This window comes from Musca autumnalis, unplaced genomic scaffold (assembly GCF_047663935.1).
Source record: "Musca autumnalis isolate F117 unplaced genomic scaffold, ASM4766393v1 scaffold_3, whole genome shotgun sequence".
Lineage (NCBI taxonomy): Eukaryota > Metazoa > Arthropoda > Insecta > Diptera > Muscidae > Musca > Musca autumnalis.
In genome coordinates this window covers 179,638,149-180,214,864 of record NW_027411866.1, presented here as the reverse complement: position 1 = coordinate 180,214,864, position 576,716 = coordinate 179,638,149, and the positions used below count along the sequence as shown (strand labels likewise).

At 34.9% G+C, this 576,716-nt stretch overlaps 1 protein-coding gene and 2 long non-coding RNA genes across 4 annotated transcripts in view; 2 read left to right on the top strand and 1 right to left on the bottom strand.

The window, feature by feature from the left end:
* LOC141396729 (uncharacterized) overlaps window positions 1-64,520 on the top strand; it is a 198,428-nt gene extending 133,908 nt beyond the window's left edge. The window contains exons 2-5 of the long non-coding RNA XR_012411233.1: window positions 26,187-26,265; window positions 26,461-26,586; window positions 63,843-64,086; window positions 64,216-64,520. This is a non-coding gene — a long non-coding RNA (uncharacterized lncRNA). The remainder of the gene's footprint in view (window positions 1-26,186; window positions 26,266-26,460; window positions 26,587-63,842; window positions 64,087-64,215) is intronic.
* Window positions 64,521-119,393: 54,873 nt separating this feature from the next.
* LOC141398560 (uncharacterized) lies at window positions 119,394-559,516 on the top strand. Its single transcript, XR_012411661.1, has 8 exons — window positions 119,394-119,730; window positions 181,641-181,855; window positions 359,534-359,589; window positions 489,957-490,154; window positions 490,248-490,366; window positions 553,589-553,857; window positions 554,004-559,032; window positions 559,168-559,516. It is a non-coding gene; the product is annotated as an uncharacterized lncRNA (long non-coding RNA).
* LOC141398557 (uncharacterized) lies at window positions 396,230-407,190 on the bottom strand. Of its 2 annotated transcripts, XM_073975936.1 has the most exons (7): window positions 407,051-407,190; window positions 406,794-406,985; window positions 406,562-406,690; window positions 406,251-406,476; window positions 405,955-406,180; window positions 396,711-396,809; window positions 396,230-396,638 (listed from the first exon to the last, which is right to left on the bottom strand). In XM_073975936.1, exons 4-7 carry the CDS (start codon window positions 406,358-406,360, stop codon window positions 396,579-396,581), a joined length of 495 nt encoding a protein of 164 aa, XP_073832037.1. In that variant the 5' UTR covers window positions 406,361-406,476; window positions 406,562-406,690; window positions 406,794-406,985; window positions 407,051-407,190; the 3' UTR covers window positions 396,230-396,578. The 2 variants fall into 2 exon arrangements, with proteins under 2 accessions (XP_073832037.1, XP_073832038.1); XM_073975937.1 differs by lacking the exons at window positions 405,955-406,180; window positions 406,251-406,476; window positions 406,562-406,690; window positions 406,794-406,985; window positions 407,051-407,190 and adding an exon at window positions 404,475-404,811.
* Window positions 559,517-576,716: the final 17,200 nt, after the last annotated feature.

Below are 576,716 nucleotides of genomic sequence, written 5' to 3'. Positions count from 1 at the left end.
TCGCGAATTTTATGTTTGTATATATTATACCCATCGGACAAGAGAATATGTTGTCATTTGCAACGAATTCGCGGAAGTTACAGACTGTTTTAATGACTTTGCCTATGAGAATTGTGTCTGTTTTCTATAAATATTTATTCAAACAAAGCAAATTTAATTTTTTAAATAGAAAAAATATCAAAAAGGCTTTAGTAATCGCAGTTGGTGCGGAAACTTTTTTAAGAAAATCGAACTAAAACACGCGTTTTCGTTATCAGGACAATATTCCGCACATGGTACTGGCGTGGTATTTTTTTGGTTATAGCCCTATTGTATACATTCTGTGTACCAGATGACAACAAACCCCCACCAAAATGGTGTATACTTTAATCAAAACCATTGCCAGCGAAAAGACAACAAATCCCGTAGCAAATACTAAATTCTAAAATTCATATCCTATGAAATACTCGCAAAAGAGATACAAAAACAAAATTTGTATGATGTGATTTATGTTTGTGCATCAAAAAACCCACCTCGTGCATGTAGCATATTTTTAGGATCTGTTGGAGTGCTCTGATACTGGTCGACATTATTATGTTATGCAAAAAATTATGTCCATTTAATCGGATAAACTACACTTGGCTATAAATTATTTTAATAATATGTATATGATGTTTTGCAATGACAACAAAAATAACAACAAAATTCCAGGTAAGGTAAATTTAATGCAACGAATCTTAGTAAGTAGCTCTGTTTTATTTGTACACACTATTTCTACAATAATTTTAATGAATGAATTTAGTTTCGAATAATTTAAGTGAAACAGGCCGCTAACCTCAGAAGACCAATATCTCAAACAACTTTAATTTATTTAAATATTTTATACTCCCCAAAAAGATACATAATTCGAATTTGATTCAAAGACAAAGACGCTTTTAATCAAATACAACTTTTTTTTCAATACGATCAAATTTGTGTTAAATGTTTCCTTTCCCTGGTCTCATTAAATTCTTTCTATATCTAGAGCATATTTCTCTTATACATATGACCTTCTTGCTACACTACACTTTAAAACTATTCCACCATTGAATATGGCACAACTTTAGAGCATCGTCTCAAAGGCCATTCACAACTTTTTCAAGACGACCTTAAAGTTCTTCTTGCCAAGCCGCAATTACATTTTCTTCGTTGGCATTATTTATCTCACCAGTTTAATATATAATTTCTGTTCTAATGACACAATTCAACACTTGAATTGTAATTTTTTTTTTGCCACGAAAGAGCCACTGTTTTTTGATACTTGTCTCCAACAACAAGATTTGTGTAACAAGTATTTAATTTATGGGTCACACTTAGAAACTTTGCTACATTTGAGTATGTGTTGAAATGTATAGCTCTCAAATGCCATAGAAATACAGAACAAGAAGCAAAAGTACAGAAACAGGCTAAGTACATAAATTGTTCAAATAAAAGATCTGTGATTTGTTACATTTAATAGCAGCGGCTGCTGTTCGTCCTACTCATGTTTTGTCAGGACATGTTTAATGTTGTACTATTATTCTGCCAATAGCATCGTTTAAATGAAACATTTGTGAATGAAATTTATGTATGGAATGCAAATTATATTCCTTAATACAGATTATGAGCAACTTTACAATTGCCTTTCCTTATATTATCGCGTGAGTTTTGTTCTTGGGTTAGGAAAGCAAAGGCAAAGGAAATTAAAAAAATATATTTAATACTCGTATGCAAAGTTCAAAATAGAAAACAATAAGTGATAAATTTAAATGGGTAATATCTTATTTCTGAGAATATTACTTCAATATCACTGAAAGCGTGATTTAAACCTAGCTTTCTATAATAGAACTACCCAGATATTAAGCAATATTTTAATAGCATTATTCATTATTCAAAAAGAAATTCAATCCAATGGAATAGTGTTTTTTGTCTTATTTTAAATAAAATTGTTATACCCTTTTATACGGGCAAAATATGACTCATGAAAATAATGGTTTTAGACCCCAAGTATGTTTGGACGAAATCCGTTTCGGACAATTTGGAGTTGGTTTATCCATGTCCGCCCGTCTGTATGCCTGTCTGGCTGAGGCGCACGATAACCCTCGAATATCCAATATATTTTGTCCAAACATAGTTTAAGTTCGAAGATGGTTTATATATTTCAACTCCTTCCGGTACCTCTCCGACAAAGGTTCGAATATGTTCGGAACATTTTTGCGCACGACAACTTTTGAAGGAATTAACCGATTTGGTCCACACTTTGCACACCGCAAATGGACTCAAACACCTTACTTCTGCGGGTACCTGCCACACAAAATTTCGGAAATGTTTAGTTTAGGCCAGCGTCGCCCATAATAGCTTTGTTCCTTTACTTTTTAATGGTAAGAGTGGTAAAAGAGAAAAGTGTCAAAATTTCTCGAAGTTGATCTCTTATGAACATTTTTACCAGAAAAGTAAAGGAACGGACAAATGGTAGATCTGGCAGCAATGTCAAAAAGAAACATAAAAAAATCAATTTTCGTCTTTTTTTCACAGTTTTTAACTTAGTTTTGTCAGCGTTCGACTTTTTCTTCTGTTTTTCGTCCATTTTCTTCTTTATTGTGAAATAATCGTCAAACAAAATAATCGATGACCCACTGAAATTACTAGTGGGCGCGATATCCATCGAAAACATATGACTCCCAAAATAGGATACCCTTCCATAATGGACTGTGTCGGTCCATTCCTTTAAGTACCTCCTCCGGAACACTTTTGACCTTTAATCCTAATCCACATTTTCGTCGGCAAGTTCAAATGTCCAAAATGGGCCACAAAGTTCTGAAAAAACCCCTAAATACATTCAAACTGTCCACAGATGAAAGCTTTCATTCGCATAGACTGAGGGATATCTCTGTCGGCAAAGTAGACTAATACTTTTTTACTTGTTTTTTTCTTAAGGAAACTCAACTTTATATGAAGAAGCCTATTGAAAATTTACAACTTTATAATACAGGAAATTCAACAAACAAAATATCCATAAATATTTCAGTGATATTTAAATTGTTTACATTTATTTTCAAAAATTCTGCTCTTCTGTACATTCATGGTCCTCCAATAACTTGCGGCACAGTGATGTTGTCTGCAAAAAAAAAGCAGGTGTACATTGAAAATCACAGCTACTATGACATTATGGCAAACAGCACCATTAGAAGGTCGTTAAAAATCTATCCCCATTGCCAAAAGCCATTATAGAGTTGCACAGATCATCATAAAATATGTAAACAAAATATTCACAGTCGTTATAATCATTCGCATCGACGGAAACCAAAAGCAGGAAAATTATGAAGAGGAAAATAGGTAGAGTGAAATAAAAGCGATAAGGAATTTAGGACGTTTTTTAGAAAGCATTAGTTTAATGTCCAGGTTTTTTGTGTAAAGCTTTAAAACAAGCATGGTCACATTTGGCACGGCGCACACTGGTTGAAACCATTGATCTAGCGGCGCGAAAGTCAAAAAATCAAAGTATAAAATTGCGAAATGTTTTCCATTGTATAGTTTACAGACACTCAGCTGACTAAAATTGTGTTTTCACTTTTCTCTTGTTGCAAATATTCACTAAGTTATTAACTGTCAACTGCAAGAAATTTTGATGCATCAGATTTTAACAAAATTGTTGCAATAAACCTGATTTCATATTTGTTTAATTGTTGTTTAAATTGGTAATAAAACTAAACAAAGTTTATTTTTTTTTGATAGGGGAGGGTGTAAGTTAAATTAAAAAAATGTTTGGGGCCTGAAGTTACATAGTTATGTAGCAATAAATTTTCAAAAATTATTATTTTGTATGTTTTTAGTGCAATATAGATCGTAACTACCAAGGTCCACTGAGGTTCAGTCCAATTTTTTTTTTTTACTAATTATTTTGGACTTCCTAGGTTCCGAATAACCACATTTTAGCTGCAAATCTTGCTGATAAATGGTCTTGAAAAATAGCTTAAATCCTCAAAATACCCAAAATCTCTCGGTACAGTTATATGGGGGCTATATCAAAATGTAGACCTATGTTCACAATTTTTGGTGGAGAAGATGTATAACCAACGAGAACCTCTTATGCCAAAATGCAGCTTATTTGGTCTGAAAATGTAGACAAAATCCTTACAATACCGAATGTTGGGAGGTACCGTTATATGGGGACAATATCAAAATGTAGACCTATATCCAGTGGAGAATGTTTGTGTCCACTGGGAACCCCAAATACCAAATTACACCTATTTTGGCCGGAAAAATTTAGATTTAAACCCCAAAAATAATGAAAATCGGGAGGTACCTTAAAAGGGATTTATACCCAAAAGTGGACCTATGACCACAATTTTTGGTGGAAAGGTTTAGTAATCACTAGGAACCCTAAGTACCAAATTACAAGTAATTTGGAAGGAAAGGGTGGCTTAAATCCTCAAAATACCGAATATCAGGAGGTACCGTTATATGGGGGCTATACCAAAATATTAGCCGATGTTGTTCATATTTAGTCCATTATTACCCACGGACACAGACTCAGTTTGTGCAACATTTCAGAAAGATATCTCCATTCGTTTCCAAGTTATTAATTTCGCGCCGCTAGATCAGTGATTTCGACCACTGAGCGGCGGTGCCGATGATTTTCGGCGTACAAAAGAGAACACATGTTTTGATTTGTTATTGTTTTATAGCTTGCGTGAATACAAACTTACTAACACACTGTTATAAGTTGCCAATATTTTGAATACATTCACATTTTCTCCGTTCTCTTTTTGGTCATGCACACTCTAAATTTTTTGCAACAAGATGCGACACAAATGTGCGCAATTTTAAACATTTTTGTTGAAATATGATTTTTTCGCAAAAAGTATGCTGAAATTGTGAAGCTATGTGTCTAAAGCGAATGAATATGCAACAATAAATGCCTAAATTTGAAACATTTTATGCGTAAAAATCGAATTCCAACAAAAATGTTTAAAATTGCACATATGTGTGTCGCATCTTGTTGCAAAAAGTTTAGAGTGCATGCTTTAAAATGTCTTTATATTATAATTCTCAGGTTTTGTATCGAGGTGGGTCATATACATATACGTATTAACAACACTTATAAGCTACAATTTTTAAAAATCATTTAAGGGGTTACCCGCAGTTATGTAGCCCCAAAATCATATTTTCTATATCTTGTTTTTCTAAAAAAAAGAATAGTATACGTTTTTACAACACACATACGCTACCACGTTCACTTAGCATTTAATAGGGAAACCTATTGTAGACTTTGAAGTTTTTAAATACTTTGAGGAATGTAAGGAAGGGAGGATATGTGAACAAACAGACAATGAAGTTCAAACTTTTAAGTGACATTTCTACTCGATGTGCTTAGGGAAAAATTCATCGTGTTGAAAAATGCTAAAAAAATTATTACAATAGAAATAAAAATGGCAATTAAAAGAACAAGAAATATTATTGCTAGCACTATTGATAATATTTTTATTTTTAAAATTGTATATTTTTTAAACCTTCTGGCCTAGGCAACACGCAGTGTCGACAGGCATCGTTTGACACTTTTTTTGGAAAGTCTGAAGTCCATGTGTCGGGTTGTTTACAGTGACTTGAAAAAATTACTTTGCAAAAAAATGGAATTTAATTGTGAAAATTTTTAGAAATTTCGACGTGGATAATCTCGGCCCCAAAATCATATTTTTATGATCTTGTTTTTCTAAAAAATGGATCGCATACATTTTGACAACACTTATGCGCTACCGCGTTCACTTATCATTGCCAAAAAACGAAGGTCGGGAGGTGGCCCAAAATCGGCCGTTGTGTCAGAAAGAAATTAAGTCGTTCGTGAACGGGCGATCTTGCATTGATCGCCACGTTGTATACCGTTAGCTAGAGGCATTGCTGGGCATTTCTTCTACCAACTAACATTTGATATTACACGAAAACCTGGCCTCAAAAATTGATTTTTCTCGCTAGATCCAGCAAAATTAACCAATCGCTCAAAAAAAGGCTCTTGTGGATTGGTTTAAAGAAATTGTGAATAAAAACAATCGCGGTGCTTCAAACGACATTTATAAGATCGTCAGAGACGTCGAATCTCGGATACATGCTTAAGAGCTCGAAACAAGACAAGGATCGACAGCTTGGGTTTACGAAAGCGAGCCAAATCCAACGAAAGCTCTTCATGTAAGAAGATCTTCGAAGCAAATGGTCGCCTGAATTCGAAAAACGAACATCACGACAATGCGTGCTCTCACACAACGAATCAAACTAGCGCCTGTTTGACCGAACAAAACGTGGAATTGATGGGCCATCCGTCGTACAGCCCTGACTTCATCTCATTCCAGCACATCAAGAAAAAAGGATTTTCGTTGCCAGTAGATGCTGCAAAGCGTTCAATAACCATGTTTTGTAGGTGTCTTAATCAAACCACTGTAAATAATCCAACACATTGCCGTATGTCAAACTGTCCTGAGCACGCTCAGGCTAAAAACTGTCAAACTTTTCAAAAAAAATTTCAAATGGCTCCTGGCGACACTGTGTGTCGCCTAGGTCAGAAGGTTTTTTAGTATCCCAAGTAATTGTGAGAATTTTCTTATATTTATGGAAATCAGTTAGGAGTGGAAATTGTGAATTGAAACGTTCATCTATGTACAATATAGAATCGAATACCGGCTTCGCCACCAAATTCCTCTTCCCCAATACTTATGTATTAGGGAGTTTTCAGATTTTGTGGCTCTTTTTGAACGTATGATAACGCTCCCTCCACTAATTTCCGTACAACCTAGAATTTTGTACAAACATGTTAGGAAGAATGGACTTGCCCACGAAAAACATAATATCGTTATAAACGGGACGACAAATAGTAGCGTCGGTATGACTTTCCAAATGATCTTCGAACAGATCCAAAACTTCTGTTTAATATTGGACTTTGCGCGGGAGGTAATCTAAGGAGAAGACCGATATGGACCATTATCCATCTTCGAACTTAAACTAAGTTTGGACAACATATTACGAATCTGTTCATCCGTTCGAGAGTAATCGTGCGCTCCCGCCTCTACACATGGTTTTTACAGCTTTCGGGCCATTTTCTCAGGATGTATGGACTTGTCCCTGAAAAAACTTGTACAGTCATAAGGGGGGCATCAAAAAAAGTTGTTGCAAAAAAAGTAAGAGCGACTTGAGAGCAGAGCTTAAACTATACTTTCCCAAAACTTAAACTAAGTTTGGACAAAATATTACGAAGGCCAAATTTGGGATCCAACAGATTGATCCGTTCGAGAGTTACTGTGCTATCCAGCCAGGCAGACGGATGGACGATGAAAAGGAGTTTAGAGATCCAAATTAACCAATTAAACAAAATTTCTATTCTTCTAAACAATGCGATTATAAAAAATATCACAATGTTGACAAATGGTGTTTATGTTACCAGCAATTATCATTACCTGACAATTTGTATTTATTTCAAAAGCATTTGCTCCTTTAAAACATTTGATTTTCCACACCGGGGAATTGTGAGCATTTTGTTATATTGCTGGATGTGGGGCGTATACATTTTAGCAACACTCTTACGATACCACTTTCATTTGTCATTTTTCAATTGTAGGAATTTCACTTTAACGAAACAATGTGTTTATAAAAATGTAACGTTTACCGCCAAAATTACCAGGAACAAAAGCACAATAAAAAATATTTAAATTCCTTTCTATATATTATATAGAAAATAATAGTTGTTTTTCATTTAACTGAACATATTTACCGCCTGTTCATGTATGTCGCACGGAAACCTGTACGAAAGGAAAGCAGTCACTCACTTCCGTCCAAAAAGGCGTTCATGTATTTCGCAAACTATCGTGCGACTACCGTTACGTATCCTATGCGAAATACTACTAATTTGAATGTACATTTGTACAACTATGTTCCATAAATGAGAGCCAAATGAGAAATGAAAACAAAATCCACATATACATACAAACATTGGAATATGTGTGATTTGTTTTGATTGAAAAATAAAATGTGTCGGTATTTTGAATTATTTTATTGATTTATTTAAAATAATGAATGAAACAGCCTTAAAACGTGTCTATAAAATTTTTATTTTGTTTCAAGAATGTGTTGCATAAATTTGTTTTAAGATTTTCGGTGTTATCCGCGAGTTTACGTTCTACTCGGCAGCTACAAAGCAAGTGAGTGATTTTGACATCCTCTTTCTATAAGAGACAGTCCTTTCGAAATACATAAACCCAAATTTAATGGAAAAGTGTACGTTTACGTGTTATTTCGTATGGCTTGTCGGTCGCATAGATTTTCGTTTCGAAGGCCACTTTCGAAGCGCAAACAACCTTTCGGTCGACATACATGAACAGGCCGTTATTCTATAAATATAAATTTACAATAATTGCGGGGGGAATTGTGAAAATTTTGTTCTATTGTATTAGATAAATAATTAAAATTTACAATTTGTTCTTGTGAAGAAACTGTAGCTGTTGATCGAATTTATAGAATCCAAGACTGTTTGTGATTTTACTGTCTTGGATATTATTGCTTCGATTGCAGTTTTACTGTCCTTAAGGACAGTTAGGATAATATGGGTACCGGGACATGCGGGGAATAGAGTTAATGAGATAGCAAATTCTCTGGCAAAAAATGGAAGGGACTTAGCAACAGTAAACTTAGAGAACGCAAAGCCACTAAACGCGTCTCGAATAGAGTTAAAAACTTGGGCAAAAATGCCCACTTATCCCTATGGCAGAGTTGAGTAGACTTACAGGTGTCCATACAGGTCACGAGATTATTTGTGCAGACAACAGCATATGCGGAGAAGATGACGAAACACTGGAGCATTTTCTCTGCCAATGCCCCGCTTTCGCAAACATCAGATCCCAGTTTTTAGGGAACGACACAATACAAGATCTAAATCAGGTAATACTGTGCAACATTTTTTAAGTAATCTTGTGCAAACAATTTGAGCTGAGGATTTTTTGAAAGTACAGACCCAAACGACAAAAAAACCCTAGTTGGTTTTCTTTGTGTCAGATCCAGCTTGGATTTTATGGTCCCATCTAAACATGGTTAAATATTGCATTTTAAAGAAATTCTGGGCTATATCTTACTATGTGAATCTTCATCTAACATCTGAAGCAAATTTGTAGATAATGGCAAGAATAAAATATTTGTAGAAATACTGAACTCGAAAAACTACATTTATTGCCTCAAATTTTATAAAATATCGAAATTTTCCATAATTTGTATACATTTCGCACCATATCTCCAAAACCGTTAATATTTTTTTTAATGTTTTCTTTTGGAAAAATCTTAGCTGGAATGTAATACACAACTATTCAAAACATGCCATTGTTGTAAAATGCCTATGTAACGTTGTTTTTGATATATTTTTCAACGGCGGTGAGTAGTACATTTATTTTGAAAAGGTTCATATAGGCATTTTAATTCTTCTGCTCTTTTTATAACATTAAATTGAGCAATAATAAATAATAACTTCAAAATCTTTGTTCTTATTAACTCAAAGTAGAAAGTAATGGCATATGTGTCGTATAAGTAGTGACAACCCTTATATGCATCTATGTTTTCTTTACCAGTTCCATGGGTAATAAAAACAAAACAAATACCTAGTTAGAAAATGTCTATTATTAAATGTATATTACAAAAATTCTCCCTTGAGTAATTACGTTGGGCAACTAAATAACAAACACCGAAATGCAAAAATGTTCCGCAAATTAAGGTAAACTAACATTTGTAGAGACATACACATAGGTGCAATAATGCCCCAATTCATATGTTTGACTCAATTTGTCTTTTGGGTTCTGTTGCTATTATTGTGTTGCCTTGTTTTATTCTGCGTTTTTTTCGTTACAAACAGTTCACAATTTTCTCTTCACATGTGTTGAGCTGATAAAGAAAGACAAAATCGAGCAGTCTCCAAGAAAATAAATCCATATAAACATTATTATGTGAATATGAGACGGCATTATTCCATGCTGTTTTTTTTTTTTTTTTTTTTTTTTTTTTTTTGTAGTAACAATGCAGCAAAGGCATTACATTATATTTTTTCCTTTAGGATAAGCATTTACATTATTCTTGAGATATTTTTTACTTTTATTTTTGGTGTGGTAAAGATTTTGTAATCGCCCAATATATATTCTTAAGGTTTGTAAATTTCACTATTTTCTTGTAAAAAGTTTTCGTTATTAATAAAGTCATGCCATTTGTGTCGTATAAGTAGTGACAACACTTACACGTCGCAATATTCCCTTTACTATTGTCATAGACAATTAAAAACAAAACAAATGCTTTATTAGAAACAGTCCTATTACAACAATTTAATTCTAGCGTGAGTAATTATATTTGGGAACTAAATAATAAAAACCAAAACTCATAAAAGTTCCACAAATTAAGGTAAAGTAACATACGTAGAGACAAACGCACACAAAACTATGTACTCCCGCAATAATACCATACCCTATGGTGTACTTGATTTAATTTGTCTTTTGGGTTCTGTTAGTATGATGGATTGCCTTTCTTCATTGCTTGCTTCTAGCTTTTTTCTCATTTTACTCTTTCGTTACATTACGCCATATAAGTATTATGACAGTGATGAGAACATAAACATTGCTAAGAAAGGACAAACAGAAGCCAACAACGTATAAACATTATGCCTGTTCCAGAACCTGCAATTATCTACACATTTTTACTACTATAAAAAATTTCCTTTATGTTATCGAGAAAAATAGTAAAAAATGAGCTGTTTTTGGAGTTCTGGAACAGACCAATTATTATGTGATCATGAGACTGCCATCATTCTTTCATGCGTGCTATGCTATGACATTACATTACACTAAGACTTATTTGTTCCTCTTTTTATACCCTCCACCATAGGATGGGGGTATATTAAGTTTGTCACTACGTTTGTAACTACTCGAAATAATCATTGTAGACCCCACAAAGTATATATATATTCTTGATCAGCGTGCAATTCTACATCGATATAGCCATGTCCGTCCGTCTGTCTGTCTGTCCGTCTGTCCGTCTGTGGAAATCACTCTAGCGTCCGAACGGATTGACGTAGGTTGATGAAATTTTGGGAAAATATGTTATATTTACGTAGGACTTTTGGTATTGAAAGCGGGCTATGTCGGTCCACGCTTTCGTATAGCCCCCATACAAAATGACGCGTGACGCGTCGTCGTTTTAAGGAATTTTTAAGATATTTGGCCCATTTTACCACCGAATTGGTTGTAATTTGGTACTTTGTGTCTCCAGAGGCCAAACAATATTCCTACCAAAGTTGGGTTATATAGGTCCACGTTTTGATATAGCCCCCATATAAGGCCCCATATAAAGTACGCGTCGTTTTAAGGAATTTTTAAGATATTTGGCCCATTTTACCACCGAATTGGTTGTAATTTGGTACTTTGTGTCTCCAGAGGCCAAAAAATATTTCTACCAAAGTTGGGTTATATAGGTCCACGTTTTGGTATAGCCCCCATATAAGGCCCCATATAAAGTACGCGTCATTTTAACATATTTTGAATGTATTAGACCCATTTGACCACAGAATTGGTTGTAATTTGGTATTTTGTGTCTTCAGAGGCCAAAAAATATTCCTACCAAAGTTGGGTTATATAGGTCCACGTTTTGGTATAGCTCCCATATAAGGCCCCATATAAAGTACGCGTCATTTGAATATATTTTGAATGTATTAGACCCATTTGACCGAAGAATCGGTTGTAACTTTGTATTTTGTGTTTCCAGAGGCTAAGAAACATTTCTACCATAAAATGTTTATATAGGTCCACGTGTTGATATAGCCCCCCATAATACAATATCTCCCGATTTTCGATATTTTGAACGTTTTAGCCTCATTATCACATCGATATGGCTGAAATTTGGTATTTAGTCTTCTTTAGGCGTATAAAACTTTCCCCCAGAAATTTGTAGGTATAGGTCCACGCCATCATATAGCCCCCATAGAACGGTACCTTCCGAATTTCGGTATTTTGAAGGTTGTAGCCACATTAATCCACCGAAATGGCTGAAATTTGTGGTGGAGGGTATAAAAAGTTCGGCCCGACCGAACTTAACGCTTTTCTTACTTGTTTCTTCTCGAGAATCAACATGGGAAAGAAAAATAAAACTCAAAATGAAATTGTATACCAAAGGAGTCAAATGAATAAAAAAAAGAATATTTTAAATTGCTTTAAGAAAGGAAATAGTAATACTTTCACTGTATGTTGAAAAGACAATGGCGAATTTACGATTATATTAAAAAAGAAGTAGAAAAAACATTTTACACATTTGCCTTCGAAATTAATTACAAGTTTAGACAATTGGTTTATAAAGGTCAGCCAACTCAAATAATTTTAATTAACGCCAAAGAATTATTACGCAATTTCTCCTCTATTTGTAACGCAATTGAGTTTTTTGCAACTCACACACACTTATTTACCAGCATCCTTTGGGATAACTCATATTTAAAGCAAGCCCCCGTTAATTTTTTATTACGCATTCCCGGGTTGCTTGGTTTGTTTTAATTGTATATCTCTTTTCATGTACGACATGTGAAATGTATAAATCTCGCTATCATTATATTACACAATATTAGGTTGAGTGGGCTATCATTGACGTGAAAACGCAAGTAATCAGTTAATACTGTCCTTCTTGAAATATAATGAAAAGATAAACCTCCATCACTTAAATCGAAAAAGTCCATAAATTTAGTATACAGGGACCAGACATGTTTTTTATGTTATATACCGTGAGATAGAGGGATCTTTGTGCATTTCTTCTACCAACTAACATTTGATATTGCATGAACGCCTGGCCTCAAAAATGGATTTTTCTCGCTAGACCCAGCAAAATTGGTCAATCGCTCAAAAAAGGTTCTTGTGGAGTTGTGAACAAGACAATCGCAGGGAGTTTCTGATTGGTCCAAACTTTGCACATTCAGTCATGTACCAGGTTGGAATATGGACTATATCGGTCTCGTCCATCGGGTACCTCCCACACAAAATTTTTGAAAAGTGCAGATTGGGGAATTTTTTGGGTTTATTTGAAATTTTTTTGCAGAACGTTGTTTTCACGCACAATATTAGGAAGTTCCATACTTCCCGAGAAAATGGCCCAACAGTTCCTTCTTTCTAAAAAATTGGTATAGATCCGCCCACAATACGGTACCTACCATTTTCATGTATTTTGAGCAACGTCATGATACAAAATCATATATTTTATATACGGCATAATTATTGTGTTTGTTTCTTTTTTTGGTCAAAGGCAAAGGGTCTCTGTTGGCAAAACCGACTGGTACTTTTTTTGTTGTTGTATACAAATATTAATTTAAAATATGGAAATCGTTACAACCCAATATTTGTGGTATCTGCTTACATTTGCTATTTTGTTGTTTACAATTATAAGCAGCAGAGGATTTTGTTTGCATATGTATATGTATCTCATGGTAATAGAAACATAGAAGCATTTTAATAATTTAATTACTGAAGCGTCATGCAGAAGGATATTTGCTTGAAAATTGTTGATTACTTTAAAGATAAAAATTAAACGATTTAATGATTGACGAAAAAGTAATATTGAATTGGTTTAGAGCTCGCTTGGGAGCATTGGGTTTCCACAAAGCATAGCTAGCATAGTTGTTGGTGTTGTTTTTGCATCTTCTCATCTAAGGTTTCGTGATCCTTGGAGATTTGTATTCAAAGGTGATCCTGGTCATGCTATGATTATTTTTTCTTAAGCTTTGTCCAATCTATCTTCATTGCCTATGTTTAATCTGACTTTAAGATCTATAGCTCTATGCTACAAATGGTGCTGGTATAGAGGAATATGAGGCATTTTAATATTTTTATAACAAATTTTAAACAGTAAATAAACATGGCCAAATTGTTGTTTTCTGTTAAGTTCCTCATGTTTCAACAAACACAGTTCAGACTTTAGACACTTTCCTAAGCTATTCATACGGTTGACTTATTTATCTCTGCTCGACTTTCCTGCAATTAGTTCCTATTTAGAATGGCAAAAGCACCTGAAGCGGTTATTTTACGAGCTAAACAAATTTCCATTGTTAATTCTATGAACTTTGTTCATTATGCTTTGGCATTTTATTTACCTTTGAACGCTTTAAATACTTTTTGCCTGTCACCATGGTTTAGTGAGGTAACAATAATAGGAGATAGCTTTGGGGAGAAAAAATAAAAACCAAAAAAAAAAAAAAAAACGCATTATGTTTATGCAGCGTTCATTTCCTCTCTTCTTTCATTTCATTTTTATACCTTCCACCATAGTATGGAGGGTATATTAAGTTTGTCATTCCGTTTGTAACACATCGAACTAATCATTTGCGACCCTATAAAGTATATATATTCTTGATCAGGATAAAATTCTAAGACGATCTAGCCATGTCCGTCTGTCCGTCCGTCTGTCCGTCTGTTGTAATCACTCTAGCGTCTGTAATAATTGAGATAGAGTGCTGAAATTTTGCACCCGAGGGTCTTTTTACCATAGGCAGGTCAAGTTCGAAGATGGGCTATATCGGTCCACTCTTTGGTATAGCCCCCATATAACGGTACCTCCGGATTTGAGGTATTTTGACGTTCTTCGCCACATTTGCAGGCCGAATTAGCTATAATTTGGCACTTAGGGTTCCTAGTGATCAACAAACTTATATTTCAAAGGATATGGGCATAGGTCCATGTTTTGGTATAGTCCCCATATAACAGTACCTCCCGATTTTCGGTATTTTGAGTATTTTAGCCACAATTTTTAACCGAACTATCTGCAATTTTACATTTGAGGTTCTCAGTGGTCGTGAAACATCTCCACGAAACATCGTCAACATAGGTCCATGTTTTGGTATAGCCCCCATATATCGGTACCTCCCGATTTTCGGTATTTTGAGAATTTTAGCTACAATTTTTAACTTAACTAGCTGTAATTTGCCATTTGAGGTTCTCAGTGGTCATGAAATATCTCCACCAAACATCGTCAACATAGGTCCATGTTTTGGAATAGCCCCCATATAACGGTACCTCCCGATTTTCGGTATTTTGAGAATTTTAGCCATAATTTGTAACCGAACTATCTGCAGTTTGACATTTGAGGTTCTCAGTGGTCATGAAACATCTCCACCAAACATCGTCAATATAGTCCATGTTTTGGTATGGCCCCCTTATAACCGTACCTCCCGATTGAGGGTATTTTGAGCATTTTAGTTACAATTTTTAACCGAACTAGCTGCAATTTGACATTTGAGGTTCTCAGTGGTCATGAAACATCTCCACGAAACATCGTCAACATAGGTCCATGTTTTGGTATAGCCCCCATATATCGGTACCTCCCGATTTTCGGTATTTTGAGAATTTTAGCTACAATTTTTAACCGAACTAGCTGTAATTTACAATTTGAGGTTCTCAGTGGTCATGAAACATCTCCACCAAACATCGTCAACATAGGTCCATGTTTTGGTATAGCACCCATATAACGGTATCTCCCGGTTTTCGGTATTTTGAGAATTTTTGCTGCAATTTTGAACCGAACTAGATGTAAAGATCGGTATTTTGAGAATTTTAGCTACAATTTTGTCTATTCAAAAATAATCGTCAATATACATATGTCCATGTTTTGGTATATCCACCCATATAATTGTACCTCCCGATTTTCGGGAATTTTCAGTGATCACGAAATTTCTTCACTAAAATTCGTCAACATGGGCCCATATTTGAGGGTCTACATTGTTTTGATGAAACTACCCTTAATTTGACTCTTGAAGTTCCCTGCAGCTATAAAACTTTTCCGCCAAAAATTTAAAGATATGTTGACTCTTTGATATAGCCCCGTAGGTGGTACCTTTCACCTACCTGAACACATTTTTTTACACTGTGCAAAAAAATGGAGGTGAAAGTTTGGGGCACGGAAAATTCCTCTTGGGAAAGAAAGGCCTTGGTGAGTATATTATGAACCACGAAGGACAGATCCACCGTGAGTCGAACTTCCGCGTTATGGCGTGATGAAATTTTTGTTAGAGACCCTGTGGGCCATCAGCGTTATAGTTTTGTTCACTATTGCTTAAGTGCTCTACAAAAACAACAATCAAAGATATAATGCTAATTCATGATTGGTTACCAGGTCTCTTTCAAAAACTTCATCACGCCATAACGCGGAAGTTCGACTCACGGCGCATCTGTCTTTCGGGGTTTTTAATATAAACACACCAAAGGCTTTCATCTCCAAAAGGAATTATCTCTGCCCCAACATTTGTGTTACCAGTGTAATTTAAGCAATAGTGGGAGACAGTAGGAGTCTATCCATTGTAGAAAAGTTGTTACACCTAAAATTGTGAAAGGACCCTAATTATTCCATTTTAATTAAGACTATTTAATGGTGGAGGGTATAAAAAGTTCGGCCCGGTCGAACTTAACGACTTTTTACTTGTCTCTCTTCTTTTTGAACTTGTTTGCCGCTTAACAATGTGTTAGCCTTCTATAGCAGAGTTGTATAGCGTAACTGTGTTTTTTTGTTGTCTTCCTCACCATCATAACTATTCACCTCTCAACCTTGGCCTATTACCATTTTTTTTCCGTATATTCCATATTGTATTTTTCGTTTTATTTGGTTTGCTATTGTTTTCTTTGAAGGAATGTTTAGTTGGTTAGATTAATTGTCTAAATTGGGTTTTGACAATCAGTTTTTTTCTTGCTGTTATTTTGTTTACCTTGGATGAGTTTATTTACTTGGATGAGTTATGATTTTTGTAAAGTCGCATTTTATTCCCTGACTTTTTATTTGCGTGAAAACAGGAAAGATTAGGAAAAAATAATTTTTTGTTTTGTCATTATAGTAAATGTTTTGTGGTTAGGATGTTTTATTTTTGAAATGTATTTTTACAAAAGGCTTGGATTTACACTTTTTTTTACACTTTTGGCCTTATTTAACTCATTTTAATACAATCTCTATAAAGTGTATTGACAGCTTGTCAACAAAAGGCCTTTTCATATAAGAATATATCCATCAAAACTTTGTACTTTTAAAATTCCATTTAATTTTATAACTTCAATTAATGACGCTAGTATAACCACAATATTCCCTGCCTTCTTATTTTTTATGTTCATTTAAAATCCATAAGCGTAATATCACAATCATCACCAAAATCTAGTCAAATCATCAATCAAAGATTATGATGCTGACAGAGATTATTTTCCCTTACTTTCGTCTACTTGTGACATAAATAAAACGTTATTCTGCAATATTGTATATTATATGGTACGATAATAAAAAACACTGAATACAAGATTAACGATTTTATTATTATACTTCAACCACAAAAAAATGTGTACACAAAAAATACATTTGTTGATGTCCAATGTTACATTATGGGCTTCTTAAGCGGAACAAATTGTCTTTTAACCATTAAAAATATAAAACCCTATTTTATTAGCATTATTTGGATGGCATGATTTTTCATTGTTACAAGGAGAACTAGGGAAGTTTGCCGTCTAGGCAACATGATTTGTTGCCAAACGCCATTTGAAATTTTTTGGAAAGTTTGACAGTTTTTAGCATATACGTTCTCAGGACAGTTTGATATACCATCATGTATTGTTTTGACTACAGTGACTTGATTGAGACTCCTCCAAATTATGGTGTTTGAATGCTTCAACTGCATCTTCTGGCGACAAGAATCGTTAACCACGCCTTTTTTCTTGATGTTCGAGAATCAAATGAAGTCATTTGATGCCAAGGCAGGGCTGTACGACGGATGTACCATTAATTCTACGTTTTGTCCGGTCAAAAAGGCGCTGCTGTGAATCCTTGTTTGAGAGCTCGCATTGCAATGGTGCACAATTATTTGTCTTTTCATATTCGTTTTTCGAATTTCTCCAGGACGTTGCTCATGCAGCGTTGCTGACAGTTTTTATGTTTCAAACGGATATTGTTGGACGTTTAACCCTCCGTCATGCACATGTTCCGATAGTCACGTACGTAGCGCATGTATCTGGCCAGATACAGTATGTATTTCAGTACATTTATACGAAAAATATGCTATTTTAGTGATAATATTATATTCTTGTATTGTTATCACGCTAGGCATATATATATTTTCACTTTTTTTGTTCTTAGTACATGCTTAACCCGTGTAAAAAATATGAGAAATAAAACAAGAAAAATTGTATTTTTGTGTTTACTCGTAATGTCAAAAAAATAACAAGAATTGGTATAAAGTTCATTTCAATTAAATTTAGTAGTTATAAAGTAAGTTTTAATTAATTCTTAATTAAAAAAGTCTCACAAAGCTTCAGGTAAGCAACTAAAACATGTATAATCTGATTTCGAATGTTGTAGGCATACCGGATTGGAACAAAATGTGTGTGTATCTGGTCAGATACATGCGCTACGTATACGATGTATAGATGAAAAAATCTACATAAATTTAGATTGTTGTTGTTTTTTAAAGTGTTTTTTTCATAAAACGATACCTTACAATATTTGTAGAGGGTACCTAGAGACTCAAGCCCCTAGCTAAATCAGAAATATATTTAAATCGCAGTTGAATTCGTAAAATATCTGGCCAGATACATGTGCATGACGGAGGGTTAATATAAACTGTATAGCAATTTATTATGCCATTGATACTCTCCCGATCAGATATTCCGCCACACACGAGGTGAGAATATTTCCTGCTTGCAGTCAATTACCGGCATATCCCATCTTCTGATGAAGTCTTCTTATTACAACATTACTATTGTTTTCCGTTAAAAATTTGAAAACAATAACAAGTTTTAATTGATTTCCAACATAAATTTGTACAAAAAGTCCGAGAATGGCAATAACTCAAGCAGAATTGCAAAAATTAATCAGATGCCAGATAATATGCTGACGTTTCTACAAGGAAAATTTTTTGTAGCAGAAAATAGGAGACATTTCTTCCAGCAAACTTCCAAGAAGGGACACGGGAGACTTCTCTCATACCGATGAGTGCTTAACTTAACTTAGATGGCCCACTACAGAACATTTGTTAGATAATACCCTAGACAGACGACAGAGTTAATTTGCATTTAAAATGTCCTAATTTGAATTAATTTTTCACTCTGACAGACGATAGTATCTGCATTTATGAAACAGCAGTTTGTGTTGTTTGTTTGTACCCAGCAGACCATTTCATAAAGCTTTACAAAAGTTCGCCAAAATATGCGAAACAAATACACTTTCTACCTTTGATCTTTTCACCACGATGAAGCAAAGATATATGTAATTTATTCGCGATATTTTTGAGTCTTTTTAATATTATAAAAATATTGCAAAACTTTAAAAAACATTTCGGGAAGATATAATTTTCGATAGAATTGGTATGGTGGGTAATGAAATTTGTTGTGAAAATAAAAATTTGAAAAAGAGATTTGTTAGAAGGCGTGAAAAACGATTAGCTGCTATTCTACTCGCGAAAGACCACTACTTATTTTGAAGAAACGCGAAAATTGCTGATTTGCTTTCCATTTTTATTTTCTTAAACATGGAAATTTGACAAAAGACAATTGATTTTCAACAGCATTGCCATATTGAAATTGCTAAATTCAGTTTAAATTTCCTTTGATTTTGTGCATTAAGAATGTGGATAATGCACGAATTAATTTGAATTAAGGCAGTTAATGCAAATTAACGCTGCCGTCTGTCTAGGGTATAAGACCGGTGGTGCTCAAAATATGTTGTGAATTTGTCTCTCTGAGCCAGTATTTCCTTTGGTAAACCACGACAGAGGAGAATAAAGAGTAAATATGTTGTTGTTGTAGTCCATAGATGAACAAGAAGAGCACTCGCCTTTACGTTTTCGTACGATTCACCATACAGATGCTCTCTTCGTGTCCATCATTGTTATAGTCAGGTTAACGTATATAGGTGATCTTGACTGGATAAGACGAAGTATATTTTGCTATATTTTGCTATAGTGTTTTCTGATTTCTTCTTCCACTTATTGACTCCATCTTAGTCTTCCAGTTCAGCGGGTACCGCAAAAATCAATCAGATGCCAGATAATATGCTGACGTTTCTACAAGGAAAATTTTTTGTAGCAGAAAATAAGAGAAAATTCTTCCAGCAAACTTCCAAGAAAGGACAAGGGAGACTTCTCTAATACCGATGAGTGCTTAACTTAACTTAGATGGCCCACTACAGAACATTTGTTAGATAAGACCGGTGGTGCTCAAAATATGTTGTGAATTTGTCTCTCGGAGCCAGTCTTTCCTTTGGTAAACCACGACAGAGATGAATAAAGAGAAAATATGTTGTTGTTGTTGCTGTAGCAACGCATATATGTTCGTTCGTGTATTATTTCAGTTATCAAGTTCCTCTGTATCCAGACCCAAGAATTCTGCAACCTGGACTGGTTGCGTCCATAAAGAATGAGGAGACAGGTGAGTGGGGTTAGCTGGGCAGTTGAATAAATGCAGAGTATCGTGTGGTCCCAATCCACATGCTGGGCATATGTTGGGTATCGTGGCGTCAATTCTGGCCCAATACGAATTGAGGCGGCTGCATCGTCCGGATCTTAACTGAGCTTGCCTTGGCAGCTGTCGTTCTTCTGCTGCGATGGATGGGGGATGGTTTCCAAGTACGGCATTCACACTGTATCTTCGTACTGCTTGCGCAACCATGTTGGTGTGAATGCGATTCAAGCCTGCCTGATAGGCTCGTTGATCTAGCGGTTCTCTTTTATACCTTTGGACCTCTCTCTCTAGATCATGAAGGTCTCTCCTGACGTGCCTTGGAGGGGGGCGCCTGTCCATTAAATCGTGACAGGGATGCTCACTGCGGTAACGCCCAAGCAGGTACTGCATCGACAACATCTTATTGTGCTGACGCACCGGTAAAACCTTCGCCTCCTCATGAAGATGGTCCACTGGTGTCATGAGGAGGCACCCCTGCACCCTGCATGAAAATATGTTGTTGTTGTTGTTGTCCATAGATGAACAAGATGAGCACTCGCCTTTACGTTTTCCTACGATTCACCATACAAATGCTCTCTTTGTGTCCATCACTGTTGTAGTCACGTTAACGTAGTATATGGGTGAACTTGACTGGATAAGGCGAACTATATCTTTATTTGCTATATTTTGTTATCATGTTTTCTGATTTGGGTGCCACCGTAGTGCAATGGTATGCACGACCGCCTTGCACGCAGAAGGTCGGGGGTTCGATTCCCAGGCCAGGCAACATCAAACATTTTTCAACGGTGGCAAAATACCCCTCAGTAATGTTGGCGACATTTCCTGAGTATTTCAGCCTTGAAAAAACTTCACCACAAGTGGTGTCTTAAGACACGCCGTTCGGACTCGGCGATAAACAGTAGGTCCCATATCATTGGGCTAAATATGAATCGGGGTGCACTCATTGATATGAGAGAAGTCTCCCTTGTCCCGTATGGGATGTTGTGGAACAATGTTTTTGTGTTGTTTTCTGATTTCTTCTTCCACTTATTGACTCCATATTAGCCTTCCAGTTCTGCGTGTACCGCCATGGGACCCGTACTAATACGCCTTTTAGTGGGATCAAAATCGCTCATTATCAAGATATCAAGACATTCATAACGGGACTTACTTTTTATTGCCGAATCCTACAGGCGCGTCTTTTGCATGGCTAAAATACTCAGGAAGGGGATTGTCCACCGCCGAAAATTTGTATGTTCTGGTCAGGGATTGAACAGCGGACATTCAAGGCGGACGTACTTACTACTGCGTCATTTTTTACATTTTTAATTAACTTAGTCATTATGTAGCCTATTTAGAGATACATTAACAATTCTTGTTCTCCTCTGTCCCAAAGCATCTATGAAAAAGTGACCAAATCGTAATTTTTTTACTTTTTGGTCCTTAAAATCGTCAAAATAACGACAAATCGTCAAATTCGGCAACATTGTGCTCAAGCAGTATAGTCGGCGCAGGCGAAGAAACAGGCGACCATTTGTTTCGAAGTGCTTTTTTCATGAACAGCATTCGTTGGAATTGGCTCGCCTTCGAACACCCCCACGGTCGATTGGAGTTTTGTTTCGAGCTCATGCGCAAGATTCGTCTGTGGCGATCTTATAAACGTCGCTTGAAGCACCGAAATCGTATTTATTCACAATTTCTTTGCCTCAATCGACAAAAACCTTTTTTGAGCGATTGTCAAATTGTGCTGAATCTAACGCGAAAATCCCATTTTTCTGACCAGGTGTTCATGGAATATAAAATGTTAGTTGGTTAGAAATGTCAAAGGAAGGCTCTTTCTCACGGTATATAACATGACGGTCTTGCATTATCCGTTGGCTTAATTTTTTTCTGGCACAACACCCGTTTTTGCACGGCCCTCAAGACCTTCGTTTTTCAACAACTGTCGGCTACGAATTCATTAAACCAGTTTTTCATAATGCTATAGGATGCTCCTTTGTCGCCCTTACCGACGAAAATGTTCACAAGGAAATTACATTTATTTTGCAAAGTGATTCTTTCAAGTCACTGTCAACAACACAAGAACATATGTCAAATTGTCCTGAGTACATTTAGGCTAAAAAGTGTCAAATTTTTCACAAAAGAGGAAAAAATGGCAAATGGCAGACTTTTCTAATTTCTCTCGTACTCCTCTAGTGAGCATTGGACTTCCACAAAACATCGTCATCTTAGAGTATTAGATGCCGTTGCTTCTCTCATGTAAGATTGTTTTGTCTTAGTCGTTTCGTGTTCTTTGGTGATTCAATTTAAAGGCGATACTGGTTATTCTATGAACATTAATCTGCTTTTGTATGGGTCCCTAAGTTCCACAGCTCTATGTGTTGGGTGCGGCCAAAATATCTTGCATAGGATTTGAGGCATAATATGGAGGGTATAATTAAATTTGTCATTCCGTTTGTAACACATTTAAATATTCATCGAAGACCCTATAAAGTATATATATTCTTGATCAGTGTAAAATTCTAAGTCGATATAACCATGTCCGTCTGTCCGTCTTTCCGTCCGTCCGTCTGTTGAAGTCAACATACTGCTCGCAATTTTTAAGATAGATCTTTGTAATTTGGTTTAGAAGTTTCTATTACTCCTAAGATCTTTGGTATTGCAAATGGGCTATATCAGTCCACTTCTTGATATAGCTCCCATAGAACGGTACCACCCGATTTTCGGTACTTTGAAGGTTTTAGCTACATTATCAAACCTAAATGGCTGAAATTTGGCACTTAGTCTTCGTTGGGGTTACAAAACTTTCCCCCAGAAATTTGTCGGTATAGGTTCAAGCCTTCATATAGCCCCCATAGAACGGTACCTTCCGATTTCCGGTATTTTCAATGTTGTGGCCACAATAATCCACCGAAACGACTGTAATTTGGTATTTAGTCTTCGTTTGGGATATGGAACTTTCCCACTGAAACTTGTCGGTACAGGTCCACGCCTAACTATAGCCCCCATAGAACGGTACCTCCTAAAATGATAAATGGCCTTCAACAGGGCACAGTTAATGCTCCAATATTATTCAACATATATATACACGACTTATTAAATAAGACAGAGAATATTATTGGATTTGCAGATGATACAATTATTTATGAACATGACGACAAGATTGTAAATATTAATAACAAACTCCAAACTACCTTTAATATTGTTGAACAATATAGCCTAGACTGGAACATGAAAATAAATATAAACAAATGTGAAGCTATACTCTTTCGTCCCCCAGTTGATAAATGCAACTGGAATATAAGAAAACATTGGAAAGAATTTGAAATAAAATCTACTAGAAATAACATAGTTATTCCAACAAACAAGATAGTGAAATATTTAGGTATATATTTAGATACATTTTTATACTTTAACGATCATATAAATAAGCAAATAATAAAAGCTAGAAATGCATTCTTTGCTTATAATAATATATTCTTCTCTAAAAATATTAACAAAAGTGTCAAAATTCTATTGTATACAACAATTGTGCGTACAATTCTTTGTTATGGTGCTCCAATTTGGTTCAACATTTCTCCCTCTTACATGGAGAAATTGCGAAAATTCGAAAGAAAATGTTTGCGTTCCTGTACCTCCCTGTATAGATCTCAAAGTAGTAACTATCTGAAATTCGTATCTAATAAAATACTTTATAAAAATGTAAATATAAATAGAATAGATAATTTTATTATTAAACTCACTAGAAACCATATATTGAAATGTACGGAAAATGATTCAAACAATCTGATTATGGCCCCATACTATATCGACGATCGATATATACAAATGTGCTTAGAAACTGGATTTGTTCCTCCAGAATCATTCATGTACCTAGATAAAATAAATTGCATACAAAATAGTATTGGTATACCAAAATTTTATCATTTATATAGAAGAGCCAATGTTAAAGCCTTCAACGTAAATAATTCAAGTAATGATACAAGGTTCGATACAACTATAACTCAAAGAGACAAGAAAGACTTTCTAAACATTTGCAAATATTGGTGGCATACGTCATAATCAACTTATTTTATTCCCCGACAACCTTTTAACATAAATGAAAAAATTAATATAAAAGTAATGTTTTTTTTTTTTGTAATATTTTTCATTATAATATAACCTATCAAAATATGAAACACCTTATTATTGTGTATTATGTATATATGTATATAACCAAAGTTATTCATTATATTTGCTGTACTAGAGCGTCCCATTGGGAACAGTGTACATATACTAATATATTCAACTATTTGTTTATTAATAGTAGTATTTCTATTTAATGTATTACATCAATAAACGAAAAGAAAAAAAAAAAAAAAAAAAAAGAACGGTACCTCCTTTTTTCGGGTATTTTGAATGTTGTGGCCTCAATATTCCACCGAAATGACTGAAATTTGTTATTTGGTCTACATTTGGGATATAAAACTGTCCGTATGAAATTTGTCGGTATAGGTCCACTCCTTTATATAGCCCCCATAGAACGATACCTACCGAATTTCGGTATTTTGAAGGTTGTGTCGTCAATATCCCACCGAAATGACTGAAATTTGTTATTTAGTCTTACATTGGGTTATAAAATTTTTCAGAAAAGAGTTATTAGTATAGGTCCACGTCTTACTATATTCCCGTAGAAGCATACCTCTTGATTTTTGGTATTTTTTAAGTTTAAGCCACATTATCGTACAGAAATATTGGTATTTGTCTTCTTCATAAACGAAATTAAACTAGCTGTTCAATTTTACATCAATACAACTCGTGGTGGAGGGTATAACAAGTTCTGCCCGGCCGAACTTAACGCCGTTCTTATTTATTTTTAGCTTAATTTCCTGAATATATCGTGTAATGCGACGTATTTTTTATTGCGTTGATATTTATACATTTCACTGCTTTCAGTGGGGTTTCAGATGTTACTAAACTCATCATTGTTCGCTAGTAGTCTACCATTACTAACTTTGACTGCTGGTTCGTGAAACAGCTTATTTGCGAGTCTATCTATTGTCCTGTATAGCTTTCTCATACTGTTCTGACGTGCTGATTTCTCTGCTGTTTTTGCCAGACCTTCTAGGAATTTTCTTCTGTCTTTTAGTGCAGCTTATTTAGTCAGTTTTTGATACAATTCTCTCGTGAAATTGTGGTTAAAAATAAATATAAAAAAAATAAAAATATTTTTATTTTGCGTATAAATCAGAAAATGTCAGCTAGCAAAGTTGAGAACAACGCCAAATTTTTTTCTACATAAAGAGAAATATCTTAATATATTTGGACGAATCTCAACTCTATAGACTCTATGTCTATAGAGACGCTTTTAAGGCTGTCTATAGAAACGCCTTTAAGGCTGTCTATAGAGACGACTTTAAGGCTGTCTATAGAGAAGTCTTTAAGTCCCGTAATAGAGACGCCTTTAAAGCCGTCTGTTTTTTCCTATTCCTCATATTTCCACAATTCATTGTTTTAATTTAAATTGTCCTTATATTGAGAGGACATTAACCAGTCGTCAAGATTTCAAGACAGTTTTTGTATCTATGTACATACTTCATGATATTCGCATGACTAAAATACTTTCACACACATAAAATGAAAGCCATGGGAAGAAAGAATTTCAGTCACATACTTCGACAAAAATTTGATTCTTCTTTTTAAAACAAATGAAGAACACGCTTTAAAAACTCACATAATGAAGTTTTTGTTTTTCTTTCTATCCAATTTTAGGTGGCTTAGCCGATGATGGACACACCAGTAATGAAAGTAATGTTGGTGGCATCAGGATAAGCGGTGCCATGTCCACCAGGTATGTTTCGCTGCAATGATGGCAAATGCATAACATCACTCTGTGTGTGTAACTATCAGAAGCACTGTGAAGATGGCGAGGATGAACAGCAATCATGCCGTAAGATGGCATTCATTGATTTTTTTATAATGTTTGTTTTGTGAGATCTTAATTTATTATTTAATTGTCACTTTCATTTAATTTCCTTTCTTGCAGCACCCCCCGAATGTGAGGCTGGTCAAATAAATTGCGGTCAATATTAGAAAAACCACTGTATACCACCGCATTTCCGTTTTGATACTACTGAGGACTGTGAAGATAATTCTGATGAAGCACAGTTCAGTAAGTCAAATGATTTTATTATTTCAAAAAAAAAAAAATAAAAATTAAGCTACAGTGTTTTATTTATAAATGCACTAAAGCCTGTAATATAATTTTTCGCTTTCAAGCATCAAGTAGTATATTCCTCTTCATGATGGAATATCTCAAATAAAACGCTAGTCTTTTAAATTTGTCACCATTTCAAATTTAAATGCAAGCGTTTTATTTGAGAGTATCCATCATAAAGAAGAATATACTACTTGGTGCTAAGGAAAAATTATTCTCCTCAAAATACCTGAAATCGGGTGGTACCGTTACATGGGGGCTATATAAACAAATGGACCAATACTGGTTTTGGTTTCATATTCATCTATTGTCATCCAAATCTGATAAGTATACAAACTAAGCAGAGACCAAAGCAAGTTAAATAAAACACAGATTATCATCCAAATTTGTAAGCATCTTCTTCTACCTAAACTTTTAACTCGAGCAAAAATTTCGTGATTACTGAGCAATAATTGCAAACTCTAGCGTGTTTATAATAACACTACAAACAAATAACTGGCTATATTAGGCTGTAACTCTGTTATCTTATCATGTACACCAACACAATTGAAATCAATAGAAAGGTGAAGCGTTCCTCTTCCAAGTATTGCTTACTTGCCCGGGATGTCTTTTCCAGGAAAAAAAATATAAACTGTAAATTAAAATTTTCACAATTTTCACACAAAAGTTGTGGCTCATTTAACCCTCTAAATATTATCTGATTGTCATATCAAACATCTTCTCTGTCACATACTCTTACATTATTTAAAATTTCGCGTTGATTGGACAATTATTGCGACCTACAGAGCCGCTACAAAATTGGATAAATATTATGCTTTTGGTTCATTTCACCCGCTAAATATTTCCCGATCATCACCAATAAAAATAGGGATCTATTCTTGTCTGAACCCGTTCTCCGTACAAAATTTCGTGACGATCTGTCCATAATTGCGGCCTTGAGTTTGATCACAATGTATAATGGACAGACAGTCACCCGGACGGATGGACGGACGGACGGCCACACATCTCAAAATCGCTTTATCTCGCCGAGGTATGAAGATTGTTATACCACATTGGTAGTCTCCGACGAATATTTCGCGGTGTTAAATGAATTTTTACCAAAGCAAACTTATAATACCCCTTCCACATAGTGGTGTAGGGTATAATAATTTAAATTACATATAATTTCAAATTTAAAAGCCTGGGTACATATGCCGCCTCGCCTGATTGCCTGCTTCATTTCTGACATAAGGAAAAAAAAAGAATAAATAAGAAAAAATCAACTTAGGTTGAAATTGGCTCGGCCTTCTTTATACCTTTATTTTTATTATGTCAGAAATGAAACTGTCAAGCAAGGCAAACAGGCGCGGCTTAAAGTCCCCTTTTATAAGTTCATCTTGTATTCAAGAAAATCTTTCCATATAGTATTGTTTAATGTTCTTCAGTCCTGTGGAATACATATTAAGAATAAAATTTTGTTTTCACTTTCGAGAGCATAACAACTTAACTCCATATTTAAGCTATCCTTAATTTATTCGTATATAACTTCATAAATTACCCTTTACTACAATATTTAAATACCCGCTACCCCTCAAGAAGTTTTGTTTCCGTTTTCTGTTTTTTCAAGTTAATTTGTGAGGTTAGTTATAGGAGGAAAACAACACAACTATAACCGTTCACCAATACTTAAGAATTTCTTTGTTTTTTATTGTTTAAAACTTCCCCACTGAAATGCTCAACATTGTGGCAAATATTTTTTACCCAGAGCACAAAGTAAAGGGAAATACTCAGTCACCCAAATACCAGCACTTGCTAAATAAACCCAACGCGATAAGGCCATGCTAATATGCCACACTCGCACCACCCGCTCTGTGAAAGTATTTATGGTGACAATAATTAATGACATTAGGGTTAAAAATGTCACAAACAATTAGTGTTTCATTTGTAGAGAGGATATAGTGTAAAAATAGAGCTACATGCCATCACGTCAGAATGCCTTAAAAGCGCTTTGCAAAATATGTTCTCTCTTTCGGCCTTTCTGCCTCTTTCTGTGTCCTTATGTGGGTTAATGTGTTAGCCTTTTTGCAGGTTTTGTTGTTTGGTGGGGGAGGGGTAGAACAGAGGGGTTATTTCGAATGATTTTAAAATTGCATTTTAACAATGTAAACGGCACCAGATGGTGCCGAAATTTATAGGGCTCCCAACACCCCCATACTGTTAAAAAACACATGTCTGGATCTTAACAACATGTCGAATAAATTAGTTCGTTAATGAAAATTCCAGCGCTAAAGGCAAAATTTGAAGAAAAAAATGTTTCCAAGAAATTCGAAAAGTGGTTTATTTAGACGGCAAAGACAACAAAGACGGCTTTTCACGTATAGAGATGATTTTAGGATCGTCTATTGAAGACGTTTTCAACCATTTCGTCCCGAGACTCATTTTTTACTTAATTTCTAAGAAAAAGATTCTTCTTTAGGATAATTAGGTAATTAGGATTTTAGCTGTACTATCGTGCAGAAATTGCTGAAATGTAGTATTTTGTCTTCTATGTGGCTATAATAATTTTTCCCCTAATATGCCAGTACATTTCCACGTTTGATATAGCCACTGACATATAGGATAAGACGCAGCGTTCGAAATTTCGAGCAGTCAACTTCGCGCTTGCGTATGTAAATCATGTTCTTTATATTTTGTGAAACTTTTACATATATTGACAATAATTCCCCATGATTACTTATTCAATTTCATTTTTTATACTTTTTTAAAATTAATTAAAAAAGCACCCCAAAATATTGGTTTCAAAAATGTACCCCTTCCATCGAGGGGGAGGGGGCGTTTTCAAGGGAAGAATTTTTTTATTTGCCGACAGATGAGACTTAATATATAAACTAAAACTTGTTTAAAATTTTACCTTTTTCATCCATAAATATTTTTTTAAGTGATTTTACTGTTCGAAAAATCGAACACCAAATGCGAAATGGGTTATGGTCGTGTATTAAGACGACTTTAAGGCCGTATATTGAGACGACTTAAAGGTCGTATATTGAGACGACTTTAAGGTCGTCTATTGTGACGAATTTTAGGTAGTCACTGTAGACGACTTTGAGGTCGTCGCTTGAGACGTCTTAAGGTCGTCACTTGAGATGACTGTAAGGTCGCCTATTGGGACGACTCCATGGTCGGCCATTATAACAACTTTTAAGTTGGGCTTTTTGTGGCGACTTTACGTTCGTATATTGGAACTTTTCCTAGGTCGGCTATTGAAAAGATTTTACTGTCTTCTATTGAGACTACTTTATTATCATATTTAGATATGAGTTTTAGGTCGTCTGAGTCGACTTTAAGGTCTATTAGACAACTTATTTTAGACAACTTTGAGATCGTCTATTAAGACGATTATGACATCGTCTATTGAGGCAACTTTAAGGTCGACTATTGGGACGACTTTAAGATCGTCTAATGAGACGATTTTAAGGTCATCTATTGAGACGACTATAAGATCGTGAAATGACACGACTTTTAGGTCATCTACTCAAAGACTATAAGGTCATCTATTGAGGCGACTATAAGATCGTCTAATGAGACAACTTTGAGGTCATCTATTGAGACGACTATAATATCGCATAATGTGACGGGTTTAAGATAGCCCCTTAAAACGACTTTAGTATCACCTATTAAGACGACTTTAATTTCGTCACTTGAGACGATTTTAATGTCGTCACTTGAGATGACTTTAAAGTTGGCTATTGGGACAACTTTTAAGTTGGGCTATTTGAGGCGACTTTAAGGACAGTTAAGACTTATTTTGAAAAAAATTAGAATTTATCGGAGTTGTTGCTGGTGTGTTAATCTGCAGGTCATTTACTGCCCTAACCTTCGTCGCCCTCATAGAAATATTTTTTTCGCACCTTTCTTTATTGAAGGAAGAAGTCTGGCTATTATTTATGAGATCTTCCAGTTATTGAAGACCCCTGTAAGTGGTCTTTTATATCTCGAAGACCCCTTTAAGGAGGTCTTCTATCTATGGAATAAAACCTTAGGAGGACATCTATCTACGTGTTTAATCTTGTAGGGATTTAAAGTCCATAATGTACCATACCAAAAAAATGTGTATTTAGCCCTGCGCAAAGTGATTTTCTGATCATTTTTCCGAGAAAACACTTACGACGCATCAAGACCGTTGCTGGTGTGTAGAAAATAAAATAAGTGTCCATCGTATTTTGCACACTTTTTGAGTTGCTAGCCCCACTTATAGTTATTTTGAGGTTGCTTGCCACCACTTCTGCATATTTTTAGAGTAATAAGCCACAATTACACTTGCGCATTTCTCTGCTTCTGATATTATAGCTGTAGCTTTCACCGGCTTAAACATGCTATCGAACGTTACACCTAATATTTTGGGGTAATTAGTGGTCGGAAACAAGACATCATCGACCTATATATACAACGGTAGCTGCATTTTATCAGCGCAGGTGGTAAACAAAGTGGCAGTAGGTTTAGCGGCGGGACCAAATTAAGTCCTGGACTTTGCAATGTCCATGTATGTCCTGTGATGAACTACGTACTGTCATCAACTACGCATTGTTAGTCTCAGATGTATGAGGGACCCAGATATGTTCTAAACTTCTTGTTTGGCATCTACAATCCGCTATACCAGCCTTAATTTCTCTTTATCCCAATACGGTGTATAAACAATGATAATAATTTCTATCGATACAATCATACGCATTGTGTGCAACCACTAAGGAATGTGTCAATATACATTCATTCCCACACACACTGGCACTATGTCATTTTTTTTCTTTTTTCATTTTATATGATTACGGAAGGAAGGAAGAATATCGTAATTTATATACATACGTATGAGTGTATTGATTGCTTGAACTTCCTTTTTTTCATCCCCTGGTGAGAAAGTATTAAATAAAATGAAACTACTTCCGTTGAAATCAAGTGTTGGTAAAATCATTCATTTATTGATATTTGGGGTTGTGTGTGACTTTACCTCTTCGGTGGCCATTGAATATCCTATGAGATGTATATTTTATTAAATATAATTAATAAACAGTATTAAACGATGAAATGTACGTGAATTTGAAGATTATTTAAATAGTAACATGATACAATTATACCATTACATTGTCATAATTACTTAATTATGAGTACAAAAATCAAACATCTGATGTGCCCAATGAAACGCTTCATTAAATAATAGTTAAAATTTCTTCTTGAATTCACAAAACATTCAATACAATAGATTTTTTTAAGATCTTGCATATAGTTAATCACTCGTTCAGTTTTAATTTTCCGGTAAATAATTTATTTAAAAAAGCTGTATATATCGAGAGTTATATCATCAACTGCAATATTATCATCCATTATTTCCAAACTAGCAACAGCAGCTATAGTGTTCCTCTCACCACCACCATCATATGTATCTAACGGCACCCCATTGGATTAGAAGAAATTTAAATTAATCAAATACATATTATGTCAACATTACGGACCACAGATAGGCTACGATAGAAAAGGATGCAAGAATAAACAATTCCATCTTGAATATTTGATATTTAAACAGAGAGTCTTCGCAATATTTGTTGCCCTTTTTATAAACGTTTACATATGTACATTAGGGTGGGGCGATTTCTCACAATTTTCAAAATAAATATTGAACAAAACAAAAAAACATTATATTTTTGAAAATTATGAGAAATTCAGTTATAGTTTTTTTGTGGGGGTTTTCAGACTTAAACCACTATAACTTAGCCATTTGTTAACCGATTTAAAAAAATAGTAACTTGTTCGAAAGATATTATTCACCCCTTTATAAGGAAGAAGGATCAATAGAAATCCGTTGTGAGAAAAAGAAGATATGTCTGTTTAAATTTGAAAATGTAAGAAACCCAGATGTTCAGTACTTAAATACGCTTAAATATTTTTCTGGTTAAATTTTGTAGCACAATGTCATTTATCGGCACTTTCCGAAAATTTTGAACATTCTTAAGGCCAAAACTGCCTGAAGGAGCGTTCCTATGCTTTTGCGATGTATTAGAGAGTTTTCAATTACTGTCTTGGCTACAATTTTTGTCTTTGTGTTGGATCGAAAATCTCAATGGCTTGGCTGTTATATGCCAAAATATCTAAAAAACGTCAATAAAAAACTTAAAGTCAAAATCGGGAAGCTCGATTTTCACGGTAGATATATGGTCCAGTGGACTTTTTTGCTCAGTTCAATCCCAGGAATCAGAAACGCGAAGGGCCCATTAAGGTTTTCAAATCGCCCCGGCCTAATGTACATATATGTATGTATGTATGTATGTGATTGTCTCCAATAAACCATAAGTTTAAAACAAAATCCCCACGCAAGATGTTGTAGTAATAAAATTTATATGTACCATCCCTGCAAACATTTTCTATCGCCTGGTTGACGGAAAGATCACTTAAAAGCAATCGTGGTGTCTGCTGCGGCAGTCGCATTTTTATCCGAAAAGATAAAAATTACTAAAGGAACTGTTCCACTTAGGGTGTCCAAAAAACCGGTTTTCCAAACAAAACGGTTTTCGGTTAACCGAAATTTTCAGTTTTTTCAAAAACCGGTTTTCGGTTTTAAAAAATTTTCAAAACCGGTTAACCGGTTTAAACCGGTTTTGTAAAATAAGTACGAAATTGCTCATAATTGATAAATATTTGATTAAAAATGTGCGGCAATGGGTAAATTAAGTATAACTAATTCGTTATAATATAATTATCTGATAATATCCTTGTTATTTAACATTCAACCTTAAAGTGGAGACAGCAAACATAAGTCAGAAATTGTGCTCCAAGAATAGTAAAATCCCTTACAAATATACGATTGTGTACCAAAGGAATTAAATTTACATTTTATTAAGTCTGGATCTCCTTCTTGCGTTGAGAACCTCAAATTATCGTGCCGGAATCAAAATGTGCTTTGTTATTGTTATCCTTTACATCCTTAAATTCGACAAGTTCTTAGTTTACTGTACTAATTCAAAAAAGTATGAATAACGTCATTCAAACAACCGTGTGATATTACGCATACACAGTTTTTTCATAGATCGTTCAATTGAACTATATTGGAGTTGTGCCATTTTACACAAAATATTTTTCAAGTTTAAAGGTATCTGACATTTATAATTTAGCCGTACCTTTTGTTAGTTAGGTTTAGTTTACTTTCAAGAATACAATTGTAATGAAATTTTAAAAATATTACTACTTTTTTAAAACCGGTTAACCGACACAAATAACCGGTTTTTTCGGTTAACCGAAAATGACGTTTTTGGCGAAAACCGGTTTCGGTTTTATAACTCAAAACCGGTTTCGGGTTTGGACACCCTTGTTCCACTTATGCTGCCCAAGCTGTTGTGTCGCTTTCGTCTCTGCTGTAAGTTTCTTATGCGATTCTGTTGGAGTGTCAGAAGCGGGGCACTTTAATAGTCTATAAGACGTTAAAAATTTGGAATAAATTGATAGTTTCTTATTAGATTTATAATGAACTAATAAAAAACGAATGATAATTCTATCATTATAGAGATGGTACAAAATAAACTTAAATTTCTACGAAAATTTGGGTACAGTTCTTCGTGAAACTTCAAATTTCTATGACTCCTATTCCATAACGAGGTCCAATGTTGGGATTAAGATAAGTTGATCGTTAAAATATCAGGTGCTTTTTATTGGTTTTGGTCTGATCCAACATACTATAAAGAAAAAACCAAATCCTTCCTATACACAGTTTTACACTGTCAATTTTATTGACTACAAAACTAGTGTGACTAAGTCCCAGTGTTGTTGCTGCAGAATAAATAAAACAAGTCATATTTTTCAACACTAATTTAATGATTTTTATTAATTACACTATGCAACACTGAAAATGCAAACAACTTCTAATGGGCATTTTTCGAAAGTAGGCTACAAAATTTCTAATTGGATTTCGTGTTGTTAGATCGGGTTTGGATTTTATAGCCTAATCTAAATCTGGCTAAAATGACACTTTTTTCCACTTATCTGGGCTTTATCTCAGAAACTAAAAAGAATTTTACTTCGCGGTCATCAGCAACATTATAGCCCGAAAGTAGAAGTACTTACGTGTCAAACGGAAGAACTAGGAAAAACTGCATCTAGCGTATCAAAATCGATAAAATATATCAAAGTTTACATATTTTCTGGAATTATGGTCAGCAGCAGCTAAACTAATGGGAGTTGAACCAAGTAACCTTTCGCAAAAATTTTCAAACAATGTGCTCAGCAATTCGTCAGAACATTCTGAAACTCTAAAATACTTATTTCACGTTGTTTAGGCTATAGTTCAAATCATACCTTCTACAAGACATATTACAAGCAATGTTCACACAGGCTGTTTATTTTCATATTCGAATTGGTTTCAGAGATATTGCATCGATTTGTTCTAAAAAGTCAATATTTAGTCATGTTTAGATGGGGCCATAAAATCGAAACCCGATCTATGAACACAAAACCAAAATGCGATTTTTGTCAATTAGGTCTGTACTTTCATAAAGTCCACCGTTGAAGTTGTTTGCACAAAATTACCTTGAATATGTTGCACAGTGGCAGGGACGTAGCCAGGATTTCATTTCGGGGGGGGCCCACCTGACCGAAATTTTGAAAGTTCATGTTAGCGAAAATTTCTTATTTAGCAAAGACGTAAACCTTATTTTAGACTTATATTACTGATGAAATAATGTTCATTACTATATTTTATATAAAATGACGTAAGACTTCTTGACCAATGTCCATTGTCTTTTTGACAATATATCAGAGTTAATATATGTTCAAAACAATGGATATATTAATCATCGCATATATTTTTGGGTGTATCATTTATCAAATAACTCACAACTACAGTAAATGTTATGTAGTTCAGTGATATCACTTCGGTAAGACCAAAATAAGGAGTATACAATCGGAAACCCTTAGAAATACCTTAAGATTTAACTTTTTTGTTTACATGGAACATTGAGGACCATTCCTTTGTTTCCTACTTCACAAAAGTTCAAAATCACGGCTTTAATTTTCCACTCCAATTTTATTGAGTAATTTATGGAAGGAAAATGAGATTAGTAGAGAATTGATTTGGGCAGATGGAACGTTCGGATATCATGACGTTATCCAGTAGTATTTTTTATATTTACAGGTATATTTAGCAGTTATCTAAATTAAGGAAAAAACTCCGAGACACGTGTCTTCTTTTTGTCTTTTATCACGCTGCCGTTTCAAAATATGGTCAATTTCGGAAATTCAATCGTTGCTATTGTCATAAAGAAACCAATTGTAGTTATTTCCCTGAGTATATTTTGGTGTCAATCGTAGATCTTATCGCAAAGAATTTCTGAAGGCTGGTAGTGGTTTTCTTGATAGAGAACTAATGCTGAACAATAGTGAGCCTATCCATAATGAAATTCTAGCACCCAATCGCGGGACAATCGTCGAGCTTCTCTTATAGAAATTCTGGTTTCCTATCGTGGATCTTCTCATAAGTTGATTAAGAACTAGGAAAACTCTGGCAACCAGTCTTAAATTCTTTTAAAATGAAATTCTGGCCCCAATCCAAGGTCTATACATGTATACAAATCCATAAACACAATTTTCCCCAATATAAATTTTTTATACTCTTAGCATTGAGTCAAAATGTTTTTAAGGGCAAAGAGTGTTTGGAAGAAATGTGTTTCAGAAAATTTGGAGTCCACTTATATATGTTTGTCCATGTGGGTGGCTGCGTGGAGAACGCGATAATTCTCGAACAGATCAACCGATTCTGTCCAAAATTTGGCCTTCGTGATATTTTGTCAAAATTTCGATCAACTTCGAATATGGACTATATCGATCAACTCTTTCGATATCCTTCCACAGAGTATTTCTATTATTTTCAGAGAAGTGCAGTTTAAGACCTCTCTGGGTAATTAATAAATATGGTTTCACTTCCTTTATGCTAACAATTTAGTTATAAGTAAAAATATGAAATAAATAAACGTTTTGCTTTTTTGCAACAAGCGTTCTCGGGTCCGCTATTACTACAGTCCAAGTTTTTTCAGGGGCAAGTCCTTACTTCCAGAGAAAATGGCCCGAAAGCTGTAAAGAACACCTACGGCACCTACCATGTGCGCACAACAACTTTCGAACCGGATACTACGTTGGTCCAAACTTTGTTTTTCGCCATATTTCTGCGAGCCATACATACGAGTAAAGTTCGAAGATGGATGGTCGGTCTACTCCTTCTGGTATTTCCCCTCAAATTTAACGAATTTTAGCTAAAGCGGTATGTGCGATTTTTCTTGAATGGATCAACAGATTTGGACCAAACTTTGGATTTAGTAATATTTTGTCCAAACTTAGTTTTATCTCGAAAATGAACCTCATTGGTGAAGAACTGAAATGACTGGTGGGCGTAATATCTTTTAAAAAGAATGACCCCCAAAATAATATCTACTTCCAAAATAAACTATGTTGGTCCGGTCCATTTCTTCAGGTACTTTCTTCGCAACACTTGTGATCAATGATAAAATCTATATTTTGTTGGCAAGTTCATACGTCCGCAAATGGCTACACAATTCTGAAAAGCTCCTAATACATAGCTTCGGGTTAAAGGATTTTGGTTATGAAGCCGCTATTCAATCTCTCCATAGATGAAAGTTTCAGTTCACACATGTTCAGGGTATATTCCTGTCCGCAAAGCCGACTGATACTTGTTGAGATTTTGACGAATAAGAATCTGTATCCGTCCAGTTTTTTTTATACCATACACCACTATGTGGGGAGGGTATTATAAGTTGGGTTTGGCCAACAAGTTTGTAACGCATCGAAATAATGGTCGTAGCCCCGTACTTATATATACCAAAATGAATGTCTCGACGAGCTGAGTCGATCTGGCTATGTGTGTCCGTCCGTCCGTCTGTCTGTCCATCTAAACCTTTTAATCACGCTACAGGTCGTAATTTTGATCGGATAGTCACGAAGTTTTGGTTGCTTATGGGGGTCCCAGAGAGAAAGAGGTATATTATGTTTGGTGGTAGTCGGATTATATTCCCTAAAAGAAATGTTTACCAGTGAAAAACTTATGCACAGGGGTAGTGATGTAGGGTATTACATGGTCGGCCCCGTCCCGACTATAGCCTTTGCTCACTGGTTTGATTTAGTTTGTCGTCACAAAATCCTTTGCCGAAGAAGGAAGAAGCAACATTTCTAGAAATGTGTATCCATTGAAAGTACGTCCCAAAATACAATTCAATGTATATTATATTATATATAATATGCAATAAATAAAATATAAACTTTAACCTCAATAATCTTGATTTTATTATCATTCGAAAGGTCGAACCAAACATAAATAGCCCAATTATGAATATCAAGTTTTCTCACGGGGAGTTTACATTCATAATCACACTGAAAAATACGACAGAAAATCCTTTTTTGTACAATAGGCATTTACTAATTTGTAGCAGGAGACCAGTTTCAAATAATCTCAACGGGCGACACTGCGGTGGAACAGAATTATATCATAAAAAATGGTTGATATAGTTTTTTTTGTGCAAATTTCAAGCATAATAAAGAATTTGTAATTGTTATGATGTTCAAAATAGTTCATTACAAAAACGTGTTAGAAACTACAGTCGAAATCGCTTATAAAGTCGACGTTTATAACATCATATCGATTATAACGACCATATCCAAAAGTCCCAAATCTCTGGGGCTCTTTATAGCCCTATCGCTTATAACGACATATCGGTTATAGCGACGAATTCCGTCGGTTCCTTAATCGACGTTATAAGCGATTTCGACTGTATATACAAAAATTTTAAGCCACAAAATTAAGCAACGGTTTTATCGTTTATTGTTGAATTGCTCTTATCAAAAATTTCAAAAATAAAAGATCGCAAGAATGTTTTTTTAGATGTTGTTTATAAGCCAAAGTATTGGACGTAATATGCAACAAACGTTCAACAAATACAAATAAACATCTTGTTCTGAACTCAGTAACACTTGCAGTCAGCCTAAAATTACGAATATACGCTTAAACAACACCTTAAAACTTAACAACAACTATGCGGAAAATTGCTCAAAAAGCCTAACGTGTTCATTAGTCCTTATACTTTCAAATATGTTGGACAATAAGTATACCAATGTATTTAAATAATTCTCTGTAATACTTCCTCCAAATACTTTACATTTAAAACATTTCAAAATTTTATTTAAAAAAAATGTGTAGCATAAGCTAATATCCTATGGGATTGAAAATCATTTCGGGGGGGGGGCCCGGGCCCCCGGGCCCCCCCCCCTGGCTACGTCGGTGCACAGTGGTATTATAACACCATAACTGGGAGTAAGCCAAACAACTTATCACATTTTTATTGCTTGCACTTTCCTTTTTATTATACACTGCTATTAATTAATACTTTTAAATAACACTTTAACTTTAGCAAGGTAATAGCGATGGGTAACATAACATCACAAGAACTGAAGAAATAATTAGAAGAAATTACGTTAGTGAACGCATGTTTTCTTCCATTTATTTGCTTACATTACAATTCGTATAACTTTTTGCAATGTAAATTGGTTTTGTGATGCTGCTACTATTGTTTTACAAACACTAGTCTCTATAATACAGAGTAATATGAAGTTTGGGCAATACCACAGACTTTAAGAATTGGTTTTTGTCCAACATGAAGTGTCGCTTTTTATCTTCCTATAAGCAACGTAATTGTGATAACATACGGATAAAAAACGATAACAACATTTTTGTTCTTGTAAATAGATAACAGTCGCATTTTAAATAGAATGTAGGCACTTTGAAGAGACGCATTTGCTGAGAGAAGATATATATGTAATATCCAAATGTTTGAAGGGATATGTTATTTTCTTTCTCCCTTTCTAAATATATCTCTCTGTATCTTTGTGAATGCAATGTGTTAAAGATAATAAACATTAAAGTGTATACCGTACAAGTGATCCAGACTGTTAATGTAAGATGTTCTTTAGTTATGCTAGTCAGTTGGAGAATTTAAGTGTGTGTGTCTTCTGCTGGTCCATGCATGCATGTGCATGCATATGGTAAAAACCAAAATTCTTTTGCAATTCAATTTGAAAAAATTAAAAAAAAAAAATTGCGAGCACATCTTGGCATCACATTTTGGCCTCTAGACTCCAATAACGAGGATGCTGTAAGGAGCAGAGTATTCTTTGAGTCTCTTTTGGGCATATGTCTATAATATGTAAGGTTAAGCCAGAAATCGGAAAGGAACATAAAAAAACTTGTTGGCTTTAAACCATTTTTCTAGTTCGTGAATTCTGAAAGAGTGAAACTCGGATTCATAGATTGTAAAACATTTTTGGCTTTCAGCATATATATATGGCAACAACCAACAATCCTTAGCAATTCCATTTGAAAAAAATTAAAAAAAAAAAAAATTGCGAGCACATCTACAATTTGTGACATAGAGGTTAAGAAAAAAATTATATTTTCAAATCGGTTCGCGTTCACAAAATTGGACGATGCGCGCAAAAGTTATAGCGGTTTTTATTCTCATATAAAGAAAAAATATTTAAAAATATCTTATTTGCTGTTATGAGAAAATGTATGCATAAATCGTTAACAGCATTCCATATCTATTCGTAGATGTTTAAATATTTACTAAATTTATTATTATTTTCGGGGAAAATCAACAAACAATTATCCTGTCCCAGAGTCCGTACAAACCAGGGCTTCGGAGTCGAGCCATTTTTGGTCAGACTCCGACTCCAGTCCAATTTTTTTCTCGACTCCGACTCCAACTCCGGAATCGACTCCGAAAAGAGATAACATAAAATTCACAACATAAATTACAGTCATCTCAGTTTGAATTTTCAAGATACATTACATTGGGAGGATACCAAAACATAGACCTATATTGTTCGTTTTTTTTCTCGTTGACAATACGGAATACAAAGTAACAAGAACTTCAGCATACTTCACACTTCAGAATATGTAGCAAGAAACTGCAATCGGACGGTATCGTTACAAGGTTTTTCTACCGAATTTGTCTTTCCGAATTTGTCTTATGTACCCAATGAGACTCGAAATACCAAATTACCATAATTACTGACCGGTAACACTCTTTGTAATTTTTTGAGTTAGGTAAAATTAACGATATTTTAACACCGCAACGTGATAGAAGACCAAAATAGCGTATTGCCCCTTAACATACACTTTCGCCGTTAAGGTTACTTGAAACCTTTATGTCAAAAGGGATCATTTTCTTCAAACCGTTAAGAATTTTGATTTACACTTGTAGGCCTTTGTCTACATAACTCTTCATCTGCAAGGACAATATCTCGGATTCTTGTCCGTCCATAGTTATGTTTTAGGCATTGCACCACGTAATGTGACAAAAGAAAACCTTCGAAATATATAAATTCGGGCCGTGCCGTTATGTTCAATCGTAAGCCTATTCCTGCAATTTTATATATTTATACTTTATAAAGTTCCCGACGAATATTTCGATGTGTTTCAAACGGAGTGACAAGTTAGTATCTTATGGTGGAAAGTGTCTTTTGTCTACCACCTCAAAAAGAATACAAGTACGGCTAAGCCGAACTGACAATCGGAAATGATTAAATAGTTCTAGAAATTTTATATCCACCATCCTAGAGGTAATACTCATAATGTGACAAAAGAAATTTGTTAAATATTTTTCATTCCTCACCAGAAATATATTGACAAATTTATCCCAGATGCATGACTTAATTGAATAATCATTTGATCTCTTCTCATCGAAGGACAACAGGATAGCATAGGAATATCCCCTTAAATAGAGAGAGAGAAATGGTTAAGTAGGTTTACTTATAGATAACCACACACTATTCTATTATAAAAAGGAGACTTCTTTATAAAAGACGCATGGTTCTTCAAAAGACCGAATATGTCGTTTAAAAATTGCAGGAACATCGTCTTTAAGAAGATTCTAACTTTTCTCAAACAAATTCAGCAAAAAGTCTAGTAGGTCTTTCGTATGATTTCCCTTAAAGTACTACAAGGTCTTTCATAGAAGTCCAACAGGTTCTTTCACAGCAGACATAAATGACTTCTAATAAAAAACAACAAGAGAAGACCAGTGAGTCTTCTATAAAATGGCCTGTAAATCTTCTAAAAGATCTTCCTTAAGTATATTTGGAACATGCAAACATTATTCCAATCAATTGACCCAAAAATGTTTCCGATATGCATTTTGTAGTCAAAACAGAGGTTAAGAGATCATTTAAATAATTTTAATTGATTTGACAAATTTTGATAAATGTAGAACAGAGTGTTGCCCGGAGTCGGAGTCGAGCTTTTTTTCACGACTCCGGCTCCGACTCCAGCAAAATTTGCTAGACTCCGACTACAGACTCCGACTCCAACTCCAACTCCGAAGCCTTGGTACAAACCCTCAAAAAATAAATTATAAAATATATAAGGAATCTAGACAATGCGTAGAAAAATATGATACCAAATTTATAGAGATTGGGTACATAGATTGCATATTATAGCAACAACAAAAGAGAAAAGCTTATTGTTGGAAAATACTGTTGCAAATATATTTTTTGGTTTGATTCGAAAAATTAGAAAAAATATTTGGGAGTTCTCCCACTATTTCGCTAAAATGCCATACAACAATTAGTGTGTACTGCTAAAACTTCATCAAGAAATTTGGGAAATTAAGAGTAATATTGAAATTGCAATCATTCAAAAAAATGTGGAAATTATTATTCGCGAATTAGTTAAAATCAGTTGATGTGCATCCGTTTTTGGATACAGCGAATCAATGTCTTTCAATATCTATGCATATTTCGATGTTTCACTCATCGGTCAAAGTGTGCCGCCAGTAGCATCACACAATGCAAAGAACCTAAAATTGGGTAAAAATCGCGCAATTTGCATACGATTTTGATACGCATCAGGTTTCAGTAGCACCCATCAAAAATACGTCTATATACACATATTTCAAACAGATTCTTCAAGAACCGCGGATGTGCCTCCACATCCTATTTTTTGGTAAAAACCCCATATTACTCGTGAATCTCTGTAATTTATCACACGCGTTTCGCACATATTATAATCGCGTATAAAGGATTCCATTTATGTAAAAAATGTTAAAGAAAATCGCGGATTAATACGCCGATTTGTCAAAATACATTTTTGCCGATTTTCGTATTTCGAAGGTATCTACATCCGCGGTTTTAGTGGATGGATTCGATCGCGGAAGGTCTCATTAGACCCGTCGCGTAAAAAAATTAATTCACGCGGGGTACAAAGGAAATTGAATGGCACTTGTAAATTTTAAACGCAAAAAATAGGTTTTTTATAAAACTTCACGCATCAAATATTGACTCGGATGCTGTAAGGAGCACACTCATGAGATATGCATTAAACGGCGTAAAATCACGAGTTCTATAATCATATTATGAGTTTTAAATATTAAATAAACTTGTTGGCTTCAACCCATTTTTACCTATTTTACTACATTGATGCCAACACAGCTTCCACGTAAATTAATTTTAATGGTCGACCTTATGGGATTCCTCCTAAAACATTTCATTTTAAGAATTTCAATCATACTATATAGAATATATTAACAGTTCGCGAATTCTGAATGGGTGAAACTCGGATTCATCGATTGTAAAACATTTTTGGTTTTCGCCACATATTGTTTAAGGCTATTCGAATATTAATCTTGGCAAGTGTAAGTAAGTAATAGTGTGTTGCAATGAGTGGTGTGCGTAAACGTGCATGTGTTTGATGTGTCTGAGTGTTTAACCATGTGTTCTACATTCCCAGCAAACCAAATGTCTGATGTCCGACACGTCTGAACAATTTCGGAAGCAACGTCGTTCAGTTTTCGTTCCGATTTCTAAACGATTTTTCGGAGCGGAAATAGTTTAGATTTCGTACCGATTCCGTTCCGATTTCGGAACGAATGTCGGAAAGAAATTTCCTTTCCGAATTTCCCTCGGATTTTCTTCAGATTTCGTTACGAAATCGGATCGATATCGATACGATGTCGCTCCGACATTTCGTTCCGAAATTATGTCAACCACTTCATACAACTTTCGTTAAGATATCGTTACGATATCGGATCAGACATCGGACGTATCGTCCGAATTTTGTTCCGATTTCGTTAAGATGTCGGTACGATTGGTTTGCTGGGTTGACACATGTTGTTAGTTTTAGGCAATTGGCCAATATCTATCTAATATGACAAGAAAGCAACCATATGTCTAGATGATAGTAAATTGTCTACGCATTAAAGTCAATGGGATAGGCAGAGGAATGTTTAAGACATTAATAAGTTTTTTTAATTAATTCTCTTTCGAGTTGACCTGTTTAGACCTAAGAGGTACATTGAAAAATTAGGAATCCACCGAAGTCCCACACATTCAACCGTTATGCTACGTTTCACGGGTGGTTAAATCCTATTATCAGGCATATTATAATGTCAATTTCGCATTTTTAGCAAAGCAAAGACGACATAAAGCCAGTGCTATGATCTTCTTTAGTTCGACATAGTTTGTAGGGTAATCAGCATTGGAAACATACGGAAAATATCTCATTTTGTTCAATTTGCTGCATTGGCTTATTGACCTGTTTATCGATACAAAGTCGGCAGCAACGTCCGCCCTCAAGTAATCAATTTCATATTGACTGTAAAACATTTTGTTGTTATTCAAATGTTTATCAAATAAACGAATAAACATATTCAAAAAAATTTTGAAATTTTTTATAAAACAAATTGTAATTTTTTTTTTCAAAAAATTTTAAAACGTTTCCAAAAATATTTTCCCCGCTCTATAAAATTTTCAAACAACCACAAAATTAACTGTCCTTTTTTTCAAAAAACAAATTTTGAAAATTTTGTAATATTTTCATTTGTTTATAATAAACGAATTAATCTAAAACTTTTAAATAAAAATGGTTTGAATTTTTTTGTAGAAATTTTCAACAAATGACTTGTCTACATTTTCGAAAAGATAAGAAATAATAAATAATTTAAAAATTAAAAATATTTTGAATTTTTGAGTTTTCTTATAAAAAATGTTCGACAAATAATATAAATGGCAATTACAAAAATAAAAAATAATTAAAAAAATAAATTACAGTGTTTTATTTATAAATACTCAAATAAAACGCTTGCCGTTTATTGCCATCTAAATTTGTCACAATTTTTTTATTTATATGCCAGCGTTTTATTTGAGAGATTCCATCATGAAGAAGAATATGCTTATAGAGGCTAAGAGAAAAATTCTAGTGTTTAGTGTATTTATAAATAAAACAATGTAACATAATTTTGGCCGAACATGTAGGTAAAAACGTTAAAAAGGCTGAAATCGGTGGTACCATTATATGGGGCTATACAAAAACCCTGAGCCATGTCCACAATTTTTGGTGGAGAAGTTTCTATACTATTGTTAATTGAAACGCCAAGTTACAACCAATTTGGACTGAAAATTAAGATAAAATTCTTAAAATTCCTGAAACCGGTTGGTTCTGCTATATGGAGGCTATACCAAAACGTTGACTTATGTCTAACATTTCTGGTGTGGAAGTTTCTGTACAATTGGGAACCCCAAATTATAGACTATTAGGCTTAAACATGAAGATGAAATTCTTAAAATACTTTAAAAAAAAAATGGACCCACATTGGTTTTGGTTTCATATGCATATATTGCCATCCAAATCTGAAAAGTGTGCAAAGTTTTAGATCGATTGGTCAACTGCAAATGTGTGGAAAATCAGTAACTAACAACAAAGGAAGTTAAAAAAAAACACTGTAAAAATGGACCCATATTGGTTTTGGTTTCATATTCATGTATTGTCATTCAAATCTTAAAAGTGTGCAGTTTTAGTTCGTTTGGTCAACTGCAACTGCGTTGATAGTGATTTACTAGATTTGAACTAAACATTTTTCAACGGTGGCAAAATACCCCTCAGTAATGTTGGCGACATTTCCTGAGTATTTCAGCCTTGAAAAACTTCTCCACAAGTGGTGTCTTATGACACGCCGTTCGGACTCGGCGATAAACAGTAGGCCCCATGTCATTGAGCTAAATATGAATCGGGGTGCACTCATTGATATGAGAGAAGTCTCCCTTGTCCCGTATGGGATGTTGTGGAACAATGTTTTTTGTTTGTTGTTTTTATTTAATATATTTATCTGGTTGTCTTCTCCAAGTTTATGCCAGTCATCCTCTTCTGCGACTTCCATGGGGGTTCTGAGTAATAGATTTCCTTGCATTGTCGTAATAAGACATCCTCCGGGTATGACCTATATACCTCCAGTGTGGTTCCTTGATATTGAAATATATTCGTGTTTAATATGTCTATGCCGATAGCCTGGTATTTGATATATGAAAAAACTTTATTTATATATCATACTATTTTTTAAACGTTCCAAAATCACATTATCTGATAAGGATAGATTTTTTCAATGTTTGTAATTAATTTTTGCAAATAACGTCTCATAATATTCTCTTAAAATACTTTGATTTTCTGTATATTCCAGCATAACTATAAATGTATCGCTTTAGTGAATTGAAATGCAATAGTTGAAGAAAAAACAGACATCTCTAGAAAAATTATTTGTGAAGCGAAATCAAAGTTATGCGGTAGAATTTACAATTTTCATTTAATAAAGTTGAGCTGTTTCCAGTTTCCTCCTTCTCTATCTATCTTACAAAATAAACAATAAACATTAAGAAATCACACAAAACTAGGAATGTAAACCAACTTCGATAGAAGTAAAGAAAAAGTAGAAAATAAAAAACAACTAAGTGAAATAAACAACAATAGTTTGTGATGAATGTGCTTTTGATTTGTACCATTTTTCTTCTACAACAAAATATAACAACAAATACTAAATGTTAAAAACTACACAACACTCCAGTAAACAGAAAACTCATTGAAAAAAAATGAAATAAACGGTCATCATAGAAAAATCGGAATAGACGGCGAGTCCAGGAAGGAAATAACTAAGAAACGACTGAATGAATCCGACAACAGACCAAGAATAAAATTCGCAAAGAAAAAAACTTCATCAAAACTATGAAGTGGGGCAAAAAACTCTGACAAGGAAGAAAAAATAACACTACTTTCTTAGAGTTAAGACGGCAGCAATAGCATGACCATCATAATGAGGATGCCAAGAAATTCTCATTGACCGTTAAAATACGTATGGTAGAAAAAATGTACGTCATTTCTACAACTAATGTGCAATCTACTTTTTATATGATGATGCTGACAACGACAATAACTTTTACCAAAAGATAAATATACGTTATAAGGCAATAAATAAAAAAAATATTTATTTCCTTTGCATTGACAGTAACAGTAATGGAAATAACAACAATAATATTAACATGAACGTTACTAAAAGTTTATAGTCTGCATTGATACTTACATTTGTTCTATAGGCCGAACTAAGAAAAGATCTCCATTTCTCTCTGTCTATTGCTTCTCTTTCTGGAATACCGCACCTTGTCATCTCTTCATCCACTTTTTTGCGCCATCTATTCTTTGGCCTGCCAATTCTGCCTGCATTCATCATCGCTCATTCCTATGATATGGACTAGCCAACGTAATCGCTGCATCTCGATACGTTTAACTATACTGATGTCGTTGTATACCTGATACAGCTCGTGGTTCATGCGACGTCGATATTCACCGTCAACGCAGATTGGTCCGTAGATCTTTCGAAGAATTTTTCTCTCAAACACACCAAGCACTGCCTTATCAGCTTGCCCAAGTAACCAGGCTTCGAAACCATACATCAGTACGGGTAGTATCAGTGTTTTGTAAAGCGTTATTTTTGTTTGACGAGATGTGGCTTTGTTTTAAATTTGTAAATTGCTTAGTTCAGCCAAAGTAGCATCTGTTAGCCAATACAATTCGTCTGTTTATTTCACAACTGCTTGTGTTTACGGCGGTGCCGAGGTAGACGAAGTCTTTTACTACCTCAAAAATTATAGGAACCAACGTCAACAGTTGGCCCGATCTCTATGGACGCATTGCGTGTCGACTTTATCAACTTGGTCTTCCCGCCGTTTACCGCCAGACCCACCTTAGCAGATACTGCTTTGATCTTAAAAAAGGCATCTGTTACTTCTGTTACTGATCGTCCCATGATGTCTATATCATCAGCATAAGCAAGTAACATGTGGATATTGTTGCAGATTGTGCCACTTCTTTTGACGTTTGCCTCTCGAATAACCTTTTCCAGCAGGATGTTGAAGATATCACACGAGAGTCTGCCTCCTTACCTGAAACCTCTTTTGGTACAAAATTCTTCAGAGAGGTTCTTTCCTATTATAACTAAGGATCTCGTGTCAGTTAAAGTCATTTTACAAAGCTGAAAGAGCTTTGCGGGGATACCAAATTCAGACATGGCACAGTGGTCCCATTGTATGGAAAGGAGTGCCAAAAATAGTTATAATCGAGCTACCGCCTCGAAATTTTAAACATAGTTTTATAACGAGCCCAAATGAGAGAAAAACTATTTTAATGAATGTAGGTCCACATTTGGGTGTAGCCCCCGTATAAAGGTACCACCCGATTTTTTGTATTTTGACGATTTTAGCCAAATTTTCCAATCGATTTGTCTGTAATTTAGCATTTTGTGTTCTGAGGGAACAACATACCTCCTTGCAACAAACGTTTATTATAAGTCCAAGTTTAGATATAGGTCCCATATAAACGTACTTCCCGATATTCGGTATTTTGACGATTTTAGCCAAATTTTGTAATTTTATTTTGTATTTTGACCTCCGAAAAAAGTTTAAAAAAAATGTTCAATATAGGTCCACCTTATGGTATAGCTACTTATAAACGTACCTTCCGATTTTCAGAATTTTGGCGATTTTGCAGACGTGGTATAAGGGGGGAATAACTTGCAGGGTGGCAGCTGGATATTGTTTTATCGTAAACTAGAGACTTTCCCTTGTATATAAAAAAAATATGGACTTGACTTACGGGGCCAACATTAGTAAAACTCAACATAAATTTATAGTAATGATATTAAAAATAGCACAAAACATCATTTACAAAAAATTTATTTTTAAGGAAGTTAGAAAACGAATTTTCAATATGTCTTTTCGTAAAAACATAGTCAATACCATCGGCTATAAGTTTCATTCTGGAAATTTTACATTTATCTCTTCAATTTGTTTAATTTCACTCATAAGCTACGAAAGCTTTGCGGATCCATTTTTCGTTTTTAAGTCACCGCATACAAATCTCAACTTCTTCGACTTAACTTGACATATTACCGCTGTAAATTGGCAAACATAATATTGGATATTACAAATTTAATGTGTTTCGAGAATATTTCTTTCAATCGCAATCAAATTTGTCGCCATTAATTTTTCGATTTTTGTCCACGGGCGGAACCACAGTGCATGGCCTGGAATACCTTTGAACGTAGTGGGCTGTCGAAGGCTGCTTTATAATCGACAAAAAGGTGGTAGGTGCCGATCTGCATCTCTTGGATCTTCTCCAGGATTTGCCGCAGGGTAAATGTCTGGTCAATGGTGGATTTGCCAGGTCTAAAGCCGCATTGGTATGGCCCAATTATCTCGTTGACCATAGGCTTTAGTCGTTCGCACAATATCCCTAACACGATCTTAGAGCATACAGTCTTATCTCCTTTCTTATGGACGGCACACAGGATACTCAGGTTCCAATCGTCGGGTACTTGTTATTCCTGCCAGATGGTGCTAACTAGCTGATGAATACACCTTATCACCGTGTCGCCTCCGGTTTTGAAAAATGCTCTTTCCATATCCTGAGCACACTATCTGTATCAGTTACCAAATTACCTTGCTGATCTCTACAGGGGGATGTGCCTGTACTAAAGCCATCAGTTTGATGCTTCACTCTTTGGTAGAATTTTCGGACTTCATTCTGGCTCCTGTACATCTCGATTTTTTCACACTCCCGATTTCAATCTCTCTCTTTTTCATGCGAAAAAGACTTTTCTCCTCTCTCCTTTTCTCCCAATACCTTTCTCGAGCGCTCCTGATCATACCACGGATTCCTTGATTGAGGTCTTTGGTATCCAAGTATGGATTTTGCGGCTGTTTACATGGAGTGGGCATTGCTTTGCCATTGCGCTGGTATGTTATCGGGATGAGGAGTGCCTTGCTAGTATGTTATCGGGCTAGTTGAATGGAATATGCTGTGTCTATCTGTTGTGATTGCAGCTTACCGATATCTAACGTTCGTGTTGTGTCTGTTCGTACTTTGTTTGCTAAGTTTAACCGGGTGCGTACCTTTGCTGCAATTCGTAGCGGTCCGAGTCTATGTTTGCTCCTCGGAATGAGCGCACATCCAACACGCTCGATGAGTGTCTTCCATCTATCACAACGTGATCAATTTGATTTCTTGTTTTCTGATCTGGAGACAGCCTGGTGCCCTTATGAATGTCGAGATGTTTAAATCTGGTGCTGCTAGCTACCATGTTTTTTGCCGCTGCGAAGTCTATCAGCCTCATGCCATTGTCAGATGTTTCATTGTGGAGACTGAATTTTCCGACTGTTGGGCCAAAGATATTTTCCTTCCCAATTTTGGCATTAAAATCGCCTAGAATAATTTTAATGTCATGGGCAGGACAACGGTCATATGTTTCTTCTAAGCGCTCATAAAATATATCTTTGGTCTGTTGGTCCTTGTCTTCAGTGGGAGCATGAGCGTAGATAAAGCTGATGTTGAAGAATTTTGGTTTTATTCGAATTGTAGCAAGTCTTTCATTCACTGGGGTGAAGCTGGAGACCAGCTGTTTTAACCTCGGACCAACTACAAATCCGCAACCAAACTCATGCTTTATGTCATGGCAGCTATAATGCAGGGCGTCACCTTTAGGTGTTGTTGTGACGCTTTTCCCATTCCATCATATTTCCTGCATGGTAGTAATGTCGGCCAGAATCCACATTTTAAGGTTTATTTTAGATTTTCGCGATTTTGTTTGGAAACCGCAAGTCCTATCGAAGAGGGGCTAAACAAAATGTTGTAGCTGTGAAAAATGTGTTCCTACGTTTTACAATTTTCGATGTATAGAAGCAACCCTTAAGTCCAAATGGCTGGGCATAAAAAAATAATCAAATAAATAAATTAATTAATAAATAAGTAAATTAATTAATTAATAAATAATAATAAGGACCAAGGACATTTAAGTAGGTAAATAACTAGCTACTAAAAATCGTGACTACTCATGTAACTGCTTATTTAAGTGGCCAAAAAACTACGCATTTCGCGCGACATGACCTTTTAAAAATAATGGGTTAGTAGGGGGTTTTGAAATTGGCATTTTTACTGGGAAGAAGCAGAGGCAAGTCCGTATTTCTTAGGAAAACAGCCCGAAAGTTGTAAAAAATCCCTATGTCACCATATGTGGCTGTCGGAGAGCACGATAACTCTCGAACTGTTCAAATGATTTGGTCCAACATTTGGTCTTCCTCATATTATATCCAAACTTAGTTTCATAGGGCAATACTTCTCCCCAATCTCCAAAAAATGTCACTAAAAAGCTAGGATGATATAACTTGAATGTGGCAACCAATTTGGTCCAAACTTTGGATCTCCAAATATTTTGTTAAAATTTAGTTTAACTTCTAAAGTGGCCCATATCGGTCCTCCCTACGGATACCTCCCCCACAAAGGTTCAACATTTGTGTCTTAGTGCAGTTAATTCCTAATTTTTGTCGGCAAGTTCAAATGTCCAAAAAGGGCCACAAAATTCTAAAGAGACCTTAAATACATTCGATCTGTACGTAGGTGAAAGTTTCATTTCACATGGCTGAGGGTATATATCTGTCGGCAAAGCCGACTGACACTTTTTTACTTGTTTTATGTAGTTTAACTTGTTTCTTTATGTTTGTTTTTTATGTTATTGTTGGAACATACGGATGAGTCCAGTTTTTACTTTCTGTTTTTATTCAAAAGTGTTCGCGGAACGGGCGGGTTATATAACGTCCCCCACCACACTTTATGTAAGCATGAATAGTTCTCTCTCATGACTTTATACATTTTAACTTTAGGAACTTGTTGAAAATGTTTTTAAATTATTCACGAAAAGAAAACAAGCCATTTCACCACCTCATTTAAACCTAACTATTTTTTTTTTATTTTTTGGTCCTTTTAGGGTCCTTTCCTCTTCTCATCACATTCATTTAATTTTAAATATAAAAACTTAATGTGGCAAAGAGAGTAGCTCTTGACAAGAAACTAGATGAAAAGATATAAAAAGGGTAACAAGTTGGCAACAGTCTTCTTTCTTTCTCTGTGTGCAGTCAACAACTCCCTGGAGAAGTAAGTTTGTCTTTTGTAACACTTGCACACTGCTGTCGCAACTTTTGGTGTTGCTGTTGTTAGAAAAGAACACACATTTTGCAAGGTATTTGACGGAGTATTTGGGAGTACCAGTTTGATGAATGAAAAATTATGTGTTAGGTTCATCACGGAAGCTTTTGTCAAGACTACTTTGTATCATGAAGTAGAAGATGATGAAGAACTGTGGCGAGATCCGAAACTATAGTCTTCCCTGCCTTACCCTTTGGTAAACATCTCCAATTTTTCCCACTAATAACTTAATTTTTAAGAAAATATTAAAACTATGACTACGGATTTAGCCTGACTATTTTGAAAGGCAAACTAAAATTCGTCATCCCAAATAAAAAAGACACCTACCCTCGTAGTTAGAAGTAGATTATCACGATAATATTATTAAGAGACAAATTAAAACAAAATCAAATTTTGAACAATTCCACTTAATTAAAAAAAAATAAATAAATTGATCTTCCACATCAATTTAATAAAATAAAAACCGATGAGATAGTTGAAAAAGGAATTAAATAATTTCAAATGTTTTAGAAACAAACTTATAGTACTTAAAGGCTTAGTGTGAGAAATGTTATTAGAGGATGTCTAACGAAATGTAAGGCAGGAATTATTGTCTGATTCTGGTACCCATACCTTTCGTCTGCTGAACAGTATTTGGGAAATGTATAACATCCATAATATGAGACTCCGTTAAAAAAAAAAACTGGTGGTGATATCGAGTGTCTTCAGCCATGTTGCATTTAATTTCTGTTTAATTTTTTATTCTATAATTATTCATATACGTACATGTATGCATACATATTATTTTTCAACCACAAATCTAACTAATTAAAAAACTTATAAAATGCATAAAATTGCACGGGAAAAATAAACAAATTTTATTTTTGCAAATTAAATAAAGTTTGACTAAATCAACATTAGAATACCCAACTTAAACATTTGCTGAGTGTGGAAAACTCGCAAAAAGTCACAATCATTAATATTGTTAATGAAAACGTATTCATTCATTATAGACGTTAGAGACATACACAACATATTCGGATACAAATTCTTACAAAATGTCTTGATCTAAATGATTGGCACATTAATAATGACTTCTAAAATCATAATGATTCTTAAAGTCGTAATGATTTCAATTGCCATAATGCCTCTCAAAGACATAATGACACTGAATGTAATAATGATTCTCAAAGTCATAACGACTCTTAAAGTCATAATAACTCTCAAAGTCGTAATGACAGTCAAAGTAAATTCAAAATCATAATGACTTAAAGAGTTATTTTGACTTTCATTATGACTTTCAGGGTCATTATAACATTGAAATCCATTATGACTTCGAGAATAATTTAATTTTTGATAACTATGAAAATGAAAGGACTCTTAAATTCATAATGACTTCTAAAGTCATAATGAATCTTAAAGTCATACTGAATGTCAATATTTTAATGATTCTGAAAGTCGTAACGACTCTCAATGTAATAATGCCTATAAAAGCCATAATGACTCCCAAAATCAAAATGACTCTTAAAGTCAAAATACCTTTCATTACAGAAGACAGCAACAGTCTGCTGTAGGTAGAAGATCTTTCAAAAGTCTAATTTATTTATAGAAAACCAACTGTCCTTTGTATATAGAAGATCATCTTCTATAGATATAAGGCCTTTCAACGGTATTATATAGATAGAACCAGTCTTCTTCATATATAGAAGATCATTCAGCAGTCTCATTCTTTTATAGATAAATGACCTTCCGTTGGTCGTCTATGTGTTGAAGATATTTCAACTGTTTCGTATCGTAAAAGCACCTTTTAAGGGTCCTCTAGAGGAATGTCCACTTTCATTAATATTTCCAAGAGACGTTTTGCTCTTCTCGTTCTACATTATCCACCAGCCAGTGTTATCGCTGAAAATGTCCATAACCAATATTATTATTCAAATATTTCCATAACGTATAAGATCTGACACAACGTATATCTCACCCATCATCAAGATGATTTCAAACTTTTGAATCACCTATAGAATTTAACAACATATACAACAGTACCAACGTATATGTCGTTAAGTTCTAACCCAACGTTTGAAATCACCTTGATGATGGGTGGTGTATACGTTATGACCGAACTTACGTATACGTTATGGAAAATTTTAACGATAATACTGGTCAACAAATAAATAAAAAGTTGGATTTTCTATCTGAAATTTTTGGTGTTTCGAACTCAAATTTTCGAAATATTTTCAAATCCTGCAACAGTATTCCTTGAGTAAATGTTGTTTTTAAGATATGTATTAGGCAGGGGCGATTTGAAAACCTTAATGGGCCCTTCGCGTTTCTGATTCCTGGGATTGAACTGAGCAAAAAAGTCCACTGGACCATATATCTACCGTGAAAATCGAGCCTCCCGATTTTGACTTTAAGTTTTTTATTGACGTTTTTTGGATATTTTGGCATATAACAGCCAAACCATTGAGATTTTCGATCCAACACAAAGACAAACATTGTAGCCAATACAGTAGTTGAAAACTCTCTAATACATCGCAAAAGCATTGGAACGCTCCTTCAAGCAGTTTTGGCCTTAAGAATGTGCAAACTATTCGGAAAATGTCGATAAATGACATTGTGCTACAAAATTTGACCCGAAAAATATTCAAGTGTTCTGATGCAAAATTATATCGTGTTGGGATCCATGGACAACGACAATGCCCTTATTTCGTTTGGGTCACTTCGTTTTATTTTTTTAAACCGGTAAAAGTAGTGAAAATCTGGGTTTCTTACATTTTAAAATTTAAACGGGGATATCATATCTTTTCCACAACGGATTTCTTTTGATCCTTCTTCCTTTTAAAGGGGTGAATAATGTCTTTTGAATAAGCTATTATTGTTTTAAATCGGTTAACAAATGGCTAAGTTATAGTGGTTTATGTCTGAAAAACCCCACAAAAAAACTATATAGGAATTTCTCATAATTTTCAAAAATATAATGTTTTTTTGTTTTGTTCAATATTTATTTTCAAAATTATGAGAAATTCAGTTATAGTTTTTTTGAGAGGGTTTTCAGACTTAAACCACTATAACTAAGCCATTTGTTAACCGATTTAAAACAATAATAGCTTATTCAAAAGACATTATTCACCCCTTTAAAAGGAAGAAGGATCAAAAGAAATCCGTTGTGGAAAAATAAGATATCCCCGTTTAAATTTGAAAATGTAAGAAACCCAGATTTTCACTACTTTTACCGGTATAAAAAAATAAAACGAAGTGACCCAAACGAAATAAGGGCATTGTCGTTGTCCATGGATCCCAACACGATATAATTTTGCATCAGAACACTTGAATATTTTTCGGGTCAAATTTTGTAGCACAATGTCATTTATCGACATTTTTCGAATAGTTTGCACATTCTTAAGGCCAAAACTGCTTGAAGGAGCGTTCCAATGCTTTTGCGATGTATTAGAGAGTTTTCAATTACTGTCTTGGCTACAATGTTTGTCTTTGTGTTGGATCGAAAATCTCAATGGTTTGGCTGTTATATGCCAAAATATCCAAAAAACGTCAATAAAAAACTTAAAGTCAAAATCGGGAGGCTCGATTTTCACGGTAGATATATGGTCCAGTGGACTTTTTTGCTCAGTTCAATCCCAGGAATCAGAAACGCGAAGGGCTCATTAAGGTTTTTTTGCTTCCACACAAATCGCCCCACCCTAATATGTATATTTTAGGGCCTTATTTTACGAAAATTCTCCACCAGGTTAGCGTTTACGATATTTTCGTAGGTTTTACCGTTTTTGAGATATAGAAGTTCAAACTGGGACAATGAACTGACTGTATCGCTTCCATATAAAATAATGTCATGTACGGTGCGCCTTAACTAACTTTAAATGAAAACCGCTTACAACAGAGAAGTTTTTGCGGCTTCTGAAACAGTAATGAGAAAAATCCAAAAGCAAGAACAAATCGCTGGAGGAATTTAAATTTTTTGGTTGTTAGGAACTTTTTTGGAAACCGCAAGTCTTATCGAAATCGGTCTAAAGAAAATATTGTAGAGAATTTTCACTGCTACAAAAATTTTTTTAGTCCCATTTCCATAGGATTTGCTTATTCCAAGCAAAATGTGAAAACCTACAAAAAAAAGAAAAACACAAAAATGTGAAGTTTATTCAAAAGCTCTTCGGCGATTTTTTAGTTTTTTTCCATTCCAGGTGTAAGCATCTTTCATTTAAGGTTAGTACAGGCTCGAAGTTTCTCGATGTTTCAAAACCTCATACTACATCATTGTAATTTACACAATTTAAAAAAATGAGCTTTCCTCTATCTGAAATCAGGTCGTACCAACACCTGGACCAATGTCCACAATTTCTGTTGGGAAAGTTTCTGAACCATTGGGAACTCCAAATGTCATGCTACAGCCAATTCCCCCTACAAGTTAAGATAGTATCCTCAGAATACCTTCAACAGGGTGGTACCGCCATATGGGGGCTATACTAAAACCTGGACCTATCTCCACAATTTTTTGTGGGGAAGTATATGAACCATTGCGAACTTCAAATGCCAAGCCAATTCCGTCTAAAAACGAAGATAAAATCCTCAAATCGAAATACTTGAAGTAGGGTGGTACCTTTAGGAAAAATGGTCCCTTATTGGTTTTAGTTTCATATTTGGGCATTGTCATCCAAATCTGAAAAGTGTAAAACTTTTTGTTCGATTGGTCACTGCAACTGTATGGAAAATAAGTTACTAAATTTGAACTAAACAGACACCAAAGCACGTTAAATAAAACACTGTAAAAACATTTTTAAAAATTAAAAAAAAAACTTTCACAATATGTAAAATTTGTTTAAAAATTAAAAAAAAAACTACTCCTCTATTTTTCATACAAATTAAAAAAAGAAAACTCATTTATTTCAAAAAATTTTTAAAGCATATATAGGTGACTCTCAGGCATTTTTTGTGAAAACGAAACATTGTTCCATTTTTCCTAAAAGTTCTAGTCCGCTAAAATTGGAATGCCACCAAAATTTAGTATCTATGGAAAAATAAAATAGCTCGTAAAGGCTAAGGTAATTTAATAAAACGTTTCTTGAAGGAAACAATCATACCTACATAACAAAAAAATTAACACAATATTTGTTATAGTTTCCGAAGAATGGCTACATATTTCTTTTTGCAGAAATTTGCAAAAATTACATATTTTCTAAAGTGGAAGAACATTTTTTGTACCTAGAGCACGCCGCGCCTTCAGCGTACAATATTTTGATCTTAATTTTTTGATTTCCTTAGTTTCAATATGTTTACTATCGAGTCCCATATAAAATTAACAATCGGTGACGACAAAAATCCCTCGGCAGCGAGTTCTCTGTACCGGATTGACCCGGGACCACACAACATCAGCGTTCCGGCCAGCGGCTGCCACCTCAGTGTACATGTGTTTGTATTTGTTTCGTTTTTCTGTGCTGGGAGCGGCATATCCCGGAATGTCTGCTCCGGATTCTTTTGGTCAGTGCCGGGACGGAGGAAAACCCAGGACCAATATATTTGTGCTCAGTTTGTCACATCCGCATCTTCATTCATATCCAATCTTCGGTGAGATGCAATAGATGTCAGGAGTGGGTGCATTTAAGGGGTTGCTCTGGACTTGCCCACGCGAGGGACTATGTTTCTGCATTATGCGCAAACACAGCCCCCAGTGAGTCGTCGTCGTCTGATTACGAAACTCCTTCGTCGTCGGATTACGAAACTCCACCGCAGTCTCCCCAACAGCAGCCGCACGCGCAGCATTTAACACCAGCCGTTGTTGTTCCAATCCCAGAAAATGCATCCTTTCTGCAATTTAATTGCAATGGGCTCCGATGTAAGATCGATGAAATAGTGGACTTTATGAATCGGAAGAAGATCAAGGTCGCGGCGGTGCAGGAAACCATGCTGAACGACCACAGCTCAGTACGTTGTGATGGTTACAACGTAATAAGGAAGGATCGCGCCAGATGTGGAGGTGGGGGATTAGCTTTCCTCTTGCACCAGTCTGTTCAATACAGACTTATCTCGCTTGAGCCTGTCTCTAATGACCCGTATGTATGTATGGGGGTAGCAGTCAGGTGTGGAACTGCCGAGATAGAGTTGATGAACGTATACATCCCGCCGAGAAATAGCTGTATCTCAGATTATAAGCCGCTTTTGGAAGGTCATAATCGTCTGGTCCTGCGGGACTTTAATGTGCATCATGAGATGTGTCATTCGGCCCTCGGAAACGACCAGATAGGTATAGCGCTGGCTGAACAGATTGATAGCTCTACTTTTTGCTCGGTCAATGAGGACGCCCCTACCAGAATTAGAGGAGCGTGTCACAGTTCGCCAGACATAACCATCGTGTCACCTGGTCTGACAAATGACGTCACCTGGCAAACCGTCATTTCCCTTGGATCAGACCATCTCCCCATAATTGTCTCCATCAGCAGACCACCCGATTTCATCACCTCTGAACGCCACACATTCGTCAATCATGGGAAAGCTGATTGGCCGAGTTTCAGAGAGTTCACCAATCACCGCTTCAGAGAATTGCCCAATCCTTCTGATGTTCGGGTAGCGGAAAGGACGTTCCGAGACATCATCACTGCTGCAGCCGCTCGCCATATACCTGCTAGTCGAATACCCGAAGTAAGACCAAATTTCCCAGCAGAGGCGACGGGATTAGCAAATGAGCGTGATGAGCTTCGTCGAACCGACCCCAGAGTCAGGGAGCTGACACTGGAAGTTAACAGGCTGGTCGGCGAACATAAGCGGAACAAGTGGTTAAATCATCTGAAGAGTTGCAACATTGGATCCGGTATAAGTAAATTGTGGACAACGGTTAAGTCACTCTCGAACCCCGGAAGGAGGGATGACAGGACCTAAGTCACGTTTGGCGACGTTACGTTGACTGACCCGAAGAGGTACTTATACACCACACTTCAATCGACTGTTTGTCGAGCACCCCGTGAGTGACAGGGCGTAGAGAAAAGTGTTACGTCGCATTAGATCTCTTCCTGCCGAGGATGAACCACCACAGTTTACAATGGATGATGTTGCGAATGCCATCAGGAACGCTAAATCATCCAAAGCGTTGGGCCCTGACGGAATGTCCATGGTAATGTTGAAACAGCTGGATGAGCCGGGAGTGGAGTATCTCACTAAAGTTCTCAACCTGTCGCTAGCCACCCTTATTGTTCACGACGTCTGGAAAATGGGCAGGGTGGTCCCGCCACTGAAGGCAAGGATGCCAGCAAAGGTGAAGCCGATTTCGGTTTTGTCACCTGTAGCGAAGACCGTTGAGGTCTTAGTCCTTCCCAACATTAGAAATAGCTATCAAGTTGCCGATCATCAGCATGGATTCCGTAAGCAGCACAGCACGACAACAGCGCTGCAGGCCATCTCCACACATATTTGTCGAGGACTCAACCAGGAGCGGCCGTGTGATAGAACAGTGATGGTGGCGCTTGACTTATCAAAAGCACTCCACGCTGTTCGAGGACATCGAGCAGACAACCCTCCGGCCAAGTCTGAAACGTTGGATAATCAACTATATGTGTGGTCGCCAGTCGTATGTGGAGTTCAGGAACAATAAATCCAAGCCCCGTAGAGTGCAACAGGGAGTTCCCCAAGGAGGGGTGATATCTCCGGAACTGTTTAACCTCTACCTTTCCTGTATTCCACCCCCTCCAGAAGGCATTGAGATCGTGACGTATGCGGATGATTGTACGATCCTGGCGTCAGGTACCTACCCTGATGACATCTGTGAGAGACTGAACTCCTATTTAACCGATCTTACCACCTTTTTCCACGCGTGGAATATGCAGATATCCGCCACTAAATCGACGACCACTCTGTTCACAACATGGTCGGCGCAGTATAGAAGAGAGTTGAATATCAGGGTCGATGGTAGCAGAATTCTGACCGCAAACTACACCAAAAATCTAGGGGTCACATTCGACACCACTTCCACATCGTCCGCGCATGACAGAGCTATCTGCGATAAACTGAAATGTAGAAATAAGGTCCTCAAGTCCCTAGCCGGCAGCACTTGGGGTGCAGATAAAGAAACCTTGTTGACCACGTATAAAGCGATAGGTCGGTCTGTGGTAAGCTATGCGCCAGTTTGGTCCCCGAATTTATGTGGCACGCAGTGGGATAAGGTTCAATTTTGTCAGAACGCCGCCCTGAGAACAGCAACAGGGTTCCTCCTCAAATCTACAGTGGACCATCTACATGAGGAGGCAAAGATTCTTCCAGTACGACAACATAATGAGATGCTATCGTTGCAGTACTTGCTCGGGTGTTACCGTGAGAGCCATCCCAATCACCATATGCTGGCCACCGATTCACACAGGCATATCAAGAAGGATATTCATGCTCTAGAGACGACGGTCCAACAATATAGGAGAGAACCTCTAGATCAACAGGCATACCAGGCAGGTTTGAACAGCATTCACACGGACACAGTTGCTAAGACCATAAGCAATTATTTTGTGAATGCAGTCATCGGAGCACATCCCCCATCTATCGCAGCTGACAGGCGTCAGCTGCCACGACAAACCAGAGTAGTTTTGGCTCAATTACGCTCGGGATATTGCAAGCGCCTAAATTCCTATTGGGCGGGAATCGATCGCACCGTGCAAGACTTCTGCCCAGTATGCGGCATGGGCACGCACGATATTAAGCACCTATTCAACTGCCCCGCCAAGCCTACTCATCTGACTCCAGTGGATCTGTGGTTACATCCCATCGAAGTAGCCAACTTCCTGGAACTGGAGATTGAACAGGAGAACGAACATACAAACATAATAATAAAACACTGTTGCAACAACAACAAAAATTTGATTTTTGCCAGGAAAGTCGATTTCTGAACCATTACAACGTTCTGACAGCCCTTATACGCCCATTAAAATCGTAATACTAAAGTTTTAAACGTACATACAGTCTAAGCAATATCGAAAGAAATGTAACAGAAACAAACATTTTTAGAAACAATTCAACAGTAGTTCTGCAGATGTTATTAAAGGAAACGATTAGGGTTCGTCGATTAATGCCAAAAAAAGAATTCCATTTTCTGTCGGGGAATGTCCTTTTGCGTTCGATTTTATTTATTTAGCATGAGAAACAAAGCGTCGTAGATGAAACGAAATAAATAGACGGGAAGGGTGTCTGATCCATAGAAATATGAAAATTTTAGGTAAAGTCTATCCCTAATGACGGGATTTGAACTCACGCTTTAGTGTGGGCAGATAGTCATAATAAACACATTTGATGCATGGTGGTTAAGCGGTGGTATGATCGTCAAGCATTAAACATGAGATAAATATTCTCATAAATATTACCGATAGAAAAAAATTATTCCGGGACTTATCTTAAACAATTAAATAAGAATCAATCTTGCCGACAGCTATAAACCTTCACAGAAATGAAACTAATTGAACCATGACCATTTATTTAATACAGTATTTTCGGTGGTGACGTTAGGAGTTTTCAGAATGAATATTATCAATAAATTATATCTACGTCAAAAATCGTCTACCTGGACAAAATCCCTATCTTATTAACATTACAAAAGCACCTCTTGGTTGCCTTTCTGCCTCACATTCGGGTAATTACCATGAGTGGTACGGACTTCCCGAGAATACACAAGCTATGAAGCCGCTTTTTCATCAGATGTGTCTTCTCCTTACTAAACCAATATATTTTTAAATTGTTTACCACAAAGTCGGATGCTAAAAGTCAATATTTTTTCTTTTTATACCCTACACCACTATGTGGGGAGGGTATTATAAGTTGGTTTTGGCCAAAAAGTTTGTAGCGCATCGAAATAATGGTCCTAGACCCATACTTATATATACCAAAATTAATGTCTCGACGAGCTGAGTCGATCTGGCTATATGTGTCCGTCCGTCTGTCCATCTAAACCTTGTAATCACGCTACAGGTCGCAATTTCGATCGGGTCGTCACGAAATTTTGAGGGTTTATGGGGTCCCGGAGGGGAAGAAGCCTACTGATTTTGGTGATGGTCGGATAATATTTAGGGGTCGGAATGGGCAAAAAACGTAAGTGGATAAAAAGACAACTTTTTTTTCCAAAGCGAATATCTCAGCTTCTATATGGGGTATACCAAAAGCAAAACCTGACAATGAAAGTAGAAAACATCTTCTTTCTAATGATGTAAAGTAGGTTCTCGTAGGTGATCAAACAACGAATATATCACAATAGTCGCAAATAACACCCAGATTTTCATTTTTGCGATTTTAATTATAATGACGAATATCACAGCTTTGGTTGGGGACTTTCCAAAAGCAAAGCCTAACTATGAAAGTAGAAGATCCCATCTTTACATTGATGCAAACTAGGTCGGCGTAAGTGACCAAAGAACGGAGATATCGCAAAAGTCGGTAATACATCCAATTTTTCAATTTTTTTGGAAATCACCCTACAGGTCGCAATTTTGACCGAATCGTCACGAAATTTTGAGGGTTTATAGGGGTCTCACAGATGAAGAAGCCTGTTGATTTTGGTGATGATCGGATATTGTTTAGGGGTCGTAATGGGCAAAGAACTTATTTCTATAAAAAGACAACGTTTTTTCCAAAGCAAATATCTCAGCGTCTATAAGGGTATATAAAAAGCAAAGCCTGGCAAGGAAAGTAGAAAATATCACCTTTACAACGATGTAACGTTGGTTGTCGTAGGTGGTCAAACAACGAAGATATCGCAATAGTCGCTAATAGAACCCAATTTTGTCATTTTTGCAATTTTTATAATAATGACGAATATCACACCTTTGGTTGGGGACCATCTAAAAGCAAAGCCTGACTAAGAAAGTAGAAAATCCCATCTTTAAAATTGTGCAAAGTAGGTTGGCTTAGGTGGTCAAGTAATAGAGATATCGCAATAGTCGGTAATACATCCCATTTTCCACTTTTTCTGCAATCACACTACAGGTCGGAATTTTGATCGGACCATCACGAAATTTTCTCACAGAGATGGAAGCATATTGATGTTGGTGATGTCAATAGTAGCCAAATATAAAATTAAATATTAATTATTTTGGTTCAGTTCGAATTAAGTCATTTGGTATAAAAGCCAGTTAGGCGAAAACTTTCGTACCTCCCTAAAAGAAATGTTTTCGAGTGAAAAGATTATGCACAGAGGTAGTGGTGTAGGGTATCACATAGTCGGCCCCGTACCGACTATAGCCTTTTCTCACTTGTTTTGGTCTTAATTAAATATCAATTATTATCGCGCAGAGAAAAATAAACCTTATTGACACAATTCCCCGCCGTTTTTCTTTTCCTTCAATGTCAGTCAAGTCATAAGTAAACATTTTTCCCATCATCGGCAACATCAGCAATGTAGTCATTGAGATGCAATTACTTTGTGATTATGCAAGGAACACAAATGTGAAAATTCAAATTTAATATTTAATTTTTCTTTTATATTTTGTTGGAATTTTCTTCTCCTGTCACACCTGAATCCTCGATATACAGGTGTACAAGGGCGTTGCGTATTTATGCGTAATGAAAATCATGGCATTAACATATTTTACAGCACAGCTTCATTATCAGCATCCATCGTGGCAGCCAGTCAGCCTCTTTCTTGGGGTTCCAAATTCACAAACGCAAACACATACATTTAGCAACAAAGAAACGAATGTGGGGACGTCATGTCCTTTGTGCAAGAATCCATCCAATCTAGCGAGGCAGACAGGCTAAAGACAGCCAAGCAATCCACTTATATGTCTATACCTTTTAATGAAATAGCAACAATGTCGTTATCAGCGCCCTTATTATTATTATTGTTATTCTCAACTTTTTACCCCTACTTATCTTACATGTTTTATGCTTGTAGGTTTGTTATCGTGGTCGGGTCCGCTGCACAAATGCACTGTACATACGCACGAATTTCTATTGTGATGTATACTATGATTTTCCTGATAAGAATGATGAACCCAATTGTACGACAATTGCATGTTCGGTATTAATTCAATTTCCTTGATGCGGTGTTATTGGTAACATCAAATACATATTGAAAATCTTGTTGCACGATTGCAAAAGAGATTGTGAGGATGGCACTGATGACGGGAAGTTTTGTTGTAAGTATGAACATCGTACTTAGAACATAGCATTTTTACGATGATTTTTGACGTCTTTTTAGTAGCTATCTATCTATTCGTAGTTTAAATATGTATGTAATTGTAACAAATATTTGTGTCTCTTTTCAGGTTTGCTTGAATGTAGCAATATGAACTAATGGAGATATGTGGTAAACATCGCCAATTTTTCCCAATAATAAATTAAACTTGTTCTACTAAAATATTAAAACAAAGAGTGTGGAATTAAGCCTGACTATTTTGAAAAGCGAAAACGCCATCACTCCGAAATTCTAAGAAAATATAAAGATCATACGGCTTCAAGAATTTATACATCTAAGAAGAATTATTTAGATTAAATTATGTTTAAATCTAGCTGTCTGATGTTGAATCATACAAGCTTTTGCACCAAACAATACCGATATGATTTCTGTAAACATAAGCCAAAAATAAATAATATTGTTAATATTTAATATTGATTTTAAATCATTAATATATATATATTTTTAAAACTTTACAATTTTGATATTAATTTATATTTAAATAAATTATACAGGATTTTATAATACAAAAATTAAAATAGTTAGTGTTTTCTTTGCTTTTGTTGTGGTAGGCATCACAAACGAACGGGTAAGCTTCGCGGTAGTAGTAGCGCCTAAAGAAGAATATACTTACTGAGGCTAAGCGACAAATTATTTTCTAGTTTTAAGTGCATTTATAAATAAAACACTGAAACTTAATTTTTTTAATTATCTTTTATTTTTAACTTTTTAGTAAATAAATTTTTTGACCCCTGAGAATTCCATAACCAAATTACAGTTAATTTAGGTCGAAAAGGTAGATAAAAATTTTAAATTGGCTGAAATCGGGTTGTTTCGTTATATGGGGACTACACCAAAATCTGACCAATGTCCACAATTTTTTGTGGGGAAGTTTCTGTACAATTGGGAAATCCAAATGCCAAGTTACAGCCAATGGCGACAAAATCCTCGAAACACCTTAAATCGTGTGGGTCCGCTATATGGGGGCTATAGGAAACAAATGGACACATATTGGTCTCTGTTTCATATTCATGTATTGTCATCCAAATCTGATAAGTGTGCAAAGTTTCAGTTCGATTGGTCAACTGCAATTGTGTTAAAAATGAGTTACTATATTTGAATTAAATCGGATGGTACTGCTATATGGGGACTATACTAAACCTTGACCTATGTCCAAAATTTTTAGTTGGGAAATTCCAGGACCATTGGGAACTCCAAATGCGAAGTTGGAGCCAATTCGGGCTAAAAATGAAGACAAAATTCTCAAGTTATCTGAAATCGGGTGGTACCGTTATATGGGACGGAAGAAAAAATGGATATATATTGGTTTTGCTTTCATAGCCATGTATTGTCATCCAAATCTGAAAAGTTCGCAAAGGTTTAGTTCGATTGGTAAACTGCAACTGTGTTAAAAATGAGTTACCAGATTTGAAAAGCAAGATAAATGAAACAATGTAACAAGTAAAATAAAACACTGTAAAAATGGACCAATATAAGTTTTGATTTCATACTTATGTATTGTCATTCAAATCTGAAAAGTGTGCAAAGTTTTAGTTCGATTTGTCAACTGCAACTGTGTCAAAAATTAGTTACCAGATTTGAACTAAACGGACACCAAAGCAAGTTAAATAAAACACTGTAATAACTATGTTATGAATAAATGCTGAATTAAATAATGAAAAAATTTAGCTAAAATAGGCTTTACGCTCGTAATCACACATCGTAATTTTAAAGTTGATATGTACATAAACTTATCGTCGCACAGTGGTTCAGAATCGATGTTTACTGATCAAAACTCTGGAACTTTTGAACGGATAGAGATATTTTCATAATTCATAAAAATTTGAGTTTTTTTATATTTTGCATAAAAATATGAGGGTTTTTGAGTTTTTCATATGTTCTAACTACTTAATAAAGGTCAAACCCCTATAAAGAAACCATAAAAATACAAAAAAGTAAAAATTACGTATATTCCAATATTTTTAAATTTTTTTTCAAAAAATTTTAATTTTTTCCAAAATTGAAAAAAAATACTCCTTGGGTTTACATAAAACTCTTATGACTCTTATTAAAACTCATATATTAAAAGTTGTCCATTTGTGTGAAAAAGCTATAATTTATATCGGAAACGGTATGAAAACAAGTAAAAAAGCGTCAGTCGGCTTTGCCGACTGATATATGAGGGAAAGTAAAAAAAAATTAACATTGATGAAGCCAAGGTTTGCACTATTATAATACGCGCATTATTCAAGCGTATCACAAAATTTGACCATAGTTGGACCAAATTAAGTGTTTTTGATCGAAGCTCAAAAATTTGGCTAAAAAAGTTAATTTCCGCGGAACCTCTGACTGCGTAAATCAATAAAAATAGTTAAAAACACGTTGAAGCAAACGAGTTTTTTACGTTGTTGTTCGATTGCCGGTCAAACCGTTTAAAATACGGATATCTGCCTAAAGTAAAAGTAGAAGAATACAAAATGAAGATTACACTTCTAATGTATCACTTTTCAAAATTTTCACTGCATCCACCTTTTATGGATGCTGACATTTTGAAGCCAGATTTTAGGTGTTTTTTGTATTTTTTATTTAACAAAGACGCGCATTCGGCTATTTCTAAGAGCCATTAATAGGACTAAAGAACTCGCGATTACGCATAATTTGATATGTATATTGACTATGTAGCCTACACAGCATCACAGTAATCCACCGCCAAAGGCCAAAATTTAGTGCGATATTTTTTCGAAAAACCCTATTTTTTGGATACAGTATTTTTAATATCCTTTTGATTATGCTGGGACCCGGTCCGGATCATATAAATCATAGATAGTGAAAATCCATCCACTAGAACGGCGCACAGTGGTTCAGAATCGTTTTTTCCTGGTTAAAATTCTGTAAATTTTGAACGGATAGAGATATATTCATAATTCTTTTTTTGTTAGACAGATAACACAATCAGCTTTCAGACGAATTATAAGCGGTCACGTTCGGTCTGGTAGTTGCAGAGAAATTCAAGGTCAAAGTTAAACTTTTGAGTTTTTTAACTATTTTTCATCAAAATATGAGTGTTTTTGTGGTTTTTATATCTTCCTATGTATTAAAGACTGTCAAACACCAGCAAATAAACAAAATAATTACCAAAAAAAAAACTAAAAACAAAATTCGAAAAAATTTCGAAAAATTTTTTTTTTCAAAAATTTGTAAAAGAAATTTTACAAAAAAAAATTAAATTTTTTCAAAAATTAAAAAAAATTCTCCTTGGGTTTTAATAAAACTTATATAACTCGTATAAAAACTCATATACTCAAAAAAGTTGTAATTTGTGCCAAAAAACTGTAATTCATATGGAAACAGTATAGAAAAACACACATTTTTATACCCTCCACCATAGGATGGGGCACCGACGTAGCCAGGGGGGGGCCGGGCCCCACCCGAAATGATTTTAATTCCCATAGGATATTAGCTTATGTTACACATTTTTTAATTTTTGAGTAAAACTTTAAACTGTTTTAAATTGTTCAAGAAATATGTAAAGTAGTTGGAAGCATTACAGAGAATTGGTATACTTATTATCCAACATATTGTTTAAGCGTTTAATCGCAATTTTAGGCTGACTGTGTTACTGAGTTCAGAACAATACGTTTATTTGTATTTATTGAACGTTTGTAACATATTAGGTCCAATACTTTGGCTTATAAACAACATCCAGACAAAACATTTTTGCGATATTTTGCTTTTGAAATTTGTTATAAAAGCAGTTCAACAATAAATTGTAAAACCGTTGCTTAATCTTTATGGTTTTATGTGTTTGTATATTTTCTCTAACACGTTTTTATAATGAACTATTTTGAAATTCATAACAATTACAAATTCTTTATTATGTTTGAAATTTGTAATAAAAAAACTATGTATATCAACAATTTTTTATGATATAATTTCTGTTCCACTGCAGCGTAGTAAATGTCTATTGACAAAAGGATTTTTCTGTCGAATTTTTATGTTTTGTTCGACCTTTCGAATGTTAATAAAATCAATATAATTGAGCTTGAGGTCAATGTTTATATTTTACTAGCTGAATCCGGTGCGTTTCGCTACCCCGAATAGGCCAATTTTCGTCACTCATTGCAACTTTCATTAAAATCGGGCATATAAAGCGTGTTTAATGCATAAAATACATGAAATCGGCCGAAAATATATATAGGCGCTGTATCCAAACCTGAACCGATTTCAATTCTAGACCATTTTAGACCGATTTATTTCTAGACCAAATTCCTGCACACATCCAAAATTTGGAGACATTATCTGTTACCATTCTATAGATACTTGCATAAAAATCTAAATTTTTTGGAGGTACCTCCGATTCTGATGCTATATCTCCGGATCAACGCGGAATTTCAGAAATTTCTATAGCCTATGTTACCTTCAGGCCATGTAGTGATATACTCTGAAAATTTCAGGAAGATCGGTTCAGCGGTTTTTGAGTCCATAAAATTCAAACAAACAAACGTACAAAAATTTTTCTACTTTATATATATTGATTTATTACATATTATTTCCAATATTTTAAAATTACAATGAATTTCATCTTCAGAGATTTTTCTGTCGATTACTCTTTGAATAAAATCAGAAGAAAACGTCATAAAACCAACAGCAATTGTATTTTGGGAAGTACTTTCAATGGATGCATATTTCTAGAAATGTTAATTTTTCCTGATTCGGTAAATTACTTTGTGACGACAAACGAAACCTAAAAACTGATCGGAAACAGGTTCTTCTTCGTCAAAATCTCAACAAGTACCACTCGACTTTGCGGACAGGAATATACCCTGAGCCTGTGTGAATGGAAACTTTCATCTATAGACAGATCGAATAGCGGCTACATAGCCAAAATCCTTAAACCCCAAAACTATCCATTAGGAGATTTTCAGAAATGTTTAGCCATTTTCGGACGTATGAACTTGCAAACAAAATATGGATTTGTATCATTGATCACAAATGTTGCGGATGAGTATGGAGAAATGGACCGGACCGACATAGTTCATTTTTGGAGTAGATCTTATTTTGGGAGTCATTATTTTTAAAAGATATTGCGCCCACCAGTCATTTCAGTTCGCCACAGTATAATTTTCACCTTTTGACTTTTATGTCAGGAAATATGGACTTGCCCACGAAAAACTTAATACCGCTCTTAACTGCACTTATCCAACTATTTTGAAGGTTTGTGAGGTACCCCGGTATGGCCCATTTGCGAGCAAAAACTAAGTTTGGAAAAAATATTACTAAATCCAAAGTTTGGACCAAATCTGGTGCTCCGTTCAAGAAAACTCGCGCATACCACTTTAGCTAAAATTCTTCAAATTTGGGGGGGAAATACCAGAAGAAGTAGACCGAAAAGCACCATCTTCGAATTTTGTATATATAAGGCTTGCTGAAATATTGCGATAAACAAAGTTTGGACCAACGCAGTATCCGGTTCGAAAGTTGTCGTGTGAACTAGCCACTACACATGGTTGCCTTAGGTGTTCTTTACAGCTTTCGGGCCATTTTCTCTGGAAGTATAGACTTGCCTCTAAAAAACTTGTACGGTAGTAATAGGAGCCCCGAGAACACTTGTTGCAAAAAAGCAAAGCGTTTCCAGAGAGTTTTTAATTATTCATTTGTTTATTTCATATTTTTACTTATATCTAACTTTTAGCATAAAGGAAGTGAAGCCATGACCATTGAGGTCTTAAGCTTATACAGCTTATCCTAAGAGGTCTTAAACTGCACTTCGCTCAAAATTTTTTAAATACTCTGCGGAAGTTTGCCGAAATAGAAGATAGATCAAAATATCACGAAGGCCAAATTTTAGACTGAATCGGTTGATCTGTTTGAGAATTATCGTGCTCCCCAGGCGGCTACCCAGACGAACGGACATAGCTGAGTCGACTCCAAGTCTTCTGAAACAGATTTCATCCAAACACACTTTGGCCCTAAAGCCATTATTCCGATGAGGCACATTTTGGCTAAAGGCTGAGAGTATAAAAAATGTAGATTGGGAAAAATTGTGTTTATGGATTTTTGCTAAAAGAATGTATACATGTATATTTTAAACGAAGTTAAGACTGGATTCCACACATTCCCTTGTTCCTGATAAATTTATGAGAAGATCCAGAATTTCTATAAGTGAAGTCCGACGATTGGACGCCAAAATTAGTCTATTGACAGATGCACGATTTGGCGACAGAATTTGTCATTTACATAACCACGATTAGGTGCTAGAATTTCTTGATGGATAGACTAACTATTGCTCAGCATTAGTTATCGGCCTTCAAAAATTCTTTGCGATATGTAGACATCGCATTTATGCATATTTTTGAAAATTATAATGTTAAGATATTTGAAAATTAAATGTTATAATATTTCTAAGGTTTTCCATTGTATTCGCTTTCTTTTGGCCTTACCGAAATGATATCACTGAATTTCATAACATTTACTGTAGTTGTGAATTACATAATTGATACGCCCAAAAATATATGGCATTATTAATATATTCATTGTTTTGACCATATATTAACTGTGACATATTGTCAAAAAAGTTCTAAAAACAATATAAAATTGGCCAAGAAGTCTTGCACCATATGAACTAAAAAATAGTATTGAAAATTATTTCATCAGTAGAATAAGTCTAAAATAAGGTTTACATCTTTGCTAAATAAGACATTTTCGCTAACACGAACTTTCAAAATGTTTGGTCAGGTGGGCCCCCCCCCGAAATGAAATCCTGGCTACGTCCCTGGGATGGGGGTATATTAAGTTTGTTACTACGTTTGTAACTACTCGAAATAATCATTGTAGACCCCACAAAGTATATATATTCTTGATCAGCGTGCAATTCTACATCGATATAGCCATGTCCGTCCGTCTGTCCGTCTGTCTGTCTGTCCGTCTGTGGAAATCACTCTAGCGTCCGAACGGATTGGCGTAGGTTGATGAAATATTGGGAAATATGTTATATTTACGTGGGACTTTTGGTATTGAAAGCGGGCTATGTAGGTCCACGCTTTCGTATAGCCCCCATACAAAATGACGCGTCGTCGCTTTAAGGAATTTTTAAGATATTTGGCCCATTTTACCACCGAATTGGTTGTAATTTGGTACTTTGTGTCTCCAGAGGCCAAAAAATATTCCTACCAAAGTTGGGTTATATAGGTCCACGTTTTGGTATAGCCCCCATATAAGGCCCCATATAAAGTACGCGTCATTTTAATATATTTTGAATGTATCAGACCCATTTGACCACAGAATTGGTTGTAATTTGGTATTTTGTGTTTTCAGAGGCCAGAAAACATTCCTAGCAAAGTTGGGTTATATAGGTCCACGTTTTGGTATAGTCCCCACATAAGACCCCTTATAAAGTACGCGTCATTTTAATATATTTGGAATGTATTAGACCCATTTGACCAAAGAATCGGTTGTAACTTTGTATTTTGTGTTTCCAGAGGCTAAGAAACATTTCTACCATAAAATGTTTATATAGGTCCACGTGTTGATATAGCCCCCATAATACAATATCTCCCGATTTTCGATATTTTGAACGTTTTAGCCTCATTATCACACCGATATGGCTGAAATTTGGTATTTAGGCGTATAAAACTTTCCCCCAGAAATTTGTAGGTATAGGTCCACGCCATCATATAGACCCCATAGAACGGTACCTTCCGAATTTCGGTATTTTGAAGGTTGTGGCTGAAATTTGTGGTGGAGGGTATAAAAAGTTCGGTCCGACCGAACTTAACGCTTTTCTTACTTGTTACCCATGTTGAAAAAAGTGTTAAACGGACGGAAAGGCACGGATACAAAATTATATATGGGCTGGAAGAGGAGACTTTCGGGCATCTTTCTGTGAAAGCAGAACTTTGTTCCATGTTGTTCCACAAAAGTTCTAGTCCACTAAATTTGGAATTTCATAAAATTTAGTACCTGAGGAAAACTAAAATAGATCATGTGGAGTAAACGCTACGGTAATTTACTAAAACGATTTTTAAAGGCCACAATCCTACCTACCTTACAAAAAACAGTGAACACAATAACTGTTATAGTTTCAGAGAAATAGCTTCGTCTTTCTCCAGAAATTTACAAAAATGACGTATTTCCCAAAAATGGGGAAAATGCTCGTCTTTAGGGGCACGCCACGGCCACACCTTCCAATATTTGGACTTACTTTTGGGGTTTCCTTAGTTTCAATATGTTTACTATCGAATCCCATATATAAATTAAATATCTTTGACAAAACAAAATTTTCATTTTTGGCCAGGAAAATCGATTCCTGAAGCATTGTGCGGCGATAACAGCAACTGCAAGAACTGAAAAATGTGAGAAAAATGTTTCTGAAAATATCGCGGATTTAATCGCGTTTTCTGTGGATCGTTTCCTTGTCAATAAAGAAAGTGGCACATCAGTCGTGGTTTTCCAAAAACAGCGATTTAAAAAATTTAGTGGCATGGGAGCTGAATCCGATTTATCCCAAAAATAGTGTGTGTTGCTACATCCACGGTTCTTGATGGATTTGATTGAAATAGGATTAGATCGATGTATTTTTCCACGGTTGATAGTGAAATCGGATGCGCATAAAAAGTGTATGCACTTTGTGCAAATTATAAGAGTTATACCGTTTTTTGCACACTACGTTGCAGGCGATGCTACATCTTAGCCGCCAAAGTAAATCCTGGCAAATTTGTACAAATTAAAAGAGAAGAATTCGCAATATTGATAAACCGCATACGCATAGAGTGATTTTGAGGATTTCGCGATTTACACGCATTTCAAAATGAACAGTTTTATTTGAAGATTATTCCCCATTTAAAGCAACCCAACATTTATTTGAACATTACCCATATCTTCCGCTAGATGTTAGCGTGTACTCGAGAAGTGATTATAATAAAAAATGTGATTTTTTGCGTGAAATTTAACTTAAATAGAAGAATAACTCCGACATAAATTTTCTTCAAAATAAATTTGAAAAAAAAATCTCTTACAAAAATTTTATAACTTCCCCCCAATAAACAGATTTGTATATTTTTGGTTTCATTTGAATCGCCGCGATGTATAGATTACGTACATATTTTTAAAGTATTTTTCCGATGCATAAACAGCTTAAATTGTATTAAAAAAAGTTTCAAGCAAGCAACTTTTTTGAATTATTTCTTAATTTCCGCGAAAAATTACAACTTTTTCACTAAAGTTATGGGACCTCAGTAATCATATAGTATGTAGGAAGCCATTAACACTGTTTCTCGATATAATGAATATAAGAGAATATAAGATTTTTTCTTATAATCAGAATTGAAACCGCCATAACTTTTGTGCGCAATAACCAAAATTAGTATCTCGAACAGATTTGAGAATGAGAATTTTTTCTGAATCCATGTAACAAAAATCGTTCATGTAGCTTTAAAAAATTTTTTTTAAATGGAATATTAGAAAATTTTGACTTTTCCTTATATACCCTCAGCCAATGTGAAGCAAAACTTTCACCTCCGGACAGATCGAATATATTTAAGGCCTCGTCAGAATTTTGTGGACCTTTTTGGGCATTTAAACTTGCCGACAAAATGTGTATTAGGAATTAACAGCACTAAGACACAAATGTTGAACTTCTGTAGGGCAGGTACCCTTAGGGGAACCGATATGGGCCATTTTAGAAGTTAAACTAAATGTTGATAAAATATTAGAAGATCCAAAGTTTGGACCAAATTGGTTGCCCCATTCAAGCGATATCGTCCTAGCATTTTAGCGACATTTTTTAAATATTGGGGAGAAGTAACGAAAGTTGTGGACCGGTATTGCCCATGAAACTTAGTTTGGATATTATATGACGAAGACCAAATGTTGGACCAAATCGGTTTAACAGTTCGAGAGTTATCGTGCTCTCCGACCGCCACATACGAGTATGGTGACATAGGGGTTCTTTACACCTTTCGGGCTGTTTTCCCAAGAAATATGGACTTGCCCCTGAAAAAACTTTTACCGTCGTAATGGAAGTAGCGAATGAAAATCGCTTCAACAAAAATCAAAGTGATTCGAGAGCAGGTCTTAAAGTGAACTTATCCGAAATTTTGTGTGAGAGGTACCAGAAAGAGTAGACAAATATAGTCCATATTCGAACGTGATCTATATCTGGTAGATATATTAGGATGTGCAAAGTATAGATTACATCGGTCACTCCATTCAAGAGTTATCGTGCGCAAAATTTTTCCGAACATTTTTAAGTTTTGTGGGGGAGGTACCTGAAAGAGTGGACCGATATAGCCCATCTTCGAATTTAAACTATGTTTTGATAAAATATTAGGAAGGCCAAATTTTGGACCGAATCGACAGATCCGTTCGAGAGTTATCTTGCGCTCCAACCACTACACAAGGTGTAATTTTCCGAACATTTTGAAACTTTTGTGGGGGAGGTGCCGGAAGGAGTGGACCGATATAGCTCATCTTCGAACTTAAACTAAGTTTAGACAAAATATTACGAAAGCCAAAATTTGAACCGAATCGGTTCATCCGTTCGAGAGTTATCGTGCGCTCCACCCAAACAGACAGACAGGCGGACATGGCTAAATCAACTCCAAATTGTCTGATACACATTTCGTCCAAACATACACATTTTGCCCGTATGAAAGTGTATATGCCCTCGTTAGCATAAATGCTGAGGGTATGAAAAACATAGAGACGTTATAGGTATTGAGTTTACATATTTTCTTTGCGTCCGAGTCTAAGGGATATCTCCGTCGGCACAGCTGACTGATACTTTCTAACTTGTTTTTAATAATATTTAGCGAAAAAGTCCCGATTGGTCATTATAAAATACGGAAAATAATACCTTACGTTTCCAGTAATGACGACGTATATATGTATGTATGTTCTAAGTCTGGTTACAATGTCTGGTCGCAGTCATATAAAACAAATCCCTTTGTGAAAATAGTGCCTAGGTGTAGTGGATTGCGGTATCACATGGTCGGCCTGTCCGACTATAACCCTCTCTTACTTGTAATTTATATAGATATACAATATTTAGGGCGAAACAAACTTACAATAACCTCCCCAGAAAGTGGTGTGTGGTATAAAAATTAAAATAAACTTGGTACTTAGATTTGGGTTTTATCAGAACATTCGCAACTGGTAATTATTTTCCAGAATTTGGAGAATTAGTACATCTTTTGGCAATAAATTGATTTTGTAGTGTTCTATTTATGAGCTCGACCAATTGATTTATGACTTGCAATGTGAAACTTTTTCTATGAAACCTTCTTGGGATGGTGACTTTACATTACATTGTTAACAAATATTTAGTAAACAATCTCTTTTAATCTCTTTTTTTAAAATATCATTATATAAAGTCATTTTCCTGAATACAAACGAAATTCAGCTTCACAGTATCTTACTCAACATAACAAGTAACGAGATTATACTATGTATAATCAACTTATTAACGTGTTTTATATTATCTTCGCTAACATTAAATGGATATTTTAATAAATTCTTGTACCAGTAAGAATTCCTGTGCTTTAGCTATAGCCAGTATCAGTGTTGAATATTGAATACTCATACATGCTCATATTCTTTTTCTAGAATTTTTCTAACATTATTACGCCAATATTGTAAACATTTTGAATTCATACAAGATACATGTATATTCATGCAGACGCACATCATCCTGAATGCATGAACATTGTAAAGCAGCAACCTATTTATTTATAGAATTGCTAAGATGATGATTTTTCATGTCTTAAAATTGGAAAACGAACCTATACGTTAACATTGGGTAATGTAATACATACAGTTTATATTAACGTGGGACAACGCCGATTCTCGTTTTTCTATGAACTTCAGATTCACATGAGGATGAGTATATATTCTCGCATTCGGTAAGCTACATTTTATATAATTATGGCAAAATATTGAACGGTGTGGGCGTGCTCCTAAAAAAGGGATTTTTTTTCAATTTTTTTAAAATACGTCGTTTTTGCAAATATCTGGAGAAAGAAATATTTATTTCTCGGAAACTATAACATATATTGTGTTCACTGTTAGGTAGGTAGGATTATTTATTGTCTTTAAGAACCGTTTCAATAAATAATAGCGTTTAGGGAACAGCTTGGAACAATGTTTCGTTTTCACAGAATGATACCCGAGAGTGTCGTCTTTTAGCCCATATATACTTTTGTACCAGCCCGGTCCGTCCGTTTAACACTTTTTTAAAATTTCTTGAAATTACATGGATAAAAATGTGGGTTTTGCTCCATACCGTTTCCTATATAAATTATAGCTTTTTCCACAAGTGGGATTTTTTAAGAGTTTTATGAGTTTTATGAAAACCCAAGGAGTATTTTTTTAATTTTAGAAAAAAATTTAAATTTAAAAAAAAAAAAAAAACAAAAAATCATTTTTTTTAATTTTTTTTTTATTTTTATGGTTTGTTTATTGGTGTTACACTTGCATACGTGCAATATGTGTCTCATCGAAATAATGGTTTTAGACCCCAAGTATGTTTGGACGAAATCCGTTTCAGACAATTTGGAGTCGATTTAGCATTGCCCGTCCGTCCGTTTGTCTGTCTGGCTGGCTGACGATTCGGTCCAAAATTTGGCTTACATAATATTTTGTACAAACTTAGTTTAAGTTCGAAGATGGGTTATATCGGTCCACCCCTTCCGGTACCTCCCCCACAAAAGTTCGAAAATGTTAAAGTTCAAATTTGTGCGCACGATAACCCTTGAAGGGAGTAACCGATTTAGTCGATACTTTTCATATGGTGAAATTTCTACCATACTAAGATAAGGTTCCAATATGACCTTAATCGGTCCACTCCTTTTGGAATAGTTCAGCTTGGGACGAGCTCTCGAATTACTCTGATTTTTGTTGTATCAACTTGTATTCACCGCCCCCATATGTCGGTAAAAGTTTCATCAGGGGCAAGTTCATACTTCCTGAGAAAAAAGCCTGAAAGTTGCAAAAAACCCCTATGACACCGTGTGTAGTGGTTGAAGCGCAAGAAAACTCTCGAACGGATCTGTCGATTCGGTTCAAAATTTGGCCTTCGTAATATTTTGCTTAAACTTAGATTAAGTTCGAAGATAAGCCATATCGGCCCACTCCTTCAGGTACCTCACCCACAAAAGTTCAAAAATGTTCGAAAAAATTGTGCGCACGAAAACTCTTGAAGGAAGTGGCTGATTTGGTCGATACTTTACACATCCTAATATATCTAATGTGGACTATATTTGTCGACTCTTTTTTTGGTACCTCCCACACAAAATTTCGGATAAGTTCACTTTAAGACCTGCTCTCGAATCAATTTGATTTTTTTGAAGCTACTTGCATTCGCTGCCTCAATTACGATGGTAAATTTTTTTTCGTGGGTGTAAAAAACCCTCTATGGCTCCATGTGTAGGTGGCTGGAGAGCACGATAACTCTCGAACTAAACAACCGATGTGGTCCAAATTTTGGCCTCCGTCATATTAGTTGGAAGATGTGCAATTCCGATCTACAACTTCCGGTTCTTCCCCCCAATATTTTAAAAATGTCACTAAAATGGTATGCACGACATCTTTTGAACAGGGCAACTAATCTGGTCCAAACTTTGGATCTTCTAATATTTTGTGCAAATTTAGTTTAACTTCTAATATGGTCCATAATGGTCCAAAAGTTATACGATGACTCACTGAAATAACTAGTGGAAATAACTTGTCATCGAAATAATGGTCGTTGACCCTTACTTATATATACCAAAATGAATGTCTCGATGAGCTGAGTCGATCTGGCTGTGTGTGTACGTCCGTCCGTCTGTCCATCTAAACCTTATAATCACGCTACAGGTCGCAATTTTGATCAGATCGTCATCAAATTTTGGATGTTGATGAGGGTCCCGGAATGGAAGAAGCCTATTGATTTTGGTGATGGTCGGATAATATTCAGGGGTCGGAGTGGGCAAAAAACTTATTTGAAGAAAAAGTCAACGTTTTATTTCAAAGCGCATATCTCCGCATCTATAAGGGTATAATGAGAGTAGAAAATATCACCTTTACAACGATGCAAAGTAGGTTGGTGTAGGTGGCCAATTAACGGAGATATACATCCCATTTTTCATTTTTTTCGAAATCGCGCTACCGGTGGCTATTTTGATCGGATCGTCACGAAGTTTTGGGGGTTAATGGATGTCCCACAGAGGAAGAAGCCTATTGATTTTGATGATGGTCGGATAATATTCAGTAGGTTGTCGTAGGTGGTCAAACAACAGAGATATCGCAATAGTCGGTAATGCATCCCATTTTCCGATTTTGATCGGTTCGTCACGATTTTTTTGGGAGTTGATGCGGGTCCCACAGAGGGAAAAGCCTATTAAGTTTGGTGATGGTCGGATAATATTCAGGATTCGTAATAAGCAAAAAGCTTATGTGGAGAAAAATCAACGTTTTTTTCTTATGCGAATATCTCCGCTTCTGGTAGGAGTATTCCAAAAGGAAAGCCCGTCAATGAAGGAAGAAAAGATCTCCTTTATATTGATGCAAAGTATGTTGGCGTGTGTGGGCAAACAACCGAGATATCGCAAATGTCAGTATATATCCAATTTTTACATTTTTTGTAATCACGCTAAGGTTGGAATTTTGATCGGATAGTCACGAAATTTTGGAGTTTGAGGGGGGCCCCACAGAGGAAGAAGCCTATTGATTTTGGTGATAGTCGGGTAATATTTAGGGGTCGGAATGGGGAAAAACTCATGTGGAGATAAATTCAAAGTTTTATCTTTGTGCATATATCGGCTTCTAGTAGGGTATTCCAACGACAAAGCCTGTCAATGGAAGAAGAAAATGTTACCGTTGCATTGGTGTAAAGTAGGTTGGCGTAGGTGGTCAGACAAGGGAGATACCACAATAGTCGGTAATGCATCCAATTCTTCCATTTTTTTTTTTTTTGCAATCACGCTACAGGTCGCAATTTCGATCGGATGGTCACGAAATTTTGGTTGCTTATGGGGGTCCCAGAGAGAAAGAGGCATATTATGTTTTGTGGTATTCGGATTATATTCCCTAAACGAAATGTTAACTGGTGAAAAGCTTATGCACAGGGGTAGTGGTGTAGGGTATCACATGGTCAGCCCCGTCCAGACTATAGCCTTTGCTCACTTGTTTTTCTATTAACTACATTTTACAATCTTATTGGCTGTCATTTGGCACAGTGAATACTCCTCAATGTGTATAACATATTCTTGCAAAAATTCGTCAACGTAGGTCCACGTTTGCTTGTAGCCCCCATATAAGGTAACCCGATTTCAAGTATTTACCCAAGTATTGGATAAAAATTATTTATCTGCCGAACCAATTGACGTATTGTGTCAAAATTTGGCTCAAATCCTTTCTAATATCAACAGAACTTTTGGTACTGAAACTGGGGTATCTGCACACAGAAAAAATGGCCTCTCTAACATATGTCCCAAACATATTTTGCAGTAAACACATATTTGTTTTCAAGCAGTTCCAAACATTCAACTTTTTGATTCAATTATGAAATGTATTGGATATTTAATTTACTAAAAAGCACAATTTCTTTAAGAAAAGACAAAACACTGATTTATTCACTCAGTTTACCGTCTTTACTCAACGATGTTCTCTAGAACACTGATGAAAAAAGACCAACATAATTCCATTTCTTCTTTTCCTCTTCGCTTGCTACATTGGTTAACAACAGCAAAGCACGAAACACACGTGTTTTACGCAAAGACATCACAAAACGTCTGCGTCACCATGCACACAGCTCTTTATTATAAACCAGCATTCCGCAGCGTCGATAGCCCTGTTGTTACTCTCTTTGACAAAAATCCTCTCTATCCATAAAAATATGTTGGTACCCAAACATATAAAATTGAGATATGTTACAAAATGTTGCAAACATATATTTTTTGGACATAAACAAATTATGTTTGGATCTAAACATATATTTGTTTGCAATCAGTCTCAAACAAATTTTTGTTTGGATCCAAACATATTTCTAACATATATTTTTCTGCGTGTGGGTCCATGCTTTGATATAGCCCCAATATAACCGTACTTCCCGATTTAAGGTGTTTTTTATCTACTCGTATTAGCCACATTTTACAATCTTATTGGCGTTTTCTTGTAGCCTCCATAAAACAGTTCCTAACGATTTCATGTGTTTTTTACGGTTCATAAGGAACACAAAATGTCCTTGCCAAAAATTATCAATATTGTTCCCTGCTATTCTGAAGGTCGAAGCAGTATTTTCAAAAGACAAATGTCAATGTTGGTACGGTTTTTTGGTTTTTGGTTTGCCTTTTTGGCTAAATGGGGCTAGCACCCATTAAGAGATGTCATTATATGAGGGCAACCCCAAAACCTTGACAAACATTGACAGATTTTGCCAATATGATTATTAAATGTGGCTAATTGGAGAAAAATACCTTTTATCGGGAGGTACGGTTATATGGGGGCTATATATATATATCAAAACATGGGCCCAAAGGCCCAATTTTCAATTCAAAAATTCTGGTGATATAAAAAACCAATGAGTCAAATTTTGGCAGCCTAAGTAAATTGGTTCGGCAGTTAAAAAGTTTTTACCAACCATTTGGACAAATACTCGAAATCGGGGGTTATATGGGTGCTACCCTCAAACGTGGACCTACGTTGAACATTTTTGGCAAGGGTATTTTGTAAACATTGGAAACTGACTGTGCCAAATTACGGCCAATAAGATTGTAAAATGTAGCTAATAGATAAAAAAAAAACACCTTAAATCGGGGGGTACGGTTATATGGGGGCTATATCAAAACATGAACCCAGAGACCCCATTTTCAGTACTAGAAGCTCTGTTGATATATAAAGGATTTGAGTCTAATTTTGCTTTCACATCAATTGGTTCGCAGATTAATTGTTTTTACCCAATACTTAGGTAAATATCACTGTGTGTCATTTTTTGAGTCATGACTTATTAACCATATTCTGACACCGCAGTGTGATAGAAGACCAAAAATAAGAAGACACGAGTCCCGGCGATTTTTCCTATCACTTCAACTTTCGCGGTTATGGGCCCACAAAGGCCTGAGGCATTGACATCAAAAGGGATCATTTTGTGGGGCTCATATCTTCTAAATCGCTGAGAATTTGGGTTAACTCGTGGAAGCATAGTTGTAGCTCTCGTCTTAGAGAATAATAATTGTGAACACATAAAATCTATTCAACATCATCTTCAAGGTCAAAATCGGCAAGGTCCAATTTCCCTTATAATTTATTCTCGGATTTTAGGCTACAAATATCAAACCGATCAGAATTGTAGCAAACAACCATCTACAAAAATGTACCTTAGGTATCAATAAACAACATTCTAGAACATACGAATTTTGTGGAAACGGTTCTTTTGTGTTCCATAGATACTAAACCGTATAAAATTCAAGAAAAGATTTAACCAAATTAATGTAGCAAAAATAGCAGTAAACAACTTTCTGAAACATACGAACTGTCTATGAACGCACCTTATAGGCGAAAATAGCGAAAAACTTTTGGAAATATTCGATTTTTATATTTTTTCCCGATTCTGGTCCACAGATTGCGAACCACCCAAAAATTAAGAGTACAATCAACTACAAAAATGTTCCTAAAATCTCAATAAACAACTCTCCAAAAAAATAGGAATATACTAGGAACTGTCCTTCAAGCTCAAAATTCGATCATTTTTAATCATTCTTTCCTCTTCAGGTCCGTAAATAACAAGCCTTTCAAGTTTCTTTGAGTTTTGAACATTTTGTTATTTCCAAACCTGAGCAGGGGGAAAAGTTTCAAATAATTCAATTGTTTGTGAATTTCAGCTTAAACAATCATTCCTAGAAACTTCATATGTTCTAAAAAGTTGTTCATTGTAATCTTAGGTACATTTTTGTGGTTGACGGTATCCTTAAATATTGGACGGTTTGGTATCTATGGACCAGAATCTGAGAAAACCCCATGTATTTATCCACATGTTTAAAGTATTGTTAAACTCTCTATTTTGAAACGATTTCACAACCTAAACCCTGGATTGAGTGTTAGAAGTTGTATTTATACTAGGGCTGCTCATACAACTACAAACATATTTTGTTATTGTGTTGGTTTTGAAACACAAACATTTTAATAGTTTCCCAACATACCGTTCAGTCTGATTTTATAACATTTACGAAAAATAATTCGTATAAATACATTCATCAATTACACGGATAAGCTAATAATTAGCATAAACATTCATTATTTTCAAGAGAATCAAGTTTCGTTATTCTCCAGTGGCTACATAAGAATTTATAATTCAAATATGATGTTCTTTTCGAGTAATGTTGGTTTGTTGGGTTGTCTTGTGTAATGGAAAAAAATTGTGTATTGAAAATTTTAATTTCAAAAACAAAAGCTCTCTTTTTTAATTGTGTGAGTGAGCAAATTGACACACACCGACAGCAGAAGGACGCCCTTTGAGCAGCCTTGATTTATACCCCAATAAATACCCGCAAATGAGTATTTACCCGGTATTTACTCAATTTACCGGGTATTTACCCATTGGGTATTTGCCCACTGTCCATCTCTAGGTTTTGCGGCACGATAACAAAGATGATAAAAATGAGAATTATCACTCGAACAGAAAGTTTCGATGAGGTGTACACATTTGATATATCATATTTCCTACTCCTTCATGAATATCACTTATTCTCAACTTGACATTTTCACTGCACTGTGGGCATCTTACCTTCTTAAACACTGAACAGCTCGATGTCCAATTCTGAAAGCAACTGAAGCCCATTCCTAATCGTTTCACTACCTCGGTGCAATGACGTCCACAAATTTCGAATCAGAAACAAAAACACAGATATGGCAAAATTTACGAATCAACATTTCGACTATGGCAGTAGATTACGATGATCCTATCGTTGATTGTTGCCCTGGGTACTACAATTACATAATATGATTTGTAGTACATCTAGTTGAAGGTCCCGGAATAACTACAATACTGCAGTCATGATCACTAATGCTAAACTCTATTAAAATTATTAAAATTTCAAGGCGATCCGAGGGGCCATTATGCTAAGAAAATATAGACTTGGGCATATCAAACCCAAATTCAAAAATACTGATTACGTGCATGCTAAAAATGTCAAACGTTCCAATGTAATTGTGGGATGGCGCCAGGCAACAGTTAGTGCTGCATAATCCAGAAATATATGGGGGTTTCTGAGTGAAATCGGACACTTTTTCAAGATGAGGTTTTTGATTTCCTTTATTTTTTGCTATGGTGATGCTGCTCATTAGCAGAACATTTTAGAACATTTTCAGATTTTTTTTGACTAACGGTTCCAGAGATGTCGCGCCTTGAAAAAGTCAAATTCTGTAAAAACTACATGCAATGAAATACTCATAACTTCTTCAATATTGGTCCAATTTGAAAAAAATCTTTTTTATATCTTTTGTTGTTTTATCAGCTATTAAATAAAAAATAGCAAAAAAATTTGCACAGTGGGCATGGATGCTATTTTCGCGATTTAATATTTAAAATCAATTTTTAAAGATGTTCGACCCCTTCGATTTTCTTTAATTATTTTTGTATTAAACTACGTTCAATTACAAAAATTTTAAGTCCTATGTGGTAATGGGATTCGGACGATTACTATTTTTTCTGAATTTTTTAAAATTTTTCAATACAATTTTTCCTTTATACCCGTGTGAAACATTTGTTATTTTACCAAAACAATACAAAATTACATTTTTTTACATTGGTTTTGTTGTTTTATTTAGAAATTTATCTTAAACATCTTAAAAACTTCTTCATTTTGCGATTTTAAGAATGTTTTTGTAATTAGTGTACCAGCATTAGTGGGCATTATTGAGTGGCGTTTTTTTGTGCCCGCGACAAGTTTAGCCACTTTATATCTCAAATTCAACTCCACTTTCGTATTTAAATAATCATGTTCTTGGGAAAATCTTACTTTAATAATTGGTATATTATTTGCTCGGATGCCCATTCTTATAATTCCCAAACCGTGGTTATTTTATTAACAATTTATTAAGCTTATTGTCCGGCTGGTACACTTATTGCTAATCCATTCTCAAATTAGAAAAATTAAGCACTTTTTAAGATGTTTAAGATAAATTTCCAAATAAAACAACATAAAAATATGTAATTTTGTATTGTTTTGGTAAAATAACAAATGTTTCACACGGGTATAAAGGAAAAATTTTATTGAAAAATTTTAAAAAATTCAGAAAAAATAGTAATCGTCCGAATCCCATTACCACATAGGACTTAAAATTTTTGTAATTGAACGTAGTTTAATACAAAAATAATTAAAGAAAATCGAAGGGGTCGAACATCATTAAAAATTGATTTTAAATATTAAATCGCGAAAATAGCATCCATGCCCACTGTGCAATTTTTTTTCTCTATTTTTTATTTAATAGCTGATAAAGCAACAAGACATATAAAAACGATTTTTTCAAATTGGACCAATATTAAAGAAGTTATGAGTATTTCATTGCATGTAGTTTTTACAGAATTTGACTTTTTCAAGGCGCGATATCTCTGGAACCGTTAGTCAAAAAAAAAATCTGAAAATGTTCTAAAATGTTTTGCTAATGAGCAGCATCACCATAGCAAAAAATAAAGGAAATCAAAAACCTCATCTTGAAAAAGTGTCCGATTTCACTCAGAAACCCCCATATGCATAGCCCATATTTAGCTTTAAAGCCTCTACATAGTTTTGACTTTCCACATAATTTGTTTATTTTTCAAAGGTTGCAAATACTTATATTGAAATATTTTATTTAATAAAAGACGACAAACAAATTTAGCATTATCACAAACGTTTTGTTCTATTACGATTGTATAATGAAAGTTTTTTCGCTAAATGATTACATTTGAAGTTATATTCAAGATTAGTTTTAGTTTAACACAAATACAACTATGAATATCCTTACGAGATTTGTTTTAGTCATGCCTATTTTATGATGACGACAATGTTTATTCTGCATGGTATTGGTGGTGGGTTGGCAAAAACTTTGAAAATGAAAACAAGTAAAAAGTCGTTAAGTTCGGCCGGGCCGAACTTTTTATACCCTCCACCATAAAATAGTCTTAATTAAAATGGAATAATTAGGTTCCTTTTACAATTTTAGGTGGAACAACTTTTCGACGATGGTTATACTCCTACTGCCTCCCACTATTGTTTAAATTACACTGTGAACACAAATGTTGGGGCAGAGATAATTCCTTTTGGAGATGAAAGCCCTTGGTGTGTGTATATTAAAAAACCCGAAGGACAGAAGCGCCGTGAGTCGAACTTCCGCGTTATGGCGTGATGAAGTTTTTGCAAGAGACCCTGTAAGCCATCATGAATTAGCATTATATATTTGTTTGTTGTTTTTGTAGAGCACTTAAGCAACAATGAACAAAGATATAACGCTAATTCCTGATGGCCCACAGGGTCTCTAACAAAAATTTCATCACGCCATAACGCGGAAGTTCGACTCACGGCGGATCTGTCCTTCGGCTTCATAATATACTCACCAAGGCCTTTCTTCCCCAAGAGGAATTTTCCGTGCCCCAGACGTTCACCTCCATTTTGTTGCACAGTGTTATCTAATCTAATCTAATCTAATCTAATCTAAAAAAATATATTCAGCTAGGTGAAAGGTACCACCTTCGGGGCTATATCAAAAAGTCAACCTATCTTTAAATTTTTTGGAGGAAAAGTTTTATAGCTGCAGGGAACTTCAAGAGTCAAATTGAGAATAGTTTCATCAAAACAATGTAGACCCTCAAAAATGGACCCATGTTGACGAATTTTAGTGAAGAAATTTCGTTACCACTGAAAATTCCCGAAAATCGGGAGGTACAGTTATATGGGGGGATATACCAAAACATGGACCTATATTGACGATTATTTTTGTATAGACAAAATTGTATCTAAAATTCTCAAAATACCGATCATTACAGCTAGTTCGGTTAAAAATTGCAGCTAAAATTCTCAAAATACCGAAAATCGGGAGGTACCGTTATATGGGGGCTATACCAAAACATGGACCTATGTTGACGATGTTTCGTGGAGATGTTTCATGAGAACTTCAAATGTCAAATTACAGCTATTTCGGTTAAAAACTGTAGCTAAAATTCTCAAAATACCGAAAATTGGGAGGTACCGTTATATGGGGGCTATACCAAAACATGGACCTATGTTGACGATGTTTGGTGGGGATGTTTCATGACCACTGAGAACCTCAAATGGCAAATTACAGCTAGTTCGGTTAAAAATTGTAACTAAAATGCTCAAAATACCGAAAATTGGGAGGTACCGTTATATGGGGGCTTTACCAAAACATGGACCTATGTTGACGATGTTTGGTGGAGATATTTCATGACCACTGAGAACCTCAAATGTCAAATTGCAGATAGTTCGGTTACAAATTGTGGCTAAAATTCTCAAAATACCGAAAATCGGGAGGTAGCGTTATATGGGGCTATACCAAAACATGGACCTATGTTCACGATGCTTGGTGGAGATATTTCATGACAACTGAGAACCTCAAATGGCAAATTACAGCTAGTTCGGTTAAAAATTGTAGCTAAAATTCTCAAAATACCGAAAATCGGGAGGTACCGTTATATGGGGGCTATACCAAAACATGAACCTATGTTGACGATGTTTCGTGGAGATGTTTCATGACCACTGAGAACCTCAAATGGCAAATTGCAGATAGCTCGGTTGAAAATTGTGGCTAAAATTCTCAAAATACCGAAAATCGGGAGGTACCGTTATATGGGGACTATACCAAAACATGGACCTATGCCCATATCCTTTGGGATATAAGTTTGTTGATCACTAGGAACCCTAAGTGCCAAATTATAGCTAATTCGGTTTGCAAATGTGGCGGAGAACGTCAAAATACCTCAAATCCGGAGGTACCGTTATATGGGGGCTATACCAAAAAGTGGACCGATATAGCCCATCTTCGAACTTGACCTGTCTATAGAAAAAGACCCTCGGGTGCAAAATTTCAGCACTCTATCTCAATTATTACGGACGCTAGAGTGATTACAACAGACGGACAGACGGACGGACAGACAGGCGGACATGGCTAGATCGTCTTAGAATTTTATCCTGATCAAGAATATATATACTTTATAGGGTCGCAAATGATTAGTTCGATGTGTTACAAACAGAATGACAAACTTAATATACCCTCCATACTATGGTGGAGGGTATAAAAAATGTCTTCAGGCCAAAAAATGGAAATTATATCATGAATTTCTTGTTTGTCGATTTGCAAGCTATTCGGTAATATTCAATGCCCTGGCATAATATCTAGATTGCATATTTGAGCATATTAAGTTTTTTGTTTGCATTCCAATAGAATGCAGTAAAGAAAGGAGAAATGCAAAAGCTAAGTTATGGAAAAAACAATTGGATATTATTCACTGCCAGAGGAGAATTTAAGGCCTTTTTGTGTATGTGGTATATGCGCAGAATACGATAACGTTTTCTTTAGGCGTTAAAGTAGCATTTTTTGCCGCTAAGGCTATGTTTATTCTATCAACGTTTAAAAAGATGTGTTTCTCGGCTTACAAGAAAAACTTACTTTTCTACAAGTGCATACACATTTCATTTTGTAAAGTATTTTCTGTTTCCTTTGGTTATGTGTGTTATTTTATTATCATCTTTGTTGCAACTCCACATACCAATTGGCACGTTTCATCTATAAAATCATTTTATAGTCCATTACTGCCTTAATTCGACAGTTAATAAAAATTCAAAGCCAATTTGGAATCATTTATAATTGCTAAATTGCACAAAAAGTGCTGATGTTAAGAACTGATAAGCCAAATGAAGGGGAACCCATTGATTTTTGTGATGGTCGGATAATATTCAGGGGTCGGAATTTCTCCGTTTCTAGTAGGGATATTGCAAAAGCACAGCATGTAATAAAAGAAGGGAATATCACATTTACAATGATGCATAGGTGGCCAAACAACTGAGACTCTGACGTATCCCAATTTCGAATTGGTGGAATTTTATGTCTATTTCGGATAACTCCGCTTCTGTTGGACATATACGAGGGTCACTAAAAAACCTTCTGGCCCCTAGACAACACGCAGTGTCGCCAGGTGTCATTTGACATTTTTTGACAGTTTTTACACTAAGCGAACTCAGGGTGACGTAGGGGATGAAAGATACCAAGGAACGGTCCTGACCGGCTTTAACATGGTAAAGTCCAGGATTTATCTTGGTCCCTCTCTCATCTCAAGTGGACACTGACCTCCCCGTGGTTTCACCTGGGGAGCTGCCTTTAACACCCGCTAAAGGTAGTGAGCTAACATGTGCCGCGCGTTCACCCATAAGAACGTCGGCGTCGGGCTAGTACTTGAAAAGTACAAGGCCGACATTACAGCCATACAGGAAATACGATGGACTGGGAAAGATGTCACAACATCACCTAAAGGTGACGCACTGTATTTTAGCTGCCATGACACAAAGCATGAGTTTGGTTGCGGTTTTGTAGTTGGTCAGAGGTTAAAACATCTGGTCTCCAGCTTCACCCCAGTGAATGAAAGACTTGCTACAATTCGATTAAAAGCAAAATTCTTCAACATCAGCTTTATCTGCGCTCATGCTCCAACCGAAGACAAGGACGAACAGACCAAAGATATATTCTACGAGCGCTTAGAAGAAACATATGACCGTTGTCCTGCCCATGACATTAAAATTGTTCTAGGCGATTTTAATGCCAAAATTGGAAAGGAGAATATCTTTGGCCCAACTGTGGGGAAGTTCAGTCTACATAGTGAAACATCAGACAATGGAATGAGGCTGATAGCCTTCGCAGCTGCAAAAAAACATGGTAGTTAGCAGTACCAGATTTAAGCATCTCGATATTCATAAGGGCACTTGACTGTCTCCAGACCAAAGAACAATAAATCAAATTGATAACGTTGTGATAGATGGAAGACATTCATCTAGCGTGTTGGATGTACGATCGTTCCGAGGAGCAAACATAGGTTCGGACCATTACCTCGTTGCAGCAAAGGTACGTACCCGTCTTAACGTTGCAAATAAAGCACGGATAGACACAAGACGAAAGTTGGACATCGCTAAGCTGTAAACACAACAGATAGCCACAGCATATTCCACTCAACTGACCCAATTGCTTAATGAAAGCGCTTCTCGTCCTGATAACATATCAGCACAATGGCAAAATATTGCCCACTTCATGGAAAATGCCGCAAAGTTAGTACTTGGATACCAGAGACCTCCATCGAAGAATCCATGGTATGACCAGGAGTGCCGTGCTGCTGCCGAAGAAAAAAATGCGGCATATAGGGCTACTTTACAATCAGTAGCAACGCGTAGCGCACGAGAGAGGTATCGGGAAAAAAGGAGAGAGGAGAAACGTCTTTTCCGCAGGAAAAAAAGAGAGATGGAAAAGAGGGAGTGTGAACAAATAGAGATGTACAGGAGACAGAACGAAGTCCGAAAAATCTACCAAAGAGTGAAGCATCAAACTGATGGCTTTGGTACAGGCATATCCTCCTGTAGAGACCAACAAGGTAAGTTGGTAACTGATACAGATAGTGTGCTCAGGATATGGAAATAAAATTTTTCCAAACTGTTGGTATCCGATAGCAGTGAAGACGGCGAAGATACCACAGATCCAATCCCAGAAGATGTTATTGAATGTATACCGCCCACCCAAGATGAGGTAAGGAAAGCAATAAACCGGCTAAAGAATAATAAGGCGGCAGGAGCAGATGGCCTACCAGCCGAGCTGTTCAAAACCGGAGGCGACACGCTGATATGGTGTATGCATCAGCTAGTTAGCACCATCTGGCAGGAAGAACGCGTACCCGACGATTGGAACGTGAGCATCCTATGTCCAGTCCACAAGAAGGGTGATAAGACTGTGTGCTCCAATTACAGGGGCATAAGTCTGTTCCCTATTGCATATAAGATAGTATCTGGCATATTGTGTGAGAGACTAAAGCCTATGGTCAATGAAATTATTGGACCCTATCAGTGCGGCTTTAGACCTGGCAAATTCACCATTGACCAGATATTTACATTGAGACAAATCCTGGAAAAGACCCAAGAAATGCAGATCGACACCCTCCATCTTTTCGTCGATTATAAAGCAGCATTCGACAGCCCTATACGTTCAAAGGTGTTCCAAGCCATGTCTGATTTTGGTATGCCTGCAAAGCTCATTCGGCTTTGTAGAATGACATAACCTGAGACGAGATCCTCAGTTAAAATAGGAAAGAACCTCTCCGAAGAGTTTATTACCAAAAGAGGTTTCAGACAAGGAGACGGCCTGTCGTTTGATCTATTCAACATCCTGCTGGAAAAGGTCATACGAGACGCGAAGGTCAAAAGAAATGGAACGATATACACGTACAGCCATATTTTACTGACTTATGCCGACGACATTAACATCATGGGTCGATCGGTAAAGGAAGTAACTGACACCTTTGCAAAAGTCGAAAGAGAATCTGCTAAAGTTGGTCTGGCAGTAAACGGCGAAAAAACCAAGTTGATGGTATCGACGCGTAATATGTCCACAAACCCCGCACCATCTATGAATGTTGGTACCTAAAATTTTGAGGTAGTAAAGGACTTCGTCTACCTCGGTACCGCCATAACCACAACAAATAACATCAGTTGTGAAATACGAAGAAGAATAGTGTTGGCTAACAGATGCTACTTTGGGCTGAGTAAGCAGTTTAGGAATAAAGCCACCTCTCGTCAAACAAAAGTAACACTTTACAAAACACTGATACTACCCGTGCTAATGTATGGTTCCGAAGCATGGGTACTTGCTCAAGCAGATAAGGCAGTACTTGGTGTGTTTGAGAGAAAAATTCTTCGTATAAACAACGAGCTGTATCAACTATACAATGACATCAATGTAGTTGAACAAATCGAGATACAACGATTGCGATGGCTAGGCCATGTTATAAGAATGAGTGATGATGAACCCGCTAAAAAGGCGTATAAATACGGCCGCATGGCGGTTCTGGCAGATCTGGAAGGCCAAAGCTTCGTTGGAGCGAACAAGTGAAATGAGATATCAGAAAGCTACATTCCCCAGATTGGGAAAATACAGCAGCAAACAGAGAGGATTGGAGATTTTTTCTTAGTTCGGCTTATGGAACAAATGTTCTGTAAATGGCCAGCTAAGTAAGTAAGTAAGTACCCAGGACAGTTTCTCCACTTCTGAATGAAATGAATGTAACTTTAGTTTTTATGTTTTTTGGTGTAGAAAAAAACTATGAAAACATCCGCTTACATATGGTGCTCTGAATATGTATGACGTTTTTTGGCACGTTATTTTTGAAAATTTGTCCAGTCCTTCTGTCTTCTTTCCATTTATTTTATGTCAAAATGTAAATACATTTTGCCGCAACTTAATGTGGTTATAGGTCATGATAATAATGCTTACTTTTAAGTTGGACTACATGCTTGCGGAAACATAAGTCACCACGCCAATACTTGCTTATCAATTATTTAAATATAATAACAGGTAATTAGGATACAAATTTCCGCTTCATGTTTGAAATGGAAAGAAAGTATGTCACGCAAAGTAATTGTGATATGGAATACTATTGTAGATTACTATTTTTAGATTACAATTCAACAATGCTTTATTTACTTCACTTCACTTATTCGTACAATACTTTGCTTTACTAAGCACATATCTTTACTTATTTTCTAATTGACGGTTTTAGTGCGCGAGTTATGTATAATGACCCCATAGACATTTTTTTAAAAGAAATAAACAAATAAACTCCAACTTTTGTAAAGTTGTTGCATAAGCATTTTTATAAGGTCAATCACTTTTGTTAATTAACTTTTAATATTAATTTTGCTAACATTGCATTTTTATCAGTATATTAACATTTATGGCATTACAGCCAATCAAAATGCATTCTTATAATACTTTGCCAATTCTGCATTAAATGATAGTCTACTAAATTTAGGGCATATTAGCCAATCAAAAACTCATTTTTTATAAAATTGCTAATTTTGCAATAAATGATGGTTTATTAAAAATTAGGGTTATTAGCCAATCAGAATAAACTAAATAATAAAAATGCTTACACAACAGCTAAGAAGAATATTATAAATATCAATGTAAAATTCAATTTAAGTCAGTCTGTGTTTAACTCCCGATCTATATTCAAATAAACGGGTTTTAAAAGTAAATTAAAAACAAATAAACTTTTTTTTTAATAAGTGAACGAAGTGCAATGTAAAAGTGGCGCAGTCGGTAGGATTCTTATAAAAATAAGGATCCAGTGAAACGAACTTAAATGTGAAGTGTATTTTAAAATTGCTTATGTGAAAATTAAAGGACACCACTAAAATTACAAAAAGTAATAGTGAAGTGATCTGTTACATATTTCAATAAAAAGGACACCACAATAAAGTGCAGTGTATTTTAAAATTGCATATGTACAAAAAGGACACCACTAAAATTACAAAAAGTAATAGTGCAGTGAACCGTCACATAGTACAATAAAAAGGACACCACATTAAATCAAAACTGAGTTCACAAAGGAAAAAGAGAAATACAGTATTTGACAGACGGAGGATGGAAAACCAGGCTCAAGACATCAACGCAGTCCTAGCGGAGATTGCCAGAAAGGATGAACAAATCGAAAGACTTAGAAGTGCCTACATTGAACTACAACAAAGCTCACAACAACACAATAGTACCAGAGAATCCATATTAAAGGCAATAAATTATATTCCAATCTTTACTGGAAATGGTGAAATAACAGTCAACAGCTTTTTCTGCAGCACCGAGTATTTGCTTTCAACTATTAACAATGAAGAATTGAAGAAGGAAGCAGTGAGATTAATATTCTATAAAATAATACAAGGACAAGCCAAGAACACAATTATAAACATCCCGGAACCAGACAATTGGGAACTTATTAAAGAAACTTTAAAATTGAGATACAGACCATCGGTGGAACCCCATCAGATATACAGAATGATTGCAAATCTGAAAGTGAACAACGTAAGCGAATTAATTATAGAAATTCAAAACATTAAATATAAGTCTGATGAATTAATTATATACTATAAAAATGACCATTACATTGACTTATCTAATATTGACAGTTTATTAGTTAATACGATAAAGGAAATGACGCAGGGACGTAGACAAAATTTACGAAGAAACACATATTAATGATATATTAAAAATACTAACAAAAAGACGTTTTGAGGATACATGCATTAGGGAAGAATATAGAAAAAATAAATGTAATAAATATAATAACAATAATAGTCCTCATAAAAATAAAAATGAGGGAAACAATTATAATCAAATAAATAGAGGACAAGGAAATAATTTTAACAGAAATAATAACTTTCATTACAATAATAACAACCGAAATTTGTACGGACAAACTTATAGTCCACGAATCGACTATAACCAAAATAGGAACCAAAATAATAATTCAGGGAATTTCCAAAGATACAGAAATCAGAATAATGGTAATAATAACAATTCAGGAAATTTTCAGCGGTTAGCACAGGTAGGACACCCAGGGCCATATTCCGGTCAATTTCGCAGGAATCAACCTTGGCAAGACCACGGCGAACCAATGGAAGTTGATAACATAGAAGCAAAGGATTCAACAATTTTAAATAAGGACAATAATAAGCAAAATAAAAATTATAAAGAAGATGAAGTAAATCAATATGAAATAATAGAGGACAGTAAACAAAATGAAAGACAGAATTTATTGAGAAATAATTTATTTCTAAATACAACATCAGAGTTTTTACCTATGATAAAATTAACAATAAAGAATAAAGACTATGTAGCATTGATAGATACAGGAGCAAGTATAAGTATAATTGATGAAAACATAAATGAATTTAAAAAGTATAAATTGCAAGAAGTTATTCAATTTAGCACCATACATGGAATAGGAAAGATAAAATATGAAATATTAACAGATATACCAGATCAATTTAATATTAAAGAAGGAAAAATTAAATGGAAAGCAACACCACTTACAGGACGAAGGTATAACTTTATAATAGGTATAGATTTACTCAACTCATTTAATACAGTAATAAATATGGTAGATGGTAAAATTTCTTTCAACAATCTAACAACAAATTTTATTATAAATCCATATAAAAATATTCAAATATGTACGTTAGAAGCATCAGATTTTGACTGGAATAGAATTGAACTAGGACATTTAAATACCGAAGAATTGGAAGAAGTTACAAAAATCATAAACAGATTTAAAACCTTATTCTTTAAAGAAGGGGATGTATTGACAAGTACCATGGATATAAAACATGAAATTAGAACAACTACAGATGAACAAATAAAAGCTAAACTATACAGATACCCGCCAGAACATGAACAAGAAGTAAGAAGACAAATAAAAGAAATGGAAGATCAAGGAATAATTAGGAAAAGCAGTTCTCGATATGCAAGTCCATTAATTGTAGTACCAAAGAAAATAGATAATTCTGGAGAAAGAAAATATAGAATTGTAGTGGATTATAGAAAATTAAATGAAATAACAATTGATGATAGTTTTCCATTACCAAACATTGATTCAATTTTAGATAAATTGGGACGAGCACAATATTTTACAACTCTTGACTTAGCAAAGGGATATCATCAAATATTAATAAGAGAAGAAGATAGGGAAAAGACAGCTTTTGTAACACCTCATGGACTATATGAATTTATTAGGATGCCATTTGGTTTAAAAAATGCTCCAGCAACATTTCAAAGGTTGATGAACGAACCTTTACGCGATTATATAAATAAAACTTGTGTAGTATATCTAGACGACATTCTCATATTTAGTACCTCACTAAAAGAACATGTTAAAGCAATAACAAATATTTTTAAAACTTTAGAGAAAGCTAATTTAAAAATTCAAATAGATAAATGTAATTTCATGAAAAAGGAAACTGAATTTTTAGGACATATTTTAACAAAGGACGGATTGAAACCTAATCCAAATAAAATAAAAGTTATCTTGAAATATCCGAATTTTGATAAAAAATTCACATTAACCACTGATGCATCAAATTATGCAATTGGCGCTGTGCTTTCGCAAGAAGGACACCCCGTTTGTTTTGTATCAAGGACATTGAATAATCATGAAAGAAATTACTCAGCCACAAATAAAGAATTTTTAGCTATTTTATGGAGTGTTAATTATCTAAGACCATACCTATACGGAAGAAAATTTCAAATATTAACAGATCATCAACCAATTAAATATTTACATACTAAATACAAAGGAAAGGATATATCTCCAAGACATCAAAGGTGGTTACTTAAGTTAGGAGAATATGATTTTGATATAGAATATATTAAAGGGAAAGAAAATAGAGTGGCAGATTTTTTGAGTAGAATTGAACAAAATAGGGACAACAAAAATGATGAAAATAAGAAAACGAAAACTCAATCACACGAAGAGATAGATCAAGAACTATTTGAAAATACCGTAAATGCAATAGAAGGCGATAATCAAACCTTAGCAACAGTTCATTCAGCGGAAGAAAACTTACTACACCATTTCTTTATAAAAGAGGAAATAGTTAACAAATATAAGACCCAAATAATTCTTACTAATAATAAAACTGAAGAACTTAAAACAATACATGGAAAGAAAATAATTTTTATAGCCGAATCAGATTTTGACAATATGGGAGACATATTCAGGAAGTATATAACTAAAGGAAACGTAGGAATTTATTCAGAGCTATCAGACCATAATTACAACAAAGTCCAGGAAAAATTAATAGAAATGTTTTCAAATAATAGAAAACTAAAATTTACAAAGTGTACAATAAGAGCACAAGATATAGAAACAGAAGTCGAAGCAGTAAAACAAATTTCCTTGTACCATATCAGAGAGAGTATGCATTCCGGAATTCTTGAAACCTACAATAACATTAACAAGTAAAAAAGCATTAAGTTCGGCCGGGCCGAACTTTTCATACCCTCCACCATAAAATATTCATTCCTGTCCCCAACTTTAAGTGAGTACGTTAAAATGTCAGATAATGTACATAAAATGCTTCATTCGGGAGGCCCTTTTTTATGGTGCCTATATCTAACTGTTGAAATTTTTGGTGGGCTAGAAATTGGGAGGTACTGTTATATAGGGGTTATAATAAAACATGGGCCTATGTTGACAGTTTTTGATGGGAGCCTTTAATGTCAAATAACTCCTAATTCGGTTAAAAAATTTAGCTAGAATCATCAAAATATCGAAAATGGATACATAACGTGGGAACTTCAAATGTCATTAACAGCTAGTTCGGAGGTATCTGGGCTATACGAAAATATGAACTTAAATGAACAATTTTTGAAAAATTGAAAATTGTTGATGCAGATGTGTGGTGACCACTACAACCTTCAAATGTCAAATTACAGTTAGTTCTGTTAAAAAATTGTAGCTAAAATTGCCAAATTACTGAAAATTGGGAGGTACCGTTACATGGGAGCTATATCCGAACATGGACCTATGTTGACAATTTTTGATGGAGAGGTGTTGTGACCACTAAGAACTTCAAATGTCAAATTACTGCTAGTTCGGTTTAATATTGTAGCTAAAATCATCAAATTACTGAAAATCGGGAGGTACCGTTATATGGGGGCTTTCTTGACAATTCTTGGTGGAGAGGTGTGGTGACCACTAAGAATTTCAAATGTCAAATGTTCAAATTACAGATAATTCGGTTTAAACTTGTTGGTAAAATTCTCAAAATACCTGAAATCGGGCGGTAACGTTATATGGGGGCTATTCCAAAACATGGACTTATGTCCACTAGTTATATAAGTTTATTGACATTTAAGAACCCTAAATGTCAATTGATAGCTAAATCGATCTGAAAATGCAGATAAAAACGTCAAAATGCCGTAAATCGGGGGTACCGTTATATGGGGGCTATACCAAAACGTGGACCTAGGTCCACAACTTTTGTTATATAAGTTTAGTTACACTTAAGAACCCTAAATGTCAAATTATAGCTATATCGGTCTGAAAATGTAGCTAAAAACGTCAAAATATCGGGGGGTACCGTTATATGGGGGCTATACCAAAACGTGGACCTATGTCCACAAGTTTTGTCACATAAGCTTATTGACATTTAAGAACCCTAAATATCAAATTATAGCTAAATCGGTCTGAAAATGTAGCTAAAACCGTCAAAATACCGTAAATCGGGGGGTACCGTTATATGGGAGCTATACCAAAACGTGGATCTATGTCCACAAGTTTTGTCACATAAGCTTATTGGCATTTAAGAACTTCAAATGTCAAATTATAGCTTCATCGGTCTGAAAATGTAGCTAAAAACGTCAAAATACCGTAAATCGGGGGTACCGTTATATGGGGGCTATACCAAAACGTGGACCTATGTCCACAACTTTTGTTATATAAGTTTATTGATACTTAAGAACCCTAAATGTCAAATTATAGCTAAATCGGTCTGAAAATGTAGCTAAAACCGTCAAAATACCGTAAATCGGGGGGTAGCGTTATATGGGGGCTACACCAAAACGTGGACCTATGTCTACAAGTTTTGTTAAATAAGTTTAATGACACTTAAGAACCCTAAATGTCAAAATATAGCTAAGTCGGTCTGAAAATATAGCTAAAACCGTCAAAATACCGTAAATCGGGGGGCACCGTTATATGGGGGCTATACCAAAACGTGGACCTATGTCCACAACTTTTGTTATATAAGTTTATTGACATTTAAGAACCCTAAATGTCAGATTATAGCTAAATCGGTCTAAAAATGTTGCTAAAAACGTCAAAATACCGCAAATCGGGGGGTACCGTTATATGGGGGCTATACGAAAACGTGGACCTATGTCCACAAGTTTTGTTATATAAGTTTATTGACACTTAAGAACCCTAAATGTCAAATTATAGCTAACTCGGTCTGAAAATGTAGCTACAAACGTCAAAATACCGCAAATCGGGGGGTACCGTTATATGGGGGCTATACCAAATCGTGGACCTATGTCCCCAACTTTTGTTATATAAGTTTATTGATACTTAAGAACCCTAAATGTCAAATTATAGCTACATCGGTCTGAAAATGTAGCTAAAAACGTCAAAATACCGCAAATCGGGGGGTACCGTTATATGGGGGCTATACCAAAACGTGGACCTATGTCCACAAGTTTTGTTATATATGTTTATTTATACTTAAGAACCCTAAATGTCAAATTATAGCCAAATCGGTTTCAAAATGTAGCTAAAAGCGTCAAAATACCGTAAATCGGGGAGTACCGTTATATGGGGGCTATACCAAAACGTGGACCGATATAGCCCATCATCGAACTTGACCTGCCTGCAAACAAAAGACGCATTTTCCCAAAATTTCAGCGTCCTATCTCCATTTTTGTGGATGCTAGAGTGATTACCACAGACGGACGGACGTGCTCAGATCGACTTAGAATTTAATCCTGATCAAGAATGTATATACTTTATAGGGTCGCAAATGAGTATTTTAATGCGTTACAAACGGAAAAACAAACTTAATATACCCTCCATACTATGGTGGAGGGTATAAAAATATAAACAGATTAAACTACCACAACAAATTGTCATTTGGATATAATATTGTAATTTTATTGATTATTGTAACAATTATTTTGTTCATACTATTTAAACATAAAAGCATAAAGCTTAAATTAAATAATCGAATTCAGGAGAATTCTTTTTCAATGGGAGGGGTAGTTATGTATAATGACCCCATAGACATTTTTTTAAAAGAAATAAACAAATAAACTCCAACTTTTGTAAAGTTGTTGCATAAGCATTTTTATAAGGTCAATCACTTTTGTTAATTAACTTTTAATATTAATTTTGCTAACATTGCATTTTTATCAGTATATTAACATTTATGGCATTACAGCCAATCAAAATGCATTCTTATAATACTTTGCTAATTCTGCATTAAATGATAGTCTACTAAATTTAGGGCATATTAGCCAATCAAAAACTCATTTTTTATAAAATTGCTAATTTTGCAATAAATGATGGTTTATTAAAAATTAGGGTTATTAGCCAATCAGAATAAACTAAATAATAAAAATGCTTACACAACAGCTAAGAAGAATATTATAAATATCAATGTAAAATTCAATTTAAGTCAGTCTGTGTTTAACTCCCGATCTATATTCAAATAAACGGTTTTTAAAAGTAAATTAAAAACAAATAAACTTTTTTTTTAATAAGTGAACGAAGTGCAATATAAAAGTCGCGCTCTGGATTTAACTCACTCACACACCTGCTATTTATACTCACTCGCTGAAACATTGACTGTCCTAGAGTCCTCAATCTAGGATATGGGAGAGAGTACAAAATTCAATAGCAAAATAAACAGGAGAAATTAATTGCATAAAATAGTTGTAAAACTTATTCAAATAAAGTATGTAACTACTTAATTTACGCTACAAATCAAGTTTTTAAAGTAACGGAAAATCATATAAATTAATTTATATCCACCAGTAATATTCGTAGCAACATTAACAAGCAAGAACGGCGTTAAGTTCGTCCGGGCCAAACTTTGTATACCCTCCACCATGAACTGTTTTGAAGTGTAGGAAAGTTTTATACCACCAAAGGAGACTAAATATTAAATTCCAGCCGTTTCTATGGGATATTGATGGCACAACCTTCAAAATACCGAAAACCGGTAAGTACGCTTCTACACGCAGAGAAAAAATATTTTCGCTTTCATTGGAACAAAAATATCAATTTTTGTTTCAAAATTTTATTTGTTTTGTTCAAGCATTGTATTGCAAATCCAAAAATACCATCTTTTGCCCCAAACATAAAAAACGAAAACAACTTTCGAAATTCCGCAATATTGTAATAATCATAACCAAAACCGATGGTAGGAACTATCATAATCTAGAATTTTTACAAAAAATATTGTCATTTAAAAACTTAGATACTGTTGTAGTATTTATTAGTTCAAAAATACATAGTTTTGACTATACTCTCTTCAGATAATTTGTTGAGTATTGCTTTGGATTCTTTTAGCTGCATTCTTGGTTTGCTCTCTTTAGTTTATGTGTGGCAGCCGGTGATATTATTTGTCCCTAATTAGTTTTTGTTTGACAGTCAAAGAAGGTGGATATAAAAAAGTAAAACATTAGTGACTATAAACTTATAAAAACAACATTCCTAGACAAAAATGCAAAAAATCGAATAATAAAAGTGTCATACATTATTAAATCTATTGAATTCTTTATTATTTTAAAACCGTCAGTGTTTTATTTTTTAAGGCGTTATCTACTTTTAAAATGCAATGTAGTTTTTTGTTTTTCTAATGTGTTTTTTGTCAAGGGAAAAATATAAAAGTGGTGGTTGAAGCAGAATTGGCGTTGCAAGGAGATATTAAAGAAGAATTCCGATAATTCATACATCTTTGACACAATAAATTAAATTTTCTTGAAAACGTCGATTCCGTTTGGGTTCTTATTATACTGAATAATGTTTGTTTTGTTTATTGTTGAAGTTCAATCTCATTTTCGATTGCTTAAGTGGAGTATTCCCCCGTTGGCTCAACTTCATTTATTACCCTCTATTACAGAGAGTAATGTTTTTCAAAACGAACTGACAGTGTTGCAAAATTTTTACTGATCGCTACCAATATCATGATTTCATCCCGGCGAAGGGAATTATCAATTGGCTTCTCAGTTTTTGAAATGATGCCTTTTTAGCGAAAAACCGAACTCTTTAAGTGTCTAGTATTCTCATATGAATGAGAATCTCACTCACTTTTCGGCTTTTCCAAAGAAACACCAAAATCTTAGTTGATACGTGCTGACATGTTGCAGAATATTTTGATTTTGCTGTTTCTTTGGAAAAGCCGAAAAGTGAGTGTGGTTCTCATTCATATGGGAATACTAGACACTTAAAGAGTTCGGTTTTTCGCTAAAAAGGTATCATTTCAAAAACTGAGAAGCCAATTGATAATTCCCTTCGCCGGGATGAAATCATGATATTGGTAGCGATCAGTAAAAATTTTGCAACACTGTCAGTTCGTTTTGAAAAACATTACTCTCTGTAATAGAGGGTAATAAATGAAGTTGAGCCAATGGGGGAATACTCCACTTAAGCAATCGAAAATGAGATTGAACTTCAACAATAAACAAAACAAACAAAAAACAGTCGAGGCACGGGCGAATGGAGCTTTGTTAAAAATAACAAGTAAAAAAGCGTTAAGTTCGGCCGGGCCGAACTTTTCATACCCTCCACCATAAAATATTCTGAACTAAAATGGAATAATTAGTTTTCATTCCTGTCCCCAACTTTAAGTGGGTACGTTAAAATGTCAGATAATGTACATAAATTGCTTCATTCGGGAGGCCCTTTTTTATGGTATGTTGACAATTTTTGGTGGGCGAGAAATTGGGAGGTACCGTTATTTAGGGGTTATAATAAAACATGGACCTATGTTGACAGTTGTTGATGGGAGCCTTTAATGTCAAATAACTCCTAATTCGGTTAAAAATTGTAGTTAGAATCCTCAAAATACCGAAAATCGGTACATAACGTGGGAACTTCAAATGCCATTAACAGCTAGTTCGGAGGTATGTGGGCTATAAAACATGGACCTATGTTGACAGTTTTCGATGGGAGCCTTTAATGTCAAATAACTCCTAATTCGGTTAAAAATTGTAGTTAGAATCCTCAAAATACCGAAAATCGGTACATAACGTGGGAACTTCAAATGTCATTGACAGCTAGTTCGGAGGTATGTGGGCTATACGAAAATATGAACTTAAATTTTTGTTGCAGAATTTTTGTTGGCTTTTAAATTTCAAATTACAGAAAGTTCGTCCAAAAAATAAAGCTAAGGTACGGAAAATCGGGATGTTTGTTTTGGGGCTATACCAAAACATGGACCTACGTGGTTAAATATTTTAAGTAAAATCCTCAAAGTACCGAAAATCGGGAAGTATCGTTATATTGAGGCTATGTTGAAAATTGTTGATGCAGATGTGTGGTGACCACTACAACCTTCAAATGTCAAATTACAGTTAGTTCGGTTAAAAATTGTAGCTATAATTGCCAATTACTGAAAATTGGGAGGTACCGTTATATTGGAGCTATATCCGAACATGGACCTATGTTAACAATTTTTTATGGAGAGGTGTTGTGACCACTAGGAACTTCAAACGTCAAATTACTGCTAGTTCGGTTTAATATTGTAGCTAAAATCATCAAATTACTGAAAATCGGGAGGTACTTTTATATGGAAGCTTTATCAATACATCGACCTTTCTTGTCAATTTTTGGTGGAGAGGTGTGGTGACCACTAAGAATTTCAAATGTCAAATGTTCAAGTTACAGATAATTCGGTTTAAACTTGTAGGTAAAATTCTCAAAATACCGAAAATCCGTTATATGGGATACCGAAATCCCTTATATCGAGGTACCGTTATATGGGGCAATACCAAAACATGGACCTACGTTCATAATTATTTCGAATATAAGTTTTTTGGTCACTAAGAACCCTAAATATCAAATTATAGCTAATTCGGTCTAGAAATTTGAATTTAAACGTCAAAATACCTGAAATCGGGCGGTCACGTTATATGGGGGCTATTCCAAAACATGGACCTATGTCCACTAGTTATATAAGTTTTTTGACATTTAAGAACCCTAAATGTCAATTTATAGCTAAATCGGTCTGAAAATGTAACTAAAAACGTCAAAATGCCATAAATCGGGGAACCGTTATATAGGGGCTATACCAAAACGTAGACCTATGTCCACAACTTCTGTTATATACGTTTATTTACACCTAAGAACCCTAAATGTCAAATTATAGCTTAATCGACCTGAAAATGTAGCTAAAAACGTCAAAATACCGTAAATCAGGGGGCACCGTTATATGGGGGCTATACCAAAACGTGGACCGATATAGCCCATCATCGAACTTGACCTGCCTGCAAACAAAAGACGCATTTTCCCAAAATTTCAGACAATTTTGGTGGAGAGGTATGGTGACCACTAAGAACTTCAAATTTCAAATGTTCATATTACTGCTAATTCGGTTTAAACTTGTAGGTAAAAATCTCAAAATACCGAAAATCAGGAGGTACCGTTATATGGGGCTATACCAAAACATGTACCTATGTTCATAATTTTTCGAATATAAGTTTTTTGGTCACTAAGAACCCTAAATATCAAATTATAGCTAATTCGGTCTAGATATGCGACTTAAATTGTCAAAATACATGAAATCGGGCGGTAACTTTATATGGGGGCTATTCCAAAAAATTGATCTACGTCCACTAGTTTTGTTATATAAGTTTATTGACACTTAAGAACCCTAAATGTCAAATTATGGCTAAATCGGTCTGCAAATGTAGCTAAAATCGGCAAAATACCGTAAATCGTGGGGTACCGTTATATGGGGGCTATACCAAAACGTGGACATATGTCCACAACTTTTGTTATATAAGTTTATTGACACTTAAGAACCCTAAATATCAAATTATAGCTACATCGGTCTGAAAATGTAGCTAAAAACGTCAAAATACCGTAAATCGGGGGGTACCGTTATATGGGGGCTATACCAAAACGTGGACCTATGTCCACAACTTTTGTTATATAAGTTTACTGACACTTAAGAACCCTAAATGTCAAATTATAGCTAAATCGGTCTGAAAATGTAGCTAAAACCGGCAAAATACCGTAAATCGGGGGGTACCGTTATATGGGGGCTATACCAAAACGTGGACCGATATAGCCCATCATCGAACTTGACCTGCCTGCAATCAAAAGACGCATTTTCCCAAAATTTCAGCGTTCTATCTCCTTCGGGGAACCTGTAACCCCTATAGGGCGCGTCCCCAGGTGGCGGATAGGGGAATGCTTCCCAGATATGGGTGGTAGGACGGAAATCAAATACGTCCCGCGGACCAACAGGTTGCTGCGTCTGTCCTTAAGTAAAGCGGCAGCAAACAGCGTCTGAACTCCATGAGGAGCGGCTGAAAACTAGATGGAAAACTGTAAACCCTTCAGAAGGCAACGGGAAACCCCTGGAGTACTATCCCATGAAAATCATGCAATATATGAATATAAATAATGAACGGCCCTCAGTCTCCGGCCAAACGAGGGTGCTAAGAATCCCCGGAGGTAAAACAAAAAATAACCTGAATATTGGTACCTGGAACGTACGAAGCCTATATGAATCTGGAAAATAAGCTAACACCATTAATGAGATGAATAAACTGAATATTGATATACTTGGAGTTTGCGAAACATGGTGGCCTGATAATGGAGAATTTGCATCTCAAAATGTCAAAATATTTTACTCAGGAAACCTGAATAGAACTCATAGAAACGGAGTAGGTGTCATTTTAAAAAACCACATAGCACAATGCGTAACAGGATTTGTACCAAAATCTGACAGAGCAATGCTTATAAAGTTAGAAACAAAACCCTTAAAACTAAATATTATACAAGTATATGCGCCCACTGCAGACAAGAGCAAAGAAGAAGTGGAAGATTTTTACGAAGATGTAAAATACCTAATAAATATGACAAAACCCCATGATATAACTATCATCCAAGGAGACTTTAATGCCAAAGTTGGAAAAGATATTGTACCAGGCATAACAGGCAAATTTGGACTAGGCGAGAGAAATGATAGAGGTGACAGACTTATTCAATTCTGTCAAGAATATGAGCTGAAAATTACAAATACAATGTTCTGCTTGCCAGGACAAACCAACAAATATAATACGGAACCAGATAGATTATATTTTGATCAATAAACGTTTTTCTTCATGTGTAATGAAGACATCCACATATCCAGGGGCAGATGTTCCATCGGATCATATCCTGTTAATGACAAAAATAAGAGCAAAATTGAAGAGAAACGCAAAGAGAAAAACACGTGGAAAACTCAATACTGGAAAACTGGAGGAACCAAGGGTAAGGACAAGAATGAGGGAGATCATTGATCAAGAATTTAGAAAAATTGAAGCTGCAGATAGTGAACAGATGTGGAATTCTGTTAAAAATACGCTAAAATCCATAGCGGACAATAATCTAGGAATCACAACAAAACCACAAAAGAATGAATGGATGACAAAGGAGATACTAGATCTGATGGAGGAACGTCGAAGACATAAAAATCGAAACTACGAATTATATTACGAATTAAATAGAGAAATACAATCCGCAATCAGAATTGCGAAAAATAATCTCATAAACAGGCAATGCCAGGAGATTGAAAGATTGCAACAATTAAATGACGATTTCAATCTTCACAAAAAGATCAAAGAAATGGCAGGTGTATACCGCAAATCAATACCTAAAATTCTATACAATAAGGAAAATGAACCTATTTTTGATATATCAGAAAAGATGATAATATGGAAGGAGTACATAAAGCTCCTTTTTGCCGACCAGAACCGATCAACATATGTGATGATGACGAATGAACCGCCAGAAGGAACATCTATAACCAAACAAGAAATTGAGTCAGCAGTAAAATCCTTAAAACTTAAAAAAGCATGTGGTCCTGATGAGATTCCATCGGAAATATTGAAGTTAATAGACGGAGATAACATTAATATCCTGAACAAGCTATTTAATTACATATATGAGACCGGGGAATACCCAAATGACTGGCTGAGATCAAAGTTTATAACTATACCAAAGAAAACACAGCCGAAACACTGCAGTGACTACAGACTTATCAGTCTAATGAGCCATGCATTGAAGATTTTCCTAAAAATAATTCATGGGCGAATATATGAGAAGTGTGAAAAAGTTATGGGTGCTTCCCAATTTGGTTTTAAGGAAGGCATGGGAACCCGCGAAGCTCTTTCTTCCCTACAAATCCTAGTTGAAAAATGCAAAGCTGTTCAAAAAGATGTATATATATGCTTTATTGATTACGAAAAGGCTTTCGATACAGTACAGCACGACAAGTTAATAGAGATTCTTACGTCCATTGGTATCGGGCAGAATGAAATTCGATGTATAAAAAGCTTGTATTGGCATCAGACTGCACATGTCGACGTAAACGGAGAATGCACGGAAGACATAGTAATATCAAAAGGTGTCAGACAAGGATGTATATTATCCCCCTTATTGTTCAATGTATACTCCGAAAGAATATTCCAAGAATCTATCAATGATGTCAAAAAAAGGAATCCTGGTTAATGGTACTTTTCTCAACAATATTAGATATGCCGACGACACAACCATACTAGCCGATAGCATTGCAGGGCTGCAATACCTACTTACTAGACTAACAACGCACAGTGAAAGATATGGTCTAAAGATAAATATTAACAAGTGAGCCAAGGCTATAGTCGGGTCGGGGCCGACTATGTGATACCCTACACCACTTCCCCTATGCATAAGCTTTTAACTGGTAAAATTCAATATATTAAAATTGGGATAGCTTAGCGCCTTTGCTCTGAATGTCTTCATCGTCAGAATAACTCAAAAAAAAAAAAAATGGAAAAGTGGGATGTATGCCAACCATCAACCATCACATTCCGACCCCTGAATAATATCCGACCATTACCAAAATCAATAGGTTTATTCCTCTGTGGGACCCCCATTAACATCCAAAATTTCGTGACAATCCAATCAAAATTACGACGTGTAGCGTGATTACAAAAAATTAAAAAAATAGGACGTATTACCGACTATTGCTATATCTCAGTTATTTGGCCACATACGCCAACACGCTTTACATCATTGTAAAGCCCTCGGCACATACGGTCTGTTTAGTGACACGTTGGGACACGCGTTGTCCCAAAACAGTTTAATTATGTTTAACTTTAATGCGTCAGCCATATTGCTGTTTTTCAAAAAACTTTACTTACACATTTTTCATGTGGTTGTTGTAGCGCGACGCTCAACGCACCGTATGTGCCGAGCGCTTAAAGATGGGATTTTTTACTTTCATAGTCGGACTTTGCTTTTGAAAGGTTCCCAACCAATGCTGTGCTATTCGTCATTATTATTAAAATCGCAGAAATGAGAAGTTGTGTTTTAATAGCGGCTATTGCGATATCTTCATTGTTTTACCACCTACGACAACCTACGTTACATCGTTGCAAAGGTGATATTTTCTACCTTCATCAGCTTTTTGCTTTTGATATACCCCTTATAGAAGCGGAGATATTCGCTTTGAAAAAAACGTTGACTTTTTCTCCAAATAAGTTGTTTGCCCATTCCGACACCTGAATATTATCCGACTATCACCAAAATAAATAGGCTTTTCCCCTGCGGGACCCCCATCAACACCCAAAATTTGGTGACGATCCGATCAAAATTACGACCTGTAACGTGATTACAAAGAAATGGAAAAATGGGATGTATTAACGACTATTGCGATATCTCCGTTATTTGGCCACCTACGCCAACCTACTTTGCATCATTGTAAAGACGGGATTTTCTACTTTCATTGTCAGACTTTGTTTTTGGAAGCTCCCCAACCAAAGCTGTCATATTCGTCATTATTATTAAAATCGCAAAATTGAAAAGTTGTGTTCTATTGCGATATCTTTGTTATTTGACCACCTACAACAACCTAATTTACATGTTGCAAAGGCGATATTTTCTACTTTCATTAGCAGGTTTTGCTTTTGGCATACCCCCTACAAAAGCTGAGATATTCGGTTTGGAAAAAAACATTGTCTTTTTCTCCAAAAAAGTTTTTTGCCCATTCCGACCCCTAAATATTATCCGACCATCACCAAAATAAATAGGCTTTTTCCCCTGCGGGACCCCCATCAACACCCAAAATTTGGTGAAGATCCGATCAAAATTACGACCTGTAGCGTGATTTCTTTAAAAGTGGAAAAATGGGATGTATTACCGACTATTGTGATATCTCCGTTATTTGGCCACCTACGATACCCTACTTTGCATCATTGTAAAGACAGGATTTTCTACTTTCATAGCCAGGTTTTGTTTTTGGAAAGTATCCAACAAAAGCTGTGTTATTCGTCATTAGAATTAAAATCGAATAAATAAAAAGTTGGGTTCTATAAGCGACTATTGCGATATTTTCGTTGTTTGACCACCTACGACAACCTACCATACATCGCTGTAAAGGTGATATTTTCTGCTTTCATTAGTAGGCTTTGCTTTTAGTATAACCCTTATAGATACGGAGATATTAGCTTTGAAATAAAACGTTGACTTTTTCCGCAAATAAGTTTTTTGCCCATTCCGACCCCTGAATATTATCCGACCATCACCAAAATCAATAGGCTTCTTCCCCTCCGGGACCCTCATCAACGTCCAAAATTTGGTGACGATCCGATCAAAATTGCGACCTGTAGCGTGATTACAAAGTTTAGATGGACAGACGGACAGACGGACAGACGGACGGACGGACGGACGGACGGACACACATAGCCAGATCGACTCAGCTCGTCGAGACATTCATTTTGATATATATAAGTATGGGTCTACGACCATTATTTCGATGCGTTACAAACTTTTTGGCCAAAACCAACTTATAATAAATACCCTCCCCACATAGTGGTGTAGGGTATAAAAAGACTAAGTACATGGTTATTTCCAAAGAAAATATGAGTAATCAAACACAATTAAAAATTAAAGATATGGACGTGGAAAGAGTACATAGCTTTAAATACCTCGGCGTCACAATAAATGACAAGTGGAACATTTCAAATGAAATAAGAAGCAGAATCGAAATGGCGAGAGAAGCTTTTGTAAAATACAAGAAAATTTTTTTAAGTCATGATATTACTATAAAGTCAAAACTAAGATATCTGAAAACATATGTATGGTCTGTTTTGCTATATGGAGTCGAAATGTGGACCCTGAAGGCAGTTGACATGAAAAAACTTGAAGCTTTCGAGATGTGGACTTACAGGCGAATTCTCAAAATACCATGGACCAAGTTTGTAACGAACAATGAAGTACTGCGAAGAATACACCAAGAAAAAGAGCTTATACGTACAATAAAGAAACGAAAAACAGCATATCTTGGACACATCATGCGAAACAGCAAATACAAACTACTCCAAAACATCATCCGATGCAGAATAGAAGGCAGACAGTCCAGGGGAAGAAAAGAGAAGTCTTGGATTAACAATATTCAGGAATGGACCGGCATAAATGATGCCTCAACTCTACTCAGCAGGTGCAGAAATCGACAATCTTTTGCTGAAATAATAAACAACTTATAAATACATATAATCACTTAATATAATGTAATATATTTTATGTAATTGCACTGATCGCCACAAATTCGTAAAACGAATAGGCAAATAAAGAAGAAGATCTCCATTTTTGTGGATGCTAGAGTGATTACCACAGACGGACGGACGGACGGACGGACGTGCACAGATCGACTCAGAATCTTACCCTGATCAAGAATATATATACTTTATAGGGTCGCAAATGAGTATTTCAATGCGTTACAAACGGAAATACAAACTTAATATACCCTCCATACTATGGTGGAGGGTATAAAAAAACAAAATCCCAAAAACAACCTCACAGGCAACTGTGTTGGTGTTCTTTTCAACTCACAGAATTCGAAGAATTCTAAGTTGATACGTGCTGACATGTTGCAAAATATTTTGATTTTGGTGTTTCTTTGGAAAAGCCGAAAAGTGAGTGAGATTCTCATTCATATGAGAATACTAGACACTTAAAGAGTTCGGTTTTTCGCTAAAAAGGCATCATTTCAAAAACTGAGAAGCCAATTGATAATTCCCTTCGCCGGGATGAAATCATGATATTGGTAGCGATCAGTAAAAATTTTGCAACACTGTCAGTTCGTTTTGAAAAACATTACTCTCTGTAATAGAGGGTAATAAATGAAGTTGAGCCAATGGGGGACTACTCCACTCAAGCAATCGAAAATACTGAATAATGTTTACAACACGCATTTCAGCAAAAATTTCTAAAATCGTCTTTTCCATTTCAAAAAAACATTTTGATACTACATCTATGATTTTTGGTACATAGATGAAGAAAAAAATAGTCAATCCAAATCTGTTTTCGTTACCAACTTTGATCGTTGCGCGCAAAAGATATGACCGATTCAATTATGCCAATTAGAAAAAATTCTAAAAAAATCGCGGCTTAATATAGTAAGCTGTTATATCCTATTATCGTTAACTGAATTCGCACCCTTTGCGATGATGCAAAAAAAAACGAAAAGCTTCAATGGATTCGCGAAAAATAAAATTTTTTAAATAATTTCACGTATTTACAATCATATTTTTGAAACAATAGCGCTTATACTTACAAAAAATATATATACAAAAATTGTAGCAGCATCCAGACATTGTGAGGAATAAAATGAAACATAAGTCGTGAAGTTTGGAGCTATAGTATCCATGTTATTTACAAAAATATAAAGAAAATATGACGAAAAAATAAAAATCATGTTGTTCTAATTTTATTTGTTTATGGTTTTATAGGAAAGGTTGAAGAAAAAATTTTTGAATTCTTCGTCTTTTTTCGTCAAAATTTCGCCAAATAGTGAAGATATCCCATTGCAAAAAATGTTTCGCTTATAGTTTTCCTATTGGCGAATATTTTTAGAACATTATATTAAATCACAAGGAATTCCAATTGTGGCATAACATTAAAATAATGTTATATTGAATATTACAACATTTGAAACGCATATAAACCGCGTAATAGTGAAAATGACATGATGCGCATCCGATTTTCCAACACAGCGAATCAATCCCTTTTATTTGGTGTACAGTTTGTGAAATTCCATTTGGCGACCACGATGTAGCATCAGTTGCATGTTAGGGTGCAATAAACAGTAAAATGTCCATAATTTCCACGAAGTACATTTGCATTTTATGCGCATCCGATTTCAATGATCACCATTAAAAAATACATCATCCTATGTCATTTCAATGCGATCCATCAAGAACCGTGGATGTAGCTCGCACTCAGTTTTTAGAAGAAATCAATTATATCTCCGGATTCGCGAACGTTTTTCAATATCTGTTTTCGCACATTTTAAATATGCGTTTCGCTCTATTTATCTAAGTAGGAATAACACATCTAAAACGCGTCTAAATACGCGATATTTTCAAAAACATTTTTTGCAGATTTTCGAAATTTGAGGGGTATCATATCCGCCGATCTAGTGGATGGATTTAGACGCGCAAAGGCTTGTTAGATTCAGAACGTAAAAAAACTAAATTCACGCGGGTTTCCACTGAAATCGAATGGCATTTGTAAATTTTGAATCCAAAAAACTGTTTTTTTAGAAAAATTTACGCACAAAAATTTCGACTTTAAGCTGAGATTGTTGTGCACCTTTGAAGGCTACACGCCCGAGTTGTACATCAAAAAATGCGTAATCGCGAGTACTACAATCTCATAATCAGTGTTTAAACGAGTACAGTTGCGCGTCCCGATTAGAGCAAAAATTCAAAAAACCCAATATTTCAGTCTTCAAAATGTCAGCATCCGTTTGAGATTGATGCATTGGTTATATTAAAAAATCATACATTAGAAACTTCATCTCTGACGTGTATTCTTTAACTTCTTATTTGAACATTATACTCTACATTGTATTGTAAAGCCACTAATTGAAAATTAACTTAAAAAAACTCGTTTCCTTCAACGATTTTTTCCTATTTTTTACATTAAAACGACCACAGATTCCGCTAAAATTACTATTTTAAGAAACCCATCGGTGAATCGGGCTAAAACAGTTTATTTTACCGAAATGCGTTCAAAAGTTATGGTGTAGTACAACTGTTCGCGAGTTACAGTACCCCATACCTCAGTTTCAACATAAGTTAATTTTCTACAAAAAGGTCGATTTGTACTTTTGACCAAAACTATTGTAAATATAGTTAATTATACCTCAACTATTCTGAATTCTAACAATATTTGTGGTCCATTTGGCCAAAACTATTATAAATTCTAACAATAAATATTGTTACTTCTGACAAAGACTCGTATAAATTCTAACAATATGTATTGTCCATTTTGACCAATACTATTTTGCATTGTTGTTTTAAACCACCTCTTTTTGAATCTCTTCTTCTACTAACGTATGTAACTTGTTATGTGTGTGTGCGTGTTTTTGTGGAGAGCTAAAAACAAAAAAGGTGGTTGAAACTTATACGAAGAGAAAATAAAAATATTTTTTTTTAAATTTGTGTTTTTCTATTTTAATATAAAATTTAAAGAGCGCGTTGCAACAGTCTAATAATTTTTGCATTGCATGCTCAATGAAAACCAAAGAAAGAATTACTGCTGACACTTGTATTTTATTGCGTAGTTTTGTGTTTCCTTTTTTTTAACTAACATTATGATACTATTTTTTAATTCAGCGGGTTAAGGATTGTTTGGCTGCAGACCATAAAACTAATCACCGACAGCTGAAGTGAAAATTTTAAATTTGAATTCCCTCTAAAGCCAGATTTATTCGGTAATTTGGTACAACAATACATTTCTTCAACCGATTTTGTTTTGGGCATAAAATAAATTAGTAAGTATCTTCTTTTTGTACTTTTACTAAGCGATATTTCTATCACATTTAATTTTTCTAATTTAGCTTCAAATTCTACTAATGACTTGGATTCACAATGGTCCTGTCCGAATAAATCACAAGAAATAGTTTACATGTTGGTACATGCTTTATTGGCACATCAAGAAACGACTCTTTGTTAAACTAACTAACGTCAGTCGAAACTAAATTTATCTTACAGGTTTTAAATCAGTGTTATTTAAATTATTTAAAAATCATATTTGAAATAAATAATAAAATGATACTTTTTATATATATATATTTTTTTTTTAAATGTAACACATTAAAAAGGTTGGTATAAAATTGTTATTCCAACCATTTCGCATTGCAAAAATAAATATTGTTACTTCGAACCAAAACTATTGTAAATTGCCAAAATAAATCTTGTTACTTTATTGTCCCTTTTGACCAAAACTATTGCAACAATAAATATTGTTCGACTCAATTTGTAGGGTAATCAGCATTAGGGCCATATAGCAAATTTCTCATGTTGTTTAATTTGCTGGATGGTCTTATTGATGATGAAGTTGTTTGGTGACCACTGAAACTATAGTCTTCCCTACCTCCGCCCGCAACTAATCAATTTCATATCCACTTAAAGACATTTTGTTGTTATTCAAATATATGAATACAACAAAATATGGACTCGAGCTAAAATAAAACAGTCCAACAATAAAAAACGCCAACAACAATAATAGGCATCAGCACGGCCTTGTTGATCTATGCGTAATGCAAAAACAACAACTTTCTCGTTGTTTTACCCCCGCTTATTGAAGCAACATTCCTATGTTCGTATTCTTTGCAAAGCAAAGACGACATAAAAACAGTGGTGGATATGAAATTCTTTAGTTCGACTCAATTTGTAGGATAATCAGCTTTAGGGCCAAAAAGCAAATTTCTCATGTTGTTTAATTTGCTGGATGGGCTTATTGACCTGTTTATCGATACAGAATCGGCGGCAAAAGGAACAAATGAAGTTGTTTGGTGACAACTGAAACTTAAGTCTTACCTACCTCCGCCCGCAACTAATCTATTTCATATCCACTTAAAAATATTTTGTTGCTATTCAAATATTTGAATACAACAAAATATGGACTGCAGCTGAAATAAAACACGAAGATGTAAAATTCTGCAGTCCAACAATAAAAAACGCCAACACCAATATTTATTGTCCATTTTGCCAAAACTATTGTGAATTGCAAAAATTAGTATTGTTACTTCTGACCAAACCTATTGTAAGTTCTAACAATATTTATTGACCATTTTGACTAAAACTATTGTGAATTGCAAAAATAAATATTGTTACTTCTGGCCGAAACTATTGTAAGTTCTAACAATATTTATTATGGGTGACGTAGGGGATGAATGATACCAAGCAACGGTCTTGACCGGCTTTAACACGGCAAAGCCCAGGATTTATCTTGGTCCCTCTTTCATCTCAAGTGGACACTGACCTCCCCGTGGTGTCACCTGGGGAACTGCCTTTAACACCTGTTAAAGGTAGTGAGCTAACATGTGCCGCGCGTTCACCCATAAGAACGTTAAAAACTTGGGTTTGGGCGTCGGGTTAGTAACCCTCCCCTAGAAAAAACATCCTACTATGAAAAAACGAAAGAAAAGAAAAACAAACCCCTCTAAAGTTGACGAACCCCGCAAACATTTTAAGGACCATGATCTGCGAATCTGCACCTGGAATGTTCGCACTCTTTATAGAGAAGGTGCAGTCTTCGCATTGGCAGACGTACTTGAAAAGTACAAGGCCGATATTACTGCCATACAGGAAATACGATGGATTGGGAAAGGCGTCACAACAACACCTAAAGGTGACGCACTGTATTATAGCTGCCATGACGTAAAACATGAGTTTGGTTGCGGATTCGTAGTTAGTCGGAGACTAAAACATCTAGTATCCAGCTTCACCCCAGTGAATGAAAGACTTGCTGCAATTCGAATAAAAGCTAAATTCTTCAACATCAGCTTTATTTGCGCTCATGCTCCCACTGAAGAAAAGGACGAACAGACCAAAGATATATTTTACGATCGCTTGGAAGAAACATATGACCGTTGCCCTGCCCATGACATTAAAATCATTCTAGGCGATTTTAATGCCAAAATTGGAAAGGAGAATATCTTTGGCCCAACAGTCGGGAAATTCAGTCTCCACAGTGAAACATCGGACAATGGTATGAGGCTGATAGACTTTGCAGCTGCAAAAAACATGGTAGTTAGCAGTACCAGATTTAATCATCTCGATATTCATAAGGACACCTGGCTGTCTCCAGATCAAAGAACAAGTAATCAAATTGATCATGTTGTAATAGATGGAAGACATTCATCCAGCGTGTTGGATGTACGATCGTTCCGAGGCGCAAATATTGATTCGGACCACTACCTTGTTGCAGCAAAGGTACGTACCCGTCTAAACGTTGCAAATAAAGCACGAACAGACTCAACGCGGAAATTGGACATCGATAGGCTGCAAACACAACAAATAGCAACAGCATATTCCACTGAACTAGCCCAATTGCTTAACGCGAGCACTCCTTGTCCCGATAACATAACAACACTATGGCAACATAATGCCCACTCCATGCAAACAGCCGCAAAATCCATACTTGGATTCCAGAGACCTCCACAAAGGAATTCATGGTATGACCAGGAGTGTCGTGCTGCTACCGAAGAGAAAAATTCGGCATATAGAGCTACTTTGCAATTAGTAGCAACGCGTAGCGCGCGAGGGAGATATCGGGAGAAAAGGAGAGAAGAGAAACGTCTTTTCCGCAAGAAAAAGAGAGAAATGGAAAAGCGGGAGTGTGAAAAAATCGAGATGAACAGGAGCCAGAATGAAGTCCGAAAATTCTACCAAAGAGTGAAACATCAAACAGATGGCTTTGGTACAGGCACATCCTCCTGTATAGACCAGCAAGGTAATCTGGTAACAGATACAGATAGCGTGCTCAGGATATGGAAGGAACATTTCTCCAATCTGCTGGTATCCAATAGTAGCGAAGATGATGATACCACAGATCCAATCCCAGAAGATGGTATAGAATGTATACCGCCCGGCCAAGATGAGGTTAAAACAGCAATCAACCGGCTGAAGAATAATAAAGCAGCAGGAGCCGATGGCTTACGATGATGGCGACGCGATGATAAGATGTATGCATCAGCTAGTTAGCACCATCTGGCAGGAAGAACGCGTACCCGACGATTGGAACCTGAGCATCCTATGTCCCGTCCACAAGAAAGGAGATAAGACTGTATGCTCAAACTATAGGGGCATAAGTCTTCTCCCTATTGCCTATAAGATAGTGTCAGGGATATTGTGCGAACGACTAAAGCCAATGGTCAACGAAATAATTGGACCATACCAATGTGGCTTTAGACCTGGCAAGTCCACCATTGACCAGATATTTACCCTGCGGCAAATCCTAGAGAAGACCCAAGAGATGCAGATTGACATATTTCACCTTTTTGTCGATTATAAATCAGCATTCGACAGTCCCCTCCGATCAAAGGTATTCCACGCAATGTCTGAATTTGGTATCCCCGCAAAGCTCATCCGGCTTTGTAAGATGACTTTAACTGATACTAGGTCCTCAGTTAAAATTGGAAAGAACCTCTCCGAAGAATTTTGTACCAAACGAGGTTTCAGACAAGGAGACAGCCTTTCGTGTGACCTATTCAACATTTTGCTGGAAAAGGTAATACGAGATGCAAATGTCAAAAGAAATGGCACAATTTACACCAATAGCCACATGTTACTTGCCTATGCTGATGACATAGACATCATGGGACGATCAGTAAAGGTAGTAACTGATACCTTTAGGAAGGTCGAAGCAGAATCTGCGAAAGTGGGTCTGGCGGTAAACGGCGAAAAGACCAAATTGATGGTGTCGACGCGCAAAGCGTCTATAGAGCTCGGACCAACTGTGGAAGTTGGTACCTACAATTTTGAGGTAGTTAAAGACTTCGTCTACCTCGGCACTGCCATAAACACAACAAACAAGATCAGTTGTGAAATAAGAAGAAGAATTGTATTGGCCAACAGATGCTACTATGGTCTAAGTAAGCAATTTAAAAACAAAGCCACATCTCGTCAAACAAAAATAACACTATACAAAACGCTGACACTACCCGTGCTAATGTATGGCTCCGAAGCATGGGTACTTGCGCAAGCAGATAAGGCAGTGCTTGGTGTGTTTGAGAGGAAAATTCTTCGAAAGATCTACGGGCCGATTTGCGTTGACGGTGAATATCTACGTCGTATGAACCACGAGCTTTATAAGCTATACAAAGACATGGATATAGTTAAACGTATCAAGATGCAACGATTGCGTTGGCTAGTCCATATCATGAGAATGATCGATGATGAACCCGCTAAAAAGGCGTATGAATACATGCCCCATGGCGGTGCACGCAGAATTGGCAGGCCTAGGCTTCGATGGAGCAAACAAGTGGATGAAGAAATGGAAAGGCGCGGTATTCCAAAAAGTCAAGCGAAAAATAGAGAGGAATGGAGATCTTTTCTTAGTTCGGTCTATGGAACAAATGTTCTGTAATGGGCCAACTAAGTAAGTAAGTTAGTAAGTAACAATATTTATTGTTCATTTTGACCAAAACTATTGTGAATTGCAACAACAAATATTGTTACCTCTAACCAAAACTATGGTAATTACATGTTTGGTCCAAAACGTTATAGTGTCAAAGTGACAATACATATTTATATTTAGAACACATACGAGTAATGTAGTGCGGTGTGACAATAACGATTGTTGGATTGACAAATGCTACATAAGAAATCCAACAATATGTTAACAGTATATATTTTGCTCTTGAAATATTGTTGGATCAAACATATTTTTTTTCTCTGCGTGCAGTAGCACTTTTAATTCAATGGCATGGGATGAATGGTCATTCTATATAGTTCCATTCTCATCTCTGGAATATATATAATAAAGATATGTGATTTCAGGATAATGGAAGAATAATGATTTGTCATAAGGTGTTCTTTTATTTTATGTAAGCAATATCCTAACCGGCTCAATATTTAACCCTTTGAAATAATAACAAACATAAAAAAGAAACAAGTAACAGAGGGTTATAGTCGGAGAGGGCCGATCATGTGATACCCATCATTATTGGAAACGTAATAATCGGACCGGTTGGGATATATGTTATAAGGAAAACAATATTACAATATTACTTTTGAGCAAAAGGTATTCCCAACTGGGTAACACCAAGGTGTACGTTGGCGGATTTAGAACAGCCTTTAGTTCCAACCCGTGTAGCTAACTCCCTGCAGTAGCCAGCTCGCCATCAGCAACCACCTCTAAAATATATGAGTGACTCGAGGCATGAAGTGAATGCGAATTATGCAAAAATACACTGGAGTTAAATTTTGCAGTGTGAGGCCTTTTGTACCACTAGTGTCAGTAGAGACAATGTATGGTGGAGTGTTGTCAAAACGCTTTTACCCATGACCGTAAAAGGTTTCTTGGTAGTAGTTGTTGTGTTATGTACCTGATCTTATTGTCAGGTTACAGGGTCTATAACGAATATTTCGTTGCGTTACATGAATTCAAAACAAACTTATAATACCATTCCCACATCGTGTATATATTTCAGGTACCATAGATTATCGTCTGTTTTATGTGCGATTATCCCAAAAATTGTAGTCTTTTTAATTGTAATTGCGACCTTAGTATGCTTTTGGTACACTGAAAGACATTACGTAGTACACCTCTTATATACATAGGTTATAAATCAGTTAAATGATCACTTACAACAACATAATTGACTTCGGTAGAAAGTAGGAAGGTCTTTCGGGAATAAGGACATAAAATGTCTTTCCGTAATATTGTACATACTTTTTAAAATATTTTAGGCTGTAGCTCCACTATCTGACCACAAGCATCAACATTGATGACAACAGAAAGGTTAATTGATCCGTTGAGCATAGACGCTTTTGTCTGTTTGTTGTCTTCTTATTTAAAAATCCTCATTCCTCTTGAAGTCGGACGCAAAAACATATAATTTGAAATTTCCCTGGCCTTTTTCCACATAATAATAGTAATTTATTATGGAATGTTTCTACGCCGAAGACCCGTAAATAAGGTGATGAGATGCAGCATCGCACAAACGTTATTTGTTTTTTTTTTCTTTCTTTTATTGTTAGCAACAAGTCAGTGAAATTAACAACAACTCTACTACAAAAGCAACTAGTAAGGACAAAGCGACGATTGGTTTGAGACAGTATGCAAACGTGGCCAATACAACAAGATGATTCAACAATGTTGTTCTACAAAATGTTCTACACAATTTGAACGTCACCATGTGACATAAAATGCTGCCAAACAACTCCATGTGTTTATATGGTGGATAGGAGCTGGGTCCATAGCATGTTGGTACACGTATTGGGAGCAATGTTGAGAACAACAAATGAATCCAACAAGATGTTTACCCAACTTACAGTGGAATGTTGCAAAACAACTCCATATGTTTCTGTGGGGGATAGCAAAGGCAGGTATCGTTTGGATGTTGGGGCACTCTTCTAGAAAACCATGTAGGTTGCATGACTCTAGCGAAAAGTACTGTTGCTGCTGCTGACAACAGAGTAAAATTTCACTAACTCAGCGGCAAAGTGAGCTTTAGTCGCTCTCCGAGCTTGAACGTGAACGGATTTATTAAAACGGTTAACTAAATAAAATTCTTCCAAAATTTTTCGTAAAATTCATCTAACTTTTTTATGTTTTCTTTAAAACCAACAACGCATTAAAATTAAATCAAACTAAACAGTAAGGAAGGAAGGAAGGAAGTGATGAAAAGTTGTTCTAAAGAAGAAACAGCAAACATGTTTCTTCTTGGCAACGACAGAAGCACCAAAATCAAAAACTAAAGCAAAAAGGCGGTGAAAATAAAAAGCCACAAATTTCAAGACCAAAACAAAAATGTGAAGTTTTTGTGGTTTCTTTGACAAGCCTTATATTGTAAGTCTATGCATGTGTGTATGTGTGTGTGTGCAATAACTGATACACTTACGGTCCCAATGGATAAGGTGTTTTAATTTTTAGCTATGCAATTATATGCATTTTTATTAAAAAAAAAAGTTTTACTCTACACAACAACCAATGTCAATGATAACGAAATGAAATGACATCTTCAACAATTTTAAATACTAGAAGAAAACTCCTCCAATGCCAATTTCACATAACAACACCGAAAGGGATACCACATTCAACGAGAAGTCGGTGAAGTAGCGTAGCACGTTAAGGTACGTGTTTTTATACCCTCAGCATTTATGCTAACGAGGGTATATGGTAATATTCAAAAATGTTTTACAATCGTTGAAGTTGAGGTTCACCATTTAATAAGTCGCGAACTGTCAATATATTTTATACAATATGAATATATTTATATTAATTGAAGTGTTTTAGCCGGGGTCGCATAAAATGAACCATAACAAATAATTTATGTGGAAGCTGTGTTGGTGGTAATATTAAAAAATGGGTAAAAATGTGTTGAAGTTAGCAAGTTTTTTTGTGTTTTTTCTTGATTTCTTGTCAAACCAGGGAAAATTCGGACCTGAGCTCAAAGAAAGAACTGAAGAATACCCCTTGGGCAACATGATTCTAATGTATGACTTTTCGATATATACACTGCATCCCCCTAAAATCGATGCTAACATTTTGAAGTTTTGAAATCTGGGTTTTTTGATTTTTTCTTATAATTGGAGGGCGCAACCAGATAATTACCCAAACAATTTCTTGGAATGTAGAACTCGAGATTCCACGTCGTTTGATGTATATCTCATGAGTGTGCTTCATACAGCTCCCTAGTAATAGGAGTCCAAAGTCGAAATTTTGGTACGTAAATTTTCCTTAAAAACCTATTTTTTTGCTTCAAAATTTACAATTGTGATTCAGGTACCCTTGAACCCCGCGTGATTTTAGTTTTTTTACGCGCCGGATCTAATGAACCCTTCCGCTTTCAAATCCATCCACTAAGACCGCTGATATAGATACCCTAAAATAGGAAAATAAGCAAAATGTTATTTTGACTAATCCGCATACTAAACCGCGATTTCCCTTAAAAATTGTTACATAAATGGAATCCTTTATACGCGATTATAATATTTGTCAAAAAGGTGTGTCATAATTTACAGAGATTCGGGAGTAGTATTCGTATTTAACAAAAAATAGAATCAGGTAGCACATCCGCGGTTCTTTACGAATCTGTATAAAATTTGTCTTATTGACGTATTTTTAACAGGGGGTCGCTGAAATTGGATGCGCCTTATAATCATATGCATATCGCGTTATTTTTACCCACATGAAGCATTTGGTGTAGTAAGATGCAACTGATGGCACACTTTGGTCGCTGAATGAAACATGAAAAAATGCAAACATATTGACAGAGATGCACTCGCTCTATGCGAAAAGCACATGCGCCTCAACTGATTTTAACTATTTCGAGCGTTATATTATTTCCTAATTCTATTGCTTATCTCACTAAGCAAATATACTTTCACGATGATAAACTATTTTCCTTGAAGAGGTTTTAGCAAACTAATTCAGGTTTTGTTTGGAAATTTAGCGAAATAGTAGAATAACTCCCTAAAATGTTCTCAAATTTTTCGTATTAAACCAAAAAATATATTCTTGAAATAATGTTCCAACAATAAACTTTTGTCTTTTGTTGTAGCTGGAATATGCAATTTAAAATCCTAATCTGTAAAATGTTGGTCTCACATTTTTCTGGACATTGTCTAGATTCTGTACGTATCTTTAATTTATTTTTTAGAGATTTTTATGGACTCTGAGTTAGAATAAATAAAATTTACTCCAACATTCCTTCATCATTTTTTGATTTTCCGCTATAATGAATATAAATTTAGCAAATATTTAGGCGTCTACGGATAGATATAAAATGTTGTTACCGATTTATATACACATTTTGGTATTACAACACAAAGGGCATTTTTAAATATTTTTTCTTTATAAGGGAATAAAACCCCCCATAACTTTTGGGCGCAGCATCCAATTTTCTAAACGCGAACAGATTTGAAACCACGATTTTTTTCTTAACCCATGTACCAAAAATCGTGAATGTGCTTGTAAAAATTTCTTTTTAATTTTTTTTCGTTTGTTTGTTTTGTTTTAGTTGAAGATTCAATCATATGATTGTTTAAGAGTCTGGAGTTTCCCCCATTGGCTTAACTTCATCACTTTCCTCTTTGCAGAGAAAAATGTTTACAAAACGCACTGACAGCTTGCAAAATTTACTGATCGCTACCAATATCATGATTGCATCCCGGCGAAGGGAATTATCAATTGGCTTTTCAGTTTTTGAAATGATGATTTTTTAGTGAAAACCTGAACTTTTTAAGCATCGAGTATTCTCATGTTAATGAGAATGATGCTCACTTTTCGGCTTTCCCAAAAAAACACCAGAACAAAATATTTGCAAGCTGACAGCACGATTCAACTAAGAAATCATCGATTTCTGTTAAGTTGAAATAACATCAACACAGTTACCTGTGAGTATGTCGTTGGAATTTTATTTACAAAATTCCGTTTTGCGCGAGCCTTCGCTGTTTTTTGTTTGTTTTGTTTTAGTTGAAGATTCAATCATATGATTGTTTAAGAGTCTGGAGTTTCCCCCATTGGCTTAACTTCATCACTTTCCTCTTTGCAGAGAAAAATGTTTACAAAACGCACTGACAGCTTGCAAAATCTACTGATCGCTACCAATATCATGATTTCATCCCGGCGAAGGGAATTATCAATTGGTTTTTCAGTTTTTGAAATGATGATTTTTTAGTGAAAACCTGGAATTGTAAAGGAAATTCGAAATTTACCATATACACTTTCATACGGGCACAATGTGCCTCATCGAAATAATGGGTTTAGACCCCAAGTATGTTTGGAAGAAATGTGTTTCAGACATTTCGGAGTCGATTTAGCAATGTCCGTCCGTCTGTCTATCTGGCTGGCTAATGCGCACGATAACTCTCGAACTGATCAACCGATTTGGTCCAATATTTGGCCTTCGTCATATTTTGTACAAACTTAGTTTCAGTTTGAGGATGGGTAATACCGGTCCACAGCTTCCGGTACTTTCCCCCAATATATAAAGAATGTCACTAAATTGGATATCCCAATATTTTGTCTATTTTTTTCTCCTAAGGGATATTATGTTTTCCGTGGACAAGGCCATTCTTCCTGGAATACTGGTGCTAAAGTTATACAATGACCAACTGAAATGGCTAGAGGGCGCCATATCTATCGAAAAGTATGTATATGACCCCCAAAATAAGATCCACTTCCATAATGGACTATGTCGGTCCATTCTTTTAAGTACCTTTTGAACTTTAATCCTTATCCACATTTTTGTGCCTATGAAGTATTTTTTAGAATAAATTGTTTCAAATTAAATTGGGTATATCTCTGTCGGCTAAGCCGACTGATACTTTTTTACTAGTTAACATTCAAGGCGCTTTGTGGCCTTAACTATAAGAAGGTATCGGCTGCATTTTTTTTTTCTCCTGCATAGCTTATTATTGTATATACATTGTTTAAATTATTCTGCGTTCTCCACTTCTCTTATTGTTTTTTATAGCGTAAAACAAAATCTAAATCTATCTTAAAGCCAGATCCAAAGGATAAAACAAAGCAATGATATCTACAATAAACCTTCTTTCCCTTGTTTGGAGTCAACATAAAAACATAACCCGGTTGGTTTTCATTTGCAAACAAAGTTGTATTGTTCTTCTTAAAAAATATCAATAAGGCAAGGTTAGCAACAGCAGCACATGCACAGTATAAAAAAAAACATAAAAGAAAGAAAAGAAATGTCCAACTAGAAATACCGAAAAAGAAGAAATAAAAACTTTTAAGTTTGTGACGATCCGATCAAAATTGCGACCTGTAGCGTGATTACAAGGTTTTGATGGACAGACGTGCGCACCTCGGAGGGACGAACACACATAGTTAGATCGACTCAGCTCGTCGAGATATTCATTTTGGTATGTATAAATATGGTTCTACGACCATTATTTAGATGCGTTAAAAACTTTTGAGGCCATACATGACATGCTTAAACCGACTTAAAAAGTGATTATATGCATATCCCTAAAATGAACTATTGGGCTTCTCTCGTTTCCTTTTACCACAGTTTGGTATGTATGTATATAAAAACAGAACCGAAAGAAGATAAAATTGAATCCATATACAAGAATAAAGGTTACCCTAGATAAATGTTCAAAAAAAGGGCGTATATGTGTGCCCTTGATCATTCGGTACAAACCATAATTTATACCATAAAATAAAATACTTAGAAGAGTCTCTCACATGCTACTCATGCCAGAGATAACCTAGAAAAATTAAACTCCATTGCATAAAAATATTATATTTTTAACACTAGATTGTCGTTGTTGGAGGCTAAATTTTCGCAACTCAATTATTTTTTTACATTTACATATTTGAGGTCAACACACAAAAAGTTGAAAGCAACACCATCGAGTGGGAATGAAAGAACACCATCATCATACATATGTATGTGGTGGCAATGGCTATATCTACAAATAAAAAGTTAAATGGTCAGAAAACCAAACACTAGTTATTTACCACCAAAATCTCACATATACATTGCATATGAGTTTACATGTATGTATGTATGTATGCCACTATTTTTATGACACATTTTTATGATCACTTTAATTTCCTTGTAAAGATATGAAAATTAAGATTTTTTATTTAAATTTTCCAGTGATATGTAACACTCGTTTTTTATGTTAATGATGCTTTAATCGATACTTACATAGATGCCCCGCTACAGGACATTTCCCCTATGAGTAGATTTTCAAACTCTCAGATTTGTACTTCACTACACCGATTTCGGTTACCACGCTTTTCGATATCTTCCACTAAATTTGTAATTTGTAACTCTAAACAATTGTTATAGCTTCAATTTTTTAGAAGTTAAACTAAATTTGGACAAAATATTAGGAAATCCAAAGTTTGGACCAAATTCAAGAGATATCGTGTATATCATTTTAGTGAAAATTTTTAAATATTGGGGGAAATACCGAAAGTTGTGGAATGGCATAGTCCATCTTCGAACTGAAATTAAGTTTGGACAAAATATGACGAAGGCCAAATTGGGTAAAATCAGTTGATCAGTTCGAGAGTTATCGTGCTCTCCAGCCACGACATTTCGTCGTAGTCATGCTAAAGTGTTCCATACGTCATTTATGATGACTTTTCGAGGTATAGGTGGTTTCCTTTTTTTTCGCGTGTGCTCTTTCTGCGTTTTTGGTCGGATTTTTCCTATCTGCTCTAGTTTCCGAGATAAGCTCGGAAGCTTAAGTTTACTTCAGGTATGAAATTAATATTTTAATAACTTACAAATTTTAAAATACATTCTAAAAATCAGTACATTAATTTTGGATTTACAAGGTTTGAAAGCAAACATTAAAATGTGATTATCTCAAAACAGGAAAGTGGCGTATAGAACACTTAAGCATGTCACCGACTATATGGTGCCATAGGTATTTACACCTTTCGGACTGTTTTCTCAAGAAGTATGGACTTGCCCCTAAAAAATTGCCGTCGTAATGGAGGCAGCGAATAAAAGTTGCTTCAACAAAAATCAAAGTTATTCGAGAGCAGGTCTTAAAGTGAACTTATCCGAAAGTTTGTGTGGTAGGTACTCGAGACAAATATAGTCCATATTCGAATCTGATCTATATCTGCTAGATATATTAGGATGGACTAAATCGGTCACTCACTTCAAGAGTTATCCTGCGCTCAATTGTTCCGAACATTTTCGAACTTTTGTGGAGGAGGTACCGGAAGGAGGGGACCGCTATAACCGATCTTCGAACTTAAACTAAATTTGGACAAAATATTACGAAACCCAAATTTTGTACCGAATCGGTTGATCCGTTCGAGAGTTATTGTGCGTTCCAGCCAGCCAGCCAGCCAGATAGACGGACGGACGTGGCTAAATCAACTCCAACTTGTCTGATATGGATTTCGTCAAGACAGGCTTGGTGTCTAAAACCATTCTTTCGATGATACACATTTTGGCCCTATGGAAGTGTAAATACCCTCGTTAGCATAAATGCTGAGGATATAAACATCATTTGGTGGTTGCTTTTTTCACTCATACATTCACACATGCTTTCGTTTTGGTTGCGGAAAGGTATATAATTACAATCATAAACACATATTGGGGCGTATGAAAATTATATTTACATTTTGGATAAGAATTTAATAATCATACGAACTATGGTTCTATTGCTAGATATTGTCCACAAACAAAAGAGAATAAGAGAAAAATTATTTTTTAGCTTTTAGTGCATTTATAAATGAAACACTGTAACATATTCCTTTTTATTTAATACTAGCTGAACCCTGAACCCTGAAAGAAGGCATGGGAACGCGAGAGGCACTACTAAGTATCCAAGTCCTTATTCAAAAATGTAGAGATGTTCAAAAAGATATATTCTTATGTTTCGTCGACTACGAAAAAGCTTTCGATACGGTCAGGCATAAAAAATGATGGATATCTTGATGGATACCGGAATAACAGAAAAGGAAATAAGATGCATAAAAAACCTTTATTGGCAACAAACTGCAAACATTCAAGTTGATGGAGAACTCACTGACAATATCCCAATATCCAAAGGCGTTAGACAAGGGTGTATCCTATCACCTCTATTATTTAATTTATACTCCAACAAAATATTTCAAGAAGCAGTTGAAAACGAGCAAATTGGCGTAAGGGTGAATTACTCTGAATTAATAAACAATATACGATACGCCGACGACACAACATTAATTGCCACTAGCCTATATGGTCTACAGAAACTGGTTAACTCGCTTACTCAAAAAAGCGAATTGTATGGTCTTAAGATTAACATTAATAAAACGAAATATATGGTAATAAGTAGAAAAACTTACCAAAACAACACATCATTGAAAATAAAAAATGACGAAATAGAACGGGTAAGGAGTTTTAAATATCTTGGGGTCCTTATAAATGACCAATGGGATGCCTCGAGAGAGATAAAATGCCGAATAGAAGTAGCTAGGCAATCCTTTTTTAACCATCGCAAAATATTAACAAGTCATGACGTCAACATCACAACAAAAATGCGCTTCATAAAATGTTATGTATGGTCCACTCTACTATATGCTGCCGAGACATGGACAATAAAGTCAATAGACGAACAAAAATTGAACGCATTTGAAATGTGGATTTATCGCAGAACACTGAAAATTCCTTGGACTGACCGAGTACCAAATGAAGAAGTCCTGAGAAGAATGAACACTAAACGACAACTTCTTGATATCATAAAAAGTAGGAAGATATCCTATATGGGACACATAATGAGAAACGAAAAGTATTCTGTCATCCAGAGCATAATTAAATGTCAAATTGAGGGAAAAAGGCCAAGAGGAAGAAGAGAAATTTCCTGGATAAAAAACATTTTGGAGTGGACAAATCAACCAAATGAAAGAAGCCTTATCAACGCTGCGAGGAATAGAGAGATCACCATTGCTGAATAATTTACCACAACATATTCATAAACATATATCTATATATACAGCTAAAAATACTTAATTTGTTATTGTATGATCGCCAAAATCCGAATGCGGATCGGCAAATAAAGAAGAAGAACCCTGCGCGCTTTGCTGCCCCGACTACGATAAAATATAATGGAATGCCATAATTATATTAACGTTTTTAATATTTTAACGAATAAATATAGGAGATATGAAGGAGTTATATACCTATTCAGGGTTATTATGGAGCTATTATGGTATTTTTTTAGGTTTCAGGAGGTAACACTCCTTCGAAAGCCTTTCCGCCTATAAGTATTCCTAATGATTTAGATATATCATAATAAAACATAAATCTTAAGAAGTCTCTCAAAGATATGATACTTAACAGCCTTGGTCAATTCCTTCCCAACTATAAGTACTTCTGTAAATAATGATGACTTTTACTGACTGCTAAGTCTTCAAAATTTCATTGAAATTGAACATACGTAACAAAAACGTTAAATCGACCGAAAATTTATATGGGTAGCTATATTCCTATATGAACCGCTCTCGATATAATTTGTCATATATATTTTTAGACCAAATCCCGTCTTACATTCACATTTTGTGCATAAAATACGGAAAATCAGCCAAAAATATATATGGGAGCTATATCCAAATCTGAACCGATTTCGATATAATTTGGCACATTTATTTCTAGAACGAATTGCGTCACGATTTCCAAATTTCAGTGAAATTGGACATATGTATTGTGTCTAAATCTGAACCGGTCTCGATAGAATTTGGCACATTTATATTTAGAACAAATTCCGTCAGACATCCCACATTTCAGCGACATTGGACACATATAGCGTGTTTAGAGCATCAAATACAGAAAATCGGCCTAAAATATAGATAGGAGCAATATCCAAATCTGAACCGATTTCGATATGATTTGGCACATTTATGCCTAGACCAAATCCCGTTACGCATTCCAAATTTCACAGAAATTGGACATTAATAGCGAGTTTGGTTCATAAAATACAGGAAATCGGCCGAAAATATATACAGGAGCTATATCCAAATCTGAACCGATTTCGATATAATTTGGCACATTTATTTCTAGACCAAGTTCTGTAACACATTCCAAATTTCAGCAAAATCGGACATATATAACGTGCTTGGTGCATAAACTACAGAAAATCGGCCGAAAATATATATGGGAGCTATATTCAAATCCGAACCGATCTCTATATTAGTTAGCACATTTATTTCTGGAACAAATTCCGTCAGACCCTCCAAATTTCAGCGAAATTGAACATATACAGCGTGTTTGGTGCATAAAATGTGGAAAATCGGCTGAAAATATATATTGGAGCTATATCCAAATCTGAACCGCTTTCGATATAATTCGGCACATTTATGCCTACACCAAATTCCGTTACACATTCCAAATTTCAGCGAAATTGGACGTATATAGCGTGTTTGGTGCATTAAATGCGGAAAATCGGTCGAAAATATATATGGGAGCTATATTCAAATCTGAACCGGTATCTATATAATTTAGCACGTTTATTTCTAGAACATATTCCGTCAGACCCTCCAAATTTCATCGAAATTGGACATATATAGCGTGTTTGGTGCATGAAATAAGGAAATCGGCCGAAAATATATGTGTATGGGAGCTATATCCAAATCTGAATCAATCTCAATATATAATACTAGCTGACCCGGTCCGCGTTGCTGGCCCGTTGTTTGGGTTCTCCGTGTAAACTTTAGTTATCTATCCAGTATTGATACACCCATAATTAGGCATCCCTCTAGGAACTTCATAATATAAATCAATGTTTTGACATAAATTCCATATAATGGTATCCCCCAAATTTAAGATATAAAATCTCTACCCTTCACCATAAATCGACAGTTTAAGCACTTTGTGACCCACATATAATGGTCGGTGCACGTCAATTAACATTGCTATATATTGGATTGTTGGTCTCGGTTGGGGTCGTAATTATTACTGCAAAGAATTGTTGGTATAGGTCCACGTTTTGATAAAGCTCACATAGAACGGTACCAACTGATTTTCGCTATTTTTGAGGATTTAACATCATTATCACACCGAAATGGCTGAAATCTGGTTTTAATATATTTTAAAGAGGAGAGCATAAATATTCGTATCGACCGAAAGACACGCCTTTTTATTTGCGCTCGGTATGTAACAGTAATAGGTTCACGTTTTGATATAGCTCCCATAGAACGGTGGCGCCTGATTTTCGCTATTTTTGGTGGATTTAACCTCATTCAGGCCGATCGAACGTAACGCTTTTTTTCTTCGCGCTCTATATGCAATAGTGGTAAAATACCCCTCAGCAAAATGTATGTTCCTTCGGGATATGTATGGCAACATTTATATAATTCATAAAAAAATTACTTCTATAAATTGTAGTTTTTATTATCAAGATTTTGCTGTATTTATAAAATGTATCTTTACCTAGCTATTCCAAGGACTGAAATCAATGCTCATGAAGTTTCACTTCCCACATTTTGAGATTTTATCCGTAATTATAATATTTTCAAAAATCGAACACGATCGCGGTATTCTGATTCCAATGATGATATTGTATTGTATATCAATAACTTTGTCTGATTTCCAATGGATCTTTCTGGAATTTCGATCTTGTGACCTCTCAAGTTATCCGGATTTTACTGTATTCCAAAATGTGGAGTTGATCGCGCTGTCCCACTTATTGTTTAGTGTTCAGCGTTTATAGCGTTTTTTAGGCACGCTTTTGTAATGTATATATTGTTATGTATATTATCTGAAATAATAAATGTTTGCAAATTTTGTGATGACCGCGATATTTCACTTTTCGCGATATTTCACTTCCGCGAAGACCATTCAGGGTCAAGACAGTAATTACAGTAGTATTGCAAACAATCTGTAAACAATACGTTCAAAAATATCATGGACTGCAGATTAAAAAAAAAATTATGAAGGAGAACCTCCGGTCACTACACTTAGCCGTATTAAAATAGCTCACGACCGCGCTATCCCACTTGTTCAAGCTAGTGTTACTATAATTTTTGTGTCACGCTTACTAAAATTATGTATATTAATTGAAATAATACATTTTTGAAAACTTTGTGATGACCGCGATCATTCAGGGAAAACAATCTGTAAACAATACGTTCAAAAATATCAAAGATTTCAGATTTTCTTAAAAACATTGTGGGGGAGGACTGCCGGTCACTACTCCTAGCCGTATAAAAACAGCTTACGACAGTTCTAATTAATTGAAATAATACATTTTTGAAAATTTTGGGATGACCGCGATTTTCAGTTCCGCGACGACCATTCAGGGTCAAGACTGTAATTACCATAGCATTGCAAAAAATTTGTAAACAATATATTAAAACGTATCTTGAATTTCGCGGTTTTCTTAAAAAAATTGTGGGGAGGACCACCGGTCACTACACTTAGCGGGATAAAAAAAATAGATTACGACCTATTCTCAGACCTAAAAACTCCACATATAAAATTTCATAAGATTTCCCAATCGATTTTTCGGAATTTCTATATAGTGACATCTCATGTCATCGGGATTTTACTGTATTCCAAAATATGGCGTTGACCGCGTTATCCCACATATTGAAGCCAGTGTTATAGCGGTTTTGTAGTCACGCTTACTAAAATTAGGTATATTATCTGAAATAATACATTTTTGAATAATTTGGGATGACCGCGATATTTCACTTCCGCGACGACCATTCAAAAAAATATATAGCCTATTTTCACCACCGGTGTTCCCAGTACATTATCTGAAATTTTCAAGAAAATCTATTCAGCCGTTTTTGAGTCTATTCGGAACATACAAACATACAAACATACAAACAAACAAACATACTAACATACACACATTGCCTTTTATATATTAGATAACATTTATTTCTAAAACAAATTCCATCAGACATTCAAAATTTCAGCGAAATTGGACATATATAGCGTGTTTGGTGCATCAAATAAGGAAGTCGGCCGAAAATATATGTATGTGGGAGCTATATCCAAATCTGAACCTATTTTGATATAATTTGGCACGTTTATTTCCAGACCAAGTTCCGTCATACATTCCAAATTTCATCAAAATTGGACATAAATAGCATGTTTGGTACATAAAATAAGGAAATCGGCCGAAAATATATGTATGTGGGAGCTATATCCAAATCTGAACCGATTTGAATATAATTTGGTAAATTTATTTCTACATCAAATTCCGTCACGCATACAAAATTTGGAGATTGTATCTGTAACAGTTCTAAAGATATTTGCATACAAAATCTAAATTTTTTGGAGGTACCTCAAGTTTTGATGCTATATCTCCAGATCAACGCGAAATTTCAAAAAATGATATAGCCTATTTTCATTCCAGGTCATGTAGCAATGTACCCTAAACATTTCAGTAAGATCTGTTCAGCGGTTTTCGAGTCTGTAAGGCACAAACAAACAAACAGACAAACAAATTTCAATTTTATATATGAGGAAAAGTCAAAATTTCGCATAATCTGATATGTATATTAAGTATGTAGCCCACACAGCAGCAGAGTAATCTACTGCCAAAGGCCAAAATTTAGTGCGATATTTTTTCTAAAAAACCTATTTTTTGGGTACAGTATTTACAATATCGTTTTGAGTGTGCTGGTACCCCGCGATATTTTAGTTTTTCGACGATCCGGATCATATGAATCACAGATCGTAAAAATCCATCTACTAGAACGGCGGAAATGGCTACTGCAAAAATTGAAAATTTGCAAAAAATGTTTTTCAAAATATCGCTGACTAACTAGCGTTTTATGTGGATCGTTTCCATTTCAATGAAGAAAGTGAATTATCACTCGCGTTTGTGCGAAAACAGCGGTTTGAAAAATTTAGTGGCATGGGAGCTGTATCCGATTTATCCAAAAAATACTGTGTGATGCTACATCCACGGTTCTTGATGGATTTTATTGAAATATGTTTAGATCGATGTATTTTTCACGGTTGATAGTGAAATCGGATGCGCATTAAAAGTGTATGCACTTTGTGCAAAATATAAGCGTAATACAGTTTGTTGCACACTAAACTGCAGACGATGCTACATCTTAGCGGCCAAAGTAAATCCTGGCAAATGTGTACAAATTAAAAGAGAAGAATTCGCTGTATTGGTAAACCGCATGCGCATCAAGTGATTTTGAGGATTTCGCGATTTACACGCATTTCAAAATGAACATTACCCGATACAATTTTATTTCAAGATTATACCCTATTTAAAGGAACCCAACATTTATTTGAAAGATATCCATATCTTCTGGTAGATGTTAGCGTGTTTTCGAGAAGTGATTAGAATAAAAAATGTGATTTATTGCGTGGAATTTAACTAAAATAGAAGAAAAACTCCGACCTATTTTTCTTACATTTTGTTCAACTAACTCACAAAATAAATTTTAATAAATATTTTCTCTTACAAAAATTTTATAAATGTCCTCAATATATTTTTTGTTTTTTGCTATAATATGCAAACCGCTAAACGGATTTGTATAGTTTTGGTTTCATTTGAATCTTCGCGATGTATAGATTACATACATATTTTTTATATATTTTTCAGATGCATAAACAGCTAGAATTTTATTAGAACAAGTTGTAAACTACCAATTGTTTTGAATGCTTTCCTAATTTCCGCGAAAATTTACAACTTTTTCACTAAAGTTATGGGACCTCAGTAACCATATAGTATGTAGGGAGCCCCTAATTAAGAGAGTTTCTCAATATAATGATTAGAGTCTTTTAAAGATTTTTTTCTTTTTATCAGAATTGAAACCGCCATAACTTTTGCGCGCACCAACCAAATTTAGTATCTCGAACAGATTTAAGAATGGGATTTTTTCCCCAATGTATGCACCAAAAATCATTCATGTAGCTTAAAAAAATTTTTTTAATTTTTTTCTTATGGAAAACTAAAAAAATTTGTCTTTTCTTCATATATAGATAAAGTGTTTTCACCGGACTGATTCGGCCAGTTGTTTTTATGGAAAAGATAAACCTAATTTATTTCATATTTAACTCAACGTTTCGTTGGTCTTTTTCCAACTTCTTCAGGAGTTTTTTTATTAGAAAAATCCTACCATAAAATGACATTGTTGTTAGTTTTCAATACCATTATTAGGATTATTTCTTAAATTATATAACACAACACAGAAATTTTAAAGAATAATTACTAAAAAATATAAAAAATATTGCAGCAAAAAATCCTTAATCTATATCGCACAGTTGGAAAAAATGCAGATCTCGCGTGCAGGAAATAAAAGTTGATGTTTTATTTTATGTTTATCCATAATTATGATAAGTATAGCTTTAGATTCACAATTTTACTTCATTTATTGATATATTTGGCCGATTTGTATTATTTATATATTTTTTGATATAACTCCCATAGGCCGGTACCTGCCGATTTATGTAATTTTGATGATTTTAGCCTTATTATCCAACTAAAATAGCTGAAATTTGGTTTTTAGTCTTCCTTTGGGGGTATAAAATATTACGACAGGGAATTGTCGGTACAGGTCCACTTTTTGATGTAGCCCCCATAGAAAGTAACCACCGGATTTTGGTAATTTTGAAGATTTTAGCCGCTTTATCCAAATGAAATGACTGAAATTTGGCATTTAGTCTTCGTTGGGGGTATAAAATATTCCAAAAGAGAATAGTCGGTACAGGTCCACTTCTTGATATAGCCCCCATAGAACGGTACCGCCCGATTTTCGATATTTTTAATATTTCACCCACATCATATAAACGAAATGGCTGAAATCTGATTTGAATATACATAATTTATGGTGGACGGTGTAAAAAGATATCAAAATCACTTCATTCTGCACTTTTTGGTAATAGTAGTAGTAGTAGTAATTCTTCTTTATTGAGTGCATAATTGGTTACATATTAATTCAGTATACATAACTAATTTCTATAATTTAAAGAAGTAATTGAGATTTTGCGACGATGTTGCAAATACGTCTGTCGCTTAATATAAAATATACTAATATTTTAATAGAATTGACTTATTATTAATTGCCGATAATTATAAGCGGTTTCTAGAAAGTTGGCTAGTTTGTCCCAGTCTTCTTCTTCTTGCCCATCGAGTATTCGAAATATTTCTCCATCATCTAGTATTGTCTTCCGGAAGATTGTCATCCTAATCTCTCGAAATATGGGACAACAGCCCCGAAAATGTTGAAGACTTTCTATTTCATGCATATTACACATTTTACATTCTCTGCTTGAACTATCTGTTTCGAAGCTATTATATCCTAATGGGATCATTCCACTTCGTGCCTTGAATATCCATAAGACTTTCTGGTATGAATATTTTTCAGTCAAATAAAAATGTGCTCTGTTTGAGTTTAGATATTTGTATACGCGCAGACTTTGGCTCTCCTCTTTCTTACGCAGTCGTTCTTCGAAGATGTTGACTTTCATACGGTTTATCAGGTCTTTGCAAAAGGTTTTCCAATTCTCGGGAGAAGTCGTTGCCGGTGTAAATTGAAGATCGAGGTTTTGAGAGAGTGTACTTAATTCTTTTGCCCAGAAATTGTTATTTTGCAGTGTTAGCTGTGATAGCTGCTTCGGTAGCCTGTTATCTCTATAAGTAAACAGCGTTCTTCCTAAATATTGCAAATGAAGTCCAAGTGTATAAATATGTGTGTCCTCTACCCCAGTTTCCAGCATCAATATATGATTTGGCGTAAAACTTGGAACACGCAAAATCCTCTTTAGAAAATATCTTAGTACAGTATTAGTATCTTCAAAATATGAAAAACCCCATACCTGGGCTGCATACGTCTGTATCGATCTACAAACAGCTAAATACAGTTTCCATTTGGCGTTCATACTTATGTCGGATCTCCCTACGAACTGTTGCCACGTTGCATTTATTGCATTTTTTGCCTCATTGTTTCGGTTTTGCAAATGTTTGTGAAATTTCATTTTTGGAGTAAATGTAACCCCTAAATATTTAAATTCGTTCGAAATTTTTATTTCTCTGCTTTTATATACCCATTTTTCACATCTCCTTAGTTTTCCTCCATTACGAAAGACCATTATTTCTGATTTATTCAAGTTGACCTCTAAGCTCCACATTTCGCAGTACGTTTCTAGCTTAAGTATCATATCCTGCAAAACTTGTACATCATCTGCTAGGAGGACTATATCGTCTGCATATAATAACAGTCTTATGTAGAGGTTACCAACGGTCAATCCACCTTCTATGAAGTCATGTAGGTCGTTGATATACAGAGCAAATAACAGCGGTGATAGAAGGCAGCCTTGTTTCACACCCTTTGTTGTTGTAAAGTATTCAGATAGATGTTCCCCATTCCATATCGCTGATTGTGTGTTACCATAGATATTTTGTATTAAAGTCACAACTTTATATGATAGACCGATTTGGAATAATTTATATATAAGCGCTTGCCTTGAAATGTTATCAAATGCGGCCTTAAAGTCTATAAAAAATGCATATACCTTCTTCTTCTCAGTCAGTTTGAGATTTACAATTGTTGCAAGATTGTAAATATTATCTATCGTGGAGTAATTCTTACGGAAACCAGCTTGAAATTCCGTCAAAATCGAATGTTTCTCAACCCAATCGTATAATCTTTCATTCAACAAGCCCATAAATATTTTTGCTGCGCAGTTCATGAAAGAAATGCCTCTATAATTCGATGGATTATTAAGATCTCCTTTCTTATGTATTGGGAAGATTATGGTGTTTGTAAAGAGTGGATCAATTCTGCCGCTATAGTATATGCGATTGTATATGTCCAATAGATTATTGTTTAAAATCTCAGTACCATTGATGAAGAACTCGTATGGTATCCTGTCTTCGCCTGGCGCTTTATTACGTTTTAAGCTCGACAAAATATGCTGCAGTTCCGGCAAAGTAAACGGTCTGTCCAAATCTCTATCTCTGTTATAGTACGGAGCATAATGAATAAGCGCTGCTTCCTTAGAATTATTAAGCAACTCTTCATAATATTGTTTAAAAATTTCTGGTGACAATGTTGATCCAATGATACTATGTTGGTTACGTATTTCTCTTGCCATTTTCCACCATTCTTTAGAACTCCTGACATGATTAAGATTGGTGCTAACAGTGTTGTAATATGTTGATTTACTGGAATTGCATATCGCTTTATAATTTTTTTGTGCGTTTATGTATCGTATTTTATCTGCTGGATCATTTGTTCTTCTGTAAATTTTCAACATTTTAAAAGTTTTTATTCTCGCATCATTGCATCTATTGTCGTTTACCGACTCGCCCAATACTGAAAGGTATGTTATGTTGCCTTCCTGGTCTCCCCTCGTTACTCCATTTAATATTAGCATGTTATAATCTTCACACATTTGGATAAACTTTATGCCTTTTTGGTTAATAGTTTTATCTTTTGATTTTCTTATATCATATCCTGCACAAAAGGATTCTTTATAAACTTCACCAATATCTTGATTCAATTCTCCTATTCTAACATTAAGGTCACCTATAATTATTGGGTTTGGTATATCAGCGATTTGGAGGTATTCCTTAAGTTTCTTGAAGTCATTGTCCCAAGTAGCTGGTCTTAGATATTGGGGAATTATGGAGTACTCAACATCTTTGGTATTCATTTTTATACACACTTCCCCTTCTGAATCCATTACCCCACATACAACATCCAATTCTTTTAAACGTTTACTTATTCCAATTAATCTGCCTCCAATAGCTCTACCATACCTATATATTCGAATAGCAGGAACGAAAAACAGTTCAAAACACTGAAATAAGTTCTTGCTCTCTCAGTTTTTTCTTGCTCCAAATGAGTTTCTATCAATATAAATATCTCAAACTGCTTTATGTATTGGAAGAAAGTTGGGTAAAGGTATTTATTTTCTAATCCATTTATATTATATGATAAAATTGAAATGGTATATGGTTTATTATTATTATTGGTTTTAGCAATTAGTTTTTTGAAAAGTGCCTTTAGTAAGCTCTTTGTAGTTCAAAGTAACTTTTCTTACTAATTCTTCTCCATATAATTTGATGAGCTCTTTTTCTCCATTGGCATTTCCGGACACTAGCTTTTTATCATAATTCCATTTAAACCAGCAATCTTTTATCTTCAGTTTGTCCTCTCTAACAATGATCTTATGCTGCTTACTCTCGTGTAAAATGTTCTTCTTGAGGGCAAGGAACGCTTTTTTATCTTGTTGTTTGTTAGGAATCATGTCCCGTTCGATGGATATATTTGTTCCACTCAATTTGTTCGTGTTTCTGAATATTTCCTGAATTTCTTGTTCACCTTGGAGTTCAACTATAATAGCCATTTTTCCGTTTCGTTCAAAAACCTTCTGAACGAATTTTACGTTTGCCGTTACATTTAATTTTTCTCTAAACAAAGTTATCACTTCCTCCTTTGGATTTTTTGCACCTGGCAATCCTTTAATGAATAATTTATTGGGCTTGATTTGATTTTGGAGCCATGTTATATCTCTTTTGTACTGCATATTTTGCATCTGTACTTTGCGAAGCTCATCTCTCAAAGTCTGATTCTCTGATTTCAGAGCATTAATATCTGTCCTATTGGCAGCTATTTCAGTCTTTATATCTTCCAGATCCGACTTGGTTGGAAGTGTTTTCAATTTTTCATCCAAATAAAAACTTGTATTTAACAGTATGTTTTGAAACGCATCCCTCCATTAATTTTCCTACTTCCACCCGTATCGTTGGAAACGTAGGACGGACTTTTTCATTTTGTAATTATCTGATATTTGATATTTGATCTTATTTGTCAAAATGTTTCCCATTATCGCAGTTTTATTTGAACCAAACATAAAAAACCTTAGTACTCGAATTGGCATATTTCCTAAAAATTGCTTTAATACCAAAAGTAGCAGGAAAAAATTTAAGATATTAATCTAGACAAGGTACATAAAAAATTAAAAAAATTAAAGCTAAACTCGACTAATTTCCATACTAAACCACCTATTTTAATTGAAGAATTTTGGAAAAATGAGCTTTACATTTATTTTCCCCGAAAAATTTAAATTAAAATAACTTTTGGGTTACAAAACTATTTAATTTATTTAAATACAATTACGGTATATCAAAAATACAAATATATATTCCCAGAATAATATATTCACAGAATTCACACGTCTATCGCAATTTTACACCAAAAAAAGCTCATCGTTAACATTGTAGAAAATATACATTTTAAATGTACCGTTATTCCGTTCTGACTAACTATTTCTAATTATTACATATTCCGTTGAGTACATTCTACACTCTAGTTCAATACTGTACTAGCGTTTCATAGGTTCCTTCAAGTCAATTTTTTGATTTTCTGCACGCTAGATCGGTATTTTTCCCACTGTGCGTCGTTGTTTAAATAATCGCAACTCAATATTGAAGTTTGGTGTTGTCTTAATCTTCTTTAGTGTTTATTGATTTGTATAATCTCTCTTGAACCCTCAAACTCTCAAGATTGTATCTGTTATTTTCTTTATTTTCCTTGTCTAGTATTTTTATGTTTGTAAATTCTGCATTATGTCCGTATTCCTTTATGTGTTGAGCTAGAACTGTATTTTCTTTGCCTTTCTTTACATCGGCTTCGTACTCATTTAATCTTGTGCTCAGCATTCTTTTTGTTGTTCCAACGTACACTTTATTGCACGTCTCCCCTTGCTTCCCTTTACAGGTTATTTCATATACGACGTCACATTGTTTAAGTTTTTCTTTGATTCTTTTCTTCGTAAATATTCTCTGCAGTGTTGTTTTGTTGTTGTTGTGGGTGCCACCGTGGTGCAATGGTATGCACGCCCGCCTTGCATGCAGAAGGTCGGGGTTCGATTCCCCTGCCAAGCAACATCAAACATTTTTCAACGGTGGCAAAATACCCCTCAGTAATGTTGGCGACATTTCCTGAGTATTTCAGCCTTGAAAAACTTCTCCACAAGTGGTGTCTTAAGACACGCCGTTCGGACTCGGCGATAAACAGTAGGTCCCATATCATTGAGCTAAATATGAATCGGGGTGCACTCATTGATATGAGAGAAGTCTCCCTTGTCCCGTATGGGATGTTGTGGAACAATGTTTTTGTTTTGTTGTTGTTTTGTTGTATATCTTTGCATTTTGTCTGGTCTGTTTTCTAACGTTCAAAATGTTTTTTAGTAGTTTATTGACCTTGGGTATTGGGTAATTGTTTTTAACAACATTGCACAGTGGATCCCCTTGTATAGAGAAAGTGGCCAAAAATATTTACAGTGTATAAATCAAGCCAATGCGCCGGTTACAGCGTTGTGCTGCTGCGAAGAGTTTTTTCAAAAACCATGAGCGTAACATTCCCTTTCCCCTCTGAAGGGGGTATACGGTAAGAATTGTTTTATGCTGTTAATACAAAATTACATGAACAAAGGTCCCGATTATCTTATGATGCAAAAATATGCTTGGGGAAACAAAACAATCTCCAAAACAATATAAAATCCAACCAATTTAGCGGATTAAAAAAATCAACATTGTTGTCTGAAAATTGGTAAAATTTTTAATATAGCTCTTATAGCGTTCTTCCTGGAAGGCACGTACCGCCACCATAAGACAAATTTGGAAGAAGATTTCTTCATCTTGCCACTGATGTCAATTATGTTAATGTGCGTGGTCAGATAACAGAGTTATACCCTAATATATCTATGGAAACCCTATTCAAGGGCAACTTTAGTCAGCGACCCACCATTTATAGTCTGGCACTAGATGGCAGCTGATTTTAATACTGAATAATCTTAAACCCATGACCTACTTTGGAAAATTATTCCCGAGGTGGGCACTGGTGGGGATCATGACTAAAACCTTAGGTCAAATTTAAGTATATGATCGAATTGGCAGTACAAAATACACTAAGAAAATATGCAGCTAACTAGAATTCCACAACACGCTAAAACACTATTTTTTAATGAAAATTAAGCTATTACCTCCTGCTTCAAAATCCACTATAATATTTTGCTATACGTATTAGTTTTGCGATATTTTGAATATATTTACTTGCACTTAACATATATGTTGTACTCACAATAAAAAATATTAGTCAAATGTTCCTACTTTTGAAACAATTCTTAAGAAGATCGCGTTCGAATGAAACAAAAACTAATATATTTTTAAAAAGGTCCATGTCATAGCTGTCAGAGTTGCCAGATGTTGTACCAAAATTTTGACATTAATTTTTTATTTTTGGCCAATGGCTGGATCCACTGTGCATTTATTTTGTGTTTTCTTTTCTGTTTTCCATATCACTGAGGCAAAATATTTTTTGTATTAGATTGTTAGCCGTGTTTATTTTCATTTCAACAAATGGTATTTGTTCTCTTCTTCAAATTTCACTGTAAATTTAGAAGTTTAAGGGTTGTGTCTACGTATTGCTTGTCTATGATGGCAAATATGTCATCTACATATTTATTAATCAATTTAATTTGTATATCCTAATTAATTTGTATTTTTTAATTATGGCTTGTTTATTTAAAACTTTATCAGCTACAGTTTTCACATTTTTTGTAACCTTCTTCCAAAATAGATTTATAAAGGTGAGAAGAAAACTCGGCGATTTTTTACAACAATGGTGTACATATTTTCTATTAAGTAAATATTTGTTAATTGGATACAAGACGATGTCTGTGGTAAATTGCAATGATATTTTTCTAGCTGTTGAAGTTGTGGCATTTAGTTAATAGTAACATCACTCAAACGAGTTAAAAAATCACAGGGGCGGATTCTTTTTGGATGAAAATTTGAAATGAAAAATATTTTCCTTATAAAATTTTTAATTTGAAAGTTTTATCCTTTGTAAAAGTTTTCATTTCACTTTTCATAGAAACAGAATTAAGCCCCAGGTATGTGTGATTGTGTAAAATGCTGCCAATGTGGTCAGTGCATGGAACCACAACAGAAACAGAACAATAAGTAGACAATGTGACCGTCCATGACACCAACACCTTGCATATTAATGTCAGTCAGGAGTCCAAACAACTGTAAGAACGGGGGGACTGAGAATAAAATACTAAACAAACAAATCGCTTTGTATTTTATATGGCTAAGAAGTTTATTCATTATCATCTCGTAAAAACACATGAATAAAATACTGGATTTCAATAGATTATTCCATTTAACCATTGTACTAGAACTTTGGTGATACTGCCATTGTACCACAATCATATTATAGATATGATCCATTTAACACATTACTTAACTGAATGTGGAATATAATTGTGTAAATATAATAAAATGAGTAGGACATAATTCGTTCTCGCCGAAGGAGGCATTTTCTTATGGATATGAGGGATTCGCAGGGATTTTAGAAAAAGGTCTTGGATTTTCTAAACTTGTTGTGTACACCCAACAACAGGATTTGTTAAAGTATTAAACTCCCTGAAGATGAAACTCATGGAATTTCGAAACATCCGAGAAATTGTATATATAAATATATTTTGCTAATCTCAAGCAACAATTTTATTCATCCATAAAATTTTTGAGGCATATATATATTTTAGTACAGTATTTTTTCAAACAGTACGGGAATTTTTATATACACTTTCATACGGGGAAATAATGATTTTAGATCCCAGATCGAAATAATGATTTTAGATCCCAAGTATGTTTGGACGAAATCCGTTCAAGACCATTTCGAGTTGATTTACAAAGTCCGTCCGTCTGCCTGCCAGGAGCGCACGATAACTTCCGAACGGATCAACCGATTCGGTTTAAAACTTGGCTTTCGTAATATTTGGTCCAAACTTAGTTTAAGTTAGAAGATGGGTTATATGGGTCCACTTTTTCCGGTACCTCCCCCATAAAAGTTTGAAAATGTTCGAAGGGAGTAAACAATTTGGTCCATACTTTACACATCGTAAAGTTTCTACTAGACTTAAATGTGGTTCTAATATGGACTCAATCAGTCCACTCCTTCGTGTACATCCTACACAAAATTTCGGAAAATTTCAGATTAGGACCTGCTCTCGAATCGCTTTGATTTTTGTTGCAGCAACTTGTATTCACTGCCCCCATACGACGGTAAAAGTTTCATCAGTGCAAGTCCTTACATCCTGAGAAAATAGCCTGAAAGTTGCAAAAAAAACCCTATGACAGCGCGTGTAGTGGAACACAAGATAACACTCGAACGGATCTGCCGCACACTTAGTTTAAGTTTGAAGATAAGCCACATCGGTCCACTGCTTCAGGTACCTCCCCCACAAAAGTTCAAAAATGTTCCGAAAAAGGGATTGACCGATTTGGTCCATACTGTACACATCCTAATATATCTACCACGTATAGATCAGGTTCGAATATGGACTATATTTGTCCACTCCTTCGGATACCTCCCTTACAAAATTTCCGATAAGTTCACTTTAAGACCTGCTCTCGAATCACTATGATTTTTGTTGAAACAACTTGCATTCGCTGCCTCCATTACGACGGTAAAAGTTTTTTCAGGGGCAAGTCTATACATCTTGAGAAAACAGCCCGGAAGATGTAAAAAAACCTCTATGGCACCGTTTGTAGTGGCTGGAGAGCACGATAACTCTCGAACTGATCACCCGATTTTGTCCAAAATTAGACTTCTTCACATTATGTCCAAACTTAGTTTCAGTTCGAAAATGGACAGTACCGGTCCACAACTTCCGGCACTTCCAATATTAAAAATGTCACTAAAATCGTACACACAATATCTCTTGAACGGGATAATCAATTTGATCCAAACTTTGGATCTCCTAATAAAGGGTGTTTTTTTAAGTCCGATAGAACTTGAAATTGTAAAAAATAACACAAAAAATTAAATTGTAATCAAAATTTTTTTTATTCGAAAGATCAATACGTGACATTTACATTTGAAAATGATTTCGGGCATATGGGCACCGCGGCTGTTCTTGACGAAGTGCATTCTGGACGTCCAATGTCACGAATAACACAAACAAATCTGGCCTCCAAGGCATCAATTGTTGCTGGTTTATCAGCATAAACCAGTGACTTCACGTAGCCCCACAGGAAATAATCGAGAGGTGTCAAATCGCACGACCTTGGAGGCCAATTGACAGGTCCACTTCTCGAAATCAACTTATCGCCAAATTTTGATTTCAACAAGTCGATGGTTGCGTTCGCCGTATGGCACGTAGCTCCATCCTGTTGAAACCACATCTCCTCCGGATCAATGTCATCCATATTTTCAAACAAAAAATCATTGATCATGGTGCGGTAACGATCTCCATTGACCGTAACGCGAGCTCCGGCCTCATTTTTGAAGAAATAAGGTCCGATGATGCCACCAGCGTGAAAACCGCACCATACGGTGCATTTTTCTGGATGTAATGGAGTCTGTAGGGTCTCTTGTGGATTGGTCTCACTCCATATGCTGCAATTTTGCTTATTAACAAACCCGTTAAGCCAAAAATGCGCCTCATCGCTGAACACAATTTTGCGATAAAACAACGACGACTGATTTTCAAAGTAAATTTGGATAATTTCGTAGCGTTGTTCAAGCGTGAGTCTATTCATGATGATTTGTCAGAGTATACTGAAACAAATAAAAAAAACTTTCATCAAAATTTAATTTTTTGTGTTACTTTTTACAATTTAAAGTTCTATCTAGCTTAAAAAAACACCCTGTATTTTCTCCAAATTTAGTTTAACTGCGAAAATGGTCCATATATAGAATACCTTCTCCACAAAATTTCAATTTGCACCTAAGTACAGTTTAGGGTCTGTTTGAAGATCCTTTGGAAATGTCTTCCGATGCTGTTCGTAGTTGTCCTGTTTGCAAGGATATTACGTTTTCCGTGGACAAGTCCATGCTTCCTGGCATACTGGTCCAATAGTTATACGATGATCCACTGAAATGACTAGTGGGCGCGATATCTACCAAAAAGATATGACTCCCAAAATAAGATCCACTTCCATAATGGACTATGTCAGTATATTATTTTATGTACTTCCTCCGCAAACATTTTTGAACTTTAATCCTAATCCACATTATTGTCACAAGTTCAAATGTCCAAAGAGGGTCACAAAATTCGGAAAAGACCCAAAACACATTCGATCTGTCCGTAAATGAAAGTTTCAATTCACCTATGCTGACGGTATATCCCTCTCGGCAAAAACTTTAGGGTGAGAAAACGCCGGGACACGTGTCTTCTTATTTTTGGTTTATCACACTGCGTTGTCAAACTATGGTTAATAATTTTCGCGTCTCATAGTGTTACTTTTACGTATAGGAGTGCCCATGCCTGCTTTATAATATTATGTATAGTAATTGTCGATATACATATGTTGGTTTTTTATCAAGTTTTGATTTTGCAGATCTTAAGCTTCGTCAATAAGCATAATTATTTAATTGACTACAGACTTTAATCGGAAAAAAATTTTATTGGCTTATTTTGAAGTGCAGGTAGTATAGAGTGTGCCGCAAAACATTTCAAGTCCATCGGAGCAAAATTGACTAAGATATGACCTTCCAAAGTGGAGAACCCGTAGGGGTTTGTGTGTTTAGGCGTACTTTATTGCTTTATTATACCACTTCTTTTTGCATAATTTTAATGTACCTCACAATGGCTACCTGTTGGGAATTCCCTGAAATTAATTCTATTAAATTCTAGTCAATATGGCGAGGTAGAAGTCATAAAGAAGGAATGTATCGGACACGTCCAAAAGCGTATGGGGTCGCGCCTTCGAAGTTTAGTAAAAAGTAACAAAAAGCTTGGAGGCAAAGGAATGTTGACAGGAAAATTGATTGACAAGCTCACTGTCTACTATGGACTTGTAATTTGACGCAATTCGAATTAAATTCACGATATGCATGAGGCAATATGGGCGACATTTGATCATTACAGTTCAAGCTATATAAATCCATGTCACGAGAGATGCCCAACCGGTGAAGACTCGTGGTGTTCATATAAACGGGCTCGGGCAAGAAAAGAGGCTTTCATACACGATTACAGACCACTTCCATCAAATGTTTTGGATGATCTTAGACCTATATACAACGATCTAAGTAAAGAGTCTTCGTATATTTTGTTGAGCTTATTAAATACATAAAAACTTGTCTTTAAGCGAAACAGATTTTTTAGTTTTTTTGGCCGATTTTTGGGCAAAAATCGGTCCATTTTTTCGTTAAAATCGAAACGTTGACTTTTACAGGTCAATATTTTTGTTAAAATAGATTGTTGAAAATTCTGTCTCGCTCAAAGACAAGATTGTTAGGTTCTTAAAACGCGTACCAAAATATATGAATATCGGCCCATTCGTTTTCGAGCAAGCGTTGGCACTGCAAAAAGCTTTTACAAAAAATGTGTTTCGCAGGTAGCCATTTACCACAAAACTGTGCAATATTTTTCAACAACAAAAATTCAAAAGATAGTTAAAGATGTGTGTGTTCATAGGAATAAAATATTTACCTAATAAGTATATAATTAAAAAAAATTATGTAACAGTGTTTTATTTATAAATGCACTTAAAAGTAGAAAATAATTTGTCATGATGGAATCTCTCAAATAAAACGCTTGCATTTGAATTAAAAATTGTGACAATATTGAACGGCAAGCGTTTTATTTGAGAGATTCCATCATGACAAATTATTTTCTACTTTTAAGTGCATTTATAAATAAAACACTGTTACATAATTTTTTTTAATTATATACTTATTTTCTAGTTTTTAGTGCATTTAAAAATAGAACACTGAAACTTATTAATTTTATAATTATTTTTAATTATTTGTAAATACATTTTTAAGATTTTCAATTTTATTTGTATATACTTAAGATTATAAATGATATTTAATGATGGGCTTACATTTATTAATTAAATGTATAATGTTAGTAAAAACTTATTTAGGTTGGTAGTTTCTCTTCCTGTTGATTTCAGTTAACACTTCCACTTATTGCATGGCTTCTCTCCTGTCAGTTTTGAGCAATCCAGTTCTTATATTCTTAATCCATCCAACGATCTAACACGACTCAATGCCACATATGCTTGCCCTTCTTCGAAAAGCTTGGATCCTAAATATACAACTGCATAGTCCACAGTTGACCCTTGTAATTTATGAACAGTTGAGGCCCATGATAGTATCAGTGGAAGCAATCTTCTTTCAGCAGCTCCGTAACTGAACTTAGCGGAAAATTGTATTGTTTTTGGCTGAATCACATGTAAACACTTGAAATCGGGCGGTACCGCTATATGGGGCCTATACCAAAACCTGGACCTATGTCCATAATTTTTAATGTGTACGTTTCTGTACCATTGTAGACCCTAGTTGTCAAAACAGCCAATACGGGCTTAAAATGACGATAAAATACCTTAAATCGACAACTTGCTAAAGAAACACGTATTCAGCAAAACAATTTTCTTTTTAATTAATTTCTCGTTGAAAATCGAGCTTCATGATCAATTATGATTCTGAATAAGGAAATTTTCTTTTCTGCAAAACTTATAAAACACCTAACCACAAAGCCAAGAAACAGACCAGATGGTAAACATTTCATTCATTTGACCACAATTCCTATATTTTCTTTCTTGTTGGTGTCAGTAGTTGATACGGCTCTCATCATGTCCTGTTAAAAGTTAACGATGACATGTCTAAATTCCACACATGATGGTGATTATTGTAGTAAGTGTTGTTTTGCTGCTGCTGCCAAGTTGCATAGCACATAAACAAACAATCATGCCAAGTGTGTCACAAATGTCACAGGGGATTTGCAATCGAAATTGTATTTTTTATTCTTTCATCGTTTACAACATAAGTGTAGCATTCATGTGTAGAATTGTGCCAACTTTTAGACCTCACTGCAACAAAAATAACTGTTCAGTTTGTCAGAATAATTAACGAATGTTACGACAACAAGATGACAACTATCCTAGCGATCGTGGTCGTGTTTTTCATTTTTCATTATGACCAACCTACAATGAGTTGTTTGCCTTGGGCCGTATTATGTAACTAAAGAGGATAATAACAAGGGTATTTCAAGGAGTATATGTTATTTACAGTTACATTTTATCACTGAACACATGATAGCGATTTACTACTCTGTTCCAAAAACACCCTGTTTCGAGATATTGAACTTCCATCGTTTTAGGGAAAAATCAGTTTATATTCCTTATTTTCTCTCGACACCCCTCTCGAGTGCTATTGCTATAATTAATACTTCTTCCACAAACATCCCAGATGGAATAAGGGAGACTAGGGTGGCCTTCCTCATATCTATGAGTGAATACCGACCCATATTAGCTCAATGATATGAGACCTACTGTTTATCAACGAGTCAAAACGGCATGCCTTAAGACGCCACTTTTAGAGAAGCTTTTCATCGCTAAAATACTCAGGAAACGTCGCAAACATTACTGAGCGGTATTTCGCCACCGTTGAAAATGTGATGTTTACCTGGCGGGGGAATTGAATCCACGACCTTTGGCGTACAAGGCGGGTGTGCATTAAGGTTATGACTTTTTTTACATTTTTTCTTCAAAATGATTTTCTGTAGCGAGAATGTATGAACTTTTTCCTATTAATGCCTAAAATAACGTTCTTCCATTTAATTATAAATTGTAATCAAACTCCAGGCCGAAATTATGGACAGATCGTCCCGAAATTTTGTATGGAGGTCGGGTTTAGACCAGAATAGACACATATTCCTATTGGTGATGATCGTGAAATATTTAGCGGGTGAAATGTACCAAAAACAACATTTTTGTCCGATTTTGTAGCTGATCTGTGGGTCCCAATAAGAGTCCGATCGCTTCGAAATTTTAAATAAGGTAAGACTATATGACAAAGAAGAAGCTTGCAATTTGAGATGGCTATCACATAATATTTAGAGGGTAAAATGGACCACAACTCTTATGTGAAAATTGTGAAAATTTTTAATATAGAGCATTTATCTTTATTCCTGGAAGAGACATTCCGCCCACATAAATAATATTTGGAAGACCAACTCTTTCCCTTTCCATTGATGCCACTTATATTTATTTACGCGGTCATATAACAGAGTTACTGCCTAGTATATCCAGTTTTTTGGTTGAAGTGTAATCATAAGCACACTAGAGGTCGCAATTATAGCTCAATAGTCACGAAATTTTGCACGAGGTAAGGGTTTAGGTCGAAGAAGATGCCTACAATTTTCGATGATGATCCGATATTATTTAGCGGGTGAAATGGATCATTACTTTTGTATGAAAAATATACTAATTTTATTTTTGGTCCACATTTTTTATTCCTGGATGGCATATACCGGCAAAGTAGCCTACATATGGAAAAATTAATACTGATATTTCCCCTGATGCAAATTGCAATAATGTGTTTGCTAGATAACGGGCCTACTGCCTAATATATAATGGGTTTTGTGTATAGAACCACAATTTCCTCCCATACTACAAATTGTCTCTATCATGACAGAGAAATTTTCAGTTCAGTTGTCCAATTGGATTTTTTATACAAATATTGCAGCATGGGGTCGCGACTCCACCTATTTAATACCCTCAGCTTTTAGGGTAAAGGGAATATATACAAAATGCTACCAAAGATGTGCCTTATCCAAATAATGGTTTTAGACCCCAAGTATCATCTGTCTCTCTTACTGTCTAGCTGACTGGTGCGCACGATAACTTCCGAACGGATCTACCGATGCGAACCAAATTTTGCGCTTCGTAATTCTTTGCCCAAACTTAGTTTAATTTCGAATATGGGCTATATCGGTTCACTCCTCCCTCACACCTCCCCCACAAAAATTCAAAATTTTTCTGAAAAATTGTGTGAACGATAACTGTCGAAGTGCGAAATCGATTTGGTCCAAACTTTCCATATATTATTATTCCTTCCAGATATAGATCGGGTAAGACTTTATCGGTCCACATACCATCGAGTACCTCCCATACAAAATTTGGAAAAGTGAAATTTAAGAGTCCTATCGAATCGTTTTGTTTTTTCAGCAGATTGTGCTTGCGGCCCCCTTTACGATGGTACAATTGTAATGGCAAGTCCATGCCTCCAGAGATTATGGCCGAAAAGGTCCAAGAAGCCCTGAAAAACAAGCAAGAAATCTAACCAAAATGGCAAATACCCAAGACAACTCTCAAGGCGATTTTCTGATTGGTCCAAACTTTGCACATCCTATTATTTCATCCATTAATGTACCCTATACAAAATTTGGTAAGAGAGCAGTTTGAGGACCAGTCTCGGATCTATTTGAATTTTTTTAAGTAGGTTCTTTTCACGGTACCTATTGCAACGGTACAATTTTTCCGGAGTAAGTCCATACTTACTGAGATAATGGCCCAAAATTTCCAAAAACTAATTCCCAAACTTTTTAAAAAATCATTACGATACCTACAAAATATATGGGGATTTCTGAGTGAAATCGGACACTTTTTCAAGATGAGGTTTTTGATTCCCTTTATTTTTTGCTGTGGTGATGCTGCTCATTAGCAAAACATTTTAGTATATTTTTAGATTTTTTGACTAACGGTTCCAGAGATATCGCGCCTTGAAAAAGTAAAATTTTGTAAAAACTACATGCAAAGAAATACAAATAACTTCTTTAATATTGGTCCAATTTGAAAAATCTTTTTTTTGTATGTTTCGCCTGGGAATCATACCCGGACATTAAGCGTGCAAAATTTTTGCACATAGCTAATTCCTAGAGGTTGTGGTGTAGGGTATCACATGGTCGGCCCCGTCCGACTATAGCCTTTGCTTACTTGTTTTTTATTTTATTTTTTTTTTTTTTTTTTGTGAAAAAATACTGTTAAATGAAAAGATTTTTTTGTTTTTACAGTGTTTTAGATGACAATACATGAATATGGAATCAAAACCAATATTAAGTCTGTCTGGTTACGTTCCCAGCAAGAATTGTCCAGCAAGAACTTTTTTAGAGAGTAAGGCGTTTTTATTCTCTTTTGCTAGAAAATTGTAAAAAGTAAACAGACACCATCCCAGCAAAAACCAGCACGCAATCAGCTGGCTTGCCAAAACAGAACAATTTGTCCGCCAACAAAGGAAGCAAACACGTAGTATTTTATTACAAACTCCGTGCGGAGTTGTTTTTTTTTCTCTTTTTTGTCTCCCATCGGACGCCTCCCCAGGTGGTCAACATATGATGGGTACCGCAAAAATAAAATATGTGGGGCGAACCAAAAGAAAAAAGGAAAAAAAGCAGTGTCTGTTCCCATATTGGGCGACTGCAAACAGCGTCTGTACTCCAGTGGAGCGGCTGAATACCGAGAAGGAAAACTGTAAACCCTTCAGAAGGCAACGGGAAACCATTGAAGTAATATCCCATGAAAATCATGCAACTATGGACACACATGAACAACGGCCCTCAATCTCCGGTCATACGAGGGTGCTAAGAATCCCCGGAGGTAAAACAAAACACACTCTGAATATTGGTACATGGAACGTGCGAAGTCTTTATGAATCTGGAAAGTTTGCTAATACCGTGAATGAAATGAATAAATTGAAAATCGATATTTTAGGAGTCTGCGAAACCTGTTGGCCTGACAGTGGAGACTTTGTCTCTGAAAATGTTAAAATGTTTTATTCAGGAAATATGAATAAAAATCACAGAAACGGCGTTGGAGTTATTGTTAAAAAACATATAGCAAAATGTGTATCAGGCTTTATTCCCAAATCTGATAGAACAATGCTTATACAATTGGAAGCAAGACCACTAAAAATTAATATTATACAAGTATATGCACCTACCGCTGATAAAAGCAAAGAGGAAGTCGAAGAGTTTTACGAAGATATTAAATACTTAATGAACATGACTAAACACCATGAAATAACAATAGTTCAAGGCGACTTTAATGCTAAAGTGGGCCAAGATATAGTGCCCGGGATTACGGGAAAAGATGGCCTAGGAGAGAGGAATGAAAGAGACAGCAGAATGATCCAATTCTGCCAGGAACATAACATGAAAATTACAAACACAATGTTCTCCCTTCCCCCTAGAAGACTGTATACCTGGAAGTCACCCCAGGATAGACCAACAAACATAGTGAGGAATCAAATCGATTATATATTAATTAACAAACGCTATTCTTCTTTTGTAATAAAAACCTCTACGTATCCAGGAGCGGACGTCCCATCCGATCATGTATTACTGATGACAAAGCTACAAACAAAGCTAAGGACAAACATGAAGAAAAAAATACGTAAGAGAATTAACGTTGAGAAACTTGATGAGCCATTAATAAAAACAGAAATAAAAGCCCTCATAGGGCAAGAATTTAGTAAAATTGAAGGAATGGACAGTGAAAGCATATGGAAGTCGGTAAAACAATCGCTAAAATCAATAGCAGATAATAATTTAGGAAGCAATCCAAGAAAACGGAAGAATGAATGGATGACTGCAGAAATACTGGGCCTAATGGAAGAACGTCGAAAATATAAGAATTCCAACTACGAATTATATCATGAATTAAATAAAGAAGTACAATCTGCAATCAGAGCAGCGAAAAATGACAATCTTAACAAACAATGCCAGGAGATCGAAAGATTACAAGAAATTCATGACGATTTTAATCTCCACAAAAAAATTAAGGAAGCAGCGGGAATATATCGTAAATCACTGACAAAAGTTCTATACAACAGCAACAATTAAGCTGTTTTTGATATTACGGAGAAAAAAGCTATATGGCAGAATTACATAACCTCTCTTTATACAGATGAAAACAGATCAAACTACGATATAATGGAACCCGAGCCACAAGTAGGAACTCCGATAACTAAACACGAAACTGAAGCTGCTATTAAATCTTTAAAAATGAAGAAAGCATGTCGTCCAGATGAAATCCCATCCGAAATTCTTAAACTGAAGGCGATAATATCAACATACTTGTAAGGCTTTTTAATTGCATATATGAAACCGGTAAATATCCACAGGACTGGCTAAAATCTACGTTCATAGCTATTCCTAAAAAAGGACATCCAAAAGCATGCAACGATTATAGACTAATTAGTCTTATGAGCCATGCCCTTCAAAATTTTTCTCAAGATAATTCATGGCAGGATATATAAAAGATGTGAAAATGTTATGGGATTCTCTCAATTCGGCTTTAAAGAAGGAATGGGAACACGTGAAGCGCTTTTTTCAATTGAAGTTCTTCTTCAAAAATGTAAAAATGCTCAAAAAGACGTTTATATTTGCTTTATAGACTATGAAAAAGCATTTGATACAGTCAAACACGATAAACTTGTAGAAATCCTTGCATCTATTGGTATCGAAGAAAAGGAAATTCGCTGCATAAAAAGTTTATATTGGCAACAGACCGCACAGGTTGATGTTGAAGGAGAGATGACTGAAGATATAATAATATCTAAAGGTGTTAGGCAAGGATGTATATTGTCACCTTTACTATTCAATGTATACTCCGAAAAAATATTTCAGGAATCATTTAAAGATGTTCAGAAAGGAATATTTGTAAATGGCGCTTTCATCAACAATATAAGATATGCAGACGACACAACAATCTTAGCTGACAGCATGTCAGGTCTTCAATATCTCTTAAATAGGCTGGTAGCACAAAGCGAGTTGTATGGGTTAAAAATCAATATTAAGAAAACAAAATATATGATTGTGAGCAAAGAAAACCGCTGTCCCCCTTTCACACTAACAATAAAAGATTCACCAGTAGAGAGAGTATACAGCTTTAAATATCTTGGTGCAGTGATAAATGACAAGCTGGATAACTCATCCGAAATAAGATGCCGAATTGAAATGGCGAGGGAAGCATTCATCAAGTACAAAAAAATCTTTACCAGCCATGATATAAACATAAAAACCAAGCTGCGATACATGAAAACATATGTATGGTCAGTTCTGTTATACGCTGTCGAATTTTGGACCTTAAAGGCAATAGATATTAAAAAACTAGAAGCTTTTGAAATGTGGACATACAGAAGAATATTGAAAATTCCATGGACGCAGTTTGTTTCAAACAGTGAGGTACTGCAAAGGCTACACCAGGAAAAGGAAATAATCCATATAATAAAAAAACGAAAAACAGCTTATCTTGGTCATATAATGCGAAACAACAAATATAAGCTACTCCAAAATATAATCCGAACAAAAATTGAAGGAAGACCCACTAGAGGAAGAAAGGAAATGATATGGATTAATAACATACAGGAGTGGACTGGTATCCAAGATGTTGGGAATCTTCTCAGCGAAAGCCGAAACAGAGAGTCATTTGCTGAGATAATAAGAAATTTATAAACACCAAAATGAAATTTATAATGTAACAGATGTAATATGTATGTATATAATTGCATTGATCGCCGAAATTCGAAAAACGAATAGGCAAATAAAGAAGAAGAAAAAAGAAAATGAAACAAAAAAGTATTTTTCCACTTTACAAATTTGTTCTCCATAAAACAATTTATTGTAATATAATAATTTTAATTAGACTATGCTATTTGCACAATAAAATTGTTTTTAATTTTCTCAAACATAAATCAACAAAAAACTAAAAACAGATGATTGACTGTTTTCAGGAAGAAGAAGAATTGCTAGTGCTTGCTAGAAGAAATTTGTCCAGCAAGAATTTGCAAACTCTCAGTGAGAGAACTGTCAAAATGTCTCGCTCTCTTTTGCTGGTTTTTTGTGTTATCAGACGACTTCCAACAACAATTGGTACAAGTTGTTACAAATTTTAGGGTAACCAGACAAACCTATTGTTCCATTTTTATAGTGTTTCAACAGTATTTTATTTAAATAGCATTTCAATTCTGGTAACTCAATTTTGACAGAGTTGCAGTTGACCAATCGGACTAAAACTTGGCACACTTTTCAGATTTGGGTGACATGAATATGAAATTAAAACAAAGATATGTTTATTTTACAGTGTTTAACGGTATTTTATTTAACATGCATTTCAAATCTGATAACTCATTTTTGACAAAGTTGCAGTCGACCAATCGAACTAAAACTTTGCACACTTTTCAGATTTGGATGACAATACGCGAATATGAAACCAAATCTAATATGGGTCCATTTTTTCCTATAGCCACCATATAGCGGTACCACCCGATTTACTTCAAATCTAGTAAATCATTTTTACCGCAGTTGCAGTTGACCAATCGAACTGAAACTTTGCACAGTTTTAAGATTTGGACGACAATACATGAACATGGGCCCATTTTTTCCTACAGCCCCCATATAGCGGTACCACCTGAATTCAGGTATTTTGAGGATTTTATCGTCATTTTTGCCCGAATTAGCTGGCATTTGGGATTTCCAATGATACAGACATTCCCCCATCAAAAATTGTGAACATATGTCCAGGTTTCGGTATAGCCCCTTTATAGCGGTACCACCCGATTTCAAGTATTATGAGGATTTTATCTTCATTCTTAGGCCGAATTGGCTGTAACTTGGCAATGGGACCCCTCATTGGTATAGAAACTTCCTTACTAAAAATGATGGACATTGGTACAGGTTTTGGTATAGCCCCCATATAGCGGTACCACCAGATTTCAAGTCTTTTAAAGAATTTATCTTAATTTTTAACAAGAATTGGCTGTAACTTGGCATTTAGAGTCCCCAATGGTACGAAAACTTCTCCACATAAAATTGTTGACATAGGTCCAGGTTTTGATATAGCCCCCATATAGCTGTACAGCCCGATTTCAAGTGTTTTAAGGATTTTATTTTAATTTTTAGGCCGTTTTTGGTATAGCCCCCATATAGTGGTACCACCCGATTTCAAGTGTTTTAAAAATTTTATCTTCATTTTTAGCCAGAATTGGCTGTAACTTGGTATTTGGAGTTCCCAATGGTACAGAAACTTCCCCACCAAAAATTATGGACATAAGTCTAGGTTTTCGTATAGCCTTTACATAACGGTACTACTCGATTTCAGGCATTTTAAAGTTTTTATCTAAATTTTCGGCCTAAATTGACTATATTTTTGTTCACAGTGGTCAAAAAAGTGTATTTACTAAAAAGTTAAAAATAAAAAATTATTTAAAAAAATTAAGTTTCAGTGTTTTATTTAGAAATGCACTTAAAACTAGAAAATAATTTGTCGCTTAGCCTCAATAAATATATTCTTTCTCAGGATGGAATCTCTCAAATAAAACGCTTGCATTTAAATTATAAATGGTAGCAAAATTAAACGGCAAGCGTTTTATTTGCGAGATTCCATCATGAGAAGGTATATATTTATTGAGGAGCGAGAAGTAATGAACTCGAAAAACTGCATTTATAAAATATCAAACATTTCCATATTTGTATAGATTTTGCATTATATCTTCTAAACCATTACTTTTTTCTTTATCTTTTCTTTTGGAAGAATAATCGCATCTATCACGTTGTTTTCAGTATATTTCTCAATAAATATGTCAAAAATGTGGTGAAACCCAAAATGCGAGAATAAACTGTTGGTGTGAACTGTGTTTGAAATACGTGTTGTTAAAGATATGATGCCAAATACTGCTAAAGAAACATTAAGTAAGCATTTTAGAGTTTCAGAATATTTTGAAGAATTGCTGAGAACTTTATTTGGAAGATTTTTGCAAACGGTTACTTGGTTCTCCCAATAGTTAAGCTGATAGTGGCCAGAATTTCACCAAATATGTACAGTTTATATATTTTATCGATTTTGATGCCCTAGATGGAGTTTTTCCTAATAGGGTTTGTTCAGGAAATAAGTTCTACTAGATTAGGGCTACAATATTGCCACAGACAGCAATTCCAAATTCCTAATTGTTTCTGAAATAAAGGCCCTATAAATACAAAAACTGTAGTTTTAGCCCCGTTTTGATGAGGTCGTAAAATCCGAACTGGATCTGACATGACAAAACTCCACTAGAGATTTTGTAGTCTTAATATGTACTTTAAAACAATGCACACTAGTTTCGAATTTTCAGTTTTGCAGTGTAATTCAAGTCAAAAAAATAAATATTTTCTTAAGTCCACGCAGTTGTGACGCAAACATTAAATTGTGATTATCTCAAAACGGGAAAATGGCGTATGGAACACTTAAGCATGACACCGACGATATGATATTTGTTGTTGGTTTGATTCTTAGAACTCCACGGATAAATGCCACCATTATTGTTCGGTTTAGTTGAGTGAAAACCATTTACTGTATGCATGTATCCACGGTTTGTATGAGAAAATATCAGTCATTCTTGTTCTCCTACCAAATCAACATTCTTTCTTTCTTGACAATAATCACATAAAGCCAAATAGCAAAGTAGAAAATATGGTAAAGCAGCTTAAATGGAATACACTAGAGTTGGGCAATTGAACGAGTTCACAATCTAGTTAATTGGACACCGGTTGTTTGTATGAACAAAATGCGTATACTTAATATCTCACGTTAGTTTGTATGATGTTACTCATACGTTTTTGAACTAGCACAGTGAACTAGGTCGTTCAATTGCCCAACTCTAGAATACACAGCATTTGGCGACTTTTGAGTTGTAGGTTGGTTGTCAATGACTGTTGCAGCAGCAGCAGTAGTTGGTTTGCTTTTAAACCACATGAAACACTTTTCTTATTTGAGAAAATAGTTCACTATTATACAAAAGTTGAACACGTGTGATGCCAAAGTTATATATCTAACCAGTCTGCTACTTTGTAATGTGATGTGTGTAGAAATATGTATCTTAGGAAAATCAATTTTCAAAAGAAATCAATTAACATGTAATAAAAGGTTCAGCGACATATTCAATGCTCTTAAACACAAAAATTGCTTACAGACAATTTGAGGAGATGGCGTTTGGGGGGATAACTTGGTTTATTTTATAAGTTCTCCTACTCTGCTATGCGATCTACCCTAAATTTTCTTTGATATCCCATATTATCCTTTTTTGCCCTGAGACTGTTCAAAAGTTCATTAGTAACGTGTTTCTCCTTTCATGCTGTTTTGTTGTCATTACCAATATTTGGGTGCTTAGTAATAAGGCGTGTTTGATATTCACTCACATACAAATTTTGAGATATTTTCATGTGAATGACCCTTTTAACATACTTATAATAAACACACGTAAACCATAGTAGCGACCGCAGCAGTTTCAGCACTTGTAGCATTTGGTTGGCAGCAGAAGAATACATTTATAATAACACCGTCATGGATTCTGCTGAATGGCAGCCGTAATATAAGCATACATAAATCCCGTTAACAGTAATATTCATGTCTGTTAGCAGTGTTCGTTGCCAGCCACCATTTATATTTTTCTTACGTTTCCTTTACATATTTGTCTTCTTCGCTTCGCTTGCCTTGTCAAGTTTCCTCTCCTGCAACCGGTAATAATGAATCCATAAAGATTTTGTAATAACATTGTTTATGCTGCAGCTGCCGCCGTCGTATCCGTACAGTAGTGGTTCGTTAGTTGGCTTTACTATATTACATTGTAAATAATGAGATTTTGAGGTCGGCTTTTTGTTTAAGGCAGAAAAACAACTTTGGAGAAAAACTATGAAATACCACCGCGTCTCTTAAAGAGAGCTACTTTCCACATGTAGTCCGTATTACCGATGTTAAATGATTTAAAAAGCTTATGGATTTAATTAAAAGTCACAGGCAAACAACAAGTTTTTAAAGTGGGTGTAGTTAAAATTGATTTACTTTATGGAAGGGCCGAGAATACTAGTTTCGTCCAACGCCACTTGGACTCATCAGTTGAAGCAAATAACTCTTCCCCAATTATGTTTATGATTTAGCCCCTTTTTTAAAATTTTGAGGCGATCGGACTATTATTGCGACATACAGAGCCGCTACAAAATTGGATAAAAATTAAATTTTTGGTCCATTTCAAATATCTCACGATCATCACCCATAACAACAATAGGTGTCTAATCTAGTCTGAACCCGACCTTTACGTAAAATTTCGTGCTGATCGGTTCATAATTGTGGCTCCAGGCCATTACAATTTATAATGGACAGACTGACACATTGGTATACCACATTGGGGGTCTACGACGAATATTTCGCGGTGTTACATGAATTTTTACCAAAACAAACCTATAATACGGTTCTTAAACAATAAGGGAGAAGTACGAAAATGAAAGTAGTAAAGCGTCTGCAAAAAAATTCCAAATACAAATTTACTAAAAATACAAATTTACTAAAATAGCAGAAATCTTATTATACCCCCATCATAAATTATGAATATTCAAACCAAATTTAAGCCGTTTCGGTTTGATGATGTAGGTGAAGCTTTAAAAATACCGAAAATCGGGCGATACCGTAATATGAGGCTACGTGGACCTGTACCGACAATTGTCTGTCGGAATATTTTATACGCAGAACTGAGACTAAATGGCCAATTTTAGCCATTTCGGTTGGGTAATGTGGCAGAAATCTTGGAATATCGGGAGGTACTGTTCTATGGGAGCTATACCAGAAAAGTATAAAACAATTTGCCCAATCTATATATCACCAATATTCTTGAAAATTTAACATAGCTGAAGCCAAGGTTTATCCTTTTAGAACACGCGACTTGTGATTCTATATTATACAAATTAAACATTTTTGGATAAAATGAAATGTTTTTGGACGTGGCAAAAAATATTGGCCTTAAAAGATAATTTGGGTGGAAGCTGTGGCTATATTTATGTTAAAAAATGGGTAATAATGGGTTGAAGCCACCGTGTCTTTTTTGGTTTTCTCTCGATTTGTAAGTAAACTACACTTCTCTCGATTTTCCTGTCAAAGTAAAAGTAGAAGCAAACTAAATAAGGATCATCTCACTTATGTATTACTTTTCAAAATTTGAACGGCTTCTATCATTAAATGATGCTGACATTTTGAAGCCAGATTTACAGTGTTTTTTGAAATTTTCTTCTAATTTCATTCCGCAAACAGGTTTTGCAAAAAATCGTATATAGGATTGTAGAACTCGCGATTCTGAGTTATTTGATATATGCGTCGTGAAAGTAGTCTACACAGCTTCATAGAAATCTGCATCCAAATACGGAAATTTTGTGCGAACATTTTTCTAAAAATCAAATTTTTCGGGTCCAATATTTGCAATTGTCTCTAGAATACCTCGTACTCTATTGCAAATTTTAGTTTTTTACGTTCCGGATCCAATAAATCAGACCTCGTGAAAATCCATCTACTAAAACGCGAGTTACGAGAAATTCCAAAGTAGAAAAATCACCTAAAATTGTTTTTGAAAATATCGCGTATTTTATCGCGTTTTCTGCGGTTCGTTTCCACTGCAATGAAACAACTAATACAGCATCTTCTTTTTAGCGGAAACAGAGTTTTGAAAACTTCACTGATAAGGGAGCTACATTCATTTTATCCCAAAAAATAGAGTGTGATGCTACATCCACGGTTCTTAATTGATCGCCTTGAAATAGATATATATCGATGTAGATTTTCATGGTGGACATTGAAATCGGATGCGGACAAAAATTGTATGCACTTTGCGCAAATTAGCGATATTTTATAGGTATTTTAATGCTAAGATGCAGCTGATGCTACATCTTAGCCTCCAAATTAAATTTCGGAAAATATATACAAATTAACAGATATGGTCTTGCTGTACATGAAAATCACATGCGGACAAAACGATTTTGATAATTACGCGATTTACATGTATTTTAAAATGCATATAAATAAAAATGGGTTATTTGACCTCTATTTCCATTTCAGAAGCTTTGACATATATCCCCATCAACCCAATTAGCTTCCCTAATGGGAAAGCTTTAATATGAATGCCAATAAAGCAAAATCCGTCTATTTGGTTGGGAGATTTAGGCAAATTGAAGGAAGTATTCCTATAAATTTTTACAATATTTTCTACTACATAAAGCATGAGAAAAATATTTTTTTTTTAAACAAAAAAAAAATTTTTTTCCAAAATATGTGCTTATTTTTGGCTGTAACATCCAAACTATAACACCAATCTGTATGGTTGTAGTCTCATTTGATTTGCCGTGAATTTTGGATCCACTAGAATTTTTTATGTAATTTTATGACCACTAAATGGGCCTTAATTTTGAAAAAAGTAGACTTATATTCAATAATTTATCAATTTTATGTACATTCCGCGAATTCTCTGTAACATTTTGCAGGTATTATGCAATCTACTCGCTGAAGTCACTTAGAGAGAACTTTTTTGTAACAATTGTGCTCATTAAAATAATTAGCGTTTTTATAATATTTTCTTTCTTAAAAAGCGAAATAAAAGCTCCATAACTTTTGTCCGCAACAACCAAAAATTGGCTCGCGATCAGATTTGTACTGGAAATTTTTTTCTTAACCTACATTTCAAAAACCGTTGATGTAGCGCGAAAAAAATTTATCCTTTTTTTCTAAAATGGAATATGAAATAATTGACAATATTCGTGATATATGTGTATAAAAGAACTTAGTGATAAGTGAGTGACTGGCAGATCATTGCCCAGAAGAAACGGCTGAAGCTTGAAGCTTGGAAATTCAAACTAGAAGGGTACGAAAAACACTAAAAGGTACCAAATATGGTATCCTTTGCACGAGTATTAGGCAAACGGAATGAGGTAAAATTCTGAAATTTGGAATTAGGGTCACTAATGGAGATTTTTGGAAATTTGACCTCTAAGTGTGCGAAAAGTACTAAAAGTTACCATATTTAGTACCAATTGTATATTTTAACGGATAGCGCTAAAATCTTGGAATTTGGTATGAAAATCAAGGTTGGGAAGTGGTGTGTATAAAAGGATATGGTTTGGGAAATTCGTACGAAAAGTACTGAATGGTACTAAATTTAGTACAATTTGGATTTGTGTGAACGGATAGAGCTGCAAACCTGATATATGGAATTAGAATTACTGCTGAAGTACAGGATTGAGGTAGGTTTGGAAATTCGTACTTATGGGAAGAAGGAAAAAGTTTTGGAAATTCGTACTCATGTATACGAAAAGTACTAAATGGTACTAAATTTGGTACAAGTTGGATTTGGGTAAACGGATAGAGCTGGAAATCTGAAATTTGGAATTAAAATGTTGAAGTGTAAGATTGATATATGGAGGTAGTTTTGCAAAAACACGTACTTATATTTACGAAAAGAATTAAATGGTATAAAATTTGGTACAGTTTTGATTGAAGTAAACGGATAGAGATGCAAACCTGAGATGGAAACCTGAAATTTTGAATAATGATTATTGTTGGATATGGGATTGAGGTAGTTTTGGTAATTTGTACTTATGTTTACGAAAAATATAAAACGGTACTAAATTTGGTACAATATAGGTTTGGGTGACCGGATAGAGGTGAAATCCTGAAATTTGGAATTAAGATAACTGTGGGATTGAGATATGGAGGTAGCTTTGGAAATTCGTATGTATGTGTACGAAAAGTACTAAATGGTACTAAATCTGGTACAATCCGGATTTGGGTGAATGGATGGAGGTGGAATTCTGATTTTTGGAATTAAGATTACAGTTGGGGTGGAGGATGGAGGTGGTTTTGGATTACACGGTGTGCCTTAACCAAATTTAAATGGAAGGTGCTTACACCTGGGAAGTTTTTTAGATTCTGAAACTACAATACAACGATACACCCAGTGCATTGTTTCAATTTGAACTTCTATATCTCAAAAACGGTAAAACCTACGAAAATTGTATAAAGGTCAATCTTGTGGAGCTAAAGCATTTTCTTTAGGCCTATTTACATAGGACTCGCGGTTTCCATGCAACATCGTGAAAACCTAAAGAACCCCTAAAAATGTGAACTTAAATCGCGATTTATTTGAAAATCCCTACGGCGATTTTTTTTTGTATCTTCATATTTCTCATCTATGAGCATAGTAGTTTCAGAATCTGCATAAACTTCCCAGGTGTAAGCACCTTCCATTTAAAATTAGTTAAGGCGCACCGTGATTATCGTCATTATCGTACCTATGTATACGAGAAGTACTAAATGAACGGGTGAACGGATAGAGCTGGAAACCTAAAATTTGGAATAAAGATTACTGATGAAGTTTAGGATTGAGATATGGAGGTGGTTTTGGAAATTCGTACGAAAAATACTAAACGGTACCAAATTTGGTACAATTTGGATTCTGGATAACGGAAATAGCTAGAAAAGTGAAATATGGAATAGTGATTATTGTTGGAGTATGAGATATTCGAGTATTGGAAATTCGTACTAATGCACAGGAAGAGTTTTAAATGGTACTAAATTTGGTAAAATTTATATTTTAGAGAACGGATAGAGCTGGAATTCTGCACTTGGAATTAAGATTGTTGGTGGATGTAGGATTTAGGTAGCTGATAAATTCGTACTTAAGTGTACGAAAAGGACAAAATAATACTAAATATGGTAAAATTTTGATTAGGGTGAACAGAAAAGGCTAGAATCCTGAAATTTGTCATATCGGTTGAGGTTTAGAGTAGAGATAAGTATGACGTTTTGGAAATTTTTACTTATGTACAGCTGCGAAAAAAATAATAGCGCCACCTCCCACAAAAAGGTTTTGGAGTCATTCCTATTTACATTTACAAATCTTGCTGAGCGTTTCAAGCGTTTTTAGAACTAAAAGACTCTAAAGAATTAAAAAGTAATAAAAATTACAATTAAGTTCGAAGCTTTTTAAAAAAATAAGCCAATTTTTTCAAAAACGCCAAAATATGGGCGAAAAAAATAATAGCACCACCATTGAACATTCTTTTAAAATGATAGAAATTGGAAAAATATCTACACTTTATCACAGAAGAATAGTAGTACATCAAGAAAAACATGTGTCTACTTATTTATTGTTCAGTTGAGTGCGCTAGTAACGCCTGGAGATAGGATTAGTATCGAGTCAAGCGGATTCTGGTATTGGTTGCAGGATTCTTCTTTAAGGACCTCAAAATAAGTTTCCAAAATTGATTTTCTGATTGTTGGTTTTCATGCTGTAGTTGCTTTATTGGCGTAGGTTTACAATTTTTTGTTTTGTCATAGTCTAGGGACAACGCTCTACCCTAGTGAATGGTCACAGAACTTCTATACGACAATTTTTTTGTCTTTCTTCCAGGTTATAACCCAGTTTATTACTGTTCATATCCTTTTGGAAGGACTAAGCTAGCGTCATTTTATATCCTAAATGAAATGGAGCCATATTTTCTAGGATTTCAACGACAATTAGAGAATTCTTCACAGTTGTGTTACCATGTATAGGGCTTAGTCTCTAATGACAAAGTCAGCTCCATACTGTTACGGTTAAACAATCCTTTCTTAATGGGGTTTGCTGTATATTGTTGATTCTATTCTGAGTTTTTGAGAACATCTAACTAAGAAATTAAAATATTTTCCTCCAAACATAAATATTTTGAACCACAACTACATAAAATATTGCCCCAGAGTTGGTCTAGCAAATGTAGAATTTCCTTGTGACCATTTTTCGGCACCGCATCGTGTAATCCTTTAAAATTATGGCGTTTCCTGGAACTGTATGCTTTTAAATGATGTTCTCTGAGATATTTGCGAACTTTTTGTACTGCTTCTGATACAATATGGTTCTTTTATAGCCTACTAAGACCTTTGAAATTGTACCTTTTTGCATTTCGGATGAAAATTTTGACCTGATGTTGTGTCAGGGATCAATTAATTCCACTAATTTCAGCATTTTCTTTACAGTTAATCTCGTGACGGATCATTTTCTTAGATATTCAAACAAATCTGCCAACTTATCTGTAAATCTTTGCTGTCAACACAGGTATTGTTCATTATTTTGGGCTTCTCTGCACTGTAGGCCCTTTCACGACCTAGTTTAATTTAAAACATCGTACTTTTTTGAAATTAGAATGTCAGAAAATGGAAATTAATGTTCAATAAATCAAACTAGTGTTTAAATGCAAGAAAATGTCCCAAAAGTAAAATATTTTGAATAGAAAATGTAAGTGGTGCTATTATTTTTTTCGGCTATTTCTTGATATTTTTTGGTTAAAGCTCCCAAAAACAAATATTTATAATAAAGTGAATATAACTTTTATTTTTTTATAAAAGAGGATAACTTAGGATATGAACCTAACAACAGCATTAGTGGAAACAACAACAATCTTGATTGTTTTTGTAGTGACAAACAAATTGTTCATGGTGGTGCTATTATTGTTTTCGCAACTGTATATGAAAACTACTAAATATGTACTACTATAATTGGTTTTGTAGTACATAGGGAAGGTACTTCTTTGGGGCCTAAAGACACGACCACGTCTGCTTTTTTAAATACTGCATGTTGCAGTTTCTCATTTTTCTCTGAATATGACGTACGTAAACTCACAGAAAAACTACACATAATTAAAATATATTCATATGGAACTTAAATAGGTATAGTACACTTTTAAACATATAAATTAGGAGGGTTGGCGTTTTTTGTTTGGGATGACGAAAAAAAAAACAAAATACAAATTTTCTAAAACCCCTACGGTTATTTTTAAAATGTTTATATTATTTCCGTGCGTGTTTTTTTCTGTTTCTGAAGAGGCTCGATCTCCCTCCAAACATTTTCTATCGCCTGATTGACGCAAAAGTCACTGAAAGGCGATAGTTGTGTCTACTGCGACAGTCGCATTTGTATCCGAAAAGACAAAAATGACTAAAGAAACTGTTCCACTTATGCGGCTCAAACTCTATTATCGCTTCCGTCACTGCTGTATGTTTCTTATGCGATTCAGTTGGAGTGTCGGAACCGGGGCACTTTGAGTGTGCATTAGGTACTCATGCAGGTACCGCTTACGAAACTTTAAGTAGTGACGGAAGCGACAGTATCTGTAAAAGGCTATTTAGTTTTTTATTGTTTATTCAAACTTATCATTATTCATTTGAATTTAATGTTACTGCGGTTATAAAAGGTGCATTTTATTATAGAATGAATCAAAAAGAAACAATTTTTATAATACAATGCACCTTTTATAACCGCATTTACATTGAGTTCAAATGAATAATAACACGTTTGATTTACTTTTTTATAAAAGTTGAAAATAAATAATAAATAAACTAAACCGCTTTATTTTCATTTAATTTTTTGTATAAAGTTTGTACCGATAGCTAACAAAACTTCACAAGAAATGAAGAAATCACGTCAATCAAATTGTTTTTCTAATGCTGCCACTATTGTTTTGAAAACAATACTCTCTATAACAGAGAGTAGTATCAATGCTCCAGACTTGAAGCATTTGTTTCTGTACAACATAAAGTGTCGCTTTTTATAATCCTGTTAGTCACGCAGTTGTGACCACATACGGATAAAAAAGCGATAACAACATATTTGTTCTTGTAAAACGAAAACAGTCGCATTTTTAACTGAATGCAGACACTTTATAGAGACACATTTACTGAGAGAAGATATATTTAACTTCCAAATGTTTGGAGGGCTGTTGCATGTATTTGTAGAAAACTGAACATATACATTACAATGTATACGTATATATATGTGTGTGCGTATGTGACATTCAGCTGTACATGTTTTGCACTGCATTTAAGTAACAAAATGTATTGCATGAATATCGTCGGTTTCATTTTTGCCTTTTTTTTGTTCTTTTTCGACTGTTACAATTGCTTTCACTTAATGCCTTGTGACAGTTGTGAGTGACAGTTACTTTTGATAAATTGCTGCAATGGAAATTGTAGTTAAATCGAAGTGACAAAAGTTTGTTATAAATTCTATGTATGACAACTATGATGATTATGATGATGATAACTGTTGCAATGGTAGCAGCCGTTGAAGTTGTTGCTCCCATTATTACCATGTCGTTAACAATGCCTTGTCGAATGTTATTACGTCAAATAAAGGCAAATAAAATACTTTACGTGCGACTTTTATCGTTATGTTTCTTTCATTGAATGGGAGTTCTATATTTCTATACCATGTCATTCCAATTCTACTGAAAACTACAATGCAGCCAATAAGACAGACCTAAATGTTCTCGAAACAGTTTCGTATTTCAATTATATAAATAAAGGCACTATTGGTAGGAGAAATGTTGTAGCCGGCATTAGCCACATTAAGCTAGGAAATTAACTTACCGGCCATCAACTTTCAACAAGTCTAGGCATATATGGTAAAAACCAAATTTCTTTTGTAATTTACATTTGAAAAAAATTAAAAAAACAAGTAAGAGAGAGTTATAGTCGGACACGGCCGACCATGTTATACCCTACTCCACTACACCTGGGCACTATTTGCCATGTGTTGCGACATATTTTAGCCATCCGGTAATACATACATATAAACATACATGGTAACATACCGGAGATATAAAGCATACATACATATGAGGCGCTCAGCGCCAAAACGGCCTAACCCACATTTTCAAAAAAATCAAACTGACTATGCTGGATGAACCGGAACCTTTTGTAATACATACTAAAAAATCCCCAATTGCATAGATTAACCCTATGTTATTCTACATGCCGAAAAACGTTTTTCCTTTACTGAAAGTTTGAAAAAATGTGGACGCCAAAATGGCCTAAGCCACATAGACAAAATCGAATACTGGAAAAAAATACGTGTGGGTTAGGCATGTTACGTTTTAGTCAGGAGTATATTTGAAAAATAATATAAAAATAAATTTTCGAGAAGATTTGTAAGTAAAAACCAAAGGTTATGTAATAAAGTTGACTTACGCCCTGGCGTCAATGTAGAATGTAAGAAGTTAATAATGTATCGCGATCAATGTGGTGGCCAAAACCGTAACATAAGAATGAACAATATTTGCACATTCATAGTCAATAATTCGACCTTCTCAGTGGAACGGATAGACCACAAATTTTTAGTGTTTGGCCATTCATGCCTACCATGCGATCAAGATTTTGGTCTCATTGAAAAGGAAAAAAATATTATAAGGGTATTTTTACGCCTGATGATTGGGATCGTGTAATCCTAACGGCAAAAAGGGAACCATGTCACTTGGTAAAAATGACGACAGATGAAATAAAAAGCATATCCTCAATTGAGAAACTAGTATCAAACAGAAAAATCGATTCCAAAATGAGAAGCCATTTATAATTCAATACAAATATTCAAATAACATAAATGTTTTATTTCAAGAAGTTAATATTTCAAAAAGGAACTTCAGCAAGTACGTAAATTTTGAATTGGAACCGCTCTATCCGGGAGGAAGATTCATTAATGTTGCAAAGTTTAAGGATTTACAGAAACTTAAAGGGAAAATCATGCATTTTATAATAATTAAAAACAAATTCGAGAGCCGAAGATGAAGATATCCAGGAAGATGACCAATAATTTTATTAATATGTATCAATTAAAATGCTCGCAGTTATTTTTATTATTCTTCTGTATAACTTTTGTTTTAAAAAATAGAGACAAAATGGCCTAACCCTCAGTTCCTATCAATATATTTTTTTTTTAAATGGATGCCAAAACGGCCTATGCCGCTTTAATTTTTTTATTAACTGATTAAAACAGTTTTTATCTATGTAAACTAATACCTAATGATTAACCTAAAACAAATATTACAAGTAATATGTATTTATGATTAATAAAAAAATTATAAAAATATTTTAAAAACTTGTTTTCTTTGAACTTCGTTTTTCTCGAAACCATCTCTATGTGGGTTAGGCCGTTTTGGCGCTGAGCGCCTCATATATACGCCGTCATTACTGGAAACTTTAGGTATTATTTCCCGTATTTTATAATGACCAATAGGGGCTTTTTTGCTCCATATTATTAAAACAAAGAAAATAAGTAAACTCAATACTTATAACGTTTCTATGATTTTTTTTTAATTTTGGGCCAATGCCCCAAAAAGAATAGACTTTGACCTCCAAAAAAAAAAAATGTACCGTCGTAAAAAGGGTCACAAAGACAAAAAATGAAAAAAAAAAAAATAGTCCGAGTCGAGTCCTTAATCGGCACTCTTTCCAAAATTTGTGTAGAAGCACCAGAAGGATTGTTCCGATGTAGTCCATATTCGGACGTAATTCAAGTATTTAAGAAATAATACTATGTACAAAATTAAGACCAAACTGGTTTATCCCTTTAAGGGTTATCTTAGGCACTAGTCAGTTTAGTTGGCGTCGTCTCAAGAAGTATGTACATGACCAAAAAAAAAAAAAAAAAAAATGCAACGTCGTGAGGCCCCTCTTACAAGGCAAACATGTTTCAAACAAATTCAAACATGTTTCAAACAAATTCAAAGAGCTGTTAAACTACACTTTTCCCAAAGGACTGGGCTGATATAGTCCATATTCGAACCTGATATATGCATGGAAGTAATATTTCCACATCCCTAGTTTGGAACAATTCGGTTAGTCCCTTCTGGAACTAGAGTGCGAATAATCTTAGCGAAAAAGTTTGACCTTTTTTTTGGGGTAATTAACGGAAGGGGTAGACCGATATGGTCCATCTTCGAACTTAAACTAAGTTTGGAAAAAATTTAGAAACCTAGAATTTTAAAAAAATAGGTTGATTCTTCGAGAGTTATCGTGCGTACCAGCCAGCCAGACAGACGGACGGACATGGATAAATCGACTCCAAATTGTCTGAAAAAGATTTCGTCCAAACATACTTGGGGTCTAAAATCATTATTTCGATGGTCTCGTTAGCCTAAATGTTGAGGGTATAAACAAATATTAAAAGAATTTTAGAAATAGTTTTCGGTGATTTTTATCGAATCGATCAATGAAAACAGACTAGTATTTCCAGGTACTATTACATTATTTTTACCAAAGGTATCGTCAAAACTTCAAGACCCCATACATCATTGTAATTTGTAACAATTTAATAAATGGGAATCATTATTTCATGAATTGAAAACTTTTCTATCTTAATTGCGACATTTTGTAACATGGAACACAAATGTATTTCTATGCAAGAACACCACAACAATAAACAAGTAGAAACGTGATAAGTTCGCCCGGGCCGAACTTTTTATACCCTCCACCATAAAATATTCTGAAGTAAAACGGAATAATTATTTTCTTTCCTGTCCACAATTTTAGGAGGAGATATTCCGTGACCACTTATACCTAAATAAGGTAAAACAATCATAAACAGTTTATTCAATCGGTCGGGAACCTTATATGGGGCTAAATCAAAGTATGGACCTATGTTTTTGCTGGAGAAGTTTTGTGACCACTGGGAAACTCAAATGTCGAATTGCAGATACTTGGATCGAAAATTGTAGCTAAAATCCAAAATACCGAAAATCGGGAGATGCCGTTATATGGGGTCTCTACCAACGCATATATCTATGTGGACAGCTTTTCGAATTACAGATAGTTGGGTCAAAAATACCGAAAATGGAGAGGCACCGTTATATTGGGGCTATACCAAAACATGGACCTACGTTGACAATTTAAAAAGGGGGGTGGCTGTACAAAAACATGGACCTATGCTGACAGTTTTTGGTGGAGATGTTGTGTGACCACTGGGAACCTCAAATGTCGACTTACAAATAGTTCGGTCGAAATTTGTAGCTAAAATCTTCAAAATACCGGAGATCGGGAGGTACCGTTCCATGGGGGCTATACCAAAACATGGACCTATACTGACAGTTTTTGGTTGAGATGTTTTGTGACCACTGGGAACTTCAAACGGCAAATTATATGTAGTTCGGTCGCAAAATGTAGCTACAATCCTCAAAATACCGAAAATCGGGAGGTATCGTTATATGGGGGCTATTCCTAAACGTAGACTTCTGTTCAAAGTTTTTGAAGGTAATATTTTGTTTTCACTAGAGGTTCCTAGTGATAAAAAACTGTCAAATAACAGGTAGTTCGGTGAAAAATTTTAGCTAAATCCCCAGAATACCAAAAATCTGGAGGTACCGTTATATGGGCGCTGTACCAATACATGGACCTATGTTGACAGTTTTAGGTGGAGATGTTTTGTGATTACTAGGAACCTCAACTCTCAAATTACAGTTAGTTCGGTCAAAATTTATAGCTAAAATCCTCAAAATACTGAAAGTCGGAAGGTACTGTTGTATGGGTGATAGGAAAGTTTTTCAATCCTGATAGAGAAATTATCATTTTTTTAATTGTTCAAATCACAATGCTGTACGAGGTTTTTGTGGTAACTTAGGTAAAAAGAACTGTAACACCTGGAGATATTGTTATTTGCAATTCACACGGTGCGCCTGAACTAACTTTAAATGAAAGGTGCTTACACCTGCGGATTCTGAAACTACAATGTTTATAGACGAGAAAAAATCAAAAGCAAAAAAAAAATCGCAGGAGAGCTTTTTAAATAAATCGCGGTCAAAGTGCACATTTTTGGGTTTTTTGGTTCTCAGAATTTTGTTTTTTCCTTGTTTTTAGATGTTTCTCATCTATGAACATTGATGTTTCGGAATCTGCAAAAACTTCCTAGGTGTAAGCACCTTTCATTTAAAGTTAGTTCAGGCGAACCGTGGGAATCGAGCATTTTACTGCACTTTTCCCAAATATTGTGTGGAAGGTACTCGAAAGACGGGACCGATATAGTCCAAATTTCAAGTTGGCTGTATGAAATAATACGATGTGCAAAATTTGGTCAAAACTCCCTGCGAGAATTATCTTGCGGATTTGCAATTTTAGTTGGTACCATGAAAGTTTCTTGGAGTTTTTAGCCGATTTTCTCAGGAAGTGTGGACTTGGCCACGAAGCGTCGTATAAGAGGCCGCAAAGACAACCTACTGAAAAATATTCAAAACGATCCGAGAGGAGTTATTAAACTTCACTTATTCAGAATTGTGTGTGGTAGGTACCCGAAAGAGTGGGCCTATATTGTCGATATTTGAACCCGATCTATATCTGGAAGGAGTAATACGATGTGAAAAGTTTGGACCAAATCGACTGCGCCCTTCAAGAGTTATTTTTTACACCATTTTACAAAAAAAAAAATTAATTTTGTAAGGGAGGTACCCGAAGGAGTGGACCGATATCGCCCATCTTTGAAGTTAGACAAATGTAACGTGGTTTTGTCGTAGGCTGGGGTAGACTTAGTTGTGTCCAGGGTCGCCATAAGGGCCCACTAAACCTTACGGAATAATAGGACGAGTAATCTCCCTTTCCTGGGGGTTAAATTGGATATTTATTGATGTAAACCTAATTTATAATCTACTGATGTTTAAATACGATAAGAAGGATAATTGGCTGGGGGATCGGCAACTTGGATTCAGTAAATGATTTGATGATGATCGGGAATTCGATGATTCGCCGTTCGGTAGTAGGCGATCTGAAGGTAATCGGGAACTCGGTGATTCGCTGTTCGGTCGTAGGCGATTTGAAGATAATCGGGAACTTGATGACTCGTTGTTCTATAGTAGACGCTTTGAAGATAGTCGGGAACTCGATGTTCGGTAGTAGGCGATGTGAAGTACTCGGGGTTCGTATGTGTTCGGACACTCGGTGATTCGGTGTTCAGAGCTCGCCATTCGGTGGTTCGTGTAGTAGATGTGCGGCCACTCAGAGTTCGAATGTGTTCGGCCACTCGGTGATTCGGTGTTAAGGGTTCGGCCACCCGGTTATTCCGTTTTCTGTAAGGTGGAGTGGAGCAACACCCGAAGGTGGAGTGGAACAACACCCGGAGGTGGAGTGGAACAACATCCGAAGGTGGAGTGGAACAACACCGGAAGGTGGAACAACACCGGAAGGTGGAGTGGAACAACACCCGAAGGTGGAGTGAATGTATTTGTCACCGCACAAAGGGGCTAGCTCTCAAAAATACTTCCCAACACTCTGTGCACTCCCGTGTAAGTTGGCGGATTCCGAATACTTAGTTGTACTCAAGCACGTGTGACTAGCTCCCTGCAGTAGCAAGTCTCACCTTTCCCCAACAAACCGAAATATGTGTGTGTGCAGTGGCACAAAGCGTTTGAGAATTTCACCCAAGTCGTAATCCTGTCGATCACTTCCAGTCGCACTGTAACACACACCTCACAAAGTAATGTATGTACACCCAACAGTGTGTATTGGTTGACTGGCTGTGAGGCTGTTGGGTAGTAGGGTCCTTGTTGTTGGTTGGCTAGTTGTGATGTTGTTGGGTAGTGGGACGTTACTGTTTTTGTATTATGTACGTGATCATGTTGTCACGTTACTCTAACTAACTGAAACGAATTTCGTCCAAACGTATTTGGGGTCTTAAAGCATTATTTCGATGAGACAAATTGTTGGTCGTATCAAAGTGTATGTGCATGTATGTATAACCTAAAGGTTGACTTTTTCAAAGTCGACTTTTCCAGCAGAGATATACCCTCAGCCAGTGTGCATTGAAACATTCATCTATTGACAATATCTAATCGAATACCGGCTACGCAACCAAAATTCTTTTCCCCGTTTTTTGCAGCTTTCATGCTCCTTTCTCAAGTAGTGTAGACTTGTCCCTGAAAAACTTGTACCGTCGTCAGCGAATTTAAGTTGTTATTGCAAAAATCAAAGGATTCGCACTTGCACCGAAATGTTGTGTGGGAGGTACCCGATGGACTGGACCAATAAAGTGCAAATTCGAATCTAACCTATGCCTCGTAAAAATATTACGATGTACAAAGTATGGACTAAATCGGTTACTGCCTTCAAGAGTTATCGTGCACATTATTGTAGTGACAAATTTAGAACTTTTGGGGAGGTACCGGAATGAGTGGACCGATAATGTCCATCTTCGAACTTAAACTATGTTTGGACAACATTTTGGACAGAATCGGCTGATCCGTACTAGAGTTATCATGCGCTCCAACCAGACAGACAGCCGGACGTACATTGCTTAATCGACTTCGGGTCTAAAACCATTATTTCGATTGGACACATTTGCCCTTATGAAAGTGTATACATACACCATCGTTAGTCTAAAGAACGAGGGTGTATAAACGTGAATATTTTGCCGCATTTTCGTTAAACTGAATTTACTTTGCATTGCTGGTGGATATATTCATGCGCATGGCATGACCTAGCCATCGTAATCATTGTACTTCGATATTCATCGTCAACTCAAATTGAGCAATAGAGGGTATTTTCTAATAAAAGCCCCAATTACTCGCTTTAGGTGGCGGTTCTTGATGGGTTTTATAATGTTTCCTTATCTAAATTAGAATCTGTTGTTATAGTACTGACGATATATAGAACTATAGTCCTGTACCGTTATAATCTCTTCAAAATGTCTGCTACTTACTTTGAAAGCCAACCAATATTATAGCAATCAGTATTTGAAATTCTACATACGTATATATTTTATTTCATATATTTTTAACTCTTCAAAGACCAACAATAAACACAACTACTTAGTTCAAATTAAATTCCTTTGAAATTCTGAATTTTACTTTTTTATATAAAAGTATTATGTAAATTCCACGTACAAAGAAATACGGAGTACAGATAATATAGAAATAGAATAAACTGATTCAAATTGATTCGCAAGCAAAGCTACTGAATAAATGCAGATAGTATTGAAAATTGTTATCTCTTTTTTTAATAGCGGGATATTGAAAAAATTAATTAAAAAAGAAATTCAAATAGAAACATGAAAGGCTTATACACATAAAAGGATGTATTTTTCATTAAGTTTCTTTTTTTCGAGAGAATTTATTTATATTCTGTTATTTGTTGTGAATGGATTATAAATTTGAAACAAATAAAAAGATTACAACATACCACTACATAAATGGCAAAAAGGCTTATATTTGGCAGGATAAAAATTTTTAGACTCACTAAAATACAAATTAAAGCTAATATTCTTGGAATAATTATTTTGTTATTCATTGGATGACAGAAAATTGGAAAAATATGCATTTTGCACTAGTAATACCTCCTCAAAAATTAAATGGGCCAGAATGTTTTGAACATAACAACACGTACTTCCGCAGAATTTAATTTAATTTTTGTTCATGTGTATTTCATGCCATATTCAATAGAATAGAATCTATAGAATTTTAAAATAAATATTGCCAGCAACAAAAAAAAATTGGCTAAAAATAAAAAAATGTATGTCAAAATTTTGGTGCAACATCTGGCAAATCTGACAGCTATCACATGGACCTTTTTAAAAATATATTAATTTTAGTTTCATTCGAACGCTATCTTCTTAAGAATAGCTTCAAAATCAGAACATTTGACTAATATTTTTTGTAGTACAAGATATATTTTAAGTGCAAGTAAATATATTCAAAATTTTGAAGGAGGAGATAATAGATTAATTTTGATTTAAAAAAATAGTGTTTTAGCGTGTTGTGGAATTCTAGTTAGCTGCATATTTTCTTAGTGTATTTTGTAATGCCAGTTCGATCATATACTTAAATTTGACCTAAGGTTTTAGTCATGATGCCCAGCTCGGGAATAATTTTCCAAAGTAGGGTTTATGATTATTCAGTATTTAAAGCAGCTGCCATCTAGTGCCAGATTATAAGTGATGGGACACTGACTAAAGCTGCCCTAGAATAGGGTTTCTATGGATATATTAGCGTATAACTCTTTTATCTCATTAACATAATTGGCATCAGTGGAAAGATGAAGAAATCTTCTTTAAAATTTTTCTTACGTTGGCGATACGTGCCTTCCAGGAAGACCGCTATAAGATCAATATAAAAATTGTACCAATTTTCAGACAAAATGTTGATTTTTTTTTAATCCGCTAAATTGGATGGATCTTATGTTGTTTTGGAGATTGTTTTGTTTCTCCAAGCCTATTTTGCATCATAAGATAATCGGAACCTTTGTTCATGTCATTTTGTATTAACAGGATAAAACAATTCTTACCGTATTCCCCCTCCAGAGGGGAAAGGGGGGAGAAAGTTACGCTAGTGGTTTCTTAAAACACTCTTCGCAGCAGCACCAAGCTGTAACCGGCGCATTGGCTTGATTTTTATACTCTAAATATTTTTGGCAACTTTCTCCCTACAAGTGGATCCACTGTGCATCGCTGTATCCACCAAAAGGGATATGTGTTTTATGTTAAGAAGTTTTTATATGGACTGGCGAACTATGGCAAATGTTTAAGTAAGTGCGTAGGCACACTGATTGCCAGACATGAAATAAGTTTGATTATAATATTCGAAAAGGAGAAGAACCCAAAATTATTCCTTATTCCAGTAAAACATCGTAGTAAAATGGTTTAGATGTATGTAGCACTTTAATAAGTTTTCTCTTTGCACAGTAAAGTCTTGTACATATGGAGGTATGATTGTTGTCAATGTTCATACGCATGGATGCTTTATATCTGATTACTAGCAAAGAGGTCGCACTTTAGTAAGATTTTCCAAACTGAACATACTATAACATTCAGAATAATAAATCAATTTGGTTGAAAGATAGCAACCGTCCTGGCGTTCACATTAAACCAATGCTACAATATTCAATACAATTTTTCAAACCCAGAACCTTATCTAGTTCCAACAGTAATCCTCATGACAAATTTCGAAGGATTTAACAGTACATTCAATATCAATGCTTCAATGTTTAGATGTTTAAAACGCTTATTGTATATTACCCTTTAGAAACTTGCGTACACTAATAGCATTATTACAAATTATATAATTTTAGCATTATCCCAAATTTCTTACCATTTAGTACTTTTTGTAGCCTTATAGTAGTTATTTCCAATATTTCATACCAAATTTCAGAATTTGTATGGATTTTTTAAAATTTTATTGTCTGTGCAATACCAATGGTACCAAATTTGGTACTTTTCGTACACCTGGGTATAAGCTTAAAAAATTACCTCCTTACCAACCGCGATTCTCATTTCCAGCTCTATCTGTTCTCCCAAAACTTTCTTCATCTCCAACGCTACACACCAACACTCAAAAAATTTCCACATCCATATCTCAACCCTGCACAGCAACATTGACTTTAGTAAAAAAATTCGGAATTCCTACACCCAATATCAAATTTATTCCCACATAAGCTCTAAATGTCGATATGTCTTTCTTTTCATATATAATAATTTTACACTTCAACAGTAATCTTATTTCGAAACTCCTGCGATATCCATTCACACAAATCCAAATGTAGCACCATTTAGTACAAAAAAGAACAAATTTCCAAAACTATCTAAATCCTAAATTGGCGCACCAATCTTGTTTCCAAATTTCAGGATTTCAGCTCTATTCATTCGCAAAAATCGAAATAATACCAAATTTGGTACCATTTAGTACTTTTCGTATTCATTAGTACGAATTTCCAAGACTACCTCCTATACTTTAACAGTAATCTAAATTCCGAATTTCAGGATTCCTGTTCTATCCGTTCACACAAATTCAAATTGTATTAAATTTAGTACCATTTAGTACTTGTCGTACCCATAATTACGAATTTCCAAAACTAACTAATCCTACACTCCAACAGTAGTCTTAACTCCAAATCTAAGGATTCCAGCTCTATCCGTTCACCCAATTCCAAATTGCACCAAAATTAGGTCTCCTCGTACCCATAAGTACGAATTTCAAATCTCAGGATTCCAGCACTATCCGCTTACCAAAAATAAATTGTACCATATTTAGTACCATTGAGTATTCTTCTTACCAATAAGTGCGAATTTTCAGCTCTATTTGTTTACCCAAATCGAAATTGTACAATTTCATACTTTTTGTGCAAAAAACTACGAATTTCCAAAACTATCCCCATATCTCAGTCCTACACTTCAACAGTAATCTTAATTCCAAGTTTCAGGTTTACAAGTCCATCTGTTCACCCAAATCCAAATTGTATCAAATTAAGTACCATTAAGTACTTTGCACATAAGAACGAAATTCCAAAACCGTTTCCTTAAACCAACACCATTTCCAAACCTTGATCCTGGCTATGTCCGTTCATAATATACAATTGGTTCCAAATTTATAACTTTTATTACTTTACGTACACTTTCTAATTTCAGGAAACCGTCTTTCTAACTCTCCATTAGTGACCCTCATTCCCAATTTCAGAATTCTTGCTCTTTCCGTTTGCCTAATACAAAGGGTACCATATTTATTCTCGGAAGTCTACGTAAAAATCAAAAACAAGAGCTGATGGAGAAAAACCGCGACCGGATTTAAAAATTACACGCCGATTACGATTAGAAACACAAAAAAATTCGGATGAAACAAAATTCATGGTACATCAGTTTTTTGCCAGGGCTTCATTCTTCAATGTAAACATCTTTGTATATTTATATCGAAGTTTAGCTATAATCAAATATATAATGGCCTTAAACACATGGGCTTATGAGCGTCGTTAATAATTATACTCATAGAGGCAATACTTTGAAAGTTGGTCAGTAGGAATGGAATTTTAAATTTGTTCACGATTTTGAAAAACAAACACTTAACTACTCGTATATTCATACTGTTTTTACAACACACAGATACAATTCACATGTTTTTTAATAAATATCATACGATTAGATTTATTTAGTTTTCCAGGAGCCACTGTCTGCAGTCCTTATTTTCAATATACTGATGTTTTATTCCACTTGAAACCGATGGTGAAAACAAACACATTTACGCCACTTTAAATAAATGTACCATATATGTATATTAGGGTCATGACTTTTTTACAACCTCATATCCCTGCATCATAGCGTAATGAGTTTCTACATAAGATAACATAAAATCTTAATAATAACGTGATTCTGTGAAAAACCCTCATGCACAAACTGATCTTAAAATTTGTATTTATCAGATTTAAGGGCAATTTTTTGAAGTCACGGTAAGCAGATATATAATCTATATAAATAAAAATCAAATGTCGTTCATTGGTAATGGCACCAGTTGAAAACGGCTAGACCGATTTGGATAATTCTTTTTTGATATGTTCGTCATAGCCCATCTTAGGTTTATATGCCTATTTACGCCCACTTTTTTCAATTTTCAATTTTAATCTTTTCTACAAAAACTACTGAACTGATTTTCCTGAAATTGTCATGGAATGTACCGGGATGGCCCCCGGTGAATATATTCTACATATTTTGTTGAATTTAAGGGGCGGGGTGCGAGATAATTATGGCTGTGTCTCCGACCTTACCTACTTTTGTAGGACCCAAAGACTTGACCACGCCCACTTTTTAAAATATGTTACATATACAAAACTACTGCACCGGTTTTCCTGAAATTTGTAGGGAATGTACAGGGATGGCCCCCGGAGAAAATAGGCTGCATATTTTGTTTGATATTAAAAAAAAAAAACAATTGCAATAATTGCGAATGTATAGGGTTGAAAATTTACGAATTAATCTTGAATCTAGGTTCTTCTTTTGGGCCTAAAGACCCGACCACGCCCACGTTTTAAAATATGTTACATCTACAAAACTACTGCACCGATTTTCCTGAAATTTTCAGAAAATGTACAGGGATATCCCGGTGAAAATAAGATGCATATTTTCTTGAACTTCGAAGGAAGCGGGTACTCACTTTGCCATATTAAAAAAACGGCACATATGAGTAAAAATCAAATGCCGTCATAACATAACTTGGGTTTTTATTGAAAGAAAATATTACCAAAATGCCAAACTTCTCCACTTTTAAATTAGTTGTTTTACTTATTAAAACAACAACAATGGGATTATGCCAGACTATTTTTGCTACGAAACAACGCGTTGTTGCAACGTCTAGTTAAGTGGCAATTAACAAAAAGATTTTTCATGAATGTAGCGGCTTTAATAAAATGCTGTTCATGGATCCACGTTTGGAGGCTTTAAACACTTTTTTGGTCAATCCACGTATGTTGACCTTTTAATTATCTTCATGAATCCACTTCAATAGGATTCTTAAAACATTTTTTTCTTCATGAATCCACGTCAAGAAGCGTTAAAAAATATATTTCTGTTTTTTTTTTTAATTCACTATAAGTGGATTTTTTAAAACATCGTTTTAGTATTTTTTTATTTATTTATTCAATAAGTCTAGAGGCTTGAAAAATAATTACGAATACACACTCAGTGCATTTTTTAAAAAATATTTTTTCACGAGTCCACCCCAAGTTGATTCTTCACTATGTGGGGAGGGTATTATAAGTTGGTTTTGGCCAAAAATATGTAACGCATCGAAATAATGGTCGTAGACCCATTCTTATATATACCAACATGTATCTCTGGACCAGCTGAGTAGATCTGGCAGGTAGCAATTTTGATCAGATCGTCACGAAATTTTGGTGATTAATGCGGGTTCCGGAGGGGAAGAAGACTACTGATTTTGGTGATGGCTCGATAAAATTCAGTGGTCAGAATATGCAAAAAATATTATTTGGAGAAAAAGTCAACATTTTTTCCCAAAGCGAATATCTCATCTTCTATAAGGTGTATACCAAAAGCAAAACCTGACAATCAAAGAAGACAATATCACCTTTCTAATGATGTAAAGTATGTTGTCGTAGGTGGTCAAACAACGAATATATCGCAATAGTCGATAATGAAAACCAACTTTTTATTTTGGCGATTTTAGTTATATTATTGTTGTAATATAATAATAATAAGCATAATCTCGGGTTTACTTGTTTTTAAAATTTTAAAACAACAAGTTTTATTTAAAGTTGGATGTAGTAAAATTGATTTAATTTCGGGAAAGGCAAAAAATAGTAGTTTCGTCCAACACCACTTGGACTCATCAGTTCTCTTAGTTCTTTGTATTGAAACAAAGAACTCTTCCCCAATTTTACGACGACCTGAGCTCAAGAATAAACGTAACCGATGAATTCGTTTAAAAATCTCAAAAAAAATCATTTAAAAATCTCGTAGCCGTATATTTAAACCAAGTAACTACTTCCCACTGTTATGGACTTTGCATTGCAAAGAAATGCATAGCAAATTTTGATGGTTTGTTGTAAACAACAACAAAATATCGTCACCGTGCTGTGTGTCTATTTTTATATTCACTTTTGGCAGTTTTGTTGAGATGTGTATTATTTTATTGTTGTAAAATAAATTCAGAGATTAAACTGAAATTATTTTAAAACAATAAAATAATACACATCTCAACAAAACTGCCAAAAGTGAATCTAAAGATTTTAATTATACTGAGGAATAAAAAAGCTTTGGTTGGGGACCTTCCAAAAGCATAGCCTGATTATGAAAGTAGGAAATCTCGTCTTTATAATGATTCAAAGTTGGTTGGCATAGGTGGCCAAATAACAAGATATCGTAATTTTGATAGGATCGGAACGAAATTTTGGTGGTTCATAGGGCTCCCAGAGTGGAAGAAGCATATTGACTTTGGTGATGGTTAAATAATATTCAAGAGTCGGAATGGGCAAAACAACATTTCCATTTACTTTTTTTATTAGAATTGTATTGACGAGTATCTCAACATTGGTTGGATGCGTTTCAACAATGAGGAAATTCTAAGCTTTAAAATATTATCAATTGCATCACCACAATTGGTGAAATGCTTGTGACGTTGACGTGAAAGACGCTGTGGTATCCCAATTTCCAATTTATGGAATTTTATTTCCACGTCAGATGTGTTTGCTTTTATTGGACATATTTCAAGGAGAGAGCTTGATATAATACAAAAGTAAAGTGGATACAATTATTGTAAAAGGCGTTAACCTACACAATTTAAATATTTATTGTTATTTTGTTTTTAAGATAATGACAAATATTTCTGCTTCTATTTGGTGTACTTAAGACATGTAAAATGCTAATCAAGAAGAACAGCAAAGCTTTAATTCAGTACAAAATATACGTCTACAGTAGTCAAATATGTAATTAAATATTAATTATTTTGGTTCAGTTCGCATTAAATCATTTGGAATAAAAGTCAGATAGGTGAAAACTTGAGTATCTCCCTAAAAGAAATATTTACGAGTGAAAAGCTTATGTACAGGGCCTTTGCTCACTTGTTTAAAACATTAATCGACGCCAAGTGGGTTTTTTTGTATATATGTACATAAATACTAATTTGTTGGAAAGAAATGTTTACAAGTAAAAAGCTCATGCACAGAGTAGTGGTGTAGGATATCCCATAGTCGGCTCAGTAACGACTATAGCCTTTGCACACTTGTTTAAAACATGAATCGACGTTTAATGTATTTTATTAATATTTTATATACATACATACGCTCCTAGGCCCTCTCACAAATTATATGCCAGCATTGCGTATGAGTGTTGACGACAATCATGCGCTTTTAGAAACCTTTTCAAATCAAATGGTTTTTATTTTCCTTTTGGCTATAAACATTTTTTTAAGAATCCACGTCCGCAGCATTTTAAAATTTAGTTTATTGTCAATACCATTTATTAAGTATTACTAGTTAGTTGGAAAGTAACCCTTGCATGTTTATGCCGTTAACTATTCAACACATTCTACCATACACCATGTTAAACAACCTTTTATTCAATTAATAAATACTAATAAAATAAAAATATAAACCATAACTATTTTCAATTTTTGTTTAATAAAACGATGTGTTTTTTCTTTGTTTTCTTTTTAGGTATGTACCCGGTTCCCGCTCAAGCAAAAACCTACTATAACAGATGCAAAAATCAGAGAAACAAGAGCGTTTTATGGTTTCAAATGTGTTGGCCATTAAATGCACTTAATTGATATAATGGTGGTAATCCATGTAATCGTGCTAAAAGTATAATTTCCATACCTTTTAAGCTGCTAGTCATTGCAATGTATTCAGGCTCCAATAAATGTTTTATGGTAAGTTGCTACCCCCACATGTTCTTTTCTTGTTTACCATTAATACCTGATATTGATTGTTAAATATTGGTGGTTATTACCATATAGTGAAAAACAAGGGAAACTGGTACCAAATGTGTTGCAATACAAAGCAATTTCCAGCACATAAGCTTATTCACATATCCATAGCGCTGCACTCAATGTTTGTATTAACACATTGAGGAGTTTTTTGTTGTTGTAAAGCAACATACACGTATTTCAATGGGGCAATAAAATTCACACCCTTGTAAAGTTTTGGCACCCCTAAAATAATTGTAGAGGGTTTGGTAAATTCATTTTATTTTAAGTATTTACTGGTTCACTAGATTTTATGCATAAATTAATTTATTAACAAAGGGGAAAATAAGTGAAAACAAAAAGAAGACCACGGTGCTCTTGAATCAAATTTAAATGGAAGGTGCTTACACCTAGGAAGTTTTTGCTGATTCTGAAACTACAATGTTCATAGATGAGAAAAATCAAGAAAACTAAAAAAATTGCCGGTGCGCTTTTTAAATAAACCGCGACATTTTTGAGGGGTTTTTAGGTTTTCACTATTTTGCTTGGAAACCGAAAGTCCTATTGAAATGGGACCAAAGAAAATGTTGTAGCTATGAAAATTCTCTACATCTTCGTAGTTTTTACCGTTATTGAGATATAGAAGTTCAAATTAGGACAATGGATTGCCTGTATCGCCTCTTTATAAAACAATGTCATGACTGTAATTTCCCATCTTATCTCAAAAACGGTACAACCTAGGAAAAAATTGCGAAGCCAATCTTGCAGAGAATTTTTACAACAACAACACATTCTTTAGTCCCATTTCGAAACGATTTGCAGTTTTCAAGCTAAATCCTGAAGACCTATGAAAAAAATCTGAAAGTTTGATCTGAACCTCTATATCTCAAAAATGGTAAAACCTAGAAAAATATCAATCAGCCAATCTTGTACAGAATTTTCACTGCTACAACATTTTCTTTAGTCCCATTTCAATAGGACTTGCGGTTTCCTAGCAAAATCGTAAAAACCTAAAAAAACTTAAAAATGTTAACTTTGATCGCGATTTATTAAAAAATCCATCTAGCGACTTTTACTTGTTTTTGGATTTTTATCATCTATAAACATAGCTGCTTCAAAACCGCAAAAACTTCCCTGGTGCAAGTGGTTTTCATTTAAAGTTAGTTAAGGTATACTGTGTATAAAATTTTTTTTTAAGGAGGCGATACAGTCATCCCATTGTCCTAATTTGAACTTCTATATCTCAATAACGGTAAAAACTACGAAGATATTACAAAGGCCAACCTTGTAGAGATTTTTCATAGCTACAACATCATCTTTAGTCCCATTTCGATAGTATTTGCGGTTTCCAAGCAAAATCGTGAAAACCTGATTAATTTTTTTTCATCTATGAATATTGTAGTTTCAGAATCCGCAAAAACTTCCCAGGTGTAAGCACCTTCCATTTAAATTTGATTCAAGAGCACCATGATACTTGAATAATGTGTACCACTAGCAGAGTATACAAATAGTTTACAATTCAATTAATTTGTTGTTATTTTTATACTTTGTTTTCCAATTAAAGTTTTTCCACTTTTATCGTGATTACTAATGGTAGCAGAAATTAAAAAGTAAAGGAAAAATGCCGCAAGAATGTTTTTTTTAGAACTTTTCGGTTTTACACAATTTTTAAACAAATCCAATTAGCTGCAACAAAGCTTAAAGAAACAACAAAGATTTAAAAGAATGGATAATGATTGATTTGAATATATATTATATTCCGTTCACTAACAGTTTGCCCACAGTTCGTACCAGCTTTGACAATAATCATGCGCCCCTAGTGCATCCCACAAATTATATTCCCACAATGCGTATGTGCGTTGACGATAATCATAAGTTTCAAATAACTTTCTCAAATAAAATTTTTCTTAATCAAAACGTTTGCATCTCAATAAACATATTTATCACGAATCTAAATAAATAGCTATTAACTAGATTTATTTTCTTACATAAAATTTTAACTTAGTTCTTACCATACAGGCCTCGCCTGATAGCTTAATATATCCTGGTAACTCCCTAATGTGGAAGCTATTAATATATACAAGAACAACCCGTTGCACAAACTTCCACATGACTAAACCAACACACTAAAGACATAAAACTATTTAAACCCACACATAAAAACCTGAAAATACATTACAACTCCTATGCGGTTTTTAGTTGAAGGGAATGTATGTAAAAAATATATTTTTTTCCTGTAAAGTTATGAACATTAACTTATATGCGTTACATCCTTTTTAAAACAAGAAACATTTAAATTACTTGAAAAGGGAAAAACAGGTAGGCCCTTTGGCAGAGTAGCCTTTGAAAGGACTGTTCATGCGTTAAAATATTTTTTATGTTTACGTGTTGCACTGCAGTAAATAAAAATCTAAAAGGTAAAGTTTTAGTTGGAAGTTTTTCCTGTTTTGTTTTTTTTCTGTTTTGTACAATACCCAAGACTTAATGAATAGCATAGAGGTAAGAAAAACACCTTTGGCCTCAACAACTTTCTTTGATTGTTGTTGTTCGTAATGGAAGTAAACAATTTAAAAATCTTCAACTTAAATTTTTATGGCCAGTTTTAAAAAGCTAAGTGAAAATATATTTGCTTCCTGTTTACAGAGAGAGAGAGAGAGAGAGAGAGAGAGAGAGAAGTACAGATATAAGAACCTATAGAAAGGCCTAAATGGTAATGAAATGAGAGGAAAGTCATTTTGTAATGGTAGAGGAAACAAGTAAAAAGGTATCAGTCGGCTTTGCCGACAGAGATATACCCTCAGCCTGTTTGAATTGAAACTTTCTTCTATTGACAATATCAAATGTAATACCGGCTATAAAATTCCAAGGGATATTCGCACTGTAAACAAAAATGTTGCACCTTTGTGTATGACGAACGATATGGACCATTTCAGAAGTAAAACTACATTTGGACAAAATATTAGGAGATCCAAAGTTTAGAGGTTTGGTCGGTTCAAAAGGTATAGCGCGTAGCTTTTTAACTTTTGAGGGGTGGTACCGGACTTTGTGCACCTATAGTGCCCATCAAATTAAACAAAGCTTGGAAAAATATTACGAAAGCCAAATTTTGGACCGAATTGACTGATCGATTCGAGAGTTATCGTGCGCCTCATTCAGGTAGTTTATATGGTTCCATAGGAGTTTTTATAACTTTGGGGCTATTTTCTCAGGAAGTATAGTCGTAATGGCGGCAGTGAATGCAAGTTCTTACAACAAAGATCAAAGTGATTCAAGAGAAGGCCTCAAACTGATTTTTTTCAAAATTGTGTTGTGTGGGATGTACCCAAAGGAGTTTACATTTGTAGTCCATATTCGAACCTGTAGTGCGATTCTCTAACTAATTTTCTGAGTTACGGACAAAAATGCAAAACTATGAATGAAAAGTTCAAATAAAAGTTGATATCAGTAAAACTTTACGGACAGAGATATACCCTCAGCCTGTGTATATTGAAACATTATTTTTTTCCCCGAAAAACGTATGTATTTAGGGGGTTTTAAAATTTTTGGGCGTTTGAACCGACAAAAATGTAGATTAGGATTAAATATCAAAAGTTTTGCGGAGGAGATACTAAAAAGAATGGATCTCCAGCCACTACATATGGTGCCATAAGGGGGTTTTACACACTTCGGGCTGTTTGCTTTGTATGGACTTGCCATCGCAATTGAGGCAGCGAATGCAAGTTGCTTCAACAAAAATCAAAGTGATTCCATATCAGGTCTTAAGGTGATCTTTACCGAAATTTTGTGTGGGAGGTACCGGATGGATTGGATAAATATAGTCCATATTTGAAACTGATGTATATCTGGTAGATATATTAGGATGTGAAAAGTATGGACCAATTCGGCCACTCCCTTCAAGAGTTACCATACGAACAATTTGTCCGAACATTTTTGAACTTTTGTGGGGGAGGTACCTGAAGGAGTGGACCGATATGGCTTATCTTCGAACTTAAACTATGTTTGGACAAAATATTACAAAGGCAAAGTCAACAAAAACAGCCTGTAACTTTCGCGAATTCGTTGCTAATGACCCCATATTCTCTTCTCCGATAGGTACAAAAAATAGAAACATAAAATTCACGAGTTTATAAAGAAAAACCAAAAATTGCAATAGTGTCAAAAGTTCCTAATATGCTCCGAAATGGCGCGATTTGAGAACAATTTGGTCCAGAACGGTTTGATAATGATTTTCAATTAGATTAAAAAAATAAAAATTTTAATGAAAAGCAAATATGTTGTCATAACAGATAAAATTGAAAAAATGCATTACTGAACTTCAATGCATTTGGCGCGGAAACTTTTTTAGCGATAGAGAAAAATTTACACCGTATTTCATAATAGTTTTCAATGCTCTACACGGCTATGTGGTGGTATTTTTTTGGTTATAGCCCTGGTGTATATACCCTCGTTACCATAAATGCTGAGGGTGTATTTAAGGCAAAGCAATCTAAAAATATCCGTTTCGACTCTGCTTAATTTGGAGCCTTTATGTGGGAATAGATTTATATTAAATTGTGAGTTTAAAGTCATCAAATGAAGAAGTACTTAGGAACGTATGATTGTGGTTAATAGTCACACGCCACGCTGACTATTTCTTCGCGGGAATGAACGCAGACATTTTTTCAACAGAGTTTTTATGAATATACGCACTGCAAATCTATATAAATAAAAATCAAATGTCGTCCGTTGGTAATAGCTTCAGTTGAGAACGGCTGGACCGATTTGGACAATTCTTTCTGTAAAATGTGCGACATAACCCGAATTAGTTTTTTATGCAAAGAAACTTTGACCATGTCCACTGTTATGCCCACTTTTTTCAATTTTCAATTTTAATCTTATCTGCAAAAACTACTGAACTGATTTTCCTGAAATTGTCATGGAATGTGCAGGGATGGCCGCCGATGAAAATAGTCTACATATTTTGTTGAATTTCGGAAGAGGCGGAGAACTTCCCCTATACCCTATTTCCTTAAAATTGCTATATCTTTATAAATAAAAATCAAATGTTGTTCGTTGGTAATGGCATCAGTTGAGAACGGCTGGACCGATTTGGATAATTCTTTCTGCAAAATGTGCGCCAAAACCCGATGCCCACTTTTGCGCCCACTTTTTTAAATTTTCAGTTCTTATTTTTTCTACAAAAACTACTGAACCGATTTTCTTGAAATTGCCAGGGAATGTTCAGGGAAGGCCCCGGTTAAGAAAGGCTACAAATTTAGTTGAATTTCGGAAGGGGCGGGGTACTTCCCCTGTGCCCTATTTCTTTAAAAATGCTATATCTTTATAAATAAAAATCAAATGTCGTTCGTTGGTAATGGCATCAGTTGAGAACGGCTGGACCGATTTGGATAATTCTTTTTTCGAAATGTTTGTCATAACGCAGCATAGAAAATTTGACCACGCCCACTTTTACGCCCCCTTTTTCAATTCTCAATTTTAATCTTTCCTACAAAAACTACTGAACTGACTTACCTGAAATTGTCGTGGAAAGTACAGGGAAGGCCCCCGGTGAAAATAAGCTACATATTTTGTTGAATTTTAAAAGGGGCGATGTACTTCCCATATGCCCTATTTCTTTAAAAACACCATATCTTTATGTATACAAATCAAATGCCGTCATAACTCAACTTAGTTTTTTATGGGAAGAAAATTTTACCACACCCCCTTTTTTAAATTTTTAATTTAAATTTTTTCTGCATAAACAACTGAACCGATTTTTCTGAAATTGTCAGGGAATGTACAGGGATGGCCCCGAAAACAGGCTACATATTTTATTGATTTCAAAAAGGGGCGGTGTACCTCCCCTTTGCTATATTTAAAAAAAACGCTATATTTGCATAAATTACGCAAAAGCTCAATATTTGCTGTTTTTATGTAAATTTTATGAATTTGGGAGGAGGTGGGGTAACTTCTAGAGTTGGGTTATCTAGTTCCTAGTTCCTCGTACTAGTTCCAAAGCGTATGAGTAACATCATGAAACATAACGTGTGATAGTAAGTATACGCAGTTTGTTCAAAGAAAAAATTTTGGCCATTGGAACTGTGAAGTGAACTAGATAGTTCCATATAGTGCCTTTGGCACAACTCTAGTAACTTCCCAACGTCTTTCTTTTAGCCACTATATGTATAAGCCAAACTTATGATTATGGTAACATGGGGCGGCTTCGCCACTGGGGCGCCTTCGCCAGCACCAATTTTCCTGATAATTATAACTGCTACAGAAATGCCGTTAAAGGAAAAATTGTGAGTTTAACGAAGATCTTTCATCTCCCAAAAATTGGCATTTCTATCAAATATATGATTGCTGATGCACGCGGTTTCATGTTTTTGGGGTATTGCGAAAAATATTTATGGTAGGTATATTTTGTGATATCTTGTATACCTTTTGTGATATCAAAATTATATTTTATACCGTTAATAGACAACTACTGAAGAATATAAATCCAAATAATTTGCATGATAAAAGTAATTATAAATGTCAATATATTCATATTATGAACTATGTAGGGGGTGGGGCGGCTACGCCATGATAGGGGTGTTGTGGGTTAATGTGAGAAATATGTCAGGTTTAACTTAAATTGTTTATGCTATTGATATACCACGCTATAATGTGAAGTTGAAATCAAATATTTTGCTAAACCTATCTAATTTGGCAAAAATTTCATTTTATGCCTAAATTCAAGGTAACTTCTTCAATTAACGGCAAGAATATCTTTCTTTTTGTAAATTTTAGAATCATTTTTGATTATTAAATAGAAAACATGTTCCTTTTATGCATAATGTTGATATTTGGGGAGGAAGTATAGTAAATGCCATTTTTAGAGTCAGTTGATATATGTCCTATGTCGATGGCGAAGCTACCCCATGGGTGGGGAGGCTTCGCCACTTTTTAGACATTTTGTAAATGCTCAAAAATAATATTTTAAAAACAAAATTATAATCATTTATATATCAAAACTTATAGTCAAGACATGCTAATATTCTTACCAAAAATAATATTTGGAAAAACTTTAATGATGTCGATATGAGAACATTTTGAAAAAAAAGTGGCGAAGGCGCCCCATGTTACCATATATCAGTTTCAGCATAAATTTTGGGGGGCGAAAATACCGGACCACGCCCACTTTTTTAAATATGTTATATCTTGAAAACTGACGACCACGACCATTCTTTTCAATGCATTATTTTTCCAAAACTACTATTCAGTTTTCAGAAAATGTTCAGGAATGTTCAGTGGTCAAAATGCTATTTATTTATAGACGAATTTCGGGGCCACCGTGGTGCAATGGTATGCACACCCGCCTTGCACGCTAAAGGTCGTGGGTTCGATTCCCCGGCCAGTCAACATCAAACTCTTTTCAACGGTGGCAAAATACCCCTCAGTAATGTTGGCGACATTTTCTGAGTATTTCAGCCTTGTAAAACTTCTCTACAAGTGGTGTCTTAGACACGCCGTTCGGACTCGGCGATAAACAGTATGTCCGATATCATTGAGCTTGTAGGAGTATGCTTTATCAAAAATATACTTTAGCAAAATGTTCTTTAATGTTTTCATACACAAATAACATATGAAGTATGCTTTGATTTCGTTTACATATAAAATAACATAGTAGGCTTAGATTTTAGAATATAAGTTTTGTGAATACATATGAAAAATAAAGTCAATTCAAATTCAGTTTTTCAAATTGTCGGTTGTGTGTTAATTTTCTCTCCGCCTATAAATTGGTGACCCTCGACGCTGAATATTTTTGAAGCAGCATAGTTTGTGCCCCAAATCTCAACAATGACAAACAAATCAGGAACAGCGACTGGTGTATCTCAACAGAATGCAATCCCATCTGTTAGTTCGATGCAACATGCCATTAAAATTCCCCTGGTTTGTCCAGGTGGAAGCGCAATTTGCTTTGAATGGAATTGATTCCGAGGAGAAAAAGTATTACATAATAATCGCCGAATTGGATACGGAATTGCTGACTCATGTAAGTGACATCGTTTTGAATCCGCCTGAAGACGTATACACACAATTGAAAAAACGTTTGATTGAACATTTTTCCGTCTCTGAGGAAAAACGTATTAAGCAACTTCTCAACAATATGGAAATTGGTGATAAGAAACCGAGTGTTCTGCTACGAGAAATGAAGAATCTTGCTAATGGTGGTGTCAACGACGATTTCCTGCGTACAATGTGGATGCAGCGACTACCAACACACATCCATGCAATCCTGTCTACATCATCGGAATCTCTTGAAGCAATTGCAAAGATGGCTGACAAAATTGCAGACGTATCAACGCCCTCTGGCATTTCAAGTGTTGCAGTCGGAAACACATCGTTTGACCTCTCAGCGATGTCTAAACAAACCGAAGAACTTACAGCAGCGGTTCAAAAGTTGCACGAAACCCGTTCAAGACAAAATTCTAGAAGTAGGACTCGAAGCAACAGCCGTACCAACTCAAACACATCAGGTATATGTTATTATTAGGGATAGGTAAGTCGACTTTCGATTAATCGATTAGTCGCTTTTTGCAGTTAAAAGTCTAAAAATTATGGTCGACTTTTGGATGGAGGGAAATCGCATAATCGATTATCTTGTGATCGATTTTCGAGTTTGCCCATTGATTGCTGACTTGGCGGTTTTACAGTTCTGGCGGTTTACATTTTCAAAAGAAAACTCGAAAATTGACGAATAATCGATCATAATCGATTTTCTGCGGTTATGAAAAAGTCGAGTTATATGACAAGTGAAATAATCGCCAGACGGAAAAATTGCATTTTTAGTTTTAGAACAAAATCGAAAAGTCAAAAAATCGATTATTGCTTTCCATTACCTATCCCTAGTTATTATCATCGTCGTTTCGGTCAGAGAGCAAATAAATGCCGACAACCATGCACGTTCAAAAGCAACCAACAACCGGGAAACCAATAAGACGGTCACTAGAGGCGAGCAGTGATCGGTCTAGCAAAACAAATCGCCTATTCATTTATGATAAATTTTTAGGAAAACATTTCCTTATCGACACAGGTGCTGACATTTCAGTTGTACGCGTGATGAGTGCTTCGGCATGCAAATTAATTTTCGAGACAACCGTGGTTGCGCCGCCTATCAAGAAGGGTTCAACTGTCCGTCAGCCATAAAAAACTAAAACATGTATATCACGCTTATTGAGGTGAGAATTCAACTTAACCAGTTTTTAAACTTTTATAATTAGATCGCTTTAGGATAAAGACATGGGACATAGACGATAATAATTCCTAAACAGCATCAATGGGCGAAAAATCCAACAAAGTCCGTATGAGAAAAGAAAGGTTACAGACAAAATCTCTTGATAAATTTCAAATTCTCATCAGTTTGACAATTAACCGAAGAAGTGAGGTAGAAAACACATTCTTTTGCATAAAGTCCATAAAAAGTTGTCATTAAAACACATTACGACGGGCCAGCAACGCGGACCGGGGTCTGGTAGTTAAATAATAGTTTTATGTTGACTATAAAACCAGAGGCCGACACTTATAGGCAATGATGGCTATTGTAAAATCCTTTGAATCCAATCTGTATTCCACCATTTAATGAGTGACCCTCCCCCAGGACTAAGTTCCAATGTGTCATTTAGGTGGCCATATATCACAAATACTGAATTTAAAGTCCTCAAATGGACAGTACTTAAGGACGTAAGGTAAGTGACCCCCACTTGTAAAGGCCAATCTCATGAATCTTTTTACAAGAAAACTACCAAATTTTTGGAAGATTTTCTTTTTCATCTGAAAAAGCACATCTTCAAAATTTAAACTTTTGGCTTAAAAAAACTTATGTTTTCTGGTCATGAAACGGGCAAATTTTTTTTTAATATAATCGGTCGATGAAGGACTAGATTTTGATGTTCTATAACCCCACACAATTGTATGACAATCGGTTCATTAGTTTTGGAGCTGAATTTGGCACCGATTTCAAAATGCCATTTCGAGTTTCTGATTTTTATATTGCAGTTTCTGGTTTTTATATTGCATAAAAACACATTGGATTTTTTCCGTTCCAAAGCTCATATCTCAGGCAATATTGTTCCGATTGACTTGAAATTTTTGCCACATATTCTATGCTAATAATTGTTCCACAAACATCCCAGAAAAAGTAAACAAATATGGAAAGCAAGGACTAAATTGCAATGCCTCATATATGTGGCCATATATCACAAACACTGAATTTACAGTGCTCAAATGCACAATACTTAGGGCCGTAAAGTTGTGGTCTATATTCATATACATAGTTGATATAGTATTGTCTAATATTATCACGAATATTACCCAATACTTTTCAATTAAGTATCAATACTAGAGGCCTTAAAAAAGTTTTTATCAATCCACGTCTAGTGGGCTTTTTAATTTTTTAATCATAATTCCAAGTTGAGTGTCTTTAAAAAAATATTTTTTCATGAATCCACGTCAAGAGGTTTAAAACAAGTAAGAAAAGTCTATAGTCGGACGGAACCGACCATGGGATACCCTATACCACTATCCCTGGACAATCGCTCTTCACGGAACTTCTTTTCAATGATTGTGAAAATTTAATTATCAAATATCCGAGATGTAATGTATAATACTTATGACCAAAACCAAAAAGTTATTTAGCATGACAAAGACATTTTTGCAGCAGGAGTGGAAAATTTAGTTCACACAAACTAAAATGTAATGAAACACACTTATGTAGTACTACTACTTCCGTTGTTTAACCGCTACGTTATTAAAAATTTTACCAATGTCACACAAAAGTTTCAGTCCATTTAACCCGCTAAGTATTATCTGATCTTCACGTTGGTTTGTACGCTTCTTCTTCATCATAAACTCAAACTTTGTTTAAACTTTAGCGGGTTATTATTTTGACCTACAGAGCCGGTACAAAATTGGTTAAAATTTTGTTTTTGGTCCATTTCATCCCCTGAACATTTCACGATCATCACCAAAAACTAATCATTTCTATTTTGGCCCGAACCCAACGTCCTTAAAAATTCGTTACAATCGGTCCATAATTGCGGCCTTAAGCTTGTTTACAATTTTTAATGGACGGACACACATCGCTAAATCGCTGTATCTCGTCGAGATATGAATTTTGGCATACCAAATAAGGGGTCTAGGACGAATATTTCGTGGTGTTACATAAACTTTTGGAGAGACAATAAAATATGTGGTTCTCTACACAGAACCTAGGCAGTAGGCCCGTTATCTAGCAAACCCTTTATTGCAATTTACATCAGAGGATACTTTGCGAAATATATATGTCCTCAAGGAATTAAAATATCGACCAAAAATAAAATTTTTATATTTTGCATACAAAAGTAATGGTCCATTTCACCCGCTAAAGAATATCAGATCATCATTCAAAATTGTAGGCATCTTTTTCGAACTATACTCTTACCTGGTGCAAAATTTCGTGACTATTGATGTATAATTGCGATTTCTACCGACTTTTATATTACACTACAAACAAATAACGGAATATATTAGGCTGTAACTCTGTTATCTGATCATTCACACCAACATAATTGGCATCAATTGAAAGGTCAAGCGTTCCACTTTCAAGTATATCTCACTTGTCCGGAATGTCACTTCCAGGAATAAAGATAAAAGCTGTATATTAAAAATTTTCACAATTTTCACACAAAAGTTTTGGTCCATTTAACCCTCTAAATGTTATCCGATCGCCATCTCAAATTGCAAGCTTCTCCTTTGTGATATACTCTTACCTTATTTAAAATTACGCGTTGATCGGACTATTATTGAGACCTACAGAGCCGCTAGCAAATTGGATAAATATTATGTTTTTGGTCCATTTCACCCGCTAAATATTTCACGATCATCACCAATAAGAACAGGGATCTATTCTGATCTGAACCCGACCTCCATACCAAATTTCGTGAAGATCGGTACATAATTGCGGCCTGGAGCGTGTTTACAATTTATAATGGACAGACGGACGGACAGACACACATCTCAAAATCGCTTTATCTCGTCGAGATATGAAGATTGGTATACCACATTGGGGGTCTCCCACGAATATTTCGCGGTGTTACATGAATTTTTACCAAAACAAACTTATAATACCCTTTTCCACATTGTGGTATAGGGTATAAATATATACATTTTTATGAATTCAGGTTAAGGGTTTTTTTTTTAAATATTTGGCATGAAACGATGTTTAGTAATTATCCACATTGTGGTATAGGGTATAAATATATACATTTTTATGAATTCAGGTTAAGGGTTTTTTTAAAAATATTTGGCATGAAACGATGTTTAGTAATTATCCACATTGTGGTATAGGGTATAAATATATACATTTTTATGAATTCAGGTTAAGGGTTTTTTTTAAAATATTTGGCATGAAACGATGTTTAGTAATTATCTACGTCTAGTGGCTTTAAACAATTTAATTATTCCATATATCCACGTTTAGTGGCTTTTCAAAAGAACTAAATTGAGCCCTAGAGGCCTCATACGACAAAGTTCTTAGGGTCGTATAATTGTCGTCAATACTTATACGCCATGATGTCTATTTTATACCCTTTGTATTTAATTTTTTTGTTTTACATATTCACTTCAAAAATGACCCTGCAATTTAAGCAATTTAATTTCTCTTTACAAAAGGGTTTGACTTTACGCATGAATAATTCCCAACAGTTATCAACTAAACTACTACACATTTATTTTTCTACAGTCGAGTAATTTTCTTGACCAGAAATGAATAATGATAATAAATCTTATAATGAATGGACAAACGAAACAGATTTTCTTCATTATACCAGCTAAAGAAGACAAAGCTACACTCATTCAGTCTTTCATCCATTCATATATCTCCACCCTAACGCCTATAAGAAGCACAAGAATAACAGGCAACCTTGCCATAAAAATCTTTTTTAATTGCATTACAATGAAATGTCATCTGCTATCATTGTCAAATCATTAAAAATATGTCTTCTAAATTTGAATTTATGACAAATTTTATGCCACAATTTCATGATGCAGCAACAACGAAACCAGCAATACTATTTGCTGACTTTTGAGAACAATAGAATATACACAAAGTCGTGCCAAATCCTTGTATTTATCTTCTATTCATCCAGAGTTGGTATGTACAATTACAGCTGTATAATGTGGCACGAGTACTTGCAACATAATTTGCTACAATAATATTGACAATAATAGCAACAACAACAAAAAACACACATATGTATATACAATTGTAACAATAGTAACAATAACAAACACAATGCAGCCACAGGGACATAATAGAGGATTAAGTGTTTAGTTGAGTGTGTGCTTCACAAAAAACGTGGTTAAAGTCTTAATTAAAGTGAAAAAACACAAAAGTCCAAACTGGAAGAACAAATTGCCAAACTGTAAGTTGGCTATTTAAAAGATATCCATCCTTTCAGCCATCTTTCTGTCATTTGCTGGTGCATTGGTGGAGCAAAAAGGGGTTATCCTAGGAGACCTGATGGTTTCTCTTTGAGAATACATTGTTTTATTCTTACTGAGCCCTTTTAATAAAACTTATAAATATTTTACAAAAAGTAAAACTATGATGAAACAAACTTGATATACCCTCCATACTATGGTGGAGGGAGGGTGACGTAGGGGATGGAAGATACCAAGCAACGGTCCTGACCGGTTTTAACATGGCAAAGCCCAGGATTTATCTTGGTCCCTCTTTCATCCCGAGTGGACACTGACCTCCCCGTGGTGTCACCTGGGGAACTGCCTTTAACACCCGTTAAAGGTAGTGAGCTAACATGTGCCGCGCGTTCACCCATAAGAATGTTAAGAACTTGGGTTTGGGCGTCGGGTTAGTAACCCTCCCCTAGAAAAAACAGCCTACTATGAAAAACGAAAGAAAAGAAAAACAATCCCCTCTAAAGTTGACGAACCCCGCAAACATTTTAAGGACCATGATCTGCGAATCTGCACCTGGAATGTTCGCACTCTTTATAGAGAAGGTGCAGTCTTCGCATTGGCAGACGTACTTGAAAAGTACAAGGCCGATATTACTGCCATACAGAAAATACGATGTATTGGGAAAGGCGTCACAACAACACCTAAAGGTGACACACTGTATTATAGCTGCTATGACGTAAAGCATGAGTTTAGTTGCGGATTCGTAGTTAGTCGGGGACTAAAACAGCTTGTATCTAGCTTCACCCCAGTGAATGAAAGACTTGCTGCAATTCGAACAAAAGCAAAATTCTTCAACATTAGCTTCATTTGCGCTCATGCTCCCACTGAAGAAAAGGACGAACAGACCAAAGATATATTTTACGAGCGCTTAGAAGAAACATATGACCGTTGCCCTGCCCATGACATTAAAATCATTCTAGGCGATTTTAATGCCAAAATTGGAAAGGAGATTATCTTTGGCCCAACAGTCGGGAAATTCAGTCTCCACAGTGAAACATCTGACAATAGTATGAGGCTGATAGACTTTGCAGCTGCAAAAAAGATGGTAGTTAGCAGTACCAGATTTAATCATCTCGATATTCATAAGGGCACCTGGCTGTCTCCAGATCAGAAAACGAGAAATCAAATTGATCATGTTGTAATAGATGGAAGACATTCATCGAGCGTGTTGGATGTACGATCGTTCCGAGGCGCAAACATTGATTCAGACCACTACCTTGTTGCAGCAAAGGTACGCACCCGCTTAAACATAGCAAACAAAGTACGAACAGACACAACACGAAAGTTAGACATCAGTAAGCTGCAATCACAACAGATAGCCACAGCATATTCCACTCAACTAGCCCAATTGCTTAATCAAAGCAGTCCTCACCCCGCAATGGCAAAGCATTGCCCACTCCATGCAAACAGCCGCAAAATCCATACTTGGATACCAGAGACCTCCACCAAGGAATCCATGGTATGATCAGGAGTGTCGTGCTGCCACCGAAGAGAAAAATGCGGCATATAGGGCTACCTTACAATCCGTAGCAACGCGTAGCGTACGAGAGAGATACAGGGAGAAAAGGAGAGATGAGAAACATCTTTTCCGCAGGAAAAAGAAAGAGACGGAAAAGCGGGAGTGTGAAAAAATTGAGATGTACAGGAGCCAGAATGAAGTCCGAAAATTCTACCAAAGAGTCAAGCATCAAACTGATGGCTTTGGTACAGACACATCCTCCTGTAGAGACCAGCAAGGTAATTTGGTAACTGATACAGATAGTGTGCTCAGGATATGGAAAGAACATTTTTCAAATCTGTTGGTATTCAATAGCAGCGAAGACGACGAAGATACCACAGTCCCAATCCCAGAAGATGGTAATGAATGTATACCGCCCAGCCAAGATGAGGTAAGAACAGCAATAAATCGGCTGAAGAAAAATAAGGCAGCAGGGGCCGATGGCTTACCAGCCGAGCTGTTCAAAACCGGCTTTGTAAAATGACTTTGACTGACACGAGGTCCTCAGTTAAAAAAGGAAAGAACCTCTCCGAAGAGTTTGGTACCAAAAGAGGTTTCAGACAACGAGACAGCCTTTCGTGTGATCTCTTCAACATCCTGCTGGAAAAGGTTATACGAGAGGCAAACGTCAAAAGAAGTGGCACAATCTACACCAATAGTCACATGTTACTTGCTTATGCTGATGATATAGACATCATGGGCCGATCAGTAATAGAAGTAACTGATACCTTTATAAAGGTCGAAGGAGAATCTGCTAAAGTGGGTCTGGCGGTAAACGGTGAGAAGACCATGTTGATGGTGTCGACGCGCTATGCGTCCATTGAGCTCGGACCGACTGTTGCCGTTGGTTCATATAATATTGAGGTAGTAAAAGACTTTGTCTACTTCGGCACCTCCGTAAACTCAACAATCGACATCAGTTGTGAAATAAAAAGAAGAATTGTATTGGCTAACAGATGCTACTTTGGTTTAAGTAAGCTGTTTAAAAACAAAGCTGCATCTCGTCAAACCAAAATAACGCTCTACAAAACACTGATACTACCCGTGCTGATGTATGGCTCCGAAGCCTGGGTACTTGCGCAAGCAGACATGGCAGTGCTTGGTGTGTTTGAGAGAAAAAATTTTCGAAAAATCTACGGACCAATTTGCGTTGACGGTGAATATCGACGTCGCATGAACCACGAACTGTATCTGCTATACAACGACATCAATATTGTTAAACGTATCGAGATGCAGCGATTGCGTTGGCTAGGCCATATCATAAGAATGAGCGATGATGAACCCGCTAAAAAGGTGTATAAATACGGACCGCTTGGCGGTGCACGCGGAATTGGCAGGCCAGAGTGCGAAGCAACAAATAGAGAGGAATGGAGATCTTGTCTTAGTTCGGGCTATGGAACAAATGTTCTGTAATGGGCCAGCTAAGTAAGTAAGTAAGTACTATGGTGGAGGGTGCAAAACTATCTGCAACAGTTCGTATGAGCTTTGACAGCAATCTTTACATCTATCAAATTATATTCATTTTAATCGTATAAATGTTGACAATAGTCATACTTTCCTAGAGACTTTCCCATCAAAACTTTGTTTATCTCATCAACTAGAGAAAAAAATAGAATTTGCTAATTAAAAAAACCCATTTTTTATGCCACTCTTTGAGCGATATATTTGCTTTATTCTGATTAATTCAAATCGACAATAGTCATACTTTCCTTGGGACTTTCTCATCAAAACTTTGTTTATCTCGCCAACTAGAAAATAAGAAAAAACAAAAATCATATATGGAGAGAATACATATAAATCAAGTCACATTATTTATTTTATTTTCTGAACTTTACAACTAAAGTTCGGTAAAATCAGCTACGTGTTTCGTTAACAAAACCTTCACTGTTTTATATTTAACATCTATCAAATTGTGTACTTTATGATTTTGTTAGCTCACTTTTCTGAACTCCTGAAACAATCCCATCTTATTATACCTTTCTTTATCGCTTCTTAATTCTATAACCCTTTAAACAATTTGTCAAAAGACACTGTATGCAGGTTTCGTATTTCATTGTACCTTTCCAAATAAAGTCACAACATCAACACACAACACATCTCCTCACAAAGTCTAAGAGTCCCAAACATATACGAGCACTTTAAGCATCGTTTAAACGCAATTTTCCAAACGTCTGCTTTTGTAAATTGGAATTTCGTAGAGAAAAAGTACAGACAAACAAGAAAAAAATAAACTGTAACTATTTTAATTTTCAGATATACGTTTATATATTTTTTTTGGTTTAATAGTCTTGCTTGTGCGTATTGTTTTCTGTTTCATTTCTTTTCTTTGAGAACAAAATGAAAATGACATAGTCCCTGTTCCGAAGAATTCTTCCAAAAAAGGAAAAACAAAGAAGACAAATAAAACTCAATTTAAGATTTACAACCAACACTACCACCACCATGAACAATAGGGAAGAATGAACTACAGTTATAAACCATAAAAGGTGGGAGATTATATTTTATTTTTCATGTGGATTGGTGTGTGTTTGTGTGCGGGACAATGTGAAACAATCTGAATGCAATACAATTAAAGAGATTCGTTTATTGTTCAAAATTGTCTGAATATAGAGGTGCAAATATATAATTGATGAGAGATGTTTAAGGGAAGAATTTAATGAATGAAATACACGATATAGGTTCTAAATAGGAATTTAATTTCAATAGTAGTGATAATAATTATACATGTATTGGACAAAACTCATGCAATTCCTGTAATATTACTAGTAGAATCATGTTTTAGTATATGGGTGTTCATTAGTCCGGGGCTATTTGTATGGAAGGAAAAAAATGTAAACGGGCGCCTGGAGTTTCTGATTCTTGGGATTGTACTCAGCAAAAAAGTCTACTGGACCATATGTCTAAAGTGAAAATCGAGCCCCCGGCAAGTCCATACTTCCTGAGAAAATAGCCCGAAAGTTGTAAAAACCCCATATGACACCATATGTAGTGACTGGAAGGATCGAACCGAATACTGCGTTCGTCCACACTTTGGATATCGTAATATTTCACCGAATATTAGATGAAATTCGAAGGTTGAACGAGTGGACCTTCCGATACCTCCCCCACAAATGTTCGAAAATATTCGCTAAAATGGTTCTCTAAATATTGTCGAAACTCAGTTTAACTTTAATCCTATCCATATTATTTTGAAAACCCTCCTAAATACGTAAGTTTTTTTGAAAAAAAAGTATTTCAATCCCCACACAGGTTGAGGGTATATCTCTGTCGGCAATGTCGACTGATAATTTTTTACCTGTTTCTTTTTAAAAGTGTGACTTTTTATTAATTATTTCATTCAGAAATTTTATTAAAGTCTGTTATGTATATCTTTGGAATTTTTTATGTACCTATGTCTTTCAATAAATTCCTTTCAATAAACAACCACCATTTATAAATGTTGTATATGTTAGAGATAGCCAGTGAGCTATTACTGAGATCAAGTGAGCATACATTTCAATGTGTTTACATTGAAATTTATGCTCCCTTGCTCTCAGTTAGCGCCCACTGCTGCATGTGTTTGTTTTCTTTCTGGATTTTGGGTTTGTCTTTGTTTAGACCCAAACATATAATTTGTTTACACCCAAACATATATTTTGTTTGCACCCAAACATATATTTTGTTTGCACCCGCCAGGTTAAGCTTGGCAATGTATTGGTATTTGTTGAGTAAATTTTGCTTTTCTCTGGACGAAAAGTATTTCTTTAGATCATCATCCTTAGACTTTTCCCCCATTTATTTGATTTTTAAAACCATTCAGTTTAACTTTGACGCCCTTCTATTTGCTTTACTTTCAATTATCAGAAGCAATAGATCAATAATTTACTCATACAAGAGGTAATGAATAGAATCGTTTCCCAACATCGAAAAGGAAAGCCCTTTCTCTAGTTTCTTTCCTCTGAAAATATTCGTTCTAGATATGTAATTTGTAACATTCCTTCATTTGTTAAAAAGTATTTCATTTTCTATCCAAAGTGTCTTTTCCCTTTTGCTACATTTTACAAACATACAACGATGAGAACAAATACATACACACACACTTTCGCTATGTCTGACCGAGCATTTAGTCACAGTTACTGCTGTCAATCACCCTAAATGTCATGTCAGTTGACAATCAACCTAATTAAGTGAAAGGTGATTGCAAATTTAAATACAATAAATGGCAGAGACCAAACAATTCGAACGACGACGACAAAAATACATTATTGCTTTCGTTGCAGCAATTTTTGCTTAATTGTTGTTAATAAATTACGTTATATGATGAAAATTCTTTGCGGTACAAATTTGTGTCGTACAAATTTCTTTCTGAAATACATTTTGTCAGGTTATGAATTCAGTTTTAAATTAAATAGAACATTATCCATGATGGTTCTGAGATTTGCAATGCAAAAATAAAATAAAATTTAAAATGTATAAAATAAGAAAACATTTAAAAACACTTAGTTTTGAACTTTACCTAGCAATAATTATCCCAAAGAAGTGTTAATTGAATTTACCACAATATTAAAACAGAATCCATGGTTAAAAACATTTAGCACCGTTTTTCGTTTTCAATTACAAACTGTGTACAAAAATACAAAATTATACACATACATACATATGGGCAAATACTTGTAAAATTGAGTTTTCAATAAAAAAAAAAATCAAAAAATTTTTTGATGCTACATCATGATTTTTGTTGCATAGATTAAGAGTTATTTTTGCAAATATGTTTTTGTAATTAACATTGAACTGCCAAGCAAAAAATGCATTTATATTAGAGCTCAACATTTTGCTGGGGAGGTACCTAAAGGAATTGACATGGTTAATTTTGGAAGTGTGTTTTATTTTGGGAGTCATTCTTCTCGATTGATATCGAGCCCACCAGTAATTTCAGTTGGTCTCCATATCGCACCTCTTCAACAAAAGGGTAGTAACTCAAACTTTGGAAATTTTCACTTTTTAATAAAAAACGATAGGTAATGATCAACTCCATCCACTGTAAAAATGTCACATTGGTTTGTCTACTTTTTCGTCAAAAAAATACCGTTATTTCCTTCTCCGTGTCCTCAGAGTTACTAGTTAAGTTTGAACAGGTTTTTGTCTCTACTGAAAAGTAAGAAATTTTGAGTTGCTTCCCTTTTGTTGATCAGGTGCGATATACTTTAGAGCTTTTGGATCATTTTATCAGGAAATATGGACTTGCCCACGAAAAACATAATATCGCTGTAAAAAGGGCAACTGGGAGTATTTACGCTAAAAAATTCCAAAGGATCTTCTAACAGGCCCTTAACCCCACAAAAGTGTTGAACATTTGTGTGGATTTTACACCAAGGAGTGGACCGATAGGGCTCACTTTTGAACAAAAACTGAGTTTGAACAAAATATTTTGAGATTCAAAGTTTGGACCAAATCGTGATCCGTTTTTGGGATATCGCTCGTATAATTTTAGCGAATATTGTCCAACTTTTGTGGGGGTGGTACCGGAAGAAGTAGACCGATGTAACCTATCTTCGAACTTAATCTAAGTTTGGACAAAATCCCAGCAAAATTTGAAGGAGGGGTTCCATGCGATGACGTGATTTCATGACATGTTTTGCCTTGGTTAAGTCGTGCAAGATCCGATCTTTTCATTAGCATTTGAACCAATGCAAAGGAAGTCGTGAAATATCCGATCTTTTCATCAGCATATGAACACATGCAAAGGAAGTCGTGAAAGATCCGATCTTTTCATCAGCATTTGAACCCATTACATCGATCCAATAGAGATGATTTTTTTGTTTTTATTTATAGAAATATATAAGATTAATTATTTACAATAGGATGATATCGGAGACTCGAAATCACAATCAACGTTATTAAAACTCTCGTCTATTGATGTCATTGCAAGGGGTTGATGAAAATATCATTCCAAAGCATTGGTGGAAATGACATGCCAAAGCATTGGTGAAAATTACATGTCAAAGCATAAATGACATGCTTTCGATCCAAGAATGAATAGCATCTTTTGGGGTCCACGCTTATATAAAATTCATCGATGAAGATGCTAAAAAGATGACATGCCAGGTCACTTGCACCCATGATTGAATGGCATCTTTGGCATCGAACATTTTGCTGGGATATTACGAAAGCCAAATTTTGGACCAAATTATCCGTTCGAGAATTATCGTGAGCTCAAGCCAGCTAGGTATCTGAAACGTATTTCTTCTAAACATAGTTGGGTTCTAAAACCATTATTTCGATGAGGCATATTTTGCACTATAAAAGTGTATGTACCCTCGTTAGCATAAATGCTGAAGGTATAAATAAAATTATGCCTATGTCGTGAAGATCGGGGCTATAATATTCATGTTATTTGCAAAAATACAAAGAAAATTTGAGGAAAAAATATACCTTATAAAACTATGTCATACATGGTTCGCCTTAACTAACTTTAAGTGAAAACCGCTTACATCTGTGAAGTTTTTGCGGATTTTGAAACATAGGTGAGAAAGATCCAAAAAGCCAAAAAAATAAATCGCGGTCAAAGTTCACATTTTTAGGTTTTCACGATTTTGCTTGGAAACCGCAGGTCATATCGAAATGGGGTTAAGGAAAATGTTGTAGCACTGAAAATTCTGTACAGGATTGGCCTGCATTATATTTTCGTAGGTTTCACCGTTTTTGAGATATAGAAGTTCAGATCAATCATTCAGATTATTTTCTCAGGTATTCAGGATTTTGCTTGAAAAAGTTTAAAGTTTAAGCTGAGAAATTGCAGTCATGACACTGTTTTATAGGAAAACGATACAGTCAATGGATTATCCCAATTTGAACTTCTATATCTCAATAACGGTAAAACATATCGATACCTCCAAATAATAGTATGCTAAGTCTAAAAAGTGAGTTTTGCAGGAGAAGCTCTCAAAGTGTGGACATTTTTTTGAACTTCAGTACTATGCTAAATCAATATTTGTTTATAACTTCTGTTCGGATTGACCGATCATTACCAAAATTTGACAGAATTTAAGTTAAAGGATGTTCGATACCTCCAAATAATAGTTTGCTAACTCTGAACAGTGAGTTTTGCAGGACAAGCTCTAAAAGTTTGGAAATGTCTTTGACCTTCAGTACTATGCTAAGTAAATATTTGTTTATAACTTCTGTTCGGATTGTCCGATTATTACCAAAATTTGACAGAATTTAAGTTAAAGGACGTTAAATATAAAAATATAAAGAACTTGAAAACATGCTAAGTCGACTTAGCATACTATTGTTTGGAGGCGTCGATATGAAATTATTATAAAGGGCGATATTTTAGAAAATTTTCATACAATATTTTCTTTAGTCCCATTTCAATAGGACTTTCGGTTTTCAAGCAAATTTGAATCGCGATTTTGTTAAAAAGCACTCCGGCGATTTTTTTGTTTTTTGATTTTTCTCATCTATGAACATTGTGGTTTCAGAATCCGCAAAAACTTCCCAGATGTAAGCACCCTCCATTTAAAGTTGCTTCAAGAGCACCGTGTCTAATTGTGATTTTATAGGAAAAGTTGAAGAAAAATTTTTTGAGTTCTTTCCCTTTTTCGTCAAAAATTTGGTTGCAAGCAATTTTTCCTTATAGTTTTCCTATTATATTAAATCACGGGGAATTCCAATAGTGGCATTAAATTAAAAAAAGTTATATTGAATATCACAACACTTGAAACGCATATAAACCGAGTAATTATTGGAAGTCACAACCTGCGCATCCGATTTTCCAAAACAGTGTATGAATCCCTTTAATTTGAATACACTTTATGAAATTCTATTTGGAAACCAAAATGTAGTATCAGTTGCATATTAGTGTCGAAAAAACTGTGAAAAGGCAACAATTTCCACGAAGTACATTTACATTTTATGCGCATCCGATTTCAATGATCACCATAAAAATACATAATTCTATGCCGTTTCAGCGAGATCCATCAAGAACCGTGGATGCAGCATCTCACTCAACTTTTCAAAATCTATTGTATCTCCGGATTCCCGATAGTTTTTAAACATGTGTTTTCGCACATTTTAAACAGGCTTGTCGTTCAATTTACTTAAGTAAAAATGACATATCCAAAATCCATTTTAATACACGATATTCAAAAACAAAACCTTTTTTTGCAAATTTTCGAAATTGGGTGGGTATCATATCCGCCGATCTAGTGAATGGATTTGTACGCGAAATGGCTTACTAGATTCAGAACGCAAAAAACTAATTTTATGCGGGATTCCACGGAAATCCTATGACAGTTGTAAAATTTTAATCAAAACAAGTAAGAAAAGCGTTAAGTTCGGTCGGGCCGAACTTTTTATACCCTCCACCACAAATTTCAGCCATTTCGGTGGATTAATGTGGCCCCAACCTTCAAAATACCGAAATTCGGAAGGTACCGTTCTATGGGGGCTATATGATGGCGTGGACCTATACCTACAAATTTCTGGGGGAAAGTTTTATACGCCTAAAGAAGACTAAATACCAAATTTCAGCCATCTCGGTGTGATAATGAGGCTAAAACGTTCAAAATATCGAAAATCGGGAGATATTGTATTATGGGGGCTATATCAACACGTGGACCTATTTAAACATTTTATGGTAGAAATGTTTCTTAGCCTCTAGAAACACAAAATACAACGTTACAACCGATTCTTTGGTTAAGTGGGTCTAATACATTCAAAATATATTAAAATGACGCGTACTTTATAAGGGGCCTTATGTGGGGGCTATACCAAAACGTGGACCTATATAACCCAACTTTGGTAGGAATGTTTTCTGGCCTCTGAAGACACAAAATACCAAATTACAACTAATTCTGTGGTCAAATGGGTCTAATACATTCAAAATATATTAAAATGACGCGTACTTTATATGGGGCCTTATATGGGGGCTATACCAAAACGTGGACCTATATAACCCAACTTTGGTAGGAATATTTTTTGGCCTCTGGAGACACAAAGTACCAAATTACAACCAATTCGGTGGTAAAATGGGCCAAATATCTTAAAAATTCCTTAAAACGACGACGCGTCACGCGTCATTTTGTATGGGGGCTATACGAAAGCGTGGACCTACATAGTCCACTTTCAATACCAAAAGTCCTACGTAAATATAACATATTTTCCCAAAATTTCATCAACCTACGTCAATCCGTTCGGACGCTAGAGTGATTTCCACAGACGGACAGACGGACAGACGGACAGACGGACGGACATGGCTATATCGATGTAGAATTGAACGCTGATCAAGAATATATATACTTTGTGGGGTCTACAATGATTATTTCGAGTAGTTACAAACGTAGTGACAAACTTAATATACCCCCATCCTATGGTGGAGGGTATAAAAATATGTTTTTTTTTGAAAAATTAATAAGCTTTTAGACAAATCTAGTTGTGGATTATATCAAAAATTAACAAACCACCTGTTTTTTTTGCTTCAAAATGTCAGCATTCTTTTGACGCGGTTAGTCCCAATTTACATTAGGCGAGTTTACTTGCGGCAATTGTCAGTTTGTAGGTGAGAGAGGGTGCTGAGAGGCAAAGGGTTACCATATGCCTCACCTCTCTCTCCTACAAAATGACAATTGCCGCAAGTAAACTCGCCCAATGTAAATTGGGACTTAAAGTGAATATTCGAAAAATGCTACATTGGAAGCTTAATGCCTGAAGCTGTGCCCTAAAGCTAATAATTGGACAATAACAAACTAAACCTGTTTGCTTCAACTAATTTTTTCCTATTTTTTGAACTAAAGGTTTCCGATTAAATTTTTTTAAATCCCCCGGTGAATCGGGGGAAATTCATTCAATCATTCAATCCCCGCTTTACAGTGTCCCAAACATGCGCTTCAGCATATGTAAAATTCCTACATAATTGCCCATATGTACAAAATTTTAGGTAGAATTTGTGGTTTGTTATTTTAATATTTTACCACAAATCTTGGTTAAAAACATGGCGGAAGCAAAAACCCATTGACCAGAATAAAAAAAGACAACAAATGTTATCTAAATTAGAGCACTATTGGATGGACAGACTGCAAGCAAACAGCAAAATGCCAATGTCGGTACAACAAATCTGTGGTGATTTCATGAAATAGTTATTTGGAAATTTAACAAACACATAATATAAATTTGTTGTATGTTTGTAACCACGGAGAATTGCTCAAATAAGTGGAATTTTTGAAAATTTTGCATCCCAATCCTACAACGAATTTTTCTACTATTTACATTTTTGTCCAATAAGCAACGTATGAAGTTGAAGCAATAATAAATTGTTTGGCATTAGAATTTGTTAGACAATGGGTTGGAATGACAAGAATATGGAATTTGATAATTAGAGAAATTTTCACATGTCCCTTCGGAGATGGTCTTAGAAACATATTTTTTTAAAAATAATGAAGTAAGGATTTTCAACATTTTAATGGGTGAATATCCATCGATCCCGGTATCAGCTACGCTTCTCCAATGGGCGGTAATGGAAGGTTTAAATAAATATATTTTGTACCGAAAACAAACCGTATATTTTCAAGGATAATAATTTTCAATAAAATTCACAAAATATATTTTCTTTTTTGAACTTTTTAACCTTTAGTTCCTTATATCTACTAAACCCTGCTAATATATTTGTTACTCATTATGTCTAACTGTATTCTAAAATGTGTATTACGATTAACTGCAACGTTGTAACAAAATTGCAACAAAGCTTGTTGTTGTATAGTAACAATTAGAATTTGAAATCTGTCCCCGTTAGGGATTACACTTTTATCGTTTCATTTACTGAGTATTGTTCCGTAGTCGAAATTTGTTACAACCGCCAAAGTTTTTGTAGGTTATCACATAAGACACCGTAATTACTACCACCAACATTGTTTTAAAAATATGCAGAAAAAAAACTTTCCATTTGAAAAAATTTAAAAACATTTTTTGCGAGTACATCTACTATTTTTGGTGTAGAGGTTATGAAAAATATGTTGGTTTTGAAATCCGTTCGCGTTCACAAAATTGGCCGATGCGCGCAAAAGTTTTTATTCTCATTTAAATAATAAATATTTTTCGCTAACAGTATTCCATATCTATTCGTAGGTGTTCAAATATTTACTAAATTTTTTTTATATTCCCGAGTAATCAACAAATAATAAAAAAATCTTGAAGTAAATCCAAATTATACTGTCCAGAGTCCGTGCAACCCTCTAAGAAATAAATTAAACAAGTAAAAAAGCATTAAGTTCGGCCGGGCCGAACTTTTCATACCCTCCACCATAAAATATTCCGAACTAAAATGGAATAATTACTTTTCATTCCTGTCCCCAACTTTAAGTGGGTACGTTAAAATGTCAGATAATGTTTATGTACATTTATGCTTCATTCGGGAGGCCCTTTTTTATGGTGCCTATATCTAACTATGTATGTTGACAATTTTTGGTGGGCTAGAAATTGGGAGGTACTGTTATATAGAAGTTATAATAAAACATGGACCTATGTTGACAGTTTTTGATGGGAGCCTTTAATGTCAAATAACTCCTAATTCGGTTAAAAAATTTAGCTAGAATCTTCAAAATATCGAAAATCGGTACATAACGTGGGAACTTCAAATGTCATTAACAGCTAGTTCGGAGGTATCTGGGCGAAAATATGAACTTAAATGAACCTTTATATGGGGGCTATACCAAAACGTGGACCTATGTCCACAAGTTTGGTTATATAAGTTTATTGACACTTAAGAACCCTAAGTGTCAAAATATAGCTAAATCGGTCTGAAAATGTAGCTAAAACTGTCAAAATACCGTAAATCGGGGGGTACCGTTATATGGGGGCTATACCGAAACGTGGACCTATGTCCACAACTTTTGTTATATAAGTTTATTGACATTTAAGAACCCTAAATGTCAAATTATAGCTACATCGGTCTGAAAATGTAGCTAAAAACGTCAAAATACCGCAAATCGGAGGGTACCGTTATATGGGGGCTATACCAAAACGTGGACCTATGTTCACAAATTTTGTTATATATGTTTATTGACACTTAAGAACCCTAAATGTCAAATTATAGCCAAATCGGTCTGAAAATGTAGCTGAAAACGTCAAAATACCGTAAATCGGGGGTACCGTTATATGCTATACCAAAACGTGGACCGATATATCCCATCTTCGAATCTTGACGGCTAAAAAAATGGTATTCCCCAATTTTCAGCGAAATCGGTCAACAAATGCGACCTGTATGTTGCGAACGGACGGACGGACGGACATGCATAAATCGACTCAGAAAGTGATTCTATGTATATCCCTAGAAGGAACTATGGTTCTTTCTCGCTTCCTTTTGTATGTTACATACAAATACACTAACACATAATACCCCTTACCACATAGTGGTGTAGGGTATAAAAATACCTACAGAATCTAGACAATACATATCTAAGTATGAAGCCGAATTTATAGAGATTTTGTATATAAATTGCATATTATAGCAAAAACAAAAAAGAAAAAAACGTATTTTTAAAAAATATTGTTCCAAATATGTATGTTTTTTGGTTCGGTTAGAAAAATTAGAAAAAAAATATTTGGGACTTCTTCCACTATTTCGCTAAAATCCCATACAATAATGAATGTATTCATCTAAACCGTTTTAGGGTTAAAGTCGGACTTTATCGGAGATTGTTCAAAACTGTCCACAAAACATAAATTTAAAGAGATGACATCAAAGACAAAAATATTCTTTGTCAGATTTCACAATGTGTCACCTATTTACATTATATATCATGCAAATATCAGTATCAATTTTGATGAAAAAACATGAAAACATTTCCCAATTTTTTTATGAAAATTTTTTCCGTCTTTTTCCGATTTGATGCATGAAAGAAATATGAAACTTGGTTCTAGGTTAAATATGTCAAAAGAAGAAAAATTCTACATAAAATTCCACTATGAGTTTCAGAAAAAAAGATGGGCGCGTGCCTAAAAAATTAGGCACGAACACGGACTAAAATTTGTATGCACATTCACGCACAAACACGGCGTTTTTCGAGAAGGCACGAACACGCACACTCACGCACGAAATTACAAAAAAGGGAAATCGATATAGGTGTACATTTATATGTTCAAAAAATATTCATATGAAGTTTTCTGAGTGATCATACAATGTTAATTATTACAGAGTTATTTAATTACATATTATAAAGTTAAAACATTTCATTCAATTATAGCTAGTTCTCTGTTTCTTGTGGCGCTTAAAAGGCTTATTTCATCTTGGTGTCCTGTCCATTCCTGAATGTTTTTCATCCATTTTATTTCTCGTCTTCCTCTTGGTCTGCGACCTTCAATTTTGGTTCTTATAATAGCTTGGAGGAGATTATATTTTCTATTTCGGATAATGTGTCCCAAATAAGCAGTTTTTCTCGTCTTTATAGTTCTAATATTTTGATTTTCGGTATTCATTCGCCTCAGTACTTCATTATTTGAGATGTGATTTGTACAGGATATCTTTAAGATCCGTCGGTATATCCAAATCTCAAACGAGTGCAGTCTTCTCTCGTCTGCTGCTTTTAGTGTCCATGTTTCTGCCGATTATAATAGTACTGACCATATATAGCATTTTACAAATCGTTTTTTTGTTTCCAGAGTTATGTCATGGCTCGTTAATATTTTTCTAAATTTATGAAAAGAGTTTCTTGCCATTTCAATTCGACATTTTATTTCCTTTGATGGATCCCAGTTTTCATTAATTTGAACTCCGAGATATTTGAATGTTGAGACTCTTTCTATTTGAGTACCATTAATGCTTAAAGGAGTGTTGGATTCGACGCCTCTTCTACTTATAATCATGAACTTTGTCTTTTTTATATTAATTTTTAAGGAATATGATGTACTGGCGTGTTCAAGAACATCTATTAGTTTTTGTAGTCCTGCGAGACTGCTTGCAATAAGGGTGGTGTCGTCGGCATAACGAATATTGTTTATAATTGTGTTGTTTATTCCTATTCCGATGTTTTTCGCACATATTGACTCCTCAAATATTTTTTGGGAGTATAAATTAAACAGAAGAGGCGATAGTATGCAACCCTGCCTTACACCTTTCGAAATTAGAACATTTCCAGTTAGTTCACCATCTACTTGAATGTTTGCTGTCTGTTTCCAGTATAGGTTTTTGATGCATTTTATATCGCTTTTCCTCTAACTCAATTGAAATCAAAATTTCCATCAATTTGTCATGGTTGACCGTATCGAATGCCTTCTCGTAGTCGACAAAACATATATATATATACATCTTTTTGTACATCGCGGCAATTTTGTATAAGTAAATTCAATCTAAGTAGGGCCTCTCGAGTTCCCATGCCTTCCTTGAAGCCAAATTGCAATTTTCCCATGTGTGCTTCGCATATTGGGTATATGCGCCTATGTATTATCTTTAAGAATATTTTAAGGACATGACTCATAAGACTTATTAATCTATAATCTCCGCACGTCTTCGCATTATTTTTCTTGGGAATCATAATAAAAGTAGATTTCAGCCAATCTTGAGGGTATTGTCCTGTTTCATAAATTTGGTTGAATAATTTCAACAATAGTTGTGTATTTCTTCCATCTAGTAATTTAAATAATTCAGATGGGACTTCATCCGGCCCGGTAGCTTTGTTGTTTTTCATTGAATTTATGGCCACATCTAATTCTCTTCCTGTAATGCGTCTTCCTCTAAAATTGGCTTCTCTATCTGTGTTATGCATTTCTGTTCTTGTGGTATCTGTGAACAGACTTCTAATATATTTTTCCCAGTGTTTCTTCTTCTCTGAAGTTTCGTAGATGGCTGTATTATTCTCATCGAAAATAAATGCAGATGATCTTTTTGAATATATTCCAGATGCCTCTTTAAACTTTTTGTGGAGATTGAAGTCGTCATGTAGGATTTGGAGTCTTTCAATTTCCTGGCACTGTTTATTTAATTGCTCATTTTTTGCGGCCCGAATTGCAACTTTTATTTCTTGGTTAATTTCCCAATATTTTTCATAATTTGAGTTCTTATATTGGCTCATCATCCATGTGTCTTCTCTTTTAGCTGTTGTGGTTCCAAGGATATTGTTGGTTATGGTATTCACGGAGTTTTTACATTGTTCCATAGATTTTCGACATATTTTCAATCAATATTGCATAGTTCTGCATTAAGGTGATCTTTCATGGATTGTTTAGTGGAAGGATCATTTAATTTTTGAATATTAATTCGTCGCTTTGGTGTTTTCTTTCAGATGGTAGTTAGCTTTATCTGTAGTTTGCATAACAGAAGATTATAGTCCGAGGGAACATCTGCTCCTGGGTACGTAGAACATTTATTTATGCAGGAGGAATATCGCTTATTTATTAATATGTAGTCGATTTGGTTTCTAACAATATTTCTGTTATTGTCTTGTGGCGATTTCCAGGTGTAAAGTCGTCTTGGTTGGAGACGAAACATAGTATTCCCAATCTTAAAACGGTGTTCTTGACAAAATTGTATCAGTCGTTCTCCTCTTTCATGATGTCCTGGGCCAAAATTTCCTGTGATTCATGTTGTTTCTTCTTGCCCAACTTTAGCATAAAATCTCCTTGGATTATGGTAATGTCGTGTGGTTTTGTCATCTTTAATAAATTTTCAACGTCGCAATAAAACTGTTCTAATTCGTCGTTATCGCTATCGCATGTTGGCGCATATACTTGAATTATGTTTATGTTTATAGGTTTTGCGGATATTTTTACCATCATCGCCCTATCAGAAATTGGAACATATCCAGCAACACAGGCCGCTATGTTGCTTTTTACTATTATAGCGACACCCTTTCTGTGAATTCCTTCTCTGTTTCCTGAATGGTAAATTTTTGCGTTCTGGGAAACAAATTCCGCATCCCCCGTCCACCACGTTTCACCACGTTCCAGGATGTCAATTTGTAGTCTTTCCATTTCGCTTATGGTGTTGTCAAGTTTCCCAAGCTCATAAAGGCTTCTCACATTCCAGGTTCCTATCTTAAGTTTGGTTTTGGTTTTACCTCCGGGGATTCTTAGCACCCTCTGATTGCCGGAGACTGAGGGCCGTAGGTTATTTTCTGTATTCATTGTAATTGTATGATTTTCTAGGACTTATACTTCAGTGGTTTGCCGGGGCCTTCTGAAGGGTTTAGAGTATTCCGTCTCCATATTCAGCCGCTCCTCCTGGAGTTCAGACGCTGTTTGCTAATGCCAATCCTTTGGTCAGACGCTGCCGTTTTCCATTTTTACTTTTGGTTCGCCCCGCATATTTTATTTCTGCGGTACCCGCCATATCTGATGAGCATTCCCCTATCCACCACCTGGGGAGGCGTCCGATGGGAGAGGAAAAAAGGGGGAAAAATAACTCCGCACGGAAAACTATGATCAATTACAAACATTTTAAGTCCTATTTGGTAGTGGGATTCGAATGATTACTATTTGTTCTTAATTTTTTAAAATTTGTCAATATATTTTTTTCCTTTATACCAGTGTGAAACAATTGTTATTTTACCAAAAAAATTTAAACAATATTTTTTTAACATTTGTTTTGATTTTTATACCCTCAGCATTTATGCTAACGAGGGTATATACACTTTCATACGGGCAAAATGTGCCTCATCGAAATAATGGTTTTATACCTCAAGTATGTTTGGACGAAATGTGTTTCAGATAATTTGGAGTCGATTGAGCAATGTCCATCCGTCTGTCTGTCTGGCTGGCTGGAGCGCACGATAACTCTCGAACTGTTCAACCGATTTGGTCCAACATTTGGTCTTCGTCATATTATATCCAAACTTAGTTTCATGGGACAATACCGGTCCACAAATTCCGGTACTTCTCCCCAATATTTAAAAAAAATGTCACTAAAATGCTAGAACGATATCACTTGAATGGGGCAACCGATTTGGTCCAAACTTTGGATCTCCTAATATTTGGTAAAAATTTAGTTTAACTTCTAAAATGGTCCTAAGGGTACCTCCCCCACAAAAGTTCAACATCTGTGTCTTAGTGCAGTTAATTTCGAATCCACATTTTTGTCGGCAAGTTCAAATGTCCAAAAAAGGCCACAAAATTCTGTTGAGACCTTAAATATATTCGATCTGTCCGTAGGTTAAAGTTTCACTTCACATTGGCTGAGGGTATATATCTGTCGGCAAAGCCGACTGACACTTTTTTACTTGTTTATATAGGAATTTATCTTAAAAATCGTAAAAACGGAGTTTTTTTAGATTTTGAAAATGGATTAGCAATTATTGTACCAGCCGGACAATAAACTGACTAAGGAAATTTGTATATTTTAGGATGAAATTACTAGTTTTCATTTTGTACAGTTAATTTTACATAATTCAATGCTGGATCAAAATCTCACAAAATCCTTTACATTTTGGGGATATTGTTAAAAAAAGAAATGTTCCAAATCAAATCTCACTATGAGTGTCTGAGTAAAAGAAATCTGTAACCATAACATATAACATTCTTATCAGCCCTTATTTTTGACATAGGGTTTAGGGCCATATTTTACAAACTTTAACCTAGAACCAAGTTTCATATTACTTTCATGCATCAAATTAAAAAAGACGGACACATTTTTCATCAAAAAAGTATTTGGAAGTATTTTCATGGTTTTTCAGCGTTGATGAATCAGTCAGTCACCTCACTGCTCTTTATATTTATAGATTAAAATATTAAGATATTAAAATATTAAATTTATAAAATATTTAAATATTAAAATATTAAAGTATAAAAATATTAAAATAATAAAACATTAAAGTATTAAAATATTAAAAAAAAAAAACAAAATACGAAAATATTAGAATACTAAGAGATTAAGATTTTAAATAATTAAAATAATAAAATATTAAGATATTAAAATATAAAAAATAACTTACACAAAATTGCCACACCAAAAGGTACCCTATATAGTACCTTTTAGTAATTCCGGAAACCCTTATCTCACCCCTACACACCAACAACAACCCGCACAAAAATATCAAGTTTCTATCTTCGGCTGTTTGGCATGGGCGTTGGTGAATCAGCCAGTGGGAAACTCACCTCACTGCTCTTTTATATTTATAGATTAAAACATAAAAATATTCAAATATTAAAGTATAAAAATAATAAAAAATTAAAATAATAAAATATTAAATTATTAAAATATAAAATGTTAAAATATTAAGATATTAAAATATTAGAATATTAAAATATTAAATAATTAAAATAATAAAATTTAAAACATTAATATATTAAACAATTAAAATATTAAAAAATAAAATAGCTGAGAAGCCAATTGATAATTCCCTTCGCCGGGATGAAATCATGATATTGGTAGCGATCAGTAAAATTTTGCAACACTAGAGGGTAATAAATGAAGTTGAGCCAATGGGGGAATACTCCAACTCAAGCAATCAAAAAATAAAATATTAAAATATAAAAAACAACTTGCACAAAATGTACACACCAAAGTCTATCCAACAATTATCACATTAAGTCCGACCCGTGTTATTGCCTATAGAAAAATTTTATTTTTTATTTTTGCCTTATTAATCTGAAGGTCATTTATAGTGATATTTAATTAATTCTATTTCGAGTTGAGCTGTTAGACCTAAGAGATACATTGAAAAATTAGGAGTCTACCGAGGGGGCTCCTAATTTTTCAATGTATCTCTTAGGTCTAACAGCTCAACTCGAAAGAGAACTAATTAAATAGAAAAAAATTATGTTGGCTATTGAGTTGTGTTATGTAAATACATTATGTTTTCATTCTATACATCTTTATATTTGTCTGTAATTTCAACTACTATTCGTATAAATTGTTCATATTTTTATTATTATAGCAAATAGTAAATATTAATGTTGTCACTGTGGCCAAATACAACTAACACTTTGTATCCGCTCACTCATTTCAATGTTGAATTTACCCATTTACATAGAACGTTTTCTGTGGTTTACTCTGTATACACATCAATTGATTCGGCAGCAGAGCTGTGGAAATGTAACAGTTTCTATTGGATTTGCTGTCTACAAGGCCGGTAATTTTAATATTCATGGTAATAAACATTTCATTTGATTTTGTTTGGATTATTTACAAAATGTTTGTGGTAATGATAAAATGGGCACCAGACAACCAACCGATTAACAACTGGCAGTTAGATAAAGCGACGACGGACACGTTAACAAAAATAATCAATTTTGTCATTGTAGGCTTATGTTGTTGTTATTTACCACTTGAGTTGATTTGTTAAATTACTAAACTCTTGTAACTTAATTTGTTGTGTAATGTATTATTACAAACAAATTGAAAACTTTGTGGTGCCAGTTTTGCAAAACAAAATGTTCGATTTCCTTTAAATTTTCTCTTATGGTTTTGGGACCAAAGAAAATGCATTAAAGGTGATAAGGATGTTTTTGATTGTATTTTCTGAATATTTTGATGCATTTAGAATTTTTTTCCGAAAAAAAAAAAAATTATTAAAAACAAGTAAGAAAAGGCTATAGTCGGACGGGGCCAACCATGTGATACCCTACACCACAACCGCTATGAATTTGTTATGTACCTTACCACATCAAATTTTCAACGGTGGCAAAATACCCCTTAGTAATGTTGGCGATATTTCCTGAGTATTTCAACCATGACAAGCGTCTCTAAAAGTGGCAACTTGGCCTTTCGGACTCGGCGATAAAAACTAGTTCACATATCAATAACGTAATATGAATCCATTGATATAAGAAAAGCCTCCATTGTCCCTAATTGGATGTTTGTGGAACAAATATATAAATTATACATTTCTACAAAATATTCGAAAAATGGAAAATTTACATTGATTAGCCTCTACTGCTACATCTTCAAGTTGTCTTTGAATTATCAGGTTCCTGTTTGGAATACACCTAAAATAAATAAATATATATAAAATGCAATTCGCTGCATCTCTGATATTTTATATTTGGGAAAATTGTGAGTTTATTGAAGATCTATCGTCCTAAAATTGTGCACTTGTACCTTAAATATGGTTGATAATGCAGTTTTGTGTTTTTCATGGTATTTCGAAAATAGTTCGTGTGGGTATATATTGTGATATCAAAAATATATTTTATACCGGCAAAAATTACTAATAACGAATAGAAATTCAAATAATAAAAAAAAATTTATAAATCCCAAAATTATTCATATTCAGTTAATCACTAAAGAAGATAGTATAAATCAGCTGCGCTAACCGTGATATACTCCCAGCCTCTGACCACAAAAAAGAAACAAACACAATAATTATGCCGTATAAAAATATATTAATTTTCTATCACGAGTTTTTTTCAAAATACGCGGAATCTTTAGGTATCGTAATGTGGGGCTATACCAAATCAATTTTAGATAACTAACTTCTGATTTTATAAAAAAAATTGAGAATTATTTTTCGGATTTGTTATTTTAGTTGTAGCCGGCAGGGGTTTTTGGAACTTTCTGACCATTATCTCATGAAGTATTTATTTACCCCTGGAAAATTGTACCGTTGCAATAGGGACCATGAAAAATACCTTCTTCAAAAAATTGAAATTGATCCGATACGAGTCCTCAAACTGCACTTTTCCCAAATGTTGTGTGGGAATACTCGAAGTAGGGGACCGATATAGTCCATATTCCAACCTGATACATGACTGGATGAAATAATACGATGTGCAAAGTTTGGACCAATCAGGAGGTATGGACTTGCCATTGCAATTGTACCATCGTAGAGGTGGCCGCAAGGACAATCTGCTGAAAAGAAATTCAAAACTGTTCGAGAGGACTCTTAAATTTCACTTTTCCGAATTCTGTGTGGGAGGTACTCGAATGTGTGGACAGATATAGTCTTATCCGATCTACAACTGGAAGGAATAATAAAAATATAGGGAAAGTGTGGACCAAATCGATTGCTTACTTCGCCATTTATCGTTCACACAATTTTTCGAAACAAATTTTGCACTTTTGTGGGGGAGGTGTGGACCTACATATATAGGCTATATTCGAACTTAAACTAAGTTTGGGCAAAATATTACGAATTATAAAATTTGGTTCGAATCTGTAGATCAGTTCGAGAGCTATCGTGCACACCAGCCAGCTAGACATAAGAGAGACTGATGAACGGGCAGGGCTAAATAGACTCCAAATTTTCTGAAACGAATTTCGTCCAAACGTACTTGGGGTCTGAAACCATTATTTCGATGATACACATCTTTGGTCGTATTTTGTATGTATCCCCTTTACCCAAAATCCTGAGGTATAAAATAGGATGCGTGGCGACCCCATGCTGCTATATTTGTATAAAAAATTCAATTGGACAATTAAACTGTAAATTTCTCTGTCATGATAGAAACAATTTGTAGCATGGGAGGAAATTTTGGTTATCTACACAAAACCCATAATATATTAGGCAGTAGGCCCATTATCTAGCAGACACATTATTGCAATTTGCATCAGGGGGAAAGGTCAGTAGTTATTTTTCCATATGTAGGCTACTTTGCGTATATGCCCTTCAGGAATTAAAATATGGACCAAAAATAAAATTTGTATATTTTTCTTACAAAAGTAATGGTCTATTTCATCCGTTAAATAATATCAGATCATCATGCAAAATTATAACCATTTTCTTCAACCGAAACTCTTACATCGTGCAAAATTTCGTGACTATTGAGTTATAATTGCGACCACTTGAGCTATAATAGCGTGCTTATGGTTACAATACAAACAAAAAACTGGATTTATAAGGCTCTAACTAGGTTATCTGATCACGTACATCAGCATAATTGACATCAATGGAAAGGTCAAGAGATCGTCTTTCAAATATAACTCACGAAGAAGGAATGTGTCTTTCAGGAACAAGGCTTCTTCTTCGTCATATACTCTTACCTTATTTTAAAATTCGCGTTAATCGGACTATTATGTATGTATATGTTTTTGGTCCATATCACCCGCTAAATATTTCACGATCATCACCAATTAAAATAGCGATCTATTCTGATGGAAGACAGATCTCCATACCAAATTCCGTGACGATCGGTCCATAATTGCGGCCTGGAGTTTGATTACAATTTATAATGGACAGACGGAAACATGGAGGGACACATGGACGGACGGACACACATCTCAAAATCGCTTTACCTCGCCGAGATATGAAGATTGGTATACCACATTGGGGGTTTCCGACGCATATTTCGCGGTGTTACATGAATTTTTGCCAAAACAAACTTATAATACCCTTTCCACATAGTGGTGTAGGGTATAATTATAAATGAAACTTGTACATATCCTAATGTCTTCTTCATACTAAACCTAATTCGCTCTCTATTCGTTGTTCGAACCAAAAATAACCATATAATTACTTCATTTCCCATACAAAATTTAGAGAACGAACAACGATTTTTGTACATTGTTCAATTTAAATTGCTCTCAGAACGACTATAAAATATGTCCCATCTCTAACAAATGAAAGAATTTATCGAAATAAATTAATTATGACAGGAAAAATAAAAAAATTAAAAATTTATTAAAAACCCAAACATGTTTAGAAAAACTGCAAAACATGAATTAAAAGTATACGGTTTAAAGATTAAAGACTAGTATACATTCAAATCATAGCAAATTTTGGTTTCTCTTTCACTTGTATTTCTTGTCCATCGTTTCAATTTCGCGTACAAATTTAATCAAATCATAGCAAATTTTGGTTTCTCTTTCACTTGTATTTCTTGTCCATCGTTTCAATTTCGCGTACAAATTTAACAAATTTAGAAACAAAAATCAAATGCCTGCCGGAAAGTCTGTATACCATTGGCAGGGCTCTCACTCGTTAATTTTTAAAATAGAAAAATTTGAAAATATACTGAAAACACCAAACATGATTGAAACAAATATAATTTAATATTAAATAGATATCTAAAAGAAGGAGAAATCTTTTTTCAGTTCATATCAATTAACTTTACTCGTCTTTTAGGTGAGACTTTCTTTAAAATTAGTAAACAAAAACTATGAAAATATGAATCATGTTGCTATGAATTGTGTACCATGTCGTATGAACGGGTTAGTTCGTGTACTCAATTATGAGAACGAACGACGTGATTCAAATGCTGGTATGAACATGGCATAAGTTTTTAATTTTGAGTAATAACATGGGAAAACTTAAATTATTTTCTATTTAATTTTTTTTTATTTCCTTGGCAATATTTATTTAACAATATTAAAACACATTCCTATGTACATTTGAACATTGCATGTATAATTTTTTGTTAAAAATATGCCGTTCCTACACGGAACATAGGTCGGAAACTAGTTCGTTCCTACGTTGTCTATCTTGGGCAATTCTTCGTATTTCTGGCCATGTGCCAAAGTTCTTGCTTTCTGCCTGAATTGTTTGTATCCATGTCATCTTGGGACGTCCTCTGCGCCTTGTACCCTGGGGATTCCATTCGAAGGCCATTTTATTTAGATCAGTGTCATCTTTTCTGAGTGTATGGCCTATCCATCTCCATTTTCGCCTTTTTATTTCCCTTTCTATAGGATCTGATGACGTGAGTTGCAGAAGGTCTGCATCCCATCCATGTTCTGTGGTCGGCCAGAAAATATTGCATATTCTTCGTAAACATTTGTTTTTAAATACCTGCAGAGCTTGATTAATTGTTTTGGTCACCTTCCAAGTTTCGCATCCGTAAAGTAGTATTGGACGGCGAGCCCGTCCTTCGTGATTATGCTCCCCAAATAACAGAAGCTGTCGACGTCATCCACGACAGTGGTTGTGCTGTCCACCATTACAATCAAAGGGGAAGTGTTTTGAGTTTCTAGGTGCATGAGTTTGGTCTTTTTCATGTTAATTTTGAGACCGATCGTTTTTCAATTTGGAATAGCTGTTCCAATTTAGCTCTGGTTCCTGCGATGGAATGACTCATGAAACAAATGTCATCAGCGTAATCAAGGTCGCTTAGCTTTTCATGTGGACGCCATTGTATGCCATCTTCGATTTCTGAGTTTGTTTTGCGCGGGACATTATCAAGCACAAGTATAAATAGACGCCGTTGCGAATGGTAAAGTTTGGGCTAGTTTTTTGTTTAAATCCCACGCTACATTCTGCATTTGTGTAGAGCTCGCGGATGATATCAATGATTTTATTAGGGAGCCCATATTCAGTTATGACTTTTGAGTTTTGAAATTTCGCTGGATATTTCCTCATTCGTTGGTGATGCTATATTTATGTTGTGCGGTGGCCTGTTTCGGGATTGTTGCGTTGGCTGGTATTGGACAGTACTGTTATCATCGGCGTCTTTATAAAATTCGGTCCAACATGTAAGTTGATACTCAATTGTTGTAAGAGGGAGTCCGTTCTTGTCCTTAAGGGGCGGTATGTTTGGCCTGTTGTTTGTGATTTGTTTTATTGCAGTATAAACTCCTCTCAGATTGTTACGTCGAGCAAAGATTTCAGCATCTGCTGCCACTCCGTTTATGAAATTATTTTTGTCTTCCTTTGCATATTGCTTGACTTGTTTTTCAGCTTCCGTATATTGTTGCTTTTTGGTAAGTTTTTCTGCAGCATTTTTTGTGTTTATTAGATCCTTTTTAAGTGCTCTCCTTCGTGGGAGTGGTTGTGTTTTAAAAGTTCATTGTTTAGACATGAAACATAATTATGGCGCATCTAGCCATTCTCCAGACCCTCTATATTTAGTTTGGTGTTGCGTTTCCTCTGGGATTCAATAGCAGATGGTCGTAATCGTATTTGTGCTACTAATAAGTTGTGGTCACTGAACATATAATAGCTTATTCGGAAGATATTATTCACCCCTTTAATAGGAAAAGGGATCAATAGAAATCCGTAGTGAAAAAAGAAGATACACCCGTTTAAATTTGAAAATGTAAGAAACCCAGATTTTCACTACTTTTACCGTTATAAAATAATAAAACGAAGTGGCCCAGCCGAACCAAAAGTATTTTCCTTGTTCATGCACACCAACGCGAAGGAATTTTGTAACAGAACGTTTGAATATTTTTCTGGTCAACTTTTGTAGCACAATGTCATTTATCGATATTTGCCGACAAATGTGCACTTTATCAAGGCCAAACTGCCTGAAGGAGCATTCCAATAATTTCGCGATGTACTAGAGAGTTGTTAATTATTGTGATGGCTACAATTTTGGCCTTTGTGTTGGGTCAATGGTTTGGCTGTTATATGCCAAAATATCCAAAAAATTCCAATAAGAAACTTAAAGTCAAAATCGGGAGGCTCGATTTTCGGGGTAGACATAGGGTCCAGTGGACTTTTTTGCTCAGTTCAATCCCAGGAATCAGAAACGCAAAGGGCCCATTAAGGTTTTCAAATCGCCCCGGCCTAACCCTCAAGTTCTCGATAAAAGTTATCTTTTATTTCTTCGTCATCTGACTCCATTGGGGCGTAGCACTGCATAATGGTGAAATTTCTAAACTTGGTTTTAAATCTTGAGGTGATAATGCGATCTGAGATAGGGTTGTAACCTAGGAGTGCATTCACTACGAGATATAAGAAATCCTACTCCGCTCCGTCTGGTGTCTTGGGTGCCACTGAATATGAGGTAGTATCCAGAATGCGTTCACATGTCTCCTGTTCTAAGCCACCGTGTTTCTGAGAGTCCTAGAATATCAATTTTGTACCTGTCCATTTCTTTGCAAACTTGTTCAAGTCTCGATGCATCCAAAAGTGAACAAACGTTCCATGTTCCAATCATATTCCTTTTTCGAAAGCCTTCGTCATCTTTGTATTCCGTTGGTTTATTTTTCTTGTTTCCGTTTCGTGGGTAAGTTGGTTTTACGACCGGGCTACCAAGCCTGAGCAACCCCATTTACGTCAGTGGGATACGTACTGGTGATTTCGTAATCTTCAGGCATCCAGTCTCACCTTATCAATCACATTTATATAGCGGACCGCTTGCTTCAAGACCGACGTTCGCTCGTAACCGCTCCTAAGATGGAGAACAGACGCTACGTGGGTTATTGGAGATGCTAATGTAAGACGGCATTGTCCGGAACTGCTTATTTGTGTTTCACTTATTCGCAGCTAACCTTCATATCTGAAGGTTTTTCACTATCCGCAACATGTAACCCGTCCGGTAGCCTTCAGCTCGGCTTCCACGTAACACCCATAAAATTCCGTGGCCCGGAAAATTAAAGTCAATAAAATAAACTTAATAAATATTTAACTGTTTCTTTTGTTAATGTTGTAGATTCAGTCATATGATTGCTTTAAGTCTGGAGTATTTCCCCATCGGCTTAACTTCATCATTGCACTCTATTATAGAGAGAAACGTTTACATAACGCACTAACAGCCTTGCAAAATTTACTGATCGCTACCAACATCATGATTCCATTTAGGCGTTCCAAAAAACACAAGAAAAATTTGCAATAAACCTATGACCTCTGTAGTCATGGATTCACTTCACTTTATACTTGTAATTCAGTTATAAGTATAAAAATAAAATAAATAAATAAATCTTCTACCATTATAAAAGAGTTCAGTAATGATGACTCACTGACGTAAATGTGTACTCATATGTACGAAAAGTACGAAGGGTACTAAATTTTTTATAATTTGGATTTGGGTTAACGCATAGGGTTTGAATCCTGAAATTTGGAATTAGCATCACTGTAGGAACGTAGGATTAAGATATGGAGGTAGTTTTGGGAATTCGTACTTATGTGTACGAAAAGTACTAAATGGTACTAAATTCGTTACAATGAGGATTTGGGTAAATGGATAGAGCTGGAATCTCGAAATTTGGAATTGAGATCACTGGTGGGTGTAGGATTGAAGTAATTTTGGAAATTCGTAATTATGGATACGAAAAGTACTAAATGGTACAAACATTAGTACGATGGGGATTTGGGTGAACTGATAGAGCCAGGATCCTGAATTCGTTATTGAGATTACTGTTGAAGTGTAGGATTGAGGTGGTTTTGGAAATTCGAACTTGTGGGTACGAACAGTTCTAAATGATACTAAATTTAGTACAATTTGGATTTGGGTGAACGGATAGAGCTGAATTCCTGAAGTTTGGAATTGATATTACCGTTGGGGTATAGGACTAAGGTAGTTTTGGAAATTCGTAGAGTACAAAAAGTACTAAATGTTTCTAAATTTGGTGTTATGGGGACTTGAGTGAACGGATAGAGCTGGAATCCTGAAATATTGGAGTGTAGGATTAAGGTAGTTTTAGAAATTCGTACTTATGGGAACGAAAAGTTCTAAATGGTACTAAATTTGGTACAATGGTGAATTGGCTTAACGGCTAGACCTGGAATTCCTAAATTTGGAATTGTGATTGCTGTTGGAGTGTAGTTTGGGAAGTTCGTACTTATGTGTATGAAAAAGTACTAAATTTGGTACAATGGGGATTTGCAATTTGGAATCCTGAAATTTGGAATTGAGATTATTGTTGAAGTCTAGGATTGAGGTATGGATATTAAATGGTACTAAATTTGGTACAATTTGTATTTGGGTGAACGGCTAACGGATTTGGGTGAACGGTGCAATTTGAAATTAGGATTACTGTTGGAGTGTAGGAAATTCATAGTTATGGGTACGAAAAGTACTAATTACTACATTTGTTACAATTTAGATTTGGGGGAACGGATGGAACGGGAATCCTGAAATTTTGCAAGACTGCTGTTGGAGTGTAGGATTGAGACATGGAGGTAGTTTTTGAAATTCGTACTTATGGACATAAAATGTACCAAATATAACTAAATGATGCGGTTTGGATTTGAGTGCACAGATAGCGCTGGAATCCTGTTATTTGGAATTAAGGTTACTGTTGAAGTTAAGGATTGAGGTAGTTTTGAAAAATCGTACTAATGGGTACGAAGGGTACTTAATGGTACTAGGTTTGGTACAATTTTTTTTATTGGACGAACGGATAGAGGTGAAATGTTAAAAATTTGGAATTAATATTACTGTTATTATTTAATGTCAGTCAACGATTAATATATGTGGTTGTCGAAATACGTACCATACGTATACGAAAATTACAAAATGACACTCAATTTGTTATTGGAGTCAGGGTGAGTGTTGGTGTGTAGCGTTGGTATATGGAGGTGGTTTAAGAAATACGTGCATACCATAAATATGCGAAAAATACTAAATCATTCTAAATTTGGTATCGGCTGTAGGAACAGAGTTGGAATTAAAAAAAATTGTTCTTAGAGTCATTGTTTGTGTGTGGGGTTAAGATATGTAGATAGATAACTTTGGAAATACATACTATGAGAAGTACTAAATGGTACAGAATTTGGTACAATTTCTTTTTGTGTAAAGTGGTTTTTGGAATTGTACGTAAAATAGTAAAGGGTACTAAATATGGTATGAATTGTATTGGGCAAACGCGAAGAGCAAGAGTCTAAATTTCGTACTTATTATATATATATATATATATATATATATATATATATATATATATATATAAATATATATTAGAGTGGGGCGATTTGAACACCATCACGGGCGCCTGGAGTTTCTGATTCTTGGGATTGTACTGCGCAAAAAAGTCAATTAGACCATATGTCTACGGTGAAAATCGAGCCCCCGGATTTTGACTTGAAGTTTTTTTCAAGGATTTTTGGATATTTTGGCATATAAAAACAAAACCACTGTGATTTTCGATCCAACACAAAGACAACAATTGTAGCCAAGACAATAATAAAGAACTCTCTAGTACATCGCAAAAGCATTGGAACGCTCCTTCAGGCAGTTATGGCCTCAAGAAGGTGCACATTTTTCGGAAAATATCGATAAATGACACTGTGCTACAAAATGGGACTCAAATTCAGTGGGTGGAAAATTCCTTTTGGGGATGAAAGCCCTTGGTGAGTGTACTAAGAACCCAAAAGGAAATTTTCACCATAGGTCAAGTTTCCGAGATATTGCGTGATTAATGGTTTAATTTTTGCCCCTTAATTTGTGAGAAAATAGCTTTATATCTCTCTAAAGCGTTATTGAAGCTTCATTTTGACATTACATGTCTTCAGTCAAATCGAATGGTAAACCTTTTTGTGGAATATTTCATCCCTCTAACTCAACTCCTTTCATGTCCTTTTCGTCCTTTATTTTTTGAACCGTAGTAAAAGTACCACAAGACGAGATTTTATAGCATCCAAATATTCTACAAAAATGTTGTTCAGAAGATTTTAGGTGCGGTTCTCATTGATGACCAATCGATATTTCCCCGTTTTCATGGTCCTTTTTGACATTTACGCGGTTTTTGTTCAGAAAACTATGTTTTGTTTTTCTTCTGAAATACTTACCATAAATAGCTCTTGTAATGACGAACACGTTAATAACAAATTTTATTGAAGGATAGATCCGGTTATCTAAATTTTTGAACCGTATATTCTGATATTAAAACCGATTTTGGAACCGGTTTTAAGTAACCGATTAACCGCATATGTATATCATTAGAAAGCTAATAAAATGGTCGATCAAATTACAGCAAGTAGCTGATTACAACTTTATTGGTTCCGAAGCTAGAACAAAAAAAAAAAAAACACTTTCTTAAACCGATTTTGATGTAAAATATCACTGCGTTGAAAAATTCTTTTTGGCGATGAAAGTCGATTAGGATAGTATTATAAATCTGGAAAGACAGTTATGCCATAGGTCAAACTTCTGAGTTATGGTGAGATGAATTTGTGTTATGTTGTTTTTTTATCATGCACTTAAAGTTCATCAAGAATGAATTAATTTCGCCATAAATCAGAAGTTTGAACGACGTCAACCCAGTGGTATTTTACATCAAAATCGGTTTAAGAAAGCGGTTTTTTTCTTGTTCTAGCTTCGGAACCAATAAAGTTGTAATCAGCTACTTGCTGTCATTTGATTGACCATTTTATTAGCTTTCTAAAGATATACATATACGGTTAATCGGTTACTTAAAACCGGTTCCAAAATCGGTTTTAATATCAGAATATCCGGTTCAAAAATTTAGATAACCGGATCTATCCTTCAATAAAATTTGTTATTAACGTGTTCGTCATTACAAGAGCTATTTATGGTAAGTATTTCAGAAGCACTACAGACGAATATACATAAAAACAAAACTTAGTTTTCTGAACAAAAACCGCGTAAATGTCAAAAAGGACCATGAAAACGGGGAAATATCGATTGGTCATCAGTGAGAACCGCACCTAAAATCTTCTGAACAACATTTTTGTAGAATATTTGGATGCTATAAAATCTCGTCTTGTGGTACTTTTACTACGGTTCAAAAAATAAAGGACGAAAAGGACATGTAAAGAGTTGAGTTAGAGGGATGAAATATTCTACAAAAAAATTTACCATTCGATTTGACTGAAGACATGTAATGTCAACATGAAGCTTCAATAACTCTTTAGAGAGATATAAACCTATTTTCTCACAAATTAAGGGGCAAAAATTGAACTATTAATCACGCAATATCTCGGAAACTTGACCTATGGTGAAAATTTGCTTTTGGGTTCTTAGTACACTCACCAAGGGCTTTCATCTCCAAAAGGAATTTTCCACCCACTGAATTTGAGTCCCATTTTCTAGCACAGTGTCATTTATCGATATTTTCCGAAAAATGTGCACCTTCTTGAGGCCATAACTGCCTGAAGGAGCGTTCCAATGCTTTTGCGATGTACCAGAGAGTTCTTTATTATTGTCTTGGCTACAATTGTTGTCTTTGTGTTGGATCGAAAATCACAGTGGTTTGGTTGTTATATGCCAAAATATCCAAAAATCCTTGAAAAAAAACTTCAAGTCAAAATCCGGGGGCTCGATTTTCACCGTAGACATATGGTCTAGTTTACTTTTTTGCTCAGTACAATCCCAAGAATCAGAAACTCAAGGCGCCCGATAACACTTTTTTCCTTCCATACAAATCGCCCCGGCCTAATATATATATGTATATATTCATATTAGTCATGCTTTGCTTTTGAAAGGTCCCCAACCAAAGCTGTGATATTCGTCATTATAATTAAAATGAAATGTTGGGTTTCATTGCGATATATTCGTTGTTTGACCACCTACGACAACCTACTTTACATCGTCATAAAGGTAATGTTTTCTACTATTTTGTTTTTGGTATATCCCTTATAGACGCCGAAATATTCGCTTTGGAATAAAACGTTGGCATTTCCTCCTAATAAGTTTTTTTGCCCATTTCGACCCCTGATTATTACACTTACATCAATAGTCTTCTTCCCATCCGGGACCCGACCGACCGCCGTCCTCTTCATTATCATCATACTTGCCCTTTTCAATATTTGCGGCAATCCTGCGGTCATTGCAATTTGGGCCGGAAAATCTATTGAAGAAAGAGAAAAAAATCTACGCATTAAGCCATGGGGATAAAAACCAATCCGCCAACACCGCTAACACAACAAACAGTTCATTCACAAGAGCTGACTTTATCATCTAGCCCAGAATACTACTGCTCGGTGTTTATGTGCAACGAGATGATATTGGAGAAAATTGGGTGTGAGACTTTAAAGTCGTAAAATTGTTTGTTTTTGCTGTTGTTGTTGTCATATGATATAATTACGAGCTGGATATGGTTTGTCTTGGTATTCTTCTTTTTTGTCTTGGACTATGTAGTATGTCGGCATTATGTATTTTTCTCGGATGCATGTTGATGTTGGTTGGTTGGTTGGTTGGTTGAATACCCCACCGGCAGACAGGCACACGACTCAAATCAACTGGCTTGGCTCTCTGCCTGCCTTCGATTTTTTTTGGTCATTCACACTTATTATTGTTGCGTTTTCTCTTGTGCAACGCTCTGCGACTTAGCTCTTGTGTGAAATACTACATTTTGTCTCGTAGGGGTAGTGGAAATAAGAGAGAGACGAAATGAAGATAAAATGTTGTTGGTGATGTTATTGTTGTGAATTTTCTTCAATTTTTAGGAGATGCTACGCCGCTACAACTACTGCCAATTTTGTTTCCGCCACTTTTAGTGTAATTGTGTGGCAGACAATGTGAAAATGAAATCTTTTAAACAGATGTTTGAAATCCAACTCCCGGAAACAATGCTCATGGATTATCTCTACGTTAAAATCCGTTTAAAGCTTAAGCAACCATACGTCCACATGTTATGTCGCCTAGGAGAAAATTCTTATTATTGAATTTTCCTTCTCGTTTTTTACCTCTCAAGGAATTGAATATACTTGTAGGATAAAACTCGAGGGAAAATATATGCATGTATTGTAACATTGTATAAAATGCAGTTATGGAGAAGAGTAGGGAGATGTTATATTCTTTAAGGATCTACTGCTTCCAATATCAACTGTGCCTTTGAAATATGACGAAAAGTCAAAAAAAATAATATTGACGGAGCCAAGGTTTGCACTATTATAATACTCGAAATATTGCAGTATACAATAAAATATGCCTATAGTTGGACCAAACGAAGTCAAAGCTCAAAAAGTTAATATGCACGGAAGTTATGACCGCGTAAACGAATAAAAATAGGTAAAAACACGTTGAAGCAAACGAGTTTTTTACGTTGTTATTCGATTGCCAGTCAAACCCTTTATACTACGGATATCTACCCAAAGTCATTAGCAGAAAAAATCCCCATGCTGAGGTGAACTTAAAAGTACAAGGTACACAAATAGAAAGAGTGAGAACCTTTAAATATCTTGGGATGTTAATAAACGACAAATGGGATCCCTCGAAAGAAATAAAAAGTCGAATAGAGATGGCGCGAGATGCTTTCTGTAAATATAGTAAAACCCTGAAAAGTCATGACATAAATATAACAACAAAAATACGTTTTATAAAATGTTATGTTTGGTCGGTGCTGTTATATGGAACAGAAGTTTGGACGCTCAAATCCTCTGATGAAAGAAAATTGGAATCCTTTGAAATATGGATTTACCGGCGAGTACTGAAAATACCATGGACTGCGAAAATCTCTAATGACGAAGTACTAAGAAGGATAAATATAAGCCGGCAATTAATAACAACTATAAAAAGGCGCAAAATAGCGTATCTGGGACATGTATTAAGGAACAACAAATACATAATTTTACAAGCAATTCTGAAGGGAAAAATTGAAGGAAGGCCAGCTAGAGGAAGGAAAGAAACATCCTGGCTCAAAAATATCATGGACTGGACAGGTTATACCAACGAAACCGATCTGCTGAATGCTGCAAAACACAGAGAGCTGACTACCACTATACAATAAGATAATAATTAAAATGCGATAAATATTAAAAAAAGATGAATTGTACGATCACTTGTATCCGGATAACGGATGAGTAAATAAAGAAGAAGAAGATCTACCCAAAGTAAAAGTATCAGAACACAAAATGAACATTACAATTTTAATGTATTATTTTTGTAAATCTCCATTACATCCACTTTTTATGGATCCTGATTTTTTCAAGCCAGATTTTAGGAATTTTTTGTTGCGACGCGCATTCGGGTATTTAAAAAAAATCATTATAGTATTAAAGTACTCGCCATTACGCAATTGATATGAATGTTTACTATGTAGCCCCCTCAACATCAAAGTAATCTACTGTCAAAGCCAAAATTTGGTGCGATATTTTTTTAAAAATCATATTTTTGGGTACAGTATTTACAATATCCCATTGAGTGTGCTGGGAGCCCTAAATATTTTAGTTGTTTTGACGGCACGGATCGTTTAAATCATAGATCGTGAAAATCCATCCACAAGAACGGGGGAAACGGCTCCTGCAAAAAAGAGATAAATTAGCGAAAAATGTTTGTGAAAATATCGCAGATTTAATCGCGTTTTTTTGTGGATGGTTTCTTTTCAATGAAGAAAATGACACATCACTCGATCCCAAAAATACTGTGTGAAGCTAAATCCACGGTTCTTGACGGATTTTATTGAAATAGGTTTAGATCCGTGTATTTGCTCACGGTTGATAGTGAAATTGGATGCGCAAAGAAAGTGCACGCGTTTTGTGCAAATTATAAGCATTATAAAGTTTTTTGCACACTGAACATATATCGCAGCCGCCAAAGTAAATCTTGGTAAATGTATACAAATTAAAAGAAAACAATTCGCTGAATCGGGAAACCGCATGCGCATCAACTGGTTTTGAGGATTTCGCGATTTACATGCATTTCAAAATGGATATTACCCGATACAGTTTTATTTCAAGATTTAAAGGAATTTAAAGGAACCCAAAAATTATTTAAACGTCCTCCATTTCTTCCCCTAGATGTTAGCGTGTATTCGAGAAGTGATTACAATAAATATGAATTTTTTGCGTGAATTTTAACTAAAATGGAAGAATAACTCCGACCTATTATTACTAAATTTTTTCCAACTAACTCACAAAAGACATTAAAAAAATTTTTTCTCTTATAAAAATGCTATCAATTTTCACATTATATTTTTCGTTTTTGCTATAATATGCAAACCGCTAAAGATTTGGTTTCTTTGGAATTTTCGCGATGTTTAGATTACGTATATGTTTTTTTAAGTATTTTTAAGATGCACATAAAACTTGAATCTTGTTAAAACAAAGTGCAAACCATCAATTTTCTTGATTTCTGCGAAAATTTTCAACATTTTCACTAAAGTTATGGGACCTCAGTAATTATTTAGTATTTAGGAAGCCATAAATTTACAATGTTTCTCAATATTATGGTTAGCGTTTTTATAAGATTTTTTCTTATAATCATAATTGAAACCGTCATAACTTTGCCGCGCAATAACCAAAATTAGTATCTCAAACATATTTGAGAATGGGAATTTTTTCTCAATCTATGTACTAAAAATCTTTCAAGTAGCTTCAAAAAAAGTTTAAAGTTTTTTTTCAAATGGTGTATTAAAAATGTTGATTTTTCTTCATATGTATTTTAAAATTTTTATTTTTTTTCTTCAATTCCAAGCCTGTAAATTTTTCTATACCAAAAATCATAAGTGCAATTTTTCAAATGTTACTTTTGCACGTCGTCTAAAATTTGTTTCGAGTTTTTCACTACAACTAAGATTTTGGTTGTTTGTTTTTCTTTTTTGGTTTGGTTTGTTGTTTTTTCGTCCAAACATTTCACATGGTCTGATGATGACGACTACTGTGTTTTGCCATTCTGCAAACAACTAATTCCATATCTCAGACATCAACATGATATTCCAATTGGCTAGTTGATGCAACATTATAATGCTTGGCTGGCTTATTTGGTATTTTTAAATTTGTTTGTGGTTTTGGTTTGACGTTTAAGGCGTTGCGGATTTTTTTTGAGGGATTTTCCTCATTATCATCATAATGGTCGTTTTCTTCATCCTCTTCGTGGTATTTATGGATCTTTGTAGTGGATTTTAACTAAATTTCGTTTTCTCTTGTTCGTCTGATATTTTAATTGCAGCTTGTTCACAAGACTTTTTAACGTTACTTGGTTATTTGTTGCAAATTTATTTTTTCTCTTCGTACGATTTTCCATACCACCAACATCATTAAAGTCAAAACTTAATCATCTTAAGAGTGCTACAACGTGCACAGTTTTTGTTTTGTGGTTATAATTTCTTTAAGAAGTCGAATAGGAAACAAAGAAAATATGGGCAAAAAAATTGTTTCGTTCCAAGATTTTTTATAATGGTAGGGTATAAAAAATCTTGGAACGAAACAATTTTTTTGGTTGGATAATCTTGCTAAACCTTTTAAAAAACACAAAATCGGGTGGTTCCGCTCAATGTTGGTTATATGAAAACGTGAACATGCACCGAAAATTTTCTGCGGATAGCCCAACGAAAACTAAATATGAAACTTCAGCCACTTCGGTGGGAAAACCTTAAAAATGCCGAAATTGGGAGGTACCGGTCTATGAAAGTTATACCGAAACGTGGGTCAGTACCAACAATTCTTTGTAGGAATGTCGTTTACTCCAACGAACCTTATATACCGCATTTTACGTATTTCTGTAGTTAATGCGTCTAAAAATTTGAAAATACCAAAAACTATTCTACGGGGCTATTCTGGGGGAAAGGTTTGGAGCACCAACGAAGACTAAAAGTTATATTTCGGTCATTTCGATGTGATAATGAAGCTCAAAGCTTCAAAATATCAAACATCTGGAGGTACCGTTGTGTAGGGGCTATATAAAAACGTGGAGCTATACCGACAATTATCTACATGAATATTATATATCCTAGCAGTAATAGAAACTTTTGTTCTACATTTTAAAGCTCTATCTTAAATATTGCCTTCTGTATCTTGATTCCAAAAGACAATTTTACCGACAAAAAATTGTTAAATTAAACCGCAAAATTGTGAATGAAAATTCAAAAAATTGCTATCGGTAGAATTTTGTTATTACTTTTGACTGGTCGCTAACTTACCGAATAATAATAATTGTTCCACAATCATCCCAGACGGGACAAGGGAGACTTACGTTAATTAATTACGTTAATTAATGAAACTATATAAGCATTTTAATTTTACAGATTTTTTCAGTAACTCAAAAAATGCGTTGCAGAATCGCACCACTGATCAAGAATATAGTACTTTATATGATACCCGATGTGCTACAAACAAATTGACAAAGTTAATTATACTCTCCCTCTTATGGCGGAGAGAATAAAAATACCGAAAAATTGCGGTATGTACCTTTCATTGGGGTCTAAATACGAATTTTGACCTCACTGAAAATTTTTTGCGAGAGAATTGTACGTAGACCGTTATAATGGATCCATACCAAACACCCTATGAGTTCATTAAAAGGTCTTAAATTATAAATGTTACGAGCTGTATTTTCATTCAAAAGACGCACGGGGGTTGATAAAAATCTTTTCATTAGATACAAGAAATGTAAAAAATTTCGCTCCCGAAAAGTGATAATAATTTTATTTTAACGAAAATGTACCCCATCAATGATGTTCCGAACATAACTGCTACTCACAAAAGCTTGAGTTTAATATGAAAGATCTTGAGTTTAATATGAAAGATCTTACAAATATGAGGACGAAAAGATATTACCATAAATTTATACTGCGCGGTTTACTCGAAATATCTCTTAGTGTACATTCTACATCGTCCAATTTCCAAGGGCAATTGACCTCTGCAACGTGATCTCAAAGAACAGATTTGAACACAATCATCAAATTTAATCCACGCCTGCGAGACGAAGTTCGCCTGGTCCACTAGTTCTCAATAAAAAATACTTAGAACCAAGAAAAAATATAAATATTCCTGAAGTTAAAAGAATAACCAATTCCTGTTAAGAAGCTAGCTTTTTTACGTACATATGTACATATTTCTGTTCGCCCAAAAATCATCGAAGGGACATGAGAGACTTCTGTCATATAAATGAGTGAACTCCGGTTTACATTAGGTTCATGAACGGCGTGACTTACGATATCTCCAATAATACAGTGAGGGGCCAACGTTTAAAATGTGATGTTGCCTGGTCTAGGAATCGAAGTCGGGCATAATTCAGCATGGAAATGTACAAATTGGAGAGATTTTTATGCCCTAAATAACAATTTATTTTATTTTTGCTTTATTTACTCTCCTAGGTGGGTCAGAACATTTGCCTCATCACGCTGTTTGGTATCATTGTCCACTTTCTTTTTACTTACAGTGAATCACAGTCAAAAGTATCCACTTCACTTTCTTTCATTAAAACTGCGATTTCTAAGAGTTAAATAATGATAGCGATTTCATTCTTTTTTATATTGTTACATTAGTGTCTTAACTTAAACGAAATTCAGGTAAATTTAAAATAAAAATTGTTAAACAACATCGATTTCTACCTCACAGTGAAAAGTATGCACTCTAAAAGTTTCATGAAACAAAAAGGATTTTTTTGGGTTTCAGCCCTTGGTATGACATCCTTTGTTATCCTTTACAGCTTTTAGCCTTTCTGGCAAAGATTTAACTAAGTTTTCGGGGCAAGATATCTGAATTTTTCCCCATTCTTCTTGCAAGGCACATTTCAGGGTTCCTATACTTTAGATGCTACGATTTATTATATTTGTCTCCAAAATACTCCATAAATTATCTATAGGATTCAAATTTGGGGATCGGGGAGGTGTTTGAATCAATTTTGGACAGTAACATAGCATCCATTTTGGAAAAATATGTATGTGATATGTGCTCGGGCTCATATATTGATAAAATTGGAATTTTGTACCAAATCCCATTTTTTCAGCGCCTAAATTTCAAATTATCCTTTCAGAATGTTTAAATAATACATCTTATCCTTAATTCCTTCGATAAAGACACGATTTCCTACACCGGAAGCACTCATACAACGCCATACCACGACAGAGTCTCCTCTGTGCTTTAATTTTGAAATTGTGTGTTTGGGGTCCAAGGCGGTATTTGCCCTATGACATACCTTAATTGGTCCATATGACTAAAACGGGTTAAAGTTGTATTCATTGCTTTCATTGGCAGCCTGTTTTGGTCCGGTGTAGGAAATCGTGTCTTTATCGAAGGAATTAAGGATAAGATGTATTATTGGGATCTGCTCAAACTTTACAAACGGGACCTCACTCCTCTCTGTTAACTGCCATAGGAGTAACTTCCTTAATCTCGGTTTTAACATTGGTGAGGGCTACAACACCTGGCAGTTAGCTGGTATTAGCGCTTTTTGCATCGGTAACAATCATCACAATTTATCCACACAAGTTGTATCTGTGACAATTTTCCCATCTTTCAGTTTGAGCCCAGCCAACTTAATTTATTTAAATTCATTCTTGAGGACCACGGTCTGATATCCATAGCTCCCAATCTGTTTGTTGTCAAAGTGCTTGATGCACCACTCCTCCAGATAAAACGTGCTAACCAAGTACTCTGTCATCCGACCAACTTACTTGTAGTCAGCCTTGCGGATTTATGACTGAAATGGGGATGGTATTTTAATGTTATCAGAGGAAAACTGGTGACACACCGTTGCTGCTTTGAGCTTATACTAAAGCGTCTGGCAATGCATGTTGGATTATTCTTCCTTTTGTTCGTTGATACCGCATTGTCATTCTCCTAAGGACTATATGTTCTGCTGCTGGATGAGTCCTTTCGGAACAATCAAGAATCGGTGAGATGGTAAACATTGACACTGTCGCTTATATTGTCCTATTTTTTCTGGTATGGATGAATGGTAGTGAAAACAGCAGGTTTGCCGCTGGAGTAAGAAATGCGGCATTTGATATTAATTTTCAGTTTATAGAGGTTATTTTCCTGTTAAAGAGTTATTTCAAATAATCGACGTTTCTGTTTTTTCCTGCACCGCTCGTACTCTTTCAGAAGTTTTGTTAGTTTTACGTAAATTGGTTTATCGGATATGTGAAGCAAGTAAATGAGTTGCTCCATAGGATTTTAATTTTTAAATAGGGCTTGAAATAATGACTTCTCATAAATGTGTTTTCTGCACAAAAAACCTTCCATAACAGGTAGCCAACGGGAAACACACACACATTTGTAAACCAGTAAGGAAGGGAATATTTAAAATATATTTGGGTGTACGGGAGCTATATAGACCGATTTTAAGATAATTTGCCCGATTTCTAGACAGATTTCCGTAACACATTCTCAATTTGGTCAAAACTGGTTAGATAGGTATGATTGATAAGCTCAATTTCTGTCGAATTTAGTATCCGATTTGCCCGTATCTTAGCACAGCGCACAGTGCAAAATACGAGCACTTTAGCGGAACTTTACTAATAACTTTTAAAGGAAAAGGTGTAGATTCCTAAAATTTTGCACAAATGTTTATTATATTAGTGGACAGTGTGGGGCTCAAATTGGGCTACATAGACCCGTGGTTTCCTGTAGCGCTCATGTAACGGTGGCTGCCGTTTTTACGTTTTACATTCATTGTTCAATCGATTTTAATGCAAATTGGTATATTGAGTTGTCAGCGGATAAAAAACTTATGTAAAAAATATTGTCAATATAGGTTCGCGTTTTGGAATAGCCCCCACATGCCGGGTTCCCTCATATTGGGTATTTTATAGGTTAAAGACAAAAATTGCTGCCGATTTTAATGCAAATGTAAATTTTAAGATGTTAGCGAATAAAAAAACCTCCTCACACAAAAGCTGTCAACATAGGTCCACTTTTGGGTGAAGCCCCACAACCCTATATATTTTTTTTGTTTTCATTTGTATCTATAATGTTTATTGGTCAATTCAGCAGGTCTGTACCATTAATTTTGTTAATAATGCCTTTTAGATCTAGTTCAGGTCTGCACTGCATTAAAATTTTGAACGTTTTTTGGTATTTGCACCTCAGCATCTAAAAATGTTGCACTATATGTAAATCACCAACATTTAGAGGTCAAAACTATGAAAAATTGCGAGAGGTTTCTTAATTTTACAGAAATTATCATTGTTAGAATTAGTGAGTCCATTTCTTCAAAGCACAGTCAACAATGGCGTTCATTGTCGCGTTTACCTTCCACTTTTGGAAAATGCAACTGAATGAAATTCCCGAAGTCTTTTTAGAAAATCTTGAATATCTCCAAAAACCGCACGACACCGCAGTTTTATAGCTTTGCGAACAGAGGAGAATCCAATCTTTCAGATTATATATATCTTAACACGTGAATGTACGGAACTCACTTTTGAAATGTCCACGGAAAGTAAAAAATTATAATTTTGAAAACTTCAAAAAATCACTTATTTCCGACTAAAATTGCACGAAAACACTAAGGGTCTTTTCGCATTTTTTAAAGTGTAAAATATCACAATTGTTTTGTAAAATATTAAGAAAAATAAATCATGGCACACTGACTTACCATTTGTCCGCGCCACTCCATTTTTTTAATGAATCGAAAATACATTTCTTACAAAAAACAAAAAAAAAATATTAAACAAAAGTGCATTTTTAAGTCGTTTCGTGGAGTAAATCGGCAAACTTAGTATGGACTTAGCTAACGAATTCAATAAAAGTTTAATTAATTTCATGTACTTTGAAAATCCCTTAAAGTTCCACTAAACTTCCCAAATTTCGCACTGTGCAGCGTAATGTATTTGTGGTCTATATTTCAATGGTGTAATTTTAAAAAATCCTCATTCTTGAGACACCTGTGTGACACCTCCTCCACAAATGCCTAAAAATATGAGATTAAATGTAGGTTATAGCCTGATCCAATATCTTTCTGAAAATTAAAAAGTAAAAAAAAACATACTTGCTCACTTCTTTTTAAAATGAAAGATCAATTCATAGGGTATGTTTAGTTGGGCAACAACAAATTCTCCAGTTCGATAGGATAAAATGTTGAGGTGAGGGAGGGGTGATCCATAGGTTATGTTTCTCAGTTACCGTATATGATGAGCAGTAGAGGGAGAAAAGAAGAAGTGAAATAAAAACAACCAGTATTAATTCTTTATATAAATATGATTGCTGTTTATTGTGATATTCAATTCTTTTCTTACAACAAAGAGATTACCTTTTGTAATCTGGGGTTGGCACAGAGGCCTTGGTGCTTTCGCTTCTAGAGATAAAACAAAAGTGAACGCAGAGGTTCACGTGGATCGCAGAGGATCTTAGTGATCGCAGAGGATCGTGTTGATCGCAGAGGATCTTCCTTTATTACTAATACAACTACAATTATTCCAGTGAGAGAACAGTCTCTCCTATGTATCAAAATGGGCAAACCAACAACAACCGTCGCCCGTTGGTATCTACACTCTCCGGTCTCCGCAGAGGGAACTTGTAGAGGTGATACCCGAGCTGTCAATCAGCATCCGTGATCGACTGGGCTCGAGAAGTTGATGGCCAACGTATCTAACTTATACATTGCCGCCCACCTTGATACACGTAAGCGTGTATCAACAATTAAAGCTAGAATAATTGTAAAAAGAATCAACGTAAATTCAGATTTCAAGTGAGCTATAGTTCAAACAAGCGATGTCAATAAACGAGTAATTAAGAAAGGATCGACTCCGATATTCGCTCGATTCAAGAATATGGAGACGAGTCACTGAACAATTCAATTTAAGTTTTCAAGATATAACAGCACTAGCGATTTGTTTCAATTAGTTGTTAGCATTACTCAGTGGTCGATTTCAATTTAAAATACGAGATTACGAACAAGAGGTGGCAGGAACCGGACCGATAAGAAGGTACCCGAAATAGATTTTTGGGCACGCAACGAATTCATAACTATGTTTGGCGGTTCCCAAAAGCACACTATTACTTAAGGAAGAGTTTGGTGTTGTCCGAAGACCGATCCAACAAACGCGGTTCTCGACATTTGACATCAGAAAAAGCCGGAGAGGAGGTTGGACGCGACAAAGAAGGACTAAATATTCGACTTTTGACCTTGGTAAAAGCCGGAGAGGTATTTGCGCGCGACAAAGAAGGGGTAAATACTCGACTTTTGACCTTTGTAAAAGCCGGAGAGTGGTTTGGGTGCGAAAAAGTGGAATTATGTTCTCGACTTTTGACATCAGTAAAAGCCAGAGTTGTCTTCGTTGAAGAAGCAACAACTTTTCTAATTTGCAAAGTATTAGTATCTGGAAGATTGCTTTGGCATTTATTAGAAGAGCGGGTCGACATATTGCACTTAGACTCTCGACTTTTGACATTTGTAAAAGCCGGAGAAGTGCAGGGCAATGTAGAAATGCCTGTAGGGTGTCGGGGCTGCGACAAAACACAACTGTGATCTCGACTTTTGACATCAGTAAAAGACGGAGACAGTTTTGATGTAGCCGGAGCTCTTCTAACATGTGGCCGGTGGAGAAGGCTATGATGCCGTTGTTTGCACAAATTGCAATTATGTTTGCTTTGGCAAGATTTAATTACATGGCCACGAGTTAAGCAATTAAGGCAGCACTTATACTTTTTAACAATTGAGAATTTATCCTCAAACGAAAGTTCTTTGAACCGAGGGCAGACACGCAGAACATGACTCTGGTGAGGACAAATTGGGCAACAATATTTCTGGGCTGAACTATTGGATGAAGTTTTCGATTTGGACAACGATTGTTTGGAGGATTTAGATAGAGCAACATTATTGGGTGACGAGTCAGTGAGTTGATTCCCGTACATGTTGTGAATACAAACCAATGTTTGTATCCTCTCTGTGAGGAAAGCATCTAAGTCTCGCCAAGAAGGCAACGAAGACTTGTTCTTGATACTTTGCTCCCACAGAGTCAAAGTTAACTTTGGCAAACGCTGCAAACAAATACAAACTACTATTGGATCCCAATGATCCGTGATGACGTCATAGACGGTCATTGCAGCAAGACAACTACTAATCCCACGCTGAATGGTTTTCAAACCAGAGCAAGTTTCTTTATCCAAAGAAGGGAGACTGAGCAATTGTTGGATGTGACTATTTACCACGATACGTTTATTGTCATACGTATCCGACAATGCTTTCCACGCTAAGGGGAAACTAGAATTGGTGAGTGGAAATGACGAGACGATTTCGCGAGCCTCACCGGTGGTTTTCTGCAACAAATAGCAAAGGCGCTCAATGTCTGACAGACGCGAATTTTCAACAAATAGGGTGGTGAAAAGATCCCTAAAGGAGGGCCAAGTCATAAATCCACCAGCAAAAACATCAATGTCGATTGGTGGCAATGGTAAGCTGTGGGTATCGACAGGTGATGTGGAGTTAGCAACAGGGTCACTAGAGCAATTGCAAGGATTGCAAAAAGTTTCAGGTGGAGCAGGTACGGAGGGAGAAGCAGACTGCACAGGAACCGACGGGACGGATTCGTCCAATGACCTATTGGGTGGAGTTGCTACTTCAGCAAGATTCAACGAGTGTTTGGGAGGTCGTGAGATTTCTAAAGATTTACTCGAAAGCAAACCTGGAGATTGTGTTTCTTTTGAAACGTTCAACAATTCATTTTGTGGAGGTGGTGAGATTGGGGAAGCTATAGCAGATGATGGAGTTTCAGTGCCTGAAGATTTAAGGCGTTCAAGATGCCGACTAATTGTGCTAATGCACCGAAGGTAAGCAATGTAGGATGTGGCGTACTTTTCCTCAACGACATCAATACCATCAGCCTGTGCAGTCTCGGATGTCGTGAGGTAGTTTTTGCACTCGTCATAAGTGCTTTTGACTTTAGACCACAATTTTTGAAACTCAGAACTGTGGATTTCGAAATAATATACATTATTGTTGGATTCACTACTTCGTTCAAACGATGCTACACGTTTCAAAAAGATGTCAGAAGCTCTAACAAAACGAGTGTGTGGGGTGACTGACATCTCGAAGTTTAAATTCAGAAAAATCAGTGAAAATCTACAACTGAATTTGCAACGAATGTTGAAAAATGGAAATTCAGTTTAAGCACAAATTGCTATAGCTCAAAGGAAATAAGAAATTTCCACGAAAACCTCAAAATTTCTACGAATACTACAGAAAAATAGCAAGGTGTAATGATTTTTGTAATTAAAGTAGGGCGAAATAGGAGAGAATTTAAATACACTTCCTCAGGGCGAACAAGAACTACTTTAATTTGGTCAAAATGCAAAAAAAGTATATAGTGCTACCTAGTGTAGGGTGTATGATAAGGTGAGATAAGCCAATGGTAGGGTGTAGTTTCCAAAATCCAACGACAAGTAAGCTATTAATATGAAAACACTAATGTTTGCACCAGAAAATCAACGCAAATCAATTAATTTGTCTGAAATATATATTGTTCGGTTGACAAGTTGGTGCAATGTATGCCAAAAGTAGGGTGTATTTGTCCAAAAATACCGAAACCCCTACGGAGACTCAATAATTTTCCAAAATGTTTACAAATATTGCCAAAAACAATATAAAAATGCCGAAAAACAATTATTTTTCACGAATGTTCTCTGCTGGATAAATGTGCAATAAATGCCGAGTGTAGGGTGAATTTGTCCAAAAATTCCAAAAACCCTACTGCTAATTAATTAGATTTCAAAAAATTATCGAAAAATAATTTTCAAAATTAATTATTAAAAAAAACTATTTGTGCTGTTTTACCCCACTGTACTATTTGTACTTTCTTACCCCACTGTGCTGCACACACAAGCGACGCTAGCAGAGAAAAGTCTATGTGTATGCAGCGAAGCTCCCACTGAACAACAGACGTTGCAAACGACCAAGCAAGTGAGTGCTGAGGATCAGCAGAGTTTTGTTGGTAGTTTTTGCAACGTTACTAATAGACGCGGCAAAAAGGCGGGAACGTTGTTGTTAGAAAATGTATTTTCTCAAAGTAGAATAATTAGTATGAGAATAGAACGAACGAATGTGTTTGGTTGGGGATCTATACAATTGTAACAAAGAAATGAAATGCAGCGAGATTTTGGATGGTGCGTTGTTATTGTAAATTTGGCTGTGCAAATTTTCAAAGGGTTTTATGTAAACCGAGGGGGAATAACAACGCCAAATATTTTTGGATGGAGAGGATCGTACCAACAACTAATACCAAACGACAATGTGCAATGTGTGTTGTTGTTAAATTTGCGAATGCAAATTTTCAAGAAAAGGTCTTCGTTAGAAAAGAACCTTGGGGAATAGCAACAATACAAATAAATTTTAAATGATCAGCACTCAGACAGATAAGTGTAATGAGAGTTAAATCAGTGCGTGTAATAATTTAACAACAAAGAATTCGAGAGCGAATGGAAGTTGACGATGTTGTTATTGCAAATATTACAAAATATATTTGCAAGTTCTCAGTTAGAAAGAGAAGAGCCACAATCCGAATTTTACAAAGTAACAACACCGAATGCTTTGTATGATCAACGCGACGTAGGGTGATCAGTACAACAAAATAAAACTAGCAAGTTTAGCAAGAACTAAGACGCTTTATGTGGAGGGATGAAGCAATTAACACACGTAGTGATGACAATAGTCGACCAAAGTGCAAATTGCAAGGCTAGAAACGACGATTGGAAGTTATGAGTGTTAGTTGTTTTGGTGAGAACTAATAAGTTAGAGCAAATTATGATTTGTATGATCAACGCGACGTCGGATGATCAGTACAACAACGATTTAAACCAAATTTGTGTGTGGACTGTATAAGTAATAATTGTGAAACGAATTTAATTCACTCGCGTAGGGAGATTGAAATTCGACCAATGATTTATTTATTTACTGCTCAAACGAAAAATATTAACACTCGCGGTAGCTCACTTTTGATAGAAATCTGAGTTTACGTACCTGGTGTTAGTATGGTAATTTGTTGTTGTTTAGAGGAGATGCAATTTTCTTCAATATTTGTCCGTGCTAAGACAACAGCAAATGCTTCAAATCTCGTTGTATCACAATACAAGAGAGAGAGAGAATAGGCAACTGGAGCAGCGACAACAAAAAGGCTGGCTTCAATCCGGCTCGAAGGACCAATGTTTAGTTGGGCAACAACAAATTCTCCAGTTCGATAGGATAAAATGTTGAGGTGAGGGAGGGGTGATCCATAGGTTATGTTTCTCAGTTACCGTATATGATGAGCAGTAGAGGGAGAAAAGAAGAAGTGAAATAAAAACAACCAGTATTAATTCTTTATATAAATATGATTGCTGTTTATTGTGATATTCAATTCTTTTCTTACAACAAAGAGATTACCTTTTGTAATCTGGGGTTGGCACAGAGGCCTTGGTGCTTTCGCTTCTAGAGATAAAACAAAAGTGAACGCAGAGGTTCACGTGGATCGCAGAGGATCTTAGTGATCGCAGAGGATCGTGTTGATCGCAGAGGATCTTCCTTTATTACTAATACAACTACAATTATTCCAGTGAGAGAACAGTCTCTCCTATGTATCAAAATGGGCAAACCAACAACAACCGTCGCCCGTTGGTATCTACACTCTCCGGTCTCCGCAGAGGGAACTTGTAGAGGTGATACCCGAGCTGTCAATCAGCATCCGTGATCGACTGGGCTCGAGAAGTTGATGGCCAACGTATCTAACTTATACAGGGTATTTAGGATCAAACATAGGCAAAATCCCGATGTATATAGATAAAAGGCTTGCTGAGCATCATAAACCCAATCTGTATTCAAGTTAAAACATGGTGATTTTATATCAAACACTGTCCAATATTATTTACCACCATTGTAATGTCCCACTAATATGTACATCGAATCGAAGCTTTTTCCGTTATTATCTAGTATTTGGGAACAACAAAATTTGCTTCCCAATATTTTTCTGTTTGTTTGTTGATGAACATGAACATAATGTTGAAGGTGCTGCTGTCGTTAATGTTGATTTGCTTTTTTCCACTGCACTTTTATAGTTCTCGAGTTTGCCATAAGTACATAGTACTAGTATCGGTAACAACAACAAATAGACAAAGGGAAATTACTGAAAATGAAAATTGAAAATAATATCCAAAAAAACACAGCATTTCACGTAATGAGAGATGATGCTTTGCAGCTGCAATTTCCCCTTAATTAAAAAATTTTTCTCTTTGCCATTTTCATTTGATAGAGTTACAATTTCTGTGTTATTATTTTTTCAGACTATTTGTGCTTTAATCTCTCCAAACAAAAAGCACAAATCAATTTGGAAAAAGTTCGTTCATTTTTTGTATAATAATTACTTGAACCAACCGTCGAAACTGCTTCTAAACTCATTAAACAAAATCACTTAGGAAATACCCACTTGAAGCCACTTTAGATTATTAAAGTGATTGCTGCCGGTAGTTCAAATTATTGCCGTACTAAGTACGAGTAGTTGTTCGTTTCTTTGTTTTATTTGATAGTTTCCTTTTTCGTAATTAAATTTAATTTGCTTGATTGTCGTTGTTGATTTGCAAGTGGCAGGTCTGCTTTTAAGTACTTTTATTTATTAATTGGCTTCTAAAGGTAACAGCAAAAGAGGTGATTAATATAGAGAATTACGCAACAGGAAACAAGTAAGAGATTTCTATAGTCGGACGTGGGCGACCATGTCATACCCTAGACCATTTCCTCTGGGCACTAGTTTTCCACTGAATTAATTTTATATGATTGCGACAGATTTTTGGGGTCCGGTCATACATATATAAGATGATATGCACGATAACATACCAGAGATATATCACATAAATACATTGTCATTACTGGAAACGTTAGGTTTTATTTTCTTTATTTTATAATGGACACATACCAAAGCGGTATGGCTGTATATACATACATACATGTTTTTTTTTTTTCAAAAATTATTAATTGTATAAAGAAAGAAATATCAAAAGACACTTAGAAGTAGTTTTCGCTGATCTTTACCCAACCATCCAATGAAAAAAAACGAAAAATTTTTTAGGTATTACATTACTTTTGACCAAATGTAGCCAAAAACTTCAAGTGTATCATTGCAATTTGCATCAATACAATTTTGTGGGCATTTCGCTAGACATTTTGTAGCATAGCAACTAAATGCAGTTCGTTACAAGCAAACCAAAACAATAAAGAACCCCATTTATACGGTAGACAGTACTTCGGTTATCTAACTAACATTTATATAATTTGCATCTCTCTCTTGATCACGAGTTGGTTTTCTAGTTTCGTTTTTGTAATTTGCCTGAATATGTCTCCCAGAAGTTAAAATGTGGAGCCAAAATTATATTTTTATATCTTTCCCACAAAAGTTTCGGTTAATTTCACCCGCTAAATATTATCCGATCATGATCCAAAATTTTTGGCATTCTCCTTGACCAAAACTCTTACATCGTACATAAATTTGTTAGTATTGAACTATAACTTCGACCTTTAACGTGAATGTAATTACACTGCACACAATTAAAACTGTGGGATCCATGTATATAATAGGGTGTAATTCTGTTATCGGACCACGTACATCAACATAATTGACATCAATGAAAGGTTGAAAGATCGTCTTCGAAATATAACTCACGTTGTCGTTCAGGATATAATACAAATTTTACACAAAAGTTTTTCATCGGAGGAAAATATGGTTCTCTACTTTGCCGGTATATGACCTCCAGGAATTAAAATATGGACGAAAAATAAAATTTTGATATTTTTCATACCAAAATAATGGTCCATTTCACCCGCTAAATAGTATTAGAGTATTACACCTATCTTTTCTATTTCATGGTTGCTGTATTTTATGTGGTTGTGTTTTTGTTGTATTATTAAATTAAGAATTTTTTTTTTTAATATATCAACATTTCTTTTTAGCATATCGGGAATGTGATGGTTCTTTGATGCTGTGAATCTTTTGTATATATTTTTCATTGCATTTCTTATAAAATTAGGGATGAGCCCATGATTTCGAGGCGATATAAAACTTCCCACCTGAAAATTTCCGGTATTGTTCCATGTTTTTATATATCCCCCAAAGAAATTTTCGGTACTTTAAATGTTTTAGCTACAATATTCAATGGAAATAACTGAAATTTGGTATTTAGTCTTCGCTGGAGTTACGCAACTTTCCTCTAGAAATTTATCGGTACAGGTTAACGGCGCTCCCGATGTTGTTAACTATCCAAATCCAGAATATCCAGGTTTAGGTGTAGTCGGTTCTGCCCAATTTTATGTATTTCGCTCAATTCGGAATATTGTAAATATTGGTCCATGTTTTGGAAAGAACAAAAATGTCGCCCCATATTAACTGTTTTGAAGGGAGTATTATTAGTTGAGATATATGTACTACTCCTGCAATAAAAGGAAGAGTTTAGTACTTTCATAAACGAAATAAAACTAATTGTTCCTATTCACTTCAATACAGTTCGTGGTGGAGGGTATGAAAAGTTCGGCCCGGCCGAACTTAATGCTTTTCTTACTTGTTATTTTTGTGATTTTCTTGTATAAAACTACGTACTTCATCGGAGGAGTGGCGGGTCTAGGGGAGGGGCATGAAAATGGATGCTAGGGTCAGAAACTAAGGAAATAATGTAAATTTCTTGACATTTAAGTTTTGGATTTAATAGAATTCCCAAAACAAAAAAGTAAATAATTTGAATCACATTAAAAATTATATTTTACAAAATATTGAAGTTTTTCATGTGATTTGGCCCAGTTGTATATGTTTTGACCATTAAATTTTAAGGTGTTTTATGTATTTTCAGTATTTTTCATAATTCTTGTTGGATATCGTGTCAAAACTTTTTATTTCCTTATACTTGAAGCATTGAACTATAAATGCAATTTTGTTGCAAATGTATTGGCCACCACTGTAGAGGTATGTATGTTCTATATCTCTGGTATGTTACCATGTTAATCAACTTATGCATGTATGACCGGAGGCTAATATATGTCGCAATCATATAAAAGAAATTCCGTGGAAAATAGTGCCCAGGTGTAGTGGAGTAGGGTATCACATGGCCGTCCGACTATAACACTCTCTTATGGGTACTTTACACGACATGTATTTTACATATGTTCTGTCACTTTGCATATACATTTTTTATATAAAAAATGACAACCCATATGTAAAAAACATATCGTGTAAAGTACCCATTACTTGTTTTTTATTATTATTGTTTTTTTTTTACTAGAATATATCACCTGTGTTCAAAACCCTCACCAAAATTAAAACATCCATTTCCTGGGTATTTCAACCAGGTAAAACTTCTCTTTAAATGATATCCTACTATGGTCAAAATGCCCTTCGGCAACTCCACTATAGAAAGGAACAGCTCCTATTTCATTGGGCTTAGCTTGGAAGGAACTGCACTCATTAGCATGAAATTCGTTTCGCATTGTTCCTACGTTGAATAAAGTTCTCATATTTTCAGTTTAAATCATAGTTTTGTAAACTATATTTTTATTTTGCCCCTTTCATTTCATATTAAACTTTATTTTTCATTATCTATTTTATGGCACATACTTCAGCATACAAAGCCAATTTTTTTAATTTAGTGTAATGTTTTTGTTGTTAGTTGTATTCCTGCTTCGGCTAATTCTTTGCATCATTTTTTTCTAGTAGTTATAACCAACTTTTTCCGTTATTAATCTAAAAGTTTGAAACATGCCAACAAAAAAACTCCACTTTAAAAATTGGAATCATTGCTAAAGTTTTCCACTTAAATTATACTCCCTCTTGTATTAGAATGTTTTTTAGCTTTTTGATTTTTTGTTGGTTAATTCCATTTATTGCTTTTTGATCATCTCTTGTGTGTGTGTGCTTTTTTTGTAGTATTTTCGTTAATGTCCATTAAACTGATTTCAGGGTCAGACTGAAGGATGTGTAAACCTTTCTGTATATTTCAGTTTTCATTGTATCACAATGAGTAGGGTTTTGGTCCAAGTCTGACGGATTATTTTTGTTTTGTTTTGTTTTTCTTTGTTACATTTTTTATTTGCAACAAATAATGACAAACATGTTATTATTATATTGTTGTTGTTGGTTGTAAAGTTATTCATGGATTGGGAATCAATTACTTTGGTGATTAAGTTGATTTGTAAATAAAATTAATAACAAGAAAGGTAAATTGAGTTTTCTCCAATGTAAATTTATTAATTTGTATATCTGTATGATGGACACTAGGGATATAACTTTTTGCGCTTTTTTGCAAATATCAAAAATACCACCACATAGCCGTGTAGAGCATGAAAAACTATTATGAAAAAAGGTGTAATTTTTTCTCTATCGCGAAAAAAGTTTCCGCACCAAATGCATTGAAGTTCAGTAATGCATTTCTTAATTTTAGCTGTTATGACAACATATTTGCTTTTAATTACATTTTTTATTTTTTTGTAATCTAATTTAAAGTCATTACCAAAGCGTTCTGGACCAATTTGTTCTCAAATCGCGCCATTTCGGAGCATTTTAGGAATTTTTGACACTATTGCAATTTTTGGTTTTTCTTTATAAACTCGTGAATTTTATGTTTATATTTATTGCACCTATCGGACAAGAGAATATGGTGCCATTTGCAACAAATTTGCGAAAATTACAGACCGTTTTAATGACTTTGCCTGTGAGAATTGTATTTATTTTCTATAAATATTTATTCAAACAAAGCAAATTTAAAATTTTAAGTATAAAAAATATCAAAAGGGTTTTAGTAATCACGGTCGGTGCGGAACCTTTTTTCACCGAATCGATCTTAGAAACGCGTTTTCGTTATTAGGACAAAATTCCCCACGTGGTACTGGTGTTGTATTTTTGTAAAAAACATGTTCGATTCTCACAGGCAAAGTCAACAAAAACAGCCTGTAACTTTCGCGACTTCGTTGCAAATGACCCCATATTCTTTTGTCCGGTAGGTACAAAAAATATAAACATAAAATTCACGAGTTTATAAAGAAAAAGCAAAAATTGCAATAGTATCAAAAGGTCCTAATATGCTCCGAAATGGCGCGATTTGAGAACAAATTGGTCCAGAACGCTTTGATAATGAGTTTAAATTAGATTACAAAAAAATAAAAATTTTAATTAAAAGCTAATATGTTGTCATAACAGCTAAAATTAAAAAATGCATTACTGAACTTCAATGCATTTGGTGCGGAAACTTTTTTCGCGATAGAGAAAAATTGACGTCGTATTTCATAATAGTTTTCCATGCTCTACACGGCTATGTGGTGGTATTTTTTTGGTTATAGCCCTAATGGACACATTGCACAGTGGATGCGTCCATAGGACAAAAACGGAAAATAGTATGTCTGCATATAACACTTATAAACATATCAAAATTCATTGTACTGACAATGTTTTGAAGATTTGTAACGGTACTTTCTGATGGGTGCCACCTTGGTGCAATGGTATGCACACCCGCCTTGCACACTGAGGGTCGTGGGTTCGATTCCCCGGCCAGTCAACATCACTTTTTCAACGGTGGCAAAATACCCCTCAGTAATGTTGGCGACATTTCCTGAGTATTTCAGCCATGTAAAACTTCTCTGCAAGTGGTGTCTTAAGACACGCCGTTCGAACTCGGCGATAAATAGTAGGTCCCATATCATTGAGCTAATGTGAATCGGGGTGCACTCATTGATATGAGAGAAGTCTCCCTTGTCCCATCTTGTATGTTTGTGGAACACTTATTATTATTATTTTCTAATGGGAGCATCATGCAAACGTATGTTCATTCTTACAAACAGTACGTTGCAAACGGAGCGAATAAAGTATTTTACAAAAAAAAAAAACAGTAACAAAAGCGTTAAGTTCGGCCGGGCCGAACTTTTCATACCCTCCACCACGAACTGTATTGAAGTGAATAGGAACAATTAGTTTTATTTCGTTTATTAAAGTACTAAACTCTTCCTTTTATTGCAGGAGTAGTACATATATCTGAACTGATAATACTCCCTTTTAAAACAGCTAATATGGGGCGACATTTTTGTTGTTTCCAAAACATGGGCCAATATTTACAATTTTCCGAATTGAGCGAAATACATAAAATTGGGCAAAACCGACTAGACCTAAACCTGGATATTCTGGATTTGGATAGTTAACAACATCGGGAGCGCCGTTCTATGGAGGCTGTATAAAACGTTAACCTGTACCCATAAATTTCTGGAGGAAAATTTTATAACTCCAGCGAAGACTACATACCAAATTTCAGTTATTCCCATTGAATATTGTGGCTAAAACTTTCATAATACCGAATATTGGGAGGGATCTTTCTATGGGGACTATATAAAAACATGGAACAATACCGGAAATTTTCAATTGGGAAGTTTTATACCACCAACGGAGATTAAATATTATATTTCATCCGTTTCGATGGGATATTGATGACACAACCTTAAAATACCGAAAATCGGAAAGTACGCTTCTATGGCGTTATTTGAAGAAAAGGGCTTATACTGATACTTCTCTTCTGCGATATTTTATACATCCATGGCAATTTAAATACTAAATTTCAGTCATATCGGTGGTATATTGAGGCCACAACTATGAGGGTATTTGAGGACGTCGACCTATACCGGCACATTTCGGCTGGAATGTTTCATACCTCTATCAAAAACTTAATACCAAATATCAGCTATTTTGGTGGAGAACGAGCTCTATGTAGAAAATCGCGAGGTACCGTTCTATTGGGGCTATATGAAGACATGAAAAGTTTTATACCCTCAACGAAGACTAAGTAGCATCTTGCAGCCATTTCCGTGTTATAATGAGGCTAAAACCTACAATATACCGAAAATTGGAATATACCGTTATATGGGGACTATATGAGGGCGTGTGACCTATACCAAAAATTTCATATGGAATGTTTTATACCAAAGACTAACCACCAAATATCAGCCATTTCGGTGGAATATTAAGGCCACAACCTTCAAAATGCCGAAAATCGGGAGGTACCGTTCTATGGGTGCTATATGAAGGCGTAGACCTATACCGATATATTTCATATGGAATATTTTATACCCCAAATGAAGAGTAACCACCAAAGTTCAGCCATCTCGGTGGAATATTGAGGCCACAACCTTCAAAATACCGAAAATCGGGAGCTACCGTCCTATCGGGGCTATATGAAGGCGTGGACCTATACCTACAAATTTCCGGGGGAAGACTAAATATCAAATTTCAGTCATTTCGCTGCGATAATGAGACTAAAGACTTCAAAATACTGAAAATAGGGAGATATCGTCCTATGGGGGCTATATCAAAAACGTGGACCTATATAAACATTTTAAGGTAGAAATATTTCTTAGCCTCTAGAAACACAAAATACAAAGTTACAGCCGATTCTCTTGTCAAATGGGACTAATACATTCAAAATATCTTAAAGTGACGCGTACTATATATGGGGCGTTATATGGGGGCTCTACCAAAACGTGGACCTATATAAACAAACTGTGGTAGAAATGTTTTTTAGCCTCTGGAGACACAAAATACCAAATTACAGCCAATTCGGTGCTCAAATGGGACTAATACATTCAAAATATCTTAAAATGATGCGTACTATATATGGGGCGTTATATGGGGCCTATACCAAAACGTGGACCTATGTAAACATTTTATTCAAAATATCTTAAAATGGCGCGTACTATATATGGGGGCTATACCAAAACGTGGACCTATATAAACAAAATTTGGTAGAAATATTTTTCAGCCTCTGGAGACACAAAATTCCAAATTGCAACCAATTCGGTGGTCAAATGGGTCAAATATCCTAAAATTTCCTTAAAACGACGACGCGTCACGCGTCACTTTGTATGGGGCCTATACGAAAGCGTGGACCTACATAGCCCGCTTTCAATACCAAAAGTCCTACATACATATTATAGATTTTACCAAAATTTCATCCACCTACTTCAATCCGTTCGGAAGCTAGAGTGATTTCCACAGACGGACAGACGGACGGACATGGCTATATCGATGTAGAATTGCTCGATGATCAAGAATATATATATAGTTTGTGGAAGTGACAAACTTACTATACCCCCCATCCTATGGTGGAGGGTATACAAATAAACAAGTTGGAACGGCGCACAATGGTTCAGGAATCGATTTTCCTGACCAAAAATCAAAATTTTGTTTTGTGAAAGATATTTAATTTCTATATGGGATTCGAAATATTTGAAGGTGTGGGCGTGGCGTGCCACTAAAGACGAGCATTTTCCCCATTTTTGGGAAATACGTAATTTTTGCAAATTTCTGGAGAAAGACGAAGCTATTTCTCTGAAACTATAACAGTTATTGTGTTCATTGTTTTTTTGTAAGGTAGGTAGGATTGTGGCCTTTAGTAAATTACCGTAGCGTTTACACAACATGATCTATTTTATTTTTCCTCGGGTACTAAATTTTATGAAATTCCAAATTTAGTGGACTAGAACTTTTGTGGAACAACATGGAACAAAGTACTGTTTTCACAGAAAGATGGCCGAAAGTCTCCTCTTCCAGCTCATATATACTTTTGTACCCGTCCCGTTCCGTCCGTTTAACACTTTTTTCAATTTATTGAAATTACATGGGTAAAAATGTGCGTTTTTCTATACTGTTTCCATATGAATTACAGTTTTTGGACATAAATTACAACTTTTTTGAGTATATGAGTTTTTATACGAGTTATATAAGTTTTATTAAAACCCAAGGAGAATTTTTTTAATTTTTGAAAAAATTTAAATTTTTTTTGTAAATTTTTTTTTACAAATTTTTGAAAAAATTTTTTCGAATTTTTTTTTTTTAGTTTTTATACCCTATACCACAATGTGGAAAAGGGTATTATAAGTTTGTTTTGGTAAAAATTCATGTAACACCGCGAAATATTCGTCGGAAACCCCCAATGTGGTATACCAATCTTCATATCTCGACGAGATAAAGCGATTTTGAGATGTGTGTCTGTCCGTCCGTCCGTCCGTCTGTCCATTATAAATTGTAAACACGCTCCAGGCCGCAATTATGGACCGATCGTCACGAAATTTTGTATGGAGGTCGGGTTCAGATCAGAATAGATCCCTATTCTTATTGGTGATGATCGTGAAATATTTAGCGGGTGAAATGGACCAAAAACATAATATTTATCCAATTTTCTAGCGGCTCTGTAGGTCTCAATAATAGTCCGATCCACGCGTAATTTTAAATAAGGTAAGAGTATATCACAAAGGAGAAGCTTGCAATTTGAGATGGCGATCGGATAATATTTAGAGGGTTAAATGGACCAAAACTTTTGTGTGAAAATTGTGAACAATTTTAATATACAGCTTATATCTTAATTCCTGGAAGTGACATTCCGGACAAGTGAGATATACTTGAAAGTGGAACGCTTGACCTTTCAATTGATGCCAATTATGTTGGTGTGCATGATCAGATAACAGAGTTACAGCCTAATATATTCCGTTGTTTGTTTGTAGTGTAATAATAAACACGCCTAGAAGTCGCAATTATACATCAATAGTCACGAAATTTTGCACCGGGTAAGAGTATAGGTAGAAAAAGATGCCTACAATTTTGAATGATGATCTGATATTCTTTAGCGGGTGAAATGGACCATTACTTTTGTATGAAAAATACAAACATTTTCTTTTTGGTCGATATTTTAATTCCTTGAGGACATATATTTCGCAAAGTAGCCTACATATGGGAAAAACTTCTGACCTTTCCTCTGATGTAAATTACAATAAAGTGTTTGCTAGATAACGGGCCTACTGACTAATATATAATTGTTTCTGTGTAGAGAACCACATTTTTATCCCATGCTACATATTGTCTCTCCAAAAGTTCGTCCTAGACCCCTTATTTGGTATGCCAAAATCCATATCTCGACGAGATATAGCGATTTAGCGATGTGTGTTCGTCCATTCAAAATTGTAAACAAGCTTAAGGCCGCAATTATGGACCGATTGTAACGAATTTTTTAAGGAGGTTGGGTTCGGGCCCGAATAGAAATGATTAGTTTTTGGTGATGATCGTGAAATGTTCAGGGGATGAAATGGACCAAAAACAAAATTTTAACCAATTTTGTAGCGGCTCTGTAGGTCAAAATAATAACCCGCAAAATTTTAAACAAAGTTTGAGTTTATGATGAAGAAGAAGCGTACAAACCAACGTGAAGATCAGATAATATTTAGCGGGTTAAATGGACTGAAACGCGTGAAATTGGTAAACATTTCAATAACGTAGCGGTTAAACAACGGAAGTAGTAGTACTACATAAGTGGGTTTCAATACATTTTAGTTTGTCACGGTGTGCCTTACCCAAATTTAAATGGAAGGTGCTTACACCTGAGAAGTTTTTGCAGATTTTGAAACTACAATGCTCATAGATGAGAAATATCAAGAAACAAAAAAATCGCCGGAGGGATTTTCAAATAAATCGCGATTTAAGTTCACATTTTTAGGCGTTCTTTAGGTTTTCACGATTTTGCGTGGAAATCGCAAGTCCTATGTAAATGGCATCATGCCCAACAGTGTAAAAACGGTCAAAACGACACAAAACTTTACCCAAACGTTGGATATGATTTCAGCTTTTCTCTCGCCCATCACAATGACAACAATGACCAACTAACAACAACATTATTAAGGTGTTTGAAGGATATTAATCAAAATCACTTTGCTGTTGTCCACCTTCCTTTCTGACACCACCTGCAAATAATACTGCATGGATTATGGCATGAACTCCCTTACTATGCCACACCCCTATATCACACCGACTTTCAAATATTACTTGGGAATAGGACAATAAGAAAAAAATGTTTACTTTTATATATTGTCAAAACAAAAAATAATCAAGCCACATGATTGGCATCCACGTATTCTAGTGACAGTCACATCAAACGCCTTCATTCCCCATGTAATGGTTATGATAATGGCTATGATGCTGTTGGCGTTGTAACCCGTTGAACACCATATTACTGGAGCGCAGCCATTAATACTGATTCAAATATTTTCTTTCTTCAGAAATGAAATACATTAAGGACACGTTTATATTGGCCATATGTATGCAGCATGTATGGTATGTATGATTGTTTAAGAACGTGACCATATCAACAACAGGCACACACAGTTATACAAGTACAGACATGCATAAGCCATGCAAACTCTGTGAATAACAAAAATTTATTTCATATCATTTTCCCAGAAACTTTTATACGGTGACCGGTTCAAAAGATTTAAGTCAAAATTCTGGGAAAATCGATAATATAAAAAAATCTGCAATGAAACAGATTTTACATGGAATGCTAGAGAAGACAACGGTATATGTATTGGTATTCATTAATCTCTATTTGGACGTTACTCATATTCAGGAAACAAAGTTTATTTACACCCACAACTAATATATGACCTCCATTAAGACCATACCCACACCTACTGGAAACACTTTGGCAACTAGGAAAAACTACTTGCTTGGAAAACATTAATTTCCTTATTTGTTTCAACCTGTAATGGTCTCTCTCTCCCCTCTCCCACTTCTCGTTACAGAAAAAAGCAACAGCTAAAGCTTTCAAGTACTTTTGACTGCATTTAAGCATGCCAAAAGGTATTTATTTATTCCACTTTGTACCTTTGTTGTTGTCTAATACTTAAGCTTGATACATATGTGTTAGTTAATACATAAACTGTTCATAGTTTATGGGTTCCTATGAGTAAAAAACAAAGAAACACAACTAAGGACCAACTCGACAGTATTATCAACAGGTGGTTAGTTGGTATCCTGCTGGTAGAAATAGTAACGTACGTACAAATGTATATAGAATATAGGGATGTCTACAAGAAGTGGGCACGTTATTACTATTATTGAATTTAATGTTTGTCATACCTAACTTGAAAGGATTTACAAAATTAAATGTGGGTGGTAATATTTTAATTTTAATCAACTTTTGTTGTTGTCGTTCTTCTATATAAGGAATATGTTTTGTTTTATTTACAGAGGAATAAAATACAAAGGTTATAAATTATGTCTAGATAAAACTCGTTAATTATTAATAAAAAATAAAACAAGTAAAAAAGTATCAGTCGGCTTTTCCGACAGAGATATACCCTCAGCCTATGTCTGGAGTCTTTTCAGAATTTTGTGGCCCTTTTTGGACATTTGAACTTGTCGACAAAAATGTTGATTAGGACTAAAGTTAAAAAGTGTTGCGGAGAAGGTACTTGAAGGAATGGACCGGCATAGTCATTTATGGAAGTGGATTTTATTTAGGGAGTCATATCTTTTCGATAGTTATGGCTCCCACTAGTCATTTCAGTGGTTCATCGTACAATTTTTGGACCAGTATGTCAGGAAGCATGGACTTGTCCACGGAAAACATAATATTGTACTAAACAGGACCATAACGAACACCATCGGTATACATTTACAAACGATCTCCGAAAAGAGGCACAAACGTTGAATTTTGTCGGAGAGGTACCCTAAGAAGAGGACCTACATATATGGGCCATTTTAGAAGTTAAACTAAATTTGGAGAAAATAGTAGTAGATCCAAAGTTTGGATCAAATTGGTTGACCGGTTCGGGAGTTATCATGCTCTTCAGCCACTATATATGGTGCCATAGGGGTTTTCACCCCTTTCGGGCTATAGAAGTGTGGACTTGCCTCTGAAAAAACTTTTACCGTCGCACAGTGGTTCAGAATCGTTTTTTCCTGGTCAAAATTCTGTAACTTTTGAACGGATAGAGATATATTCATAATGCTTTTTTTTTTTGCTAGACAGATAACAGATGAAGCTTTCAGATGAATTATAAGCGGTTAAATTCGGTCTGGTAGTTGCAGAGAAATTCAAGGTCAAAGTTAAACTTTTGAGTTTTTTGAAATATTTTTCATCAAAATATCAGTGTTTTTGTGGTTTTTATATCTTCCTATGTACTAAAGATGGTCAAACACCAACAAGTAAACAACAAAATTACCAAAAAAACTAAAAATAAATTCCGAAGAAAAAATTTTGAAAAAAAAATTATTTCAAAAATTTTTAACAAAAAATTTTTTTTTTAAATTAAGAAAATACTCCTTGGGTTTTCATAAAATTTATGCAATTCGTATAAAAAGTCATTTCTGTCAAAAAGCTGTAATTCATATGGGAAACGGTATAGAAAAACACACATTTTTACCCATGTAATTTCAATAAATTAAAAAAAGTGTTAAAAGGACGGAATGGGACGGGTACAAAAGTATATATGGACTGAAAGAGGAGACTCTCGGGCATCTTTCAGTGAAAACAGAACATTGTTCCATGTTGTTCCTGAAAACAACATAAGATTTAGTACCTAAGGAAAAATAAAATAGCTCATGTTGTGTAACTGCTACGTTAATGTACTAAAACGATTTTAAAAACCACAATCCTATCTACCTTACAAAAAAACAATTAATGCAATATCTGTTATAGTTTCCGCAAAAATTACGTATTTCCCAAAAATGGGGAAAATGTTCGTCTTTAGGGGCACACCACGCCCACACCTACCATTATTTTGACCTAATTTTTTGGTTTCCTTAGTTTCAGTATGTTTACTATCCAATCCCATATAGAAATTAAATATCTTCGACAAAACAAATTTTTGATTTTTGGCCAGGAAAATCGATTCATGAACCATTGTGCGTCGTAATTAAGGCAGCATATTCAAGTTGCTTCAACAAAAATCAAAGTGATCCGGAAAGAGGTCTTAAAGTGAACTTATCCGAAATTTTGTGTGGGAGGTATCCGAAGGAGTGGACAAATATAGTCCATATTCAAACCTGATCTATATCTGGTAAATATATTAGGATGTGTAAAGTATGGACCAAATATATCACTCCCTTCAGAGTTATCGTGGCAACAATTTTTCCGAAAATCTTTGATCTTTTGTGGGGGAGGTACCTGAAGGAGTGGAGCGATAAGGCTCATCTTCGAACTTAAACTTAGTTTGAACAAAATATTACGAAGGCCAAATTTTGGACCGAATCGGCGAATCCGTTCGAGAGTTATTTTGCGCTCCAACCACTGTACGCTTTTCGCAACTTTCAGGCTATTTTCTCAGGAAGTATGGACTTGCCCCTGATGAAACTTGTACCGTCGTATGGGGGGCAGTGAATACAAGTTGTTACAGCAAAAATCAAAGCGATTGGAGAGCAGCTTCTAAACTGAACTTTTCCGAAATTTTGTGTGAAAGGTACCCGAAGGAGTAAACCGATTGAGTCCATATTGGAACCTCATCTATGCCTGGTAGAAATTTCAGGACGTGCAAAGTATGGACTAGTATGGAGCAAGAAACCCTAACCATGCTGGTGATTTTCTAATAAATTTAAGTAAATTGTACTGAAAATTTAGTCCACTGAAAGATGGAGAATTCTTCAATTCGAAGACGAATTTAAGTTTATCAAAGAGGGAAAGCCTACCTACGATCAAATAGAGTTGAATATTAGCGAGCATCCACAGCGAGCTTATTGGTGGGGGATACCCAAAAGATATGTACATTGTGTGGTTACGTAGATACATTATCCGCCAACTTGGATAAAAGATCCGCCAACGTGGATACATTATACACCAACGTTGATACATTATCCACCAACATTATCCACCAACGTGTATACATTATCTATAAACGTGGATACATTATCCACCATCGTGTATAAATAATCCACCAATATACACAAATGATCCACCAACGTGGATACATTATCCACCAATATAGACAAATTATCCATCAACGTAGATTCATAACTGTGCAACACTGGAAATACAAACAACTTCTACTGGGCATTTTCTGAAAGTACATATTGAGACTACAAAAATTTTGTGTTCTTAGATCGGGTTTAGATTTTATGGCCTCATCTAAATCGACCTAAAATGAGCCTTTTTTCCAGTGATCGGACCTTTATCTCCGAAACTAATAAGAATTTTGCTTTGCAGTCTTCAGCAATATTGTAGCCCTAAAGTAGTAGAACTTATGTGTCAAACATATGAACTAGGAAAAGCTGCATCTAGCGCATTAAACTCGTTAAAATATAGAAAAGTTTACATAATTTCTGAAATTCTGGTCAGTAACAAATAAACTGATGGAAGTTGAAACAAGTAACCATTCTAAAAATTTCCAAATAATGTGACCAATAATTTTTCAGAACATTCTAAAACTCTAAAATTGTTATTTCACGTTGTTTAAGGGGTATTTCATAACATACCTTTTACAAAACTTATTTCAAACAATGTTCACTCAGGCTGTTTGTTCTCATGTTGGGGATTTCAATGAATTATTGAAATATTTACCAAATTTTTGTTGAAAAATTTGCTATAAACAAGGCGATAGAGGCATTTTACAACAATATAATGTTCTGAAGGGTTGTTTATTACATTCCAGAGAATATTTTCCCAAAAGGTAACATTAAGAAGAATTTAACATTTTAGGAGATACGCTGCGAAATAAACATAAATTATAGAATTTTTAGATATATTATAAAATTTCTGGCAATAAATGCAGTTTTTCGAGTTCACTATTCCTCCCAATATTTTCTTCTTGCTCTTATCTACAAGTTTGCTGCAGATGTCAAAACAAGATTCGTATTGGTTTCAAAGATACAGCCCCAATTTGTTTTAAAAACTCGATCTTTAACTATGTTTAGATGAGGCCATAAAAACTGAACCCGATCTAGGAAAACAAAACCCAAATATGGTTTTTGCCTATTGGTCCCCTACTTTCATAGAATTCTGGACAGAAGTTATTTGCACGCGATTGACTCAAAAATGTTGCACAGTGTAATCCACCAATGTAGATACAATTCTCAGCAACGTGTAAAAATTATCCACCACTAAAAATAAATTATCCACCAACGTAAATTCATTATCCACCAATGTAGATAAATTATTTACCAACGTGGATCCATTATCAACCACTATAAATAAATTATCCACCAACGTGGATACATCATCCACCGCTGTACATACATTTTCTACCAAAGTGGATAAATTATCCACCAATATAAATAATTATCCACCAAAGTGAATAAATTATCCACGACCATAGATAAATTACCCATCAACGTGGATCATTATCCACCAACGTAGATAAATTTTCACTAACGTGTATACATTACCTACCAATGTGTATACATAATCCACCAATATACACAAATTATCCACCAACGTGGAAACTATCCACCACTTTAGATAAATTGTCCATCAACGTAGATAAATTTCCCACCAACGTGTTAATATTATCCAGCACCAAAGATAAATTATCGACCAACGTAGATTCATTATCCACCAATGTAGATAAATTATTCACCAACGTGGATCCATTATCCACCACTATAAATAAATTATCCACCAATGTGGGTACATCATCCACCACTGTACGTAAATTTTCCACCAAAGCGGATACATTATCCACCAACGTGGATAAATTATCCATCACTATAGATAAATTATCCATCAACTTGAATACATCATCCACCAATGTCGATACATTTTCCACCAACGTGAATACATTTTCCACCACTATAGATAAATTATCCACCAGCGTAGATATATCATCCACCAATGCAGATAAGTTTTCCACTATTATCCACCAATATAGATAAATCATCTACCATCGTGGGCACATTATACAACACTATATATAAATACATTATCCACCACTATATATAAATTATCCACCAACGCACAGTGCTTCAGGAATCGATTTTCCTGGCCAAAACCGCAATTTTTTGTTATCACCGATTGATTTTTAATTTATATATAGCATTAGATAGTAAAAATATTGAAACTAAGAAAACCAAAAAATTAGGTCAAAATATTGGAAGGTGTGGGCGTGTCGTGCTCCTAAAGACGACACTTTTTCTCCAATTTTGGAAAATACTTATTTTTTTGAAAATTTCTGGAGAAAGAAACAGTACAGATAACTATAACAGATAATGTATTCGTTGTTTTTTGTTAGGTAGGTAGGATTGTTGCTTTTGAGATAAATTACCGTACCGTTTACACGAAGTGAGTTATTTTATTTTTCTTCAGGTACTAAATTTAAGTTAAATTCCATGTTTAGTGCAGTAGAACTTTTAGAGAACAGCATGGACAAGAGTTTCGTTTTCCCAGAATGATGCCTGAGAGTATCCTCTTTCAGCCCATATATACCTTTGTGCCTGTCCCGTTCTGACCGTCGAACACTTTTTTAAATTTATTGAAGATGCACGGTTAAAAATATGTGTTTTTCTCTCCGTGATGAATGAATTTCTGGATCACGTTGGTGGAGTTTTTTAATTTTTTAACAAATTTTAAAATTTTTTGAAAAAAAAAAATAAAAAAAATGTTTAAAATTTTTTGGTGTATTTTTTGACGTAAATGAATTTGTGGAACAGTAATACGAGTTTTTTAAAAATCCGAGGAGTATTTTTTAATTTTTTAACAAATATTAACTTTTTTGAAAAAAAAAAATATTAAAAAACGTTTTTTGAAACTTTTTTTGGTTTTTTATGTTTTATGGGTATTTGACGGTTTTAATAGATTGGAACATATGAAAAACACAACAACATTCATATTTTGATGCAAAATATGAAAAAAAACTCAAAATTTTCCTCTGCAACTACTAAACCGAATTTGATTGCCTAATAATTCATCGAAAAACTGATTGCGTTATCTGTCAAACAAAAAAAGAATTATGCAAATTTATCTATCCGTTTAAAAGTTACGGAGTTTTAACCAGGAAAAACGATTCTGAACCACTGTGCAACGTGGATACATTACACTGTGCAACAGTTTTAAGGTGGTATTGTGCAAACAATTCGAACTGAGGATTTTTGAAAGTACAGATCCAAACGACAAGAAACCCTAGTTGGGTTTTGTTGTGTCTGATCCAGCTCGGATTTTATGGCCCCATCTAAAGATGGTTAAATGTTGAGTTTTTAAAGAAATTCGGGGCTATATCTCTGAAACCAATGAGAATCTTCTTCTGACCTCTGAAGCAAATTTGTAGATAAGGACAAGAATAAAATATTTGGAGAAATAATGAACTCGAAAAACCAAATTTATTGCCTCACATTTCAAAATATATGCAAAATTTCCCCAATGTTTATACATTTCGCACCGTATCTCCAAAACCGTTAATTTTTTCTGAATATTTTCTTTTGGAAAAATATTCCCTGCCATTGTTGTAAAATGCCTCTATCACGTTGTTTTCAGTATATTTATTAACGACGATTTAATAAATATGTATGTCAATGATGCGGTGAAATCCGAAATGCGAGAATAAACTGTTGGTGTGAACTGTGTTTGAAATACGTGTTGTAATAGATATGATGCAAAATACCGCTGAAACAACATGAAGTAAGCATTTTAGAGTTTCAGAATGTTTTAAAGAATTGTTGAGAACTTTATTTGGAAACTTTTTGCAACAGGTTACATGGTTCAACTCCCAATAGTTTAGCCGATACTGACCAGAATTAAATTTTCTATATTTTATAAATTTTGATGCCCTAGATGGAGGTTTTCTTATGCGGTTTTTCAAAAGATAAGTTCTACTAGTTTAGGGCTACAATATTGCTGAAGACAGCAAGGCCAAATTCCTATTCGTTTCTGAGATAAAGGCCTGATAAATGCAAAAGTGTATATTTAGCCCGGTTTAGATCAGGCCATAAAATCCGAACTGGATCTGACAGGACAAAACCCTACAAGGGTTTTTGTAGTCTAAATATGTACTTTCAAAAAATGCATACTAGAAGTTGTTTGCATTTTCAGTGTTGCATAGTGTTATTCACCAACGTAGACACCTTATCCAGCAATATAGATAAATCATCCACCAACGGGGTCACGCCATTCACCAGGATAAATAAATTATCCCCCACTATAGATAAAGTATCCACCAACGTGGATACATCACACATCAATGTAGATAAATAATCCACCAATAAACATAAATCGTCCACCATCGTGGATAAATTATCCTCCACTATAGACAAATTAACCATCAACGTGGAGACATCATCCACCAATGTAGATAAATTATCCACCAACGTGGATCCATTATCCACCACTATAGGTAAATTATCCAAAAATGTAGATAAATTATCCACCAACGTGGATATATTATTCAACAAAATATATACGTTTTCCACCAATGTAGATAAATTATCCACCAAAGTGGATATTTTATTATCTAACGCGGATAAATTATTATACATTTCCCACTACGATGAACAAATTATCCACTATCGTGGTCAGATTACCCAGAATTGTGGATAAATTATCGACTATCGTGAATAAATTATTCAAAAATTTGAAAAAATTATCCACCAATGTAAATAAATTATCCATCAGCGTGGATAAACAATTCACCAATGCCGATAAAGTGTCTACCAACGAGGATAAGTTATCCCATTATGTGGATAAACCATACATCAACGTGTCTGAACTATCACAAAACTGAATAAATTATCCAACAGCATAAACTATTTACAAACGTGTATAAACTATCTGTCATGAAGTTGTCAACTACCGAGAACAAATTATCCACCAACGTAGATAAATTACATACGTGAAAAATCTATTTGCCATCATGGACAACTTCACTACCGTGAACAAATTATCTACCAACGAAGATAAATTACAAACGTGAATAAACGATTCACTAAATTGGAAAAGTTTCTAACAAATGTGAATACATTTTTCACGAGGATAAACTATCCACTATGATGAACAAATTATCCACTACAGTGGACAAGCGAAGATATTATTCACCAAATCTAATGGGGATCTCACATTGTCCAACGAAATCGATTATTTTACTATACCTTTTTACCAAATTATTTTGCCAACGAATTTCCTCATTCACAACCGACACAAAAACGCGCTCACTTTTCCTTTCCTCACCCTGCTACAAATATTTGTTAAATTATTTTGCTCAACTCAAGTGTGAAATGGAAAGAACATTTTATGTTGGACACACACACAAAACTTCACTCAAAGGATGTAAACAAACAATGCGACATTACGTTCTTAATATAGAAGCATACATCATGTGTACATTAGGGCTATAACCAAAAAAAATACCACCACATAGCCGTGTAGAGCATGGAAAACTTTTATGAAATACGGTGTTAATTTTTCTCTATCGCGAAAAAAGTTTCCGCACCAAATGCATTAAACTTCAGTAATGCATTTTTATACCCTCCACCATAGTATGGAGGGTATATTAAGTTTGTTTTTCCGTTTGTAACGCATTGAAATACTCATTTGCGACCCTATAAACTATATATATTCTTGATCAGGGTAAAATTCTAAGTCGATCTGAGCACGTCCGTCCGTCCGTCCGTCCGTCCGTCCGTCCGTCTGTGGTAATCACTCTAGCATCCACAAAAATGGAGATAGGACGCTGAAATTTTGGGAAAATGCGTCTTTTGTTTGCAGGCAGGTCAAGTTCGATGATGGGCTATATCGGTCCACGTTTTGGTATAGCCCCCATATAACGGTACCCCCGATTTGCGGTATTTTGACGTTTTTAGCTACATTTTTAGACCGATTTAGCTATAATTTGACATTTAGGGTTCTTAAGTGTTAATAAATCTATATATTAGAAGTTGTGGACATAGGTCCACGTTTTGGTATAGCCCCCATATAACGGTACCCCCCGATGTGCGGTATTTTGACGTTTTTTGCTACATTTTCAGACCGATGTAGCTATAATTTGACAGTTAGGGTTCTTAAATGTCAATAAACTTATATAACAAAACTTGTGGACATAGGTCCACGTTTTGGTGTAGCCCCCATATAACGGTACCCCCCGATTTACGGTATTTTGACGGTTTTAGCTACATTTTCATACCGATTTGGCTACAATTTAACATTTAGGGTTCTTAAGTGTTAATAAACATATATAACAAAACTTGTGGACATAGGTTCACGTTTTGGTATAGCCCCCATATAACGGTACCCCCCGATTTGCGGTATTTTGACGTTTTTATCTACATTTTTAGACCGATTTAGCTATAATTTGACATTTAGGGTTCTTAGGTATCAATAAACATAAAAAACAAAAGTTGTGGACATAGGTCCACGTTTTGGTATAGCCCCTATATAACGGTACCCCCCGATTTGCGGTATTTTGACGTTTTTTTGACATTTAGGGTTCTTAGGTATCAATAAGGGTTCTTAGGTATCAATAAGCATAAATAACAAAAGTTGTGGACATAGGTCCACGTTTTGGTATAGCCCCTATATAACGGTACCCCCCGATTTGCGGTATTTTGACGTTTTTAGATAAATTTTTAGACCGATTTAGCTATAATTTGACATTTAGGGTTCTTAGGTATCAATAAACATAAATAACAAAAGTTGTGGACATAGGTCCACGTTTTGGTATAGCCCCCATATAACGGTACCCCCCGATTTACGGTATTTTGACGTTTTTAGCTACATTTTCAGACCGATGTAGCTATAATTTGACATTTAGGAATCCTAAATGTCAATAAACTTATATAACGAAAGTTGTGGACATAGGTCCACGTTTTGGTTTAGCCCCCATATAACGGTACCCCCGATTTACGGTATTTTGACTGTTTTAGCTACATTTTCAGACCGATTTAGCTATAATTTGACATTTAGGGTTCTTAAGTATCAATAAACTTATATAACAAAAGTTGTGGATATAGGTCCACGTTTTGGTATAGCCCCCATATAACGGTACCCCCGATTTACGGTATTTTGACGTTTTTAGCTACATTTTCAGACCGATATAGCTATAATTTGACATTTAGGGTTCTTAAGTTTAACTAAACTTATATAACAAAAGTTGGGGACCTAGGTCCACGTTTTGGTATAGCCCCCATATAACAGTACCCCCGATTTACGGCATTTTGACGTTTTTATCTACATTTTCAGACTGATTTCAGGTATACCCGATTTCAGGTATTTTGAGAATTTTACCAGCAAGTTTTAACCGAATTATCTGTAATTTGAACATTTGACATTTGAAATTCTTAGTTGTCACCACACCTCTCCACCAAAAATTGTCAAGAAAGGCCCCATATAACGGTACCTCCCGATTTTCAGTAATTTGATGATTTTAGCTACAATATTAAACCGAACTAGCAGTAATTTGACATTTGAAGTTCTTAGTGGTCACAACACCTCTCTATCAAAAATTTTCAACATAGGTCCATGTTCGGATATAGCTCCCATGTAACGGTACCTCCCAATTTTCAGTAATTTGGCAATTTTAGCTACAATTTTTAACAGAACTAACTGAAATTTGACATTTGAAGGTTGTAGTGGTCACCACACATCTGCATCAACAATTTTCAACATATCCCCAATATAACGATACTTCCCGATTTTCGGTACTTTGAGGATTTTACTTAAAATGTTTAACGGAACGTAGGTCCATGTTTTTGTATAGCCCCAAAACAAACCTCCCGATTTTCCGTACCTTAGCTTTATTTTTTGGACGAACTTTCTGTAATTTGAAATTTAAAAGTCAACAAAAATTCTGCAACAAAAATTGTTCATTTAAGTTCATATTTTCGTATAGCCCAGATACCTCCGAACTAGCTGTTAATGACATTTGAAGTTCCCACGTTATGTACCGATTTTCGATATTTTGAGGATTCTAGCTAAATTTTTTAACCGAATTAGGAGTTATTTGACATTAAAGGCTCCCATCAAAAACTGTCAACATAGGCCCATGTTTTATTATAACCCCTATATAACAGTACCTCCCAATTTCTAGCCCACCAAAAATTGTCAACAGTTAGATATAGGCACCATAAAAAAGGGCCTCCCGAATGAAGCATTTTATGTACATTATCTGACATTTTAACGTACTCACTTAATGTTGGGTACAGGAATGAATATTTTATGGTGGAGGGTATGAAAAGTTCGGCCCGGCCGAACTTAATGCTTTTTTACTTGTTTTAATTTTATCTATTATAACAACATATTTGCTTTTCATTAAAATTTTTATTTTTTTGTAATCTAATTTAAAATCATTATCAAACCGTTCTGGACCAATTTGTTCTCAAATCGCGCCATTTCGGAGCATATTAGGAACTTTTGACATTATCGCAATTTTTGGCTTTTCTTTATAAACTCGTGAATTTTATGTTTATATTTTTTGTACCTATCGGACAAAAGAATATGGGGTCATTTGCAACGAATTCGCGATAGTTACACGCTATTTTTGTTGACTTTTCCTGTGAGAATCGTATTTGTTTTCTACAAAAATACAACACCAGTACCATGTGGGGAATTTTGTCCTAATATTGAAAACGCGTTTCTAAGATCGATTCGGTGAAAAAAGATTCCGCGCCGACTGTGATTACTAAAACCCTTTTGATATTTTTTTTACTTAAAATTTTGCTTTGTTTGAATAAATATTTATAGAAAATAAATACAATTCTCAAAGGCAGTTATTAAAAACGGCCTGTAACTTTCGCGAATTTGTTGCAAATGACACCATATTCTCTTGTCCGATAGGTACAAAAAATATAAACATAAAATTCACGAGTTTATAAAGAAAAACCAAAAATTGCAATAGTGTCAAAAGTTCCTAATATGCTCCGAAATGGCGCGATTTGAGAACAAATTGGTCCAGAACGGTTTGATAATGATTTTAAATTAGATTACAAATAAATAAAAATTTTAATGAAAAGCAAATATGTTGTTATAACAGGTAAAATTAAACAAGTAAAAAAGCATTAAGTTCGGCCGGGGCGAACTTTTCATACCCTCCACCATAAAATATTCATTCCTGTCCCCAACTTCTAGTGAGTACGTTAAAATGTCAGATAATGTACATAAAATGCTTCATTCGGGAGGCCCTTTTTTATGGTGCCTATATCTAACTGTTGACAATTTTTGGTGGGCTAGAAATTGGGAGGTACTGTTATATAGGGGTTATAATAAAACATGTGCCTATGTTGACAGTTTTTGATGGGAGCCTTTAATGTCCAATAACTCCTAATTCGGTTAAAAATTGTAGGTAGAATCCTCAAAATACCGAAAATCGGTACATAAAGTAGGAACTTCAAATGTCATTAACAAGTACGGAAAATCGGGAGGTTTGTTTTGGGCTATACCAAAACATGGACCTACGTTCGGTTAAACATTTTAAGTAAAATCCTCAAAGTACCGAAAATTGGGAAGTATCGTTATATTGGGGCTATGTTGAAAATTGTTGATGCAGATGTGTGGTGACCACTACAACCTTCAAATGTCAAATTACACTTAGTTCTGTTAAAAATTGTAGCTAAAATTGCCAAATTACTGAAAATTGGGAGGTACCGTTACATGGGAGCTATATCCGAACATGGACCTATGTTGACAATTTTTGATGGAGAGGTGTTGTGACCACTAAGAACTTCAAATGTCAAATTACTGCTTGTTCGGTTTAATATTGTAGCTAAAATCATCAAATTACTGAAAATCGGGAGGTACCGTTATATGGGGGCTTTCTTGACAATTTTTGGTGGAGAGGTGTGGTGACCACTAAGAATTTCAAATGCCAAATGTTGAAATTACAGATAATTCGGTTAAAACTTGTTGGTAAAATTCTCAAAATACCTGAAATCGGGCGGTAACGTTATATGGGGGCTATTCCAAAACATGGACCTATGTCCACTAGTTATATAAGCTAAAATCGGTCTGAAAATGTAGATAAAAACATCAAAATACCGTAAATCGGGGGTACCGTTGTATGGGGGCTATACCAAAACGTGGACCGATATAGCCCATCATCGAACTTGACCTGCCTGCAAACAAAAGACGCATTTTCCCAAAAGTTCAGCGTCCTATCTCTATTTAAACCCGTCAAAATACCGTAAATCGGGGGGTACCGTTATATGGGGGCTATACCAATACGTGGACCTATGTCCACAACTTTTGTTATATAAGTTTATTGACTTTTAAAAACCCAAATATCAAATTATAGCTACATCGGTCTGAAAATGTAGCTAAAAACGTCAAAATACCGCAAATCGGGGGGTACCGTTATATGGGGGCTATACCAAAACGTGGACCTATGTCCACAACTTCTTATTTATAAGTTTATTAACACTTAAGAACCCTAAATGTCAAATTATAGCTACATCGGTCTGATAATGTAGCTAAAAACGTGAAAATACCGCAAATCGGGGGGTACCGTTATATGGGGGCTATACCAAAACGTGGACCTATGTCCACAACTTCTAATTTATAAGTTTATTAACACTTAAGAACCCTAAATGTCAAATTATAGCTACATCGGTCTGATAATGTAGCTAAAAACGTCAAAATACCGCAAATCGGGGGGTACGGTTATATGGGGGCTATACCAAAACGTGGACCTATGTCCACAACTTTTGTTATATAAGTTTATTGATACTTAGGAACCCTAAATTCCAAATTATAGCTAAATCGGTCTAAAAATGTAGCTAAAAACGTCAAAATACCGCAAATCGGGGGGTACCGTTATATGGGGTCTATACCAAAACGTGGACCTATGTCCACAACTTTTGTTATATAAGTTTATTGATACTTAGGAACCCTAAATGTCAAATTATAGCCAAATCGGTCTGAAAATGTAGCTAAAAACGTCAAAATACCGTAAATCGGGGGGTACCGTTATATGGGGGCTATACCAAAACGTGGACAGATATAGCCCATCATCGAACTTGACCTGCCTGCAAACAAAAGACGCATTTTCTTAAAATTTCAGCGTCCTATCTCTATTTTTGTGGATGCTAGAGTGATTACCACAGACGGACGGACGGAGGACGGACGGACGTGCTCAGATCGACTTAGAATTTTACCCTGATCAAGAATATATATACTTTATAGGGTCGCAAATCAGTATTTCAATGCGTTACAAACGGAAAAACAAACTTAATATACCCTCCATACTATGGTGGGGGGTATAAAAATGCATTACTGAACTTCAATGCATTTGGTGTGGAAACTTTTTTCGCGATAAAGAAAAAATTACACCTTATTTCATAATAGTTTTTCATGCTCTACACGGCTATGTGGTGGTATTTTTGATATTTGCAAAAAAAGCGCAAAAAGTTATATCCCTAGTGTACATATATACGTCTGTATATTTCCACAGGTTGTCTTCATACAAATTTGTTGTATTGCTTCAAAAACCTTGCTTTGACAATCGTACTTATGGCAGAAATGTAAACAAGTCGTGTGAAAAAAAGAAAAACGGTCAAATGATTACAAACAACAACTCGAGTCGCCCTACCCCCGAAAGTAAAAGGTAAAAGCAGAGATTAAAACCCCTATGCGTAAGCAGGTAAAAATTGCTCTGAAGAGTTGAATCGTCTTTGGTGATAAAACGGAAGCGAAAAGTTTGCTTTCAAAATATACCAGATTTTCTTTGTATGTCCAAGTCAGAAGGCAATAGCACGTAGGTGGGATGTACCAAGAATGTTAGTAGGGAGAAATACCAAAAAGAAAATTGAATTGCCGTAAAGAAGAATGAACCTCTCAAATTGTTTGTCCTTTAACATTAACTTAACAGCAGGTTTCGTTCGCATGCTTGTCCATTAATTTGCTCGTTTTCTTTTGGTATTTGCATTTGTTAGAGGGGCAATGGATAAATTCAAAAGACCATTTCACCGCCAACGACATTTTGCTTTATTGACACTTTCCGAGTGTGTATGTATGCACATATTTGCGTTGAAGTTAGTCTTTAAATTAGGGTGTGTGTATATGTGAGAGAGCAGTTCTTCCTTAGTTCTTTTTACATTTGTCTGCAATGTTTTGATGGCGACTTTAAAGTAGTCAAGTAATTTACTTTGGCCGTTGCGATTTCTAGACTAAATTCCGTGGCACATTCCAAATTTCATTGAAATCATGTCATGTTTCGTGCACCAAATGCCTTAAATCGGGCGAAGATATATATGGGGCTATATCCAAATCTGAACCGATTTTTACCAGAATAAATAGCGTTCGTCCTTTGGCCAAAAAAAGCTATCTTCCCCAATTTTCATGCGAATCGGACAATAAATGCGACTGTACTTTGTTTACAAAAATAAATGGACAGACGGACAGACAGACGGACATGCGTAAATGGACTCAGAAAGTGATTCTATGTAGATCCCTTAAAGGAACTATGGGCCTATCTCGTTTTCTTTTGCATGTTATAAACTAACGCACAAAAACATAATACCCCTTACCACAAGGTGGTGTAGGGTATAAAAACAAGTAGAAAAGTATCGGTCGGACAGAGATATACCCTCAGCCAGTTTAATTTGAAACACTTTATTCCAAAAAATACTTCATACGCACAAACATGTGGATTAGGATTAAAGTTCAAAAGGATTGCGGAGCAAGTACTTAAAGGAATGGACCGACATATCCCATTACGGAAGTGGATCTTATTTTGGAGTGACATATTTTCGGTAGATATCGCGCCCACTATCCATTTCAGTTGGTCATAGTATAACTTTTGCACCAGTATTCCAGGAAGCATGGACTTGTCCACGGAAAACATAATATGCCTAAGGAGAAAAAAATTTAGACAAAACATTGGATATCCAATTTGGTTGCTCCGTTCACGAGATATCGTGCATACCATTTTAGTGACATTCTTTAAATATTGGGGGGAAGTACAGGAAGTTGTGGACCAGTATTACCCATCTTCAAACTGAAATTAAGTTTGTATAAAATATGACGAAGGCCAAATTTTGGACCAAATCGGTTGATCAGTTCGAGAGTTATCGAGCTCTGCAGCCACTACATATGGTGCCATAGGAGGTTTTTACACCTTTCGGGCTGTTTTCTTAAGAACTATGGACTTGCCCCTAAACAAACTTTTACCGTCGTAATTGAGGCAGGGAATGCAAGTTGCTTCAACAAAAATCAAAGTGATTCGAACGAAGGTTTTAAAGTGAACATATCCGAAATTTGTGTGGGAGGTACCCGAAGGTGTGGACAAATATAGTCCATATTCGAACCTGATCTATATCTGGTAGATATATTAGGTTGTGTAAAGTATGGACCAAATCGGTCACTCCCATCAAGAGTTATCGTGCGCACAATTTTTTCAAATATTTTTGAACTTTGGTGGTTAGGAGGTAACTGAAGGAGTGGACCGATATGGCAGATCCGTTCGAGAGTTATTGTGCGCTCCAACCACCGCACGGTGTCATAGGGGTATTTTGCAACTTTCAAGCTATTTTCTCAGGAAGTATGGACTTGCCCCTGATGAATCTTGTACCGTAATATAGGAGGTAATAAATACAAGGTGGTAATAAATCAAAGGGATTCGAGAACAGGTGCTAAACTGAACTTTTCCGAAATTTTGTGTAGGAGGTACCCGAAGGAGTGGACCGATTGAGTCCATATTGGAACCTCATCTGAGTCTGGTAGAAATTTCACAATGTGAAAAGTATGGACCAAACCGGTTACTCCATTCAAGAGTTATCGAGCGCACAAATGTTCCGAACATTTTCTAACATTTGTGGGGGAAGTACCGGAAGGAGTGGACGGATATAACCCATCTTTGAACTTAAACTAAGTTTGGAGAAAATATTACGAAAAAAAAATCGAAAAAAACCGAATCGGTTGATCCGTTTGAGAGTTATCGTGCGCTCCAGCCAGACGGACGGACGGACATAGCTAAATCAACTCCAAATTGTCTGAAACGGTTTTCGTCCAAACATGCTTGGGATCTAAAACCATTATTTCGATGAGGCACATTTTGCCCCTATTAAAGTGTATATAAATATATGCTGAGGGAATCAACAGAGAGTTTTCGTTGGAGTCGTTCCCGTTGGGCCTTCGATTACACATATGGGTTAAATGTGATATTTTTGCATAAAATGATTCTAACATGGAATAATGTTTGGTTTACATTCGGCGTCGTTTCGTGATTTCGCGCGGAATCAAGCAAAATTTATCATGATTTCGCATACAAAAATGAAATCATCTCATTTCGTGATTTCAGCGAAATCAACATCGAAATCACAGTACTCATGATATACAACCCTGTTTTTGCCTAAAAAAGTACCAAAAGTTGCAACCCTTTTCACGTATCACAATAAACAAGGTAGATGGTCAATTGCTGCAACAAAAAATTTTAGTATCAAAATTTGTAAACAATGTGAAAAAAATATTAAATTACTTTGTTACAATGCTATTTTTCATTGTATTTCCGTACTTTTTAATGGTAATGTTAGAAAAAAGAGCGAATTGTCAAAAATTACTCTCCCATACAAATTAGTTAAAAATATGAGAACGGAAAAATGACGGAAATTGCAAAAACAGCAACAGAAATGTCAAAATCAACGTATTCAGATGCCAATAAACATGCTGTTAGTTTCTTCTCTGCCTAATTTGTATAGCAGAAAACAGAAGAGGGTGTTAATCAGGGAAGAGCCAGTTTTGCTAGATTTCGGAGTACGGGAACGCATTTCTAGCACTAAACGGGAAAACTACTGCAAGTAGTAGTATTTTGCAGGTTCTGAACACCACTTTGATCTATCAAAATTTATTATTATTATTATGTCTCAACGATAAAATAATCTTTTATTTATTCATTTCATAGTATTATACACATTTAATACGATATATAGATAATTTTACGATAATTTTCGAAATAAAGCAGTAAAGTTCTTTATTGTTGTATATTTCCAATTTACAACAACTAGTTTTGCAAATTCATGTTCGGTCATCTGCGCATATGCATTTACCTTGATTATTGTGATATGTTTGAAATCCACAAAAAATAAGTGTAAACACCGGGGTGTATTTCAGGATTTCGTGAAATCCAGTGGCATAACTCTACGAAACACGCTCAGATGTTGTTGTATAGTTCGGCTATAGGCTTTTCTAGTAAAAGACTTCATGTTTTTAGTTTTCAAGTTTTATTTATTTCCGATATTTCGCTTGGAATCTCCAGTCATCCTCAGGGAATTAAAGGAAGTAATCGTTGTTTTCAGTACAGTTAAAGAAAGTATTTTGTACTGAAAACATCGATTACTTCCTTTAATTCCTTGAGGATGACTGGAGATTCCAGTCGAAATATCGGAAATAAATAAAACTTGAAAACTAAAAACATCAAGTCTTTTACTAGAAAAGCCTATAGCCGAACAGACCCGGTTACATTGTTTATTTTATCCGTTTAACCTATAAGTGCATATAAATGATGTGGTTTTCAGGACCGCTATATCTCAAGAATGGTTCCTTCTGGGAAAAAACTATAAGGCCAAAGAAAGAATTTTTCTGTCTACAATATTAGTTCTAGTCACATTTGGATTAGACCCACTGTTTTCAAGAAAATATCCGAAAACCTGAAAAATCCCTAAATTTTGACATTTGACGCCGAATAACTGTTTCTGCACACAAGGGATTAACCGGGAATTTTAGGACACTGCTTCTAATGGCAAACCCTAGATCTCCACCAAAATTTAGCTTTGTGGGAATATTTTGCTATTTCATGTCTATTTTCGTTGGACTATATATTCCAGGTCCACTGCAATCGAGCTACTCCCCTAATCTCTATATTTAGTTTGTTTTCACATTTATGCCCTTTTGTTTCTTTTTCTCCACATTTTCCCGCCTTTTTGTAATTCAATGGGCCATTTTGCAAGATTTAATTAATTTAATTAATTTAATTTAAAATTTTTTCTTATCGGTTTGATGTTTGGTGCTGTTACCACAGCTGTTTGCTTCTGCGTTGTATAAACCATAGGCGTTAATCTATGGTATAAACTGATTTGCTTTAATTATATTTTTCGTTTTCGTCTCAATAACTTTTGTGTTCGCTTGTATATCCTTAAGGTGCCTCATAATTATCTGACGGCTGTACAATTTTTGCGGTTCAACATGTGTCACAAAAGAACGTTTTATTCTGGATTATTTTGACAGGCTTATTATGGATAATAGTGTTGAGGTGGGAGGGGGTTAAAAAACCCCGTTCTTCAACAAACATATTTTTCAACAATCATACTTTACATTTCCATAGAATTTAATAAAGTATTAAATTTTAAAAATAAGGTGTTGTGGGTATTTTGGACGTTAAATGTTACTAATTATTATTTAAAATTGTCCCCGAACCATAGGGCGTGTAATTGTTGAAAACCACATTAAAAACTTAATTAAAATCACCCACACTCACCTATGCGTTAAATAATTATCTCTATTGGCTTTTCCTTTAATATTGAATAATTACAATTAATTGCAATTTATTTTCTTCTTTCACGTTCCAGGTATGTTCCACATTCATTAATAGTGACTATTAGCAGCAATTTACATACATTTATTAGGAAAATTGATGTAAGAATTATATTTACAAACATTATGTTAATTAATAATACCACAAATCAATCGTAAATTAAATAAAATAACTCTTTCTGTCATTAAGCTCAATTAGTTAAATTAATTAAATAAATTAAATTGGTCAAACAAAAAAAATCCTATAAAATACATGACTGTATAAAAGTTAAAGCACAAAGTTGATTATTTGTCAAATGGCTATAGACTATAAATAGAATTTCCAAATTAAATGAAACCTTTTCCAAATTGAATGAAACCTTTTCGAAATTAAATGAAACTTTTCCAAACCAAATTAAACTTTTTTCAAATTATATGAAAAATTTTCCACATTAAATGAAATTTTTTATAAATTAAATGAAACCTTTTCCAAATTAAAGTAAATCTTTTCCAATTTAAATGAAACCTTTTCCAATTCAATTGAAACATTTCGCAAATCAAATGAAACCTTTATTTATATAGAAGGAAATATTAAAATCAAATTACTTTTTATACACTTTCATACGGGCAAAATGTGCCTCATCGAAATAATGGTTTTAGACCCCAAGTATGTTTGGACGAAATGTGTTTCAGACAATTTGGAGTTGATTTAGCCATGTCCGTCCGTCTGTCTGGCTGGCTGGAGCGCACGATAACTCTCGTAATATTTTTTCCAAACATAGTTTAAGATCGAAGATGGGTTATATCGGTCCAATCCTTCCGGTACCTCCCCCACAAAAGTTCGGAAACGTTAGGAAAATTTGTGCGCACGATAACTCTTAAAGCAATATTGATTTGGACCATACTTTGCACACTGTGAAATTTCTACCAGACTTTCTGAGGACTCAATCGGTCCACTCCTTCGGGTACCTTCCACACAAAATTTCGGAAAAGTTCAGTTTAGGACCTGCTCTTTAATCGCTTTGATTTTTGTTGCAGCAACTTGTATTCACTGTTCCCCATACGGCGGTATAAGTTTCATCAGGGGCAAGTCCATACTTCCTGAGAAAATAGCCTGAAAGATACAAAAAACCCCTATGACACCGTGTTTAATGGTTGGAGCGCAAGATAACTCTCGAACGGATCTGCCGATTCGGTCCAAAACGTGGCCTTCGTAATATTTTGTGCAAACCTAGTTTAAGTTCGAAGATAAGCCATATCGGTCCACTCCTTTAGGTACCTCCCCCAAAACAGTTCAAAAATGTTCGGAAAAATTGTGCGCACGATAACTGTTGATGGGAGTGACCGATTTGGCCCCTACTTTACATATATAATCGTCCACTCCTTCGGGTACCTCCCACACAAAATTTTGGATAAATTCACTTTAAGACCTGCTCTCGAATTACTTAGTTTTTGTTGAAGCAACTTGCATTCGCTGCCTCAATTACAACATTAAAAGTTTTTTCAGGGGCAAATCCATACTTCTTGAGAAAACAGCCCGAAAGTTGTAAAAAGCCTTATGGCACCATATCGCTCATTTACTCAAAAAGTGACACATTTCAAAAAGTCTAGTTTTGAGAAAAACTTAAAAGTACTATTACACAAAAAATAAAATAACTACGTGAACCAATTTTTGCAAACAGCTAGCTAGATATCAGTGCTAAATTTCAAGCATGATTTGAAGTGTTGTAGTGCTTCATAAACTCAAAAAACTTTTTTTGAATTATACCAAACCCGTAGTAAATGAGCTGTAACTCGATGAGTTTTAGAGATATCAGCATGAAAATTTGACACAAATTAAAGTAGAAGTCGTAGAAAAAATAGAAATTGCTAACTCAAAAAACGCATTTTTGAGATATGCCAATTTTTGAGTAAATGAGCGATATATAGTGGCTGGAGAGCTCGAACCGAATACTGCGTTCGTCTACACTTTGGATATTGTAATATGTCTTCGAATATTAGATGAAATTCGAATGTGGTGCTTATAGGTCCACTCCTTCCGGTACCTCCGCCCTGTTTACAGCGATATTATGTTTTTCGTAGGCTAGTGTGATAAAAATGCTCTATCTATCGATATCCCCGCAAATTTTTGAGCTTTCATCCTATCCATCCTTGTGTAAGTTCATACGCCCAAAATTTTGAAACCAACCCCCCCCTCCCCCAATTACATACGTTTTTGTTGGGAAAAAAGTATTTAAATCCACACAGGCTGAGGGTATATCTCTGTCGGCAAAGCCGACTGATACTTTTTTACTTCTTTTTATCAGGTTTTCATTTAAATATGTAATAAATTATGCTTTATTTTTTGCTTTCGTATATTAAAAAATTGAATAATTATTGGTCATCAATGAAGTTTAAACAAAACTAATCTGAAAGAGAGGATTAAGGTTTAAAACAGCAAGAATCAGGGCCTACTGAAGTAGTTCATGACTGGCTGTCTGTGGAATTCTCAGTACCATGTCCATTACATAATAGCAACAGCTCTGTTTAGAGATGGTATTTGTTGAGTATTCCACACATTACCGTGGATTTCAGTTGTGAAATCGTTTCAAATGAGCATTTGACCAAGTATTTACCCATATGTTGGTTAAAACTATTTATTTGCCGTACCAAAGGATGTCAACATTTTTCTCAAATGTTTTTATACCACAAGAAATTTTGGTATTGAAAATGGGGTTTTTGAGTCCATGTTTTTGAGTTCATGTTTGGTACCACCAAGAGTTTGAACGGTCATTTTCATTTTCCACGCTATTTATCTGAAATCTGGTATTTTGTGATAAATAGTGTGGAACACAAAATATCCTTACCAAAAATTTTCAACTATGGTCCATGTTCTGGGGTTATAACCATACTTCCTGATTTCTAGTATTTTGAAGATCTTTGCCGCATTTGAATTTTTTACGGCAATATCCACCAAGATTGAACCCGATAGAACGAAATTTTTAAAAAAAAAAAATAAATATAAAAAATAAAATAAAAAATCTGAAAATATCAATTAGCCAATTTGCGAAAACCTAAAATAAACGTAAAAATTTCAATGTTGACAGCGACTTAAATCCAAGGAGGCAGAAGAACAAAGTGGCTTTGTTACTGATCAGAAAAGAGATCCTAAAGGAGTCCAAGAAGTACAAAATTGTAGTAAGAGAGGATCGGATGAAAATCGGAGACAAATGGTTCACCTGGAATCCCCAAAATAACCTAATCAGTGGCCGTGAGGAAGCTGAAACGGTATTGAAGAACCTATATGGAGAAGAACTGTCTGTCACATCCTTCAATAATATTTTGTATAAGATTAGTCCAAAAAACTAAAGGTCTTCCCTGCTAAACATAAACCAAAAACTACTAAAATTAATAACTCCAATCTGAATTTTAAAATTATATCGTACAATATTAATGGATTGTCTAATAAATACCTTTTTCCATCGTTTTTTATGTATTTGAACGAATTTGATATTGTTATATTGCTGGAAACCCATCTAACTATGGAAAACTCAACACAAGCCGAGAAGTACTTCCCTGGGTACCTTATATATTGGATATATGCTACGAGAACTAGTCGATTCGGTAGAGCGATTGGTGGAATTATGGTTGGAGTAAAGACTTCCTTATCAGAACATAATATAAACCATGAGTTTATATATTCAGGCGAAACACCGCATTTGTACATCAAAACTGCACATTCCACATTAAGAATAGTCCCAATTTACTTAAGAGCAGCTAATTGGGCCAGTGATTTTTACAAAGTCAAGAACTTCGCAGAACAGACAATTGCGGAAGATTTCATATTAATGGGTGACTTAAATATACGTATTGGTAATCTACAGCAGGATATTGTACCTCTCTATAGAGACCTTTTTCTGGCTGGAACTGATGTAAGGAAGTCTAAAGACCATGAAGTTAATACAAGGGGTCGCTTATATCTTGATTTCTGTAACGAAAACAATCTTATCGTTTTAAATGGACAGACTGTAGGCGATGAGGATCGTAATCTCACATACATTAGCACTGTAGGCGCGTCAGTTAATGACATATGCGCAATGTCCCATGCTTTGTTACAATATTTGCACAGTTTTCATGTAGAGGAAAAAATATGGTCTGATCATTTGCCAATAGTAGTTACTATGGAATTAAGTTCCCCATCTCAATATTCAAATAAATTAAAACTGTTACCCAAATTGCTATGGAAAGAATCAGATAAAAGCTTGTATCAAAATAAGCTTAATTTCAGTCTTCAAAATCTTCGGGAAACGAAAGAAAGCATTTGTTTGAAAGACTTAACTGACATTATTGTGGCATCATCGGATACAGCAATCTCAACCAAGACATATACCCCCAAAACGAAATGGTTCAATGATACCTGCTTTTGGGCTAGAAAAAAAGTCTTTGAACAATTACGTAAATTTCGGAAGAATGGCAGCGAAGACCAGAAACATGCTTATTTACGTGCCAAAAAGAAGTACAAAGAGGTATGTGAAATAAGCAAACACAGGTATTATTCCATGATAAACGAAAAAATTAACACTATTATGAATGGCAAAGAGTGGTGGAAACTTGTGAAGGAACTTAATAATCAGGAACCAAAGATAAGCCAAAACATATCAGCCGAAATGTTTAAAGAATACTTTCGACACTTGTTAAATCCTGAACAGGCTGCAATGGATATATTATATGCGCCAATGCTAATAACAGACCAGTTTTTGGATAAGGAAATATCGTTGGATGAAATAAAGAATATGTTAAGAATGGTGAAATCTCAGAAGGCACCTGGTGAAGACGGGATTCCTTATGAATTTTTTATAAACGCCACTGATGACTTTCTCACTGAATTAGCTAAAACGTTTAACAGAGTCTACGAAAATAGAGACGTGCAAGATTCCTTTTCGAATACCCTAATATTTCCGATCCACAAAAAAGGAAGCCTAAACGAGGTGTCAAACTATAGGGGAATATCATTTATGAACAGTGTGGCTAAAATATTTATGGGAGTTCTCAGTGAAAGACTCATAACATGGGTTGATAATCGGAAAATACTACTCGAATACCAGTCTGGATTCAGGAGGAATTATTCAACAGCTGATAATGTGTACAACCTGGCATCAATTGTTAACATCAAAATATCGGAAAAAAGGAAATTGTATGCTTTTTTCGTGGATTTCAAGGCCGCATTTGATAATATTAGTCGGAACTTATTAATTTACAAACTACATGAAATGGGAATCTCTTACAAGTTTGTTAAAATGATAGAGAGTATATATCAAAGAACCAAATCTGCGGTATTGACTGGTAAGGAAAGATATGATTATTTTGATACAGTATCTGGTGTGAAACAAGGCTGCTTGTTATCACCTCTGCTCTTCGCACTATACATAAATGACCTGCACGACTGTTTGAATGGAGGAGTTACTATAGAGGATCTGAATATAAGATTACTGTTGTACGCAGACGACATTGTTATCTTAGCGGAGGACATCCAAGTACTTCAAACTATGATATTGAATTTAGAAGAGTACTGTTCAAAATGGAATCTAGTTGTGAATATGAATAAGTCAAAAATAATGGTTTTTCGAAAAGGAGGCAGATTGTCTACACAGGAAAAATGGTCCTACCGTGGTGAAGAGATAGAAATCGTTTCACAATACAATTACCTTGGTGTTATTGTTACTCCGCAAATGTCCTTTTTGAAACATATACAAAATCGTAACAACCAAGCAAAAAGTGCGTTGAAAGTGACATGGAAGAGTTTTATAAACAAAAATGAAATTGGATTGCCTCAGAAATGGAATGTATATCAAGCAGTTTGTAGAGCAATTCAATCGTATGCGGCGCAAGTGTGGGGTCACCTACACTTTGATGAGGTTGATAAGCTTCAACGCTTCTTTCTAAAACGAGTCTTTAAATTGCCAGATTCCACACCAAACTATGCGCTTACGATCGAAACAGGCCTTGAGGCTGGGCATATCCACATACTCAAATTGCATCTGAGATATATTTGGAGGACTTTGTTTCGATATAGCCAAGACAGATTACCATGTAAACTCAGTAAAATATTGTTGCGAAAAGAAATCTTCTGGGTCAAATCTTTAAACGATCGTCTTAATTCAGTGCAAATGCAGTCAATAGGAGAGTATATTTCACAAAATGCTTGGAATATTATGGAATCAACTTTGATAGACCGATTACTATCAAATAATAAAGCTAAAGATTTGCAAAGGGCTCTTCAAAGCAATTCCCGTATATACAAGAACTTAGACCTAACACGAGGAGTATTCTATTTTGATGAGAATTACAGTCGCGAAGAGATTTCCTGGATATTTAAGGCTAGATGTGACCTTATCTTTCTGAACGTAAGTCGCAATATATCAGAATCGGACGCAAATTACTGTACGATATGCAACCTTCACGAAAGAGAAACCCTGCAGCACTTCATCGGAATTTGTCCAGTATTTAGAGAATACCGATTACAAATATTTGGCCATCCAATACTTCAGCACCAAGCGGTATTATTAATATTAAATGGAGAGGAACAGAATGATTGGAAAAAACTAGTTGCTTACATTAAAGTTGCACTTCAATATCGTAAATTAATTATTACCGAATTTCAATAATATACGTAAATTCTTCTTAATATATATGCAAAAAATGTACTCAATATGTAATTCATAACCGACTGACGACATAATGTCATAGTCGTAAATCCTTTATTTTCAATAATATACGTATTAAAATGTAATTATGTATTCAAATGAAGAAAAAAAAATAAAGTGATACTACTACTACTACTACAGCGATTTATTTAAAAATCCCTCCAGCGATTTTGTCCTGTTTTTGGCTTTTTCTCACCTATGAACATTGAACTTCTATATCTCAATAACGGTAAAACCTATGAAATTATCATAAAGGTCAATCTTGTAGATAATTTTTTACAGATACAACATTTTTTAGTCTCATTTTGATAGAACTTACGGTTTCCAAGCAGAATCGTGAAAACCAAAAAAACCCTTAAAAATGTCAACTTGAATCGCGATTTTTTTTTAAAGCGCTCTAACGACTTTTTTTGTTTTTTGATTTTTCTGATCTATGAACATTGTAGTTTCAGAATCCGCAAAAAATTCCCAAGTGTAAGCACCTTCCATTTAAATTTGGTTCAAGGGCACCGTGTGTATCAATAATTGGTGTATTGGAAGCAGAGCATCGCGATCGCGTCCGATTTTTTACGTTTCATAATTGGAGATAATATTTCTAAATTTACTAAATGGGACTGCGAAAACGCCATGTATATTGATTTCAATGCTTGGACTAACTCGATGAAGGCAACATTTTTTAATACAGTAAAGTCCCGATAATTGCAATTTAAAAGTCATGCTTTGTAAATTACTGAGGTTTTTATGTTAACGAGTTTAACATGCTATTTGGGATTTTCTATCGTAAATCTAGAGATATGGTTGCATGGTAGTATGCCAAAGTTCTTAGTTGTGGTAAATTCGGTGCGAGACGATAAGAAAAGTATTAAAAGGTACCAAATATGGTACCATTTGTATATGGCAAATAGCAGAGCAAGAAATCTGAAATTTGAAAAGAGAGTCACTGATGGAATGTAGTATAGATGTATGAAAGCGTTTTATAAAGCCGAACTGTAAGCGTACGAGAAGTACTAACATACACTAAGTTTGTTACTATTTGGTATTATGTGAACGGATAGAGTTAATAGCCTGGAATTTGGAATAAGAATCAAGGTTGAGAAATAAGGTTGATATAAAGAGGTTGTTTTGGAAATGTATATGAAAAGTACTAAATGGTACAATTTGGATTTGGATGTATGGATAGTGCTGGAATCCTTAAATTTGGAAATATGGTTACTGTTGGAGTGTATGGTAGGTACTTCACCCAAAGTATAGGATTGAGATATGGAGGTAGTTTTCGAAACTTAATTTGGTACAATTTGGACTTGGGTGGTCGGATAGAGCTAGAATCCTGAAATTAAAATTGAGATCAGTCTTGGAGTGTAGGACTGAGGAATAGGGTGGGCGATTTGTGTGGAAGGAAAAAACCTTAATGAGCCCTTCGAGTTTCTGATTCCTGGGATTGAACTGAGCAAAAAAGTCCACTGGACCATATATCTACCGTGAAAATCGAGCCTCCCGATTTTGACATTAAGTTTTTTATTGACGTTTTTTAGATATTTTGGCATATAACAGCCAAACCATTGAGATTTTCGATCCAACACAAAGACAAAAATTGTAGCCAAGACAGTAGTTGAAAACTCCCTAATACATCGCAAAAGCATTGGAACGCTCCTTCAGGCAGTTTTGGCCTTAAGAATGTGCAAACTTTTCGAAAAGTGTCGATAAATGACATTGTGCTACAAAATTTTACCAGAAATTAATTCAAGCGTTCGGATGCAAAATTCTATCGTGTTGGAATCCATGGACAACGAAAATGACTTTATTTCGATTGGGTAACTCCGTTTCATTTTTTTATAACACTAAAAGTAGTGAACATCTGGGTTTCTTATATTTTGAAATTTAAACGCGCAGATCTTCTTTTTTTCTTATGAATATTGTAAAACTTATTGGCCTTAAGGATTACTTTACAAAACATTTCAATAAATAAAAAAATAAAAAATAAATCTGAAATTTAAAATGTGGGTCGCTGTAAATGTGTATGAGTGAGATACTGCCGTACTTAAAATAAAATTAGTATCAGTACAAAAAATCAGTGTTCGTCATTTCCATTTTAAATATTGTTAATTTGTATTTATCCCGTTTCCGCATACGGACACTTTGCTAGTTTTGTATATTTACATGGGAGTCAATGCATTGGTTTCTTCTGTTTATTGGTTAGATGTGAATAATGAAATATTAAAGCTAATCTTTTATTGACTTCTAATTTCTAAAACGTTATTGTAAAGTTTGCTTGTAAAATTCAAACTCAACCATACTGGCTTATATTTAAAGTTACTTACTTACTTAGCTGGCCTTTACAGAACATTTGTTCCATAAGCCGAACTAAGAAAAAATCTCCAATCCTCTCTGTTTGCTGCTGTATTTTCCCAATCTGGGATATGTAGCTTTGTGATATCTCGTTTCACTTGTTCGCTCCAACGAAGCTTTGGCCTTCCAGATCTGCGAGAACCTCCATGCGGCCCGTATTTATACGCCTTTTTAGCGGGTTCATCATCACTCATTCTTATAACATGGCCTAGCCATCGCAATCGTTGTATCTCGATTCGTTCAACTATATTGATGTCATTGTATAGTCGATGTTCATACGACGCCGATATTCGCCGTCAACACAGATTGGCCCGTAGATCTTTCGAAGAATTTTTCTCTCAAACACACAAAGCACTGCCTTATCTGCTTGAGCAAGTACTCATGCTTCGGAACCATACATTAGCACGGGTAGTATCAGTGTTTTGTATAGTGTTATTTTTGTTTGACGAGAGGTGGCTTTATTCCTAAACTGCTTACTCAGCCCAAAGTAGCATCTGTTAGCCAACACTATTCTTCTTCGTATTTCACAACTGATGTTATTTGTTGTGTTTATGGCGGTGCCGAGGTAGACGAAGTCCTTTACTACCTCAAAATTATAGGTACCAACATTCACAGATGGTGCGGTGTTTATGGACATATTACGCGTCGATACCATCAACTTGGTTTTTACGCCGTTTACTGCCAGACCAACTTTAGCAGATTCTCTTTCGACTTTTGCAAAGGTGTCAGTTACTTCCTTTACCGATCGACCCATGATGTCAATGTCGTCGGCATAAGCCAGTAACATGTGGCTGTTCGTGTATATCGTTCCATTTCTTTTGACCTTCGCGTCTCGTATGACCTTTTCCAGCAGGATGTTGAATAGATCACACGACAGGCCGTCTCCTTGTCTGAAACCTCTTTTGGTAGTAAACTCTTCGGAGAGGTTCTTTCCAATTTATTTAAAGTTAAACTCATATATTTAGTATACACCACCGTGAATATTGGTGACTCTTATTGTGTCTGTATGCCGTTCTTTCATCTTTTAATACGTTGAATACGTATGTATTTTCTAATCTTCTTTTAATAACACTTTCTGCTTCTGACCTGTGTAAAGTGGTTTGTGGCAATGTTGAAAACTTTATTGTTGTGGCATCAAACGATTCTTTTTCTATTTACACAAAACCAAACAAAAGATTATAATTAGTTTTCATTATTCAACCGCAACTAAAGTCTTTCTATAAATGGCAGGAAAATGAAACAGACAAACCTCAAAGCATTGTGTGCATTATAGTTTATGGTACACCACACCAAATATCCCTATTATATTATATAATCTTTTTATCTTCCTTGAGTTGGAAATGTTCACATCGAATGCAAAATGCAATGCCAAACCAAACACGTTGACTTGTAAAACCATTTAAATTATAATAAAAAGACAAAAGTAAAAAAAAAACACCCCATAACCAATCACTGGTACGTATGTGATTTTCTGTTTTAAATGGTTACGTGGCAGTTGGGTTTTTTTTTGAAATAAAATAAAGGTAAAGGCCACAACAAATTATCTCGCCGTAGCTATCTGCATATAGGTTTTCCAATAAATAACGATAATTCAACTCTATGTTTTTTTTTGCCTGAAATGTATACGAAAATCCGCAACTTTATTAAATTGCAATTAAAATTTGATATTCATTTTAATTAAAATTCAAAATTAATTGAACATAAAATTTTGGTATATAAAGTGACGTATGAAATTTCTGTAACCTAGTGATACAAATATAATATATGGTCTGTTCCTTTACTTTTGAAAGTGGTAAAACCGGCAAAAGTAGCAAAAGTTGTAAAATGCTCCCATATGAATTGTATGGTGTCTGAAGTAAAGGAACGCTTTTCGAGTAAAAAGTTGTAAAACTTGAAGATTCTTGCACGTAAAGGAACAGAGCTATATACAATATATGGATATACGGATATTCGGAGGGAAAAAACAATAAAATAAAATTAAGGATTTCATTGTGAATGTAGGTATGTTGTGGAACAACAGATGCTACATTAAGACCATGTTTTTGGTCATTTAAAAAAATTAAAACTTTTTTGATTTTTCAAAATAGTCTGGCTTAATCCCATTGTTTTTGTTTTAATATTTAAAACAACTAATTTATTAGTGGAGAAGATTTGGCACTGTTCGCCAAGGGGTAAGATAAGCAAGATTAGTTTCGATCCTCGCCACAGGATCTCGTCAGTTCCCTTGTTTATTGTTTGTGGATATTCTCCACAGAAGTTGTTTTTAAATGGTTTTATTTAGCTCACACCGTTTGTTTTATTTATTCTTGGGTCAAATTTAGTAATTCAAATTTCACCCTCTTCCTGTCAACCGATTAATCTGAAATTTTGTATACACTTTGGATTTTGGTGACAATACAATTATGTTTATTCATTATCATTATAAATTCAAGATGGCCGCCGCTACAAAATGGCGGATAATTTATGTTTTATTAATCCCATAAATATGGGTATCAAATGAAAGGGCTCAACAAGCAGAATACAATATACATACTATAAAAAATTGACATCCAAGATGGCGGCCGCTACAAAATGGCGGATAACGTAGGTTTTATCAATCCCATCAATATGGGTATCAAATGAATGTGCTCAACCAGTAGAATACAATGTACTATATAAAATTAAAATCCAAGATGGCGGCCTCTACAAAATGGCGGATAACTTAGGTTTTATCAATCCCATCAACATGGGTATCAAATGAAAGGTCTCAACAAGTAGAATACAATTTACTATGCAAAATTGAAATCTAAGATGGCCGCCGCTACCAAATGGCTGATAACAATTTTTTATCAATCCCACCAATATGGGTATCAAATAAAAATGCTTGACAAGAAGAATAAAGTGCACTATACAGTACATCTTATACACCCGAAAGCCATACAGTTTCCAGCTAAGTACAATTACGGGACGGCTGAAAGAAGAATGTTGCCTTTAATACTATCATGGGCTTCTACAATACATAAAATGCAGGACAGCACTGTGGATCACGCTGTCGTATACTTAGGTGCGAAACTGTTTGAAGAAGGTCAAGCCTACGTGGCTCTTAGTAGAGTAAGATCTTTGCAGGGACTACGTATAGAGGAGTTGGACTGCAATAAACTAACGGGCAAGAAACCTTGCAATAATGAAGCACTAAATGAATTAAACAGAATGGTCTCGAAGTTTACTCGAGGTCTACTGCCATGAATATTATTAGATTGAAGCGTATCGTAAATACTATCACGCGCTTCATATACAATTTAAGTCGTGATAGTCATGTTTCTTCCTACGTTATAAACTTCCTTGGTTGTTCTTTTGATATGTTCATAAAATTCCGTTCCCTTTTTTCGTTTTACAAAATGATAAAAAGTTAAAAACCTCCAGCATTAAGAAGAACCTTCGTCTTTACGCGTTCTTCTAGAAATCCTCAAATATTCATTCCTATGATTTGGAAGAATATTTTTGCAAAATCATTTATCGTCAGAGTAGCACGTTGCTGGAATTTTTTACCGCTAGAATTGCGAATTTTCTCTCACAGCAATAATGCATTCCGCTTAAAAATTTTGAGGCATTTCCATTCCCTATCTCAAAACTAATTTTGTTTTTATTATTATATTACATAAATCGAGTTATAGCTCATTGGACAAAATTTATCTTGTTCTAAGAATTTTTTTTTTGGCTGGGGAGCCGAGATTACGAGAGTATTTCGTGTAAATGGAAAGAATTGTTAGAAAATTTATTGTTTGATATAAGTTTTGAATTATATAATATATAAACTCAGGTAGTCTTTGTCATGTATACAAATTATTTGGCCTTTAAGGCTTTATGTTATACAAATATGAATAAATAAATAAATAAATAAATAAATAAATAAATAAATAAATAAATAAATAAATAAATAAATAAATAAATAAATTAATAAATAAATAAATAAATAAATAAATAAATAAATAAATAAATAAATAAATAAATAAATAAATAAATAAATAAATAAATAAATAAATAAATAAATAAATAAATAAATAAATAAATAAATAAATAAATAAATAAATAAATAAATAAATAAATAAATAAATAAATAAATAAATAAATAAATAAATAAATAAATAAATAAATAAATAAATAAATAAATAAATAAATAAATAAATAAATAAATAAATAAATAAATAAATAAATAAATAAATAAATAAATAAATAAATAAATAAATAAATAAATAAATAAATAAATAAATAAATAAATAAATAAATAAATAAATAAATAAATAAATAAATAAATAAATAAATAAATAAATAAATAAATAAATAAATAAATAAATAAATAAATAAATAAATAAATAAATAAATAAATAAATAAATAAATAAATAAATAAATAAATAAATAAATAAATAAATAAATAAATAAATAAATAAATAAATAAATAAATAAATAAATAAATAAATAAATAAATAAATAAATAAATAAATAAATAAATAAATAAATAAATAAATAAATAAATAAATAAATAAATAAATAAATAAATAAATAAATAAATAAATAAATAAATAAATAAATAAATAAATAAATAAATAAATAAATAAAAACTAGAAAATAAAAATAGGTAAAAAAAACTTTTTAAGTTAAACGGTTTTATGTTAAACATACACTGCAATGTTTAAGATAAATGTACTAAAAACCAAAAAATAATAAAATAGATACAGTCGTGGGAATTATAAACATATGCATAGACTAGACTAAAATAAAACCGTGGGACACGTCAATTGGCTACAAATTATCGACTTAATGTGCGATAGAAGAATCGTTTAATTCGTCGTTAGGCAGTTGGCCCGCAGACGGTGAGGAAATTACTTACTATTTTCTTGCTCGTGGAAATTCCAATAGTTATACACTCCATGTAAATAAAAGAGATGTTTCAACTAGTTTATCGTTGGAAATTCACACTGCTGGCTGGCGAGGAATCGTTTCACTGCTCGTAGTTTGTCTTTAATCGACAAAGTAGTACTCGCTCACCACTATGAAACCCTAAAACTCGCTTATAATCGAGCTTGCTAGCTTGTTTCCACATTCTAGCCCTACTTATCACACGTCCATCGTTGTCGGTTGAACAACTGCCTAATTATAGTGTAACATTACAACACAAACATTTTAATCAACGATTGTAGACAATTGACGTGCCCCACGGTTTTATTTTAGTCTAGTCTATGCATATGTTTATAATTTCCACGACTGTATCTATTTTATTATTTTTTGGTTTTTAGTACATTTATCTTAAACATTGTAATGTATGTTTAACATAAAACCGTTTAACTTAAAAAGTTTTTTTACCTATTTTTATTCAATAACTTCTTCAACAAAAAACTTTTTTTTTTCTTCGGTAGACTTCGGTAGACTCTAAATTTTTCAATGTATCTCTAAAGGCCTAACAGCTCAACTCGAAAGAGAATTAATTAAAAAAAAAAAAAACTTTTTATTCCTAAACATCAATCGTCATCTAGAATAATAAAGGTGAACCAAGAAAAAACAACCCCTACAACCTTTATACTTCGAGCTGACGACTGATGTTTGGGTATAAAAAGTTTTTTGTTGAAGAATTTATTGAAAAATATCTTCGGTGGAGAATATCCACAAACAAGAAACAAGGGAACTGACGACATCCTGTGGCGAGGATCGAAATTAATCTTCCCTGGCTTACCCTTGGTGAACAGTGCCAAATCTTCTCCACTAATAAATTAGTTGTTTTAAATATTAAAACAACAACAATGGGATTAAGCCAGACTATTTTGAAAAATCAAAATTGTAGCAGCTATTCCAATAAAAAACTCCACCAATGTTCTAAAAATTAAAAACAGTACCATTAGGTTTGTCAACATTGATGTTCTCTAGGTTGAGACAGCAAACCCAATTTCTTTAATCCTTACATCTATAAAATGTACTGATTTTTTGTGATAATTCGTTGATTTTGTATAAACATCGTTCGAGAAACGATACTCAATAGTTATTTAGCATTACATTTCGTCAAGATTTAACATTACAATCACGGTTGGCGTATGAGGCAGATTTTCAGCTATAAGAGAGAGATTTTCATTTATGACTTCCAACTGATCAAATACCGGAAAAAATAACTATCAACTTTTTATAATGTTGACAATTGTAGGGGTTTCCAATACATGCGGACCTTTGTCAATAGATTTGATAGGATTATTCCTTGTCCATAGGAAACTCCATGTGCGAAATGACAGGATGGAAAATGTACCTAAATATGTCTTATTTGGTTATTTTAGAACATGGAACAATAACAAAAATATCTTGAAAGGATATTTCCAATACAGAGAAAACTCTAAATGCTAAACTACATAATTTTCAAAATACGTGAAACCGAAAGGTCAATGGGCAAGACCTTATACCCAGCAATTATGTATTTAGAGGGTTTCACCGCTAGTTCTGATAACATTTGTCGCTCATATCCTCAAAATGCAGAAAATCGGGATATACCAAAATATGGACCTATGTTCACAATTATAGTGAAGAAGTTTTGTGACCACTGGGAGTCTCAAATATCAAATTACAGGTCAAAAAATTTAGCTAAAATTCTCAAAATACCGTAATCGGAAGTACCGTCATACTGAGCCTGAAAATGTAAAATATATATAGGAAATATATATCAATTTGAACTGATTTCTATATAATATGGTGCACATATTACTGACAAAATTCCGTCACACATTCGAAATTTCATCAAATTTGGACAGATATTAGGTGTTTGGTGCAGCAAATACATGAAATCGGCCGAAAATATATATGGGAGCTATATCCAAATCTGAACCGATTTCGATATAATTTAACACACTTATTTTTAGACCGGGTTCAGTGACATATTCAAAATTTCATCAAAATCTGCGTGCAGAAAATACGTCAAATCGAGCTATATCCAAATCTGAACCGATTTTCACCAAAAGCAATAGCGTTCTTCCTATGGCTAAAAAACTTATATTCCCCAATTTTCAGCTGAATCGGACAAAAATGCGACCTGTACTTTGTACATGGACAGATGGATAGACAGACGGACGGACGGACATGCATAAATCGACTCAGCACGTGATTATATGTATATCCACATAATCCACGTGATTATATGTATATCGTTTCCTTTTGTATGTTACATACAAATGCACAAAGACATAACACTCCTTTACACAGTGTGGTGTAGGGTATAAACATGGGCCTGTGGAGAAGTGCTGTGACCACTAAGAACCTCAAATGTCAAATTACAGCTAGTTCAACTATAATTCAAGATAAAATCGATATAGCGACCAACGTTTTGGTATAGCCCCTATATAACGGCCTTTTTTCATCTTGATCTTGAAAAAATACACTCAGGTGCAAAAATATAGCGTTCTAGCTCAATTATTGGGACGATACAGTGATTACAAGAAATGGACATGGCTAGATCGGCTTCAAAGGATTATTTCAATGTGTTACAAACGGAAAACATTTTATTATACCCTCCATACAATGGTGGAGTGTATAAAAAAATAGATGGGTTTCTGTCTATTGACCTTAAAGATGCCTTCTCCCCTAAAATTCGTAATAGACTGTCAATCCATAGGAACTCTTTTGAATGTGCGCCCGAAGAAGACCTTATAAAGGAGGCTTCTGCCTCCATGAATGACTTTTCTAAGGTCTTCCGTCCGCAGAAGAAGATGGTATTCGGATCATAGAAGAATGTCTGCCGTTAGAAGACCTTTAGATGGTCTTTTTCAAATTCGATTTTAAAGCAACACATAATAGTTTTAAATTGTCAATTCATATTATACTTATTCAAACTTGTCATATTTTTAAAATTAACACTCAATAAACTTGAATTAAATTGAATTTCTGTCCATAGAAAACTAAAGAAGGTCTTACCATCATATTACACCTTTAGAAGGTCTTTTGTCCATACAAGGCCTTTCGAGGGTATTATGTCCATAGAATGCCTTTAGAAGTTATGTCCTCAGAAGACCTTTGAAAGGTCTTATGTCAATTTAAACCCTTTCAAATGTCACACACCATTAGAAAACGTTTCGAAAATCTTCTATTCTCAATATTCTATTCTCCATATAATTAATATACGATTGTCTATATACAGAAAATATTTTATTCTAAGATCTCCTCTCTTCTATCCATAGAATATCATGTGTCTATAGAAAAACATACGTCTTGCAGATCGTATGTCCTTTGAAAAATCATCGTTCATTATCATAAATTAATACTGCAAAAGTATTTTGAAACATTTACAATTAATGTCCAAAAATCTTAATTGTTAAATCTACTTTGTGTTCTGAAAACAATTTTTTCACATGTTTTAGGTTTTTTTTAGGTTTTAGTTTTAAATCTTATTTTGTAAGTCCTAGTTGTAAGTCTAAACACATATAAGATCTTCAAAAACCTTGCTAAAATCGTTCAAAACACTCAAGGATTTAGAAATACTTTCACACAATCGTTTGGTTAATATTCTAGAAATGATGCGTAAATATCACAGACTTCTGCCGCTAAAATGTTTTAACTATGTTTTCTTCTTCTTGTTTGTCTTGTAAACGTTATTTTGTTTTTCTAAAAATATTTGAATTTTAGTTTCGTAGTTCAAGTGTAGATAGAACAAATGGAAATTCATATACCATGATTTTTCGACAAAGATACTCATATATTTTAAAAGATTTACGACTCATTAAAAAAATAAATTAATAAATCTATATACAGTCTGTCGCAAAAGTTAGTATACACCGTTGAAACCAAAATGTATTAGGGATAAATATCACTATAACTTATTGAAAACAACAAACAATTAGTTTTATTTGATAGACAAGAAGGTTGTCTTCCGTAATAACAATTAAAAGTGCGCAATATTTGCATACATTAGGAAATGTACGGTTCAAATCCCAAAAAGACCAAAATTTATATCGCAAAAGTTAGTATACAACGGAGAACCCTCCTGGAACTGTGTAAAAAATTCTTGATATTTTTGAACAAAATGAAACTAAATTTGTACCTAAGATCATAAAGAGCATATTAAATGGTTTTAATGGCAGTTATAGTACTTATAGTAACAAGTCCAACGTACACTGGATCGTAAAATCCACAAAAATTGGTCATCTACAAATATAACAACTGTAGCGACAAAATTCCGGATGTTATGTCTTGTTTATGAATTTTAAAGCCATAAAATGCTCAGAAAGGCTCCAAAGTTTCAATATGGGGTGATCTTGATCGAGTTTAGACTTGCCACTTTTGAAGAAATGGGAATTTCTTGAAGGAAACCCATACGTTTGAGGCCGTTGTCCTTTTGAAACATGTAATAATCCTTAATCCTTACTCAAAAGGACTTTCCTTTTCAGTTAATTTTCTCACAAATTATGTCCCTTTTCACATTCCCACCAGAAATAAATAGTAGGAGAACCTCAACCACAGAAGGATATGATAGCTAATTTAAAATTTTAATACAGAGCTTTCTCTGCTGTTATAACGCATGGATTGTGCAAAAACGTTCTGAAAAGCTGTGTTCGCTTCACTTAGGACCAAAATACAACTAAATGGATCAGTTAGAAGTAGTTCATTAGACATTAGTAGTAAATTATACACTAGGGATACGAGAAGCATGTCCGATACTGCTGAAAGGCCGGTAGGACAGTATAACTGTAGGGCTTACAACGGACCTTGAGGTTCTCCTACTATTTACTTTTGGTGGGAATATGAAAAGGGGCAACATTTGTGAGAAAATTGACTCAAAAGGAAAGTCCTTATGTGTAAGGATTAAGGATTATTACATGTTTCAAAAGGACAATGTCCTCAAAAGTATGGATTTCCTTCAAGAAATTTCCGTTTTTTCAAACAGGACAAGTCGAAACTCGATCAAGATCACCCCAAATTGAAACTTTAGAGCTTTTCTGAGCATTTCATGGCTTTAGAATTCATAAACAGGACATAACACTCGGAATTTTGCCGCTACAGTTGTTGTATTTGTAGATGACCAATTTTTGTACATTTTACGATCCAGTGTACGTTGGACTTGTCACTATAAGTACTATAACTGCCATTAAAACCAATTAATATACTCTTTATGATCTTAAGTACTGATTTAGTTTCATTTTGTTCAAAAATATCAAGAATTTTTTACACAGTTCCACGAGGATTCTCCGTTGTATACTAACTTTTGCGACATAAATTTTGCTCTTTTTGGGATTCGAACCGTACATTTGCTAATGTATGCAAATATTGCGCACTTTTAATTGTTATTAAGGAAGACAACCTTCTTGTCTATCAAATAAAACTAATTGTTTGTTGTTTTCAATAAGTTATAGTGACATTTATCCCTAATACATTTTGGTTTCAACGGTGTATACTAATTTTTGCGACAGACTGTAAATAAAATCAAATGTCGTTTGTTGGTAATGGTATCAGTTTAGAACGGATGGACCGACTTGGATAATTCTTTTTGTGAAGTGTTCGTCATAACCCAACTTAGGTGTTTTCAATAGGTTTTTTTTTTTTTTTGAAAACTACTGAACGTCCGATCACGAAAAACGCTATATTTACAAATTTCTTTAAATATCAATAACCGAGAGAATTCAACTCAACCATTTTTTAACTCTTGTAATTTGATCGCTTTAGTAAAAATACACGGACGATAATAAATCCTAAAAAGCATCAATGGGCGAAAACATTCGACGAAGTCCGTAAGAGAAAAGAAAGGTTACATACAAAATCTGTTGATAAATTTAAAATCCTGCTCGGCTTGACAATGGACCGAATAAGTGAGGTAGAAAATACCAAGCATAAAGACCATAAAAAAGTTGTCATTAAAATTAAATTGAGTGTGTAGCTCCATACTACATTTTGCTCAATTCGAAGAGTGTAATAAAACAACATTTGGACTACAATTGTTTGCTTAAGACACATTGCCAAAATCTTGATTAGTCAACCTTCTTCATATAATGTATTCCTACAACCTAAGCAGTATGCCAACCTTCTTTTCATATTGAATAGTGTGTTATTTTTTATTAAATACAATTTTCCATGAAATCCAACATTGTTATACATTTATGTTTAGTCAAGTGAAAAAATTCCAATAAAAATTTAAAAGTGAACAAAATTTTGAAAACTAAATAATATTTTCTAATACAAAACAACATTTGAACATTATTGTATTGATTTTCCATAAAAAAAAGAAAATATGATAACAAAATAATTGACAATAATTGGTACAACATAATCTCAGCTTACCCAAATACATTAGAGAAACAACAGCAATAATAAACAACAATTTAGCAAAGCAAAATACGGAGAATACTTTGGACTAAGAAAGCCATAATAATGATGATGATGGAACCATATTTATTCAAAGTTGTACTGAGGAGTATTTACAATAGTCACAGTGGCTCACAACACCAAACAGAAGACTTTAACAAAAAAGAAATCATGTCATCCATCTGGTTACCAGATTCTGGTACATAGAATTTGAGCCCTGCAGATTTAAAAAAAAGGGAAAGAATCATTTCTAGTTCAATAAACTTTTCCCATTCAAAAAATGTGATAACATCCGCCTTTTCAAAAACAATAAAAATCGTTGTGGTTGTCCTTAGTCCTCAAAGGCACAGAATTTGATTAGGAATAATCTTAGATGGATCTTTTTAAAAATTAAAATAGAACAATTTCAGACTGGACCAAATTTCGTTTCATTGAATACAAAATGTACTTAAAAATATTTGTATTCCTTATACAACAACAAAAATCCGATGCTTACTTATCACTTCTAACTAGCAGGTGTATCCTACACTTTGTTTGATTATCTGTTTGCATACATTTCAAAAAATTCATATTTCCTTTTCATGTTTTATCAACATTTGAATAGAACAAATAAAAACTTTTTCAAAGACCCCTTAGCCATCGTAAACGACATAGCTAAACAACCACCCTCACACATACATATGCGTAACATTTGTGACCACAAAGATAAAAGTAGAAATTAAAGAAACCATCTTACCCTGGCTCATCTACTCTGTGATCACCGACAACATTTAAAACGGAAATTTTAAGCTTAAAGGACACATGACTAGCATTCTCAGGGTGAATGACTGACATGTGTTCAAAATTGTTGTGAAACAAATTTTTAAAATGTCCGTCTGAAATTTATGGGTATTTTTGTACAAAAAACACACACATATGCACACATCCTTAGAAAATAAATTCATTGACATATCGTCGGTGTCATGCTGAAGTGTTCCATACGCCATTTTAGACATTTTTAGATACAGGTGGTTTCAGGGGTTTTCCGAAATGCTTTTTCTGAATTTTTGGCCAGCTTTCTCCTACCTGCTCTAGTTTCCGAGGAATTCACTATTCGATGCAAAAGCTTAAACTTTTTTCAGTTATAAAATCAATATTTCAAATTTAGTACCATTTAGTACTTCAGGTACACATAAGTACAAACTTCCAACCCCATTTCCTTATATTAACACCACTTCCCAACCTTGATTCCTATACTAAATTTAAAAATGCTTGCTACAAGCCTTGAAAATATACAATTTGTACCAACTTTAGTAACTTTTAGCACTTTTCGTACACATATAGGTATAATTTCCAAAACTTTTTTGTACATCTTTCTAACTCTCTAACAGTGACCCTCATTTCAGAATTCTAGCTTTACCCGTTTGCCTAATGAAAATGGTACAATTTTTAGTACCTTTAAGGACTTTACGTCCCTTTCAGGGCAAATTTTCAAAAAAAAAAAACAGCCTTATATCATGTTTACACACCAAGAACAACCCACTCTCAAAATTTCAAGCTTCTAGCTTTAGCCGTTTTGTCTGGACGATGATCTGTTCGTCACTCACTCACTTATCACTAAGCTCTTTTAAATATTGAGATATATGTATATGTATGCCTGGGTGTATATGTATAACTAGTTTAAAGTAAAAGGCCAAATTGGAATCATAAAACCATTTAACTTCTCTACGCCAAATGTCATGTTTGCCTGCTAGCTATTACACTGTTCTTTTATACTGGGGAAATAACGATATTTTTTATGTGAGGTATGATGTGGATGGTTTGGCTAAAAATGTTATTTTAAACAAGCTGGTTTTGTAAAAAATTTTATTTTGTATAAGTGTGTATGCGCGCTTGGTTTATACGTTACGTTACTTTCTTTGTGAACGGAAGTGGATATATAAACCATATTATTATTTGCCATCGAAGTTTTATTGTCTCGTTTTAGATTACTTTGGCTTTGCTCTTATGCAAGTTTTTTATAAAATAACTAACATTTATTCATGCAAACTGTAATAGCTGCTGGCATATTTCGGCAAAATAATTTTTGAAATTTTGTTGATAGGTTGTAAGCAATAACTTTACCTTATATACCATTTTTATACCCTCAGCATTTATGCTAACGAGGGTATATACACTTTCATACGGGCAAAATGTGCCTCATCGAAATAATGGTTTTAGACCCCAAGTATGTTTGGACGGAATGTGTTTCAGACAATTTGGAGTCGATTGAGCAATGTCCATCCGTCTGTCGGTTCAAATTTTGGCTTTCGTAATATTTAACCCAAACTAAGTTAAGTTCGAAGATGAGCTATATCGGTCTACTCCTTCCGGTACCTTCCCCACAAAAGTTTGAAAATATTCGGAAAATTTGTGAGCACGATAACTCTTGAAGGGAGTAACCGATTTGGTCCATACTTTGCACATCGTGAAATGTGTACCATACTTAAATAAGGTTTCAATATAGACTCAATCGGCCCACTCCTTCGGGTGCCTCCCACACAAAATTTCGGAAAAGTTTAGGGCCATCTCTCGAATCACTTTGATTTTTGTTTTAGCAACTGGTATTCACTGCCCTCCATACGACGGTACAAGTTTCATCAGGGACAAGTCCATTCTTCCTGAGAAAATAGCCTGAAAGTTGCAAAAAACTCTTATGACACCGTGTGAGGTGGTTGGAGCGCAAGATTCGGTCCAAAATTTGGCCTTAGTAATATTTTGTCCAAACATAGTTTAAGTTTGAAGATAAGCCATATCGCTCCACTCCTTCCGGTACCTCCTCCACAAAAGTTCAAAAATGTTCGGAAAAATTGTTCGGTCGGTAACTCTTGAATTGATCTATACTTTACACATCCTTACATATCTACCAGATATAGATCAGGTTCAAATATGGACTATATTTGTCCACTCCATCCGGTACCTCCCACACAAAATTTCGGATAAGTTCACTTTAAGACCTGATATCGAATCACTTTGATTTTTGTTGAAGCAACTTGCATTCGCTGCCTCACTTACGATGGTAAAAATTTTTTTAGGGGCAAGTCCATACTTCTTGATCAAACAGCCTAAGAGTGTAAAAACCCACTATGGCACCATATGTTGTGGCTGCAGATCCACTTCCATAACGGTCAATGTCGATCCATTATTTTTAGTATCTCCTCCGCAAAACTTTTAATCTTTAAGCCTAATCAAAATTTTTGTCGGTTCAAACGCCCAAAATTTTTAAAACCCCCTAAATTCATATGTATTTTGGGAAGAAATTGTTTCAATATACACAGGCTTAGGGTATATCTCTGTCGGCAAAGCTGACTGATACTTTTTTACTTGTTTATATTTAATTTCTATTATATAAAGTGAGGGTCACCATTAGCGCAAGGGTGCAAAATAAGCTGAAATTTGTCTTAGAAAGGTAAGAAATATGGAAATAATACAATATTAGCTCGCCACCTATACTTCAAATTAATTACACTGTGATACAAAAGTGGACACAATTTTTTTGCAGGGGTTCTGATGCATAAAGAAGTTATGTCAGTTTAAATTTGAAAATCTAAGAAACCCCGTTTTTCACTACATTTACCGTTATAAAAGCAAAAAACGAAGTGACCCAAAGAAACCAAAGGTATTTTCGTCTTCCATGGACTCCCACAATACCGAATTTATGCATCAGAACCCCTGCAAATTTTCACTGTAGCACAGTGTTATTTGTGTGTGGATGATTTTTCTGGCAAAGATAAAATAACTGGCATACTTCTACGCGCTAGTTAAATGAATAGTTATTTATATTCTTCTTAGAAAGGTAAAAATCTTAAATAATAAGCATACTTCTGTGCGGAATATATTCAACTACATAAGTGTTTTTCACTCGAGTTCTCCCTTCACATTCTATCGTCATAAGCTAATACTCTTGTCATCATTCACCAAAGGAAAAGTTATTTTACTTTTTTCTGAAATCGAATGCGTTAAGCAATATAAGGTGCTCCTCTTTTATACCCTCAGCATTTATGCTAACGAAGGTATATACAATTTCATACGAGCAAACTGTGCCTCATCAAAATAATGGTTTTAGACCCCAAGCATATTTGGACGAAATGTGTTTCAGACAATTGGAGTTGATTTAGCCATGTCCGTCCGTCTGTCTGGCTGTCTGATGCCCACGATAACTCTCGAATGGATTTGAGACAAGCTCTCGAATCATTTTGGTTTTTTGAAATTTTGCCTGTTTGGGCGAAGATCATTTTTTAATGATTTTTATTAATTTTCTCGTATAGAGTTAAGCTTGATGATCGAAAATTCTTTGCAAGTGAAAAAGGAAAGCCAAGGTCTCGAACCCACACAGTCACCAAATTTTTGTTGAAGCAATAACAACTCAATTACGACGGTAAAAGTTTTTTTCTGGGGCAAGCCCATACTTCTCGAGAAAACAGCCCGAAAGGTGTAAAAACCACTATGGCACCATATGTGGTGGCTGTAGACGCGATAGCACCTGAAATGATTAACCGATTTGGTGTCCAAATTTAGTATCTGTTCGAAGATGGGCAATTTGGTCTAAACTTTGGATCTTCTAATATTTGGTCCAAATTTAGTTTAACTTCTAAACAGGAGGTACCTTCGAGTACCTCCCCCACAAAAGTTCAACATTTGTGTCTAAGTGCAGTTTAAGGTCTGTTCGAAGATTTTTTGGAAATGTATACCGATGCTGTTCGTTGTGGTCCTGTTTACAGCGATATTATATTTTGAGTGGAATATGCCTGATAAGCTGAATTAAACCAGCATATTAGCATGTTAGTTGGATGTGTGTGGACTTCGCTAGATATCACTTTTTCAATACAAAACTCCTTAGTTCATGATTGCTCAATTAATTCCATTAAATAAATATTTTCTTTAGTCAGCTCCACGTAGTTGTGACGCAAAACATTCAAATGCGATTATCTCCAAACGGACAAATGGTGTATGTAACAATTAAGCATGACACCGACGATACATCAGAGTACACAGTTACTGTTGCAATAGAAGATATATCCACACATATACGCACACCTATGCACTTACAATATTAAGAGTAAAGATGCGGATGATGACGTTGAATATGTCTGGCATTTGATTTGCATTCGCTGATGTTACAGCTTTTGTGTTCACCCAACAAAAACTTTGTGGAAACGACTACGTTTAAGTTTTTTCATTTAAATTGAAGAACAAAAGACGACTACAACAGTTGCAATGTGTTATAACAACGATTTCTGGGTATATAACCTTTACATGTTTATGTTTTTTTTTCTGTATATGATATAAATGCCATAAAAAACTAAAACTAAATGTTATTCATCATTATAAGAGTTTTAGTATAGCGTTTAAAAACATTAAATTCGTATTCTTAATGAATATTATCGCCTCAAAATATTCATTAAGAATACGAGTTTAATGTTTTAAACGCTATACTAAAACTTTTATAATGATGAAAAACATTTAGTTAGTATTGTTACGTAGAATCATAGACCACAGTAAGCTTGGATTTTTTAAAGATTTTCTGGAATAACCATAGACAACTATAAGCGTGGATTTTTTACAGATTTTCTGGTGTAACCATAGACCACAATAAGCGTGGATTTTTTAAAGATTTTCTGGTGTAACCATAGACCACAATAAGCGTGGATTTTTTAAAGATTCTCTGGAGTAACCATAGACCACAATCTTCTTCTTTATTTGCCTATTCGTTTTACGAATTTATGGCGATCAGTGCAATTACATAAAATATATTACATTATATTAAGTGATTATATGTATTTATAAGTTGTTTATTATTTCAGCAAAAGATTGTCGATTTCTGCACCTGCTGAGTAGAGTTGAGGCATCATTTATGCCGGTCCATTCCTGAATATTGTTAATCCAAGACTTCTCTTTTCTTCCCCTGGACTGTCTGCCTTCTATTCTGCATCGGATGATGTTTTGGAGTAGTTTGTATTTGCTGTTTCGCATGATGTGTCCAAGATATGCTGCTTTTCGTTTCTTTATTGTACGTATAAGCTCTTTTTCTTGGTGTATTCTTCGCAGTACTTCATTGTTCGTTACAAACTTGGTCCATGGTATTTTTAGAATTCGCCTGTAAGTCCACATCTCGAAAGCTTCAAGTTTTTTCATGTCAACTGCCTTCAGGGTCCACATTTCGACTCCATATAGCAAAACAGACCATACATATGTTTTCAGATATCTTAGTTTTGACTTTATAGTAATATCATGACTTAAAAAAATTTTCTTGTATTTTACAAAAGCTTCTCTCGCCATTTCGATTCTGCTTCTTATTTCATTTGAAATGTTCCACTTGTCATTTATTGTGACGCCGAGGTATTTAAAGCTATGTACTCTTTCCACGTCCATATCTTTAATTTTTAATTGTGTTTGATTACTCATATTTTCTTTGGAAATAACCATGTACTTAGTCTTTTTAATATTTATCTTTAGACCATATCTTTCACTGTGCGTTGTTAGTCTAGTAAGTAGGTATTGCAGCCCTGCAATGCTATCGGCTAGTATGGTTGTGTCGTCGGCATATCTAATATTGTTGAGAAAAGTACCATTAACCAGGATTCCTTTTTTGACATCATTGATAGATTCTTGGAATATTCTTTCGGAGTATACATTGAACAATAAGGGGGATAATATACATCCTTGTCTGACACCTTTTGATATTACTATGTCTTCCGTGCATTCTCCGTTTACGTCGACATGTGCAGTCTGATGCCAATACAAGCTTTTTATACATCGAATTTCATTCTGCCCGATACCAATGGACGTAAGAATCTCTATTAACTTGTCGTGCTGTACTGTATCGAAAGCCTTTTCGTAATCAATAAAGCATATATATACATCTTTTTGAACAGCTTTGCATTTTTCAACTAGGATTTGTAGGGAAGAAAGAGCTTCGCGGGTTCCCATGCCTTCCTTAAAACCAAATTGGGAAGCACCCATAACTTTTTCACACTTCTCATATATTCGCCCATGAATTATTTTTAGGAAAATCTTCAATGCATGGCTCATTAGACTGATAAGTCTGTAGTCACTGCAGTGTTTCGGCTGTGTTTTCTTTGGTATAGTTATAAACTTTGATCTCAGCCAGTCATTTGGGTATTCCCCGGTCTCATATATGTAATTAAATAGCTTGTTCAGGATATTAATGTTATCTCCGTCTATTAACTTCAATATTTCCGATGGAATCTCATCAGGACCACATGCTTTTTTAAGTTTTAAGGATTTTACTGCTGACTCAATTTCTTGTTTGGTTATAGATGTTCCTTCTGGCGGTTCATTCGTCATCATCACATATGTTGATCGGTTCTGGTCGGCAAAAAGGAGCTTTATGTACTCCTTCCATATTATCATCTTTTCTGATATATCAGAAATAGGTTCATTTTCCTTATTGTATAGAATTTTAGGTATTGATTTGCGGTATACACCTGCCACTTCTTTGATCTTTTTGTGAAGATTGAAATCGTCATTTAATTGTTGCAATCTTTCAATCTCCTGGCATTGCCTGTTTATGAGATTATTTTTCGCAATTCTGATTGCGGATTGTATTTCTCTATTTAATTCGTAATATAATTCGTAGTTTCGATTTTTATGTCTTCGACGTTCCTCCATCAGATCTAGTATCTCCTTTGTCATCCATTCATTCTTTTGTGGTTTTGTTGTGATTCCTAGATTATTGTCCGCTATGGATTTTAGCGTATTTTTAACAGAATGTCACATCTGTTCACTATCTGCAGCTTCAATTTTTCTAAATTCTTGATCAATGATCTCCCTCATTCTTGTCCTTACCCTTGGTTCCTCCAGTTTTCCAGTATTGAGTTTTCCACGTGTTTTTCTCTTTGCGTTTCTCTTCAATTTTGCTCTTATTTTTGTCATTAACAGGATATGATCCGATGGAACATCTGCCCCTGGATATGTGGATGTTTTCATTACACATGAAGAAAAGCGTTTATTGATCAAAATATAATCTATCTGGTTCCGTATTATATTTGTTGGTTTGTCCTGAGGGGATTTCCAGGTATACAATCTTCTTTTTGGCAAGCAGAACATTGTATTTGTAATCAGCCCATATTCTTGACAGAATTGAATAAGTCTGTCACCTCTATCATTTCTCTCGCCTAGTCCAAATTTGCCTGTTATGCCTGGTACAATATCTTGTCCAACTTTGGCATTAAAGTCTCCTTGGATGATAGTTATATCATGGGGTTTTGTCATATTTATTAGGTATTTTACATCTTCGTAAAAATCTTCCACTTCTTCTTTGTTCTTGTCTGCAGTGGGCGCATATACTTGTATAATATTTAGTTTTAAGGGTTTTGTTTCTAACTTTATAAGCATTGCTCTGTCAGATTTTGGTACAAATCCTGTTACGCATTGTGCTATGTGGTTTTTTAAAATGACACCTACTCCGTTTCTATGAGTTCTATTCAGGTTTCCTGAGTAAAATATTTTGACATTTTGAGATGCAAATTCTCCATTATCAGGCCACCATGTTTCGCAAACTCCAAGTATATCAATATTCAGTTTATTCATCTCATTAATGGTGTTAGCTAATTTTCCAGATTCATATAGGCTTCGTACGTTCCAGGTACCAATATTCAGGTTATTTTTTGTTTTACCTCCGGGGATTCTTAGCACCCTCGTTTGGCCGGAGACTGAGGGCCGTTCATTATTTATATTCATAAATTGCATGATTTTCATGGGATAGTACTCCAGGGGTTTCCCGTTGCCTTCTGAAGGGTTTACAGTTTTCCATCTAGTTTTCAGCCGCTCCTTAAGGACAGACGCAGCAACCTGTTGGTCCGCGGGACGTATTTGATTTCCGTCCTACCACCCATATCTGGGAAGCATTCCCCTATCCGCCACCTGGGGACGCGCCCTATAGGGGTTACAGGTTCCCCGAAGGGATAGACCACAATAAGCGTGGATTTGTTTAAAGATTTTCTGGAGTAACCATAGACCACAATAAGCGTGAATTTTTTAAAGATTTTCTAAAGTAACCATAAACCACAATAAGAGTGGATTTTTTTAAAGATTTTTTGGGGTAACCATAGACCACAATTAGCGTAGATTTTTTTAAGATTTTCTGGAGTAACTATAGACCACAATTAGCGTGGATTTTTTTAAAGATTTTCTGGAGTAACCATAGGCCACTATAAGCGTGGATTTTTTATCCTGTGGAAACAGTTACCATCTTGTCGATATTTTATTCCGTGTGTATCTCTTCCTTTTAATGTTTCTTCTCTTTTTTTTATTGGAAAACATGTATCGAAACCAGTGAGTTTAAAAACGTTTTATTAAATGGACTACGTACTTTAACGAAAAATACATAAAATTGCTATACCCTATACCACAATGTGGAAAAGGGTATTATAAGTTTGTTTTGGTAAAAATTCATGTAACACCGCGAAATATTCGTCGGAGACCCCCAATGTGGTATACCATTCTTCATATCTCGACGAGATAAAGCGATTTTGAGATGTGTGTCCGTCCGTCTGTCCATTATAAATTGCAAACACGCTCCAGACCGCAATTATAGACCGATCGTCACGAAATTTTGTATGGAGGTCGGGTTCAGATCAGAATAGATCCCTGTTCTTATTGGTGATGATCCTGAACTATTTAGCGGGTGAAATGGACCATAAACATTATATTTATCCAAGATCTCAATAATAGTCCGATCAACGCGTAATTTTAAATAAGGTAAGAGTATATCACAAAGGAGAAGCTTGCAATTTGAGATGGCGATCGGATAATATTTAGAGTGTTAAATGAACCAAAACTCTTGTGTGAAAATTGTGAAAATTTTTAATATACAGCTTATATCTCAATTCCTGGAAGTGACATTCCGGACAAGTGAGATATACGTGAAAGTGGAACGCTTGACCTTTCAATTGATGCCAATTATGTTGGTGTGCATGATCAGATAACAGAGTTACAGCATAATATATTCCGTTATTTGTTTGTAGTGTAATAATAAACTCGCTAGAAGTCGCAATTATACATCAATAGTCACAAAATTTTGCACCGGGTAAGAAGAGTATAGGTCGAAAAAGATGCTTACAATTTTGAATGATGATCTGATATTCTTTAGCGGTTGAAATGTACCATTACTTTTGTATGAAAAATATAAAAATTTAATTTTTGGTCAATATTTTAATTTCTTGAGGACATATGGTAATATTCAAAAAAGTTTTACAATCGTTGAAGTTGAGGTTCACCATTTAATAAGTCGCGAACTGTTAATATATTTTATAAAATATGAGTACATTTATATATATTGAAGTGTTTTAGCTACGATCTCATAATATGGACCATAACAAATAATTTTCGTGGAAGCTGCGCTGGTGGTAATATAAAAAAATGGGAAAAATGTGTTGAAGTTTACAAGTTTTTTTATGTTCTTTCTCGATTTCTCGCCAAACCACGGAAAATTCAAACCTATGCTCAAAGAAAGAACTAAAGAATACCCCTTAGGCAATATGGTTCTAGTGTATGACTTTTCGATATATACACTGTATCCCCTTAAAATCGATGCTGACATTTTGAAGTTTTGATTTCAGTGTTTATCGAATTTTTCTTATAATTAGATGGTGCAACTAGATAATAATCGAAACTAGTTTATAAGATTGTAGAACTCGCGATTCCACGTCGTTCGATGTATATCTCATGAGTGTGCTCCGTACAGCTTCCTAGTAATAGAAGTCCAAAGGCGAAAATTTGGTACGTAAATTTTCTGAAAAAACCTATTTTTTGGCTTTAAAATTTACAACTCTCGTACAGGTACCCCTGAACCCCGCGTGATTTTAGTTTTTTTACGTGCCGGATCAAATGAGCTCTTCCGCGGTCAAATCCATCCACTAAAACGCCGGATATAGATACCTTGAAAGTAGGAAAATCTGCAAAAATATATTTTGACAATTCCGCGAATTGAACCGCGATTTTCTTTGATTATTTTTACATAAATGTAATCCTTTATACGCGATTATTATATTTGCCAAAAAGGTGTGTCACAAATTACAAAGATTCGGGAGTAATATCCCTATTTATCCCAAAATAGAATGTGGTGGCACATCCGCAGTTCTTGACGAATCTGTCTAAAATAATTTATATTGACGTATTTTTAATAGGGGGCCATTGAAATCGGATGCACCTTATAATCATATGCACATCGCGTAATTTTTGCCCACTTGAAGGTTTTTTGAATAGTAAGATGCAACTGATGGCACACTTTGGCCGCTGAATGAAACATGGGAAAATCCATGCATATTGATAGACATGGACTCCCTGTATCCGAAAAGCACATGCACCCCAACTGATTTCAACGGATTCTCGAATTACACGCCTTTTAATTTTTGTGTTTTTTCTTTGGTTGTAATTTCAATATTACTCTCTACTTCTTATTTCTATAGCTTATCACAGAAAGCAAATATACTTTCACGATGACTAATTACTTTTCTCGTAGAAATTTAAGCAAAATACTTCAGGATTTGGATCGAAATTTAGCGAAATAATAGAATAACTCCCTACATTTATTTTTCAAATTTTTCGTATTTAACCAAAAATATATTTTTGACATAATTTCCAACAATAAGTTTCCGTTGTTTGTTGTTGCTGTAATATGCAAGTTATAAACGCGATCTTTATAATTTTGGTCTCACATTTTTCTAGGCGTTGTCTAGATTCTGTACGTATTTTTAAATTATTTTTTTTAGAGATTTTTTGGACTTTGATTTAGAATAAATAAAATTTATTCTAAGATTTCTTCAATATCTTTTGATTTACCGCGAAAATAAAAATAAATTTAGCAACTATTTTAGCATCTACGGATAGATATCACATTCTGCTAACGATTCATATATACATGTTCTTATTACAACTCAATAGGAATTTTTAAATATTTTTTCTTTACAAGAGAGTAAAACCGCATATAACTTTTGAGTGCAGCATCCAATTTTGTGAACGCGAAAAGATTTGAAACCACGATTTTTTTCTTAACGCATGTACCAAAAATGGCGGACGTGCTCGCCAAAAAAGTTTTTAATTTTTTTTCTATGTAATTGTTAAGGAAATTTGAAATTTACCATATGTATTTCGCAAAGTAGCCTACATATGGAAAACAACTACTGACTTTTCCTCTAATGTAAATTGCAATAAAGAGTTTGCTAGATAACGGGCCTACTGCCTAATATATAATGGGTTGTGTGTAGAGAACCACATTTTTATCCCATTCTACATATTGTCTCTCAAAAAGTAACACCACGAAATATTCGTCCTAGACCCCTTATAATAAGGGGTCTATTATTTGTTATGCCAAAATTCATATCTCGACGAGATAAAGCGATTTAGCGATTAAAAATTGTAAACAAGCTTAAGGCCGCAATTATGGACCGATTGTAACAAATTTTTTAAAGAGATTGGGTTCGGGCCAGAATAGAAATGATTAGTTTTGGTGATGATCGTGAAATGTTCAGGGTATGAAATGGACCAAAAACAAAATTTTAACCAATTTAGTAGCGGCTCTATAGGTCAAAATAATAACCCGCAAAATTTTAAACAAAGTTTGAGTTTATGATGAAGAAGAAGCGTACAAACCAACGTGAAGATCAAATAATACGAGTACTTAGCGGGTTAAATGGACTGAAACTTTGGTGTGAAATTGGTAAAAATTTCAATAACGTAGCGGTTAAACAACGGAAGTAGTAGTACTACATAAGTGGGTTTCATTACATTTTAGTTTGTGTGAAATAAATTTTCCTGCTAAAAAAAATGTCTTTGTCATGCTAGATAACTTTTTGGTTTTGGTCATAAGTATTATACATTACATCTCTGATATCTGATAATTAAATTTTCACAATCATTGAAAAGAAGTGGAGAGCGATTGTCCAGGGGTAGGGGTATAGGGTATCCCATGGTCGGCTCTGTCCGACTATTGACTTTTCTTACTTGTTATATATAAAAGTTTATAAATAAAAGTTTAAATACAAGTGGAAATCTTCATATATTTGCAAGCAGCAGTAACCCATGTAGCAGCAGCTGCTTTTGTTTTTTGCTGCTGATTCTTCGGTTTTTCTTACAGCTACACTTGCTTTGGCAATTGGCACTTGAAAGGCAACCAACCTGACTGGCAAACAACTAGAAAAGGGGAAGTTTGTTCGTGTGTGTGAATGTTTAGTGAATATCAAATTTGATACTCAAGCTTAAAATTTTTCGCCTTTTTTGTAGTCGCTTTTTTACATTTTAAAATTAAAATAAGAAAAATTTGTAGAAGTTAAAACCCAAATAGTAAAACGCTCATCACGATAATAGATGCAGACATATAAACCTACCTTAGAAGTTAAAAATGTTGAACAAGTTTAGCTTGGTTTATGTTTCGTTGGAGGTTTGAGTACAAATCTATTCAATGGTTGGTTGAAGTAACTGCTGGCCATTGGCAAAACTGGTGACGTGATTGCAATTTAGTGTAATGTATAGGTCTGACGAAAGGCTTTTGGCCATTGACATTTACTATATTAGCGAATTAGTTTGCAATTGCAATGCATTCAAATTTTCGATGATTTGATTAGAAAGAAAAAATTATTTTTTAATAAATATGGTTTGCGTCTTGATATCGATATTAAAATTTCCATCAGTTTTGGTTAGCAATAAAACCTAAAAGTAGATTGATTGAATTACCTTTATTTTCATTTTCCTATCCACAACAAAAGTTTGTAAGCTTCTGCAATAATCTCTTCGAAGAAATTTAACATTATATTCTAACTTCTTATTCTTCAAATCTCTTAGATTTTAGTTACAAACTAATTCTGAAAATTGATTCGACACTATACTAAAACTGTAAACCATAGCCTTGCAACAAAGTATAAATTCATTTAGGTTTTCGAAATTCTTGGCAAACATTAACAAAGTTGAACTTTGCAAAAGGCCGATAAGTTTTCAGTTGAACTGCCAGAATCAGAGTAGCAGCAGCATTACCACCAGCTATGAAAACGTTTTATACGAGAAATCAATACAAGTTCTTTGCATAAGGATTTGAGGTTGTGATCTCTTTAAAGTTGTGGGCCAAACAATCTATTCAATATACGGAATGCATGCAATAAAACCCATATGCATACATATCGGGAAACATATACATAAATTGATGCATTTGTCGATAGATGATATATGTACACACAATCACACACAAATATGCACATAAAACCAATGAATGAATTCAGTGTTCAAATTGTATATCTCTCTTACTTAAAGTTTGCATAATAGGGCGACCAATAAATGTTTCTTACACTTTAATTTTGTCCATTCTATCCAAAAATTGTAAATGAAATAGGTGAATAGGTTAACGTTAAACTATGCCACCCGAGCGATCTTTGTTTACATAGTAACCCAGCAAAATTTGAAGGAAGGGGTTTCATGCGATGACGCACAGTATCAAAATTCACAGTGGCCAAAAATGGTCAAAATCAATCACTTCGGAATAAAAAATTGTTGATGAGAATTTATAGTAAACATTTAAATTTTAATGAATTTGAATTATGGTATTGATATGTAGTTTGTGAAGTAGTCCATGTGAAGGTACAAATCCGATAATTGTTGGAAATATGTATTTTTGTCTTTATTTTACTGAAAGTAGTAACTTGTATTATGCTCCAAAATTTTAATATTTAAAGTAATTTATCGTTCTAACATAAATTTTTAAAGTTGCTTTGGATGTAATAAAAATGGATTTAATTTTGTTTGGAAGTAAATAGTGATCATATGGTGTTTACAGCTACCCAAGTCTGTGGTACTAAGTACGATCGATTTTGTGGACCAAATTTTAAAATTAGTGCATGGGAAAAAATTGTATAAAAGTGTATATCGATATTATTTCTTGTTTGAGTTGTGAAAGGCGAGTACTTCAAACGTATAAAGGTTCCAGCTGAACAGAATTGCGGACGAACATGTTATTTCTCTTTTTCAGCGACCTCCTCACTCAGGGGTTACCTCCTATTTTAACAAATCATTTTGCGGTGTTGGCTATAGCGCGAAAACGAATGAACCGATCATTATATATTTTTGTGGGCTTATTAAGTACGTAGTAATCTTGCTTTACGAGTGACTTTTAAAAATATCAATTTAAAAAATGGTGAATAGCGAAAGTCAAAATTCGATTTTTTACAAGAAATTTACCGCTTTTGAGCATTTATCGATTAAAAAAAGGTTTTTAAAGGAAAATTCCCATATATAAAGACAACAATAGTTTGATGTATTCAATAAGCTCACAAATAATAGAAGACTGAACACCAAATTTCAGTCATTTCGGGTGGATAAGGAGGCTAAAATTTTCAAAATACCGATAATCGGGAGGTACCGTTCTATGGGGGCTATATCAAAACGTGGACCTACACCCAAAATTCTCATTTTGAGCATTTATCGATTAAAAAAAGGTTTTTAAAGGAAAATTCCCATATATAAAGACAAAAATAGTTTGATGTATTCAATAAGCTCACAAATAATAGAAGACTGAACACCAAATTTCAGTCATTTCGGGTGGATAAGGAGGCTAAAATTTTCAAAATACCGATAATCGGGAGGTACCGTTCTATGGGGGCTATATCAAAACGTGGACCTACACCCAAAATTCTCATTTTGAGCATTTATCGATTAAAAAAAGGTTTTTAAAGGAAAATTCCCATATATAAAGACAACAATAGTTTGATGTATTCAATAAGCTCACAAATAATAGAAGACTGAACACCAAATTTCAGTCATTTCGGGTGGATAAGGAGGCTAAAATTTTCAAAATACCGATAATCGGGAGGTACCATTCTATGGGGGCTATATCAAAACGTGGACCTACAACCAAAATTCTCAGTTGAATGTTTCATACCTCTGCTGAAGATTAACCACCAAATTTCAGTAATTTCGGTTGGTCATTATGACTAAAACTTTCAAAATACTGAAAATAGGGAGGCATGGTTCTATGGGGGGTATAGCAACACGTTGACTGACCATACCAGTTTTTTGTCCTGGAGATTGTAAGCCAATAATAGATATGTGTACCAAAATTTATGCACCTACAACAACTCCTTCTATTTTTGGACACAGTTAATACGAAATCGCGACATAGTGTGACGTGATTTCATTGCATCTTTTACATTGGTTTTGGTTGGTTTTGGTTTTTCATTTGCATTTGAACCAATGCAAAAGGAAGTCGTGAAATATTCGATCTTTTCATCAACATTTGAACCCATGCAAAGAAAGTCGTGAAAGATCCGATCTTTTCATCAGCATTTGAACACATTCCATCAATTCAATAGAGATGAATTTTGTGCTTTTATTTATACAAAAGATGACATGCCAGATAATTGCACCCATGATTGAATAGCATCTTTGGTATCGAACATTTTGCTGGGAATTTGTATGGGGCCAAAAGTGCATTTTCACGAAAATTCTCTAAAAGTCCCAATTATGGTCCAATCGATGAAAAAAAAAAAAAACAAATGAACAAAGAGTCGGGGCCAACAATGTGATACCCTACTCCACTACCCCTGTGTATAAGCTTTTCACTCGTAAACATTTCTGTTAGGGAAAAGTCTTCACCTATCTGGACCAAAATAATTTCGGTGGGTTGCTGTTACCACCACCTTCAAAATACCGAAAATCGGGAGGTACCGTTCTATGGAGCTATATGAAGGCGTGGACCTATACCAACCAATTTCATATGGAACGGTTAGTACCCAGAATGAAGACAAAATACCAAATCTCAGCCATTTGGGTGGGTTACTGTTGCCAAATACCGAAAGTCGGGAGGTACCGTTCTATGGAACTATATGAAGGCGTGGACCTATACCGACAAATTTCTGGGAGAAAGTTGTATACCCCCAGCGAAGACTAAGTAGGAAATTTCAGGCATTTGGGTGTGATAATGAAGCTAAAACCTTCAAAATACCGAAAATCGGGTTTTACCGTTCTATAGGGGCTATAAAGAGTGGGCCTATACCTACAAATTTCTGGGGGAAAGTTGTACACCACAACTAAGACTAAGTAGCAAATTTCAGCCATTTCGGTGTGATAATGAGAATTTGTATGGGGCAAAAGTGCATTTTCACGAAAATTCTCTAAAAGTCCCAATTATGGTCCAATCGATGAAAAAAAAAACAAATGAACAAAGAGTCGGAGCCGACAATGTGATACCCTACTCCACTACCCCTGTTTATAAGCTTTTCACTCGTAAACATTTCTGTTAGGGAGATACTAAATTCTTCACCTATCTGGACCAAAATAATTTCGGTGGGTTGCTGTTGCCACCACCTTCAAAATACCGAAAATCGGGAGGTACCTTTCTATGGGGGCTATATTAAGGAGTGGACCTATACCGACAAAATTCTACGAAGACTAAATACCAAATTTCAGCCATTTCTGATGTTATCTCCAACAAAGACTAAATACTAAATTTCCTCGGTGGGTTGCTGTGACCACCAACTTCAAAATACGGAAAATCGGGAGGTACCGTTCTATGGGGCTATATGAAGACGTGGGCCTATACCTACAAATTTTAAGGGGAAAGTTTTACACCCCCAACGAAGACTAAGTTGCAAATTTCACCCATTTCGGTGCGATAATGAGGCTAAAACCGTAAAAATACCGAAAACCAGGTGGTAACGTTCTATGGGGGCTATATCAAAACGTGGGACGATATAGCCCATTTACAATACTTAATATCCTAGGAGCAATAGAAACTTGTATACCAAATTACAAAGCTCTATTTTAAAAAGTCCGAGCTGAATCTTGATTTCAACAGACGACAAATTTAACGGAATGACAAATTGAATTATACCCTCCACAGTATGGTGGAGGGTATAAAAACGAAACCTACAAAAAATAGTGAAATGGGGCACCTTTGGCTCCGAGCAAATTACTAAGGAAACAAAGATCTCTCGGGTGGCACGTGTTATCACGAGGATCAAATATATATTTTCGCCCAATTTCATGTATTTGTTGCACCAAACACGCTACTTACATATGTCCGATTTCGATGAAATTTCGAATGTGTGACTAATTTCGGTCTAGAAATTAAAGTGCCAAAATATATATAAATCGGTAAAAATTGGATGTAGCTCCCATATATACTTTCGACCAATTTTAGGTGTTTGCTGCACATATCCGATTTCGCAGAATTTTGGAACGTGTGACTTAATTCGGTCTAGAAATAAATGTGCCATGTTATATCGAAATCGGTCCAGATTTGCATATAGCTCCCATATATATTTTCGCCCGATTTCTCGTGTTTGCTGCTCGAAACACGCCCTATATTTCCGATTTCGAAATGTGTGCAAAAATGTGCCAAATAATATCGAAATAGGTTCAGATATGCATGCAGTTCTTTTATACATTTTTGGCCGATTTGAGGAATTTGCCATATTATATCGAAATCGGTTCAGATTTAGATATAGCTCACATATATATGTTACATATTTACAGTGGTGTAGGGATCATCTTCCTTACTGTTTTTTGTTAAATATGTTGGATCGGCTATGCCTTTGGATCTTGTTAGCTTTTAGTGTCGAAATTAAACCAAAATTTTTTTGACATATCTCATTTAAACGAAGAGTTCATGAATCTATATCACTGACCTAATCTAACTTTTTAACTTAACTTAACCTTACTTATCCTTCATTAACCAGTATTTTTCCACAATTTTAAAAATTTTATATCAAAAATGTTTGTTCTAGTACCTACAAATTTGTAATACGATAACGATTTTTACAAGTAAGAACGGCGTTAAGTTCTGCCGGGTCGAACTTGTTATACCCTCCACCATGAGTTTTATTGGAATAATTAATTTTCTTTGTTTATGAAGAAGACTAACCTTCAAAATACCGAAAATCGGGTGGTACCGTTCTATGGGGGCTATATCTAAAAGTGGACCGATATAGCCCATTTGTAATCTGTACCAAATTACAAAGCTCTATCTTAAAAATTGCGAACTGTATCTTAATTTCAACAGACGAACGGACGCAAAGGCGGACATGTTTATATCGACTTAGAATTTCACCCTGATCAAGAATATATATACTTTATAGGGTCTCAGAGGAATATTTCGATGTGTTACAAACGGAATGACAAATTTAATTATACCCTACATATAATGGTGGAGGGTATAAAAATAATAAAAATTAGTAGATCCTTGCAGTTCTGAAACAGACCAAATCTTTATAAATAAAAATCAAATGTGAGTCGTTGGTGGTGGCATCGTTGGTGATGGCATCAGTTGTGGAATGATCGCCATAATCCGGCCTAGGACTTTATGCCCACTTTTTTCATTTTTTATTTTTCTACAAAAACTATTGAACCGATTTTCCGGAAATTGTCAGGGAATGTACAGGGACGGCTACCGGTTAATGCGGTCTACAAATTTAGTTGAATTTCGGAGGGGCGGGGTACTACCCCTATACCCTACTTCTTTAAAAATGCTATATCTTTTTAAAAAAAAATCAAATGTCGTTCGTCGGTAATGACATCAGTTGAAAACGGCAGCACCGATTTGGATAATTCTTTTTGTGAAATATTCGCCATAACCCGACCTAGGTTTTTATGCAAAAAAAATTTTAACAACGTCCACTTTTTTCAATGTTCAATTTTTTCTGCAAAAACTACTTACCGATTTTCCTGAAATTTTCAGGGAATGTACAGGAATGGCCCCCGAAAACAGTCTACATATTTTATTGAGCTCCAGAGGGAGCGAGTTACCTCCCCTATGCGAAATTTTTAAAAATTGCTATATTTGCAAAAATTACGCATTTATCGGTTTACAATTTTACAAATTAATCTACAATCAAAGTACTTTTTTGAATCCTAAAGACCCGACCACGCATGTTTTTTTTTTAAATTTGTTATATCTTCAATACTACTGGACCGATTTCCATGTTTTCAAAAGCTCAATGTTTGCCCTTGTTATTTATATTTTATGAATTTCGGAGGAGGTAGGGTACCTTCACCACGCCTTCTTTTAAACGCTACACTGAAAGAAATAGCTTCATAATATAAACGAAATCTTACATTCCATCAATGAAATTTGTCATTGATTTTGAACGTAGAGCTTCATTGACTAAACGAAAAAAGCTTCATTGTGTTTCATTGAAGTAAAATTAACGAATTTGTTCATTAATGCAATGAAACTTCTTCAATAATGCAATGAAATACTTTCATTAATGTAATGGAATATTTTCATTAGTGCACGATGGGGCCAATGGCTGGTTTTCGAGGCAAAAAGTAATTTTTTTAAGTCAGTAATTGAAGTCGAATAATAACGGAATTATATTCTTAACACTTTCAAACCTCCAAAACCAAAGAATTACAATCTGGCAATAGCCCCCGGCGACATGCCAACCTGCCAAAGATGTCAAAATTTTCATTCCGTTTATTTCTGACATTCAGTCGTATTTAAACAATTTAAGTATTTCGGCACCAAATCCTGATCTGTTGATACTATATATTTTTTAAAAATGGAAAATACGGCTAATGGTATATAAATTAAGATTATTATTAAAAATGTAAATGTAATATATGATGTGGTCAATAATTAGTTGTGGCAATAAGTGACGTTTTTATACCCTACACCACTATGTGGGGAGGGTACTATAAGTTGGTATTGGCCAAAAAGGTTGTAACGCATCGAAATATGGTCGTAGACCCATACTTATATATATATCAAATTGAATGTCTCGACGAGCTGAGTCGATCTGGCTATGTGTGTCCGTCCTTCTGTCAATCTAAACCTTGTAATCACGCTACAGGTCGTAATTTTGATCGGATCGTCACGAAATTTTTTTGGTGATGGGGGTCCCGGAGGAGAAGAAGTGATGGTCGGATAATATTTAGGGGTCGGAATGGGCAACTAACGTATGTGGATAAAAAGCCAACATTTTTTGCCAAAGCGAATATCTCAGCTTCTATATGGGGTATACCAAAAGGAAAACCTGAAAGCAGAAAATATCACCTTTCTAATGATGTAAAGTAGGTTCTTGTAGGTGATCAAACAACGAAGATATCACAATAGTCGCAAATTAAACCCAAGTTTTCATTTTTGAGATTTTAGTTATAATGACGAATATCACAGCTTTGGTTGGATACTTTCCAAATGCAAAGCCTTACTATGAAAGTAGAAGATTCCACCTTTACAATTATGCAAACTAGGTCGGCGTAGGTGACCAAATAGCGGAGATATCACAATAGTCGGCAATTCATCCCATTTTTATTTTTTTTTTTTTTTTGGAAATCACGCTACAGGCCGCAATTTTGATCGGATCGTCACGAAATTTCGAGGATTAATGAGGGTCTCACAGAAGAAGAAGCCTATTGATTTTGATGATGGTCGGATAATATTTAGGGGTCGGAATGAGCAAAAACTTTATTTGGAGAAAAAGTCAACATTTTATTCCAAAGCAAATATCTCAGCGTCTATAAGGGGTCTGCAAAAAGCAAAACCTGGCAATGAAAGTATAAAATATTACCTTTACAACAATTTACTGAAAGTTGTCGTAGGTGGTCTAACAACGAAGATATCGCAATAGTCGCTAATAAAACCCAACTTCTCATTTTTGCAATTTAATAATAATGACGGATATCACACCTTTGGTTGCGGACCTTCTAAAAGAAAAGCCTGACTAAGAAAGTAGAATTTCCCATCTTTGAAATTATGCAAAGTAGGTTGGCGTAGGTAGTCAAATAATAGAGATATCGCAATAGTCGTTAATGAATCCCTTTTTTCCACTCTTTCTGCAGTCACACTACAGGTCGGAATTTTGATCAGATCATCACGAAATTTTCTCACAGAGATAAAAGCCTATTGATGTTGGTGATGTCGACAGTAGTCAAATATAAAATTAAATATTAATTATTTTGGTTCAGTTCGCCTTAAGTCATTTGGTATAAAAGCCAGATAGGTGAAAACTTTCGTATCTCCATAAAAGAAATGTTTTCGAGTGAAAAGATTTTTCACAGAGGTAGTGGTGTAGGGTATCACATAGTCGGCCCCGTACCGATTATAGCCTTTTCTCACTTGTTGTAATTACCTATAATTAAAACAATTAGAAATGAAAAATTAATAAATATTTAAAAATCATATATAAAATGTGTTCATTATTAACTATTTCTATAATATAACATAAGTAGTTCCATGTTTAAATATCCATTCAATTTTAATATTTTCGTTATATATTTACTAAAAAACTATGACAAACATATCATTTACAAAAGCTACTAATCTATTTTTAACAATAGATTGATTACATTCATGACGTGGGCTAATTAAATATTGCCAACACAATCAATTCTATACAAAAAGTATAAAGAGTGTGTGTATAATATTGAAATATGTACATATGTATAACGGCAAGAATATACAATATAAAGAACTATACATTTTGACGCATACCATTTGTTTGCTCGAATAAAGCACTAAAACCATGTTAGCCTAGTTATAACCATCATCATAAACACACATACAAGCTAATAGTACATAGTTATACTTGTGATGGAATTTCGAGCGCATACTTAATTGCGTTCTAATTATAATAATACTGAAAACTTATAATAAAACATAACATCCACATTGTCAGTTTTGAATGAAAGCTTTGCTCAAATAATCGGTTGCTTGCTAGTGTGACTGTTCAGTTTTGTCATTCATCATGCAACCACATAATATTTTGTGGTTGTTGGACAGTATTCTATAATTGCGAAAAATGACGGTCAAAACTGACTATATGTACTGCACTATAATATGGTTGTAAATTTTTCATTTGTTATTGGAGATGTGTGTAATCAGTGTAATTTGGTATACACGAATAATTATATTTGACAAAATAAGCTTTGTTCCTTTACTTTTTTAATGGTAAGGGTGGTAAAAGAGAAAAGTGTCAAAATTGCTCAAAATTGCTCTCTCATGAACATTTTTACCAGGAAAGTAAAGGAACGGAAAAATGGTTAGATCTGGCAGCAATGTCAAAAAGAAACATAAAAAATCAATTTTCGTCTTTTATTTCACAGTTTTAAATTTAGTTTTGTCAGCGTTCGACTTTTTCTTCTGTTTTTGTCCACTTTATTTTTCATTGTGTAATAATCGTCAAACAAAAGTCGAAAAATCAGTTCTGCCATTTTTTACCTGCAGAAATTTTTGCTGGTAGTCATTCTCACTCTCTTAAAAATTGCTTCCAGTTTTGCCACTTTTTGGGGTTAAGGAACGCTTTGCAGGTCAAAATGGTAAAAATGGTAACCTCAGGTAAGTAAAGGAACACAGCTATAATTTATATTCATAAACTAGCAGACACCGGTCTGCGTTGCTGGCCCGTCGTAATGAGTTTTAATGACAACTTTTTATAGACTTTATGCTTGACAATTCACAAATAGGTATTTTTACCTCACTTCTTCGGTCCATTGTCAAACCGAGAAGAATTTTAAATTTATCAACAGATTTTGTCCGTAACTTTTTTTCTCTTATGGACTTTGTCGGATTCTTTCGCCCATTGATGCTGTTTAGGATTTATTATTGCCCATGTCCCCTGTCTTTATAAAAGTTTAAAAAAAATAAGTTAAGTCGAATTCTCCTGTTTATTGAGATCTATATGTTTTAGTTTCCATGGCTGATGGACCGTTGAACCTCACCATTAAATGAAATTAGTAAATATATAGTTTTTCTTGATTGAGTGCCCAACGACCGGTATCTCGAAAATTAATTTGCAAGCCGATGCAAATATAGCGAATATAGCAATTATAAAACAATATGCCCCCGAAATTCGTCTACAAATATATAGCATTTTCTGAAAATTGCATGAAATTAGGTTCAGTAGTTTTGAAAAAAATAATGTATTGAAAATAGCGGGCGTGGTCGTTAGTTTCAAAAAATTGTGCGTGGTCTGGTATTTCGGCTCCAAATATGTACCTAGGGTACACACAACCCCATTGCCTCCCAAAATTTCTGCTGAAACCGATATACGTTTGCCTTAGATATATACACTGAAAGAAAAATGCCTCGTTGTATCAATCATTGATAATTTCTCATTGATTCTATGAAATGTTACATTATTACAATGAAATGTTTCGATCATGCTATGAAAATTACCTAAAATTTTATAATATTTGGTTTCATTGTATAAATGAAAGGGATTTCATAGATGTAATGAAACTTTTTATTTCTTTAAATTTGTGTGAGTATTGAAACTATGCTAAATAGTGTGTGCTTTAAAAACTAGTACAAAAACATCTTTTAAGAAAATGGCGGAAAATTTTATGTTTTTGGTTGGCTCCAAAAATTTATGATATAGTTTCATTAAATAAATGAAACAGCTGCATTGAATAAATTAAAAAGTTTCATTAATTTAATGAAACAGTTTCATTAAATAAATAAAACAGTTCTATTAAATAAATGAAACAATTTCATTAAATAAACAAGTGAGACGTACCATTTCACTTTCTCCCATAAACAATTAAGTTACAACAATTTTCAATTATCTGAAAAGCAAATAATTTGGGGTATCTTAGAACGACCTTTTAAATTAGAACATATTTTCTAAAGAAAGGATACACGTTTGGACCTTTTTAATGTATAAAATATTGTGTTATTAAATAATTGTTTTTTTTTTTAATACCAAAACAGATCCTTCTCTTAGGGTTTTTAATAAACGCAATGAAGAAAAATAACGCGCTGTATGTAAGGGCTACAAAATCTTGTATTTCGTAAATTTTTAACTTTCCCTTAACAAAATTAAAATCCTAGAGAAATTTTCTCAAAAATCGTATTTAAAACAAGTATAATTTTTCATCCATTAGGCACATTCTCCGTAAAATTTCCATTAAGAAAAAAAACTGTATTTTAATTCATTAATACATATTTTTGCTTTGATTAAAAAGGGATCAGAAAAAAAAGGATAATGGAAGAAACTGAAAGAAAACCAAATACTTTAGGTTCTTATTATGAATCCCCAAAACCAAAACAAAAAACATTTCATATCCAGTAAAAAGAACAACAAAGCAAATACCAGTAATGAATTAAAATTATGGGTCAATTTTTCTAAGAAGCGTTCTTTACAACAACAGCAGCACCACAACCATAAAATGCAAGGTTAATGGCAACGTTTTACACTTCTTTCTTATTATTATGCTAATTGTTTAAATGTAATGTAACTCCAAACTTTAACTGGCAAAAAAAAAAAAAAAAAAAATTTAATGGGCCAAAAAACAAGTAAAAAAGTATCAGTCGGCTTTACCGACAGAGATCGATCAGAAAGATCGAATTTATTTAGAGTCTTTTCAGAATTAGGTGGCCCTTTTTGTACATTTGAACCTGACGGCAAAGATGTTGTATTGCCCATCTGGGAACTGAAACTAAGTTTGGACAAAATATGATGACGGTCACATTTTTGATCAAATCGGTTGATCAGTTCGAGAGTTATAGTGCTATCCAGCCACTACATATGGTGACATAGGGGGTTGTACACCTTTCGGGCTGTTTTCTAAAGAAGGACTTGCTCCTGAAAAAAAATTTACCGTCGTAATTGAGGCAACGAATTCAAGTTGCTTCAACAAAAATCAAAGTGATTCGAGAGCAGGTTTTAAAGTGAACTTATCCGAAATTTTGTGTGAGAGGTACCCGAAGGAGTGGACAAATATAGTCCATATACGAACCTGATCTATATGTGGTAGATATATTAGAATGAGTCAAGTATGGACCAAATCGGTCACTCCCTTCAAGAGTTATCGTGCGCACAATTTTTCCGAACATTTTTTAACTTTTGTTGGGGAGGTACCTGAAAGAGTGGACCGATATGGCTTATCTTCGAACATATACTAAGTTTGGACAAAATATAACGAAGGCCAAAATTTGGACCAAATCTGTAAATCCGTTCGAGAGTTATCTTGCGTTCCAACAACTACACACGCTGTCATAGGGATTTTTGGCAACTTTCAATCTATTTTCTCAGGAAAATACGGACTTGCCCTTGATGAAGCTTGTAGCGTCGTATGGGGGGCAGTGAATACAAGTTGTTACAACAAAAATCAAAGCGATCCGAGAGTAGGTCCTAAACTGAACTTTTCCGAAATTTTGTGTGGGAGGTACCCGAAGGAGTACCCCGATTTAGTCCATATTGGAAACTCCTGGTAGTAATTTCAAGACGTGCAAAGTATGGACCATATCGGTTACTCCCTTCAGGAGTTATGGTGAGCACAAATTTTCCGAACATTTTCGAACTTTTGTGGGGGATGTATCTGATGGAGTGTACCGATATGGCCCATCTTCGAACTTAAACTAAATTTGGACAAAATATTACGAAGACCAAATTTTCGACCCGATCAGCTGCTCCGTGCGAGAGTTATCGTGCACACCAACCAGACACACGGAAGAACGGAAATCGACTCCAAATTGTCTGAAACGGATTTCGTCAAAACATACTTGGGGTATAAAATATACTTTCGATGGCCACATTTTGCCCGTATGAAAGCATAAATGCTGAGGGTATAATATTTGTGAAAATCAGATCAAATTTTGATCGCTCGAGTGTCACGGGTTAACGTTTACCGATCACCATAAAATTGCATAAGGTTTTTGTGACAAATGAAAACAAATTAGGGGGTAGGAGTTTCAATCAAAAGATGTTTAGTTCTTTTTTTGGTCGCCCTAATGTACCTTCCCAAAGCCTCCTACTTACAAAAAATTTTAAGAGTACTGGATTGGCTTACTAATGAATTTCTTTAATTTTTATTAAAACACTAAGCATCATCACAGCTTCTGCTTAGAGTCAAAACAAAGAGCATTCATTTCCCGCATTTGACAAAAGAAGCCAAAATGCCACCAAATGACGAAAAAGTAAAACATCTTCTTGTGTCGTTCTCACAATTTCTTTTTATTAATTAAAAGACAGTTTGGTTTCCGTTGTAAATAAAAATGACGTATTTTTCTGTGTGCTACCATAACAATATTTTATTTTGGTGTGTAGGGAGTGGAAAAGAGTTAAGTTATGCAAATGACAGTGTGTTTCCTTCCGGCATTTATTGCCCAATTATATAGACCACAAAATGTGTCAAAGAAAAACACATTTCAATTTCTTGGTTTCATTTTGGTATAATTAGGTTTTTTGTTCTTCTTTTAAATTACTTGGTGTCATTTTGGCCTTCTTAATTTTTTTCTTCTTCTCCTAATGGCTTTATTGTAGTTTATAGTTAGAGTCCCATACCATAGCAGCTGTAATTGCTCAATACAATGCAAGCTATCAATACATTATTTTCACTTCGAATTTCTTAGATTGGATTTTTTATGACTTTCTGCACGAAATCCAAACAACGACACAGGATTACAAAATATTTCGTTCTTGTTCCGTTTATCTTGTCCATTGTGAAAAAAATACAAATTGTTTTAAAAGCAACAAGGAAAGGACATAATTCGAGCGTGGTAATAAACTGATAAACCTTTATCACGAGAACTATGGGGAATCAAATTATAGCTTCGAAAACTATAGAACGAAAGTATATAAATAAGTGACCTTGAATGTTGGAACATTGGTAGTCTGATCGGCGCGAAATTTTATATAAGGTTTGGGCCTTCGACAGGGAAGTAGCTTGCAATTTAACGTGATGATCAGATAATATTAACCGGGTTAAATGGACCCAAACTTTTGTGAAAAGTGGTTTTTAGTGAAAGGACTATATGTTGATTTCTGGAAAATATGTTAAACCCATGTAAGTTATATTTAGAAGAAGAACGCTTCACCTTTTCATTGGTGCTAATTACGCTGATGTACGTGGTCAGATAACAGAGTTACAAACTGGTATTCACAGGTATTCCTGAGTTTTAATTGTGGGTAGTGTAACCTAATCATGCTAGAGATCGCAGTTATATTTCGATACTGACAAATATTAGCACAAGGTAATAGTTTTGGTCAAAGATAGTGTCAATAATTGTTGATAAGGATCGTATAGTATTTAACATGTAACATTGACCATAACTTTTGTGGGGCATATTCGGACAACTTACGAAAACTAAACTTGAAAACCAACTCTGGACCTCTCACTTGATGCAAATTATATCAATGTAGCGGTTCGGTAAAGGAATTACTATCTAACATCCCGGTGCACCGGAACCAACTTTAAATGGAAGGTGCTTACATCCGGAAAGTTTTTGCGCATTCTGAAACTACAAGGCTCATAGAAAAACCAAACAAAATCGCCGGAGTGCCTTTTAAATTAATCTCGAGCAATGTGAACATTTTTAGGGTTTTTTAGGTTTTCACGATTTTGCTTGGAATTCGCAAGTCTTATTGAAATGTGTTTAGAGCAAATGTTGTAGCTGTGAAAATTCTCTACAAGATTGTATTTCATGACTTTTTCGTACCTCGAAATACTTATCTCTTTCATTGATCGAATCGGATAAAGTCACAAAAACTATATGGTAAATTTCAAATTTCCTTTGCAATTCCATTACAAAACAAGTAAAAAAGTATCAGTCGGCTTAGCCGACAGAGATATACCCTCAGCCTGTGTATATTAAAACAAGTGAGCAAAGGCTATAGTCGGGACGGGGCCGACCATGTGATACCCTACACCACTACCCCTGTGCATAAGCTTTTCACTGGTAAACATTTCTTTTAGGGAATATAAAGCGAATAACAACAAAAATAATATGCCTCTTTGTCTCTGGGACCCCCATAAGCAACCAAAATTTCATGACCATCCAATCAAAATTACGACCTGTAGCTTGATTGCAAAAAATGGAAGAATTGACAGGCTTTGCCATTGGAATATCCCTACTAGAAGCCAATATATTCACAAAGAATAAAACTTTGAATTTGTCTCCAAATGAGTTTTTCCCCATTCCGACCCCTAAATATTATCCGACTACCACCAAAATCAATAGGCTTCTTCCTCTGTGGGACCACCATTAACCCCTAAAATTTCGTGACGATCCGATCAAAATTGCGACCTGTGGCGTGATTACAAAAAAATCGGAAAATGGGATGCATTATCGACTATTGTCATATCTCTGTTATTTGACCACCTATGACAACCTAATTTACCTCGTTTTAAACTTTATATTTTCTACTTTCCTTGCCAGACTTTGCTTTTGATATACCTCTTAAAGAAACAGAGATATTGGCTTTGAAATAAAATGTTGACTTTTCTCCAAATAAGTGTTTGCCCATTCCGACCCCTAAATATTATCCGACCATCACCAAAATTAATATGCTTCTTCAGCTGTGAGACCCCCATTAACCCTCAAATTTTCGTGACGATCCGATAAAAATTGCGATCTGTAGCGTGATTTCCAAAAAATAGAAAAATGAGATGTATTACCGACTTTTGCGATATCTCCGTTATTTGGTTACCTACGCCGACCTAGTTTGCATCATTGTAAAGAAGGGATCTTCTACTTTCATAGTCAGGCTTTGCTTTTGGAAAATTTTCAACCAAAGCTGTGATATTTGTCAATATAATAAAAATCGCAAAAATGAAAATTGGGGTTTGATTTGCTACTATTGCGATATCTTCGTTGTTTGATCACCTACGAGCACCTACTTTACATCACTAGAAAGGTGATATTTTCTGCTTTCATTGTCAGGTTTTGCTTTTGGTATACCCCATACAGAAGCTAAGATATTGGCTTTGGAAAAAAACGTTGTCTTTTTATCCACCTAAGTTTTTTGCCCTTTCCGACCCCTAAATATTATCCGAACATCACCAAAATCAATAGGCTTCTTCCCCTCCGGGACCCCCATCAACATCCCAAATTTCGTGACGATCCGATCAAAATTGCGACCTGTAGCGTGATTACAAGGTTTAGATGGACAGACGGACGGACGGACGGACTGACGGACGGACACACATAGCCAGATCGACTCAGCTCGTCGAGACATTCATTTTGTTATATATAAGTATGGGTCTACGACCATTATTTCGATGCGTTACAAACTTTTTGGCCAAAACCAACTTATAATACCCTCCCCACATAGTGGTGTAGGGTATAACCATGGTATAAGTAAACACACCAAGCACTGCCTTATCTGCTTGAGCAAGTACCCATGCTTCGGAACCATACATTAGCACGGGTAGTATCAGTGTTTTGTAAAGTGTTACTTTTGTTTGACCAGAGGTGGCTTTATTCCTAAACTGCTTACTCAGCCCAAAGTAGCATCTGTTAGCCAACACTATTCTTCTTCGTATTTCACAACTGATGTTATTTGTTGTGTTTATGGCGGTGCCGAGGTAGACGAAGTCCTTTACTACCTCAAAATTGTAGGTACCAACATTCACAAATGGTGCGGGGTTTGTGGTAATATTACGCGTCGATACCATCAACTTGGTTTTTTCGCCGTTTACTGCCAGACCAACTTTAGCAGATTCTCTTTCGACTTTTGTAAAGGTGTCAGTTACTTCCTTTACTGATCGGTCCATGATGTCAATGTCGTCGGCATAAGCCAGTAACATATGGCTGTTCGTGTATATCGTTCCATTTCTTTTGACCTTCGCGTCTCGTATGACCTTTTCCAGCAGGATGTTGAATAGATCACACGACAGCCCGTCTCCTTGTCTGAAACCTCTTTTGGTAATAAACTCTTCGGAGAGGTTTTTTCCTATTTTAACTGAGGATCTCGTCTCAGTTAATGTCATTCTACAAAGCCGAATGAGCTTTGCAGGAATACCAAAATCAGACATGGCTTGGAACACCTTTGAACGTATAGGGCTGTCGAATGCTGCTTTATAATCGACGAAAAGATGGAAGGTGTCGATCTGCATTTCTTGGGTCTTTTCCAGGATTTGTCTCAAGGTAAATATCTGGTCAATGGTGGATTTGCCAGGTCTAAAGCCGCACTGATAGGGTCCAATAATTTCATTGATCATAGGCTTTAGTCTCTCACACAATATGCCAGATACTATCTTATATGCAATAGGGAGCAGACTTATGCCCCTGTAATTGGAGCACACAGTCTTATCACCCTTCTTGTGGACTGGACATAGGATGCTCACGTTCCAATCGTCGGGTACGCGTTCTTCCTGCCAGATATTGCTAACTAGCTGATGCATACACCTTATCAGCGTGTCGCCTCCGGTTTTGAACAGCTCGGCTGGTAGGCCATCTGCTCCTGCCGCCTTATTATTCTTTAGCCGGTTTATTGCTGTCCTTACCTCATATTGGCTGGGCGGTATACATTCAATACCATCTTCTGTGATTGGATCTGTGGTATCTTCGCCGTCTTCACTGCTATCGGATACCAACAGTTTGGAAAAATGTTCTTTCCATATCCTGAGCACGCTATCTGTATCTGTTACCAGATTACCTTGCTGGTCTCTACAGTAGGATGTGCCTGTACCAAAGCCATCTGTTTGATGCTTCACTCTTTGGTAGAATTTTCGGACTTCATTCTGGCTCCTGTACATCTCGATTTTTTCACACTCCCGCTTTTCCATTTCTCTCTTTTTCTTGCGGAAAAGACGTTTCTCTTCTCTCCTTGTCTCCCGATATCTCTCTCGTGCGCTACGCGTTGCTACTGATTGTAAAGTAGCTCTATATGCCGCATTTTTCTCTTCGGTAGCAGCACGACACTCCTGGTCATACCATGAATTCCTTTGTGGAGGTCTCTGGAATCCAAGTATGGATTTTGCGGCTGTTTGCATGGAGTGGGCAATATGTTGCCATTGTGTTGTTATGTTATAGGGACAAAGAGTGTTCGCGTTAAGCAATTGGGCTAGCTGAGTGGAATATGCTGTGGCTATCTGATGTGTTTGCAGCCTATCGATGTCCAACTTCCGCGTTGTGTCTGTTCGTGCTTTATTTGCAACGTTTAGACGGGTACGTACCTTTGCTGCAACAAGGTAGTGGTCCGAATCAATGTTTGCGCCTCGGAACGATCGTACATCCAACACGCTGGATGAATGTCTTCCATCTATTACAACATGATCGATTTGATTACTTCTTCTTTGATCTGGAGACAGCCAGGTGCCCTTATGAATATCGAGATGATTAAATCTGGTACTGCTAACTACCATGTTTTTTGCAGCTGCAAAGTCTATCAGCCTCATACCATTGTCAGAAGTTTCACTGTGGAGACTGAATTTCCCGACTGTTGGGCCAAAGATATTCTCCTTTCCAATTTTGGCATTAAAATCGCCTAGAATGATTTTAATGTCATGGGCAGAGCAAGGGTCATATGTTTCTTCTAAGCGCTCGTAAAATATATCTTTGGTCTGTTCGTCCTTTTCTTCAGTGGGAGCATGAGTGCAAATAAAGCTGATGTTGAAGAATTTAGCTTTTATTCGAATTGCAGCAAGTCTTTCATTCACTGGGGTGAAGTTGGATACCAGATGTTTTAGTCTCCGACTAACTACGAATCCGCAACCAAACTCATGCTTTACGTCATGGCAGCTATAATACAGTGCGTCACCTTTAGGTGTTGTTGTGACGCCTTTCCCAATCCATCGTATTTCCTGTATGGCAGTAATATCGGTCTTGTACTTTTCAAGTACGTCTGCCAATGCGAAGACTGCACCTTCTCTATAAAGAGTGCGAACATTACAGGTGCAGATTCGCAGATCATGGTCCTTAAAACGTTTGCGGGGTTCGTCAACTTTATAGGGGTTTGTTTTCCTTTTCTTTCGTTTTTTCATAGTAGGATGTTTTTTCTAGGGGAGGGTTACTAACCTGACGCCCAAACCCAAGTTTTTAACGTTCTTATGGGTGAACGCGTAATCATACATACAAACATATATTCCCACAACATCCCCGAAGGAACAAGTGAGATTATGCAATCATATAAATAAATTCCGCGGAAAACTAATGTCCAGGGGAAGTGGTGTAGGGTATCACATAATCGCCCCGTACGAATATAGCCCTATTTTATATAATAATTGTTCCACAAACATCCCATAATGGACAAGGGAGACTTCTCATTCTACATTTCTGAGGAGTATTTTGCCATCGTTGAAAAGTGTTTTGATGTTGCCTGGCCGGGGAATCGAACCCACGACCTTATGTGTGCAAGGCGGGTGTGCATACCATTGCACCACTGTGGCACCAATAGTCCTAGTTTTCTTGTTTTAACTTGGAGTTAAAAGCAGAACCAGATTACTGAACAAATAAATCTTTTAATTCCAATCCAAATATTATAATTTCTGTAAGACTGTGTAACATCTAGTTCATTACAAGAAAATTTTGTATTTTATTACCGAAAAAGTGTCAACCAATTCGAACAATTTCAGCTGTGGTATAGATCACACCGCATACCAGCAATTCAATACAATAGACGGCAATGAATAAAAGCAATGAATGTCAACAAAGTAATTTGCATGTACATAGTTTTGTATAATATTGCTTATTCGGAAACAGCTACGTAACTGAATAAATTCTAAATAATATTGCAAATACTATATTTGGGTTTTTATGAATACCACTATAATGGCACACGCTACCACTTCAATTAGATTTTATTTCTGTTAACTAAACTTGAGTTGACATACATAGCGTGTTTGGTGCGCCAAATATGTACATTAAAGCGGCAGAAAATATATATGGGAGCTATATCCAAATCTGAACCGATTCTCACCAAAAACAATAGCGTTCTTCCTATGGATAAACATTATATAAAATTTTTAGCCGAATTGGATAATAAATGCCTCTAGTTTAATTGTCAACTCTTTATAACACTGCACGACACAAAAAATAATTACGTGAGTCACCGAAGGAGTTAAATATTTATTTACATAATGTAACAATGAAATATCTATGACAATATCGCCAACAAAACAATAATATTTTTTAATGAAATTTGTTTCGTTCATTTTTCAAGGAAACAGTTGAAACTATCATGAAACTTAGTTTTGGTTAAATAGTACCAAAAGAAGAAAAATTCTACACAAAATTTCACTACAAATCTCAGAATAAAATACTGATCTAAGTATAATATTTTTTATGAAAATAACACCAGACATTTATATATTGAAGGTATAAATTAAATTTAAATTTTTATACCCCCAGCATCTATGCTAACGAGGGTATATAATCTTTCATACGGGCAAAATGTGCCTCATCGAAATAATGCTTTTAGAGCACAAGAATGTTTGGACGAAATTCGTTTCAGACAATTTGAGTTGATTTTGCAACGTCCGTCTGGCTGACTGGAGCGCATGATAACTCTCGAACGGTTTTCTCGATTCGGTCCAAAATTTGGCCTTCGTAATACTTTGTCAAAACATAGTTAAAGTCTGAAGATAAGCCATATCGGTCCACTCCTTAAGGTACCTCCCCAGCAAAAGTTAAAAATGTTCGGAAAATTATGAGAACGGAAACTCTTGAAGGGAGTTACCGCTTTGGTCCATATTTTTCACATCCTACTATATCTACCAAATATAAGTCAGGTTCGAATATGGACTATATTTGTATGTATTCTCCTTCGGGTACCTCCCACACAAAATTTCGGATAAGTTCACTCTAAGACCCGCTCTCGAATCTTTTTGATTTCGCTGACTCAATTACGACAGTAAACGTTTTTTCAGGGGCCATACTTATTGAGAAAACAGCCCGAAAGGAGAAAAAAATCCTATAGCACCATATATGGTAACATGGGGCGCCTTCGCCACTGGGGCGGCTACGCCAGGGCCAATTTTCTCGCAAAATAAAAGTGCTAGAAAAAATCCGTTAAATGGAAATTGTGAGTTTAATGACGATCTATCATCTCCCAAAAGTTGACAGTTGTGTCAAAGGTATGATAGCGGACGAACGCGGTTTTGTGTTTTCAGGGTATTGGGAAAAATAATTATGGTAGGTGTTTTTTGTGATATCTTACTTACCTTTTGTGATATCAAAAACAGATTTTATACCGTTAGAAGACAACTACTGAAGAATATAAATCCTAGTAACTCGCATGAAAAAAAACAATTGCAAATGTCAATATATTAATATTATGAAATATGTAAGGAGTGGGGCGCCTACGCCATGAGAAGGGTGTGGTGGGTTAATGTTAGAAATTTGTCATGTTTAACTTAAATTCTTTATAACATAGATATACCACATTATAATGTGAAGTTAAAATCAAATTTTATCCTAAACGTATCTTGTTTTAGTTATATTATTATTTGTGTACCTAAATTCAAGGTACCTACTTCAATTAACGGCTAGAATCGGTTACTTTTTGTGAATTTTATAAGCATTATTGATTATTCAGTAGAAAACATGCTTCTTTTTTGCATAATGTTGATATTTAAGAAGAAGTATGGTAAATTACGATTTTAGAGTCCGTTGGAGAATTTTCAACTCCGATGGCGAAGCTGCCCCATGGGTGGGGAGGCTTCGCCACTTTTTAGACATTTTGTAAATTCTCAAAAATAATATTTTAAAAACATAATTATAACCATTTATATATCAAAACTTATAGTCAAGATATGCTAATATTTGTACCAAAAATAATCTATATATATAAAAGAGCAATGAGGTGAGGTATTCACTGACTGACTGATTCATCAACGCCCAGACGAAACCGCTGAAGCTAGAAAGTTGAAATTTTGGGTGTAGGTTGCTGTTGGTGTGTAGGGGTGAGATAAGGCTGGGTTTTTGGAAATTCGACCTAGAAGTGTACGAAAAGTACTAAAAGGTACTAAATATGGTACCCTTTGTATTAGGCAAACGGTAAGAGCTAGAACTCTGAAATTTGGAATGAGGGTCACTGATGGAGAGTTAGAAAGATGTACCAAAGGGTTTTTGGAAATTCGAACTATAAGTGTACGAAAAGTACTAAAATTTACAAAATTTAGTACCAATTGTATATTTTGAACGGATATAGCTAGAATCATGGAATTTGGTATGGAAATCAAGGTGGGGAAGTGGTGTCGATATAAGGAAATGGTTTTGGAAAATCGTACTAATGTGTACGAAAAGTACTAAATGGTACTAAATTAAGTACAATTTGGATTTGAGTGAACGGATACAGCTGGAATCCTGAAATTTTGAATGAGGGCCACTGATGAAGAGTAACAATCAAAGGTTTTTGGAAATTCGAACTATAAGGGTACGAAAAGTACGAAATGGTACTAAATTTAGTACAATTTGGATTTGAGTGAACGGATACAGCTGGAATCCTGAAATTTTGAATGAGGGCCACTGATGAAGAGTAACAATCAAAGGTTTTTGGAAATTCGAACTATAAGGGTACGAAAAGTACGAAATGGTACTAAATTTAATACAATTTGAGTTTGGGTGAACGGATTGGGTTGGAATCCTGAAATTTGGAAAGAGGGTCACTAATGGAAAGTAACAAAGAAAAGTTTTTGGAAATTCGAACTATAAGTGCACGAAAACTAATACATGATACTAAATTTAGTACAATTTGGATTTGGGTGAACAGATAGAGCTGGAATCCCGAAATGAGGGTTACTGATGAAATGTAACAATGAAAGGTTTTTGGAAATTCTAACTATAAGTGCACGAAAAGTACTAAATGGTGCTAAATTAAGTACAATTTGGATTTGGGTGAACGGATTGAGTTGGAATCCTGAAATTTGGAATGAGGGTCACTAATGGAAAGAAACAAAGAAAAGTTTTCGGAAATTCGAACTATAAGTGCAGGAAAAATAATAAATGGTACTAAATTTAGTACAATTTGGATTTGGGTGAATAGATAGAGCTGGAAACCCGAAATTTGGAATGAGGGTTACTGATGAAAAGTAACAATAAAAAGTTTTTGGAAATTCGAACTGTAAGGGTACGAAAAGTAGGAAATGTTACTAAATTTAGAACAATTTGAAATTGGGTGAACGGATTGAGTTGGAATCCTGAAATTTGGAATGAGGGTCACAAATGGAAAGTAACAAAGAAAAGTTTTTGGAAATTCTAACTATAAGCACACGAAACGTACTAAATTTAGTACACTTTGGATTTGGGTGGAATGCTGAAATTTAGAATTAAGATTACTGTTGGAATCTAGAATTGAGATATGGTGGTAGCTTTTGAAAATCGTACTAATGTGCACGAAGCAGTACTAAATCGTACTAAATTCGAAACAATTTGTATTTGCGTGAACAGATTACTGTTGGAGTGTAGGATTGAGGTAGTTTTGGAAATGCGTACTTATGGAAAAGTGCTAAATGGAACTACATTGGCTATAATTTATGAAAGTAGTTATAGGAAAGTCGTGTACGAAAAGTGCTAAATGGTACATTTTGGTATTTGCTATATGGTACAGAATTTTGTTCAATTTGTGATTTTGTAAAGGGGTAGAACTGGAATTTTGAAATTCGGTATTAGATTAGTAATTCGTGTTTAGAGAGGAGGTAGAAAGGAGGTTTTGAAAATGCTTACTTATTTATACAAAAAGTACTAAATAGTACTATAATTGGTTTCAGAGGAAGAGATAATGCTGGAAAAGTGAATTGCAGTTGGTATTTGTGTTGAATATTAGGAAGTAATTTTTGAAACGTTTACCTACATATGTGTACGAAAAGTTTGGTAACATGTTGGTACCAAAACCATTTTGGTTTTGTGTAAATGGTTAAAGTAAGAAATACCTGCTATAGGAGAACGAAAAGTAGTAAATGGTACTAAATTTGGCGTTGGGTGTAGGAACAAAGCTTGGATTATATAATTTGGACAAAAAACTACGAAATGGAAAAATATTTGTTAAGAAGATCATTTTGATATTTGAGATAAAGTTCGGAGTTTGAAAAATTGTACTGAATATTGTTCTGTTGATGTTATGTTAACGCGAAGGCGTTTCTAAATAATGTACTGGAATTATGTAGTCAAACGTGAAGTATCTTTTCTTTTCCTGATAATAAAAAGGCCTAAATTGAAATGCATCAAAAAAATTTACCGTTATATACGGTTAACATACCCGTGCACATTAAGTACAATATTTTGTAAAAAAGTTTTTTCTAACCTTTCATGCCACAAATTCCGAATTTCGGTCTGAAAATGTGCATAAAATCTTCAAAATACTCTAAGTCATCAAAATATCTCTTTTAATAAAAGAGTATTGAAGTAGACATTTTTTAAATGAAACTTTTGTGTCCCCTGAGTATTCAAGGTCCAAATTTAAAGAAAATTTGGCAATATAGATTTGTTCTATTTTTAAAATACACTAAGTCGAGCGGTACCGTTATATGGTGATATACGAATTTTTGTGGCCATTTTGAATGCCGAAAATTAGGTTCGTAGAATTTTCGGGTTCTTGGCGAAACCGCTGAAGCTAGAACTTTTAATTGTTGTGAAGGGGTGATTTAAAGTTTAGTGTTTGGAAATTCGTACTGGGAGCATTTTCAAAACCTTGACCAGAAGTCAAGTCTGAAATTAGCAATATGAGTCGCTGTTGGTGTATGTCTGTGATATGAGGTCGTAGTTTTGGTAATTCGAAATAAAAAATATGGTAGGTGCGATATGGCAGATATTTTTGGAAATTCTAACTGCAGTGTACAGTATTAAAAGTAATTAAATCGATTAAATGTTGAAATTAAAAATAGGTTTTAGTACAACAGAATCGCCAGTGTTCACCTCTTCCATTTTAAATATTGTTCATATATATTTAATTCCCTTTCCGCATACGAAGTAGCGGGCATTTGCTAGTATTTGATAAAACTTTAACGGTGTCGGTATGAGCACATTTTGAATAAAAACGTGGCGAAGGCGCCCCATGTTACTATATAGTAGCTGAACTGAACTGGCGAACTGATCAACCGGTTTGCTCCAAAATTACTTTCAGTTCGAAGATGGGCAATACTAGTTCCCAACATCCGGTACTTTTTAATATTGGATTTGCACGATATCTTTTAAACGGGACTACCAATTTGGTCGAAACTTTAGATCTCCTAATATTTTGTCCAAATTTAGTTCAACTTCAAAAATGGCCCATATCGGTCATCTCCTTAGGGTATCTCCGCCACAAAAGTTAAACATTTGTGTCTAACAGCAGTTTAGGGTCTGTTTGAAGATCCCTTAGAAATGTATACCGATGCTGGTCGTTGTGGTCCTGTTTACAGCCATATTATGTTTTCCGTAGACAAGTTCATGTTTCCTGGCATACTGGCCCAAAAATTATACGATGACCCACTGAAATGACTAGTGGGCGCGATCTACACGCAGAGAAAAAATATGTTTGATCCAACAATATTCCAAGAGCAAAATATGTATTGTTAGCATATTGTTGGATTCCTTATGTAGTATTGTGAATCCAAAAATAGTTTGTGTCAACTGAACAATATTTCTCTCTTTTCTTCGAAAGTTTTTCTCTGCTCTCGCTATTCGATGCCGTGTTGAAAAAACAATTTTTGTGAGTTGTGGTGTTTGTATGACATGCTGCCTTTATCTTTGTTTTTGTGTGTATTTATACCAACTCTTGTTTTTATTTGTTTCTGTTTTGTTTCATTCTTCTTTCCTTTTCATGTTTGTTATGGTGTTTAATTATTCCTTATGTTGTGGTGGCTGCTTGTGGCTTTTTGTTTGTATTTGTTGTCAGCTAAAGTAGCAAACCATGTATTGCGTTCATCAATGCTCGTAATATTATACGGGATATTTATATCAAAGTTGTGTGGAAAGTGTATATGAGAAGTATATACACTCAAATCAAAAAATTTAGTATCTTGTTCTCAGGGTTGACAATATGTTTTGTAAAAAATTTAGATTATGATTGTTCCTACAATCGATATTGTTAACGATTTTTACAATAGTGCGGAAATTCGAAAGTTGTTTTTGTTTTCTATGTTCGGAACAAAGATGGTATTTTTGGATTTGGATTACAATGTTTATAAAAAACAAACACATTTTTGGAACCAAAATAGATATTTTTGTTCCAACAAAACCGAAAAATATTTTTTCTCTGCGTGTATGAAAAATATGTTATTCTCAAAATAACATCCACTTTCATAACGGACTATAATGGTTCATTTCTAAAGTACCTCCTCCGCAACACTTTCCTAATGTACAATTTGTCCGCAGATGAAATTTTACTTTACATAGACGTTTTCAATATTTCCCAAATATATATTCATAACACATCTAGCAAAACTGTTTAAATCGAGTGCATAACAACGAAAAATCATCAATAAAATTTTTCTAATGGCAAAATTTAAATTTAAAAAAAATTGCATTTTGTTGTACAGTGTAATACTTAACATATTTGTTTCTTAAAAAATCAGTCTATACAAGTTATTTCTTTACATTCCTTTGAATAGTCTAGCTCATCCCTTTTTTCTGCATTCATCATTCCTCCATTTCTTTAAAGGAGCACAAATCAATATTCTTGTAATTTAAAATATTTAATCAAAAGCGGTATTTCTCATGAAAACGATTTATTTCTCTTCTTTATGATTACAATATTCTTCATCAAAAAGATATCAATGTTCAAAATGAAGAAGAAAGAATCTAGTCAATCCAAAAACAAATAGTTTGCAATAGAGGACGTATGAAAAAGAAAGATTTTATTCTAAAAAGAATAGTCAAAAAATTATTTTTAAGAATGTATTTCAAGTAATGTTTAAATTATTTTTATATACAGTATAAAATTCATAATAAGATATAATAAAACAAGTAAGAAAAGTCTATAGTCGGACGGAGCCGACCATGGGATACCCTATACCACTATCCCTGAACCATCGCTCTCCACGGAATTTCTTTTCAATGATAGTGAAAATTTAATTATCAAATATCAGAGATGTAATGTACTTATGACCAAAACCAAAAAGTTATCGACATTTTTGTAGCAGGAAAGGAAAATTTAGTTCACACAAACTAAAATGTAATGAAACCCACTTATGTAGTACTACTACTTCCGTTGTTTAACCGCTACGTTATTGAAATTTTTACCAATTTCACACAAAAGTTTCAGTCCATTGAATCCGCTAAGTATTATCTGATCTTCACGTTGATTTGTACGCTTCTTCTTCATCATAAACTCAAACTTTGTTTAAAATTTTGCGGGTTATTATTTTGACCTACAGAGCAAATTGTTTAAAATTTTGTTTTTGGTCCATTTCATCCCCTGAACATTTCACGATCATCACCAAAAACTAATCATTTCTATTCTGGCCCGAACCCAACCTCCTTAAAAAATTCGTTACAATCTTTCCATAATTGCGGCCTTAAGTTGTTTGCAATTTTTAATGGACGGACGCACATCGCTAAATCGCTTTATCTCGTCGAGATATGACGAATATTTCGTGGTGTTACATAAACTTTTGGAGGGACAATATGTAGCATGGGATAAAAATGTGGTTCTCTACACAGAACCCATTATATATTAGGCATTAGGCCCGTTATCTAGCAAACACTTTATTGCAATTTACATCAGAGGAAAGGTCAGTAGTTTTTTCCCATATGTAGGCTACTTTGCGAAATATATATGTCCTCAAGGAATTAAAATATCGACCAAAAATAAAATTTTTATATTTTTCATACAACTGTAATGGTCCATTTGACCCGCTAAAGAATATCAGATCATCATTCAAAATTGTAGGCATCTTTTTCGACCCATACTCTTACCCGGTGCAAAATTTCGTGACTATTGATGTATAATTGCGACTTCTAGCGAGTTTATTATTACACTACAAACAAATAACGGAATATATTAGGCTGTAACTCTGTTATCTGATCATGCCCACCAACATAATTGGCATCAATTGAAAGGTCAAACAATCCACTTTCAAGTTTATCTCACTTGTCCGGAATGTCACTTCCAGGAATTAAGATATAAGCTGTATATTAAAAATTTTCACAATTTTCACACAAAAGTTTTGGTTCATTTAACCCTCTAAATATTATCCGATCGCCATATCAAGTTGCAAGCTTCTTCTTTGTCATATACTCTTACCTTATTTAAAATTACGCGTTGATCGGACTATTATTGAGACCTACAGAGCCGCTACAAAATTGGATAAATATTATGTTTTTGGTCCATTTCATCCGCTAAATATTTAACGATCATCACCAATAAGAATAGGGATCTATTCTGATCTGAACCCGACCTCCACACAAAATTTCGTGACGATCGGTCCATAATTGCGGCCTGGAGCGTGTTTACAATTTATAATGGACAGACGGACGGACGGACGGACGGACAGACACACATCTCAAAATCGCTTTATCTCGTCGAGATATGAAGATTGGTATACCACATTGGGGGTCTCCGACGAATATTTCGCGGTGTTACATGAATTTTTACCAAAACAAACTTATAATACCCTTTTCCACATTGTGGTATAGGGTATAAATACGCTGTTTACAAATATGCAATTTCTTTGAAAAATTTATTTGATAAAACATATTTAAAAACAATTTTGCTATAGTTTGTCTTACCTTACCTAAAGCCAAACCAGAATAGACTTTGTCACCACGTTTGCTAAATTAAAAAAGCAAAAAAGTTTTCTCTCATATTTTAAATGTGGATTTGTTAAAGTCTTACCAGTATGTGGGCTATCGAAAGTGTACTTATAGTCAACTATAGGTAGTAGGCATGTGGAGTTCCCATATCTAATACAGCCTATGACTGTACCAAACAGGATTAGTGGACCTAAATGGAATATAAACATATTCCTAATTTTAACAAGTAATAAAGCGTTAAGTTTGGGTTGAATTTTTTATACCCTCCACCATGTAATATTCTGTACTAATTAATATGGAATAATTATATTTCTTTTTGTTACGACAGTAGCAATGCCACAGGAAAAAACTTGAAAATACCTGAAATCGGTCGGTATCGTTATATGAGGGCTATATCACGACGTGGATATATGTCCACAATTATATAGCAAGTTGTCGAATTTGACGATTTATCGTCATTTTTAGGATTTTTGGCCCAAAATTGAAAAATGACGATTTGACGTAAGCCAAAATGTTCTTAGCAATTTCGTTTTTTTATTTGGTTCTTCCCTCAAGTTCGAATTATACAAAGGGCACTACAAAACCTTCTGGCCTACATTTTTGACATTTTCTTTGGACATTTTTGACATTTGACATTTTTTTTGGCTTTTTTTTTTGGAAAGATTGACAGTTTTTAGCCTAAGCGTACTCAGGACAGTTTGACATAGGACCATGCGTTGGGTTGTTTACAGTAACTTGAAAAAATAACTTTGCAAAAATAAAATGGAATTTACTTGTGAACATCTTTGTCCGACATTTTTTCACAAATTTCGACGTGGATAATCAGGGCAAGAGTGCATCGATCAAATCAAATCTTTGTATGTCAATAAAGGTCCATCCTAAATCACAACGAAAAACTGGTTTGATGATTTCAATCGTGGCCTACACAGGCAAAAAACGAAAGTCGTGAGGGCTGCTCAAAATCGGCCGTTGTGCCAGAAAAATATTAAGCCGTGAATGGATAATGCAAGATCGCCATGCTATACCGTGAGAGAGAAGCATCCTTGGGCATTTCTTTCACCAACTAACATTTGATATTGCATGAACACCTAGCTGCAAAAATGGATTTTTCTCGCTAGATCCAGCAAAATTGTTCAATCGCTCAAAAAAGTCTCATGGATGAAGATCTTTTAGCAAATGTTCGCGTGTTTTTTAGGCTAAACTGACCGTATGGCGACTATACGGCTTGAGAGACGAATCGTTCCGCATCATCTCATACATCGATTCAAACCAGCGCCTGTTTGACCAGACTAGACGTGGTATTGATGGGTTATGAGCCGTTCAGCCCTGACTGGGGATCCAATGACTTCATTTGAATCTAGCACATCATGAAAAAAGTCGTGAAGAAGATGCTGTAAAAACGTTCAAAAACATGTTTTGGAAGTGTCCAAAAAGGTTTTGTAGTGCACCTGGTATGAGCTGAAACCTTTCGTTTAGGATTGTTAAGTAAAAAAAACGACACAAAACATTTTCTTAAACTACACTTTAATGAAAACTTTTTAATTTTATGTTGAAGGTAGCCGATGAAGTGGACCACATGGTAAACATTCGACCCTAATATATGTCTAGATAAAATATAAGGCCTGGGAGAATCCACGGAAACTATTGGAAATATCTTCGAGCAAGACTTTAATTGATCTATGAAAAAGTTCAGTCATTTCTTTTGGATAGGATTACTGCTCTTGCACGCTTTTTTGTTTCTCTAGAGGAAATGACATACTGGACTATAGAAGAACTCACGGAAGATGTTCTTTCATGAAAATATACGCTGGTCTTTCAGGAGAAGGACTTTTAATTGATCTTCTATGAGAGGACCTATTTGTACAGGTCTTCTAAGAGCTAATAACTTCTTTGAATTGTACGAGGTATGACAAAACATTTTTTTTTAAATATCGTGAGTTACGTAAGTTCCACTTTCTCATTATACCCTACGCCACTATGTGGAAAGGGTATTAAAAGTTTTTTTTTTTGCAAAAATTCATGTAACATTGGGGTTCTCCGACGAATATTTCGCGGATTCGTCGGAGACCCCCAATGTGGTATACCAAGCCGTCCGTCTGTCCATTATAAATTGTAATCAAACTCCAGGCCGCATTTATGGACCGATCGTCACGAAATTGTACGTGGGAGTCGAGTTCAGACCAGAATAGACATCTATTGTTACTGGTGATGATCGCAATATATTTAGCGGGAAAGAAAGAAGCTTGCAAATTGAGATTATGATCAGAAAATATTTAGAGGGTTAGATGAACCACAACTTTTGTGTGAAAAATGTTAATATACAGCTTAAATCTTTATTTCTGGAAAACACATTCCGGGTAAGTAAGCTACAATGGAAAAGGAACTCTTGACCTTTCTATTGATGCCAATTGTGTTGGTGTACATGGTCAGATAACAGAGTTACAGCCTAATATACCCAGTTATTTCTTAGTAGTGTAATCAAAACACGCTAGGGGTCGCAATTGGCCAATTTCGGCCATGTAAAACTTCTCTACAAGTGGTATGTTAGGACACGCCCTTCGTACTCGGTTGTAGGTCCCATGTCATTGAACCAATATGAATCGAGGTGAGGAATAAATAAAGGAATTTTGACTTGTAGTGGTGTAGGGTATCACATGGTCGGCACCGTCCGACTATAGCCTTTGCTTACTTGTTTTTTCTGTGATGTTGGTACACATGTCTGTTTTATATGTTGGTAATATCAGCCATTTTAGATTGTTAGTTTATTTTTGGCAGGTAAAAAATTTAGTCGCGTTTGGGTGTGCTCTTCGATATTTTACTATTGCAAAAATGGATCACTGTTTTCTTCGACTGCAATGGTGCACCATGAAGTCCTTCAAGTTTTTATGGCCAATAAGGAGTACTAGTTTTAACCCAGCAATATGTTCGATGCCAAAGATGCCATTCAATCATTGGTGCAAGTGATCTGGCATGTCATCTTTTTAGTATCTTCATCGATGAATTTTATATAAGCGTGGACCCCAAAATATGCTATTCATTTTTGGATCCAAAGCATGTCATTTACACCAATGCTTTGACATGTAATGTTCACCAATGCTTTAGCATGTAATTTCCATCAATGCAATGGCATGTCATTTCCACCAATCCTTTGCAATGACATTATCATTACGACGAGAGTTTTAACAACTTTGGTTGTGATTTCGAGTCTCCGACAACATCAAGCCTATTGTAAATAATTAATCTTATATGTTTAGAAATATGTGTATAAATAAAAACACAAAATTCATCTCTATTGGATCGATGGAATTGGTTCAAATCCGGATGAAAAGATCGGATCTTTCAGGACTTCATTTGCATGGGTTCAAATGCTGATGAAACACAAACATCAATGCTTGTGCGTGAGTTTTTGGCCAAAACATAATTTATAATAACGAGTTTTTATCAGACCTTGTTTAGGATAATTAGTTGTCATTAATGTGTAATGCAACAAGTATTGACTAACCAAATTATTTAATCCATTTTTTTTAATCCATTTTTTTAACAAATTATTTTACTATTATGCATTAAATTCTCACATAAAATAAAAAATCAATCGAAAATAAACAAACAAAAAACTAAAGCATACTTATAGTCCGGTTAAAATGGTGCCAATATATCTTGCATATATGTAAAAGGGACATACATATCCAAACCTGTTCATGTAGAGCTTTAAGGCTTTTTTGTAAATTGTAAATATATGTATAGTATTTCGGTTTACAACAATGGTTTTTATAGTTCAATGAACCGTATACCGTAATAACAATCTATCTATAAATTTTGTTACATCAAAACACCACGGAACACACATATAAGGAAAGAAGTCTTGGCAAAAGTGGAGTCAACATTGTTGAACAAAATCTTTAGGAAAATAGAATAACAAAAGTAAAGGAAAGACAGTATCATAAAAAGAAACTATTAAACATTAAAATTGGAAAAACTATTTTCGTTTTAGTTGTATTATTAGAAATATTTCTCTTTGACATTTAGGGGAAACAGATTGGATAAACCTCACTCTTTAAAATTATTTCTGTGTATTTCTTAAATTTTAATATTATCAAGTAAGAGATGGCTATAGCCGGACGGGCCGACCATTGTAACCATTGCAATTAATATGCAAGGGCTCCGCTAAATTTGCACTAATGCAAACAATGAGTATTTCTCTGTCATGATAGAGCCAATTTGTAGCACGGGAGGAACTTTTGTTCTCTACACAAAACCCATTAATGTATATTAGGCAGTAGGCACGTTAACGAGCAGTCACATTATTGCAACTTGTATCAAGGGAAAGGTCAGCAGTTATTTTTCCAAATGTAGCCAACTTTGCCGGCCTCCAGGATTTAATATATGGACCAAAATTAAAATTTGTATATTTTTCATACAAAAGTAATGGTCCATTTCACCCGCTAAATAATATCAGATCATCATCCGAAATTGTAGGCATCTTTTCCGACCTAAAGTCTTACCTCGCGGAAAATCTCGTGACTATTGAGCTATAATTGCGACCTTTAGCGTGTTTATGATTACACTACAAACAAATAACTGTGTACATTAGGCTGTAACTCTGTTATCTTATCATGTACACCAACACAATTGACATCAATAGAAAAGTCAAGCGTTCCTCTTCCAAGTATAGCTTACTTACCCGGAATGTATCTTCCAATAATAAATATAAGCTGTATATTGAAAATTTTCATAATTTTCACACAAAAGTTTTGGTCCATTTAACCCTCTAAATATTATCTGACCGACACCTCAAATTTCAAGCTTCTTCTTTGTCATATACTCTTAACTTATTTAAAATTTCGCGTTGATTGGACTATTATTGTGACCTACAGGGCCGCTACAAAATTGGATAAATATTATGTTTTTTGTTAATTTCACCCGCTAAGTATTTCACAATCATCACCAATAAAAATAGGAATCTATTCTAGTCTTAACCCGACGTCCATACAAAAATTTCGTCACGATCGGTCCATAATTGCAGCCTGGCGTTTGATTACACATCTCAAAATCGCTTTATCTCGTCGCGGTATGAAGATTGGTATACCACATTGGGGGTCTCCGACGAATATTTCGCGGTGTTACATGCATTTTTACCAAAACAAACTTATAATACCCTTTCCACATAGTGGTGTAGGGTATAACAAGTAAGCAAAGACTATAGTCGGACGGGCCGACCATGTGATACCCTACACCACTACCCCCGGAAATTAGCTTTCAGCAAATTCAAATTCGTTTATGGAACCATACAAAATTTCTTATTACAAGAAATAACTTTATGGATTCTGCCACCTTATCACATCAAGCTTAAATAACAATAATAATAATAATATAATAATTGTTCCAAAAACATCCCATAAGGGACAAAGGAGACTTCTCTCATATCAATGAGTACACCCCGATTCATATTTCCTGATATGGGGACCTACAGTTTACCGCCAAGACCGAACGCCGTGCCCTGAGGCATCACTTATAGAGATGTTTTACATGATTAAAATACTCAGAAAATGTCGCCAACATTACTGAGGGGAATTTTCCCACCGTTTGAAGTTACCTGGCCGGGGAATCGAAAATGGCAAAATACCTCTTAGTAATGTTGACGACATTTCCTGAGTATGTCAGCTATGAAAAACTTCTCTACAAGTGGTGTCTTAGGGCACGCCGTTCAGACTTGGCGGTAAATTGTTGTATGTATAAATTCCAAAATTATACGCCAGGAGGAGGTCAGTGGGTGCTTTCACCAAAATTAATATTTAAAAAAACTTTAACGGTAGCGACACCGATTGTATTTTGAAAAAAAAAAAAAAAAACGTTGCGAAGCGACCCCATGCTGCAATATATCGCCCCTGTTCAACAAAAAGGTAGTAACTCAAACTTTTCTATTTTTCAGTAGAGACAAAAACTGTTGCTACATAAGCAGTAGTATGAAAAGTGAAATACCGGTATTTTTGTCGAAAGAATAGAGAATGACATATTTTTACAGTGGGTAGGGTAATTAATTTTCATAATAAAAAGTTAAAGCTTTTAGTTACTACCCTTCTGTTGAACAGGTGCGATAAAAAAAAATCTTATTGGACAATTAATAAGCCTGGGCTCCACGTAATTTTCAATAATGCACAAACTGGGAATTGCTTTGTCATGATAGAGACAATTATAGCATGGGAGGAAAATGTGGTTCTCTACAGGAACCCCACTTTATATTAGGCAGTAGCCCCGTTATCTACCAAACTCATTGTTGCAAATTTGTATCAGTGGAAATGTCAATCGTTCTGTTTTCATATGTAGGCTACTTCATATGTAGGCTAATATAAAATGTTTATATTTTTCATACAAAAGTAATGGTCCATTTCACCCGCTAAATAATATCAGATTATCATCCAAAATTGTAGGCATCTTCTTCGACCTAAAGTCTTACCTCGTGAAAAATGTCGTGACTATTGAGTTATAATTGCGACCTCTAGCGTGTTTATTATTAAACTACAAAGAAATAGTTGGATATAAAAGGCTGTAACTCTGTTATCTTATCATGTACACCAACACAATTGGCATCAATATAAAGTTCAAAAGTTTATTTTCCAAGTATAGATTACTTACTCGGAATATGTCTTCCAAGAACATAGATATAAGCTGTATATTAAAATTTTTCACAATTTTCACACAAAAATTGTGGTCCATTTAACGCTCTAAATATTATCTGATCATCATCTCAAATGGCAAGCTTCATCTTCGTCATATACCCTTACCTTGTTTAAAATTTTGCGTTTATCGGATTATTATTGAGACCTACAGAGCCGCTACAAAATTAGATAAAATTAAGTTTTTGGTCCATTTCACCCGCTAAATATTTCACGATCATCACCAATAAAAATAGGGATCTATTCTGGTCTGAACCCGACCTCCATACAAAATTTCGCGACGATCGGTCCATAATTGCGGCCTGGAGTTTGATTACAATTTATAATGGACAGACGGACGGACGGACACACATCTCAAAATCGCTTTATCTCGTCGAGATATGAAGATTGGTATGTCACATTGGGGGTCTCCAACGAATATTTCGAGGTGTTACATGATTTTTTACCAAAACAAACCTATAATACCCTTTCCACATAGTGGTGTAAAATATTTAGCAATTTCTCTCAATTCAAACCCAAAAACTCATAAAATTATCATGATCTGCAAAAACAGATCGTTAAAAGGTTTAAACACGTTTTAAATGCTTAAACAAAAATTGTATACCTATTTATTTGTTGCTTTATTTTGATCTTGGTTAAATTTTATTGGTTCCACTGTGCCATATTGAAAATAAAGACCTTTACCAATATTACTTCCTTTTAAATTCCATTTCCTTAAGCAGAGAGCTTAAGCAATGAAATCGAAAAAAGAAACTAAAACAAAACATAGAATTCCAATATCTAACGTGTGCCATGCAACACGTTGCATGGCTTAATGATGACTTGTATTCTATGGTGCTAGTGAAATAGTCTTACGTTTTGATAACATCAAGCCAGTTCTTTTTAAAGAAGCCTCCCTTAATACGAGTTCTTTTTGCAGTGCTTGGTTATCGAATATTACATATTTGGCAACAACAGACAACATGATGGTATGAAGTTGAGCGGATAAAACCCAAACATGGAATAATCGCAGCATCGCCATCATCCATGACGGCAACAACCTCATCATGGTCATGATTTTATATCGTTTTTTTCTACTAACTTACCAGCAATGTTCGGTAACAATATTCCCAAAAAACGATCTCTGCATGAAGCTTCTACATAAACTTGGCTTATTTTTGGAGTTATGTTAGTCTATAGCCAAACATGGCTCCTTTTGTTTCTAGTTCAGTTTCATTGTTAACTTTACAACACTTTGTTGGTTTGGCAAACCAAATTTTTTCGTATGACATAACACAAATTTTTTGAAGTTGAGCCCCAAAGCAATCCCAGCAAAATGCAGCAGCCTATGTCTGCCGTTTACTGTGTTTTTGTTCACATTTTATTGGCCAATGTGATAAATTATTTCCTTTCACAAAAATTGCTACAACAATTACTTTTTGTTCTTTTGATAGATTTTCCTTTGAGATTCCAAAGAGCCGTTTTTACTTGTATGTAGCAGGATATTTGTTGGCTATACATATGCCAAACAAAAAATGTGCACGTGCTCAACACTGGTATTGTCAATTTTTTATGCATTTTAAAGGATTGGATTTATTTTCTATTGTGTGATTTATATTAAATAGCCATAGAAACATTTAAGAAAAGTAATTTTTTTTTCAAATAACTTTACATTTATTGGCTATAAGTATGGGTAAATAAAAAACTTTTAGGTGAATTGTTTAAAAATAATTATTGCATTGAGTGTTTGTAATAAAATAAGTTAAAACTGTGGAAATTCTGTGATAATAATTCCTTAATTAACTGATTACACTGGTGAACACGACTTTTGTTTCTTCCGATTTGTTTGTGCTTCTAACTGAAAACGGTGAGTTATTTTGGAATCTGGTCGAGGTTTTTCTCCATCAGCTCTTGTTTTTGAGATATAGTTCAAAATCGTTTTTTTACGATTTTTATACCCTCAGCCTTTAAGCTATATACTCTATATATACTTTGATACGACCAAACATGTGCCTCATCGAAATAACGGTTTTAGACCCCAAGTATGTGTTGACGAAATTCGATTCAGGCAATTTGGAGTCGATTTAGCCATGTCCATCTATCTGTCTGTCGGTCTGTCTGGCTGGTGCGCACGATAACCCTCGAACGGATCAAACGATTCGAACCAAATTTTGAATATCGTAATATTTTGTCTAACCAAAACACGCAATTTATACAAGGTCCGTTGTATGTCTTCTATATTTTTTGAAATGTAATCGCCATAAGTATTGCAAATATTTTTTGTATCGAGCGAACAACATCTCCTTGATATATTTGTGTCGAAAAACCAGCAAAGAATATTTATTTGTATTCGAGAATAATGAAATTTTTGAGCTATATTTTAAAAAAAGAGCTGATCACAGAAAAAAGGGAGTAGAAAAGATGTTGTAGCTTTTAAAATTCTCTACAAGATTGACCTTAATGGTATTTTCATAGGTTTTACCATTTTTGAGCTATTGAAGTACAAATTGGGACAATGCACTGACTATATCGTCTCCTTATAAAACAATGTCATGAAGGGTGCACCGTAACTAACTTTTAATGAAAACCGCTTACACAGGGGACGTTTTTGTGTATTCTGAAACAGCAATGTTCATAGATGAGAAAAAAATAAAAAAACAAGAAAAAATCGCTGGAGGGATTTTGAAATAAATCGCGGTCAATGTTCACATTTTTAGGTTTATTTTAGGTTTTCAGGATTTTGCTTGGAAACGACAAGTCCTATCGCAATGTGAGTAAAGAGAATGTAGTAGAGGATTTTCTCAGCTACTACATTTTCTTTAGCCCCATTTCGATTTTGCCATTGAAGATATGGTTTGGAGGATTTTATGTGTTCAGAATTAGTTCTCTAAGACAAGAGCTACAACTTTGCCTCCGAGAGCAAATTAAAATTCTTAGCGGTTTAGAAAATATGAGCCTGGCGAAATGATCCCTTTTGACAACAAGGCCTCAAACCTTTGGGGGCACATATCCAAAGTGGGAGTGATGTAGAAATTACAAAGCTAGGATATTGAAATTTCGGGAAGTGTTGCACTACATAAAGGATAGTAAGATATATGGCGAAAACCAAAAATATTTTACAATCGATTAATCCGAGTTTCACCCATTCAGAATTCGCGAACTGTTAACATATTCTATATAGTATGATTGAAATTCTTTAAAATGAAGTGTTTTAGCAGGATTCCCATAAGGTCGCCCATTAAAATTAATTTACGTGGAAGCTGTGTAGAAAAATAGGTAAAAATGGGTTGAAGCCAACAAGTTTTTTATGCTCCCTTCCGATTTCTGGCTTAACCTTACATTTTATAGACATATGCCCTAAGAAAGACTCAAAGAATACTACATGGGCAATTTGAATATTTTAGTAATTCGGACGCGCAACAGGATAATATTCAAAACCCATAATAGGATTATAGAACTCGTGATTTTATGTCGTTTAATGCATATCTCATGAGTGTGCTCCTTACAGCATCCTAGTAATTGGAGTGTAAAGGCCAATATTTGATACGTGAATTTGTTTAAAAAATCTATTTTTTGCGTTTAAAATTTACAAGTGTCATTCAATTGCCTTTGTACACCGCGTGAATTGAGTTTTTTTACGCGACGGATCTAATGAGACCTTCTGCGATCGAATCCATCCACTAAAACCGCGGATATAGATACCTTGGAAATACGAAAATCGGCAAAAATTTATTTTGACAAATCGGCGTATTAAACCGCGATTTTCTATAACATTTTTTACATAAATGGAATCCTTTATACGCGATTATATTATGTGCGAAAACTCGTGTCATAAATTACAGAGTTCCCGAGTAATATGGGTTTTTTGCGCGACTTTTACCCACTTTAAGGTTTTTTGCATTGTGTGATGCAACTGGCGGCACACTTTGGCCGCTGAGTGAAACATCAAAATATGCACATATATTGAAAGAGATTGATTTGTTCTATCAAAAAACGGATGCGCATCAACTGATTTTAACAAATTCGCTAATAATAGGCTTTTTAATTTTCACATTTTTTGAATAATTGTAATTTCAATATTACTCTTTATTTCCTATCCTTATAAGTTATCACAGTAAGCAAATAAGCAAAAAATATGGTAAACCATATTTCTTGATAAAGTTTTAGCAGTACACATTAATTATTGTATGGGATTTTAGCGAAATAGTTGGAGAACTCCCAAATATTATTTTCTAATTTTGCGAATCAAACCAAAAAATATATTTGCAACAATATTTTCCAATAATAAGTTTTTCTCTTTTGTTGTTGCTATAATATGAAAATTATGTACCCAATCTCTATACATTTGGTATCATATTTTTCTACGCATTGTCTAGATTCCGCATATATTTTTTAATTTATTTTTTGAGGGTTTGTACGGAATCTGGTAGGGATAATTTGGATTTACTTCAAAATTTTTTATTATTTGTTGATTTTCCGCGGAAATAATAATAAATATAATTAAACATCTACGAATAGATATGGAATGTTCTTAACGATTTATGCATACATTTTCTCATAACAACACATTAGATATTTTTAAATATTTTTTCTTTATATGAGAATAAAAACCGCTACAACTTTTGCGCGCATCGTCCAATTTTGTGAACGCGAACAGATTTTAAACCAGAATTTTTTTTAAAATCTATGCCAAAAATTGTAGATTTGGTCGCAAAAAATTTTTTTAATTTTTTTCAAATAGAATTGCATAGGATTTTTGGTTTTTGCCATATATTTTTTTTGCAGGATGTTTTTAAGGGTTTTTAGTATTTAATCAACGACATTTTTGAAGTCCTTATTATCCTTGAATGCAATAAATCAAAATTATTATGTAAAGCCAATACTTTCCTCTTTGATATGACACCACCGCCAGCATCGTGCGACGAGAACAAATATTTAAAATATTTTTTTTTGAAAAATTTGAAAATTTAAATATCCCTTAAAGGGTCAACAGTAAGAGAAAACGAAAACTCTTAAGTGCCATTTAACTCCATTTTTCCTATAGTTTCAGACGTATATAGTCTGGTTCATGTGTAACGCAATATTGTGAAAATTATCGGACGGTGTTATACATCGTTTTGTAGTAAAAATGGGGGTGCTTCACGGTTAACATGAGCGCCTTGTGCTTAAAGTTTAGGTTCAATACCTAGCAATAACCACATCTCCACGAGAGTGGACAAAAATAGTACTTTTGTAAGTAAAATATACAATTTCTAAAACATACCATTGGCTGGGGCCGGTTTCCCAGGGCCGCCTCTGGGTACTTCGGTGGGTTGAGGGAATACAAATGAATAATTGAATTTGACCTGAATGATTGGTGAAAAATGATCCTGTAATTTGGTATCAATTCTGAAAGCAGTCACTTTTCTTCATACATTAAATTAATCCAAACCTATTAAACAACATGATTCAAAATGATGTTATTTAGTTAAAAGTAAAAAATTAACATTTAAAAAGTTTAAACAAAACTGTTAATTTATTACTTGAAAAAAAATGTACAAACAAACAGTGTAGTTGTTTTGCAGTCATTTTCAATTTGGTTCGAAATTTTCTTTTGTTAAATATGAACAGACTTTTCTCACTTACCGACCATTCATTCCGGCATTCCTAGGGCGCAATTTTGTGTGAACCAATCTAACAATGGCCTAAGGTATCATTGTTACAAAACAACAACTGTACATTAACAAACTGTGAAAAACAGGAACAGAGAACAAAAACTAAACAGAAAAGGCCAATTCTAAAAACATCAAACAAAAAACCGGGGAGGGAATTCAATTTTTCACTTGGTTTGTATAAAGCCTGAAGTGGCGAACTCAACAAAACTAGAACCAAAAATAAAAACAACAAGAAGCGAAGGAAAACAAGGCGCAGATTGTTGATAAGGTTTGGAAAATTGAAAGTGTTTCAGTTAAGTTGATATTTTTGCGATTTATTTTGCATTTGGGTGAGCAATTGGGCTATAGAAAATTTTGAAATATTAATCTTTATATATAAAATTTAATTGTCGTTTGTTGGTAATTGAATCAGTTGAAAACGGCTGGAGCGATTTCGATAATTTTTTGTGGAAATGTTAGTCATAGTCCTGTTTAGGTTTTTATGCAAAGAAAAATTGGCCACGCCCACTTTTCCGCCCACTTTTATAAATATGTTATATCTACGAAACTACTCAACAGATTTTCCTGAAATTTTCAGGGAACGTAGAGTGATGGCCCCCTGTTGAAATAGGCTACACATTTGGTTGAATTTAGGATCGGGCGGGGTACCTCCCCTGTGCCCTATTTTTGTAAAAATGCAATATTTGCAACAATTACAAATGTATCGCTTTGAAAATTAATTTCTGAATCAATGGCGATTGTGTCTCCGACCTTACGTGTTTATTTGGGGCATTAAGACTGGACAACGCCCACTTTTTTAAATCTATATTAATAAAAGAGTAAAGTGATTGACTGACTGACTGACTTAATGATTCATCAACGCCCAGACCAAACGGCTGAAGCTAGAATCTTGAAATTTTGGGTGTGGATCACTTTTGGTCCAAAGGGGTCAGATAAGGTCGGGTTTTGGGAAATTCGAACTGGAAGGGTACGAAAAGTACTAAAAGGTACTAAATATGGTACCGTTTGTATTTGGCGAACCCTAGAGCTAGAACTTTGAAATTTGGAGTGAAGGTCACTGATGGAGTGTGGAAAAGATGTGCTAAAGGGTTTTTAGAAATTCGAACTATTAGTGTACGAAAAGTACTAAATCTGGTGTCAATTCGTATATTGTGAACGGATAAAGGTTAGAGGTTGAAATTTGGTGTGAGAATCAAGGTTAAAAGGTACGGTTGACATAAGGAGGTGGTTTAGGAAATGTGTACACATATGTACGAAAAGTACTAAATGGTACTAAATTCGGTACAATTATGATTTGGGCGAACGGATAAAGCTGGAATCCTGAAATTTTCAATTATGGCTACTGTTGGAGATTAGAATGGACGTAGTTTTGAAAATTCTTACTTATGTGTACGAAATGTACTAAATTTGGTACAATGATGAATTGGGCGAACGGATAGAGCTGGAATCCTGAAATTTTAAACTAAGGATACTGTTGGAGAGTCAAATGGATGTAGTTTTAAAAATTCGTGCTTATGGGTACGAAAAGCACTAAATGGTTCTAAATTTGGTACAATTTAGATTTAGGTTGAACGGATAGAGCTGGAATCCTGAAATTTAGAATGAGGGACACTGGTGAAGAGTATGAAAGATCTACCAAATTGTTTTTGGAAATTCGAACTATAAATGTACGAAAAGTACTAAATGATACTAAATTTAGTACAATTTGGATTTGGGTGAACGAATACAGCTGGAATCCTGAAATTTGGAATGAGGGTCACTGGTGAATAGTAGAAAAGATCTACCAAATTGTTTTTAGAAATTCGAACTATAAATGTACGAAAAGTACTAAATGGTACTAACTTTAGTACAATTTGGGTGAACGAACAGAGCTTGAGTTCTGAAATTTGAAATGAGGGTCACTGGTGAGGAGTAGGAAAGATGTAATAAAGGGTTTTTGGAAATTCCAATTGTAAATGTACGAAAAGTACTAAATGGTACTAAATTTAGTGTACGAAGATTATTGAAAGGTACTAAGTTTAGTATAATTTGGATTTGGGCGAACGGATAGAGCTGGAATCCCGAAATTTCGAATGACGATCACTGGTAAAGAGTAGGAAAGATCTACCAAAGGGTTTTTGAAAATTCGAGCTATAAATGTACGAAAAGTACTAAATGGTACTAAATTTAGTACAATTTGGATTTGGGTGAACGAATAGAGCTGGAATCATGAAATTTGGAATGAGGGTCACTGGAGAAGAGTAGGAAAGATGTTACAAAGGTTTTTTGGAAATTCGAACTGTAAATGTACGAAAAGTACTAAATTTAGTACATTTTGGATTTGGGTGAACGATTAGAGCTGAAATCCTGAAATTTGGAATGAGGGTCACTGGATAAGAGTAGGAAAAATGTAACAAAGGGTTTTTGGAAATTCGAACTGTAAATGTACGAAAAGTACGAAATGGTACTAAATTTAGTACAATTTGGATTTGGGTGAACGAATAGAGCTGGAATCCTGAATATTTGGAATGAGAGTCAGTGGTGACGAGTAGGAAAGATGTAACAAAGCGTTTTTGGAAGTGTACGAAAAGTACTGAATGGTACTAAGTTTAGTACAATTTGGATTTGGGTGAGGAATCCTGAGGTTTGGAATTAAGATGACTGTTGTAGTGTAGATATGAGATATGAAGGTAGTGTTGGAAACTCGTAGGTATGTGTAATATACGGAACTTAATTTAGTCCAATTCGGATTAGGGTGAATGGATGGAGTTCTGAAGTTTGCAATTAAGATTAATTTTGGAGGTTAGGATTGGGATATGGAGATAGTTGTGGAAATTCGCACTTTGGTATACGAAATGTACTAATTGGTGCTAATATTGGTACAATTTGGATTTGGGCGAGCAGGATTTCTGAAAATTCGAGTACGGTTGGAGTGTAGGAATGAGACATGGAGGTAGTTTTTGAAATTCATACTTATGGTCACGAAATATACCAAATGATACAATTTGAATTTGAGTGCACCGATAGCGCTGGAATCCTGTTTTTGGAATTAAGATTACTGGTGAAGTGAAGGATTGAGGTAGTTTTGGAAAATCGTACTATTGGGTGTAGGGACAGTGCTGGAATCTGTATTTTTTGGATTTAGTGTGAGTATTGGTGTGCAATGTTGATCTCGCTGTTAATTTTCACTGTTCGCCATATCCATATTATATATTGTTTATTTGTTTTTTATATCCTTTCCGCATACGAAGTAGCGGGCACTTTGCTAGTATAATATAAATTACAAAATTTCACCCTTTAATATTTCACCCTTTTTCCAACAAATTTCATAGACCTGTGAGCAGGGCTCCAGAGTGTAGTCACACTCCAGTGCGTGCTTAAAGTTAATGAGACTATCTATTAAACGGACAACCAACGTTGTTTTGTGGTATCATTTTTTCTTTGTTCTCAATGCAGTAGACGAAGTACAGCAACATCATCATAATCGTTATCACCATCAACCTCCTGTTTGCCCACCACTTCAATTTACCAATGCAGAGACCCGTTCATTCATATCCCTTTATGTATCATAAAATGGAACGGGGAGCCAAGAGAAGCAGTACTACCGCGAAAATTGAACTGGAACGGATTAAAACTTATAAATTAAATTTAAAAAATGGTGAAAAAAGGTTATATATTAAAACTTTCTCCAGTTTTCGGTTTTTTAGTTTTTTCTTTTTCTTTCACTCAAACGGCCATGTGGTCTAAAGTGCAGAAAAAGTGGATGGAAAATTCGTTATTGTTGCCCGCACACACACATACACTTACATATACTCGTTCGTTCATATAAAAGTTGTTTAACTCATTGAGAAAACGAATATGGCTGTTCAGAATAAGGCTGTATATAATGGGGTTAAGGCCACATAGGAGTCTGTATTGTTGGGAATTGCCATTCTTCAGCAAAATGCTGCCTATTAAGAAGTTGCGATTTGAAAAGTCTTTAAAGATTTTTTAGGGTTGTGAAAATTTTAAACCAGGAGACAAGATTAAAGCACTGAGGAGGTGGGAAAATTCTTGTTATTTGCCGGTTGGACATTACTTCAAAAATCTTTGCCTGATTAGAATCAAGGAGCTATTTTGTCAGGTCGTGGGGCACTGTCATATCCACTAGACCATATTTCTACGTTGAAAATCGAGTTTTTTTTATTATGTTTTTTTTTTTTTTTTTTTTTGATATTTTGGCACATAACAGCCAAATTATTGGGATTTTCGATCCAATTCTAAGACAATAATTTTAGCCAAGACAATAATTAAGAACACTCTGTGTCGCACGTTCACCCATAAGAACGTTAAAAACATGGGTTTGAGTGTCGGGTAGTAAGCCTCCCATAGAAAAAACAGCCTACTATGAAAAAACGAAAGAAAAGAAAAATAAACCCCTCTAAAGTTGACGAAACCCGCAAACGTTTTAAGGACCATGATCTGCGAATCTGCACCTGGAATGTTCGCACTCTTTATAGAGAAGGTGCAGTTTACGCATTGGCAGATGTACTTGAAAAGTTCAAGGCCGACATTACTGCCATACAGGAAATACGATGGAACGGGAAAAGCGTCACAACAACACCTAAAGATGACGCACTGTATTATAGCTGCCATGACACAAAGCATGAGTTTGGTTGCGGATTTGTATTTGGTCGGTGGTTAAAACATCTGGTCTCCAGCTTTACCCCAGTGCACGTTGGGGCCGATGACATGTTTTTGAGGCAAAAAATCACAGGGGCAAGCTAGACCTTCAAAATTTCGTGCAGATGTTTATGATCGGCCTAGAAGCTAATCTGCCAAATTTGGTTGATATCGGTTCATATATAGATATAGCTCTCATATATATGTTCGCCCGATTTCGAGTAATTGATGGACCAAACACGAAAATTCTGTCCAATTATGATGATATTTGGAATATGTGGCGGAATTCGGACTGGAAATAAGTTTGCAAAGTTATTTTGAAATCGGTTCAGATTTGGATATAGCTCCCATATATATTTTCACCCGATTTTAGGTATTTGGTGCAACAAACACGCAAATTCTGTCCAATTTCGATGAAATTTAAAATGTGTGTCGAAATTACGTCTAGAAAAAAGTATGCCAAATTATATCGAAATCGGTTCAGATTTGGATATAGCTCCCATATATATTTTCACCCGATTTTAGGTATTTCGTGCAGCAATCACGCTATATATGTCCAATTGTGATGAAATTTAAAGTGTGTGACGGAATTTGGTCTAGAAAACATTATTGAGACATCATATTGAAATCGGTTCAGATTTGGATATATCGTTCATAAATTTTCTCTGTCGAAGTTAATTGTTTTCTCAATTTAGTTGGTTGATACCGAACTTCCTTGAGAACATAGTTAAAATATTTTTCTTTTGACAAATTGGCCGAAACAGAGGCGGCATGAATCAAGGGTTTGGTATTGTTGCCGTGTTCATAGCAGACTTCCGAAGCAAGTTTTCATCCTTCACTATAATCCACATTAGGGCGCCCTCTCTTCTTTTTATCATTACCTTGTTCTAGCGTAAATACTGTGTCGCTAGCTAACCATAAGCTTTCAAATTGTAATACACGACTTTTTGACCTCCAATTTTTTATCCATTTTTGGTTAAGGCGTGCACAAATATTATAAATTTGCTTTTTAACTTCGGTCATGAAGTTGTCTTTGACACCTCGAATGGATTTTGCAGAAATCCATTCTATAACGTGTTTAGGTTTTCGCTGAATTTCCAACCAAAAATTAAAAATATCCAAATTTTTAAGTTTTACGAAATCTGGAAGTTGATAATTTTTTTATTCGCAAGTATACGCAAAAATTCTTTTCAAAATCTGTTAGCCGACATTGTCACCTTTCACCAGATACATATTTTTACGACAAAGCAACCTGAAGCCGAAAGTTCTACTCCAAAGAACACATGGACGATACCACAGACTACATCAAAAACCATCACTTACTGACACAACAAATTATTGACCATATCTAATATTACATTTACACTTTTAATAATAATCTTAATTTACATAAAATTTCCCGTATTTTCCATTTTTAAAAAATAGTTAATATCAACAGATCAGGTTTTGGCGCCAAAATACTTAAATTGTTTAATTACGACTGAATGTCAGAAATGAACGGAATCATAATTATGACATCTTTGACAGCTTGGCATGTCGCCGTGGGTCGTTGCCAGATTGTAATTTTTTTGGTTTTGGAGGTTTGAAAGTGTTAAGAATATAATTCCGTTATTATTTGATTTCAATCGCTGACTTGAAAAAATGACTTTTTGCCTCAAAAACCTGCCATTGGCCCCATCGTGCAGTGCATGAAAGACTCGCTATAATTCGAATAAAAGCAAAATTCTTCAACATCAGCTTTATTTGCGCTCATGCTCCCACTGAAGACTAGGACGAACAGACCAAAGATATATTTTACGAGAGCTTAGAAGAAACTTATGACCGTTGCCCTGCCCATGACATTAAAATTATACTAGGCGATTTTAATGCCAAAATTGGAAAGGAGAATATCTTTGGCCCAACAGTCGGGAAATTCAGTCTCCACAGTGAAACATCTGACAATGGTATGAGGCTGATAGACTTTGCAGCGGCAAAAAACATGGTAGTTAGCAGCACCAGATTTCAACATCTCGACATCCATAAGGGCACCTGGCTGTCTCCAGATCAGAAAACAAGAAATCAAGTTGATCACGTTGTGATAGATGGAAGACATTCATCGAGCGTGTTGGATGTGCGTTCGTTCCGAGGAGCAAACATAGACTCGGACCACTACCTTGTTGCAGCAAACGTACGTACTAAACGTTGCAAACAAAGTGTGAACAGACACAACACGGAAGTTGGACATCGGTAAGCTGCAATCACAACAGATAGCCACAGCTTATTCCACTCAACTGGCCCAACTGCTTAATCAAAGCACTTCTCGTCCCGATAACATATCCGGACAATGGCAAAACATTGCCCACTCCATGCAAACAGCCACAAAATCAGTACTTGGATACCAGAGACCTCCACCAAGGAATCCATGGTATGACCAGGAGTGTCGAGCTGCTACCGAAGCAAAAAATGCGGCATATAGGGCTACTTAACAATTAGTAGCAACGCGTAGCGCACGAGAGTGGTATCGGGAGAAAATCAGAGAGGAGAAACGTCTTTTCCGCAGGAAAAAGAGAGAGATGGAAAAGCGGGAGTGTGAACAAATCGAGATGTACAGGAGACAGAATGAAGTCCGAAAATTCTACCAAAGAGTGAAACATCAAACTTATGGCCTTGGAACTGGAATATCCTCCTGTAGATACCAGCAAGGTAATCTGGTAACTGATACAGATAGTGTGCTAAGGATATGGAAAGAGCATTTTCCAAACTGTGGGTATCCAATAGTAGCGAAGTCGACGAAGATACCACAGATCCAATCCCAGAAGTTGGTATTGAATGTATACCACCCGGTCAAGATGATGTAAAGGCAGCAATAAACAGGCTGAAGAATAATAAGGCAGCAGGAGCTGATGGCCTACCAGCCGAGCTGTTTAAAACCGGAGGCGACACGCTGATAAGGTGTATGCATCAGCTAGATAGCTCCATCTGGCACGAAAAACGCGTACCCGACGATTGGAACCTGAGCATCCTGTGTCCCGTCCGTAAGAAAGCAGATAAGACTTTATGCTCCAATTATAGGGGCATAAGTCTTCTCCCTATCGCCTACAAGATAGTGTCAGGGATATTGTGCAAACGACTAAAGCCCATCGTCAACGAAATAATTGGACCATACCAATGCGGCTTTAGACCTGTCGAGTCCACCTTTTACCAGATATTTACCCTGCGGCAAATCCTGGAGAAGACCCAAGAGATGGAGATCGTCACCTACCACCTTTTTGTCGATTGTAAAGCAGCCTTCGACAGCCCGCTACGTTCAAAGGTATTCCAAGCCATGTCTGAATTTGGTATCCTCGCAAAGCTCATTCGGCTTTGTAAAATGACTCTAACTGACACAAGATCTTCAGTTAAAAGAGGAAAGAACCTCTCCGAAGAGTTTTGTACCAAAAGAGGTTTCAGTCAAGGAGACAGCTTTTCGTGTGATCTTTTTAACATCCTGCTAGAAAAGGTTATACGAGAAATACATGTCAAAAGAAGTGGCACAATCTACACCAATAGCCACATGTTACTTGCTTATGCTGATGGGAGAACAGTAAAAGAAGTAACCGATACCTTAATGAAGGTCGAAGGAGAATCTGCTAAATTGGGTCTGGCGGTAAACGGCGAGAAGACCAAGTTGATGGTGTGGACGCGCAATGCGTCCATTGAGATCGGACCAACTGTAGAAGTTGGTTTCTATAATTTTGAGGTAGTAAAAGACTTCGTATACCTCGGCACCGCCGTAAACACAACAAATAAAATAAATAAAAAGGATTGTATTGGCCAACAGATGCTACTTTGGCTTAAGTAAGCACTTCAAAAACAAAGCCACAACTCGTCAAACCAAAATAACACTTTACATAACACTGATACTACCCGTGCTGATGTATAGTTCCGAAGACTGGGTACTTGCGCAAGCAAATAAGGCAGGACCAATATGCGTTGACGGTGAATATCGACGTCGTATAAACCACGAGCTGTATCTGCTATACAAAGACATTAATATAGTTAAACGTATCAAGATGCAGCGATTGCGTTGGCTAGGCCATATAATAAGAATGAGCGATGATGAACCCGCTAAAAAGGCGTATAAATTCGAGACACACGGCGGTAAACGCAGAATTGGCAGGCTAAAGAATAGATGGCTCAAATAAGTGGATGAAGAGATGACAAGGCGCGGTATTCCAGAAAGCGAAGCACTAAACAAAGAGAATTGGACATCTTTTCTTAGTTTGGTCTATGGAACAAATGTCCTGTTATGGTTAGCTAAGTAAGTAAGTAATTTATCAATATTATAAACAAAAATTTGCTCCGCACCAAGGCCTAAGCTGCCTGAAGGAGCGTTCCAATGCTTTTGTCTTAGTATTGGATCGAAAATTTCTATGCTTTGGCTATTGTATGCCAAAATATCCAAAAATTTGATAAAAAACTTCAACTCAAAATCGGGAGGCCCGATTTTCACCGTAGACATCTAGTGGACTTTTTTGTTCAGTAAAATCCCAGAAATCAGAAACGCGATGCGCCCATTAAGGTTTTTTTCTTCTATACAAATCGGCCCGCCCTAATGTACATGGTCAAACCAACTTAGAGTTTTAGGGTGATAAGTCATTTGTAAATAATTAAAGCATGTACAATAATTATTTTAATGAATCACGAAAATAAAAAGTTTTTGTTAATAACTTATTTTTTACATTTAAAAAAGCTACAATTATTTTATTAATGCCTTATTATATTTTACTTTCATTTTCAGGTGTGAACCTCCTAATCATGAATTAATGAAAAGCCGTGTGTATTATTAAAAAAAAGGTCTGTATGTACAAAAAATATTTGTTTTAAAACACTTTATATATATAAACATGTGTTATTCTAACTAACATTTAATGAAAACCTCATAGAACTGCTACACAATATTATGGAGTCAAAAGAATATACTTCAACACTAACAAATATCTCACAAGTGAACTTTGAAAATGAATTCTATGAACACGTTGTCCCCACTGCAACAACTGCAACATGACTTTTTATGGATATACTCTCTATGTGGAGTCTTTTAAAAAATATTCCATTAGATAAATTTTAATTAATTGATCATTTTTGTTAACATAACATACACAAAAAAATTGCAGGGATGCTCTCCCCCAACCAAAACTCATTTTAATATTTCACCCACATTCTTGTCAAAAAATCACTCTCCCCTAAAATGCCAAAAATATGCACACAGAAGGTTAGTGAACAAGAACACATGCCAAAAGGAAAGCGAAAGAAAAATGAGAGTCCTATTATTACTTTCAACACTTGTTTTAAAACTAGTTCATGCTGTCTTCACTTTCAACAAAATTCTTATATGAATTCATTTCACCTGATTTTAAGCGAATATCTACATGCAAAGTGTTGTACTACTTCAGATTCTTCTTCTTCTATATAATAGAGATTCCTTCGCCAGGTCTCTAGAGCATTATTTGTACCCTCATTTAAAGCATTTTTCAATTGTTTTCGTTTTATTTTTCTAGGTTATATCGAAGAAAATCCATATATAATGAATGTCTCTAAGCACATACATACACACATAAATGTTCATAGGAATTTTCCTTAAGCACTATTTATTGTTCGCCCGTTGGTTTAACTTGTGCTCATTTATTATGCATTCATGTTGTGTATGTGAGTGGGCGAATCCTGTAAGCATCAAATAAACACCTTACGCCCTCAATTCCATAGGGTGTATTTAGCAGCGTTAATGGAGAGTTAAGGGAAGAGCATAAATATATTCAAAGAAAGTTGTGAAGAGCAAAAATACATTGTTTGTGTATTTTACGAGTTCTTTAGAGCAGATAAAAAACACATGTGAAACGCTATTTAAAATTTTTACAGTGTTTTATTTAACTTGCTTTTGTCCGTTTAGTTCAAATCTGGTAACTCATTTTTAACACAGTTGCAGTTGACCAATCGAACTGAAACTTTGCACACTTTTCAGATTTAGATGACAATACTTGAATATGAAATTAAAATAAAGATTGGTCCATTCTACAGTGTTTAACGGTGTTTTAATTAAATTGCATTTCAAATCTGGTAACTTAATTTTGACACAGTTGCAGTTGACCAATCAGACTAAAACTTTGCACACTTTTCAGATCTGGATGACAATACATGAACATGAAATCAAAACCAATATTGCTCCATTTTTGCAGTGTTTCTACTGTGTTTTATTTAAATTTGCATTTCAAATCTGGTATCTCAATTGTGACACAGTTGCAGTTGACCAATCGGACTAAAACTTTGCACACTTCTCAATTTGGATGACAATACCTGAATATGAAAATTAAACAAAGATTGGTCCATTTTACAGTGTTTTAACGGTGTTTTATTTAACTTGCATTTCAACTCTGGTAACTCATTTTCCACACAGTTGCAGTTGACCAATCGAACTGAAACTTTGCCTACTTTTCTGATTTGGATGACAATACATGAATATGGGCCCAATTTTTCCTACAGCCCCCATATAGCGGTACCATCCAATTTCAGGTATTTTGAGGATTCTATCTTCATTTGGCATTTCCAATGATACAGACAGTACTACACGATTTCAAGCATTTTATAGTTTTTATCTAAATTTTCGGCCTAAAGTGAATATAATTTTGTTTTCAGTGGTCAAAAATTGTATTTACTAAAAAGTTAAAAATAAAATATGATTTAAAAAAATTAAGTTTCAGTGTTTCATTTAGAAACTAGGAAATAATTTGTCGCTTAGCCTCAATAAATATATTCTTTCTCATGATGGAATCTCTCAAATAAAACGCTTGCCGTAATGGACCATTTAACAAGCTAAATTCACCCATTTGATCTGGAGATATAGCAACAAAACCGGAGGTACCTCCAAAATAATTCGATTTTGTATGCAAATATCTTTAGAAATGTTACAGATACAATTTCCAAATTTGGTATGTGTGACGGAATTTGATGTGGAAATAAACTTACCAAATAATATTCAAATCGGTTCAGATTTTGATATAGCTCCCATATACATATATATATATGTTGGCCGACTTCTTTGTTTTATGCACCAAACACGCTGTTTATGTCCAATTTCAATAAAATTTGGAATGTGTGACGGAAATTGGTTTAGAAATAAATGTGCCTGATTATATCGAAATTGGTTCAGATTTGCATATAGCTCCCATATATATTTTGGCCGATTTCCTGTATTTTGTGCAACAAACACGCTATGTACGTCCAATTTCAATGAAAATTGAAATCTGTGACGGAATTTGGTCTAGACGATGCCAAATTATATCGAAATCGGTTCAGATTTGGGTATTGCTCCTATATATGTTTTTGGCCGATTTCCTGTATTTGATTGCACCAAACGCGCTATATATGTCCAATTTCGCTGATATTTGGAATATGTGACGAAATTTAGTATAGACATACATAAATGTGTCAAATTATATTGAAATCGGTTCAGATTTGGGTATTCCTCCTATCTTTATATTCGGCCGATTTCCTGTATTTTATACACCAAACACCTTATATATGTCCAATATCGCTAAAATTTGGAATGTCTGGCGGAAATTGGTCTAGACATAAATGTGCCAAATTATATCGAAATCGGTTCAGATTTGGATATTGCTCCTATATATATTTTCAGCCGATTTCCTCATTTTATGCACCAAACAGGCTATGTATTTTCGATTTCAATGAAATTTGGAATGTGAGACGGGATTTGGCCTAAAAATAAATGTGATAAAGTATATCGAGATCGGTTCATATTCCGCATATATATTATAGGTCGATTTCATGTTTTTGTTACGTATGTCCAATTTCAATGAAATTTTTAAGAGACTTAGAAGTCAGAGGCTATAGCTATTTAATATCGTATCTTTGAGAGACTTCTCAAGAATTATGTTTTATTATGATATATCCAAATCAGTATTTGAGTAAAAATTGTCAATACAAGTGGCAGTTATCCTAAGATTAATTTAATATATCAAAACATGTTAATATGTATATGACCTGGAAAAAAATAAATCCCATGTATAAAATAATTTACAACTATCTTAATTAAATTCACTCCACGTCCAATCTGTAGAAATAAAGAGAAATCTACGTTGGAATACTTATAGTCGAAAAGGCTTTAGGAGGAGTGTAAACTCCTGAAACATTCAAAAATAACATAGTAACCCTTGTTCCGAAAATTAATTTGGAAGTTTAGCAAATATAGCGATTATAAACCAATAGGTCCCCGAAATTCGTCTACAAATACATACAGGAGCGGCCAGTTAATTAGGGACACTAAATTCATTTTAATAATATATATAATTGTTCCACAAACATCCCAGGCGGGACAGGGGAGACTTCTCTCATATCAATGAGTGCACCCCGATTCATATTAGCTCAATGATATGGGACCTACTGTTTATCGCAGAGTCCGAACGGCGTGTCTAAGACACCACGTGTAAAGAAGTTGTACAAGGCTGAAATACACAGAAAATGTCGCCAACATTACTAAGGGGTATTTTGCCACCGTTGAAAAGTGTTTGATGTTGACTGGCCGGGGAATCGAACCCACGACCTTTAGCGTGCAAGGCGGGTGTGCATACCATTGCACCACGGTGGCATTTTAATAGATTACTCGATTTCATTCAACATGTGAAGATTTTTATACCCTACACCACTATGTTGAAAGGGTATTATAAGTTTGTTTTGGTAAAAATTCATGTAACACCGCGAAATATTCGCCTGAGACCCCCAATGTGGTATACCAATCTTCATATCTCGGCGAGATAAAGCGATTTTGAGATGTGTGTCCGTCCGTCCGTGTGTCCGTCTGTCCATTATAAATTGCAATCAAACTACAGACCGCAATTATGGACCGATCGTCACGAAATTTGGTATGGAGGTCGGTTTCACATCAGAATAGATCGCTATTTTAATTGGTGATGATCGTGAAATATTTAGCGGGTGAAATGGACGGAAAACATAATTTTTATCCGATTTTGTAGAAGCTCTGTTGGTCGCAATAATACCCCGATCGCCTCGAAAATTAGAACAAGATATCAGTATATGACAAAGAAGATGCTTGCAATTTGAGGTGGTGATCGGATGATGTTTAGAGGGTTAAATGGACAACTTTTGTGTGAAAATTGTATAAATTGTTAATATACCGGTTATATTTTTATTCTTGGAGGACACATTCCGCCCACGTAAATAATATTTGGAAGACCATCTCTTTCTCTATCCATTGACTCCAATTATGTTGATTTACGTGGTCAGATAACAGAGTTTGAGCCTAATATATCCAGTTTTTTGCTTGTAGTGTAATTATAAGCACACTAGAGGTCGCAATTATAGCTCAATAGTCACGAAATTTTGCACGAGGTAAGGGCTTAGGTCGAAGAAGATGCCTACAATTTTGGATGATGATCTGATATTATTTAGCGGGTGAAATGGACCAAAACTTTTGTATGAAAAATAAAAACTTTTTATTTTTGGTCCATATTTGAATTAATGGAGGGCATATACCGGCAAAAAAAATTGCAATAATATGTATACTTGATAACGGGCCTACTGCCTAATATATAATGAGTTTTGTGAAGAGAACCACATCTTCCTCCCATGCTACAAATTCCGAGTTTTGCAAATTGCTTGGAGCCCTATCGTATTACTTTATCGTTCAAAATTTAAAGATGTAGCCGAAGGAGCTAAACAACGCCAATTTTCCAATTTAAGAGTATTTATTAGAAACGTATAATATATAATTGTTCCACAAACATCACAGTAGCGACAAGGGAGCCTTCTCTCATATCAATGAGTGCACCCTGATTCATATTAGCTCAATTATCTGTAGATTCCGGAATTTTATGCAACCCCTATTTTGGTAAAATTTTGGGACAGGGCATATTTTGGTTTCTGATTAAATTCCAATTGAAACATATCACAAATGCAAAAATATGCAAAATGTATAAAATATGCATATGCAAACTTTATGTATTTTACATATTTTCGTATACAATAAACATTTCAATTAAATCTTCTAAACTGTTTATGTGTACATTTTCTTCAGATAAGTATATAAAATAAAGAAATCTGTAACCACAGCCACAACCTTCAAAATATAGAAAATGGGGAACAATCGTTCTATGGGAGCTATATGAAGGCCTACACCTATACCGACAAATTTTAGGTGGAAAGTTTTATACCCCCAATTAAGGCATAATGCCAAATTTCAGCCATTTCGGAGGGCTATTGCGACCATAACCTTCTAAATACAGAAAATCGGTAGGTACTGTTCCATGTGAGATATATAGAGACGTGGACCTATACCGACAAATTTCAGGTCGAAAGTTGTATACCCCAACGAACACTTAATACAACATTTCAGGCATTTGAGTGGGATATTGAGGCCACAACCTTCAAAAAGCCGAAAATCGAGAGGTACCGTTCTATGGGAGCTATATGTAGACGCGGACCTATACCGACACATTTCAGGTGGAAAGTTTAATACCCTCAACGAAGACTTAATACAAAATGCCTACCATTTCAGTGGGATATTGAGGCCACAACCTTCAAAATACCGTATATCGGGAGGTACTGTTCTATGGTAGCTATATGAAGACATGGACCTATACCCATAAATTTCAGGTCGAAAGTTTTATACCCCCAACGAAGACTTAATACAAAATCTCAGCCAATTCGGTGGGATATTTAGGCCACAAATCCTTGCATATGGTTTTGCATATGTTCATTTTATGAAAATATGTCAAAATATGCAAAAAATTTGGTCCAGACTAATTCGTTTTATTTTGTTATAAAACGAGTTTTTGTCTAGTCACATTACCTCTACGGATTTCGCTGTCTTATGATATGGAACTTACTGTTTATCGCCGAGTCTACACCACTTGTAGAGAAGTTTTTCATGACTGAGATACTCCACCGTAGTGCCCGTGGTACAACTGTATGCACACCTGCCAATTGATGAAATCTAATTCGCAGGGTAGTGGTGTAGGGTATCGCATAGTCGGCCCTGTCCGATTATAGCCTTTGCTTACTTGTTTCATAGTAGGCTGCTTTTTCTAGGGGTGGGTTACAAACCCTGCGCCCAAAACCAAGTTTTTAATGTCCTTATGGGTGAACGCGGCACATTTTAGCTCACTACCTTTAACGGGTGGTAAAGCCAGCTACCACTGGTGACACCACGGGGAGGTCAGTGTCCACTTGAGATGAAAGAGGGACCAGGATAAATTCTGGACTTTGCCATGTTAAAGCCGGTCAGGACCGTTCCTTGGTATCTTTCATCCCCTACTTCACCCAAAAAAAGCGATCTAATTATAAATGTTAAAAAATGGTTAAGTCGAATTCTCCCGCTTTTAGTTTTTCATGGCTGATGGACGGTTGAATCACACCAATTAAGGAAATTTGTAAATAAACCGTTTTTATTGATCGGGGGCGCAACCACCGTAGTCTCGAAAATTAATTTGCAAGTTTAGCAAATATAGCGATTATAAACCAATAAGTCCCCGAAATTCGTCTACAAATATATATCAATTTGGACAAAGGGATAATCCTGAAGAGTTTCTGAAAATTGCATTAAATTAGGTTCATTAGTTTTAAAAAAATAATTTTTTGAAAAGAGTGGGCGTGGTCATCAGTTTTCAGGATATAACATATTTAAAAAAGTGGGCGTGGTTCGTTTTTGACTCTAAACATATACCTATAGTACATACAACCCCATTGTCTCTCAATATGTATGCTGAAACCGATATAATCATAAGATTGGCTTAGACAGATAGCGTTTAAAAAAGGCGTGAGTAAGGCACCCCAGCTCCTCCGAAATTCATAAAAAAACATAACAACGGCAAACATTGAGCTTTTGTTGCAAATTTGATAGAAAGTGTAGATTAATCTATAAATTTTTAAACCGATACATGCGCTATTTTTGCAAATATAGCGTTTTTAAAAATATCGCATAGGGGAGGTGCCCGCCTTCTTTGGAATTCTAGAAAATATGTTCCGGGAACATCCCTGTACATTCCCTGACAATTTCAGGAAAATATTTTCAGTAGTTTTTTCAGAAAAATTAATTGCAAATTGAAAAAAGTGGGCAAAAATTTTCTTTCTTTAAAAACCTAAGTTAGGTTATGACGGCATTTGATTTTTATTCATACAGATATAGCGTTTTATAAATATGGCAAAAGGAAGTTCCCCGCTGCCTTGGAAATTTAAGAAAATATGCATCTTATTTTCACCGCAGGTCATCCCCGTGCATTCTCTGAATATTTCAAGAAAATCGGTTAAGTAGTTTTTTTAGAATTAACATATTTTAAAAAGTGGCCGTGGTCAAGCCTTTGGGTCCTAAAGAAGTGAGAACAAAATATGTAGCCCATTTTCACCGGGGGCCATCCCTGACAATTTCAGGAATATCAGTTCAGTAGTTTTTGTAGAAACTATTAAAATTGAAAAAGTGGTCGTAAGAGCATGCGTGGAAAATTTTCTTTGTATAAAGCCCTAATTTGGGTTATGGCGAACATTTCAAAAAAAAAAAATATCCAAATCGGTCCAGCTGTTCTCAACTGATGCCAAACGAACGACCTTAGATTTTTATTTATATAAATATAGTATTTTTAAAGAAATGGGGTATAGGGGAACTTCAAAAAATATGTAGCCCATTTTCACCGGGGGCCATCCCTATACATTACCCGACAATTTCAGAAAAATCAATTCAGTAGTTTTTATAGAAAAGATTAAAATTGAAAATTGAAAAAAGTGGGTGTATAAGTGGCGTGGACAAATTTTAATTTCAAAAAAAGAATTATCCAAATCCGCCCAGCCGTCCTAACTGATGCCATTTCCAACGAACGACATTTGGTTTTTATTTATGTAGATATTTTATATTTTGTATTTTAAATTAATTTTATATTTTTTTATATTTTCATATAATTTTGTTTTACATATTTTTCCCTTTATTCAATTTGTGATTATAGCCATGTTAGTCATGAAATGTAAATGAGTCTAACAAACCATTTAACTTTGACACCATCTAACAACAAAAAATACAACAAAAAAACTTTAGTTTTGACAGGAAGTGACTGACTGAGTGGGGCAAGGAAGTTGTTGGAAAAAAAAGTAAGTGACAAATTGACACTATGCTGCTGTCAACGTTGGCATTGTCTGGTGTTAAACTTTTTTTCTATCTAAGAAAACAGTGTTTATTATAAAGGAGACAACCAATTCGACCAATTATTATCTTTGCTTCTCATCATCCGAATATATTAAGCCCAGGAAAGGATAGACAAATCGCCAAGATATCATTGTAGGCAGTTTGGTTCTCATCACTCTTATTTAATAAATGATTTAAGTTTTCAATATATAGCACCCTTGGCAATAGACTGAGGACAGATAGAAAGTTCTAACAAAAACAAATTTAAAGTCAATTGTCTAAATAATCTTGATTGTAAATTAAATTACTTTCTAAGTTCTTTAAAACAAAAGATGAAACTTATTATGAGCCTCTTGATGATAATACGAAATGTCCTTTTATAGTTATTCTGTATGGTATTCTTATTCCACTCCTTCCTTTTGTTTTATTACTCGCAGGAAAGCCATTGCCTCATTATAACAAAAGTGTCAACTTCAAGTGGCAATTTGATGTGGAATAATTTTACCGTGACATGACAAAGAAAAGATCTACCCTTTACGACACACAAAGTAACTTCTAACAATTCTCTATACAAAACGGAGAATCATAGTTTAAAGGACACATGTATTTTATGTGAAATTGTATGATATGGATGTACATTAGGGTGTCTCAAGAAATCTCTCCATTTTTTCCAATTTGATCCCAGAATCTTAATACGAAATATTACGAAGTTCGGTTAACGTTACACATTCCAACGGAGCCATATTTATTTACATAGGGGGACAATAGTGAATTTTCTTGAAATCAATGTATGTTTATGTCGTATTTACTGTCCGATGTTAGATTTTTGGCAGTTAATGTAAGACACAATAATAAAACCTATTTAAATTTTTGAAAATTTTTTATAAAGTTTTTGGGATCAAATTAAAAAAAAATTTCCGTACTGTTGAATGTATAATCCGTACAGTTGAATGTATAAATTTTTAAATTGAATTGTTGTCTTATTAGGAAGAAGGTAATTTTTTGTGAGCGTTTTATTTTAATCAATTAATTGAGCTATCATGACCTAAGGAGTTTTGTATTGAAAAAGTGATATCTAGCGAAGTCCGCACACATCAAACCAATATGCCGACATTTCTGCCATACAGGAAATACAATGAAATGGGAAAGGCGTCACAACAACACCTAAAGGTGACGCACTGTACTATAGCTGCCATAACATTAAGCATGAGTTTGGTTGCGGATTCGTAGTTAGTCGGAGACTAAAACATTTGGTATCCAGCTTCACCCCAGTGAATGAAAGACTTGCTGCAATTCGAATAAAAGCTAAATTCTACAACATCAGCTTTATTTGCGCTCATGCTCCCACTGAAGAAAAGGACGAACTGACCAAAGACATATTTTATGAGCGCTTAGAAGAAACATATGACCGTTGTCCCGCCCATGATATTAAAATTATTCTAGGCGATTTTAATGCCAAAATTGGAAAGGAAAATATATTTTGCCCAACAGTCGGAAAATGCAGTCTCCACAGTGAAACATCTGACAATGGCATAGGCTGATAGCGGCAAAAAACATGGTAGTTAGCAGCACCAGATTTCAACATCTCGGCACCTGGCTGTCTTCAGATCAGAAAACAAGAAATCATATTGACCACGTTGTGATAAATGGAAGACATTCATCGAGCGTGTTGGATGTACGATCGTTCCGAGGAGTAAACATAGACTCGGACCACTACTTTGTTGCAGCAAAAGTGCGCACCCGGTTAAACATATTGTGCGAACGAAGACAACACGAAAGTTAGACATCGGTAAGCTGCAATCACAACAGATAGCCACAGAATATTCCACTTAACTAGCCCAATTGCTTAATCAAAGCACTCTTCATATCAGCGCAATGGCAAAGTATTGCCCACTCCATGCAAACAGCCGCAAAATCCATACTTGGATACCAGGGACCTCCACCAAGGAATCCATGGTATGATCAGGAGTGTCGTGCTGCTACCGAAGAAAAAATGCGGCATATAGGGCTACTTTACAATCCGTAGCAACGCGTAGCGCATGAGAGTGGTATCGGTAGTAAAGGAGAGAGGAGAAACGTCTTTTCCGCAGGAAAAAAAGAGAGATGAAAAATCGGGAGTGTGAGAAAATCGAGATGTACAGGAACCAGAATGAAGTCCGAAAATTCTTCCAAGAGTCAAGCATCAAACTGATGGCTTTGGTACAGGCAAATCCTCCTGTAGAGACCAGCAAGGTAATTTGGTAACTGATACAGATAGTGTGCTCAGGATATGGAAAGAACATTTTTCAAAACTGTTGGTATCCAATAGCAGCGAAGACGACGAAGATACCACATACCCAATCCCAGAAGATGGTATTGAATGTATACCGCCCAGCCAAGATGAGGTAAAGACAGCAATAAATCGGCTGAAGAATAAAAAGGCAGCAGGAGACGATGGCTTACCAGCCGAGCTGTTCAAAACCGGAGGCGACACGCTGATAAGGAGCATTCATCAGCTAGTTAGCACCATCTGGCAGAAAGAAACGAAAGAACGAGTACCCGACGATTGGAACCTGAGTATCCTGTGCCCCGTCGACAAGAAGTGAGATTAGACTGTATGCTCTAACTATAGGGGCATAAGTCTACTCCCTATTACCTACAAGATCGTGTCAGGGATATTGTGCGAACGACTAGAGCCTATGGTCAACGAGATAATTGGACTATACCAATGCGGCTTTAGACCAGTGATGGCCAAAATCACACATTCGCAGATTATAACTTGCGCTAGTGTGAGTGGAAACGTAAACAATGCGTTAGCCGAACGAATGTGTTTACAGTGTACGTGTGTGTCGTATGCCCGCGGGCATAGGAAAGTTGTTGTTGGTGGCCATCACTGCTTTAGACCCGGCAAGTCCACCATTGACCAGATATTTACCCTGCGGCAAATCCTGAAGAAGACACAACAGATGCAGATCGATACCTACCACCTTTTTGTCGATTATAAAGCAGCCTTCGACAGCCCGCTGCGTTCAATGGTATTCCAAGCCATGTCTGAATTTGGTATCCCCGCAAAACTATCCGGCTTTGTAAAATGACTTTAACTGACACGAGGTCCTCAGTTAAAATAGGAAAGAACCTCTCCGAAGAGTTTTGTACCAAAAGAGGTTTCAGACAAGGAGACAGCCTTTCGTGTGATCTCTTTAACATCCTGCAGGAAAAGGTTATACTAGAGGCAAACGTCAATAGAAGTGGCACAATCTACACCAATAGCCACATGTTACATGCTTATGCTGATGCTATAGACATCATGGGACGATCAGTAAAAGAAGTAACTGATCCCTTTATGAAGGTCGAAGGAGAATCTGCTAAAGTGGGTCTGGCGGTAAACGGTGAGAAGACCACTTTAGTGGTGTCGACGCGCAATGCGTCCATTGAGTTCGGATCAACTGTGGAAGTTGGTTCCTATAATTTTGAGGTAGCAAAAGACTTTGTCTACCTCGGCACCTCCGTAAACACAACTAAAGACATCAGTTGTGAAATAAAAAGAAGAATTGAATTGGCCAACAGATTCTTCTTTGGTTAAGTAAGCAGTTTAAAAACAAACCCGCGCTGATGTATGGCTCCGAAGCCTGGGTACTTGCGCAAGCAGATAAGACAGAGCTCGGCGTGTTTGAGAGGAAAATTCTTTGAAAGATCTACGGACCAATCTGCGTTGACCGTGAATATCGACGACGCACGAACCACGAGCTGTATCTGCTATACAACGACACCAATATAGTTAAACGTATCGAGATGCAGCGATTGCGTTGGCTAGGCCATATCATAAGAATGAGCGAAGATGAACCCGCTAAAAAGGCGTATAAATACGGACCGCTTGGCGGTGCACGCAGAATTGTCAGGCCAAGGAATAGATGGGCAAACAAGTGGATGAAGAGATGAAAAGGGGCGGTATTCCAGAGTGCGAAGCAACAAATAGAGAGAAATTGCGATCTTTTCTTAGTTCGGCCTATGGAACAAATGTTCTGTAATGGGCCAGCTGAATAAGTAAGTAAGCTGTTCCTTGCTGCTATTTGTAAAGACTATAAATATGGGGATTACAATTACATTTCTTTTAACTTCATCACATTCTTTATGACCAAACATGAGCCAAATATTGTTTTGCGAAATTTAATATACCCCGATAGGTGTCCTAATAATCTGATAAATATTTCTAGAACTTCAATAACGACCTCCTTTACAGACAAAGCGAGAACTATCCAACAACTTGTCTAACAGCTATGACTTCTATTAGAACTATTGGTGACTTTAGCTATCTGTGACAATGGGTGACAATAACGACTGTGATGATGACAGCAACGATATTGTTGACAATGATGACGACGACTACAAAATGTTGATGTCAACTCCTTAGCCTAAATACATAGAATTTTGTAGTCATACTAAGTCATGTCTGAAAATCCAAACTGTCATTCCTCTATCCTTCTAACCAAAAAACATCATCAACTTTCAGTTTCATGCTATTTGTAGAGAGGCCATGTTTCTTTGACAGTTGTATAATATTTTGTTGACACTTTGTGTTTTTTTGCTAACTGATGTTTTTGCTGTTTTCTTAGCATTGTTATTTTTTAGGGACGAAGGAAGTTATTCATTGAATTTGTTTGGTTGGTTACACTGTACAACAAAATTAAACTTTTTTAAAATTATAAGAAATTCTGTGCAGATTATGAAAGAGGAACGAAAAATAGAAGACACGTGTATCGGTATTCAACAAAAAATTTCGCGAATTTCGGGATTTTTACTAAAATTGATTCCAACATTTAACTAGTAAATATTATATACATGTTAGGGTAATGACTTTTTTACAACCTCATATCCCTGTATCATAGCGTAATGAGTTTCTTCATACGATTACATAAAGTCTTAATTATAACGTGATTCGATAAAAAAAAGCTTCCGCACAAAAAGCTTTTAAAGTTTTTATTTTTCAGAGCTTTTGACAACGTTTTGAAGACATTGTAAGCAGATTTTTAACAAGGTATAGGGCCATATGACGTAAACTCCCCGACGTAAACTTTCAAAATCCCGATACACGTGTCTTCTATTTTTCAGCCCTCTTTTATAATCTGCCCGATTTTATCTGTAATTATCTTTTATGTTGTACAGTGTTATGATTGGTGCGGATGATGACTTTGGTGATGCCAATGCTGTTTCACTGTTCACTGAATATTGTCACATTGCCCGCTGTGCCTTGTTGTCCATTGTGATGATAAACGTTTGTTACTGCCCTGGCAGATTTCAAAGCTCGTTATTGTATACCAATGGGTGAAAAACAGTTGACCCCTATTTCATTTACCTATACTACATTCACTTGTCAGCAACTGTCATTGTCACATACAGAAATATGCAAAAATAGTGTTTTGGTTTTAATTTAAAAATTGAAAATCGGGGAAATTTCAAATTTAAATTATGTAATGATATATCCTTACTATGCATCCATTGTGAAAGTGAAATGTTCAGTATATAAATTAATACACTCACATTAAAAGAAGCTGAAATAACCACCCTGGTAACCACAACACAAAAAGGCATCTGAAGAAAGATATGCATGTGGGAAAATCTTAAGCATTTTCTCATGTTAGCGTTTCATGTGGTGCTTATACAACATGGCAATAACCAAAAAATACCACGCCAGTACCATGTGCGGAATATTGTTCTGATAACGAAAACGATTTGGTGAAAAAAGTTTCCGCACCGACAGCGATTACTAACGCGCTTTTGATATTTTTCTACTTACAAATTTAAAATTTCTTTTTTTTTAATAAATATTTATAGAAAACAAATACGATTCTCACAGGCAAAGTCATTTAAAACAGTCTGTAACTTACGCGAATTCGTTGGAAACGACCACACATTCTCTTGTCCGATAGGTACAGTAAATATAAACATAAGATTCACGAGTTTATAAAGAAAAACAAAAAATTGCAATATTGTCAAAGGTTCATTAAATGCTCTGAAATATCGCGATTTGATAACAAATTGGTCCTGAATGGTTTGGTATTGATTTTAAATTATATTGAAACTGTTAATAAGTTTTTGCGAAAAGCGTATATGTGATTACAGCAAATAAAATGAATAATGCATTACTGAACTTCAATACATTTAGTGCACAAACTCTTTTCGCGGTATAGAAAAAATGACACCATATTTCATAGTAATTTTTCATGCTACACGGCTATGCGGTGGTATTTTTGATATTGCAAAAATTGCAAAAAGTTATATCCCTATTATATGTATATTTGCTCGATTATTCTGTTCATGGTTAAGTTGGGTAGATATGGTGTGCATTTGCAGACTGCTACTTTGCCGTCTGCTCATTTGTCTCATGGCATTAATACATGACCAAAGAATGAAAAGTATGTTCATATGACAAAGCATCGCCACATAAGAGAAACCCATGGACTTGGAAATTCATTACCATAAATGGTACACCCTGTATCAGTTGTTGTTAATACGAATTTAATAATATCGGGAGAAATGTTAAAAAATAGAAATATTTCATATTTTTATAATCCATTCTCTCTTCTTCTCTTTAACTCGATCATCTTTGACATCAGATAGTAAAAGAGCACATGTAATAATGGCCCATATTCTAGTATATTTATTAGAAGACATTTATATTAAATTGTAATGCCTACATTTAGGGTTACTTTAGACAAATTTCGAATTACAGCAGCATGAGACTAAAGTCACACTTAGGTAACATTAAGTAGATTCTGCCTAGATAGGATCTACATTAACTTTTCATGCTATTCACCATATCCTTCCTTCTCTTTCTGAACACATGTATGAATTCACACAAATACACACATACACACCGTGACATGCATGGTTGAATGATATATAAAAACTTGAACATTATTTTGGTTTTCATGAATGACTGCCGGCTTGCATCTGCACATAACTAAGCTGTAATCCGACACCAGCTCGCGTTTGAGCTCGCGTATTAAGTACGTATGTATGTTATGAAGAACAAAAATATATGTATATTAAAACTGTTGTTGTAAATGTAGTTAACTCGTTAATAATTGCAACAAATACAATTGACAACATGAACATCGATGTCGACGGCGCACAATGTTGCCGCAGTGGACAAAAATCCAAAAATGTGGTGTTAACTTTTTTATATGTTTACGTTTCTTTCTTACAGTAAACACATCAGATACGACGAATCTGGAAAAATTTTGTCGATATGTGCATCCATAACGAAGTTATAGCTATTTAAATATGAAAAATATTTCCCAGGTAATCTAAAGCGATAATCATATGAAAATGAGACGACCACTAAAATAATTATTTCTGACAATTTTTATATTAAAAGTTTTCCATGGGGATAGGTGGGCTATACATTTAAAATTTTAGAACAATAAATTGACATGAACTGGATATGGGCAAAATTCCATTCTCAAGAATTAAAAATTTCAATTTGATAAAAAATATAAATTCTTAATATTTCGTAGAGTATATCTCTTGATTACCACCTATCTATTCCGAAACGAAATGTGTAAAAACATTCTGCCCATCCCTGCAACCTTCTGAGATATATCGGTTCAGATTATATATAGCCCCCATATATATCATTTCCCGATTTTGCTACAACTCGTTCAATTTTGATCGAATAGCCTTCAAATTTAGTACTTATTATTTTATTTTCTTAGACCCCTGAGTAGCTACACCGATTTTTACAAAAATCGGTTCGGATTTGCATATAGCCCCCATATATATTTTCCCCAGATTTTGTTATAATCCGCTCAATTTTTGATGAATAGCCTCCAAATTTAACATGAGATGTTTCCTCAGGCCCCTGTTCAATTTTACCGTTGACCTAGGTTGATAAATCTTTGCACAAGTACTTATGAGGGCACAGGAATGAAAAATATCAACTTTGGTTCATATCGGTTCAACTTTGAATATGGCTTCTGTATATAATTTCGTCCGATGTCACTAAATTACGAAAAATTACGTCACATTTCCTAATTTAATCAATATCTCTCATACATTGCATGTTTACTTACTTACTTAGCTGTCCCATTACAGAACATTTGTTCCATAGACCGAACTAAGAAAAGATCTCCAATTCTCTCTGTTTAGTGCTTCGCTTTTTGGAATACCGCGCCTTTTCATCTCTTCATCCACTTGTTTGCGCCATCTATTCTTTGGCCTGCCAATTCTGCGTGCACCGCCAAGCGGTCCGTATTTATACGCCTTTTTAGCGGGTTCATCATCGCTCATTCTTATGATATGGCCTAGCCAACGCAATCGCTGCATCTCGATACGTTTAACAATATTGATGTCGTTGTATAGCAGATACAGCTCGTGGTTCATACGACGTCGATATTCACCGTCAACGCAGAATTTTTGTCTCAAACACACCAAGCACTGCCTTATCTGCTTGCGCAAGTACCCAGGCTTCGGAACCATACATCAGCACAGGTAGTATCAGTGTTTTGTAAAGCGTTATTTTTGTTTGACGAGATGTGGCTTTGTTTTTAAACTGCTTACTTAAGCCAAAGTAGAACCTGGTGGCCAATACAATTCTTCTTTTTATTTCACAACTGATGTCGTTTGTTGTGTTTCGGCGGTGCCGAGGTATACGAAGTCTTTTACTACCTTAAAATTATTGAAACCAACTTCGACAGTTGGTCCGATCTCAATGGACGCATTGCGCGTCGACACCATCAGCTTGGTCTTCTCGCCGTTTACCGCCAGACCCACTTTTGCAGATTCTCCTTCGACCTTCACAAAGGTATCGGTTACTTATTTTACTGATCGTCCCATGATGTCTATATCATCAGCATAAGCAAGTAGCATGTGGCTATTGGTGTTTATTGTGTCACTTCTTTTGACGTTTGCCTCTTGTATAACCTTTTCTAGCAGGATGTTGAAAAGATCACACGAAAGGCTGTCTTCTTGGCTGAAACCTCTCTTGGTACACAACTCTTCGGAGAGGTTCTTTCCTATTTTAACTGAAGATCTTGTGCCAGTTAGAGTAATTTTACTAAGCCGAATGAGATTTGCGGGGATACCAAGTTCAGACATGGCTTGAAATACCTTTGGCGTTCTTCCTGCCAGATGGAGATAACTAGCTGATGCATACATCTTATCATGTGCCAGTTCCAAAGCCATCAGTTTGATGTGTTTAGTGCATCGAATACATAAAATCGGGCGAAAAAATATATGAGAGCTATATCCAAATCTCAAAATCGGTGAAACTGAAAAAGGCCCTAAGAAATTATGCCACATTAAATTTGAAGGCTACTTTTCAAAAATCGACCGATTTATAGAAAAATCGGTGCAAGATATATATGGAGGCTATATCCAAAGCTGTACCGATTTTTGCGAAATCAAATCAAAATCGGTAAAACTGAGAAGGGGCCTGAGGATCATATGCTAAATTTGAAGGTTATTCATCAAAAGTTTAGCGATTTTTAGCAAAATCGAGGGAAGATATATATTAGAGCTACATATATCAAGCTTTTTGTAGAAAATCAACTTATATTGAAACTGAGGTATGGGGTGTTGTAACTCGCTATAAGTTTTACTATCGCTTTTGACAGCATTTCGGTAAAATAAACTGTTTTGGCCCGATTAACCGAGGGGTTTCTTAAAATAATAATTTGAGCGGAAGCTGTGGTCGTACCAAGGTAAAAAAATCGGAAAAGATCGTTGAAATAAAAAGGTATAAAGGAAAAATTAAATTGACAAATTTTAAAAAATTCAGAAAAAATAGTATTTATTCGCATCCCATTACGATTTAGAGCTTAAAATTTTTGTAATTGAACGTAGTTTAACATATAATTTTTTTTTGAAAAAATCGAAGGGTACAATCATATTTAAAAATTGATTTTAAATATTAAATCCCGAAAATTGCATTGAAGCCCACTGTGCATTTCTTTTAAGTATTTCTTTGAATAGCTGACGAAAAAACAAACAATTCAAAAAAAAGATGGTCCCATTTGGACCAATATTAAAGAAGTTATGAGTATTTATTTGGACATAGTTCTTTAAAAATGTGATAATTTCAATAGGCGATATCTCTGTACCGTTGGTCAAAAAAAAAATTTTAAAATATTCTAAAATGTTCTGTTGGCTAGGAGCATTAATTGAACCAAAAACAATTGAAATCAAAAATTACTTTTCTCCGAACTGTCCGATTTCACTTGGAATTCCCCATATATAAAAAAGGATGATGTTAGTTACTACGCTTATAACTCAAGAACGGCTGAACAGATTTTGACAATTCGCACCAATTCGGAATGGTCTCATGGCAGAAAAGGATAAAACCTAAAAAAATCGCGAAAATTTGCGAAAAATTTGCAAAAATATTTTTTTCATGAAAGTCAATTTTTCGACAAATTTCTATCGAGATTCGCGTTTGGAGTATACCTTGACACTTATTTGGACAGTTTTTGGCGAAAATTGTATATGCACCAACTGTGAGGGTCCATTGTTTATAAATTGTTGAAAGTTGTATAGAATTTTTTATTCACAATGAAATCGATTTTCATTTATTTTTAAGCGTCTTTTTAGGGAATTACAGCGAAAAATGGTTAAAAGGAGAGGGCTTAGTTTAGAGTTTGTAAAGATTAGTGGTGGTTTCGGTCAGATGCCGACTGAAAAGATGAAGATGATAACGCCGAAAGTAGTTTCCACAGTTTTGAGGAAAAAAAGTACAAATCTACAACATTTTTGGGTTATTTGAAAAATCAAGAGCTCCGAGGTAATTTCATTGAAAGTGAGGTTGTGGCATATATGTATACTTTTAAACTGTAAGTAAAAACATCTTCGAAAGATCAACTATATAAAATTTACGGTGTACCAGATATATATTGATACTGTTCAGATCATGTCATGATACTTAAAATGATATCCGCACTGAAAAGGTGAATGAATTCAATCAGTTTAGTTCCCGCAGAGCTGAAAGGCTGTATGTATGTACATCGAAAAAGGATGATATTCAAAATTGGAAAGAAAAAAAAAACAAAAAAGCGGAGGTACTGGAGATTTTTTTGGTCGAATTATCTGACAAATATTCTATATCGGGCGACATAATTAGGTAAATACTTATTAAACGTTAATAAGTTGGTGATATTAATTTGACTATGTTATTCCCATCGAAATTAAATATAGGATGACCAAGTAATCGACAACAGTCACGTGTTAGTGTGGCAAGACTTCAAACATCCGAAACACACAAAGAACTGCAACTAATAGAATAGCTCTGCTAACAAGGATCAATGTACCAATGTGGACTGTACAGTCTCACTCAAAATTGAATTACCGGATTTGTCCGTGTCACCAGAGCCATTGCATCTAATTCCTTGCAATTGCAATGCAAGCAGAATTCGGGAGATCACGTTAAACAGAGAAGTCAGAAAAAAGCTGTCGAAGGTGGTTAATTGATTAAAAAGCAAATTTAAATAAGAATTATAATCAGCATTAAGTTCAAACTCCTACGATCGCATTCCTTCCTACGAATTCAATTACTTGAGTGTAATATCGTGTTCAGTGGTGAAAACAAGAATTGTAGAAAACCATCGATTATGAAACGAATAGGGCCGAATATTTTTATTTAAATCCCAAAATGTGTTATTTGCTTAAAAAAATATATCTTTGTCCCGATTTACAGTTGCTAATTTTCTCGCAGCTATTGTCAGTTAATAGGAGAGAGAGTCGAAGAAAACAGAAACACTTTGCCTCTCAGTACCTTCTCTCTTCATCAAACTGACAATTGTCGAAAGTACAATTATCTAATGTACATCTGCTTCAAAGATCATCCTAAACAGTTCAAAACAAAGAAATATTTGCCATTGAACAAAGTGAAAGCAATAATAGCATTATAGATTTGAATCAAAGCCATCAAGTTCTGTACCTAACAAACTGCGAGACGAAGTTCGCCGGGTCTCCTAGTAAAACCATAAAAAAATAAAATTAGAACAATATGATTTTAATTTTTTCGTAATATTTTCTTCGTATTTTTTGCAAATAACATTTTATTCCTCAAAATGTCTGGATGCTGTTATAATTTTTTTATATATTTTTCGTAAGTATGAGCGCTATTGTTTCAAAAATATGTTTGTAAATACGTGAAATTATTTAACAAATTTGATTTTTCGCGAATCCATTGAGACTTTGCGATTATTTTTTGCATCATCGCAAAGGGTACGAATTCAGTTAATGATAATAGGATATATATATAAAAGAGCTTAGTGATAAGTGAGTGAGTGAGTGAGTGACATGTATATCATCGCCCAGACGAAACCGCTGAAGCTAGAAAGCTGAAATTTTGACTGTAGGTTGCTGTCGGTGCGTAGGGGTGAGATAAGGCTGGGTTTTTGGAAATTCGACCTAGAAGGGTACGAAAAGTACTAAAAGGTACTAAATATGGTACCCTTTGTATTAGGCAAACGGGAAGAGCTAGAATCCTGAAATTTGGAATGAGGGTAATTGATGGAAAGTTAGAAAGATGTACCAAAGGGTTTTTGGAAATTCGACCTCTAAGTGTACGAAAAGTACTAAATTTAGTACCAATTGTATATTTTGAACGGATTTAGCTAGAAAGTTGGAATTTGGTATGGAAATGAAGGTTGGGAAATGGTGTTTATAAAAGGAAATGGTTTGTGAAATTCGTACTCATGTGTACGAAAAGTGCTAAACGGTACTAAATTTAGTACAAATTGGATTTGGGTGCAAGGATAGAGCTGGAAACCTGAAATTTGGAATTAAGATTACTGACTGAGTATTGGATTGAGATATGGAGGTCGTTTTGGAAATTCGTACTTTTATGTACGAAAAGTACTAAATGGTACCAAGTTTAGTACAACTTGGATTTGGGTGAACGGATAGAGCTAGAAACCTGAAATTTGGAATTAAGATTACTGACGGAGTATAGGATTGCGAAATGGAGTAGTTTTCGAAATTCGTACTTATGTGTACGACAAGTTCTAAATGGTACTAAATTTTGTACAATTTGGATTTGGGTGAACGGATAGAGCTAGAATCCTGAAATTTGGAATTAAGATAACTGTTGAAGTGTACGATTGATATATGAGGTAGTTTTAGTACTTTTGTGTACGAAAAGTACTAAATTTGGTACAATTTAGATTTGGGTGAACGGGTATATCTGGAATCCTGAAATGTGGAATAAAGGTTACTGTTGGAGTGTAGAATGGAAGTAGTTTTGAAAATTCATACTTATGGGTACGAAAAGTACTAAATTTGGTACAATTCGGATTTGGGTCAACGCATAGAGCTGAAATTTGGTATTAGGTTTACTGTTGTAGTATAAGATTGAGGTACTTTGAAAATTTGCACTTATGGGTACGAAAAGTACTAAATTTGGTACAATTTGGAATTGGTTCAACGGAATCCTGAATCCTGAAATTTGGAATTAAGGTTACTGTTAGAGTGCAGAATGGAAGTAGCTTTGAAAACTCGTACTTATGGGTACAAAAAATACAAAATGGTGCTAAACTTGGTAGAATTTGGAATTGGATGAACGGATAGAGCTGGAAACCTTAAATTGAAGTTACTGTTGCAGTGCAGGATTGAGGTAGTTTTGGAAACTCGTACTTATAGGTACAAAAAGTACTAAATTTGGTACAATATGGATTGGTTGAATGGATAGAGTTGAAATCCTGACATTTGGAATAAAGATTGCTGTTGGAGTATAGGATTGAGGAAATTTTGGAAATTCGTACTTATGGGTACGAAAAGCTTAATGATACTAAATTTGGTATATTTTGGATTTGTTCGAGCGGGTAGAATCCTGAAATTTTAGATTAAGATTGCTTTTGAAGTGTAGAATTGAGGTAGTTTTGGAAATTTGGTACAATTAGGATTTTCGTGGGCGGATAGAGCCGGAAACCAGAAATTTGAGATCAGATAGTGTGGGATTGACATAAGGAGGTAGTTTTAGAAATTCATACTCATATGTACAGGAAGTGTTAAATGAAACCAAATTTTGGAAATTTTTAAAATATAGAACTAAATGGATATAAAAACAAGTAAGAAAAGCGTTAAGTTCGGTCGGGCCGAACTTTTTATACCCTCCACCACAAATTTCAGCCATTTCGGTGGATTAATGTGGCCACAACCTTCAAAATACCGAAATTCGGAAGGTACCGTTCTATGGGGGCTATATGATGGCGTGGACCTTTACCTACAAATTTCTGGGGGAAAGTTTTATACGCCTAAAGAAGACTAAATACCAAATTTCAGCCATATCGGTATGATAATGAGGCTAAAACGTTCAAAATATCGAAAATCCGGAGATATTGTATTATGGGAGCTATATCAACACGTGGACCTATATAAACATTTTATGGTAGAAATGTTTCTTAGCCTCTGGAAACACAAAATACAAAGTTACAACCGATTCTTTGGTCAAATGGGTCTAATACATTCAAAATATATAAAAATGACGCGTACTTTATAAGGGGTCATATGTGGGGACTATACCAAAACGTGGACCTATATAACCCAACTTTGGTAGGAATGTTTTCTGGCCTCTGAAGACGCAAAATACCAAATTACAACCAATTCTGTGGTCAAATGGGTCAATGGTCATTCAAAATATATTAAAATGACGCGTACTTTATATGGGGCCTTATATGGGGGCTATACCAAAACGTGGACCTATATAACCCAACTTTAGTAGGAATATTTTTTGGCCTCTGGAGACACAAAGTACCAAATTACAACCTAATCGGTGGTAAAATAGGCCAAATATCTTAAAAATTCCTTAAAACGACGACGCGTCACGCGTCATTTTGTATGGGGGCTATACGAAAGCGTGGACCTACATAGCCCGCTTTCAATACCAAAAGTCCTACGTAAATATAACATATATTCCCAAAATTTCATCAACCTACGTCAATCCGTTCGGACGCTAGAGTGATTTCCACAGACGGACAGACGGACAGACAGACAGACGGACGGACATGGCTATATCGATGTAGAATTGCACGCTGATCAAGAATATATATACTTTGTGGGGTCTACAATAATTATTTCGAGTAGTTACAAACGTAGTGACAAACTTAATATACCCCCATCCTATGGTGGAGGGTATAAAAAAATCTCGGAAATTAGTGTCAAAGTTGTAAGAAAATTTATATTGGGTGTAGGAATAGAGGGGGAATTCGGTATTTATTTCGGCGTTTGTATACAGGGTTAAGATATGGATGTGGTTGTTAAAATACGTACCTTAAGTATTCGTACTAAATCGTTCTAAATTAGGTATTTGATGTAGAAGCAGAGTTAAAGTTGGAGCCACTGTTCTTTTGCGGAGTTAAGATATGGTGGGGGTGCAGATAGAGCTGGCAATGAGAATCATGGTTGGTATATAGGGAGTAATTTTTGAAGTTTATACCCAGGTGTACGAAAAGTACTAACTTTGGTGCCATTTTTAAATGCGTATAAATTCTGAAATTTGATATATAGGTCGCTGTTTTCTGAGATATGGAGGTGCTATTGAAAATACCTCCTATAAGAAGTACCAAATTAAGTTTTGAGTGTAGTATTAAAGCTGAAGTTAAATAATTTGGAATAATACTATTAGTGTACGCAAAGATCTAAAGGGCGATACACCATAAATGTTTTAGAATTACTAAATTGTACTACAAATTGAATTATTGAAATGAATGAACTGGTAAATCAGCGCTATGGAATTTGTTATGAGGGTCACTGTTGGGATCAGATCACAATGGTTATGAAAATTCGCACTTAAAATGTATAGCATGTTTCTACTTGTAATGTCATAAGCATTGAGGGAACAAGTAGGGATAAAACTGCAAAATTTGAGAAAAGGTCCACGGGTTTGAAAAAATGTATTCCAGATTGTACCATTGGTTCGATGTGAACGCGAAGGCGGTGTTTATTCTTCAACAAAATTGTGTTTTTATTCTGAACGCTTAGAAAGTCCATATGAAAACGTAGATCTATACGACATTTTTTGTTTTGCACCCAGTGGACAGAAAGCCATAAATTGAAACACCTCACTGCTGATTTGTACGGGTGAAATACATCAGTAGTGGGATTCTGTAACTCATTTTTGCTGTTAACGATAATTGTCGGTAAAATTAAAATGCTTATAATTTCGATAATTAACGAAAATTTTCGGTAAGTTAACGATGAATAAAAAGTAGTCGCTAGCCTCTACCGACACAAACAGTGATGCCATCTTTTCTTTATGTTTTTAGTCAAAATTTTCCGATTTAATTTTACCGATTTTTGTCGGTAACAGCAAAAATGAGTTGCAGAATCCCACTACAGATGTTTTTGAAAAATAGAAAATCAAAAGTGTTACAAATAGTACTTAAATGAAATTACATATCAATTAAAATACAACAACATTTTCAGAGTTCACCATTTCGGTATTAAATACTATTTGTTGTTTTTTTTTTCGCATACGAAGTGGCGGGCACTTTGCTAGTAGGATATAACAGCTAACTATTTTAAGCCGCGATTTTTTTATAATTTTTTCTAATTATCATAATTAAAACGGTCATATCTTTTGCGCGCAACGATCAAAGTTAGTAACGAAAACAGATTTGGAATGCTGATTTTTTTTCTTAATCTATGTACCAAAAATCATTGATGTAGTATCATTGAAATGGAAAAGACAATTTTAGAAATTTTTCCTGATATCCAAATCTGAACCGAGTTTTACGAAAATCGGTGAAACTACTCAGGGGCCTAAGAAAATATCACATATTCGATTAAAATGGACCGAGTTATATCAAAATCGGGGAAAGATAAATATGGGGGCTATATCCAAATCTGAACCGATATGGACCAAAGTTGGTATGTTTCATTGATGTGCCCTCATATGTGCTTGTCCAAAAATGCATCAACATAGGTTAACGCCTTCTATTTTTGTTCACTTTTGTATGGAAGTGGCAACACTGTGAGGCGGTATTATGTTTATGTGGAAGTAGGCAGAGACAGAAGAAGATGAAACGCAGTAGCAGCCACATTCGCAACAATGACAGCAAACGAATGATAGTTCATATCTTTGACGGTGAACACATACACAGCAATCAGTGCATAATTTCCTCTGCAAACTGGCCTGGTAGCATGTCTGTCTCGTTTGGTGTGGCACGGAAAAGAAATTTATAATGTTCCTCACGATAAAATAAAATATTTAGGCATTTTATTTGTAATAAAAAAGGTATACTTTAGAAATCTATAACGTGTACTTAATTGTATAATTTTGGTGGCTTTCTGAAGGGCGTTAAGTTCGGCCGGACCGAACTTGTTATACACTGCACCAGTAGTTGTATAGAAGTAAAATGGAACAACTAGTTTCTATTCGTTTAAAACAATGGCTAACCTTCAAAATACCAAAATTCGGGAGGTACTGTTCTATGGGGGCTATATAAAAAGGTTGATCTATACCGACAAAATTTCAGGTGGAAAGTTTTGTAGCCCCAACGAAAGCTGAATACCAAATTGCAGTCACTTCAATGGATTATTGTGACCATAACTTCAAAATACCGGAAATCGGAAGGTACTGTTCTATGGGGCCTATATGAAGGCGTGGACTAATACAGCCAAATTAAGAGAGGGCATTTGAATACCTCTAATGAAAACTAAATACAACAAGTAAAAAAGTATCAGTCGGCTTTGCCGACAGAGATATACCCTCAGCCTGTGTATATTGAAACAATTTTTCCCCAAAAAACATATCTATGTAGGGGTTTTAGAATTTTTGGATGTTTGAACCGACAAAAATGTTGATTAGGTTTAAAGATCAAAAGTTTAGCGGAGGAGGCACTAAAAGGAATGGATCGACATTGACCAATATGGAAGTGGATCTCCAGCCACAATATATGGTGCCTATGGAGTTTTTACACCCTTCGGGCTGTTTGCTCAAGAAGTATGGACTTGCCCCTGAAAAAAATTTTTAATATCGTAATTGAGGCAGCGAATGCTAGTTGCTTGCAACAAAAATAAAAGTGATTCGATATCAGGTCTTAAAGTGAACTTATTCGAAATTTTGTGTGGGACGTACCGGATGGAGTAGACAAATATAGTCCATATTTGAACCTGATATATATCAGGAAGATATATTAGAATGTGTAAAGTGTGGACCTATTCGGCCACTCCCTTCAAGAGGAATGTTTGAACGAACAATTTTCCGAACATTTTTGAACCTTTGTGTGGGAGGTACCTGAAGGAGTGCTCCGATATGGCTTATCTTCGAACTTAAACTATGTTTGGACAAAATATTACTAAGGCTAAATGTTGGACCGAATCGGCAGATCCGTTCCAGAGTTATCTTGCGCTCCAACCACCTCACACGGTGTCATAGGTGTTTTTTGCAACTTTCATGCTATTTTCTCAGGAAGTATGGACTTGCCCCTAATGAAACTTGTACCGTCGCATTGGGGGCAGTGAATACAAGCTGCTTAAACAAAAGTCAAAGCGATTCGAGAGATGGCCCTAAACTGAACGTTTCCAAAATTTTGTGTGGGAGGTCCCCGAAGAAGTGGATTGATACCTTATCTAAGTCTGGTACACATTTCAGGATGTACAAAGTATAGACCAAATCGGTTACTCCCTTCAAGAGTTATCGTGCGCACAGACAGACAGACGGACGGACATTGCTCAATCGACTCCAAATTGTCTGAAACACATTTCGTCCTAACATACTTGGGGTGTAAAACCATTATTTGGATGAGGCACATTTTGCCCGTATGAAAGTGTATATACCCTCGTTACCATAAATGCTGAGGGTATAAAAATTCAGCCATTTCAATGGATTATTGTGGCCATTACCTTCAATGTACCGAAAATCGGGAGGTACCGTTCTATGGCGGCAATATTTAGGCGTGGACCTATGCCGACAAATTTCATATGGAAAGCTTCGTACTTCAAATGGAGACTAAATACTAAATTTCAGCCATTTCGGGGAAATATTGAGGCCACAACCTTCAAAATACCGAAAATCGGGTGGTACCGTTCTATGAGGGCTATATCAAAACATGGAGCTATATAGCCCATTTGCAACACCAAACATCCTAGGAGTAATAGAAACTTCTATACCAAATTACCAGTGTTCGCAAATAAACCGTACCGTTCTGTACCGTACCAAAGTGGATAGGTACACTACGATAGTGTACCGCTCCGGAACACAAACACTAAAAAATATTTTAGTGATACTGTACCGGAACACAACGATAATTGTAGTGTACCGCATGCCGGAGCACTAAAAATCGTAGTGCTCCGACTGCGGAGGACTAAAAATCGTAGTGTTCCGACTGCGGAGCACTAAAAATTTTAGTGTTCCGACTGCCGGAGCACTAAAAATCGTAGTGCTCCGACTGCGGAGCACTAAAAATTTTTGTGTTCCGACTGCGGAGCACTAAAAATGTTAGTGTTCCGACTGCCGGATCACTAAAAAATCATAGTGTTGGAACACTAAAAAATTATAAAGGTATTATGTTTTCTTAGGAAAATTAAATATTTGGTTAAATTTGATCAAATAAAAATTAAGATAAACTGTTACATTCATGTATGTTTAAATTAGTTAAAAACATTGCGAAATTTGGTCAAAATTATGAAAAAACAATACTTAGTTTTTTGTGGAATGAAGCACAAAGATCGTCGTGCCGGAGCACTAAAAATCTTTTTTTACCACGTTTTGAAACTATGAGGTAATGAACCATACATGAATTTATTATGATTTCTGAGGAAATTAAACATTTATATATATTTTTTTTTGATAAATAAAAATTAAAAGAAAATTTGAAAAACATCTGATTTGGTTCTTGGGCAATGGAGCAGTAAAAATCGTAGTGTTCGTCTGCGGAACACTAAAAGTCGTAGTATTCCGACTGTCGGATCACTAAAAATCGATTTTTATTGATCAATTGTTTCGATTTTTAGAGATCCGGCAGTCGGAACACTACAATTTTTAGTGTTCCGGCAGTTGGAACACTACGATTTTTATTGTTCCATTGTTTCGATTTTTAGAGATCCGACAGTCGGAACACTAAAATTTTCAGTGATCCGGCAGTCGGAACACTACGATTTTTAGTGATCCGGCAGTCGGAACACTACGATGTTTAGTGCTCCGCAGCCGAACACTACGATTTGTATTGATCCATTGTCCAAAAATCAAATCAGGCTTTTTCACGTGTTCTATTAAATTTTATTTCTTAGTTTGTATTTATTAAAACAAAAAAATTATAAAATATTTAATTTTCCTCACAAATCATAATAAACTCATGTATCCACAGTCAGGACACTACAATTTGTTGTGCGCCATTGTACAACAACCGAATCAATGTTTTTCATATTTTCTATAGAAAGTATACAAGCATACTTAAGTTCCCAACGTTATTAATTAATATGTATACATACATGGATTTAACAGGTGTATCTGTGTTTTTATACCCTCCACCATAGTATGGAGGGTATATTAAGTTTGTTTTTCCGTTTGTAACGCATTGAAATACTCATTTGCGACCCTATAAAGTATATATATTCTTGATCAGGGGAAAATTTCTGAGTCGATCTGTGCACGTCCGTCCGTCCGTCCGTCTGTGGTAATCACTCTAGCATCCACAAAAATGGAGATAGGACGCTGAAATTTTGGGAAAATGCGTCTTTTGTTTGCAGGCAGGTCAAGTTCGATGATGGGCTATATCGGACCACGTTTTGGTATAGCCCCCATATAACGGTACCCCCCGAATTACGGTATTTTGACGTTTTTAGCTACATTTTCAGACCGATGTAGCTATAATTTGACATTTAGGGTTCTTAAGTGTCAATAAACTTATATAACAAAACTTATGGACATAGGTCCACGTTTTGGTATAGCCCCCATATAACGGTACTCCCCGATTTACGGTATTTTGACGTTTTGAGCTACATTTTCAGACCGATTTATCTATAATGTGGCATTTAGGGTTCTTAAATGTCAATACACTTATATAACAAAACTTGTGGACATAGGTCCACATTTTGGTATAGCCCCCATATAACGGTGCCCCCCGATTTACGGTATTTTGACGTTTTTAGCTACATTTTCAGGTCGATTAAGCTATAATTTGACATTTAGGGTTCTTAAGTGTAACTAAACTTATATAACAAAAGTTGTGGACATAGGTCCACGTTTTGGTATGGCCCCCATATAACGGTACCCCCGACTTATGGCATTTTGACGTTTTAGTTACATTTACCGACCGATTAAGCTATAAATTGACATTTAGGGTTCTTAAATGTCAATAAACTTATATAACTAGTGGACATAGGTCCATGTTTTGGAATTTTTAACCGAATTAGGAGTTATTTGACATTAAAGGCTCCCATCAAAGTGAAAACTAATTATTCCATTTTAGTCCAGAATATTTTATGGTGGAGGGTATGAAAAGTTCGGCCCGGCCGAACTTAACGCTTTTTTACTTGTTATGTCTTAATTTGTACTTATCTCAAAAATTATAAATATTTAACTTTCCTCGCAAATCATTAAAAACTCGTATGTGGTACATTATCATTACGTTATTTTTTAGTGTTCCGACATGTGGTACACAACGATTTTTTAGTGCTCCAACTGCGGAACACTACGATTTTTAGTGCTCCGTCTGCGGCGCCGAGTCCGAACGGCGTGTCTAAGACACCACTTTTGTAGAGAAATTTTACATGGCTGAAATACTCAGGAAATGTCGCCAACATTACTGAGGGGTATTTTGCCACCGTTGAAAAGTGTTTTGATGTTGCCTGGTCGGGGAATCGAACCCACGACCTTATGTGTGCAAGGCGGGTGTGCATACCATTGCACCACGGTGGCACCCTATATCAATAAAAGTATTAACTTTTAATAGTCTGAACTTTAACTCGTCTTGACCACATAAAAATGTTTACATAAACCGCCAATTGCATCCTCAAATTCCTTTCTATCTTCTTTATTGTGGTTTTAGTACTCTCTTCATATTTCGTCATTATTTGCTGAATTATGTGATGGCTACTTCAAACCACCACATACTCATACGCTTCTGTAACCGTATGATTTTTATAGGATAATAAAAATATTATACAATTTCTACACAACCTTTGAGAAAATACTTAAAGAGAGCGCAAAGCTAGCTGTCTTCATGGGTTTTTATTATTCTAAGACTCAATAAGATTTTTAACCCTTTCGGTAATTCTATGCCATATGGCATAACCAGTTTTTGAAGCCCGTTTTAAGGCAAAATACTTATGGGCACTCTTTTTTTAATAATTTTGTATTTTTCCCTGAAGTGTTATCTATAAATAATTCGACAAAAATTTTTGATTGGTGGACCCTATACATTGTTATGTCTCAAAGAGCAAGCGCTCCTCGTTCGATTTAAAATTTTCATGAAAATACCATCTTATAATTTTTTATATTTTATTAATAAAAATATTGTTTTTGTTAACTTTTTGTATTTAATTTAGTAGATAATCATTGCCTTAATAATTAAAACGAAAAAAGATCCGAAATATAGTTCAATGGAGCTGCCAGATTTTTTATATTTCATACTATGCCATATGGCATAGATTTTTCCCAATGGAAATGTTTTACTTTGTTTGACTCCCAGACCTTCTATTGTAAAACCCCTAGATCTTCTATAAGAAGACCTCTAGATCTTGTGTAAGTCTTCTATACGAAGACTTCCAGGTCTTCTATAAGGAAACCTCCAGATCCACCATAGGAAAACCTCCAGATGATGTATAACAATTCTTGCAGATTTTCTAAAATAACTCCTCCAGATATTATATAAGATGGCCCCCACGTCTTCTACAAGCTGACCTCCAGCCCTTCTATAGGATGACATTCAGGTGTTCTATAAGAAGTCCTTCAGATCTGCTATATGAAGGCATTCAGGTCTTCTATAAGAAGTCCTCCAGTTTTTCTATAAGAAGGCCTCAAATCTTCCATAAAAAGACCCTAGGTTTTCTATAAGAAGACCCTAGCTTTTCTATAAGAAGACCCTAGGTTTTCTATATGAAGACCCTAGGTCTTCTATAAGAGGCTTTAAATGTTCTAAAAGAAGACCTCCAGATATTCTATAAGAAGACCTTCTATGTGAAGACCCCTAAATCTTCTAATAGTAGACCTCCAGATATTCTATGAAAAACCTTCATGTCTCCTATAAGTATGCTTTTCTATAAGAAGGGCCCCTGCTCTTCTATGAGAAGACCATCTGGTTTTATATAAGAAGGTCTCCTGCTCTTCTACGAGAAGACGTCCTGCTCTTCTATGAGCAGACCTCCTGCTCTTATATAAGAAGACCTCCTTCTCTTCTGTAAGAAGACCTCCTGCCCTTCTATATGCAAACGTCCTGCTCTTCTATGAAAAGACGTCCTGCTCTTCAAGAAGAGGACCTCCTGCTCTTCTATAAGAAGACCTCTTGCTCTACTATAAGAAGACCTCCGGCCCTTCTATATGCAAACGTCCTGCTCTTCTATGTGAAAACATCCTGTCCTTCTATGAGACGACCTTTTGCTCTTCCAGGAGAAGACATTCTGCCCTTCTATGAGAGGACCTACTGCTCTTTTATGAGAAGACGTCCTGCTCTTCTATAAGAAGACCTCTTCCTCTTCTATAAGGCCTCCTTGTTTTCTATAAGATGAAATTTAATTAAAAAATCGAATATTTTAGTTTTGTTTTTTTTTTTCCTTTAAATACATTCTATGCCATATGGCATAGTGTCCAAAAACCACTTATCCAAACAAAATGTTAAAAAATTAGTTTTGATTATTCATATAGTGGGCTTTAGTATATATAAAATTGGAAAAATATATTTTTCAGATCAAAAACAAAAAAGAAGCACCGAAAGGGTTAATGGTATCTATGGCCAAACGCCAAAGAAAATCGATTATTTTTTGTTGGTTTTAGAACATTGATGCCACGGTTACATATGTATGTACATTGGAGTGACAAAAAAAAACAAGTAAAAAAATAAGTTCGGCCCAAGCGAACTTTTTATACTCTCCACCATAAAACATTCTTCTTCGACAACTAAAAACCCAAATGCCTAAATTATTTAATCTAATCTAAAAACAAGTAAAAAAGTATCAGTCGGCTTTGCCGACAGAGATATACCCTCAGCCTGTGCAAACTGAAACACTTCTTTCACAAAAAATTATGTATTTAGGGGGTTTCAAAATTTTGGTCGTATGAACCGACAAAAATGTTGATTAAGATTAAAGTTCAAAAATTTTGCGGAAAAGGTACTTAAAGGAATGGACCGACATAGACCATGGGGGTGCCATGGGGGTTTTTACACCCTTCGGGCTGTTTTCTCAAGAAGTATGGACAACAACTTTTACATCGTAATTGAGGCAGCGAATGTAAGTTGCTTCAACAAAAATCAAAGTGATTCAATAGTAGGTCCTAAACTGAACTTTTCCGAAATTTTGTGTGGGAGGTACTCGAAGGAGTTTGCCGATTGAGTTCATATTGGAACCTCATCTAAGTCTGGTAGAAATTTCATAATGTGCAAAGTATGGACCAAATCGGTTAATCCCTTCAAGAGTTACCGTACGCACAAAATTTTCCGACCATTTTCGAACTTTTGTGGGGGAGGTACCGGAAGGAGTGGACCGATATAATCCATCTTTGAACTTGAACTAAGTTTGGACAAAATATTACGAAAGCCAAATTTTGGACCGAATCGGCAGATCCGTTCGAGGGTTATCTTGCGCTCCAACCACTACACACGGTGTCATAGGGTTTTTTGTAACTTTCAGGCTGTTTTCTCAGGAAGTATGGACTTGCCCCTAATAAAACTTACAGCGTCGTATAGAGGACAGCGAATACAACTTGCGTAAGCAAAAATGAAAGCGATTCGAGACCAGGTCCTAAACTGAACTTTTCCGAAATTTTTGTGTGGGAGGTACCCGAAGGAGTGGACCGATTGAGTCCATATTGGAACCTCATCTAAGTTTGGCAGAAATTACACGATGTGTAAAGTATGGACCAAATCGGTTATTCCCTACAAGAGTTATCGTGCGCACAAGTTTTGCGAAAATTTTTGAACATTTGTGGGGGAGGTACCTGAATCGAATCTGGACAAAATATTTCGATACCCAAAATTTGAACCGAATCGATTGATCCGTTCGAGAGTTATCGTGCGCACCAGCCAGACAGACAGACAGACGGACGGACATTGCTAGATGTACTCAAAATTGTCTGAAACGGATATCGTACAAACATACTTGGGGTCTAAAACCATTATTTCGATGAGGCACATTTTTGGTTTTTAGACCCCAAGTATGTTTGGACGAAATGTGTTTCAGACAATTTGGAGTTGATTTAGCAATGTCCGTCTGTCTGTCTGTCTGGCTGGCTGGTGCGCTCGATAACTCTCGAACGGATGAACCGATTCGGTTCAAATTTTGGCTTTCGTAATATTTTGTCCAAACTTAGTTTAATTTCGAAGATGAGCTATATCGGTCCACTCCTTCCGGTACCTCCTCCACAAAAGTTCCAAAATGTTCGGAAAATTTGTGGTCACGATAACTCTTGAAGGGAGTAACCGATTTGGTCCATACTTTGCACGTCGTGAAATTTCTACCAGACTTAGATGAGGTTCCAATATGGACTCAATCGGCCCACTCCTTCGGGTACCTCCCACACAAAATTTCGGATAAGTTCAGTTTAGGACCTGCTCTCGAATCGCTTTGATTTTTGTTGCAACAACTTGTATTCACTTCCCCCCAAACGACGGTACAAGTTTCATCAGGGGCAAGTCCATTCTACCTGAGAAAATGGCCGGAAAGTTGCAAAAAGCACCTATGACACCTTGTGTAGTGATTGGAGCGCAAAATAGCTCTCGAACGGATCTGTCGATTCCGTCCAAAATTTTGCCTTCGTAATATATTATCAAAACATAGTTTAAACTCGAAGATGGGCTATATCGGTCCACTCCTTCAGGTACCTCACCCACAAAACTTCAAAATGTTCGGAAAAATTTTGCGCGCGATAAATCTTGAAGGGAGTGACCGATGTAATCAATACTTTGCACATCCTAAAATATCTACCAGATATAGATCAGGTTCGAATATGGACTATATTTGTCTACTCCTTCTGGTATCTCTCACACAAAATTTCGGATAAGTTCACTTTAAGGCCTGCTCTCGAATCAGTTTGATTTTTGTTGAAGCGATTTGCATTCGCTACCTCCATTACGACGGTAAAAGTTTTTTCAGGGCAATTCCATATTTTTTGGGAAAACAGCCCGAAAGGTGTAAAAAACCCCTATGTCACCATATGTGGCGGTCGGAGAACACGATAACTATCGAACTGTTCAACCGATTTGGTCCAACATTAAGTCTTCGTCATATTATACCCAAACTTAGTTTCATGGGGCAATACCGGTCCACAACTTTCGGTACTTCTCCCAAATATTTAAAAAATGTCAATAATATGCTAGACGATATCACTTGAATGGGGCAACCAATTTGGTCCAATCTTTGGATCTCCTAATATTTTATCAAAGTTTAGTTTAACATCTAAAATGGACCATATCGGTCCTCCCTAAGGGTACCTACCTGTTCCTAATCCACGTTTTTGTCAGCAAGTTCAAATGTCCAAAAAGGGCCACAAAATTTTGAAGAGACCTTAAATACATTCGATCTGTTCGGAGGTAAAAGTTTGACTTCACATTGGCTGATGGTATATATCTGTCGACTGACACTTTTTTACTTGTTTTTTTTTTAATTTTTGGCAAATTTCATAAGAAGAATGGACTTTGACCACCAAAAACATTTTACCGTCGTAACAAGGGCCACAAAGACAAAAAAATTCAAAAAAAAAAAAAAATTTAAACAATCCGAGACTAGTCCTTAAACGGCATTCTTTTCAAAATTTGTATGGGAGGCACCCGCAGGGGTGTTCCGATGTAGTCCATATTCGGACGTAATCCAAGTCTATATGAAATAATACGATGTATACAATTAAGACCAAACCGGTTTTTCCCTTCGAGGGTTATAGTAGGCACTAGTCAGTTTAGTTGGCGTCGTCTCAGGAAGTATTGACTTGCACCCAAAAAAAGTGTACCGTTGTAAAAGGGACCGTAAGGCGAACATGTTTCAAACAAATTCAAGACGGTTCGAGAAGAGTTGTTAAAGTATACTTTTCCCATAGTAGTGGGTCGATATAGTCCATATTCGAACCTGATATATGCATGGAAGTAATATGTCCACATCCCCAGTTTGTAACAATTCGGTAATTCCCTTCTGGAACTTTTGAACTTTTGTGGGGGTAGTTAACGGAAGGGGTATAGCGATATGGTCCATCTTCGAACTTAAACTAAGTTTGGACAAAATTTACGAGACCTAAAATTTGACCTTTTATCGACATACAAAGATTCAGTTTGATCGATGCAATCTTGCCGTGATTATTCACGTCGGAAATTGTGAAAATTTATAGGACAAAAATGTTCACAAGAAAAGTCCATTTTGTTTGCAAAGTGATTTTTACAAGTTACTGTAAACCATACAGCACATGGTCGTATTACAAACTGTCCTGAGTACGTTTAGGCTTAAAACTGTCAAACTTTCAGAAAAAAAATGTCAAATGGCCAGATTGTTTTCGTGCAGCCCTCGTATAAAGCATTTGTTTGTGAATAACTATGTAACTATTGCCTTATGGCATTAGACAGAATCCACGTAATAGAATAGATATACTTATACTTCTAATATTTTCATCTTATCATATTGGCCTGGATATATGAGACCTTCAGATAGGCTCCTCCCCCAAAGAAGAGAGTGACAAATTTGTATGTGAACAAATTAGAGCTCAGATTTTGGTGAGTGTTGTCCTTGGTAAATAGGTTGTATTTGTTGCGTGTGGTCCCAAAATTGCATTAAATTTTACAATTGTTATCTACCGGCAGCATCTCCACAACGTGATATTCCAAGCTATCGGCAAAAGAGAAATAAACCGGATACGCGAAGCGGCTGATAGAGTAGGGCTTGAAAAAAATCAGTGTTGCCACATAAGAGGGTAATTAGTGAAAACGTAACGTGAGCCCCAATACAACCATGTGTGGGCAATACTGGGTTTGTACGGGGCGATGAAAGAGAATTAGTAAATGTCAGGAAAATTAGAGAAAATGATGGAAAAGAGGGAAAATTCGGTGTGATGGCTGCCGTATATAAGGCGTAACGGAGAGAAAATTCGCCATTTAAGTTATTGGTGTTAATACAAAGCGTATCTTGGTTGTTAAAGAAACTATAATAAAAAAACCCGAAAATCCCCAAATTAAATAAAAATAACCATTAAATATTCAAGGAAAAAAAATTCCTATAATTTTATTTAAATTGATTGTGTTGTTTTTCATGTGCTTGTGCGTACAAAAACATGTAAGTTGTCTGGCTTATTTTTTTTGGTGTGTTGTAGTTTGGTGTTACAATGTGGTTCTTTTTGTTAAAGATAACGCCAAAGGTAAAAACGACAGCACATATCAAAACTCTGACCCCTCCGAATGTTTACGTGGAGGAGGTCATCAAAATTTTAAGGAAATCCTGCGAAGAATTAATTGCCAAAGTAGACCAGAATTAATTGCCAAAGTAGACCAGAATTAATTGCCAAAGTTTATTGGTGGAGCCATTTGCACAGGGACGGGGATCATTTTGCTGTTGTGGCGTCTAGAACATTTCTCAGCCCAAGACAGAAGAACCTCATCATCTGAAAGCATATAAAAAAACAAAGACCTAAGTACTTGGTCCACCAGGTAATTTATTTGATGTGAATACTTACACTCTCCGAATTCAAACAACCATCTGAGGCCAACTGGTTTGCATCTGATTCCTTTTCTTTATTGGAATGCGCATGCGCGCCTGTAATGATGCTTGATATCTGAAATTGAAAGAAAACGATTGATTTAAAAATTTTGCTGATACTTATGCTTTAAATTATAACCAATAACTAAAAAAACAAAACAAGAAGATTAAGAATTATTTACGCTTAGGTTAAGTGTGATTGTCCGTAGTTAGTATATTTTACTTTTTAAGATTTAAAAATTTGTTAAGATTTCTAACGCCCTAGATTTTACGTGAGCGTAGGGTTACACTGATGTACGATAGGAATAATTGAAATTGATTTTGTGTATGGACATATGGTAACGTCCATGATACCTTCGTAACAGAGCTCTATTAGGAGGATGTAGTCTTTTCTAAAGTGGCCATATTGGCGAAAAATATTCCTAAACGTATTAGTTAGTAGCCTGAGCGATTGGCTCACAATAGAAGCGTCGGTGTTAGGAGTTCAAAATATTGACTTTGTTTAAATGTTTTGCTGTTAGGTTTAAGTTTAAAAAAATGTCAATAAAATATTTTAATGTTTGATTGTATGTCATTATAATGAATTGTTAAGTGTTTCTTTGTGAGGGAGTGAATAGGATGTAAGTTACTGTTCGGTAAGTGTGTGTGGCTTTCGGGGCTCTTAAAAAAAATGTTTCTATTAGGACGGAAGAGTCAAGGTAGGGTGGGCAAGTGTGGGAACGAAGACAGCAAGTTCCCTGGTCATGGTAGTATGTTGTGTTTGTGTCGTTTTATTTTGTTTGTGTATGTATTCCCCCTTCTCATTATTGTTTGACCCCTAGGGCTGATGGTGGCAGGGTTAAGAACCCCCTGAATGTGTGTGCCCCGACTGAGCGAGTTGGAACCCCACCATAGCGCCGCATTAGGCGGTACATAACAATATGGCGCCCAAATTAAACAGTAATTTCAAGTTAGTGCAATAACACCTAAGCACTAAACAATAGACCATAGGGTTAAATAGCCAAAAACGAATATCGCATTTTCTAAAAACTAACGGATATTGCATCCACATTTTTGAATTAACAAAACTGTGATAATAGTGCAATATTTAGCTTAAGTTGTTAGAAAATAAGGATATGTCGTTCCACTGTATAGGGTCTAGTACAATAGCTCTTGTTCGTTAATTGTAACAATGAATGTATTGTGTTGATGACCTGTGTTTATGTATCTGTATTTATTTTCCCGTATTAGAGTAATTAAAATAGACTAGGGCTAGCATAGGATACTAAGTGCAATATTTTCAGTGACGAGTTTTGTCATAGACTTTATTGTGCAATAGCTTTCTTACACGAGATCTTTTTTTTATCAAGAAGTTTAGAAAAATGCCGTGATGTTGTTTTTGTTCTAGCGTAGTTACTACAGATTAAGGTTAGCATAGGAAAAGAGTGTGCAATATCTGCCATGATGACGTTGTCCTGGACTGTATTGTGCAGTCACATTCCTAACACGAGATCTCTTTTCGACAACTATGGAGGAAACTGCCGTGATGTCACCTTAGTTCAGGAAATTGCGATAGATTAGGAATAACATAGAAACAAAGGTGCAATATCCGACATGAAAATATTTGATCATAGATTGTATTGTGCCATAGTATCTTTAACGTGAGATCTTTTTTATTAAAATAGTATAAAATTGCCACGGTGCTACCCTTTCAAATAATTCATGTTCAATTGTGTAAGTCCAGTATGTCAATACACCATGATCACCGAGTTAGGACGCTTTTATATTAAATATAACTTTTCTGTTACATTATATAAAAAAAAACACCACACACTTTACGTCACATGTAGCCGAAAATACATCCTATGAACTCCCATATGTGTATCTGTGTTTGTTGCTAAATTATATTTTGTGTTCTATTTTAGAAAATACCTACATTCCTTTTAATACCTCAATAACTTTTATCTCTTATATGTCAGTTAAATGTTTGTAGAACTAATAACCATTAAGAAGACTAGCAAGTAGTATTAGTATTCATTAAGATTCACCATTTTATACAACAACAATATATTGAATCTGTCCAATAACAACAAATATAACTTAACTCTCTAATGAGCGACTCTAAATCCGCTAAAATCAAAAGAAATCGCAAAAGAAATCGATCATTGACATTTGATCTAAGCAGATCTATTCTGTCACCAAGAAAAAAGAAATCAAAGAAAAAAACTAAGAAAATGCAATACGCCAACCCCAATAGTGACCCGTCAATTCGGGACTTATCTGGCTCTATTATAAACAATGGTCCAAGCACTAGCGCAGCAGCCAGATTGGCAGCGAATATTCCTCCACCTAATGTTCATCCCCCTGAAGTTGACAAGTTAGTTAGAAGTCTTGTCAAAGACAGCCTAGATCATGCCCGAGCAAACCTTCAGTCTTTGGTCCAAGAAAGCGTAAACAAAGAGATGGAGAAAATGTATGGCATGATAAGTAAACTTAACGACGCAGTGTCAAAGTTGTCCATAGGTGGTAGCTCTGCTCCTCATAAGACGGCACCTCAATTACAACATAACACTATGTCGCAATCTCAACAACGAACAGATAGTCCTATAATGCAACCTTTAACAAATAACAACACATCTCAGTCTTTTCCACCCAACAATTCTACCAGCCAATCTCAACCGCAAACTAATAATCCGAATCCACAGATAAATTATAGGAATGCTATTACTCCATCATTTCAAAGTTTTCCTAATGGGTATGGAATCAGAGTAGAAAGATTTGGGATAAATTTTTCCGGCCGATCTAACAGCCTCTCGGTAGAGGATTTCATTTATCGTTTAGAATATTTTCAACGGCACTATCATCTAGCCTGGGAAGATATTTTAAATGAATTCCATAATCTCGTTTCAGGACCAGCAATAGAATGGTTCTGGCTTCAACAAAGAAGTAACACCATTACAAGTTGGGAATCACTGAAACATGGGTTATTAGAGCGTTTCAAAACTAGGCGTACATGTTTTGAAGAAATGAGAGACTTGCTAGAAAGAAAGCAGATGCCAGGGGAATCCATCGATCAATTTTTCCACGAAATAAATTCAATGAGGTCCAAGTTGGAAAAACCTGTTTCAGAATTTGAGATGATTTCCCTGGTTAAAAAGAATTTGCGAAAAAATCTTTCTAGCATAGTCTACTCCATGAATGTATCATCCCTGGAACAGCTTAGAGTGGAATGTCTAGAAGTAGAGAGAACCTTTTTTGGTAAAAAAGACCTAATTCCAATGCCGTCCCAAAACATAAATAAACCTATAAGGGTAAACGCGATCCTGGATGAGGAAGTAGAGGGCTTACCAAGATTCGAAGAACTGGAATATAATGTTGATGTATCGGCAGTAAACAACCCAATAGTATGTTGGAATTGCCAAAGTAGCGGTCATGGGTTTAGAGACTGCATGTCATCCCAACGAAGCTATTTCTGTTTTAGGTGTGGAAAACCCAACACTACCGCCCCAAAATGTGCGAATTGCCGTTCGGGAAACGGGAAGAAGAACGCGGTTACGGTGGGGAACCAGCGTTCCTCCGAACAACCCGCCGTTCCGACTCCCCAACCCAACTGATTGAAAACCAGGAAAAAGCCAACTTTTCTAAACTTCGGCATTACCTACCATTAGAAGTTAGGGAAGAAAATTATAGAAAAACTAAGGCAAAGATTTTCCAAAATAAACCTGATGATGAAAATAATTCCCCAAGAGTAAATGAAAACCCAAACGTAAACTATGATAAAGCAAACAAAAAGAAAAGCAAAATCCTTAAACTAAGAGAAAGACAAAAACAAAACAAACTCATAAAAAGATCGGTTTCGGAAGCGATACTAAGATGCCATAGAAGGAAAGATCCTAGACCATTTGTGAACGTAAAGATTGAAGGAAAAGAAATTCGAGGTCTTCTAGACTCTGGCGCTACAGTTAGCCTACTAGGCAAGAATTGTAGAGAAGTGGTTGAAGAGTTAGGAATCGACATAAAAACTTATATGGCAAATGTCAGTACGGCCTCAGGACAGCTTCACAGAATCTTAGGGTCCATAGAGGTAGAAGTTGAATACAAAGAAAAATTAACTAGAATGAAATTAATATTGTGTCCTGATTTAGAGCAGGAGCTATACTTGGGTGCTGATTTCTGGAAACTATTTCAAATAGCCCCAGAAGTGTTTCCTGTAGACGAGGTAGATCTAGATTTGATTCGAAAAATTCATGGTTCGGCGACCAACTTAGAAACGAAAATGCACGTCCTTACTGATGAGCAACAGAAAAAATTAAATGACGTTGTAAAAAAGTTCTCTACATTCGAAGAAAATGGCCTAGGGTGCACCAAATTGGAAAAGCACGCTATAAAATTAGTCGAAGGGGCAAATCCGGTCAAGGAAAAACATTATCCCTTGTCGCCGGCGGTCCAAGAGATTGTGTACAATGAAATAGACAACATGCTTGCCTTGAATGTCATAGAAGAAAGCGATTCTCCTTGGAGTAACCGCACTACGGTCGTACGAAAACCTGGCAAAAATCGCTTTTGCCTGGATGCCAGGAAGCTAAATGCCTTGACCATCAAAGACGCTTATCCGTTACAGAATATCGATGGAATCCTGAGCCGAATAGACCAAACGCATTATATAAGCAGCGTCGACCTGAAGTATGCCTTCTGGCAGATTGAGCTGGAGGAGGAAGCGAAGCCCTTCACTGCCTTCACGGTTCCAGGTCGACCGCTGTACCAATTCCGGGTAATGCCGTTTGGTTTATGTAATGCGGCTCAGAGACTCTGTCGATTGATGGATAAGGTGATACCCGGAAAGTTAAAATCCAATGTTTTTACATACCTAGATGATCTGCTGATAATTGCAGAAGATTTTGACGACCACTTGAGACTGCTAAGCGAGGTAGCGGAATGTTTAAAAAAGGCCAACCTTACCATAGGATTAAAAAAATCACTGTTCTGCTTTCGAGAACTAAAATACCTCGGATTCATAATAGGTAATGGCTGTCTGAAGACAGACCCCGATAAGGTCAGTGCCATCCAAAAAATCCCGGTACCGAAATCGCCCAGAGAAGTCCGAAGTTTTCTCGGTACCGCAGGATGGTATAGGCGGTTTATTAAAGATTTTGCCGCAATATCAGCCCCCCTCACCGATACATTAAAAAAGGGTAAAAAGTTCGCCATCACTCCCGAGGCCTTAGAATCTTTTAAAACTCTGAAACAAGCTCTTACATCCGCACCCGTACTCCGACACCCTGATTTTAGGAGAGAGTTTTATATTCAATGCGATGCATCTGAGTATGGTGTCGGAGCCGTATTATTTCAGAAAAACGACGATGGTGAGGAAAATCCCATCGCGTTTTACTCCCAAAAACTGAATGCCTGTCAACGGAACTACTCGGTGACAGAAAAGGAGTGCTTAGCAGCAGTGCTAGCCGTAAAACGATTTCGACCTTACGTCGAACTGATGAAATTTTCAATCCTCACCGACCACGCAAGCCTCAAGTGGCTAATGTCCTTGAAGGATCTCAGTGGCCGATTAGCCCGATGGTCGCTCCAGCTTCAGGCCTATGATTTCACAATAGAGCATAAAAAGGGATCAGAGAACATCGTGGCAGATACCCTATCCCGAGTACCAGTTGACTCTGGCATCGTAATTGAAGAACTAAATAATGATGACCTTTTAGACTTCGAGACAACGGCTTTTGAGAGCGAAGATTACGCAGAACTGCGCGAGACAATCATCCAGAACAACGAAGCTTTACCCGATTTAAAAGTAGAAGGTGATAAAATCTACAAAAAAATTAAAAATTGTGATCCTGATGTAGTAGAGTTCGAATGGAAGTTGTGGATACCCCTGGATATCACATACGTGCTAATAGAAAAGGCCCATAACTATAATAATACGGTCCACGATGGTATGCACAAAACTCTAAATAGATTGCGAAGATTCTATTACTGGCCTAAGATGGTGTCACAGGTGAGGCAGTATGTGAGAAACTGCAGCACCTGTAAAGAAACAAAATCTTCCAATCAACACATGAACCCCACCATTGGGAGTGAAGTGGTTACCGAAAGGCCATTCCAGAAATTGTATGTGGATTTTCTGGGGAAATACCCCCGTTCTAAGCAAGGAAACGCCTACATTTTTATAGTTGTGGACCATTTCACAAAGTTCACCTTTTTGCACGCAATGAAGGAAGCAACTGCTCAAAACGTCGTGAAGTTTTTAGAAAGCCAGGTATTCCATACCTTCGGGGTACCACAGGTTGTCCACAGCGACAACGGTAAGCAATTTGTCTCAAAGGCGTTCGAGCAAATGATTAATAATTATAAGATACAACACTTAAAAACGGCCGTTTATTCCCCACAATCAAACGCTTCGGAGCGTGTTAATCAGTCAGTACTAGCTGCTATACGAACGTATGTTGAATCTGACCACCGCGACTGGGATTTATATTTACCAGAGATCGAACAGGCCCTTCGAACATCAGTGCATGCATCCACAGGCGTGAACCCATTTTTTGCCCTCTTTGGGTATAACATGTTTACTAGTGGCACGGATTACAAATTAGCCAAAAAACTCTTATCGTTCACGGACCACCAAATAGAGAATCTCCACAAAAATGATAAACTCGATCTCTTGCGAGAGAAAATCAAGAGCAATATGCATCAAGCACATGAAAGCAGTGCCAAAAGATACAACCAAAGGGCACGTATGGTTAAATTTCTACCAGGCCAAGAAGTCTATAGGAGAAACCATATCCTATCAGATTTCAAAAACAACTTGAATGCCAAATTTTGCAAAAAATTTTTAAAGTGTAGGGTGGTTAAGCCGATAGGGAATAACATCTATGAACTAGAAACACTACAGGGCAAACCATTAGGAAATTTCCACGCCAAGGATATAAAGATATAAAAGTGCAATAATACTGTGATATGTAGAAACGTAAGTGCAATATAGGGTAAGGAAATGAATGTAGTGTACGTCCATTTTTTGCCTTTTGCACTTCTGTCGATTATATGAGGAATTATTGTCATTTTTATATCTGTATTTTTATTAGAAATATATTTTTTGTCTGTCCAGTTTTTCAATAACCTTTGGGAAAATTCTACGCAAAACCTACTAAAATATAAAAAGTGCAATGATACTGTGATAATAGAAACGTAAGTGCAATATAGATTAAGAAATGAATGTTGGTGTACGTCCATTTTTTAAGTATTTTGCCTTTATCGTGATTATTATTACAAATTATACACTTTTTATGTTTTGTAGTAGGCTAAGAAATAAATAGGATTGCCCGGCTGTTGAGACAAGACAGGGCGTGGGAGTTCCCCACGTTGGGAAATTAATGGACAAATAGTCGAAAACAGAGAAAAGAAACACACCAAAATAAAACGACTCCTAAAAAAACCATTACCCAAAAATCGTCTGCAACTGTCTCTAATCTATAAAAGCCTTACTGGTACTATTAATTTAATTAATAATAGCGCTAATAAACTAAATTAATTTAGAAAAAAATACATGTGCATCTAAAGCATAACCAGCCGAAAATACTTGCATACAAAAATAACCCCCAACTTTATTGTGTAATATTATTATGGAAAACGGCCATGTATTTTAAAAGATCCTGAAAGTATTGCATTTCGTAGGACAATTCATAATTTTGTTACCACACAACAGTGAACACAAAAGCAGTTTCAATTTATTTCCAATCATATAAACGCTCCCACTGACCAAAATAGCTAGCCATGATATCGAGGCTCTTTTCACAACAGTCGACATTTTATAGTATAATATGGATTAGTTCATATCTTTTCTTCATGGTATCTTTTATTGCCCACCGATACACAGAAAATTATTTTGTTATTTTTTTTTTTTGAAGTCCCACCACAGATTAATTGAACAAATGTTTTAATTTTATTAAATTTCCACTTCGTGAATTTGTTCTTTCTAACATGTTCCAATGTTAGCCAAAACATAACTAAATTTGTCTTACCGTAACACCGAAAAGAAATGAAATAAAAATTATAAGGTAAATTTATGATCATTGTGGTAAAACCAATGTCTTATATTAATCCATAATGTTTTCATTTATTCTGGAAAGTTTTCACATTTTTTTTAAATAGTCAATTATTATACCGAAGTTGTCTTAAATTATTGATAATATTTGCCTTTGTGTAGAATTATGAAGAACATTTAAACGGTAGGAATTTGTCTTGCCTCTTCTGCCATACACTTCTGTTATACATTTCATTCCCCACAATTTTTTTTTTTTGTTTGTTTGCGTATTTATGCACGGAGTAATCAAATCAATTTGTGAACGGATATTCTAGATTGTTGACAACTTTACATATTTATCACCACCCGCTGAATAACACACACAACATAGAAAGAATAAGTATTTCTACATGAAAACATTAGAACACACGCACTGTACAACATTCCCTTTTATACGCGAGAAAACCAATTAAAATTGCAGTAATTTTTAAATAAATGATTGGTGCCTTTTTTTTAGGTTGCTTGCATTAGCCACAAAACGTTTAATAAATAAATGAGAATATGTTATAGGCAAACATTTGAAGTTTCTTTTCGTTGCTACTGGCTAACAGTTTTTACAGGCACTGCAATGGCCTGAATTCGTAAACAACAATAAAATGTTTCAACTGCAATGTCAGGTACATGTGCACTTATAAAAAAATCGCAACATTTTTGCAGCCACACAACAACACGTATTGATAAATTGAATAATGCAGATAATTTCACATTCATAGAAAACGCACATCTATTTGTTACGGATGACAAATAAATGAATGTATTATTATAACGCAGCACTGATTATATCACATTAATTCTTCACAGAATAATCGATGTGTATGGACGGACACTCGTCCATAATTCAATTTAGTATTCATAGAAAATGTATGTTTATTTGTTATGGATGACAAATAAATTCATGTATTTGTTATTATAACACGACACCGACTCATATTAAATATTGACGTCACAATTCAATGAAATATTAACCACCATTGGTTATAACAATAATTGTTGTGATCCTTGGGATGACTAATTTAGACATTCTTTGTTTATAGCACTTGCTCACAACACAAAAAAAATTGCACTGCACTTTTGTTTTCAAATGTTTTCATGTAGAATTAATTGTAAACACACTCAATAAAATATTCACCAAGAAATAGCAAAGCTAAAAACTCACCGGAAAAGTGTAGAATATCCATTCATGCTGCTGTGTTTTGGGTCCATAAATGTGTACAAATTCAATGTAATGGCTGGTGGTAAATAAAAGGGTTGATAATATTCCACATCCACGTATTCTCCCACAGATTAAAATGCCTGTAGTTCGGCCGGCAAACACACAACAATGTAGGCGGTTGTACGCAGGTAGATTATGTTTACATCCTTGCAAGCAAACACCCCAAAAACTGAAAACGAAAAAAATGAAAACAAATTAGAATGTATGTCCGTCTGGCACAAAGAAAATGAGCACCTTACCTGTTCCGTGTTTCTTCAAAGAAAAAAATTAGTCTGTTCCCAGCTATAAGAAACATGTTGTCCTGTACAGATGTATTATTCAATTGTACTCTTATAATTGAAATTGTCATCCATCTGTTCCATAGCACATCTTATTTTTTTTATGTTTACGTTGCGATGTTGGTAGAAGAACGACATAAACAGCAACATCGGTCAGGGCAATTGGCACGTTGATAACAAGAAAAGTCTGAAAGAAAAAAAAAAAAAAAAACAACAACAATGTTAGACGTGGAAGAATACGGAGAGTCATAAACAAAAAACTCAATACTCACCGATCTTCTTTGTTTAAACATGAATAATCTCCAAACATGTTCGTGTGGCTTCTCGTCATGCATGTTTGACTGAGGCTACTGAGGAAAAAAGGCGGCAAATATTATATGGCCTCAACCGGTCATGTACAGCTGGAGAGATTGCAAATATGTATGACGTCAAACAGTTGTGTGCATGAAGTGTACAAGTTGTACAAACTTCATTACGAAATGTTAAAGAAGAATACACACTCACACAAACGAGGCAGCCTCTATTGATGAGTGTTAAACCCATTAAGCGATGAATGCCGGTTAGGCGGCATATACACACACACCTATGTACATGCATATATGAATGGGAGACAGCAACCACGCTAAATTTTTCTGTGCGTATGTTCGAGCATACAAACGCCAACAATAATGCCAATTTAAGATATGGGAGTTTTATCTGAAATGGAAAAAAATATGTTTTAGAATAGCACGCATAATAAAATTATTTTTATCCAGGCTTACCAATATCACATTGCCCAAAACGGCCCAGTCCTTTTAATATGTTTGCGTTACCTCGTGGTTTCTATGAGGTAATAACTTCCTCGCCAGAAATTCTCCATGATCCGTAGGAAAACATCCTTTACTAGACACGCACATCGCCATCTCCACCGGATGCCTTGGAAATGGCGAAGTTTTGTTGCGTGTGGTCCCAAAATTGCATTAAATTTTACAATTGTTATCTACCGGCAGCATCTCCACAACGTGATATTCCAAGCTATCGGCAAAAGAGAAATAAACCGGATACGCGAAGCGGCTGATAGAGTAGGGCTTGAAAAAAATCAGTGTTGCCACATAAGAGGGTAATTAGTGAAAACGTAACGTGAGCCCCAATACAACCATGTGTGGGCAATACTGGGTTTGTACGGGGCGATGAAAGAGAATTAGTAAATGTCAGGAAAATTAGAGAAAATGATGGAAAAGAGGGAAAATTCGGTGTGATGGCTGCCGTATATAAGGCGTAACGGAGAGAAAATTCGCCATTTAAGTTATTGGTGTTAATACAAAGCGTATCTTGGTTGTTAAAGAAACTATAATAAAAAAACCCGAAAATCCCCAAATTAAATAAAAATAACCATTAAATATTCAAGGAAAAAAAATTCCTATAATTTTATTTAAATTGATTGTGTTGTTTTTCATGTGCTTGTGCGTACAAAAACATGTAAGTTGTCTGGCTTATTTTTTTGGTGTGTTGTAGTTTGGTGTTACAATGTGGTTCTTTTTGTTAAAGATAACGCCAAAGGTAAAAACGACAGCACATATCAAAACTCTGACCCCTCCGAATGTTTACGTGGAGGAGGTCATCAAAATTTTAAGGAAATCCTGCGAAGAATTAATTGCCAAAGTAGACCAGAATTAATTGCCAAAGTAGACCAGAATTAATTGCCAAAGTTTATTGGTGGAGCCATTTGCACAGGGACGGGGATCATTTTGCTGTTGTGGCGTCTAGAACATTTCTCAGCCCAAGACAGAAGAACCTCATCATCTGAAAGCATATAAAAAAACAAAGACCTAAGTACTTGGTCCACCAGGTAATTTATTTGATGTGAATACTTACACTCTCCGAATTCAAACAACCATCTGAGGCCAACTGGTTTGCATCTGATTCCTTTTCTTTATTGGAATGCGCATGCGCGCCTGTAATGATGCTTGATATCTGAAATTGAAAGAAAACGATTGATTTAAAAATTTTGCTGATACTTATGCTTTAAATTATAACCAATAACTAAAAAAACAAAACAAGAAGATTAAGAATTATTTACGCTTAGGTTAAGTGTGATTGTCCGTAGTTAGTATATTTTACTTTTTAAGATTTAAAAATTTGTTAAGATTTCTAACGCCCTAGATTTTACGTGAGCGTAGGGTTACACTGATGTACGATAGGAATAATTGAAATTGATTTTGTGTATGGACATATGGTAACGTCCATGATACCTTCGTAACAGAGCTCTATTAGGAGGATGTAGTCTTTTCTAAAGTGGCCATATTGGCGAAAAATATTCCTAAACGTATTAGTTAGTAGCCTGAGCGATTGGCTCACAATAGAAGCGTCGGTGTTAGGAGTTCAAAATATTGACTTTGTTTAAATGTTTTGCTGTTAGGTTTAAGTTTAAAAAAATGTCAATAAAATATTTTAATGTTTGATTGTATGTCATTATAATGAATTGTTAAGTGTTTCTTTGTGAGGGAGTGAATAGGATGTAAGTTACTGTTCGGTAAGTGTGTGTGGCTTTCGGGGCTCTTAAAAAAAATGTTTCTATTAGGACGGAAGAGTCAAGGTAGGGTGGGCAAGTGTGGGAACGAAGACAGCAAGTTCCCTGGTCATGGTAGTATGTTGTGTTTGTGTCGTTTTATTTTGTTTGTGTATGTATTCCCCCTTCTCATTATTGTTTGACCCCTAGGGCTGATGGTGGCAGGGTTAAGAACCCCCTGAATGTGTGTGCCCCGACTGAGCGAGTTGGAACCCCACCATAGCGCCGCATTAGGCGGTACATAACATATTGTAACCGGTTTTAAGAGCGCTATCCTCATTAAACAATTGTTGTGTTTTTGCTACATTTTTTCAATACAAATTTGAATACTGCTTAGTGCAAACTATACAATCACACGCTACATTTGCTTAATTCTTCTTGAAAATTTAGCGTAATACTTCATTCATACTATTGCTCAATATATCTGTTCAGCCTGCAAATAGAAGATGGTAAATAAAAGGAAATTGCATTGCAATATCCTGTCTCTGCTTCAGTCATCTTGTAACGAAGAAATACCTAATACGATTTTATCCGCTTAAAGTAGTATCGTTTTACCAAAACATTTCCTTCCTTGTTTACATATACCTAATTTCCAAAGAGACAATCTGGACGAAGAAGACATCAAAGTAAGAGACGAATAGGAAAGCAAATCAGGTTATACACATAAAATATAGCAAATTTTAAACTTTTTTCCCGTGATATTTCCCAGCAAAAGTATTTCTTAAAAATTGACTTACTAACTCATTATTTTTACAAGGTCATGCCACTTGAAATCAGTAATAAGCAAAAACCGGCGAATAAGTAGTTACGACTTGCAGTAATTTATTTACATCCAAGAAAAGTTGCTTTGTTCTTTATTTTAATTTTTGCAAAGTGAACGCTATGTGAGGAAAGGCCAAAATTTTGTAGTTTTCCATAAAAAATTTAAATTTTTTTTAAGCTACATTAAAGATTTTTGCTACATGGATTGAGAAAAAATCCCCATTTTCAAATCTGTTCGAAGTTTCGTTATTGCGCACAAATAAAACATCTTATAAAAACTCTACTCATTATATTGAGAATCATTGTTAATTCATTTATGGCTTCCTACATACTATATAATTACTGAGGTCCCATAACTTTAGTGAGGAAGTTGCAAATTTTCGCTGAACTTAAGATAGAATTAAAAAACTGTACAACGCTTATAATTTGCACAAATGCATGCGCTCCTTATGCGCATCCGATGTCACTATCAATCGTGGAAAAATACATCGATCTAAACCTATTTCAATTAAATCCATCAAGAACCGTGGATGTACATTCACAATTTATTTTTGGGATAAATTGGATACAGCTTCCATACCGGTAAACGCGAGTGATGTGTCGTTTTCTTAATTGAAAAGGAAACGATCCACAGAAAACGCGAAAAACATTGCGATATTTTCAAAAACATTTTTCGCAAATTTTATAAATTTTGGCAGTAGCCGTTCTAGTGGATGGATTTTAACGATCTATGATTTATATGATCCGAACCGTCAAAAAAACTAATATATCGCGAAGTCCCAGCACTACCAATGCTATATTGTAAATACTGTTACCAAAAAATAAATGTCTGGGCTACATAGACATTATACATATCAAATTATCAGTAATCGCGAGAATTTTTATCCTCTGATTGGTTTTTTGAAATTGCCGAATGCGCGTCGCAACCAGATCAAATATACAAAACAATCCGGCTTCAAAATTTCAGCATCCGTAAAGTGCGGATGCAGTGGAGATTTTAAAAATTGATAAATTAGAAGTGTTATCTTCATTTTGTATTCTGCTATTTTTACTTGGGACAGATATCCGTAATTTAAACGGTTAAACCGGCAATCGAATAACAACTTAAAAACCTCGTTGGCTTTAACGTGTTTTTATCTATTTTTATTCATTTTTGCGGTCATAGCTTTCACGCAAATTAACCTTTCCGCCAAATTTTTGAGCTTTGTTAAAAAACATTTAACTTGATCCAGTAATAGCCATATTTACAGGCAAACAACAGTAGTTCGCGTATTATAATAATGCAAACCTTGACTACGTGTGCTACCGTGGTGCAATGTTATGCACACCCGCCTTGCACGCTGAAGTTCGTGGGTTCGATTCCCCCACCAGTCAACATCAAATTTTCAACGGTGGCAAAATACCCCTCAGTAATGTTGGCGACATTTCCTGATTATTTCAGTCATGTAAAACTTCTCTTCAAGTGGTGTCTTAGGACACGCCGTTCGGACTCGGCGATAAACTCTCCTTGAGCTCAATATGAATCAGGGTGCACTTATTGATATGAGAGAAGTTTTCCTTGCCCCGCCTGGGTTGTTTGTGGAACATCATTATTATTATTATTATAAACTTTGGCTTTATGGAAACTATTTTTTTTTTTACTTTCACGCATATACATTTTAAATAATAAACCACAAATAATTCCTTTAAAAATTGCTGTCAAAAACAGTTTTCCAAAAATGTCAAAGTTAAATAAGTTTTCTTTGACATCAAAATCCTAATAAGAAATTAATTATGTAAAAGTTATTGACAGCGATTACGAACTATATAGATACATGTGTATTTGCAGAAGCAAATACATATAAATCAAATGAAATCCCAGAAATTTCATAATGGATGACATATCAATTTCATACTTAATCCCCAAGTCTGACAATATAAAATATTGATGTAATATAAATTAAAATTGCTGTCATTATCAACAAATTCATACATATATACAAATGGTAATATAATCCTTTCGAGACTATGGCATGGAAATTTGATTTCATATGGCTAACAATAACTGATTACTAATGCTGCCTGCATACTTTTAGGCTGAGAATTGTTGTTTATTATTGGTTGCAGCTGATTAAATTTCTAAAATATCTGGTACATACATGAAATTTATCCTCCAACAAGGGAATTTGTTATTCTCTTATTCCCATGAAATATAATAGGAAATATGTATGTATGTTCATATGTATAATATAAATATTAGGGAGGGGCGATTTGTATGGAAGGAAAAAAACCTTAATGGGCCCTTCGCGATTCTGATTCCTGGGATTGAACTGAGCAAAAAAGTCCACTAGACCATAGGCCTACCGCGAAAATCGAGCCTCCCGATTTTGACTTTAAGTATTTTTTCCACTTTTTTGGACATTGTAGCATATAACGGCCAAACCATTGAGATTTTCGATCCAATACAAAGACAAAAATTGTAGCCAAGGCAGTGATTAAGAACTCTCTAATACATCGTAAAAGCATTGGTACGCTCTTTCAGGCAGTTTTGGCCTTGAGAAGGTGCAAACTTTTCGAAAAATGTCGATAAATGGCACTGTGCTACAAAAGTTGACCAGAAAAATATTCAAGCGTTCTGATGCAAAATTATATCGTGCTGGGATCCATGGACAACGACAATACCTTTAGTTCGTTTGGGTCACTTCGTTTTATTTTTGTATAACGGTAAAAGTAGTGAAAATCTGGGTTTCTCACATTTTCAAATTCAAACAGGTTCAAAAAGGTTTTCAAATCGCCCCGGCCTAATAAATATGCTTATGGATTGGTTGCTGAGCACAAATTCGGTCCACTTATGCTAAACCTTTATTATGCTGTGATATGCGGACTGGCCCAGTTTGTTTTGTAGCCTATTGTTCTACAAAATGTTATGATTTTATTTCTATTGTTCTCTAAATTTTTGGCAATGGAACGAAAGAGGATTGGTTTTATATGCAACACTAGCAAAGTGCCCGCCACTTCGTATGCGAAAAAAAAACAACAAATAGTATTTAATACCGAAATGGTGAACTCTGAAAATGTTGTTGTATTTTAATTGATATGTAATTTCATTTAAGTACTATTTGTAACACTTTTGATTTTCTATTTTTCAAAAACATCTGTAGTGGGATTCTGCAACTCATTTTTGCTGTTACCGACAAAAATCGGTAAAATTAAATCGGAAAATTTTGACTAAAAACATAAAGAAAAGATGGCATCACTGTTTGTGTCGGTAGAGGCTAGCGACTACTTTTTATTCATCGTTAACTTACCGAAAATTTTCGTTAATTATCGAAATTATAAGCATTTTAATTTTACCGACAATTATCGTTAACAGCAAAAATGAGTTACAGAATCCCACTACTGATGTATTTCACCCGTACAAATCAGCAGTGAGGTGTTTCAATTTATGGCTTTCTGTCCACTGGGTGCAAAACAAAAAATGTCGTATAGATCTACGTTTTCATATGGACTTTCTAAGCGTTCAGAATAAAAACACAATTTTGTTGAAGAATAAACACCGCCTTCGCGTTCACATCGAACCAATGGTACAATCTGGAATACATTTTTTCAAACCCGTGGACCTTTTCTCAAATTTTGCAGTTTTATCCCTACTTGTTCCCTCAATGCTTATGACATTACATGTAGAAACATGCTATACATTTTAAGTGCGAATTTTCATAACCATTGTGATCTGATCCCAACAGTGACCCTCATAACAAATTCCATAGCGCTGATTTACCAGTTCATTCATTTCAATAATTCAATTTGTAGTACAATTTAGTAATTCTAAAACATTTATGGTGTATCGCCCTTTAGATCTTTGCGTACACTAATAGTATTATTCCAAATTATTTAACTTCAGCTTTAATACTACACTCAAAACTTAATTTGGTACTTCTTATAGGAGGTATTTTCAATAGCACCTCCATATCTCAGAAAACAGCGACCTATATATCAAATTTCAGAATTTATACGCATTTAAAAATGGCACCAAAGTTAGTACTTTTCGTACACCTGGGTATAAACTTCAAAAATTACTCCCTATATACCAACCATGATTCTCATTGCCAGCTCTATCTGCACCCCCACCATATCTTAACTCCGCAAAAGAACAGTGGCTCCAACTTTAACTCTGCTTCTACATCAAATACCTAATTTAGAACGATTTAGTACGAATACTTAAGGTACGTATTTTAACAACCACATCCATATCTTAACCCTGTATACAAACGCCGAAATAAATACCGAATTCCCCCTCTATTCCTACACCCAATATAAATTTTCTTACAACTTTGACACTAATTTCCGAGATTTTTTTTTTATATCCATTTAGTTCTATATTTTAAAAATTTCCAAAATTTGGTTTCATTTAACACTTCCTGTACATATGAGTATGAATTTCTAAAACTACCTCCTTATGTCAATCCCACACTATCTGATCTCAAATTTCTGGTTTCCGGCTCTATCCGCCCACGAAAATCCTAATTGTACCAAATTTCCAAAACTACCTCAATTCTACACTTCAAAAGCAATCTTAATCTAAAATTTCAGGATTCTACCCGCTCGAACAAATCCAAAATATACCAAATTTAGTATCATTAAGCTTTTCGTACCCATAAGTACGAATTTCCAAAATTTCCTCAATCCTATACTCCAACAGCAATCTTTATTCCAAATGTCAGGATTTCAACTCTATCCATTCAACCAATCCATATTGTACCAAATTTAGTACTTTTTGTACCTATAAGTACGAGTTTCCAAAACTACCTCAATCCTGCACTGCAACAGTAACTTCAATTTAAGGTTTCCAGCTCTATCCGTTCATCCAATTCCAAATTCTACCAAGTTTAGCACCATTTTGTATTTTTTGTACCCATAAGTACGAGTTTTCAAAGCTACTTCCATTCTGCACTCTAACAGTAACCTTAATTCCAAATTTCAGGATTCAGGATTCCGTTGAACCAATTCCAAATTGTACCAAATTTAGTACTTTTCGTACCCATAAGTGCAAATTTTCAAAGTACCTCAATCTTATACTACAACAGTAAACCTAATACCAAATTTCAGCTCTATGCGTTGACCCAAATCCGAATTGTACCAAATTTAGTACTTTTCGTACCCATAAGTATGAATTTTCAAAACTACTTCCATTCTACACTCCAACCGTAACCTTTATTCCACATTTCAGGATTCCAGATATACCCGTTCACCCAAATCTAAATTGTACCAAATTTAGTACTTTTCGTACACAAAAGTACTAAAACTACCTCATATATCAATCGTACACTTCAACAGTTATCTTAATTCCAAATTTCAGGATTCTAGCTCTATCCGTTCACCCAAATCCAAATTGTACAAAATTTAGTACCATTTAGAACTTGTCGTACACATAAGTACGAATTTCGAAAACTACTCCATTTCGCAATCCTATCTTCTTCTTTATTGCATATTCGATATTCGAATGTTAGCGACCATATTACATTTCATGTATAATTTTCTTTATATATTATTGATAAAATATGAATATAAATCTCTGTTTCTTGCGACACTTATTAAATTTTCTGCATTTCGAAATTCCGTCCATTGTTGAATATTTTGAAGCCAGGACATCTCTTGTCTTCCTCTGCTGCGTTTACCTTCTATTTTGGCTTGTAGAATTCTTTGCAGGATGCGGTATTTTGGGTTTCGCATTATGTGTCCGAGATATGAAATTTTTCTCCTTTTTATGTGATCGAAGAGTTCTCTTGTTTTATTCAATCTTCGTAGAACTTCGTTATTTGATACGTGAGCTATCCACGGTATTTTAAGAATTCTTCGATATATCCACATTTCGAAGGCTTCTAAGCGCTTGACATCTATTGCTTTTAAAGTCCATACTTCCACAGAATATAACAAAACTGGCCATATGTAGGCCTTTATGAACCTTGTCTTTGTTGCAATGTTAATATCATGGCTTGTTAATACTCTTTTGTATTTGTGAAAGGCGTCTCTTGCCATTTCTATCCGGCATTTAATTTCTTTGGAGTTATCCCACTGATCATTTATTGAAAACCCGAGATATTTGAAGCTCGACACTCTCTCGAGTGGAGTGTTATGAATTGTTATATTAATGTTTTCAAAATTATTTTTCTTGCTTATTATCATATATTTTGTTTTATTGGTGTTTAATCTTAACCCATATGTTTCACTACACGCAGTTAGTCTTGTGACAAGGTTTTGTAGACCCGATAAGCTGTCTGCTATTAGGGTAGTATCGTCAGCGTATCTGATATTGTTTACGTATTCATTATTTATTAGGACTCCTTCTTGGACGTTGTTAACTGATTCCTTGAATATTTTTTCGGAATAAATATTAAACAATAGTGGGGACAGTGTACAGCCCTGTCTTACTCCTTTGGATATGGATATTTCTTCCGTAATTTCTCCATCGATATTAACATGTGCACTTTGATGCCAATACAGACTTTTAATGCATCTAATTTCTTTCTCGCTTATTCCAATTGACGCCAGAATATCCATGAGCTTGTCATGCTGTACGGTGTCAAATGCTTTCTCGTAGTCTATAAAGCACATAAATATATCCTTATTGACATCTGTACATTTTTGAACCAACACTTGAACGCAGAATAGTGCTTCACGCGTTCCTTTTGCTTCTTTGAAGCCAAATTGTGTTTCACCCGTTTCCCTTTCGCATTTTTCATATATCCGTTTATGTATAATTTTAAGGAAGATTTTTAGGGCATGGCTCATTAGGCTGATAAGTCGGTAGTCGTTGCATCTTTTCGGGTGAGATTTTTTTGGGATGGTTATAAATGTGGACTTCAGCCAATCCTGGGGGTATTGTCCTGTGTCATATATGTGGTTAAATAGTTTTGTTAGCAGGTCAACATTGTCACCATTTATCATTTTTAGTATTTCGGCAGGTATTTCGTCAGGACCCGTGGCTTTTCGTTCTCGGAGGGATTTTAATGCATCTTCAACTTCATTGTTTGTGATTGCCTCGCCTGTCATTTGCTGTGATATCCGGTTGTCATAATCCGATCTGGTAGAGTCTCTGAATAAGTTTTGTATGTATTCTTTCCAGATATCTTTCTTCTCAGCAGTTTCAAAAACAGGTTCATTATTATTGTTGTAAAGGACTGATGAATTGGTATTTCTGTAAATGCCGGCTGCTTCTTTCATTTTTTTGTGTAACTGGAAGTCGTCGTGCAGTGTCATCAGTCGTTCAATTTCTTGGCATTGACTGTTCAGGTGGTTATTTTTGGCTATACGCACTTCCCTTTGAATTTCCCTGTTGATTTCCCAATACATCTCGTAGTTACTATTTTTGTATTTTCTACGCTCATCCATCAGTTGAAGTATCTCTTCAGTCATCCAACTTTTACTCTTTGGTTTTGTGTAGTTTCCAAGCGTGTTACGTGCAATTGAATTGATTGTGGTCTTCACACTGTTCCATATATTTTCCACGTCATTCCTGTTGATATTGTTTAATTCTGTGTTGACTTGAGAAGAAACGTCAGACCTTATTATAGGATTTTCGAGTTTTCCGATGTCAATTTTTCGATTTCGTGCTTTATTTGACTGGCGTGCTAGTTTTATGTGCATTTTTGCCATCAGGAGATTGTGGTCAGATGGTACATCTGCGCTAGGGTATGTTGTGACCTTTCTTACAGACGAGCAGTGTCGCCTGTTTATAAGTATGAAATCTATTTGGTTCCTTATCACATTGCCGACTCTATCTTGGGGGGATTTCCAAGTATATAACCTTCTTGGCGGCAGGGTGAACAGAGTATTGGTAATTTTCATTTTAAATTCCTGGCAAAATTCGATGAGTCTGTCACCTCTTTCATTTCTATCTCCTAGGCCATATATTCCTTTTACTCCTGCAACTATATCGCTTCCTACCTTTGCATTGAAATCGCCTTGGATTATGGTTATTTCATGCGGCTTTGTTATTTTTATGAGTTCTTCGACTTCAATGTAAAACGCTTCAATCTCGTCATTACTTTTATCTGCTGTAGGTGCATAGACTTGAATTATATTAATGTTGACTGGTTTTGCTGATATTTTTATTATCATAGTTCGATCAGATTTTGGAATGAATCCGATGACACTTTTGGCTATATGTTCCTTCACTATAATGCCAACTCCATTCCGATGATTTCTATTCGAGTTACCTGAAAAGTATATTTTGGCATTTTGGGATACAAAATCTCCAGTGTTTGGCCACCAAGTTTCACACACTCCCAGTATGTCCACATTGAGTCTATCCATTTCAGCTATGGTATTGTTGAGTTTTCCTGCTTCATATAAACTTCGAATATTCCATGTACCAATATTCAGTGTCTTTTTGGTTTTACCTCCGGGGATTCTTAGCACCCTCGAGTTACCGGAGATTGAGGGCCGTGTGTTTTGTTCTGCATTCATTGTTATATGGTTTTCAAGGGATAAATACATCAGTGATTTCCCCTTATCTTCTGATGGGTTTTAAGTTTACCGTCTTGATTTCAGCCGCTCTTCCTAGAGTACAGACGCTGTTTGCAGCCGCCCACTGTGGAAACAGACACCGCTACCTGTTGGTCCGCGAGAGGTATTTGATTTCCCTCCTACCACCCATATCTGGGAAGCATTCCCCTATCCGCCACCTGGGGACGCGTCCTCTAGGGGTTACAGGCTCCCCCGAGGACGCAATCCTATACTCCGTCAGTAATCTTAATTCCAAATTTCAGGTTTCTAGCTCTATCCTTTCACCCAAATCCAAGTTGTACTAAACTTGGTACCATTTAGTACTTTTCGTACATAAAAGTACGAATTTCCAAAACGACCTCCATATCTCAATCCAATACTCAGTCAGTAATCTTAATTCCAAATTTCAGGTTTCCAGCTCTATCCTTGCACCCAAATCCAATTTGTACTAAATTTAGTACCGTTTAGCACTTTTCGTACACATGAGTACGAATTTCACAAACCATTTCCTTTTATAAACACCATTTCCCAACCTTCATTTCCATACCAAATTCCAACTTTCTAGCTAAATCCGTTCAAAATATACAATTGGTACTAAATTTAGTACTTTTCGTACACTTAGAGGTCGAATTTCCAAAAACCCTTTGGTACATCTTTCTAACTTTCCATCAATTACCCTCATTCCAAATTTCAGGATTCTAGCTCTTCCCGTTTGCCTAATACAAAGGGTACCATATTTAGTACCTTTTAGTACTTTTCGTACCCTTCTAGGTCGAATTTCCAAAAACCCAGCCTTATCTCACCCCTACGCACCGACAGCAACCTACAGTCAAAATTTCAGCTTTCTAGCTTCAGCGGTTTCGTCTGGGCGATGATATACATGTCACTCACTCACTCACTCACTTATCACTAAGCTCTTTTATATATATAGATATTGTTTTCATATTTAATGGTATTTTTCTGAGTATTGGGCACATGAAATTTGAGAAGCTATTATTGCGTACTTTTATTAAAGTATGCGATGGCCTACGTAAATAATATATGACAAATATATTATACATTATATGTATGTATTTATAAATATATAGGTTTTAGTTATAAAAGAGAAATAAATTTTGGAAAAAAAAATAATTCGGCAAAAAAACGTGACAGTTATACTTCCCTACAAATAAATATTACACTCTCATATCCTTTTGCCAGGTCAATTATATACATTTCATTGGTTCCATTCATTTTGCATTGCATAAAAGCAAAAAAAGGTTTTCTTTTCTTGTATAAGGATATGAATGAGACCAATGTTGACAATGTCGATATTGTTGATGGCGATGACACCATTCTCATGCACACCCACGGCTAAAGATTTTAATAACAATAAATATAGTCGTCACAGTCTTTCGCAGCTTTTGTTGTTGTTTCTTTTTTGAACAAAGTGTAAAGGCCACTGAAATGTTCTCTTTGCATTTCCATGTGGAATGGTTGTAGCTTCTGACGTTAATATGTACGACTGTTTTCAATTTAATTGTATAATCGAAATAAATAAATAAATAAATGTAAAATTTTTGATATACAAATAATAAAATCTAAAATAACAATTAAAATTTTAATTGTTAGTCCAAAATTTCCTAAAACCATACATCAAAATGTTGTGTACATATCCTAATGATATATAATATTTTTTCTAAATAAATCAATGCCCTAAAGAATGATACATATATTAATTTCCTCCATCGTTTAATTTCAATTAAAATAGAATAATTATTTATAAAATAAAATTGAAATAAAAACAATATCTTTATGCATTTATTATTAGCTTTAATTTCGAAAAAAATTTTCAGGTAAATATGTGTGTATTTAAAATGGCCTAGAGTGAGTACTAGGAGAATTTTTTACACTATGTGTATTTTTGTCAATCATGTTTTATTAACCAAGTTCTGACACCGCAGCATGATAAAATACCATAAAAGAGAAGATACGTATCACGTCGTTTTCCCTATCTCATCAACTTCGACGATTAGAGGCCCCCATAGGTTTGAAGCTTTTGTGTCAAAATACCTCTTTTTTCACGATCATATCATCCAAACCGTTAAGAAATTTGTTTTACTCTCAGAGGTAAAGTTGTAGCTCTTGTCTTACAGAATAAAAATTGTGATAAAAAAATGCCATTAAACTTCATCTTATAGGTAATAATCATAGACGTAATTGCTTTTTACATTTTCTCTGTGGTTTTGGTATGCAGATGTCAACCCGCTCAAAATTGAAGCAAACACCTGCCACAAAAATGTACCTAAGATTTCGAACTCTGGAAAAGCTGTTCTTAAAGGTCAAAGTAGCAAACGAAATGTGACTTTTATCTAGTTTGCTCTGGTTCTGGTCCACAGATACTAAACCGTTCAACATTCATAAAAACAATCAACTACAATGATGTTGCAAAGATATTAGTAAACAACTTTCTTATGGACCAGAATTGGAGAAAAAATTATAAAAATCGCATATTTTTCTCAAGTGTTTTGCTATTTTCACAATTAAAAAACTTTTCGCAGACAGTTCATATGTTCCAGATAGTTGATTACTGATATCTATGCTGCATTATAGTAGTTGATTGTTGTATTGAATATTGAACCGTTTAGTATCTGTGGACCAGAACCACAGAAAACAGGATAAAAATCCCATTGGCTTTGCTATTTTGACCTTTAAGTACCGCCCATACAGAGTTCGTATGTTCTAAAAAGATGTTTATTGAGACCTTAGGTACATTTTTGTAGTTGGTTGTTTGCTTGCTAGCATCAAACCTTTGGGTGCCTATAAACGCGAAAAACGGCGAAACACGTGTTTTCTCATTGTTGGTCTTCTATCACGTTGCAGTGTCAGAATATGGTTAATAAGTTTCGTTTTGAATAGTGTTATTTATCACTGAATAAGTAAGACAGTATCAGTCAGCTGTGGCAACGGAGATATACCCTCAGCCTCGGACCTAAAGAAAAGTAGTTAACACAATACTTTTGACGTCTATATAAGTTTTTTTGTGCAATTTCCCAGGAAGTATGGACTTGCCATCGAAACAAGTAAAACGGTATCAGTTGTCTTTGCCGACAGAGATATACCCTCAGCCTGTGTATATTGAAACAATTTTTTTCCAAAAAACGTATGTATTTAGAGGTTTTTAAAAATTTTGGGCCTTTGAACCGACAAAAATGTTGATTAGGATTAAAGATCAAAAGTTTTGCGGAGGAGATACTAAAAAGAATGGATCTACATTGACCATTATGGAAGTGGATCTCCCGCCACTACATATGGTGCCATAGGGGTTTTCCACCCTTCGGGCTGTTTGCTCAAGAAGTATGGACTTGCCCCGGAAAAAACTTTAACCATCGTAATTAAGGCAGCGAATGAAGTGGCTTCAACAAAAATCAAAGTGATTCGATAGCAGGTCTTAAAGTGAACTTATCCGAAATTTTGTGTGGGAGGTCCCGGATGGAGTGGACAAATATAATCAATATTTGAACCTGATCTATATCTGGTAAATATATTATGATGTGTAAAGTATGGACCAATTCGGTCACTCCCTTCAAGAGTTACCGTACGAACAAATTTTCCGAACATTTTTGAACTTTTGTGGGGGAGGTACCTGAAGGAGTGGACCGATATGGCTTATCTTCGAACTTAAACTATGTTTGTACAAAATATTACTAAGGCCAAATTTTGGACCGAATCGGCAGATCCGTTCGATCGTTATATTGCGCTCCAACCACCTCACACGGTGTCATAGTGTTTTTTGCATCTTTCAGGCTATTTTCTCAGGAAGTATGGACTTGTCCCTGATGAAACTTGTACCGTCGTATGGGGGCAGTGAATAAAAGTTGCTAAAACAAAAATCAAAGCGATTCGAGAGATGGTCCTAAACTGAACTTTTCCGAAATTTTGTGTGGGAGGTACCCGATGGAGTGGATCGATTGAGTCCATATTGAAACCTTATTTAAGTCTGGTACACATTTTACCATGGGCAAAGTATGGACCAAATAGCTTACTCCCTTCAATAGTTATCGTGCGCACATATTTTCCGAACATTTTCAAACTTTTGTGGGGGAGGTACCGGAAGGAGTGGACCGATATAGCCCATCTTCGTACTTAAACTAAGTTTCGGCAAAATAATACGAAAGCCAAATTTGAACCGAATCGGTTCATCCGTTCGAGAGTTATCGTGCGCTCCAGCCAGCCAGACAGACGGACGGACATTGCTCAATCGACTCCAAATTGTCTGAAACACATTTCGTCCAAACATACTTGGGGTCTGAAACCATTACTTCGATGAGGCACATTTTGCCCGTATGAAAGTGTATATACCTTCGTTAGCATAAATGCTGAGGGTATAAAAAAGTGTACAGTCGTAACTAAGGCCGCACACGTATCACGTTGCGAAAAATGTAAAAACGATCCCAGACGTGTCCTTAAAATGCATTATTTTCAAACTTTGTGTAGGAGGTACCCGAAAGAGTGGCCCGATGTAGTCGATATTCGGACATAATTCGAGGCTGTGTCGGTCCACTCTTACGGGTACCTCCCACACAAAGTTTGGAAGTCAATATTCAAAGTAGTCAAAATTCTGATATAATCCGAGTCTGTACGAAGTAATACGATGTACAACGTTTGAACCATATCGGTTTCTCCTTTCGAGGATTATCTTACATACAACCTATTTTATTTGGCAGGCTATTTTGGAACTTTTGGGCATTTATCTCCGAGGGTATGGATTTGCCCCCCGAAAAAATTGCGTTGGCGTAATGAAGTTGGAAATAAAATGCTTCGAACAACATCTGAAAAATATAAGGATAAAGCTCATATTTTCGTTTTAACTCAAATATATTTGTTATAGTAAAACTTAAGATGAATTTAAATTTTTTACGGAATTTATACATTGTACTCAGTTCCCTTCACACAGTTCCCTGATAAGAAACTTGGTTTCAATCAAAATATAAAACAATAACAGTCATATTGGGGACATGCTCCACATATGATTTTAACGGCTGTCCACACTGCCCAGACATCATGCGGGGAATGATTAAGAAGTATTTGTTGTTCTTTTGGCTGTGAAAAATGTTCTTATATATCGCGATCTATATTTTTTTATAAAGCTAAATGCTTGTCACATGCATGCATTGCATTGCACTCACAGACTCATATCCAGAGGACATTCACTTTTCATAACAGTCTCAACAGCAATGAAAGCACAGAGTTATGGAACAGTTACATCGCCTTCCGTTTTATGTGTAAATATACCACTATAATTGTGTATATGTGTATGCAATGAATTCAGATTCCGCGCCCAATTGTGTACATCGTTATGTGCTAGGCATCGGTGTAATTCTAACGAAAGCCTACAAGATGACGAAGGCTGAGTAAAATCATGTGGATTTAATTTGGTCAACATCATAAGTGGCCCCAACATTTTTGACATTAAATTGCATGGGCACATACTTCAGCAAAGCATTGACTGGCGGTCGGAATACGTGGTAATGTGTAGTTATTTCCTTACCACATCCATTATCGCCCAATTAAATTCTCAAAGTCATATCCTAGCTAAATTATTCTTTGTCCAGTTGAAGACCAAAATTGTTACAATGTAAGACCGTTAAAATTACATTAAGCCACGTTATAGTGATTACGTAAAATGTCTTTGGATTCCCAATTAGATTGTATTTTGAAGGGTATACTAACACCAATAAGACCAAAAGCATGTCTGTGAATGTGTGAAATTTGGAATTTTGCTGATTAATTTAAAGCAGCGCTCCTCACCACGGGGCCTAACAGTATTAGCGTTGTCAATTGTTTTGTGAGGAATATTGCGTATTTTTTGTTGTCTATGGTCCATGGCTGCTCATAAAAATCTTTAAAAAATAACATTTATTGTGCCCCTAAAATTTTTTAAAAAATCCGCGTTTATTGTGGTCCATAGTTGCTCCTGAAAATCTTTACAAAATCCACGTTTATTGTAGTCTATAATTGGCCCTAAAAATCTTAAAAAATGTATATGCTCTATATGTCTATGCTCTTTAAAAAAATCAAGTTTATTGTGGTGCTCTATTTATACCCTACACCACTATGTGGAAAGGGTATTATAAGTTTGTTTTGGTAAAAATTCATGTAACACCGCGAAATATTCGTCGGAGACCCCCAATGTGGTATACCAATCTTCATATCTCGGCGAGATAAAGCGATTTTGAGATGTGCGTCCGTCCGTCCGTCCGTCCGTGTGTCCGTCTGTCCATTATAAATTGTAATCAAACTCCAGGCCGCAATTATGGACCGATCGTCACGAAATTTGGTATGGAAGTCGGTTTGACATCAGAATAGATCGCTATTTTCATTGGTGATGATCGTGAAATATTTAGCGGGTGAAATGGACCAAAAACATAATTTTTATCCGATTTTGTAGATGCTCTATAGGTCGCAATAATAGTCAGATCGCCACGAAATTTTATGTAAGGTAAGTGTATATGTCAAAGAAGTATCTTGCAATTTGAGATGGCGATCAGATAATATTTAGAGGGTTAAATGGACCAAAACTTTTGTGTGAAAATTGTGAAAAATTTTAGTATACAGCTTATATCTTTATTCTTGGAAGAGACATTCCTGGCAAGTAAGCTATACTTGGAAGAGGAACGCTTGACCTTTCTATTGACCATTACTTTTGTATGAAAAATACAAAAAAATATTTTTGGTCTATATTTTATTTCCTGGAGGGCATATACCGGCAAAGTAGACTACATATGAAAATAGAACTACTGATCTTCCACCTAATGAAAATTGCAATAAAGTGTCTGCTAGATAACTACTGCTTAATATATATTGGGTTATATGTAAAGAACCACATTTTCCCATTCCTAGTTGTTGCATTATTGCAAATTACATGGTGCCCTAACGTTTTAATTGTCCAATTGGATTTTTATACATACATTGCAGCATGGGTCGTTTTGCCACCTTTTTTCAAAACGATTCCCCAGGCAGGCAAGAATCCACAAATTTATTTCTTACAATAAGTTTATTTGTTCCATAAAGAAATTGTGATATGTGAAAAGCTAATTCCCAGGGGTAAAGGTGTAGGGTATTGCATGGTCGGCCCCGTCCGACTATAGCCTTGGCTTACTTGTTTTTAATTAAAATTTTTATTTTACTAAAATACCGAACTATGCACTTTACTACTTTTTGTGGCATTCCTTTGTGTCTGAAGTTTTCTTTTACTGTTAATAAAAATGTGCCTTTTTCATGACACTTTTTGTGTCACTACTACATTGACCATAAGAAAAAAAATTTTAATCTACAAGGTAGTTGTTTTCGTAGGATTTTTTTTATAAATATTTCATGTAACTAAAATACACTTACGCTTATTGCTAATCCATTTTCAAAATCAAAAAATGATGCAGTTTTTAAGATGTTTAAGATAAATTCCTAAATAAAATAACAAAACATATGTTAACAAATGTATTTTTTTTTTTATAAAGTAACAAATGTTTCACACTGCCCTATGGTGTCAATTAAGAAATTGTTCGCCAAAATTATTTTTCGAAGGTTTCAAAATTTTGATATAATTAAACTTAAAAAAATGGCCAAATATGCCAAATCGACTTTGGAAGCTAGCAAGGGGCCTGTACTAATTTAGTAGTCATTTATCTCCCCTTTTTGCCCCTTTTTTTAAAAATGGCGTTTTTGTATATTATGATTGGAGAATTTTTGTATAAATACCTTTTATGACTTTTATGTATGTAGTATCCAATTGAAATTTATCGGTCAAAGCTACGTTTTCAACCGATTTTCCTTAAAATTCATATTTAGAGGTTTGAGGGTGCAGACAACAAGCATGTATACTTTTTTTTAAATATGTCCAACTTTTTTCATAGCCCCCCTATAATATCACCGTCCGATTTTAAATATATTAAGGGTTTTAGCGACATTTTATAACCGATTCGGATGAAATTTGGTACTTCGACTTCTTGGAAGATAAAAATCCTTCGTACCAAAAATGGTTAACATATGACAATCTTTTGGTTTAGATCCCATCCAACGGGACCACCCTGCTCAATGAATTTTGGAGGTTTTTCGTAATGTTAGCCGAAAACTCGTAATAAATAGTGTTCTTACACATATGTTATAAATACTAATCAATTTCAATACAATATGGACTTTGAAATAGTTTTGGCCAAAAAAATTGGATGGGATCATAGTGCACTGGTATAAATAAAAAATTGTATTGACAAATTTAAAAAAATATTTAAGACAAAAAAAGTCAACATTCGGATCTCACTACCAAATAGGACTTAAAATTTTAGTAATTGATCGTAGTTTAGTACAAAAAAAAAAATCAAGAAAATCGAAATGGTCAATCATTGTTAAATTGCAATTTTTTTATTAAATAGCTAATAAAACCGCAAAACATACAAAAAAGAGTATTTTTATGAGTATTTCTTTGCATATTGTTTTTACAGGATTCGACTTTTTCAAAGCGCTATATCTCTGGAGCCGCTGGTCAAAAAAAAATCTGAAAATATACTGAAATGCTTTGCTGATGAGCAGCATCACCACAGCAAACAACTAAAGGAAATCAAAAAGCTATGTGTAGTTTGACACCAGTGACATTTTTTCGAAGATCCTTTGGAAATGTATACCGATTCTGTTCGTTGTGGTTCTGTTTACAGCGATATAATGTTTTCCGTGCACAAGTCCATGCATCCTAGCATATTGGTCCGAAAGTTATATGATGACCCACTGAAAAGATATGACTCACAAAGTAAGATCTACTTCCATAATGGACAATGAGTATACAAAAAACCCTCGAAAACCCTAACAGTTTGTTACCTGTATTTTTGTGCACATTTTTTGCTGGCATTTAAACGCCCAGTAGCTTTAAGTGGGTTAGGGTCGTATATAGTAACAACTTTTGGTCGACTATATAAACGTCTTTAGGGTCGTCTATGGAAGCGACTCTAAAGTCGTCTATGAAGATGACTTTCTGCTCGTCTATACAGACAACATTCTAGTCGTCTATGGAAATTAGTTTAAGGTCGTCTTAAAGGTCCCCTACAGAGACGTCTAACGGTTTGTCCATACAGATATAGACTACTTTAAGAGTCTTCTATAGAAGTGAGTTTATGGTCGTCTGCAAAAACAAATTTATGGTTGTCTATAGTAGACGACTTTATTATAATGGGAAGGCTTTAGAATCGTCACTTGGGACGACTTTGTAGACGTTTATACGAATGAAGTTGGAAATGAAATGTTTCGAACAACATCTGAAAATGTTAAGATAAAGCTTATTTTCTCGTTTAAACTCAAATATTTCTTTTTTAGTAAAATTTATGATACATTTTTTAACGGAATTTAAACATGATATTCAGTTCCCTTCACATAGTTCCCTAATAAGAAACTTGGTTTGAATCAAAATATAAAACAACAATAGCCATATTGGGAACTGTCTTCACATACGCTTTTAACGCCATTGGGGGCATTGATTAAGAAGTTTTTGTTACCAGTTTTGTCCTTTAAAACTTTTCTCATATATTGCGCACTATATTTTTATAAAGCAAAATGCTCGCTCACATGCATACATTGCAATACACTCATAGACTCATTTCGGCAGGACATTCACTTTTCATAACAGCTTCAAAAGCAATGACTGCACAGAGTGATGGCCCAGCAAAAGAGGCAAAGATCCGCAATCTTCCGTTCTGTGTTTCAATGTATCTATATATATATGTGTTTGTGTGTGAGGGGGTTCAGATTCTCCGCCCAATTCTGCATACAGCTATTTAATATGCATCGTTGTATTTCTAACGAAACCCTATATGATGAAGGCTATGTAAATTCATGTGGATTTTATTTGGTCAACAGCATAAGTGGGCCCAACATTTTTGGCATTGAAATTGCACGGGCACAGACTTCCGGAAAGCATTGACTGACGGTTGGTAATTCATGGTAATGTGTAGTTATTTCCATACAACTGAATGTGTGTACGATATAAATTGCATTTCTCTATACACACATACATACACTATTATGCATATGTGTATGTGTATCCATTATCGCCCAATTAAATACTCAAAGTTTTGGCATACCTAAATTATTCTTCGTCCAGTTGAAAACTAAAATTGTTGAAATGTCAGACCGTTAAAATTACCTCAAGCCACGTTATAGGGATTGCGTATTATGTCTTTGGATGCAAAATTATATTGTATTTAGAAGGGTATACTAATGTCACTAAGACTAAATGTGCGAAATTTAAAATGTTGCTCTTTGATTTAAAATATGTATATTTTAATGTTACGTGGCTTTCTTGGAATTTTGAAGTTTGATCTTTAGTTCTCCATTCATAACCTCAGTGATATTTTTTTGCAAATTTTTTTATTTTTTCATGGCGGCACATAAATATTGTGTAATATTTTTTCTCTTATCATCCGTAGCATCATTCCAGCATGGACCAGGAAAATGTGTTGTAACTTTTAGGCACCGAATTATTTCCATTTGATGCACATTCACGTGTCATAATAAAACAAATGATACTAATGATTCTTCCCGTAATGAAATTGGCAATGAGTACAAAGTACTCATTCTGCTTTGTATTTGGGTCATTGAGCAGAAACTATGGACGCGAAAATAGTAATGCCGTAATGCTTGAAATTACGTGACTTGCTTTTCATAGAAACCAAATTTAACTGCTTAAATTGTAATTTTGATTTAACAATAATAACAGGATTGACAATTGTTTTGTGAGGAATATTGCCTACTTTTAGGCTACACGTATATATACATACTAAGTATAATTTTAGGGTAATATAATCGGCGTTTATTGTAGTCTGTGGTTGCTCCTGAAAATGTTTAAAATATCCATGTTTATTGAGTTCAATGATTGCCTTAGAAAATGTTTAAAATATGCATGTTTATTGAGCTCAATGGTTGCCTTAGAAAATCTTTAAAAAATCCTCGTTTATTGTGTTCAATTGTTGCTTTAGAAAATCTTTAAAAAATCCTGGTTTATTGTGTTCAATTGTTGCTTTAGAAAATCTTTATAAATATCCACGTTTATTGAGTTCAATGGTTGCCTTGGAAAATCTTTAAAAAATCCACGTTTATTGTGTTCAATTTTTGCTTTAGAAAATCTTAAAAAATTAATGGTATTGTGTTCAACTGTTGCTTTAGAAAATCTTTAAGAAAATCCATGTTTATTGTGGTGTAAAAATCCGCGTTTATAGTGATCTGTGATTGCTCCTAAAAATCTTTAAAAAGTTTGTTATGGTTTATGATTGCTCCTAAAAATCTTACAAAAATCCACGCTTATTGTGAACTATGTTTGGTCCTAAAAATCTTTAAAAAATACATTTTATTGAAAAATCCACGTTTATTGTTGCCTATGGTTACACCTTAAAATTAAAAAAAATCCACGTTTTTTGTTGTCTATGGTTACTCCTTAAAATTAAAAAAAAATTCACGTTTATTGTTGTCTATGGTTGGTCACAAAAATCTTTAAGAACCCACGTTTATTGTGGTCTAAAGTTGGTCCTAATAATCTTTAAGAAAATCCACGATTATTGTGTTCTATGGCTGCTCCTAAGATCTCTAAGAAAATCTATGTTTCATGTAGTCTGTAGTTGCTCCTAAAAATATATAAAAAATCCACGTTTATTGTGGTCTATGGTTGCTCCCACTTACTTACTTACTTAGCTGGCCCATCACAGAACATTTGTACCGCGCCTTTTCATTTCTTCATCCACTTGTATGCTCCATCGAAGCTTAGGCCTGCCGATTCTGCGTGCACAGCCATGTGCCTCGAATTTATACGCCTTTTTAGCGGGTTCATCATCCCTCATTCTTATGATATGGCCTAGCCAACGCAATCGTTGCATCTCGATACGTTTAACTATATACATGTCTTTGTATAGCTTATATAGCTCGTGGTTCATACGACGTCGATATTCACCGTCAACGCAAATCGGCCCGTAGATCTTTCGAAGAATTTTCCTCTCAAACACACCAAGCACTGCCTTATCTACTTGCGCATGTACCCATGCTTCGGAGCCATACATTAGCACGGGTAGTATCAGCGTTTTGTATAGTGTTATTTTTGTTTGACGAGATGTGGCTTTGTTTTTGAATTGCTTACTTAAACCATGGTAGCATATGTTGGCCAATACAATTCTTCTTCTTATTTCACAACTGACGTTGTTTGTTGTGTTTATGGCAGGTTATGGAGGTAGACGAAGTCATTAAATACCTCAAAATTATAGGTACCAACTTCCACAGTTGGTCCGAACTCTATGGACGCTTTGCGCGTCGACACCATCAATTTGGTATTTTCGCCGTTTACCGCCAAACCCACTTTCGCAGATTCTGATTCGAACTTCCTAAAGGTATCTGTTATTTTCTTTACTAATCGTCCCATGATGTCTATGTCATCAGCATAAGCAAGCAACATGTGGCTATTGGTGTAGATTGTGCCATTTCTCTTGACATTTGCACCTCGTATTACCTTTTCCAGCAAAATGTTGAACAGGTCACACGAAAGGCTGTCTCCTTGTCTGAAACCTCTTTTGGTACTGAACTGTTCGGAGATGTTCTTTCCAATTTTAACTGAGGACCTAGTATCAGCTAAAGTCATCTTACAAAGCCGGATGAGCTTTGCGGAGATACCAAATTCAGACATGGCTTGAAATACCCTTGAGCGCAGCGGGCTGTCGAAGGCTGCTTTATAATCGACAAAGAGGTGGTAGATGTCGATCTGCATCTCTTGGATCTTCTCCAGGATTTGCCGCAGGGTAAATGTCTGGTCAATGGTGAACTTGCCAGGTCTAAAGCCGCATTGGTATGGTCCAATTATCTCGTTTACCATAGGCTTTAGTCGTTCCCTAACACGATCTTTTATGCAATAGGAAGTAGAGTGATGCCCCCATAGTTAGAGCATAAAGTCTTATCTCCCTTCTTGTGGACGGGGCACATGATACTCATGTTCCAATCGTCGGGTACTCGTTCTTCCTGTCGGATGGTGCTAACTAGCTGATGAATACATCTTATCAGCGTGTCGCCTCCGGTTTTGAACAGCTCGGGTGGTAAGCCATCGGCTCCTGCTGCCTTATTTTTCTTCAGCCGATTTATTGCTGTCTTTACCTCATCTTGGTTGGGCGGTATACATTCAATACCATCTTCTGGGATTGGGTCTGTGGTATCTTCGTCGTCTTTGCTGCTATTGGATACCAACAGTTTTGAAAAATGTTCTTTCCATATCCTGAGTACACTATCTGTATCAGTTATCAAATTACCTTGCGGGTCTCTACAGGAGGATGTGCCTGTACCAAAGCCATCAGTTTGATGTTTCACTCTTTGGTAGAATTGTCGGATTTCATTCTGGTTCCTGTACATCTCGATTTTTTCACACCCCCGCTTTTCCATCTCTCCCTTTTTCCTGTGGAAAAGACGTTTCTCCTCTCTCCTTTTCTCCCGATATCTCTCTCGTATGCTACGCGTTGCTACGGATTGTAAAGTAGCCCTATATGCCGCATTTTTCTCTTCGGTAGCAGCACGACACTCCTGATCATACCATGAATTCCTTTGTGGAGGTCTCTGGTATCCAAGTATGGATTTTGCGGCTGTTTGCATGGAGTGGGCAATATTTTGCCATTGTGTTGTTATGTTATCGGGAAAAGGAGTGTTCTCATTAAGCAATTGGGCTAGTTGAGTGGAATATGCTGTGGCTATCTGTTGTGTTTGCAGCCTATCGATGTCCAATTTCCGCGTTGTGTCTGTTCGTGCTTTATTTGCAACGTTTAGACGGGTACGTACCTTTGTTGCAACAAGGTAGTGGTCCGAATCAATGTTTGCACCTCGGAACGATCGTACATCCAACACGCTCGATGAATGTCTTCCATCTATCACAACATGATCAATTTGATTACTTGTTCTTTGATCTGGAGACAGCCAGGCGCCCTTATGAATATCGAGATGATTAAATCTGGTACTGCTAACTACCATGTTTTTTGCAGCTGCAAAGTCTATCAGCATCATACCATTGTCGGATGTTTCACTGTGGAGACTGAAATTCCCGACTGTTGAGCCAAATATATTCTCCTTTCCAATTTTGGCTTTAAAATCGCCTAGAATAATTTTAATGTCTTGGGCAGGGCAACGGTCATATTTTTCCTTAGGTGTTGTTGTGACGCCTTTCCCGTTCCATCGTATTTCCTGTATGGCAGTAATGTCGGCCTTGTACTTTTCCAGTACATCTGCCAGTGCGTAAACTGCATCTTCCCTATAAAGAGTGCGAACATTCTAAGTGCAGATCCGCAGATCATGGTCCTTAAAACGTTTGCGAAGTTCATCAACTTTAGATAGGTTTGTTTTTCTTTTCTTTCGTTTTTTCATAGTAGGGGAGGGTTACTAACCCGACGCCCAAACCCAAGTTTTTAACGTTCTTATGCGCGGCACATGTTAGCTCACTACCTTTAACGGTTGTTAATGGCAGTTCCCCAGGTGACACCACGGGGAGGTCAGTGTCCACTTGAGATGAAAGAGGGACCAAGATAAATCCTGGGCTTTGCCATGTTAAAACCGGTCAGGACCGTTCCTTGGTATCTTCAATCCCCTACATCGTTAAAATCGTTAAAAAACCCACGATTATTATGGTCTGTAATTGCAATTAATCTTTATTTTAGTCTATGGTTGCTTCTAAAAATTTTTAAAAATTTCGCGGTTTTATCCACGTATTATGGTATATGGTTGCCTTTAAAAATGTTGAAAAAAAGATCCACGTTTATGTGGTCTATGTTTGGTCCTAAAAATCTTTAAGAATAAACTTTTATTGTGGTTTATGGTTACTCATAAAAATTTAAAAAAAATCCACGTTTATTGTTGTCTATGGGTGGTCATAAATCTCTTTAAAAAATCCACGTTTATTGTGTTTTTTGGTTGCTCCTAAAATCTTTAAAAAAATCTATCTTTATTTTGGTTTATCGTTGCATGTAAAATTTTTTAAAAAATCCAAATTTATTCTGGTTTATGATTGCATCTTAAATCTTTAAAAATTCTATGGTTGCGCCTAAAAATCTAAAAAAATCACATTTATTGTAGTCTACGGTTGCACCTAAAAATTCTAAAAAATCCACGTTTATTGTGGTCTATGGTAACTCCTCAAAACTTTTAAAATCGACCTTTATTGGTGTCTACGGTTGCTCCTAAAAATCTTTAAAAATACAGGTTTATTTCGGATTATGGTTGCTATAAAAAATCCACATTTATTGGGGGCCAAAAAAGCCTTAAAAACCGCGTCTATTGCTCCTAAAAATTTAACTATTTTTCAATTTACATTTTATTATACTAAAATGCCGAATGATTTACATAACAATATTTTGCTACATTTCGTTCGTGTTTTTGTGGTTTGTTTTTTCTTGTGAAAAAAATACACAATACGTGTGTGTTTCGTTGCTTATTCACTTATACATATACATATATATCTATTTTCACGACACTTTTTGTAGTTTCAATTTAAAAACTGTTTCCCCTTCTCTTCGTCCCTTGCAGCAATGAACATTAGCATTTGACCATAACAAAAAATAAACGAACTTTGTTTTCATTCGAATTTTTATAAATATTTCATGTAACTAAAATATTGACCATATTTTGATTTCACATTCGGTATACCAGCGTCACAATCCAACAATAACAATAGTTTAGCTAAACGCAACTCACAACAAAACATGCCTTTGGCCATAAATTATAAATTTGGAAAAATACTGTTGTCTAATATTGACCACAAAAAGGCAATGTATTTTATTTTTAATCTTCAAGGTATTTCAGTTAAACTTGTACAAATATTTTTGTTGCTAAATTACAGAATACAATACTAATGAACCATGTATGTAATAAATTTGTTATAATGTTATACAATAATTTATTTTTAACAATTTATACACCTACAAAGAGTTTTTAATTAAATTGTAAATGAAATAATGGCGTTTTATAAAGACTTAATTCGTGGGATACCATAAAAACTTAACTATATAAAGACAACACATTCAGCCATTTGGCCAGGGCGTTAAATATATACATATACAAAGCGTCCAGCATTTCAATTTCTTAGCTATATTTCAAATTCAATGACCTTTAAAAAAGTGCCAATTATAAAACACTTACATATTTTTTTAATTCTCATTCCAAACACCTCTGGAGCATATTTCTACACTGAATAGAAGAAGTTGTGTCTAATATGTAATAATGTATCAGCTTGTAAATTGCAAATTGGCATTGTATTTCTCATTTTACAACTGTCGATAAAAGAAAAATCTTCACCCAAAAAATCCGAAATTAAACGGCAAGCGTTTTATTTGAGAGATTCCATCATGAGGAAGAACATATTTATTGAAGCTATGCGACAAGTTATTTTCTAGTTTTAAGTGCATTTACTTAGGAATGTGGAAATGAATACACGTTTCTAAGAACGTTGATTAAAAAAATATATATTATTTCAAGAATGTGATATCTTCAAAAGTTTTGAAATTTTAAAAAATTCCTTTTCAAGAACGTGGATTTAAAAAAACGTTATTTCAAAAACTTTGATTTTTTAAAATTTTGTTTAAGAATCTTTTTAAAATAATTTGAAGAACGTGCATTTTAAAGAAAATATGTTCTCAGAACGTGGATTTTTTTAAATATTACTTAAGAACTTGAATATAAAAAATCAACAACATGTATTTCTTAAAAAATATTATTTAAAGAATGTGGACTTTTTTAAAAAGTATTGTTTTAAATCGTGTATTTTTAAACTTAGTTTTTAACAAGCACCTGCATATTTTTTGGTAACATCCCTGAAGAATAATGGGGGAGGGTTCTGTTGTATTATTGAGTTCAGTCTGATTTAATTTTTGCTTTATAATGTAGAACCTTAGCTTAAATTATTTGATTTTAGTTATGAATGAATAGAATACAATACATTATTTTCAAGAAAAAATATTAATATTTATGCACATGTTGGAAGCATATTATTTGAAGAGTTTTACCACCGCCAAACCTATTTGGGTTAAAATTTTTATTTTAATCGTTGAGTGTATAAAATTGCCCCTTGGGAAAATATAATAATTATATCATAGAGAGCCAACCCCCAAATAAGTTGTGTTAAAATTGAGTGCTTAACATGGTTAAACATTATTTATAGAAAAGTTAAGTTATTACTAATCTTTGCAACATGTAGCGACCTTAAATATACATTTCATTCGATCCTAATTTTACGTGGCTCCAAACAGTTATATTCTTCCAAAAACTGTCAATACTTTTTACTTAGTCTATAAGATATTTCAAAATTACATGAAACTACTTTTCATTACAATCAAATTTGTGTTAAATGTTTCCTTTCTCTGGTCTCATTAAATTCTTTCTATATCTATTCCTTATTCCACTTATATGACCTTCTTTCCATACTACATTTTAACACTATTCTACCATCAAATTTTATATTACGACAGAGCATCGCCTCAAAGGCCAATCACAACTTTGTTCCAGACGACTTTGAAGTTTCTTTCAGCCAAGCCGCAACTATACTATCTCCAGTCAAATATATATTTTCTGTTCTAAAGACATAGTTCAACATTTGAATAGAAATTTTCTCGGTTACTTTTGCCACCAAATTGTTTCCAACAACAAAATTTGTGTAACAAGTATTTTATTTATAGGTTACACATACAAACTCTGTTACATGTGGGTATGTGTTGAAATGTATAGCTCTGAAATGCTCTAGGAATACAGAACAAGAAGCAAAAATAAGAAATGGGATGAGTACTTAAAATCTTCAAATAAAAGATTTGTGATGTGTTACATTTAATAGCAGCGGCTGCTGTTTGTCCTACTCCTGTTTCTGTCAGGACATGTTTAATGTTGTACAATTATTCTGTAGTCCGGTCAAAATAGACATTGAAATAGCAAAAATTCCCACAAAGCTGAATTTTGGTGGAGAGCTAGGGTTTGCCATTAGAAGCAACGTCCTAAAAGTCCCCATCGATCCCATGTGTGCAAAAAAAATTATTCGGGGTCAAAGGTCAAAATTTAAGAGTTTTTAGGTTTTCGGATTTATTTTTTGAAAACGGTTGATCTAATCAAAAAGTGACTAAAGTAAATATTGTAGACAGAAAAATTATCTACAAGTTTGACCCTTACAATTTTTTTCTTAGAAGGAACCATTCTTGAGATATAGCTGTTCTAAAAAACACTTGATTTTTATCCACTTATAAGGGAAATATGCACATATTCAGACGAACCGGCTAAAATAAGCGAAGTAATCGGGTCTGTCCCCCAAAAATATATATATTTTCTTGAAGAGCGAAATTATAGCTATCTTTTAAAAAAAATTCCAACAAAATCGGAGTCTGTTTAGTAGAGTTATTCAATGTTAGAGTCATTTTATGCAAAAATAGCCCATTTAACCCACATGTATAATCGAAAGCCCAACGGGAACGACCCCAACGAAAACTCTCCGATTTTTTTCACGTTTTGTCCGAAGGTAGGGATTGTTGCGCTGATTACGGAAATGTATAAATTTCAACGGTTGCGGATCCGGTTCGCCGGTTATTAGACCCGAAAGGCCAAATTTAAAAACCGGGTTAGACCCGGTTCTACTGAACCGATTACTGCAAAGTGGATATCGTTTGAAAGCTTACGGAAGTATCTAACACATAGTGTTGGTACTTTAACCGGTTCGCCTCATAATGTACTTACGCGGCTAATTTTTTATTTGACATTTAGATCGAGATATCTCGAAAATGGTAAGTCTTTTTTAAGAATCTTAAGGACCAATCTTGTAGACAATTATTGAATCTACAACTTTTACTTTAGCGGGTTTTTGCTAAGTATTACCGTTTTTGAGAAAAATTAAAAAAACTGAATAATGCCTCCAAAAATGACCTTTGACCCCGAATAACTTGTTTTGCACACATGGGATCGATGGGGACATTTAGGACGTTGCTCCTAATGGCCAACCCTAGCTCTCCACCAAAATTCAGCTTTGTGGGAATTTTTGCTATTTCCCCCTTATACGCATGTCTATTTTGACCGGACTATCTGCCAGTAGCTTCGTTTTAATGAAATTTATATATGTATAGAATGCAAATAATATTCCTTAACACAGATTGTGTTTAAGTTTAAAATTGTCTTTCTTCTATTTTTGTCTGGGTTTTGTTGTTGGAGAAGGAAAGACAAAGAACATTGGAAGCTAAATTAAAAATTCAACCATTTAAAAAATATATTTATTATGCAAAGTTTAAGATAGAAAACAATTAGAACGATAAATTTAAATAGAAAATATTTAATGTGTGAGAAAAATTCGGCGTTTAATTTAAATAAAACACTGTTTTCTTAACAATATTTCAATATCAGTGAACGCATGATAGAATTTTTCCTCTTTTTCTACATTTTTCTTCATTAAGAAAACTCAACTTTAGTTGAAGTAGACTTTACAACTTTATAAAACAAGAAATGCAACAAACAAAATATTCGTAAATATTTTAATAGTGTTTAAATTGCTTACATTTATTTTCAAATGTTCTGTTCCTCTTTACATTCATTGTCCTGCAAGACCTTGCGCAAATTGAGGTAGTCTGCAAAAAATTACAAAAATATACATTGAAAGTCACAGCATAGTAGCTGGCATTATGACAAACAGGACAATTAGAAGGTCATTAAAAATCCATCCGCATTGCCAAAAGGCATTGCAGAGTTATACAGATAGATCATTTTAAAATGTTAAAATAAAATATTCACAACCAACTTTAAACGAAAGAAGCTTACACCTGAGAAGCTTTGCGGATTCTGAAACTACAATGTTAATAGAAAAATAAAAAAAAAAAAAAAATCGCCGGAGCGCTTTTTGAGTTTCACGATTTTTTGTGTTTTCATGATTTTGCTGAGAAACCTCAAGTGCTATCAAAAAAAATGTTGTAGGAGTGAAAATTCTCTACAAGATTGTCCTATATTATATTTTGGTAGGTTTTTTATCATTTTTTGAGGTATAGAAGTTCAAATTGGGACAATTCAGGTGTAGACTCCTTTCATTTAAAGTTGGTTCAAAAGCACCGAGTCGTATCAACGGAAAACAAAATGGGAAAATTATGAAGAAGAAAAACGTTGTAAAAAAAGCGATAAGAAATTCAGAAAGATTTTTTTTGCAAGGCATTTAAATAAGTATTATGTTTTTAAGGATGTAGAGAATGTTTTCTGGCGGAACGAAGTCTATGGATATTGCTTAATGTTTAGGTCTGTCGTGTAAAGTTTTAAAATGCCTTTACATTATAAAACGCAATTTTTGTATTGAAGTGGGTCGCTTACGTATTAACAACACTTATACGCTACCATTTTTAAAAATCATTTAAGGTATTGCTCGCAGTATTGTAGCCCAAAAATCCTATTTTTATGATTTTTTTTTTCTAAAAATGAGTCCTATACAATATTATTACCCAGATATACTAAGCAATATGTTTTATTGTATTCTTGGATGATTAAAAAAGGTAACAAGAAGAACTACAATCCAATGTAATGGCGTTTTTATTACAGCTTCTTTTAAATAAACTTTTTTTCTCTAAGAAACTCAACTTTACTTAAGGTAGACTGCCAACTTTACAAGAAAGGATACAAAAATATCCATACATATTTGAATCATATTAAATTGTTTACATTTATTTTCAAAGTTTCTACTCTTTTACATTCTCGCTCCTCCAAGACCTTGCAGCAAATTGAGGTAGTCTGCAAAAAAAAAAACTACATAAATAAACATTGAAAGTCAGAGTTGCTGTGAACGTGGAATGATGGCAAGCAGGACCATTAGACGGTCATGAAAATCCATCGGCATTGTCAAAAGCCATTGTAGAGTTGTACAGATAGATGCTTATAAAATGTGCACACAAAATATTCACAACCGTTATAATCATTCGCATCAACGGAAACCACGAGAGACGTTGTGAAATAAAAGGCGATAAGAAATTCAGAATTTTTTTTCGAAAACTATCTGAATAAATGTTGGTTTCTTTTAACGATGCAGAAAATGTTTTTTACAAAACAGAGCGTGTCCAGGTTTGTAAAGTAAAGCATTACAATATGTTCACATTATAAAGCGCAATATTGTAACGGAAGTGGCCATAAATAACAATCATACGCCACTTCTTTTAAGTATCATTTTATCGGGAACCATTTTCTAATCAATGAAAATGTGTCAATAGATTTGGAAGTCCAAACAGAAACCTTAAGATGCCAAATTCTGAAAAGGAAAACATTAGTGAAATGAAAGCCATAGAGAATTCAGGAGAATTTTTCTGAAAGATAAGATGAGTAGATATTGTTCTTAACGGCTAAGAGCTTGTTCACTGACGGATTTTTTTGATTCGTGGAACAACGTTTGTGGATTTTGTTGAATGTCCAGTTTTGTTTTGAAATGCTTTAAAAAATGTTTATATTATAAAGCGCAATTTTTCAATTATCATTTCATAGGGAAACCTATTCTAAGCATTTAGGTTTCTAAACACTTTGTAGAAATCAAGCTTAAATAAAATTGTAAAGAAGAATTGTGATATTAAGAAATTTCAAATTCTAAAATTGTCACATTTCACAAATCCAGTTTAGAACAAAACGCGTTGCACGCTGCATTTCCGGCTTCGATTCCTAGGCCTGGCCACATCAAATTTTCAACGTTGAATAAATACTCCTCAGTAAAGTTGGCAATATTTCCTTAGTATTTCAGCCATGAAAAAAGTCTCTACTAGTGGCAACTTAGGACACGCCGTTCGGACTCGGCGATAAAAACGAGGTCACATATCAATAATTTAATATGAATCTATTGGTATAAGATGGGATGTTTGTGGAACAATTATATAAATTATACAATAAAATTCACGTTGATTAGCCCCTCCTGCTACATCTTCAAATTGTCTTTGAATATCAGGTTATTTTCGGAATACACCTAAAATAAATAAATATATATATAATGCAATTTGCTATATCTCTGATATTTGATATTTGGAAAAATTGTGAGTTTATTGCAGATCTGTTGTCCAAAAATTGTGCACTTGTACCTCACATATGCTTGATAATGCAAGGACAACCTGCTGAAAAAAATTAAAAAAGATTCGCGAGGACTCTTGAATTTCACTTTTCCGAATTTTGTGTGGGACGTACTCGAAGGTGTGGACCGATATAGTCTTCCCCGATCTATCGATCGATTGATCAATTCGCCAGTTATCGTTCATACAATTTTTCGACAAAATTTGTGGGGGAGGTGTGGACCCATATAGCCTGTATTCGAACTTAAACTAAGTTCGGGCAAAATATTACGAAGTCATTATTTCGATGAGACATATTTTTGGTCGTATTTTGTACCCTAAATCCTGAGATATAGAATAGGTGGAAGGCGACCCCATGCTGTAATATTTGTATAAAAATTTAATTAATTGGACAACTGAACTGAAAATTTCTCTGTCATGATTGAGACAATCCCATATTGCATTATTGCAATTTGCATCAGGGGAAATGTCAGTAGCTATTTTCCCATAAAATATGGACCAAAAGTAAAATTTGTATAATTTTCATACAAAAGTAATGGTCTATATCACCCGCTAAATAATATCAGATCATAATGCAAAATTATAGACATTTTCTTCAACCTAAACTCTTACCTCGTGCAAAATTTCGCTGTAACTTTGTTATCTGATCACGTAAATCAACATAATTGACATCAATGGAAAGGTCAAGAGATCGCCTTTCAAATATAACTCAAAAGGAAGGAATGTGTCTTTCAGGAACAAAGATATAAGCTGTATATTAAAAACTTTCACAATTTTCACACAAAAGTTGTGGTCCATTTAACCCTCTAAATATTATCTGATCGCCATCTCAAATTGCAAGCTTCTTCTTTGTCATATCGTCGGTGTCATGCTTATGTGTTCCATACGCCATTTTTGACATTTTGAGATAAAGGTACCTTACAAGGTTGTGAACCATGCTCTTTCTGATTTTTTGGTCGATTTTTCTCTATCTCTTATAGTTTCTGAGATATTTAGATGCCAGTATGTTCCATATCCGCTTTGTCACCCAAAAAATCTTGTCATTTTGTTCCATATCCATAAAGACTGGCGTATGGAACAAAACAACTTTGAACTTTTTAGTTCCATATCCATGTCGTTTGGCGTATGGAACAAAAAGAGACAAAAACGAATTGTTCCGCACCAAAAATGATGGCGTGTGGAACAAAAAATTGCCCACTTTTGCCAAGTTACGAATAATGTGGCGTATGGAACAAATTGTTTTAAAGGAATTGGTTTAAAAACTGAAGAATAATAGTTTCTAAATCCAAATATTTTTGAATATTGTATTGTATTGTTATATGAAAACGAAAATGTATCAATCGTTTAAACAAAAAAATTCCTAGTTTAAAAACAAAATTTTGATGTAAGTCCACAAAAATATACTTAAAAACGTCCACTCGACTTGAAGCTAGTATGAACACCGACTATAAAAATGGTATTATAAGAAAAACAAGTTTAAATGTTTTATGTTACCATAGAAATGCAAAATATCAATTCGTTTTGTCCAATCGCAATTTTTCCACAAAAAAATAGTGATAAGAGGAGGCTACCCCTTACATAAATGTTAAGGAAACCTATAATAATTATCCTTATGTATTTATATGAGAAAAATAAATATTTCATTTAAAGTCCTGATTTTTAAACTCCACAGTAGCACTTCGTATAAGGGAGGTGGAACACGATAGACAAAATGTGTTTTGGTTGAAATGTGACAAAACGTGTTCCATGTGACACAAACTGCCAAAAACATGAAAAAAGATTCCATGGAACAATTCAGTAACCTTTTACAATTATAAAAATTATCACAGATATCTGACTAAAATAAACTACTGATATATTCTATGAGTTTAGTTAAGTAGAACTGAGCTCTTAAAGTATTGTATTATTGCAACATTTTTATCCTGTATGGCCTTAAACATTAACTTGAGTTTTTCTCGAATCTGGTAAATGGCGTATGGAACACTTAAGCATGACACAGACGATATACCATTACCTTATTAAAAAACTAACTCTATACCTTATTTAAAATTTGATCGGACTATTATTGCCACCAACAGAGCCGCTACAAATGTGGATAAATAATATGTTTTTGGTCCATTTTACCCGCTAAATATTTCACGAACCCGACCTCCATGCACGTGACGATCGGTCCATAATTGCAGCCTGGAGTTTTATTACAATTTATAATGGACCGACGGACGGACGGGCACACATCTCAAAATCGCTTTATCTCGTCGATATATGAAGATTGGTATACCACATTGTGGGCCTCCGATATATATTTCGCGGTGTTACATGAATTTTTTCCCAAAACAAACTTATAATACCCTTTCAACATAGTGGTGTAGGGTATAATGAGTATTAAATTAGTGATTGAAATTAAACATTCCAACATAAAAAATATTGCAAAAAAAGTAACTACTTGGACTATATTTTGCAAACAGCTAGCCAGATAACAGTGTTAAATTTCTGTACAAGATCAATTATGGTTTGAAGTGTTTTAGTGCTTGATAAACTAAAACACTGTTTTGTTTAATTATGCCAAATCCGCAGTACAATGTGACACAAGGTCAAGTGAGTTAAAAATTTCTAACTCAGAAGACGAATTTTTTGAGTTATTTCACTCTTTGAGTAAATGAGCGATATGTTCCCACAGTATCCCCGAAGGACAAGGGAGTCTTCTCTCATATCAATCGCCGAGATCAAACGGCGTGTTTTAAAACACCACCTGTAGAGAAGTTTTTCATCGCTGAAATACTCAGGAAATGTAAGACAATATTAAACTAAAGGATTTACCACCGCCAACAAATTTTGATTTTCTGGTCAGGGATTGAACCGCAGACCTTCTGAGTGCAAGGTGGACGAGCTCACCACTGCACCACGGTGGACCACCTGCAAAACAATGTGATTATGAAAAAGTTCATCATGTTGAAAAATTCTGCCAAATTAAGGAGAATATTGCAAATGAAATAAACATGGCAAATAACAAAAAAATTAAGTTTATTTTTAATAATTTGTGTTTTCGTTGTCTGGGGTTTTTGTGCGAGATTTTTGTTCTGTTTATGCCAGTGGATCGTATACGTTTTGGCAACAATCATACGCTATAATTTTCTCTTGTCATTTAATAGGGAAACTATTCTTTAGAGGAAAAGACAAATTGAAATAAAAGCGAAAAGGAATTTCAAGATTCAAACTTGTCAATTACATAAACTTTCTATTCTACGAAATAATGTGATTATGAAAAAGTTGATTGTGTTTAAAAATTCTACAAAGTCAACAGAAAATTTTATTTCCTGACAATGCACAATGGTCCCATATCCAAATATTCTGGCCAAAACTACTTCAACGTCCATTTTGTATTGAAATTAATTATTATTTATAATAAATGTGCACAAACAGCAATTCTTACGTTTTATCGACCAAAATGGCCAAAAACTGCCAAAATTTGTTGAACAGGGTGGTCCCGTTGTGTGGGGTCTAAACCAAAATATTGACATATGTTAATAATTTTTGGTACGAAGGATTCATATCTTCCAAGAGGTCAAAATACCAAATTTCAGCCGAATCGGTCATAAAGTGTCGCTAAAATCCACAAATATCTAAAATCAGACAGTACTTTTACGTGGGGGCTACGACAAAAAATTGACCTATTTTCAAAAAATTATACATACTTGTTTTCTACACTCTGAAACCCTTAAATATGAATTTTAAGGGGACTTGGTTGATAGATGTGCGTATTACCGTTCTATTTCAATTGGATACTACGTACAGTCACAACAGGAATTTAAAATTCTCCCATCTTAAAATAGAAAAATCCACTTTATTTTAACTGTGGCAAATTGAGCACGATTTGACTTCTGAATGTATTAGTACAGACCCCCTGCTATCTTCCAAATTCGATTTGGAGGTGGACAAATTTGGACATTTTTTTAAAAGTTTAAATATACATATTTAAAAAATATTTGTAAAAAATAATTTTGAATATATATACAAACATTGATTTTATTACGCTAATTTTACAAATTTCATCGTTCTTTTTGTAAATATTATGAAAGTACTCATTAACAGCTTCCCGATTCATAATAACTTTGGTCTCACTTCTGTATATTTATGCAGCGACGCAATACAACAAAAATTGTATATTTTACAGCACAAAGTCTGTTTTATTTTTACATAAAAAAGTGTCAACTTTGGTACTGCGCCAATCAACGAATACTAACGTTATTTACAAAAGCTAATTATTTTCAGATGACTTGATGTGTTTTTTATTATTCTGTGCAAAAAAAATTTAAATTTCGAAACTTCAAAAATAGGGTTTTGGCCAAAAATTTCCTGATTGAAACCTATGTGCAATGTTTCTACCTTTCTATATTATATAGAAAAATTCTTTGTATTTTATCTAATTGATAAGCATTTGATCTATTAAGCATTTAATTTCTCTCTCCCTCGGGGGAATTGTGGGAACTTTTTTCCATGTAAAGAACTGGTTCGTATATGTTTTATCATTACTCATACGCTAACACTTTCAATTGTCATTTCATACCTAACAAAATCTTATCTTTCATGTATTCTAGACTCTTTGAAAAAATTAAGGATGAGGAAGTGAAATAAACGTGATAAGGGACTCAGAGGTCCAAACGTTTCAATTGATACACTTTTCTCTTCTATGAAAAAATGTGTTAATTTTTTTCAACAACTTTTCCTTTATACATTTGTCGAAATCTGCAACCTTAGTAATAACTATTACAAATTATCACGTAAAAAGACACATCTAATATTTAAGAATCCCCGGAGGTAAAACCAAAACCAGACTTAGAATAGAAACTTGGAATGTGAGAAGTCTTTATGAGCTTGGAAAACTAGACATCACCATAAGCGAAATGGGAAGACTACAAATTGATATACTGGGTATCAGTGAAACGTGGTGGGTGGAGGATGCGGAATTTATTTCCCAGAACGTAAAAAATTATCATTCCGGAAATAGAGAGGGAATTCATAGAAAGGGTGTCGCTATTATAGTAAAAAGTCACATAGCGACCTGTGTTACTGGAATGTTCCAATTTCTGATAGGGCGATGATGATAAAAATATCTGTAAAACCAATAAAAATGAACATAATACAAGTATATGCAACTACAAGTGATAGCGATTAAAGATGACATAACCACACGATATTACAATAATCCAGGGAGATTTTAATGCTAAAGTGGGGCAAGAAGAAACAACCGGAATCACCGCAAAATTTGGCTTAGGACAACGGAATGAAAGAGGAGAACGACTAATACAATTTTGTCAAGAACACAGTTTTAAGGTTGCTAATACTATGTTTCGCCTCCATCCAAGACTACCATCCGAAAGAAAACAACAAAGCAAAGAGTTAACATTCAAAAATTAAACGATCCTTCCACTAAACAATCCATGAAAGATCACTTTAATTCAGAACTACAAAATATTTATGGAGAAGATGTCGAGACTTTATGGAACAATGTAAAAAATTCCATGAATACTATAACCAGCAATATCCTTGGAACCACAACATCTAAAAGAGAGGACACATGGATAACCGACGAGATACGCGTACCTCTCATAGAGAGGAGCAAACATAAGAATTCAAACTATGAAAGATATTGGGAAATTAATAAAGAAATAAAAGTCGCAACTCGGGCCGCAACAAATGCGCAATTAAACAGACAGTGCCAGGAAATTGAAAGACTCCAAATCTTACATGACGATTTCAATCTCCATAAAAAGTTAAAAGAGGCATCTGTTAACAAATACCGAAATGCATAACACAGATGGAGAAGCCAATTTTAGGGGAAGGCGCATTACAGAAAGCGAATTAGATGTAGCCATAAATTCAATGAAAAACAATAAAGCTACCGGGCCGGATTAAATCTCATCTGAATTATTTAAATTACTAGATGAAAGAAATACACAACTATTGTTGAAATTATACAACCAAATTTATGAAACAGGACAATACCCTCAAGATTGGCTAAAATCTACGTTTATTATGATTCCCAAGAAAAATAATGCGAAGACGTGCGGAGATTATAGATTAATAAGCCTTATGAGTCATGCCCTAAAAATATTTTTAAAGATAATACATAGGCGCATATACCTAATATGCGAAGCACATATGGGGAAAACGCAATTTGGTTTCAAGGAAGGCATGGAAACTCGAGAGGCCCTACTTAGTTTGAATGTACTCATACCGAAAGTCAAATGATCAGAATGATAAAAACGAGAAAAAGTGCTTATTTGGGACATCTTATGAGAAATAGAAAATATAATCTCCTCCAAGCTATCATAAGATCCCAAATAGAAGGACGCCGTCCGAGAGGGAGACGAGAAATAACATGGATCAAAAACATTTAAGAATGGACAGGACACCAAGATGAAATAAGCCTTTTAAGCGCCGCCAGAAACAGAGATCTAGCGATAATTGAATGGAATATTTTAATTTTATTATACATATATACTATCAAACAAATAAAGAAGAAGAATATTTAAAGTCATTTCGTCTACTACGCAGGAAAAGGTGGTAAGTCCATTTTTAGAAATTTTTCGTGAGGAAAAAAAAAACATTAAACCGCTTTCTGTATTAAAGATTATATTGTGGTGGTAAAAACAGTATTCTACATTTAATTATTTATTTAATTAAATTCCATCCCGTTCGGGAGATAAATTAATATATTTTGACTTACAACCTTTTCCTTGCATAGTTATAGATGGGATTCTACCCGGTATTTACCCAAAACACGGGTAAATACCAGGTAAATACCCGATAAATTTCTTTTTTGGGTGTTTATTTGGGTAAATAAAATTTTATTTTGAAATCAAAATTTTGTTTTTCTGTCAAACAGAAAATCAAAAAGAATGCCAGATAAACGGTTTAACCACGCGGTCTAAACATTTTATGTATCAAAGCGGTCGTTGTAGTTGCTTGTGCGAAAAATTTAACGATGAATGCAGAAAATATAGCTTTGTCGGGGAGGACATAAACCTCAAGATTATCCACTAAAATCGCGGGTTAATCCACCTGATATATGATAACATTTGGATCTCGATCCAGCATATGTGTTTTCTGCATGAAGAACTACAACAACCACTCTAATAGTTCTCAAATATCAAAATTGTGATGTCACAATATCTGGGAGATTTACCAAAATATGGGCCAAAATTGGTCATATTTTATCTTGCCCTATATGTAAAAAAGATAATTTTATTCATAGTTAGTGAAAATTAGCTTAAACAATGCGTTTTCGCATCTAATTGATTGGTTTTAGTTTCTGTAGTTTATACCCACATATAATATAACATTTGTACCCAATGTACCCATTTTAATCGGTATTTACCCATTTCCCATCTCTATGCATAGTTTTGAAAATTTGTTGGGGCTTAAGTCATTTTCCTTCAATTTACGGATTTTTTAAAATAAAGGTTATCCTTTGAGTTGAAAGAGTTGAAAGTTTATCTGCATAAACACGGTCTTTCGCGTAGCCCCCCTAAAAAAGTATAATGGTGTCAAATCATATGATCTTGGTGGCCAGTTGATATCGCAACGACGAGAAATAACGCGGCCAGAAAATGTCTCCTGCAATAAAGCCATATACGCTCGAGTTGGGTGGCATGTGGCACCATCTTGTTGAAACCACATATTCTCCAAGTCGTATTCTTCAATAGCAGGCAAAAAATTCGGTTATCGTATGGCCATTCCGCTCCGAATTGACCGTGACAGACGTTTTCGAAGAAGGAAGGTCCAATCACACTTTCGGAACAAAGACCGCACCACACAGTAACTTTTTCTGGATGTAATGGGCTCTCTTCAATTACCTGAGGATTCTCAGAAACCAAAATACGACATTTTTGTTTATTAACATACTCACCGAGCGAGAAATGTGCTTCAAAAGCAGAAAATTTTGTTCAAAAATCACGAAAAATCAATCAAACAAAAAATCACCATTTTTGTAGTAGGTTTTGATAATTCTTATGCGTTTTGTGATAGTTAAGCGATCCATTTTCGTAAATGTCAGACTTTCAACGGAAAATAAAAAAAATTGTTTTAACAACTTTGTTTGACAAATGTCGAATTCCAGCCCCATACTTTTGAAATTACGAAATGGATAACCATTTATAATATTTATACTTTAATCAACAATGTGGAAAGGGTATTTATTATAAGTTTCTCTTGCCCAATATTCATGTAGTATCGCGAAATATTCCTCTTGCCATTTTTCATATCTCTATAACGATGTATGTACGTTCGTCCATTAAAAATGGTAATAAAAACTCTAGGCCTCAGTTATGGACCGAACATCACGAAATTTTTTTGGGGGTCAAGTTCCGACCAGTAATGGCCCCATTATTTTTTGGTGATGATCTAAAATATGCAATGGACCAAACAATGTTTTATTTTATTTTGCAGCGGCTCTGTAGGTCACAATGATGGTCTTGTCGGCGCGAAATTTTAAGCAAGGTTTGGGTTTACGACAATTTAACATGATGATCGGATTATATTTAGTGGTCACTGTGATCTTGAATCAAATTTAAATGGAAGGTTCTTACACCTTGGAAGTTTTTGAGGATTCTGAAACTACAATGTTTATAGATGAGAAAAAACAAAACAGAAAATGGCGGAGCGCTTTTTAAATAAATCGCGATTCAACAGGACATTTTTAAGGGTTTTTAGGTTTTCACGATTTTGCTTGGAAACCGCAAGTCCTATCAAAATGGGAATAAGGGAGGCTTTGTAACTATGAAAAGTCTCTACAAGATCGACTTTTATGATATCTTCGTAGTTTTTACCGTTATTGAGATATAGAAGTTTAAATTAGGACTTTATTGTCTCCTTATAAAACAATGTCATGACTGCAATTTCCTAACTTAAACTTATATATCTAAAAAAATGGTACAACCTAAAAAATAAATAGGAAAGCCACTCTTGTAGAGAATTTTCACAGCTACACCATTTTCTTTAGTCCCATTTTCATAGGACTTGCGGTTTCCAAGCGAAATCGTGAAAGCCTAAAAAACCCTTAAAAATGTCAACTTAAATCGCGATTTTTTTAAAAAGCGCTCCGGCGATTTTTCTGCATTTGATTTGGAGTTTTCTAGAAAAATCCTGAAGACCTAAGAAAAAAATCTGAAAGTTTGATCCGAACCTCTATATCTCAAAAATGTTAAAGCCTAGGAAAATATCTATCAGCCAATCTTGTACAGAATTTTTACTTCTACAACATTTTCGCTAGTCCCATTTCGATGGGACTTGCGGTTTCCAAGCAAAATCGTGGAAACCTAAAATAGACCTAAAAATGTGAACTTTAATCGCGATTTATTAAAAAATCCATCCAGCGATTTGTTCTTGTTTTTGGATTTTCTCATCTATAAACATTGCTGTTTCAGAATCCGCAAAAATTCCCTGGTGTAAGCTCCTTCCATTTAAATTTGGTTCGTCCAAAGTTGTAGGCTGCTTCTTTGGAATGTAGCCCAACCACGGATGATGTCTATCATTATATATGAACTACATTAGCTGTAGTATTCATTCTAAATATAACCTTCCCTGCGGACTTACGTCCTTTTCGTACTCAAATTTCCACATTTTATGGACTTACGGCAGGGCCAAAACATATAGAAAAACGCGATATAATACTATTTTATTTATATCATACGACGTGATTTGACTTGTACCATCATTTGGCAACAAAAAACACGATTTCCCAAAAAGTGGACTTACGACATTTTCGTGCGTAGCAGACGATTTGCATAATATGTCTTGCCTTTTATTTATTTAGTGGGAATTTATTTTGTCATTTATTATAATTATTTTTAAAATTTTATATTTGTATTTCCCTCGCCGGGGGAGTTATTCTATTTTGTTCTATTTATCTAACGCAAACAAGTCATGTTTTATTTAATGAATAAATAAACATTTAATATGATTAATTATTTAGTCATTGCTATTGTTTAACTTGCCTAAATATTTGTCTATGTAAACATGCAGACATACATACGGTATCATTTGTCACTGATTAATGTTTATTTTTAAATAAATGTAAATTAAAAAATATCTTTAAAAATATTTAAATTTCGGAAGATTAAAAAAAAAGAATAAAGCAGTGAATAATTTAGCCACCTCTTTTAAACCGTATTCCTTTTTAAAGCATCGAAAAATAATTTGTGGATTCTGAGTCAATTTTGCTGGGCATGGCTTCCATCTGTTGTAACCACGTTAGCATCAATAAGAATCGAGATAGGAAGTTAAAATGTAAAATATTTGTATTTTGTTTGCAGGCAGTTCATGTTCGAAGATGGGCTATACCGGTCAATATTTTATACAAGGCATAAAGTCACAAGTCACAATTCTAAGTCTAGTAGTCACGTCTAGGCTTCCGTCTGTTATAATCACTCTATCAATTCAACGAAATGATATAGAATACTTAACTGCATAAAAAATGTGTATTTTGTTTATAGGCAGTTCATGTTCGAAGATGTTGTGGTGCAGCCTCATATAACAATATCTCCTTATTTTATTTTAAGAATTTAACTATATTTTCTGAAAAAATAGATTTAGTTTGATGTTTAAGTTCCCAACGATGTGTCAGAACACTTCTCTACCTAAAATTTGTTGAGAAAAGTCTACGTTTTGGTATAGACCACATATTAAGTAGATTTCAGTAATTTAAATTGGATATTTACTTTGAGAACAAGTTCGATTTCCTTAGATCCTGAGGACAGACAGTTGTACTCAATACAATAGTAGTGTACTGTTGTGTAAGTAACGACAACCCTAATAAGCTCCATTAACCTAAAATCCTAAGGACTAATATTTGATTTCTATATATATATATATTCTGATTCTATTGAATATTGATATTAAGATGTACAGATTTACCCGCCTGATTACGTCCGTTTCTTCAGAGCTAGTTTCCCATTTAAGTTTTCAATGGACAGAAAAAGTATTTGCAAATAATAGGTTTATGATTTGGTACAGTCCCCGATTTGAAGAATCCCTTCATAGAGTCTATAAAACTCCCTTCAGTTTGCTAATGGCTTCAGCTTGTCTATAAAGACTCACTTCAACTCGTTTAAAAAGACTCCTTTCAAACTCCCTTCAGATCTTTAAAGAGTGCTCTAAGTTCGATGAGACTTCCTAAAATGTACACGGTGCTCTTGAAACAATTTTAAATCGAAGGTGCCTACACCTCGGAAGTTTTTGCGGATTCTGAAACTACAATGTTTATAGATGAGAACAATCAAAAAACAAAAAAAATCGCCGGAGCGCTTTTAAAATAAATCGCGATTTAAGTCGACATTTTTAGGAGTTGTTTAGGTTTTCGCGATTTTTCTTAGAACCCGCAATTCCTATCAATATGGGACTAAAACAAATGTTGTAGCTATGAAAATTCTCTACAAGATTGACTTTTATGGTATTCTCGTCGGTTTTACCATTTTTGAGATATAGAAGTTAAAATTGGGACAATTCAAATTCAATTCAATTCTCTATCGTCCCCTTATAAAACAATGTCATGACTGCAAATTCCCAACATAAACTTATATATCTAAACAAATGTTAGGATCAGATACTTAAGCCAATCTTGTAGAGAATTTTCACAGCTTTAAGATTTTCTCAGGTCACATATCGATAAGGCTTACCGTATTCAAGCAAAATCGCGAAACCCTAACAAAAAAACCTAAAAATGTAAACTGAGCTTGTTTATCTCAAAAATGGTACAGGCTGGGAACAAATGATAAACGTCAATCCTCTAGAGAATTTTCACAGCTACAACATTTTCTTTAGCTCCATTTCGATTGGGCTTGCGGTTTCCAAGCAAAATCGTGAAAACCTAAACAACACCTAAAAATATGAATTTTGACCGCGATTTATTTAAAAATCCCTACTGCGATTATTTTCTTGTTTTTGGATTTTTCTCATCTATGAACATTGCTGTTTCAGAATTCACAAAAACTTCCCCTGTGAAAGCGGTTTTCATTAAAAGTTAGTTAAGGCGCACCCTTCATGACATTGTTTTATAAGGGGGCGATACAGTCAGTGCATTGTTCCAATTTGAACTTCTATATCTCAAAAATGGTAAAAACTACGCAAATACCATAAAGGTCGATCTTGTAGAGAATTTTCATTGCTACAACATTTTCTTTAGTTTCATTTTGATAGGACTTGCGGTTTCTAAGCAAAATCGTGAAAACCTAAACAACCCCTAAAAATTTCAACTTAAATCGCGATTTATTTAAAAAGCGGTCGGGCGATTTTTTTGTTTTTTGATTGTTCTCATCTACAAACATTGTAGTTTCAGAATCCGCAAAAACTTCCGAGGTGTAAGCACCTTCCATTTAAAATTGTTTGATGAGCACCGTGTGTATATAGAGACTCCATGAGCTTACCAATAGAAACTTTCTTTAGTTCGCCTAAAGGTACTCCCAACAACTCATGTACTTAATCGCTATATATGGACTGTTTATTTTAGTTCTAGGATACCCGAATGTTTTATTACCAATAGGACGGGGCGATTTGTATGGAAGGAAAAACATTGAACCCTTCGCGTTTCTGATTCCTGGGATTGTACTGATCAAAAAGTCCACTAGACCATATGCCTACTAGGGATATGACTTTTTTACAACCTCGTATCCCTGTATCATAGCGCGATGAGTTTCTACATAATATTACATAAAATCATAATTATAAGGTGATTCGGTGAAAAAACTCGCGCACATGGGTAATTATGGGTAATTTTTTAAAGTCACTGTAAGCAGATATATCACCAATATTTTTGAAAATTTAACATAGCTGAAGCCAAGGTTTACCATTTTAGAACACGCGAGTTGTGATTGTATATTACATATACAAATTAAATATTTTTGGATGAAATTAAATATTTTTGGACGTCGCAAAAAAACTGGCCTTAAAAGATAATTTGCGTGGAAGCTGTGGCTATATTTATGTTAACAAGTAAAAAGGTATCAGTCGGCTTTGCCAACAGAGATATACCCTCAGCCTCTGTGGATTGAAATACTTTTTTCCCAAAAAAAAACTATGTATTTAGGGGGTTTTAAAAATTTTGGGCGTATGAACCGACAAAAGTATGGATGGGATTAAAGCTCAAAAGTTTGCGGGGATATCGGTAGATACCTTTGGTAAAAATGTCCAAAGGATCCTCGAACAGACCCTTAACCACACAAATATATTTAACATTTGTGTGTGTGGTATCACAAGGATTGGACAGATAGGGCCCAAATTTGAACATAAACTAAGTTTTGACAATATTTAGATATCCAAAGTTTGGACCAAATCGGTTGCTATGTCTATGAGATATCGCGAGTACCATTTTAGGGAATATTTTCGAACTTTTGTGGGGGAGGTACCGGAAGTAGTGGACCTATAAACACCACCTTCGAATTTCATCTAATATTCGAAGAAATATTACAATATCCAAAGTGTGGGCGAACGCAGTATTCCGATCGAGGGGTTTTTTACAACTTTCGATTTTTTTTTAAGAAGTATGGACTTGCCTTTGAAAAAAACTTTTATTGTCGTAATTGAGGCAGCGAATGCAAGTTGCTTCAACAAAAATCAAAGTGATTCGAGAGCAAGTCTTAAAGTGAATTTATCCAACATTTTGTGTGGGAGGTATCCGAAGGAGTGGACAAATATAGTTCATATTCCAACCTGATCTATATCTGGTAGATATATAAGAATGTGTAAAGTATGGGCCAAATCGGTCACACCCATCAAGAGTTATCGTTCGCACAATTTTTCCGAACATTTTTGAACTTTTGTGGGGGAGGTACCTGAAGTTATGGACCGATATGGCTTATCTTCGAACTTTAACTAAGTTTGCACAAAATATTAAGAAGGCTACATTTTGGACCGAATCGGCAGATCCGTTCGAGAGTTATCTTGCGCTCAAACCACTACACACGGTGTCATAATCGTATGGTGTCGTATGGGGGGCAGTGAATACAAGTTGCTACAACAAAAATCAAAGCGATTCAAGAACAGGTCCTAAATTGAACTTTTCCAAAATTTTGTGTGGGAGGTACCCCAAGGAGTGGACCGATTGAGTCCGTATTGGAACCTCATCTAAGTCTGGTAGAAATTTCATGATGTCCAGAGTATGGACCAAATCGGTTACTCCCTTCAAGAGTTATCGATCGATCGATCGATATAACCCATCTTCGAACTTAAACTAAGTTTGGACAAAGTATTACGAAAGCCATTTTTTGGACCGACTCGGTTGATCCGTTCGAGAGTTATCGTACGCTCTAGCCAGACAGACGGACGGACATGGCTAAATCAACTTCAAATTGTCTGAAATACATTTCGTCGAAACATACTTGGGGTCTAAAAGCATTATTTCGATGAGGCACATTTTGCCCGTATGAAAGTGTATATACCTTCGATAGCATAAATGCTGAGGGTATAAAAATTATCTTAGCCCTAATAGGCAAAATTTTCAAACCAAAATTGTTTAGCCATTTTAGTATGTACCGCTTAGGTTTTTTTAGAGTATATATACTCTCGTAACTTTTAAAAGATATGCAAAATCCGATGAGTACGTATAACTCATGGTAATTTAAACATAGAAGCATTTTAACAATTTATTTACTAAAGGCAAATTTAAGTTTTTTTATTTTAAGTCAAATCAACGAAAATAGTGGACAACTAGAAAGCAAAAATTTTTATCACAAAAAGCGTGAAAACTGTAGCGATTTTTTAACGACTTAATAAACATTAATCAAAAATTAGTAGAATTGATATTCGACATTTTTAATTAAATCTCGATGTGGTCGGAAAATCGGTGCAACTTTGATACATCTTTCATTGGATCTTTCAATAGGGGATTAGGCTTTCCTCTCCTATTCTGTATCTAGTATAGGGCTATATTTTCTGAGATCACGGACATCTTTCTTTGTCCCTTCTAACTCAATAAATATACAAGTAAGCCAAGGCTATAGTCGGACGGGGCCAACCAAGTGATACCCTACACCCTTACTTCTGGGAATTAGCTTTCCACAAATCAAAATTCCTTTATAGAACAAAAAACTTCTTGTAAGAAATAACATTGTGGATTATGGTACCGTACCACACCAAGCCTAAATAATAATATAACAATTGTTTCACAAGCATCCCAGAAGGGAAAGGGAGACTTCTCTTATATCAATGAGTGAGTGTACCCCGATTCATATTCGCTCAATGATATGGGACCCACAGCTTATCTCCGAGTGCGAACGGTGTGTCCTAAGCCACCACTTGTAGAGAAGTTTTTCATGGCCGAAATACTCAGAAAATGTCGCCAACAGTACTGAAGGGTATTTTTACCACAGTTGAAAATTTGATGTTGCCTGACTGGGGAATCTTTTGTGAAAAAAGGTGGCAAAGAGACCCATGCTGCAATGTATGTATAAAAATGCAATTAGACAATTAATATGCTAAGGCACCATGTACGAGGGCAGTTCGGAAACTTCTTAGCCTAGCACAAAAAGCGCGGTATAAACAGAAAAAAGTTAAGTGTTTTGGAAACTTCCATCTCTGTCATGAACACATGTTAAATTTCATATAGAAACAGGTGTTCAAAAAAGACGCATCCGCAATTTTTTTACACAAAAAAATAATTTTTCATCCAGACAACTCACCAGCACACAAGAGGGTTTTAACAATAGCTAAAACCAACGAATTAAAGTACGAGTTGCTTGACCACCCACCTTATTCTCCTGAGTTAGCTCCCGGTGACTTTTACTTGTGCCCAAATCTAAAAAATTCCTTGCTGGCAAGCGTTTTACATCAAATGAAGAAGCAATTACAGTTGTAAACCACTATTTTGAAGACCTTGAGGAAAACTATTTTAGTCAAGGGAAAGAATTGCTAGAAAAGCGTTGGACTAAGTGTATTGGAGTTTCAGAAATTATATTGAAAAATAAAAATATTTTTGAAAAACTAACTATTCTCTTTCATTGATAGGCTAAGAAGTTTCCGAACCGCCCTCGAAATTTGCAATAATGGAAAAACTGGGAATGGAAAATGTGGTTCTCTATACAAAACCCCTTATATATTTTAGGCAGTAGGCCCGTTATCTAGCAGACACATTAGTTCTATTTCCATATGTAGTCTACTTTGCCGGTATATGCCCACCAGGAAATAAAATATAGACCAAAAAAATTTTTTTTTTATTTTTCATACAAAAGTAATGGTCTATTTCACCCGCTAAATAATATCAGATCATCATCCAAAATTGCAGGCATCTTCTTCTACCTACACTCTTACCTCGTGCAAAATTTCGTGATTATTGAGCTATAATTGCGACCTCTAAAGTGTTTATGATTACACTACAAACAAATAACCGAGTACGAGTATAATAGGCTGTAACTCTGTTATCTTATCATGTACACCAGCACAATTGACAACAATAGCAAGGTCAACTGTTCCTTTTCCAAGTATAGCTTACTTGCCCGGAATGCCTCTTCGAGGAATAATGCCTGGAATGCCTCTTCACAATTTTCACACAAAAGTTGTGGTCCGTTTAACCCTCGAAATATTATCTGATCGCCATCTCAAATTGCAAGCTTCACCTTTGTCATATACTCTTACCTTATTTAAAATTTCGAGGACTACAGAGCAGCTACAAAATCGCTAAATATTTCACGATCGTCCCCAATAAAAATAGGGATCTATTCTGGTCTAAACCCGACCTCCATACAACATTTCATGAGGATCGTTCCGTAATTGCGGCCTGGAGTTTGATTACAAGTTATAATGGATAGACGGACGGGCGGACACACATCTCAAAATCGTTTTATCTCGTCGAGATATGAAGATTGGTGTACCACATTGGGGATATCCGATGAATATTTCGCGGTGTTACATCAATTTTTACAAAACCAAACTTATAATACCCTTTCCACATAGTGGTGTAGGGTATCAAAATATACACTTTTATATTTTATTGTTAAGAGATCATTTTTCTAATTAAAAAGGTCCACAAATGTCTTTTTTGAGTACATCTCCTTTTTTGTGGTTGAAGTTAAATAATAAAATCATTAATCTTCTATTCAGGTCTTTTTATTATCATGGCGCATCGTATACAATATTGCAAGATAATGAAAACATTGTTTATGCCACAAGTTGACAAAAGTGGGAGAAAATAATCTCAGCAATAAATTTGATTGATGACTCAACTAGATTCTGGTGATGATTTTGATACTATGCTTATGGTATTTTTTAAGTTATTAAATTTAATAGTCATTTAAAAAACAAGAAATGGAGTTGAGGGAAACACTTGCTAAATCTAAGAAGAGTTACAAGAGTTAAAATGTGTCTAGTATGGTTAATTACTATATTTTTTGTTTTATTACTTTTTTATTTCCACATTGACCTCAAACTTCCATTTTAATAATATTACAAATGTCGAACAAAAACATAAATCATTTATTTCCTAAGAATATATTAAAAGGTAAAAATAGTTATCTCATGTACAAACAATATGTTAACTCCTAATAAAAATCCTTACGCTGACATTTAGACGATGGAAATATTTCAGGGGATTGCACTAAAATGAATACATTAAGACAAAAGAGAAAAAAAGACAAATAGTACAGAAATCTTAGGCTTTTATAAAAAAAACATGTCAAAAATAGAACAGCCTAATCATAAAACATTAACCACAAAGAAAATACAAACAAGTAAAAAAGCGTTAAGTTCGGCCGGGCCGAACTTTTCATACCCTCCACCATAAAATATTCTGAACTAAAATGGAATAATTAGTTTTCATTCCTGTCCCCAACTTTAAGTGGGTACGTTAAAATGTCAGATAATGTACATAAAATGCTTCATTCGGGAGGCCCTTTTTTATGGTGCCTATATCTAACTATGTATGTTGACAATTTTTGGTGAGCTAGAAATTGGGAGGTAACGTTATATAGGGGTTATAATAAAACATTGACCTATGTTGACAGTTTTTGATGGGAGCCTTTAATGTCAAATAAAAATTGCAGCTAGAATTCTCAAAATACCGAAAATCGGTACATAACGTGGAAAATTCAAATGTCATTAACAGCTAGTTCGGAGGTATGTGGGCTATACGAAAATATGAACTTAAATGAACAATTTTTGTTGCAGAATTTTTGTTGGCTTTTAAATTTCAAATTACAGAAAGTTCGTCCAAAAAATAAAGCTAAGGTACGGAAAATCGGGAGGTTTGTTTTGGGGCCATACCAAAACATGGACATACGTTGGTTAAACATTTTAAGTAAAATCCTCAAAGTACCGAAAATCGGGAAGTATCGTTATATTGGGGCTATGTTGAAAATTGTTGATGCAGATGTGTGGTGACCACTACAACCTTCAAATGTCAAATTGCCGTTAGTTCGGTTAAAAATTGTAGCTAAAATTGCAAAATTACTGAAAATTGGGAGGTACCGTTATATAGGAGCTATATCCGAACATGGACCTATGTTGACAATTTTTGATGGAGAGGTGTTGTGACCACTAAGAACTTCAAATGTCAAATTACTGCTAGTTCGGTTTAATATTGTAGCTAAAATCATCAAATAACTGAAAATCGGGAGGTACCGTTATATGGGGGCTTTATCAATACATCGACCTTTCTTGACAATTTTTGGTGGAGAGTTGTGGTGACCACTAGGAAATTCAAATGTTAAATGTTCAAATTACAGATAATTCGGTTAAAAATTGTAGGTAAAATTCTCAAAATACCGAAAATCGGGAGGTACCGTTATATGGGGCTATACCAAAACATGGGCCTATGTTCATAATTTTTTCGAATATAAGTTTTTTGGTCAGTAAGAACCCTAAATATCAAATTATAGCTAATTCGGTCTAGAAATGTGACTTAAAACGTCAAAATACCTGAAATCAGACGGTAACGTTATATGGGGGCTATTCCAAAACATGGACCTATGTCCACTAGTTATATAAGTTTATTGACATTTAAGAACCCTAAATGCCAATTTATAGCTAAATCGGTCTGAAAATGTAGCTAAAAACGTCAAAATGCCGTAAATCGGGTATACCGTTATATGGGGGCTATACAAAAACGTGGACCTATGTCCACAACTTTTGTTATAAAAGTGTATTGACATTTAAGCACCCTAAATGTCAAATTAAAGCCACATCGGTCTGAAAATGTAGCTAAAAACGTCAAAATACCGTAAATCGGGGGGGGGGGGGGTACCGTTATATGGGGGCTATACCAAAACAGGGACTGATATAGCCCATCATCGAACTTGACCTGCCTGCAAACAAAAGACGCATTTTCCCAAAATTTCAGAAAATTTTGGTGGAGAGGTGTGGTGAACACTAAGAACTTCAAATGTCAAATGTTCAAATTACAGCTAATTCGGTTAAAAATTTTAGGTAAAAATCTCAAAATACCGAAAATTGGGAGGTACCGTTATATGGAGCTATACAAAAACATGTACCTATGTTCATAATTTTTTCGAATATAAGTTTTTTGGTCACTAAGAACCCAAATTATAGCTAATTCGGTCTAGAAATGTGACTTAAAACGTCAAAATACCTAAAATCGGGGGATAACGTTAATGGGGGCTATTTCAAAACATGGACCTATGCCCACAACTTTTGTTATATAAGTTTATTGACACTTGAAAACACTAAATGTCAAATTATAGCTACATCGGTCTGAAAATGTAGCTAAAAACGTCAAAATACCGTAAATCGGGGGGTACCGTTATATGGGGGCTATACCAAAACGTGGATCTATGTCCATAAGTTTTCTTATATAAGTTTATTGGCACTTAGTAACCCTAAATGTCAAATTATAGCTAAATCAGTCTGAAAATGTAGCTAAAAACGTCAAAATACCGAATTCGCGAAAGTTACAGGCAGTTTTTGTTGATTTTGCTTGTGTTTCATAAGAGTTTTCCATGCTCTACACGGCTATGTGGTGGTATTTTTTTGGTTATAGCCCTAGTGCACAGATCGACTCAGAATTTTATATAGGGTCGCAAATATTTTTATAGGGTCGCAAATGAGTATTTCAATGCGTTACAAACGGAAAAACAAACTTAATATACCCTCCATACTATGGTGGAGGGTATAAAAAAAAAATTACTTTGATAATTTCTTTCTCCGAACCACTAGAAAGTCAAAGAATAAAAAAATACTTTACCCAAGGACTTATTTATGGAAATACTGACTTTTTGCATAAAAGATTCCAGATATTTCATATATGAAGACAAAGTGTACGAGCAGCGAAAAGGACTTCCAATGGGATCGCCAGCGTCACCGATTATTGCTGACGTAGTAATGGAAGAATTATTGGACATCTCTATGAAAAAAGCTGACGACTAAGCCGAGACTATTAACTAAGTACGTGGATGACATATTTTGTATAATCAAAAAAACTGAAATCGAAAGTACCCTTAAGATGTTAAATTCATTCGACAAGAACATTCAGTTTACGCACGAAATAGAAAAGGATAATAAATTACCATATTTAGACGCAATGATATTAAGACAAGGCAACGAAATTAAGTTAGATTGGTACCAAAAGCCAACAGCTTCCGGACGATTAATAAACTTCTATTCAAAGCACCCCAGAAGAGTAAAAGTGAATACAGCTGTAAATTTCATCAACAGGATCTTCAATATAAGCGACGAGCAATTCCACTCGAATAATGAAGTAAAAATAAGACTAATTTTAACGAAAAATAATTTCCCACAAAAAACAATTAATGATCTTCTAAAACATGCTAAGAAAGATCGAAAAATGGAAATAAGAGACAAAAATGAAAAGATATATAAGGCGGTAACATATATCCCGGGATTTTCGGAGAGATTTTGCAATTCGGACATTTATAATAAAGAAAAATATCAATTAGCTTTAAGAACTTATAATAATGTTAATAATATGTTTAGCAAAACAAAATCCAAAACAAAGCAAGAAGACAAGTGCAATGTAGTTTATAAGATAGCTTGTAACGGTGACGAAACCAACGTATGCCAAAAGGTATATGTTGGTACGACGAAAACAAAACTTAAAACTAGACTTTCCGCGCATAAATCGGATCAAAAATCAGACAAACCACTTGAACAAAAAACAGCATTAGCGGCGCATTGCACACTGACAGGACACAAGCCTAATTTCAAAAAAGTCGACATATTAGCTCAAGAAAATAATTATAAGAGACGATTCACATTAGAGATGCTACATATTATAAACATACCTAACGACAAAAGAATGAATTACAAAACTGACACGGACCACTGTGCACACATTTACAGGAATCTAGTTCATAAGCACAGACAAAAGAGAAATTAGTTTAGCTTTGACGTTAAATTCGCGTAGACGCTTTTCTTCCAAACTAAATGTAATGTTTTTGTGTTATTTTATTTCGCTTATCATTTTGTAACTAAATTGTTTTTTGAAATAGATCCCTGAAGATGATTGTCGATGACAATCGAAATATTGGATAAATAAAAAGGAAAAATAAAATCAAATTAAAACACCGAGTTTTTAATGACCTTTAGCCGAAACATCTACATCAATATTAAAAATTTACCAGGTCAACAATAACAAACAACAACATACTTTACAAAAGTCATAACTCATTCGGACAATCAAAAATAGAACTTTCTGCGAAAACATTACTGACGGCAAAAAAGTAATTGCCACAACTCAATTTAGACAATTAATCTAAGCAATCAAATGTTCACCTTCTAACGAAAGCATTACCAAAAGATAGAATGGGAACACAAAATATGGCATAGACGGAAAAAATGGTAACAGGGCAAGGTTGTGAAGTGAATAGTTTGTTTGTTGGTTGGGAGGATGAAAAAAATGCAGGTTCAGTTAATTTTTTTTTAATTGTTCTTTTGCTATATAACTCTTCTTGGGAGGCTAAATCATTGTTACGCGGTAAACAAAGTAAAAAATAAGAGAGGAAATGAAAGGAAACAGCACATAAGCTACCATTGACCAAAAACACAATAGATTTTTTTGGTTTTTATTTTTCACCAAAGCTACGTTCTACTAAAATAGTATTTAAACTGTTCAAAGGAAACTGAAATGGTAAAGCATAATGAACATAGAATTAAAAATAAAACATTTTTTAACTCTTAAAATACTAAACGCTTCAGGTGGTTTTGCAAATCGTGTATACCAAACTAATTGCAGGATTAAGTCAACCGTATAAGTGGCTTAGGAAAATTGACTAATTCAGAGGCTGTATTTTTGGAAACAAACTGGGCTTAATAAAAAACAAATTTTGGGGTGATATACCGATGCCTTACTTTCTCAACCTAGTACAAACTTTTAAAAAATACAACTTTTCAGGAGAGACAAAAAACAACACACGTCGTGCCAGTACCTTCAATTAGAAACGTTGTGGCGTTTTTTTTTTTTGATAGCGTTTGCAACTTTGTTTTTTCAAAATAGTTTGACTTAATCCCATTGTTGTTGTTTTAATATTTTAAAACAACTAATATTTTATTAGTTTGTTTCTAATTGAAGACACTGGCACGACGTGTGTTGTTTTTGCTGTAAAGCAGACCAAAAAAATTTTGGTGTGTGCATTCGTTGAAATTCGACGACACATACTAGTGAAAAAGGTTTGAATTTTCGCAGACACTTTCGTTGGAGTTGTGTGAGGTTGCCAAGGAAAAACTTCTCATTGAACTTTTTTCTTTGCTTACCTTTATACTTCGAGCTGACGATTGATGTTTGGGTATAACAAGTTTTTTGTTAAAGAAGTTATTGTAAAATAACTTCGGTGGAGAATATCCACAAACAAAAAACAAGGGAACTGATGAGAGTCTGTAGCGAGAATCAAAACTATAGTTTTAGTTTAAGTTCGAAGATAAGCCATATCGGTCCACTTCTTCAGGTACACCCAACAAAATTTCAAAAATGATGGGAGTGACCGATTTTGTCTATACTTTACACATCCTAATATATCCACCAGGTATAGGTCAGGTTCCAATATCGACTCTATCGATCCACTCCTCCGGGTACCTCCCACACAAAATTTTGGATAAATTCACTTTAAGACCTGCTCTCGAATCACTTTGATTTATATTGAAGCAACTTGCATTCGCTGCCTCAATTACGACAGTAAAAGTTTTTTTCAGGGGCAAGCAGGGTTGGCAGATAAGTTTGGTCGAAAATCGGCACTTTTCGGGTGCCAAAATCGGCAAAAAATTTTCAAAATCGGCAAATTAAAAAACATTTATTTTAGTTCAAATTATTGCTTTATTTAATAAGCAAAAGTTTAACAAGTAAAAAAAGTATCAGTCGGCTTTGCCGACAGAGATATACCCTCAGCCTGTCTATATTGAAACCATTTTTTCCCAAAAATACGTATTTATTTAGGGGGTTTTAAAATATTTGGGGGTTTGAACAGACAAAAATTTTGATTGGGATTAAAGATCAAAAGTTTTGCGGAGGAGATACTAAAGGGAATGAATCGACATTGACAGTTATGGAAGTGGATCTCCAGCCACAACATATGGTGCCATAGGGGGTTTTTACACTCTTCGGGCTGTTTGCTCAAGAAGTATGGACTTGCCCCTAAAAATACTTTTACCATCGTAAATGAGGCAGCGAATGCAAGTTGCTTCAACAAAAATCAAAGTGATTCGATATCAGGTCTTAAAGTGAACTTATCCGAAATTTTGTGTGGGAGGTACCGGATGGTGTGGACAAATATAGTCCATATTTGAAGCTGATCTATATCTAGTAGATATATTAGGATGTGTAAAGTATAGACCAATTCGGCCACTCCCTTCAAGAGTTACCGTACGAACAAATTTTCCGAACATTTTTGAACTTTTATGGGGGATGTACCTGAAGGAGTGGACCAATATGGCTTATCTTCAAACTTAAACTATGTTTGGACAAAATATTACTAAGGCCATATTGTGGACCTAATCTGCAGATCCGTTCGAGAGTTATCTTGCGCTCCAAACACCTCACACGGTGTCATAGGGGTTTTTTGCAACCTTCATGCTATTTTCTCAAGAAGTATGGACTTTCCCCTGATGAAACTTGTACCGTCGTATGGAGGGCAGTGAATACAACTTGCTAAAACAAAAATCAAAGCGATTCGAGAGATGGCCCTAAACTGGATTTTTCCGAAATTTTGTGTGGGAGGTACCCGAAGGAGTGGACCTATTGAGACCATATTGGAACCTCATATTAATCTGGTAGAAAGTTTACACTATACAAAGTATGGACCAAATTGGTCACTCCCTTCAAGAGTTATCGTGCGCACAAACTTTCCGAACATTTTCGAACTTTTGTGGGGGAGGTACCGGAAGGAGTGGACCGATGTAGCTCATCTTCGAACTTAAACTAAGTTTGGGCAAAATATTACGAAAGCCAAAATTTTAACCGAATCGGTTCATCCGTTCGAGAGTTATCGTGCGCTCCAGCCAGCAGGACAGACAGACAGACGGACGGACATGGCTATATCGACTCCAAATTGTCTGAAACACATTTCGTCCAAACATACTTGGGGTCTAAAACCATTATTTCGATGAGGCACATTTTCATCGTATCAAAGTGTATATACCCTCCTTAGCCTAAAGGCTGAGGGTATAAAAAATAACATTTTAAGTACAACAAAATAATTAACAATTCATAAAACAAGGCAACAATTCAAAATATGTATGAATATAAATGGTTTTACCATATACATATGAAGTATATATTTATAAGTACGTGAGATCAATATATTTTCAATTCAGTCAAGCTAAACAAAACTTATACAAATATTATCTTAAAAGGTTAACTAATAAGGCAATTTTGAAATGTTGGTTTACAATTAAATTCAATTTCATTCATAAATATTTGAATTAAAGTTTCGTAACAAATCATTTTTAATGACAACATCATAACAGCTGGACTTAATTAATTTTAAGTAGTCTTTGGTAAAGAGAATTCCTTCCATCGATTCCCTACACGCCGAAAAATTTATGTTAGAAATATGTTTGGATCCAAACAAATATATGTTTGGGACCGGTTGCAAACAAATATATGTTTGGATCCAAACATAATATGTTTGGGTCCAAACAAATATATGTTTGCAACATTTTGTAACATATCTCAATTTGATATGTTTGGGTAAAACATATATTTTATGTTAGAACATTTTTTTTCATGGGTGGAGAGAGGATGTTTGTCAACGAGAGTAATAACAGAGCTCTCGCGGCTGTGGAATGCTGTTTTATAATAAAGAGTTGTGTGTATTGTATAATAGAAGATGTAGAAGCGAAGAAGGGGGCTTTGGTGGCATGTATGCGTCAAACTCGTGTGTTTCTTGTTTTGTTGTTGTTAACCAACTTAGCAAGCAGGCGAAGAAGAAAAGAAGAAATGATATGAATTATATTTTTTTCTTTCTTCAGTGTTTTAGTTGCCTTTGTAGAGTCAAGACGGTAAAGTGAGTGAGTAAATCAGTGTTTTGTGTTTTCTTAAAGAAATTGTGCTTTTTAGTAAATTAAATGCCCAATACATTTTATAATTGAATCGGAAAGTTGAATGGAATTATTTTATTGGACAAGGAAGAAATCGCATTTAATATTGGTAATTACATACATACTTATGTATATTTGAAATATGGCATATCCTTATTTATTTATTACATAATCATTTGATTCTAGATGCCGATTCCCCGCTGATGATTTCAACTATGAGGACAATTTGTTGTATTTCACAACGTTTCTATATATACTATTTACAAATTATTTCAATCAGTTTTTCTTTTATTAAAGTGTGTTATGTATTTTATTGGAATTTTGTATGTACCTATGTGTTTGTTCTTTTGCCTTTCAATAAAAAACCACAACATTTGTGTGTATACTATAGAGATAGCCAGTGAGTTCTTACTGAGAGCAAGTGAGCACACATTTTAAAGTGTTTTACATTGAACTTAACGCTCCCTTGCTCTCAGTAAGCGCCCACTGGTGCATGTGTTTGTTTTTTTTTTGTGCCTTTTGGATTTGTATTTTTTTGCACCCAAACATATAAAATGTTTGCAACCAAACATAAAATTATTTCCACCCAAACATATCTTTGTTTGCACCCAAACATAAATATCTTTGCACCGAAACATATATATGTTTCACCCAAACATATATTTGTTTCCACCTAAACATATGTTTGTTTGCAGACCCAAACATATATTATGTTTGGGACTGTTGCAAACATATATGTATATGTTTGCTGCAAAATATGTTTGGGACATATGTTAGAGAGGCCGTTTTTTTTGCGTGTAGCTAATCAATTTCGACACTTGTTTTTATTCAAATTCACTTGGCTAAAAACTCTTTCCACATTTGCTGAAGAATGTGGCAAGACTAAAATATGTTTAATAAATTTGGACAAAATAGGAAATAATGGTTCAGAATTTGCACATCTTAATTCAAATACTGTTTTCCAAAACTCTAGCGACTCTACTTTTTTACCTTGAAACAAATTTTGGAGATTTAAACGTGAAAGTTCGCGTAATTCTGAGTCCAAGTCTTGCTTTTCGTTTATGATTATAAAGCATTCGTATTCCTTTAAAATGTCGAAAAATGAATCTTCTGTGCCATTTATTATAAAACTTGGATTTATTGAAGCTAGGCACTTAAATTTGTTTTCAAAACCGCTTCAAAATCTGATCACAACGTTCAATGTAACAGTTTGTGCAGCTTCTAATTATTTACACTAACTCACTTTTCGACAATTTCGTTTTTTGAACAATTACCTTGGCGTATGTACAGAAGTACACGTTTTGGTAATCAAGGAAATTCAAACTGTTTTATAATCTGTTAAAAAAAGTTATTATTATTAATCAAACTACTTTTGACGATATAGTTGTCTTTGTTATTGTACCAAATTTATGTGAACAAGTTGCCTTAACTAAAAATCGGCATTTTGGGGGTAAAAATCGGCAAATCGGCATTTCTATTTTTTTGGACTTAAAATCGGCAAATCTGGCATCACTGGGAGCAAGTCCATACTTCTCGAGAAAACACCCTGAAAGTTGTAAAAATCCCCTATGGCACCATATGTAGGGGCTGGAGAGCTCGAACCCAATACTGCGTTCGTCCACACTTTGGATATCGTAATATTTATTCGAATATTAGATGAAATTCGAAGAAGTTCGAAAATATTCGGTAAAATGGTACGATATCGAATATATTCGGTAAAATGGTACGATATCTCATAGAGGTAGCAACCGATTTCGTCCAAACTTTGGATCTCTAAATATTGTTGAAACTTAGTTCATGTTCAAATTTGGGCCCTATCTGTCAAATCCTTGGGATACCACCCACACAAATGTTCAACATGTTTGTGTGGTTAAGGGTATGTTCGAGGATCCTTTGGACATTTTCACCCTGTTTACAGCGAAATTATGTTTTTCGTAGGCTAGTATGGTAAAAAAAGCCCTATCTATCGATATCACGGCAAATTTTTAATAGCTTTAATCCTATCCATATTTTTGTCGATTCATGCGCCCAAAATTTTGAAAACCCTCCTAAACACATAAGATTTTTGTTTTTGGAAAAAGTTATTTCAATCCACACAGGCTGAGGGTATATCGCTGTCGGCAAAGCCGACTGCTACTTTTTTACTTTTCTATCGCGCTGTATTGCAGGAATGGTTTATTTATTCGTGCTACACAGTGTCATTATTTACAAAAATATGTTAATATTTGTGAACCACCACTTTATCTGAACGTCAACACTGACCTTAATACCAAATTTCACATTTCTTCTCACAAACCACCAAAATTAGCATGACAATTTGTAAAGTTTTACCTTTATTCGTTCACATGATGACAAATGGTACTACATTTTTGGTATGTGTCGTAAACATATTGTTTCCAAAAACCCTTTAATATAACTATCTTCCATCAGAATTCAAGTTTTTTTTTTTAAATTTCAGAATTCTATCTCTATAGTTCGCCTAATACAAAGCGTACATTTTTTAGTACATTATTGTATTTTCCATGTCCTTCTCTTACGAATTCACACAAAACCAGACTTAGATATTCCTTTACCGTAATAGGAACCCTCACTCAAGATTTCAAGATTCTAGATTCCGTCCTTTCGCCTGGGCATTGATTGTCATTCAGCCATATTTACTCAGGTATTAAGATACGAGTTTGATACAGTTATGAAAATAGGGGTGAATGAGATACGGGAATACAGTTTATTAATATTTACCGAATAGCTACAACATATTGAGTTAATCGTTGTTGCAGTAATATAACGCACAAATTGCAATCGTATCATATGAAAAAGTCAAAATCGCATATTTCTAAAATACGAGGTTAAGAAAGAAAAGCATCGATATTGAGTGTTGAAATTTGTTTATTATTGAACATGTGAGCAAAGGCTATAGTCGGGACGGGGCCGACCATGTGACACCCTACACCACTACCCCTGTGCATAAGCTTTTCACTGGTAAACATTTCTTTTAGGGAATATAATCCGACTACCACCAAACATAATATGCATCTTTCTCTCTGGGACCCCCAGAAGCAACGAAAAATTCGTGACCATCCGATCAAGATTGCGGCCTGTAGCGTGATTGCAAAAAATGGAAGAATTGGATGCATTACCGACTATTGTGGTATCTCCCTTGTTTGACCACCTTCGCTAACCTACTTTATACCAATGTAAAGGTAATATTTTCTTCTTCCATTGTCAGGCTTTGCCGTTGAAATAGCTCTACTAAAAACCGATACATTCATAAAGAATAAAACTTTGAATTTGTCTCCACATGAGTTTTTCCACATTCCGACCCCTAAATATTATCCGACTATCACCAAAATATAGGTTTCTTCCTCTGTGGGGTCCCCATCAACACCTAAAATTTCGATCCGACCAAAATTGCGACCTGTAGCGCGATTTCGAGAAACTTGAAAAATGGGATGTATTAGCGAGTATTGCGATATCTCCGTTATTTGGCCACTTGGTTCATTAGGGTTTTGCTTTTGATATACCCCTAATAGGTGCGGAGATATTCGCTTTGAAATAAAACGTTGACTTTTTCTGCAAATAAGTTTTTTGCCCATTCCGACCCCTGAATATTATCCGACCATAACCAAAATCAATAGGCTTCTTCCCCTCCGGGACCCAAGATTTGGTGAAGATACGATCAAAATTGCGACCTGTAGCGTGATTACAAAGTTTAGATGGACAGACGGACGGACATACATAGCCAGATCGACTCAGCTCGTCGAGAAATTTATTTTGGTATATATAAGTATGGGTTTACAACCATTATTTCGATGCGTTACAAACTTTTTGGCCAAAACCAACTTATAATACCCTCCCCACATAATGGTATAGGGTATAAAAAGTATTAAATATTGAAAATGAAATAAATATATATAAACTTTTTCTTTATACAATGTTATATTACAAAGTGTTTGCGCTTATAAAAGTTTACTTAAGGTTTTGACATAAACTTTTCCTTTAAATTTTTTACTAACATTTTATTCATTTTTAAATTTTTGTTCAATCTTTTTTTTAATCTTTGCTAATCTTAAGCTTTATCTCTTCTAACAAATAAAGAAAAAAAACAGGATTTAAATAAAATTGCTGTAATTTTAGATCTTTTGTGTTGAATTATTTCATGGAAAAATAGAAAAGAAACCTAAAAGAAAATCGTAAAACTTAGAAAAAGAAAAAAAATCTTTCATTGATTGTGTTATCTTTTTCTAAAGTCAACAACTTGCCAACAAAAATCAAATTCAAATAAAGAAGAAATAACAAAAAACGACTGACAATATGTAAACTTTTTCCCAAAATAGAGGCGTAAAAGTAAAATGAAAGATATTGTACTTATTGTTTAATATTATTGTGTGTCCAATCTTCGATTGTATTTACAAATTTTCTTCTTTTTTATGATAAACCCCAGAAAAAGGAAGTTACTATCCAAAAACAAACAATACTTTGTCTGTCTATTGTTCATTGACCGAACAATGAATAAATCTTCTAAACAAAAATTAAAAGATAGAACTTTATTTACAGCGTAAAAGATATGTAACACAAACCCTCTGTGACATGCATATCCATGGTAATAATATTATTGTAGATGTGATAATGATGATGATGGCCATGGTAGCGGTTCACTGCCGGTTGGCTATGTTGCTTTTGTTTACTGAGATTGTGTTGACTCGTTTGGTATTTTTATCCATTTTTTTCTAAGTTATATATTTTGTCTGTTGTTGAGAATTAAACAAAACAAAACTCCCACTTTGTTGTGCTGCTGGATGCAACGCCAACAGGGACATTATGTTGTACAATATATGGGGAGATTGCAGAGACGACACAGTAATCCAACCACAACCACATGGTCCTTCACAGTGGCAACACAACATTACTACCAATAGCAAGACATAAAATTGCACAAGGCTGCTTGTTTGGAGAGTTGTATGTTTCAGCTCAAATCTCATTTGTGGTTTACATTAGGGTTATGACTTTTTGTGTTTTACATTAGGGTTATGACATTAGGGTTTGACGTTTATTCTATTTTAGCATTAAACAAGTAAAAGAAGGCTATAGTCGGACGGGGCCGACCACGTGATAACCTAGGCCACTTCCGCTGGGCACTAGTTTTCTGCGCAATTTATTTAAAGGCTTGCGAAATCTCCCTTGTTCCTTTGGGGATGTTGTGCGAATGTATATATGTATAATTGCGACAAGTAATATATTATTTTTATTTTTACGTAATGGACATATGGACCATTTTGGCTACATACATATTTCTTTAAAAAATTAAAAAAAAAATTATTAAGAAAGAAAAAATACCAAACGTATTTAGAAATACCTTTTGGTGGCTTTATCCGATTCAATCAATGAAAGAGTTTAATATTTCGAGGTTTTACATTACTTATAATCAAAGGTAGTATAAAACCTTCAAAATCCCCGAACAGCTTCGCACACTGCATCAATTAAAACAAGTAAAAATGCGTTAAGTTCGGCCGGGCCGAACTTTTCACAACCTCCATCATAAAAAATTCTGAACTAAAATGGAATAATTAGTTTTCATGCCTGTCCCCAACTTTAAATGGGTACGTTAAAATGTCAGATATTGTACATAAAATGCTTCATTCGGGAGGCCCTTTTCTATGGTGCCTATATCTAGCTATGTATGTTGAAAATTTTTGGTGGGCTAGAAACTGGGAATTACAGTTATATAGGGGTTATAATAAAACATGGACCTATGTTGACAGTTTTTGATGGGAGCCTTTAATGTCAAATAACTCCTAATTCGGTTAAAAATTGTAGCTAAAATTCTCAAAATACCGAAAATCGGTACATAACGTGGGAACTTCAAATGTCATTAACAGCTAGTTCGGAGGTACCCCTATATGTGGGCTATACGAAAATATGAACTTAAATGAACAATATTTGTTGCAGAATTTTTGTTGGCTCTTAAATTTCAAATTACAGAAAGTTCGTCTAACAAATAAGGCTAAGATACGGAAAATCGGGAGGTTTGTTTTGGGGCTATACCAAAACATAGACCTACGTTCGGTTAAACATTTTAAGAAAAATCCTCAAAGTACCGAAAATCGGGAGGTAAATTGTTGATGCAGATGTGTGGTGACCACTACAACCTTCAAATGTCAAATTACAGTTAGTTCGGTTAAAAATTGTAGCTAAAGTTGCCAAATTACCGTTATATGGGAGCTATATCCAAACATGGACCTATGTTGACAATTTTTGATGGAAGGGTGCTGTGACCACTAAGAATTTCAAATGTCAAATTACTGCTAGCTTGGTTTAATATTGTAGCTAAAATCGTTATATGGGGGCTTTATCCATACATGGACTTTTCTTGACCATTTTTGGTGGAGAGGTGTGGTGACCACTAAGAACTTCAAATGTCAAATGTTCAAATTACAGCTAATTCGGTTAAAACTTGTAGGTACAATTCTCAAATACCGAAAATCGGGAGGTATCTTTATATGGGGCTATACCAAAACATGGACCTAAGTTCATAATTTTTTCGAATATAAGTTTTTTGGTCACTAAGAACCCTAAACTAAGAATTTAAAACATCAAAGTACCTGAAATGGGGCGGTAACGTTATATGGGGGCTATTCCAAAACATGAACCTATGCCCACTAGTTTTGTTATATAAGTTTACTGACACTTAAGAACCCTAAATGTCAATTTATAGTTAAATTGATCTGAAAATGTAGCTAAAAACGTCAAAATACCGTAAATCGAGGGGGGGGGGGGTACGTTATATGAGGGCTATACCAAAAGGTGGACCTACGTCCATAAGTTTTGTTATATAAGTTTATTGACACTTAAGAACCCTAAATGTCAAATTATAGCTAATTCGGTCTGAAAATGTAGCTAAAAACGTCAAAATACCGTAAATCGAGGGGTACCGTTATATGGGGGCTATACCAAAACGTGGACTGATATAGCCCATCATCGAACTTGAACTGCCTGCAAACAAAAGACGCATTTCCCCAAAATTTCAGCGTGCTATCTCCATTTTTGTGGATGCTAGAGCGATTACCACAGACGGACGGACGGACATGCACAGATCGACTCAGAATTATTCCTTGATCAAGAATATATATATTTTATAGGGTCGCAAATGAGTATTTCAATGCGTTACAAACGGAAAAACAACCTTAATATACCCTCTATACTATGGTGGAGGGTATAAAAAAACATGCTTTAATACCCATCTATCATGGTTGCGAAATTTTGTAGCATGGTACCTTCCACGTTGTTTTTTATAAACAAACCAAACCCATCTATCATGGTTGTTATTTTTTTAGAAACAACTTTACATTAATTCAAAGCCATCTGGCCAAAAAAAGATTGAATTAAATCATATTATATAGATTTATGTTTAAACTACTAAAGCACAATAAAAAAGCTTAAAGCTATATGAAAATGTAAATATAATTATTAAAATTACCTAAATATAAAAATGTGAATAACAATGAATATAAGAAATCGGTTTTTAAGCTGTAAACAACGAGATCTCAACGTAATCATAAAATCAAAAAATAAGAAATACATTCATTAAAGGTGCAATTAAATTTAGATAATTGAGAGTCAAAACAGTTCAAATATGAACAAGGTGAGGTAGAAGACGTTTTGAGAATAATGTTGGAGAAATACTGAAATCTTTTAAGTCGTTAGGCAAAACATTAGAGTCGCGCTACTCGTACAAGAAACGATTTATCCATGTGACGAATTGCCGTTGGAATAATCAGTTGATTTCGCCTTGTAAAGTTGGAAAATGTCAGAGATGAAACCAAAAAAGTGGGGCATTGGTTCCTCACTAATTTATAAAAAAATAAAAGTAGACGAATTTTAACAAAATTTTGAAATGTCATACCAAGAAACTTGTTTACGTAAGAAGAGATATCAAGCTTTTTGTAGAAAATTAACTTATGTTGAAACTGAGGTATGAGGTATTGTAACTCGCGATCAGTTTTACTATACCATAACTTTTGACCGCATTTCGGTAAAATAAACTGCTTTAGCCCGATTCACCGAGGGGTTTCTTAAAATAATATTTTGAGCGGAAGCTGTGGTCGTACTAATGTAAAAAAATCGGAAAAAATCTTTGAAAAAAACGAGTTTCATTATGTTATTTTCCAATTAGTGGTTTAACAACACAATGTAGAGCTTAAAGCTCAAAGGAGAAGTTAAAGAGTACACTTCAGAGTTGAAATTTCTAAAGTATGATTTTTTAGTATATCCACTGTATCTACCTCAAACGGATGCTGACATTTTGAAACCAAAAAAATGGGGTTTTTTGAATTTTTGTTCTAATCGGGACGCGCAGCTGGATTTCACTAAAAGCTTATTATTTGATTATAGTACTCACGATTTCGCATTTTTTAATGTATAACATGAGTGTGTAGCCCTCACAGGATCACAGTAATCTGCGCCCAAACACGAAATTTTTGTGCGTAAATTTTTCTCAAAAACCTATTTTTTTGGTTTAAAATTTACAAACGTCAATCGATTTCCGTGGAAACCCGCGTAAATTTAGTTTTTTTTGCGTTCTGAATCTAACAAGCCACGACGCGTAAAAATCCACCCACTAGATCGGCGGATATGATACCCCTCAAATTTTGAAAATTTGCAAAAAATTAATTTGAAAATATCGCATATTAAAACGCGTTTTGGATGTGTCAGTTCTACTCAAATAAATAGATCGATACGCGTGTTTAAACTGCGCGAAAACAGATATTTAAAAACTCTCGTAAATCCAGAGATATAATAGATTTTATCTAAAAATTGAGTGCGATGCTACATCCACGGTTCTTGATGGATCGCATTGAAACGGTATAGAATGATGTATTTTTTAATGGTGATTATTGAAATCGGATGCGCATAAAATGTAAATGAACTTCGCGGAAATTATGACCATTTTACTGTGTTTTGCACCCTAATATGCAGCAGATGCTACATCGTGGTCGCCAAATAGAATTTGACAAACTGTACATCAAATAAGAGGGATTGATTCGCTGTGTTGGAAAATCGGATGCGCATCATGTCATTTTCACAATTGCGCGGTTTATATGCATCTCAAATGTTGTAATATTCAATATAATATTATTTTAACGTTATGCCACCATTGGAGTTCCTGTGATTTGATATAAGGTTCTAATAATATTATCCAATAGGAAAACTATAAGCGAAAAATTTGTTACAACGAAATATCATCATTATTGAGTGAAATTTTGACGAAAATGCCGAAGAACTCAAACATTTTTTCTCCGACTTTTCCTAGAAAACCATAAAAAAATAAAATTAGAATAATATGATTTTAATTTTTTCGTAATATTTTCTTCGTATTTTTGCAAATAACTTGAATACTATAGCTCCAACCTTCACAACTTAGGTTTCATTTTACTCCTCAAAATGTCTGGATGCTGTTATATTTTTTTTTATATATTTTTCGTAAGTATGAGCGCTATTGTTTCAAAAATATGTTTGTAAATACGTGAAATTATTTAACAAATTTGATTTTTCGCGAATCCATGGAGACTTTGCGATTATTTTTTTTGCATCATCGCAAAGGTTACGAATTCAGTTCACGATAAGTGGATATAACAGCTAACAATATTAAGCCGCGATTTTTTTTAGAATTTTTTCTAATTATCATAATTAAAACAGTCATATCTTTTGCGCGCAACGATCAAAGTTAGTAACGAAAACAGATTTGGAATACTGATTTTTTTCTTAATCTATGTGCCAAAAATCATTGATGTAGTATCAAAAATTTTTTTTGATTTTTTTGAAATGAAAAAGACAATTTTAGACATTTTTCCTGATATGTATTCGTCGATTAAGAATAAAACCAAATCGTACTACTCTGTTTATTGCAAGCACAATTAAATTCACATTGACTTGAGAAGTGGCAGAATATACCTCCAAACCATGGGCAAAATCAGTCCATGAGCCAAACGCTGCCTAACATGGACAGGCAAGGATATGTCAGTATTATAAAGGCATCTTAAAGAAAAATTTATCTTAGAGATGACCGTATTGATGTGTTGGTTAAAGCTTAATTTGTCATCCAATACAACGCCCAAGCAGCACAACTCACTAACAAATTCAATATTTGTGTTATCATAAGTTAAAAGCAAACTGTTAACAGGAGTTGCAGAGAAACAAAGTGCCTTAGTTTTAGATGGATTAACATTCAAAGTTTGTAGGTTTCACAGCATTCCAAGGCGTAAATTGCATGCAGAAGCCTTTTAATTACCTTGTAATAAGGTCTGGTACAATCCTCGAGCATCCCTTGAATCAGCAATGTAAAATTATCCGACATTTATAGCGCTTTAAGTGACCCTAACGATCATAATACGAGACCATAGTAGTTAACAGTGTAAATTTCATACAAATTTTATGCATTTCTGGTGTGCTTTTATTTTGATGCTTTGGAAACTTTAGGAGCGGGTTTGTACAATAATGTTGTACATTTCTGATTGAGTTAAGGTGCAAAAATTATATCAGACCTTATTAGGTAATTCCAAGGCTTCTGCATGTAATTTGCTCCTTGGAATGCTGTGAAAACTGTGAACTTTATGGTAATTAACCCACAAATATGTTCCTATTTTGTCAAAAAGATATCATGGACAACCAAAGACGTTCGATAAAGCAATAAAATGCAAAATTTGTATTTTACGGTAATCTCAATATTTCATTGGAGTGTAGGGTACATACACTTCCCTATTAATTTTTTTAATTTTTATAGAATTTACCGTTATTCGAATAATGGAATGGTACAAGTACATAGTTCTATTTCATATCCCTATGAAATAGAACTATGTACTTGGATTTTCATAAAAATGTTTCCTTAACCTTAAAACTCGAAATTTATAGGGTGTATGTAGACTTCTTTGGTTGACTGTAAGTTTACATGCACAGCTTAAGAAACCATATAAGTCCGTTAATTTCGACAATAATAAACAATGATCAACACGATCAAGGTCAAGTGCCACAAGAACAGAAAATCTGCTACCACCGAAGTTGGGACGGATTAGGTCTGTTAAACCTAACAAAAGGGAAGTTGTGCTTCTGTTTTTTCGGAAACCACATTGTGCATCATGGAGCATACGATTGTTCTCCAAATAGACAGACATCTGAAACTTTAGAAAATTGTCATTGTCAGACCCTTTTTTCTTTACTGGGACGAACTTAGCTACCTTCCAAGCTGATGGGAAAGTAGACGTAGTGATTATTGAATTGATTAAATGAAACAAATGACCGGAAATCATAGGATAAATGAGTTTCCAAAACTTCAAGCTAAAACCATCAAGTCCAGCTGCATTTCTGCAGATTTTGAATCTACAATGTTCATAGATGAACCAAATCGACGAAGGGATTTTGAAATAAGTCGCGACTTGAAGGTCGCGTATGAATACTACTTGAAGGGTCCACTTTTTAATTAAAAAAATTAAAGAATTTTTTTTATTGACTTATTTTAAAGTACGTATAAAATATAATATGCCGCAAAAATTTTCGAGTCGATCGAACCAAAATTTTCTGAGATGTTAGCGTTACAAAGGGAAAATTCATTGTGATTTGTATGTTACATCGAAATTTAAAAAGGCGGTTTTCTCGAAATGGCGGTGTCCATCGTAGCTCGAAAACGGAAGATCCGATCTTCATATGTTTTTGTGGGATTTTTATATGCATAATTTTTTAAAAGATTATTATGTTCGTAATAATCCCACAAAAATATATGGCGATCGGTTTATCCGTTTTCGAGCTACAGTGGGCACCGCACACTGCTTTAGTAAAAAGCAGTGTTTCGTAGGCTCGTATTTGTCTTTAAACAATGGAATATTTTTTAATAAAAAAATTCAGGTACCCAGCAAAATTTTATGGAAGTGGTTCCATGAGATGCCATGATTTCACTGGATCTTTAGCATTGGTTCAAATGAAGTCGTGAAAGATCCGATCTTTTCATCAGCATTTTAACCCATTCCATCGATCCAATAGAGACGAATTTTGTGTTTTTATTTTTACATATGTATATATTCTTTTATTTATCTAAATATGTACGTTTAAAGCAATGTAAGATTTATTATGCTAGGAAGTCCCAATCATTGAGCTAGAAGTAGAGTCGGACTGCACTCTTTGGTATTAGTCGTGTTCCTTAACGTGCCTGAGGTTACCAGTTTTAACCTGCAAAGTGATTCTTTAATTTTAAAAGCATACAATTTATATGAGAGCAGTTCACCACTTTTACCATTTTTAAAAGTAAAGGAACAGACCAATTATAAATGTTTCCTTGCCTGCTATAGAGAACCCTGCTCAACAAGTCGATTTGTAGATCCCTACAAAACAACAAACATTTCCAAAACGTTGTAAAATAAAATTCACAAAATAGTAATCTGCAGTTGGAGTCAATGTCGAAATCTGCACTGATGGGAAGTAAAATCCTTTTGTAAGATGAATCAAAACCTGTTGCGGAGGAAGAAAACTCTGTTCCGTGCAGCAGCGGTGTTTAGGCTGCAACAGCTGGAACGGCCGGAAGTCAAGTTTCTCACTTAAATTTACAACCAGTCGCGTGCCAAACACATCGTTCCCGATGTCTGGAAAATAGGCCAGCTACTGAAGCCCGTAAAGGATGCCAGCAAAGGTGAATCTTACAAACCGTAGCAAGGACCCTTGTGGCTTTAGTTCTTCGGATCAAGAAGTCCAAGACCCGTATAGTGAAGAAAACCTCTTCTGAATTCCAAACGCTGCAGACAGCATTGAGATCGTAACGTATGCGAATGATTGTACTATCTTGGCGTCAGGTGCCTTCTTGACGACATTTGTGAAAGACTGAACTCCTTTTTGTCTGATCTTACCATTTTTGCCACACGAGGAATATGCAAATACCAGCCAAAAATCTACGGTCACTCTGTTCACTACCTGGGCGGCAGAGTTGGGAACAGTAGAGTTGAATGTCTTGGTCGATGATAGCAGAATTCAGACCACAGACCTAGGCAGCCAGGGGGTCTTCATATCTAGAAAGAGAAGTCTAACGTTACAAGAGAGAGCCTCTAGATCAACAAGCCTTTCAACCAGGTTTAAGTAGCATTCACACGAATGCAGTCGCAGATGCAGTAAACAGTTATCGTGTGAATGCGGTCCTTGGAGAACATCGACCATCTATCGCAGCTGAGAAGCGCCAGCTGTCAGGACAAACCAGAGTAGTTTTGGGTCAATACGCTCGGGATGGTGCAGCCGTCAATATTCCTATAGGGCAAGTATTGATGACACCGTTGAAAACATCTGCCCAGCATACAGCACAGGCCCCCACGACACACTGCTCATTTTCAATTGCCCTACCAATCCTGCTAGAAACTTAAGTTTGCTGTTTTGTGGTTACAAACCATATAAATAGCGAAATAGCCACATTCTTACGACTGATAGACCCAGAGTCAGATTAAGCAGAAAAATAAGAATACAAACATATTAACTACTGTTACAACAACGAGAACAAACTGCAATTATAGATGTAAACTTTATGATGATAAATAAATTATTGTTATTTCATTAATTCCTTTGAATTAATCTATATATATAAAATAGAAAAATGTTTGTATGTTTGTTTGTTTGTTTGTTTGTTTGTTTGTTTGTTTGTTTGAAATTTATAGACTCAAAAACCGCTGAACCGATCTAGCTGAAATTTTCAGGGTATATTACTACATCGCCTGAAAGTAACATAGGCCATAAAAAGTTTCGAAATTCCGCTCTGATCCGGAGATATAGCATCAGAATCGGAGGTACCTCCAAAAAATTTAAACTTTGTATGCAAATATCTATAGAACGGTTACAGATACAGACTCCAAATTTGAAATGTGTGATGGGTTTTAGCCTAAAAATAAATGTGCCAAAATATATCGAAATCGGTCCAGATTTGGATATAGCTCCCATATATATTTTCGTCCGATTTCAAGTATTTGATGTACCAAACACGCTATATATGTCCTATTTCCATGAAATTTGGAATGCGTGACGGAACGTAGCGTATAACAAAATGTGCCAAACTATATCGAAATCGGTTCAGATTTGGATATAGATCCCATATATATTTTCGTCCGATTTCAAGTATTTGATATACCAAACACGCTACATATGTCCGATTTCAATGAAATTTGGAATGTGTGACTAAATTTGTTGCAGAAATGAGTATGCCAAATTATGTTGAAATCGGTTCAGATTTGGATATAGCTCCTATATATATTTTCGGCCGATTTCATGTATTTGATGCACCCAACCCAGTATGTATGTCTAATTTCAATGAAATTAGGAATGTGTGACTAAATTCGTGGTAGAAATGAGTATGCCGAATTATATTGAAATCGGTTCAGATTTGGATATAGCTCCTATATATATTTTCGGCCGATTTCATGTTTTTGATGCACCCAACCCACTATGTATATCCAATTTCAATGAAATTTGGAATGTGTGACTAAATTTGATATAGAAATGAGTATGCCGAATTATATTGAAATCGGTTCAGATTTGGATATAGCTCCTATATATATTTTCGGCCGATTTCATGTATTTGATGCACCCAACCCACTATGTATGTCCAATTTCAATGAAATTAGGAATGTGTGACTAAATTTGTGGCAGAAATGAGTATGCCGAATTATGTTGAAATCGGTTCAGATTTGGATATAGCTCCTATATATATTTTCGGCCGATTTCATGTATTTGATGCACCCAACCCACTATGTATGTCCAATTTCGATGAAATTTGGAATGTGTGACTAAATTTGATGTAGAAATGAGTATGCCGAATTATATTGAAATCGGTTCAGATTTGGATATAGCTCCTATATATATATATATATATATTTTCGGCCGATTTCATGTATTTGATGCACCCAACCCACTATGTATGTCCAATTTCAATGAAATTAGGAATGTGTGAATAAATTTGTGGTAGAAATGAGTATGCCGAATTATGTTGAAATCGGTTCAGATTTGGATATAGCTCCTATATATATTTTCGGCCGATTTCATGTATTTGATGCCTCAAACACGCTATGTATGTCCAATGTGTAACTAAATTTGGTGTAGAAATAAGTACTGAAATCGGTGTTGATTTGGCTATAGCTCCCATGTTTATTTCAGTGAAATTTGGGCGATATCTACGAGTATATCTATAACGGAGGAAAATGTTTGTACGTTTGTTTGTTTGAAGTTTATGGACTCAAAAACCGCTGAACTGATCTTCCTGAAACTTTCAGAGTATATTACCACACGGCCTGAAATTGTCACAGGCTATATAAATTTTAAAAATTCCGCCCCGATCTGGAGATATAGCCTCAGGATCGGAAGTACCTCCAAAAACTGTAGACTTTGTATGCTGATATCTAACGAACGATTATCGATACAGTCTTCAAATTTGGTATGTGTGACGGAATTTGGTCTAAAAATAAATTTGCCAAAGTAATTTGAAATCGGCTCAGATTTGGATATATATTGTCGGCCGATTTAATGCATTTGATGCATAAAACACGTTTTGTATGCCCAATTCCAATGAAATTTGGAATCTGTGACGGAATTTATTGCAGAAATAAATGTTCCAAACTATTTTGAAATCGGTTCAGATTGCGATATAGCTCCCATGTATATTTTCGGCCGATTTCATGTATTTTCTACACCAAACACGCCATGTATGTTCAATTTTGACGAAATTTGGAATCTTTGACGAAATTGATCCTAGAAATTAGTTTGCCAAATTATATTGAAATCGGATCAGATTTGGATATACCTCCAATATATATTTTTGGCCGATTTCATGTATTTTATGCAATAAACACCTTATGTTTGTCCAATTTCAATGAAATTTGAAATATGTGGCGGAAATTGATCTACAAAAAAATTTGTCAAATTATATTGAAATCGGTTAAGATTTACATATAGCTCCCATATATATTTTCGGCCGATTTCATGTATTTGATGCACCAAACACGCTATGTAAGCCCATTTCAATGAAATTTGGAATATGTGGCGGGAATTGGTCTACAAAGCAAATTGGTAAATTATATTGAAAGAATTTCAGTCAATAGAAATTCAGGAAATGCACGAACGTGCAAATCCATTGATACTGTGGCAACTTAAGACGACGCGGTTAACTATCCAGTTGAATTCCTAAGTTCGTTGGATCTTCAGGCTTTCCACCACATAATTTAGTGCTAAAAGTTGGTGTTCCTATTATTTTATTAAGAAACATAGACCCACCTCGCCTTTGCAATGGTACAAGGTTAACAGTAAAAAAACTACATAACTATTTAATTGAGGCAACCATTATTACTGGGAAGTATATAGGTTCAGATGTAATTCTACCTCGAATCCCTCTAATAGCAACAGAAACGCCCTTCAATTTTAAAAGATTGCAGTTTCCTGTACGTTTGACATTTGCATTGACTATAAATAAATCCCAAGGACAGACTCTTCGTGTATGCGGCCTAAATTTAGCATGTTCTTGCTTTTCTCATGGTCAGCTCTACGTTGCATGTTCACGTGTTGGTAGACCGGCCGATTTGTTTGTTTACGCTCCTGAAGGAAAAACAAAAAACATTGTATATCCTAAAGCATTACAATAAATACTTTACTTTAAATGTTTGAATTTATTTCTATCTGATTTTAAAAAAATCGTAAAATTTCAAATGCATATCAATCTAAAGGGGTAGCGAAACGCACCGGGTTCAGCTAGTAAAATATAAAAAATGAAAATCATTTTTCAATACAGCATTTTCCATTTTCCGAACAAGACGTGAAAATTACATGCCAAAGGGTTGGTGAAAATGACATGCCAAAGATTAGTGAAAATGCTATTCTTGGGAATTGGTTAAGATGCCATGCCAAAGAATTGTTGAAGATGCCATTCCATCGAGTTAGTAAAGAAATGAATTGCATCTTTTGGGGGTCACGCTCTTGTAAAAAGAATGAGTGAAGATGCTGAAAAAATGACATTCCATTTCACTTGCACCCATTCTTGAATAGCATCTTTGGCATCGAACATTTTGCTGGGTAGTTGCTAAAGATGTGACCTTTTATAAGAAAAAAATAAATTTTGAGAAAAGTTTGGTACATTTCTTGTAAAAAATTCATGAAAAATGGATTTTTTTGGATAACCCTTAACCATTAACCCACTAAGCGACGAGACTTTTGCTATAAAACTTAACAATTAATGTGAAAATTATATTTTTGAGATTTTTTTTTGAGAAAAACGTATTCTCAACGAATTTGATTATAGGATGTCCGAATTAAGAACTAACCTGACCGATTTAAACGATAGGGTTATACAACTAGAAAAGGTCACAGATGAAGTAACGATTATGAAATCTGAAATCCAGGATCTGAGAATGCAAGTCCTAAAACAGGAAAACTCGTATGTGGCTTGTGAAATTAGGGTTAATGGTATACCATATCACCCTGATGAGAACCTTGGCAGTCTGTTTGGAAATATTTGTAGTTCAATTGGAGTTACTACCCCCGCTATCAAATCCATTCACAGATTGCAAAATCGCAACAACACTAAGAAGCGAAATTCCCCAGACGGTGTTATTCTTGTCAAATTCTGGTCACCCTATGATAAGAACTTTTTCTTGAAGTCACTGGTAGGTTTTAAAAAACACAATAACAACAAGCTGTTACTGTCTTCAATTGGATTTTCGTCAGGTAGTCAATACTACATTAACGAAAATCTTTCCAATACAAACTATAATTATCTACAAGAAGCCATACACCTAAAGAGAAAAGGACAACTACAAGCGGCATATACCTTTCGAGGACTTGTCTATGTCAAGCGCATCAACGGCAGTGAACCTATCTGTATTTATCATGATAAAGTCCTTGATGAATTTCGTAATTTGCGTGATGAATCTTGCCCTCCACAGGAATAGTCACTCTTTTGTCCTGTTTACAATTTGGATTCATTTTTCTCCCTTAACTGCTGATTTTTCTATTCAATTTTTTTATTTAAATTTTAACTCTTTTTATAACTTCAAACTCTGTTTATTTTTAATATTTTTTAACAGTTTGATTACAATCTGGATATTATGTATACATACATGCGTTGTTGATGCAATCATCTATATTAATGATATCTATGAATAACACAGGTCGAGATTCCAAAGACGACACCCAGAACCTACTGAAAATTCTCGCTAAACAAAAACATGGTATTAAAATCTGCCACCTTAATGCGCAAAGCTTGGTGAACAAAGCCGATGAGTTCAGATATATTTTTGATAACTCTCTTATAGACATTATATGTATTTCAGAAACATGGTTGAATTTCCGTATACCTGATAGTCTCATTAACCCTCAGGGGTACTCAGTGTTTAGGTCGGATAGACAACGTCGAGGAGGAGGAGTAGCAATATTTGTAAAAAATATTCTAAATGCCAAGATTCGCCTTACATCAGATGGTGGAGGGGGAATTGAATACATTTTCATTGACATTAAAGCCAATAGCATGAACCTGTTAATAGGATGTATTTATAGACCTAACAACAATATTGACCTTGACAACATACTTGAAATTTTGGAACCTGTTACGTTGGGCTATAATGACGTAGTAATTGCTGGAGACTTTAACTCTAACGTTATTATAGACCCTTCTTTAATAAATCTAATGCTTTCACTTGGTTTATATTCTACGAATAGTACACAACCTACTCATTTCTCACCGACAGTCAATACATTACTTGATCAATAATCCTACCAAGGTCCTTCTCTACGACCAAATTTCTGCTCCATGCTTCTCTAAGCATGACCTCATCTTTCTGGCATATAACTTCAATTTACATACACCAGATGAAACTTACTTGTTTAGGGACTTTGGAAGATTGAACCAAAATTATCTTCAACAGCAATTCTCGCTTATCAACTGGAATGAAATATATGCTATGAACTCTGTTGATCAACAACTTGGCTTCCTTGAACAAAATATTCTTTACTTGTACAATGAAACAGTTCCCACAAAAAGTAAACGGATAACCTCCAATACTAAACCGTGGTTTAACTCTTATATTAAGTCCTGCATAAACGACAGAGACTTAGCATATCTTCGCTGGAAACGGTTTAAAACAGCAGAGTTGCATGAGGAATTTCGAAGCGCCAGGAAAAGGGTGAACTTAGCTGTCAATGCTGCAAAGACCCAATTTTATATTAACCGTTTCAGCTCAGCATTAGACTCCAAAAGAAAATGGAAAGTTATCAGCGAAATTGGAATTGGTAAGACCAAATCTTCTAAACAATGTTGTGGAGATGCTGATGAGATAAACAGGACATTTGTTAATATCCCTAGAATACAGGCTGATACGTCCTTTTATAGCCCACGTGATCAACAGCTAGTCCATGATAATTTCGAATTCCAGTGCGTCTCACATCAAGTAGTTCTTGACTGTTGTGCAGCTGTTAAGTCCAATGCTATTGGACCTGACGGGGTCGACCCCAAATTTGTTCGCATTTTGCTTCCTTGGATTTATCCATATATTACACATTTTTTTAATCATATCCTGACTACCAGCACTTACCCATCGCGTTGGAAGCACGCTAAAATAATCCCCATTCCCAAGACAAATAATGAGTTTCGCCCGATCGCAATTCTTTGCTATCTTTCCAAGATATTTGAGAAGATCATCCATAACCAAATTAGTGAATATTTAAATCGTAAATCGTTGCTAACCGACTTGCAATCAGGATTTCGTGCTGGCCACAGCTGCATTACAGCCTTAACTGAGGTTGCGGAGTCAATTAGAAGCGACATTGACGACAACATGGTCTGTTTCCTCATTCTTCTGGACCATTCGAAGGCGTTCGACACTGTTGACCATAATAATCTGTGTTACAAGCTTCAAAATTTTTTCCATTTTTCGATTACTTCGACTAATCTTATAAGGTCATATCTTGCGAACCGCTCGCAATCGGTGTACACACGTACAAAAATATCTGAACCACTAGCGGTGCCCACAGGTGTCCCACAGGGGTCAATAATTGGTCCTCTTCTATTCTCCATGTACGCCAATGACCTTCCCCAGCAATTAAAAAACTGTCATATACATATGTACGCCGATGACGTTCAACTCTTTTTGAGTAGTCACATTAATAATATCAACCACTGTGTCGAAAAAATCAATGACGACCTATGCCATGTGCACGACTGGGCCAAAGCTAATGGACTTTTCCTTAATCCAAATAAATCCAAATGCCTAATCATCCACAGAAACAAAAGATTATCTTTCCAGAACATTAATATTCGTATAAATAATGAACGAATTGAGCAAGTTTCTTCTGCTAAAAACTTGGGAGTAGTGTTTAACTCTTCATTAAGCTGGTCAAATCACGTCGATACTGTTGTTGGGCAGACATTTGCAAAAATTCGCACTTTATGGCTAACCCATTCCTTTACGCCTCTGAGCATACGTCGTCTACTGGCCAAAACCTATTTGGTACCAGGACTGCTGTACGGTTCTGAAATATTTGCTCATTGTGACTCTCAGAGTCGTCTTAAACTAAACAGAGCTTTCAATAGTATTATTCGTTATGTCTATGGGCTGAGTAGAACGCAGGATATATCTCATCTCACCAATTCTCTTTACGGAATCAGTTTCACCACTGTCCTTAACATAAAATCTTTGCAATTTTTGCACAAGATCATAACTACTCACAACCCAAACTATCTATATCAAAAAATTACTCTTTCAATATCCAGAAGAGGAAGGAAGATCAAACCCTTTCTCCGTAGAAGCCTCGTATCAGATTGGCAATTTTTCATTGGTACAATTCGTCTTTGGAATACTCTCCCACACCCCTTACAATTAATCAACAACGCATCCCACTTTAAACGTACACTTGAGCTTTATTTCCGTAATCCTTCTCTTTTCCGTAATCCTACTTAATCTGAAAATATTGTGGTCATTATAATTGTAATCATCTTTGCTTGCTTTCATTCATATATTTTTATTTATTTTTTATTATTATTTTTATCACATTATAAATGCTAATTAACTTTAAAAATGTTTATTGACACTTAATTTTGTTACACTTTTCATTTATCTCTACAAAAATTTTATAATTCTCAAAAATGGAAATAGTTTTGTTTTATAAACCTGTACTGTAATTTATAAGACTTTGTCTTGTTGTGCAGGTATACACAAATATATAAATAAAATAAAATAAGCATTTTTAAGAAATAACTGTTTTCGACAAAAGTCGAAAATTACAAAAAAAAATCTATTTCTGTAATTGCTTGGGTTTTAGTCCAATGAAGCCTTATAAGCACGAAATGACACATAACAGACAATACTATAACAAAATGTAAAAAACCCGCAACAAATTTTGAAAATTTCCAAGTTTTACGTCAATTTTTGCAACCATTATTTGTGGTGTTTAAGCGACCAGTGGCTTTATAAGGGTTAAGGTCGTCCACTTGAACGTTGTTTATAAAGTTGGGTAATCTAGTTCCTTGCACTAGTTCCAAAACGTATGACTTTATAGAAAAAACATTGCCATTGGAACTGCGAAGTGAACTAGATAGTTCCATATAGTTCCTTTGGCACAAAACTAGTCGTTTATAAACACGACTTGCAGGTCACCTACAAAGACGACTTGAAAGTCGTCTATGTAGACTACTTTAAAATCGTCCATGAATACGACTTCAAGGTCGTCTGTGAAGGCGCCTTTAGGGTCGTCCAGGAAGATGGCCTCAAGATCGCCTATGAAGACGACTTTAAGGTCGACTCTGAAGACGACTTAGGACAGTTCATGAACATGAATTTCAGGTTGTCCATGAAGTCGCCTTTCAGTTTGTCAATGAAGACGACATTGAAATCGTCTATAAAGATGATTTGCAGGTCGTTTAAGCAGACTACTTTTAGGTCGTCCATAAGGAAGTCTTTTGAGTAGTGCTTGAATACGAATTAATTGTTGTCTGTGAAGACGAGCCATCTGCAAAAACAAAGTTGTCTACAAGGATGATTTTAAAATCGTCTGCAAAGACGTCTTTAAGGTCGTTTACAAAGACGGCTTTAAGATCTAAGAAGTTGAATTTAATGTCCTCTATAGATACGCCTTTAAAGCTTTATATTAAAATGCCTTTGAGCCCGTCCACAGATACGGCTTAAGTCAGCGTTGCCGACAGTTTTTGATCGGAAATCGTAAAAAAACGTCACATCGTCAACAACATTTGGAAAATCGTCAAAAATCGTCAACATAGTCTAAAACTAGGTTTGGTTACCGCTTAATGCGAATTTTCGTACATAAGATATAAAACCCAAAGCAGTAAAGCTAATTTAATAACACTTAAAGAAAAAAGCTTTTACCAGATGCGAGTTTCCCTTATGGCTATCGAGTTTGCAACAATGGAGAAAGGTAAATGCACTGCCAGTTTTGAATGACAGCTTTGCTCAAATATCGCCTGATTTACTGTGTGCAAGGATTTGTGGCCTCAATACCCCACCGAAATGGCTGAAATTTGATATTAAGTCTTTGTTGGGGGTATAACAAATTCTACCAGAAATTTGTCCGTACAGGTCCACGCCTTCATATTGCCCCCATAGAACGGTAATTCCCGAGTTTCGGTATCTTGAAGGTTGTGACTTCAATATTCCACCGAAAGACTGAAATATGGTATTTAGTCCACGCCTTCATATAGCCCCATAGAACGGTAACTCCCGATTTCCGGTATTTTGAAGGTAGTGGCCTCAATATCCCACCGAAATAACTGAAATTCGGTATTTAGTCTTCGTTGAGGTATAAAATTTTTGACTTGAAATTTGTCACTATTGGTCCACGTCTTCATATAGCTCCCATAGAAAAGTACCTCCCGATTTCCGGTATTTTGAAGGTTGCGCCTATGGTTATACATTTCTTTATTTTATTGATTTGAATTTTAAACAGAAAAAATGTACACATAAACATTTTTGAAGATATTTTTGAAATATTTGTTGCATACGAAAATATGCATTTTTCATATTTTTGCATATGTGATATGTTTCGATTGTAATTTAATCAGAAGCCAAAAATATGCCCATTTCCAAAATTTGACATTAATCGGATTAAAAATAGGTTGCCTAAAATTCCGCTGTCTAGTCATGACTTACAAACAGACCTCTAAAAGAGTGCAGAAAGCTGGACTCCTACATTTTTCACAACGATAATGACGATTTTCATCCATTTACAATCCTAACCGATAAATTTCAACTTATATAATTCGAATGTGTAGATATTTACCTAAATATAAATAAACTGGCTGGAATTGTAGAGCTCATAAAATCGAGATTTCAACATTGTTGCCTTTAAATTATTTCGTTAAATTTTGGTTAAAATATTATTATCCTGATTTATTTAATGTAATTTTGGTTAACGTGAAAAATCGTCATTTCAGGGCATAAAATCGTCAAATCGTCATGACGCTAAATCTTAAAATTCGGCAACACTGCTTTAAGTGCAGCTATATATACGCTTTAAGGCCTTCTATAGAGAAAAATTTTAGGCTGTCATTAGAGAAGCCTCTAAGGCCGTCTGTAGAGAGGTCTTTGGCCGTCTATAGAGAAGCCTTTGAGATCGTCTATAGAGACGTCTTTATATCGGCCTATAGACACGCCTTTAAGTGCACCTAAATGGATTATTTTAGTGCGTCTATAGAGACGGGTGCCACCGTGGGTTCGATTCGATTCGATTCGATTCCCAGGACAGGCAGTATCAACAATTTCAACGGTTGCAAAATACCCCTCAGTAATGTTGGCGACATTTCCTAAGTATTCCAGCCATGTAAAACTTCTCTACAAGTGGTGTCTTAAGACACGCCGTTCGGACTCGGCAATAAACAGTAAGTCCCATACCATTGAGCTAATATGAATCGGGGTGCACTCATTGATATGAGGGAAATCTACCTTGTCCTGTATGGGATTTTTGTGGAACAATTATATATAGAGATACCATTAAGACAGTCTATAGATACGACATTACAGTTGTGTGTTGAGAAGCGTTTAAGATCATCTTTAGAATTCCTCCTTTTTTTCCTATTCATCCATCTTTCACAATGCACTGTTTTCATTAAAAATTTCTTTATATCAAGGGGATTAACCAGTCGTCAAGATTTCCATTTTAATAAATAACCAAAGCAATTAGTTTTTGTATGTATGTAAATAAATAATCAATGGAATTCCCAATCACATAATTGGACAACAATTTTTTCTTCTTTTTTTAAAAAAAGGCTGTAAAATATAAACAAATTACTCACATAGTAATGTTTTCCTTTCTATCCAATTTCAGGTGGCTTAGCCGATGGTGGACACATCAGTTTTAGTGATGAACGCAATGTTGGTGGCAGCAGCATAAGCGGTGGCACACCAAATGTGCCATGTCCACCCGGTACGTTACGCTGCAATGATGGCAAATGCATAGCATCACTGTGGGTGTGTAACTGTCAGAAAGACTGTAAAGATGGCGAGGATGAACAGCAAGCATGCCGTAAGTTGACATTCATTCCGTTTTTCATAACCTTTTTCTGAGATCTCAATTTATAATTTAATTTTTGCAATCATACAATTTCCTTCTATGCAGCACTACACCAATGTGAGGCCGGTCAAATAAATTGCGGCTTATATGCAATTGTACAACAACGAATTTCCGTTGTGATATGACTGAGGATTGTGAAGATAAATCGGATGAAGCACAGTCCAGTAAGTCAATTATTTTATTTATTTAATTATTTATTTTTTATTTTTAAAGTAAGACCCAGCTTAATCACAGATTTGTTGATTTCAAATTTTAAAAACAACAAGTTTTTGAAGTGGGGTAGTTAAAATTGATTTACTTTAGGGAAGGGCAGAGAATACTAGTTTCGTCCAACGCCACTTGGACTCATCAGTTCCCTTAGTTCTTTGCATTGCAGCAAAGAACTCTTCCCCAATTTTATGACGACTCGAGCTCAAGATTAAATGTGACTGACGAATTCGTTTAAATGCGATTTCAACAGAAACACTCAAAAACTCTCGTAGCCGCACATGCAAACCAAATTAACTACTCCCACTGTTATGCGTCTCCACAATGCAGAGAATCATCATAACTACGTTGATAGTTTGTCGAAAATAACAACAAAAAAATTTTAAAATTTGAAAACAACAAATCTGTGATTAAGCTGGGTCTTACTTTAAAAATAAAAGGTAAACACACATCACAACAAAACTGCCAAAGTGAATATTTAATTATTTATTTATTATTAAGTTTTTAACATTTGCTCTAAATGATTTAAATGCCAAATAAATATGAGTTATAAAGTCCAACAATAAATCTTTTCCAACTACTTTTGTTTTAATTTTCTTCCGTCTAGTGGCATAATTTTTTTCAGTGTGGAGAGCATAACATAACTCCATTTTTAAGCTATCCTTAACTTCTGCCAGGTAAATGGCCTTTATATAAGTTCATAAATTACCCTTTTCGACAACATTTAAATACACGCTACCCTTCAAGTAGTTTTGTTTCCGTTTCCTGTTTTCCAAGTTAATTTGTGAGGCTAGTTATGGAAGGAAAACAACACAACCACAACCGTACAACAAAACATAAGAATTTCCTTGCTTTTTATTGTTTAAAAACTCCCACTTTTTGTTAGTCCACTGAAATGCCCAACTTTTTGTGCCAAGGAAAGACATTTTTTCATTAAATATTCCCCAGAGCAGAAAGTGGAGGGAAATATTTGAGGAGATTAGGTGTCCCATTTGCTGCAAAAAAAAAAAAAAAAACAAGTAACTAAACCAAACCCACAAAGCCCATGCAACAGCAACTACATCCACACTTTAAAGGCAAACTCCCGCACACCCGCTCTGTGAAAGTATTTATGGTGACAATAATTAATAGCATTAGGGTTAAAAATGTCACAAACAATTAGTATTTCATTTGTAGAGAGGATATAGTGTAAAAATATAGCTAGAACTACATGCCATCACGTCAGAATGCCTTAACGGCGCTATGCACAATATGTTCTCTCGTTCGCCCTTACTACCTCTTTGTCTGCCCTTATGTGGGTTAATGTGTTAGCCTTTTTGCAGGTTTTGTTGTATGATGGGGAATAACTGAGTAGAGGAGTTATTTTGAATGATTTTAAAATTCCATTTTACAATGTAAACAGCACCAGATGGTTCTGAAAATTATACACCAACACAGTTCAAAAAAAATAAAACAAGTAAGCAAAGGCTATAGTCGGACGGGGCCGACCATGTGATACCCTACACCACAACCTCTAGGAATCAGCTATGTGCAACCGCCTTGGACGTTGAATTAAATTTTCAACCGTGGCAATATACCCCTTGATAATGTTGGCGATATTTCCTGAGTATTTCAGCCATGAAAAACGTCTCTACAAGTGGCAACTTAGGACACGCCGTTCCGACTGGGCGATAAAAACTTGGTCACATATAAATAACATAATATGAATCCATTGATATAAGAGAAGCCTCCCTTGTCCCTACTGGGATGTTTGTGGAAAAGTATTCAACAATTGGAAAATTTACATTGATTAGCCCCTCCTGCTAAATCTTCAAATTATCTTTGAATACCAGGTTCCTTTTTGGAATAACCTAAAATAAATAAATATACATATATACAATGCAATTTGCTACATCTCTGATATTGACAAATGTATAAATCCCAAAATTATTCATATTCAATTACACACCAAGGAAGTTAGTATAAGTCAACTAAGTCTTGGAGCTTTTCGGCCATAATCTAAGGAAATATGGACTTGCTATTGCAATTGCACCTTCGAAAAGGGGACCGCAAGGACAATCTGCTGAACAAAATCAAAACGATTCGAGAGGACTCTTAAATTTCACTTTTCCGAATTTTGTATATAGTTTTACCCAATCTATCGATCGATTGCTCACTTCGCCAGTTATCGTTCACACAATTTTTCGAAAAAAAAAAATTTGAACTTTTGTGGGGGAGGTGTGGACCTATATAGCCTATATTCGAACTTAAACTAAGTTTGGGAAAAATATTTCGAAGTATACAATTTTCGTGCAGACAAGCCAAGTAGACAGTAAGAGTGACAGATGAACGGACTGGGCTAAATAGACTCCAAATTGTCTAAAACAAGTTTCGTCCCAAAAACTTGGGGTCTAAAACCATTATTTCGATGAGACACATCTTTGGTCGTATTTTGTATGTACCTCCTTTACTCTAAATCCTTAGGTATAAAATAAGTGGCGAGGCGACCCAATGCTGCAATACTTGTATAAAACATCCAATTGGACAATTTAACTGAAAATTTTTCTGCCATGATATCGACAAATTGTAGCATGGGAGGAAATTGTGGTTCTCTACCCCATTACATATTAGGCAGTAGGCCCGTTATCTTGCAGACACATTATTGCAAATTGGATCAAGGGAAAGGTCAGTAGTCCTTTTTCCTCATGTACGCTACTTTGCCGGTATATACCTTCCAGGAATTAAAATATGGACCAAAAATAAAATTTGCAAATTTTTCATACAAAAGTAATAATCTATGTCACCCGCTAAATAATATCAGATCATCATGCAAAATTATAGGCATTTTCTTCAACATAAACTCTTACCTCGTGCGAAATTTCGTGACTATTGAGCTATAATTGCTACCTCTAGGGTGCTTATGATTACACTACCAACAAAAAACTGGATGTAAAAGGCTGTAACTCTGTTATCTGATCACGTACATCAACATAATTGGCATCAATGGAAAGGTCAAGAGATCGTCTTCCAAATATATCTCACGAGGGAGGATTGTGTCTTTCAGGAACAAAGATATAAGCTGTATATTAAAAATTTTCACAATTTTCACACAAAAGTTGTGGTCCATTTAACCCTCTAAAACTTATCTGATCGCCATCTCAAATTGCAAACTTCTTCTTTGTCATATATTCTTACCTTATTTAAAATTTCGAGGCGATCGGACTATTATTGCGACCTACAGAGCAGCTACAAAATCTGATAAAAATTATGTTTTTGGTCCATTTCACCCGCTAAATATTTCACGATCATCACCAATTAAAATAGCGATCTATTCTGATGTGAAACCGACCTCCATACCAAATTTCGTGATGATCGGTCCATAATTGCGGCCTGTAGTTTGATTACAATTTATAATGGACAGACGGACACACGGACGGACGGACGGACACACATCTCAAAATCGCTTTATCTCGCCGAGATATGAAGATTGGTATACCAGGGGGTCTCAGACGAATATTTCGCGGTGTTACATGAATTTTTACCAAAACAAACTTATAATACCCTTTCCACATAGTGGTGTAGGGTATAAAACAATGGTGGGCAAATTGCGAGAGACTCATGTATTTTTTACACTTTTGTGTATGAGGCCGAGCATTTCTGCCCAACAGTGGTATAAAAAACCCCACATGTCTGAATCTTAACGACATGTCGCATAAATTAGATAGTTAATGGAATTTCCAGCGCTGATGGGATAAGTGAGGTTTTCGAATTGGTTAGTTCCGCAAGCGAAAATGTTAGGAGAAGAAAATATTTCCAATAGACGACGTTAAAGTCTATAGAGACGATTTTAAAATCGTCAATAGAGACAACATTAATGTCATCAATTGCGACGACTATAAGACAAATTTATGTTCGTCTAATGAGACGACTTTAAGGTCGTCTATTCCAGTGTTCACCAGCGAGCCCGTACTGAGAGCAACTGAGCATACATTACCGTGTGTTTTGGTTTGAAGTTACGATAATTTGCTCTCAGTAGCAGCTCGCTGGTGAACACTGGTCTATTCCAGCATTAGGCAAAGGGTGCACGCACGCTCTTTGGGAGCGTACATTTATTCACGTATACAACATGTGGTGAGAACAAAACAATTTAGTCTCAGCTGAGCAGGCAATGGAGAAGGTTGTGCGACCTTCTTTTGTTTTTTTGTGTATGCGTCCCTTAGCGAAATGACTATTTAGCATGTTATGTCTCCGATAGTAATTTAAACAGCGGAATGTGCGTTGGTATGGGTTGCCTGATGCTGGTCTATTCAGACGACTTTAAGTTAGTCTATTGAGACGACTCTAAGGTAGTCTACTGAGATGACTTTAAGGTCGTCTATTGCTACAAATTTAAGGTTGTCTATTGAGACGATTTATGGTCGTCTATAAAAACGATATGAAGGTCGACTGTTGCGTCGAAATTAAGGTCGTCTATTGAAGCGAATTTAAGTTCATCTAATTAGACGACCCTAAGGACATTACGATCGTCTATGGGGCGACTTTAATATCGTCTATTGAGACGAGCTTAAGATCGTCTATTGAGACCACTTTAAGGTCGTATATTGAGATGACTTTGAGATCGGTACTTGAGATGAATTTAGAGTCGCCTATTGAGACGACCTTCAGGTCTATTAAGAGGAGTTAAAAGTCGTCTATTAGGAGGAGTTAAAGGTCGTCTATTGAGACGACTGTAAGGAAGCCTATTGAGACGTCTTTAAGGTCGTCTATTGAGAGGATTTATGGTCGTCTATTAAAACTATGTGAAGGTCGTCTATTGAGACGACTTTAAGATAGTCTATTGAAGCGAATTAAAGTTCGTCTATTGATACGACTTTAAGTTGGCCACTTAGAACGACATTAAGATCATCCATTTAGACGACTTTAAAGTCGCCTATTGAACCGACTTTAGCGTCGCCTTTTGAGTAAACTTAAAGGAAGCCTATTGAGACGACATTAAGGGCGTTTATTGAGACAACTTTCAGGTCGTCTATTGAGATGTTTTTAAGCTGGCCGCTTGGAACGACATTAAGATCGTCTATTGAGGTGACTTTAATATCGTCTATTGAGATGACCTTAAGGTCGTCTATTGAGGCCACATTAAGGTCATATATTGAAATGACTTTGAGGTCGGTACTTGAGACGACTTTAGGTTCGCCTATTGAGACGACCTTCAGGTCTATTAAGAGGAGTTAAAGGTCGTCTATTAAGACGACTTTAAGGACGTCTATTGAGACGATTCAAAATACGCCTTTTGAGACGACATTAAAGACGTTTATTGAGACGACTTTTAGGTCGTCTAATAAGACGAATTTCTGTTCTTTAAACGACTTTGAGGTCGTCTATTTAGACGAGTTCAAGGTCGTCTATTGAGACAACTTCAGGGTCGACACTTCCGACGAATTTATTTGGTATACTGAGACGACCTTAATACCTCTTGGACCCCAAAAGTCGCCTTTCGGGACGATTTTAAGGTCCCCTCTTTAGGTCAACTCTTGAAACTGTCGGCAGTATCTCTTTCAATAGTTGGACCAAAGATATACTCATTTGCAATGATAGCATTAAAATCACCTTTAAATGTGTTCTCTCTTATCTATTGTCGGGATGTGGGACCAGTTAAGATTTATTTTAAAGAAATTAGAATTTATCGGAACTGTTGTTGGTGTTCCAATCTTCTGGTCAGAGCAGTAAATGTTCGCCCTTGTAGAAATATTTTTGTGTGATCGTAACCGTCTTTGGTCGGAGTATTGACCGAGTTAAGACTTATATTAAAGAAAGAATTCTGGTCATACTTTATGAGATCGTCTATTTATTGAAGACTGCTGTAATATTCATTCTATCTATGGAAGTGCCATTTTCGAAGGTCTTCAATTCATCTACTTTATCATCTTCCTATCAAAGACCCCTATATGATATCCTTTATCAACGAAAGGCACTTGTAGGACTCGTTCTATCTATCAAGTCCTCATACTTTCGAGCGCCGCTTTAGGAGGTATTCCATCAATGGAAGAAAACTTTATATCTACCGAAGTCAGCTCTATAGAACACCCCTATCTATGAAAGACTCTTCAAGCATGTACTCACGAGATCTTTTATCTATCGAAAACCTTTTTACGATATTTTTATTTTGGTCCATTACGGATGATTTTTATTTATGAAAAAACATTTTAGAAGGTTTTTATTTACGAACGCCCTTTTAGGAGGAAGTCTCCCTTTAGAAGGATATCCATTCTATAAGAAATCTTAAGTGCGTCTTTTATTTACGGAAGAACACTTTAGATGATTTTATATTTATAGAAAACCATCTTTGGAAGTATTTTCCTATAGAAAACTATTTTAAGAGATCTACTATATATAGAGGCTGCTCAATCAGTAGGTAAATCTGCTGGCAATACGTTTAAGCCTCCGACTAACCAAAAGTTAACAGTCAGACTCATGTCATTAGTTATTCATGTGACCTCTTTCCAATTCATTGCACTTTTTATAAGGCAGTAGTATTGACCTTGGACTTTCCGAGTACATTTGCTATTACATAGAATGCACGTTCTTGACTTTTGTACTAATCCGACAGATTTGATCTAATTAATTTTAATAAGTAATGTAAGCTGTAAATAACTAAAGTAATGATAGAGCTGTCGTCAGGTACGATACCTTCGAATTACGTAAAGGTTAGTCGAACGGACAAGTCCTGGACTTTGCAATGTTAAAGTCAATCAAGACCGTTTCTTCTTATTTATTATCCATTATGTCAGCGTTTGATTTGAATGTGGTTCCTCTGTACCCGATGGATAAAATACCATATTCTTCTCAAAATTCTTTCACTTACAATAAAATACTTTTTTATAAAAAATGTGTTATATTTCATAACACCAAGTCACATTACATTCATCTGACTTAACAACCATTAACAATAATGTATGACATTTGCTAATAGAGGTCCTTTCGACACCCACCGATACATACACATTCTCTCATCCACAATGGAGTAATGATAAATGTTGTGTCATTTTTTTTTTTTTTTTTTTTTTTTTTTTGTGAGAAGAAAACGCCAGAAAATGTCATAAAAATACTTTGACCCATTACAAGGTTGTGCGACCAGGCGGCATATAAACAATAATAATAATCATAATTTCTGCCGATACAAACCATGGTGCGTATGAACAGTACCACATTAATCATACGCATTGTGTGAAACCGCAGGGGAATGTGTCAATATCCACTCATTCACACACGCACACTGAGACTATGCCATTTTTTTATTTTATATAAGAACGGAAGGAAGGAAGAATATCGTAATTTATATGTATGTATAAGTGTATTGGTTGATACAACTTCCACACTTTTTTGTCATCCGATGACGAGAAAATATAAAAGAATTACTTCCGTTGGAAACAAATGTTGGTAATTGCTATTTGGGGTTGTGACTTTAGCACTTCGGTGGTAATTAAATATTTAGTGAGGTGGATTTTGAAGGAGAGTAGATTTATTTATTTATTTTTATTATTTATTATCATTTATTTATTACATAAAATAAAAATAAATAAATATAATTAAAAGAAGAAAACCATCTTCGATGCAAAATCACTTGCATTTGATGAATAGTATTCAAATAGCAATATGACGATAATTTTATCGTTCCATTATCATAATCACTTCATTATAAGTACAACTTTCAACATGAAGGCGAAGGCAACAAAAAATTTATCATGATATGATAGATGCGCCATTCATTAATTTTTTTAAATAAAAATGGAAACAAAATGATTAAAGTAAATTTGATTTTGTTTTATATTTTGTATATATTTGATTACACGTTTAGTTTAAATTTGCCTTGAAATAGTTTGTTTTAAAAAGAATGTCACTAAATAAAATGAATGTCACTTGCTACTGCGGTGTTAATGTTCACATTGTGGTTGCATGATGTGCACTTTCCTGTCGCCACCACCATCATCTGTAACTAACAGCACCACATTGGATTAGAAGAAAATACAATTGATCAAATTCTTATTATGTCAACACTGAGGACGATAGATAGGCTACGATAGAAAACGATGCGAGAATAAACAATTCCATCTTGAATATTCGATACTTAAACATGGAGTCTTTGCAATATTTATTGTCCTTTTCGATAAACGTTTACATATATATACATATATGTATGCGTTTGTCTCCATTACAACATAAGTCCAAATAAAATCCCCATGCAAGATATTTTGTAATAAAATTTATATGTGTCTTATAGTTATTCTTTTCATTCTTCCCTTACTAGAGAGATCTCTCTCTCTCTCGTTGTGAGTGCAATGTGTTAAAGATAATAAACATTAAAGTGTATACCATACAAATGATCCAGACTGTTAATGTAAAATGTCCTTCAGATAAACTAGTCGGTTAGAGTATTTAAGTATGTGTGTGTGTGTATTCTGATTGTCCATGCATGCATGTGCATGCATATACATATAATGTTTAAGGCTATTTGAATATTAAACTTGGCAAGTGTGAATAAGTAATAGTGTACCGTAGTGATAGGTGTATGTACGTGTGTATATGTGCATGTGTTTGAAGTGTCTGAGTGTTGAACCATGTGTTCTACATTGGCACATGTTGTTAGTTATATGCGCTTGACCAATATGTATATAATATGACAAGAAGGCCACCATATGTCTAGATGATTGTAAATTACCTACGCATTACAGACAATAGGATAAGTAGCCAATAGAATGGAATGTTTAAGACATTAATAAGTTCTATTCCACACATATGTAAATACATATGTAATAAGTAGAGAGAAAATTATAGATACTGTTTTTTGAGTTAAGTTAAGAAATAACTTTTCATAGAGGAGCAAATAGAAAGTAGAAGATATCATTATCATCACAAAAAGTACGAAATTACATAAAAAGTGCATGAGGCAAACAGTGATCTTAAAAATTAAAATAAAACAAGTAAAAAAGCATTAAGTTCGGCCGGGCCGAACTTTTCATACCCTCCACCATAAAATATTCATTCCTGTCCCCAACTTTAAGTGAGTACGTTAAAATGTCAGATAATGTACATAAAATGCTTCATTCGGGAGGCCCTTTTTTATGGTGCCTATATCTAACTGTTGACAATTTTTGGTGGGCTAGAAATTGGGAGGTACTGTTATATAGGGGTTATAATAAAACATGGGTCTATGTTGAGAGTTTTTGATGGGAGCCTATAATGTCAAATAACTCCTAATTCGGTTAAAAATTTAGCTAGAGTCCTCAAAATATCGAAAATCGGTACATAACGTGGGAACTTCCAATGTCATTAACAGCTAGTTCGGAGGTATATGGGCTATACGAAAATATGAACTTAAATGAACAATTTTTGTTGCAGAATTTTTGTTGACTTTTAAATTTCAAATTACAGAAAGTTCGTCCAAAAATAAAGCTAAGGTACGGAAAATCGGGAGGTTTGTTTTGGGGCTATACAAAAACATGGTCCTACGTTCGGTTAAACATTTTAAGTAAAATCCTCAAAGTACCGAAAATCGGGAAGTACCGTTATATTGGGGCTATGTTGAAAATTGTTGATGCAGATGCATGGTGACCACTACAACCTTCAAATGTCAAATTGCAGTTAGTTCTGTTAAAAATTTTAGCTAAAATGGCCAAATTACTGAAAATTGGGAGGTACCGTTACATGGGAGCTATATCCGAACATGGACCTATGTTGACAATTTTTGATGGAGAGGTGTTGTGACCACTAAGAACTTCAAATGTCAAATTACTGCTAGTTCGGTTTAATATTGTAGCTAAAATCATCAAATTACTGAAAATCGGGAGGTTCCGTTATATGGGGGCTTTCTGGACAATTTTTGGTGGAGAGGTGTGGTGACCACTAAGAATTTCAAATGTTCAAATTACAGATATTTCGGTTAAAACTTGTTGGTAAAATTCTCAAAATACCTGAAATCGGGCGGTAACGTTGTATGGGGGCTATTCCAAAACATGGACCTATGCCCACTAGTTATATAAGTTTATTGACATTTAAGAACCCTAAATGTCAAATTATAGCTATATCGGTCTGAAAATGTAGATAAAAACGTCAAAATGTCGTAAATCGGGGGTACCGTTATATGGGGGCTATACCAACACGTGGACCTAGGTCCACAACTTTTGTTATATAAGTTTAGGTACACTTAAGAACTTCAAATGTCAAATTATAGCTTCATCGGTCTGAAAATGTAGCTAAAAACGTCAAAATACCGTAAATCGGGGGGTACCGTTATAAGGGGGCTATACCAAAACGTGGACCTATGTCCAAAACTTTTGTTATATAAGTTTATTGATACTTAAGAACCCTAAATGTCAAATTATAGCTAAATCGGTCTGAAAATGTAGCTAAAACCGTCAAAATACCGTAAATAGGGGGGTACGGTTATATGGGGGCTATACCAAAACGTGGACCTATGTCCACACCTTTTGTTATATAACTTTATTGACATTTAAGAACCCTAAATGTCAAATTATAGCTACATCGGCCCGAAAATGTAGCTAAAAACGTCAAAATACCGTAAATCGGGGGCTACCGTTATATGGGGGCTATACCAAAACGTGGACCTATGTTCACAAATTTTGTTATATAAGTTTATTGACACTTAAGAACCCTAAATGTCAAATTATAGCTAAATCGGTCTGAAAACGTAGCTACAAACGTCAAAATACCGTAAATCGGGGGGTACCGTTATATGGGGGCTATACCAAAAAGTGGACCTTTTGTTATATAAGTTTATTGACATTAAGGAACCCTAAATGTCAAATAATAGCTACATCGATCTTAAAATGTAGCAAAAAACGTCAAAATACCGCAAATCGGGGGGTACCGTTATATGGGGGCTATACCAAAACGTGGACCTATGTCCACAACTTTTGTTATATTAGTTTATTGACATTTAAGAACCCTAAATGTCAAATTATAGCCAAATCGGTCTGAAAATGTAGCTAAAACCGTCAAAACAACGTAAATCGGGGGGTACCGTTATATGGGGGTTATACCAAAACGTGGACCGATATAGCCCATCATCGAACTTGACCTGCCTGCAAACAAAAGATGCATTTTCCCAAAATTTCAGCGTCCTATCTCCATTTTTGTGGATGCTAGAGTGATTACCACAGACGGACGGACGGACGGACGGACGGACGGACGGACGGACGGACGGACGTGCTCAGATCGACTTAGAATTTTACCCTGATCAAGAATATATATACTTTATAGGGTCGCAAATGAGTATTTCAATGCGTTACAAACGGAAAAACAAACTTAATATACCCTCCATACTATGGTGGAGGGTATAAAAACATATACATATATGTGAAACAACCTATGTCTACAGGTTGTGGAAATTGAAATGGCCAGTAGGCATATTGGACCACTGTAAAATATAAGGGAAGCGGACGCCAGAACGACAGAACGGATCTTTGGCTACATTTCTGAAAATATTTTTTGTTTCATAAGCGTATTTAAGGGTATTTAAGCGTATTTTTACAAAGCTTAGATTCTTAAAGAATATTTTTTTTAAATAGGCCAAAACTATTTTCTTTAGAATATCTTTTACAACGACTTTTAGTTGCAGCCTCCGATACCATAAAAATATTTGCTCGTCCAAGTGTGGGCTACCACAAGCAATATTTTTTGCTAGTTTAAAGCTGTCTCAATATTATTATTATTATTATTATTATTATTCTTATTATTATTATTATTCTTATTATTATTATTATTATTATTGTTGTTGTTGTTATTATTATTATTATTATTATTATTATTATTATTATTATTATTATTATTATTATTATTATTATTATTATTATTATTAAATCTTTAATTCTTTGTTATACAATTGTTTGAATTCAACAAAATATAGAAATAAATATAGAACTAAACAGGTAAAGGTATTCAAAAGGATTTTTGAAATTTTTTATAAAAAAAATCCCTAAAGATTTGTTCAAAAATTTGTGTCAAATAATTAAAAAAAAAATTGGAAAAAAACTGGTTTCTTTATCTTATAGAATTTTCAAAAACCCTAAAATTAACTTGTATTTTTTTCAAAAAACACGACAAACAAATTTTGAAAAATGTTCAATAGTTTCACTTGTTTAAAATAATTTAACTAAATCTTTCAACTGAGAATAAAATTTTATTTATAAAAAACAGTTTTGAAATTTTTTATAAAAATTTTCAAAAAATGATTTGTCTACATTTTGTCGAAAAACTGAAAAAAATATTCTGAGTTTTTGAGCTATAAAATTGTTCAACAATCGCTATAAAAGACAATTAAAAAAAAAAAAATAAATAAAATGAAGTGAAATGAATGAATAATGTGTCCATAACCTTTACATTACATCAACTGGGGGACGCAATTATATAGAGACTGCGCCTACTGTAGTTGAACTGAATCAGCATTATCTAATGCTTAACAAGAATCAGATCGATCGGTTCTACAGAAATATTTTGAACCTCCTTTTCACCACTGTGCACTGGACCGATTTGTATAGAGTTTGAACTGAAGAAATATTTACGCAATTTCAAGGCGAGAAAACAAACGGACTGTTGGCCAGTAACCAAATGTTCCCGAATCGCTGTGCGGAGGTATTGGTAATCTAGTCTATGTTTTGCTGGAAGGACAAATTTCAGTTAGCAGCCACTCTCAATATCTTTATCTACTTGTCTTCTCCAGGTCTATGCCTCCTTAGCCTTGTATTTAATATATGAAGAAACTTTTTCTATATATCACACTATTTTTTTAAACGTTCCAAAATCAACATTGTCTTATAAGGATACATTTTTCCAATTTTTGTTATTAATTTTTGCATACAACGTCTCATACAATTCTCTTAAATTACTTATAAAGAAATATTTTAACTTAACTTTAAAGATTTCAAATAACCTTTACATTTATCGATTTAGTGAATTTAAATACAATAGTTGAAGGAAAAAACAGATATCTCTAGAAAAATTATCTGTGTAGTGAAATCAAAGTTTAGCGGTAGCATTTACAATTTTCATTAAATAAAGTTGTGCTGTCCATTCCTTTTTCCTCCTTCTCCATATCTATCTTACAAAAAAACAATAAGCGTTAAGAAATCACACAAAACTACGAATGAAGACAAACATTGCTAGAAGTAAAGCAAAGTAGGAAGTAAAAAACAACTAGAGATGGACAGTGGGTAAATACCCAATGGGTAAATTCCCGGTAAATTGGGTAAATTGGGTAAATACCGGGTAAATACCCATTTGTGGGTATTTATTTGGGTATTTACTATATTGAATCGCTAATACAACATCTTAGACCCTATTTCTGGGTTTAGGTTATGAAATCGATTCAAAATGGATAGTTTTACAATACTTTAAACAAGTGGGTAAATACCCGAGTATTTACCCAAGTGTTGGGTAAAAACTCATTAACTGCCGAATCACTTGACGTAGGCTGACAAAACTTGGCATAAATCTTACTTATGTCAAGAGAATATCTAGCATTGAAAATGGGGTCTCTGGGTCCATGTTTTGATATAGCCCCCATATAACCGTACCTCCCGATTTAAGGTATTTTTTGTCTATTTGGCTCATTGTACAATCATATTGGCTGAAATTTGGCACAGTGAGTTCTTAATATGTAGAAAATATCCTTGCAAAAATTTGTCAACATAGGTCCACGTTTTCTAATAGCCCCCATATAAGGGTACCCCGATTTGGAGTATTTACCCAAATGTTGGGTAAAAACTCTTTAACTCCCGAACCACTTGACGTAGGCTTACAAAACGTGGCATAAATCTTACTTATGTCAAAAGAACTTTTGGTACTGAACATGGGGTCTCTGGGTCAATGTTTTGATATAGCCCCCCATATATCCGTACCTCCCGATTTAAGGTATTTTTTGTCTATTTGGCTCATTGTACAATCATAGTGGCTGAAATTTGGCACAGTGGGTTCTCAATATGTAGAAAATATCCTTGCAAAAATTTGTCAACATAGGTCCACGTTTTCTAATAGCCCCCATATAAGGGTACCCCGATTTGGAGTATTTACCCAAATGTTGGGTAAAAACTCTTTAACTCCCGAACCACTTGACGTAGGCTTACAAAACGTGGCATAAATCTTACTTATGTCAAAAGAACTTTTGGTACTGAACATGGGGTCTCTGGGTCAATGTTTTGATATAGCCCCCCATATATCCGTACCTTCCGATTTAAGGTATTTTTTGTCTATTTGGCTCATTGTACAATCATAGTGGCTGAAATTTGGCACAGTGGGTTCTCAATATGTAGAAAATATCCTTGCAAAAATTTGTCAACATAGGTCCACGTTTTCTAATAGCCCCCATATAAGGGTACCCCGATTTCGAGTATTTACCCAAAAGTGGGTAAAAACTCATTAACTGTCGAACCACTTGACGTTGGCTGACAAAATTTGGCTCAAAACTTTCTTATATTAATAGTATTAAAGGTATTGAAAATGGAGTCCCTGGGTCCACTTTTTGATATAGCCGTACCTCCCGATTTCAGAAACCCATATTGGGGCTACAAGAAAACGTGGACCTACGTCGACAATTTTGCAAGGATATTTTATACATATTGGGAACTCACTGTACCAAATTACAGTCAGGATGATCGTAAAATGTGGCTAATAGTTAAAAATACCTTACATCGGGAGGTACGGCTATATGGGGGCTATATCAAAACATGGACCCAGGGACTCCATTTTCAATACATTTATTACTATTGATATAAGAAAGTTTTGAGCCAAATTTTGTCAGCCAACGTCAAGTGGTTCGACAGTTAATGAGTTTTTACCCACATTTGGGTAAATACTCGAAATCGGGGTACCCTTATATGGGGGCTATTAGAAAACGTGGACCTATGTTGACAAATTTTTGCAAGGATATTTTCTACATATTGAGAACTCACTGTGCCAAATTTCAGCCAATATGATTGTACAATGAGGCTAATAATTAAAAAATACCTTAAATCGGGAGGTAGGGATATATGGGGGCTATATCAAAACAGTACCAGAAGTTCTTTTGACATAAGAAAGATTTGAGCCAAATTTTGTCAGCCTACGTCAAGTAGTTCGGCAGTTAATAAGTTTTTACCCAACATTTGGGTAAATACTCGGGTATTTACCCAAGTATTTACCCACTTGTTTAAAGTATTGTAAAACTATGCATTTTGAATCGATTTCATAACCTAAACCCAGAAATAGGGTCTACGATTTTGTATTAGCGATTCAATATAGTAAATACCCAAATAAATACCCGGTAAAAACCATCTCTACATATAAGCTATTTAAAAAAGTGGGCGGGGTCGGGTCTTTAGGCCCCAAATTAGTACCTAGGATCAGAAGCAACAACCGTTGTCTCGCAAATTAATTTTCTCTCCGATAAGTTCGTCAGTTTTGCTAAAATAGCGTTTTTAAAAAATAGGGCGTAGAGGAGGTACCCCGCCCCCTCCGAAATGCAAAAAAAATATATAGCCTATTTTCACCACCGGTGTTCCCTGTACATTCTCTGAAATTTTTGAGTCTATACGGAACATACTAACACACATTGTCTTTTATATATAAGATGTGCCGTATGTGTATTGACCATACTTATACGCCAAGCTTCTTATAATCCAGAAAAACTTCGCAATACTCTTCTGGAAGAAGAAGACCTACCAATAAGTCATTCATGTACAGAAAACCTTTCCCTAATGTCTTCTAGACTTTAAATGCAGGACTCCTTTCAAAGGTATTCAATTGAAAATCTTAGATTCACTTTGGCAGTTTTGTTGAGATGTGTGTTTATTTGTTATTTGTAAAATAAGTAAGCTTAATCTCGGACTTGTTGTCTTCAAATTTTAAAACAACAAGGTTTTTTTTGCAGTTTTTTTGTGTGCAGTTAAAATAAATTTACATTAATTTGGTTTGCATATGCGTCTTAGAGAGTTTTTGAATGTTTCTGTTGAACTCGCATTTAAACGAATTCATAGGTCACATTTATTCAAGAGCTCGAGTCGTCATAAAATTGGGAAAGAGTTATTTATTTCAATACAAAGAACTGTGAGTCCAAGTGGCTTTGGACGAAATTAGCCTTCTCTGCCTTTCCCGAAATTAAATCGCTTGTAACAGCACCCACTTTAAAAAACTTTTTGTTTTTAGATTTGAAAACAACAAGTGACATTAACTGACTTATTTTACAAATAATAAATCATTAAAAATCTATAAATTGAATAAAACGTCTTTAATGGAAATAATAACTAGCAGAAGATCATATTGACAGGTCTGTTATACATATGTATGTTGCCTCACAAAACGTCTCCTAAAACTTAAAAAAAGAAACTTCACAGGATATATTGGAAAATGGTCATATATACCCTTAAAAAGGTTCACTATACTTTTAAAAAGGTCACATAGAAAACGGTTTAGAAAGTCGTTTAGACTCTTAAAAAGGTCATACATGGACAGAAGACCTTTAAAAACGTGTTCTTTCAATAGAAGACTTTTTCACCGGGTATTCAATGAACATATAACCATCAAAGGGGTTTTATAGACAGAAAAGAAACTAAACTCTAAAGACTTCAGTAACTGTAGACCTTTCGAATGGGAGGATTTTCAGCGATTCGTCATGACATTTTGAATGATTTCTTTAGGCGGAAACCGTTCAAAAAACCTTGTATAGCATTCAAGGTTTGTCTAGATCTCTTAAATAGGGAAAATATCGTATAGTCCCTTAAAATGCCTTTTATATACGGAAGACCTTTCAAACGCGCATCTATATCGTTAACACATTTTTTCGAAATTAGTTTTTTTGTTTTTATTATTTACTATTAATATTATTATAATTTTTTATTTATTGTATTATGGATATTTATGAAAATAGTCGTATTATGTACATTAATAACAAAACAAGTAAAAAAGTGTCAGTCGGCTTTGCAGACAGAGATATACCCTCAGCCTATTGAAACTTTTTTTTGGACATTTGAACTTGCTGACGAAAATATTGATTAGGATTAAAGTTTAAAAGTGTTGCAGAGGAGGTACTTAAAGGAATGGACCGACATAGTCTATTATGGAAGCGGATCTTATTTTGGGAGTCATATCTTTTCGATAGGTATCACGCCCATTGGGTCATCGTATAACTTATGAACCAGTATGCCAGGAAGCATGGACTTGTCCACGAAGAACATAATACAGCTGTAAGTAGGACAACAACCAACAGCATCGGTATACATTTCCACAGGATCTTCGAACAAACCTTAAACTGCACTTAGACACAAATGTTGAATTTTGTGGAGGAGGTACCCTAAGGTACCTCCATTTTAGAAATTAAAGTAAATTCGGACAAAATATTAGGATATCCAAAGGTGGACCAAATTTGGTCAAGCAATATCGTACATACCATTTAAGTGACATTTTTTAAATATTCGGGGGAAGTACCGGAAGTTGTGGACCGGTATTGCCTATCTTCGAACTGAAAGTATGACAAAATATTAGGAAGGCCAAAATTTGGACCAAATCGGTTAGCTCGAGAGTTATCGTGCTCTCCAGCCACTACATATGGCCAAATTTTTCGGTCGATCCGTTCGAGAGTTATCGTGCACACCATTATTTCGATGAGGCACATTTTGCCCGTATGAAAGTGTGTATGAGGAAAAATCAAAATTTTTTAGTTTTCCATAACAAAAAAATTTAAAAAAAAAATTTAAGCTACATGAAAAATTTTTTGTACATAGATTGGGAAAAATTCCCATTCTCAAGTTTGTTCGAGATACTAATTTTGGTTGTTGCGCGCAAAAGCTATGGCGTTTTCAATTCTGATAATAAGAAATAAATCTTAAAACAACGCTACTCATTATATTGCGAAACATTGTTAATTAAGGGTTTCCTACGTTCTATATTATTACTGAAGTCCCATGAAATTAGTGAAAAAGTTGTACATTTTTGCGGAAATTAAGAAAGAATTAAAAAAATTACTTGCTTGCAATTTGTTTTAGTAAAATTTAAGCTGTTTATGCATATTTTAAAAATATGTAATCTTAACATCGCGACGATTCAAATGGAAAAAAAAATTTAGAAATCTGTTTAGCTGTTTGCACATTTTAGCAAAAACAAAAATATATATATATTGAGGGTATTGAGGAAGTTATACAATTGTTGTAAGAGAAAATATTTTTCACATTTTTTTGGTGAGTTAGTTGAATAGAATGTAAGAAAATTAGGTCGGAGTAATTCTTCTAATTCAGTTAAATTTCACGCAAAAAATCACGTTTTTTATTCTAATCACTTCTCGAGTACACGCTAACATCTAGCGGAAGATATGTTGTTCCTTTGAATGGGGTATAATCTAAAAATAAAACTGTTTCATTTGAAATGCGTGTAAATCGCGAAATCCTCAAAATCGCTTGATGCGCATGCGGTATATCAATACGGCGAATTCTTCTCTTTTAATTTGTACACATTTGCCAGGATTTACTTTGGCCGCTAAGATGTAGCGTCGTCTGCAGTTTAGTGTGCAACAATCTGTATAACGCTTATAATTTGCACAAAGTGCATACACTTTTTATGCGCATCCGATTTCACTACCAACCGTGGAAAAATACATCGATTTAATCCTATTTCGATCAAATCCATCAAGAACCGTGGATGTAGCTTCACGCACTATTTTTGGGATAAATCGGATGCAGCTCCCATGCCACTCAATTTTTTTAAACCGCTGTTTTCGCAAAGCCGCCAATGATGTGTCAGTTTTTCCATTGACAAGGAAACGGTCCACAGAAAACGCGATTAAATCCGCGATATTTTCAAAAACATTTTTTTTCAGTTGCTGTTTTCGCCGTTCTAGTGGATGGATTTTCACGATCTATGATTTTTATAATCCGGACCGTCAAAAAACTAAAATATCTTGGGGTCCCAGCACAAAAAAAAGAAATACTCGAATGCGCGTTCCAGTTAAATTAAAAACACGAAAAACACCTAAAATGCGGCTTCAAAATGTCAGCATCCATAAAAGGTGGACGCTGTGAAAATTTTGAAAAGTGATACATTAGGAATGTAATATTCATTTTGTATTCTTCTACTTTTACTTTGATTATATGTCCGCCATTTGAACGGTTTAATCAGCAATCAAATAGTAACGTAAAAAACCTCGTTAGCTTCAACGGGTTTTTGCCTACTTTTAATTCATTTATGCGGTCATAACTTCCACGCAAATTAAATTTCTTTGCCAAATTTTTGAGCTTTGTTCAAAAACACTTTAATTGATCCAGCAATAGTATTATAATAGTGCAAACCTTGGCTTTATGGAAACTAAATTTTTTTTGACTTTCACTCATATACCCTCGTTAGCATAAATGCTGAGGGTATAAATATTCGATTGTATACAATATTGGACAAAATATTACGAAAGCCAAATTTTGGAGCGAATCGGTCGTTCGTGCGCACCAGCCAGACAGACAGATAAACAGACGGACGGACATTGCTAAATGGACTCCAAATTGTCTGAAACGGATTTCGTCCAAACAAACTTGGGCTCTTAAACCATTATTTCGATGAGGCACATTTTGCCCGTTTGAAAGAGTATATGGGAAATGTTGCCAATTATTTCATATTCCATTTCAAAAAAAATGTTAAATTTTTTCGCGCTACATCAAAGATTTTTGGTACATATGTTAAGAAACAAATTCCCAGTACGAATCCGCTCGCGAGCCAGTTTTTTTTTTTGATGCGGACAAAAGATATGGCGGTTTTATTTTCGTTTTAAAGAAAAAAATATTATAAAAACGCTAATTATTTTACCGCGAGCAATTGTTACTAAAGTGGCTTACTGGAAGTGGCTTGAGTTAGTAGGTTGCATAATATTTGTTAAATGTTACTCAGTAATCGCGAAATGTATAATAAATTGATAAATTATTGAATGAAAGTCAACTTTTTTCAAAATAAAGGTCCATTTATAGAGATGGACAGTGGGTAAATACCCAATGGGTAAATTCCCGGTAAATTGGGTAAATACCGGGTAAATACCCATTTGTGGGTATTTATTTGGGTATTTACTATATTGAATCGCTAATACAACATCTTAGACCCTATTTCTGGGTTTAGGTTATGAAATCGATTCAAAATGGATAGTTTTACAATACTTTAAACAAGTGGGTAAATACTTGGGTAAATACCCGAGTATTTACCCAAGTGTTGGGTAAAAACTCATTAACTGCCGAACCACTTGACGTAGGCTGACAAAACTTGGCATAAATCTTACTTATGTTAAGAGAATATCTAGCATTGAAAATGGGGTCTCTGGGTCCATGTTTTGATATAGCCCCCATATAACCGTACCTCCCGATTTAAGGTATTTTTTGTCTATTTGGCTCATTGTACAATCATAGTGGCTGAAATTTGGCACAGTGAGTTCTTAATATGTAGAAAATATCCTTGCAAAAATTTGTCAACATAGGTCCACGTTTTCTAATAGCCCCCATATAAGGGTACCCCGATTTGGAGTATTTACCCAAATGTTGGGTAAAAACTCTTTAACTCCCGAACCACTTGACGTAGGCTTACAAAACGTGGCATAAATCTTACTTATGTCAAAAGAACTTTTGGTACTGAACATGGGGTCTCTGGGTCAATGTTTTGATATAGCCCCCCATATATCCGTACCTCCCGATTTAAGGTATTTTTTGTCTATTTGGCTCATTGTACAATCATAGTGGCTGAAATTTGGCACAGTGGGTTCTCAATATGTAGAAAATATCCTTGCAAAAATTTGTCAACATAGGTCCACGTTTTCTAATAGCCCCCATATAAGGGTACCCCGATTTCGAGTATTTACCCAAAAGTGGGTAAAAACTCATTAACTGTCGAACCACTTGACGTTGGCTGACAAAATTTGGCTCAAAACTTTCTTATATTAATAGTATTAAAGGTATTGAAAATGGAGTCCCTGGGTCCACTTTTTGATATAGCCGTACCTCCCGATTTCAGAAACCCATATTGGGGCTACAAGAAAACGTGGACCTACGTCGACAATTTTTTGCAAGGATATTTTATACATATTGGGAACTCACTGTACCAAATTACAGTCAGGATGATCGTAAAATGTGGCTAATAGTTAAAAATACCTTACATCGGGAGGTACGGCTATATGGGGGCTATATCAAAACATGGACCCAGGGACTCCATTTTCAATACATTTATTACTATTGATATAAGAAAGTTTTGAGCCAAATTTTGTCAGCCAACGTCAAGTGGTTCGACAGTTAATGAGTTTTTACCCACATTTGGGTAAATACTCGAAATCGGGGTACCCTTATATGGGGGCTATTAGAAAACGTGGACCTATGTTGACAAATTTTTGCAAGGATATTTTCTACATATTGAGAACTCACTGTGCCAAATTTCAGCCAATATGATTGTACAATGAGGCTAATAATTAAAAAATACCTTAAATCGGGAGCTAGGGATATATGGGGGCTATATCAAAACAGTACCAGAAGTTCTTTTGACATAAGAAAGATTTGAGCCAAATTTTGTCAGCCTACGTCAAGTAGTTCGGCAGTTAATGAGTTTTTACCCAACACTTGGGTAAATACTCGGGTATTTACCCAAGTATTTACCCACTTGTTTAAAGTATTGTAAAACTATGCATTTTGAATCGATTTCATAACCTAAACCCAGAAATAGGGTCTACGATTTTGTATTAGCGATTCAATATAGTAAATACCCAAATAAATACCCACAAATGGGTATTTACCCGGTATTTACCCACCGTGTGGGTATTTACCGGGTAAATACCCGGTAAAAACCATCTCTAAAAACAACCAACAATACATAGTTTGTGATGAATGTACTTTTGATTGTTAAATGTTAAAAACTACACAATTCTCCAGTAAAGAGAAAACTCATTGAAAAAAATTAAATGACAGGGCATGATAGAAAAATCGGAATAGAGGGCGAGCTCAGGAAGGAAATGACTAAGAAACGAGTGAATGAATCAGAGAACAGAGACCAAGAACAAATTTTCCAAAGAAACAAACTTATCAAAACGATGAAGTGGGACAAAACTCTGATGAGAAAAAAAATAACACAACTTTCTTAGTTGAATGTTTTTGTTGCAGAAAGAGTTAATACAGAAGCAATGGCATGACCATAATAAAGGGGATGCCAAGAAGTTCTGTTGGAATATCGAATTGAGCGTTAAAATACATATGGTAGAAAAAACGTACGTCAGTTGCATTCTACTTTTTACATGATGATGCTGACAACGACAATAACTTTTGCCAAAAGAGAAATATACGTTATAAGGCAATCATTGAAAAGGATTTATTTCCTTCGCACTGACAGTAACAGTTATGGAAACAATCTTAACCTGGACGGCACTAATAGTTTATAGTCTGCTCTGATAGAGAGAAGATTTTGAAAATAAATATGGGAATAAATAAAAACAAAGCAATCGGAATGAACATATTGAAATGCACAACTACAGCATGTGACATGATAGATATTATTGTGTAGAACACTAAGAATAAGGAGAATGTCAAAAGACAAAGGGAATTAATTAATAGGTATCTATTTTATTTTAAGATTTAGAACAACATAAATTTAAAGATATGAAAACAAGAAACTTTAATGAAAAAAAATAATTTAAGGCTGAGACACATAAGACACTAAGCTTTGAGAATAAAGGACAGCCTTGGCCACGCACCACATTTAAATATGATTTTATTTCTACTTTTACTCCTTTACAGCCGAAGATTTATTTTAGTAAGTCAATAGTAGAGTTGCTAAAACCTAGTTTCTTTGAACTTCCTAGTCCATTATCTAGTTCAATGGACATCGGTCGTTTGAATAAAAAATTGCCTATGAGTAATTTCATACCTTTGTATGAAATCAGTCATACTCAAACGAACTATTGTACTGCATGTTACATACAAATGCACAAATTGATAATACCCCTTAAGCTACTTTGCTTCATCAAAAAAGTCATCCCAATGAGCAGTGGGAAAACAAATATGATCGTGAACTTTGTTTCGCAACTATTTCTTAAACTGGGAAAGAAAAGGCAATTCAAAACATATTGCACGATTCATCAGTCTTCGAATCTAAACAAAACCAAATGATAAACTTGCTGATCTCTACAATTTTATCGTAGTTTGCGTTCGATCACCACAAAAAATATTTTAACTGATATTTTTCCTCATAAACTACTGTTTTGTTTTGACACATTGTGTGCGCAATGTAAAAATAAAGTGGACTTCAATAAGAGCGCTGTTGAAAGATATTGTTTTTTAATTCGTTATAGGGAGGTTATTTTGTGTGGGAAATATAACTTGTGCTTAAAAAAACTTCTTTATAGGGAAGTATTCGTTATAGGGAAGTTCGTTATATAGAGGTTAAAATAGGTGAGCATGGACTGAAAAAACTGTGTTTTTAATATTTCTTCGTTATAGAGAAAAATTCGTTATTGGGAAGTTCGTTATAGAGAAGTTCGCGCCATACTTTTTGGGTCCCCTCGTAATAATACAACATAATGTTCGTCTCATTAGAAAATATAACGTCATCAAAGTACTTTAAAGGGCTTGAAATCTTCTCTGTAGAAAATTCGTTTCCGTATATTTTGCGGGGAGAGCAGTGGTTTTTCCATTCCCTTCGTGATAATGCTTTTCTGACTTTTTCACGTAACGCACATATTCCAAAATCGTTTTCAATTACAAAACCAAAATTTGATTCTGGTTTGTGGTCTATTATTTATTTCCTAAATTATTTAGTGACGAAAAGTTATAGACTCTACATTTCTATATACCAAGAACGCCATAATAATTCTTAATTGCAAACAGAACAACTCAATTAAAAACACAATTTTTAGAACATCTTTTTCTAACAAAAACTGTATGGGGTTAGTTTTTGACGAAATCGACATCCTCAGATGTAAAAGAAAATCTTGCAATTTTTCTCAAAAATCGACTTCGAAAAATGTTGAGTATTTTGGTTTGAGTCTGTTGACAGCACTCAACATGAGTAATCCTTTGTCTATACACTTCATTTGTCTATGCCCATACCATAACTTACAGTTCTCCGAACTTTACAGTAGGTATTGCATTTTTATTTTCCAGGGCTGTGAGAGGGTTGCGCCATATTTTTTGGGTTCCGTCGTAATAGTGCAACATCATTTTCATCTCATCAGAAAATATAACGTCATCAAAGTACTTTAACGGGCTTGAAATCTTCTTAGTAGCAAATCTGATTCGTTCCTTTATATTTTGCGGGGAGAGAACTTTTTCCTACTAACATTATTTATTGAAAGAATTTTTGTTTTAATTTTAAATTGAAAATCAAAATTTTTACAAATGCATCGTTTGTAATCATTTTTTCTAACTGGACTTTAACGAATGAAAATCTGTTGTGCGACACCTGTTATGTGAAAACAAAATCAGGATCGGTTTGTCTTTGTCTTTCTATTATTTAGTGGTTTACGATAAAATAAGTGCGCCTAGAAGTAAACTACAAAATTAGAAATTATGTCATGAAGTTATAGCATTGTTAATTTGACACATGTCTTGCAGAGGGCCAATTAAGTGAATAAGTACGTAATAATAATGAAAAATAAGGATTTTTGTTGTTGTTATTTTTGTGGTTCCAGGACGAATTTTCTAAAACCCGGCCTTATCTCGCACATTTGCATCAACAGTGACCCACTGGTAAAATTTCAAGCTCCTCAAGAAATCTACATCCTCAGATAAATGTATAAATGAAAATATTGCATTTTTTTAAATCGCCTTCGAAAAACGTTGAGTATTTTTGTTTGGGTCGGTTAACAGCATATAACATGGTGCGGTGCTCTTGAACCAACATTAAATGAAAGGAGCTTACACCTGGGAATAAAAAAAAATCGCCTGAGCGCTTTTTAAATAAATCACGGTCAAAGTTCACATTTTTTGGGGGTTTTTAGGTTTTCACGCCCTATCAAAATGGAATAAAATGTTGTAGCAGTGAAAATTCTCTACAAAATTGTCCTTTATGATATTTTTGTAGGTTTTACCATTTTTAAGATATAGATGTTCAGATTAGGACAATTCACTGACTGTATCGTCTCCATATGAAACAATGTCAGGACTGCAATTTCCCTACTTTAACTTATATATCGCAAAAATGGTACAACCCAGGAAAAAATTACGAAATTTTCACAGCTATAAGTCCCATTTCGACAATACATGCCGTTTTCAAGCAAACTCGCGAAAACCTAACAAAAAACCTAAAACTGTGACCTGAACTTCTATATCTCAAAAATGGTAAAACCTAGGAACAAATCGAATGAGTAATCCTTTGTCTATACGATTCATTTGTTAACATCGATTTCGTTTTCAGAACAACTCAATTAAAAATACAATTTAAAAACATTTTGTTCTAACAAAAACTGTATGGGGTTAGTTTTTGACGAAATCTACATACTCAGATGAAAAAAAAACCTTGCAATTTTTCTCAAAAATCGACTTCGAAAAATGTTGAGTATTTTGGTTTGTCTATACACTTCATTTGTCTATGCCCATACCATAACTTACAGTTCTCCGAACTTTACAGTATGTATTGCATTTTTATTTTCCAGGGCTGTGAGAGGGTTGCGCCATATTTTTTGGGTTCCGTCGTAATAGTGCAACATAATTTTCATCTCATCAGAAAATATAACGTCATCAAAGTACTTTAACGGGCTTGAAATCTTCTTAGTAGCAAATCTGATTCGTTGCTTTATATTTTGCGGGGAAAGAACTTTTTCCTAACCCTTCGTGATGAATAGTTGTTATGTAATACTTTTCTGCCTTTTTCATTTAACACACATACTCCAAAATCGTTTTCAATTACAGAACCAATCTTTTGTCTCTGGTTTGGGGACTATTATTGATCTCATTAATTATTTAGCAATTTCTTCAAATTACAGATTTTGAAATTGAAAATTGAATAGTTATGACTGTACATCTCCATATACGATAAAATTCTTAATTGCAAATAAATCGTTGTAATATGCACAATTTTATTGCACTTTCATTGATTAGCAAACATTTAGTTATTACCAAAAAGTCAGGTCCATACAGTTTTTAGTAGTTGTTATTTCTGGCCGATTTCTGAATTTATTCCCCTAATGTTGTCTTCAACATCAACTTATTTGTTCAACAAACCCAACATTATTTATTGAAAGAATTTTTGTTTTAATTTTAAATTGAAAATCAAAATTATTACAAATGCATCGTTTGTAATCATTTTTTCTAACTGGACTTTAACGAATGAAAATCTTTTGTGCGACACCTGTTATATGAAAACAAAATCAGGATCAGTTTGTCTTTGTCTTTCTATTATTTAGTGGTTTACGATAAAATAAACGATAAAGTAAACTACAAAATTTGAAGTTATGTCAAGAAGTTATAGCATTGTTAATTTGACACATGTCTTGCAGAGGGCCAACTAAGTGAATAAGTACATAATAGTAATGAAAAATAAGGATTTTTGTTGTTGTTATTTTTTGTGGTTCCAGGACGAATTTTCTAAAACCCGGCCTTATCTCGCACATTTGCATCAACAGTGACCCACTGGTAAAATTTCAAGCTCCTAGCTTTAGCCGTTTTGGCTGGGGGTTGATGATGAGTCAGTCAGTCAGTACCTTATCACTAAGCTCATTTATATATTTAGATACAGTATCGGCCAAAACTAAAGCACCCCCTCAGTAAATTTTTTTGAAATGATAATTTTTTTATGGAAACTAAATTATAAATTTATATTTTATTTTTCTTGTTATTTATTTATATCTTTATAATTGGAAAATACAAAAATAAGGAGTTCAGAATTTAATAAACAAAAGTTCAAATTCAAAAAATATTTTAGGTCGCAAATATAAGCGGACAAAACTAAAGCACCCCCCAATTTGAGGTACAACAAAAACTATTGAAATCAATATTTCGTTGCGTATCCTCTATTCTGAATGACACAATCACATCTTTTTGGTATAGAAGATATTAAATTATTAATTACTGCAGGCGAAATATTTGATTTTCGGAAAATTTAGCTTAAATCCTCAAAATACTGAAAATCGGAAGGTACCGTTATATGGAGGCTATACCCAAACGTGGACCCAGGTCCACGATTTTTGGTGGATATGTTTTGTGACCACTAAGAACCCTTAGTACCAAATTACAGCTAATTTAGTAGGAAAATGTGGCTTAAATATCCGAAATACGGAAGATCGGAAGGTACCGCTATAAGGGGGCTATACCAAAACATTAGCCGATATTGTTCATATTCATCCAAAAATGATGCTACAGCATCCACTAGTCAAATACAATACGCCAACGTTTAAAAATTAGCAAAAGAACGAATTGCAGAAGAATGATAGACGCCGGTTTATTCAGTCGACGACCAGCAAAAAAAAATCTTTCATATCGACTAAAAATAAAGTAGCCAGACTGGCATTCGCCAAGACCCATTTGAACTGTTTTCCGATGAATCTATGTTTAATTTAAAGTATTCAGATGGTAAACGGCTTGGACCAAATGGGCAACCGTTAAATCCTAAATATTGCAAAGACGCTGTAAAACATGGAGGCCGAAGGTTTTTTGGTGGTCGTCGACTGAATAAGCCGGCGTCTACCGTTCTTTTGCAATTCGTTCCTTTGCTAATTTTTAAACCTAAGGGATTTAGTATTTGACCAGAGAATGCTGTAGCATCATTTTTGGATGAATATGAACAATATCGGCTAATGTTTTGGTATAGCCCCTTATAGCGGTACCTTCCGATCTTCGGTATTTCGGATATTTAAGCCACATTTTCCTACTAAATTAGCTGTAATTTGGTACTTAGTGTTCTTAGTGGTCACAAAACATATCCACCAAAAATCGAGGACCTGGGTTCACGTTTGGGTGTAGCCCCCATATAACGGTAACTTCCGATTTTCAGTATTTTGAGGATTTAACCCTCCGTCATGCACATGTATCTGGCCAGATATTTTACGAATTCAACTGCGATTTAAATATATTTCTGATTTAGCTAGGGGCTTGAGTCTCTAGGTACCCTCTACAAATATTGTAAGGTATCGTTTTATGAAAAAAAAACACTTTAAAAAACAACAACAATCTAAATTTATGTAGATTTTTTCATCTATACATCGTATACGTAGCGCATGTATCTGACCAGATACACACACATTTTGTTCCAATCCGGTATGCCTACAACATTCGAAATCAGATTATACATGTTTTAGTTGCTTACCTGAAGCTTTGTGAGACTTTTTTAATTAAGAATTAATTAAAACTTACTTTATAACTACTAAATTTAATTGAAATGAACTTTATACCAATTCTTGTTATTTTTTTGACATTACGAGTAAACACAAAAATACAATTTTTCTTGTTTTATTTCTCATATTTTTTACACGGGTTAAGCATGTACTAAGAACAAAAAAAGTGAAAATATATATATGCCTGGCGTGATAACAATACAAGAATATAATATTATCACTAAAATAGCATATTTTTCGTATAAATGTACTGAAATACATACTGTATCTGGCCAGATACATGCGCTACGTACGTGACTATCGGAACATGTGCATGACGGAGGGTTAAGCTAAATTTTCGGAAAATCAATTATTTCGCCTGCAATAATTAATAATTTAGTATCCTTTATGCATAAAAGATGTGATTGTGTCATCCAGAATAGAGGATAAGCAACGACATATTGATTTCAATAGTTTTTGCTGTACCTCAAATGGGGGGTGCTTTAGTTTTGTCCGCTTATATTTGCGACCTAAAATGTTTTTTGAATTTTAACTTTTGTTTATTAAATTCTGATCTCCTTATTTTTGTATTTTTCAATTATAAAGATATAAATAAATAAAAATAAAAATAAAAAATAAATTTATAATTTAGTTTTCATAAAAAAATTATCATTTCAAAAAAATTTACTGAGGGGGTGCTTTAGTTTTGGCCGATACTGTATATAAAATAAAAAGTTTTGAAAATAATTTCGACAAAATTTAGGTTAACTTACCCGCCTTTCACAAATTATATATAGTATAATTTGTATGACTGTAATTCTTTAAGGTGGAGTGCTTTAGAAGGGATCCCATAATGTCGACCATTAAAATTAATTTACGTGGAACCTGTCAATGTAGAAAAATGGGTTGAAGCCAAGAAGTTTTTTATGTTCCCTTCCCTGACTTAACCTTACGTTTCATAGACCTATGACCAAAGAAAGACTCAAAGAATAATCCATGGGCAACATGTTACGAGTGTATGATTTTTCGATATATCAACTGCATCCACCTAAAATTGATGCTGACATTTTGAAGCCGGAATTTCGTTTTTTTTTTTAATTTTTTTTAATAATCCGGACGCGCAACAAGATAATATTCAAAACTCATAATAGGATTATATAGCTCGTGATTTTACGTCGTTTAATATATGTCTCATGAGTGTGCTCATTCCAGCTTCCTAGTAATTGGAGTCTAAAGGTCAAAATTTGATGCGTAAACTTTCTTAAAAAACCTTTGAACCCCGCGTGAATTTAGTTTTTTTTTTACGCGACGGATCTAATGAGCCCTTCTCCGATTGAATCCATTCACTAAAACCGCGGATATAGATACCTTGGAAATAGAAAAATCAGCAAAAATATATTTTGACAAATCCGCGTACTTAACCGAGATTTTCTTTAATATTTTTGTACATAAATGGACTCCTTTATACACGACTAGCTGAACCCGGTGCGCTTCGCTACCCCTTTAGATTGATATGCATTTGAAATTTTACGGATTTTTTGAAATCAGAAAGAAATCAAATTCAAAAATTGAAAGTAAAGTATTTATTGTAATGCTTTAGGATATACAATGTTTTTTGTTTTTTCTTCAGGAGCGTAAACAAACAAATCGGCCGGTCTACCAACACGTGAACATGGAACGTAGAGCTGACCATAAGAAAAGCAAGAACATGCTAAATTTAGGCCGCATACACGAAGAGTCTGTCCTTGGGATTTATTTATAGTCATTGCAAATGCCAAACGTACAGGAAAATGCAATCTTTTAAAATTGAAGGGCGTTTCTGTTGCTATTAGCAACAGCAGTACATCTGAACCTATATACTTTCCAGTAATAATCATTGCCTCAATTAAATAGTTATGTAGTTTTTTTACTGTTAACCTTGTACCATTGCAAAGGCGAGTTGGGTCTATGTGTCTTAATAAAATAATAGGAATACCAACTTTTAGCACTAAATTATGTGGTGGAAAGCCTGGAAGATCCAACGAATTTAGGAATTCAACTGGATAGGTAACCGCGTGGTCTTCAGTTGCCACAGTATCAATGGATTTGTACGTTCGTGCATTTCCTGAAATTCTATTGACTAAAATTCTTTCAATATAATTTACCAATTTGTTTTGTAGACCAATTTCCGCCACATATTCCAAATTTCATTGAAAGTGGGCTTACATAGCGTGTTTGGTGCATCAAATACATGAAATCGGCCGAAAATATATATGGGAGCTATATCCAAATCGGAACCGATTTCAACATAATTTGACAATTCTTTTTGTAGATCAATTTCCGCCACATATTTCAAATTTCATTGAAATTGGACATACATAAAGTGTTTATTGCATAAAATACATGAAATCGGCCAAAAATATATATTGGAGCTATATCCAAATCTGAACCGATTTCAATATATTTTTGCATACTCATTTCTACAACAAATTTAGTCACACATTCCAAATTTCATTGAAATTGGACATTAGGGTTATGACTTTTTTACAACCTCATATCCCTGTATCATAGCGTGATGAGTTTTGCAATAAGATTACATAAAATTTTAATTATAAGGTGATTCGAAGAAAAAACCTCACGCACAAAATGATTTTAAAATTTGTATTTATCAAAATTATGGACAATTTTTGAAGTCACTGTAAGCAGATATACATTTGAAAATAAACTTTAGAGCCACATGAGATAATAAAACTGGCATCACATTTATTTCTCACTAATTTTCTTCAATTCTGAGAATCGTAAAAATTTTGTAAACGCTTTTATTCAAACATATAATTTTTTAACAAAAAACAAAAAATTTAAAATTTTTTCATAGTGGTTTGTGCATGACCTTTTTCAATATTTGAATGGAATAAACGTTATTATAGTTATTAGTAAGCTTATATTTATTCATTCGTGCAACAAAAAATAATTTTTGAAAAAAAAAATTTTTTTTTGTTTCGTGCATTTTTGTAAAAAATTATTTTTTTAAAATCGATTTGTGCGTGAACTTTTTTTATATTTCATTGGAATAAACGATAGTGTAGTGATTAATAGGCAAAAGTTCATTCATTCCTGCTACAGGAAATCATTTTTGAGAAAAAATGTCAAAAAGTCATAACCCTATTGGACATACATAGTGGGTTGGGTGCATCAAATACATGAAATCGGCCGAAAATATATGTATATGGGAGCTATATCCCAATCTGAACCGATTTCAAAATAGTTTGGAACATTTATTTCTGCAATAAATTCCGTCACACATTCCAAATTGCATTGGAATTCGGCATACAAAACGTGTTTTATGCATCAAATGCATTAAATCGGCCGAAAATATTTATCTAAATCTAAGCCGATTTCAAATTACTTTGTCAAATTTATTTTTAGACACACATCGCATTCCAAATTTGAAGACTGTATCGATAATCGTTCGTTAAATATCAGCATACAAAGTCTACATTTTTGGAGGTACCTTTCGATCCTGAGGCTATATCTCCAGATCGGGGCGGAATTTTTAAGAATTATATAGCCTGTGACACTTTCAGGCCATGTGGTAATATACTCTGAAAGTTTCAGGAAGATCGGTTTTTGAGTCCATAAACTTCAAACAAAGAAACGTACAAACATTTTCCCCTTTTATAGATATAGATACCGCAAAAATTTGATTGAAATAAATATGGGAGCTATAGCCAAATCAACACCGATTTCAATACTTATTTCTACACCAAATTTAGTTACACATTGGACATACATAGCGTCTATGGGGCATCAAATACATGAAATCGGAAGAAAATATATATAGGAGCTATATCCAAATCTGAACCGATTTCAATATAATTTGGCATACTCATTTCTACAACAAATTTAGTCACACATTCCAAATTTCATTGAAATTGGATATACATAGTGGGTTGGGTGCATCAAATACATGAAATCGGAAGAAAATATATATAGGAGCTATATCCAAATCTGAACCGATTTCAATATAATTTGGCATACTCATTTCTACAACAAATTTAGTCACACATTCCAAATTTCATTGAAATTGTACATACATAGTGGGTTGGGTGTATCAAATACATGAAATCGGCCGAAAATATATAAAGGAGCTATATCTAATTCTGAACCCATTTCAACATATTTTGGCATACTCATTTCTACAACAAATTTAGTCACACATTCCAAATTTCATTGAAATTGGACATACATAGTGGGTTGGGTGCATCATTGGACATACATAGTGGTTGGGAAATCGGCCGAAAACATATATAGGAGCTATATCCAAATCTGAACCGATTTCAATATAATTTGCCATACTCATTTCTACAACAAATATAGTAACACATTCCAAATTTCATTGAAATTGGACATACATAGTGGGATGGGTGCATCAAATACATAAAATCGGCCGAAAATATATATAGGAGCTATCTCCAAATCTGAACCGATTTCAATATAATTTTGCATACTCATTTCTAAAACAAATTTAGTCACACATTCCAAATTTCATTGAAATTGGACATACATAGTGGGTTTGGTGCATCAAATACGTGAAATCGACCGAAAATATATATAGGAGCTATATCCAAATCTGAACCGATTTCAATATAATTTGGCATACTCATTTCTACAACAAATTTAGTCACACATTCCAAATTTCATTGAAATTGGACATACATATTGGGTTGGGTGCATTAAACACATGAAATCGGCCGAAAATATATATAGGAGCTATATCCAAATCTGAACCCATTTCAACATAATTTGGCATACTCATTTCTACAACAAATTTAGTCACACATTCCAAATTTCATTGAAATTGGACATACATAGTGGGTTGGGTGCATCAAATACATGAAATCGGCGAGAAAATATATATAGGAGCTATATCCAAATCTGGACCGATTTCGATATATTTTGGCACATTTATTTTTAGGCTAAAATCCATCACACATTTCAAATTTGGAGTCTGTATCTGTAACCGTTCTATAGATATTTGCATACAAAGTTTAAATTTGTTGGAGGTACCTCCGATTCTGATGCTATATCTCCGGATCAGAGCGGAATTTCGAAACTTTTTATAGCCTATGTTACTTTCAGGCGATGTAGTAATATACCCTGAAAATTTCAGCAAGATCGGTTCAGCGGTTTTTGAGTCTATAAATTTCAAACAAACAAACAAACAAACAAACAAACAAACATACAAACATTTTTCTATTTTATATATATAGATTATTATATATGCGAAAACGCGTGTCATAAATTACAGAGATACGCGAGTAATGTGTTTGTTTTATTCAAAATAGAATGTAGAGGCACATTCTATTTTGAATTCTTGAAGAATCTTTTTGCAATAGGTGTACATTGACGTATTTTTGATGGGCGCTAATGAAACCGTATGCGCATCGAACTCGTATGCATATTGCGCGACTTATACCCACTTTAAGGTTTCTTGCATAGTGTGATGCAACTGACGGTACACTTTGGCTGTTGAGTGAAACATCGAAATATGCATAGATATTGAAAGAGATTGATTCACTGTATGCTAAATCGGATGTACATCAAATGATTTTAATTAATTCGCGAATCACAGGCTTTTAATTTTTTTGATATTCCGCAAAGAAGAAATTTTAAAATATTTTTTCTTTATAAGAGAATAAAAACCGCTATAACTTTTGCGCGTCGGCCAATATTGTGAACGCGAACTGATTTTAAACCAGAACTTTTTCCTTAACCTCTATAACAAAAAAATCGTAGATGTGCTCGCAAAAAATTTTTTTAATTTTTTTCAAATGGAATTGTAGCGGAAATTTACTTTTTACCATATAAGATAATAAGTTTTGAAAATAATTTCGACAAAATTGAGGTTAACATGCCCGCCTTTCACAAAAAATATAGAAATTCATACTCCCGTAAATCGACATCACTTATAATATTACGGTTATAGCTAAAATATTCGAGCAATACCCACAATACATATATGGGCAAAAATTTGTAAAATTGAGTTTTCCTTTAAAAAAACTAAAAAAAAAAAAATGTTGATGCTACATCAATGATTTTTGGTACATAGATAAAGAAAAAAAATCGTCATTCCAAATATATTTTCGTTGCGCGCAAAAGATATGACCGTTTTAATTTAAATATTTAGAAAAAATCCTAAAATAATCGTGGTTTGATATAATAAGCTGTTACGAGTATATCTTATTACTGTTAACTGAATTTGTGCCCTTTACGATGATGTCAAAATACTCCTAAGATGTTTCAATGGATTCGCGAAAAATCAAATTTATTACAAAATTGTACTTATTTGCAAATACATTTTTGAAATAAAAGCGCTTATGCTTACAAAAAAATATCTAAAAAATACAACAGCATCGAGACATTGTGAGAAAGAAAATGAAGCCAATGACGTGAAGGTCGGAGCTATAATATTCATGTTATTTGCAAAAATGCGAAGAAAATATGAGGAAAAAAATAAAAATTATATTATTATTTATTATATTAAATTTCGTGCAATAGTGAATGTATTCCGTTGCAACCAATTTTTGCTTTATAGTTTACCTATTGGCGAAAGTGTTTAGGTCATTATATTAAATCACAAGGACTTCGAATTGTGGCATAAAATTAAAATAAGGTTGAAGTAAATATTACACCATTAAAAAATACATCATTCTATGCTGTTTCAATGCAATCCATCGAGAACCGTGGATGTAGCATCTATGTATTCGCGATAGTCTTTAAATATCTGTTTTCGCAAATTTTAAACAGGCGTATCGATCTATTTATTTAGGTAGGACTGCCACATCCAAAACCCGTTTTAATATTAATTTTAATCTTTGAGAATTAAGCTGTGTACTTTGTTCTTAAGCTAATAATTGGACAATAACAAACAAACACGTTTTTGCTTCAACAATTTTTCCCTATTTTTTTACATTAATGTGGTAACAGCTTCCGCACAAATGATTGTTTTAAAAAATCCCTCGGTGAATCGTGCTAAAAAAACTATTATGAAATACGGTGTCAATTTTTCTCTACCGCGAAAAAAGTTTCCGCACCAAATGCATTGAAGTTCTGTAATGCATTTTTAATTTTATCTGTCATAACAACATATTTGCTTTTCATTAAAATTTTTATTTTTTTGTAATCTAATTTAAAATCATTATCAAAGCTTTCTGGACCAATTTGTGCTAAAATCGCGCCATTTCGGACCATATTAGGATTTTTTGACACTATTGCAATTTTTGGTTTTTCTTTATAAACTCGTGAATTTTATGTTTACATTTTTTTAACCTATCGGTTAAGAGAATATGGAGTCATTTGCAACAAACTCGCGAAAGTTACAGACCGTTTTAAATTACTTTGCCTGTGAGAAATGTATTTTTGTCTATAAATATTTATTCAAACAAAGCAATTTTAAAATTATAAGTGGAAAAAAATACCAAAAGGGTTTTAGTAATTGCGGTCGGTGCTGAAACTTTTTTCATCGAATCGATCTTAGAAACGCGTTTTCATTATTAGGACAAAATTCCCCACATGGTACTGGTGTTGTATTTTTGAAGAAAACAAATACAATTCTCACAGGCAAGGTCAACAAAAACAGCCTGTAACTTTCGCGAATTCGTTGCAAATGACCCCAAATTCTCTTGTACGATAGGTACAAAAAATATAAACATAAAATTCAAGAGTTTATAAAGAAAAACCAAAAATTGCAATAGTGTCAAAAGTTCCTAATATGCTCCGAAATGGCGCGATTTGAGATCAAATTGGTCCAGAACGCTTTGATAATGATTTTAAATTAGATTACAAAAAAATAAAAATTTTAATGAAAAGCAAATATGTTGTTATAACAGATAAAATTAAAAAATGCATTTCTGAACTGCCATGCATTTGGTGCGGAAACTTTTTTTGCGATAGAGAAAAATTGACACCGTATTTCATAATAGTTTTCCATACTCTACACGGCTATGTGGTGGTATTTTTTTTTTTTGGTTATAGCCCTAATGTACATATTTTCTAAACCACCTTCATATACCAACGCTACACTCCAGCTCTAGCACCCTACATCTAATAACAAAGCACCGATTTCTAATTTCCGAAATTATCACCATATCTCAACCCTACTTTTAGTTCCAGCTCTCTCCGTTTGCCCAAATCCAAGTTGTACCAAATTTAGTACTTTCGTACACATAAGTAAGAATTTCCAATACAACCCCAATCTTATACGCCAACAGTTATCATCGTTTGAAATTTCAGGTTTCCAACTCTATCCGTTCACCCAAATGCAAGTTGTACTAAATTTTGTACTATTTAGTACTTTTCGTATACATAAGTACAAATTTCCAAAACAATTTCCTTATATCTACACCACTTCCCCTATACCCGTTCAGAATATACAATTGGAACCAAATTTAGTGAATGTTAGTACTTTTCGTACACTTCTAGTTCGAGTTCCCAAAATCGCTTTAGTTCAAATTTCAAACTCTTTAAAAGTTACTCTCGTTTCAAATTTAGGAATTCTTGCTCGATCCGTTTGCATAATATAAAGGGTACCTTATTTAGTACATTTTAGTACTTTTAGTACCTGTTTTCGCTGGGCGAAGATCTATCAGACACTCACTTATCACTAAGCTCTGTTATATATTATGATTTTGACCGATTTGAGGTGTTTGATGAACCAAACTCCTTATATCTGTCTAATTTTTATGAAATGTGTGACGGAATTTGTTCTAGAAATATATGTGTCAAATTATATCGAAATTATTCAAAGTGGTGTAGGATATCATAAAGTCGGCTCCGCCCGACTTTGATCTTTCCTTACTGGTTTTCATTTTTTTATACCCTCAGCCTTTAGGCTAGAAAGGGTATATACACTTTCATACGGGCAAAATGTGCCTCATTGAAATAATGGTTTTAGACCCCAAGTATGTTTGGACGAAATGTGTTTCAGACAATTTGGAGTTGATTAAGCAATGTCCGTCCGTCTGTCTGTCTGTCTGGCTGGCTGGTGCGCACGATAACTCTCGAAAGGATGAACCGATTCGGTTCAAGTTTTAGCTTTCCTAATATTTTGTCCAAACTTAGTTTAAGTTCGAAGATGAGTTTTATCGACCCACTCCTTCCGGTACCTCCCCCACAAAAGTTCCAAAATGTTCGGAAAATTTTTGGGCACCATAACTTTTGAAGAGAGTAACCGATTTGGTCCATACTTTGCACATCGTGAAATTTCTACCAGACTTAGATGAGGTTCCAATATGGACTCAATCGGACCACTCCTTCGGGTACCTCCCACACAAAATTTCGGATATGTTCAGTTTAGGACCTGCTCTCGAATCGCTTTGATTTTTGTTGCAACAACTTGTATTCACTTCCCCCCATACGACGGTACAAGTTTCATAAGGGTAAGTCCATACTTCCTGAGAAAATGGCCAGAAAGGTGCAAAAAGCCCCTATGATACCTTGTGTAGTGGTTGGAGCGCAAGATAGATCTCGAACGGATCTGTCAATTCTATCCAAAATTTGGCCTTCGTAATATTTTATCAAAACATAGTTTAAATTCGAAGATGGGCTATATCGGTCCACTCCTTCAGGCACCTCCCCCACAAAACTTCAAAAATGTTCGGAAAAATTTTGCGCACGATAACCCTTGAAGAGAGTGACCGATGTAATACATACCTTGCACATCCAAATATATCTATCAGATATACATCAGGTTCGAATATGGACTATATTTGTCTACTCCATCTGGTACCTCTCACAGAAAATTTCGGATAAGTTCACTTTAAGACCTGCTCTCGAATCAGTTTGATTTTTGTTGAAGCGATTTGCATTCGCTACCTCCATTACGACGGTAAACGTTTTTTCAGGGGCAAGTCCATATTTCTTGGGAAAACAGCCCGAGAGGTGTAAAAAACCCCTATGTCACCAGCACTATAACTCTCGAACTGTTCAACCGATTTGGTCCAACATTTGGCCTTCGTCATATTATATCCAAACTTAGTTTCATGGGCAAATGCCGGTCCACAACTTTCGGTACTTCTCCCCAATATTTAAAAAAAAAATCACTAAAATGCTAGGACGATATCACTTGAATGGGGCAACCAATTTGGTCCAAACTTTGGATCTCCTAATATTTATATTTTTATAATTGAGCAATGGAAGAAAAAAATGTGATCGGGAGCATTGTTTCGAGACCCCAAAAAGGGATACTTCATAGTTAAAGTGTCGCAATCGATATTGGCATGGTCTTCAATCGTAACATCATCAATATTGAGAACCTATTTTTAGATAGAAATATTATTTTCTTCAATATCAGCAGCATCTACAGCTGTACTAAAAAAACCAACCTTTTTAAAACAGTGGTCAATTATTTCCCTTCTACAAGCGCTGATAAATGCTTTTTACTTTAATTTTTAGTGTGCACTCCAATATAAGGATCGTTATGAATGTGTTTTGTTTCTCATTTGAGTTTGACAAAAATTCGTTGTAGAGAAGTATTCGTTATAAAGAAGTTTATTATAGAGAGATTAAAATAGGTGAAAATTGCCTGAACAATGCTGTGTTTTAAATTTTTCATCGTTATAGAGAAAAAATCGCGAAGTTCGACTGTATATGACGTTTACAGCTTCTTGACGGTCGAAACCTTAACAAGTAAAAACGCGTTAAGTTCGGCCGGGCCAAACTTTTCATACCCTCCACCATAAAATATTCTGAACTAAAATGGAATAATTAGTTTTCATTCCTATCCCCAACTTTAAGTGGGTACGTTAAAATGTCAGATAATGTACATAAAATGCTTCATTCGGGAGGCCCTTTTTTATGGTGTCTATATCTTACTTGTATGTTGACAATTTTTGGTGGGCTAGAAATTGGGAGGTACCGTTATATAGGGGTTATAATAAAACATGGACCTACGTTGACAGTTTTTGATGGGAGCTTTTAATGTCAAATAACTCCTAATTCGGTTAAAAATTGCAGCTAGAATCCTCAAAATACCGAAAATCGGTACATAACGTGGGAACTTCAAATGTCATTAACAGCTAGTTCGAAGGTATGTGGGCTATACGAAAACATGAACTTAAATGAACAATTTTTGTTGTTAAATTTCAAATTACAGAAATTTCGTCCAAAAAATAAAGCTAAGGTACGCAAAATCGGGAGGTTTGTGTTGGGGCTATACCAAAACATGGACCTACGTTCGGTTAAACATTTTAAGTAAAATCGTCAAAGTACCGAAAATAGGGAAGTATCGTTATATTGGGGCTATGTTGAAAATTGTTGATGCAGATGTGTGGTGACCACTACAACCTTCAAATGTCAAATTACAGTTAGTTCGGTTAAAAATTGTAGCTAATATTGCCAAATTACTGAAAATGGGGAGGTACCGTTATATGGGAGCTATATCCAAATTACTGAAAATCGGGAGGTACTTTTATATAGGGGCTTTATCAATACATCGACCTTCTTAACAATTTTTGGTGGAGAGGTGTGGTGACCACTAAGAATTTCAAATGTCAAATGTTCAAATTACAGATAATTCGGTTAAACTTGTAGGTAAAATTCTTCAAATACCGAAAATCGGGAGGTACCGTTATATGAGGCTATACCAAAACATGGACCTATGTTCATAATTTTTTCGAATATAAGTTTTTTGGTCACTAAGAACCCTAAATATCAAATTATAGCTAATTAGGTCTAGAATTGTGACTTAAAACGTCAAAATACATGAAATCGGGCGGTAACGTTATAGAGGGGCTATTCCAAAACATGGACCTATGTCCACTAGTTTTATAAGTTTATTGACATGTAAGAACGTCAAAATGTCGTAAATCGGGGTACCGTTATATGGGGGCTATACCAAAATGTGGACCTATGTATGTCCACAACTTTTGTTATATAAGTTTATTTACATTTAAGAACCCTAAATGTCAATTTATAGCTAAATCGGTCTGAAAATGTAGCTAAAAACGTCAAAATACCGTAAATCGGGGGTACCGTTATATGGGGGCTATACCAAAACGTGGACCTATGTTCACAAGTTTTGTTATATAAGTTTATTGACACTTAAGAGCCCTAAATGTCAAATTATAGCTAAATTGTTTTGAAAATTTAGCTAAAATACCGTAAATCGGGGGGTACCGTTATATGGGGGCTATACCAAAACGTGGACCTATTTCCACAACTTTTGTTATATAAGTTTATTGACACTCAAGAACCTTAAATGTCAAATTATATTTACATCGGTCTGAAAATGTAGCTTAAAATGACAAAATACCGTAAATCGGGGGGTACCGTTATATGGGGGCTATACCCAAACCTGGACGTATGTCCACAACTTTTTTTGTATAAGTTTATTAACACTTAAGAACTCTAAATGTCAAATTATAGCTAAATCGGTCTAAAAACGTCAAAATGCCGTAAATCAGGGGTACCGTTATATGGGGGCTATACCAAAACGTGGACCTATGTCCACAACTTTTGTTATATAAGTTTATTGACACTTAAGAACCCTAAATGTCAAATTATAGCTACATCGGTCTGAAAATGTAGCTAAAAGCGTCAAAATACCGTAAATCGGGGGTACCGTTATATGGGGGCTATACCAAAACGTGGACCTATGTCCACAACTTTTGTTATATAAGTATACTGACACTTAAGAACCTTAAATGTCAAATTATAGCTAAATCGGTCTGAAAATGTAGCTAAAAACGGCAAAATACAGTAAATCGGGGGGGTACCGTTATATGGTGGAGCGATATAGCCCATCATCGAACTTGGCCTGCCTTCAAACAAAAGAAGCATTTTCCTAAAATTTCAGCGTTCTATCTCCATTTCTGTGGATGCTAGAGTGATTACCACAGACGGACGGACGGACGAACTTTCACAGATCGACTCAGAATTTTACCCTGATCAATAATATATATACTTTATAGGGTCGCAAATGAGTATTTCAATGGGTTACAAACGGAAAAACAAACTTAATATACCCTCCATACTATGGTGGAGGGTATAAAAAGTGTGAACATAGATAAACAAAAATTTAATTTTTATTTAGTTGTGGAAAAATAAGTGTTTATACCCTACACCACACTGTGGGTATTATGTCTTTGTGCATTTGTATGTAACATGCACCAGGAAACGAGATAGGCCTATAGTTCCTTTCTGAGTCGATTTATGCATGTCCGTCCGTCCGCGACATACAGGTCGCATTTATTGTCCGATTCAGCTGAAAATTGGGAAATATCATTTCTTTAGACATAGGAAAACACTATTGCTTTTGGTGAAAAAAGGTTCAGATTTGGATATAGCTCCCATATATATTTTCGGCCGATTTCATGTATTGGCTGCACCAATCAAGCTATATGTGTCCGATTTCGATAAAATTTGGAATGTGTGACTGGATTCTGTCTAGAAATAAATGTGTCAAATTATATCGAAATCGGTTCAGATTTGGACATAGATCTCATATATATGTTCGACCGATTTCATGTATTTAATGCGCAAAACACGCTATATATGTCCGATTTCGATGAAAATTGGAACGTGTTACTACATTCGGTCTAGAAATAAATGTGCCAAATTATATCAAAATCTTTTCAGATTTGGATATAGCTCCCATATATATTTTCCGCCGATATGAAGTATTTGCTGCACCAAACACGCTATATATGTCCGATATCAATGAAATTTGAAATATGTGACTGAATTCGGTCTAGAAATAAATGTGCCAAATTATTTCGAAATCGGTTCAAATTTGGATATAGCTCGCATATATATTTTTGACCGATTTCACGTATTTGCTGCACCAAACACGCTATATTTGTCCAATTTCAATGAAATTTGGAATGTGTGACTAAATTCGGTCTAGAAATAAATGGGTCAAATTATATCGAAATCGGTTTAGATTTAGATATAGCTTCCATATATATTTTCGATCGATTTCACGTATTTGCTGTACCAAACACGCTATATATGCCCGATTTCGATGAAATGTGGAATGTGTGACTGAATTCGGTATAGAAGTAAATGCACCAAATCTTATGGAAATCAGTTCCGATTTGGATATAGCTCCCATATCAGCAAAAATGTCTAAAATCGACTTTTCCATTTCAAAAAAATCAAAAAAAAAATTTTTGATACTACATCTATGATTTTTGGTACATAGATTAAGAAAAAAATCGTCATTCCAAATCTGTTTTCGTTACCAACTTCGATTGTTGCGCGCAAAAGATATGACTGTTTTAATTATGCTAATTAGAAAAAATTCTAAAAAAGTCGCGGCTTAATATAGTAAGCTGTTATATCCAATTGTCGTTAACTGAATTCGCACACTTTGAGAATATGCAAAAAAAATTCAAAAAGTTTCAATGGATTCGCGAAAAATTAAATTTATTAAATAATTTAACGTATTTACAAACATATTTTTGAAACAATAGCGCTTATACTTACAAAAAATATATATAAAAAAACTATAGCAGCATCCAGACATTGTGAGGAATACAATGAAACCTAAGTCGTGAAGTTTGGAGCTATAGTATTCGTGTTATTTGCAAAAATACAATGAAAATGTGACGAAAAAAATAAAAATTATGTTATTCTAATTTTATTTTTTTATGGTTTTATAGGAAATGTTGAAGAAAAAATGATTGAGTTCTTCGTCATTTTCGTCCAAATTTCACGCAATAATGACGATATTCCGTTGCAACAACTTTTTCACTTTTAGTTTTCCTATTGGCGAATATTTTTAGAACCTTATATTAAATCACAATGGATTCCAATTGTGGCATAACGTTAAAATAATGTTATATTGAATATTACAACATGTGCGACGCATATAAACCGCGTAATTATGAAAATGACATGATGCGCATCCGATTTTCCAAAACAGCGAATCAATCCCTCTTTTTTGATGTACAGTTTGTCAAATTTTATTTGGCGGCCACGATGTAGCATCTGCTGCATATTAGGGTGCAAAATACTGTAAAATGGTCATAATTTCCGCGAAGTTCATTTGCATTTTATGCGCATCCGATTTCAATGATCACCATTAAAAAATACATCATCCTATGTCATTTCAATGCGATCCATCAAGAACAGTGGATGTAGCATCGCACTCAGTTTTTAGAAAAAATCTATTATATCTCCGGATTCGCGAACGTTTTTCAATATCTGTTTTCGCACATTTTAAATATGCTTTTCGCTCTATTTATCTAAGTAGGAATCACACATCTAAAACGCGTCTAAATACGCGATATTTTAAAAAATATTTTTTGCATATTTTCGAAATTTGAGGGGTATCATATCCGCCGATCTAGTGGATGGATTTAGACGCGCAAAGGCTTGTTAGATTCAGAACGTAAAAAAACTAAATTCACGCGGGTTTCCACTGAAATCGAAAGGCATTTGTAAGTTTTGAATCCAAAAAACTGGTTTTTTAAAAAAAAATACGCACAAAAATTTCGACTTTAAGCTGAGATTGTTGTGAACCTTTGAAGGCTACACGCCCTAGTTATACATCAAAAAATGCGTAATCGCGAGTACTACAATCTCATAATCAGTTTTAAAACGAGTACAGTTGCGCGTTCCGATTAGAGCAAAAAAGCAAAAACCCCATTTTTTCAGTCTTCAAAATGTCAGCATCCGTTTGAGATTGATGCGGTGGTTATATTAAAAAATCATACATTAGAAACTTCATCTCTGAAGTGTATTCTTTAACTTCTTCTTTGAACATTATACTCTACATTGTATTGTACAGCCACTAATTGAAAACTGACTTAAAAAAACTCGTTTCCTTCAACGATTTTTTTCTATTTTTTTACATTAATATGACCACAGCTTCCGCTCAAATTATAATTTTAGGAAATCCATCGGTGAATCGTGCTAAAACAGTTTATTTTACCTAAATGCGTTCCAAAGTTATGGTATATTACAACAATTCGCGAGATACAATACCCCATACCTCAGTTTCAACAGAAGTAAATTTTCTACAAAAAGGCCGATATATATTTTCGACCGATTTCACGTATTTGCTGCACCAAACACGCTATATATGTCCGATTTTGATTAAATTTGGAATGTGTGACTAAATTCGGTCAAGAAATAAATGTGTATCTAAATCCAAACTGTAGCAAATTTGGTACCATTTAGTACACATAATTCCAGCTCAACTCCTTTAGTACTTATTGTCTTACAAAAACCTCCATATCTTATTCTTACACATTTACCTTATCTAAACCCCACACAAAAACAGTGACTCTAATACCACATTTTAAAATTCCGTGCACCAATTACCAAATTTAGAACAATTTTGTCCTTTCGTATATTTATGGTACGTACGTACATATCTTAACCACTGAATATAATAATGCTACTCTCCAGCTCTATCCCTTCATCCAATAACAAAGCACTAATTTCCAATTTCCGAAACTACTTCCATATCTCAACCCCACACTTAGTTCCAGCTCTCTCCGTTCGCCCAAATCCAAGTTGTCCCACATTTAGTACTACCTCAATCTTAGTTATCATCATTTCAGGTTTCCCGCTCTATCCGTTCACCCAAATGCAAGTTGCACAAAATTTAGTAGCCTCCGTACACATAAGTACGGATTTCAAAACCTATCTCAATATCTCAATCCTGCACTCCAACAGTAATCTTAATTGCAAATTTCATGTTTCCACAAATTTAAGTTGCACTAAATTTAGAACCATTTAGTCCTTTTCGGCCACATAATTACGAATTTCCACAATCATTTGCTTATATCTACACCACTTCCTAATCTTTATTGCTGCACCAAATTTCAGATTCTAACTATACCCGTTCAAAATATACAAATCGAATTTCCAAAAACCATTTTCTTAAATTCCAAACTTCCCAACAGTTACCCTCGTTTCAAATGTAGTAATTCTAGCTCTTTCCGTTTGCATAATATAAATGGTACCTTATTTAGTACCTTTTAGTACTTTTCGTTAACATAAGTGACCGATTTGAGGTATTTGGTGCACCAAACTCTGTCCAATTTTTATGAAATGTATGACAGAATTTGGTCTGGAAATAAATGTGCCAAATTATATCGAAATTATTCAAAGTGATGTAGGGTCTCATAAAGTCAGCCCCGACAGACTTTGATCCTTTCCTTACTGGTTTCCATTTGCTTTTGATTTAGCCACACACAATGAGCAATAGAAGAAAAAATATGATCGGGAGCAATGTTGAGAGACTCCAAAAAGGGATAATTCATAGTTAAAGTGTCGCAATCGATATTAGAATGGTCTTCAATCGTAACATCTTCAATAATGAGAACCCATTTTTTTGATAGAAAAATTATTTTCTTCAATATCAGAAACATCTATAGCTGTACTAAAAAACAGACTTTTTAAAACAGTGGTCAATTATTTCCCTTCTACAAGCGCTGATAAATGCGTTTTGCTTTATTTTTTAGTGTAAACTCCAATATAAAGTTAGTTATGAATGTGTTTTGTTTCTCATTTATTGTGTAAACATCAATGAGAAAAAGTTTGACAAAAATTCGTTGTAGAGAAGTATTCGTTATAAAGAAGTTCGTTATAGAGAGATTAAAAGTAAGTGAAAATGGTCTGAACAAAGCTGTGTTTTAAATTTTTCTTCGTTATAGAGAAAAATTCGTTATGGGCAAGTTCGTTATAGAGAAGTTCGACTGTATATGGCGTTTACTTATTTCTACTCACTTCTTGACGGTCGAAACGTTAAAAACGTGTCCATTGGATTTTTAAAGTCTAATAACTCTTAAAATCTTACGCTCAATAGCGTAAGATGACTCTCCAAACAGTATGCAACTCAATATCATATGACTATCAAGATCTTTAAAACATCATATTTTTGAAAGTTTAAAGTCATAATGGCACTAAAAGCTTCATTGACTCCCACAGTGTTATGACTCTTAAGTCATAATAGATTCCTAAGACATAATTACTCTTGCAGTCATAATGATTCAGAAAGTCCTTATGTGGATAAAGTTTTCACCTCAGTTCGATAAAGTTGCACCGAAACATGTTGAAACGTTTGTTCTCGCATTGCGATGTGGCTTGAATGCTAAAAGTCGGGGACCCTTTGTTACATTGTATGTTGCACTGTCCTCATTGTGACAACGGGTAGTTGTTGGCAGTTGTGTTGAATGTAACACTTTATTGTAAGTTTAGAAATCTTACTGTGGTCTTGTTATACCCTACACCACTATGTGGTAAGGGGTATTATGTGTTAGTGCATTTGTATGTAACATACAAAAGGAAGCGAGATAGACACATAGTTCCTTCTAGGGATATACATAGAATCACTTTTTGAGTCGATTTATGCATGTCCGTCCGTCCGTCCGTTCGCAACATACAGGTCGCATTTGTTGACCGATTTCGCTGAAAATTGGGGAATACCAAGTTTTGGTATAGCCCCCATATATATTTTCGGCCGATTTCACGTATTTTCTGTAACACACACGCTATATATGTCCGATTTCGATGAAATTTGGAATGTGTGACTGAATTTGGTCTAAAAATAAATGTGCCAAATTATATCGAAATCGGTTCAGATTTGGATATAGCTCCCATATATATGTTCGCCCGATTACTCGTATGCGATGTACCAATCACGCTATATACGTCCGATTTTAATGAAATTTGGAATGTTTGACTGAATTTAATATAGAAATAAGTGTGCCAAATTATATAGAAATCGGTTCAGATTTGGATATAGCTCCCATACATATTTTCGGCCGATTTCACGTATTTTCTGTACCAAACACGCTATATATTTCCGATTTCGATGAAATTTGGAATGTGTGACTGAATTCAGTCTAGAAATAAATGTGCCAAATTATATCGAAATCGGTTCAGATTTGGATATAGCTCCCATATATATTTTCGGCCGATTTCACGTATTTTCTGTACCAAACACGCTATATATTTCCGATTTCGATGAAATTTGGAATGTGTGACTGACTTCAGTCTAGCAATAAATGTGCCAAATTATATCGAAATCGGTTCAGATTTGGATATAGCTCCCATATATATTTTCGGCCGATTTACGTATTTTCTGTACCAAACACGCTATATATTTCCGATTTCGATGAAATTTGGAAGGTGTGACTGAATTCGGTCTGGAAATAAATGTGCCAAATTATATCAAAATCGGTTTAGATCTGGATATAGCTCCGATTTATATTTTACATATTCACAGTGGTGTAGGGTATCATATAGTCGGCCCCGCCCGACTTTGATCCTTTCCTTACTGGTTTTTTTTCTCGTGCAGTATAACTTCTTGTTTTCTCAATGTTTGTTATACCCTACACCACTATGTGGTAAGGGGTATTATGTGTTAGTGCATTTGTATGTAACATACAAAAGGAAGCGAGGTAGACCCATAGTTCCTTCTAGGGATATACATAGAATCACTTTCTGAGTCGATTTATGCATGTCCGTCCGTCCGTCCGTCCGTTCGCAACATACAGGTCGCATTTGTTGACCGATTTCGCTGAAAATTAGGGAATACCATTTTTTTAGCCGTCGGAAGATCAAGTTCGAAGATGGGATATATCGGTCCACGTTTTGGTATACCCCCATATAACGGTACCCCCCGATTTACGGTATTTTGACGTTTTCAGCTACATTTTCAGACCGATTTGGCTATAATTTGACATTTAGGGTTCTTAAGTGTCAACAAATATATATAACAAAAGTTGTGGACATAGGTCCCCGTTTTGGTATAGCCCCCATATTACGGTGCCCCCCGATTTACGGTGTTTTGATGTTTTTAGCTACATTTTCAGACCGATATAGCTATAATTTGACACTTAGGGTTCTTAAGTGTCAATAAACTTATATAACAAAAGTTGTGGACATAGGTCCACGTTTCGGTATAGCCCCCATATAACGGTACCCCCCGATTTACGGTATTTTGACAGTTTTGGCTACATTTTCAGACCGATTTAGCTATATTTTGACACTTAGGGTTCTTAAGTGTCAATAAACTTATATAACAAAACTTGTGGACATAGGTCCACGTTTTGGTATAGCCCCCATATAACGGTACCCCCGATTTGAGGTGTTTCGACGTTTGTAGCTACATTTTCAGACCGATGTAGCTATAATTTGCATTTAAAGTTCTTAAATGTCAATAAACTTATATGACAAAACTTGTGGACATAGGTCCACGTTTCGGTATAGCCCCCATAGAACGGTTCATTTAAGTTCATATTTTCGTATAGCCCAGATACCTCCGAACTAGCTGCTAATGACATTTGAAGTTCCCACGTTATGTACCGATTTTCCATATTTTGAAGATTCTAGCTAAATTTTTTAACCGAATTAGGAGTTATTTGACATTAAAGGCTCCCATCAAAAACTGTCAACATAGGCACATGTTTTATTATAACCCCTATATAACAGTACCTCCCAATTTCTAGCCCACCAAAAATTGTCAACATACATAGTTAGATATAGGCACCATAAAAAAGGGCCTCCCGAATGAAGCATACATGTACATAAACATTATCTGACATTTTAACGTACCCACTTAAAGTTGGGGACAGGAATGAAAAGTAATTATTCCATTTTAGTTCAGAATATTTTATGGTGGAGGGTATGAAATGTTCGGCCCGGCCGAACCTAATGCTTTTTTACTTGTTTTTTTATATTGTTGTTGGTGATGGGGACAGTTTCTTACTTTCTGTTGTTATTCAAGAAATTCTTTCACATCAATGTCATTACTTGGCATGAAGTGAACGGTCGGGTTATATAAAATCCCCCACCACACTTTATGTAAGCACGAATAGTTCCCTCTCATGACTTTTTACATTTCAGTGTTACTTTGTTGCAGAACCATCTATACAACCTACCATATTTCGTGGAACTTGTTGAATAGGTTGTTAAATTATTCACGAAAAGAAAACAAACCATTTCACCACCTCATCTAAACCTAAATATTTTTTTTTATTTTTTGAGGTCTTACTCTCTTCTCAGTTAGGGTCCATTCCTTTTCACATCACATTCATTTAATTTGAATTATAAAAACTTAATGCGGCAACCAGAGCAACTATTGACAAACAGAACTAGATGAAAAGATATAAAAAAGAGTAACAAAAAATCTTACAAAAGTTGGCGACAGTTTTCTTTCTTTCTATATGTACAGTCAACAGCTCCTGGTAGTAGGTATTTAGTCACACTTGCACTACTGCTGTTGCAACTTATGTTGCTGCAGTTGTAAGAAGAGCAACACCCATTTTCCAATGTATTTGGCGGAAGAGGAAACTGGGACTACCCGCTTGACTTGAATGAAGAATTGTCTAGTGTTAAGTTTATCACGGAAGCTGTTGTCAAGATTACTTATTAGCATGAGCTAGGAGAAGATTATCATGTTAATGTTATTAAGAGACAATTTAAAAAGAAAAATTTCTACAACTTTTTTGGACTATTTCACTTAATGAAAAATTTAAGTGTTAAATCTTCCACATTAACTGAATGTAATCTTTAACAATAAGACAGTTTAAAAGAATTCAAATTAAATTATTGGAAATATTATGGGGCCGATCTTATAGTTTTTACAGGACAGATATTTGACAGAATCACTACTTATTGACTGAGGATGGGAAATGTTTTCAGAGAATGTCTAAGAAACCGTAAGGCCCAAATTATCGGGGCAAAGGCAATAGTCGGGACAGGGCTGACAATTTCATACCCTACACCACTACCCTTTTCGCTGGTAAACATTTTTTTTAGGGTGAATGACTTTTATACGAAATGACTAAAGTCTAACTGAACAAAAATAATAAAAGAAAGCCAGGGCTGTCCCTTGGCTGCGTCTGTGCAAAACTCTCGTTTTGGTATATAAAGGAGGAGGTCTACGACCATTATTGAAATGTGTTACAACCTATACTACCCTCCCCACATAGGAATTCTGTAACTTTTATCGATTAAAATTTGTTAGAATCTCTACTGTTTTTGTAACCACTACAAAACAAGCAAATAAAATTGTTCTAAAATAAACAATGAGTAAAACTGCTAAAAAGTTACTGAATAGGAGGGCTGGACTAAATATGTATATGTAAAACTTCTTTATAAACGTTTTGGATTATTTTCAACACACCTTTCGATGCAGATGATGACTGTCCTGCATCAATTTATTATTTAGTATTTACAAAACTAACAAATTGCAATAAACGTTAAGTGCAACTACATCCTAACATGCATTTTGCAAGAATTCAAAACTTTATCCCACTTATATTAGGCTGTCGTACAATACGACACTTCTTAGTTCATTTAACAACTTAAGTTGTGTGTCATCGAAATGCAACTCCAACTCATAAACATCTATACTCGGGTATAAAATATTTTCAACCTTTACATAACTGTATATAATGATATTTTCATATATGTATATGAGGCACTCAGCGCCAAAACGGCCTAACCCACATGTTCAAAAAACTTAAACAGGTTATATAGATCTATCCAAAACTTTTGAAATAAGTACAGTATAATCTCGATAATCCGGACACCACAGGTTTTGGCGGTGTCCGGATTATCGAATTTTCCGGATTACCGAGTAGCTACAAAAAACACATATTTTTGTGTTTTAATTATAAATTAATTTAAATTTTATTCAATAAAAACATTTTATTTAACACTAGGGGACCCGGCGAACTTCGTCTCGCAGTTTGTTAGGTACAGAACTTGATGGCTTTGGTTCAAACCTATAATACTATTATTGCTATCACCTTGTTCAATGGCAAATATTTCTTTGTTTTGAACTGTTTAGGACGATCTTTGAAGCAGATGCACATTAGACAATTGTACTTTGGACAATTGTCAGTTTGACGAAGAGAGAAGGTACTGAGAGGCAAAGTGTTTCTATTTTCCTCGACTCTCTCTTTTATAAACTGACAATAGCCGCGAAAAAATTGGGTAACTCTAAATCGGGACTAAGATATATTTTTTAAGCAAATAACACGTTTTGCGATGTAAATAAAAATATTTGGTAGCGCAGTTGAAGCAAAATAATATCTTAACGCCCTACTCGTTTCATAATCGATGGTTTTCTGCAATTCTTGTTTCCACCGAACACGATATTTCACTAAAGCAATTGATTATGAATTTGAATTTAATGCTGAATATAGTGCTTATTTAAATTTGCGTTTTAATCACTTAACCCATTTTGATCCGATCGTTATCAGGTAACCACCTTCGTCTGTTTTTATACCCTCCACCATAGTATGGAGGGTATATTTAGTTTGTTTTTTTGTTTATAACACATCGAACTAATCAATTGCACATATATTATTGATCAGGATAAAATTCTAAGAAGATCTAGCAATGACCGTCTGTCTGTCTGTCCGTCTGTTGTAATCACTCTAGCTTTCGCAATAATTGAGCTAGAGCGCTATATTTTTGCACCCGAGCGTCTTTTATTCTTTAGGCAGGGCAAGTTCGAAGATGGGTTATATCGGAACACTTTTTGGTATAGCCCACATATAACGCTACCTCCCGATTTTCAGTATTTAGGGGATTTTAACTATATTTTTTTGACCGAACTACCTGTAATTTCACGTTTGGGGTTCCCAGTGGTCACAAAACATCTCCACCTCCATATAACGGTACCTCCCGATTTTTGGTATTTTGAGTATTTTAGCTAAAATTTTTGATCGAACTACCTGTAATTTGACAGTTGAGGTTTCTAGTAATCACAAAATATCTCCACCAAAAACTGTCAACATAGGTCCATGTTTAGGTATAGCCCCCTATATAACTGTACATCCCGATTTTCACTTAGATATATCCCCATATAAGGTTCCTTACCGATTGAATAATTTTTTTATGTTTTTTACCTTATTTAGGTATCAGAGATCACAAAATATCTTCGTCTAAAATTGTGGACAGGAAAGAATATAGTTATTCCGTTTTAGTTCAGAATATTTTTTACTTTTTACTTATTTTTTCTGACTTCTCTATTTAATGTGATCTCCCGAATTCTACTTGCACTGCAAATTCGGTATTAGATGCAATGGCTCTGGTATTATGTACAGAGCTATTCTATTAGTTGCCGTTCTTTGTGTGTTTCGGATGCTTGAAGTCTTGTCACACTAACACGTGACTGTTGTCGATTACTTGGTCACCCTATATTTAATTTCGACGTAAATAACATAGTCAAATTAATATCACAAACTAATTAACGATTAATAAGTATTTACCTACTTATGTCGCCGAAAAAGAATATTTGTCAGATAATTCGACAAAAAAAACTTCAGTACCTCCGATTTCTTGTTTTTTCCAATTTTGAATATCATCCTTTTTCGAATGACATACATACAGTGTACCAACAGTACCAATGTAATATGTATGTTTGTACCCAGCAAAATTTATTTGAAGTTGTTCCTTGTGAAGTAGTGATTGAATAGCTTTTTTTGAAGCAGTCCACGCAGAGTCATGAAAAATGCAGTCCGTTCTTCACATTTTGACAATGTCTGATTTGAATCCATTTCATAAATTTTTCACATTTTAGAAATTTCAAAATTTTGCAAAAAAAAACTTAAAAAGACAATGAACATAATTTGTTTCTTGTTAATTATAATAACAGCAATATGTTTGCATCCATAAAAAGTAATTTGTATACAAAAAATAATAAAAGTGATTTCGAACTACATCTTTGTTTGTAGCCAAAGAAGTAGTTGAATCATATGTTGTTGTGATTTATTCACTACAAAGAACTAATGCAAAATATGTGCTTAAGAAGTAAATTAGATAGTATCCTCACTGCACCATGCCCTTGTAAAAATCATGACTTCTTTCACGTAAAAAGATGTAGTCCGACATCACTTGCACTCATGATTTAACTACTTCTTTGGCTACAAACATTTTGCTGGGTAGGTATGTATTTGGCCGTTTGTAATTGCCTTTTTTTGTATCATGACAGAATCTAAACAGTATCTAGTACAGCTTAGATATTATACCGCATACATCGGAAGTTTAACTTTCGAAGATGTTTTTACCTACGGTTTAAAAGTATAGTATATGCCACAACTTCACTTCCAATGAAATTACCTCCGTGATGTTTCAATTAACCCACCAATTTTGTGGATTTGTACCTTTTTCCTCAAAACTGTGGAAACCTCTTTTGGCAGTATCATCTTAGTATTTCAATCGGTATCTGACCGAAACCACCACTAATCTTTACAAACTCTAAACTAAGCCCTTTTAACCAATTTTCGCTGTTAATTTCCTAAAAAGACGCTTGAAAATAAATGAAAATCGATTTGATTGTGAATAAAAAATTCTATAGAACTTTCAAAAATTGACAAAGGCGTACAATGGACCCTCACCGTAGGTGCAAATACAAATTTCGCCAAAAAATGTCCAAATAAGTGCCAAGATTTACTCCAAACGCGAAGCTCGATAGAAATTTGTGGAAAATTTGACTTTATTGAAAAAATATGTTTGCAAATTTTCTCGATTTTTTTAGGTTTTATCCTTTTCTGCCATGAGACCATTCCGAATTGGTGCGAATTGTCAAAATCTGTTCAGCCGTTCTTGAGTTATAAGCGTAGTAACTAACATCATCCTTTTTTATATATATAGAAGATAGATAAAGAAGTTCTTACATAAATTAAATGCATAAGTTATCAAAAAATAGAATTTGAAAATATATACAGTATATAAAGATTTTGACTATTTGAAGTCTGAGAACAATGACCTCATTTATTTCCATTGACAGAAAAAATGTAACACCGTGCAACCGTAGTGCAATGGTAAGCGTCCCGCCTTGCACACTTTATACCCGGGTTTGATTTCCGACACAAATACTTCTCAGCGTAATATTGGCGACTTTTCCCAAATAATTCAGAAACTTATCTGCAATTGGTGTCATAAGACTCGTTGTTTGGACTCTTCTGTAAAAAGTGTATCTCATAACATTGATCTAATATCATTCAAATGAGATAAGTATCACTTTTCTCTTGGGGGATGTTTTTGGGAAAATATATAACATAGCCTAAAATTTCGAATGATTTTAAACGACAAGTTAGCCAGAAATTAAATATAATTATTTGGATATAATTCTTATTTTCTATTATTCTTTTAGAAAAGAAAGAAATTATTTACCAAACCAACCAGAATAGTAAATTAGTTAATGAATATTTTAAACGATTTTGTACCTTTTGCCTTTCTTCTATTTCAGAGTCGTATGTTCAGATATTAACTGGTTCCTTAGCAAACTCATGACCTGATTCACAAACTTAGAATATATATTCTCATCTGTCACGTTTTTTTAAATTTTAGGATAAGTGGTTGGACAGAAGAACTCTTCGGACGCTTTTCTATTGCCCAACTCTCTCTTGCAATTACAACCCAAAAACTCGGAACAAAATTATTTTCCTAAGGACATTTATTGAAAAAGTGAATTCTACCGAAGTCCAACACACCCAACCAATCGGGTATGTTCTGAGACACACTTCACCTCTCACTTCACGCCTTAAGCATTTTGTTCACCCCATTTACTTTTATTTATTGTGAATTTCTTGGGGCTAAAATTCATTAGGGTATTTAAAAAGATGAGTACACCCTAGTCCGTCCACAAAATACTCGAAAAATAAGCGTAATCGGGGCGAACAAAATGCTTCAGGTGTGAAGTGAGAGGTCAAGTGTGTCTCAGAACATACCCGAATATGCTACGATCGTTTTGCTGGTGGTTTAATTCAGCTCATCAGGCATATCGGATGTGAATTGCTAGAGGACAAAGGCTGATTTTGATAACTTATATTCATACAACCATTATTACAAATTTGCAGATATGAAGTAATTTTGAAGCCCTTTTCACCCAGTCAACCTGGTGTCTTGTCTAGATTTATTTCAATACAAACTCCTTAGGTCATGTTAACTCTATTAAAATTCAATTTATTAAAAATTTTCATAAATTATGATCTTCGTCCTAATAAGACAACAATAAATAAAAATTATTTTCTTTTGGCTTTTAAGCCAGTTGCAATCAATACATATTCAGCACTTTGAGTGTCTTTACGTTTGCCAATACCACTCTTCGAGCACAGCTTCAAAAAATATAAATTATTTTTGCTTACAACGAATTAATTTTTCATATAATGTCTATTTTATCAACAAACAACCAAATTAATACTCTAAACAATAAAATAAGTAACTTACATGACTCAATGTAGAAGAAAACGAATGAGTGTCCGGATTATCGAGGTAAAAAAGTTGCCGTGTGTCCGGATTAATGAGTCTACAGTGTAAATATTTTCAGTGTCCGGATTACCGCGTTGTCCGGATTAACGAGTGTCCGGATTATCAAGACTATACTGTACAAGAAACTCCCTATTGCATTGCTCGCTTCCTGTTCGCGTTGTTAGTGCCTTAAGTAGCGGCATCTTTGCTGGCAGTAATAAAAGGCAAACGTTTCAGCTCATATAAGTCGACCACAGGAATCTCTATCGATGTATTCCAGTTGACCCTGTGTAGAGCAGTTGCAGAGTTTTTACAATTTGCATTCACTGTTTGTGACTTGTTGTCTGAGAGTATTTTTTAGAATAATAAAGCAAATGACACAACTAAAGCCAGAGCCCAACTCAGACCAGCTTGCCGGCATCACCGTTTTTGATGGTGCCGGAGGTTCGTGGTCGAACACAACCACCAGCTGCTGTGGAAAGCGCTAGAGTTGGGCAACCCCGTTCAATTGAACGATCTGGATCAGTGTCCTCGTTCAAAAACGAATGAGTAACATCATAAAACAACAAAAACATAAAACCGAGCTGTTCAAAACCTGAGGCGACACGCTGATAGGGAGTATTCAGCAGCAGGAAGAACGAGTACCCGACGATTGGAACCTGAGTATCCTGTGCCCCGTCCACAAGAAGGGAGATAAGACTGTATGCTCTAACTATAGGGGCATAAGTCTACTCCCTATTGCCTACAAGATCGTGTCAGGGATATTGTACGAACGACTAAAGCCTATGGTCAACGAGATAATTGGACCATACCAATGCGGCTTTAGACCTGGCAAGTCCACCATTGACCAGATATTTACCCTGCGGCAAATCCTAGAGATGACCCAAGAGATGCAGATCGACACCTACCACCTTTTTGTCGATTATAAAGCAGCCTTCGACAGCCCGCTGCGTACAAAAGTATTCCAAGCCATGTCTGAATTTGGTATCCCCGCAAAGCTCATCCGGCTTTGTAAAATGTCTTTAACTGACGCGAGGTCCTCAGTTAAAATAGGAAAGAACCTCTCCGAAGAGTTTGGTACCAAAAGAGGTTTCAGACAAGGAGACAGCCTTTCGTGTGATCTCTTCAACATCCTGCTGGAAAAGGTTATACGAGAGGCAAACGTCAAAATAAGTGGCACAATCTACACCAATTGTCACATGTTACTTGCTTATGCTGATGATATAGACATCATGGACCGATCAGTAAAAGAAGTAACTGATACCTGTATAAAGGTCGAAGGATAATCTGCTAAAGTGGGTCTGGTGGTAAACGGTCAGAAGACCAAGTTGATGGTGTCGACGCGCAATGCGTCCATTGAGCTCGGACCGACTGTGGAAGTTGATTCCTATAATATTGAGGTAGTAAAAGACTTCGTCTACCTCGGCACCTCCGTAAACACAACAAACGACATCAGTTGTAAATAAAAAGAAGAATTGTATTGGCCAACAGATGCTACTTTGGTTTAAGTAAGCAAGTAACAAAGCCACATCTCGTCAAACAAAAATAACGCTCTACAAAACACTGATACTACCCGTGATGATGTATAGCTCCGAAGCCTGGGTACTTGCGCAAGCAGACATGGCAGTACTTGGTGTGTTTGAGAGAAAAATTCTTCGAAAGATCTACGGACCAATCTGCGTTGACGGTGAATATCGACGTCGCATGAATCACGAGCTGTATCTGCTATACAACGACATCAATATTGTTAAACGTATCGAGATGCAGCGATTACGTCGGCTGGGCCATATGGAGATCTTTTCGTAGTTCGGCCTATGGAACAAATGTTCTGTAATGGGCCTGCTAAGTAAGTAAGTAACATCATAAAACCAAAGTGTGAAATTAAGTATACGCAGTTTTGTCAAAGAAATTACCGGTGTCCATTAAACGAGATAGTGCTCCGGATCGTTCAATTGAACGAGATAGGCCAACTGTAGAAAGCGCACGTCGCCAGCCTTTTATAATCTAGGTTATACTACCTGCTAAAACAATGTAATATTGAACAGTGAAAGGCCCTGGCTAAAACTTTAAGACAGTTAGATTTTTTTATATGTGGGTAAGGCCGTTTTGGCGCTGAGTGCCTCATATGTAGTTGTATGTGTTCCAAAATACATGAATAATAAAAACACATGCCAATAATTTCCCTAGACATGTAGAATATCTACTCTACTATAAATCCCCCGACCCTTTTTTGTAGAGAGCAACAAGAATTACTAATCTATGTCTCTTACTACATCGTGATAATAAAGTTAGAGTGTAGAATATTTAGCGTTGTTGTAACATCACTATGCAAAATATATTTCTAAAAAAATTATGCTGCAACAGAGAGACACATCCCGGCAAAATAAATTGGAAGTAGTGCAATGTGGACTAGTTCTTTCACGGCATGTTTTGATGCTGTTCAAGTGGAGTTGTGAAAAACGCACTATATTCGTTACATTTTATTAGCACTTGTAAGAGGTCCCTACAAGTAACTCAGTTTGTACATCCCTACAAGCAGCGACATCAATTCTTCCACAAACAAAAAAGCGTGTATATATTTCCAAACATTATCTTTTTGCTATTTTGTTTGGCTTTCAGGTCAGAAATTGAAAAATAATAGATTTTTTGTTTTTAATTTTTATTTATTTCTTCCAATATTTCGATCATCGTCGATGAATATGATCAGGGATTTTTTAAGTTTCAAATGAAAAAACAAATGAAATTTAGTTATATAAATGTTGAAACAAAAATATGTAAGAAATAATTACATTTTATATTTTTCTGGTTTTACTAATTGCCACTGCACATTCTCACTTGATTACAACTGATTTTCAACTGACCAAAGTTATTATGTTTCTCAATAATGTTTAGTCCGGTCAAAATAGACACTGAAATAGCAAAAATTTCCACAGAGCTGAATTTTGGTGGAGAGCTAGGGTTTGCTAATAGAAGCATCGTCCTTAAAGTCCCCATCGATCCCATGTGTGCAAAAAATTTATTCGGGGTCAAAGGTCAAAATTTAAGGGTTTTTAGGTTTTCGGATTTATTTTTTGAAAACGGTTGATCTAATCAAAAAGTGACTGAAGTAAATATTGTAGACAGAAAAATTGTCTACAAGTTTGACCCTTACAATTTTTTTCTTAGAAGGAACTATTCTTGAGATATAGCTGTTCTAAAAAACACATGATTTTTATGCACTTATAAGGGAAATATGCACATATTCAGAAGAACCGACTAAAATAATAGAAAGTAATCGGGTCTGTCGCCCAAAAAATATATATATTCTTGAAGAGCGAAATTATAGCTATCTTCTAAAAAAAATTCCAACAAAATCGGAGTGTGTTTAGTAGAGTTATTCAATGTTAGAGTCATTTTTTGCAAAAATATCCCATTTAACCCACATGTATAATCGAAAGCCCAACGGGAACGACCCCAACGAAAACTCTCCGATTTTTTTCAAATTTTGTCCGAAGGTAGGGTTTGTTGCGCTAATTACGGAAATGTATAATTTTCAACGGCCGAAAGGCCAAATTTAAAAACCGGGTTAGACCCGGTTCTACTGAACCTATTACTGCAAAGTGGATATCATTTGAAAGCTTACGGAAGTACCTAACGCATAGTGTTGTTACTTTAACCGGTTCGCCTCATAATGTACTTACGCAGCTAATTTTTTATTTGACCTTTAGATCGAGATATCTCGAAAATGGTAAGTCTTTTTTAATAATCATAAAGACCAGTCTTGTAGACAATTATTGAATCTACAACTTTTACTTTAGCGGGCTTTTGCTAAGTATTACCGTCTTTGAGACATGGGATCGAGACGTTGCTTCTAATGGCCAACCCTAGCTCTCCACCAAAATTCAGCTTTGTGGGAATTTTTGCTATTTCCCCCTTATACGCATGTGTATTTTGACCGGACTAATATTTGAGCACAGTGCTTTGTGTCCATCTTGTAGTTCATTCGGTTTTCTACTGGTTCATTTATTATGTGGAGCATTTCCAACATGTATCTTTGTCTGCCATTGGTTTCTTGAGTTAGTATAATGACACTCTTGAAGTTTGGTGTGTGCCCAGTTTGTGCACAATGTGCTGCAAGCGCCGTCTTTTGTTCCTACGGCTTGTTTTTGGATTTTCGATCAGATTAATCTTGTCTTTAGCTAATTTTACGTTGACGAGTCACCATTGCATTTTATTTTGTAGACAACATGTGATTTTTCTACAACAAGTGTTTTTGAATTTATTCGACTAAGGAAGTTATGTTCGACTAAGGAAGTTGGTATCGGTCCTTGTCGTAAAGATTTGAGTACAATAATCTTTCGGAAAATCCAGGTATATATGTAAACCTCTTAAAAATCTTTTCCTCTTTTTGCTCGTTGTTAATAACGGTGGTGGATGTTATGTGTTTAATTAGTTCGTTGATGGTTTTGTTGGGGAAATCGTTTTTTGAGGATTTGTTTTACCATGGTTTTCTTTTTTGAATGGAACACTGATGCTTAAGACCCTACGTATGAAGTTTGCTGCTGTGTTTATTTTGATTCTCCTAGGATGCTTTCAATGGTAATTGATTAATCTGCCTGGTGAAGTTGGCTTTTGGTACTAATCTAGTAGCTGTCTTTTGTCTTTTCTGTGTATGATAGAATCTAGGTATGGTAGTTGATTATCGGATTCACACTTCATTGTGAAAAGTGAAAGATTTTTCCATAGACCCAAAGCGTGAATTAAGAACCAATGTTGCGGTTTTTTGAAGATTTTTGAATAGAATCAAAGCGTGACTATGAATTTAAAGTCGTGAGTTTTTTTTATTATTTTTAGGTGGACCAAAATTTTAATTTGTATTTGTGAATTGTGAAGGTCATAACAGCTCAACTCGACAGGGAATCAATTCAAATATCACTATAAAATTAACTTCGCCTTAATAAGGCAAAACAACAAATCTATTTTTTGTAATATTTCGATGGTGCATAAGCTCACAGAGGACCTGAATTTTGCTTAGAATTCCTTTCGAGATATTTAAGACAAAGTTCACAAAAGAAGTGGATATTTTAAGATTGTATGATGGTTAGAGGACTTTTCAACCGTCTTCTGTATATAAGATATCTTTCAACGGTATTCTGAAAATAGAATACCTTTCAATGGTCTTCCATAAATAAAATTCTTTTCAACGATCTTCTGTAAATAGGAAACCTTTCAAAAGTCTTTTTTAGTAGAACATCTTTCAACATAGAAAAACCAAACGTCTTCTTTATATAGAAGATCTTCTTCGATAGATAGAAGACCGCATATCAATATAACCCTTATTTTACATATATGATACCTTCAATGGTATTTTATAGATAGAAGACCTTTCAAAAATCCGCCGTATATAGAAGAGTTTTCAACGCTTTTCTATAGATAGAAGACATTTTGTTGGACTTCTATATATTGAATATAATTCCATGTCCACTTTCCTTTAAAGTTCCAAAATACGTGTTGGCCTTCTCGTTCTGCGAGGTTGGTACTGATGTATATGTTATTAACTTCTATGGTGCTTCAAACGTTTGAAATCGCCTTGAGGATGGGTGGCGTATACGTTATGACAAAACTTATACGTTAATGAAATTTGAAGGATAACGCTGACCAACAAATAAATAAACAAGTAAAAAAGTATCAGTCGGCTTTGCAGACAGAGATATACCCTCAGCCTGTCTACATTGAAACAAATTTTTCCCAAAATACGTATGTATTTAGGGGGTTTTAAAAATTTTGGGCGTTTGAACCGACGAAAATGTTGATTAGGATTAAAGATCAAAAGTTTTGCGGAGGAGATACTAAAAGGAATGGATCGACATTGACAATATGGTGCCATAGGGGGTTTTTACACTCTTCGGGCTGTTTGCTCAAGAAGTATGGACTTGCCACTAAAAAACTTTTGCCATCGTAATTGAGTGATTCGATATCAGGTCTTTAAGTGAACTTATCCGAAATTTTGTGTGGGAGGTTAAGGATGGAGTGGACAAATATAGCCCATATTTCAACCTGGTCTATATCTGGTAGATATATTAGGATGTCTAAAGTATAGACCAATTCGGAAACTCCCTTCGAGAGTTACCGTACGAACAATTTTTCCGAACATGTTTGAAATTTTGTGGGGGAGGTACCTAAATGAGTGGACCGATATGAGTAATGTTCAAACTTAAACTATGTTTGAACAAAATATTACTAAGGACATATTTTGGACCGAATCGGCAGATCCGTTCGAGAGTTATCTTTCGCTCCAACCACCTCACACGGTGTCATAGGGGTTTTTTGCAAGTTTCATGCTATTTTCTCAGGAAGTATGGATTTGCCCCTGATGAAACTTGTACCGTCGTATGGAGGGCAGTGAATACAAGTTGCTAAAACAAAAATCAAAGAGATTCGAGAGATGGCCCTAAACTGAACTTTTACGAAATTTTGTGTGGGAGGTACCCGAAGGAGTGGATCTATTGAGACCATATTGGAGCCTCATATTACTCTGGTAGAAAGTTTACGCTGTACAAAGTATGGACTAAATCGGTCACTCCCTTTAAGAGTTATCGTGCGCACAAACTTTCCGAACATTTTCGAACTTTTGTGGGGGAGGTACCGGAAGGAGTGGACCGATGTAGCTCATTTTCGAACTTAAACTAAGTTTAGGCAAAATATTACGAAAGCCCAAATTTTAACCGAATCGCTTCATCCGTTCGAGAGTTATCGTGCGCTCCAGCCAGCAGGACAGACAGACAGACACACGGACATGGCTAGATCGACTCCAAATTGTCTGAAACACATTTCGTCCAAACATACTTGGGGTCTAAAACCATTATTTCGATGAGGCACATTTTCATCGTATCAAAGTGTATATACCCTCCTTAGCCTAAAGGCTGAGGGTATACAAAGTAGGGCCCCATTTTACGATTTTAACCCAGAGTTACCTTGGTCACCGAAATAAAATTAAATTGTTTTCTTTTCTCTTACTTTTTCTTTCATTTCATGTTTGCCGTCTTAATCCTGCTGCTGACGATTACGATGATGATGACGACTTTGACTACAATGTTGTTGCTGCTGTTATTTACCAACACCGATACCCTACAAATTGAAATTCATTTTTTGGTCTATTTGAAATCAACAATCATTTCCGTTTCCTTTTTCCTTTTAATTTTCCTTCTTCCTTTTTATTGTTTTTCTTGACTGTACTATCATCATAATTTTTTGAACGGCATCTGTCGTTTGTTTCTTTTGCATATCATATTCGCTTTTTGCATATGTCAACAAAAACAAAATTATTTGTTTGGCCTCGTCGTACTCTTGATAATGATAACACTCCTCTTGGCAAATGTTTGCTGTTGATGCTGCGCAACTTGCAAACAAACAAACGCCAACTTCATTCATTTCAAAAATCTACTGTACTAACCCATCGTTACGACTCACTTGCACACACAATGCAATGTGATTCAATAAATTGTCAATACTTTATACATATTTTATTTCATATGTACATCTTTATATATAATTCTCCTTGTCTGGCTGCCAATTCTTCATTTCATCGAATTCTTTTAATGTCTGGAAACATTTTTATGACTGTGATGCAATGTTAAAAATCTCAACCAACCGACATCCAACTGCTGATATTGGAAATGCCTCCTCGTTTGCATTTGTTTTCTTCATTTTGTTCAACTACTGCTTATAGAAAATGTCAAACGACCGATGTATTTTGTAATCAAGTCGGCGGTTTACCACCCTCCGATGATAGTAGTTTGTCCGGTCCATGTGTGCCCATGGAAAAACGTTGTGATGGCTAGTTGGACTGCCGCAATGGCCGCGATGGAGAGGGCTGTAAAGGCACTGCCTGTCGCCTGGATCACTTTCGTTGTGCCAATGGCTTAAAGTGTATTAGTGCTTCATTGAAGTGAAATCACAAGGATGACTGTGGCGATAATTCTGATGAACAGGGATGCAGTAAGTACAAACATTTATACAAACGTATACAAATGCGCTTTGAAGCAAAATTTTTTGTATTTTTTCTCTTTTATTTTTGCTGTTGATATCTATGGTGAATGTTCCTTTGGTACCGCTGCTATTTGTTTTATCATCATTGATTCTAGTAACAGCATCCACATTAGCTGCAGTAGTAGTGGTAATAGTATGTGCTGCCTTTGGCCTGTGGCGTCCACATCGTGACATGACAATTGTGTTTGTCCTTTGATTCGAATTTTTGTCGTAGTATTGTTTTGTTTGCCCACTGACCAACTAACCAACCAACTGCCCATCGACAGATGATACTGCCGCGGACCCTGTGTGCGCGCCACGAACTTAATGTTGTGGAAAATTTATGGAATGTCTAAAAGGGAAAATCTCATGCATTTGCAACCTCAGGTTGAGCATATTGCACAGCGTGATTGGTTTTAAGAGGATTTGTTTGAGTTTAGTGCAGTCGATTGATTGATTTCCAATTCTTAAACAGCCCAGAAAAGCAAATGATAATATGAAGCGTAGTCACCAACACGCTTATTCTTCTTTATAAGATAGTGGAGATTTTTGCTTTCTATCTAAAAATTCAATATTTGGGGGTAGTTTTGTGATCAATGGTGCATTTATGAGTGGTAATGCATGTTTTAAGGGGCGAATGTGCAATATTTACCTTTAACGAATATATGTATAATATACGAGAGCTGCACGAAAACTATCTGGCCTAGGCAACACCGCATGTTGCTAGGCGCCATTTCACATTTTTTTAGCCTAGACGTACTCAGGACATTTTGTCATAAAAAATTGTGTTGGGTTGTTTAGAGTGACTTGAAAAAAAAAATAATTTACTTGTGAACATTTTCGTCCGATCATTTTTCAAAACTTTCGACGTGGATAATCACGACAAAGGACCATCCTATAGCAGTATGAAAAACTGGTTTAGTGAATTCAATCGTGGCCGACATTTGCTAAAAATTTAAGATCGTAAGGGTCGTCCAAAAACAGTCGTTGTGTCAGAAAAAAAAAGCCATGCGTGAACGGATAATACAAGACTTACTTACTTAGCTGGCCCATTACAGAACATTTGTTCTATAGGCCGAACTAAGAAAAGATCTCCATTTCTCTCTGTCTATTGATTCTCTTTCTGGAATATCGCGCCTTGTCATGTCTTCATCAACTTATTTGCGCAATCTATTCTTTGGCCTGCAAATTCTGCGTGCACCGCCAAGCGGCTCATATTTATACGCCTTTTTAGCGGGTTCCTTATCCCTCATTCTTATGATATGGCCTAGCCAACGCAATCGTTGCATCTCAATACGTTAACTATATTGATGTCGTTGTATAACAGATACAGCTCGTGGTTCATGGGACGTCGATTCTCCTTCGACCTTCATAAAGGTATCTTTTATTTCTTTTACTGATCGCCCCATGATGTATATATCATCAGCATAAGTCAGTAACATGTGGCTATTGGTGTAGATTGCGCCACTTCTTTTGACGCTTGCCTCTCGAATAACCTTTTCCAGAAGGATGTTGAAGAGATCACACGAGAGGCTGTCTCCTTGCCTGAAACCCATTTTGGGACAAAATTCTTCGGAGAGGTTCTTTCCTATTTTAACTGAGGATGTCGTGTCAGTTAAAGTCATTTTACAAAGCCGAATGAGCTTTGCGGGGATACCAAATTCAGACATGGCCTGAAATAATTTGAACGTAGTGTGCTGTCGAAGGCTGCTTTATAATAGACAAAAATGTAGTATGTGTCGATCTGCATCTCTTGCGTCTTCTCCAGGATTTGCCGCAGGGTAAATATCTGGTCAATGGCGGACTTGCCAGGTCTAAAGCCGCATTGGTATGGTCCAATTATCTCGTTGACCATAGCCTTAAGTCGTTCGCACAATATCCCTGACACGATCTTGTAGGCAATCGGGAGTAGACTTATGCCCCTATAGTTAGAGCATACAGTCTTATCTCCTTTCTTATGGACGGGGCACAGGATACTCAGGTTCCAATCGTCGGGTACTCGTTTTTCTGCCAGATGGTGCTAACTAGCTGATGAATACACCTTATCAGTAATTCAGAGTAATACACTACAATTTGTTTGCCAGAAATCTCCTGAGAAATTCGTAAAAAGAACAAGAGAAGATGAATCATTTTGCATCATGACAAAGGACAAGACGGACAAGATGTGGAATTGAGGAATTATCCGACTGGGGATCCAATGACATGAAAGAGGGTACGAGTATACGTGATGCTGGAGACTACTTAAGAAAACAATAAAACTATTTTTGATGGTAAATATTCGCGTTTTCATTGTTAGGCCAGATAGTTATCGTTCAGCCCTCCTATCATATATAATTTAAGGATTGATCATTCGGTTTTTAACATTCCCGGAAAACGGGAAAAAGGAAATGATGTCCATGTCTGCGGAAAATGTCTTTCTACTAAGCCTCGTAAATGAAATGAAGCTTTAAATGTCGATATAGCTTCCCATGTGGTCAGTTGGAACGACCAAGCTAATTGTGATTCAAAACCGGATGCAATTTAAAGTTATGTGCCTGATCCATAGAAATATGGACATTTTAGGTAGAGTCAATCCCCAAAGACGGAATTGGAACTTACGTTTCGGTGTGGACCGGTACTCATACTAAACACATTTAATGCTTGATGGTAGAGCGGGGATGATAGTCAAGCTTTAAAACGGATATAACAACCAAATGTGAAAGTCCCAAAATAAACAGAACAAATTAAGTATAAAAATCATTATGAGCCAAATGATTCTGTACTGTAAGCCAACTTTCTACCTGACCTATCAGGAAACCTTTAAATCCTGTTCCAATGCCAGCAACATAAAAATCTTAGGAGATGATGGATATTTATAAAACTTATTAATAACATGTCAAAGTCTCTGTAGTGTACGGGAAACGAATTCTATTAGGGGAAGGGTAAATCAAAGTCTTAATTCTCTGATGCGTTTAGCTACCACTAAACATCGGATATTACCTTGCCAGAACCACATATTCAGGGCTCTCTTTGTCCAAGTCGATCACGGTAACCTTAGCTTGCAAAAAATATTTCACAATTTGGCATTTAAAACCGACACATTACACAAGGTCGTATTTAATTCGCAAAATATCACCGATAATTAAAAAAAAAATTGAAACTACTTAAACTGCTCAGTCGATTTTGCCGACAGATATAAACCTTCACAAAAGTGATTTATTTAAAAAGGACATTTTTAAGATAGAGCTTTGTAATTTAGTATAGAAATTTCAATTATTCCAAAGATGTTTGGTATTGCAAATGGGATATATCGGCCCACGTTTTGATATAGCCCCCATAGAACGGTACCACCCGATTTTCGGTATTTTGAAGGATTTAGTCTCATTAATACACCGAAATGCCTGAAGTTTGGTACTTAGTGTTCGTTGGGTGTATACAACTTCCCCCCAGAAATTTGTCGGTATAGGTCCACGCCTTCATATAGCCCCCATAGAACGGTAACTCCGATTTTCGGTTTTTTTTTGTGGCAACAATAATCCATCGAAATGGCTGAATTTTAGCATTTAGTCTTCATTGGGGTTTACAACTTTCCCCCACAAACTTGTCGGTACAGGTCCACGCCGTAGTAAAGCCCCCATAGAACGGTACCTACCTATTTCCGGTATTTTAAAGATTTTGGCCTCAATATTCCACCGAAATGGTTGAAATTTGGTATTTGGTCTTCATTTGGGGTATTAAACTTTCCGTAAGAAATGTGTCGATACAGGTCCACGCCTTAGTATAGCCCCCCATAGAACGGTACCTCCCTATTTCCGGTATTTTGAAGGTTGTGGCCTCAATATTCCACGGAAATGGTTGAAATTTGGTATTTGGTCTTGATTTGGGTTATGTATCGGTATAGGTCTACGCTATTTTAAAGGTTTTAGCCTCATTAACACTCTGAAATGACTGAAATTTGGTACATAGTCTTCGTTGGGCGGTATAACACAGCAATTTGTCGGTATATGTCCACGCCTTTACATAGCCCCCATAAACGGTACCACCCCATTTTCCCTATTTTATAGGTTTTAGCCTTATTATCACGCCAAAATAACTGAAATTTGGTACATAGTATTCTTAGGGGGTATACAACTTTCTCCCAGAAGTTTGTGCGTATAGGTCCACGCCTTTATACAGCCCTCGTAGAAAGGCACGTCTCGATTTTCGGTATATTTAAGGTTGTGGCCACAGCTACCCATCGAAATGGATGAAATTTGATATTTAGTCTTTGTTGTAGGTAGAACCCTTTCTGACAGAAATTCGTGGGTATGGGCTCGCGTTTCGATATATCCCCCATAGAATGGTACCTCCCGATTTTCGTAATTCTGAAGGTTGCGACGTCATTATCCTACCGAAAAACCTTCCATTGTTTTATAAAGTATTCCAGAAGAGAATTGTCAGTGTAGGTGCGCGGGTTCCTATATCCCCCATACCCAAGCTTACCTCTTAATTTTCGGTATTTTGAACGTTTAACAGACTCTTCTTTAAGTCTAAGAACTTTCCGCCACAAATTTGTGGGTATAGATCGACGTTTTGATATAGGCTCCATGGAACGGTACCTCCCGAATTTTGAAGGTTAGCTACATTGTTTTACCGAACTTGCTGAAATTCGGTATTTAGTCTTCTTCATAAACGAAGGCATGGCCAAACATAAAGCCTTTTTTACTTGTTTAAATTGTTTACCACAAAGTTGAATGATAAAACTCAATATTTTCCTTTTGGCCTTAATGAAGTATCAATTATTATCGTGCAGAAAAAAAGGAAACTTGTGGACATAATTCATCGCCGTTTTGCTTTTCCCTGAATGTCAATCAATGTCAAAAGCAATCATTTTCCCCATTATCGACATCGTCGTCATTGAGATGCAATTACTTTGTGATTATGTAAAGAACACAACTGTGAAAATTCCAATTAAATATTTAATTTTTTCTCCTGTCACACCTGAATATTCGATATGCAGGTGTGCTAGGGCGAAAAGACATCGATGCCATTAACATACTCCATCGTGGTAATAAGTCAACACACTTTCTTGGCTTCACAAAAGCAAACCCATAAATGTAGCAGCAAAGAAACGAATGTCCTCTGCCCATAATGTCCATTGTGTAGGAATGCATGTAAGCTAGCAAGGTAGGCAGGCAAAAATACAGCCAAGTAACTAGTTTACACGTCTAAACTTTTAATGAAATTACAATAATGTTATTAACAGCTCCATTTTTCGTATTTTAAATAATGATAATAACGAATATTTGTTTCTCTTTTCAGGTTTATGTGAATGTATCAATATTAATGAAAATTGTCACCTTTGGACAAATCGACTTAAAATAGAAAAATATATTCAATTATACATATTATACCTTCATCACAATGTTAACTTTGTCCCAAATTTAGGGAAATCATACGGCTTCAAGAATTCGTAAATCTTCTGAAATATTTAAGCTTTTCTACCAAACAACACCAATATAATTGTTGTAAACATAACTCAAAAACAATTAATATTGTTAACTTGCATTTAATATTTATTTGAAACCATTTATAAACACTATTTACAACTTTATACATCTTAATATTAATTTTATTAAAATAAAGTATATCATATTTGATGATACAAAAATTAAAACAGTTGTGTTTCTTTGACTTTGTTATTGTAGGCATCATGGTAAGCTATGTGGTCTTATTTGCGCATAAAAGTATGCTTTGCAAGTATCACACCCCTAAAATAGTTTGAAATGCAAAGGGTTGGTAATACCGGAAAATACATCGATATAGCGCCATCTATTGAATAACATGATTAAAATCAAAGATATATAATACAATAAGATGGGACATTTCCATTGCTAGTATATATCGGCAGATGGCACTGGTTGTCTAACATAATGTGATGTTACAATATGGTGACATGAATTATGTTATATTTAACATAGTTCACATTGGTGTACACTTTTGTTTCTGTTAATTGCCTGTTATACATAAACGCCCTCTATGCTTGAATATTAAAATTAACTCGATTGTGCATGATGTCCAATCTTTACCATTCTATGTCTTTGTTGAAATTAATGAATCGAGTTTATTTTAGGAGCATTTATTGGAAAATTTACAGGCCGTAAAAATTGGAAATTATTGTAAAATTTCTTAAAATTCACGAACTATGGAATTTAGTTGAACATTCCAATTATTTCGATAATTAAAATAATAATGTTATGAATAAAATCTCAACCAAATAGTGCAAAATAACGTAATTACTTTAGGCTTTCCGCTCGTAACCAAACAACGTAATTATAAAGTTTATATGTATATGTGCGTTTCGTCGTACATATGCTGAAGGTCTCTTTTAAGCAAATTATAGATGAAAAATTACTTTTATAGAGATATGAGTTTTTATACCCTACACCACTTGTAATGAACCATTTGGGATTTATTTATGACAGAAAGGCTTCTTTTATAACTAGAGTTGAGGAACGAATGGGAGTCATTAATGAGGCTAGCATTCAGTCGGCCTGGGGGGATTCTTGTTCCCACATACTCCAAATGAAATGGTCACTCATAAATAAATGTATAGACTCCCTACATCTATTGCTAACGACAAGACAAAACCAACAAATTAAAGTTCAAAGTGCCAACAACATTTCAGGTGACCTTCGAAATTCCCCTGTTGGACACTTTATCTGCAAAAATCTCTCTGACAATTTTTTTTTTTTCAATATAAACTCCTGCTGTTATGGAGTTCTGGGCTCTTTACCCTCTCTACCTAACATTAGCATAACCCGAATTGTTTACTGCTAAGTCCCTAAAACGAATCACCAAAGCTTTATATTGGTCACACCCGGTAAAACAAAAAGAACGTATTTAGCAATTCATCTCAATTCATAGTTTATTCTAGAGAATATCATAAATAGATATAAATATGTTAAGAGCACTGGGAAATTCAAGAATTAATTAATAGGTAATAATTAAGTCTGGCATTATTAACTAATTTATAGTAGTTCATATTTATCTTCAATTATCGTAGCGAAAGAACAAACTAAATCACCTACTTTGATAGCGTAGCGCACTTGCAATTTGTGATACTAGCAACGATGAATCAAAACAAAACCAGAAGTAGGTAAGGAAGTAAAAAAATTAAAACAACAACCATGGTTATGAAATTACACGATCAGAGACAAGTTTTGATTCATTGTTGCTAGAGATCAGGTATCAAAACAAAAGAATGAAATAGATCTAGGCAAAGCAAAATTAATAAAAAAAACTTGTGTGTAATGATCATTTAAACTCACAAATTACGCTATTGATGCTGCCGCTGCGAGATGAGGCCTCGTCCTCTGCTGGCGCTGTTTGTTATGTGTAGACATCGGATTTTGCATATTTGCATATTTTTTATTAATAAAGATACGAAAATTCTGATTGGACCAAAATTCGTTTTGAAGAAAACTGAATGCAATGACAGGCTCATATTTTTTATTTTTTTGCATATTTGCATATTTTGCATATGCACCAAATATGCAAAAAATATGCAAAATATGCAAAAAATATGCAAAATATGCAAAAAATATGCAAAATATGCAAAAAATATGCAAAATATGCAACTAATTTTTTGACGAAAATCGTCAAATTAAATTTGGAAAGTCATCAAAAAGTGTTCTAAATTAAGTTTATTGTCGTTAAACGTCGATTTCTTAGCAGATTATTATGTTATTAATTATTATTCCGCCACAGCAATAAATCTGGACTAAAAGACTTAGAAAATTTCCTATAACCTAGCCTTCTTATAGTTTCTGCTCGGCCAAATTGTCTGACAGAATAACAAATGAGCTAGAAATTAAGACTAAGACAATATTGAATATTACATAAAATCATTCACTAAAAACATATAACATATAAAGACATATACAGGGCAATCATGAATATTTCCCTTCGAATTTTTCGCACGGAAAATAATTTTAGAAAGTGAAACTCTTTTAAAATCAATATTTGTTAAAACTTGAAAGCTACTAGATTCACTTCATGCTGGAATATTCTACTCGAATCGACAAAAATATTCCCTTTTTTGTGCATAAATGTGGAAAAAAAATTGTGAAATTTGGGAAAGGAAACAAATTATGCACGGAATTTGTATTCATGATTGCACTGATAACTATATTTTGATACCCTAAGGGTATTATGTCTTAGTGAATGAGTTTGCAACATGCAAAAGGAAACGAAATAGACCTACGGTTCCTTTTTATGATCTGCATAGATTCGCACTTATCCATCTGGCCAGGTCTTTTTGAAAACAAAGTACAGGTCACATTTATAGACCAATTCGCATAAAAATTGGAGATTTTTTGGCCCTAGGGCGATCCCTATTTATTTTGGTAAGAATCGATTCAGATTTGGATAATACACCCATATATACAGTATAATCTCGATAATCCCTACACCACAGATTTCGGCGGTATCCGAATTATCAAATTGTCCGGATTAACGAATAGTAAAGAAAATAAATTATTTTCTATGATTAAATAACTCGTGGTAGTTATATAATACTCTACGTGCTCTAAGTGTTAAAAATAGTGAGATTTTTCTATGCGACAATCCGGACATTTTTATTGGCATTGCCCGTATTTGTTCCTTTCCTTTCTTTTTACCAATTTACCATGCAACAAGACTCAATTTTCCCAAATTACAGAAAACGCCAATGCCCGGCCCCCCCTGAAATTGTTTGATCTGACTAGATTTTTTGAGCTACTTTACAAATTTTTACGTTTTTTCTCTAAAATAATTTTTTGTTTTTGAAATTTCAAATGAAAACTTATATTGTTCTGAAGGTTATGTACTGAAAATGTACTTTATTAACAAGTTGTCTAAGAAATATTTAAACATTTTTTCTTTAAATACTCTTTTTGAGAGAAACTTCCAGTAAAACTGAATTCCTTCTTTATGCCAAGTCAGTGTTGTGGAATTCTGTAATGAATATAAAGGCCTTGAGGCTTTGAACGAAACTTTGAACATCCTAAAATTACTTCCTTACGTAAATATACCAGGACCAAGAGAGTCAATTCGGGACAACATCATCGGATACATCCCTCACAAAATTCAACATAAGTGTAGTTTAAGGGCTATTCGAAGAGTCATTGCACGTTTTGACAAATGGTACTCCTTGCTGTCTTGTTTACAGCGATATTGTATTTTTCGTGGGTAAGTCCATGGTTATGTCAGGGTTGGTCCAAAAGCTCTAAATCTTACGGCGACCAAGTAAATTGACGGCTTGACAACATAACTATCAAAAGGAATGACTTCCAAAATGGACTATATCAGCCGATTCTTGTTGGTATCTTCTGTACAAAAGTGCAAAACATTTGGGCTTTCTTTAAGCCAAATTTTTGAGCACAACATAAGCATTTATCCGCAACGCCAACAAACGTGAAATTGTATATATTAAAGTATCAGCTCACATAGGCTGTCACTTTTTAATTGTTTTCCGGAAAACAAAAGTTATGAGTTTTCATAAGTTTGCCTCTGATGTGCCGACAGAAGTGATTGGTCTTTGGAAAGTTTTTAATGTCATCGAGTCCATAAACTTCTTGTCGTACAATTAAGATATTAATAAGTGGGAACAACAACCATTGAGGTATCAGATGGAGTTTTTCGACTTAACCCCCCGGATTCTCAAACAGTACTGCGTGTTGGATTCGGAGTCTATGAGTCGTAGATTGTATCGCCCGGCTCTTGATAAAAATGTTTTCTTTTTTAATGTAATTTTCTGAGTTTTTAGTTGGATTTACGGACTCTATCGCTTTTGTTAAAATAGTAATGTTTTGGTGTCATTAATGAGAATTATTTTCTTAAATAATAAAACAACTTTTTTTAATGGGACTGAAATTAGTGTGTGATATCTGGATATGTACTTTAAAGAAGAAAAGGCTTTCGGGCCGAACTGTTTATATCCTCCAACCACTGTATATCTCTATTCGACATATTCGCGATTGCAATCCCTGTATTCGAAGGTGGATCTATTTTCACCACTTTTTGCTTGGAGGTTCTCTCACCGAAAGGATTTCCAAAATCCATTTTACTTACGATATTTTTAAAAATTATGCTAATTGCATAATCTTTCGAAATCTTTCGAAAGCTATTTTCTGCGGGTTTTAGAACCCAAAATGCCAAATAAGAGGTAATGTGGGTAATATTCATTAGAAATATTTTTAGTTACTGCTTCAATTCTGTTGGAGAATTTGGTTAAACTTCATTTTCAATTCTATACATCCAAGGACTAATATTCCAAATTTCAATCTTGTTTCTAAAATATTGTGATCTCTCTCTATTGAATGTATCGGCCTTTTTGTAGAAAATTTACTTATGTTGAAACTGAGGTATGGGGTATTGTAACTCGCGAATTGTTGTAATATACCAAAACTTTTGAACGCATTTAGGTAAAATAAACTGTTTTAGCACGATTCACCGATGGATTTCTTAAAATTATAGTTTGAGCGGAAGCTGTGGTCATATTAATGTAAAAAATAGGAAAAAATCGTTGAAGGAAACGAGTTTTTTTAAGTCAATTTCCAATTAGTGGCTTTAGAATACAATGTAGAGTATAATGTTCAAAGAAGAAGTTGAAGAATTCACTTCAGAGATGAAGTTTCTAATGTATGATTTTTAATATAACCACTGCATCAATCTCAAACGGATGCTGACATTTTGAAGACTGAAAAATTAGGTTTTTTGAATTTTTGCTCTAATCGGGACGCGCAACTGTACTCGTTTAAAAACTGATTATGAGATTATAGTACTCGCGATTACGCATTTTTTGATGTATAACTCGGGCGTGTAGCCTTCAAAGGTTTACAACAATCTCAGCTTAAAGTCGAAATTTTTGTGCGTAAATTTTTATAAAAAACCTGTTTTTTTATTCAAAATTTGCAACTGCCATTAAATTGTCGGTGAAACCAGCGTGAACTTAGTTTTTTTACGTTCTGAATCTAATAAGCCATGATGCGTCCAAACCCGTCCACCAGATCGGCGGATATGATACCCCTCAAATTTCGAAAATCTGCAATAAATGTTTTTGAAAATTGCGCGCATTGAAACGCGTTTTGGAAGATTAGTTTTTACTGATATAAATAGAGCTATATGCCTGTTTAAAATGTGCGAAAACATGTATTTCAAAACTATCGCTAATCTGGAGATACAGTTGATTTTTTCTAAAAATTAAGTGCGATGCTACATCCACGGTTCTTGATGGATCGCAATGAAACGACATCAAATGATTTTATTTTAAAGGTTATCATCGAAATCGGATGCGCATAAAATGTAAATGAACTTCGTGGAAATTATGACCATTTAACTGTATTCTGCGCCCTTATATGCAACAGATGCTACATCGTGGCCGCCAAATAGAATTTCACAAACTGTACATCAAATAAAAAGGGATTGATTCGCTGTGTTGGAAAATCGGATGCGCATCATGTCATTTTCACTATTACGCGGTTTATATGTGTTTCAAATGTTGTAATATTCAATATAACATTATTTTAACGTTATGCCACAATTGGAATTTCTTGTGATTTAATATAATGTTCTAAAAATATTCGCGAAAAATTTGTCGCAACGGAATATCTTCATTATTGCGTGAAATTTGGACGAAAATGACGAAGAATTCAAACATTTGTCCTTCAACCTTTCCTATAAAACCATAAATAAATAAAATTAGAATAACATGATTTTTATTTTTTTCGTCATATTTTCTTTGTATTTTTGCAAATAACATGAATACTGTAGCTCCAAACTTCACGACTTAGGTCTCATTTTATTCCTCACAATGTCTGGATGCTGCTATAATTTTTTTATTTATTTTTTTAAGTATAAGCGCTATTGTTTCAAAAATATGTTTGTAAATACGTGAAATTATTTAACAAATTTAATTTTTCGCGAATCCATTGAGACTTTTCAAATTTATTTTTGCAACATCGAAAAGAGTACGAATTTTGTTAACGATAATAGGATATAACAGCTAACTATATTAAGCCGCGATTTTTTTAGAATTTTTTCTAATTAGCATAATTAAAACGGTCATATCTTTTGCGTGCAACGATCAAAGTTGGTAACGAAAACAGATTTGGAATGACGATTTTTTTTTCTTAATCTATGTACCAAAAATCATTGATGTAGTATCAAAAAATTTTTTGATTTTTTTGAAATGGAAAATACGATTTTAGACATTTTTGCTGATATACATACATAAAATCAACTAAGAACCCTTTAAAATAGCTTTATGTATAGATACACAAGATTTTTAATTTTCATGATTTTTGGTCAAGTTGGGCCCCCCCCGAAATGAAATCCTGCGTACATCCCTGAATGAAAGAACTATATTTTTTTAGCATTCCAAATGCTTTTCTAGCAGAAATATGTGAGTGGTTTTGCCATGTTAAAGATAATTCGAAGGGTTTGACTTATTTTACCACTACCACGCTATTGTGTGGTTTTTCTGAGTGATGTCATTTTGCACTAATCATTTGGTGTTCTTCGCATCAATTTTAACTTCATCCCACTTTAAATAAAACTTGTTGTTTTTAAAAATTTGAAAACAACAAAACCCGAGATTAAGCTGAAATTATTTTACAACAATAATAAATACACATCTCAACAAAACTGGCAAAAGTGAATCTAAAAATAATGCATTACTTTTCGCCGAGGAGTGAACATTTCCCAATTCTGCATTAAGCGGTTGTATACTTACAATATACATATAAAATTATGTATTTTTAGTGCATTAAACTAAAACCATGTCATTAATATTAAAGCTGCAGTTAGAGCATTTTTCCAAAGAAACTTTTTGACCACAAATATAGGACTAAATACTATAAAATATATTAAAATCTAATAGGTGGATATTCAAAACGTACACTTCTAATTATAGTTATATTCCAGAACCTGGAATCGTAAATGGTACTTTAGTACTTTTTCCCATTTTGCGCTAAAAAACGAACCCTTTTTCCAAAAACTAGAAAAAATTGCGCCTTTATCTAAAGAAAAATAGCGATGACTAACTCTAGCTCCTTTTTTTTGCTAGACAATTTTGGCCGATTAGACTATCACCATATTTGGACATGTTGATTTTGACATTTCTGATTGAGTTTTTGAAATTTTTCCATTATCTATCTACATTTGTATAGAAGGCAAATTATGTTGTAATAGGAATGCTGGGTTATTTGACATTTTCTCACCTTGTGAAAACTGATTTAAGTCTTGTTAGTCTAGATTTATTGCTGTGGCGGAATATCTGGAGAGTCTCAATAACATAATAATCTGCAAAAAACTATGTTAAACGTCAAAAAACTTAATTTAGAATGTTTTTTTGATGATTTTCTAAATTTAATTGACGATTTTTGTCAAAAAAACACTTGCATATTTAGCATATTTTTTGCATATTTTGCATATTTTTTGCATATATTTTGCATATTTTTTGCATATATTTCGCATATTTTTTGCATATTTTTTGCATATTTTTGATATGACCCCAAATATCGAAAAATTGACCCTCAAAACGCCTAGATCCAAAATTTGAGTCCAATCGGATAAGAAATAAAAAACATGCTAAAATCCGATGTCTAGTTATGTGGGTGGAAGTAAATTTTGCTTTGCTATGATGATTATGTACATTAGATGTAATGATTTAACTCTTATAGCTAAATTAATTATCGCTGAAGTTGACTTATTGATATTAATGCTGCTTATGGATGTATAAGGTTGCAGTCTAGGAAATGCTGATGAAGTTTATAGGTAGTCCATTTTGACTCATCAGGTTGGTACCAATTCTTTTCGGGATGCTAATAGGCTAGTTGGAGACGCTGATGGCTATTTGATGTTGCTAATTACCAGATAAACTCCGTCTGATAAACCATTTAAAAATTAAGTGTTGAGTGTGTAGTTATTTCGTCTGCTTTGGGATGATACTCTTGTAAAATGGCATTAAATATGGGCCGGTATACTGGGCCAAAGTAGGTTGACTTCAGAATGGCGGTTTTGAAGGTGGGTAATTTGGATGGTATGTTTTTGGGAATCGTCAAATAATTGGGCAAGGTCGGCTTGTATGGTTTTCATTCTTTTCATAAAGCGTTGTGAGGAAGTTGGAACTCAAAAAATGTATGTTTTTCCGCTTAATCAGTAGCAGATAGAGATGTGCTTGGAGTTTTGCCGTCTTCTTTGTCACATAAGGCAAACCAAAAACACCCGCTTTTGATAGATGTTTTAAGATGGAGTACACAACAAATTGTAAGAATTTGTTCGGCTATTGAAGATGCGACGTTTGGTGGTACGATTTGGCACATGAATGCGGTTAAGCGATAGAAATTGCTTTGTAACAATTTACAGCACGAGGTGTTAAAATTAATATCGTCGTTAGAATAGCTGCCTGGCAAGCAAAAAATAACAAAGAGCAATATTTCAGCATTTTACTACTTCTTCACTAACTGGTTTTGAAATTGTCTTACCTCAGGTAAATTGAATTTCAAAATTTTGGAAATATATATTTTTTTAATGTTATTCAAGTTTATGGATGTTTTAATCATTAATAGAAGAATTTTTCAAGTTTACTCTCTGATGGTTGCGGAAGAAAAGAATGTTGCTAAACCACGCCGCAGTCAAGAAAGGTAAGGTTAAGTAGATGTCGAACTAAGAACAAGTACACAGAGGATGTGATTAACATTGTTATCGAGAGATTGATGTAATGTTGTGTACAGTACTTCCTGCTGAGGAATTTCGTTAAAATTTGAGTAATTAAAATTGTGTGTTTGAAAATAATAAAAATCAAATTTATCACATTACACACTATATGGAAAGTGTATTATAAGTTTGTTTTGGGAAAAATTCATGTAACACCGAGACCCGTAATGTTGCTTGGCGGTCGGGTTCAGACCACAATAGACACCTATTGTTGTTGTTGATGATAATGAAATAATGGACCAAAAACCGAATTTGTAGCTGCTCTGTAGGTCACAATAATAGTCCGATCGCCTCGAAATTTTAAATAAGGTAAGAGTATATTACAAAGAGGACTTTTGCAATTTGAGATGGTGGTCTGATAAGATTAAGAGGGTTATAAAATTGTAATTGTTCCACAAACATCCCGTAAGGGACAAGGGAGACTTCTCTCATATCAATGAGTGCACCCCGATTCATGTTAGCTCAATGATATGGGACCTACAGTTTATTGCCGAGTCCGAACGGCGTGTCTAAGACACCACTTTTGTAGAGACGTTTTACATGGCTGAAATACTCAGGAAATGTCGCCAACATTACTGAGGGGTATTTTGCCACCGTTGAAAAGTGTTTTGATGTTGCCTGGCCGGGGAATCGAACCCACGACCTTATGTGTGCAAGGCGGGCGTGCATACCATTGCACCACAGTGGCACCCAAATTTGGACCAAATGGACCAAAATTTTGTGTGAAAATTGTGAAATTTTTTATATACAGTTTATATCTTTAATCCTGGAAGACACATTCCGGGTAAGTAATCAATGTTTGGAAAATTGTGTTGGTGTACATGATAAGTATACAGCGGAATCCTTTGCAAATGCATATATGGTTAGGATGGTCGTAGAGAAAATTTGATTAGACAGAAACTAGTTTTATCGCAAAATAAAACGAATAAGGCCCAGAAATTTTTGCATATTTGGCATATTTTGCATATCGTGCATATTTTGACAAATTTCTGCATATTTGCATAAAATGAGCATATGCAAAACCATATGCAAAATTATATACAAGGTTTCATGGTCTAAAAATCCCACCGAAATGGCTGAAATGTGGTACTAAGTCTTCGTTAGGGGTATGAAACTTTACACATGGAATTTTTCAGCATGGGTTGTGGCCTCAACATCACACTTAAATGACTGATATTTTGTATAAAGTCTTCGTCGGGACCACAAATCTTTCCTCCTGAAATTTTTCTGTATAGGTCAACGTCTTCATATAGCCCCCATTTGAAAGTTGAGACTGTGGTTATACATTTCTCTATTTTATTGACTTGTCTGAAAAGAATTTTACGGCCTAATATACCCAGTTATTTGTTTGCAGTATACAAAGACATAGAATGGTAAAGATTGGACATCATGCACAATCGAGTTAATTTTAATATTCAAGCATAGAGGGCGTTTATGTATAACAGGCAATTAACAGAAACAAAAGTGTACACCAATGTGAACTATGTTAAATATAACATAATTCATGTCACCATATTGTAACATCACATTATGTTAGACAACCAGTGCCATCTGCCGATATATACTAGCAATGGAAATGTCCCATCTTATTGTATTATATATCTTTCCAGTATAATCATAAACACGCTAGAGGTCGCAGTTATAGCTCAATAGTCACGAAATTTTGCACGAGGTTAGAGTTTAGGTCGAAGAAGATGCTTGCAATTTTGGATAATGATCTGATATTATTTTGCGGGTGAAATGGACCACTACTTTGGTATGAAATATATCAAAATTTTATTTTTGGTCCATATTTTAATTTCTGGAGGGCATATACCGGCAAGTAGCCTACATATGGAAAAAGAAGTACTGACGAACTACATTTAGTTGCTGTGCTACAAAATGTCTAGCGAAATTCCCAACATTTAAATTGATGCAAATTGCAGTGATATACTAGTCTTGACATTTTTATGTCACCTTTGGTCAAAAGTAATGTAATACCTAAAAAATTTGTCTCTTTTTTATTGGATGATTGGGTAAAAATCGGCGAAAACTACCTCCTTATACAAATGTTCATTTTTGAAAAAAAGAAACATGTATGTATGTTTATATAGCCAAAACGGTATATGTGTCCATTATAAAATAAAGAAAATAACACCTAACGTTTCCAGTAATGACGGTGTACCTATGTGATATATCTCTGGCATGTTATCGTGTATATCAACTTATGTATGTATGACCGGACGGCAAAAATATGTCGCAATCATACAAAGTTAATTCAGTGGAAAACTAGTATCCATGGGAAGTTGTGTAAGGTACCACATGGTCGGCCTCGTCCGACTATAATCCTCTCTTACTTGTTTTTTTTTTCGGTTAAAAGTTATATCCTTGAAAGAAAGCGTTTACGACATTTTTGTAATTCTCAGAATTAAAGAAAAATATTAAGAAAGAAATGTTATGTCAGTTTGGTTATCTTATGTGGCTCTAAAGTTTATTTTTAATTATATATCAAAAAATTGCTCATAATTTTGATGAATTCAAATTTTAAAATCATTTTGTGCATGAGGTTTATCACCGAATCACCTTATAAGTAAGATTTTATGTAGTCTTATGTAGAAACCCATTACGCTATAATACAGGGATATAAGGTTGTAAAAAAGCCATAACCCTAATGCCCATAAGTATACGTCATTTTATATGTTAATCCTTGTGAAAGAACATTAAAATATTAAGTAAAAACAAGTAAGAAAAGTCTATAGTCGGACGGAGCCGACCATGGGATACCCTATACCACTATCCCGGGACAATCGCTCTCCACGGAACTTCTTTTCAATGATTGTGAAAATTTAATTATAAAATATCAGATATGTAATGTACAATACTTATGACCAAAACCAAAAAGTTATCGAGCATGATCCATTTCATCTCCTGAACATTTCACGATCATCACCAAAAACTAATCATTTCTATTCTGGCCCGAACCCAATCTCCTTAAAAAATTCATTACAATCGGTCCATAATTGCGGCTTTAAGCTTGTTTACAATTTTTAATGGACGGACACACATCGCTAAATCGCTTTATCTCGTCGAGATATGAATTTTGGTATACCAAATACGGGGTCTAGGACGAATATTTCGTGGTGTTACATAAACTTTTGGAGAGACAATAAGTAGCATGGGATAAAAATGTGGTTCTCTACAAAGAAACCCATTATATATTAGGCAGTAGGCCCGTTATCTAGCAAACACTTTATTGCAATTTACATCACAGGAAAGGTCAGTAGTTTTTTACCATATGTAGGCTACTTTGCGATATATATAAAAAAAAAATAAATTTTTTATATTTTTCATACAAAAGTAATGGTCCATTTCACCCGCTAAAGAATATCAGATCATCATTCAAAATTGTAGGCATCTTTTTCGACCTATACTCTTACCCGTGACTATTGATGTATAATTGCGACTTCTAGCGAGTTTATTATTACACTACAAACAAATAACGGAATATATTATGCGGTAACTCTGTTATCTGATCATGCACACCAACATAATTGGCATCAATTGAAAGGTCAAGCGTTCCACTATCAAGTATATCTCACTTGTCCGGAATGTCACTTCCAGGAATTAAGATATAAGCTGTATATTAAAATTTTTCACAATTTTCACACAAAAGTTTTTGTCCATTTAACCCTCTAAATATTATCCGATCGCCTTCTCAAATCGCAAGCTTCTCCTTTGTGATATACTCTTACCTTATTTAAAATTACGCGTTGATCGGACTATTTTTGAGACCTACAGAGCCGCTAGAAAATTGGATAAATATTATGTTTTTGGTGCATTTCACCAGCTAAATATTTCACGATCATCACCAATAAGAATAGGGATCTATTCTGATCTGAACCCGACCTCCATACAAAATTTGGTGACGATCGGTCTATAATTGCGGCCTGGAGCGTGTTTACAATTTATAATGGACAGACGGACGGACAGACACACATCTCAAAATCGCTATATCTCATCGAGATATGAAGATTGGTATACCACATTGGGGGTCTCCGACGAATATTTCGCGGTGTTACATGAATTTTTACCAAAACAAACTTATAATACCCTTTTCCACATTGTGGTATAGGGTATAAAAATTTGTCGTTTTTTTTTTTCATTGGATGATTGGGTAAAAATCAGCGAAAACTACTTCTAAATGTCTTTTGATATTTATTTCTTTATACAAATGTTAATTTTTGAAAAAAAGAAACATGTATGTATGTTTATATAGCCAAAACGGTATATGTGTCCATTATAAAATAAAGAAAATAACACCCAACGTTTCCAGTAATGACGGTGTACCTATGTGCTATATCTCAGGGATGTTATCGTGTATATCAACTTATGTATGTATGTATGACCGGACGGCAAATATATGTCGCAATCATATAAAATTAATTCATTGGAAATCTAGTGCCCAGGGGAAGTGGTGTAGGATATCGCATGGTCGGCCCCGTCCGACTATAATCCTCTCTTACTTGTTTTTTTTTTCTTTTTGTAAAAAGTTATACCTTAAGACAAGTAAGAATGGCAATAAGTTCGGCCGGGCCGAACTTGTTATACACTCCACCACAACTTGTATTGAAGTAAAATTGAATTATTAGTTTCCTTTCGTGTATGAAGAAGACTTAATACTAAATTTCAGCAATTTCGGTAAAACTATGTAAGGTACCGTTCTATGGGGCTATTTCAAAACGTCGATCTATACCGACAAATTTCTGACGGAAAGTTTTTAGACTCAAAGAAGACTAAATACCAAATTTCCTATATTTCGGTAAGAGAATGTGGCTAAAACTTAAAAAATACCAAAAATCAAGAAGTACGCTTCTATGGGGATATAGGAAGACGTGAACCTATACTGATAATACTCTTCTGGAATATTTTATAACTCTTGGTAGACTAAATAACGAATTTCAGCCATTTCGGTGGGATATTGACGTCAAAATCTTCAGTATTACGAAAATCGGGAGGTACCGTTCTAAGGGGGCTATATCGAAATTTGGACCTATACCGACGAATTTTAGTCGGAAATGGGGCAATATGAAAGCGTGGACCTGTACAGACAAGTTTCTGGCGAACAGTTTTATATCACATTGAAGACTAAATACCGAATTTCAGCCATTTTGGTGGAATACTGAAGCCACAACCTTCAAAATACGGAAAATCGAGAGGTACCTTTACATGGGGGCTATATGAAGGCGTGGGCCTATACCGACAAATTTAAAGGGGAAGTTTAAGTACCCCCACCGAAGTTTAAATACCAAATTTCGGTGGAATATTGAGGCCACCACGTACAAAATACCGAAAATCGGGGGGTACCGTTCTATGGGGGCTATATGAAGGCATGGACCGATACCGACAAAGTTCTGGGTGGAAGTTTTATACCACCAACGTAGACTAAGTACGAAATTTCAAAATATCGAAAATCGGGAGGTACCGTTCTACGGTGGCTATATGAAGTCATGGACCGATACCGACATAATTCTGAGGGAAAGTTTTATACTCCTGAAGAAGACTACGTACCAAATTTCAGCCATTTTGGTAGGATAATGAAGCTTAAACCTTAAAAGTACCGAAAATTGGGAGGTACCGTTCTATGGGGGCTATATCAAAACGTGAACCGATATATCCCATTTTCAATACCAACCATCCTGCAAGTAATAAAAAATTCTGTACCAAATATTGACTCTCTATCTTTAAAATTGCGAGCTGTATCTTGATTTTAACAGACAGACGGACGGACGAACAGACGGACACAGAATTTTATGCTATACTTTATAGGGTCTCCGACGAATATTCCGATGTGTTACAAACGGAATGACAAATTTAATTATACCCTCCATATGGTGGAGGGTATAAAAAAGCGTTTACGACATTTTTATAATTTTCAGAATTAGAGAAAATTATTGAGAAAGAAATGTTATGTCAGTTTGGTTATCTCATGTGGCTCTAAAGTTTATTTTTAATTATATATCTGCTTACAGTGACTTCAAAAAATTGTTCATAATTTTGATGAATTCAAATTTTAAAATCATTTTGTGCATGAGGTTTATCATCGAATCACCTTATAATTAAGATTTTATATTATCTTATGTAGAAACCCATTACGCTATAATAAAGGGATATGAAATTGTAAAAAAGTCATAACCCTAATGCCCATAAGCATACGCCATCTTATATGTTAATCCTTGTGAAAGAGCATTAAAATATCAAGTAAAAACTATAAAAAGCATACACATTTTTAACGAGTGTAAAATAAAAGATTGCAACGTGAAGAGCAGCACTTGTTTTAAAAGTAATTATATTAACATAAAGAAACCATAAACCACAATATTATGGATAATACGTAGGTAACAATGTTAACGCAACGTACTCTGTTTAAACGCGCCATTAAACTGTTCAAACATTGAAAACTACATTGATAACTCTTTTTAATGTCCAGTTTAAGGACTATAAAATGGAGAATATGTTATTGAATCAAAAGCATGTTTTTCTTGTCGCTTTAAATTTCATAACGCCTGGATTAGGGAACACCGATATTGACATTATCCTTAATCTTAAAATACACTTATTCCTTTGTTTCATTGTTTTTTACTTCAAAGCTTCAAAGTTTTTAAATACACACCATAGTATGGAGGGTATATTAAATTTGTCATTCCGTTTGTAACACATCGAACTAATCATTTGCGACCCTATAAAGTATATATATTCTGGATCAGGATAAAATTCTAAGACGATCTAGCCATGTCCGTCTGTCCGTCCGTCTGTCCGTCTGTTGTAATCACTCTAGCGTCCACAATAATTGAGATAGAGTGCTGAAATTTTGCACCCCAAGGTCTTTTTTCCATAGACAGGTCAAGTTCGAAGATGGGCTATATCGGTCCACTCTTTGGTATAGCCCCCATATAACGGTACCTCCGGATTTGAGGTATTTTGACGTTCTTCGCCACATTTGCAGACCGAATTAGCTATAATTTGGCACTTAGGGTTCCTAGTGATCAACAAACTTATATCCCAAAGGATCTGGGCATAGGTCCATGTTTTGGTATAGTCCCCATATAACGGTACCTCCCGATTTTCGGTATTTTGAGAATTTTAGCCACAATTTCTTACCGAACTATCTGCAATTTGACATTTGAGGTTCTCAGTGGTCATGAAACTTCCCCACTAAACATCGTCCACATAGCTCCATGTTTTGGTATAGTCCCCATATAACGGTACCTCCCGATTTTCGGTATTTTGAGAATTTTAGCTGAACCCATTTTTTTAGATTAGATTAGATAACACTGTGCAACAAAATTGAGTTGAAAGTCTGGGGCACGGAAAATTCCTCTTGGGGAAGAAAGGCCTTGGTGAGTATATTATGAACCCCGAAGGACAGATCCGCCGTGAGTCAAACTTCCGCGTTATTGCGTGATGAAATTAGCGATATATCTTTGTTCACTGTTGCTTAAGTGCTCTACAAAAACAACAAACAAAGATATAAGGCTTACAGGGTCTCTTGCAAAAACTTCATCACGCCATAACGCGGAAGTTCGACTCACGGCGCATCTGTCCTTCGAGGTTTTTATTATACACACACCAAGGGCTTTCATCTCCAAAAGGAATTATCTCTGCCCCAACAGTGTAATTTAAGCAATAGTGGGAGTCAGTAGGATTCTATCCATTGTCGAAAAGTTGTTCCACCTAAAATTGCGAAAGGACCCTAATTATTCCATTTTAATTAAGACTGTTTTATGGTGGAGAGTATAAAAAGTTCGGCCCGGCCGAACTTAACGACTTTTTACTTGTTCTTTTTTACTTTACTCCCATTAATGAAGTTATTTAGTACTCGTATGTTTGAAGAATTTGAAGAAAAGTTTTAAAAGTAAATTTTCATTTGGAGCTAATGTACCATACATTAATGTGATAATTAGTTCGGTTTTGTGTACGATGGCAGGGAAATTTAGTTTTTCCAAATTGTATGATTGATGTGCATTCATCTAGAAATAAATTGCTAAATATTGAAAACAATTGTGGATTCAATAAAAGTTCAAATATTAAGTGGATAGTACTGATATTCGTGGTAAGTACATTAATTAAAGACA

What these genes read in the sequence shown, in the direction of transcription:
- LOC141398557 (XM_073975936.1), bottom strand. Translation starts at nt 406,360, where the DNA reads ATGACAATTTCAATTATAAGAGTACAATTGAATAATACATCTGTACAG. An exon ending in TTTGAAGAAACACGGAACAG is followed by an intron (nt 406,181 to 406,250) that starts GTAAGGTGCTCA and finishes TTTCGTTTTCAG; the next exon opens with TTTTTGGGGTGTTTGCTTGC. An exon ending in GTTGTTTGAATTCGGAGAGT is followed by an intron (nt 396,639 to 396,710) that starts GTAAGTATTCAC and finishes ATATGCTTTCAG; the next exon opens with ATGATGAGGTTCTTCTGTCT.